This window comes from Carassius gibelio, chromosome B9 (assembly GCF_023724105.1).
Source record: "Carassius gibelio isolate Cgi1373 ecotype wild population from Czech Republic chromosome B9, carGib1.2-hapl.c, whole genome shotgun sequence".
NCBI classification, from domain to species: Eukaryota; Metazoa; Chordata; class Actinopteri; order Cypriniformes; family Cyprinidae; genus Carassius; species Carassius gibelio.
Genome location: NC_068404.1, coordinates 22347059 through 22923774, shown reverse-complemented (window position 1 = coordinate 22923774; position 576716 = coordinate 22347059). Strand labels below are relative to the sequence as shown.

General features: G+C 36.5%; 2 protein-coding genes across 7 annotated transcripts; both read left to right on the top strand.

Annotated features, from left to right (window-relative positions):
- Positions 1-212857: 212857 nt before the first annotated feature.
- On the top strand, positions 212858-239914 carry ikzf2 (IKAROS family zinc finger 2). Of its 4 annotated transcripts, none has more exons than XM_052565540.1 (10): positions 212858-213024; positions 213112-213192; positions 214598-214737; positions 217811-217859; positions 222436-222540; positions 227728-227922; positions 229836-230003; positions 234305-234442; positions 235095-235223; positions 236286-239914. In XM_052565540.1, exons 4-10 carry the CDS (start codon positions 217826-217828, stop codon positions 237011-237013), a joined length of 1497 nt encoding a protein of 498 aa, XP_052421500.1. In that variant the 5' UTR covers positions 212858-213024; positions 213112-213192; positions 214598-214737; positions 217811-217825; the 3' UTR covers positions 237014-239914. The 4 variants fall into 4 exon arrangements, with proteins under 4 accessions (XP_052421500.1, XP_052421499.1, XP_052421498.1 ...); XM_052565539.1 differs by having other exon boundaries at positions 214564-214737; XM_052565538.1 differs by lacking the exons at positions 212858-213024; positions 213112-213192 and having other exon boundaries at positions 213783-214737.
- A 13282-nt stretch (positions 239915-253196) lies between these two features.
- erbb4b (erb-b2 receptor tyrosine kinase 4b) lies at positions 253197-571165 on the top strand. 3 transcript variants are annotated; one of them, XM_052566051.1, is made up of 29 exons: positions 253197-253241; positions 259325-259419; positions 398670-398821; positions 438993-439179; positions 470800-470931; positions 472477-472542; positions 483736-483854; positions 485920-486061; positions 488122-488235; positions 489188-489314; positions 490287-490360; positions 494389-494479; positions 500057-500256; positions 504000-504132; positions 506794-506865; positions 508871-508964; positions 515552-515706; positions 517018-517062; positions 522916-523048; positions 524670-524792; positions 525551-525649; positions 527460-527645; positions 554303-554458; positions 557571-557646; positions 557821-557967; positions 559001-559098; positions 559266-559436; positions 564215-564548; positions 565214-571165. In XM_052566051.1, the coding sequence occupies exons 3-29, from the start codon at positions 398765-398767 to the stop codon at positions 565891-565893; spliced, it is 4011 nt and encodes a 1336-aa protein (XP_052422011.1). In that variant the 5' UTR covers positions 253197-253241; positions 259325-259419; positions 398670-398764; the 3' UTR covers positions 565894-571165. The 3 variants fall into 3 exon arrangements, with proteins under 3 accessions (XP_052422011.1, XP_052422009.1, XP_052422010.1); XM_052566049.1 differs by lacking the exons at positions 253197-253241; positions 259325-259419 and adding an exon at positions 260861-261221; XM_052566050.1 differs by lacking the exons at positions 253197-253241; positions 259325-259419; positions 506794-506865 and adding an exon at positions 260862-261221.
- Positions 571166-576716: the final 5551 nt, after the last annotated feature.

Here is a 576716-nt window from a genome sequence, read left to right as displayed (position 1 = left end):
TCTCAAAGTCTTCTTGTGGCCTGAGTTGTGTATGCTGTTTAGAGGGCATATGGCTGTCACAGACCTATTTTATTGATATTGGTCTGGTAGGGGGGACATTTTATGTGTGCAGTTCCATAAAAAATTGATTACAGTACCTTGATGTCTCCAGGTAGAGACCACATCAAGAACAACCAAATGAAAATAAGTGTAAAGAGCCCTCGCTAACAATTCTGACTGAAAAATGAAAAACACTTTTGGGCTGTTATTTGGTGTTGTGAACACATTTTTGACAGGAAATGCTTGTGCTTTTAGAAATTTACCACCGATAGTTTCTCAGAAGCATACATGCAGGTCTTGCAGGCCCCTTGAATATACAGTGGCATTGATGTGGACGGACAGGGTGACCTCATGACTGCTCTTGTCACAGGGTGACCCATTTATCAAGCCTCTGTCATCTGTTCGTTGTGTAACTCATATGTCATATGTCATGTGACCCTGGGATTCATGTCAGAAGCCCTTTTCTGTCTTTTACTAATAGCAGTTTTGGATGTTGTACAATAAACTTACCAGCAATCATCAAAACTCCTGGGTAAGCTAGAATATTTCAAAATGACATCAAAAATATAGCTTAACGCAGACAATTAATTGTTTTAGGTTGATTGGGTGAATGCAGTGCTAATGCGTTGCCTTTATCAGGAAAGTAAATAAATAAAGCCAAAGAAACAATTTTCACTCTGAAATTACTAGTACATTACTGTATTAGATACAAAGAAATTGCAAGTTACACGCTAAATTAAACTTGACAGTACAATAGTAATCTTTGTTTTATTTATAACTTCAAAAAAAAAAAAAAAAAATAAAAATAATAATCTAATAATATATATATATATATATATATATATATATATATATATATATATATATATATATATATATATATATATATATATATATGTATGTATGTATGTATGTATTTTAGGTTGTCTGTGCCTTCATATTCTCTCTGTAAAAGCACAAAACATAAGTTCTGTATTACTTGTGGGGTTGACAGCAAAATGTAATATTTCCTGATATATAAAAAAAAAAATCTGTCTGCATTTGACACCTTCACCTCACACAAAGCAAACAAGGATACTGTCCTCAAAAGAAATATGACTTTATATGACCATATTCATTTATTTTCCTGGAGTTGAGAGCTCACCTTAATATGTTCTGAACCAAATAAGGTGAACCATTTGTCAGGTAATGTCTTCTTTTATATGAATGGTGCAGACCAATTCAAAACATTCAGTCACACATTTCAATATAATGCTTTGAAATTTGAAGCAATATATATTTTCTGAGCTGTTTTCAGCTGATCATGAACCAGATTTTGCTTGAAATTTCATAGGCAAATGTTAAGGCTAATGATACACAGTTATTATGCTCTGATACATCTAAGTACAGGCCATTGATGTATTCACAAATGGTATTCATAAAATGTATACCACATTTGAGAAAACAATTTCTTGCTAAATATGGTTCATAAATGTCCGGACATTCCAATGCCTCTTTGAAATCTGTTGTTATGGTAGCTGCACATGTGTTGGAAGATGATGAAAGCAATACTGTGCAATTTTGTGACATGCAATGTATGTTTCTCAAATAAAATGTCATCCCAATTACCATGTCTAAAATGTCTTTTGGAACATATTATTTTTCCCCCTACCTTTCTTATTTCATATACTCAACCAGTCAAATGTTTGGACTCGCTTTATTGGGGGTGTTGTTGTTTTTTTTGAAGACTTTTGCTTAATTGGCTTAACATTATTTTATTTTCAGTTTTATTGATAACCTTATTATATCTTTCCACATTTTTGAACAGTTGTAAAATAATAAGTAAGAATGTCTAAACCTTTGATTTGTAGCGTAAATATAAAAAAAGTACTGCTTAAATAATAATAATAATTAAAGATTGATATTTTCATGAAGGACAAGAATACAGTATATTTAATAGACCAGTCAATGAAAGACAAATTTCAAAGTTTTCCGTATTAAGTCCTAAAATGTCTTATGAACTCCCTGCATTGCATCTTTCATCTTCTCACTGTTTCTTACATTTCATGTTTGTTCACCAAACCAATGCATTATTAATTTTGGAGGGTACTTATAAAGGGTATAGCATTGGACTCTTAGTATACCTTTAAAAAAAACCTTCAGCGGTCCAGGTCCAGGGTTAGGAGAATGGGAGTGCTGTAGGACAGGCCTACTGAGAATACAGCAGGAATACTGAGAAGTGGTCGGGCAGACTTGTAAAAGGCTTTTCACACTGTGAAGAGCGCAGACAACCACATCTAAAACGCCTGTCCCTCAGGAGTGCCTGCCATTCTCCACCAGGGTCAGAGAGGCATTTGATTTTGTTTTCCTCCACCAGACTCCCCTACGGTTAATCCATATAAAATTAAATCGATATGGATGCCTCTACGAAACGGATGCACCTCTGTCCACTCCATTAGTGGAGAAATACCTGAAGGTAAATGTTTATTCAGAGAATGTGAGATCTAACAAGCACTTTTTACTTGTCAAAATAATTATGTCTAATTATTACATTTCATATATATAAATATATATATACACTGTAAAAAATAAGTGTAATTTTAACTGTAAAATTTTGTAAAAACGCTACGGAAAAAAACTGATAATAGGTTAACAGTAAGTTCCCGTACTATATACAGGGAAAAACTGTAAAAGATCTAACAAAGCATTTAATGTAAATTTACAGTAAAATTCTGTTAATTATACAGCTTTTAGAAGTAAAAAAAGAACAAATCAATGTATAATTTACAGTCTAAAACTGTAAACTGATATTCCCAGAATTCCCTGCGTGACACTCCACGTTTGAAAGTATTTTGTTTAAATAATCATGTTTTTAAATAGTTCTTGTTATCAGTTATGTACATTTGAGCTTTATGTTACATCTTCTGTTGCTTAATGAAAGTTTTTTGCATTATTTAAGTATCACGTGTGTTACCATGATGGTGTTTTGTGTTTCCATAAATGTGCACCTTCTATATGTTAATATATACTTCTGCTTGTGGTGAAGCTACTTGTGATGAGCTTTGATACTTCATGTGGCTTTCTCTTATACAGTACCATCTTTATTATTATGGTGGTTGTCAGTATTTTCAAGGTACAAAACAGATTTAATTTTGTGTGTTGTTGAATTTACTGGTTTATATTCACATTTTCTTGTTTGTAAATTACAGCTTTATATTGTAAAATTAACAGTTTTTGACGTAAATGTGTTTACAGTTTTCTGTATTTTTACAAAATTATTCTGGCAACCACAGCTGCCAAAAAGTTTTTGTAAAAACAACAAGAAATTTTTTACAGTGTATATATATATATATATATATATATATATATATATATATATATATATATAGATAGATAGATAGATAGATAGATAGATAGATAGATAGATAGATAGATGGATAGATAGATAGATAGATACAGTTCATTAATATGTATTATATGTAAACGAATGTATAGCTGATATAGATGTCAAACATTAAAAATATTCTATAAATTGTTGTTATTTCTAATATTTTAAATTGTATATATTTTATGAATAAATGTGTGTATGTGTGTATTGCAAACACATTGTAAATATTATGGCCTACCAATAATATCATATGCAATATATATTCTGCGATTTAAAAAATATTATAAATATAAAATATGAATGAATGAATGAATGAATGAAAGAAAGAATGCATTCATTCATTCAAAATTGATTAATCTATTATATTAAAGTTCATGTATAGCTGATATAATGTAGTGTCTATACTGTGAAAAACATTTACAATATTGTACTATAAATGCCATTTCTATTATTTTAACTTGCATATTGTGTGCGTGTATGCATGCTGTCTATTTATTTACATGACGTGTATAATTTCTGCATAAGACTTAAAAAAAAATCTTGATTTTGTGCTTTGTGTCCATGCAGACTGTACAGTATTCCACTGTATTTTCCGGGTGCCAGGCTGCATCACAGCTATGCAGGAATTCACTGGTCCAAAAAGAAGTTGAAACCAGCAAGGCTCGTCATCTTGGTTGTAAGTTTTCTCTGTATGCCACCCAAGGCTCTATTCTGTTTTCTGGCTGTGCAATATCTCTCTTAGTGTCCCTGAGTGCGTTCTCATATGATTCGATTACTGCTAACTCACTGAGCTCTGGAGAAGCCAGAGGCGCAAATGGCTCCGGGTCTGGCTTTCAGTGCAATCGCACCCCTGGCTATTTGATCCGAACATTCATTGGCTGCTGTCATTGTCATTTGCCGCCTCGAAAATGGGTCGTTACCTGCATTTTCATTATCAGTCACGCTAAAGTAAGCTCGGTGAAACGAACCGACATCAGAAGGGCATCGCAGTGAGGGGACGCTGGGTGGCTTGGAGCAGCTTCTATTGTTCAAACTGCCTTTGAATGGTGGAACACCCACAGCTCCATCTTCCACTCCTGTTTGCCCTGCATTTTAAATATTTATTTCTCTCTCCCATCATCTATCATGCGACATTGCACTGTGAATTTAAAGTGAAAAGATCAAAAGCGCTGAATGACTTTCTCTGCAAAGAACATTTGGATCCCAGTCATGCTGAACCACCCAAACAATTACTCTCTGTCCCTGATATATCGGTTACACACCACTGATACATTGCTGATAAATTACTGATCTGTTACATTTATTGAGCTGAAGCAGACAAAGTCCACAGCAGTTTTTGAGATAACCTTTTTACCAGTGGATCCTCTGCAGTGAATGGGTGCCGTCAAAATGAGAGTCCAAACAGCTGATAGAAAAACCCACTATATTCATGTTTGTAAAAAACAAATTAAAATATGATTCCTTCTTCCATAATATTGCTTTCTATAGTGAAAAGGTAATCTTATCTGAAACGGGAGAGAAATATGCACAGTTCAAGCACAAGTGAAAAGTGAAACAGTCTAAGAAAGCTCTAAACAAATATGTTGGTGGATTTCTATGAGAGGGTTGGACATTTTTACTTGAGGAACCATTATTATGGATGATGGAAATGTATTTTGGCCAAAAGTGATGATTTGTTTGTCACAAAACATTAATTGATGGACTGGAGACATGTGGATTATTGTGATGTTTCTATCAGCTGTTTGGAATCTCATTCTGACAGCACTCATTCACTGAAGAGGATCCACTGGTGAGCAAGTGATGTAATGCAATTTTTTTGTTGGTGAAAAAACAAACTCATCTACATCTTGGATGCCCCGAGGATGAGTACATTTCCATCAGATGTAAATTTTTGAGTGAACTATTCATTTAAAGCCACATGGGAATGTAATGCTAAATTTCTCCAAATCTGTTTTGGTGAAGGAACAAAATTCATCTATATATTGAATGTCCAGACATTGAGTTATATCTCCACTCGGGTTGCTGTCAATAGATTTTGCAGATGATAATATTATACAATACTAAACATAAAACTGCATAATTGATATACACGCATTTAAAACGGAATTAATTATTATAATTTTTCTTTATAGATAGTTTTCAGCACTGGATAAAATATATGGTATGTAGGCCTATCTACAATTTTCATCACTTTTTTGGCAATTTGATTTTTTAGAGAGCTTGTTGCATTACAGACCGAATCTGGATCAAAGATGCCTGTGATATCTAAAGCACTGTCTAGGTAGGCATCTCGCTAGGTTTTGGAACAGAGATCAGAAGGTATTTGTTCCAGAAGTTTTGGTGGCATCCAACAAAAAAAAGAAAGAAAGATGCCTTCTAAGAGCTCAAAAGCTTGAATAAAGATAAAGCGATTTTTGGTATTAAAGTAATCTCTTTCATTATAGAACAACAGATGATGCTCAGGCTTAACAGATAAGATGGCTTCATCTCTGAGAACTGACAAAGCAGCAGGACACAGCAGAATGGAGAAAATGTCAGCTTTTATTCATAAAAAGAGAATCTTTCTTTCTCCATTCCTTCCATTTCCCCCCCATTAGATTGCTTTCCCCGAAGAATCTTAAAATATTACTCTTTTGAACCTGTTAACCAGAATCCCCCATTATGGGACTCACAGCTGAAAGTACTCTACCTAACTTATAATTGTAACAGTTTCCTACTTCAGTGTGTTACAAACATAATTTTGGTATCTTTGGAAAGAAGACCCTTTGGGCTTTACTTTTTATGAACCAGATTTGATAATGCTCAAAATATTAAAAGTTATAGACACTGAAGTGCCTTTAATTTTTTTTACCACTCTTAAATATTTTTTTATTTGATATAAAAATACATGAAATTAGTCCTGGAGCAATGTAGAAAAGTAATGGTTTGAAAGTCACATGTGTCATGAGTTTCTATTTCAAATCTGAATAAGATTTCATGAAAAATGAGACTCTAGTAATTTTTTTTTTATGAGACTATGTCTACACCCCCACCCCACCACCCCCAAATATAAATAAAATATTTACCAACAGTATTGAAGGCTTCTACAAACTATTTAGTCAGTAAACATACCACTGCATAGTTCTTTTTTCAATTATAAAACACTAGACAGAAACGTAGACATCATATAAGTGATTTATTTGAGCACTAGAAAAATTCAATAAGAATAATTTGAGTAAGAAAAATAAGAATAATAACAAAAATAACAAAATTATTTGCCAATTACAGAAAATCCTGACATTGCTAGAAATGCAGCATTTACAATGAATTATGTGCTGATGGCCACTTATACAGATGGTAATAACAAAAATGTGCAAAAGTAAATTATCCACTCTCTCTATTTACATAGAGGCATTCACTTTGATAGCCATGATCATACATTAATAGCGAGCAGATTTGGTCTGATTTGCACTCAAACAGATGGTAATCATGCAGATACATTCACATTCAACATAAAACACACTCTCACATATATATAAAAACTGTTTAAAAATAAAACAAACAAAGAAAAAGTCCATCGCTATAAGTTCCGCCTCCATCAGCTGACAGGTGCGTCAGAGCGCGTCACGAGCCTTCACGAGGGAGCGCCAAAATTCAAATATAAGGTGCTATCTTTCATTCATTTTTTTTTCAGGTGGATCGTCTTGTTCTGTTTGTGACTCTGTACGCTGCAAAAACATGCCTTTTTTTAGTACCAAGTCGCAGTTTCTGACCGTGAGTTATTCCATATGGACACAAATAGTTCTGTCGCTGAAGAACTGAAACGTAAACACAGGAATCATGATCCATTTTACAACGTTATTGCTTCGTTGGACCAAACGTGCTCCATGAGATGTCGTTCAGTGGAGCCTTCCCTTCCTAACTAAACCGGGATTTACAGCTGTGGATGTGTTCATGACTTTATTACGAGGTATCTGGTATGTACAGCATTTCTAATGTTCATGTTCTTTATGTGTACTGCTTACACAAATGTATCAAATACAGTCATTATAAGCGGTCCATTGAAAAACGGCGATCTGTTGTCGATGCTTGAGGCTTGTCAAGATTAAATTGGTCCCGTTTCATTTAATCTATTCGTAAACACCGACACGTGCGAGTTTAGGCGCGTTCTGGTGCTGGCTAACATAGCCTTTAATATATTAAAATGGCATTTTATCATTCACAGATGCTTCTTGAGTTTCTCGTAACATGAATTTATTTCTCTTTTTAGTTACTTTTGCTGTAGTAAATGTTCTCTTTGAAAGACTTTCTTAGTTACATTACTTCTGCGTGACGTTAAATGCAATCTGGTATTAGTTTTTTGTTTAACAAGCATTTACATACATTAATGTAATTATTATTTAGTACAGTGTACATAAACTGTCAAAAAAAGTGTTATAAAAGCTTTTGAGGTTTATTCAAAAGCTGAACATAACAGCAGTGTGTGCGTGCTGTCAGCAGTTGAAGTCTGCTCCTGTCAGGCGCAGTGCCAGACGTGTGGTATGTGTCTTCATTATGTTCAGAGAGGACAGTTAGTCACGCGTGACTCAGTAACATCCACAAAACAACAGAGTGAGGATCTGTCTGCATGAATCAAAAACATTCATATGTGTGCACATTCACAATCTTTTTTAATGAATCAATGGTGACAAATTGTTCTCTGTTTTATTTCTATTTGTTTTTGGTCTATTTAAACATAACCTTTCTGTTCCACCATCTATTTTAGGACAAAGTAATGCAGGAATAGCATAAAATTAATGATTGTGAAACCTTTTGTGAATTAACGAATGTACGAATCCACGATAGTCACATCGCAGGATGTGCGATGTAGGCTGTCGTAGTTGATCTGCTATTCATTAACTGTACGGGCCAGCTGCTCCCCAGCCCTTCACGAATGTGATTCGCGGATTAATTGCACAGCTTAACCATAATAGAGTGAAAGTTTATCATTGACAGGACTGAAAGACACATGCAAGTTTAACAGGGCAGAGAGAGAGAGTGCGCGCGCGAGAGAGAGAGTGTGAGAGAGATAGAGAGAGAGAGAGAGAGAGAAAGAAAGAGAGAGAGATAGAGAGAGAGAGCGCGAGAAAGAGAGAGCCGTCTTCAAACAACACGAGTGCTGTCTTGCTCTCTGTCCTTCGCTCATATTAATCAATTGACACGAATCACGATGGTGTCCATGTTTAAATCATTTAAAATTTGAATGTAAGTGTGCTCACCCCATTTTTGTTTGTAAAAAAAAAATTTGATTAGATTTCATATCCCAATATATATTGCAGAAAAACAAAATATTGCAATGTAATTTTTTCCCCAATATCTTGCAGCCCTAACGTATATGGTACACAGTATATTAAACAGTTTATATTCGGCATTCCGGATAGGGGTGGGAAGATCATTCCACCAGCCAGGAATGGTGAACAAGAATGTTCTGGAAAGTGATTTTGAGCCTCTCTGTGATGCTACCACAAGGTGTTGCTCACTAGCGGATCTCAGACTTCTGGAGGGGATGTAGATTCGTAACAGCGAGTGGAAGTAGGCGGGTGCTTAGCCTGTGGTTGTTCTATATACAAGCATCAATGTCTTGAACTTGATGCGAGCTGCAACCGGTAGCCAATGCAAGATAAAGAGAGGTGCAACATGGGCTCTTTTGGACTCGTTGAAGACCAGTTGTCCCGCTGCATTCTCTCCTTTGTAGAGGTTTAATTGTGCTTGATGTAAGTCCAGCCAGAAGAGCATTGCCTAGAAATGACAAAGGCCTGGACAAGAATTTGTGCAGCATGCTCTGTTAGAAAGGGCCTGATGTTAATATCAATATTTATTAATAATAGGCATGGTAATAAGCAACTAGTTAATAGTTTGAATTGGTCCCTACAAAGTGTTACCTAAAGCACATATTGAAATGTTTTATGAGCTGTTTTTCTGTTTAATGAATGAATGATTAACAAAATAAATTGTTTTTAAACATTTATCATCATTAGCATGATGAATAAAAAACGTAGTCATTAATTGCCACTAACTGTTACTTTACAACTACTGTACATGTTATTTTCAAGGCACAACCAAAGGGTAACAACAGTGAATGAATCTTACCCACAATTTCATTTCTATCTTAACAAAAATGCTAAAATATCACGCTCCCCCTGCATTGTTCAGCGTACCTCTGTGTAGCTTATGCTCTTTTATTCATGGGCTTTCTAAAATGCAAGAGAAATGCCACAGAAATGCTCCCTGAATCCTGATTTGTGCCTCCTCTGCAGCAGAGCATTAGTGACTGAGAGCCCATGAGTCTTCCAAGGTCATTGTTGAACACATCGGGGACCTGAGGAACTGTGTGTCAAGAAAATGTAGCAATAACATGTGTTCTGAATACAGCGCTCAGAAATAACCCTTGCTTCCACTGTACGCAATTAAGTCAGTGACAGTAAAAATGTTTGGTCATGGGTATAATATTGGGTTAAAGAAGCAAACGTTTTGCTTTGGACAGAACAGAGCTCTTTTGTGCTATGTGGAGCTGCTCTTGTAAAAAAGGCTAAATCACTGAACCATGGTATACATTTTAAAAGCCATGGTGCTGCAGAGGCTTAAAAGTTACCGTAGTGGTATTTAGATATGCTTTAAATCCGTTTAGGGGTCTAACTTCAATTTACAGATTGTTTCTAACTCTCTTATACCAGATGCTGCCCTGTTTTCCTAGCTTCCAGTATACCAATGCCCAATAAAGAAACTGTCAGGTTGAGTTAAGCAATTCTGGCTAGAGTTGGGAAGGACTGTCATATCCATGCTAATTCATAAACCAAAGGCAGTGAAGATTTTAGTAATGTGTTTCTAGTGCCTTTTCAATTCAGGGATCTGGGCAAAGGTTTCTGTATGTGGAGATGTAGTTTAGAAAACAGTAAATAGTTGTGGGTAATATTTAGTGCTCAAGTTTATAAAGCGAAATTATAAAGTTGACTACAGGGTTATGGTTTAGTTTTTTTTTTCAGTTTGTTTATTTGTTTATTTATTACACTGTTTAGTTTCAGTTTTAGGGCTGCCAAATATAACTAGACTATTATTTTAAAATGTTTACAGATGTCTACACTTTTAATACATTTAATTAAAAAATGATTTTTTTTTTTAATTTATTTATTTTTTTATATTTATGTTTTATTGTATTTTCATTTTTAGTTATTTATTTTTGGAGTCAGGAAAATGTATTCAAGTCTATTTTTCTTTCAAACTGTTTTCAATTTAAAACCAAATATTTGTGAATGCACATTTCTAATATACTGTACTATACATACTATGTATTTTTTATTACTATTATACTATTAACATATACTTAAAAACATGTTATTGTATTTTATTTTACATTTCATTTGATTTGATTTTTATTACTGATGTAGCTTTATTTTAATTTCTTTCCCAGTTTTTCAAAACCCATTTTGTCTGCGTTTGTAGTGTTTTTGCTTTTAATTAGACCGCAATTCAAGATGCAAATGCACACCATGCCGAGAATGTGCTATGCCACCTGAGGGAGCTTCATCAGAGCCTTATCAATCACTGTTAAAGTGACTAGTGTTCTTGCTTCCGTTGACGTTGTGTCATTGCTGCATTGCTGGAGGCCCAGCGTCTGATCTGAGCTACAAACAGCGAACTATTTGCTTCTGTTGTCCTTCAGTAAGACATGACGTGGCACTTTGTAAAAGGGATGACTGTAGGGAGATGCCAGGTTGGCAAAGGCTGTGATAGATACGGTGGGTGGTGGCTCGGCTCCTGCCAGACTTTGAGACGAATGATTTTGCAGAGTCAACAGCGCAATGTGTGCAGTCGTCACACATCAGCAGAGAGTCGAATCAAAAAAACGTTGCCTCTAAATAAGCCACTTGCGATAATGATCTCCCTTGTCTTTTGGCTAATTGCTAATGTACTGTGCATTGAAGAAGCATGTAGGATTTTGTCAGTTTATGCAGAATAGGTATAGGATAGTCAGCTTTGTGAATTATTGGTGGCTGAAGGTGGTACAGTGTGTAGAGAAGAAATAGGTGGCATATCAGTAAGAGCCTGTGGTGTTAAATGACAAATTCACCTTCTGTGCTGTTTCTCTAGATGAACGGCCCTGCCATCAGTCACCTGCGCAACCCCTTAGAAATCGTATTGAAACTCAAGCTTGTTCTTGCTTCCGGTGATGATGGTTTCATGTTGCTTCCATTTGAATTTGTTTGAAAACAAACTGCAGACAAATGCTGTATCCTGCCAGCAACGGCAGAGGAAACAATGCTAGCTGGCACCATGTTGCTGTGCACCTGTCCAAGTACATATTCCTCAAGTCGTGACCAATTTAAATTGCTCATGGCTACTGTAATGAGATTTCTGACTGTACCACATCAAAGGGACCATATGAGTGTGCTGAGTGACATATGAGTGTGCTGAGTTACATTAATAATGTTGGAGGTAATTGCACTACACTGCATAGTGACCTTTTGTGCTAGTGAGCTGTCAATAATTAGCTAGCCTTTTGTTGTGAAAGAAACCTACAGTGCAAGTCCAATTAAGAGTAATTGCTCCATACAATATGAAATGGTGATATTAATAGTGTTTTGTGCAGTATGGCAATATCGTCACTTTATATAGTGAAGTTATCATGTGCCTTTTCTATAGCAAAGGTATTTTTATTTCAGTGTACTCGATTTTGCATGGGTTCAGGTTGGTCAAGCAAATTCACTCTTTTGGGTTCATTCTTTTCAATAAATCAGTCAATCAGGTTAGCAAAATGGTCTTGGCATTTTTATTTAACATGTATTTAATCAATGATTACATCATTTTCCTAGAAGCTAGTATCTAAGCTGAAATTTGAATTTTTTTTTGCATATAGCAAAGGCCTCAGAAGAATAATATTTTATACTGTAAGTGTAAACTCTGTATATGTAGAACTGCTATCTTTGTGAAATCTCAATTATTTGGTTTTGCATGTTTGTCATTATTCCAGAAGACTGACAGCTGTTATAAATATAAAACTACACGCATATAGCCTATATGCATTATTGTCATGCATCCATTTCATACAGAAGGCAGTTCAATTCAAATAGTCAGCTGCAAAGTCCAGTCAACACCTCTAATGCCTTTAGTACACCTCATATTACTCATTGCATCTCAAATGTGTCTCTTGTGATCACTTGTGATTGAATTTATTCAAGGGGAGGGTCTCATGACTACATACATACATCAGATACTGTGTCAGCATGTCAATGAATGTAGGTAACACTTGCTGTTGAATCTATACATCACTATAAATTTAATGGTATGTTTTGAATGACAATGGATAGGAAATTATTGGGACATTTCGAAAGCTGGATTCAATCTTGTGTTATCTAAAGAAACGCCACAGCTCAGTATGTCCGACTGTAATTAGCCTAGCTTAACCTGGTTTATTTTAGACTTTGCTGGGTAAAATGTTTACACAAGACTAAATGAGAATAAAGGCGATTAAATCTGGTTCGATTAAAACAAACTCTGCAATTGCTGTTTTAGTGCATTTCATTTGAATACGTATGAACGCGACCATTCAAACCTTGGTGCACAACAAACAAGTGGTTAATCGTGTGCACGATTTAGCAAATCGAGGGAACAAAATAATAATTGTGTGCACGTTTTAGTACATCGAGTGAATGAATTACTAAATCTTGGACTCGATTTATTTATTTATCATGTGTGGGGCTCCGTACGGTCCAAATAACCAATGAATCTGAATAACAAGTATTCACACACCCTACAATTGCACTGAACAAAATTAATTGGACATATCTAAAAAACATTGTGAGCTTGATTTTAACAAGTACAACATGTTCCTGGATCAACATCCTTGTTGATCCTGGAACAAAATTCCAATCAACCAATCAGAGTTGAGATATAACTTTTTAGGAAATGTCATTTTTAGGCTTACAATCAGGATTAGGTGCTTCTACACCTTTGTTAATAAGCTATCATTTCCCTCTGATTTTATAACAAATTATGGATAAGGCTAGGTTTAGGGGTGGGGATTGGGTTAAGTCTGAATTTTTGGACAATAACGTTGATCCAGGATCAACAAAAGATGTTGATACAGGAACATGTCTTACTTGGCAAAATCACGGCAACCCTAAAAAACCCTATTCATGTGTTCCCCATCAGAGCCTTTCACTGCCTATAACAAGCTATAGATGTTGGATATGCTCTAGTAAACTATATACAGCTCTTGTCCTTCAGTGAGTATGGAAGGTTGAGACCATAAAGTATAAAAATTCAGCAACTGTGCTTCAATGTGCATCACTGCTAAAATGTAACATGGAGAGTGCAGAGTTGAGACTTAAAAGATTTTTCCACTCTGTGTGATTGGATAGGGGGAAATAAATCTGGTCGAACGGTAAATCACAGAGATGGCTTGTTTCTATTTGTGCTGGCGACAAATGATAATGGCTTTAGATAAAAGGCAATTTTGCGTTGTATGTAAGAAAATTGGGACTACAAAGGGAGGCACATAATCAGATAATTCTGTTTGATAGATATTATCCTACAATCCAGAATCTTACAGTGGCCAGCCAGGACACATGGCTGAAATGGAGATGGATAAATGTAGATCACAGTCTGTCAGAGACTGGACATATGCATTAACTTAATTCAATTTCATAATAGCCAATTTTCATAAAACCAATGCCAAGATCCAACCCATCTGTAGGCCTGAGGGTATTTGAGGTTAGTGACTCTTTTAAATTGAATGAAAATTGAGCTTGATCTAAAGTGGTAATTTTATTTGAAGTTTAAATGCTTTTTTTGTTAAAAATGTAAATTATTTTATTAAAGGAATAATTTAATGGAAAATTTACTTAACCCCAGGCTATTGAAGATGTAGATGAGTTTATTTCTTCATCAGAACAGATTTGGGGAAATCTTATATAACATCACTTGCTCACTAATGGATCCTCTGCAGTGAATGGGTGCCATTTAAAAACATCACAATACTCCACAAGTAAACCACATGACTCCTGTTTTTCTAAATGTAATCAATAGTAATATTTAATTTATGCAGATTTTGGTTTATTTCATAGCCATGGATAATCTGTAAATGGCATTAGGGAAGAAAAAATACAGGATCAGCATTCACACTTTTTTTTTTTTTTTTTGCATCGTGCAATGCATTGTTCCAGTTCCCTATAAAGCTAAACAGTTAAAGAAGCGAAATACAAACATTGATGTGGAATCGCTTCTCACTCATGTAGGACAGGGTTATTGATAACCTGTCTTATCTCAAAATAGAATTTACACTACAGCCTATCCTGAGAGACCAAACCTCTGCGCATTCACAGTTCTGTCTGGTGAAGGGCTCTGGTTCCTCTGCAGAGCAGCAGATAGTGATGAGTGGAGATAAGGTTTGACTGGAGGCCTGATTGGTGAAGTGTTTCTAAGAAAATAATAGACATCAAAGTAAGGACTTTTGAAACATGTGCAAGGCCATGATATTTTGTAAATGCCTGTCTGGTAGTATACTGTATTTACTGTCTCTATTATTTGTTTTATTGATGTAAGAGTAAAGACACTTAAACTGTTCCGACACATTTCCAATAAATGCTGATTTTTGAAACCTTCCAATGTTCGTGTATATAGAACTACATCTAATTTGTTGAGTTCTTATTCTTGTTTGAAGTCTTATTGACAGTTTATTCCATCTAAACAGTTTTGAGATTAAATGATCAGGATTTTTGTCATTGGATAATAATATTTACTGTATATTATGATGAGTTTTTATTACATTTGAATGAGAATTTTAATTGAGAATTTTTGGATACAGTATTTCATAATGATTTTCAGGGGGAAACGTTTTTTGTAACACTTTCTATGAAGCCCGTATTTATAATACATTATAATTATAATGAATACATAATGCATTATAAAAAAACCTTATAATATGTTATATAGATTCATGAGTAATCATAAAAAACAATTACAATATATCATAATACTTACATAGTTGTGGTTATAAGTTAAAGAGTATGGTTATTTAAAACACACAATGAACACCATCTTAAATATCTATTTTGTATATTCTACACTGCATCAGTAATAGCAAATTTATAGGGTAATCTAATTTTATATTCCCCTCACTGTAAAAAATAATTTGTAAAATATACGGTAAAAAATAGCAGCTGTGGTTGCCAGAATTATACTGTAAAATATACGGTAACACCGTTTTAGGTTTAACTGTTTATACCATAAAAATACGGTAACACCGTTTTAGGTTTAACGGTTTTACCTTAAGTTTACAGTTTAATACCATCATTTCACTGATATAATATTATTATACCAACTTATTGAAGTACTGAAAACTTTTTTTTAACCTTTTGTAATACACTGGTTACCACCAAAAGCAGGTGGTGATGAGAAAGTCACATGATGAATCAAAGCCCATTACCAGCAGCTTTTAAATAATAAGATACATAGAAGGTGCGCAGTTTCATTCACACAAGCACTGAACACCATCATGGTGAGACTCATTAAACTTAACTGAAATATGCAATAAACATTAATTTAACAATATTACATGTAACATACAACCCTAATAAACATAACGGCTAAGAAAAGAATAAGAAACAGTTATTTAAAAGAAAAAACATCAAATTTAAACAAAATTTGAAATGCAATGCAGAGAAATTACCGTTAAAATACAGTAATTTTTACAGTGTACACTACCACACTTTTAGGCTGTGTGGCACATCTACTGTGCTTCCATGTCCCCTGTGGTTCAGGTGGAAGCTCTGTCTTTGTGTCATGGCTTCTTGTTTTCCAGCCCTAATTCTTCTTGGCAGAGTAACACAAGGCTATGCTATGTGAAGATTTATGGGGCGGAGAGAGCTACAGTGACAGGTACTGGCTGAGCGTCTCCTGGGACAGAGTTCCTGGGCTGACACAAATGCTGCAGAGTGTTCCCAAGATCCTTTCTTCAGCCAGTATATGGAACATTTTATTAGGGTATGTGGCTTGGGAAGCTACTCTGAAACTGCAGCTTTGCAATATACATATCATTTAAACCAGTGTCCAGCTCTACCCCTTTGAAAAAGTTCTTATAAATAAGGTAAAGAATTTAGAAATGTGATAATCGCAAAGAAATGGCAATAGTAAAGTGTAAAACATTAAGTAAAATTCTTTTACTAAACTGCATCCTGGCCAAAATACATTGAGGCAGATGATGCAAATGTCACCTGAAGCATCTGTCCGTTATCAAGATATGAAAGTAAATTTCTATACCCATAATGCTATTCTGTGATCACATCAGCAGCCTAGTGATAAACTGCACTTGACTTCAGGGACACACATGTGGGCTGGTTACAAGATGGAAGCCAGGTTTATGTGCCTTGTAAATTATCATTCATAACAGCTGTAGGCTAGAGGTTTATGACTGTCAGCAATATTACAAAATATGGAGCATGTGGTCAATGCTTGACCACATGAAATGTCCAATTAGTGCTAAGAGATACTGTGTCATGTCTGATCTCAGCATCTGCCCAAATCCCATCACCTCAGGCTCCTTCAGGCCAAAGGAAGCAGAGTGAAGGGATAAGATGACTGCTTTCATAGATAGAGCTTTTATTTCTGATAAAGAGTTACAACTGAGACTGAGGTAATAACGTAATTCTACAACTATTTCCATGTAATCCAGTTGCTTGTGCGTTTTAATAGTATGTCAAATGTCTACTTTTATGAAATGTAATTTATAAAAGAAAGTAGAAAGAAAGGGAATGCATATCCAGAAGGCTTAAATGGTATAAAGAGGGCAAGAAATTCCTCTGAGGCAAAATATACAAAATTGTCAATGTTTTCTTCTCCTTTGACACATTGGTGCAGATTCTCACATACACATAGAGAAATGCACATTAAGTTACATTTAGTCTTTACGTCACCTCAGGGCCTAATATAGCTCAGTTCATCTGGAAACAATTCTGAACAATTTTAAAACCGCATCACACAACAAACTGACAGGAAAACATACTTAAGTGTAGCACCACTCAGGTCACATATACTTTTCAATTCACACCCCTTTTCCTGACAGATACATCTAAAGACATAGTAGCAAAATAAAAGAGTGTGCATTGTTTGGTAGACCTTCAAATACAGGGTTACCACTGTGGTGAAAATTGCTTTTATAAAGTGCCACCAGGCTCAAGAGATTTTCACCGCAAGTCACTGAAAAAGCAAACACTATTCATGACTGTGAATAATCGAATTTTCGCAAAGCAAAGGGAAAACTGGAAATTAAACATTTTATCAAGGATTGCAAGAAATAGGTGCTAGGTTTTTATATATATATATATATATATATATATATATATATATATATATATATATATATATATATATATATATATGTATATATGTGTGTGTGTGTGTGTGTGTATATATTTGTGTATATATATGTGTATGTATATGTATATGTGTGTATGTGTGTGTGTATATATATATATATATATATATATATATATATATATATATATATATATATATATATATATATATACCAGTCGAAAATGTCAAGAAGGTTACATGAAAAATGTCACGTCAACATAAATAATCTAATAAAAATAGAGCATATTCTTCATGCTATCTATCTGATTTTATTTCAGCAAAAAATACAGTAAAAACTGTAATTTCAATTTTATTTTTATTATTTACTATACTTTAAAATATAATTTGCACATTATTTCCGTAAAATTAATATTTTATTATAATTAAGCATAAATAACAAGGGTTACACAAGGGTTGTAAAGGCTGTGAGTGTGTACATCTGCCAAAGAATCTTTCACTAGCCTAAGTGTGCGTCATTACTGTAGCCTGTCTGTTATCCGATTAGCCAGTTGTTGTTCTCCTGTGCAGGTTTAAATTCTTCCTCTCCTGGTAGTCGTTCAGTTATCTCTCTCATTTTTTCTTTCTCTGACCTTGGCATTGCGCTGTCAGCAAGCTTCCCCTCCCAATTATCAGCACCGCAGCAGGGCAGAGGACCTGCTCTGATTCAGCAATTAATGCCCCCTCCACCTGCTCACAATGACACCCCTCCTCTTGAGACTTCCCTCGCCCCACACATCTCAATGAAAAGATGAAACTATTGAAGCAAGTGAGAAATAGGAGGAAAAGAGAAGTTACCTACTAAGCATAAATAAAGCATCCACTTCTTTACTCAAGCTCGTTGTTTTATATTTACCACTCAAATATGCATGCACTGTAGACAGCTGTCACACAAATGAAAGGATCAGGGTGCATTTTTAAACTTTAATGTTGCTGGTTCTCCAGCTCTTTTGGATCTCATTCATATTGTGTGTGTTTGCATTGTGCATAAACAAAGCTCTCGAATAAGAAGGAAATGCAGTCGATTGAACTGCTAAACAATGACCTTTAAAAGCTCAAATTAATTGTTTTTACAATACTATCGATAATCGATTACTTCGGTAAATATCCGACTCGCATTGCATGCTAAATCAAGAGCGAGTTCTGAGCGTGTGTTCTCTGGCTGCATCCGTAAACTTAGGCAGCTGATTTGCTGTATAAGGTAATGATTTTGCAGGCAGCGTTTTTGCACGAAAGCACCTCATAAAACTGATTTCGGACAGGATTCTGAGGCGGCTTAAGGGTTTAATGATCTATAACAAAATAGAATGAGTTTTTGTGATAACTAAACAAATATTTAATTACTATAATACTGATTTCTCGCTAAAACTAACATCAAAAGTGACAAAAGTTTGTCAGAAATATACATTTACACACAAACTGACCACCAAACACAACTTTCAGATGCCATCTTTATTTTTTAGCTCAACAGACACAAAATGGAAAGCACAGGATTGTGGGATTTCAGAGGCAGTGAAGGGTACATCTATGCTGCCTTTACAATTCGACCACAAGAAGGTATCCCGGAGACAGGAAGTAAAGCAGAATTTGGATTGAATGTTCTGATGTATCCTGATTCATTTAACAAAATAAGTTCATAAGAATCATTTGTTTGCGAATCAGATCACGTTGGGTTCATCGATGAAAGTCAAAGTGCCATCACTTGAGCTCAATGTGGGTATATTCAATGACGCCTGTTAGTTTTCCCATACGTATGTCACAATTCAAAGCATTAAAATCACACAGATTAAAATACATAGAACAAAATATCCCTATAAATCTACACAGCGATTTATGGTTGGCCAGTTAATGACTCAAAAGTCATTGCCATGTCACATAATGGTGGCAATTAGTAGCGCTCACTCAGCTGTTTATGTTGCCTGAAGACTAATCTCAAGAATGAATGACAAAAGACTGAATGGAGATACGGAGGCTGTTTTGAAAGAGTTTGACACCACAAAATGAGCTTGAAATAGGTAGGACTATAATTTATTTTCATAAAGCGAGGTTATTTTTGAGAAATGGGAGTGGGACAACCAACAATAGATCATTTTTAAGTACTCGTTTCCATGTAAAATACTGCAAATAGGACTCAAATGGTTGAAACCACCAGTACGGTTTATGAATTCTGACATATGTTTTTTCACTCAGAGGCAGGGTTATTGTTGATTTTGTATTGTTGGTGGTGGTGTGGGAGCCAACATTGATTTTTATTTTATTGTGTATGCTATAAAATCAAGTTCTGTGGGGACCAATGAACAAAATCACACTTTCCTGACTGTCTCTAGTGGTGACCACAGTATGTTTTTTATTAATTATTACTAATTTGTACAGTGTATGTTCACCAATTTTGTTGTATTTAAAATGATCATTTTAGTCCGAGCTTTGGATTAAATGCAAGTGATCATTTCCATGCCTAAATGAAAGGTGAAAACTGTTTTTGAGAATAGCATACTTGTCAAAGATCTTGAAAGAGTGCAGCTTTAGAAAGCAAGGCTAGGGTACGCTTTCAGAGGGTGGATGGTTATACAGGAATGTTTGCTTGAAAAGCCCTTATATGGAGATGTTTTGGGGTGCATTATACCAATTACTAACCCATTGGGATCCTATTGAGAAATGGAAATGAATGCACTGCCATGGCCACTGAAAAACAGACATTTTCATTCCCAAGAAAACGATCAAGGAAAGAAAAGAGACTGTTTCCCAAATGAACGTGTCTCGATTGTTTAAACCATGTTCTGACCTCAGAGAACAACCCCAGACCTCTCTAATTCTAGCTCTCTATTTGTCATCATTTGCAGGAGCACCTAGCTGCTAACAGCAGTGATTATTATGATAATGGTCCTTGCTATTTAGGAAGAGTGATTGAATAATGTTTACCAAGAGAAACCTTCTGCATGTTAAAGGGAACCTGCTGTGACTTTTAAGGAGCTCCTGTTCGGTCAACAGAGTGAGTGTGTGTTAACTAAATGAGTCCCAATACCCTTGCAAAAATGGAGTCCTATAGTTTTTAAAGTTAAAATTTTTATGTCATTCTATTTATTTACCTAGTTCCTTTTTGCTAAAAAGTTAATTAAAATGCAATTAATGTGGTAGGTTTTGCCCAAATACTGTACTTTCTAAAATTACTCTCCCTAAAACCATAATAAAATAAGGTCAGCTTTCTAAATGTCTATCATTCTGTTTGTTTATGTATTTATTTAACTACTACTGTTTACTGAATAGGGAGATTCAAAAGCAATTTATTAGTGGTCGACGATATTGTTTTTTTTGACAGCAGATGCCGATATCTTGGAAAGCAGGGGGTCGATGGCCGATATAAAACCGATATAATTATTATTATTATTTTTGAATAAAAATGGAAGAAATTTTGAAATTTGACAATGATTTGTTTAAAAGAAATAAATGTGTATTTGCATAATGCTGACAGAAAACGAGAAAGTATTATAATGTTTGCCTTTCTATTACTAATAATATAAAAGCAATCGTTTGTATACATTAATTCCTTTGTTTAACCGTTCTGTCTGATTATTAGACAGACTTCAATGCGTATTAGACAGAACTGTTAACAATGAAAGTATACAAGAGGGAGAATGGGAGCACTGTGTACTCAGGCACTGCCTTTCTCAGCGCCGTCAAAATAAAAGTTGCCTCAAACACTTCGGCCAAGCAGAAAATCATACTGGCCGATGCCGATATTTGAAAAAAATGCCAAATATAGGCCGATATATCGGTCAACCACTACAATTTATTGTGGAATTTGTATAGCTTTTGCTCAGATACTGTACTTTATTCAATTGTTGTTATTAAAACCATAATAAATTAATAAGGTAAACGTTCTAGATGTTTCTATGTATTTTTATTTAGTCACAGTATATTTATTTTAGTGGTGGGCATAGATTTTTTTTTAAAATCTAGATTAATCTCACTGTGATTTAGAAATTAATCTAGATTAAAATGGCTCATTCGAATTCTGCCGAAGGCATTCAGAATTTGTGTGTTACCCAAATAAAATTGACAAACAGTAAGTCTTTGAGAAGGGGTTTATCAAGCTAGGTGGTGCATTAGAAAAGGGGTTCATCTCCTGTTTCCAAAATGCATCACAAAGTGCTTGAAAAAGTGGGCCCTGTTTGAAAATGTTTAATTTGTACGATCGTTTATTTGTATTTATTTGTGCTATTTACACAATGTTTAAATTTTTTTTTTTTTTTTTTTTTTTTTTTTTTGTAGGTGTCAAGGTACAGAAACCAAATAATTAAATGTAAATTAGCACTGGATAGTCTTCAATGTAAAAATGAAATATGCAATCAAACCTATATTTATTCAGACACCTTCAACATTTCTCACATTACAGTTTTGCTATATATATCAAAAATTATATCTGGTGTCTGAATAATTTTTGCCTTGACTGTTAAAACTATAAAGTTATTCATTTTCATTTTCTTGGATTAACATTACAGCAGCCAGTAGCTAAATTAGGCACGGTCCCTTTAAGAGACTAAGAACGCATCCAATAATATACACATCCCATTTTTTTCCTCAACTGTTTACTTTCACTTAAGAAATAACTGACAGTTTTTTCGAGCATAATTTCCAAGGTGGATATTGTGACACATTTTGTATGTATTTGTCGGCACTAGACCAAAAATAAGCAAATTCGATGTTCAAGTGTTTTGAGACGCCTTTCTCTGCGTGAGCCCTGAACACCAGAAGACCACGAGTACTGAATTGGGCTCTTTCACATCTTTTTGTTTGTTCAAAATGCGATTTGTATTTGTTCATTCAGGTGCAGGAGGGACTTTGAGGAGTCATCATAGCTTGCTTAGTATAGACCCAGCTCCCAACCCAACTTTGAGAATAGATCAACAGCGATATTTTTTTTTTAATCACCTGATAAGAGTCTCGATAATGGCCCACCACTAATTTATTTGTTACAAAATGTCTATTTATTTAGTTAACTTACTAACTAACTAACTACTACCATTTACAAAAAGGTACATTCAAAAGCTATTTAGGGTGGAAAACTTACCATGGCTTTATACAATTGTAACTAAAACCATAATAAATTGATAAGGTATATCACTATCACTCTAATACTTTTTCTGCAGTATCTTTCAGTCTAATATTTGAAGAAAAAAAAAAACGCCTTTGTTTTAGTGGAGAGACTGCTGGATTTGGCCTGTAAACAGAATTATGTGAAAAATAGCAATGTTGCTTGTGGTTTGTCTGCAGAGATGTACTTGTGGCTATCCGAAGATCTTTCATTGATGTCACAGATTTAGTCTTTGCTTACTTTATCCAGTGTTGATAACATCATGTCTCACCTGCCATGAATTACAGCCTCCACTGCAGGGAAACCACAGCTCAGCGATCCACTGAAAGCACTAAAACAAAGAACCGACAAGCAATAATAATATTATGTTATTTAAGTAAAGCCACAGAGGAAATGATGAGCAATGGACTGGATTTAATATTTGCTTAAAACCAAAAATAGTGAATCTGCACTGAATATCTTACATTTTGTGGTCTCCCACTGTCGTTTTGTTTGCTATGAGTGCTTAGTCTGTTTACATTACAACTGGATCACAGAAGTGATGTAAAATCAATGCTAAATGTGTTTCTCTGAATCATATCGCCTTTTGCCAAGGTAAACGCAATCAGTTGTAAAATATTGCTGAGCAAATTCTCTTACTTGGTGAGACCCTGAGATGGAAGATTTGATCAAATATAAGATCGGTGAGAGATGGGCTAATTCTCCAAACCAAGCTCAGATTTGATAAATGTTTATCGGGTAGCATTACTCTCAGTGGTGTGAGCAATCATCAAGACTTGACAGTTAGTATGAATTGTTTGTTGGTGAAATAGCATATATATATATATATATATATATATATATATATATATATATATATATATATATATATATATATATATATATATATATATATATATATATATATATATATATATATATATATATATATATATATATATATATATATATATATATATATATATATATATATATATATATATACTAGGTATTTGTTATATGTAGCGAATCATTACCTACCTAGACAGAAAGGTTGCTTAATTTCTCTGCTGTTTCTGCCAGACAATGGCCTTTTTTGTTGGTCTTCCTTCGGTGACAATAATGTTATCAGACTTATCCTCCTGCGGACGAGCAATGAATCTGATTGAGAATATTCTGAAACTTCTCATAATCTGGCATCTCTGAGCTTTAGTGTCACAGTCACGATATCCGTCATTGGGGTGAGAAAGGAAATGAGCGTCAGAGGATTTTTTTTCCTCTATCTCTCAAGGTGACATTTTGGAAGAAAAACAGCGCCAGAAATCATTAGATCATCAGTTTCCTCAGGCATTTGGTTGTACTTGGAGCATTACGCACGAAATATCACAAATGAGATCTATTTAATATATCAGCTGTTTCTCCTAGATAACACTGAGATGTCATGAAAAGTAAATGTAGATTTTTGTTGGAGTTTTAAATGCTCAACTAGAAAAATAATGTTTCACACCACTTTTATTGGTTTTTATTGGTGTGTTCATGTTCATTTTTTTTTTAAATATCATAAATACGTCAGGTTCACATAATTTTGATCAGAGAAAAAAGGCATGGTACCCTTTTTGCTTAAAATTTTACAAAATGATTCATAAATAATACATTTTGCTGTTGTGTTTTATTTAATTTATGAAGATGATGGAATATACGATCAAATTATGCAACATATGGTCATTTGTACACACAATTTAGATTTGAATTTAATTTAGAACTTTTTCATTTACAATAAAACTATTTAGTTAATTCCAACAAATTTGCCATTAATACAGATGCTGCATCTATCACGTTCTACCTTTTCTAATTGACATGCCCTCAACTTAGAAACTCTGGGCTTAAATAAACCCTGCATTTCCTACTCGTACTTTGTGGTGACATTTATGTGTTCAACTCATAAATAAAATCATTCCAATATTACTTGAACATATTTCTCAGATTAAAAAATATTTTAAAAAATTATAATCTGAGAGGCAGTAGGGGCAGTAATGCATCATTCAAAAGGATTTGCCCATAAAGAATATATATAATAATTCTCTGGGTAGCTCTAAGGGCAAAATCAAGAGTCAAAGATGACTTACAAGTGAGTCTGATTTGTGCTTTGCTCTACAAACTGTGTTTTTTGCTTGTCATTGCAAATTGTTATTGTAAACGTGCAATCCAAAACTGCTCCATCCCTTAAAACATGGAATGAAGCTATCACTCTTACTGCTAGTGCTAGCTGACAGGATAAGCTATAAATGAGAGAGGCTGGGAACCCTGATCTACCATAAAAGTGCTTCCTCTCTGGAGTATCTGATTCTGTTCACTGATGCTTGTGCTGGGCCTGTAGCTGTCAATCCACAAGACTTACCCACAATACAGGGTTCATCCACTCTGAGAATATTTCTAATGGAAGAAATGAAATGCAGCAAAAGAGTCAAGCAGAGCCATGCAAACTCTGCAATTATGATTCCTGTAGCAGACCAATTTAAGCTCATTTGTCAAGATGGACGATGGGGCACTGCCTCTCAGTCTCTAGATGTTGTGCACATTCACACAAGCGCGTAATTTACTATTCCAGTCTATTATTTCCAAAAGACAGCACAGTATAATGTACAATCTAGAGACCGAGAAGAGGAGTTTATGTACAGAACTGAACACGGTTTTGGTTTTTTAGGGCGCATCTTCAAATGCTTTCATGAGTCATATAGAGCTTAAGGTTACAGTCCAATAAATACCAGTTACAAGAAGATAAACAACTCTCATCCTCAGAAATACCAGGATTGTCTTACTCCACCTTTCCTTTGAAATTGTTTTTCCTTCTCTTTTTTTCTTTTCTGGAAAGGGGCTATGTGTATTTCTCCAAAGTACGGGATTCTGTGATACATGAAAAGTAGAATTTCTTTTGTGGAACATGTTTTGAATTTTAGCCCCAGTTCTTAAGTAAAGTGCCTAGCTGAATTATAACTGAGCTGGCGTCTTTTGCCCAGGCTCTTGATGGGTCATCCATTGGGAATTCCATTATAGAGGTACATCATTTTCTGCTGGAAAGCACTGAAGCACTTTTAGATGTTCTGTCTTCTTTATAATTTATGGACTGTTTAGGCTGGTGTTCAGTGGGTTGCGGTACCTGTCTCACAAGAACAAAACACTTAAAGAGCACACAAGGAAGGCTGTACTTGTGCTTGTGGCCTCCACAGTCGTTTTCTGTTCTAAAGCTTAATCACACCACTTTATTGATTTACAAGGAAAAACCATCCAAGGTTTCGAAGGTATAGTCCAAAGGAGTGGAGCCACAGCATCGGATGTGGTAGCTTATGAGTATAAAATGCACTTGTCCGAACGGTCTATTTGTCATCCATTCCATGAGCAAATGTCTGAATAACAAGGTGGCAGCATTCCAGCTATTCTAATGATACTATTAGCACAGCGATAATGTATTCAAAGCCATAAAGAATTCATCTGTATAATGTGTATTCGGTGTTTACCATGCTTCACACGTTGCAGAGTGCCTGAATAGATTGTTTGGGTTACGGTCATCAATAAAAAAGTTTAGCCTCAGCTCGGGTCCTGTACCTGCTTTCCTCTGTATTGTAAAAAATGGTAGTCATTAAAAAAAAAAAAAAGAAAGAAAAAGGAAAAAAGGAGTTTAAAAGGATCAAGTGAAAAATTGATTTATTGTTATGTTACCTTACCAACTACATTTTATAGACACAATTTTTTGGGTCAGATTTTTTGTATACTTTTATTTAGCAAAGGATGCATTAAATTAATTAAAAGTGACAGGCATTTATAATAATATATTATATATCCCTATTTTTATTGGTAACTTACTATTCATCAAAAATAATAATGAATTCCATGAGGTCCCTCTGTAACTTTTGTACTGTACATTTAGAATTTATGTAAAATGAATGAAATTTGTGGTTTATAATAACAGTATTATTATATGGTCATAGAAAGTTTTTGTAGATTGGTATTATACTGAACTTACTGAACTATACACACTTTCTGAAATTCAGCTAAGAACTGGACCAATTCAAGTACCAACCTGCAGTTCTGTAATGCCTGAAACACTGTCACCACGTTTTTACAGTAGATTTCTGGCAGCCATCGCTGTAAATTTAACCAACCTATCCTCCTACCAATACGCTTGTATAGGTCGTTTGTCCAAATCCCTGAAATATGACCCATCAGAGCGTATACTACAATTGCGCCCCTATCGGCAAAAGGTTGTTTTCATATTAATGTTTTGTACTCTTTTATTTGCCCTCTGGTTTGCGTTTTGTGTAGCTCAGTTAGTAGATTATTGCGTTATACCTTGATATGTAATCATGCTATAATGGGTTCGATCCCAGGGAACGGACGTGCACGAAAATGTATATGCTCAATAAATCATAATTTAGCATGATTTCTGTTAGGGTTAGGTTTAGGGGTGGGGTTAGGTGTGGTCATTCGAACGAATAAGCCACCTAGTAAAATATGTAGAAAATACGAGACTTGGGTCTCTGCAGAGCAAAATTGGGCGTTTATCACCATGTGGGTGGTTTCAAACTGCTGGGTGTTTCTGAATCATGCAATCTAAATGATCCCCCTTACCCAACTCCACCCCTGAACCTAACGTCACTATTACATCAACCAATCAGGTATCATGGTTTAAAAACACCTTGATCTTGTAACTCCCATTACTTTCCTGCAGAGACCTATACAAATGTGCGTTTTGATTGGAAATGACGTTATACGTCAATTCATGGCGACAGACACAACGCAGTACTGTCATTATTTTTACGCCTGCTAGAGGGCGCTTAACTTTAAAACGTAAATATAGGTCATAATAAATGCTTGCACAAACGACCTATATGGTCGTTTTTTGTTGGAGGACAGGCTCAATTTAACAGGGCTAAAAGTTGTTGAGAGATGTAAGCCTTAGGGAATCTGGAAAGGGTGCAAATTAGTCATGTATGAAAAAGTTTGATCAGAGCCATTTCTTTCAGCAAAACTTTAAATACTTCAGATCCCTCAAAGGGTGTCTATATCTTTCTTTCTTTTCTTTCTTTAATCAAGGCTGTATATCTAGCCACCAGAAATGGTCATGATGCCCTTTCAAATTCCATAGTTCGAGCTGTGGTGCTGAAACGAGGAAATAAAAACTCAAATGGATGAGCCGTTGTGCACTCATGGAGACAAATGGCTCAGTAGCCGGAACCATTTGAAAGATGTATAATGACAGGAGCTTGTCCGTTACGAGGCTGGCTCTCATATTTCAAACATGCATAAAAGAAATTCAGACACAAATGTGCTTTTATCTCAGCTGTGACATTTGTGAAATAGGGAGTGCTCTGACTTGCCAGTTGCCACTGTGTCGGGAGGAGAATAGCCCATTTCTGGGCTACTCAGTCTGGACTGCAAGACTAAATGACCAGGTTAGCATTCAGATATGAGACTCTCTGCTTGTCATTAGAGTGCTTTGGGTCCACTTCTGAAATCCTTGTCATTGCCTATGGGAGATGACTGCACTACTCGGTTTGATGCTCATTCTTTGATGACTTCACCGGTGTGTTTTATTATGATTGCAATAACTGTACAGGAAATTTGGCTATGTGTAGGGCAATTTTAAAAGTGCATATTACCACTACATGTTATTAAATAGCCATCAAATATTTCCAGTAGGCCTTTGTGTGGATAAGACGGCATATCAAATCTTACACAAATGGACTTGCAGTCTTTAAAATGACATGCAATGTAAAAGGCCCCACATCACAAATAATCTTCAATGCCATTCAAAACTTCCAAAACTATGTTGAGTTTCTGATGACTGAAAGAAATGGCAATACCATGGCTAAGGTCTATAACATGGATACAATTACATAATTTCTGTTAATATGCACCTACAGTACATGCACTACTATGTCTGTCAATTTCAGACACACCTGTCAGTTCTTTATCCTCATTCTTAAGATTTTCCATATGTTAGAAAAATGTAATATCATTAGAACTATAAAACTAGACAAGCAGATGCATATCAATAATAATAATAATAATAATAATAATAATAATAATAATAATAATAATAATAATAATAATATTATGTATATAATTCATAACGAATAGAATAATCTACATTCATCAAACATAACATCAGTAATATTACAATTTAACCACATTTTCAATTGTTTACAATGTCATTTAAACTTAGTTGAATGAAACAGAAATATTGTAAAATATATTATTTACATAAAAACATCTAATCTTATAATTAAAAATAAATATATTTATTTCTGATAGCAAAGTTAATTTTTCAGCACTCATTGCTACAGTCTGCAGTGTCACATGTTCCTTCATTATCTTTTCTGAATTTATGATTCAGAATCATGAATCTAGTGTAAAAGCTATATAAACAAATTCAAGTATGAAACCATACACTTTTAGAACCGAAGCTACGAAACCAATTCAGTCTGTGTTCAAACAAATGACTGGTATTACATTAAAAAATAATTATTTTAATTTGTTTTTACATCATAGTGTTTTTCACAGCACACTTTGTTCTAAAGCAGCTTTGCAAGCAAGAGTGCCCTACGAACTTCCTAGCAAGCAAGGCAAAGGCTACAAAGGCAAGGAGAACACGAGTTTGTCAAGTAAAACAATAATGGAAATAAAGCTGTTTTCTATAAACCAAAGAATTCATTCATGCTGACCGACCAGGGGAGAGCAAAGGGAAAGTCATGGACTCCCACCAGGGATGAGTTTGTCAGGCACTTCAGGATGTTGCCAGGGTAAGAGCTCCCATCACACAGTGGGATTACACTCAGCTAATGCTCTCGCAGTTGCTGCCATGATCCTCTTTCCTCATGTGGGCTGTTGTGATAACCCTGGGCCCCAGGAGGTCTCCGTCATCTGTCATGCTGTATAAACACTCTGGTTCCTTTTCAATCAGAACACACACTCAGTAAGACCAAACAATCAGGCTCAAACGAGGAGAGAATTAGTATGCAAATGATCATGATTCACATGGTCAACCACTGCGGGACTATTTGTCATCGCTTCACAATTGAATTCGTTTTCATTGAGTTTTTTTTACCCGAAAGAAAATATATTTATTTTTTAGACTGTAATCTATATATTTATGTGATCCATGCTAGCATGTGGTTGATTATGGACATGCATTGTGTGCCTGTAAGTGTTATGAGGGATATTTGATTGGCTTCAGAGGGGTTGCCGTGCCAAGTGCCCTCTGATTAAAAATGCGCCTGATTGCTAATTCTTTGGAATAAGGGTAAGAGCTCTCATGACACACATTATGAATGAACATAATCACTAGATATAACAAGAAAATAATGTGTGCTTTTAATCCTTGCAGGGAGGAACTGTACTCAAATATTAATCCTAACTATATTCATTTTCCTGGCCAGGTTTAAGTATAATAAGAATCTAATTAACAAATCAACACAATAAATTAATATGAGTGGGATAAAACAGTCTTATTTATCTATTTATTTTTTTATATATATATTTTAAATAACACTCCACCTTTAATAATAGCTGTAATATTTAAAAAACCATGGAATAAATTGCAGTGTTTGTAAATAAGAAAAAAAAAGATTTATTACAAATAACAGATTAAATTAGGTTATAAAAAGTTAAGTTATGACAAAAAGAACTGTAATTTTGTTTTAGCTAATAGCTTAATTGGTTTTATTTAAACATGAAGACTTTGATAAGCGGGAATATATCCGTGAAATACAATGTTTGTTTAAACCATGAAAAAGATTGCTAATCTCAGGACAATGCAAATGTATTAATATGCAAGCTGTGAATCTACAGGATCATCATGCTGCCCAGATCAGTACTCCAGTGGTGCAGCAAAAACTGAGATTTGAAGGGTTAATCTGTCAAATTATTGAAATGGAGACTAAAACAGGGTGTACAATTTACACAATGTCTATTATTGAGCTACAAATCACAAATCCAATACTTGTTTTCCAAAGACAGGACCGAGGCAAGGGTAAACCTCAGCAAACACAACCTAAAGTGTGATGGAGAAATCAAAATAGGCAGGTAAACAAATAACTGATTTAAAAATATATTTGGTACTGATTAAAAACATTTTTCAATAATATAGTCTTAAAAGGATGATTTTAGAATTGCTTAGAATTACTGCGTGTCAGGGGACCTGAATTACTTTTCCTAATGAGAGACACTGCTGTAGTAGTTAAAAGTGCAGGGAGACATTACTAGAGCATGAAGAAATCTGCAATAGACTTCATCTTCTATACAATTAAAAACTAGTTTTTAAAAAGAAATCACTAAATCCTCAGCATCGCTGCATCGACCCAAATGAAATTAAAACATTTGGCTTGCAGTGGGAGATGAGAAAATGGCACTATGTTCTACTATATTAGAGATGCATTATTCATATTAGAATCTTAAATCTAGGCACAGAAATATTGATTCTCATTTTCCTGAGTAGAAAAATGAAGATCAATGAGGATATGATCCCTCATTTCCTACATATAAATATTTTGTGATTTTTATTTATATGGTGCTGGTATGGGTAGCAGCTTGGGCAGGAAGAAAAAGTTGAAAGGGACATCTATGATCCAGCTGTCATCATTTGGGATTGGCAATGTGCAGTTGGAAAATAGGCATTTTTCACAAGTTTAAATGAGCCGTTTTAAATTCAAAATATTTTAGCTTAAAATAACGAATTGTTTCCCCTGACATTAAATGGATAGTTCACCCAAAGATGAAAATTCTGTCATTATTCACTCACCTCGAAGTTGTGCCTCGCCCTTGTCTCCAGAATGCTACAAGATATTCTTTTGTGTTCAGAGGAAGAAAGAAATCCATATAGGTTTGGAACAATTTGAGGGAGAATAAATGATGACAGAATTTTCATCTCTTTAGCTGTAGAATTTTTTAAAGGGACACTTTAACTTAAAATAAAAATTTGTCATTTACTCATCCTCATGTTGTTCCAAACCTACATGACCTTCTTTCTTCTGTGGAACACAAACGATATTAAGCTATTATTGGTTTTATTATGAATATATTAAAGGTATATATTATTAAATTAATTATAATGAAATAGTTTTGAAATAGTTTTGTTTTGATATTAGATGTGGACTAAATTTTGAGTGATTTGCCAAAGACAACAGTTTCTGTGGGCGATTCTCTCTGGATACAATGGTTATGCCAACTTTGACATTTACTGTCTGAGGAACAGATTCATGCTTGTATTCATAATTCTCCTTGGACATCTATCCATGATAATTACATTCATCAAAGTTAAGCCAATGCACATTACCTTGTTTTCTCTTTCTTATAAATTACTATAAATGTTGAGCCTTTTTATGAGCCTGTGGTGTGGTGAGCGAGGACACAGTGGTAGTGTCTGTCCAATTTTTCTCCTAAAACGATCATGATGATTATAAAAGGGGAAAGCGTATCCATGGAAAATGGTCTGATCTGAAAGGGGCCGAGGCCTTGCTATAAAGTGGTCTTCAAAGGGACAGGGCGGCACTGATATAAAGCAGTCGTTTGTATTAGAGCCAAAGTCGTTTTAAGAAATGGCCATTCAATACGATGGTTCTTTCAGATTGACATTTAATCAAAGAATGGACAATCACTTAAAATGATTGAAAATTCATAGATATCCATATAAAATCCATTTAACGCACTGAATCAAAAGTGAACTAGCATTTTTTCCCCCAATCCTAAATCTGAGGACTTATTTGAAGTCAGTGGCTGTAAGCTACTGATAATAGAGCACTTTCACAATGTACTCTTGCACTTGCCATTTTAATCACACTTTAAGAATCTATTCCCATTCTTATCTTGAGCTCCTCCTACCCTAAGAACTAACTGTAGTTCAGCTGCAACTGTCAGAGTGCTTTGCCCTGGTTTATTAACATAGAAATCTGCCTTTTGGGAAAAATCAAATCATACAATACTAACAAATGGTGATTATTAAAGGAAGATAACTGAACAATGCTATTATGCCACTGTTGTATATGGAATGAGACTGGTGGGATGATACAAACAGTTGTGTCAAAACTCGATGACATTAATTTCGCATCTTAGTGTTTTCCACTGTGAGTTTAAAAGGAATAGTCAGGGCCAGGATGCCTTTGTAAGGCACTATCCACTTTTTACTTCAGGAGTCTTTCCTTACAGTTAGTGTACTGTAAAAGAACATTCACAATGAGATTGATTCACAGTGACAAAGGAACTGGAAGTCATTTATTTTCAATTAGAGTTTGCTGAAGCGACAATGTTGAGCAGCTTTCAACTAAATATTGAGATAATTCACCCAAAAATTCTGTCATTTATTCACCCTAATGTCATTCCAAGCCTGCATGACTTTCTTTCTTTTTTGGAAATCACACACACAAAGACTAGCACACGTATTTAAAATATTTTTTGATCAAAGGTGTAAATAAAACAAATAAAGGTTTCTGTCCAGGAACTTGAGCTTCGTCAAACGCTCGGGGGGAATGCCTTTAGCGTGAGCGACTCTGAATATATTGTGCAATCTGTCTAATGGAAGGGCATGATGACACGGGCAGGATGCCGTAAGCGTCCAGGAAGCTACAAAAGCATGTGCAACGCAGCTGGCATCAGCTTTCTTGTCTTTCAGCATGTTATCAGTCTGTCTTGTTAGTCTTATTCGGTGTTGTCTGTCCTTTTAAGCTCCATAATGTCTAAGAGCAAAGCTGAGACAAAACATTTGGGTGATAGCAGATCACATGTCAGATTGTGTGTCCCTCCCTGCCCATGCTATATTATAAGCAGGGATACACACAGTCTGAGAGGTCACCATGTGTTGGTGTGCGACGACAACACATCAGTGGTCTCTTACATCAGCTGTTCGTCTGTTATTAGTAGCCCCGTTCTGGCCGGGCTGAGTATGGTTCTCAGATCTGATCTCGCTCCCCGTTGGCTCTCAATGGGAGATTCCATTCAGGAGAGATCTACTCTTACAGGTGCAGGGTACAATAATTCACCCTCGCTCGGAGTTTTGGAAACTGTGGGTGTGTCCCCTAAGGGGGCACAGCTCATAGCCTCCGGTCTCTCAACTGAGATTCACCTTATGGTGCAGAGACCGCCAGCTTGACCCAGGTAACTGCCCAGTTTGTACAGTTCTGTAGTTTTTACCACCTAGGTTCTCTGCAGGGTGGATCCACTCAACATTAAAAGTTTACGATTAAAGAGATATCAGATCGGTATCTGACTATAAAGACTGCCTTAATGTTGGCGATTACTTCTCTAAAAATAGTTGGAGACCTTCAGGCCCTCTCAGTGACCCCGACTCATCTTGACTTTTTGCCCAGCATGTCCAAAGTATTCTTATACCCTCAAGCAGATTAAGTTTTAAAGGTTTCCTCTGTCACACCACAACCGATAGTGCTGCAGGCCTTCTACACTCCTCCTTTCCATACATACAATTAAGCTTCTGGTCGACACATACATCCACAGAGCTGCCCTGTGGAGAAAGATGGACCAAATGCTTATGTGCTATGGTCCCATCAAAGGGGGTCTTCCTGCAACTAAGCAGACCTTTAGTCGTTGGATAGTTGAGGCTGAGATTAACCTGACCCATGAGTTACGCATGTAACCATGGTTCCTTGAGGGAACGAGATACTGCATCTCAAAGCCATACACCCAGCACCCCTGCCAGCACTTGCTTCTCTCCTTGAAGCTGAAGCCAGCTGCGCGGCACATGCTTTTATAGCTTCTTGGTCGCTTATGTCACTCCGCTGTTGACGTCAAATCCTTCCATTGGATAAATTGCACATGATATTCAGAGTAGATATTCAGAAGCGTTCCCCATAGCGTTCAGAGCAGCATCTTGTTCCCTCGAGGAACCATGGTTACATGCGTAACTTTGAGAAGTTTCTTTAGAATTATTTTTTTACAAATTTAAAAACATGATAGTCAGTGGTGTCTTATGTTGTTTAGACCCCAATATTCTCCAAAATATATTGTGTTCTGCAGAAGAATGAAATGCACGCAGGTTGGCTAAAAAACTATATTTAGTGTTTACTTAGGTGTTTATCCTCCAAAATGTTAAGATTAAAAGATGGACTAATAATCTGCATTATTAAAGGAAATGTTGCATCAAAATCCTTTACTAACCCTCATGCATGGCATTCAAAACCTGTAAGACTTTCCCTGTCATATAACAAAGATAATTTGACCCCCCCCCCCCCCCCCAAACAAAAATAATGGAAGTCAATCAACTTTTAGTTACCAGCATCCTTCTTTGATGTTCTGAAGGGAGCATTTAAGCCAAAAGTACAATGAAAATATCTTAAAACATTTCAGTCCATGTATATGCATTTGGCAGATGTTTTATCCCAAGTAACTTTTAGTAAAATTAATTTAAACTAAATATTGTATCAGTTGTGTGTTCTCTGGGAATCAAACCTGTGTTTTTTAAAGGGTCTTCACTAGATAAAACTCAGACAGCCACAAGTCTGCCCAAGTGATGCTGAAGCACTTTTGCTTTACAGACAACATAAGCCCATGCTAAATCGCATTTAGATTCATATTAGGTTTATAACCAAAGACATAAGGCGTAAAGAATTCATCTTTCTTGTATTCTGAAGGCATATAATATCCCCATATATCATGTGAGGCATCACATCAAGGTTTGGCATACTGTCAGAGCACTCATTTTAATGGCAAAACAATAACATTTCAGTGACATTTAGTTCACACAGTTGAGATAACAAAGTAGTTATTTGCATACTGGTGAAATGTTAAAGTGCAGCGGAAAGAATGTCACACCATTTGTCGAGGTCCAGGTTTTTTCCTCTCTTGTCATTTCTAATTTTCTTAACCACATATTTGTTGAAAGCTTTCACAAGCTGATTTGCTCTCTTTCACAGTACTCCATTATGTGCAAATGCGTGGCATTAAACAGAGCTGTGTGACAGCACTGAAATGTGTGCTGTAATTGGTGTTTGAAAGAACCACATAATTATTTTGCCTTCCAGAATAACATACTATAGTATGAAATTGATTAAAGCAATATGTTGCTCATTTGAACCACATTCCTGTAATAAATAAATTCCATAAATCTTGTATTATATCAAAACATACTTCAGCACATGTGATTTTTCTTCAGCGTGAGGAATTGTTTTTGTTTTGGAGCCAGTACTTCATTGCTATTGGAAATTTAGATCTATACATAACTTAAAAGTAACTGTAGCAAGCTGACAGTGATTAATGCATTTTAATATGGCCTTGGCTCCATTTGTGCCATTTAAAATCAATCCATTAAAGCTATAAGGCAGCTGCTTAGTAATCATGTTGGCCAGTTATCTTAACATGCTGTTGTGCAAAACTTGGGTTAAGTTTTTATACCTTATCTCCTTCTTGACTCTACTTCTACAGCGTTCAAGCTACATGTAGCTTTCAAGCTACAGAATGATTAGAATCTGGTTGGTAATGTATGTGAATTCAAGTTCAAATGTAATGGTACGCAAAAATCAGGGTTCGGTACGTACCTCGGTTTTAAAGTCACGGTTCGGTTCATTTTCGGTACAGTAAGGGAAAGAAATTCAAACATTAAACTGCAGGTTGTTTATTACTATAAACGTTTTTTTAACAATTTGTTTACACTTTTTTAAAATACTTTTTAATAAAAAACGTATAAAATAAAAAAGAATAAGAAATAAAATACTGCTGCAAAGTTCTCCCCTAAATAAAATACTCTGTCTCAAACCAATATCATATAATAAAATATAATGAAAAATATAAATAAATAACTATGATTACAGTGCAGCATTACCAATCCCAGATTGTAGGCCTGCTCATATTTAAAAAATATATATAACTTTTCCAAAGTGTAAAGTGCAGCATCAATAGTTTCAGTTTTTAGACCTGCTCAGATTTCGTTATTGCGTTGGCCCGATCGGAATTAAGAGCAAAGGTCTGTTTAAATGCAGACGGGAGCTGCGTTTGAATTACAATCGGTTTTTCCCTAGTTGTAGTGATGTTCACACTCGCGCGATGCCTTTTGAAAACCTAAGAATCAGCTGCAGGGCGGGATTTGCACTGAACAAGGAGACTTCCGCCACTTAATATGTTTGTTTGGAAACACGAAAATGTACCTATGTTCCGCACACAAAATATTGCATTCGGTCATTTGGTTCACATGTGCACCATACCGAAAGCCCTGTACCGAAATGGTCCGGTACAAATACATGTACCGTTACACCCCTAATTACAATGCTATAAAGAATACTGACCATAATTTATCTTTTAAGAGATGTATAAAAGTACCATTAGCTTTTGCTCCATTTAAGTTGTTAACCTTCCCAGATTTGCGATCGTTTAGCAACAGATAGCATTTTTACAGCCTCTTTGTGACATGTTGGACAGTCACATTTAGTCACCTCTCTCTTCCAGGTGTTGTTTGTTGCGATATTTCTCACTCTTGCTGCAGCCTCTGCCAATCAGCAGTGCTGTCACACAGGATTACATCTGACCCCTCTATTCATTGAGGTTACACTTGCCTGGGTGTTAAAATCAATTTTCCAGCCCCTATCCTTATTACCTTGTTTGCTGTGCTCTGTCTTGGCCTGACTCACTTAGAGTCTTGAATTGCACTTTTTTTAGTTTTAGTACTGCTTCCCAGGTCAATCTATTCTGTGACCCGCCAGATTGGATGACTGACAGATTTACACCTCTCTTACAATATATGCGCACATTCAGGTTAAACTCTCATAAGTATTGAGCATGAATACCTTTTCTAATACCAGGATCTTGTAACCTATATATAAGCATAAAATAGATCTATATTCTAAATATTATATACACTAACATTCAAAAGTTTAAGATTAGGAAGATATTTTTTTTCCCTTGAAAGTAAAACTTTAAATAAAAGTAAAAAAAAAAGTAAAAAAAAAAAAAGATTTCAATACAATTGAAAAAAAAAAAACACTTTCCACAAAAATATTACGTAGCCTGACAGTTTTCAACATTGATATTAATCAACAAAACAGGATATTAGAATGATTTATGAAGTATCGTGTGACTCCGCAGACTGGAGTAATGATGTCTTCTTTTTATCATTTCACACTATTCTTGTTTTAACTGTATTTTTGATTAAATAAGTGCAGCCTTGCTGTATGTGACTTATTACAAAATCATCAAAAAACTTTGGGTATTTTGCATGCTGTACAAAGCATTTATCTGGGAAACAGCAGTCATCCTGCATGAACAATATGCATATAAACCAAAGTAGGTCACAAAACAATTCAATCCAATTAAAAGCAATGATCAGTGTTAAGATGATTTGCAGGGGAAATATGATTCTTGTAATCATTTCCTGAACTGTATATTTACATGCCGAGGGTTAATTATCTAAGTCAATGATTGAAACGGCACTTTGCAGTAATTTTCTCTTGTAACATTAGGGGTTTCTTTCAGCCATGAAGTGGCTCCGAACGAAGCTGATGTTCTCTGTAAAGAGTGATAAGTCTGTCACAGATACAGAGCTGTGCCATAAGGAAAGTGACCTTTCAGTATAATGGAGGTCATAAAAAGTACTCTTGTGATGCTTTTACTGCAGTCCATAAAATAACACTTTATGGTGTGTTGCTACAGTGATGTAGAGCTACCGAAAAGTTAAATCATGAGAGATGAATATGACTCGTGATGGAACAATCTGGGTCCAATGTGTACTTTCAGTTGAACTCACTGTTTATCAACTGGCCAGATGATTTGTTTTTGATTTTAAAGGGAACAACCTTGGGCTAGCCAGTTAAAAAAAGGATGGTAGTTTTGTCTCAGCAGATGATTAAACGTTTGTTTAATTTAATTTCCTCTTTATAGATGATACAAAAAAATAATAATTTTAAAGGGCTCAGGCTCTTATTGTGTAATTCGTCATGATTTATGGAGTGAGAAAAATAGATGTCACCTTAATGAAAAAGAATGGGTGTTTAATGGCATTAGAAAGTGGTCAGCAAATGAACACTCTGCTTTTTCCATTATACTGTAGCTTCCCAAAAAAAAAAAAAAAAAAAAAGTACATGTTGCAGAAAGCCACGTTTTAATGGTGGAGAAGGCACATCAGTGATGCAGATGTGCACAGCAGTGTAAACTTAACTTTTAAAGTTAATTTCAATTTATTTGTGTTGAGCTTTTCAGAATAAAAATTGTTCCAAAGCAGCAAAATTGATTTAAACTAAATGAATCTCATGGGAGATTCATCTGTATTTGAATCTTATTTGCAACTAGATCTATTTGGTGTAGTAACACAATAACGGAGAAGATATAATAATAAAAATATTCGTGGAACTAAAATTTGACTTACATATTAAGATGCCATTATTAATGTTAAATAATTTTAATTTAAATTAGAATTTTGTCAAATTTTGTGGAACTAAATATGTATGGATGCACAATAAAATCTACACCTAAAAATGTTATACTTGTACAGAACTAATTTGACATGCATAACACAAATATTCTATTCACATTTCACTAGGGAAATATCTGTGCTTGCAATACATCAACAGAATAGTCTTAAATTAAAATGATTTGTTGTTAAAGTAATAAGCCCCAATACAGACAAATTGCAAATAAATAGATTTCTAATAAATGTCATATTATATTTAAGATCTATGTTTTTGTTTGGTTTAATTTATATCAGTAATTTCTAGTAATTACTTCAGCTTCTAAATTATTTAATTTCAGTTTGTTAGCATTTCCAACTTTTCATCTGTTAGGATTTTATTTTATTTAAGCTTTATTTAATAGTTCCAAATGATTCATTAAGAGAGAGTGTGGTCACCATGCATTGTGTTATGCACCATATCATGTGTTCATGCTTTATTGGGGAAATCAGCCTAGCAATGGCTTATTTTGGGATATGAGAAAGTATTTAGTAACATTAAAATATATATTTAAAAAAATAAAAGGACATACACCATCTTTAATCAAGTTCTAAATATTTGCTTTGTGAACAAGCATATCTGTACAGTGGCTTCTGCTGCAGTCAATTGTCCTGCCTCACTCCCAGCATTTTCAGTGACTTAAGAGCCATTGTCTTAGAAGGACCCAGCATGTTCTGGTCAATGATGAGGTCCTGATTCCCGCTTTGTTTCTTTTGTGCTCCTCAGGTGGAAGATTGTGCTACACAAACTGTCAATGGAGCGTGAAATCTGGCCAGCCATGCATTATGGATGGGGCAAAGTCCACCTTATTTTTAGATCGCAGCTCTCATGGAGCTGCAGTACAGTGCATTGTGTGCTTTATTGTATTAGTTAGGTCAAATAAAGTCTGATATAACTGACAGCCCTGTTTCCCAAAATGTAAATATTTAAGCAGGCACACTGCTAAAGCTTTAATGATCAAATGAATAGTTGAGGATGCATATTTCATTAAACAGAATCCTTCTCTGCTGGGAAAATGTCCATCAAACAATTACTTAGATCAGTGGAAATCAACTGATGGATCCTGACCCAAAAATAGGCTGTGAAAAAGTTCTGATAGGCTTTTGTATAGAAGGGAACGAAATCATAACAATTATAAAATGCATCAATGCAACTAACCATGTAATTATATACAGGTGCATCTAAAAAAAAGAAAAAAAAAAGAAAAGTTATTTAACTTATTTCAAAAAGTGAAACTTTTTTTATTTTCTAGACTCATTACATGTAAAGTAAAACATTTCAAAAGTTTTTTCGGTAACACTTTAGATTAATGGTCCATTAGTTAATGTTAGTTAACTACTTTAGTTAACATTATCTAAACAAGAACAATCCTTCTACAGCATTTATTCATCTTAGTTCATGTTAATTTCAACATTTACTAATGCATCATTCAAATCAAAAGTTGTGCTAGTTAACATTAGTTAATGCACTGTGAATTAGCATGAACTAACAATGAATAACTGTATTTTCATTAACTAACATTAACAAAGATGAATAAATACAGTAATAAATGTATTGTTCATCGTTTGTTCATGTTAATTAATGAATTAACTAACATTAACTAATGGACCATTATTCTAAAGTGTTACCGTTTTTTCAATCTTAATTTTGATAATTAGAGATAACAGCTGCAGGTTGTGCTTTTGCATTGCGTAGCTTATGCTAGCCATTAGGGTAATTCCTATAGAACCAGTTTCTTCCTCGGGCCGTTTTCCACACACAATAGTTCTAGGAACTATGAAAAGGTTCCTCCAGTGCGGAAGCCCCTGTTATAAGTGTGTTATTTAATAAATTCACTGAACTGATTTGTTTAAACACACTGATTCATTCAGTAACGAAGCAAGCGACTTACTCATGATTGAGTTATTGAATCGTTCACTCATTTTATTTTGTTCAAACAAACACTGATTCATTCAGGAATTAGATAACTAACTGATTAGGTAACACTTTATTTAAGACCTTTATAATTAATGTATTATAAAATTAGTTTTAATGCATTAATTATGACTTGTAATGGCACCTAATAATGCATTTTACAATCTCTTGAATAATCGTAGCCACAAAAATATATTATAACACTTATCAATTCATTGTTACACTATGCGTTTTAAATTCGGTTATAATTATTAATGACCAAATATAATTTATAATAACACATTATGAATAATCATAATGCATTTTACCCTTTAAGAACCCTTTATAATACACTTTACTTAAAGGTAAAATTCCTTATAAGTCATTCACAGAACAGATTCATTCAAACAAGTGATCAATTCAGGGACACGACAACACTACTATGTGTTGCTTGCAGACATCCAAAGGTAATTCTGCTGTGGCTTTTTTTTTTTTTGTGTAGCAGCAATAAAGTAAAAATAACCGCCACCATCATGTCAATATTTTAATGTACTGTACTCAATACTAACTTACTACTTATTATTCGACCGTCAGTAGAGGTTATTTGTGTGCTGCATTTGCTAGGAGGTTATTAGTTTAAACACATACTTGCCTTTTATAAATTATATAGACTGAATGCTGACAACCAAAGTCCAAAAATAAAGAGAAAAAGCAATAAATGACATTGCCTGTAAAATTGGAAAAGGAAGTAAATTGTTGCTATTTCACTTTTGCCCATTTTGCCTCGAGCAGGCTGGCCATCAGTCCAACTCATACATGCCTTTTTGGAAGATTTGTTGGGGTTTCACAAAATAAACAACCTTTCTCTTCAGATTTTTCCATGATGTTATCAATCATGTGAATAGGAAGAAGGACATTGCCATCAGCATGTTAGAACATTGAAACAGGCTCTGAAGGGCACATGTAATATTCACATGAAATAGTAAATATGCTTTACTGAGGCATTGACTAATGTGCAACTCAGTGTTATAGTTGTACATCATGTACTGTATAGCCATATACAAATAATTATTCTCAAAGCATTCTACATGTCACATCCAGTAATTAAAACTACTGGAGTGAAAATGTCAGATCCAGTAAAGAAAACTGAGTGAGAAATGCTTGAAATGAAAAATGGAAATAATGAGTGAAGGGAAATTTGAAAGGAAAATGAAGAGCACCATAAACCAGAGCTTCAGTGGCTGTTTAGTCTTCTTTCTTCCTTAAATCTCAGTAGAGAGCTGTTCAGTCATGACGCTGATATGTAGACCAATCCAGAAAGATAATTAGACACGGGTTTAGTCTGAAAATGCAAATGGAGTTTTAGAATAGCAGCTTTAATTGCTAATAAGTTTGTATAGAAACTGCACCAGTTTCTTCAAGAAATTCACATCCTTTTGGAAGTGGTAGTTGTTATTTAGAGATTTGTTATTCAATTTTTTTTTAAAAATACAGGATAACAGCATTGTAAAATATGATTAAATTTCAAAATTACCGTTTTCTATTTCAGTATATAATGAAATATAATTTATTCCTGATGGCAAATCAGCTGTTATGCTGTTTTGGTGCTGATTTTTTTTTACATTATTTTTTATTTTTTTATTATTATTAACAGTGTTGAAAAGTTGCATTGCATAATATTTCTGTGGAAACCTTGATACTATTAATTTATTTAGATGAATAAAAAGTTCAGAAGAGCAGCATTTTAAATATTTTTTGAAACAATGTAGAAGTCTTTACTGTCACTTTAATTAATTTAATGCATTCTTTCTAAATAAGTATACATTTCTTGCAAAATAAGTCTTATTGACCTCAAACTTTTCAACAGTTTTAAAGAAAATTCTTTTGACCAAACATTATTAAAAAATGTTAAGTTAAAATTAAATATAATTACAGTGCATTGTGCCCTATTTTCACTTATATTTTTAAAGTGTATGGAAATTCCAGAGTGCAACCTCAGCTCAAAAATGTGAATTATTTTTATGGGTTTAAAACATACAAACTGAATAGATCTATTCTTGCCATTGTCTTTTAAGTATATTATGAGTTATAAATCAGTAGCTGCCCTATTGTGAGAGATTTGTAGAAACCTCTGAGTCAGTTGCCCTTTTATACAGTAGTTCTCTCCCTATGCAATGTGTTCTGGAAGGGTCACCAGTTTAAGACTATAAATAAATCAAATCCTTGAAAATGAGCAGACAAATGAGATATTAATGAACCTCACATTATACTTTAAAATTCTCTCAAATTTGAGTTCGTCAAACCCATAACCTTTTTTACATGGGTTTTAATTTAAGAGGGAGGAATAATTCAGTGGGTGAGACCCATCTCTCCACCCTCCCGGTGAACAGAGGCTCACCTGTCATTGTGGGCATGCTGAGGGCTTGCAGACAGCCCTATTCCTGCTGCCTCTAATTAACACTAAGGATCTCAAATCCTCAGTGTACTGCTCTCCACATGATCCCCTGTATGGATGGCAGGTTAGACCCTCGTGAACCCCAGAATTGGTCATTATTAGCACCTGTATTAAGTGAATATTTCACCCAAAATGAAAATTCTGTCATTATTTATTTATAAATAGACCAAAAGTCTGTTATTCTAAAAGAGCATGACTTTCTTTCATGGAGCAATGTTTTAAAGAATATCCTAGGCATTTGCTTAAATATAATGCAAGTGAATGAGGAACTGGGCTGTCAAGCTCCAGAATATAAACAACAAAAGTTTTACCATTGAATAAAGGAAGTCCTGTGGGTTTGAAACAGCATGAGGTGAGTAAATATTTACATAATTTACATTGTTAGGCCATTATTCCTTCTACACCTGTATATCTGAGATGCATTATGGGTATGCACACCCTGGTCAAGTCTTAAAAAGAATATTTGTTTTCTGCATAGGTGTTTGTGACACTGAGAGAGCTGCTATATCAAAGAAGTTTTTCTTTAGAACAAGCATCATGTCTGTTCTGGATGCACTGTCAAGTCAAGTCATGTTTATTTATAAACTGCATTTAGGAGCAAGATATTTTAAACCAAAGTGATGGAAATATATTGATATTTCTAGGTTCTAACAATGATAAATTAAATGAAGTGCAGAAACAATGAAGGTGACAGCAAGGATATAATTATAAACAATTAAAAAAATATGTATATGTATATGTGTATATATATATATATATATATGTGTATGTATATGTGTGTGTATATATATGTATATATATGTATATGCATATATATGTATTAGGGGTGTCACGATTCTCCAAATCCTCGATTCGATTGCATTTTCGATTCTAAGGTCACGGTTCGATTCGATTCTCGATTTTTACATTTATTCTTTTTAAAGCACAGATTGTCATTTTTCAAACTAGACTTTTATGTAATATAATATCTGACCTTTGTTTGCAATGTACCACATTACACTGTCAAATTTAAAACTTTTATTAACAACATAATGTAACAATAACTTATATCTTTAGTCAATTGAAAACTTAAAATAAACTGCCATCCAGTTTCTCTTTTGTAAGTACAGTCTTCTTCACAAAAGATGACATTCAAGTTCATAACAAAACAAACAAAAACAATAAAAAATGACTAAACTTCAAATATTACGATGTATCTATTTAAAAGATTAAAGATAAAACACTTGTTAAACACTTCACGTTCATTCATTTAGATTTTTATTTATATATATATATATATATATATATATATATATATATACAGTATGTGTGTGTTTGTGTGCATCATTACAGTCTGTAAAATATGTGTATCTCTTATTACAAGACTGCAATCACTAGCAATCAGAAGAATTCCAGTTAATCAAGTATCTACAAAAGATCTACTCTATAAACAATGCATTAAATTACATTAAAGACAAAAATAAATTAAACGAGCAAAAGAAATGATAACTCACATGTATCTGGTCCACTGATGAAGTCATGGATCAAGTCAAGTGAATCATTAATCATTTTCTAACAGGCGTCGAATACTGACTTTAGGAAAAGGGGAATAACCAATGACATTTGAGATAACAACTAAAACAGCAAGCCCTGCCCCACGACTGACAAAAATAAAATTGTTCGCGCGAGCGGAGGTGAGATGATCGAGCGCGAGGATGTGGGGAATGAGCATGCGCGCGCGAGGGCTTTTATTGCGCGCAGAGTACATGTCGCGCGCGCGAGAGTTTGAAATGAGCTCGCGGGCTCCCGTTTCTTCGCATCCGATTCAGTTTTCGCGGAAGCCATATAGCGCGCGCGCCAGCATCAGTTGAATGCTCGGTTATTTTTGTCATTGATTTGCCGTCATACAACATGGGGGCGTGGCAGCATCGACGATTCCATTTTTTTAATTCGAAGTTCGAGACTGTGACTTAATTTCGATCGATTTCGATTTAAAATCGAAATCGTGACACCCCTAATATGTATATATGTGTATGTATATATGTGTGTATATATATATGTGCATATATGTGTATATATATGTGTATATATATGTATGTGTGTGTGTGTGTGTGTATATATATGTAAAAGTCATTCATGTACAACATTTGGTGTTATCTAAGAAATTTAATAGGGGCCAGATATTTTGTATAACTGGTAGATGAAGTTGTAAAGTATGTCATCATTAAAAGAAAAATAATATATTACTTGAGGCAAGACGCACTTAAGAGCAAGATCTTGGATGCCAATCAAGCACTCAAGACCTTTTAAAAGAATGTCATGGCCAATCATGTCGAAAGCTGCATCTAGCAGGACTAAGACAGCACAAGATCCAGAGTCAAGGGAGAAGAAATAATATCAGAAAAATGCACCTTTTTTGAAGGTTAGCTTAAATATAGGCCTAAAATGTTATGGGCAGTCAGGCCAGGATGGGTTTTTCAGCAAAGTCTAAACTATAGCATGGCAACTATTATCTACAGCTATAGGAATTACTGTAAATGAACTAAAAAATAGATTTGTTCTGCCTTTGCAGAGCTTTAACATTGCCCTTGACAGTCTCTGAGAATTTCACATGAAACATGGATCTACACTTATGGCAAAAAGTGTGGGTGGACTCACTGATCCAGACTAGAGCCTTAGATCTCCTTGGCTTAAGAGGAGCAACAGAGTCCAGAATATTGGTACTGGTAGGGTTAAAGAGACTCACCAACTGCTCAGTGTCCAAGCCACAAGGGTTTTCGTGACATGGGACAGATGGATGGCTTTGTAGGCATCAGAGAACTGCTGGGGGAGTATAGGCAGGGGACATCACAGTATGGATTCAAACACAACCAGATTGTGGCCAGAAATAACAACATCAAGTATACATGCTGTAGTCACAGAAAAACAACAACTGACAACAGTAAATACCCAACTGTGTCGTTTCTGGTGTGCGATCTGAAACTTATTTTTAAAATGTTAAATGAGTCCAAAAGATTTAAAGAAACTTGAACCAAGGATTTAGATGGACAGCAAATACGAATATTCATATATTCTTAAATTCAGTCTGTCAGAGAGCGATACTAGGGGTGACAAAAACTATCGGATGAAGTCCTTATTAAATTTATGAGGTCTGTAATCTAGCGCACAAAAGACAGGGCTAAAGAGGTTGATCTTTACAAGTTTTACTTCAAAGCTACAAATTCATCAATAGGTGATCAAAGCCATTCTTGATGATATAGCTAAGCCTCCATTATGACCAGAAGTCCTTCAAGAGCAACGGAAAGTGGAACAGTTCACTGGGGGAAGTAAGATCTCTGGCAATGCTGAACGTGGAGCTAAAAACAAAAATGGAGCTGAAACAAAACTTAAAAGTAATTTAAAAGAAAGGATTTGTAAACAGAGACCTGACCTTTATTAAAGCCATCTTAACTGAAAGAAAATCAGCAATCAATGCTTTGCTTTTTACAAGGGACGAGTACTTTTTTTCTCTCTTATTACACAAAAGCTGTTGATTTGATATTGTACTGAACTCTTTCTTCTTTTAATCAAAAACCCAGAATTTGCTTTACGAAATCAATAACTTAAGCTCAGTTAATTAAAAGCTATTACTTCTACATTTTCTCTTCACAGATATAATTCATTCAGACACATATCTTTTGCACATTATGCAGAAAACTGTTGTGTTTTGCATCTCAGCAGCTGTTTAGTTTGAGCTATCAGTTATCAAAATAGTAAATTTCAGTGTGGAAAAGATAATAAACCACATGTAAGAAATCCATAGAAAATTAGCATGCATTTAGAGAATATGAAGTTTTATGATAGTATGCAAGCATTCAATGACGATTGTTCCCAGAGGCTTTGCACTCAGATAAGCCAGCAGTCTGGATTCTTCAAAGTCATTAAGCATCATTGCCTTTAAGCATAATGTCTCATACGTGTGTATATGTGTGTGTGTGTGTGTATATGTGTGTATATGTGTGTGTATATATATATATATATATGTGTGTGTATATATATATATATATATATATATATATATATATATATATATATATATATATATATATATATATATATATATATATAAACATTTTAAATAGCTTTTTTATGGCGTGTAACCTTTCCTGTGTTTTTTTTTTTTCAACATGAAACTATGACATGAAATTAGGGCACCTTGTGTCTAAGACCAAATGTGATTGTGTACCCTGAACAATTATCTGGTATGCCGGCCTTGAGTAACATTGCTGCTGTCAGAGAATTCTGAAATCAAGTCTGCTTTATGTGGCCATCAACAGTGAAGTAAAACAATACTATTTATTTTATCATTCACCAATGGAACCATTTTAATTGTAACAGTACAATATTTCTGATGCAGTTTGAGTTATTGTTTTTGGGAATCACCCTGTAATTTAGATTCTGTCCACATCGCTTATGCACCCATTCAGAGGCCACTTAAATGACTTTTGAAATGCAAAATAAAAAGGGAATAAAAATTCAAGTGCTCCCATTCACAAAGGCAATGTATAAAACCTTTACAAACAATCGGGTAAAATTTAACTGCCTCTGGTTCAGTGGCTGCAGAATCCTCGAGGAGAATACAAAATACATGCCAGTGAAATACTAATACTAATGACTTGTTTGTCCTATTAGTCAAGGCCATTCACTGGAACAAAAAAGGATTTTTTGATGTCTATGAATTTTTTTTGAGGACATGGGTCTGATCCCTGAAGTCAAAAAGATTGACAATATGCATTTACACACGTAAACTGAAATACCCTTTGCTGCTATAGACACTGTAAGGAATTTCAGGCAGCTGGGTGGCATTGACTGTATAAAAGACATCTGCCTTTTTATTGGTCAGCAGTGAAAGTTTTCAAAGGGTGCTATGGCAGAAGTTAAATAATGGATCAGCAATCTTTATCCACAGGGAATTTATGTCTGGTCAATTTACAGCTCAGTAGTTACAAAGTCAGAACTGATTCTTGAAAGCGACAAGCTTGAAAGATGAACCATTCACAGACATGAACAAAGGACAAAGAGTATAAACAAGAACAGAGATCTTTCCAAGGTCCGCAGAATTCACCAGGGCATGCTGAAGCACCAACGTCTTCATAACTTCCTAAAGTACCCATAGTCTCAAAATTAAAACTTTTTTTTTTGTCTTTAATAGCGATTCAGATGGTTCCATAAAATTTGCATCACAGTTTTCATGTTGATATTTAAAGTTAATGTAAATAATTGCAGTAGCATGAAATAATTTGAGTTTTTGAAGTAAGAGGGGTTATAAAATAAATCATTATTTTACCAGCAAAATAGTTCCAAACAAATCCATTGCAGAACTGTTGTGCATTTCTAAATGAATCAGCTACTTCGAACAAATCATTTAAATATATGATTCCATCATTCACTCACTCACTCACTCACTCACTCACTCATTTGCCAACACCTGGCATATAACTACATTTAAAAGTATCATTTTATTTTTATATGATCTAATTTCTATATTCACATTTTATTTTTAAAACAACATTTATGCAGTTGGAATTGTAACTATTCAGATGCAACTTCTGTGCCATCCCTGCAGTGCAAAGATTAATTCTGTTGTTAGTAATTTAATTTACTCTATATGGTGTCCTATTATTCTAATTGTATTATTGAATAAATATAAGCAAATTCCTCAGACAAATGTGAATCTTTCAGATGATTTTTAGAAGCACTGGATTGGTCATGATCTTGCCCTGGCTTGGTGTTGGTTTCGTCTTGATTTCAACCACTCAGATCTTGGGTCTTGTCTTGGTGTCAACACACTCTGATCTTGGTTTAGGTGGTCTTGACTACAACATCATTATATTTGCCCTGCAATCAAACGTTTAAGCTAATTTGATCACATGTTTTGTTACTGGATAAAAACATTTTAGCATTGACTGTGACCGCAGTTATTACAATAAATAAAAGACATCATAGTGTCACAGACTTATCTCAATGCTCACAATGCAGAAATGATTCCATTATGCAACATCTGAAGCTGTAGGCAGAATATTGCAGAGCTGACCAAGGGTATTCAGTGCAGGCACTGGCTGTTTTTAATGTTGCTGTTTATCGTTTTTACCCAAGACATTGTTTGCCAAGTGTGCAGTGAGATACCCAGCATGATAGCCCAGTTTTTTGCATGACCAGATGAACCTAAAAGCATGCACCAAAATTGTTTTCTTAACAAATATTTCTGTCTTGTTCTTTATTACAAATATCTAAACATATCACACAACGAGGTACAATTACTTGAAGTTGAAGTGCTTAAAATGTCATGACTTGTAGGAGCACAAACACATTTTGCTTAAATTTCCTTAAATTTACCTTTGTTTTAGGGTTAGTTATATATACTAGAAGAAAGCATGTCTGTTCTTTAGAACTTAACATTTCATTTAATGACTTTGTTTTTTTTTTTTTTTTTACTTCTGTAAAACCCATTTCTCAAATCTCTTCGCACATCACTGAAGCCTGAGTTTCTAAGAGCATCATTTGTCTCTTTGGCAAGAGCCTGCCTCTCATGTCAGATCCAATAGACTGACCTATTCACACTCTCTCCAAAAAGACTACAGACATGATACAGACATATGTACTGGGACAACTGAGACCACAGGATCAAACGGCTCAATCTAAAAAAAAGAAGCTTTGCGGTTATTGGTCAAAGGACCACACGCAGAGTTCATCACTTTCAATAAATCACCATGACAGATAATCTATTACAGATCTAAGTCATGCAATTTATATTGATTAATGCAATGAGATTACATGTCTCAATTCAAGGTATTTGGAATTGGCATCAGCTGAGCATTGCAAGAAAACTATCAATCCAATTACCTTTATTGTTTACGCTCTCAAAAATCAACCCATGCTGTATTTTTAAAACATAATTTTTTTTATCTCCATGTTTGAGATTGCAGCCCAGTGCACAAAATGAATAATGAACTGTCATAAAATACTTTGCACTGTGTCTCACTAAGGGAATTTACCCCTATTAATTGCACACTATTTGTCTTGTAACCTTTGATCGAATGTAATGAGAATGGGATGTTAATTAATAAACAATGCCTAACAGTTCATGAGTGGCCAATTAATAGTGCTTAACAAGCAAGGTGATGGATGAGTGAGAACATGACAGTCCTTTGCTCTGTGTCCACAGACAGCCAGTGGAGGTCGAGAGGAGCACTACTCATGTTCTATATTTACACTATAATTCACGGTAAAAAAAGAGGCATTTGTAGTTGCTAGAAATTCACCGTAAAATATACAAGGGGCCTGTCACCGTACCCATACTTTGCACTGGTCTTTGATTTGTATTTGCCAAAATGTGGCTTTAAGTGGGCTTGAAGACTGTTAGTCTGTGTTTATATCTAATGTAGTATTAGTTCTATTGGGAAAACGTTCAAACACAGAGATTTTCCATATACTGCAGTGGATGATTCACCTTTGTGCCTTTGCGTGATTCACATTTTTCGCTCACATACAGGGCTATCTTTTATTTTAGAATGACAGAAAATGTCCACAGAGCAGCCTCTTTTGGGCCGGGTGATTGAACAGTGGCTGAGTGAGTCTTATTTGAGGTGACGAATCGTATTGATTACTCTCGTCCTTGCATATGCTGATACTGCAGTGACAAGGCACCAGATCCCTGGGGTCCTCTAGTACCTTCCACCACTAGCCGAATGACAGACAGATGGCACCTTAATCTTTAAATGAGTCACCGCCAATCTGTGAGAGTAATTTGACATAAAAGGAGGTAGAGTAAAACAGTAATAGTCAAATGAGAAAAAGAGTGAGAAATACTTCCCTTATACTCCATGTGACAGCCAGGTCTCATTAGTTAGTAATTATAGCTCTGTGATTGTAAAGTATGATTCTAGTACACTATAGTATGTATTTGTACAGTAGAATAGCAGTGCCTTTAACAGTTGTTTAGACACTAATATTTACAGTATCACATAGTATCTTATTATAGATAGATATAGGTTGCATGCCATCACATAGCTAATTAGGCACTAAAACAATATGTAAAGTGTGATTCTTGCACACTATAGTATGTTTTATTTAGAGACTAAAACATACAGTAACATGTTGAGGTTCATAGAATATTGAGTTAATAAGTATCATTTAAATTTAATTAAACGAATTATATTATGTATGTGTTAATGTATTAATTATGTGAATATATGCCATCACATTTAACATAGTTAACACATGTACCTAATTAAACTACATGAGAATTGTTCTATTCGGTTCTTGTTGGAACAATTATGACTGCACCCACATGAATCACTGAATAAGTGATATCATTTCATGATGATGATGATGTAAATTCTGCCATATCAAGACAGAAAACATCTTGACTTTGATTGGTTCCATATTTGTTTTTTTTTGTTTTTTTTTCACTAACAAAACCCTTTCTTGGCCAGAATTTTTAATTAAAAACAAACAAACAAACAACGACAAAACCATAACAACTGCAAAAGTTCACCTGAAAATTAAAAATGCAAAAATGTACTAGCCATTTACTCAGCCAAGACCATCCAAGATGTAGATGATGATTGTTTCATGATAATTGAAACTGATTTGGAGAAATGTAGCAATACAGTACATCACTTGCTCACCAATGGATCCTCTGGAGTGAATGGATGCCGTCAAAATGAGTCCAAACAGCTAATAAAATCATCATAGGAATACACAGCACAACTCCAGTGCATTAACTAACATCGTGTGAAGTGAAAAGCTGCATGTTTTAAAGCGCTGGATAGCTGGCCAATTTTTTTTTTTTTTTAAACCTTAAACCACATAAACACATTTCATTACACTAAATACACAAAATAAAGTTCTTTTTAGCAACATCATATGACCTCTTTAAAGCCCAAAATTAACGTTTCACAATTCAAACTCCTTAATGATGGATTTGTTCTTCACTTGATCATAATTAATTATGTGGATTACTTATGGATTGTTGTGATGTTTTTATCAGCTGTTGGACTCTTTTCTTCTCTCATTCACTGCAGAGTATCCAAAGGTGAGCAAGGGAAGCACTGAAATGTTTCTCCGAATCTGTTCAGATGAATAAACAAACTACATCTACATCTTCGACTGGGGGTAAGTAGATACCATATTTTAAATTTTTGGGTGAACTATTCATTTAATTAATAAAGGAGAGTTTAGATGAGACAGTTTTAGACATCAAATGCATAGACAGTAAAAGAAAAATGCCTGGTGGGCTGACGCATGTGGGGGCCAGTTGACATAATATAATTTTTTTTTAATTGGCCAATGACCGGCCCATAAAGCAGGGACAGCGACCAATTGGTTCATTTTCCATACTGACACTGGACTGGCCCAATCATCTCTTAACATGCTCCACCCCTTCCCCTCTGTTTCTTGTGTCAGACACAGTCAGTGGCTCAGAGACAGAAACAAAAGCGCAAGGGGGGTTGAGTTGTGGGCCAAAATAGGTAAAAGTAATGGAATATGCTCTGAATGTAAAGTCTTGGAGGATGTCACCCATGTTTTATTTAGATGTCAGAAATTTGATCAACTAAGACAGAAGTGGAAAGACTCAGATGCAGAAAATGACATTCATAATATTTTACAGGAGCAAGGTATGCAGGGAAAAAGAAGCTAGTATTTTATTACGTATCTTAATGATACTGGTTTAAGTAGAAGAATTTAGCTGGGTTTAATTACATATGCAGTATAAACCGATAATTATTATTATTATTTATTTTATTTTTTTTGAGGGGGGTGGGGGGTTTTGCTATTATTTTATGATTTTATAATTTAATGTGTCAGCTATCAACGTCCTTTATCACACTCCTGTGTAGTAGTCCAGTAGGTGGCGGTATATATTGTAAAGATATGACCCACCAATAAGCAGAAGAAGAAGTTGTTGCAGGCCAAAAAAAAAAAAAAAAAAATCACCTAGTGCAAAAATAATCGACATATTTAGTGCTGTAGCTTCAGTTTCCAAGCCTACAGTATCTGACGACATTTTGCAAAAACAGGTGAACACAGCACATGGAGGTGACTAGCCATGGCGGCGCCGGCGGCACCCAGGCAGAGGAGCAGGTGTCTATGAAGTCAAGGAGGGACAGAGTGAGCAGGAGAGTGTAATAGAAATGGTAAGCATGGTAAACTACATGATTAACAGGGAGGTAGTGTTAATCCGGTGGGGGGGATGTGTGTGTGTGTGTGTGTGGACCTGGTTGGGCCATGACGAAGATGATGATTTAACGTTACCAAAATTAATGAATATTATAATAAGACAACATAATTGTTGTCACTATCACAAAATCTGTCATTTTGTCACCTACTGCACTAGCCACTGCACTAACCACTCAGCTAAAGTCAAATAACACAGCATAAGCTATTTTGCATGTTTTGTAGCTAGGTTAGCAGAGTTAACTTGCATCTTCGGCTGACTATTCTAACATGAACCCTTTAAAACCCATAATGGCCGTACGGCCCTTCTCTAGAAAAACTTAAATGAATCCATTTGATCATTTTGATTATTACTCAAAATGGCTGCGAAAAGGCGCCCACGACGAGTTACACGTTGGAAGAGAGGTAAGCTAAAGCATGATATTTGGGGATTAAAACCCGACTTGCATTTTGAAAACTGCATATTTTTGTTTAGCTGTATAATCAACTAAGAAAATATTTTCTCATGTGCATATGCAATATTAATGGTGAGTGAATAGAATGAATACCATATATATTATGAGGTTTTGTGTGAGTAATTTAGTAGTATAGTTTGTTTTCCTTTTTTTATGAGAAGTATCTCAACAATGAGAGTTAAAGGGGGGGTGAAATGCTATTTCATTCATATTGAGTTTTTTTACACTGTAAAGAGTTGGATTCCCATTCTAAATATGGACAAAGTTTCAAAAATTAAGTTGTACGTTTGAAGGAGTATTTTTGTTCCCAAAATACTACTTCTGGTTTGTCACAAGTTTCTGAAAGTTTTTTTCGAGTATGGCTCTGTGTGACGTTAGATGGAGCGGAATTTCCTTATATGGGTCCTGAGGGCACTTTTGCCGGAAGAGCGCGCGTTCCCGTATAGCGAGGCTGAGCAGCACAGACATTTCACTGATCAGAGCGATTCACAACGAGAGCGTCGCGAAAAGTCACAAAAGAAGTGTGTTTTTGGTTGCCAGGGCAAGACAACCATGCACAGATTATCAAATATCTATATTCCCTGCATTTCGAAGATGCTTGTTTTACAAACAAGGCCTAGTTTGACGACGGACATATCGTTTATTTCTTAAGGATGATGCAATCACAACGAAAAAGGGTCACGATCGTGTGTTGGAACCGCAGGCGGTGAGTAAAACTGCTTAAAATATCTCTGCCTCCTTGTTAGTGCGTCCCCTCCCATGCCAGAGACCCGGGTTCGAGCCCCGCTCGGAGCGAGTCGTTGCTGCTGCTGCTCTCGTTCAGTTTCAGCCTCGGGATCTGATTCTGGATCATAAATAAACGGCTGAATCTGACTGTAAGCCATGGTTTGTTTTGGATGATGGGTTTTCCCTCACGGTAATGTCACAGTTTCCACATGCTCTCAACACAAAAGCCTACTGGCGCTCGTGATTCTTTAGCTCCGCCCACACGTCACGCCTCCAGCCGGTCGTGTTTTTCCGGGAAAAATCGGTACAGACTATCTTTCTCTTATGAATATAATAAAACTAAAGACTTTTTGGAGTTATGAAGGATGCAGTACTACTCTATAGGTACTCAAGATTAACAGGATATTGAGTGAAAACGAGCATTTCACCCCCCTTTAAATGTTGTTCGGTGTCATATTAAAGTGGGTTTTGTGCTCTTTAAAACAAAGTAGCCTATACTTGCAATTGTAAACTAACTGCAAACATTGAAAAAAAAAACATTTATTTTTAAAATTAGCAGTATTCTACATCGCCATTCTATTGGGTTCTAAAGGCTTAACTAGCTTTTACAACACGGAGCACATTGTCCATCTAGATATCGTGCTCTTCAAGAATACAGGACTATATAACCGAAATGGATCCTTACTAAGTGTATTTTTAATAACTCTTCCAAATAATTGTAATCATCTCTCTCTCTGTCCTTATGTATAGTCAAGCCAGGTTGAGTTAGCAGTGGAGGAGGACATCTTTGATCACCAGGGAGTCAGTCAAGAGCGATCGTGAGTACACTGGTCCACTTGCACTGGTACACTGGTCTATGGCACTTAGTTCCCAGCTTTGTAGGGGTTTTTGGGAATGGAACAGTATGCATATCTACAGGGACCGCAAGGATGGTGTTACTGGTTGTGTCCGACCGATTGTGGTGAGCAAAAATGCCAGGGCCCTTTTTTTTGTCCCAGTCCAGCTCTGGACACTGATGATATGTTGACTGTATATCTTAGAGTTTGTGCAAACATACAAAAATGATAAAAAAAAAACCTACGGATAATGAGATCCCTCTAGGTCTTGAGCTATAGAAACACATTATAGACATTTCTTTTTAGCACCAAAAAATGTTTTGTGGTAGTATTAATAAATTTATTCACAACTCTCTGAGTTATCCTTCCCACTCACACGTCGATCCAATAACTTTTCCACTGTATGACTCTCCTATCATCTGTCTGTAATAGTGCCTGACTTATGAGCAAACATGGGAGAGACTGCACAGTAATAACACACCAAACCACAGGCACTATGACACACATATACAAGGGTGAACAAAAGTTTTAAATCTTCTACATCTCTCTTCTCAACTTTCTTTAGCTATTTCTTTTTGTGTTTTTTCCCACCTCTCTCTCTCTCTCTCTCTCTCTCTCTCTCTTTCTCAAATCCAGAAAATGTCTGCCTTCTATCTCACTCCTGGCTGAGAGTCCCTGCTGTGGACTGTGAGAGGAGAGGGATGTTTTTCACAAGTGGTGTCCAGGCTGGCAGTGTAGGACAGTCCTGGACTGAGCCCAGGATCAGCCTCCTGCTGCTGACATACACACGCTCAAAAAGAGGAGCTTGTCATTTCCAATGTTTAGTTCCCTTATAGCAATGCAAAACATGACTCTGGTGCCAACAAAATGACAAAACTGGTAGAATGGAACAGATTATATGAAATTAGTTCAGTATATCTCTAAGCAAGAGTTTGCCTAAAATTAAAATGTCTATTATTTAGTTATATGTATTGGATTTAAAACACATTATCATTATTTTTTTTATACCTGGTAACAGTGACACCAGCAAAATGCCTCATTTGAAGAAAATGGACTGATTAGTTACAGTAGCAACTCATAAAAACATATATATATAATACTATTTACCTTAAATGGTATGATCCATATTTACTGACCAACCAATAAAAATGCGACACAAAATCAACGCAAAATAACGCTAAGACATAATACAGCTTACCTCAAGCTCTTATCCCTTCCCTTTTCACCGCTTCCACTTTTTTTTCAGCACACATAAAAAAATACAACTGCTAAAGTGTGATTTATCATGCTTTTTTTGTTTATTACTAGCTCATGCTGAGACTTTTTTTATTATTGTACGCCATAGTAACATGTGTCATAACGTACAAATCAATAGGTGTCATCATCTAAGTATTTTAGATTCTTGACTCACAGTGTGACATGCAGTGATCTTTTAGGTTTGCTCAAATCTTGCAGTGTGTTTTGGGCTTAAGACCTTCACTCTTCTACGGAACACAAATTATTGATCGGTCACGTGACAAGTGAGAACCAACGGCACTCAGGGTCATTGAGCGTCTGAAGGTGCCATTTTTAAAACTGAACATGACCACTGTCAATCGTAATTAATCACATTATTCACAGACATCTGGTTAATTTTTAACTAAAGAAACAAACAAAAATAAATAAATAATTGCTAACAATGTTAACATTAATAACAATCATTAGCCTAGCTCTGGTATGTCACAGAAGTCATAATAGATAACTGAATCATGATGTCAACCAAAACATAGTGTGATAAAGGAATTATATCAGCACTCACTTTATATAGTACTACTATCAGTGCCAGAAGGTCCTGGTTGCCATAGAGGATAAAAATGATCCGGACTCATGTGAGAGTGATCCGGTTCATAATGACATTATTTATAGCCAGATCCTGCTCTGCATTCTTCTGCATGCTTCAATGCATATGGCTTTAACTATATCTTCACATATTTGTTGCTTATTGTTGTTTCTGAAGATTGTAGTTGTCTTCATGTAAGAATCGAGGCCTATCTGAATTTAATGTAGGTGCAATTATTTGGCTGTTATGGTAATTAGTGTTGACAAGTAACCATGCGTAGCATGGATTGGGATCATAGCGCTGCCTGCTTGCTTTTCATTTGGATATTTTTTTTATATAGGGAGAGAGAAGGCTTCACTGGCCTAAGCTGGATAAGTGTTTATGTACTTTCTATATAGTTGGTACAAAATCAGTTTCGGAAATGTTTTGTTTTAGACCAGCTTATTCAGTGATGAAACAATTACTTCTATGGAGACTCAGTCTAAGATCTCTTGTGTTTTTTAGAAGAAAATTATACTGTGTTTTGGAATAGCATGAGTTAAAAAAAGACATAATTTGCATTTTTAGGTGAACTATTCTTTATTGCTTAAAATACGCTGCCTTCATGGGCTGCATGTATGATTCCCCTAGTTGGATATGCTTCCGTCAGGTTTCTCCAGTCATGAAGATATATATGTCAATGCCCCTTATATTTTTCCAGCTGGCTGTTTATAGTGACACATAGAGTAAATGATGATCAGCATGGCGTGGTTTTGTTTGGGTTTTAAATGGTCCACTCCACTACAACCAGCCATGAATGTGTAGCCAGTGAGTTTTGTCCACAACATAATCATACTGCTAACATTATCTAAATAGATGTGTATGTATTTGCACTTTTTATTTTTTATTTGTCACCCTGACTAAGTGTGTTGGGTTCAGGTGTTGTTTTTTTTTTTTTTTTTTTTTTTTTTTTTTTTACACAAGATATAAAGGCAGTGAATGAAAGTAAAATCTAAAATATGTAAATATTTACAAAATCTGACAGCACTTGAAATCACTTAGATTTTCATTTTGATTATACAGGTTATTTTTCCTCTATTATTATTATTATTATTATTATTATTATTATTATTATTCAATTTCTAAATTATTGCAGAGTTTGTTTCATTTAAAATTGTATACTTTTGAGAAACTTTAGACATTTTTACTAATTAGTAAAACTAAAACTAGTTCAGCAATAATTTTGTTTAACGTATTTGTTGCTGAGCAATTTATTACACAAAACATTCAAATGCTATAAAAATGTAACAAAAATTAACTTTTTAAATTTTTTATCAGAGCTTAATCCTTCTGGAGCTGATCTGATTTCAACCTCTTATTTCAGTTTTTTTTTCTTGTTTTGGCCTTATAGCCATACCAGTTCATTTAAGTGTGTATTATTGTGTATTTCTGTCTGTCTGTGAGTGTGTGTGAGTGTGTGTGTGTGTCTATTTTGCACTTTTGATATTTTAGAGTGTAACCTCTTCTTTGCTGTCCACTTTTTTTTACTGCATTGTAGTTGAAGTATTGCTTTTATTTTACATATTTTCTGTGCTACAGTCACACCAATTCAAATATGTGTGTGTGTACTGTATACAACATGTGTGTGTGAGTGGATATGTTGATTTTTGCACTTGTTGGGCAGTGTGAAACTGCCTTTAGTCATCATTGGTTTTGGCATCACTGTAGTAACAATTGCAGGATGGTTGTTCTTCTAAAAAAAAACTCGCTGTCCTACCCAGCAGATGTCTTCCTTCAACTTCTCTACATCTTGTCTGTTACAGACATACATTAGTTCAAATCATTAACTTCTGAAGACATTGCAAAGCCAAGCCAAGCCATCATTACCCTAGAATGAACAGTCCTCTAGAAAAATTGCCATTTCATGCCGGTTCTTAGTGGCTGAGCACAGGTTCAATTCGGTAGTAAATTGTTTTTACAGTCTACCTTGTTCTAGACAATATGTGTAGAAATAAGCTCTGTTCTCACGCATTAGACCCATGGTCCTCTCTTCCAGGAGTGTCCTACTAGATGACTGCTTGAGACAGGTGCTCTGCAAATTGCTTCTTCAAAATAATTAACGGTTGGAAGTATACTTGGGCTCTGTGTGTGGATGTTGGGTTTGGTAGGGTCTATGATGGTGCCAAGTCTGAACAGATTGATTAAATGTTTAGACAGATTGTAGAAAGTTTTTGATGACATGCTGGATGGCAAAATTCCAAAATACCAATATATGGCTGAAAATATGTAACTGGACCAAGCAATTAATTGATAATATGACTTAAACAAATGATTTGTTCACAAAAAGGACATGAATATGGCTGAATCACTTCGTTGAATCATGCATTTGGCTCAGCTTCTCCATTTCCATTCTGGCCAATCTTAGAGACAGCTCAGTCCCGTAGTGGATATATGACAGCAATGATGAATGTTGGTCCACCTCATCACACACTTCCAGCATTTTCACAGCTCCGGGCCACACAATCTCTTTTTCCTCGGGCCAAGTACCACAAAGAATGACGGCCCTGAAGTGGCCCAGAACTGGATTAAAGACAAGGGCCACCTATGGGCCATATCCAGCCCGAATCTCACCCAGCAATCACCTTTAACTGGCCCTGAACAAGGCCAAAACATGTTTTATTATTGGTACCAATTTTCAACCTCAAGTAAACCAGAATCCACAGATCTGAGCCACATCTGAGCCTTATATGGCCCAAACCCAATACAGAATATTAATATTTGATATTATTGTATTGTGTATTAATATAATAGTCAGGAGACTATTTGTGTGTACATTACCAAAACATTTCACAAAATGAATAATTAATTTTGTGAAATGTTTTGGTAATGTACACACAAACTATGCTAATACAACTGAATAGAAAAACAGCCTTAAAATCCACAGGTCATGTAACTGTGCAATAAAAAACATCTTAAATTTAAAATGTTATATTTTTATAAAGAACAAATCAACCAATAAAGAGTGAGTGTATAAAGTTAGTCTGTAAGAGAAACGTAACAGACACATGCAATCAAGAATTTATTGCAGAAATGTTAAAGAGCAGTAAAACAGTAGTCCAAATGACAATACATTGCAGTCGCTGTCCTCTCTGGAAGGATATAATAGTTTAGTGTGAGGAGGCATAATCAAAGTTGTTAAACACTGAAAACACTATTGATCCACTCCGTGCGGGTGTGTGTTTCTTATTCAAAACATGCATCACCGGAAACACGGCATGTCGCAATCTATGACGAAACCGGCTAGAGACAATGACCATTTGATATCACTGCCGTAAAACTTGTTGTAAAACTTCCTAAAGGCAATTTTTTTCATTGTTACTATAGCTACAGAGGAAGGAGATACATATACTGTAGCAGATGAATGGCTTGAATTTGGATCTGTCCCTCATACAAAACATGACATGGATATCGAGGATTTTAATAAAAATAAACTAGTTTTATGATCATTTTATTAATATTAATAATATAATATTAATAAAATGATTTGCCCCATGGCAAATAAATGTTACATGATAATGGTTAAATGATTTCCCTCTCTCTCTCTGTTCATGTAAGGATTCTAAGATTATTTGTACTGAGATAATAATATGAAATATAATCAAATTATAATTAAGTGCTTTTTAAGGCAGTTGACTGATTTACTGATTTGCTTAATTTTGAAATGATGTCTTGTTCTGTTTTAACATTTCAAAGATTAAATTAAAACAATACTGCACTACATTAAAATTTCTGTGATCATTTTATCACATTTTATTTTTCTTGTTTTTCATGGGTCTCATAATATGCTGCCAGGTCACTGTCTGATTTGGGCCACATGAACACTGGACTGATCTGGGCCACACTCCTCCCACCAGTAATCGGCCCTCATATTGTTTGCCGTGATCCACGTCGTGCCATCATTGCTACACATGGCCCAGCTCTGGCTGAATGGGTACTTGCCATTGCGGACAGGAGGCCAGAAGTGCCAGCTTGAGGCCACATTTGAGCAAAGTCCGCTTGCTATGTGGGTTCTGTTTTCAAAGTCATCAATGGCAATAGGACAGTGAGATGACAACGACTGGAAGATACTTTTCTAAGGAACCTCGAGGAAGCATATGTGCCATTTAAAATGGAAGTGCTGGATTGATGTGTTTCCCCAAAAGTCAAACTGTCAGAATTGTCTGTGGCTTCTAAGGACTTCGATCTGTGTTTTGATACCTTGCCAAAATGTTATCTTTGCACCTAAAGCCCACAGTGACTTTGAACTCATCTTTGACTCCAATTACAGTGGAACATCCTTTGTCTCTACTCACTGTAGCACAGGGTGTCCTGTACATGTTGGTTGGAAGTTGCAGAGCTGTGTGTGGTGCTATCTTTTGTTTAAACTTTTACCAAATATCACCCCTGCATTTCACTTATACTGAAGGGAAGGAAAAAGGAATTCCTCAAAGAAAAGGATGTGATTTATGATTTTAAGTCAATACACAATTGATAGATTCGAGACTTGTAAAATATTCCATATTATCATTATTATATACAAAACAATAGGTTTACAATAGATTAACACACTTTGCAGTGTTACAAGCTGTTAGTGAATAGATAAGATTCCTAAAGATGCAAAGACTAAAGTCTCTAACCTAAAAAAAATGTTTTTTATAAAAGTTAAGACTTACGCCCACCTAACATGGCTTGTTCAAACACGCCCCCACATCGAAGTCACGATGTGAGATGATTTGCATAACGCTGCCTGAATGTTCATGAAAAGAAAGAAAGGTGTAACTTTATACTGTTGCTGTTGCCACCGCCACCATGTTTTGAAAGCAAAAATACTTTGTTTGGCCTTCCAAAAAAGGACCCAACTAGAGTTGTGGTTAAGTTGTATTTACAACACTGTTCATTCTTATAAGTTCAACCCAAATATTCAGATGTGTGCAGTGTATTTTATGGAGAACTGTTTCTACAATGCCGGCTGTTCTGACTCACAAACTGTAAGCATGTTTTCAAATTAAAAAGGATTTGCCAGCAGCAGTTTTGAGCAGTGTAGGGAGTAGTGCTTGTTGTTCGTCATTTCTCCGATCACAAATGCAGACATGGTTTTATGTTTACACCGTGCAATGCAACACAGCCCATAAAAAGGCTGTATATTTGTGCTACCCTGTCAGATTTTGCTACCTCCCATTAAAACAGATAGTAGCATAATTCGGAAGCAAAACACTATAGTGGTTCAGTCCTCACGCCCCCCAGCTCTGCATATTTTGCATGCCTCTCTGTTTGCACACCTGATTCAGATAACCAGCTCATTAGAAGTGAGCTCTGTGCATGATCGGTGTTATTCACAGTAGTGAAGCTATATATATATATATATATATATATATATATATTGTTGGCCTTCTGGAAAGTATATTAATTTACTGTGCATGTAAAAAAGCTGGTCAGCAGAAGGAAGCTTGAAGTGCTCCAAAATGTCTTGGTAAATGGGTCCAGTGACTTTGGTTTTCAAAAAACACAATTTACCAACACCAGCAGATGTTATTGCACCCCAAATCATCACAGACTGTGGAAACTTAACACTGGACTTCAAGCAACTTGGGCTATGAGCTTCTCCACCCTTCCTCCAGACTCTAGGACCTTTTTTCCCAAATTAAATCCAAAACTTGCTCTCAGCTGAAAAGAGGACTTTGGACCAATGGCAACAGTCCAGTTCTTCATCTTCTTGACGTTGTCTGTGATTCAGCAAATTCCTTGACAAATCTGTGTATCGTGGCTCTTGATTCCTTGACCCCAGCCTCAATCCATAATTCTTTCACACCTTTTCCTTTCACTCAAATTTCTATTAACATGCTTGGATACAGCAGTCTGTGAACAGCCAGCTTCTTCGGCAATGCATGTTTGTGGCTTACCCTCCTTGTGAAGGGTGTCAATGATCGTGTTCAGATCAGCAGTCTTCCCCATGATTGTGTAGCCTAGTGAACCAAACTGAGAGACCATTTTGAAGGCTCAGGAAACCTTTGCAGGTGTTTTGAGCTGATAAGCTGATAAGCTGGCATGTCACAATATTCTAATTTGTTGAGATAGTGAATTGGTGGGTTTTTGTTATATGTGAGCCAAAATCATCACAATTAAAAGAACCAAAGAGAAGACAATGATGAATAAAGTCGTAGTTTTTTTTGGACCAAAATTTATTTTTGATGCTTCAAAAAATTCTAAATTACCCTCTGATGTCACATGGACTACTTTGATGTTTTTCTTACCTTTTTGGACATGAACAGTATACCGTGCACAGTCTCAATGGAGGGACTGAGAGCTCTCGGATTTAATCTAAAATGGAGGTCTCACGGGTTTGGAACGACATGAGGGTGAGTTATTAATTATATCATTTTGATAATTGGGTGAACTAACCCTTTAAACTACTTCAGTCTGTGTGCATTGAAATTCTTGGTAACACTTTAGAATAAGGTTCCATTAGTTAATGTTAGTTAATGTATTAATTAACATTAACAAACAATGAATAATACATTTTTTACTGTATTTATTCATCTTCGTTAATGTTAGTTAATGAAAATACAGTTTTTCATTGTTAGTTCATGGTAATTCACAGTGCATTAACTAATGTTAACAAGCACAACTTTTGATTTAAATAATGCATTAGTAAATGTTGAAATTAACATGAACTAAGACTTATAAATGCTGTAGAAGGATTGTTCTTGCTTAGTTCATGTTAACGAAAGTAGTTAACTAACATTAACTAATGGAACCTTATTCTAAAGTGTTACCAAATTCTTTAATACACAAGTTAAATTGAATTGAATCATAGTTGAATTACTGAAATAAAGGAACTTTTACATGACATTCCAATTTATTGAGATGCACCTATATGTTCGCTTCGAGCTGGAATCATTGCGGAGTATCCTGTGATGTCCACGTTGCAGGGCACGAACATCTGAAGTCATAAAAGAAATATACAAAATGTGCAGAGCATGAGTGCGCGAGGACTGGAATTGAAAACTGCCGACTTACCCCAACCCTAAACCTACCATTACAGTAGGATAAATACAGTGTTGGTAGCATAATCTGATAGGTAGCATTATTTATTAGAATAGCGGGAGATAGCATAACAGTATGTTAAGGGGTGTAACATTTCCGTCATACACTTAAGGTATTCGGTCAATCAAAGCGAACTGGATAGCTGGCCAATCAGATCACACCTCGCTTTTCAGACCGATGAGCTTTGTAAAAATCAATGTGTTTCAATAAGGCGGGCATAGAGGAGAAATAATAATGTACATTATGTGGAAAATAATGTTTCATGAACCTTAGTCTGCATAAACACATTTCATTACACCAAAAACACAAAATGTTACAGTGTATATATACATATGACCCCTTTAATAAATTGGGAATTTCTTAAAATACAGCTGTTTCGCATATTAACATAGAGCTTTGAAATAATTTAAGTCTTATTACATTCTTCACACTTGACTTTCACAGCTTTTGTTACCCCTAAAATGCTTTTCTTTCATAATCTTTTTCTTGCGCCATGACCTGAAGTTTGACATCATATCAAGTTTGACATTTTTCCTACCCTTTTCTGGCCTTATTTTGAACATGTTTGTGTCAAGCTATTCAGATGTCACCTGCACCTCAGTTCCATTCTGGGAGCTGGATGTTTTATTCATTAACATAACCACAGTTCGTCATTCAGACCAAAGGAGCCTGCAGTCTTTTTTACATGTCATTCAATAGAGGACGTCAAACGCTTTCCTTGCTAAGGATTATGGGTTCATTTATTGACATTTCTCAATAAATCCTGTCATGGCTGCTTGCATTGTAATTGGGGATGAAGTCCCATAGTGTTTTCCACTATTATAATTTAGTTTATTCTATTCCAATAGGGATTCATATTGCAGGGCATCTGTGTAGAAGAGCTCAAGTGTTCCACTAGTGGCACCAAATATAAATTGTAAGACAGATTTCCCCAAACACACCCGTTTGCCATGGTCAAAACAGTGGATAGATTTAAGACTTAAGAATTGGAGTGCACATACATACTGTAGCTAATTGTTTTTGTAATTTATGTTCATATTCTTATTTTAAATGTAAATTGATATTTGTACTTTGGACTTTTCACATGCAGTTCCCCAATGACTTTTAGAAATCATACTTCTATATGTCATAGGCATCGTCTTCTCATTTCATTTGATAACAGATATTCTGAAATATAATTAGGAGTAGTTTTAGCTCGCTCTCATTTCTCCTTGCCTAGAGGACATTTTCAACTAAAAAGTGACACAACTTTAGCCCAATCTTCTCATATAGAATTTATTACTAACCCTGCAATAAAATATTCATTTTTCTTTACATTCTGCCCCCATCTCTTTAGAGAGAATTTTGGTGACCTCTGCTCCATTGAAAATCTTTCAGTACATGTCATTTTACAGTATATAAGAGATGTGTTGTCTCATTTTGAAGGGCATAGCAAATTGCATTGGTTGTAGAGGACTAAGTCAGAAATTTCAAATTTTTGTAGCAACACATTGGCCAGGCACTTGCTTTCTCTGTAATACCATTGGACAATGTCATCCAGTAGCGGTGGGAAAACAGGATACCTCATGTTACGATAAAAATCATGATACATGGCTCACGATAAAATAATATCACGAATAGAGTGATTCTGCGATAATCGCTAGACAATCCTATAACGATACATCATGATATCTGTCAAACTATAGTCATGAAAATAAAGAAAACTCTTTGAATGAGAAGGTGTGTCCAAACTTTTGGTCTTTATATTTATATTTATATATATATATATATATATATATATATATATATATATATATATATATATATATATATATCAACCTTTCCTCTCCTCTCATCATAAAAACGGAGCCCCGCACAAGACATGAAATTCACATTGCATCTTTTGGGCCCTCAAGTTCATTATTTCAAATGCATGAATTACAATTTCAGTTCATCTGACCATCCTCAATCTGGGAAGCACCACCACAAGAAGCCTGGGGGTACTGCCACTCCGGTAAACCAAAGTGGTAAACAGCCACAGTTTAGGTATAGATTTAGAGTTGTCCAGAGTATTGATAATGTCTCACGGCCAAAAATATTGCGATTAAATTGGTATAATCTATTTATTGTCCCACACCTATCACCCAGCATACAAAAAAAAATCGAATTATAAACTTTTATTGTTTTTCATTGGAGCTGTAGAAGAATGTGTGTCTAGAGGAAACCTTGACAGCTGTCAGATGTTTTTTGATTAATTCATGTCCACTGCTATCATCTCAGCTTTTGACACATTGGAGCAATTTTATAGGAAAAAGCCACAGGCTTTAATCATTGTACACAAAACTAGTACATAATGGTACTGCAAATGTTGCTCAGTTTTTAATCATTAAGTTTGAAACAGGAGAGGGATGGCTCTAAAACTGAACAGTGTGGCTCTGGTGTGATTTCCATCTACAGAAGAAGACCAGCATGTCATTTTATAAATACTATTTTTTTCCAGTTTGGGTTTTTCCAAGGCTAGCCGGAAGTCCTGCCCTTAATTTTGTCTGTTCTACCATCTATCAGAGCACTTTGCAGTCTGGTTCATGCCCTTGCTGTACATCTGAAAGCTGGTGTCTGCAGCCTGTATAACATTTGCTTTTAAGCGGTTGGCTACCCACTGGAAAAGCGTTTGCAAAATATATAACAGAATATTTTTCTTCTGACAAACTTACTTGACTGCTCTTGACCTATCACATATGAGACATTTGGCTTAGCTTTGAGTTCAACTGTCCTTAATGAATTAGTAAATCTTGAGTGCAATTTATTTCTTTTTTCTTGAATGTCATGTGCGGGGCTCTGTAGGATTAAGATTTGCCACACTATCTTAAAGCCCAGATCGGTGGAGTGTTGAAGTGATGTTTGTCCTTCTGTAGGTTTTTCCTACTGTATTTCCACATAGGATCATGGAGCTCAACTAGAGTGACCATCAGGTTCTAGGTCAGGTCTCAAACCAAAGCCCTTCTCCATCAATTGGTCAGTTTGGCCAAGAGGCCAGCTCTAGGAAGTGTCCTGGTTGTTTCAAATGTCTTCCATTAGGCGTAACAGAGAATACATGCTTCTGTGAAACTTCAATGAAGCAGAATGTTTTTCTGAACTTTTCCCCAGATGTGTGGCTTGACACAAACCTGTTTCTGAGCTCCACAGGCAGTCCCTTTGACCTCCGGGCTTGTTTTTTTGTTCTCAAATGCATTATTAGTTGTATTATTAAGATGTTTGTGCCTTTCCAAATCATAACCTTTCAATTTAATTTGCCACAGATTAACTTCACTCAAAGTGTATTAACATCTACAAGCATATAATGTATGCTCCTGAGCTAAATTTCAACTGTCCCAGAAAAGGGTATGAATACTTATGCAATGGAATCATTTAAGTTTTTTAATTCTAATACATTTGCAAAGTTTTTTTTTTTTTCTGTATTCATCATTATGGTGTATGGTTAGATTGATGTGGGGAAAAAAGTAATTTAAAGCAGTTTCACATAAGTCAGTGAAAAATAAAGATTTAATTTTAACAAAAATCTATTTTTTGTCCTTGCAATCAAAGTCAAAGTGATCCCAAAGTGATTGTTTTGCACCCCCCCCCCCCTTCATTGTATGGACAAAAACTCGACTTGTACATGACAAGAAGCTTCTTTTCACACTGAAGAACCAACAAGTCATTGTCTTGCTGTGACGTCATCCAAACTTTTTCCATAGCAAACACATTGAAAACTGCAATTTTGATCCGTAATGATTGTTTAACTAAACAGTTTTCTGTGGTTCTCCTACACTTAAATGACTAAGAAAAGAAGAAAGCGGAGGCAGAACAGTCTGTGGTTATTGAATGTCAATCTTTTTCTCACTGCGTGGTTTTCAGAAATGCTTACAGCACCTTTAGGTCTGCCAGTTTATTTAATGCTATGTATTTTTTATGTAGTTAATTTGTGTATTTTTCTTATTTTTAGTGAGCACCTGTCAATCATTATCTTTTAAACGTCATCCAGATGAACAAAGAAAGCACTTTTTTTTTTTCTTTTTTTTTTTACTTGAAATGCCCTCTGTATCTCAGTTGAAGGATTTACAGCGTTTATTTAGTATAAATGATATTAGAGCTTCTGAGTGGCATTTTAATAGACTTTAGTTGCACTGGAGACTTCAAGAAGTGTTGCATGTTAATTAGGGTTAATAAAAAATAATAAAAAAAAAACAAAGAAAGAAAAAAAAAAGATTTTATTTTAATTAGTAGCTGTAGCATTAATGAGAGCATGTGATTTAATGTTGTGTGAACGACTTCTCTGCCTGCATAAACACGATGAATTAGGTAACAGATGAAAAGTGTTTTATGAGGCTGTTATTATTTTTAAACTCTGACAGCTACTGAAAGATGGTCCAAAGATTAATAAACTGAGACATGACTGTACAGAGTTTTCAGAGCTGTAATGTAAACAAGCCATCTGCTGATAAACAAATGAATGAGAAGCTGAGACTGGCAGAGAGAATCGAGGGGCTACTGGACTGCATAACAAGAGAGCGCAACCATGAGCAGGGGCAGCACAGAAATCCAATTACCTTGGCTAATAAGATGACATTCTGACATAAACCCTTCCAAGAGACCGTGGACAGAATGTTTTAGTTCTCCCAGCTAATACATTTCCATAAACACCCATATGTGGACATAAAAGTGGACTTTTTTTTCTGCAGTGGCAGATCCTTTTCCTAACTCTGGAATAATTTACCTAACATTGTTCGGGAGGCAGACACACTCTGTCAGTTTAAATCACTTCCCATAACATGCAATATACTTGCTACATCTTTAGAAGAATGGGATCTACGCTAATGTTAGTCTGTTTCTCTCTCATTGTGAGGTCACCGAAGCCACCAGATCCAGTCTGTATCCAGATCAGATGGTCACTGCAGTCACCCGGATCTATTACGTATCCAGACCAGATGGTGGATCAGCACCTAAAGAGGACCTCTACAGCCCTGAAAAACAGCGGAGACCGGGAAAACTAGAGCCCCAGAAACAGATCCACAGTCAAGACCTTGTCCCTAGACGGCCACTGGGACAAGACCACAGGAAACAGATGATTCTTCTTCACAATCTGACTTGGAATTGATCTGCTGGTTTCGTCTGGTCAGAGGAGAACTGGCCCCCCGACTGAGCCTGGTTTCTCCCAAGGTTTTTTTCTGATGGAGTTTTGGTTCCTTGCTGCTGTCGCCTCTAGCTTGCTTAGTTGGGGCACTTCATTTCCAGCGATTTCGTCAACTTGATTGCAAATATACTATTTAAACTGAACTGAACTGGATGATGACATCATTGAATTCAATGATGAACTGCCTTTTTTCATTATTGACACACTATTTTCCTATTTAATGCTGTTCAGTTGCTTTGTCACAATCTGTATTGTTAAAAGCACTATATAAATAAAGGTGACTTGACTCAACAGAATTTCTTCTAGCATATCAATCGATAGCACATGATATTGTTTACATTAACATTTTTGGCTAAGCATTTTTTGTAGATCTTAAAATATATATATTTTTTGTTCTGTTAGCAATATGGCAGCTGTTCTGTGAACGGGGAAAGTGGATTAGATACAAGATACAGTAAAGAACGTTACAAAATATTTATATTTCAAATAAATGCTGTTCTTTTGAATGTTATATTCATCAAAGAATCCTGAAAAGTTTAACTCTTTCAATAAAAATATTAAGAAGCAGAGATGTGTTTAACATTAATAATATATATATATATATATATATATATATATATATATATATTTATATATATATATTTTTTTTTTTTTTTTTTTTTTTTTAGCACAAAATCATTATTTATATATATATGGTTTCTAAAGGGCCATATGACACTAAAGAATGGAGTAATTGCTGCTGAAAATTATATTTACAGAATATAAATATTTATTTTATGTTAAAATTTAAATAAATGCATTAAGTGAAATATTTGAAAAACATAAAAAAAAAGTTTTAAATAATACTGATTTAAATCTTTTGATCACATTTTTTGATTGATTTATTATGTATTATTTGATATTATTTGAATTTTTTATTACAGATTAGTGTAATCACACCTTCATGCAAAAGCTATTAGCAGTCAGTGTTATATTTGCTTTTAGTTATTCTTAATTTACTCTGTGACAAAAAGGGTCCAATAACAGGGAGGGCTTCTAAGATATTACGAAGTATTCAGCTGGAAGTGAATCTTAATCTAATCTTAATCATCCTTTCCATGTAAAATAATATCACTTTAATTAGGCTGCTTAAGATTGATCACAATAGTCAACTAATTGACTAGTCATTCAGCGACTGAAAAAATGATGGGAGAGGTCGACTAATGTATCTATATATTTTTTTCTTATTTATAAATTTTTCAGCTGTGCTTTTATTATCATGCTGACATTTCGCTGTATTCAATTCAATTCAAGTTTATTTGTATAGCGCTTTTTACAAAACAAATCGTTACAAAGCAACTTTACAGAAAATTATGTTTCTACAATATTTAGTAGTAGGTAGTAGTTTGTGCACATTTGACAGGATTTTAGAAAAAATAAAAATAATAATAATAATACAAGACGTTGTCAGCTAGACGATGAACTATCAATATTATTAAGTTATTATATGATTCAGTCACACATTTAGCAATAATTGTTAGTTCTGTTTGTTGATTCAGGGTTAGCATCATCTGAGGTCCTCTGAGGGTCAGCATCATCTCTTCTCAGGTGTTCTGGATCCAGACTGGAGCTTGTGTAAATCCTAGTTACCATGGGATGTAAATCCCGTGGTGAAACATAGAAACAAAATACAGATATTATTAGCATAGCTGCTGATCCAACAAAGTAAAATTAGTTTAACCCAAGCTAATGAATAAAAATGCACCTTTGATCAGATGCAACTACACTCACAATTAAAAAGATACATTATTCGAATGCTTGGCGAAAGAGATGTGTTTTTAAGAGATGTGCTGTACAGTTTTTAAGAGATGTGCTGTACAGTTTGCACAATAAATCCCTTTCAGAAAAGTCAATTCATTGTCTTAAAAATGACCACAATAACTGTACAGCTAGGCTTACATGCGAACCTGTTTAAAATGTAATGCAGGCTTTGCTGCTGTATAAGAGTCTGGTTCTGACATATAAACAGCCCAAACTATATAGCAAGTGCTATTTCATTTCCCATGCAACGAGGTTGCTCGACATAGAAAGGAAGAAGAAAGAAAAGAGAAATGGTGTGAAATGGCCATGAAAAGCTAAACTGGTGTAGAAACATTGACTAACAGTAAACATGTGACCCTGTTTAAAGCAATCTAACAGTAATATTCCATTTTTTTTTTTTTTTAGGATATCTGTCAGGATGGATTGATTTAACCACATGCCGTGCCTTCAGATTACTTGTGATGAGGGAACCAGTTCTTTGAGATGGTGTGTATGACTTGGCATTTGAATGAGAAAGAAAGACAGAGAAACCAAGACAGGCAGGTTTAGAATAAAGCAGAGAGTGAGAGCATGAATGGAAAACATCATATAAATGCTAACAAATGGAGCAAGGTGCAGTGTCTGCCTCTGTTACATTTACAGAATGATCTTATCTTTTGAGTTGATTCATAACCTGAACACACACTCTCAACCGATTTCTCAAGATCAGGGTGAATAAGAAATAATGCATTGACTTGCATTAATTCATCAGATTCTATAGGTGCTTGTGTCAAGGTACATAAAGGAAGCATGCCCGCTTTCAAACTGTGATTTTTTTTTTTTTTATTATTTTTTTATAGCCATCCAGCAAAGTTCAGAACTTGTGAAAATTCATCTGTTTAGCTAGACATATACTTTGCTTTCTTATCTTTCTGGACTAGCTCTGTATGCTGAGAGAAATGGTTTTTGTAGTTTATTTTCTTTTTTTCTTATTTTTCATACATCCTTTACTTATCAGAAGCACCTAAGATCTTTTTCCTTTTCTACAACCACATCTTATTACGCCTATCCTGTCATGCCTAGATCCACTCCTGATGATCATCAACCTGTACCAATCTTGATGTCCCTACAATGCTTCAATTACTACTATTTGTAAAAATGGTGCAATGTATCGAATTAAAGAAGTGTGCATCGGAAACAAATTGGCATTTGTATCGCATTTGCAATGCATCGTAATTGCATCTGCAAAAACAGATTTATTTATACATACAATTAGTAGACAAAAATGACATACATACATACATACATACATACATATACTGTATACAGGGGAAAGGGCAAATGAGATTTGATGGATCATACCATCAGGAAAACCAGAGAATGAAGCTATGAAAAGAGTAAACCACAGGTTATTGGGGCTTATTGCTTTATTTAAACACATATCTTGGTATCAGAATTCTGCTATACCTTTAAAACCTGTGAAACACTAAAATTATTACTTACTGAAATATGGAAAATTGAAGTTTTCATTTAGCTGAAAACCAAATATTAGGTTTCTATAATTAAATGTAGGTAATTGATCAAATTTTAGCTGAACAGATTTTACATGGCTAGTCTGCCATCATTTTTGGTAACTGTGAAATGTGTTCACAATGCTGATATGTTTATAACCAAAATAGATGCTGACAAAATCAAAACCTCATCAAAGAAGCACTAAATGACAATGCTAATACATACTGTAGTAAGTGCACAGTGTCATTCACACAAATACGAAACACCTTCATTATTACACATATCACACCAAAACAACACAAAAAACAATAATTTAACATTAGATGTAAACTTATAAAGAATGATACCGATAAGAAAAAATGAAACCGTTATTTCAATGAAAGATTCATATTTTTTCCGCACTGTAAATTATACAACAACTTTTTTATGTGTAACTATTTTAAAGTAAAAGCACATTAAATATAAGGTTCATTTTCCTACAGTTATTCACCATAGTAAGAAAACGTACTGTTCACAGGTTTTTACCATAAGGCATTTTTTTATTCAGCGTGTGCTCCTGTGTTCCGTTCTTGTCTTCTTTGAATATAAAAATGCTGCAAACCACATTGTCAGTCGACCATAATTCTTTACATGGAATATGATCAAATTCAACAGCACTTCACCAATATCATCAAAGGAAGTTCTTTAGCAAGGAAAGGCCCATTCTTTGAAGTCAATTGCAATATATACTAAAGTAAATGAGTTAAAGTCTACATTTCCTAGTAATTACACCAGCCGTGTGCAAAATGAGCCCAGTAGCAGAATTCTGGTGTATTTAGTCAAATTTTAGTCCCATATGGAGTGCTTTAAACCACTTGCACAGAATCGAAACCCATGAATATGTCATCAAAGTGGCCGTCAAGAGAATTAGAACTCTCTTCCCACACTCTGCAGTCTGAACTGCGCCCAGCTGCATTAAGTTGCTTTTCTCCATTCACTGCCTTGAAGCCTCTCACCACTGCTATTTTTCATGCCCTTTTATCTCCCCAGAGTGCATCTCAAAGTCCTATTATGGATCTACAGTTAATAAAAGCTTGGCAACAGAAGGGATATATGCTCCTATATATGCTGGAATAGCCTACTTGTATGTATCCCCTCTGACCCACTTCTGACCCATGTAATATGCAAACAACTTTTCTCATGTTGAAGAAAATAACAATACAACTTTTTATTTATTTATTTATTTTCTGCTTCCAGACACTGCCCCCAGAATGCTATTATTATTCTGATTTATTATATCAAGTGCTTTTCATCAGGATCCTGAGAAAGCTTTTAGGGCTGGAGTGAAGAGTTGTTGAAGATGTTTGTTTTTGTGTCTAGGCTAATATTTGATGTTTCATATGGGATGCATAAAGTTCCTGATAATGTAATGTTCTTTTCTCAAATTTTATTTATTTTTTATTTTTTTATTTGGAGTGTTGGATTCAATTAATTAATTTTAGGCAGGTGATAAGCAATTTTAGTTGTATGCAAATATCATACATGTGATGGATATTGAAAAAGTTCCAATTAATTGTCCATTGCCTGCTGTTTAAAACTGTTGGTAGAAGTAAATCTAAACACTAGCTACTGTCTTTTATTCCTTCAAACAATGTTTCTTTTCTTGTTTTCCTTTCTTCAATAGTTTAACTCATAAGAGGGCACTTTAAATTTGACTCCTGTAATGGTAATTAATACTAATCTTTTAATGCAAGCAAAAAGCCTTTAGTGAAGGGTCTAATTGAAGCCCACGGGTTTTACAACTTGTTCTTACAAGTTGGGTCATGAAATGAATTTGTGTCCATGCTATTTTATGAACTGCTTTAAAAACAAAAATGCAATTAAGCGTTTTGCAGGGTTAATATATCTAAATTATGATAATGTTATACTTTTGAAAGTGACGTGACGTGTGGCCAAGTATGGGTCACCATACTTGTAATTAGTTTTCTGCATTTATCCCATCCAAAGTGCACACACACATCAGTGAAAACACATAAACCGTGAACACACACCCGGAGGAGTTTTTAGTCAATTTAATATATTTCAATACAATTACTTATAATTAAATAGAATTGCTTTTAATTATATTAAGTTTGTTGAAGATTGGCATTGAAGAGGAATGACCATTACGTTCTTAGTGGGGCAGTTTTCAGTTTTAATCTCCCAGCTACCATAATTTGATTATTAAAAACAACGGTCTTCAAGTATAGCATGTGAACGTTTTCTACATTTTCTACGTTTTCGAATTACATAGTTGACTCTTCAATGCTTGTTAAATCATTAGCTTGATAACAGGGAGAGCAGAAACCTTTTTTGTTTCATTTCCACCCTTTTCTCATATTAAATGTTTGCATATAGTATATACGCTACTGTTCAAATGTTTGTAACTTTGTTCGAAAAAGTCACGACAAGGCTGTATGTATTTGGCTGCATATAAAATTTTTTATTATTAGTACACTTTAACTGTATATCTGTATTTTCAGAAGCCATTAGGCTGATCCTTTAGAAATCATTCAACATCTGTGCTTTTTCAGGATTGTTTGCTTAAATAGAATTTCAATCAGACAACTTAATGCATCATTGCTGATTGAAAGTATTCAACAGTGTTGTATGTATTGCATTCATTTTGTTTAATTGATGGAAAGGCACTTGATTTAAACTTCTACTACAGTGAGATAAACTGAGCAACCTTTTAATGTTACAGAATTTTTTCAAAGAGTACAATTATGAGCAGAACAGGCCACTTATCGATTCTGAAAAGTAGCTTGTAGTGTTGAAGAGCTGTTGTGCACACACAAGCCATGAATTTTTTTTATCATGCTCAACTAGTTATTCTTTGTGTTTCCTTGCCAGATTGCACTGGCCATTTAACCCTATGTACCGATGTGGTTAAGATGTAATGAAAATGATTAAAAATAAGTTTTTAGGGCATTCTTCAACATTTTCCATCAAAATTATTCAGTAAAACTCCACAATTAAAACAGACTGCTCTTAAATAAGTGCAGACTTAGTGAGTGATTAAGCTGCTAAAATAGGCAAAAAAAAAAAACCAAATAAATGATCTGATTGATTCTTATTAATGTGTCTATTTTTAGTACTCAGCATACTGTAGTAAATCTCCACAAGTGAAATGAAAACTCTATTCATCGGTCTGTTCCAAACATTATTAAAATGAACTGCAGTAAATGATTTCAAATACAGTTTTAGTGCTCACTGCCATCCAATGTTTAAAACGTTCAGATACCTGAGCAGGGGTTGTAAAGGTCAGAAGCATATCATTCACAGATGAATTTCATCATCTCGAGTGGGAGAGATTTGAGCAGCATGTGGAAAATGAAAGAAATAATGTGGAATTTAATCAGCTGCACTCTGTTTCACAGTTATTCAGATTTAATATGAGTGTTGGGACTCAGTGATGCATAATGTATGTTATTCCCATAAAAAAAAAAAAAAAAAAAAAAGCTAACAAACTGCTGCCTCCTATATTTAAGATAGATTCATTGCTTTATTCTTCACCCCTCAACAAGAATACATTCTATTTTTATCGCAGGAGGTCATTTTGTATGAAAGTATTCAGTTAATTACACAACCCAGTGGCTTTGGTATAGGCTGCACATTTTCTCATTAGGAAACACAGGGAGCCTGGACTGAATACTCATAAGGTTATTAGTTTAGCGAACTTAATTTCATCTCAAGAAAATTGTTTGTACCTGGAATTCTGATCCTGCCATCACCATATCAATCTTTTACATTAGCTACATTAGATGCAAGTCAACATGATTACTTAAAGCTAATTTTGTGGTTGAAATCACAATGTTTCAGATTTAACCTACACCAGCAGGTGAGCTTTTGGGTATTGAAACCCTTTCATGAAACAGAATTCTGCTTGTCTTGTGCATTTTGAAGAACTGATTAACATTTTCTGCTGAAGTTCAAAATATTAAGCAATATCAAACAAGCAATTGGAAGTTTAATGTAAGGAAGTAGAATTAAAATTATATTTAGTTTGACATTTTATCATCATTATCATCATATTTAATTATTATTATTATTTTATTTTATTTTTATTGAGATGGAAGAACATTTAATTTACCAGAATTTATTATCTGTGTTCTTTGAATCCCAATATCTTGCCAAGGTGTGCATAACAGCCAACATGGATCACATTTGCCTTGTTAACCAATCACATCACAGTTCTGATGTCATTGAATTTATTTCAGAATTTATTTCAGAAACCTTTTTGCTAACCTTGGAGGTTTGCCTTAAAGCGGCTTCATTCTAATTCAGTGAATTCCTCTTCCTGTTATTCGTATAAAATTCAGCTTCCTGTAGGTGTGGCCAGTTCAATTCAAATTCACACTTATTTTCAGTAAGTTAGAGTGCAGCCATTAGAGTCGCTCATAATACGACTCTGAAAGCAGTGCCATTTTGAGGAACCCCTCAGAAGATATGGTCAATATAATGAGACCATATAGCCTTGTCAAAACCGTCAACACTCATTCTCACCCTTGGTTCAAAGTGAGAATATTTCCCTTGAGGATAAAGGATTCTTAACTCAGAGTTAGCATCTTTTCTGTTAGAAACCATGTTGCTTCATGAAAATAGTCATACATTGGCATTTATTTTGACTAATAGAGGTCAAGGTAACAGCAATCGGATGAAACAAGAGCACTCTTGCATACCTAGGAAACTAATATCGAATTAAAAATAAAATAAATAAGTGACTACAGCTTTCGCATATTGTGGATTTAGTCCATTTAATTTACATTTTGTTGGGAATTATGGATATAGATTGCTGTCCAAAAGTTTGAAACCACTAGTGAAAATTGTATGGTGTTTCTTTTGTTTTAAGATGCCAATTATGTATTAACAGGTTTATATTAGATTTTGAATCCTGGATATGGCATTATAACAAATGAATGATAACATCTATAATATAATAATTTTAATAAATAATAATAATATAATAACATTTTATTTAATTAAATAATAATACTAAACATAATGAGTATAAATAAATATATAGTTTTTAAGTAAAAGGGGACATTAGATGATTGGCAAGCCTTTGATTTCCTCTTTCTTTTCACCTGTTGTTCTTCTCAGCCATTGCTCTTCTTCACAGTTCTTCACAATTCTTTGCAAATGTCCAAACAAAATTTAGTTCACAATTCTTTTCAAGGCTAACCTTTTCTTTTTTCTTAGTCATATAATATATTCAGTGAACAGGAAAAACTTTACCAAATTATTAAATTCTAAACATTGACACAAAGTCTAGCGGAATTGCTTTATTGCTGTGGATGCAGAAACCCTTGACTCACAACTACTGTGGTTACTCTAAGACTACATAACCTTGAGGCCATCCGTACTAATCCCTTTGGGTCATTACATATACAAACTCCATCCCTAAATCTCTTTACATATGGTCCAGGCCTCCTGTCCATCTCTTTCTGCTATTTAAAATCTTTACAAGTTTGCTTCCACAGCATGCACCAATCACTCTTTCAATTCCCTTTATGCCCAGCTTTAGACTTTATCTACCCAAACAGCTGCCAGTGTGAGGGTCAGGTCTGTTCCCCTTTCCCGCGCACCTCTGCTTTCTCTGACAAACAGATGGATCTGTCGGTTTCTCTGTATGCAAACCGTCATGGGGTGAGGCCAGAGAACAGACAACAGGCTGATACCTGGGGTGCATCCCAAACAGTTTTTCTGACAAAGTGAGATGCAGTTGGAGACATTTCCCAGTCTGTGGGAGGTGTGAAAAAAATACTTACAGGTGACTTTCCAAGAAGCTCAATCCACTTTCCTGAGGAAAGTTCACTTTTGGCATATTGAAATGTCACTTTGATGATGACCTCATTTTGGAGTATTAGAATCAGTGAGGTCAAACTTAAAGGGTTAAAATAAAAATTGTCATTTACTCCCAAAATCAGTTTCATTTAAAAGTGGACAATGATTTTTTTCTTTGAGGTTTGTTAGATATTAGTTACATATTTTGGAAAACTTCCAAGGGTTTTTATAAAAAAATATAATTGTTTAACTGCTGTATACCGTTAGTCTAATGCATTTGCATCAGACATGATAATACCAAAAGTTGTGAAAATGTTGACGGATTTGTCTGAACTGAGGTGAGAATCACAAGAGAAACATTGTAGAGTCTCGCAGATACTGTAAAAGTCACAACTGCTTGAATTTCCCTCATAAGACTTGACTGCCTTACTCAATCTTACTTCATCTCATTAAACCAGCATACTTTCCTCATTTTAGGTTTGTTAGTCACAGCTATGCTGCTAATACCACACTAGAGAATCTATTATAATGTTTGAAGTTTATTTACAGACTTTATTTGGGCACTTCTGGATCAATTTGGCATCACTGCTGTCTTGTTTCGAGATAATTACAGAGCCAAAGATGCGAAAAGGTGTATCATCATATTTGTCTAAAAGTAACTGGAAAATGAACTATTCTTTCACAACAGCATACCTGTCTATTTTAATGTTTGTTACACCGTAATGTCTGTACTCCCTTTGTTCTTTTGTCTGTTTGTAATTATCTGACCCACCAGCTCTGTTCAACAGTGCTCATTTGCATATCCATGTTCCATGTGCTATTAAAGTCTGCCTCGATGCCTGCTTGCACTTTGCTAAAAAAGCAAATTTACAGTGGAAGGTTGAGTTGGAAAGCCTTTTGAAAATATCTGCATTTTTTATTAGAGCTGAGCGATACATTGAACATAACAATTAGAACTTGTCATTTAAGTGTGAAATGTAATGCAGGGAATTCTGGGAATGTCAATTTGCTGTAAATAATACATTCTTTTTTACTTCTAAAAACAGTATTTTACCGTAAAAATGCATGAAATATCCATTTCAGTTTTTCACTGTATATAGTAGGGGAACTTACCGCTAACCAATTAATAGGTTTTTACTGTAGCAATTTTTTACTGCCTTTTACGATTAAAATAATGATAATTATTGTTATTATTTCTTAATAACAATAGTGTTATTGTTGTTATAGTTATTAAAATAATCTTTTTACAAATTGAAAAAAAAATATTTGTATGTAAATAAAATAATAACACACAAATAACAGTATTTTTCATATTTTTATTGACCGTGGGGAATAATCATTTACAGTGCATGGTGATTTAAGTGAAACATTGAATTGAACTTTTAGATACTTCTTTATCTCAACTGCAGCTGCTTGCCTTGTTGCACTTAGTGAAACTGCATGTCATTCTGCTCTTATGCACATCTGTGTAAGTGCTGAACAACGATAAAGTGAACCTTGATCCTTTATTTAGGACTGAATTTTGCTTTGAGAACAATCTGCAAAATGAATACATGTAAATGCATGTGTCTCTTTCAGCAGTTCTGAGATGAAGTTATTTTTACTCTACTACAATTTAAATGCTGACAAAATGTGCACTGCGAGAAGTATTTTAAAGCTCGCTGAGCAGTGCTTGTTTTATATTTTAGCTGACTATATAAAATTCAACCTTGTGGATCAATCTGATTCTATTTCCTCTCTTGGACAGGTATTTAGGACCAGCATTGGTCTATAGGATCTATTATAGTAGTGCAGTTTGTGTTGTTGCTGTAATTTGAGTGACTGTCTTCCCTGTCTTCCCCAATGCTTGACATCATAGATACTTCACTTGTTTTAGCTTCTTGTTAGAAGAATAAACATTTTGATATCCACTTCAAAATTCGGTGTAAACTTAATTAGGGAAACTTCTAGTAAAATCAAGTAAATGGTATCTGGCAACTACATTTTCATTCAAATATTTTAACTGTAAAAGTGATATTAAAAAGTTAATTGTCAAAAAATTAAACCATTATTATTGTTATTAATTTATATTTAAGCCTAAATTTAATACTTGATTCAGCTAAACCATGTAACTTGATACTTGGCTTCAGCTTTACTTGGCATCGCCACTTGAGAATTGATGTACAATACAGTCTATCATTACTTGGACCAACGTTTGATGTTTTATAAGATATAGGCTGTATTCACCACTTTGTTTATCTCCAAAATGAAGAAAAAGGAAGAAATGCATTTGCTTAAAATTCATTAGTATAAGGAGCAGAAATGTAGCCAGCATTTTTTCTAAACACAGTACTTCTTTTACAGACACATCTGAGGCTTAACAGTAGAGCAGCTTTATGTACTAATAAATGTGGTGAGGAAGATGATTCATTTCCATCAAGTCAGTCTTAACCTCAGGCTACCCTTGGTTTTACATTCACTTTATTAAGTCAGCGTGAATAACCATGACCAAATGTAATAGAGGGTGCCAGCAAACAGTCTGCTAATATAAACCCAATGGCTCAATTGTCATTGGCCTATTCAGTCTGTGAGATTTAAAAAAACAAAACAAAGATACACATCTGTTAGTTTCCTGTGTCCTTCCCCATGGACCGCATATTGGCTAAAGGTTGATGTCTCATAAGACAATTTTTTTTTTTTAAACTTACTACACTGAAACTGAAATATTTGTATGTAAGTATATAACAATATAACAGTATATTGTTACAATTAGCTTGTAATTAGCTTGTTTCTAGTGGGTACATTTTCTGTTATTCAAAGTGTCGAAATATGTGATTCGACCGTCTGGCCATAACTTATTTTTAAATTATATAAAGTGTTTTGCAATCCTGAATAAAATTCCAAAGCATTTATATTTATATCCCAATATATAAACAAACTTTGTCCGATGATTTCCATTTTATGAAATATTATTTGGTGCAACCATTAAGAAACTGCCATTTGCGACTTTAATGTTGAAATCCATTCAAAGATAGGACTTTCCATCATATACAGCACTGATTTGCCAAGGACCTATGGAAGCATCAAGCAGGTTTGTAAGTCTCAAAACCTTATTAATGGCTGGTATGTAGTTACCACATTTGGATAACATGTGGTATGACCTCAAAAAGCAATGAATAATAAGATATTTCTGCAATTATTTATTTTCATTAGACATTTTATAGTGACCTTTTATGGGAAGCTAGCTTGTTTTGTTTATGTGACCAATTCTGTGCTTGTAAATTTTGAATTTGAATTTGAAAATATCATGTTGTGCGACCATAGACTGTATGTTTGGTGCGACCACTGCAGAGTGTTTTCTGTTATAGATATTTGTCCCAAATTGGAAGTTTTTATGCTTTTATATTCAGTTAAGGGTTAATATAAATAACATACTTAATTTTAGCATAATTTGGAATATATTTTTATACAGTCTGCAGTAATTTCAGACGTTTTATGTTTAATCTTTATACAATATGAGAAAAGATACAAATAATAATAATAATAATTTCAGTTAGGTGATTATGCATTTCTTGGCCATTTATTTATTTATTTATTAATAACTATTTTAATTTATTCTACCCGATTATACTACCGGGTAAAGTAAATTAAATAGTTAAATAGTCACCATAGGCAGCATGTTTATTCTGACCCTTCAGTTTTGCACAAACTCCAGATGTCATTTTCTACTATAAGAAATATGTTCATGTTGTCATCTCAGAACCTGAGCCAGCAACCCTCCCATACTCTAAACTGACCTTTCGCAAAAACCCACCCCACTTACTTACTGTTGCTATGTCCAACAAACCATGGTACTTTTATGCAACATATCCTGTTCTCACGCATTGAAAAACACATCATGAAGCAAAGAGGACAATGACAATGCACCGACAGACAAGAAAGAGCTGGTTACTTTGAGTATGAAACAAAATCCCAGTGGTCAAATGTTGTCTTTTTTTTTTTTTTTTTTAAGAAATTCAAGCAACAAATACTGCTTTGTGGCTCTTTAGCATGTTGTGACAGATCGCTGTAGCACATCAGTTCAAGCGGCACATGAACCAATCATCTCTTCATCTTTACTAGTCATAGCACGAAATAAACATGTTAAGAACATAAGAACGTATCTTGTTTCAATCCTGTCTGGTTTGTTTGTCGGCGTTATAATACAGTATGTCAGACTGCCTGTTAATCAAATTCCCAGCGAAAGGGTCAATTGAGCTACCAATTCTGGCCAAAGTACAGAAATAACTGGCGCTAAAGAAATGCCTGTAGTTAATGGCACATGCTGTTAATGATTGCTGAATGCTGAACACATTTTGGTAATGAAAGTACAAATGTGTTACAGGACTAACAGCAATTTTTGGTATAGAAAGTGTAACACTTTATATTAGATTTATCATGTAATTACTTACAGAGCAGCAGCTAGTAAGTTAGGCTTTACATATAAATTGTGGTTGGTGTCCAGACTTTTACACTTCATATTAAGAAGGAGTTTTCATGTAAGTACACTGGTATTACAGTGGTGCACCAACTCCAACTCAAGATCCAACTCCTTCTACTTTCCACCCCTAAACCTTCCCATATCCAACCCCTGGATCAAATGGTTCCAATAACTCAAAAATGTAGTTATATAATTACGGTTACACGGGTACTTTGTGAAGTGAAAAAAAGTGCTGGTACCGATGTCCTGTTACACATTTGTACTTACACAAACTATCCTGAGGGTTGTTACATGTATGTGGTTACAGAAATATTACAGCTGTAGATACTATGTACCAATGTGTACTTACACTTTGGTTTCATACAATGTACACATTTAGTTACTATGTAAGTACACAGGTATTATTGGCACTTAATATAAAGTGGGACCAAATAGATTTTTAATGATATAAGGACTTTGTGTCATTTGGAGTGACCAAATATAAATCACTGCTACAGTATGCTTAAGTGAATGGTAGTTTTAAAAGCATTTGTATCAGTTTTATACAATTTGCAGGAAAAATAAGTCTGTTAACTACATTTGAAAAGGCAACTCTGAAATTATACTGAACAATAATAAGAGATCATTATTTACAAAAACTCAAATTAAATGCAAATACTTTGTTTCTAAACACTTTAATTACTGAGCACATTTTTAAAAAATGTTAAGCATGTTAAGGAAGTTATTTAATTTGATTATAAATCATGACCGCACCACATGACATTTTTTAAGGATATGGCCAATTCATCTAGATGAAAAAACCCCCACTAAAATCACTTAATTTTAAATATTATTATGAATGTATGTGTACACAGCATTCTTAATGTTTGAACAATTAAAGTAGATATTATTAAAATTGGCCTGCCGAAAATCCATATATATTTCCCTATACAGTATCATGATGAAACACAACACGCACAAGTACATGCGCACACACACACACACACACACACACACACACACACACACACACAAACAAACACATACAGACATTCACGCACGCATGCATGCACGCACACACACACAAACACACACACAAGTGTGTTTGAACACATAAGCCACACTAAAACAATTTACTTACATTGTAGGATCATCTAGCACACAGATGTTGAAAACCATTTCCTGTGCTCTCATTTTTAATTGCATGCAGTATTAATCTTGAGATTTTGTCATATTGATCAGCACTTTATCTTTTACTACATTTCTGTGCCATTTATTATCCTGACCGTCTGGACCTCTCCAGCACTCTCCTCCAAAGAGCCCCAGGGCTGAATAAACATCTCAGCTAGTTTAGTTATGGAAGATGAAAATATGATGGCACAAGCCTTGGTGCATTACAAAACCATAAAACCCTTTTCTGTGATTTTATACTGATTTCTATCATTTTTGTTTAGTGTAAATTTTAACTGAAGCCCATTCTGGACTGCTTCCATTTAATAACAATTTTAAATCTTTTTATAGTTGAAAGTATCAGTGATTGTATCCGTTTGGAAGCTGCCAGTTATCATTATGTAGATTGTGATCAAATATTATAATGCAGGTCCCAGTAGGTGGCTTTTGAATTGAATCGTGCAGAGAGCTACAGGAGGTATTTCCCCCAGCAGTTTTTTTTGTATCAAACTGATATTTGATATTGTTTGTGGTAAAGTGTCTCCCTGAGCTTAATGGAAAAGTAGTCAGACCAAAGAGAGTTTATGGCAGCGCAACGTATTATCATTAACTTTTTATTTATAAATTTTTTTAATTGTAAGATTTTTGCCTAAGATATGGTTTTGTTTACCATTTACAGACATTATATAGGAAGAAGTACGTTAATCTAATTTAAGACTCTGTCAGCAAGGTAAAAAAAAAAATGCTTTTGAAAGGCCTTTAATGCTCACCAGGGCTGCATTTATTTGATAAAAAACAGCAAAAAAGTAAAACAGTAATGTGGTATTATTGCCCCATAATATAGTTATAGTTGCCGCATAATAATGTGATATTATTCCAATTTAAAATAATTTTCTATTTCAGTACTATTTCTATTTTCTCTCTCTCTCTCTCTCTCTCTCTCTCACACACACACACACACACACACACACACACACACACAAACACACGTTTGTTTTTGTGAAAAGTGGGGATATCCCATAGGCGTAACTACAAACTGTATATTCTATGGCCCTACACCCTACACACACACACACACACACACACACACACATATATACGTATGTGTATATACAATATATATGATATATAAATAATAATACATTTTATTTTGTTAAAATCAGTTGTGATCTGCTTAATATTATTATTTTGTTGTTGTTGTTGAAACCCAGGTATGTTTTTTTTTTTTTTTTTTTTTTTTTAATGAATATGTTTGAAGTTCAATATTTAAAATAGAAATGTTGCAACATTATAAAAGCATTTACTGTAAATTTTGATCACTTTATTGCATCCTTGCTGAATATACACTACTACTAAAACACTTTTGAATGGTTGTGTGTGTGTGTGTATACAAAATGATACAACGTCAATTATTACACTCATCTTTAAGGATTAGTTTCCTTGATTACATATCTAATATTTTTTTATGTCACATTTTAAAATCTTGTTTATTTCATTGGGATTTGTGCTAATAATTATAACTCCCAGATCATTTACACATGTACATGAATAAAACCACATATTAACAGTTTTTAAGGTTCAGCTGGACACAAGGCTAGTCTGTTGAAAGATATTTTTTCAAACATGGTAGCACACGCAGCGTTGTTAAAAGAGAGGGAGAGCAAATGTTACTGTCCTAGTGCAGATGTTTGCACATTGGGCTTCCGTTTGAGAGCAATGTTAATGTAATCAGAGCATGAAATGTAACAACAATATCCGTAGATGAGTGACTGAAGTGCCTGTGAGAGAACAAGGCAGTTGGCTTCAACATTAGCATTACATTAAGGGTTTATTCAGCATACTTTCCCCCACCTTCTGCATGCAATGCCTCTGATTTATTTTGTTAATGTGTTATCATCACTTGGACTCGGCCATAATCATGTGTCATCTGGCCGATTAATAAGCCGACATGGCCGGCTAAAGTCTTCAAACATTTGATCATTTATTTATTTTTGAATCATAGGGGAAGACTGTCAAGTGAGTCTGTAAACAATCAAGGTTTTCCATTATCCACAGAAAAATAATCCATTCTAATAATCCATCTATTCAGTGTGGTAATGAATGAACCGAGTGTTGTGAGAGACTGATGACTTTTTAAGGATCATAAAGCAATCCAGAGGGAAGAAGCAAGGCCGGATTATTCAAAAGTGTTTTAATTTATTATGAAATTCTGAGGGAAGGACTTCCCTTATCAGTGCCGACGCTTCAGTCTAAATGAGATTCTTTTGACATTTCATTTGCCCCCATGGAACAGCAGCTAAAATTGCAGCAGTTGAACCCCCTTCTCTGAATGTCATTTAGAAATATCATTTCCCATTTTGGGGAGAGAGAGAGAGGGAAAAAAATCTGAGGTTACCATCGCCATGTGAGTTATTATCTGCTATGTGAAGTCTATTGAAGGGGGGAGATTTGGAATGCTACATAGAACAGCACTCGAAAATAGTGTTAATACTATATATGTCATGATTCTGCCCTCGTGTCCTTGATTTTTCCTAGTCTTGAGGCAGGATCATGACAGACCCGTGTTTTGTGTACAAGCACATGGCCTTGCCTTTGGGCCATGTGCTTGTGTTGTCTCGTTCCCTTGCCCCGCCCCCCTTGTTAACCTAGTCGTGTCTTGATTGTCCCATCTGTGCCACCTGTCGTGTCTTGATTGTTTCCCCTATTTAGGTCTCCAAGTGTGCTCTGTCTTGCGTCGGTTCACTGTACCTGTGATTGTGATTGTTCCACTCTGTGATTGTTCCTTAAGAAGTGTTTGTATTACCGTGAGTGTTTGTTTATAGTTAGTATTTAGAGTCCTTGTTTATCTTGTCAGTCCAGTCCTGTTTTAGTTATTTAGTCTTTACCTTGCTCCGTGTTTTCCCCCCTCGTGGGTTTTTGTTTCCCCTTTTTGTAATAAACCCTTTGTTTGAGAATCCCTGTCTGCACCTGAGTTCCTCCCTTGCCAAGATCCTGACAGAATGAACCGACCACCAAGGAACTCAGCAGACAGGAGGCAATGCTGGATGGCATCAGCCAGCCAGCGAGATTGTTTTGAGGGCTCTCGCCTTGTGGTGTTCCGGGGGACCAGGGGAGGTCGTTCCGGAGCGAGCGGGCGAGAGGAGGAGCCCCAGAGGTCCCCACCTACCCAGCTGCCGGCGATCCCGGAGGGTCGTGTCCTGGCCGTGGCAACCCTGGGGGGTCAGGCAAGCCCCTCCCAGAGTCCTGAGGTGCCCTCCTCAGCCAGCAGTCTCCCCATGAAACGAGGGAGACGGTTTTCATGGGAGTCAACTTCTGAGTCTTCGGCGTCCGAGACTGCCCTGCCCGAGACCAAACTCCCCCAACCCGCCTCTGACCCAGCTGTGGCCTCTGCACCGCGCCCAAGGAGGAAGAGGAGGAAGAGGGGGCCTGCCGGTCCTGTGACCCTGTCTCCTCCCGTGCCAGCAGCGGAGAGCGCTGGCGTGCCCGTGCCAGCAGCGGAGAGCGCTGGCGTGCCCGTGCCAGCAGCGGAGAGCGCTGGCGTGCCCGTGCCAGCAGCGGTGGGCGTTCCCGTGCCAGCAGCGGAGAGCGCTGGCGTGCCCGACCCAGCAGCGGTGAGCGTGCCCGAGCCAGCAGCGGAGAGAGCTGGCGTGCCCGTGCCAGCAGCGGTGAGAGCTGGCGTGCCCGTGCCAGCAGCGGTGAGCGCTGGCGTGCCCGAGCCAGCAGCGGTGAGCGTGTCCGAGCCAGCAGCGGTGAGCGCTGGCGTGCCCGAGCCGGCAAAGAAGAGGGCAGTATGCAAGTCTGCAGTCGTGAGAGCGCAGGAGAGTGCCGCGGCCGACTCTGCAGCAAAGACTCTTGTACAGTCTGTCTCATCTCGTAAGGAGATGCCAATTGTCCTGGCTGCTAAAGCCTTTTCTGATTATTTGTCCCGTCTTGTCCAAATCCTAGAAGTCCCCGTCAGTCCTGTTTTGTCCCCTGACCCTGTCCCCAGAAGTCCTAAGTGTCCAGCCGTTGTCTCCCCGTGTCCTGTTGATGTGGCCCCGTGTCCTGTTGATGTGGCCCCGTGTCCTGTTGATGTGGCCCCGTGTCCTGTTGATGTGGCCCCGTGTCCCGTTAATGTGGCCCCGTGTCCCGTAGATGTCGTCTCCCCGTGTCCCGTGAGTGTAGCCCCGTGTCCTGCTGATGTAGTCATGTGTCCTGTGGATGTGGCCCCTTGTCCCGTTAATGTTGCCCCGTGTCCAGTAGATGTTGTTGCCCCGCGTCCCTTGTCTGCTCCTGTCATGTCCCCCGTCAGTAGTCCCGAGACCCCTCCCCGCCCCTCACCACCCAGACCTGCCCGTACCCCCCGTCGTCAGCCTTTGTCCTGTCCTCCTAAGATTCCTACCCCTCCCACCCGCCCTGGTCTGTCCCCCATGAGCTTTGTGGTCCCGCCCCCTCCCCTTCCCTGTTTGTTTTTTTTGATTTGTCACCCTAACCCTGCCGTCGTGTATTCATGTCTGCCTTTGTTATTATTTGTCATGTCTTGTTGGTTTGTGTCGGTGTCCCAGTCCGTCATGTCAGTCATGTCTCGTGTTTGATGTTCCCTTGAGGAGCGTCTGGAAGCCGCTCCTTAAGGGAGGGGTTCTGTCATGATTCTGCCCTCGTGTCCTTGATTTTTCCTAGTCTTGAGGCAGGATCATGACAGACCCGTGTTTTGTGTACAAGCACATGGCCTTGCCTTTGGGCCATGTGCTTGTGTTGTCTCGTTCCCTTGCCCCACCCCCCTTGTTAACCTAGTCGTGTCTTGATTGTCCCATCTGTGCCACCTGTCGTGTCTTGATTGTTTCCCCTATTTAGGTCTCCAAGTGTGCTCTGTCTTGCGTCGGTTCACTGTACCTGTGATTGTGATTGTTCCACTCTGTGATTGTTCCTTAAGAAGTGTTTGTATTACCGTGAGTGTTTGTTTATAGTTAGTATTTAGAGTCCTTGTTTATCTTGTCAGTCCAGTCCTGTTTTAGTTATTTAGTCTTTACCTTGCTCCGTGTTTTCCCCCCTCGTGGGTTTTTGTTTCCCCTTTTTGTAATAAACCCTTTGTTTGAGAATCCCTGTCTGCACCTGAGTTCCTCCCTTGCCAAGATCCTGACAATATAATGTAGGACATAGATATAGCTGTATATATATATATATATATAGAGAGAGAGAGAGAGTGACAGTGACATTATTTTACATGTTTATTTTAATGTACATATTTGTATGACTATGAATATCTCATGACTCTCATATGACTCTTGACTGCCTGTATTGGAAGAAAATTAACTTTCCAACCTTGGATCATGGCCAATTTAATTGGCTGTGGTGGAACATGATTTAAAACAAATAGCAGTCCATGGATGTACTATAGAAAAGACTGCAGTATGTTTATTTCTTGTGAAACCATTATTTTCAGCACAGATGACTTTATGACTTCTTATGCGTTGGATATGTCATGCCATGTTTTTCATAGCTGGCCTCAGTTGCCTGTAAACCGTTAATATAATGACACCAATCGAACAGCCATATCACCCTGTAGCCCAAGACTGGTTGACTACTGAAGCTAAGCAGTGTTAAGCCTGGTCAGTACCTGGATGTGAGCCTTCCTGGGAAAACTAGGTTGCTGCGGGAAGAGGTGCTAGTGAGGCCAGCAGGGGGTGCTCACCCTGTGATCTGTGTGGGTCCTAACCAAGCGGCAACCTTATGCTCCTTCTCTTGAAACCAACACGGAAGTGACTAAAACTATAAATCATCGACTGGCCGCTGGAGGCTGGCTCCAAAAGGGAGTCAATCCCATAGACTCTCCATGTTAAAATGGCCAACATTACAGCAGAAAAAAAAAAAAACATGTTTATAGCCAGGTCAAAAAATTATTTTGGTCTATATAGCTAGTTTTGTCCTTAATGACAACTTTTTTATAACTCATCTGTTTAAATGATATTAAGCCTTAAAGTTCTGCATAATTAAGCGCTCAGTCACTTGAGTGACAAGTGGATTGCCAAATCATGTCCCGTCATCGAGCTAGGTGGCCGTGGTTACAGCAACCAGCTCTCGCCTTTTTACCCATTTTCGATTATCCGGGAGTGACGCTCGGTAAAGCGCTGTCAAGATGGCAATGGCTGTCTCCACCCACTTTTGGCTTTAAAAACGCTCTTCGGAAACGAATTGGTGACATTATGGACAGTACATCCCTGTTTTTAGGAATGTTCTACTCTGTGATGTAAAAGTGTGGATAAGTACTGCCTCTGCAGAAGAACATCAACATCACTACCTGTTTAGCCCTACCCACAGATTCACACATAGTGTTTAACATGCAGGTCTACAAAAAAAAAACAAATGATAAATATGGCTCTGAAATCAAGCAGATCAATTCAGTGCCAAGTTGTGAAAAGAAAAAAAAAATATTTGCACTGCATTCCTTCTGATCTAAACGTTAGGAAAGAGTGAAAGAACTTTATTTTTAATGAAGTTCCAGACCGCATCAGTAAGAATACTGACTTTTGTTCACTTCATTTTACAGCTGATTCATTTACGAGCAAGGCACAATTCAATGCAGTATTTTCAGAAAGATTTAAACTAAAAGACGATGCTGTGCCAACTATATTGGATCTGACAGCTATGTCACAACACTCAAGTGTTAGTAACTGTTTTTATTATGTGATCATTACTGTTTTGTCTGTTTAACAGATCATTTGATATGTACTAAGTATTCATGCATTTTTAACTTAAATCACAGCAGTGTCCACCTGTGAAGGACGTAGACTGTCAAACATAAGCCAATCACACTTTATCTGTGGCGTTTACTACAATCGCCACACCTTTTCAAATAGAGCGTTCTGATAAAGGGGTCAAAAACAGGACAGAAAATAGATGATTATATACGATTTTATGTAAAAACCTTGGTTGCATTGTTAGTGGACCTCAGAGAACAGTACAAAATATAAAAATAAAAACAAACAGATGCAGTTTATGACCCCTTTAACTGCGACATTAGAATCAATAAACTCCTAACTTGCTGTTTATTGATATTAGGTACTAGGTAGTTGTTAAGTTTAGGTATCGGGTAGGATTAGGGATATAGAATATGGTGATGCAGAATGTGCTTTACAAGTACTAATAAACAGCCAATATATTAATAATAAGCAACTAGTTAACAGTGAGAACTGGTCCCTGTACTAAAGTGTTACCGTTTGGAAATGTAACCTGATATAAGACTGAATGTAACACTTTTGCACATTAGTAGTGTATATTCTGGTGTTATTTTGCATTGTGACATTATTTTGATGGCAATAGTTTAGTCATGACCTTAATTTGCAATCAAATCTGGAAGGCTGTTTTTGTTCCTTACGTCTTTAGGTGTTTGTATGTTTGTGGTATGGTTATATGTAATTTATTTTGCAGATGAAAATGTAAATGTGTCTTCAAGACCTTATTTTAGTCATTGAGAGAGAGAGAGAGAGAGAGAGAGAGAGAGAGAGAGGGACACTACGATAAAACCCATTAGAAATTCCAGAAGGAACCCTTGGGTCAAAAAATGCTAATTCTGGTCCAGGTTTTAGGTCAGCTCTATTAGGTACTTTTTCTCCCTAAATTCTCATTGCTGTGATACATCTGAGCAATTTAATTCTCATTTTTCTCAATGGTGATTCTTATTGGATTTCTATTACTTTAAATTCCTATAACCTAATTCCACTATTTCCTATTGTATAACAATGATGAGAATCACTACAATGCAGTGATTGTTTTATTATTTAATCAGCTTAAAGGCATAAAACAAATACCACCATGATGAATGCATTCATATCACTATAATAAATAAATATAAATAATATATAGTGATATGCACTGTTAGACATTTCTGTAATTTCTAGTCATTTACTGGATATCACCCAGTATAATACTGTAAACTCCCTTTACATTAAGTAACTGTAATAACCTTTGCATTATGGGAATTTTCTGTGATGTCAAACCCCACATACAGAGATTTTTTTTTTTTTTAATTGCTGTATTTGCCGCAACTGCCTCTTTGGCACCAGTCTATTGAGGTTGTTTTATTCCCTCATTTCTTACATTTGGATTGACACAATTTGACATACACAGTGTCTACAACAGCTTGTGACTGACTATTGGACGTTGCATTGCTTGTAATGATTGGCAAATACATTTGTCATTCGTGTTAGAAACAGCACAAGTGTTTCTATACACAGAGTGGTCCCTTTACACAGTGTGTGATAGCGTAATCGAAAAGTGAGAGGGAACAGCATGAACACTCATTCAAAAGAGATTTAAAGGGGTCATATGATGTTGCTAAAAAGAACATTATTTTGTGTATTTGGTGTAATTAAATGTTTTTATGTGGTTTAAGGTTAAAAAAAAAAAAAACATTATTTTCCACATACTGTACATTATTGTTTCTCCCAGATGCCCCACCTTTCTGAAATGCTTAGTTTTTTACAAAGCTCATCGGTCTGAAAAGCAAAGTGTGATCAGATTGGACAGCTATCCAGTGATTGGCCAAATGCCTCAAGTGTGTGACAGAAATGTTATGTTTGAATCATCAGCGGCTAGGGATGGGTACTGAGAACCGGTATTTTTTGGACCAGTACGTAATTGGTTTGATACCAATAAGCTTCATGACAAACTATAATGTTATCGATACTTGCTGCTTGTCATTTCCCTTCACTGAAATATGTGGCCGACATTTGTTCGACATGCCTGTGATATGCAACACATGTGCTTTGTGTGTGCGTGCAGTCAGTCATCGGGGCAAGAGTGAAACGTTCGATGGTGTGGGCTCGTTACAAAACTAAATGACACCAGTGTCAGATGCAATATATGCAGCAGTGTAATAGTGAACGAAGGAGGCAACACAAGTAATATAATTAAACATTTCCTATCAAAATCAAAACCCAACATATATCACAAGCAACGTGCTGCATTATGTCTCGTGGCTCTAGCTCCAACTGAAACTAGTGAGACTCATTCACATCAAATGTAAATTCAGTGGATAAGTTACACTCACAAAACACTGCACTTATTTTCAATCACAAAATTACATTATTTGCATGTGCTTTAAGGCCTTGCCGGTCAAATGTTTTATACGCATGCTGTTCTAAGGTGCTTATTCAGAGTGAGTCCATACGGTCTTGCTTAGTTGGGGTCACTTCATCTACAGCGATATCATTGACTTGATTGCAAATAAATGCACAGACACTACTTAAACTGAACAGAGATAACATCACTGAATTCAATGATGAACTGCCTTTAACTTTCATTTTGCATTAGTGATACACTGTTTTGCTAATGAATGTTGTTCAGTTGCCTTGACGCAATGGATTTTGTTTAAAGCGCTATAAATAAAAGTGACTTGACTTGACGGTCCATACACTAAATTGCCCTGATTATTTAGTTAAATCCCTTTGGACCAGCAACTGTTTAGTTTCCCACATTCTTCAAAATAATTTATGTTCAAAAGAAGAAGAAACTCATTCAGGTTTAAAACAACTTAATGGGTGAACTATCCCTTTAACATTACTAAAATAAAACACAAAGAGGAAAATAATTCACGGCTCTTCACTGAAGAACTAAAGTTCAGCAGTAATAAAATAACTTGAAATTTTCAACAACTTCATATCTTTTTTGCACCAAATAGTATCGATAACAGTATTGATAAGTAATGGTATTGGTAAGCCGTATAAAATGTAAACGATACCCATCCCTATCATTGCCAAATGGGGATTCCTGCAAACCCAACATTTTGACGGTCAGATAGTGGCAGCAGCGTAAAAAATTTCAATGTTTCACAATTCTGACTTTATTCCTGCAATTCTGAGATAATATTTCACAATTGTCTTTTTCTCTTTTGAGTTTATATCCCACACTTCTGCTGTTTTTTCCTCCTCAGAATGGACAAATTCTCTATTGTTGAGTAAAATCAAGTCAGAAATATGAAATATAAGTTTGCATTTGTGAGACAAAATAGGTAACGTTAAATGTAAAATGTTACATGTTTAAATAGTATTTCATACTGTATCTTTAGGGCAAATGTAATATGTTCCCAATTAACTGCATATGTCAATATTATGTAGACCAATAGTTTAATTCAAATTTATACTTTAAAAGTAGCAATCGTAGGTTTCATTCGTTAGTCTGTCCATTTAAACATTTGCGTTTAGCTTCAAATGGCATTTTTGATGACAGTAATTCTATAAAAATAATTTGCATTCTGATTCTGACATCCAAAGGCATAACAATAAATTGTATCTTTTATTCTGTGGATTTTTCCCATTTCACTCCGCTTGTTACCATGTGTTTCTGCCACCACAATGCACTTGCAGCTGCTAGTAATGTAACCGTAATGTCTACACTAAATTATAAGCGCAGAGCCAGCGCTCACAAACGGCAAGATAAAATGAAAATGACATCCATAATTTTCTGAAGACAGTCAGTTTCCTTCAGAAATACAAATTGGATACAGAAGTACCGGGTCTTTTGACAACACTAATGCAATGTTTTAAATAAAGAATTTGATTTAACTGACTGCCAGTAGTACCTATGTAGGGTAAAAAATACTATTAATTTTATATAAAAATTCTAAAATCGAATGAAATTTATATTAAAGTGAATGAATTACGGTAGTATACTGATGAACTGTTTTTTTTACTGTAATTTACTGTAAAATGGGTTGCTACTGTACAGTTTGCTCCTGTAAATCTTAATAATGTGTTGTCAGTAAGTTACTGTAAAAACCCTTTAATTAAAATATCTAACAGTGTATATTATATTGATAAAAATGTTTGAAAATAATGTATTTTTTTCTTGTTTTGATTTTGGGGAGAATATTGACATGGATAGTTTACATAAGATTCACCCAGATCTTCTGTCGTGAAGAGCATCCAGTTCAAATCTCTTGGCATATACTTTGCTCTGTCATTTTAAGAGCAATTGAAGTTTGACCCCTGAAGGGTATCTATCTGCTCTCTTCTCCAAAGGGAAAACAGAAGAGGCTGTGCACTGCACGGGGTGCTTGATCTGTTGAAGGGTGGAAACTGAGTAGCTCAAACTCTGAGCTGAAAAAAAAGAGAGAGAACATAATTAGTAGGAACAAAGCTTACAGCAGGAATCCAAGTTCTCCCTTGACTCCTTTACTCAACTTGATCAGGGCTGACAAATCGAAGTTAAGTGTAGTGTGCAGCTTTAAAGGCCCAATCAGAGCATTCTTGCTTTTTAGCCAGTACTTCATATAAGTTACTAGGGGGCGCTGTTTAGAATTCGACTGAGATGAGCGGTTTATGATTCGTGTGCCCTGAGAGGTGTAATACTGTAAATCACCATACACTTTCTTTATATTGATCTCATTTTGTAAGCAAGAAAACTTAAAAAAAAAAAAAAAAAATGCAGTGTCTACACTGTAAAAACACAGCTGAGATGACACTCCAATTCAAGTTTAAGTTTTCAATTTAAGTGTATTTGTATAGCGCTTTTCATGATACAAACCATTGCAAAGCAACTTTACAGAAAATTAAGTTTCTACAATATTTAGTAGTAGCTTATAAGTGGTGACTGTCAGTTTATGTGCATATGACAAGAATTTTCAGAAAAATTAATACAAGATGTAGTCACCTACAATTAACACTATTAATAGCAATTATTATATGCTGCAATCACACTTTCCTTCACACTTGTCGCAATGTTTGTTAGTTCTGTATGTTGTTTCAGGGTTAGCATCATCTGGGGTCCTCTGAGGTGTTGGCATCATCTCTTCTCAGGTGTTCTGGATCCAGACTGGGTCCCGTGGCGAAACAAAGAGACATAATTAGCGTAGCTGCTGTTCCAACCAAGTAAAATGAATTAGTTTAACACAAGCTGAAGAATAATAATGCATTTGATCAGATAAAACTGCAGTCAAAAATTATGAGAAGCATTATTCGAATGCTTGGTGAAAGAGATGTGTTTTTAATCCAGATTTAAACTGAACCCTGAACATTATCAGGAAGGCTATTCCAGAGTTTGTAATTTGTAGTTTGTAAGTCATTTGTAATCTTATCAAGTGCACAACTCTTAACAGTTTACATTTTAGAGCCTTTGTTTTTCACAATTTTTTCAACCTGATATTTTTTTCATGATTTTCTTTCTTGCTTGAAAACAAAAGGAAATATATAACAATGCCCAAGTTTATTTTCTCCAAATACTTTAAGCTAATGGTTATATCTGTCCCAAGTCCCCAATAATAAACCCTACTGTTTTCTATCAATTTTCTACTCGAAAATAGTCATAAAGGTTTGAAACACTGACAAGACTGACATTTTTTAAAATTGTTATTATTATTATTATTATTAATTTGAAGGTGAAGTATTTTTCACGTTTTAAAACATGTATAAAGTTAAATTGCAAAAAGAAGAAGATATTTTAGCATTTATTTTCATACTATATTCACATAGTATTTGGAATAATAATAAAAATAAAATAAAAATAAAAACAGTACAACAATCCAAATAGTTGTTTGGGCTTTACATGTATTGCACTGAATGATCCTAATCTCTAACACAATTACACACAACACACAACCATGGCTAGATACGAAATATGTTGTTGTAAAACACAGTGAGTACTAAGCAGGGGAACCTCTCCTCATAGCTTTATCGAGCATATCCTATTGAAAAATCTTTGGTGGGGGAAGGACAGTAACCATATTTCAACCTAATTTCTTGAAAAGGGAGACAGGACTATAAATGACAAAAGAAACCGTGACAGAAGGCAAAATAAATGGCCCCTGTAATTATGCCTGTAGATGGTGCCAGTCTTGGCGATAATTACAAAATTAACCTGAGATCTTGATCATCTGGCAAGTGAAAAATGCAGTGTTTGTTCCATTCTATCAAGATTTCATATTTCTAATTGAAAAACAAAAATAATGCTGTTTTGGGAGAAGCATATTTGACCTTTCATGTGTTTGACATTCTCTAGTCAAGGATAAAAACCATCTGTGGTCTCAGAAATGCCATCTGTCTCAGCTGCCATCAGTGATATGCAAAAAATTTGCAACCCATTTTATTTCTGTTATCTGACTTCTTTCCAATTCAAACAGGAGATTCAGAGAGAAAAAAAAAAGTAGAGTGGAGATGGATTCTGTCCACTGGGAATCGATTGGATGGCAAAAAACAGATTATAACCAAGGTTAAAAAAATTAAGTGTAATTTGTCATACTGTTAGCAAGTGTGAGATTTTTCAGTTTTGTCATAATTTCATTTTTAAAGAATTCACACTATAATATGTTGTGCACGCCATTGAGAGTCCAAACAGCTGATAAAAGCATCATAATAATCCACCAGTAATCCTCACAATTCCAAAACAATTTCAAAAGTGAAAAACTGTTTATGAGAAACAAATTCATCACTAAAGGTCAGTCCCTCTTAGGTCAATTTATAATGTCATCAAGATTTTTACATCAAAAAACATAATTTAGAGGAATGGACTAACTTCACTAAAGCCGCGGTCACACTAGACATTGAGAATGCAAAATTGTTACACATATCAACAGTCGTGATATGACATCACACTGTGCAGCATCTTTTTAAAAACATAAATTCAACAATAAACAAATTATAATACATCTAAAATGTAAAAAATATAGTGTCTACTCCACTTTCCTGCAGCAGTGCAGTTTTAAAATTATGTTCTTTTAAATCAGATAGGAGGTCATGTTATGATGTATCGATGCTATGTTAGTCACACAGTATCATGTGATGCAGGCTAGGGTTCACCAAGCTTGAACTTTGGAACGCAGTGAAATGCATCTTCACACGGCTTGCGTTTCCGGTTTGATGCATTCACATGCATATGAATGTAAGTCACTGGAATGAAAAGTAAAGTGTGGCCACGACTTAATGGACTCTGTTGTCATTTAGGTTAAAATCACATAAATAACTCTGTACATATCAAACAATCTGTAAGAAGAGACAAAGCAATAGTGATCACATAATAAAAACAGTTACTCACACTTACATGTGTACTGCAACATGACTGTCGGATCCAATATATCAGATATACCTTGTCAGATTACCTTAAGTCTCATTCACCGGTGAGAAAACATTACAGTACAAAGTGCATAATATTACAGTTATAGCGCTTTTCAATCTCGCTGGAACGAGCTGATGACTTGTCATGTCTGTGCAAACAGGGTGTGCCAACGCTATCTCACGTCCAATTCGTACGTATTTTACGAGGTGGCTTATTTTATACGATTTGTCTAAACCCCAGTGATGGTTAGGTTTAGGGGCAGGGTTAGGTGTAAGTCATTCGTACAAATTCATACGAATTGTGCTACTCGTAAAATACGTACGATTTGCAAACAATCATATGAATTTGTACGAGTGTGGTCGTACGAATTCGTACAAAAAAGCCACCTTGTGAAAAATTTACGAATTGCCGTGAGATCGGGTTGGGTGTGCAGAGGTATGCAAATACATATTTGACAGGCAGACAGGACAGCCTATCATAATGTTTGGACCGAACATTTTGATTGGAAGAACATTTTATGGTCCTACACCTTCCACAGGCGACATAAATACATATAAATACATTTGACGATTTAAACTTTCTGATTGCTATCAGGATGTGAAGAGACTTTATGCAAGCATAACAAAAAATGTTTTTAAAACCACCTACCCTGCCTTTAAGGGTGTATTCACATTATTATATATATATATATATATATATATATATATATATATATATATATATATATATATATATATATATATATATATATATATATATATATATATATATATTATTTTTTTTTTTTTTTTTTTTTGAGTATTAAATAAAAAAAAATATTTTATAGCACACTTCTAAATACAATGCTAATATTTTCATTTAAAAAAAAAATTGTTGACTTTCATAATTTTTAAACTAAAATCAGCAAGCTTTTATTCTGGCAGGTTCTCCTTAGATTTGCTCTTTTACAGATTCCTCAGCCACATCAGTATTCTTATGGGGTAACATTTCCATACTTTGCATCATTTCTTGTATTCAGTTGTACCTTACAAGAATATGTCATTCCTTGATACAAAATGTAGTCATAATCCATAATTCATGTTAGAAGATTTAAAATGACAGAGCAAAAGTTCATCACAGTTAGTATCTTCAAACATCAAACTGTCATTCTAAAAGCTGTAGTTCCCTAGGCTTGAAAAAGGACAAACTCTAAATTGCTCCCTGTGAAAGCTGTTAGGTGAGTCTGTGATTCTTCACCAGCTGTGAAGATGAATGTTGAGGGGGGACAGTCTGGGATTTTGTCCCTATTCATGCGTCAAATGAAATGATGCTTAAACCTGCAGGTAGAAACATTATGTAATGCAAAATGTGCAAAGTAATATGTTGCTATTCATGCTGTTTGCATAGAGATTTCTTATGCCTATGTAAATTTGATTTTAAATAATACATATTTTAAGAGCATACTCTACCTTAGGCTCTTATATTCCAACATATTCTGTTTTTCAACATCTGCCTAGTCTTAAATTAGAAAACCAACCATCCTTTTCACTGCATTTTTTCCCCAAACTTAGCCTAAATAGTACTCATAAAGTCTGTACTCATAAACTGCTGCTTTCATCTTGAAATACTTCCAAAAGGCAGCTGAGATGCTAAGGGTAGAATAAAAAATGTAGTTTTCTTAATTCTGATGACCTCAGCATCCAAACTAACCCATTAGCCATCCATACCCATAACTCCACTGGGTATTACAGTGAGAGCTGCGTGGGCAACAGATTCAAATTCTGTTGGTGTACATTCTAATCAGATTTACTGCAGGAGAGGGTTTTTACAATAATGTAAGGGCCAGGTTTTATTAGCTTGGAAATTAGGTCAGACAGAAGCTCTTGAAGAATGGCCTTAGGTATTTCTGGGAATGGGAAATATTGTGACATCAAGAGATTTTATCTATGAAATCTAAGAAATAATAATATTCATATCAACTTAGATCCTGCATCACTGATTCACATTATTTGAATGTTGTATGTAAGACTTTATTTATCCATTTTCATACATTTATATATTTATTTATTTTTGCTCACTATCAAATCAGGCTATTAAACTCTATGAGGTTCCATCTTCCTTTTAAAAATTAAAAAAAGTGCTTTGAAATATATATATAATATATATTTATATATTTTGAAAAGTTGCTTTCAGTGCTCACAAGGGCTGAAATTATTTGATGAAAAAAAAGTAAAATAGTAAGATTGTGAACATTTTTTTTTACAATTTAAAATAACTTTAAAATGTAAATGATTTATGTGATGGCAAATCGTCCCAAGTTTATGAATGTAACCCTAGAAACTGCGTTGAACGATTTGGGGAATGCCTTTGGCAAGACTGACTCTGAATATCGTGTGCAATCTGTACAATGGAAGGGCGTGACTTCATGGGTGGGGTGACGTAACCACCATGTGCCCACACTGCCAGACTTCCAAATCCCTGCCTTGTGTTTGTATCCGAAGAGCACAGCTAAGGCGAGAGAACAGAAGAGCCAGGAGTGGCTCGCATATCTATATTGCAAAATCTGATGAAAGTGGAGGGCATGGATCATCCCGCAGCGTTGCAGATGTCCAATAGGAACACACCTGCAAATAAGACCTTAAAGGCTGTCATACCCCGTGTAGAGTGAGCCTTGGCCCCCAACAGCGGGGGAAGACCAGGTGACTCATAGGTAACGTTGATAGCCTCAACTATCCAACGACTAAGGTTCTGCTTAGTTGCATGAAAAATCCCACTTTGGGGGGACCATGGCACAAGGCCGTCAGTCCATCTTTGTCCACAGGGCAGCTCTGTGGATGTATGTGTCCAGTGTTCGAGCTGGATACGTAAAATTAGCTTCTTGTGGTCGGACTTCAAGAAGGGAAGAGGAGGGCAGAAGGCCTGCAGTACTATTGGTTGTGGTGTGACAGAGGGAACTTTTGTAACATAACCCACTCGAGGGTATAAGAGCAATTTGGCCATCTCGGGCGCAAAGTCTAGGTAGGTAGGGGCCACCAAAGGGGCCTACAGTTTAAAGGGTCAGATGTCCATCTGAAATATCTTGAATTGGCTCAAATGGAGTTTACACAGAGCCTCTATAACCACAACCAAGTCCCAGGAGGGAGCATGGGACTGTACTGGAGGCCTCAGCCTCAGTGCACCACGGAGAAAACATGTCACTATGGATTTTCCACCTCAGGACATACAGTTTCCTCATTGAGGGAGCCCTGGAGGATGGTCTCAACAACCTCGGCCGAAGCCTCCATTCCCCGGGCCTCAGCCACTGTCTCGACAGTATGTCTGCTCCCACATTCAATCTCCACATTCAATATACACTGCTCTGGATGAGAGGAGTTTGTCCTGGGACCACAGAAGGATCTGGTATGCCAGCTTGTACAAGGGGTGCGAACGCAGACCTCCCTGGTGATTGATATAAGAGACCACCAATATATTGTCGGTGCACACCAAAACATGGTGACCTCTCAGGTCTGGGAGAAAATATTTCAATGCTTGATGCATAGCTAGCATCTCTAGCGAATTGATATGCCATTTCAGATACCGACCGCTCCAGAGACCGCGGGCAGGGTGGCCACTCATGAGCGCACCCCAACCGGTGAGGGATGCATCTGTCGCTAGCATTACACGGCGACAAAAAGCGCTCCCTGAATCAAGAACCAAGGTTTCCTCCTCATGTCTAAGGCACAAAGGCATCGCTGCATGACCTTGATTGTTCAAATTGGATTCCCCCTTGGGGAAAATCCCTTAGTCTTGAGCCACCACTGTAGGGGTCTCATGTACAGCAGGCCAAAAGGTATCACATTGGACACAGCTGCTATCAGACCAAACAGTCTCTAAAACTGTTTGACAGTAAGTTACTGGCCTTCTTTGACTCTTTTACTGAAGCGAGGATCGACTCGATCCGAGCAGGAGACAGACGTGCCTGCATCGTGGTCGAATCCCACACTACGCCTAGATAGGTGGTTCTCTAAACTGGAGAAAGTAAACTCTTCTTGGCGTTCAGTCTCAAAACCAGTTCCCCCCATGTAAGCGAGAACAACATCTCGATGTCGAACCGCCATCTGCTTTGATTGAGCTAAAATCAACCAAACGTCGATATAATTCAGAATGCGGATGCCCTGCATATGCAGAGGAACCAGAGCTGCATCTACACATTTCATAAACGTGCAGGGTGAGAGTTCAAGGCTGAAGAGAAGTACTCGATATTGGTAAGCTTCCCCCCGAAAGTGAACCTCAGAAACTTCCTGTGTTATGGAAGGATGGAGACATGGAAGTATGCATCTTTGAGATCTATTGTGAAAAACCAGTCCTCGGTTCTGATTTGAGCTACAACATGCGTGATGGTGAACATTTTGAACTTCAGTGACTTAACTGAATGGTTCAGCTGACGTAAGTCTAAGATCGGATGCAACCCCCCATCCTTCTTTGGAACTATGAAATACCGGCTGTAAAACCCAGATTCCCTGTCTAAAGAAGGGACCATCTTGATGGCCTCCTTCCTTAATAGGGTATTCACTTCTTGTTCCATAACCAGAGCTTGCTGGGGGACGACTAGTGTCGGGATAACCCTGTTGAATCTCAGCGGTGGGGAGCAGAACTGAATGCAGTAGCCTTTTTCTGCCGTGCACAGGACCCATTGAGATACATTTGGCAGTAGTTTCCACGCTGCGAAATAATCTACTAAGGGAATCAGTCTTTTGAGACTGACCTCTAGTGTAAGAGGTCCCCAAAGGGGCGGCAAGCCTCTCAGGGCCGAGGACTTATGCTGGGAAGTCCCTGGGCCAGAGCGGCTAAACAACCAGACAAGTATACATGTTTACTGGCGTGGAATGATATGAAAGTGAAAGTGGCGTGACATTCAGCCAAGTATGGTGACCTCATTATTAAATGGAGCTTAAACAACCAGACAAATGGTTGCAAAATGAAGTAATACACGTGTTGCCTCGGCAGTGTGCGAGTCGCTTAGTCACAGAAACAATATTGATCTCCTCTGAGATTAAATAGCTGCCACGGTGAGTTCACAGTCAGAGGAGGAAGAACCACATCACAGGCTTCCGAGCCTTGAGAGTGAGCTCTAGATTTAGGGAACATGGAAGAACTGTCTCCAACCCGTCTGCCAGATATGCGGAGAATCACAATCAGTCCCCTTATTTTCTCGAGGACCGACTGCACGCACTGCTCATTAATGCTACCCTTATAATATTTAGGCATAATATGTTTGTTGAATACTGGTGTTTAAAGCAACTTTATGAATGTGGAGAAAGAAAGGCGGAGCGTCGAACCCGATCCTTGGGGGGAAGGACTGCATCGGGCTTCCGGACCCAGAAATCAGGCAGAGGTAGGAGATAGGGACGCGCCCGTCTCCATTCCCTCCAGCAGATCTATCTGCGAGCCCATCGAATGCAGGTGCCATTCCGCCTTGGCGAAAGCGGGGCCGGCACCGCGAGTTACTGGTGAAGGCCCACTTCTCGAAGAGAGCCCTCCGGGATTGAAGCGTCCTCATCTGATATCATACACAGCTTGCTTTGAAACCCGTGCAGACCATGCACAAACTGTGTGTGTCCCCGCCTCTGTACTGTACTGTAGCATCAGTATTATTATTTAATATGCAACTTTTTATGTTACAGAGTGATGAATATTTAATTTTTGTGCTATCTTATATTTAAATTTATTTGAAAATCATTAACCTATAATCCACAACCCAAGTAAAAAAACAAAAAAACAAAAACAATGCAGCGATCAAGCGATCTGTAATGGGTCCTGTAGTGGAAGCTAAATAATTTACAGGAATTATGTAATGCTTGGGAATGTGTAACATATGTCCATGTTTTTCCCCAGTGCTGCAGTAATCTTCTGTCCCATCAGCCCCTGCAATAAAGATGCAAGCCTTCATCGTTATGATCTCACTGTGAGCCTAGAAGCCAATCTGCTGCAATAAATGAGATTTACTCATTGGCACTAGCACAAGTCATTTCCATAAAATGAACATTGAGTGGAATTTATACTTTTGTGTTTCTTAGCGTGTGGAAGAGAAAGTTAGAGAATATTCAGAATATTTATATAGATCTCTCCTCTGGGGAGTCCAAGAGATCCAAATGAAGATTAATGCAAGCAATATGCCGTTCGGAAATGTCTGCAGTCTGAAGTCTTTTCACTGTGATGCTCTAGAAAGTGTTGTATGAATTCTGACGCTTTATTCTCACTCAGCTGAAATTACTTGTGTACATTAACTCACAAGTACAGCTTTTGCAATATTCCTGTATAGGAATAAATGTATAAGAAACTAAAATTAGAATACAGAATAATAAGAGACCGGAAAGTCTAAGGCCACTAGTTAAAATGCTTCTGTTTTGTTTATTTTTTTCTTCTATTTTTTTGTGATCCAATACCTGTTTTACAAATTACGTTATCTACATTATAGCAATTCAAATGAAAAAAAAGAATATTAAAATTAATAAAGAATATTAATAGAGATAATGGAAAATGATACAATTATAAATTCTAATTTAGGTACATTTCGGTAACTCTTTAGAATAGGTGACACCTATTAGTTGCTTATTAGCATGCATATTACTAGAATATTAGCCATGCATTAGTGCGAATTAAGAACATCTTAATGCCTTATTCTTCTTGACCTTATTCTAGATCCCTAATTTTACCCAATAACTAAACCTTACAACTACCTTTCCTACTATTAATAAGCAGCAAATTAAGAACTTATTGAGAGAAATGTTGTAGTTAATAGTTAACAAAGTGTTACATATTCTAGTTGTTACCTAATTTTTTTATATCAAAATATGTAATCTTTTTGTCCCAGGTTTAAATAAGAATAATCTCAGACTTGGACCACTGCATGTGTAAACAGCCACCGAATAATTCCAGTCTGAAATAAGGTGTGATGAAATACTATTGGCCATCTTTAATGGTTTCAGACAGGAATTTCTGAATGACTTTCATCTCTCTCTCTTCGCTATCATTGAACTGCTCTAAAAAAGCTCTGAAATGGGACCCACCCACTTCGTCTGATCACTGTCATGCTGTCTAAACCCTTACATCCGACTGACTGCTCTCTTCCTGGCGACCTGACAGTAACAGCCGTGTTAACATAAGAGCCCACGACACAAACAAATGCATTTAAGTGCTCAGTGGTGGCACTGAAATGGTAACTCACAGAGGGATACTGGGAAATTTGTTCTGAGACAAAAGCGCAGCAGGAGGATGACGACTGCACTGCGGAGCGTGAACAGAGGTAATTGGGGGATGCAGGGACAAATCCAGCATGCCAATTGAATGCGCTGCAGACACTGTGAATAATGCCAAAGCAGAGCTGTGCTCACTTGTTCTATACTGGATTTCAAGCCCGTCTCACATTTCATGAAAAAGGCTCCACTGTAAATGACAAAGCTGCTGAAGACCGTGAAATGTATGGTTTTGTTGTTATTGTGCCCTAGCCTGATCATCATTGACTTTGGAGGGAGCATTTGCTAAGAATAGAATCACTGTTAGCGTTGTTTATTTACACATGCTGTTTGCTTTGTTTTAGCACTCAATTCAATCCAAAGGAATTATGCAAATCAGGTAGAGGTGCAAACACAGCCACAATAATAGTTTTATTCCAGCTTGCATTATTATTTTGTATTATTTATTTCTCAATTCCACATCTTGTAGGTCTGATTTGAATAGGTTGTGGAGAATGCAGCAGGCTACCACTATCTGCCACAGATTGGCTTAACCACTGCAGTCAATGCACTTTAAAATGTCAAAAGTGATCTCAACTACTGTGCGTCGCAATAAATCTCTGGTTACAATGCTTTTTTCATCTGATGAATTAATTCTGTCATGGTAAATATAAAATTAAAATTTCTTAATTATTTATTCTATGTGTGGTAATAGCACAATGTTAATTGCATCAAACAAATAGCACTGAGTATGATGAATAAAACGCAATATGTAATGAATCAGATTTACACATTAAAAAGGCATGTCTGCATTAAAAAAATTCACCATTGGCTTATTTTAAATACAGCACAGCACTAATTCAGCACATTTAGCACCTGGTTAGTTTGTGATCAGTGAATATATGGTAGGGCACTGTTTTTATGCTGAAATAATGAAAAAAAAAACCTGTTTAAATCTCTGCAATTCATCATCCTACATCTTTTGCATTTTTTCTCTGCATACGAACATGCCAATATTAAACATTCAGTACATTTTCAACCTTTCTACAGTATAAAAAAAACAAGCACTTTTATTCTGTACATCAGTGCACTAGTACAAATGTTTTTATTTCCTACTAGGAAAGAATAGTTCCTGGAAGTATGATTATTAAAATGCTGGTTGAATTAATTGAATAAATTCAGAACTTTTTTCTTTAATGCACTACTTTGTCAACCACAGTCATTCCTTTTGCCATTATCAGTCTCTTTGAGTTTGTGTTTGCACATATGTGCGTGGGAGTGTTTTGCATGTTCATAAACATGTGTCTGGCTTAATTGAATTCAAATATCAATGCCACTGGACGGTCGATTGACTTCACTTCTAGTTTTCTATAGGTAAGCCGGTATATCAATCTAGCATAAGTTTCATAATCATTAGATGGTATATGGTGTGCGTGGGTTTAAGCTCTGTGGTATCTAACAACTTTGTACTTCTATTGTAAGAAGATATTTTGAAGAATGTTGGTAACCAAACAGTTTTGGTTCCCATTGACTTTAACACCTGTTGTGTTTTTTGTCCATGTAAAAGAAGTTAGTGGGGAACCGAAACTTTTTGGTTACCAGATATTTTGAAGAATTTTAGTTACCAAAAAGTTTCTATTCCTATTGACATAATATGGACAAATGATAAAGAATGGTCACTAACATTCTTCAAAATATCTTCTTTTGTGTTTTGCAGAAAACTGGTTTGAGGATATAAGGGAAAATAATGACAGAATTTACATAAATTTCCCTAAATAATTTTGTAGCTTATATAGATCTAAAAAATTATTTCTTAAACTAATTTTAACATTTAGTACTTTGCTACTTTACCTCGACTTCACACCCTCATATTCCCGCAATCTCATTTATTTCCAGCCTTATTCAGTGATCCATAGAAATCCCTAATGGTCAGATCAATGCAAAGTTTGTTCCCCCTCAATAATATCTAAAGATTTACAATAAAACACTAAGCATGAGTTATACTGTAAAAGAATAGCAATAGACGTCCACTTCTGCAAGCGCCATCTAAGAGGGAGATTTATTTTCAATAACAGCCAAAATTTAATAAAGACATTGACTTTTTATGTGCCCATTAAGATGGATAGACATATAAAGAAAGAAAATAGGAAAAAGCTAAGCAGAAACCCAAAGCCTGAAAATTATGTGTGTTAACTAGAGCCTGCCAAGCACCCTTTAAGTCGCTTGGCCAATTAAGCACATTTAGTGAATTAGTTCTCCCCTAATTGGATTAAGTTGCACAAACAGGAGGTTGAAAGTTTGAATGAGCTTTATATGCACACAGTACCTTGTCTTTTTAAACGGGCATCCTGGGAGATTACCAGGGGATGAACTTTGTATTCCCCTTTGGAGGCATCAGTCAGGCTCCCTCTTACCTTCTCGCTGCTCTAAACTTCTTGTTGCGTTCTCTGTGGGACCGTTTGAAACTACAGTAAAAAAGAGGAGATGGTTCTCGCTCGTCGCCTTTGGGGTGTATACTTTATCCAAAAGCACTGTTCAAATGTGTTTCATGTAGTGCAAAGTGATATTGTAAAACACTGATAAGGATGACTGGGTTTGTGTGAAGCAAGCAAAGCAGATGCTGAAGTTGCTTTTCTGGCAGATTGCTCCCTAAATCTGGTAGACAGTAGCAAAATAAACACCACAGCAGCATAGCAGTGAAGTTGTTGGACTGCTGGCTGAAAGGATGCAGGTTTTGTTTCATATTTTTGTAAAATGGGGTAGTTTTACTTGTTGGATAGATGCATGCATTTGATTGTTCAGGCCACTTCCATGAACGGTTTTTATTTAATAAAATGTATGTTTTATATATCGCACCAATACAGTATTGATTTTATTTATTTTTTAAATAGTGTCTGTGTCTTGCTCTTACAAAATATGATGTGTATTTCTTTTCGAATTTGTAAGGTGAATGTTTTTGTGATTTCTGATCGATAAATGTAAAGTTCCACTCCTTTGCAGATTATAAGTTTAGTGATACATTTTGAATGTTAGTAAAACGATAAAACTATGACTTTTGACCGAAGCTGTATGTGATGAAAAATTATGTAGTTTAAATATTTTATGTTTTTGATCTATGCATCATATTTTATGTAATTGGTAATTTAGGTAATTGTTTGCTAATCAGCAGAATTTATAATTTATTATAATTTATAGCAGTTACTGCCAAAGCATTCACTTAGAACAACATTGTCATTTTAATTGTATTTCTGAATCATGTTTAGCTTAAAATGTTTGATTAGAATGAAATTGATTTATTTGATTATTAATACATGTAAAATTTAAATACTTTTTTTTTTTTTCTTTGTAACAGATGAGCAAATACTATTAAGATGATAAATGAGAATGCTATCGGATTGCTTTCTCCAGGTATTACAGATCTCATATGAAGTGGGAATTGTCTGATTTGACAGCTTTTTTTACTGCACCTGCCTACTCACATTGACATCTGAGCTCCACTCAATTTTGCATCTCTAACTGGACTCTATCATGAGTCTAACTATTCAACACTAAGTTGCTTCACTGATCTTGTTGATCCTTAGTATTACTTGGTGTCATATATTGCAAATGCCAGCCAGTTGGAAGGTTAGAGAGGTGGAATGCATGACATGGGAAGTGTGACGGCAGTGCTCATCGATGTGTTGATTGATATGCCCCTCAGAAATGTCCAAAGATATGACATGTTAAAGTTGTTTATGTGCCTGGCTCTGCTTTTTCAGAGAGCATACATTATTCATGTAATTCTGGATCACATTTTAAGGCAGGTGTATTTTATATTGAGGTCATAATTTTGTAGGCATGTTTTGGCAGACTGAGGTTAAAGGTGTTTATTTTGTGAACAAGATAAATAAAAAAAAATGTCATTTGCTTTTCACACATTAAATATGACATTTCATACCTTAGCATCACTAGAGCATTCATGCACTCAACATTTTCACAACAAAGCTTTAAAAGCATTACATTATTTAGTCACTTTATATTTCCCTCAGCTTCTGAAATCAGTACAAGGCTGTATCCATTAAGTCAGTTTTTTTTTTTTTTTTGATGATAACTTCAAATTTGTTTAAGATATTAGGTAGGCCATTGCAGAGCATGGTGACAAAAAAAAAAAAAAAAAAAAAAACTTTCATATATATATATATATATATATACACATCCACCTAGAAAGTTTGTTTTCTCGTGAAACTTTGTGTTCTCTCCCAAAACTATTTCCCCTAAATTCTTTCCATTGAAATGCAAATTATGGGATTGGAAAGTTTCTCTGAAGAACCGAAAACTTTTTCAAACACACAGATTTTTTGGACATCCCCTTCCTTTTTCTATATACTGTTAGTAAATGCAGTATTTTTCATGCTTTGGACGCATTAATTTTTAAAAGGTGGTGGAAATGGATCATCATATCAGTACAGTTGGATTTTAGGCTTTCTTCTGGAAACATTATGAGTCAGAGTTCTGCCCCATTTTTCTTTCATTTTTGTCTCTACAAGAAGTCTAAAACTTTTAGGAATAATCCACCCCGAAATTAAAATTCTGTCTTTATTTATACACCTTTAGTTTGTTAACTGACACTATTCACTGAAATTCAAAATTCAATAAAAATCATGGCATCCATACTTCTTCTTCAGGTGCTTTCATCAATGACTGAACATCACTGAATCAATGATGAACTGATTTTAACTGAAAAAATGACTGTTTACTGTTGTCCTCTTTTTAGAGTTCCTTTACAGCTGAATTAAATTTTATTTGCATTATTGAAACATTACTTTCCTGTTTAGCACTGTAAAGCTGCTTTGACAATCTGTATTGTAAAAAAAGGACTGAATGAAGGTTACTTGACATGAGCTAAGAGATAACACTAGGTTGAGTTTATGATTTGTTGTGTTCAGCCTTTGTGTTTGTGTCTGTCTCTGTGTTAACATTTGTGTGTTTGCATACATTCCCCAGTCTACTCTGTGATGTGTCAAAAAGCATGAGTTTCAGACAGTTCTTTAATGCATCTCAGAGACCTGTGGCTTCATGTCTGAGAACCAAACAGGAATGGAGAGGAGAAACCCTAAGGAAATACTGACAGCTTGGTGGATCCCAAAGTACTAGCAGAAATCAGCTGTTTAGAATACAGAAAAACTTAATATTTGCCTATGTTGGTACATTGCTGGTCGGTATTTGTTCTTATTCTGATGAGTAAGATTCAATTATGATTCAGGTTAGGTCTTTCAAAACATTTTAGGACACTCAAATGGAAAAGGCATTGCATAAAAGCAAAATGATTGAATTACCGTAGTATTTGTAAGGTATTAACATGTACTGTAAGGTGTGCACATACATTTTTGTATGTTTGATAGACATGAGATGCATGCAATATCAAAGTATACAACAATATCTAAATAATAAAGCTTGTGCAACAAGGGATATTGATTGATTTGTTGTAAATGCCTAATAAGGTAAATGTGATCTGATAATCTGATTTATTATAAATAAGATGATTTCAACCTATTAATTGCATAAATTCAACCCTTTGTGGCCCTCAAAGTATTCATAAGACTTCAGTGTTCAAATCTTAGCATTTACATTTTAAATGCTGTTGATATGAACACTGACATTCAAAAATCACCAAGCCTGCATTTGTCAGATATACAACTATATCAAAAATATAGTAATGATAATTGTATTATTGCAAAATATTATTACTATTTAAACTAACTTTCATCTTTGAATATATTTAATATGTAATTTATTTCTGTAACGGCAAAGCAGATTTTTCAGCAGCCATTACTCCAGTATTCAGTGTCACACATGATACTTTAGAAATCCTTCTAATATGCTCATTTGATTTGGATTCTTTAATGAAAGAAAATCAAAGTTATTTGAAAGAAATTTGTAAATTGTAATCTACTGTATACTGTCACTTTTAATAAATTTCCTTGCTTAATAGATGTATTAATTTCTTAAAATAATAATATTATCCCAAACTTTTGGTTGTTGTCTATCCCAATGTACAAAAATGAACATGTCCATACATACACCTATGAATACTAATAAGATCATGATGAGGAAATATAGAAACCTAAAAATAAAATGTAATAAGTAAAACTAATCTTGCTTTGCTCTTTAATTTGAATTTCAAACCATAATGTTATAACCAAAATACTACAGTATATTTTAGACTAATATTATGTAGTTGAAGCATTTCCAGTTGTTTAAATGAAACAATCTTCAACCTCTTGGGAGGAAACATCAGTGCTGACTGTGACAGTCTAGTTTATGAAGGTAATGTGTCCTGAACACTTTCAATGTAAGAGGCAGGTGAGAGCTGAGTAAAACAACCTCATTATCCTGTCATTAACAGCCCAAGGACATGGCCAACTCTGCTCAGCTAATGCAACAAGACGCAGCGGTGGGACCCAGCAAACAGGTGCACATGAAATATCTGATAAAAGCAACACATTAGTATCTGTAGCCTGCGGTGTTCTCTATTGCCAATGAGTAAAGCAGGACACAGCTACGCTTCAGGGTGTCTGTGTGATTCAGTCAGCGGGTCAGAGCTGTTAACATATCGGAGTTTATAAATGCTGATTTGGTGACTGTGCTTATGTTTTATGTTGAAGACAGTGTAGCTATATATAATAAGCAGTTATTTTACTGTGTAAACATAACTCAAAGGACATATGGACCTTAGTCACACTGCAAAAAATGAAAAATAACCGAAGATTTACTTTGTTACTGTGGAACTTTTTCACACTTAGGTCCAAAGTTTTGTGCTTCAGTCCCATTTGCCTCATTCTTCAATTCTGTAAGGAATAACTAATGATGGGCCATTGAATTATTAGAGAATAATGTACACTCATGGTGATGATGCAGCCTCAAGGCGAAATGGCGTAATAATAATGCAGTTTCATTATTTCACTGTTTTGTAGGTCTGTGTGGTATTTAATGATTGTTTTTGTTGTTGTTGTCTTATTAGTGTTTATGTAATATTTTCAAATTCAATATTGACAACCCATGGCACACACATCCTTGTTTTAATTGCATCAAATGTTCATCAATCATACAACTATTTTAAGTGGTAACCCACTGACAGCATGCTGCTATTCAAATACAATTTCTTTAGATTAAATTTCCTTTTAATCTAATCTAATCTAATCTAATCTAACCTTTCTAGAATTTGTAAGTCAAATGTAACATACCAAAGTAATGATCTGAGATGCATTTACAGTATAAGAGTTAGTATTATTAAGCACTGATTGAGTTTAAAAGCTTTAAACCAGTAAATGAAAGGTTCTTCAATGTGCAGCTTTAATCTGTAAAGAAAGCAGTAAATCCAACTGTACTACCATTAAGAGTCTGCCAGCTCTGAATAGACTATTTAGCATTGTCCTCAGCGTTGATGGATACTTCATTTGAAAGTCTGGCATGAATAAGTGAAACTGCTTCTTTTTTTATTGCTAGGTGAAGTTAAAGGCAATTTTATTTTTACATTTATTATTATTTGAATTAAATATATTGTTAATTATATTTTTAAAACGTATTTCTTTGTTTTATTATTATAAATGGTTGTAAGTATCGGTAACACTAACAATGACTACGTTTACATGGACATCAGTGATCTGATTATTTACCTTATTCTGAATAAGACAATATTATGATTAAGGTGTTTACAGGAGTTGCTTTTAGAATATTCCTTTCATGTTCCTGTTTTACATGTTATAGTACATAGCTTGATTAATGGCATTGTGACGTTCATTACGTCACCACATGACGCCATCAGACATCCCCTCCAGAATTTCACATATAAACATATAGTTTGTCTTTGTTATGGTGCGATATACACTTCTGGGTGTTTAATTTTACATTTTATTAACGCTTCATGTGCAGTTAATTATGTGTCATAGTATTTATGCAAACAGATGGCGGTGTTGTTGAAGCCATGCTCATTTGCTTTCCATGAAACGGTTGACCACTGCCCTGTGTGTATCCTGTCTCAAAATGTGGCGAAAAGTCGTACACACTAGTAATAATGTGATTAAGGTGTGTACGTGTCTAAACTGCACTTCAATAATGCGACTAAAATAAGAATACTCCACATGTCTTAATTCGATTTGTGTTTACTTCGAGTGTGAATTCAGACAGATTAAGGTAATCAAAAATGGTATTAGAGTATTGTCTCGGATCACACCGAATGCGTTTCTTAGGTCTGAAAATGCGAGGCTTCTTCTTGGTGACTTTTCAAAAATAGCAGTGCGCTGCATTTTTTATTTTTTTTATTTTGCTAGGCAACCACCAAATCAGCTTTCCTGTCAGTCTAATTAAAGGAATATAGCTCTTTAAATCTTTGGTTTTCAATGTTAAGTAAACTGTCATATTAACAGAAGTCCTAAAAAAGATACTGCTCCAGGTAACCCTTGACAACCACCAAATGTTTTTCCTCCATCATTGCAGTCTCCGGACTTTCTAAGCAATGGTAAACTTTTGTCATCACAACAGAAGGCTCACCTCTTCGTTCAATCGATTGGACAATGAGAAAAATGCGAATGACGCAGGGCGCTTTTTCGAGAAGCTCCTGGCTGCAGCCTGCAGATCGAGGCTTGACTGCATCTGGGGCGGGGCTGCACTTGTTGCCCCACCCCATACTCTGATTGGTTCAGTTTTACTGTGAGCAAGAAACACCCACAAATAATGTTGCTTCAAAGTGGAGTAGTTTCTTTTTTAAAGCAGAGGTGTGTCATTTCTTGATGGTAAAATACATTCACTATCCCAGCTTAATATGTGGCGACAGCTATGACAGTGTAAACACTATGACTCACTATGATGCTTTTAAAACATTGCTCTGTTTGTTAACCAGCCAAATTTGGCTTGTTTCAATAATGGGAGTTTAGGACAGTACTATCTATTTGACCGACCATAGTAGTGTTCTGCAAAATTATGCTAATTATGCACTTCATCTATTAACATCAAATGTGTGTTTACCAAATGCCCTGCTCAGTTTACTCTTAGCTAAAGCACAATATTTCCTCCAGCAAAGAGAGAGAAGGAAGCAAAAACATACTAAATTATTCATCAGTTATTTAAACTGATGTGGTTAATGTTCAGTGGGCGCATGCTTTGTTTATAATTTTCACAGATCACGCCCCCTAAATTCCATGTTTTGAGAAGTTGTCTAAATTATTAGTGTATGCTTAAGTGATTCGGCCATCATGTCATCTCCAGGCAAACGGCCGAGCTCCCAGCAGAGCCGCACACACTGCCTAGAGAAGAGCAGATGCTCATTAATCATTTAGAGGGAGCAATTTGCGGAGCACCTGTGTCCCAAGCAGGTAGCTATTAGGAGGATTCATTAAGTGGAGGACTGCAGATGTAATGGCCAGCGGCAAAGCTCATTTAGAAAAATATTGGTTTCTTTGAATACTGCCCGATAACAGTGAACATGCGCAATTTTCTCTGGGTAAAATGTGTGTATTTATGCTGTTAGTTATTTACTCTGGCGGCATTGGTTAGGATCTGTGTGACTGTCACCAGAAGTGGGCCTTTACTTCAGATGAGTTTCATTTTTGTGCTATTATATGGTATATACAGACACACACACACACACACACACACACACACACACACACACACACACACACACACACAATTATTATACATTCACTCATACCTAGTATTCTTAATTTTTAACAACAAGTTAATAAATTGAATATGCTGGGCACAATTAGCAGTTGAAATAGTGTTATTTTGAATATGTTTGAACCAATTTAATACATGGGAAGATCTGTTGAAAAATGAAAAATCTGTAGACCTATTTTTTTTTTTTTTTTTACATTTAAAAAAAGTACTCATAAGGTATCTTCCATGTTTTTAAAATGTTATAAATGTACTCAGTATTTTAAAGTTTCACCAGAAAAAAATAAAATAAAATTAGTATGTCACATTTAAAGTTTTTATATATGTGATAGTAGATGTATATGTATAAGTATATATTTTTACAGAATTCAAAAATAGTATCCAAATAGGAAATTTTTTAAAATCTTGGAAAATCATTCAGTGTTGGAGGATGATATTGAAATGCTAATTTAATCATCAGCATACCTATAATAGCTAAATATGTTCTGTACAGTGATATTTCATGATATGGTAGTTTTTTTCTGAATATTCAGTTGCAGAAGTTGATAATTTATTGCATAACAGTCTGATGGTTTTATTTTTAATACAATTTAATAAATAATTAACAAATATGATTTAGATATACATGATACACGTTTGATATACATTTCTATTGTCACACAGTATATGCTGTCATACCACCCAGCTTCTGCTTATTAACTTGATAGGACGACATGTTTCTGGTTATTGCAGTTGTGATTGCCACAATGATGACAACATCATGCAAGACACAAAAAAATTGTCCCGAGGCCGTGTGTGGAGTAGTACTGCATCACAGAGTGTGTGTGTATGTGTGTCCATCGAGAGTGCATGTCAGCAGCAGGACACAGATCCTGGGCTCAGTCCAGAGCTGTTCTACACCGCCAGTCATTTGTCAAAGGATCTCTCTGCTCTCTCAGTCCACATACCAGACTTTCAGCCAGAATGAATGATGGGAATCACAGCAGAACTGGACCACCGCTGATACGTACCTCAGCATGTCTCATCTGAGCCTGATGACCCTCCTGTGACATCACAGTCAATTAAGGTTCATTGTCCCTTCTGTTGTCTCAGTTAAAGGAATAGTTTGGCCAAAATGAAAAGTTCTGTCTGTTTTGTACTGTAACTGCTGACATTTTACACTAAAAACAAATTCCAACTGGTTTGAAAAGTTAAAGCACAAGTCAGAAAGGACTGAAGGACTGTATACCTACCAATCAAAAAATTATGTTAATACAGGATCGGCTGTGTTCACCGTGTTAGCTTCTTTTGTCTTCATACATAAAAAGCTTTTCATTTCGCCTTAAAGGAATAGTTCTGCCAAAAATGGAAATGTACTTACCCTCAGGCCAACCAAGATGTAGCTGAGTTTGTTTCTTCAAACACAACATACATACATCGCCGATGGATCATCAGCAGTCAATGGGTGCCATCAGAATGAGAGTTCAAACTGCTGATGAAAACATCACAGTAACCCCCATTCCAGTCTATCAGTTAACGTCTTGTGCTGCAAAAAGCTTTGCAAATCAAGCAGGTTTAAATTTAAATCATCACTTCTGCCCAAAATACGAATCCATAATTCATGATAACGCTTCCTACATTTAAAAAAAAAAAGTCTATCAAATCCACCAACATATTTGTTTAGAACCATTTTAGACTGTTTTAAACAGTGCTTGATCTGTGCATATTTGATTTATTGAATGATTTCAATGTTAAGTCTGGAGGTCTCGCGGCGCGAATGGGGTGTTAAGCGCGGCGCGAATGGGGTGTTAAGCGCGGCGCGGAAGACGCGAATTCGCCTCATTCGCGCGTCTAGTTCGCGCGAATAGAGCGCTCCGCGCGAAACGCGTGTTAAACGTGCATGGTGTTTTTTTTGCATTTATGCTGTGTTCACACCAAACGCGAATAGAGCATCAAATTCGCGTCTACCGCGCCTAGTTTGCCGCTTGACCATTTTGAGATCATTCGCGCGAGTAATTCGTTTCATTCGCGCGTGAAATTAACTTCACAACAGACGCGAATTCGCGTCATGGGGGGGCTTCTGCCAGCTGAGTTCACGCAGCATTTTCAACCGCCATTTTTATTCGGATAAATTTCAAAATATTACTGTTATTGTGTCATGAAATGTAGTTTTAAAAGTATTTCAGGCGAGAATGTAGTTGTTGTAAACTCAAATATGCGGTTTATTTATAATGACAGCGTCTATTTAAAAAATGTGTTTCGCCGATCTCGGAGATGAGCTCCATGCGATCAGCGGGAGCTCCGTCATCATGTATCCGCCGAGAGTAGCCTTACCTCGGCTAGATCTTCTGACATTTGCCGCTGGCTCTGATGTGTCTTTAGTGGTTCAAGATAAAATATAATTCGTTTGGGGTCAAATGAAACGTTTATTCAATTTATCTATTAATATACAGGCTCCTGATTGGTTAACGCGGCGCGAATTGACGCCAAAGTTCAAATTTTTCAGCTCGGGCGGCAGACGCGAATTCGCGTCAAACGCTAATGCTGTGTTCACACCAAACGCGAATAGAGCGTCTGGCGCGAATGATTTCAATGTTAAGTCAATGCAAAGGCGCGTTTACGCGCGTCTGGAGGTCTCGCGGCGCGAATGGGGCGTTAAGCGCGGCGCGGCGCGGAAGACGCGAATTCGCCTCATTCGCGCGAATGACGCGAATTGACGCGCGAATGGTGCTTTTTGTGCATTTAGCGTTTGACGCGAATTTGCGTCTGCCGCCCGAGTTGTAAAAAATGTGAACTTTGCCGTTAATTCGCGCCGCGTTAACCAATCAGGAGCCTGCTAGGAGTCACTCATTCAACAGTATGTTCCTGCAGCCTCCGGTTGTGCAGGAATACCCATCTCCACTCATTCAACAAGGAGGAACGACAGATGTTGTCAGTGAGCAGTCAACCGGAGCTATATGACAAAAGTTCATATTTCTATAAAGACAGAAATAAAAATGACCTATATATATATATATATATATATATATATATATATAAAACATATTAATAGATAAATTGAATAAAGGCCAAAGATAAGAAACGTTTCATTTTACCCCAAACGAATTATATTTTATCTTGAACCACTAAAGACACATCAGAGTCAGCGGCAAATGTCAGAAGATCTAACCGAGGTAAGGCTACTCTCGGCGGATGCATGATGACGGAGCTCCCGCTGATCGCATGGAGCTCATCTCCGAGATCGGCGAAACACATTTTTTAAATAGACGCTGTCATTATAAAAAAACCGCATATTTGAGTTTAAAACAACTACATTCTCGCCTGAAATACTTTTAAAACGACATTTCATGACACAATAACAGTAATATTTTGAAAATTATCCGAATAAAAATGGCGGTTGAAAATGCTGCGTGAAGTCAGCTGGCAGAAGCCCCCCCATGACGCGAATTCGCGTCTGCTGTGAAGTTAATTTCACTTGCGAATGAAGCGAATTACTCGCTCGAATGAAGCGAATGATCTCAAAATGGTCAAGCGGCAAACTAGGCGCGGTAGACGCGAATTTGACGCTCTATTCGCGTTTGGTGTGGCGCGAATGATTTCAATGTTAAGTCAATGCAAAAGGAGGTCCCGCGGCGCGAATGGGGCGTGAAGCGCGGCGCGGAAGACGCAAATTCACGCGAGTCACTCATTCAACAGTATGTTACTGCAGCCTCCGGTTGTGCAGGAATACCCTTCTCCACTCATTCAACAAGGAGGAACGACTGATGTTGTCAGTGAGCAGTCAACCGGAACACTAACGTTATATGACAAAAGTTCATATTTCTATAGAGACAGGAATAAAAAGGACATATATATATTAATAGAAACGTTTCATTTTACCCCAAACGAATTATATTTTATCTTGAACCACTAAAGAGACATCAGAGCCAGCGGCAAATGTCAGAAGATCTATCCGAGATGAGGCTGCTCTCGGCGGATACATGGTGACGGAGCTCCCGCTGATCGCGTGGAGCTCATCTCTATAGAGCCAAAAGAGTATCAATAAAGATAAATGCACACACTACATTCACATATGCACACATAGGATTCATACATGCACACACATAATTTCCTCTCTCAGCGGACCACTGACTCTCTCTTCATGTAGGGACCGAATATTATAATTAAAGTGACTTCTATATTGCATCCAAAAGAATATTTAGATATATTTAAAATATTCAAAAAGGTGTAAAACATTTTTTTTACTTTCATTAAAATATTTCAATAAAATGAAATAATTGCCTATTGCAAATTTATGAATCCATGGTTAACTTTTTTTCTGCAGTCACAGTCTGGGCTATATGTATTGAGACATTTTTGAATTTATATTTTGTAAAAAATAATAAAAAATAAACCTGAATTGTAATCTAAACATCTGTATTACCATACAATTTCATAAATAGGCTGTGTGAATGCGTTCATCTGATTGGCTTATAAGTAAACAACCACGTGGAGTGTTCTTGTGATTGACTAAAAGAAGGGAGACATCTGATTGGTTGCTGATCATTCCATGCATTTGTGTGTCAAGCCAAGTCAGAGATATAGATCAAGATATATGTGTGTGTGCATCAGAAATACATTTCTGAATCTTGTTCTGTGCATTTGTGAAATGTTGAGTGCATTTGTAAATGTTGTTAGCATTTCTGAATTGTGTGTGTATTTCTGAATTTTGTGTGCATTTCTGAATTTTGTATGCATTTGTGAATCTTCTGTGCTTTTTAAATTTTGTGTGTGCATTTGTAAATTTTGTGCACATTTGTGTATCCTGTGTGTGTATTTATGAATCATGTGTGTGCATTTATAAATCATATGTGTGCATATGTGAATGTAGTGTGTGCATTTATCTTTATTGAGACTCTTTAGGCTCCATACATCTCCGAGATCGGCGAAACACATTTTTTAAATAGACACTGTCATTATAAATAAACCGCATATTTGAGTTTAAATCAACTACATTCTCGCCTGAAATACTTCTAAAACTACATTTCATGACACAATAACAGTAATATTTTGAAAATTATCCGAATAAAAATGGTGGTTGAAAATGCTGCGTGAACTCAGCTGGAACCCCCCCCCCCATGACGCGAATTCGCGTCTGTTGTGAAGTTAATTTCACGCGCGAATGAAGCGAATGTTCTCAAAATGGTCAAGCGGCAAACTAGACGCGAATTTGACGCTCTATTTAGCATTTAAGTTTGAGTAAATTAACAACGATTTTTCACTTTTGTTTCTTTAAGTCAGTCCTGCTTACAGAGGAAAGTCTGGGTAAGAGTTCAAACAGAATAATGGTAATCATTAGATTGGAGACAGTAGAGTCTTTTGTTATATTTGAAAGGATACATAAGGATAATGAGTGGTGTAAAAATACCATGCACATTTTTAGTTTTTCTCTGTTCACTCTTTGCAATGCCTGTAATTAATGGTGGCTTTTTGTCCTCCCGGAGGGATGTGCTGTGTGATTGCTAATTCAGTTTTTAGTTCATTCTAATGTTTGAGGTGTTCTTGAAAAATGGCAGAAATATCCCTTTCAAAGTAATTAAACAATTAGATGTGCAGGTGTGGTGTTATAAGTTATGTGTAAGTTATGGTGTAATAATTACACTTGTGACTTTATCAGTGGCAGCAATTGTTTCTTACATGATCGCTAAAGCTCAATTTCAAAATGCTTCCAAATCTCTGAGATTGAACCTTAAAAGTGACTTGCTTGATGCATAAATAGTGCTCCATATGGGCCATTCAACTTACAGTAAAAACTCATTTGAAGCATACTTATAATGCCTTCAAATGCTTTCTGGGTATGTTTTCACAAGGTTCTGGACTAGATTATCAGATGGAGACAAACAAGACCCATGATATGTGAAGGTCCCTGGTAGATCCTGTGCACTTTCTTAAAGTGACTGTTTCAATGAAATCTAAACTCACGTATATGCCCTGCTTGTTTTTCAGGCATCTGTTTCATTTTCAAAACCTACTGCAGTCTTGTGATTGTGTGTTTGTGTTCTGGTGTTAAGAGAAAGTCAGCAACAGGAGGCTGTTCCTGGTCTTAGTCCAGAGATGTTCAGGACTACCGGACTGTGGAGGACACCGTTTGTCAAAGGATCTCAGGCCACAGTCCACCGGTCAAGCAGAAATTTAGGAAAACCACTCTTGCATTTCTCGACTCGAAAATAAACATTCATTCCAGTCATAGTTACACACAATATGGTGTCAAGCTAAATAGATATAATTTTAAGCATTATTTTTACATCAGGTATTACTGCCTGGTCTCAATATTGTATTTGAACATAATGATTAAAGGAACATTTTATTGCATATGGATATTAAAACATATTGAGATAATATTAAATATGAATTACACATTCACAGCTTTAGATGTAAAAACCTTTAAGAATACTGTATATTATAATTATATTTGCGTAGTTACATTTTGAAATGTGTTGATTATGGCAACAGAAATGATATTGAACAGGACAAGATAGATAAGATTAGATAAATGAATTATCAAATGAATATGATAACATTAAACATATTTAATTATTCTCATTATTTAAACAGAATGAAACCAATCTATTCCATAAATTCTGTTAACATTTGAGTAAAACTTTACAGTAAGGTCTTATTTGTTAAGATTAGCTTACATGAACTAACACTGGAGCAGTATATTTTACAGCACTTATTAAGCTTTGTTAATGTTAGTTCATAAGAAATTCATTTGTTAACTGTTAGTTCATTGAACTAATGTAGGTATCGTAACTATGATGAAACCTTATTTTAAAGTGCTACCTACATTTGTACTCTAAAGTTACTTCTGTTTTAGATGCCATCAGGACATTAATAATGTACAGTTGCAATCAAAATTATTCAACCCCTTGACTTTGACAATTTGCTGTGGAGGATAACATTTTATGAAATCAATTTAACAAAGGCATCAGTAAAGTATTAGAGAAAGTTTGTTAATACTCTTTTGAGTGATTCTGAGAATGGAGCAGTGATGAATCATGATAAAATTTGAATTGGCTCTAAACATTCATGTTCAAAATTACTCAACCCCCTTTGTGCAAAATCTTTTATTCTTTATCACCAATAAACGCTGTCTGTAAGTGCTTAGAAGCTTCTGTCACCTCTCTACTACAGTCTTGGCCCATTCATTGCCTGAAAAAGCTTTCAGATCACTGATAATCTTTGGTTTTCACATTGCCACTGCTTTCTTCAAATTCAACCAGATATTTGAAATGAGAATTAAGCCTGGAGACTGAACAGGCCACTTAAGAACATTCTATGACTGATCCCTGAACCAAGCAGTAGTAGATTTGGATGTGTACTTTGGTATGACTGGCCTGCAGGAAAGTGCATTGATCATCAGCTTCAGTCTTTGCACCAAAGGCATCACAATTCTTGTCAAAATGGCCTGACACTTTAAAGAATCCATGATGTCCTTCATACAGTCATGATTTCCACTTCCTGCTACAGTAAAGAAACCCCATAACAGGACTGATCCACCTCCAAGTTTGAGGATGGAGATGGTGTTCTTCTGCTTATGAGCTTTGCCTGTTTTGCAGCAGACATACCGCTGATCCATGGGTCCAAAAAGTTCCAGTTTGGTCACATTACTCCTTAAAACATTCCTCCAGAGCTCCACAAGTCTACACAAATGTATTTTATCAAGTTCAAGTTGTCCTTTGTTCTTCTTGATCAAGAGTGGTATTGTGCAAGATGTCTCAACATGAAGGCAATACTTGTCTAGTGTTCTTCTTACACGCTGCATTAAAATGGTTTTCCTCCTTTCATCGGGTCATCTTGCAAGTCTTTGGCTGTACATTGCAGATTTTTCTCAGTTGCTCTGATTAAACATTTTATGATATTGTGCTTTTTCTTCCACAACCTCAAAGATTTTCTGGTTAAACACACTTTAAGCTAAGGAATAAGGCTGAGAGCTGTGTCTCTAGGAACTTTCAATGTCTTAGAAATCTTCATATAGCCTTAAACTTTCTAAAGTAATACAATATTTATTCTCTTTAGCTTTTGTGAGATCTCTGTTGACATTTTTGCTACTCAACTTCAGCACATGCATGGACTAACTGTATGTGTAACAGCTCAAGCTAATTGTGTTTTTAATAGAGTTTCTAAAAGCTTAATTGTGTTTTGAGACTCTTTTATTCCCCACCATGCAAATAAGTGATTTAAAAACAGCAATATTGAATAGGGGTTGAATAATTATGACATAGCAGTATTATTAAAAAATCTCATAACTCAAAAGTATTACATTATATATTGACAATATCACTTTTAATATGCCAGTGAACTGTTATAGATACAATTTTTATTTTATCCTGGAGCTTCAGAAAAGCTTGTATTTGTAAAGTACTGCAGTCTCTAGGGGGTTGAGTAATTTTGATTGCAACTGTATGTTTCTGAGTCTATGCAAACATATAAAACTGTATCAGAACCACACTTAATTTACAAATAACTATGATTGTTAATGAGATTACATTGAATATTATAACAATGAAATCATGCACAGATTAGAGAAATCATGCGCAGTTTGCTGTTTGACTGCTGTGATTAATATATAAATGTTTGAGCTTGTTAAATGACAGAAGTGAAAAACAACAACTCTTATCTTGGAAATATCAAAATGATGGTGACTTCTGCAGAATAACACAGTGTTGACCCCACCACACGCACATATTGCATGAGCAGCTCAGCCTACAGACATGTTTTGAACCACTAGCCATATCCTCCAAACAGATCTTGCATAAGCAAGTGTCTCTGTCAAGTGCAGTTGGCATCACAGCCAGAAAAGAACAATATTTTTAAAGCACAGCACATGACAGTTAAACCAGTAGAAATGCTTCATTTTAGTTCAAAATTGGGTATATCTTTGTTCTCCTTTGTTGCATAACTCTTTTTATCTCATGTTTGAAAAACAATTATTTTTTACTTTTTTTTTCTTCCATGTCATCTGTAAACCCAAAGGCCAGCTTTTTTACTTATTTTTTTTTGTTCTTTCCAGAGAATACTTTTGCTTTTGGACCTATTCCCAGTTCAAACAATATTGTAAATTGTATTCCATGCCAGATTGTCATGCATGAACAATGATTTTATAGTTTAAAAAGCTGCATGGTGAAGTGTCTGGTTTTAGTTGCACTTGTTTCTTGGCTTTCGATTTTTAGAAATGCATACACATCGAAGCCCCTGGACGAATTTTTTGTATCTTTGTACTTCAGCTTTCTCAGCATTTTTAAGCTTTAAGCTTCAGACCTCTGTGTTCTTGTGCTTTGCTCTTTAATTTTTTTTTTTTTTTCTTTTTTTTTTTTTTTTTGAAAATCTATTTTGCTTTTTGAGAAACTTTTCTCCAGGCTTCTCCAGCAACACATTTCATGGTGTGTAATAGATCTGGTAAAGTGTGCAGGTGGACTGTCAGTTATTGGTCTATTTGATAGCCTGGAAAGGTGTTTTTCTGAAATTTGAGTCTTGTATTGTTTGTCTTTCCATCTGATTGGCCCTTCTATTTCTTTGCTGTATTCCTTCACAAATAGCTGTGTAATAGTTGTCAGTTTTCCTGTCTGTTGACCTGTTTTGTACCACATGTCTACATCTCAGTTTTTTTTTTTCACAGGAGTTTTCTTGTCTATATTTTTCTAACCAATGTGCTGGTGTTGTTGAGGTTGTGTTGACTACTGCAAAACTAAAATCTTTCAAATCAAGCTCAAATATTTTCAATGCAGCTATAGGAGCAAACTTTGCAGTGTTTTATAATATATTACACTATTGCCTAATTGAACAAATCTAGCTTTGGACTTTATTGGACCTCTATCTTGAATTTTTCCAGATGCAATGTAAAATACATAATCATTAGTAATGTTATATCCCTTAGTCTGTTGTTCTTTGATCAAATACACCCTTACATTTACCGTTTCTAAGAATTTAAAATAAAAAAAATTAAAATGTAAAAATATTGGATATATATTTAGCATTAAAAAAAAAATTTGTTGTTTCAAAAAATAAAAACATTAATAATATTGTGAAATATTTCAGTTTCTATTTTTATTTTTTTTTGTGCTTCATATTTTGGAGGAAATATTTGATGAATAGAAAGTATAGAAGTACCACATTTGTTTTAAATATTATAATAATTATAATTTATTTATTTAAATGTTCAAGTTTCTACTGTCACTGTCATATGCATGTGTTCTAAAACTTTAGTTTAGCAGAGTTAGAATATAAATCAACCTCCTAACCATCTTGCCACACTGTACCTTCTTCACAAGAGTACACACTTACATGCAATTGTAAATCCGGCCCAGTTTCAGTGATTGCTTCCCTTACAATAGACGGCATTACATGCAATTACTGTGCCTTGGGTCTGAATGGTCGCTAGACTGGGCCAGACAGCTGGGCATCACAGCTGACATAAATGGCAGCTGAAGATTGGCATCTTTTAATACCATGCTGCATAAAAGGCTAATCTTGCTCAATCAATGACCCATTGAAATGTTGTTTGGAGTAAGGTAGAAGACAGGGGAAGCCTTCACTGACAGCTAGCAGTTGTGTATATCGGGGCTGCATTCACTTCACAATTGAGGCCATTCTGCTTTTTCAAAGACCATTATGATTTCCTGCTTCAATTTTCAATGCAAAACTGTAGAGAACATGCTTACCATTTTTGCACAAACTGTACAGTTTTTAGTATCTCATGTGCTCTCATACAGTGTCTTCAACTTCAGGTATTTTGGCACAACTTCAGGTACTTATATATGTATATATATATATATATATATTCAGGATATTTCATGAAATAAGTTGATTTCCTTTCAGTGTTATTGACTATTAATGGCTCAGTTGCTTTAATGACTTATTAAGATTTATTGTTATTGTATAATCCCCAGTCTTTGTGAACCGGTTTTCTATTCTCTATTTGTTTGATAAGCACATTTATTTTGTGCATAGTTCTTGAATTAAATTCAAGTGAAGCATGAATAAATGATAGTGAAGAAAAACAAAGAGTCCTACAAGGAATCGTCTTTATTGCAGTCCGTTGCATATTCAAAAGTGTACAGATATATTCATCTTATTATGCTGTGAAATATCAGATCAGACTTCATGTGCTCATAATAGATTATAATTAGTACGTTTTATTCATACACAATAAATTATACTATTTTGTTTTCCATTCGAAGTGAAATTACATCCAGTGTTTTGTTGCTCTGTGAATGTGTTTACTGCATGCATGCATACTTTTTTAATAATATATCCTAGTCACTGAATTTGGTGTTTGATGCCATATTTTTGGATGCTCTGTTATTCATACTGACTCTAGGATTGGACCGAAACTGCCCATGTGGTACCATAAATATAAGCAATAAACCCAAATATCTCCAGCTTATATTGCAAGAGGTTCAGGAATATGTGGGTCCTAAAAACAAGCATAAATCCATTATAGCAAAATAAATAAGCAGTCTTTAAATGAGTTGCTTGCAGGCTCATATGGAAAAGTAACTCCACAATTTCCTGCTTTGTTTCATCTTATTTATTTTTCATTTCAGCAGTGAGACATGGAGGTGAACGATTGTCTGAACAAATGTCTCTGATCCTTTTGAGGCCATGTGGTTCTACTTATCTTGTCCGAACAGGTGGGAGTCAAATTATTTGCGGAGAAGTACGAAAATGCGGATGGAAATCTGTTTGTTTGGTGGAAGTCCTTAACTTGACCCTTAGTTAAGCATTAAGCGCCGAAAGCTCACAAACATTTCTAAGACATGCAAAATGACGAGGCTTTGAATGCAGTCTTTCACAAATCACGTTCAATGACAGTATTTTCCCAAATGGAACACCATATTTTGCTGAATGAATATTTTAAGAACTCAAGAGCTTCCCATCTGAATTCATGAAATATGAAATTTTATGATATATGTGTTTTTCAGCAAATAGTCTTGGCTTACTTTGAGGAAAATGTTTTAAGTCAGGTTCACTGAAAAACGCCCTCATATTCTAGATCCTTGATCGTTTTGGTCTTTGAAATACACTTCTTGACTGATACTGCAGTGCTGTTTCAATCTATAAGATTCAGTTCCCACTCTTAAAACTGTTTGCAGATTCAGCTCATGTGCACGTGAACAGCAGAAGGTTCTTTTAAACAGATGGCACATCATACACCATGAAAAGACCCAATAGTAGCTGGCAGCATTCAACCATGTGAAAGACTCTTTGAAAACCATAACGCCAACTGTATCAGCATTTTCAACAGCTAAAACAGGAAATGGTAGCATTCTGTAACTTACTTCACTGTGTCTGGAGATAAGCTAGACAGGTGCTGAAATAGACTTCACTTTAAAGGGTCACTGGACCACACCAGACAAAATGAATGGCGCATATAATTATGGGATGACTCAAAAACAAAACATTATTATGTTCTGTGCATAAAAACACTCTGCCCACTTCACGACTCTGGTGATTACCCCAGAAACTTCAGCAATTGAGACATGGATCAATTTGTAAAATGGCTGCAATTCACTAAATTGTTGCTCTAGTATGTCAAAGTCTATTCACAAAGTTACAATAATCTTGTGCTTCTGTGTCTATAAATAATTACTGAACGGAATAAACAAAAAAATTATGTTCAATTTTGAAAAGACATGGAAGTATGACAAGTTTTGTTTGAATTACTTTTTTAATGTGTTCTGCTGCTTTCTGGTTTGTTTTCCATGTTCATCATTATCATTTATTTTCGTTGTATTGTACAAAATGCTGTATTTAATCTCTCTTCCTGGACATAGTGATCTGCCTACATAGGGAGCATTTTAAAGTATCATCATAATAAGTGAATCTTGAGATGGAGGCTTTTCATAACTTAAATTTGAATATATTGCCTCATAACATATCTAACATCACAAATCCATTCTGCAGAAGGCAATCACAAAGTGCACTAAAAAGGGTGAAACAAAAACAGATTTTAAAGCGGTTACATGATGTTGCTAAAAAGAACATTATTTTGTGTAATTGGTGTAATGCAATGTGTTTATGCGGTTTAAGGTAAAAACAACAATAATAATAAAAAAACAAAAAAAAAATATTATTTTCTACATATTGGGCATTATTGTTTCTCCTCTATGCCCCACCTTTCTGAAATGCATCGTTTTTTAAAAATCTCATCGGTCTGAAAAGCGAAGTGTGCTCTGATTGGCCAGCTATCCAATGTGTTATGATTGGCCGAATACCTCAAGTGTGTGACAGAAATGTTTCTCCTCTTGCCATACTTTGATGCATGTCCCAGTTCAGAAAATCGGCACGACAAGACAAAACAATAAAACCCAATATAAACGAGCCATTTGTTGCATACAGTGGGGACACATTTACGGATTATAATGAATTATACTCTCTTTCTACACATCGCATTGTATCGCACCATGTAAACATAAAACCATGTCTGCATTTGTGATAGGAGAAATGACAAACAACAAATGCTACTCTACACTGCTCAAAACTCACATTTAAATCATTAGTGGCAAATCCTTTACATATGTAAACGTATTTACAATTTGTGAGTGAGAACAGTTGGCATTGTAATCTTCTCTCCCAGGATCGGGAAACAGTCCTCCATTAAATTGAGCTGCACTCATCTCAATATTTGGTTTGAACTGTTCTGGAACAGTGTTTTAAATACAACTTAACCACTGATTTCTAGTCATGGCCTCTTTTGGAAGGCCAAAGTATTTTGTATGAAACACATGAGGGCAGCAACAATACAGTCCAAATCAAAGTTTCGCCTTCTTTCTTTGCATGAACAATCGGCAGCATTATAAAATACATTACATTAAGCATAAAAATGTATATATATGCTTAATGTATAAATATATATATGCTTAATGTATAAATATATACGCATTTTTATATACATTTTTTAGCTTTCTGTATTGGTTAGTCCTCCAATATGCGTAAGCTCTTTAGTAACAGTAGGCTATTTCTAATACTATAATATAATTATTGCTTTCCAATTACAGTCAAAAAGTACATAATGTCAGCAAGAATGCAAAAAGTTATGAAGGGCACATGAGGCCATTTTTGTTACGTGAATAAAAACTATTTAGTTGTTTAAGTTTATTTGCCCACTAAATGACAATACATTATTATTATTATTATTTTGACTTAAACAATTTTGACAGATTCCTAAAATGTGTTTCTCTTTATTATGGCAGGTGGCCTAATAAATTGTTAAGCACTGGATGTTTTCATAGCATTCAGTTAGCACGTTTGTTTGAAGGACATTGGTCAAAATGTGGAATAGTGTTTTTTGTCCATTTAAAAAAAAAAAAAGTAAAAAGTAAAAAAAAACGTTTTTTTAATCTGATTGATTTAAAAAATAATCAACCAACTAACCGATTATCAAAATAATCATTAGTTGCAGCCCTAATCAAGATTAAAATTTTTTTACATAAAAAACAATGAATGTACTCTCTTCTCTGAGGCGAATATATCTGTTGAGTTCATAGCAAAAAATGTTATCATATTCACATCTGTCAACCCACTCTGACTGTAATGACAACTGTAATTGCCAACTCTGTAAAAGTGCACTTTTTGATATTTCTAGATGTTGTATTTCATGTCATACAACTTGATTTCTCAAAATGGTGCACTTATGTGCTTTTCCTAGATGAGTCAGGGTGAACTGCTGTGCTAACAGAGTCTCAAGAACGTGCAGTCGTCAGCAGAAGAGCAACAGCTAAGGTCAGGATTTTCATTAAATAACATTAAATATCAGTCAGTTTTTCTTTCATTAATATTTTGTTGCTGTTGTTAAAAAGCTTGATGCTGGTCACAATCCACTGCCATTATATGGATAAGCATGAGCAGGACGTTTTTTTGCAAATTCCCCTTTTGTGGTTCAAAATGGAAAAAAGTGTATACTGCATTAGAACAACACCAGGATGAGTAAATTATGACTTTAAGCCTTCTGTAAGTGCTATTTGTAAGAGCAGGTGAGCAGAGCATTTTGAATCATTCTCTCATGCGTTTCCATTTCATTTAGGATGCTGCCTTTAAAGGTAACTGTCTATGTAGGTGATATGACAGAGCTGATGCATCAGTAGCCAAAAAAGAAGTGCATTAATTCTGTCAACCAATAAACATCTAGATATACAAACAGTTATGGCAGAACACAGATTATATTTGCGTCAACATGCACTATCATCATTACTCTGAGGTGCACGTGTCTCTAGAGGGTCATTCACATTTTCCATATGAGAGTGATCACTGGCCATTTCCAACAGAGGCTGATTACAAAAGCAATTACAGTTGATTTGACATTTAACACAGATCTGTTAAAGGAACATGAAGCTGAGACGACATGATGATTTTACCCAAAGACCTGCACCTAAATGAGAAATTACAGCCTCTTGTGACAGACATTTTCATTATAACACGATTCGACTGATTCTGACAAGGGATCAAGGTTTGGCTGATTAATATGAGCCAGTTTGCCTCTGCTAGTTATTTGTCATAACTACACCGCCCCAGAAGCAACATATCGCTAATATTTCATTTATATTATTTTACATGATTTACCAGTGCACAATTCTTTTGAAGGGCTTTTAATAGCATGAAATAGACGTGTTAGGATTTGTTTGCAACTAAGTGCCAGTGTTCTATATTCCTCGGAGAAGCTGCAAACCTTCTGAGCATCTTCATGTGGTTTTTCATGACAAGGTCAGAATGTAAAGAGCTGTAATGCTGCATTAAAGTATGAGGGAATCATTTCCAGGAGAGCAGTTATGGCCGCTTGTGCAAGACCTGAGATTGCACGGTGGGATAATGCTTCTCCTCCTCCAACTTAACTAGAAACCTCTTTGCAAAGAGTGCTTATGGTAATTATGGCCAACTGTTCAGAATTAAAACTAGTTTTCACAACATGAGACCTCTAAAAGACTGCAATTTTACTCCAGATGTAAATCACGGCTGTCTTTATTCTCAAAGCGCTCTGTCTGGGCAAACCTGTGACACACAACACATGAGAAATATGTTTCATGTTAACGAAATGTTTTTTTTCTTCTGCTGTTAAAGGGATACTCCATCCCAAAATGAAAATGTTGTCATCATTCACTTACCCCAATGTCGTTCCAAACCTGTAAAAGCTTCGTTCATCTTCAGAACACAATTAAAAATATTTTGGATGAAAACCGGTAGGCTTTAGACTGTCCCATAGACTGCCAAATAAATAACAGTGTGAAAAGACCAACATAAAACAGTTTAAATTTCCATTCTGGTCCAAGATACTGTAGCTAATGCTAGTTTAGTGCTGGTCTAGGTCTGCGAATAACTGGAAGCGTATGACACCAGAAGCCAGACACATTAAATTTACAAATGGACATGGCTGTTCTAACATGAAAAATAAGTTGGATACTGTGAACACAACATGATGGTGACCAGCAAGTTGTCAACATATAGTGGTCAATATTTGTCTCATTAGTTTTCTTTAGCGACCTTAGCTGACTAAGCAGCTGAAATTACTTTCAAAATCATTTCCTTTGTCCCTGTACTTCTTCCATGAGGCCTGAGACATAGTGTATTCATAAATATTCAGTAAGCAGTCCCTGCCCACCTCCTAGAGCGAAAATCAATGGTGCAGTAATGGACCCGAATAGAAGCTTTGTTTCGAAAAAGCATACCAGCATACCAAACACGAGCACCTTGCTGATAGAAAGATCCATCGGGACACTCCGCAAGCTATCATCAGTGTAAAGAAAGAGACTTGCTGTTCTTGAGTACTCAGAATTGCCGCAATAGGAGGGGAAAAAATTAAGTTTGTTTAACTGCATTGAACGTGGAATAATCTACTCCTGAATCATTAAAATTTATAAGGAGTTAACACAAGACTGGAATGAGATTTTGATGAGATGTCAGTGTCTTTCGATGATGGTAGGGATGCATACAGGTGAGATAATGATTTTGTTGGCAGGTGATGGAGAGCACTGCCTCGCCGTTATGTTTGTCAAGAAGGACCTCTCATTATTATTTAAATTTATGAAAACGATTCAAAACAATCAATACACTGAAGATGTTTAAAGTGTTATTTCAAAGTGATGTATTTCAAAGCCTGTATGTAATTACCCAGGCAATCCACTCAGGCACAGGCCTTTGCCATGGGGTGAAACCTAGCGCCTGTTAGACTTCCTTGTCTGTGTTTTCATGTTGGAGTTGCATGGCTTCTAGGCAATTTTACGACGGTCTGAGTCTGAGGAAAAATGTTCAGCATTAAAAGGTGAACTTCTTCCTTCACCTCTCAGAAAAGTCAATAATTTGAATATCAAGGGTATGGAAGTAGCTGCATACCAGTTAAAAATAGAAAATTACTGAACTAGAGCTAATTGTCTTTTTGTTTAATTGACCCCTAGAGGACTTTATTTTTTTAATTTTAATTAATGTTATTGCATTTGATTTATACCACGTTAAAGCACAATATCAAGAACCCCCCCCCCCCACACACACACACAAAATCTTATTCTCTTGTAATTTTTTCATATCTTAAACTTGACTGGCCTACAAAAAATGCTCATGAATTTCTCATTATGTTACATTATTACCAAATATTGGATTCAGTCATTTCACTTGTTTTCTTTCATGTAGCGCAGGTTTTGTATTTCTTTAAATGTGTTGTTTTTCTAGACTAAAGCAAAGGCTTTTTGACTCTTAAGCAGATAAATGTATGTGTACAGTATGTTCTTGATGATGAACATTCCAAAGGATTGACAGATTTTCACATTTATTCTGCCTCATGCTTAAAGTGTCAATAGGCTACTTAAAATACCCATTCACATCAGATTTCTCAGTCCCGTTGGGCTGTAGGAGAAAAAAAACTTTTTTTGACACATTTTTGCCCTGGCAGAAGAGTGAGGGAGTTTTATCCCTGAATGAGACGAGTAATTATAGATTCCACAGTGAATGGTTTCACTGAAGCTTTACAAATTGTCTCTCTCAATAGGATGCCAAAACCATGGGAACTCTTTTCTCTGGAGGATGACCTCATTGATTGTTGATATACTGGTCAAGCTCTGAAGGCAAAAAGCTTCATGTGGCTCTTTATTCTCGTAGCAGCACAGTAAGAAATGCACTTTTAACATTTTACAGAGTGTGATCCGACTGAATTTACTGAATGGCAACCAACACAACCTATCTTAGAAACTTGCATGTAAATACAGTATAACAGTGAATTCTATGTAATATAATAAAATAACATTTGCAACAACATGCATTGCATGTACTGAGAAATGCTGTCCCCAAATCATTATATTATGTTTTGAATCTCTAATGTGCAGTTTTTATTCGCCTACTGTAACATACACCTTTGCTTTTCAGTTTTCTTGACTGTCGTAAAGTCTTCATGCTACAGTTGAATATATTTCAGGGTTTCTTTGAACTGCTGTTTGAATATTATTTTAAAACAAGTTGTAAAGTAATCTGACTATCATTTTGTGCATTCGTGGATCTGAAAGGTGACCAAATGTCCATAATTTTTGAATATGACTAAGTAATGACAGAGTCTGTACTGCAGAACATTTGCTGAAGGTGCAATTTCACACTGGAATCAACTCAGTTGACGAACACTTGTAAGGAACATTAATATTTGTGACCTGTGTATTTGCAATGGGTTTATTTTCCCTTCCGCTCTATTTTTAGCCAACCTTTGCTTAACAAGAGCCTACAAAAATACTGGTAAAAATGGATTGAAAGAATTAGATGTGAACTAGAGCCTTAAAGGAATAGTTCACCCAAAATGAACATTTGCTGCAAAATTAATTTACCCTTAAGCCATCAAAGATGTAGATGTGTTTGTTATGGAACATTATGTCATATACCCAGCGACAAAATATCACAGGTACAGTAGAAGCATTTACGTAGCTGAGGTCTGGTGTCCATGTACGATTGAAAGCATCTGCTGTAGAATGAATAACACAGGTCAAGAGTTCCAGAGGAAGAATTTCCCTAATGATTGAATGCGAGCCAATTTTGATGTAAGAGGACAGAATTTTGATGTAAGAGGACAGGGGACATTTTTTTTTTGTTCATGTTTAATGAAGCACTGTTATGAATTATGGGCTCATATTTTCTCAGAAGTAATGATGTTTTTTTTTTTTTTTACAAATATGCTTTCACTTCAAAATATGTTTTAATAAGGTTCCAGTGAAGAAACAAACTCATCTACATCTTGGAAAAATTTCCAGCAATTTTATTTTTATTTTCCATGAACTATGCTTTTACAGTTCGCTAAAATAAATAATAAAAAAATAAATAAAATAATAATAGTAATAATAAAAAAAATAATAATAATAATTTTGTCACCATTTATTCACCCTAGTTGTTCCAACCTGTATCACTTTCTTGCCACTGTTTGTAAAATACAAAGGTGATTTAAAAATAATTTAATATAGTTTTAGTATATTGTATTAAATGCAGTCCAGTATTCTGATTATTGTGTTGTTACACTAAGCACTCCTCACTCACCCTATCAGGAGATTTAGGCCTGCAATTAGGGCTTTATGGAAAAGCACATGAATGAATAGCCACAAAGACTCCTGCACAAGGCCATATGAAATATTTCACTTTAGTGTCTGATACATTCCTGCAACACCTGGCTGTGTCAATCCACCACCATTTCTTTCAGCGTTGGGGCTGGAGATAATATTTGCATTTAAATGCACATTTCTGTGAACACCTGTAATGACCCACTGTTCATCTGGACACTGAGGTCACATTTAATTTTATTTAATTTTTATTTTTTTTTCTGATTAATTGCTATCTGTGACTATTGTGCTGCAACAATCGACGGATGAGCGATCCTTTTGTCTGATTCCCATGATGGTATTGTACAGTCTGGCTCGGTCTCCAACTGTGCTATTTTAACAAGGCAGTCATCTTTTTCATTTCAGAATGTTAAACAATTCATAAGCAGTCATCACTGAACCTGTTAATAGACCAGGATCAAATTACAATGGGCAAACACAAGAGTCGGGGAAAGACAAAATTAGTATTTGAGGTTAATACAGAGGTTAATATTCGCCTCAAATACAATGAAATTTAACAGGCTAACTGCCTTAGGAAAGGGGGAGAAAATCCTATATCAATCTCCTTAAACAAAAAAGGGGTTTCTGGATTAATATGCCATTCTGAATGTATGTAATTTGATTAATTTCAGTTATAGGTGACAGGTTTGAAGGTATTATTAATATATCTGTTTAGAAATTAATTTATTCAGGACAAATATATTTCCCCCAGACATTATGTATCAAGCTTTGGGGCTAATATAAATATATAATTAATATATAAATATATAATTTAATGTGTAATACTGTATACACACCACATGATATTAAATATATATTAAATAATATTAAATATCTGTCTAGTTGTATATGCTTTATTGCTGATCTTTTTGGCCAAATGAATGTAATTGACTCCACCCCTTACAGCTTTTAAACACAATATCTGATTCAAACTCCTTTCTGAGACACAAGGCTGAGAGGTTGATGGATTTGTGTTCTCCTCTATGTGAACAGGTCCTTTGGGAATCTTCTAAACACAGCACATCATGGGAAGGCCATGCTTTGCTGTTGCAAGCAGTAATTGATTTTAAGCCAAACTTACTAATAGCCAGATGTGCATCCTCCACACCAAATGCATTATTCTAAATTGAAGCATTAAGAATGACACATTATATTCAATTAAGCTAAGTGATATGTGTCATTTTGTTAATTAATTCTCTCAATGCAGCAAAACGTGAACTGCTGCCTGTAAAGAAAATGTGGTCTTGCACATATTATCTTCAGATATTTTGAAATACTTTATTTTTCCTAGAGATATACTTTTTAGTGTGACTTGAACAGGGCTATGGACTGCAGGCCAGTGATAGAGTTATATTTAGTGACATTATATGACTTTTTCAAAGCAAATATCACTGTATAGTGATTAATGCGAGTTAATTTATTCTGCAAATCATGCAATTAATTTGGATAAAATTCAATTTACTGAAACCTGTAATTGCATGATACACATAATAGGAGTGTTTGATGTTAAAGTGGATAGCTTGTGTCTTTGGACTTCTTGTTTAAAAACACTTCTGTGGTCTATGGCTTGATTTCATATCTCCCATCTCCATTGTTCTCTGGCCTTCCTTTGAGGATTTTAATTCCTAATAGGCTTTTGATTGTTTGTGGGTTGAGTAATTATGGCCATCATTCTTTCCGAGGCATGATGGCATTTCATGCACGTACGGCTCCACTGTAATTATCCTTACTGCAGGGGGGTTTGTTCTTGAGTTGTTCTGTATTTCTCCACGATGGAGTTATTTTCTCCTATGACAATCAATTGCCCTCACATCAGCAGGAATTTGGTCTGGCTTCATGGCAAGGGTGAGAGCAGTTTATCTTAAAGGGGGGGTGAAATGCTCGTTTTTACTCAATATCCTGTTAATCTTGAGTACTTATAGAGTAGTACTGCATCCTTCATAAATCCAAAAAGTCTTTAGTTTTATTATATTCATAAGAGAAAGATAGTCTTTACCGAAAAACATGAGCGCCTGGAGGCGTGACGTGTGGGCAGAGCTAAAGAATCACGAGCGCGAGTAAGCTTTTGCGTTGAGAGCGTTTGGAAGTTGTGACATTACCGTGAGGGAAAACCCATCATCCAAAACAAACCATGGCTTACAGTCAGATTCAGCCGTTTATTTATGATCCAGAATCAGATCCAGAGGCTGAAACTGAACGAGAGCAGCAGCACCAACGACTCGCTCTGAGCGGGGCTCGAACCCGGGTCTCCGGCATGGGAGAGGACGCACTAACAAGGAGGCAGAGATATTTGAAGCAGTATTACTCACCGCCTGCGGTTCCAACACACGATCGTGACCCTTTTTCCTTGGGATTGCATCATCCTTAAGAAATAAACGATACGCAAATCCGTCGTCAAACTGGGCCTTGTTTGTAAAACAAGCAACTTCGAAATGCAGGGAACAAACAAAAACACTTGCATAACTCCGTTGATGCTCTGTAAAAATAAACTCCATCCACTGGTCCCTTAATGCTGTTTTTTCTTCGGTAATCTGTGCAGGGTTGTCTTGCCCTGGCAACCAAAAACACACTTCTTTTGTGACTTTTCGCGACGCTCTCGCTCTAATCAGTGAATCGCTCTGATCAGTGAAATGTCTGTGCTGCTCAGCCTCGCTATACTGGAGCGCGCGCTCTTCCGGCAGAAGTGCCTCAGGACCAATATAAGGAAATTCCGCTCCATCTAACGTCACACAGACCTATACTCGAAAAAAACTTTCCGTAACTTGTGACAAACCGGAAGGAGTATTTTGGGAACAAAAATACTCCTTCAAACGTACAACTTAATTTTTGAAACTTTGTCCATGTTTAGCATGGGAATCCAACTCTTTAACAGTGTAAAAAACTCAGTATGCATGAAATAGCATTTCACCCCCCCTTTAAACTTTTAGTTTTATGGAATGCCATTACTTGGCCTGGTACAGCTTTTATTAGTACCTGGCCATTGGCCATCAGAAATTATGATCAAAGTAATATATATATATATATATATATATATATATATATATATATATATATATATATATATATATATATATATATATATTTTTTTTTTTTTTTTTTTTTTTTTTAAATCGAGGCATTCGGTAAATGACATTCAATATATTTTTAAATGTTTCTGTGTGTGCCCAGTCTCCGATACTCAATGGAGTATCAGAGCAATAACATCTACTGTATGCATTTATGAATTTATTTATCTATTATAATTTCTGTAATTGTTATTATTAATAATAATTAATAATAATCAACATTCATTTAGTAAATGTTTTTAGTAAACATTTTTAGTAAACATTTTTATTTTACATGGCTTTTATAGATTTTTTGCTTGTACAGTAGTTTGTGAAACATCAGAGAAAACAGCAAAATCATTGTCATTTGACAAATGAAAACACCCCGTGCCAGTAAAGTCACGTCGAACAGCAATCACTGCTGTCCAGTTCTAGAGGGTTCTTCATCAGACGGACAGAGCATGTTGCCTTATCCCCCCCACCCCACCCTCACAAAAACAATGTCATCCTAGGGAATTTTACATCAGGCAGGGTGAGTCTGACATACAACCACCATTCAGCTGCACTCAGATGGAAAAGAGTTGCTCGTTATCCCAGTAATAGAGTAAGAGCGGGCTGTTTTTCCTGAGAGGCAGAGCTTGAGATCCCATTAGTAAAGCGCCCTGGACTGTGGCCTACCCCACGATATGACCATAAATTGATCCTCTCCGGCTTGTCCCCTAAAACACAATCTTGGCTAGAGCTAACTGTTGAACTGATCTGGCTAGTAAATCAGATGCCTTAAGCTTTTGCGTGGTTAGACAGCAGAGCATAAATCCTGTTATTTTGGGAATCTGTTCATCAGCTCTTCCCTGAAATCTCTTTCCGTTTACACAGTCTATTTTTGTACCATCTCTCAAACCTCCTGAGCTCTATACTTGCTAATTGTCTCAATCGAATGGTTTTACGTAATTGATCAGAAGTGCACTTGATACACAGATTACCCTTTACATGTGATGTGTAGAAAAATTAGTTTTTCAGCTTTATAGTCCATGTCTGTTAGCTTTGCTGTTATCTAAATACTAGTGTACTCCTAAAAGTTATGAACACTTCAAAAATTAAAGTCTTTATCTTTAAGGAAAATAGACCAAAATATTTTAGAGCATTGTGATGTCAAGTCTAGCTAATCTATGGTCTGGTGAACACATTTGGGCTTCAAAAGTTAATCTTTAAAGAAATGGTCCTAATTTTAAGAAATGAAAATTGTAGACAAGATGCTACATAAACATTGGATTTGGATTTGAATCCTAATCAGTGTCTTGACTAGGGCTGTCACTAAGGATTAGTTTGGTTATCGAGTAATATGATTATTCTGACGATTAATCAAGTAATCTGATCATTTTTTTTTTTTTTTTTTTTGTGGTAATGAAAATAGACCTATGTGGACAATAGGCTTTACAATGACTCTCAATACATATCTTAGAGCGATAAGGCAATAGTAATTGATTCAAATAAAATTTCAAAAGCAAGTAATCATATGGTTGTATTAAACAAAACAGTTTAATCGTGTAATAAAACAATATAGTCATAACTTTTGTACATTATATATTATATCAAATACCTGCAGAGGGGTATTTAGAATTTTAAGCCCAAAACACACTGCATGAAATCCAGCCATCCCAGACGAAAGATTGCCATCGTGAAAAATTTGTGGCAATTTCTGTAATCATGGCTCCTAATCTGTGGTCCTATGTCATACAATAAGAGAGGCTCAAAGACAACCAGAACATGGTGTTATGACCAAAGAACACATACAATAATTTTCTGACAGTGTCAGAAATTCAGCATGATCATCGCACAGTGCTATGACCCATGTTTACTGACTATACAATAACAATGTAGCATGAAATCAATGCGACATGACACTAAAACATAAAACTGCTTAAAGCAAACTCTTATTCCTTCCTCTTTCGCCACTTCCAATATTTTTTTTCCAGTTTATCATGCTCTTTTTTTTACCACTAGTGAATACTGATGACATTTTATTTTTCTATAGTGTGTCGTAGTAGGGCTGCACAATTAATTGAAATTAAATATCAAAGGCAGTAAATAATGATTAGGCAGAAGCTGCGATTGTCATGCGTATCTTTCAGTTAAGCACGTTTCTGTGATCAGCAGTAAATCTCCATCCAAAGGCCAGACTGACTAAATGCCCATGACAATCGCGATTAATCGTGCATTCCTACATCATAGCATAAGCATACAAGTCAATAGGTGTCAGCATAGTACAGTCTACATGCATGTTGTGCCCAAGTTTATTAGATCCATGTTGCACAGTGTCATATTTTATGATCATTTAGGATTGCTAAAATTGTGCAATGTGTAGACAGCTTTACAGTGCAAACTAATCATTGTTTAATATTGGCTAGACAACATTTAATTAAAATGTCTCCTCAATCTTTAATATCTGGCCACTTCTTTATGAAATGCTACTGCCACTGCCATTTCATATTTCACAAGGACACGTGGACATCAAAACATGCAAATTTACACCAAGGACTTAATTTTTTATTTTGATGTTGTGATGAACAGTTAGCATATTCAGAAAGATAATGACGTGTTCTCTTGTGTTGGTGTAGGTTATAAATCTGATAGAATGGTGCACATTTTTATAAGATGAGTTTATTCAACAGACGCAGTATAAGCAAAGAAGGAGTTTGAGGCGGTCCATGCATGTCAATGATAACTGTTTGTGTGGATCAGCGTTTACTGTGAAAAGAGCCGCTCTGAGACGCACATAGCCTACATGCATGTAATTAAAGCACATATTAATCCTGCACCACATGTATTTATTTAGATGAATCACAGCCTTTGCTTATTCACATTAGCACTATGCTTTATTATGATTTAAAAAAATGAAATCAATGATTTTCAAGTACTAAAATTTAATGAAGGAATTGTGACAGTCCTATACTTGATCGCTCTATAAATCCTAAGGCAGCATTTTCCAGCTTTTGGAAACGGCCTTTGGCAGTCTACCATTAATGATGATGACTGCTATTCTTCCCAGTGATAAGTGTGGCCTCTTCATCAGATCTGTCACTCTGGGATCTTAGGTCGAATAGGTCAAAAGTGCTCTTGCTCAAGACAAGAACATCCGTTCATTTTCTTTCTCATCATTCTCTTGTTGGCAGATCTACTAGTGTAGATGAGAAATCATCCTCAAACTGATGTATAGTGTTTTTTTATTGATTTTGTTCATGGTACAGGTGGTCAAGTGTGGATTTTTCTTGGCCAGGGTTTCCCAAACTGGGTTTTGTAAACCTCTCGGGGTTTGTGAGGGAGTTGAAAAGCTAATAGATAATCACATATCATATACCACTTCAGGTTTTTAATTCTAGCCGATGAGAGTTCAATGATATTGTACTGAAACTCAAGCAGTGGAGGGATGTGCATCAAATCTCCTGTGTCAGCTGGGGTCTTTTTGAACAGTTCCTGAGTTGTGTTTATCAGAAAACATTGCAGCAGGCTTTGAAATATCATACACCCCACGCTTGTCATTTTTAAAGAAGCGTCCAAGACGTGTTTCAGCAAACAAACATGTCACCTTTCACAACTAAATTACTCAGCATGTAGTTACCTGCTGTACAGGATGTGTTTGATTCACTGCCATGTCAAGGGAAGCAGAGATGGTGTAACTCTTTAAACCACTAGTCTGGAAAATAGCTTAGCGCTTATTTTTCGTAGTATTGATCTCAAAGTAAAGTGTGAAGTACACCATGTCAGTCATTGTTCATTTTGATTTTTTTTTAAGTACTTTAAATTTAGTTGAAACTTTATTTAATATTCAGACTTGTGACGTATGGCTTGTAATAATAAAGTAATCATACTAACTACATATTTAAGTTTTATTAATTCATCTGAACTTGAACCTTAAACTTAAATATGGAGTTAATATGCAAATATGTAGCTCCTTTTGTGGTTTACCATGACCTGATGTATCACATATTTGCATATCAGAGAAATATTGAATTATTACATTTAGATTTAACATTTTTATTTAGATGTGATTTGTTCAATTGCAAGCATTGGAGGATGTGACAAATTTACAGCACACTTTATTTGGTATTTGGCTCAACATAAACTTTAAGGAATAGTTCACTTTAAAATAAGCAATTCTGTCATTACTTACTCTCTGGAAAAGTTGACATAGCACTGTCTTTGAGAAACATTGGTTCCAGGCGACTGAAAGTGTAACAGATATGAATTGGGCTTCTGATGCAGTGGTTAAAGTTAAGGTCACTAAAATACACAATCCTGCTCAGTCACCATTGTCCCATTGTGTAATGTAGCATACTTAACCTCCAATCTAGAATGCCAGAAGTCGTTTTGTATATAAAATATATAAATTAAAACTAGCATTGTCTTTTCTGTCTCCATCCAATGTTTTTCACCACAAAGAATTTGTTTATTTAGTAATTTGGTATATAATTTAGTAATTGGCTCCAGGGCTTATCTTTTGGATTCATCTGTTTCTGGAACCTATTTGGCTAAACTATGTCTGGTTGCCATCTATTTTTTTTATTCTCTATTTTCTGGAAACCACTCTAGTGTTCACTGATAACTCAAGTAAAGGTTTGTGGCTACTATAACTGGCTCTCTTCCAACACATGTTGTAATGCAGGATTATTTCTCTGAATAATTCAGCTACACTCGTCGTTTGTGTCATGCAGTTTGCTGTTGTTCAGTCAGAATTAAGGGAATAATGTGCACATAAGTAAGAATAAAGAAACAGGATAAACTCACATTTTAAAATAAGTTACACCGTTTTTTTCATATTTATTAACTGTAAATTCAACTACAGTTACATTTATTATTATTATTATTATTTACTCACTCTATTTACATTATATAATTTTTTATTGTTTGTTTGTTTTTTATTAGTGTAACTAAAGTGTAAAGTGTCTCTCAAGCTCCAAAAAGGACGAAGAAAAAAAACACCTTAAAATCATACTAATAACGAACTCATATATTCAGAAAACGAATTTTAACAATAAAATAAAGTGCAAACATTAATTTTTGTAGAACTAATTTTGTAGAAACTATTTTTTTTTACATACAACAAGCTATTTTGTTGGTTTTAAAAAAAAATAGGCATATAAAATTGTAGAAATTAAAATTTATTTTAAGCCAACAGAATCACTTTGGACTTAAATGGGAATGGGATTCTGCAGGATAATTTAATATTACACAGCTGAGGAGCTGTAAAATTGAATCAAAATTGATGTAAAACTGTGAGCCGGGCAGCTCTTTTCAAATGTACTGTAAGTGCTTTTGGTAGCAAGAAATTATTCCTTGTGGTTAAAAGATGGTAAATAATTTTTCACGGTTGCTGTTTGCACATCAAAGGTGGAAAAACACACAGGTCAATGTGCTGGAGGAGACGTGTCAACAGTGAGGCTACAGATGGTCATGTTGGCACTACCAATTCCAGTTTTCCCACTACTTGCAGCATTATTATGCAACTCAGATGATAACTTTTAAACATCCTCAGGGTCTATCCTCTCCCTGTAGCCCAAAGTTTTCTAAGAGTAGTTTTATGTAAGTACCCTCTGGCAATCTGCATTCCCAGTGTGCAACGCCACCTTCTCCCTGATTGATTCCGACGCTGCATTCTGAGAAGAAAGGATATGAATCTCCCTGGAGTTCACTCTGATGCACAGATATACTGTGGACCGGGATGCTGCAAAACCTCCTGGTCTAGAGAGGAATTTGAAAGAAACAGAGGGAAATGAGCAGTGTGCTTAACTGCCCTTCATTTCAGGAGTAATAATGTCTTTTTGAGTTCCACTCTTGTCATTGACGGAATATTTGCAGCATCATTAGTATAGAAACAAATTTAAAGTAGGTTTGCAAAAACGAATCAATACAGTTGCTAAGATATTGTAAATATTTAGAATAATCGTAGTAAATATTTATAAGAACAGGGAATTGGCCCCTAACTAAAAAATAAAAAATCTATTACATTAAAAGACAAGCAACCTTCTTGGTCTAGAAATTTGCTTTAAAATTATTCATTATAAAATCATTTTTAATTCTGTAGATATTATCTGCGGTTTTATGTTTCGATTAAAAAAAAAACTTTCTATAATGAGGTAAAGAACAAATCATTGTTAGATAAATTATTATCTTTATATACTGTATGTGTCTCTTCATTTATTCTTTACCTGAGATTTCAAAGGATTGAAACTCTATTCGACTGTAGAATAAAGGAGTCTGTTCGAAACATGCTGTGGAGCTATAATGGCTTTTGCTTCAGGGAATAGAAAACCATTGCTCCCGCTCATGACTGGAGTGTAGACACACTCCACCAGGCCTGATGGAAACGAATGGCTGAAAGCTTTCTGGAGATTTACGCTGTGTTATGATCCCACAAGCCCCGCAACCACGTTTTCACTGAACACACGTGTGTCTTTTCATGTGAGAAGACTACTGGCTGATCGCGGTGAAAAATACTGACAGCATCTAACATGTATTTGACAGCTGGATGATTGATGGATAATTCATCTATTGATTTGTTCATGTTTTTCATGTTTTGAGAGGTGTGTACAGAATGCTGGTGCCTCAGGGACTGGGTGTCTTTATGGAGTAACACGGCTATGTGTGATAATCTTTTTCTGAAACTAACCTTTTACAGCAGTGTTTTAGCTTAGAAGACTGAGGTTTTCTTCAACGAACTGCTTGATGAATCTAAATGATAAAACTATACTTGTGCATAATTGGGTTAGCAAAATGAACAGGTTTACTTTTTTCAATTAAGAGGTTTACTTTTAAAAGTGAGGATAAATGGTTTATAACATCCAAGGTCATGCATCCCATTAAAATCTATGGTATTTAGAAATTCTTCTCGGTAGGAGCTTGCCAGATTACACAGATTCCAACATGAGTGTGACATCCTCTCACCCTCAAAACTATGAAACTATGCAAGGAAAAAGGAAATATGACCTAGACTGCAGTAAATATGGATTCACAATGAGAATAAACATGCTTGTGCCAAGTACAATGTGTTTTATGTTGTGAATTACTGGCTTCAGAAAAACCATTGAAAGCCAGCTGCATAATATTAAGGTTGAACCACTCATGTCACATGGACTATTTTGAAAGTAAAAGTGACATGACATGTGGCCAACTATGGTGACCCATACTCAGAATTAGTGCTCTGCATTTATCCCATCAAAAGTGCACACACACAGCAGTAAAAAAACTCTTTGTTTATTTTTAATTTTTTGCTAAGGCACCAAGGGAGCAGTTGGGGATTCAACGCCTTGCTCACGGGCACATCAGTCTTGGTATTGAGGGTGGGAGAGAGCACTGTACACCCCCCCCCCCCCCATTCCCTGCCAGTTTGACACTCGAACCCACAAACTTTGGGTTATTAGTCTGACTATCTAACCATTAGGCCACGACAATGTCCTTCCAACCTCGCTGGACGCTGACCTTGGTAGTTCCATTTGTTTTCTTTGAATGGCTCAGAAAGCTCTCGGATTTCAACAGAAATGTCTTATTTTGTGTTCAGAAGATGAATGAAGATCTTACGGGTTTGGAACCACATGAGGGTGAGGGTGTAATTAATAACAGAATATTAATTTTTGGGTGAACTAACCTTTTAAGGTCAATAATGTAATATTGTTCAATTAACAAAACTAAGTCTTTATAAATGGCTAATCTCAGTCTCTAAGCATAATTTGTGTGACAAGTTGTTGGTGTTTCACTTCTTCTTCTGGAAACGGCAATGAAATCTATGTAAAGTTACAGAATGTTTTTGCAGTTTTGCAGAGATCTAGCCAAAGCCATGTATTTACAATAAGCCAGTGATGATTAATAATAATTTTAATGTTTATTTTTGTACAATCATCCATTTTGATACTCTATTGGGTCACCACTTGATGTCGGATGCAAAAAAATCAGGGTCCTGAACCAAAACCAAATCAGAGGCACTGTCCTGTATTAAATCTTTTAAATTGACATTAGCCTACAGGTAGGTTTGTGCAAGATTATAAGCATTGTTACTAATGAAAGTGAATAAGTTATTAAATTGTTTTACATAATGCTTAAACTAGGCAGATGGAATTCTTTAGAGATGAAAGAGAGGACCCCTGTGGATAACCTCTGCTTTAATGAATGAAATAAAATGCATATTTGAAAAGACACATTCTCTTGTTTTAAACTTTAATTAGTGGTTTATTTTCTGCAAAAATTGAGTTATATGGATTATTATGAAATAAAGCAAAGTAGAATATATATTCAAACTATAGGACAGCATACATTTTTATTTTTGGGTTTTTGTCTTTAATGAACCGGAAACTAAGAGGAAGTGAGAGGAGATATGAAATGATAATGTGAATTCCTGGAACTGAATTCCCTTAAGCACAATATCACTTTTACGTGCCCTGATTTGCACTTGTTGGAACTGCAATTCAATCATTTTTACATCAGTGATTTTAAATTGCACTCTCCGGTTTTGTTAATTAGTTCTTAAATAATGACTGACGTTTTGTATTATGCTCAGTGCATGAGTTATCAGTATTCTTTATTACGAAACCAGCAAAAAAATAAATAAAAATCTTGTACAGTGATACCTTTAGTACCTCTGAACTATGGGTTTACATTTCTTATTTGTCACATTAGTCTCACATTAAAGCTCCCGATTGAATTCCCAGTCATGCAACTTTTTGAGGCAGCTTTTGAAGTTGGTTACTGGTTGGTTTGGGGTAATCACTTACAGCTAACAGGAGGATTGATGGAGAGGTCTGAAAGGACGTATCAATAATTCACAAACTTGAAATGTGAAAAGTTACTGCCATGCTTTTGAGAAAGGAGAATTAAATTGAGCCTCAGGCCTTTCTGGGCAACTTTCTCAAAACAATCCATCAAAGTTGCACTGTTCAGCTGGTGAAGAACTCTCATAGCATCACAAATGAAACTGCCTTAGCCGAATTTCTAACAAACAAAGGGAAATTTCAGATTGTGCTGTGTTGTTTCGCTTGTCTCTCTTTTAAGTCTGATATAAAGAACAAAACATGAAAGCCTTCAATACTATTTAATCTCACAGAAAATAGAAATAGCAGATCCACCCTGTGGCTCTAAATAATTCATAAGCGTCTTCATAATAGAGTTCTACTTCAACTACAGGTACATCTGTGTCCCCCTTGTTATTTAAAGATCACATTGCATCACATTATCACATCATTGCTAGTTTTGGAATGTCTTTTTACATTTAGTCTTATCCCTTCTTTCAGAGCAAAACTGTCATTCTTAAAAATATTTACATTTTAAAACGAGCTAAACATAGAACAACAGTCTCCTTTACAAATATTATTTAAAAATGTGGGAACACTTACATTTTATTTTGCATTCTTGAAAAGTTGTATAATGTCTAAATGAACCCTGTTCACACTGATCCATGAAAACATAATACATCTAAAAATGACGGACTATGATTGTCAAGTACTCGCATATACTTACAAACTGAACATTTAATACACATGGAAAGTTTTCAGTCATGTAAATACCCTCCAAATCTTATCAAGACAAAAGGATTGGTCATTTTATTGCAAAATAATAATAATAATAATAATAATAATAATAATAATAATAATAATAATAAATGTTTAAAAGGACATTTCCATCATCTAATGATATAAAACAATTCAAGCAAAAAACAAATATTTTACATTTTGGCAAATTGGAATGAATGTTTATGATTTGATTTGCGTGAAAATATATATTATTTGTTAATAAAAGAAAACATGAAGGTCCACCACTAAACATAAAATAATTATGATTTGTCATTAGAGCGTGTTGAACTACTTGAGATGCAAATGAAATTAATTAGAATAACACAACTCTCATGCGACGCATTGAACAATGTTAGTGGACCAATTAAATGATGAGGGAAAAATTGTTTTTAAGATGATATTTTTAAAAGTCTACAAAGCCAAAATCTGCTTGACTAATAGAAACCACCAATTGTGCTATCAACCCAAATGTCAGTCTTCATTGATAATATGAGAACTGATCATGTTATACAAGCTACTGTATGCATCAATCTTTGGGATGACACAAGAAATGGATTATATTAGCTGAGATCAGGGCCCATGCTTCAGCTTCTTAGAGTTAATATTTGAACACAAGATTGCAGCGGAGCACAAATGTAGCTCTACCATATTTCCCTTACCTGTTCAGCTCATCTCAGCTCCTTCATCTCACATCATCTTTTAAAAGTTTTGAGTGCGTCATGTAAAACTTGAGCCATAACTTAAACCACCTTGATTTGATTCAAAGATCTGACTGCAAATGATAAGATAGACGGCACTGGTATTGTGGTTGCTGGTTGCCTTTTCAGAAAAGTTGCATCTTTTGAGCACAGGAACTTCATAAAACTCCTGTGAGATCTTAAGTTTTTCTTTCGAGAAGGAAAATCCTTGTACCTGCACCATGTACAGAGTATGTGGTAACTAGTAATGCAAAATACATGTGACAACAAATAAAATCAATAATAAAAAACATCAGCATTCATTCCCCACTGTGCTGTGTATATATTATAGCTACATTTATGTGTCTGAGCTGCAATTCTGCCATTCAGAAGTGAGTGAAATAATGTCCCATTGATGGGTTATATAACACGTTTCGAACTTAGAGAGATAAAGTTAAATCTAGTTAAAGAATATAAAGGCCTGGAGGGCAAATAAACCTGTAAAGCAAACGGGGACTGAAGAGACACAACAGTGAGAATACAGGTAGACCATGTGCGTGTGTAAACAGACGGGTCATATTAAATGAGCACAGGAAGTAAAACACCCCCAGGCTCACACAGCTTCAGACGGAGGACTTTATTTAAATAATTAAAGATTTTTTTCTCATTTAAAACCTCTTTAAATTCTCTCTAGACCCATCACTGAAAATAAATAGTCAATGAAGTTCCATTTCCAGTAATAAAAATCTGCCCTGACAACCATTTCCTTAATTGCTTCTTCAAAAAGCATGTATTTTTAAATGACAGTTGGTGTGGGAATGGGTTGTGTAAATTGGAAACCTGTTGCATAAAGCCTATCTGTTGGTATCTCTAGTATGTGTATTTTCATATGAGATACATCATATAACCAGTGTACTTGTAATAACATTTTTAGATTATTTTTTTTTAGATTTTATTCATTCATTCATTCATTCATTCATTTCAACCATACGTTTTTTTTTTTCAGTTACTTTCCCAGGCATCATTTCTCATTTTCATTTTTGTTTAATTTGAAGTAATAAAATAACTCAGCCAATATAAACATAAAAAATATATACAAATAATGACAAAAACTTCCCTTAATTTTAGCCAAAACTAAAATGAAAGCAGAAAACATAAAAATAAAGACTTATTAATAATTATAATAAAAATAATAATATATTGTAATAGCATATTGATGATACTAAAGTAACACAGGTGTGATTCCCCTGTATTTTCAGGAATTATATTTTTGGTATAAAGTTTTTAGTGTCCAAAAGACTTCATAAAAATGTATCTTTAGTAGGCCTATCTTTAATATATGTGTATAAATGCAATAAAAAATATATATATAAAAAAGTTGAAACACTAAGAAATATGGATACTAATAGGAATCAGTTTATGTTAATATGAAGGAATTTATAAAATATTTTTTTGTAAAACAGATTTTATTTTTATTTTAATTATTTATTTTACTCAGAAACACAAAGAAAAAAAACATTTTGTATTGAATTGGTGTTGATATTCTGTTTCCAAACAAAACTTTTAAAGATTTATATGTCTCTAGTCTCTAAAATGCTTTAGAGTACATGCATGTTTTAGAAGCACAAATCACTTACAAACAAACCATAATGATGCCATGAGCATCAAACACAGCAAATCAATAAGATTGCTCTAATTCTGTAATTTATTAGAATGATATTGATTCGTTCAGGAATGTTCTTACACTTAGTGGATTCTAATAGGTAATCTGATTCTCAAATGAATACATGCAAATGCTAATGCGATTAACCTGCTGAAACATAAGATTATTAATCTCTGTCCAGAAAAGTGAGATATTTCAGAAAATCTGCCCTAAATGACATGTTTATTCGTTCAACAGGCAGCATGCCCTGGAGATCAGGTTTCCACCTGCTTCCACTAGCTGACAGCTCTATTCTTTAGAGTCTGCCTGTGAGATCATGGCATTCAGACATTTATCCATAGCAACAACAGTTTAAATCAAATGCAAATGTACATTTCAAGATCACCCATTTCATCTCCTCACTCTGAATGCTTGTCATAAGCCGTCTCATCATGCCAGCCGTTATTATCAGCTATTTGCATGATACGGTTTAATTACCGGCCCAATCTGGGGAGATTAGCAGCCCTGGCAGAGAGAATCATGTCAGATTCAAAAGATACAGCGCAGATATCAGCATGACAGAATTACGATGCTTTTGGGTGCTCTTGGAGAAGCAAAAATCACCTACATATAAACCATAATGATGCAATGAGCATCAAACACAGAATCAATAAGATTGCTCTAATTCTAAAATGTATTATAATGATATTGATTCTCTCAGGAATGTTCATACTTAGCTGATTGTAATTTGAACTCTACTTGCAATGCAAACACAAATGTTTATTTCTATAAATTTCTCGGTCTATATTGAACAAGTGTTAGCACTGTGAACTTTTAGCCTTTGCGTACCATTTATATATATATATATATATGAAATTAATTGCATTCAAAATAAATGTTTTGTTTACATTATATGTGTTTGTAATGTGTATATTTATTATGTATATATACACACACATGGATGTATATTTCTAATAAAAATGTTATGTTTATATATTAAATATATTTATTTATATTTATATTAATAAATTGAATATGAATATGAAATATACATTTAAATATGAATATAAATTTGAATACATGTAATTGTTTTTCTAAATATTTTCTGTATGTCTGTATATATATTTTTACACCATAGACAAAATTAAGCATTACTTAGTAATGGGTTGACCTAAATTGGTACTATCTAATTGTGAACTTAAATTTAACAGCTGACAGCTAACAGCTATTCATCATTATCAGGATGATTTTTTTCTGACACCGTTTATTTTTGGTCATATGCAAACAGAACTGTCATATTTTATTACCATTTTCTAAACTGTAGTGATAATTTGAGTAATGTTTAAGGTGTCTGAATGAATCAAATAGTGCATTCACCATATAAAAGCCTTTATTTATTTAACTGTCTTTACACTACACTTAAAGCTGCGGTAGGGAACTTTTGACGCTCTAGCGGTTAATAAACACAACTGCTTGCGTCTTGCGGAAGAACATCGTAGCCGGAACTACTTCTTTCTGTTTATGTCTATGAAGAATCACAAAGGTACTGGGTTACTCCGCCGCGGTATCCCCGAAGCAATCTAAAATAGTCAGAATATAAACAATTATTATAGGTGCACCCTAGTGATTCAGGACAAGCCAAAAACACGGTTTGGAAAATGCATTCATGGTGTACTCACTTATTATATATATTTTTCTACATTTTGAACACAAACAAAGTTACGGACCGCAGCTCTGATTGGTTACTTTTTACCGGGAGCGATGGAGTTTCTGCAAATGGCAATAGGACCACTGGGAGGAGCCAGAGGAGCTTGATTTTTTTCACAGATTATCTGTCTCATATTCTACTGTCAGGACATAATGACAGGTTTAATAAATATGTAAAAAATATTTTTTTTACAAAAGTTCCCTACAACACCTTTAATGCCTTTATTAGACGAGTGTCTGGAATACTTTCCGACTGTTTCATTCAAACAGGACTTTAATATTAATATTTATAATATAGTGTTACATAGACATGCATATGCACATAATTTCAACTCGAAACAATTTTTCATGTCCACGTCTGGATTTTTTTGGTGAGTTGTCATTAATAGACCTGTATCAGGGTCTATTTTGGATTTTTACATTATTTTCTTACGCATCTATACCACTTTTAGGCTTTTTGTCATCCATAAATTCAGTGGCTAAGTCCTTGGATAATATTCTGCAGAGATTGTGATAGAACTCCACCCTATATAAGCAGCAGCCAAAGTCCCTGAGGAGGTGCCAAACAGACCAATTCCACCCCATCATAAATCTCAGCCGACTTCTGCCGTGACTAGATAGCTTTTTGGAAACACCAACAGAACATTTCTAATTTGCCTTACGTTTTCTTCATAATTTCCTCCACAAATTGTAAAAGATCCCCTCCATTAGCGTCTATATTTTTGAAAGCAGCCACTATAAATTCCGATGTGAGTAGACTCAGTGGTGCTGTGCCTCAGGAGACAGGGAGTAAATTGAAATTCAGGTCATAGTAGCTACCTGGCCAGAGCAAAGAGACGGCGTGTTGCTGGTTTGGAGGAGAAACCTGTGCACTGCTTATTACAGGCCAGCCTGGGAGATTGACAGAGCAAAGTTACGCTCTCATTTCCTTAGCCCTTTAAAGGATTGCAATCTTCCTCTCTTTTCTCTGCTGTCTGTCACCGTGTCACTCTGTGACCATTGCCACTGTTCGACAAATTCACCTCTCCCTCTCTTTCTTCTTCCCGCCCCTCCTCTCACCCAGCTCCATATAAACAGCTATCAAACTCTTCTGGCAGGCCTTTGAAATGAGAAAGTCTCTGAGGAACCATAAACACAAGCTCATATAAATGATATTGAATTTATATGAGCTATGTGACAAGAAACCCTATTTTCACATAGGCATTAGAGTGCAACGCCTGCATGCAGGCTTCATATTCTGGAGACCCAGACGTGAAGAGTCGAGTCAAGTCACTTTTATTTATATAGCACTTTACAATAAAGATTGCAGCTTCACAGTATTAAACAGGCAAGTAATCAATGACGCAAACTTCATGAGTCAAATTTAAGTTTTGCTGTAAAGCAGATTTAATAAGACAATGCTGTCATTATTCATCTCCAGTTAGTTCAGTGTTGATTCAATAACTGTGGACTAAATTCAAGTGATAAGAAGCTCTTCCGAAGACAGTAGTGTCGTTATTCACCTTGATTCAGTTTAGCATTGATTCAGTACAGTTTAATAACAATGTACAATTTTTCTAAATTCGTCAATTATGAACAAATTCTATTTAGATTTAAAGCAGCTGTACTGAATACAACAGTGTCATTATTCAGCTCAATTCAGTTCAAATTTGTTCTCATTTGATAATCTCAGTGCCGTCACATTCATAATATTACTAAATATTAAGTGACTTTTGAAAATGTGAGTTTATGACACCTGAACACTACACTCATATGTGAATTTATTGAATATTTAATTTCAAAGTTGAACTGAATATCAGCTAACTTTAATTCGGATAGTTTACCAGCATGATTGCAAGTGTGAGAACTGCTTTTATGCAATAATCTAGAAACCAAATTATTGTTTACAAGCTGTGCTCCAGATATGTAATCACAAAGTGCTTTACAAGGTACAACCACAATTAATATTTAAATAAATTAAAACAAATAAAAAGTCCAAAGTAAACTTAAGCCCAGTCAACTAAAAGCTTGTTTGAATAATAGTGTCTTGAGTTGCCTTTTAAAGGACTCAACAGAATCAGCCACACGGAGGAACAAAGGCAAGGCGTTCCACAGTCTGGGCGCTACAGCCGCAAAGGACAGATCTCCCCAGGTTTTATAACGAGTCTTTGGGACAATTAAAAGACTTTGGCCTGCTGATCGAAGGGAACGACCTGGGGAGTATGTGCATAGCAAAGCTCTAAAAGTTAAAACTAATATTTTAAAAACTGGTACCACTCTGCTTCAACTCTGCACTGTTTACATTCTCTGGTCTGGCGTACACATGTATTTGGTCATGTAGTGTCTCTGTATGTATGGACTATGACAGTGAGAAACTCCAAGCATGATGAAAGATGATTTCCCAGACTATTTATAGACCGAGATCTGTCTTTGTGTGCATTTAACAATGGTCTGCTCATTCCCAGTGATTAAATGTCTCAGGGAGCGCTTGTGTTGACTGCATAATGTATTGGACAGTCTCTGCTATCACACCGTGGAAATATTATTCTGCTCTTCTGTGAGGATACCAAACATTCCTCCTCACAGATTTATGGCTGCTTCACCGCCCTGATGCTTACTTGCATATTTATTCTGTGCTGTGTCCTGTCATCAGTCACCGTACAGGTCCAAAGGTTAGCACACATATCTGTTTATATCAAGTGATGGGCCTTTCACTGACACCGCTGTTTGTCTGGCAGGAAACATGTCTGATATTAGTCTTGTTCATGCCACTGAGTATCTTCTGTATTGTTAAAGAAAATAATAGAGCGTCTTCATTTCAGATGTCAGAGTTGCCAGCTTCCTTCATGTTGGTGATGAAGGTAAAGATGATGCAACACAGGCCCAAACAGTCTGGGGAATGAATGGATACATTGTTGAAATGTTACGTATTATACACAGTTTTCTTTCCATATTCACCTAAAAACTAAATCATTATTATTTTTTTTTATTAAATTCAGATCAATTCTGTGGACACTTCCAGAGCTTTCTGTATAGGTTCTGTGTGGACCTGGGTATAACTAATATATATTTTTCCATTAATATTAAATGCGTCTCAGTTGCCAAAGTTACCAACCTCCAGTGGTTGCAAAAAGTGACGAAACATGTTCTCACATGTTCTGTGCTGAAGGAAAACTATGCAGAATTCTGTGGAATAAATTGAAATGTTGTTGAAATGTTAAATGTTAAACACAGTACTGCATTGTTATTGTCAGCTAAAAAATTCTTATTTTATTTAAATAAATTAAATATGGATTCTGTTGAAACCTCCAGACGTTTCTGAGGGTATAGATTATGTGCGGACCTGGGTATAACTAATATATCTTGAATGTGTTAATATCAAATGTATCTCTACAAATATTTTATTTCTCTCTCTCTCTCTCTCTCTCTCTCTCTCTCTCTCTCTGTCTTAGGATATGGAGGACTAACTGAACTTACCCTTCACTCCAATCTGTCAGTGATGTTATGTTCATCTGTTTCTAGTTAAGGTTGATAGAAGATGCTCTTTGCACCCTAAATAATATCATATGTAGGGCAAATTTTATTAGGAAGTGAACATCCCTATGCAATACTCCCTTCGGAGGGCAGAGGCTTTGGATGGGGACATTGCAGGGAGCACTCTTCTGCCATATCTAGCTTTAAAATGAGTCGTGGGAATGCACCCTTGTCTTCCTTTTAAAGTTTTAAGAAAAATCTATGCCCCATTTAATCAGTAAATCCTTCTGAAGGTATAATGGCCACAAAAAAAAAAAAAAAAGTTCAAAGATAAAAAGACAACCTCCAACCAAGGATGTATTTTAATAGTTTTAGTAACACTTTCTTCATGTTACATTTTTACACCAGTAGATAGCAAATAGTAACTTTATGAGTGAATTAAAGAATCATTCATATAGCTTATTCATATACTGCATTCATCTAGGAAAAAAACAAGTGACTTGGAAACACTGGTTGATTAATTCAACAACTCATTTGTTCAAAACACTGATTCATTGTAATAATTTTGACTGTTTGGAACGATTTTCATCGGTGGAGCATAAACAGACAAAGTTAAAGAAATGTTTGTGACTAATATGTAAGTTACTCAAAATGTGCTTCTTTTCAAGTCAAGTCAAGTTTATGTTTGTTGTCATCCTGCTACATGTGTGGACATACAGTGGAATGAAATGTTATGCCTCATGACCACGAGGCTACATAAATACAGACAAACAGCAATGGGGTAATACGGTATCAACCTATACACAACTAACCTACTGACAGGTCTTGACAATAATACACTATATATAAATGTTTACCTATACATAAACTAAAAAAAAAAAACTGACTATACGAATGCTTAACATAATACTGTACATGTGCAAGAGGAACATCGTAGGTCAAGCAGCTGGCTGGGGAACAGTGCAAGATGATTTGCAGTGCATGAGCATGTAAACATACACATATTATTGAGTCTTTTTTGGGGATTATGTAAACACAGCAGTGTGTGTGTGAAAAGTGTCTAGTGTGCATAGAGGAGAGTGTGTTACTACAGGTGGTTTGTACAGGCCCACTCGCCTGTGTGTAGCACACCTCAAATTGCAAAAGTGTTTCTATGATGTTGTAGGGTTGAGGGGTGGAGGAGGTGAGATGGTTGGAAACAGACAGAGTACCTGGTTGTTGGGAGGTATCGGCAGTTTTTTTTGCAGGTGTGTCATTCTGCATTTCAAAACGTGAATAAAAGTGGTTGAGTGCATCCGGGAGGGATGTGTCATCATCACAGGCTTGTGGCGGGGGCTTGTAGTCAGTGATGGTCTGAATGGCTTGCCACAGGCTCCGTGTGTCTCTGCTGTTTATCAAGTGATTGTTGATGTTTTGAGCATATGACCCTCTTTGCATTTTTTGGATGCCACAGGACAGACTGAATGCTTCATCTCTGGTCTTTAACAGTCCACAAACCTCCGCTGTCATCCACGGCTTTTGGTTTGCACATGATGGTCTTGGTAACTGTCACATTATCAATGCACTTTTTGATATAAGCTATTTCAGTGTACTCCTGCAGGTCTGTGTGGATGTTGTAGGTGGCTGCCTCTTTAAACATGTTCCAGTCTGTGCACTGAAAGCAGTCCTTTAATGTTGAAGTAGCATCACCTGGTCAAACTGTCCACTCGGTAGCAGGCAAGTCCATGCAGCTGAATAGTGGAGTCCGAGTTACTGTCGTTTAGCCATGTTTCAGTAGAAACAAACTCACAACAATCCCTTGACTCATGCTGTGTAAACCGACTGAGTTGATTTAAGTCCATATATTTTTTTCCAGACAGCGAACCTTTGAGAGCCATGAGTGATGGAATCGCTTGTCTAGTGGGGTTAGCCCTTAGCCTAGCTCATGTGCCTCCACGCTTGCTGAGCTTCTGTCCCCTCTCACACCACCGGCGTCACCGTTTTGGGCGTTTAGTGTCAGTAGGTGAGGCTGCGGTCTCAGGGTTCGGCTTCAGCAGCAGACAGAGGCCTTGTAGCTTCTCAGTGTGTGTTTGCACACAATGCCGATTTCCAGAAGGCTCTGTTGATCATAGATGTGTTTCCGTTTGTTAATCTGATGATTTTACAATAAGGGAAGACTGTTCAAAGACAAGGAAAAAAAAACGAACAGACATAAAAACTGTTTTTGGGACCTGGAGCAGCCGCAGCGTCCAACTGGACCGCCATCTTGGTGTTTTGTATTAAATTGTAGAACAAAAACAATATATTAATCGAAGTTGTGCTGATCATCCTTGAGCAGTGAGGGTCACAGGACTCTCCAAACCATGGTCATTGTTCTGCATTAAAACTTTGTGTCACAAATTGTCTAGAGATAGTTTTGTTATGTGCAACAGGATCCATCTTTGTCCTCTATCGCTCTGACTCATGGGAGACAACCAGTTTTGATTTTATTCTCTTGCATTTTAATTAACCTTTGCCAGTACACTGATGCTGCCACTGCCTGCTCATTATTAGGGAGCATGTTCTATGCGACTGCACTAACGAATAGCTCAGGGACCCCTGTTTCATCTCCGTAACGCTGGGGAGCATGAAAATGCAATCTGAAATGGAAGTCCCTACAATGGATTTTTAGCTTTATTATTTGTTTTCATTTTTGCTTATATTACCTTTCAAAGTGAGGCATATCCTGTTCAAAGCTTTTATAGCAATCAATGAATATTTAACAACCCCTGGTAGCTCCCTGTGAGGAATGCTTGATGGGCATGTGCTTTATGCAGGCGCATCTGTGTGGGACAGTGGCCTTTAGTTGGGACAGGGAATAATTTTTAATAAAATACAGTGCACCATGAAGGACAATAAGTTGTGATAAAAAGTGAGTCTACCCTACAACTCCCGAAGTATTGTTGTTCTATTCAGAGATTGCTCTTTTGGGACCTTTGAGTTTTTTGTAGCTCTCATTTATGGTTTATTTGAATATCATCTTCATCTCAGATGTTTCTTCAAAAAACTTCTGACTGTTTAGTTGCACTGGTTAAACTAGGATGTTCAGTGAATAAAGGTGAATTTAAAAAGTAGGCTATTTTGTTATGCCTGGTTCTTACCCTCTGAGGGTATCATATTCACATTTATACATTTATAGTATTGTATATTAGAATATATTAGAATATAACATTGTTTATTATATGTACATTTTGTGATAAGCAAATGTTTAAAAATAGTTATTAAATGCAGTTTTAAAAATCATACATTCTTATGTTTACATTTTGTAAAGTAAGAGAAGTATTGATGTTAAAGGTTTACTGTTTTTACCTAATTTCGTTGTTTTTCATTTTGCAATTTTTGCTGAATTGGATCCAATCTAATCCAATAAGGCTATGTTCTCGCACTGCTAACCTTAGTGCTCAATTAAGACTTCTGCTCAGATCAGGTTTTTTTTTTTTTTTTTTGTACAGCCGTTCACATATCCAATGTCAGATTTCCTGTGGGACAGTTTGACAGTATGACCGCTGAGCAAGTGTTGCCAAGTCCATTGTTTTCCCGTGGAATCGGGTTACTTTTTTACTTTTTTACTTTTTTACGTAAATGGGTTGAACACTAATATGATATCTACCCCCCAGAATGTGATTGGGAAAGTTTTGGACTACTTTTGAGAATCATTTGGGCATATTTCGTTGTTAAAACCTCACAACCCTGTTCGTGTTGTTCTTTTGTGCATGGGAGTCAGTTCAGAACAGTGATCTGTTCACACTGGAAATCTGCAATTGGTCATATATATATATATATATATATATATATATATATATATATATATATATATATATATATATATATATATATATATAATCTGAGTAAATAGGAATTGAACACTTAGGCTCACAGTGTGAATTGAAATGTAAAGTAAAATAGAAAATATCAGATTTCATGTTGTTAGTGCTGTTCCCGCTGTCATGAGAAAAGCAGATCTGGGTCACATTTGTCGGCAGTGTTAAAATTGCCTTATTTGACCTGGAACATAATGATTGTACTCAGAATTTTTTAACAATACAAGAAAATCTCTTCATGATTTAATCATTGCTGTCCAGGAGAAACAGATGAAAAATCTCTGCTGGGATTTTTCTTTCCTAGGTCATTGGAATTGTCCTCATTACGATGACATTAAATGGCATGGATATTGGTGTTTTCTTAGGTTAAGTAATGGGTGCATTTTATTTCATGTCCTCAGATAAACATTAAACTGATTTTAAAAGCAGAAGATAGCATGGCTTCACACTCAAACACATAGCTCAGCCTTAATTAACCACAAAGGATTTTACAAAGCTTCAGTGAAGCTTGTAAATAAACATTACTGCTGAGAGTTTGTTTGTACTCGGGAATAAGGAATTGCTGAAGACCAGCATCATGCACAGACTGGGTAATCACGGAAAAAAAAAAAGTTAAAAAAAATCATCTTCACTTGTACTACTAATGCCCTGTGCTTATTTACTCTGACTTGTATTTAGAGACCCTGCTTGTTGCTGTGTGCTGCTCTTAGATTTTTGAGGCCTAACTTGGCCAGTGTTGTTTTTGTGCACTTCTAGGGGGCATCCTTTCAATGGAGTGCACAAAGCCACTCTTTGGGGAATCTTTGATCAACAGTAGTAGATAAAACACTGACTGATCTGACATTATTGCTCATTTAGTGCAAAAGGGTAAAATATCTCAATTTGAGTACTTGTTTTTTTTTTTTTTTTTTTTTGGTAAGCAACTTAATATAGTTTTACCCCAAAAACTGGATGTGAGAGACTGTATTTTCTGCAAAATATGGTGTGTGTTACTTTCTCACACTGGGTCACACTGGCATAGATTAAGTCACATCAGTGTATATAAGTATACTGATAAATAAAATGAAATGTTTATAGACATTATAAGCACTATGAATGATAATAAACACTATATTATAACCGTTAATATGATTATTTCCAATTCATTGATCGACAAATCCTTTCAATTTAACAATATTCGGAATAGAATTCGGAACAGAACAGGAATAAAAATCCTATGAAAAAAAAAAAAAGTATGAAACAAACATAAATTATAGTGCCATTCATTAAAAAGAACATTTATTAAATTCAAATAAAATGAGTCAAATAAATAAATGAACAGTGTGTTTTATTAATTCATTAATCATTTTTATTGCACAGAAAGATGTCTGTGTTGCATTATTACAAAAAAAAAACTGCATTTTCTCTTGCTGTGAAAGGGTAAACCTGTTCTTCAAAAAAAAAAAAAAAATGGATTGCAAACATTAATGTGCCTTCATTTTCAAAATACCATTTCTCACATTGGCCATCTACTAATGCAATGCCACTTCACATGTTTAATTGCAAGGTATTTGAATCTGCCCAGATGTTGGTGGTTGTAGCCTCATATATTATCTCATATATGCTCTCAAATTGGGGCTGAAGAAAAATATTCTCTCTCCAAAATGATCTCTGCCTCTCTCTGACAGTGAAATATGAATAAGCCCTTTTCTTGCAATGCCAGGAAACGTGTAAACTCCATCCATCTTGTCCTTTGGCCGGCCCAATGTTGACTTCTGAAAAAGGCATCACTCTTTAGTTTCCCCATGGTTGCTTCTTAGAGTCCCATTAGCTGCCTTTGAAGGACAAATATGACAAATTATGTTTTACTGTTTTAAGTTTTTACAAATATGAATTGAGTCTCTGTGCTCCCATTGGCTGCATCTGGCACTGCAGAGATGTCTACAGGGAGTAAATAATGAGAAGACAGATCCATTAACCATGAGTCCAAGCTTCATCACAGAGTTAATATATGGGCACAAAGCTGACATCAGTCATGTGCAGGCTTTAAATGAAATACTTAATTTGTAAGTGTAGCATGTATACAGTTTGATTCCAACTTCAATATTTCTCATAACATATTGGCCTCTTTATGTATGTTTGTTTAAAAGTTTTATTTTTGAAAAATATATATATATATATATATATATATTTCCTCAATCAGGCTGCATTTATTTGATCACAATACAGTAAAAATATTACTGTGAAATATTATTACAATTTTAAATAGAGTTTTTCTATTGTATTTTTTTTTTTCCTGTGATGCAAAGCTGAATTTCTAGTAGCCATTACTCTAGTCTTTATTGTCCCATACTGATCTGGTGGTTAAGAAGCATTTCTTATATTATTGTCAGTATTGAAAACAAGTGTATTTTTTACATGTGACTAGGTTGTATTATTAGGATTAAAAAAAAAAAAAATTATTGACAGAATATTATGAATAAAAAGGTGAACCATCCTTGGTGGTTACATTTTATAATTTCTATATAAAAAAAAACCTCATCATCAAATTTTTTAAAGATATATTTTCTAATAAAACAAGCAAAGTTGTAATTGAACTTGACAGCCATTGATCACCCTGCGTTGCAGTTTTTGAAGGACAAGAGCAGCTTTGGCATTTTGATATACAGTAACTGTGTTGCATGAGGTGAAATTCCCTCAAATCCGAGCAAGTATTTGTCTTATTAAAATGAGCATAATGCATCTATTACAGTACACAACGGAAGGATGCATGTAAGTTTGTGCGTTAAGATGTGTATATTCAGAAAAGGAAAGCTAGCCTTATGTGACAACCAGTAATGCAACATTTGCCTGCTGAGAATTGGTCTAACATTCATATTTATTATGGTAAATTGAGTTTGAAAGCTAAATAACTCAGGTAAAGTGAGTGTGATGAGAGGCCCGGGGCCACTGAGGCTCATTCTAACTGTGACAGTTCATTGACAGACTTTATGATATTAGCAGCACTTTATCCTTTCATGTGTTTCAAACCTCGTAACTTATTCATGCAGGTTTCCATAAACTCACTGCCTTCTTCATCAACAAAACTGGAAGTTTTCAGCTCAATGAATCTGTTTTCAGACGCTGTTAAAGGAATAATTCACCCAAAACATTTGCTACATTTTTCCTCACCCTCAGGCCATCCAAGATGTAGATGAATTTGTTTCTTCATCGGAACAGATTTGGAGAAATTTAACATTACATTACTTGCTTATGACTGGATCCTCTGCAATGAATGGGTGCCGTCAGAATGAGTCCTGCTAAACATCACAATAATCCAATAATGTAATCCAATAATGTTTCTATAGACACTAATTATATTGTACTCCTGCTTCCTGTTTTACCCCTCAGTATCTTGTGTATTTAGGCCAAAAGATTGTTTTTTTAGACTGTCATGTTTTTTGCTCTGTGGATTCAGTGTTGTCAATTTAGTGTGTGTTGTGTTGCCTGGAGTTACAAGAGTGGGATGTTCCAGTTTTTTTTTCTTTTTCCAGTTTTATTACAGGAGAACTATATTTTGGTTGGTCCTCCGAAATTGGAGAGATATGTTGAAAACATTTACCATACACATGCATAATTACACAAATTATGGAAGAAATGCCTGTATTTTATTGGCTGGTTCAGACAAACTTTAATCTCTATACAATGGCCAATAAAACAAACCATCTAGTCCTTTTAAAAGCATCAGAAGGAGGAACTTTAACTTGACTTAAGGTCAGCGAAAGCTTTGCTTTATTTTGGATCAATATAAGAGTTCAAGATTATATTTACTATAACTTGTTAATGTTACTGTACAGAAGAACAAAAGAAAACTTTGTTATCAACATGCTGGAATATGTACAATATCAGCCAATCTACATCACTGTCCTGTCACAATTATTATTATTATTATTATTATTATTATTATTATTACATTGAAACAAACAATGCAAAACAAAACTAAAACATATATTTTGGAATATTCGTTTGATCATATCTAAACATTTCTGGCTGCATTTTTTCATTTGCACAGGTCTCTCAGCAAGCTATTGACATTACTGTATAAAGAAGTGCTGTTCAGGATATTCTTCACCGGCTGTGAACGCTATCAAATCAGATACACTGCGTTTTCCATACAGATCAGATATTGTACCTATCAAGGAACTTATGAAAAATTGAAACAGCCTCTAAGCTGAGCCCATCAGTATTTCCAGAGCTGAGAGTGCATGAATAAAACATAGACAGATAGGATGATAAGGGGCAGGATGGGAGTCTCTGGACAGACTGTGACTGACTGAATCAGCAGCGGTCACTTGACCTCTCCCCCATGATGAGGGGTTCACGCCTCCTGCCTGGATCTCATTTACGACAGCACGCCATCATCAGAGTAATATCCTGACAGGAGAATAGTTAACACTTGACCTCTCCCACAACACATTCACTTGAAGGCAGAATTGTACTCTTGATTTTTCTATCATCATCATGGCATTTTGACATTTGCTGATGAGAAGCTTCTGTCCACAACCTCACTGGTGATCTAAAATAATTATGATATTAAAGTGAGTAATTAGCATATTAACATAAGGGCCATCTTAGACCAGCTTGAATTTCCATGCTCCACCTGCAGAAACTTGTGGGTCAAGCTAGCTGAACAAAATAGTCCTGCTGGTTAAAATTAATTCAAAAAGGAATATTCTGTCATTGTTTACTCACAATCATGCTGTTTCAATATATATATATATATATATATATATATATATATATATATATATATATATATATATATAAAGTGAATGTGTTGGAGGTGGTCTGTGGTGGGCCTGTGACCATTCTAACTATTCTTTGCTGTTGCCTTTCAAAACCATAGACACAGTTAACTGAGCAACAATTGTAATTTATAAATAATACAATTTAATTACAGTTACATTACATTTATAAGTTCTATTTTGACCCCTTAAAGTAGTTTTTTATTTTTATTTTTTTTTTTGAGGTAGTGGCACCACAATACTATTCTGCTTAGGGCACCCATTTGACCAGCAATCCATTCATGCTCTGCATTTAACCCATCCAAAGTGCACACACACACACACACACAGCAGTGAACACACACCCAGAGCAGTGGGCAGCCATTCATGCTGCGGCGCCCGGGGAGCAGCTGGGGGTTTAGTGCATGGCTCAAGGGCACTTCAGTTGTGGTATTGCCGGCCCGAGACTTGAACCCACAACCTTGGGGTTAGGAGTCAAACTCTCTAACCATAAGCCAGAGAGGTAAGAATGAGACAAGTATTGAATCATGTCTGCATCAATTGGTTTGTTATCACCTGGCTACTTTAAACAGCTCCATTATGCCTTTAGCAAAAGAGCGAACATTTAGAAAGATAATGATAAATTCTCAAATGTTCACACATCATTTCTTTACAGAGGATGATTCTATATTGCTACATTAAAGTTCCAATAAAATATGCAATCATCTGATGAGATTTAAGCGCTATTTCTCGTCTTACTGCCAGTTACACAAGAAATTAAGAAATTTCATCAAAACTCAGTTTTGCTCCTTCAGAAAGTAAATAGAACAAACAGCAGAACCGCTGTATCTCCGAACAAAAATGTTTTGTTCCTCAGCTACATGGACCAGTAGATGGTTTTAATCAGGCTATAAGTAGTCATTTGCGAAGTTAAATGAATCAGCTTTTTTAACGAATCGGTTGATTAAACTCACTCATTAAGACAGTCACTTGCTGCCACCTACTGGCGATTCTAGTTTCATATTTAAAACGTAAATATGCATCTAGCGGAAGCTACCCAAAGTGACTGCGAAGTACATTTCTAACTATAATTTTATTTTTTACCAGTATGTGTGCTGGCAATCGAAGCCACAACCTTTTGCATCATTGCATCATTGCGTGTTAGTATAGGCGGGTCCGCAATGCGCGTACATGCTGCTTATTAAACAAAGGGACGCACAGCAGCACAGCAGCTCACAAACATGGCAAATATTAAAAATTAAAGGATTGCAATGCATAATAATTTTTTGTAGGCTAATTAAATTCCGCCATGTAAATATCAAATCCGTCATGGCATGAGCACAACTGGCTCTTAAAGGAAATGGTAGATGAGACTCTGATTGGTTTATTGCACGTTATGCCCAAAGAACACCCATTACTCATCAAGAGAATAGGCACAACCCGTTTAGACCATGCGCTCGGGCGCGCCAACTGTTTTTCTGTCGTTTAAATATCAAAAGTGGATTTGGACACGACCTCAGTGCACCTGCGCCGTGTGCTTTACACTTGCGTTTAGATCTTTAAAATAGGGCCCTCAGTCTGTATGTTTACATATGTAAAGAATTTGCCACTGATTATTCATATGAGATATTTGATCAGTGTAGAGTTGCACTTGTTGTTTCTCCGATCACAAATGCAGTCATGGTTTTAAGTTTGCACGGCACAACACACAATGCAATGCGTTAAAAGACAGTATAAGTCATTATAATCAGTAATTATGTCCCCACAAATGCCTTGTTTGTAATGGGTTTTATTGTTTTTGTCTAGTCATTCCGGGACACATGGCACCACATTATGGTTAGGGGCGTAACATTTCTGTGACACGCTTGAGACATTCAGCCAATCACAATGCACTGGATAGCTGGCCAATCAGCACACACCTCACATTTCAGAACGATGAGCTTTGTAAAAATTGACATGTTGCATTACACCAAATACACTGAATAATGTTCTTTTTAGGAATGCCATATGACCCCTTTAGAATCAACACAATTGAAAGGGTGCCCATTTTTCACAGTTGAATTTAGTTAATACATATCAATACTGCTACACTACATTTCTGTCTGAAAAACACAACATCATACAGTTTTCTCTAAAAACTGAATGTTATATCACTAGAATGTTTTTTTTAATGAAGAAAGAGCTAATTATTATGCAGCCTCACACACACACACACACACACACATAAGAAAAAAGTAAGTGAATGAAACAAGCAGACACGATGATATTATTGGCTGAACAGAAAATAGATAGTATTTGTTACATAAATAATGCAAATTTAAATTTTATAATATTATTATATATGTTATATAATGTTATATAATATACAAATAGAAATTTTCTATAGGTGTCTAATTAGATCAATATAAATCTAAAATCAATACAAATAATAATATATTTAAATCAATTAAACAGAATAATCTTACACAATATATATAACAATCATGTACTTAATTATCAGAGAAAATAAGTTGCTGTTGTTATGTTTTCAAAGTTGCATTCAAATCTTATTTCGCTCAAAAATCCAAGCATACATGTTTGGAGTATAAGTGCGAGTTAATCATGACATAATTTTCATTTTACGCTTACATGCAGACATTTTAAATATTGTGTTCTCTCTATACATTATCATCTTTGGGAACAGAACCCATTGTCTTGACATTGCTAGTGCTAATTCAAGTACTACTGTTTTTAGCAACAGAACAGTTTTTTGGGTAAGCCATTTTTCTTCAACTATATTAGAATCTAACATGACTTGCCATGTTGCTCTTGTCAGCTTATGTACAAAACTATATGAAGCGAGAGACAGTGTTGAGTTTGCAGATTTGCTGTTTGGAAGCAGCCCTTCACAGTCAGGTGCCAGAACACTGTGATCTAAAGGTATCCACCCTTGTGTACTCACCATGAGTCCTGTGCTGACATTGTAGATTCTGCTCACCTCATTCCAGCTGGCCTGGCACTCTTCACCATATCCACTGGTGTGTTAAGTGGCTGCTCAAAAGCAATCCACATCTGACACATCCCAGCACACATGTATTTTGTGTGTAAATAGGCTGGCTGAAAGCAATGGGGTGATATCCGATCATTCACAATTCTTTTTAACCGGAGTGGGACCATGTCCCTGCCTCTGATCTCTCCTTTTAGATTCTGACCATGATACTGTGAATGGGTCAGATGAATAAATGATTAAAAGTGAAAGTGAGCCGGTGTACAGACTTCTGAAAAAGCAAGAGAGATGCATTCTGTGCCAGACGTGTACCTGCATTTTTCCTTTGCCATCAGACTTTTGTACAGCTGTAGAGCCATGCAAAAACACAAATTCCACATGCCCAGTTTTTGTTATATTTCCATTGTTTTTAATTCATTTTTTTATGTTTGTAATTATCTGAATGTGTGTGTATATATAATATACATATACTTATATATAATAATAATAATAATAATAATAGTCTTTTATAATAATAATGATTATATATATATATATATATATATATATATATATATATATATATATATATATATATATATATATATATATATATATATATATATATAAATTAGTAGACACTTCAGAAAAATGATTTGTGACATCCAGCTATAACTGCTTTCACTTCTAAGGAAAGTTTAGTAACTATGAAGGGCAACCTAAACTCCTCCCCTATAGTTCTCCAAATCTTTGTGTGTCCAGTTACTGCTGAATCAGCAACATCTCCCCCCTATATCCTGATTTGATCTGTGTACCTCATAAATGCCCTGAGTAATGAATTTATATGAGCTTCGAAGCCATCCGTTTTCATGTTTTAATGCCAGTTAGCAAAGACTTTTAAAAAAGACTGTAACAAATATTTTGGATCATTAAAATCAGTGCACTATCAGTTTGTGTGTGTGTGTGCCTACTTCACCATATTTTGGGGACAAATTTGTGAGCTAAACCTGACAAAATCTCAGAAAACCTCCATTTGGGGATGTCCTCATTTGTATAAAATAAAGTAGACAACATTTTGGGGAAGTCGCCTAGTGGTTAGAAGGTTGGAGAGTTTGACTCCTAACCCTAAGGTTTTAGGGTCAAGTCTTGGGCCGGCAATATCACGACTGAGGTGCCATTGAGCAAGGTACCAACCCTCCAACTGCTCCCCCTGGTGCTGCAGCATTAATGGCTGCCCACTGCTCCGGGTGTGTGTTCACTGTTGTGTGTGTGCACTTTTGGGTTAAATGCAGAGCACGAATTCCTAGTATGGGTCACCATACTTGGCTGCATGTCATGTCACTTTTTTTTTTTTTTTTTTTGTAAAAATGCAAAAAGTTTTCTGTTGTTATATATATATATATGTATGTGTGTGTGTGTGTGTGTGTGTGTGTATGTATGTTTTTTAACCATTATATTGTCCATTGATTCTAAATGAGATGCTTTATATGTGTTTGTGTGTGTGTGTGTGTGTGTGTGTGTGTGTGTGTCTCAGTGCTTTTTGCCTACAGCAGCTGCTGTGGCAATAAGGACACACAGGGGCACATCATAACCATCGCCTTTCAAGAAAGGATTCTTTCATCTCCATCACAAAAAAAAAGAACCATCAAAGAGCTTGCGCTATTGTCTGCATTCTTTTCACCAGCTAGTTAGTGCTGTGCTTACAAAGTAGAGAGGGGATTACAAGGTGATGAAACCGCAGAGACTCTAACAGCCATCCACGTCAAAATCACTGTTTTATGATTCTAAATGAGATGCACACAAGCTCTGCATATAATAAGATTCTTAAAGTCCCAAAGGCCATGAAGATACCAGGAGCCAGCATAAAGTAAAAAAACATTGTCTTTGGACCATAGGAATTACAACACCAACAGTCTTCTATTGTTTTTGAGAACTTGACCTCTGTTGATTTAGGCAGAGTTGCCTAACCCATCTATCTATCTATCTATCTATCTATCTATCTATCTATCTATCTATCTATCTATCTATCTATCTATCTATCTATCTATCTATCTATCTATCTATCTATCTATCTATCTATCTATCTATCTATCTATCTATCTATCTATCTGATATATATAATAGAAAGAGTAGAAATAGAAAGAGGTTTTCTATTGTTGTTGTTTTGTGGAAAAGGCCACTTTTGAATGTATTCAGTAAAATGCATTCAGTTGATTGAATATTTAGGTTGACTTCAGAGATGTAACTCAGCTCAAGATGCCTTAACTTACTGGTAAAGCCTTTGTGCTTTTAATTCATCTTGTTATGTAAATGAGAACAGCCTGCATGCATTTCCAACACACAACATATGTTTATCTATTCAAACAGCTCTGACTTTGACATCTGTCAGAGGGGTTGCAAGCAGAGTGGATGCTTCCCACACAGATGCTTGCTGCTACTCTGCTTCAGAGGGTTAGACATACAAAAACAGATTTTGTACGTTTAGTGTAATATGGTGGAATTTACGGCTAGATTTCAGAAGAACATTGTTTATTTCGATTGCATATTTGAAGCTGAGATTTTCTGAAACATCTACTGAAATAATTTCCTTGCACTTTAACAATGCAAATGTTTAATGGAAGTAGCTAAAGAGAAAAGCATGGACTGGTTACAGGTGAACCCAGCCTCAAGGATCCAGCTTAAAGAATGGTTCAGCCAATAATTAATATTAGCTGCAAATGTCCTCACCCTCAGACCATCTCAGATGTAGATGAGTTTGTTATTTATTTATTTTTTATTTTTTTGTGAACTATTTCTTTAAGACTGTAGCTGCATATTGGAACATTAGCCAGTATGTTTTTGTTGTTGTTGTTGTTGTTGATGTTGTTTTTTATACAATGCTTTATCAATATTAACTATTTGATATTTTTAATTATTTAAATTCATACATTTTATTTTATTAAAATATATATATATATATATATATATATATATATATATATATATTATATAATTAATTTAATATTATATATAGCATTTATTACTCTTGTTATTGTCTGCTTTTGTCGTTTAAAAAATTAATAACAATTTGACTGGGATGCTGTTAAGGGCAGCGGCTGAACAGGCAACTTAGCATTGATTCCCCCAACAGCATCAAACAAAACAGTTGTTTTTTTTTTTTCAGACGGATTCTGAATAAATGATAGACAGCAGACAAGTATTGCAGCAGACCTATGGTGGAATGCTCTGATTATAATCAACAAAACTGACGATGGTGCAGGTTTGCAGATTCAGCCAACACAAAACTTCTGGACTCACATGAAAACTCCCATTATAATCAATGGAGTTGTCTATGCTGCTGAATAAATCATCTGTTTACACCATGTAATGTATAGTGAAAGCGAAAAAAGTAAAAGCCTTGCTGATTAATAGGAAGCTATAGTTTAACTTATAGGGACTAGACCAAAATTAAAGGCTCTAATGGACCATTTTCACAATTAGGTAATCAAAAACTGCAGTAATACACCTCTAACTGTGTGTGTGTGTGTGGGTGTGTGTGTGTGTGTGTGTGTGTGTGTGTGTGTGTGTGTGTGTGCGCGTGCTCTTGTTTTTGTGACATATCAGGACACAACTCTGTATAATGACATGGGTATGACACAGGTATTACAAGGAGAGCATGACTTATGAGGACATAACCCATGTCCCCATTTTTCAAAACACTTATAAATCATACAGAATTAGTTTTATTGAGAAAGTAAAAATGCACAAAGTTTCCTGTGAGGGTTAGGTGTAGGGTTGGTGTAGGGCCACCAACCCTACAGTTTGTACAGTATAAAAACCATTATGCCTATGGGATGAACCCACTTTTCACAAAAACAAACATGTGTGTGTGTGTGTGGAACATTGTCTTTGGCTAGACTATTTTTTCAGCAGCTAAAGCACCTATAAATAGAAGAAGTTTTGAAATTTGAAAATAGCAGACCCATTTACTCAGTAGTTTGTGTTTACCCTTGCAAATCTCATTCGCAGTCTGAGTCCTATGTTAAAAATGAAGCCTGTGTCACCATGGCGCTCCCTCTTGTAATTTGTGTTTGTTTACACTGACTCAGCTGAAGTTTGTTCACACACTGATCTATCTCTCTTCCTCCAGAGAATATTCTGCCAAGCTTGCAGTGCCCACTGTTTGTGTACCAATCTGTGGTAGCATAATTCCCCACATTGTTACTTTGCATCCAGTCAGGGAAGCTGAGAGATTCATGTGAATTCATGAATTAATAAACAGAGCCACAGCTTAATTACATCAACATGCTGATATTACACACAGAATATAAGCTGTCAGAGATGAGGGGACTGGGCTAAATTATGTTGTGATGGATGTTCTGTTATAGCTTCTGTCCGCTGTGATTCCAATATTAATGTTTCATCTGCACAGCTTCTCTATACTGTACATTGTTGTTTGATTTCACACGAAAAATGAAAATGTTGTCTTTTACTCGTAGTGACTGAGTTCTGGGTTTGTGAAGCTTCACAAAGGATCTAAAGGTATTAAGAAAGTGGTCCAAGTGACTTGTGTTTTATACCCACATCTTATGAAGCCATAATATTTATAGTTTATATTTAAGCTTTAATTACTGTATAACTATTGGATAATTAGGCCTATTTAGAAAGATTCTGCACCTTTAAGATCGAATCACAGCACAGGAAAGTTTGATTCATTCTAATGAATCAATTCATTTCAGTTAACAGATTCAACAAAATTTCACAGATTTGAGTTGTGTGTGTATTTATGTATGAGTTACTTAAATGAACCTTCTGGGCCTCTTCATTTTTGTATCACACTTAGCAGCATCATGATCAAAAGTGACCGATGTCTTGGAATTTTTATTATTATTATTATTATTCTTTAGAACTTTGAGGGGGCTTTTATGATAAATAGATTATTTATAAAATTTTAATGAGTCATTTTTGACCGCAAAGGTACCAAGTGTTTTTTTGTTTTGTTTTTTCTCGACTCTAACTTCTAAATTTTTTTTTTTTTACTTTTAATTAAATTTTTTATGTGTGTTCATATAGCTATAGCGAGTTATCAAAAGTCACCAAGTGTCATCTCTTTCCGTTGAAGCTATGATTTTTTTTTTTTTTTTTTTACATTTCAGAATGTAACATTTTTGCAGTCAAAAGTGACTGAAGAGGCCCACAGGCTTAAGAAGTATTCAAGTGTTTACTTGTTGTTATTGTAGTATTTTGAATTCTGTCATTATATATTTGTATCCTCAAGTTTGTTCCCATTGCTCTCCATAATATAGAAAAAGGGATGGAAATTATTGGGGACCAGAAACAACTTTTTCAGTGTATATTTACTGTAGTAAAATAATATATTTACTTAGCTTGTTTCAAAGTAGCTTCCACTGCAGACCACAGACTAACAACATGTCCGTGTCTTTTCACAGCTGAATAGTGAATCACATCTGTGTTCTCCACAAACATGACAATTTGTTTGAAATGTGTAGCTGTCGAGATAATGATTCCATATGCACATCACCACACAGACAGTTAACTATGATAATGAGCATGCAGGGCCTTGCATGCACTGTTCACTTGATTGTGATCTACAGTAATTAAAATCACATAAACTGTATTTTAGTAACTCTGACCGCTAAGACAAGTCCAATGAAGAAAAAAAACAAGCATCATGTATGTATTTGGAGAGATATGAGTGCATAGTGAAGACAGTAAATCTGGCTGGTAATGCAGTTGATTTATAGGTCCCTGTAGGTCTTTTGCTGTTCACATACTAATGAGGCGGATTGGACCATAATGGGATGTTTTACTAAATTATAGATACTGCTGTTTTTACTGCACTGGTTTGAAATACAACCTTTTGCTGTTGTGAGTTCAATTAGCAGTAAATCACACAACAGGGGGCAAATAAACAAGATACAGTACAGAAAAGAAATGTGTGTTTTGCTAAAGCAAATTCCTACTTGCATTAACTCGTCACATTTTTCTATAGCCACAATATTGGGACATGTTGTCACCATATCTGGGGTAAGTTGACACAGTGAAAAAGGCTTTTATGGAGCTCATTTCTGACACTGAATAAAAATAAAAAAGTAATTGTGACTTTTTAATCTCGCAATTCTAACTCTATATTTTTATGATTGCATTTATATTCTGCAGTTCTCACTTTATAACTCACATTTGTGAGTTATTATTTTGAGAAAAAAAGTTATATATATATATATATATATATATATATATATATATATATATATATATATATATATATATATTTTTTTTCTGTAAGAAAATACTCTTTCTACAAATTTTCTGTTCTTCTAAAAGTCTTTCTACTTCAAAAAGATTAATTAAATACTACTTGCTTTCTTTGTGATAGAGCCATTTTATTTCTAAGTTATAACAGTAGAATGAGGGCTGTTGTTAATTGTCGATGTTTGTTTACAGAGGCAGTGGTTGGAAAAAATGACCACTAGATAAAGGGAGGCAAAGTCATGTTTTATACAAACTAGCTGCACAAAGTCCTCTCACATGTTGTGTAATTAAAAAGCAATTTACTACCATCTTCTGGCAACTTCTGCACAATTGCTGAGATCATTAACTCATTTTATCCTGTCAAAGACAAAAGGATGGGGGATTGTCAGTGTTGGCCTCGTGTGGGATCAAAGCCGAATGCCTGTCTTTACTACTGAAGTCCTTCTCTTTTCACAAACCTGTGAATCCAACTCTTTGTTCTGTCTAACTGTGTTCAACCTCAGAGGAGAACATGGCTGGCATGGATGGACTTGTTGGTCAAATGCAATTAGCCAGAGTGCTTAGGATGCTCTCTATTCTTTTATCTTTGTTCAAAAAGAGAGTTCTGCCTCTGCACTCAGCCTGACAGCCTCTCTATGCTCAACCTCTGCCGGATGAATTAGAATAAGGATTTAGAGAGCCAGACAACATTACAGAGAGTTAAGAAAATAATGTATGCTAGGAATGAATTCTGTAGTTTTTATGACACCATGCAAGATCATACCATATAGTATCTGCGGTACATTTGTGTTTTCATTTTCTTAAAAATATGGTTTATGTGTGTTTCTTTGTAATTAGTTTGGGCTCATTGAGAGCTCTTTGAAGTAAATGATTAATTGTCAATTTTGAATGTGTTACAGTCACGGCCTATTTAGGGGTGTTCAAAATTATTTCTCTGTTAAATAAACATATATATATCGACCAACACAATATACCAAGCCAGCGCAAATAAGCGCAGTCTCAATATAATGGTAATATTCTTAGATATATGTATAATGTGTGCATGTGTGTGTGTGGTTTTGGAAAAACTCTTACTCTTACCTACACTGTGAGAAATAAATCCAGAAAATTTAAAAAAATAAAATAAAATAAATAAAAACTGGCAGCTCATTACTGGGACATTATCCATTAAATTTACAGACGTTTCCATTACCACAATGCAGCATACATTTTAAATACAGGTAAAACAACTGTAATAAATGAATAAAATAAATATAAATTAATAGAGCACATTGTGAACAATTTTTTTTAGATTTTTAAAAAGTATGTAGAAGTGCAAAGTATTTATGTTATTATATTATTTACCAGCAGTATTGCTTATATACAGACTCTAAAATCATTAGGTTAAACAGTGTAACAAGTAGGGGTGTAACGATACATGTATTCCTATTGATTCGTTCGGTACCGGGCTTTTGGTTTCAGTGTGTATTACAAAGGTTAGGCTATATATTTAATCCTCACTTAAAATGTTTTTTAAAAGGTATTTTACAGGTCTATTAGGCTATACAATGAATTACAGGCCTATAATTAAAATATAGGCCTTTTAAAATAAGCCATTAATAAAAATCTGTGAAATAAACGACTTTGAAAAACAACCTCTTTAACACAAAATATGTTTCTCATTTTTCCCCCACTATGTAATATTAGAAATGTTAAGGACATAAATAAAAGCAGGAGCTATATATGTTGTATCAAACCGAGCCATGAATTTTGTGAACCGTTACACCCCTAGCAACAAGCCTTATGGTTCAAGCATTAAGTTTTGTCATTTATTTCTGACCATGTGGTGGGCGGCTTTGAATCATAACGGCAGAGTGTTGGCGTGCAGTGTTGATGAATTCTGTTGTCTCATTTAGGAGTTGGAGAATTAAATTGGTTTGTGAAACACCTTTTATATGTTGCTGTCAAGTTCACTTCTTTATTGCAGTGGAAATTTTAATGAAAATGTATTGAGTACTTCTCAAAAAGACAAGAGATTTTCTGTCGAGTGTCTTTTTAGGCCATATTTCTGGCATTTTATTGCTAACAGCCTGGGAAATACACTTAGCAGGATATAAGAAGTAGAGGGCAGTGTATAAAGGATAATTAGCAATAATGAAAAAATGAGATATTTTTTCTTCGCAACCCTTGCATCTCTATGAGAGCACAAAGCTGACAAATGCTGGGGCATGAAATTGCCTGATGCTGCTGCCCTATACCAACGATAATGACTCGGATAATGGAACCGTCTATTTGTCCATTGGGTGAGTAATTACAAGCAGGATGGAGGAGGAAGCAGAACCCTTGAGTGTAGAGAGCTGTTGGGAGGGTGTGATGATATTTGGTTCCATCTGGAAGGACATGGCAGGACTAGAGATAAATGTAGAAAACAAATGTCAGGCTGGCATCTTCACCAAGTTCTGGTGCTGGAGCCGTGAGACTTAATGTCCTGCACAGGTCATCTGAGGAAAAGAAGGTTAAGTGTAAATGAAAAAAGAAAGTGGCTGTTTTTTGCCACTACAATTGTTAAATATTGCGTTATATTAATGCTGTTTTATTAAAGGGGTCATGTGATGCTGTTTTAAAGATAATTATTTTGGGTGTTTGGCGTAACAGAATAAGTTGACATGCTTTAATGTTCAAAAAACATTATTTTTTCTAATACTGTACATTATTGTAGGTCCTCTATGCCCTGCCTGTCTCAAATGCATCGTTTTCTACATAGTCCATCTTTCCAACAAGCCAATAGCTCAGACTGTACTAACATGATGATCATGTCACACTGTGGGATCTCAGTTGTCATTAATGTCAGACCGTACGACAGTCAAGAAAACTTGTCTGGAGGTGACCATTATCAACGCAAACACGTTCAGTGACTGCAAACTGCATAACACGGTAGGTTGAAATGTTGGCTATCATGAAAAGTAGGCCTATATAAATGGCGGCAATAGTGGCGTATTTAAGAAGAATTGTGTATGCATCACTACACTACAAAATGAAAACAGCAGCGCAACTGGAGTTTATGGCGGTTAGAAGAAATCTCTAGCATTAATTCTGATCATGGCTTGTCTTAAAAAATCAAGAAAGTTTGACATTTGTCATAGGAGATGTCACACTGGAGGACTGTACGGCAAATTTCGTTGCAGATAAAATTTGATCACAGCGGCCATTAATCGTCTGTCGGTGAACATGTCAAACCAGCGTTCTAAGACTTCAGAATTGTTGAATAGGATTAAAGGAATCTTTTAGGATTTTCCAAATTTGTCTCAGATGACCAAAATTGCTAAATTTCAGTATGAGCTGGGCTTAAGTTTAGTTAGTAATCTTTTATCATTAAGATTTCTTAGAAATAGTTACATAATTATGTCTCCTAGATGCTTCAAATGACCTACCTGCAAAGCCACCTATAAAATACTATGCGCAAGTCCACTTTTTTAATAATCATATTTTTGTTTTATATTTAATAATAATGTATAATAATACTTTATTTATTTAAAATAATAATTTAGGCAAGGTTCCAAAGATTATTTGAACAGTTCTGGATGCTTACTTTTATAGCAGATGGAGCTGAGGTTCACAGGAGATAATGTCACGCTCTTGATCAAAGATTTCTGCCATTGGCCTGGAGTTAAATGCGGTGACACCATACGCTGGTGAGTGGGAGGTGCAGAACTCGTGTCTTGGCTACCGGCTGCCTCACGTCTGCCCAACCTTTAATAACACCATCTGGCCAGCAGTGGGGCCTGTTTTTACCACCTAAACAGAACAGATTCAACGGTGCACAAAGGCTTCTGGACTGTGACTGGAGCCGAATCATCTACGCTGCAGCAATTCTCTGATTAGATTGCCTCACATATGACCCAGATGCCATGAGGGCTGATGAACCGCCACTGCCCTGGTTATAAAACATGAATGCTGACGGGATCAGGCTAGCGAGGGGAAGCTTGTCAAGGTCACCTGAGCTTTTTGGAAAGGACAGAATGTTGATTTTGTTATGCCAGGATGGAAACCTGTGCTGGTTCCCAGAGTAATGGTATTCATTGTGCTACTGCCACCATCTTTAGATTCATGTTACACCATGTTTTTGGCACAGGGGCATGACCAGAGGACCATCTCAGAGGTGCTTGTGGTCCAAGTTACAGATTAATTCCATCTTCCTAGATAGCAGGTTTGAGAATGACATCAAATGTGCCTCTAAAATGTAATTGTGCTGTGAGGCACTGTTTACCAAAATGTTTCTCAGCATCTGTCTCCTACCACAAAATGTAATCTCAGCAGGATAATAGATTAAAGCATGATTACAGCAGACATTTAGAGCTATAAAGTATACGGTGAAGGTGATAAAAGGGAGCACAGCAAAACATGTCTGAAAAGATACACTAAAGTTTTATTATGATAGCTAAGCTGAATTTTCAGCAACCATTACGTCACTTCTTTGTGTCACATCTTTCAGAAATAATTCTAATATTCTGATTTGGTGCTCATATGTAATCAAATATTACTGTTTCTCAGATATGAATATTTGTTCTTATTATTATCGCTGTTAAAAACCGTTTTGCTGCTTAGTATTTTGTCATGGAAACAGTGATAAATTCCGACCCCAACATTTTTGAGTGGTATTTTATTTTATCATTTAATTTAATTTCCAAAAAATTTAAAGCACCCAGCGTGGATAATAATAAGAAATGTTTCTTGAGCAACAAATCAACATATTATAATAATTATGAAGAATCTTGTGACACTAAAGACTAAAGAAATCATTGCTGAAAACTCAGCTTTGCCTTCACAAGTATAAGAGCATAAGAGACTTTTTGTAAAATAATGCAAATGTCTAAGTTAACTGGAAGTTACATCACCAAATAATAATAGTAATATTAAAAAAAAATACTGTTAAATATACAGACACCAAAACAGTTTTTCAAATTTTTTCAAGTCAATTTTTTTGATTGTGGCAAGTGGCATTTTTTTCATATGTTCTAATATGTAAATACATTCCTCTGGAACACACCACTCCTTTTCATTTAAAACTTCAAATAAAGAGCAGGGATGGCTTTGTATATGGAAAATGTATGCTCTTTTACTTGTTTCCCCCTTATGTGGAATGATGGAGTGTGAGTTTGGAAACCTCAGATAGAGTAGGTGACACCATAGACAGCGCGAGTAATCACCATCATGAAGCGGCTCTCTGAGGAACAGCACTGAAAGAGCGAGGGCTAATTAAAAGGATTTGAGTAATAACCTAAAGGCGTTCACAAATATTCACCATCAGCCGCCCCTGCTCCAGCACACGCTTGAATGTCTTCTCCTGAGGGATGAACTGAACTCCATATATGAGGATCCCAGAAAGACAGAAGCGTGAGAAATTCACATTAGAGACGGGCCTCCTAATACCCGCGCTTTTGTATTCACTAATATCTCACAATCACACAGATGATTATTTGCCTGACACATAATATGGCGTGACAGATAATTGAGAGATTAATAGAGCAAGTCAAACACGTTCAGTGTTGTTCTCAACCTTGGAGTCGCAATCCATGTGATGGTGCCAGAGATGCATATGGAAACGGGATTTCAGTGAATTGTCTTATTTAGGGCACATTTTCACCCTCTAACTGATTTTCCTCAACCTACAGACTATAATTACAGGTTAGCTCACAATATTGATGTTTATGATGATTAAGTAAGGGATAATGTACTGCATCGAGATCCTGATCATCCTGTCTTTTTTATTATTATAATGACTGACTGAATGAGAAAGAAGTAGTCAATTAGAATGTACACAACAATCAGCCCAACAAGATGAACACTACCATAATATTACTGTGATAATAATGCTGAAGTCCTCTGAGGTCATTTTCACTACAGTCTAAAGTAAGACACAAGATGCCATCAGTTGCATATGAAACAAAAGAGCACAAGTATGTGGTGTTATACATATGAAAGCCCCTTTCTGCCACATAAGAAAAAAAATCACACTTTAGTAAGTCATAGTTATAATGTAAAACTAATTATGACATAAATCATCAAGTTATGACATTTCATTCAAGTTATAATTATAAGATAAAAAGACATGTGTACAAAATTATGACTGTGTCTTTGTATTATGATTTTTGTATCTTTGTAATTAGGTCATAATTATAACAAAAAAAAAAAAAAAATGACATACAAAGTCAAAATTATGAGCTGAAAATGTGAAATGGCTTAAGCCATAATTATAAGGGGAAAAAAAAGACAATTTCTCTTAATTAACTTTTTATCAATTTTGACTCTTCTCATTATTATGACTTAATTTGTCCATCTCATAATTTTTGGCTTATAACTTTTTGGTCATAATTTCCTATGACCTAGTTTTTCATATGTTGGCTATATCTAATATTTTCATAATTGACTTTTTATGTCATAATTTCACATTTTGGTCTCATAATTGTGACTTAGTATGTAGATATAAAAAGTCAAAAATATGTTTTACCAATATTTGGAGGAATGTGCTTTAATAGTTGCAAGGGACATGATAGAAGCACTCTCTAAGCTGAAGTGTTGCCATTAAAGACAGTGAACTTTAGGAAATATCAGAGGATGAATGCATTTATTGACCAATCAGAATCAAGTAGGCCTATTTCACAGACTGTGGGATAGGGAGGGATATCAAAGCTTTTTTGCTTCCATCTGCTCCATTTTTGTATTCAATCATTGTCTGTTATGGCACGTCTGTTATTTTCAGTGTTTTTAGGGTGCTGTGTTCGAGTTAAAATAGCGATATCCATTGATTTATGTTTTTAATGTGGACAAATCAGATTAATCTGGGGGCGGGGTCAGCATATGTACAAGTAACAAGAGTGTTGACATAACATGTACAAAAGTTAATGTGCCTATAAACACTCCTTCTGTTGAGCTTCGTTGTGTTCCGTCTAGCTGTTTAACGCAAGAATGTGTCTTGTGTGAAGAGCTGTCTGAGTTATTCTGGTTTGAAACGGGAGCATTTGGTCTTGCAGAGGTGGATAAATGCTCAAACTCCCAAGAAGGGATCAATGCATTTCTCAGAAGTCTTATTCAGACATCAGTGAGGGTTAAAGAAGTGGGATGTGTCTCGTCTGACCTGCAGTTCAAGTGGTGCTGTTCAAGGGCATCTGATGAAAACATGCAGTAAAGAAAGAGCAACAGCACTTCTTTTTCCAGAGTTTAAATTGGATTGTAAATGGGTTCAAATCAGAAATGTTTGATTATTGTTTTCAGGGTTTTAATATTATTTTTTTATATATATAGTTAGCAGTTTTTCAGTTTTTCCATTAAGTTTCTCCATGAAAACAATGAAAAAAAGCAACAACAACAAAACAACTTCAATAACATGCACAAAACTAACAGAATTTTTGTAGTATGCAAGCATCCAGTAAACTGTTAAATAAAAAATGAACTAGTTTATTTTCATCGCATCGAATCAAAAACAATAGTGCAACAGTGCAACTACTGACCTGATTAAAATTATGACATCCACTGTTTAAATGTTTACATTTATAATATAAGTAGAAACGTTATTATATTTTTCAATTCTATAGTAATGAATGTAAATGTTTGTTTACATCATGCACTGTTTATATATATATATATATATATTACAAAAAAAGACAGTGAATGTGCTATGACATACAGCCAAGATAACAGATTGCACTGCAACATTTAAAGCAACAGGTAAAACACCTGTCAAAAATAAATAAATAGATAAATAAATAAATATAATTTCTTCATATTTAAACATTTTTTAGAGTGTAGTTAAGAGAGAATTTTATTAATTTTTTTATTTTTATTTTTTTTACAAACCAAGTGACAGTGAAAGTGCTGTGACATTCAGCCAAGTATGGTGACACATACTCAGAATTCGTGCTCTGGATTTAACCCATCCAAAGTGCGCACAGACAGCAGTGAACACACACCTGGAGCAGATTTAATTTCAAGTTTGACTCAATTTGATTCTATCTGAAATTTATTTTTGTATACTGTAAAAGCAATTCGGGGAAAGTACATCAGTTTTAAAAAAAATTGATGTACTTTCCATGAATCGCCTATACAGTATATGCAAAAATAAATTTCAAGCTTGAAATTAAATCAAACCATACACTTTTAATCAATCAAAATCAAATTAAATAATGAAATTTGTCTCTATACCTAGCCCTGCTAAATTTAAATAAAGATGTCCTGATTTTTATCAGAAAAATATATTACACAAACAAAAAATGTTGCTGCCTAAAGTTGCATTGTATCCTAATTTATGCCACAATTTTATTTTTACTGTTTACTGCAAATATCTGCATAACCCAAGTCCTTAAGCCTTTTGACCTCTAAAATGTTGCATTCATTACTAAATGATATGTGACAATGCACTTGTGTGTGGACATAAATGCAGCCCCATGATTTATTCATATGTTTGTGGTTCAATTAATTATGGACCCACAGCACATCCCTCCATTTCTCTCCGTCAGTTGGCTTTGCAGAGAGAGCAGAGGAAGTTTTTCTTTTGAAATGCATCAAATTGGTTTCCAGCTGCTCTGCCTTGGCACACATTTTGCATGCAACAGCAACAAACAGCCAGCAGGCAGAGTTTCATATGTATGTGTGTGTGTGTGTGTGTGTGTGTGTGTGTGTGTGTGTGTGTGTGTGTGTGTGTGTGTGTGTGTGTGCGTGTGTGTGTGTGTGTGTGCAGGAAGACTGAACTCTGGGGTGGGAGAGGGAGAATAGGATCCTGCGATGCTAAACTATTTTCAAGACAATAGAGCAGCTGAGCATGAAAGATGCCACATGAAAACCTTAGGGGGTGGGTAAATAAAGTGTGGAGAATGTTAATGTGAGGGTCCACACAGCTCTAAAGAGAGAGGATGGGAAGGAAATCAAGATTGTATTCACTTCCAAAGTGGACAGAAGATTGGGTTGGCAGCTTCACATTTCCTCACTTTCTGTAAGGTGCTTGAGCTGAAAAAAAAGAAATCCACAAGATCAAACACTCGTAATGCTGAGTTTCTAGATTTCCATAAAAAAGATGTTTGTTCATGGCTTTTGAAAGGTTTCTGGAATCTTTTCATTCAATATAAGTGCTGACAAGTGTTGACACTCATTAATACATGAATATTGACTCTATAAAATGTGAAACTTTTTCATCTCACCTTTAGTTAAAAGGGGTTCTATTATGCTCTTTTACATTGTCTTGAATTTGTTTTGGGGGTATACTAGAACATGCTGTAATGCATGAACATGTTTTTTTTTTTTTTACATAATTTACATTATTACAATACCTTTCCACTCAGCCTTGCACAAATGGCTCGATTAGTTTCCTGGACGAAATATCTCCCTTTGGAGTGGACTTTGAGATTTGTAATTCATTTTTATGCCCAAACTGCACACTGACAAAATTCAAAATGTGGAAAAGAATAATAGGACCCCTTTAGAATCGGCATGACAATCAGAATCAATGCTGTATACTTTCTTAATGAATTCTCCTGGTCAGTTTTAAATGATTTACTGATGCTCGATCAAAATGAAAAATATTTGTCTTTGTCAGTTTTAATCAAAATATAACCACTTTCCCCTCATCTGAAACAACTTTCCGTTTCTGCTGACATCACTGGGGCCGCATAAAGTATGTAACTGGATTATGTTCACCAAATATGACACATTAAAGGGTTTTTTACACTGTTAAAGAGTTGGATTCCCATGCTAAACACGGACAAAGTTTCAAAAATTAAGTTGTTCATTTGAAGGAGTATTTTGGTTCCCAAAATACTCCTTCCGGTTTGTCACAAGTTTCGGAAAGTTTTTTTCGAGCATGGCTCTGTGTGACGTTAGATGGAGCGGAATTTCCTTATATGGGTGCTAAGGCACTTCTGCCGGAAGAGCACGCGCTCCCGTATAGCGAGGCTGAGCAGCACAAACATTTCACTGATCAGAGCGAGAGCATCGCGAAAAGTCACAAAAGAAGTGTGTTTTTGGTTGCTAGGGCAAGACAACCCTGCACAGATTACCGAAGAAAAAACAGCATTAAGGGACCAGTGGATGGAGTTTATTTTTACAAAGCATCAACGGAGTTGTGCAAGTGTTTTTGTTTGTTCCCTGCATTTCGAAGATGCTTGTTTTACAAACAAGGCCCTGTTTGACGACGGATTTGCGTATCGTTTATTTCTTAAGGATGATGCAATCCCAAGGAAAAAGGGTCACGATCGTGTGTTGGAACCACAGGCGGTGAGTAAAACTGCTTCAAATATCTCTGCCTCCTTGTTAGTGCGTCCCCTCCCATGCCGGAGACCCGGGTTCAAGCCCCGCTCGGAGCGAGTCGTTGCTGCTGCAGCTTTCGTTCAGTTTCAGCCTCGGGATCTGATTCTGGATCATAAATAAAGGCTGAATCTGACTGTTAGCCATGGTTTGTTTTGGATGATGGTTTTTCCCTCACGGTAATGTCACAGCTTCCACATGCTCTCAACGCAAAAGCCTATTCGCGCTCGTGATTTTTTAGCTCCGCCCACACGTCACGCCTCCAGTCGGTCGTGTTTTTCCGGCAAAAATCGGTACAGACTATCTTTCTCTTATGAATATAATAAAACTAAAGACTTTTTGGATTTATGAAGGATGCAGTACTACTCTATATGTACTCAAGATTAACAGGATATTGAGTGAAAACGAGCATTTCACCCCCCCCCCCTTTAAAGAAGTGAAGTGGTTTGAAAATGACAATTCACTTTGACATTCATCACTTAACACACTGAATTCAACTTGAAAAGCTGCAATAGAAAGACTGAAATACAACAGTTTCTTTTTTTATTTAAAAAAGAAACCTGCAATAGAAAGACTGAAGTAGACTGAATTTTTTTTTTCTTTTTTACAGTTTTTATTTACAACTTTGAAAATAATTTATAGTTTACATATTTTATTTATAGTTTACATATTTTATATTTTATATTTTTACACATAAAAGCCCTTGACATTGCTTTTTGATGTACAGGGTACACCCCTACCCTTCTAGCATCACTTTTTGATATGCATGGCACTCCACTGATTTCAGTTGTTTGCCTTAATTTAATGGTTTGAATGCATTTGTAAAAGTAGAAATAGTTTTATATAAATGTATGCGCTGTGATGGCTCCGCCTACTTTTACTAACGCTCTTCGGAAACCTATGGGTGACACCACAGACACTATAAACATGTTTTTATACAGTCTATGATTTGAACACAGACTGCAGCACACAGGATGTGCTTTACGGAGGACGGGAGTTGGTGATCTCATCTATTCCTCTCCCAAATCAACTGTTTTGCGTCTTGAAATATCAATATTTTTTAAATGAATTACAACGTTAGTTAGGGCTGCACAATTGATCCAAATTAAAACACAAAGACAATAAACCATGATTAGGCAGAAGCTGTGATTGTCATGCTTTCAGTGAAGCACGTTTCTGTGATCAGCAGTAAGGCTCCATCCAGAGGCCAGAGGGCGCTATTGTGCTGTAAATATAAATATGCCCCAAAGAAGAAATCCAGGAAATGCCTATTGCTGCAGCTAAATACTTTCACTGAACTATTTGATTCAACATGACTAATAAACACACAACAACGGCAATATATATTTTATGAGTTCTTATTGTTATAATTTCCGTCATAATAAATCACATCTATAATGAAATGCTAATCGACTTATCCTTTATCACTGCTTAGAATACAATGAATGAAATATTGTGTGCCTCAATTATTCTGTTTAAGATGTCACATCATCTCACAGAAGGATTTATTTCAAATACTCGACTGATGTAATGAAGTGAATTTGAAGTTAAAACATGTTATTAAATGTGGTATTTTCACGGGCTCTCAGATGGAGCAACGTTTATTACACAGAGCCGTAGTTAACTGAGAAGATACACAGACAGCTGTCATTATCGCAAACAGTTTTGTCGATTTCATAATCCTACAATTAAATCATTTCTAATTTTGAATGTGATTTTGCATAGCTTGTCAGAGAACTACGGCTCTGTGTAGTACATGCTGCTCCACCTGAAAGTAGGTGATGGAGGTTATGGAGATAAGAGTCAGCGTTCTAGGAGTCGGACTGCATTGGTTATGCTGAATGCTTGTGATTCACTAACAACAGGTTTAATTAGTCATTTATTCAGAAATCAGACTCTACTAGTTGCACTGTCAATTTCACACTGTAGAACAGATTCCAGCAGCACCACTGAGTAGTGCAATGGGAAGTTCTCTCAGAGTATTTTAGTATTTGTGCGTAATGTACGAAATATTTACTTAATCAAACATTGTGTGGTTCCTTGATTAGTTTTCTTTAAATTGGTGGGTTGTGTTCTTAATTCACTAAAAAGACCCAAGCCATAAGAATCATTGAGAGTCATTGGTCCAAGAGTCAGATTGCCCCGATACCCTTGGTTCCAAATACCAGTGCTGGTAAAGTCTCATATTTCGTGTTAGGAGACTTAACAGTGGAGTGACTGTGCAAAATTGCTGCTTTAATGGCAAACAGGAGGCCAAGTTGCGAGTTTATTGTTTATTGACTTCTTGGTACAGATGGAGAGTTTCCTGCGTAGCTTCTTGGAAAGTAAAGATTTATTTCCCCTTTTTTTATTTATCTCTCTACAGAAACACATCTGCAAGAATTTTATTATGCCTACAGCTCCTGGAACTATCCTGTGGTTAAACGGAAGAATAAATAGTGAAGCAAGGGCAAAGTTGTTGTCACAGAAAAATAAATGATTCAGTGTTAACAACCAATAAGCAGATGGTTCCTTTCAAGTAATGGCAGTAATACAACATGTTTAAATGAACTTTTGACAAATGATCCATAATCACCTTTCATAATGGCCTAACCTGCGATGACAGCTGTGATAAGATAGACAGACTTTGTTGTGGACCCATTCAGAATATATAGCTGTACTATATACTTTGCATTGGCTCTGGTATTAATATGCATCTTGAACAAAAGAGCACTGCACTTTTGCGATCAAATAACTCAAACCACAGAGTCAGAAATGCATGTGATCACATTACATTTGTAGTATAAAAAAGCAAATCCATTCTAATGCATTCTAGGGGTTTAAAGGACCACCTACTTGCCTTGTCAATCATTCATGGTGCTACACCAAGAGTCACAAAATTCCTGCACCAGTCGAGCCAATGCCATCAAAATGAATGAGAATGCTAGTGGATAGCCTGACAGGCATTATTGACCTTCGTGGTCTGGTTTGAGCATGTGTGATCAGATCACCCAAGACGGATGGTAATACCAGGTGTAAACAAGGCCGATGATTATTTCAGGGAAGCATACAACTAGTTACCAAAAAAGGATAAAGAATTACATCTCTCAAGGTTAGGTATTAATGCTTCATTTACCTACAAACTCCCCCCAACCCCCATTTGATTTATCCCTGGCAGTGTTATTGATTTATTCCAGCACCCCTGAATATACCTGCATCTCCTTCATCTTTCATTCTGGGTGCTAGCCATATGACGACTGTGGGCACAGGTCCAGATCCAGTTGATAAATGGAGGTGCCAGTGATCCATGGGTTAGTACTCTGTCAAATTTCTGGATGAGCCATCAAATTACATGGGAAAGAATGTGGAGAATCAAAGAATACAAAATCAAACAGTTCTTAAAGGTGCCCTACAGAGATTTGGCATCTGTATCTCCACCTGTGGCTGAAAAATAAAATTGCAAGTTATTGTGGTCTTGTTTTTTCTTCCTCTGTTTTTTTTTTCCTGCTTTTTTTGTTCAATTACAGAAAAAAAAACTTCAAGGAATATTATCTACAGTCAGTAGTAATTTAATTATCAAATGATTAGTATTTAAAAATCAGTAATTTGCCATAAATTAGTTTTTACCTACAACAATTGTCAAAGTTTTTCAAATTGCATTTATAATTTATTTCATAGAATATGTCTGCGGTGCATACATACAGTGTACAGCTATGTATGGAATGCTTGTATCTTCAGAATTGTGCACAGATCTTGTATATAATTGATCAATATTGCACAAGCAAGATTACGGTTTTACTGAATAGCAGCATGTCAATGTATTTGCTTAGTATTTGACTAGTTCATATTTCCCCATTTTTTCGAATTCATATTTGAAAATTAGGCAAAACTTGAATTGGAACTCCCTGCTCCCATACATTCACCAATAAAAACCCTGCTATGAATGATCCTGGAGCAGGAGAAATTTTCAGTATGCTCCTGAATAAATAAATCTGTTTACTGCTTTTCATTTTTATAGTGAAGACAAATTCTTCTATGTAATTCTTATTGTGGTCCAAAGAAAACATTCCTCTCATATAAGAAAATTTACAGGAGGTAAATAAAAAGTTCTCTGCATGTCTGACCATGTCTCTTTTGCATAGTTTCTGTCGTTATAGTAACAAAACCACAGAGGACACTTAAATTTGCAAGCAAACATGTTGCTTTACTTTTAATGAGTCATCTGACTGTAAGACAGCTCGCTTTAGTCCAAAGTGCTTTGTTTGTCTGTTTTGTGATGACGGTGAGATCTTAATGCAGCTTTCCTTCACACTTTGTTTGCTTCTCCAGATGTATGGAGACAGCATGGATCTGATGTTTAACTGGCACTTGTATTGCTTACCTTTTTTGTTCTCTCTCAGTAGGCATACACTGTCATGGGCATTAAGTCTCAGACCTGACAAAGGCTTTCCTGAATGACTGACAGAGGGACTGTCAACAAAATGACTTGAACCAAACCCTGCTGCGTCTGAATAAAACCTGTTTCCCAGTGGGATGCTTGTCCTCGTCCATCTAACCAAAGGAAGTTTGGTTTGTTGGGTCACATTTGTACTTTTTAGTCACCATTTGGCTTTGGTTTCATAATGGAATTTCTTGAGCCAAGCAACAATAATATACTTGAGGTTACTGATGTAAACAAACCTGTAACCCTAAGTATTAAACTTCAGGGCAATCGCTTGTCTCGCTCTGTTTGTGCTACAGCCATGAATTTCCCCGTATATTACATTTATTTATTTATTTATTTATATTATTGTGTTTACCTAATGCATAAATAACACCATTAGTGTATGTATTACCACTTTTCAGACAAAAAATAACATGGTAATGTTTTACAAGAAGGGCACGACAAGTGTACAGTACTAAGTGTGAGATGGCATTGAGAAATTTCTGAATAATAATAGATTTTAGCATGTACTTATTTACATTCTAAACATATATCAGTTAATTAAAGAAATATTAAAGTAAGTCAAGGGCAAAAATTATAATTTGTAATTGTCCATTCATTTATTGTAGTTTTTTATTTAACAAATTCAAAAATGTTTCCAAATAAATAAATAAATACAATTGAAAAATAAAAAATAATAACTATTATTATTATTATACGATAGCATTTTTTTGTTTTGTTTTTTGCTTGCTTGATGTTTTATATCAATAATTGGAAAACCCACAATATTTATGATTTTTTGACAGGGCAATGCCAGAGCAAGTCTGGCAAACTCCAACTAGGGTTTGCATGGTTAAGGATTCACATTTTCTTTAGAAGAAAAGTTCTAAGTTCTTTTGTTTATTCGTTTATGAGTTTATTGTGATGAGCTGACAAGCTATTAAACCACTGAAGTTCTCTTGGGCCAGTGCTCTCAATTTAATCTGACGGCCTGCATTACTTTGATAAACTTGTTTTATTCAAGCGTAATTTGATGTTCAAATTGACCCTAAGGAACAAATTCCTCGCGATGTGTGACACATTTCAATTTCCAATTACTTGCTCTATGTTCATGGTTAGATGAACCATCTAATCAACGGTTCAGATATGCAGGTACTCCCTCTGTGACAGCACATGATTAGAATATAAGAGCTTGAATTACAGTAATTCAGTCTGACATGCTCTTAAAATCACTCTGCGATTATTTGACATAGCAGGAGCTGTGCCCTTCAGAAGTAATTAGGGATTGTGAACAGAAGGGTCAGTGAATAAGGCCATTTTTCTCCTCAATATCAAGTCTGCACACTAAAAAAAAAATGAGCCTTTGATTTGGATTCACTGAATGATGATACTCTTATTATTTTATTAAGCTTCTGACAGTGAGACAGCATTTCATAATGTATTTACGTGTTAAGATGAAGATCGCCTTGTATGTTTTCACAATGCTGAGACAACTCTGCCCCCTTGTGATAATGTGTAAATCACAAGCCCTCAAAGGTGCTTAATGACTCAGAAACATGCTAGCATTTCAGTATTAGCTGCGAGTTTGACTGCAAAACATCTGATTGCACCTGACAGTTTTTAATATTAGTTCTCCTTAATAATAAAAAAAAGTTCCTCTTCTAATTCCCTGAAAAATATGATGTTGTTCTGCCTCTTCAGATAATCTGTTTGCAAATATTTGAAAGATCCCATTCAGTTTTACACACCCTTGAGGTATCACTGAGAGATATAAGAGCGTGGGTTATTATGAACAGATATTAATACCTCTGGGAAACACATCAACAAAACAGAAATGCATGTCATTGTAAACAAAACGGTTTGCAGTGGAAACAATAAGGGATATTAGCATCTGTGTCCTTGTGTGACATAAATATTATTCTGCTTCATGTACGATAGATACATCATGCTTTTAAATCTCTCTCTCGTCATTGGTGAGAGGCTTGTGATACGCATTACTTTAGCTCCACCGACAGCTAAAACAGCAATCCCAAGCACAGTGTGTGTCTTTTAGAAAACGGAAGTTTGTGTCGGATGGAACCATAAGAAATTACAAAAGGGAGAGGAGGTGTCTCTTTTAGGCCTCTCAGGTGGAACATCGAGGCCTGTATTGGTCGCGTAGCTGTCTGTGTTACATTAGGCTCAGGGCATAAACAGGAAAAAATACATTTGTTCTTCTCGACGGGTGGTGAACAGCTGAGACCCAACAATTTTCACAGGGAGCAATTTAAATTCCATATACCCTTCTAATGTAAGTACATTCTGCAAACTCTGACCACAACAGATATTTCAAAGGGCTAACTGTGAGAAACCAAATAAGAGGTTCATTTGCAGCTCCTTTAAAAGATAGTTCACATACACAAAACAAATAATTTTTATATTATTTACCTGTGCATATGTTGTTCTTTTCACTAGGGCCTTAAAAGGGATAGTTCACCAAAAAAAATGAATATTCTGTCATTAATTACTCACCCTCATGTCGTTCCAGACTAATACGATCTTCGTTCATCTTCAGAACACAAATTAAGATATTTTTTATGAAATCTGAGAGCTTTCTGAAGCTGCATGGACAGCAATGCAACTGACACGTTCAAGGCCCAGAAAAGTAGTAAGGACATTACTAAAATAGTCCATGTGACATCAGTGGTTCAACCTTGATTTTCTGAAAAGATTTCTTCTCTTCTGTCTCAGTCAGCATGCATTCACAAGAGTACCATGTCGCATGCATTGGTTTGGAATGACATGAGAGAAAATTTTTGGGTGAACTATCCCTTTAAAAGAAAAAAATATTCAGGAAATATCATCAGTCTGACAGTATTGTAGTCTCCTGTGTGGAAAAGCCTGACTTGTCTTTTCTATGAAAAGAAACAGCTGAAGTTCTTTATAAATAAGTAAATAATGCTTTGAAATGGTGAAGTGAATTAATAATGAAATAAAGTGAGTTTATGTAAGAGCCACTTCAGCATGCTTTAAGAGATGTTTAACAGATAATAGATTTCATTATCTAGGAATAATACATCTGAAGGAGTTGCAGGTAGTATTTTATGTTTAGTAAAATTGTTTAAAGCACATAGAGCACATAGATACATGTTCACCATTTTATTCTTATATCAATGTAAAATCCTGTGTTTTTTTTTCTTCATTTACCACTCTTGCCTGTTTGAATATACATACAGACCATTATGAAGGCACACATTTTTTCTAATTCAATTTGCATTATTTGTGCAAGAACAACTTTCAACAAGAGTCCAACTTAAAAGGTGTTTAGCAGTACAGCATATACTACAAGGATTGTGGTAGATACATTCATTTTTTATTTTTCTTGACAACTCCTGGCAAAGATTAGAGACACAAAGTGGTAATTTTCCATTTCCTTTAACTTGGAAATAAATCCAACAAATGAACATACCTGAATCAAACGTAAATGAATATTCTTTGAAGCTAGGTGGTCATGTGTTTGTTTTGTCCTCTGCCCTTGAGCAGTATCAGTGAGAAAGTGTTGAACATCATTACGGGTGAGGGAGGATTTGTTGACTTGAGTTTCGAACCCGACTGGAACAGGTGTGATTTACTGTATCACAAAGTGACGGAAGACATTGTTTGTTGACTAGGCTTTTTAAGAATGATCTACACCACTCCCATTCTTTCACATCATTCATTATTCCAAATGAAAGAATCTGAAGGGCCGGTCGGTGCGTTTTACATCATGAGACAGTTATACATTGTCATGGGACTATAAGAGTTGAAGTGGGCGGAAATACTGATGTCATTTCCTGTCTGGATTAATTATGTTAGCTGTATCATGAGTACCCTTAAAAACATCCATCTTTTCAGATGATGGATGGAGTGGAGGAGTAATCAGAACATGGCATGATGTTTCTTGAATGAATTTCGTTTTGTAGACCTCATTAATTTCTTGGATTCTTTAATGTGCAAGTTTCTGAAACCACTGGATGGTTTATGTGTTTATGTTTGTTTGTATGTGTGTGTGTGTGTGTTCTTCTCATGGAAAAATACCCAGCCATCAATGGAATCAAATGCATCCAATGGTGAATTGCAGCGTGGAAAGAAGCGGCACGTCACATTGGATCAAGCCTCCTTCTGAAGCAGTCAGAGTTGAGCAGGTTCCTGCTATCAGAACAGACCTTTTAAAGCCCTGCCTTACGGCACTTTCTCTAAGACGATTCGCCAGAGCAGAGGAGACACGTGGACCAGATCCAAGAGAATGAGCACAGAGTGTGTGGCGCTGCAGTCTGACACGTTCTGTGAGCTGAATTCTAAAGCGCCGTCTTCAAGGCTTGACAGACTTCAGGGCATCTGCTGCAGAAGCTCTTCCTCTGGAACATCTCCATGGTGGGAAATCTTTGACTGATTCATGCTTTCCTCAGCTGTATTCCCCAGAATGACATGCTTAACATTAGTAAGACTCATGAGCCACGTGACCCTCCGCTCTCAAACAACCTTCGTTTTGGGAGCTCAAATCAGCCGAGGTTACCCACATTTCCTTCAGTTGGATGAGGATATTGGCATGATCTCATGCCTCTGTACAATTGGCTCACTAAGTGGTACTGTAAGACGCTTTCTACTTTATTTGTCTGTTTTATTTTGTCTGAAAAAATTTGAGAAACTAGCAACTTGCATGTCACTTTCTTTAGACCTTTTGGTGATGTTAACAAGCAATTAAATAAAAAAAGAAAAGAAAAAAAAAGAAAGAAAAGATAGTAAATGTTCAACATATTCTGCAGATTGGACACTTTGCTAAGCCTTGCCTAAAAACACAACTGATCAGTCCTACTTTAGCAACTGTTGCAAAGGGTCATTTTCAAGCTTTTGCACTTTTCTCATATGGAGCATCTGTGTGATTGAATAGATTAAAAAAAAAAAAAAAATTAAAACCTCATTTTCCCCTTTTTTTAAATAATGAAACAATTGTCTAATTTCTAACAGAATTTTAGCAATTTAATAAAAGAACAACTCTGAATAAAACATGTTTTGCAGTGTAACTATTCATTCTAACCCACAAAAGAACAATATATGCACATTTTACACATATTTCATTTCTGTAGGATGATCTATTAAGCTAACCAGAGGGGGCGGAGCTTGTTGAAGTGCAAGTTCCAATAAAGACCAGATATCAATAAATAGTTTCAGTGCATTTATCTCATAAACTACTTAACACAATGCTCCCAATTTAATACGTGAAGTGTGTAATTAAAAAAAAAAAAGATAAGATTAGACAATAAGTTCTTTATATCCTGTGTTAAAGTGCATTAGCATCTAGACCACAACACCGTACAATACATAAAAATTACCAAATGTAATACAGGTCTAAATAAGATATGGGAAGTTATGCATTATGTTATTTAAACAAACACTGTTTGTATTAGATGTTCTTTAATGGGAATTCAGACTGAACACTAACATTCACCATATACGATCTGGAATCTCAGTTAATCATTCTGTATCTTTAATATATACCTTATAGATACAGTTGAATTTATTACAAATTCTCTGAAAATTATGCACAGAAATGTACTCTTTGTTTGCATAGAATGTTATTAATCTTCATAGCCCTCCTTTGAACAATGTAGAGCTGAATAATAACAAGGCAAAGGGAGTGTATAGATTTAGCAGCTTTGATCAGTCAGGCAGTATGGGGAGAACAGGCCCTGCACACTGTTAGATGAAAACATTTAGATGTGTATGGTGCAGAAAACAACAACACTTTGTGGTGGAAATCTCAAGACGCAGTTTCAGGGTATTCATTTCCTGCATCTGCCTGTTTCCCCCCGCTTTTTTCTTACTCAGTCAAGTAGCAGTTGATGTATGTACAGTTATTGCTTGGCAGGGGGAAATATATAACAAATATGCTTTTCTCAGCATTTCCAAGAGTTTATATTAAGTACATTAAAAGATATTACTAATGATTTACTGGCATTGTGTGAACTGTATATAATCATGCAATCCAGAATTTGTTTTACTGTAATTTGATTATGAGCATTATAAAATGTTATATACTCTCATTACGAGTACTTGATTTTTCTAATCTAATTATGTAATCCATATTACCTGCAATCAGTTGCTACCCAGCATGTGTGTGTGTGTATAAACATTGGCTATACAATTAAATATGAGCTCATGTTACAGTTTATAGAAAGTCTTTAGTATTGAGCAATGAAATTCTTATAAGTGTTTTGCTCATTCCTGTCTATCATTTTCTATGTGACATTTACTAGTAAACGAGTAATTTCCCGTTCATAAATTCTAGTTTTTGTGTGTGTGTGTGTGTGTGTGTGTGTGTGTGCATATAGGCCTAGAAGTTTGTAATACATGAACATTATGTTGTATTTGCACAGATTTGAGGTCATTAATTATAAAACATTTACAGTGAGCCCAGTGAGACAGCAAGGTGAAGATTTATTTCCCAGCATTCTCTAGAGATCTCACTAATTGACCCGACCAAGTGCCTTCAGTTTCATAATGCAGCTTGTGCTAGCCCATAATACGCTGCTTCTAGCCTCGTATTGGTGGTTGGAGATAAGACAGGGGTAGCAGCAAAAATCTGCTGTACTGTTATGGCGTAGACGCCATGTCTGAGGTCACACGGGCTAATTGGTTTGTGCACAATGGGAACAGATCATTAACCATGTCAGCCTCGAGAGAACAGTTCTCTCAGCTCTCATTAATGGGAATTTTCTCTACTATGAAGACAACTTTAAGTACACAGTGGAGCTTTAAGCTACTGTTTAATACCCAGATTTTCTTGTTATCTATCAAGGGTCCCTGTTACACCTGCATATGATCCCCTGTGCTCCAAGAATGCTCAATGTCATATTGAAAGCAATTTTGCTATTTAGTGCATTTTAATTAGGTACTTGGCACACTGATTAGAGTGAGTCTGAGTAGTCCTCTAATTCTAATGTTTTGAAGGTTACTGGGAACTGCTACTTTAGTATTTCTCCTACATCTATCTATCTATCTATCTATCTATCTATCTATCTATCTATCTATCTATCTATCTATCTGTCTGTCTGTCTGTCTATCTATCGCTGTCTGGTTATATCATTGTCTGTTTATACTCATTTCTGTTGTTCTGTCTTTTTGTTCCTTCTATCGTTTTATCTGCCATTTTGTCTGTCTATTTATCATTTATCAATTTATAATTTTGTCTCTCTGGCTGTCATTTTGCCTGTCCATCATGATATTTTTCTGTCTATCAGACCCTCATTTTGTCTCTCTGTTTATCCGACTATCAATTTTTTATCTGTCGTTCTGTCCATCATTCCATCTGTCTGTCAATCATTTTGTCTTTTCATCTGTCTAGCTTTTTATCAGACTCTCCTTTTAAACAGTCCATAAACTTCAATGCACGACTTAGTGCACATCTGGAACAATATTTCACCGTTTAATTGACGGTTTGGAATTAAACTGCGGTAAATTAAAGAACCATAAATGATAACACAGTTAAACAATAGTTCATTTGGAGGTCAAACCAGATGCTGAATATTGAATTTTTGTTTTTTTGTATGCATATTTATGACACTGAGTTAAGGTGATATTAAGTATATGAAAAGCCTAATTAAGACGGAAAGAGATCAAATAGGACAGACTGCTATATTAGTCTTCCTCTCTTCCTCATCATCATTCTAAGCAGGATACAGGTTATCAGTGCTGTAGCTCTTCATTTAGAGAGTACGGGACAAGATAAATTCAACATCATTGGAATCTAATGATGCTGCGTCTAATGTCAAAGTATCCACCATAAGAATTTATGAGTGTGAGGCTTCATTAGAGTCGGTGGGTTAAAGTTGGTGCGATTATCCAAAGAACTGCTACAGGATGTAATCTTGTCAACTTGCCTAGTGCGTTAAAAATAAAACACACAGCAGTCTGTTACTGATCCTCAGTTGATAATGACTTGCACGCTATTTATTATTAAAACCAGTGGATAGACTGTAGTTGCTCTAAATCTGTCACTGTGGAGTAAGCATTTCATCAGCCCCATTCACACAATCCTTGCCTGCAGCTCCTTTACAAAGGGCAGAAGATTTTCAGACAGAGCACCCAAGGCATTTTGTCAATGTTTTGGCACCTGTATCAGCTCAATTACTTAGCAGCCTCATCCGTGCATGGGGTTGGAATGTGTTCCATGACAGATTCCCATTTTGCTCCTCATCATGGTGTAATTAGAGCTAGATGGTGGAGATTGAATCTGCGAGGTGCTCGGCGTGGCACCGTCTACAGATCCCTCACTGGCGGGAACAGTATCTGGTAATTGAGAGGTAAAGCTGGGAAAGAAGTGGAGTTTGAGGGAACAGCTGTAAAGAGGTGACTCACTTAATGTGGATGGCAGGCAGCGTCGAGGAAGGCAGGGACTGGAAACAGCAGAACGATACGACAGCATTATTCAGTTAGAGGTGTTTTGGCTCCTTTTGTGTACCCTTTTGATGTTTTCTCATTTAAATATTGACACTGGCAAAATCTCAACTAGTCAAGTCAAGTCTGAAATTGCATTACTCTCAAACCCTTGGTGCATACAGATAACACTAACAGTAGAACATTACATACAGACAAAAAAATATAAAGTGCAAATATTCAAATAGGTCATGTAAAAAGAAAGATAAGTAAAGCAGCACATGGCAGAGTGCAAAACAGTGAACCAAACAGTGCAGATATAATGATTGTAGTGCAAAGAGTTTTGTAGCTAAATAGATTTGATCACCAAAAACCCTAGTCAGTCACACATGCAAGCTGCGGAAAATGTGTTTAAACAATGACTTATTGATAGAAAGTCATTTAAGGTTACGGTTAAACTTTTAATCCAACCGCTGAGTCAAAACAACCCAATTGCTGGGTTCATCCAAATTTTACTCAGCACTGGGTTGTATTTAAATGTGTGTTCTTTCTAGTACATAAATGTCTATGCATATTTAAATTTATCTGACATTGCATTGGTAGAGCACCTTAAATTGCAAACCTCAGATCTTTTTGTTTTTGATACTACAAGTGAATCTTGCTCCTGATGTTGTATATGTTGAGAACCAGGTATTAGTTTTAGATTAAAATGGCAGTCTTTATGCCAGAAGTATAGTGCTAGAAATGTCAAGTAATTCCATCTGTATGAAATATTACATAGGTACATTTGACCATTATACATTTTTCCTATGTACTGTGACGGAGGCCATGGACGCCAGGACTTGTATTTCAGTGAACATATTCTGATAATGATCATCAGAAGGATCACACCAGCTTCAGCGCTGGAGATCTATAGTTCCAAATGGATTCCTGTCAATGTTTTTACTGAGCTGGCATTTAATTAAAGAAAAGCCAGGGATTCATAGTTCATGTCAATTATGTCTGAGAGACAGACAGAGTGATTTACGCACCGTGCACTGACAAGACAGGTAGCTCTCTGCGTAAAACAACACCTGCAGACATTTTCAACATGTCTTGTGCAGATTCAATGGTTTTATCGTATAATTCCAGCACTCACTATCTTGGTGTTTTATACGCATTTCTCGCTCCTGAACATTACGTTTGGTTGCACATCGAGCTGTGTTATCAGCCAAACAGAAAACAGAAACTCTGTTGCACAGGAGATTATTCATTCTGTAGGTGTGTTTGAAGTAATGCGATTAGAAAACACTCTCAACATGCCAAGCTACCACCAGAGGGCAACCCGTCATTACTGTCATGAGCTTCATCAGTGGCAAATGGATTTCAGGCTTCAGAGGCATTGCAAAAGCTGTTCAACGCTGGATGTAAAGGTACAGCTATGGAGGAAAAAAAAAAAAAAGTTGCCTTAATGACGAACAGGTCGTTTGCATGCAATTATTTTATAGTGTTGTAATTTAACACGCATTTAGAACTAAACAAATCATACTTTGTGAAATCCATGCTTTTACCATGTGTTTTTGGATAACAATGATATCCTCTGAACTATGCTTTATATGACCACCTGAGAGCATCACTGTACCAAAGTATTGTCATACTACCTTTTTTCAAAGATATTCTGTAGCATATTGATATATTGAAAGTGTGATTGATTGATTGATTATAACATGGTAATACCATGTTATTCTTTGAAATACTTTCAAGTATCATATGAATATCATAACATTTATTTGATAATCATTCAGCACCATATTATGTAGCGTGCATGTGAGATACGCTGCAATAGTTGAATGTTTTTTGGTGTGTTTAAATCAGTGGGATGTTGTTTTTAGACCTGTTAGATGTAAAGAATAGAATTATCTGTAGTAACTCGCTGTTCCTCGGTGCTCTCTAATACCCTTTTGGGCTCATGCTTCCTCTGACTTCCTGGAAAAACGTAAAGGTCAAAATTGCCGTAGTCATGTGTGATTCTCTGAGTGAAAGGTTTTGTGTTTTATTTATGTGTGGTTCTTCTCCTACAGGCATTTTGGTAGATTTTTATTAAAACTAACAGGTTTCAGGTTTCCATTTCTTATTCATTATTTTATTTTATTTTATTTATTTCTTTTCTTTTCTGAGAAGTGTGCTCTAACACCGGAATACACTACCAGGCTTTTTCAATTTGCAGTCTGGAGAAGTTGATGTTAGCTGTCAAAAATAAGAGCCAGTCTGCCAGACTTCACAGTCAGAATGTTGCCAAATTTACACTGCAAAGGTGGCACAGAAGCGCTTCTGAAGTGGCAATTTAGGTGTAAACTTGTCTTCACCATACTGTTTAATGCTTCTCAGAGGTGGCATGAATGCATTTACACAGCAACTACAACTGTATACTAGAGATTGAGGTGAATATGAACAGGCATAATTTAGTCTGCCTTTTTTTTTATCCTTATACTGATTTTTAAGTAGGCACAAAGTAACCTTAACTTGGTTGTATAAAGACACCTTATTGTTCCATCCAGTTGGAAAAAATATTGTATATGTTTGATGTCTTTATCAAAGCGGCAAGTCACATGTTTCTGTGTCAAGTGTGTTCAGCAGCAACGTAAAAAAAAAGAAAAAAGAAAAAAAAAACTGATAGTGTGTGATTTTTAGTTATATGATGCCCATTTTTCTCTGTAACTATAACTCACCAGGTATAATGATTAGCAACTGTTCAAATGAAGTGATCTAGTGTACAGATGCTGTAGTTAAAAAGAATCCATTCAACCTATTTTTGTCATAATCAGATGGTGTGTGGTAGTTTAAGTTGAAGGAAGGCCCCTACTCTATAACCGCTGAGCCCCTATGAGTTCCTTTTACGTGACATTTCTACCAGTTGTGGTTGTTTACCATTACTGCCATTTACATTCATCTCAAGCAAACGACAGAAGTTTAGCTGTGATACGTGAAGGACACCACTTTAAACATCTGACCTTCCAGGCTGATTATTGGTAGAAAGGAAAGTGTAAGGATTGGGATGTGCACTACAGAAGCCTCCACTCAGCTTTTGCTAAATGGTTTTGGCATTTAAAAGGATTTGCTTGAGCAAGTTGAAAGTAAAAAGGAATACATTTTTGCCTTTGAAACTCCCAAAAGGTCTATGAATAAGCAGTTAGGCAGTGGTGTTTTAAAGGACCATTCTCTCCGAGTAGTAATTGTTTTTCATTATTCAAAATTTTAAAGGATATTTCAGCCAAAAATGAAATTCTATCATCATTTACTTACCTTAATGTCCTTACAAAACTGTATAACTTTATATCTTTCATGAAACAACAAAGAATAAGTTAAGCTGAACGTTTAAGCTGCTCTTTCTCTACAGTGAAAGTAAATAGTGACCACAGCTGTCAAGTTTCAAAAGGACATAAAAGTAATCTATATATAAACCTGTGTGTAATATTCAAAGTCTTCTGAATTCATTTGATGACTTTTGTGTATTTAAGTCGTTTTTCATTCAAAATCTTGCTGGCCAGCCATGGTCACCATTCACTATCATTATGAGTGAAATGGATTTTAAAAAGCTTGAGTATAATCCTAATTTGTAATATCTTGTCATTATTAATCTCTTAAAATGAAAGTGACAGACTTTTTTTCTTTTTTTTTTCTTTTTTTTCTGCAAATTCTCCTAATTTATACTGCAGAGGTGGCACAAAATTTATACTGCAAAGGTGGCATAGAAGCGTTTCTGTTTAATGCTGCCCAGAGGTGGCATAAATGCATTTACACAGCAAACTATTCTTTGATACGTTTTTAATAACTTAAAATGACAGAGACAGACAATGCAAAGAAAACATTGCAAACGACTTAAAATGTAACCTAAAGGTTAGAGGTTAACAGGCGCTCGTGTTGTTGAAAGTGCAGCAACAACTTAGTTGTGCAGGAGTTAAAGGTCACAGCGGTATGCACACAGAGACTTTATTTATCCTAATAAGTGTTCAAGTGCTGCAACTCTGCACAGCACAAGCATTAATGCATCTAAAGAAAGAACAAAGCCAAACAGTAATTGTCAAGGAACTTGGAACACACACACACACACACACACACACACACACACACACAGTGAGACTTAAAGCAGTGTTGGCAGAACTGTTGTTCAGCTACTGATAAATCATTGTCAAATATAAGAAATGAAAGCACAAAATTGAAATATTGTGTTGGAGTGGAAAGCAAGGTCGTTACCTTCTTCCAGAATAATTTTGGCAAACACTGCTTTTAATTTGCAATCAATCTTCAAGATTCCCACAAACTTCAGAGTGTTATTCATCTTCAAATATGACTATGAAAACTTTATAATATAAACCTGAATCAAACCTTACCTTTTAAATATACTGTGCATTTTTATTAAAATCGTAGTTGAATTTAAACAATAGTTTCTGTATTTATTGTCTTGTCTTATTGAGTGACTTTTTTTGGGGCATTCATTATGAATGCAGTAGTAATTTTGAACATGAACACATGCCAGTAATACATCTTTTTTGTTTTCAAAAGGCCAGCCACTGTAGTTTTGTAATGACTTCAGTAATTTGCCTAATTGCCTTTTTTCCAAGGATGAGTCAAGAGTCTGTTTATGAGTGGAAGTGGTTTGTAAAGATAAGAGTACAGTGAAGTGAGTATTTGATAGTCATATCTCACCTGACTGATGGCAATGACACCCACACAGTACTGGAAGTTTACAGGTGCTATCGTATTACAAACCCCAGGAGAGTTTCTCCACGGCCCACCTTACGTTCCCATACATGGGCTTAACACATGTTCTCGAATGAGAGGGGGTGAGATGATAGATACTGACGTGGGGGCTGGGAACGAACATTGTGGTCTGGGGTGTTCATGGTGAGAACCCATGCAAGCACAAGGAGCACAGCGTCACTTTCAAGAATGTGAATTTGTCATAGATCTTGAAAGATTGTCTTTGTCTTTAGCGGTTCTAAAATCTCCTAGCTGTCTTAAGAACTGATATTGATATGACAACGCCGTTGTTTTGACCTCAGACGAACTTTCATCCAGTGTAGGAAATCTTCAAAGCTAACGCGGCTCTGCAGGGTTAACAGAGGGACCGCATGCAGCACTTACTCACGCTGTACTTACAGATGTCAACACTTCAGATGACTTGTTAATGTGACTCTCACAATAGTTTCACTGAAAATTGAAAGTAACACATTTTAGGGCTCATAACACTGATCATTAGCGATGATGATGCTAGCATAACACAGAGGCATGTTTTACTCCTCCGAGGTTGCTCTTTGGTAGCTCAGGGCAATCAGTTACGTTTCATCCAAGTGTCAACTTGTCGAATCTCGACCAATGCTTTTGGAGAAATGAATTAGACGATGACGATGTACGAGAAAGTATGTAATACAAAATGAATGTTGTTAGCATAGCTAAGGTGATTCGATCTGTATTTTGAATGCGAAATTAGCGAGTTCATATTGAAATTCTGGCAAATCTGAGCACAGTTTGAAACATTTACAGCAGATCTCTTTTGAAATCTGCAAGAAGCAGTTGAAATATATAATAAATGATTTAAAGTAGGACGTTCGTCAGGTTTTAAAAGGTTTGCTATATCGTATCATTGATTTAATGATCAATTTTCAACATTGAAGATATTTAGACCACTTTGTAAATGTTTGCCGCAGTTATATGAATCCTAATTATGATTTGGAATAGGAAATGATCGAGTTCATGTGAACGTCTCGCAGACTTTGGCATTTTGGCAAATCTGGGTGCAACTTGCAACATTAATGAGTTATTTTCTGAAACCCTAGGAAGAGATTACCAGTATCTTTTGGTCAGGAAAAAAAAATCTGCTTTCGCTCTCCTTTGCAGTCTACAAGAAACAGTTGCGATGCATAGAGATCTCTTGTTTGATTTAAAGTGAAACATTTCTGGCAGGTTTTAAAACATTCGCTAAATGTCAGTGATTTAATAATGCATTTTCAACAATGTTTATCACAGACACTTGAATCCAAATTAGGATTTGGAATGAGAAATAAGTTTAAGATCATATTAAGATTAAGTTCATATTAAAATTTGACGGGCACGTGCAATCTGAGAAATGTTAACTCTACAGTGATACATTTGAGATTGTGATATCATTCCGTCAGCAGAAAAATCAGCTTTTGTTCTCCATTCAGTCTCATTGCTGTCTACGGGAAACAGATGAGATATAAAGAGATCTCTTGTGTGATTTAAAGTAAAAGTTTGTCAGGTTTAAAAAAACATTTGCTATTTGGTTAGTGGTTTAATAATCCATTTGCAACATATTTTAAACCGCTTTGCACAGTAAATGCTTTTAAACTGTAGGTATTAACTTTCCAAATGTTTGTATTTTTGCAAACAAGCAACAAAGATAAGAGCTTCTGAGAAATTCAATACATGAAACTGTATGTCAGTTTACAGGTAAAAACCAAGTATTTTGCTTCTCGCTTATATTGATAGTATATCCTTTATCTTCTCCACCATGAATGGAGGACAGAGTGGATACATCTTGTGGCTAACTGGAGGAGGATCATGACTCACTACTAAACTAGCAGTATGTCCAAGCTCAGCCTTGAGCCAAACTGTTGTCTATATCTAGACTAATTGCCTGTAACACAAAGAAACCCACCTCTATGAACCAAGCAGGATTTCTGTGAAGAGTCTTACAATGAATGCACTGAGCTGTTGGGGATTTCTGTTGGGGAACACTTACCACTCATTAGTGGCCAGATTTAATGTTGGAAAGTCCATCTGTAGTATAAAATATATGTACGTACAGTATGGATAGACATATGTATGTAAGTGTGTTTTATTTTTTCCATGACTAAAATAGTAAAAAAAAAAAAAAAAAAATGTGTCTGAAGTCTAACAGCATGACAGAGTCAATTCGCAGAAATATAGACTGTGACCACTATGATTCATAATGTTTCACTTCACTGAAATTATCTGTAATATGCGCAATTTCAGTCTTTTTTCCATTCTTTAGGGGAAAAAAATCACAGTCACCCCTGGGAGACAAATATTCACATTAGAATCAGTACGCTCACTTCATTGTGATTAGCGATTCAATCAATGAGCTAGGATGGCAGGTGGCAAAGACCAGACTAAAAAAAAAAAAAAAAAAAAAAAAAAAAACATGTAGTGTATTTTTATCTTATAAGCAACAAAGCTTTGTACATTATTCTACAGGTTCTGGTAAATGAAGCATTATATAGCCTGCTGTTTTCCTGAATTTCATATGTCACAGCTAGACCTACATTTCATTGCAGACTCTAATATCCCCAAAAATATGAGTGTCAGGGCTTTCCTTTGGGGTATAAGACCTTTAGCCTCAATAAATGTACTAACTTGCTGCAGAAAGCTTATAATGCTGTTAGGATTAAAACATCATAGCCTCTGTACCACCGCTGCTGTACAACACATTTAAGTAACTTAACATGCTCTCTTGAACTCACTTCAGGAGATCTTTCAAGGAAAGGAAGCACTCACCTGGGAGTAATTCTTCCTTGTGCCAGTATACAAAAAGAAAGAGTGTTGACCTTGAGAAAAACTGCCTTTCACAAGCAGCCCTTGTCATAAAGATTGTGCCGGCTTGCTGCCTACTGAGCATATGTATTTTGCAATAACCCTGAGAGGAGATGATGCTGTCGTGATTTCAGTCACTTTTTTGTTGCTTGTAATGTTCGCATCATTACCACACCTTTAAAGAAAGAGTTCAACCAGTAAATAAAAGTGGTACTCGTGTGCTGAATTCTAAGTATTGTGAAACCATACAATAGTTAGACTGAAAGTAATTATTCACTTGGTCCCTCCGGTGAGCTGTCAACCACTGTAACTGAGTCAATGAGTCAGTCAGTTGAACTTACTCAGAGAACCAGCTCTGTCTTGTGAACAAATCATTTAGATCAGATTTGTGACTAACTTTGTAACTATATACTGGTTTATGGAAAGATCCAAATGTTTATTCATTATTGGACATTTACACTTTTGGAGTGAAATAAATGTTTGTATATATTTTCATTTAATTGTTTAATTCATTTAAGTGTTCCTGTAGCTCAATTGGTAGAGCATTGCTTTATCAAGCGCAAGGTTGGGGGTTCGATTCCCCGGGGACACATGATAGGTAAAAATTGATAGCCTGAATGCACTGTAAGTTGCTTTGGATAAAAGAATCTGCTAAATACATACATTTAAATTTAATTTAATTTTAATTTAATTGTACTGTATAAAGGCTTTACTGAGCTGTAAACTATATTATTTTACATAACTCATCATACAAGGACAAGATATGAGTCATCTTTCCATTTGCATGGTGGAAGCGCCTTTTGCCTTGCTTAACATAAACTGATTTTATTTGTTATAATACTGAATTTAATTTGGCGTTTAAATATGTTCTCTTGTCAGATTTTGGAGGCATTAGAATAAGTACTATTTCATTAAAAAGTGATTACCGAGAACGACTCAATACACTTAAATTAAAGTGCTACTTGTTATATTTTTATTTCTTAAATGCTTGTTAGTTTAAAGGTATGTAATATTGTAAACTATGCTGTACTCACTCAAATAAATTAAATTTATATATGAAAAATATAAGTTAGCGTTTATTTTGCCTATTGATCATCGATTACGATTACTAGCATGAGATGCATGATTTGGTGTCCTCCATCCTGGGGTTCTTTTAGTACACTGAAAATGAGGTGTAGGTCACAGGGGCTGCTGTTTACTACGACTCTGAATGTGGTGTTGATAAAGATGGTAATCATTTTTGTGGTCCCAGTGACTCAGTGCAGTTCCTGTGGGTCAACTCATGACTCCTACATATGGTCTAATAGAAATGTAGGTAACCTACTTCAGCTGTGACAAAATGTTTGCTTCAAATTCACAATAGCAATCGTGTAAAGAATGACTTGGTGTTTTTACTTTTTAAGTCAACTGTCCTGTAACCATAAACCCACTCTCAGAACTGGTCACACTATTGGGGGCTCATTTGCAACCATGGGAACAAGTTAACTAAACGCAGCATTGCCACAATACTAATGCAATTTGTCAATAGCATAGCAGAAGTTTACATTTTTTTTTTTTTTTTACACAATTTTACAGACTAACTTCTACTTCTTCTGACTTCTTCTGACTTACACTAGTGCAAGTTATAATGGCTTGCACAGAGGACTGCCAAAAAAAGAAAAAAAAAGAAAAAAAGTTTCATGTGCCACTTTATCTGAGCACATCAATAACCTTGTTATGAGCCTGGTCCTCCTGAACAAAATGATCTATGCAGTTATATTTGCTTAAGTTAAAGTTTAAAAAAAAAAAAAATATTTACTGCATATGTTTGATATTTCGTATGGGTCCTGTAAATGCATTTTGAGTTTCCTTTTGCACACATTATGTTCATCTTGTTATCTGTGTCTGCAAGTTGTTGACTGCAGAATCCATCCAGATTGCCGAGTCTCTTACATGCCTTTGGGCATATATGCCAGCGCCAATATGAGATATGATTGGGGTTTTTTCAACCAACTATTTCTTCTTCCCACACTCTTAAAAAGCCAGACATATTAGGGGTGCATGCTGTTGTGGCACAGGTTCCAATGTGCAATTCACTGTTCTATACATCATTGTTCCTTTCTGTAACACGGTTTTAAGCGGTGACCTATAGGCACTTCTTCCCTTTGGAGTCTGGTTTTATTATATGATTTTCAGACACATTTAGCCCTACCTCCACTCACAGACAGGGAACCTGGGATGAAGGAGGCTGTTGGGAAATACATATATCTATATCAATAAGGCAGACAGAGAATGTGTATGTCAGGTTGCATGACAGTCATGAACAAATCTCATGGGGAATTATGTGCAATCCCTACATTAAATAAGTTTCATCATTCTGTGATTTGATGCCTGGTTTCTGCTTTAAATCTGTGTACCGATCAGGGACAAAAAGTGTTTTACACCATCATATGTTGAATCTATATTTCGCTGCCTTAGGAAAAATGACAGAAAACATTCATCTAAACATGAGATTAGACAGGGTTTATGTTATATTTTAAAAACTGAGTGTGCAAGCATGAGTTTAATGGAAAAATTCGATGTCTTTTTCTTATCATGTCTATGGTCCAGTCTTTTAGAGGAGAAAGAGGATCGAAAAATTAAGTAATTTATCTGATGAAATCTTTTGGATGTGAGGAGATGGAGTCAGGAAAATGGGATTATTACTTAACATGCTGTGTGAATATTGAATTTTGTTCAGCTGGAGGATCTGAAAGACCAATAGTGCCATCTACCAGCTACCAACATATCCTTGTCCTAATGGATCTGTATAAGAATCCACTCTCCTTGAACATGGTGTTACAGCATGAAAGCAAGATGGATTAATCTGCCATGTTCAAATGCCATGATTTTGTTGAAAAACCTCACTTCTTCTCTCATTTTTTGGTAAAAGGCTTATTGAAGAAATATTCTTCAATCCAGAGGTTTTCAAACTGGGGTCTGGGAGCTGGAAGGGGGTGTTAGGAGGGGGAAAAAATAAATGTATGAATAAAAAGGTACTTTCTTAAATCTTAAGTTTTGGACCTTAGTGTGGAGAGCCAATATACTGTATTTTCTTTACATCATTCGTTTTAAGAATTTTTCTGCATCAGGAGCTGTACAACCCATAAAACCAAAGAAAAGAATCGATAGACCATGTAAAGAAACCTCCTCTAGGAAAGCATGTTTTGATCCACATGACTCTTTGAGGGCGATTTATGTACTGACAGGGAACATAATGACATGAAATATGCAGCAAAAACCACACTGGAGTGGCTCAAAACCAAAAAGAATATGTTCTGGAGTGGCTCAATCAAAAGCCTGGTCCACAATTCAATGTGAGTGTATTTGCCTGGATTGAATAATCTTCCTGCTTGCATGAGAACCGTTAATAGCACTTCCAGACTAAAGTTATTCCACAGATGCTGAATTGAATTGAGGTCTGCTTGAATGGACCACTCCAGCACACACATATATTGTAGGTCATTGTCTCATTGGATGATGACTCATCCTCTAAACCCCAGTGATTTTGTGGATTTCAGTTGTCTTTCAGGATTTTGCTGTGCTCCATTCATTCTTTCGTTCATCTTTATGAGTTTTCCAGGCCCTGCTGCAGAGAAACACTACTAAAGAAAAACGATGCTATCACAATGCTGCAAGGGTAATTGCACTTTGTTTTGTTGTTGTCAAGCATAAGACTTGAAACCTGAATGTTTATATGCACACTGTATATATATATATATATATATATATATATATATATATATATATATATATATATATATATATAAGAAAACATCTTAAAGAAATTATTACTTTTATTCAACAATGTCATATTACATTGATCAAAAGTGACAGGAAAGACAAAATATGTCTAATTCAAATAAATGTTGTTCTTTAAAAGCTTTTATTAATCAAAGACCTTGTAAAACAAAAGTGTCAGTTTCCACAAAAATATTAGTCAGTGGTTTTCAATACTGATGGTAATATGACATATTTTTTAAGCATCAAGTCAGTATCTTCAACAAGAAGCAACAATGAAAACTGGAGTTATAGCTGATTTGCCAATAAAGGAATAAATTAAATGTTACAATATATTAAAAGAGAAAACATTTAAATTAGAATAATATTTCACAGTATTGTTTAAAGAGACTTCTTACCTTCTTATTCTCAAAGTATTAGAGAAATACATCATGTTTTTATACTACAGCTTAAGAAATATATATATATAGATATGTACATGTATATGTATATATATATATATATATATATATATATATATATATATATATATATACACTCAACAGCTGTCATACTGTTTATATGCTGTCAGGCATTGAAATGCTTCCTATGTGCAACATTAATATGCTTGTGGTATCTCATATAGTCAAAAGCAGGAAATGGCTTTCTCCTGTGAAAGACCTTGGGTTGTGTTCCAGTCTTGGGTATGAAGATGTTTCCTGTTTTAAAGTGCGTCAGTGACTGTGAGAGAAGCTGATATGCACCCTGCACGCTCTCACATGCTTTCAAACATTTTCACATCTATGGCCATCCATCCTCGGTGCAGGGCTATGCAGATATCCAACCTCACTACATGTGATCTCCGTGTGGGTGTCTGAAACTCAAACCTATCTGAGGTTTTGCTTTGGTTCTCTTTCTGTGTGCAAAGAGCATAAGTCTGGTGACACAAGTATCTGTGGTGAATTAATTCAGGTTGATTATGTGTGTGTGCAAGCTAAGTGTGGCATAAACCTCACTTTTATATCTCCAGTTATATAAAACAACTTGCATTCGTTTTTATTTTTTTATTTTTGTGATTATTAAAATGCAAAAAGCTGTCTTTAGGATGGTTTTTGTGTGTATGGTATCGAGTGTAAAGTGTACCAATAAAGTGCAAAACATTAGAAAGAGTGCAGTGAGAGTTGCTGTTCATGCATATCTTTAGTTATGTGTGTGCGCTTTGGGGTACAGAGGGTTGGAAATGGGGGAGGTGAGTGAAAAAAAAAAAGAAAGAAAAAACATCCTCAATTAGAATATGAGGAAAACGAGGCCTGTGGTTTAGGCTGTTTTTCTAATCAGTGGTTTTGTGACACATTTTTTAAGCTTGTATTTGTGTTGCATGTTGTTAAACTTGCACAGGCAAATGCCAGAAGAAGATGAAACAAATTCCTTCGTTTCGGTTTAGAGGTAATGAAGACTCACTTCACTTCTTGTCTGAAACCCAGTTTCAAAAGTTTTTGCAACAACGATAGTCAAGCTCAATCATATGATCGACGCTTTTGTCAGATTTCCTTAGGTGTTTATTATTATTATTATTTTGAGACCTTTTAATCACGATAGATCCTCCTCAGCTTCGTTTTTTTTTTTTTTTTTTTTTTTTTGTATAGATTAATTAAATGCTTTTAGTAACAAGGACTCATGCCACACATTAGTTCTGATTATTACAAACAGAAGGGATCGCGCTTATAGGGAATGCTGTAAAATCATCCGAGGAAATCGGTCGCCATAACTCCACCAGTGACCAAAGGAACCATATATATCTGTGACATTATACTGAACCATACTGAACTCAGAGGAGATGATTGTTCTGGAGAAATAGTTCATCCTAATCCAGACATCTTTTGGCTTTATATTTCATTTGTAACATCCTTATTCTGTCATCTAACCCTGATAGATAGAGACAATAAAATCCTATTTTATCTATACGAGTTATGTTGAAGTGAATCTAGTTGGGAAAAATAGAGAGTACCCAAGAGTAACAGTTTTGAAAGAAGTGAGATAAACTACTGCAGGAATGAACTGGAGAGTTTATTACAGAGCTGAAATGACTGATCGACTGGTGGTGAATTATGATTCTTTATTATTATTATATGTTATTTTGTGCCCAGTAGGAATCCAAAATGTTACTATTAATGTACATTGAACATTTTGAGGAAGGGGACTAGACTCGCGGGTTCATAATTTCATTGACTGTTTATGTAGAGTACAAAGGGCTTAAAGGTCACCTGTGCTAAAAAGGCCTATTTGTGTTTGTGTGTGTGTGTGTGTGTGTGTGTGTCAAAACATTCACAAACAAGAGCATTTTCTCAGACACCTGCTCCTGCTAAGCATTGCAAAATTTTCTTGCAATCATTTATCGGAGTGTAAGAACAAAATATACATTTTAAGGTCATTTGATTTACATTTTAGGTGCCTATTCACAATCCCTGAAATGATCATACATTTGTTACACTTGTTTATGATTTTCACTTTTCAATTCAATAGTTTTTTCAGTAACGATTGAATAAGTGAAAATATTTATGCACCCACACATTACAATTAAAAAGTTTTATTCTCAAACTTGTTTTGTAAGTGTGATTAAATTGTAATTAATCTATATTTATCTCACACAGTGAACACAACTCCTGTCCAAAATGCTGCATGATTGTAAGCAACAAATCCATCATTAAGGTGTATTAACTTCAAACCATTGCTAATGGCCAAAACACTAGTCCACAATCCATAATAATGCTTCCTCCAGTGAAAAAGTCCATCCTGTTTCTCTCATGATGAGAACTTTTTTACTGGAGAAAGCATTAATATGGATGGATTATTTATTCTGAAGTTAAGACATCTTAATGGTGAATTTGTTTCTTACAAATGTGCAAACTTTTCATGTCAGACGTTGTTAATTAATAAACTGTAGTTGTCTGGAGTACTTCTTTATTATTGTGATGTTTTTAAACTGCTGTTTTAACTTTCATTCTGACAGCACCCATTCACTGCAGAGGATTCACTGGTGAGCAAATTATGTAATGCTGAAGTGTACAGAATCTGTTTCAATAAAGAAACACTCATCTACTCTGATCTTAGATGTCCTGAAGGTAGGTATATTTTCATTTTTGGGTGAACTATTCTTTTAAAGAGAACTTTTACAGTGCCTTTCACCTAAGTGCAAGGGAAAACATGCAACTGATCTTTCATGTTTTTAACATCTGGCAAATACAGAATAGAATAAAAAATAAATTCAACTCATGTAACCTTAAGAAGTATTGTTTAAGTTTATGCACAACAGACTTGAAATACATTGGGTGAACCTCGTTACCCACGATTAAACCAGCACAGGATGTACAATGAACTTCATGCTTCAGCTAGCACATTTGCTTTTCTATTGTCAGTATGTGCCTGACAGTATGTACAGTGTATTTCATACCAGCAACTATTCTTCACATAATGAAATGATCTGCTTCATTTACTTATAATTTACTTAAAATAATTTTGTTTAATTGTGTGACTGATTTGATTTCTCATTCCATAGTGACTTGTTTGACTTTACAAGTAAAAAATAAATAAAAAAAAGTTTGATAAAGTAATTTTTATTCTTTTTTTTTATGTTACTATACCTGTCCATCATGACCATGATGAGCCTTTAAATCAAATCTGTTGAATTTAATTTAGGTCATCCACTGAGTCCAGTTACAGCTTAAATTGTTCACTAAACCTAAATGATGCTGACACTAACCTGAGAATCCTTGTTTGGGACTGAGCATAACTCTCAGCCTGAATGTATTATGATCATGTAGGACTGTGGAAACCATTACACAATGAATGAGGTAATTCTCGGACGACTGAAACCTAAAGAAGAGAGAAAAGTAGACAGCAATGTTAAGAAATTTTTTTAAAAAATAAATGAAGACATAAAAGAAAGGTAGGGGAGAGGGTTGCAGGGGAGGTGTGTGTGTGTGTGTGTATGGAGGGGTGGGGGGGGGGGGTGCGTCTAACGGTTTCCCCTCTACTTCAAACAGTGCTCTATAAACCATGGAAAGTTAACCAGCAGTTTCTGAACAAAAGCAACTGATTGTTATCTGAGGATACTTCTACAAATCAGAGAGCTGATGGCAGAGTAAACAAACAATGCTGCCTCAAAGAGCACAGTTGAACGTGTAAACGGTGACCTTATTAAATAGTTCAAAGCAAATCGACTTTTGTTCATTTTCCACAGGATCACTTTTATAAATATTTGTGGGTGAGAAATGATCTCAGCCTAATTTTTGTTTGCCTAGTTATTACTGTGGCAAAATGTTTGTTTATGCATGCATCTATGTATTTAATCAACTATTTTCTATTTTCTTAATTTCTTAAACCATTTTAAATGGTGATCTGTTTTATATAATTGCATGGTTTTATTTTTTATTCATTTGTTTGACCTTTTTATTTAAATTTAGATTGTTTCAAATTATTGATTAAACTATTTTTGTATAAATAGCACAACCATTTTAAACCTCAGTTAAAAACCTTAGATTGAACCAAACTGTTCAGAACTTTGCGAAATGGAAAAGCAATGCAGTTGGTATAAAAGAAATGCAACCCTCTTAAAGCACCTCACTTACAGTAATACATTTTAATATCCATCTTCAATTTACTGTAAAAGAAACAATGAAAAATGGAAATGCACAACCTTTCATGACTAATATGACCTGCTTCATTTCCTTCTGGTACAAGCTATTCATCTCAGTGAGACATCTCAATGCCATTCTTATGCAGATCCTAAAGACCGCACTGATTCACTCTCCAAGGATGATCAAGAAAACGACAAGATCATTAGTAGCGCTGGTTTCACTGACTGTATAGGCTAGTTATACTGAAATTACTGCTCAGAGGTTGTTTTTTTCCTGTTCTTTTTTCCTAATATAAAGATCTATCTAAAATGTTATCAGATATGTACAGTATTGGCATGAATTGTAATAATGTGTGATTTCCTCAGTATAAAAAAAAAAGGAAAAAAAAGCAGTACTTCACTGACATCACCAGCTCTTCACTGTTCTGACAGGAGTCCAACTAGGTCAGTGCTGTATCTCTCTCTCCGGTCAGTAGAGGGGGCCCAAGAGAAGAATTACTGCTTTTTAAACTGATGGCCACCATGATTTTTTTTTTTTTTTTTTTTTTTTTATAACTTAAAAATCTATTTGCCTGTAATAATTGTGACTCATTTTTCACCTTATTCTTTCCCATAAAAGTGTTTGTAAAAAATAAAATAAAACAAAAACCATGTGGCTAAGGAACCAGTGAAGAATTATAAGGATGTGTATGGGACAGTACCCCAACAGTGATCATTACATGATCTAGAATATCTTAAAATAAACAAAATGATCGTAATAAAGCCTTATTATCTCAATAATTACTATACTTTCTTATAACAAAAGGTGTGTATGTATTATAACACGCCACGGGGTTTGGAATAACAGGTTTAATCCCAGATTCTCGTATTTCCTTGTTAAATCTAAATAGTGGAGATCATACCAAACGCATTTTAAATGCACTGATAGAGCGTCTGTCTAATCGATCACCGAGTGGCACTGATCCGTTTCTCTGAGTCAGCCGGTCGCTGCTGTCCGTTCTGAAGATGGAGGAAGCAGGCGAAGGGAATCACTATTGCTGCGCGTCTATCGCACTGCAGCGGACACACAGTGTTTAGACGCTCTATATCCGATCAGATGGACGAGTGGCACCCCGTCCACTGATAAAGGTGAGCTAAAACCTCCCCTGCGAATGTCAAGGTTTTCCTTTCTTTGTTTAAAGGGTTTATGCGTCTGTGTATTCTGTGTTTTGACAGGTCCAGGACGCGTCCGGATCAGGGTGCGAATTATGAGGGAGTTTGACCCCACCTATTTAAGGGTTGAAGCCCTCAAAACAGGTTAAAAAAAAAAAAAAGTTGTGGGGTGTGTTTGTTCATTTTAAATGCAATTATACGTGCGTTTCTGCAGCATTTTGAAACATCGTTTCAGTAACCAAAAAGTTACATTACAAGTGCGTATGTTTCAAGTCAGAGTGCGCTTAATGTATGGCTCGCGAACAGAAATGAACCCGACCGCTAATTGAAGTAACCACAGCAACAGGTGATTTGTTTACGGTCCCGCGTAAAACTAATATTTCGTACAGTGTCCGGCGACTGTCAAAGTAGCCGATTCGTCGCTAAAAGTATGTGAATTGTTTAGAGTACATACATAGATACCTGGCCTAGATACAATAATAAGAGGGGAACGTCATGACCATTTTCCCGGTCGCAATTGTTGAGATTTCCAGTTTGAGTTTTAGCGCCTCTAGCGCACATACCTAGAGAGGCCTAATAGTAAACTAAATCTTAAAAAAGTTTTTTAATTATTTTATTTTCTCTCTCTACAATCTAAGTATCATATATATATATATATATATATATATATATATATATATATATATATATATATATATATATATATATATATTTATATTTGTGATTGGTAAATCTTTATTAACGTGAGTAATTCTGATAGTAGCCTAATAATTTTTGTTGGCGATCAAGTTGTTGCAATAGACTATAGTGCACTCTAATTTATAATCTAACTTTGTAGTTAACATAGACGTTTTAAAATGCCTTTTGAGAAAATAATTAGTTGCATACTTTTAAGACCCCCTCCCCATTTTTTTTAATAATTGACACCCCGAACCTCTTATAATTCGCGCTTTTATCAACATTTATGGCTCTTGTTTGTAAATAAAGGAATGATTCATTGCCGAATTTATTGCGCATTACGAGAAGTCATGACGCCTCTGTCGAGAGCAGCTTTTAAACTGATGAGAATTAGCCTTCTGTCGAAGTATGTGTCACATGAATACTGATACACTGCGCTGCACACGAAGCATATAGAAAACACGCACACAGTCATCACACAACCTTTGTCGGAGTGTCAGACAGGTGGAAATATTGGGCTCTAAGCCTGTTGTAGGCAGTTCCCATCATTTCCTTATTTATGGCTTAATTCCCTTGGAACCGGTGGATCCAGTTGAGTATTCGCCCTAGCCTGCCAGCGATTGACCCAGGTGTTTAACAGGCACAAGTTTCACTTCACTATGTCAAAGCAGTTTCAGATCAGAGGAAGAAATCTAATAGTTGGAGGGAAAGCGCTTAGACGCGTGTGAAATGGAAAAGCTGACGGGCTTGCTCGGCGTAAAGGAAGTCACCAAAACATACAAACCCAAGCTTGCTTCCTAACTTTTTTCTTCTTCTTTTTTTTCGTTTTGGTGCAAGATCGTCCCCTGTTTGTGACCAATATGAACTCCAGTTGAACATGACAGTCATCAGAGGACTTCATCATCACAGAGACTGAAAAGCCTCTGTCATTGGAAATAATCGATTGTTTTTACGCAAGGATTTCTTTGGACACTTATTTGCGTTTTCACAGGGGGGAGACCAAACAAAAAGGTAAACGTTTCATTTTTATTAATACGTAGAGTATTGTGGTTCAATTAAAGTCCGGAAAGACGTTTTTTTTTCTCTAGCTATAATGCTTATAGTCAATTACCTTTTTTGCCATTGTGTATTAATACTGCCACATAGCCAAGGTGACACATGCATATAACATTAATATCCGTTTATGGGTCAATGATGGGACGCTATTTTTTTCCCGCATCTAATAACTTCATGAGCACTTTTGGAGTATACATACTTTAAAATTAACGTGTTTTCATTGTCCTAATTAAATTTATTTTGATATATATTTTTTAATCTTTATTCCTGTGGGGCTCGAAGTCAAACATATTTAGATAGTTCGGAAACTGTGAAAATAACACATAAATTCAAAAGTGTCATTACTGTTCTTGAAATTTCTGGTGTCTTAGCTTGGTAGTCTTTTATTAGTATTTATTTATGTATTATTGTTAAAAATAAGTCAATTTTGAGACCATTAATAAAAACAAAAACAAAAAAAGTAATATTATTATTTCAAAAAGTCAGTGTGGCATAACCAACATGCAGGAAGCCATTTTGTTTTCATGCTACAACCATAAAACAGAGACCCCTGAAGACCCTCATGACTGTGCGATGATTTTTTTTTTTTTCTTCATATATTTTAAACTTTTTATGAATATATTTGGATTTGTTTGGGTCAAAAAGGTTAACCCTAAGAAAACGTCTCGATATTCCTCAGAAATTTTATATTTTCCTTATTTTGACTTGGAAGAATATAAGTTTAAGTTTTAAATGTTAGAAAGCATCAGTGAAAATAATGATACTGTAGAAAAGTATTTGAGAAGTTCTTACTTGATGGTTATACCACATGACAATTTTAGAGTCATAAAACTGAATTCTTCATAGAAAATAATATTTATTTCTTAATGTGTGAAACCAACATGAATCCAGAGAGAACATTTCAAAGAACAAAGTACATGTGGTTTGCATTCAATTTTTATGATTTTCGGACATCCTTATTCGTCATTGATCCATATTGCACATATGACTTCCATTAAATCTCAAAGGAGTTCAAATAGAATTGTATTTATTTTTTAAATAGGAAAGAGATATTTCTTGTATGTTGACTGTTCATATTGAGGAATTATTAGGGGCCGATAGTGTTATGCTGTAGTGCAGGATGAAGGCTGTGTGCCGTGATCATTGTGTATGCTGGGGCCCCTGGAGAAGCGCGGCGCCATACATTAAGGGCAACTTCACTCCTAATGCTTTGCATGACGTGCTGTTTGGATCTGCATTGAATTTGACGGCTAATTCATTCCTCTAATCTGGTTGTATTTCCATTTCTAGGAACTGTCATTTGTGTCTCGTTTATTCCAGAAACTTTGATCTGGCTCAGAGTATCCATGTGTACTTTTGTGTGATGTCAGATCATTCCTCGTGATTTCTGGAATTTTAGGAAAGATGGTTTTTTTGTGTATTATGCGATTCCTGACTTTATGAGGGCTAATTGGGTAGCAAAAAATTACTGATTTATCCGTTTTTTAATGTTATGTGTGCAAGTTACAGTTAATAATGCTTTTAAGACCGTGGAGTTCCACAGATCATTACGTAAGAGTGCAGGGCAGGGAAATTATTTTATTATTCTATTAATCAAACAGATGTTTTTTGTCTTGTGCATTTGCTTAGATTTTTTTTTTTTTATCATCTGCGATGTAATGAAGCACGACAGTGAATATGTTTACGTAATATTAAGCTTTTTAATTGGGCTACTTGATATTAACTTAATAGGTTTAGAAATATAATGCTTCAGCCAAATTTGTTTGTACAGATACTAATATCAGTGCTCTATGAACTAAACCATAATTAGTTGTTAAACATTTTAAAGTTGTTTAAAATAAAAAGAAATATCAAAGGTCTCTTTCCAAAACCTGACCCAGTGCTTGTAAATGCCCTACTCTCTGTCATAAGTGAGGTTCTGTAAAGACTATTTGGGTCTAGGTCAAGAGATTATATTTTTACACATGTACATGGAGCCATTTTTGCACTTTCTCGGTCTGAGCAAAACACAAGCAGCGTGCAGTAGATCTTATTTATAATACTGTCTTACTAAACGTCATGGAAATTCACATTTTATCTGTCATCACTAGTGAAAATAACATTCCTCCCAGTCCGTTCTAGAATATTAAACCAGTAAATGCTTGATGAATGCTGTGATCAGTTGTCATTGTAATATTTTAATTAACTTTTTTTTTTTTTGTAAATGATTATTTCATATGACTGTGCTCTAATATAAGCCTTAGATTTATTGTTTTAGTTTACTTCAATTAAAGCTGTGTAAGTTATGTTATATCATGGCGAAACATGTTTCCGTCCAGCAGTGAGGTTGGTTTGAAATGATTTGATGGACGATATGCATCAGATGAGGCATTACTGATTTTCGCAGCTCACTTGCTCTGTCCAAGCATTTCATTTTAGACTTATTTTTCAATAGAAGGACCTGAAACTCTGAAAACATGGCAATTTTCACACTTTGCGTGCATCTTTTTTTTTTTTTTTGCCTTACCAGGAAGTTGTCACTTCCCTAATACTTCACAAGACAATTTAGAAATGTTTTATATAAAATACATTAAACTTTTAGTTTGCATGGCACACAATAGACAGTAACAGACAGTTGAATTCAGTTCAGAAGAGCTCAAATTTGTAACAGAAAAGTGTAACATAGAGGAGTCGTACATGCGTGCATTTCTGCACAGCAGCTTGTTCGTGTTCCAGAGATACTGATTTGCTGATTTGGAAATTAAAAATTGACAAAAACTGTCGGCATTGAACACCTGGTGTTTGGACCTTGGTGTTGTATAATTTAAGAGGATTTTAAATGAGTAAAATCTAATTATTATATAATTTCATGGTCAGTCATTACGTTTTAAAATACCTTCTTGTTCTCTACACTGAATTTCACTAGACGTGAAAATATTCACTGTAATCATTTAAAGAAACCTGTGCCAGTATTGTTTGTCAAATGCACATTTTTATTTCAGTCATACAGAATCATTCATCTAATTTATAACTCATCTCCATTTTACAGTTCTGCCCCCTGAATATGGACATGGAGGCGTCGAATGGCTATATTGCAAGTAAGTAAGGTTGTATGCATATTGCCGCATAAAAGCATGTTGAAGCATTTTGAGGGGTTTTATGTTTGTCAGGTTCATTCAAAATGTATCTTTATGAATTATGTCTATTGCATGGATTTTGTTTTTTATTTGTTTATATGTTTCCTGAGTGTTGTTTACTGTGGAATTCTGTTATAGCCGAGACTTCTTATTGAAATAGAAATAGCACAGTATTTGTTTTACTGTAATCAATCAGAGCACATACAGACCTAAAATAGTCAAGCAGTTCCGCCATCACTGTGATTTTATCATGTCACCTGCTTCTCTCATGCTGGGTTTGTGTATAGCACACACTTCATTAGGTTTAGACTTTAGCGTATTGGTAATTGTCATTTTCCTCTGACTTCTGAAAATGAGCTTCATGTATTTGGATCGAGGTTTTTCAGGGAATGCTTTCGGGTTGGATAACCAGGTCATCTAAAAGCTTAACGTTTTGGCATTGTAGGCATAATTTGTTGCTTTATTTTGCATGTGTATTGATTTATTTTAGACACGCTATCTAAATCCAGCAGCACTGTGGGAGTTTTTCCGCGGCTATAAAAGCCAGTTCTGCTTTATGAATATGTACAGTAGTCAAGCACACGATCTGCACCTAAGATCCCGTTCAAAAGCGAACTCTTGGCTCCTCTTGAGATTTGTTATCTGGACAGAGCTTCAGTACCAGGTGCGCAGTGGTACCATAAAGCCCGTTAACTCCCCTGGCAGATTCTCTAAGATGGAACATGCTGATAAAACGTCCCTCATCGAAAAATTCTTGCAGGTGTCTTGGAAAATGAAAAGTTTACAGTTTAACTTGGTTCCGTGCACTTTTAAAGGCTTTTTTCCCTTTATGATTGAATGCCGATCCACACCTTGTTTTTGAATAGCATTATCTTTAACTCTTTAGAGTAAAAGATAACAAAATGCTAATGACTTTAAACTGTGTCCCAGAAACTTCTTCGAAACGATATTTTGCTATTTTCACATCATTTATTCCTTTCTTACTAAAACCACTTAGTGATAGTTTTCCAAATTTGGGAATACTTGAACAGCAGCTTGGTTTCTGTTCCCTAGAAAAAAGAGAGAGTCTTAAGTTTGTCCATCTCAGGTCACAGGCTAATACTTCAACCTTTTGTACAGTTAACATGCTATTGATATGCTAATAAGACCTTGTCCCCTTCAGCTTGTCCTTTTAAAGAAGAGCAGTTCAGTAGTGGCAGGTGGTGAGGAGTGTGAGTGGGAATGTGTTTTGTGTTTGATGTGGAAGGATGGTTTGGAGGTGTGTGGACGGACAGGATAAACCTGATCCACGCTCGAACTTTAGCATCTACGACATGCCACAACCAATCACTCTCTTTCCTGGGAGAAGCGATCCTGTTAAAGACTCAGTTTTTTTTTTGTCTAGTATCGGCAGTCTGGCACAGAACCTGCCTCCAAGCTCCACGCCCAGTACTGGAATAGAGCCGGCAGCAACCATGATGCACAAATCACTTCAATGTTCTATCAGCTATTGAGTTTAATGAGAACATTTGCATAGTAACCCAATCCTATGCATAACCAGCTCGATTTCAAACAGTTTCTGGGGAACTATGCAATGAGATTTAGCTTGTCTGTCTTCCTGCTGAACTTAAAGTCAACATTAAATCCAAATTAACCATATTTATATACATTATTTATCATATGATTCATGGGTATATATATATAATTTTTTTTTTATCCAGTTTCACTGTAAAATCATTATAGAAGTCACACGTGTTGTGTTTCACATTGACTTTAACCCGTGGGCCACTATTGAAAACACCCCCAATTATTTTCCTCATCGATCCACAAAAAAAAAAAAAAAAGCCTATGGAACAGCCCATTCTGTAGGTTGCTGTTTGATTGGTATACACACAGCCTCAGCGAATGAGTGAACCGGGATCTGATTCTGACTCAGCAGTGGCACAGGCCAGACCTGTAGTCACTCCAGTAGTCTCCAAAGGGCCTACGGATTTTCAGCATGCATCACTACACGGGGGAAGATGGTAGCCTTATTAATATAAACCGTATGCTGTAGGCCGTCATTACAAGAGAGCTCTCGGCCCATCAACAATCATATGTGTGGGAATGTCAGTGTGATTTGTAGAACAAATTAAACAAAGTGGAATCATTGTAAAACTGTGAAAACCACATATTAATGTGCGTCAGAGATTGTTCATCTGATAGCAGAGCCAAGCACAGACTGCAAGACTGGGAAGCTAGACACAAAAAAAAAATAAGTATAATATACAGTAAGACTTTATTATAAATAAATGAATACTTTTATTCAGCAAGGATGCGTTAAATTGATCAAAAGTGATCAAAAGTGAGTTATATTTCATATAAATTCTGTTCTTTTAAGCATTCTTTTTATCAGGGTTTCCACAAAAAAAAATTAGGCAGTACATACAGCTGTTTTCAACACTGATAATAATAATACATGTTTCTTAAGCAGCAAATCAGCATAGTAGAATGATTTCTGAAGGCTCATGTGACACTGAAGACTAGCATAATTATCTTTAATTGTAATGATATTTAGCAGTATTACTGTTTATACTATATTTTTGACTGAAGATACTGCACATACTACATACTGTAAATTCATCTAAAGTCAAGTTTTAAAGACAAGCCGTAAGTCTTTACACACACACACACACACACACACACACACACACACACATAGGGTAATAAACTTCAGTCAAGTATCATGCACTTGGCATTGGAAATGATGTTTATCATGGTCGGTTTAGATGTGGGATAAGAGAGCGGTTTCAGTCACTACTGTACAGTTTAGTTTATTCTCACAGATCTCTTTTCCTGAGAACCTTTCTCAGGCCGGGAGGCCATCAGACAGCGCTCTGTTATGGAAAATCCTCCCCTCGGCCGTCACTCAAATCGGAGTGGCTGCTTGTTTCCCGTTGCCAAGGGACTGCCGGTTACCTGAGATTTCCCTCAACCCTGGCAGCGTAACCAGAGACGGGCTTTGGGATTGTGTCATTGGCTGCGTCTCCCTGAGTTGCTCTCCCTGTCAGAATTACAGTGTCTGTCTGCCAGCATGACAGCACAGATATCTGTCACCCCCATTTACTGATCCATTTACTTTAATAACAAACAAAAACTTTTATAGGGCATGAAAGAAAAAATTGTTTGGGGATTGAGAAAGGACCTGTTGATTCACAAGAGCAACACAAGACAACGAATCATTAAAAATGTCATGATTACTGTTTTAAAGCCCTTTGGCAGACTGACTCTGCTACACAACAAACCTGTTTGAAGGAGGGACTGACTAGATTAAGTACATTGGCTAGAGATATAACAGCCAGCTTAACTGTGACATCCAAGGTACTTTCCAGTCATAAACGCGGAGTTCAAGGAATGATCTAAACCGCAATACCGCCCTTGGTGGCTGTGTGTGTATGCATAATGCAAGCGTTTAGAGCCGTCTAATGTCGTTGCCGTTGTATTGAGTGTTTGGCGCTGAAGGGGTCAGTGGGTAACGGGATCAGGGAGCAGGAATCGCTCCCCCTGAGTGGACGTGCTGAAGCCGTATTATTTCCCAAAGCCGGTGTGTGGCGGGTGCGGAGTGATGAGGACATCCAATCTGAATCTTAAGGATGTGGCTGAAAGCTTAACAAGTTCTCCTCACATGAGATGATGGCACACCGTGTCTGTAAACTGAAGTGTTGAGCTGGTCACTGACCCTAGAGAAATTTCAGCTCCGGTAACAGAGACGGGTGCTATTAAAAGCAGTTAGTGTATACAGTACCTGAAAACCACTGGATACTGTATGTTGCTCTCCTTTACCAAGTTATCAACGAGTATTATGAAGGATCATGATATACATAAATGAATGTGTATTATTTATTTCATTTAAACAGACCACAGCTTACCTGGAAATCATTGTTAATCTAGTAACTGTTAAATTATATAAATATTGTATATGCATTATTACATTAAGTCAGTATTTGTTACATTTTAGGTGGTATATTTGAGGTGTATAATAGAGTAAATAAAGAGTGTTAAGAAGCAGACTGCAGTAAGAAGTAGATTTAAACAGAACATCATTTAACTTCATCATTATTTTAGATGATATAGTACCAGATGTGTAAAAAAATAACATTATCTCATGAGTGATATACAGTATACAGTGACTAGTTGAACATGTGTTACACTTCACATCTGTTGCTATGTTGTGTTGAACACTGTATTAACCAATCAGCATCTCCAGAACTGTAATAGAGTTTTGAACAGTACATACATTGCTGTAAAAAGTATAATAACCAGTATTCGGTACAAAGATTTACAGTTGAAAGTGTATTTGAGTAATAGATGACGGTAAGAAATAAATCTAGCCGAGTTTTTGTTGCCTTTATTCAGTTTCTTCTTTGACTGATTTTCTCGGAGTGCAGTAGTTATGAAAGGTATTCCTTGAACTGTCTGCTTGTATAGATCTGAGTTCAGAGCTTCATTTAGCCACAATAGCTGGGCTGCCTGGAGCAAGGCGATGTCCTCATTGCACTTGTTTCTGTCTGTCTCCTAGGTAACGGCGACTGCTCTCCCAGGAAGGAGAACTCGAAAATGCTGGTGGACCTGTCGACCAGCACACCCAATGGCCAACGTTCCCAAAGTCCTGATTCCCCTGCTGGTAAGTAGGCCCGTCTACTAACAAGTCCACTCCCAGCAATACCTGTTCTCATTTGACTTTTTTTAGATGTGCTGCATTGATTAGATTATCTTAAAGTGATAGTTCACCCAAAATAATGTTTCTATTATCATGTAGCCTACTTGCCCTCATGCACTGCAGACAAAAGCATTACCTTAAGGTACAAAAGCAAAAAGGTATTGTTTAAATTTAAGGTAGTATGTACCATTTGTGGCATTTGTACCTTAGGGTACCACCCCAGCGACAGCTTTGTAGCTTTTTGAGTTATTCCGAACCTTTATGACTTTCTTTCTTTTCCTGTAATACAACATCTCATTACTGGAGCTTTTTAAGCTTAAAAAGGGATGCAAAATTTCATAAATGTAGGCCATATGACTGTATCGAAAGTCTTCCAAATCATATAATATCTTTAAGTGAGGAAAAGCATACAATTTCAGTCATTATTCAATGAAAACATCTCTCACAAGGCGACCTAAAGCAGAAGTAACAAACTCTGTTTTACAAGTGAATCATTCTTTTGACTCAGATTCTTAAATGAATAATTGTTTTGAATGATTTTTTCAGTTTAATCAACTCAGTGACACATCGATCCTTTTGCAGCAGCTGTCATGTTAACAACTTACTAAGAAAGAAAGATTGTCAGTAAATGCTGAATTGATCTGTTTTTACAAAGCTTTCATATAGCTTCAGAACATACATTTGAGATAGAGCACACAATATTTGCTTTTACATCCTTTTTTATAGCTTGAAATAAGAGAGCAAATGCTGACAGAATTGTCATTTTTGGCTAACTATCCCTTTAGCCTTAGAAAAAATGTACAGTATGTCACTTTCTATTGCAAAAGATCTGAAAAAGGAGAAATGAGTGAGCATCAGCTCGCAAGGGACAGAGGAAGGACCTTTATCTTGCAGTCTAAAAAATAGAAGTTGCAGCTTGATCTACGATATGATGGGATAGGCCCAGTCTGTGACATGTCCCTTCCTCAAAATCAACTGCAATACGATGGAGGGCTTGTCAGCATGAGCTTGCATATTGAGAAAAGGGAAGCGCTCGCCACTGAAAGATGGAGGTGCAGACCATGATCCCAGATGGAGATTGTTCTTCTTGATAATTTAATGGTCATGTTGCACAGGACGTTGAGAAACATGTTACTGGGTAAAGAGAAGTCTAATCTACACATTTGGTTTAGTTAACCCCATGCTTGCACTCGGACGCAGAGGGATGCGCAGATTCAACTATATCTCAATTCAACTCAACTCAGCAAAACTTTATTTATATAGCAAGATTGTTGACCAAGATGCTGTACAATCAATCAAATATCAGAAACATTAAGACCTAGGACAACATAAATTACAGTACAGAACAGAGCTAACATCGCACAATTATCTAAAGTTAAAAGCCAGAGAAAAAAGATGGGTTTTGAGTTTGGCTGTAAACTTATTCAGTGTAGATGCATTTCAAATAGAAACTTGTAGGCTGTTCCAGAGTTTTGAAGCAGCAAAAGCAAAGACTTGGTCACCTCTTGATTTCAATGGTTTCGCTTTTGCTAAGACTCTGAGATGTAAAAAAAAAAATTAAAAAAATGGTTTTGACTACTGTACTTATCAAAATAGTCCCCCAAATTATTCAATACGGATTTAACACCGGAAGACAAATGATTAAAGCCAGGGGAGCTAGAAAATTCTGATGATTCATAAACTATAATCTCAGTTTTGCCTTCATTAAGGTGAATAAAATATATGGACATCCGGGCCTTAACATCAGCTAGACAGGCCAGCAGAGCATCCAAACACTTGTTATTAGATTCCAGGGGCAGATAGATTAGGGTATCAACTGCATAAAAATGGAAGGAGACACCGTGTTTCCTAAAAATTTACCACAGGAGAGGCATGTACAAAGAGAACAAGATTGGAGCGAGAATAGAGCCTTGAGGGACACCGCACACAAGGGGAGTTGTATCTTAAGTAAATTCACCAACAATAACAGAGAACCTTATATTTTAAATAGGATTGAAACCATTTGAGAGCATTACCCTGAATGCCCACCGGGTGCACCAAAGGAGAAATCAAAACAGAGTGTTCAATTGTATCAAATTCCGCCTTCAGATCTAACAGCACTAACACAGACGATCTGGCAACATCAAGAGTGTGTAAAATATCAATTAAACTTTAACCAGTGCTGTTTCTGTAGAATGGTTTTTCTAAAACCCTGATCAGAACACTTAAAAAATATTATTATTAAACAGAAAGCTCTGTAGTTATATATTCCATATATTTTCTCATAAAATAGAGATTTGAGACTGGCCTAAAATTAGTCAGCACTGTCAGATCTAAATAAGGCTTTTTTAAGAAGTGGATGTACAGTAGCGTGCTTCATGTCATCTGGAACCATTGCCATTTCAAGGCAACTGTTCATAATCTTAAGAACAGTAGGCCCAAACACCTCAAAAATATGTTTTAGAAAATCAAGGAGGAAGAATGTCATAGGAAGATCCAGAGGGTTTAAGCTGGTTTACAGTATCTTGTAGAGCAGGCAGAGTTATAGGCTCAAACTGACTCAAGGTGCTGGTGAAGAGTGGAGGAACAGAGGGATCTTGACAAGGAAAGGGAATATCTAGCCTAATATGCCTTATCTTGTCCACAAAAAAATTAGGGATTTGTCACACATAGTCAGAGACTCTATACAGACATTATTTAAAGCCTTTTGCCAGAAGAACTTTCTGCAAAGGTGAAATTTTAATAGAAAGAGACTCGACACATTATTTATGCATCTGACTATGTCGGTTTACCCTGCTTTTGTCATGTGAGCCTGTTAGACGCTGGCTCGGGTGTATATATCCTCAGCACTGAGTGCGTTTTGTTCTCATTCATCTTCTTTGATCAGTTGATGATGAGAATGCTAAAGGATTCTGTATGTTGTCCCGGCAACCATTTCAAGTTCACTCAGCTGCAGCCATCATAGACACTCCATAACGTGTATGCAGGAGCTGTTTTCTGAGGTCAGTAATTGACAGAATGGACACAGAAATTTAAAAAAAACATACGTCTCGTCACATTAAGGTAACGGCGTTCGATTGTGATGTGTTGACAGGATTGCACTGCATTTGCTGTGGGTATAGAGCAAGTTTTTCTTTTGTGCACCGAGGCTTGCCGCTGTTATTGCGAGTCATACGTGTTTTTTTGAAAGTGAAGATCTCTTGTGCAATATTAGGCAAGTACGCTTGCAATGCTTCGTTGGAAGTGCCAGCGGGTGAAGTGAGGGTTATCATTGTGGCACTGCTACACAGCACTTATCTTTCAAAAGCTATGTGAACCTGCATGTTATTGTGTGTAAATAGTTTCTAAACTGAGAGATTCAGACAGATGCTTGATATATCTGACAGTAATTTTATTCCGTGTATAGCTTAACTTATTTTATTATTATATATAGAATTTTCTAAACTGATTCAAATGGGATGGGGGTCTTTTTATTTGGCAACAGGGTGAGAATGTGTATTGGATGAGGGCTTTTCAGAATATGTTGGAAAATGTGCCATTTAAAAAAAAAATGTTTTAATTACCATTTTTTTATATATACCAATTATACCTAAATATTTTTTGAGTAATTAAGATTTACCTGTTATAATTAACATATATAGTTTGGATTAATTCAGATTTTTGAAATAAGTCTTTTATGCACACCAAGGCTGCATTTATTTGATCAAAAGTGCAGTAAAACTGTAATATTGTGATTTTTTTTTATAATTTAAATAAACTGTTTTCCTTTTTAATATATATTCCTTATAATTTCTTCCTTATATTTCTTTATTTATTATGTGATGGTAAAGATACATTTTCAGCAGCCATTACTCCAATCTTTAGCATCACATGTTCCTTCAGAAATCATAATATAATATAATATAATATAATATAATATAAAATAATATAATATAATATAATATAATATAATATAATATAATATAATATAATATAATATAATATAATATAATATAATATAATATAATAAATGGATGAATAATGGAGTTTACCTCACACTCGGACTTTCCTTATTGATTTTTTTTTTTTTCTACATTCAATAAGTTAAGAACTTGAGTCACTGGCTGTTAGAACTACAAGTTGACAAAAAAAGGAGAAAATCCATAATGAGGTTGCACTAGGGAGCACATCGACAAATTTAGCCTTACTTACAGCATTCAAAAGTCAGTATAATCAGAAGAAGTGTAAAACTATGGGTAAAATGCCTTTGTAATTTTTACCAAGATTGCTTGAGGAAAAAAATGCTGTTCTGACAGATCACAAAGAATGTTTGCGAAAACACACATTTACCTCCTCAGGGAAAACTAGTCCCATCCGAATAGTGTTTATGAGTGAGATTTCTCTGTTATGAGTGTCTGCGAAGATTGGGAGCTGCTGACCTTTTTTTAGGGGGATCAGAGAGATTTCAGTCATACTCAGATTGTGACTCAAATCTAGTGAAGCACTTCGCCCGAGGGACAACACTCACACGGATGGGAAAGATGAAGGTGACTCAAAGCTTAGTCTCAGGCTCTCGCCCAGAGATTAAACTCACAGTAAAAATTACAAACAGGTTTGTCAGGATGGCGTAGAAAGCTGCCTGCTCTTTTTCCACCTGTCGTGAAACCTGGAGAGTGTGCGTGGTTGAGACGGAAAACTTGAGGGCCGGGCTGTCGCGTGTTTACGTGTCGCTATGTGTTTATACGTCCCTTTGCATGTCTATTTTTGTCACGCTCTGTGTGTCTGCACGTGTGGGGGTGGCCTCCCTGGAGGTGCTCGACAGCCTGCACGCTGCGATAAATGGAGAGGCCCGCTCAGTCCAGACCAAAGCGCTGGCCCACCTCCTCTACACCGTCTCCCACTGTCAGTCATGTAGAACTCCACCTGCCCACTGTTTGTCTCGCTACACTAGAGACTACAGCTGCGTCTTCTTCTTTTTTTGTCATCCTGATGCTGTTATTGTGTTCGAGGACAGATTTCTTGGTCACTGTGCTGTCATAGTAACCAGTGATTTCAAATGAGTCGCAATTCACACTTCAGTTCTTGATCATGTGTATGGAAACTACTGTAGCTCATGAAGTGGGCGATGAAGTCTGACTTTTGTGTTTTGTAGTGTGTGAAGACTCGTTTAAAAGCTTGACTGTTTTCTTACAGCACGCACAATCAAACAAGAGGAAGGTACTGAGGAGGAGACGGAGAGAAGGCCGGATGAGGCAGGACACAGCGGTGAAGAAGGCTCTGGATTGGAGGAGCCCATGATTGACAGCCCAAATAACTTACAAGATGCTGGGCCAGGAGCAGAAGTGCAGAATGAGACAGGGATAAGACTGCCAAATGGTAAATATAATGGTAAATATATGTATAATAAACTTTTTTTCCCCAGATATGTACATGCATACACACACACGTTTGATTTTGTGAAAAGTGGGGACATCCCATAGGCGTAATGGTTTTTATAATGTAGAAACTGTATATTCTATAGCCCTTCACCAACCCTACCCCTAACCCTAACCCTCACAGGAAACTTTGTGCACTTTTACTTTCTCAAAAAAACCTCAACTCTGTATGATTTATAAGCGTTTTGAAAAATGGGGACATGGGTTATGTCCTCATAAGTCACCCTTTCTTTGTAATACCTGTGTCATACCCATGTCATTATACAAAGTTGTGTCCTGATATGTCACAAAACATGCCCACACACACACACACACACACACATATATATATATATATATATATATAAAGCCTGGACATGGGAAATTAAATTGAATATATTTCTTCTAGGTTTGCTCTCATCTAAACATTTCTTCAGCTAAGTATTGGCATTTGTGAGAACTTGAGCAACTCAACATACATTATCATACTCATAAATGACAGAAAAGTTAAGGAAAAGTCATAGAATCAATCAAATGTGTGGTAACCCTAAGTAACATGAAAGTTGAAAAGAAAATATATCTTTGTTCATATTTATAAAAGATAAATATATTTGTATTTTATAAAAGAAAAATGTATGCAAATGTAAGGCACCATAATCGAACAATTCTAAATGCAAACGATTTGCCTAAATTTATTGTGACACTTCTCAAGTAAGTTTCGACAGAACTCATTTCACTGACTTCCCATTAAAATAGCAAAACCCTTTCGTGACCAAGGCTTGTCACTCATGCGTTCTTCCTTTTTCAGTGTTAAAAGGGTGTGGAGCGGGTAGCTGTTCTGTAAGAAGACAATAGTTAAGACTAGGAGTTATTCTCAGGGAAAACATCCCAGGAATCCTCCACAACCTGTTCCCAAGCCCAGGGCTGACGTTGATACTGCCAGACAGCACGCTAACAGTACATGGTCATATTTCACTGAGAAAACGTTTAACTAATTAAGCCACAGCAACATCCCAACGCTCAACTTGGGGTTAGAGAAACCGATGATGGAAATTTCTGTGTCCGTCAGATGAATGTTTTAGAGTCACAGGCTATATTTAGAGCAGGTGCTCACACAGCAGGTCTAATGCATGAGTAATCCAATTAATTCAACATAATTAGATTCATAATCAACAAAACCTAAAAATTGCATCTGATAGATTTCGAATAGTTATCCTAGTGCTCATCTGGTGGCAGTGGCAATGATGGAGTTCACATGATACATTTACGCAATACTATTTTTTTTAACATCAGCTATGTATTTGTATTTAAAATGTATTTGAAAAATGTACGGCAGGCTACATTTATTTGATCAAAAATACAGCGAAAACAATCATTTTGTGAAATATTATTACGCTTTAACACGTTTTCTGTGTTAATATATTTAATATTTATTCCTGTGAGGTCAAAGCTGAATTTTCAGCAGTCATTGCTCAAGTATTTAGTTTCACATAATCCTTCAGACATCAAAATATACCTATTTGATGCTCCAGAAAATTCTTATTGTTTCAAAAGAGCAGAAATAGGAATATAAAATGGAAAATAAAAAAAAAGTGGCTTTACAGTCATGTTTGATCTATGTTACATACATCATTGTACATTGTACTGTATTTTTTCCACTGAAGTTTATATCAGAGGCACTTTCGAAAAGTCTTAATATTGCTTCATTTTATATTTTTATATTCAGTGTTTCGTCCAACCTCGAGTGGAAACAGCAGTCCCTTCATGTGCTGTGTGGTGAACTGTCTATATAAAGGCAGCTACACTGAAAACACTGCAGTATTTATATGGTTTTTAACATTAGCATGTGTCTCTTGTTCGTGACTCTGTTCGTCCTCTGTCCATCAGGTGACCGGCCGTTCCAGTGTAACCAGTGTGGGGTTTCATTCACTCAAAAGGGCAACCTACTGAGGCACGTCAAACTCCACACGGGAGAGAAGCCCTTCAAATGCCCGTTCTGCAGCTACGCTTGCCGCCGCCGCGACGCCCTGACCGGACATCTGCGCACACACTCAGGTCAGGCTCTCACAACGCTATGCAGTTGCTATTAGAAGACACATCTATGGGGGGTAGTGCGGTATTAATGTGTGTCGTAGCCTACAAAATGATTGTGGTTCTGTGACCACAGCTGACATGCTCTGGAAAAACTGAGCAGAGCTGTTCTGTCCTGAGGGACGTGTTTAGAGAAGCCTAGCAAACACTGCGGTTAGGCCACCTAGGACATGCTGCTGTGTTGCCTGCAAGTCTTGCACTCCACCAAAGGAAATGCTCTCTGTCAACCAAAGGGAAGTGTCGCTTTGGTGAAGCATCACTCTCTAACCCACTTTCATATCAGCCCACCATCAGTTGTCTAGTCCTCATCGTTGAAGATCCGGGTCATATGATACCACTCAGGGACGGCTTGGTTAAAATGCACAGGGAGAGCAGGAGCGACCTATCACTCTCATCGTGTTTTGCTGCCTTTCTTTGTCTTTTGTCATTTCCTGTTTTGCAGCTCTAATTACAACGCTGGGATAGCGCCGTTTTTAGGCCAGGCAGCTGAAGTCTGTGGTGTCCTGTTTTTGTGGGCAGAATTTATGAAATAATTCTTAAGCTACATTCTGGTTTCACATATTCGCTGATGGTCGCGCGGTTTTTCTTAGGGCTGATGACCACCATGTGCTTTTGTTCACACAATTGACTGAATTTCTGTTTCTCATGACGCTGTATTAAAAACCGTTTGATTTGAAATATTTGAAACTAGCCCTTTGATCTTCAATTGTATATTAAACACACTCCTTTTGTTAAGACTTTCAAATATTTTTGTTTCATTTATTAAAAATACAGTCAAAAATTGGAAATATATTTTACAATTCACAATATCCGTAGTAAAATATAATTTATTAATGTGATGGCAAAGCTGAATTTTCAGCAGCCATTACCCCAGTCTTCAGTTTCACGTTAACATTTTACAATTAGCTGATTTTGGTAGTTTGTAACACTAGAAATGTCACTTTTGATCTATTTAATTTGTCATTACGGAAATGTTTTTTAATAAATATGAATACAGTTCACAAACTGAACACAAACTTTTTAATGGTAAATTGTACCTATGCATGAATTTCTTTACAAAACATTTAAATGTTAAACTTTTTTGATCACTAAGTGCTTCCATTCGTCTTATTTCACAGCTTTGATGACTTTACTGTTATTTGATCGTAGTCACGATACAGAATGAGTAGGTGTATCCAGCCTAGTAGTATAGATTCTCTATAATTTAATAACTAACTATGCAAAATTTGTGGTGTGTGTGTGTGTTGTGGTCTATCATATTGATATCAAATGTCAGTGCAAGAACTTTACCACCAAAGCCTACGCACCAAACTACCTCAGTATATAAACGTTTGTGGCCAATGAGAGTCATTAACTCATTTGCACAAAGTTTTCTAAAGGCATTGTAAGGAGATGCCACAATAAAGCTTTGTTCTACCACAGTGTGAGACGTGTAGTTGTTGCTGGAGTCATTTTAAGGAGTAACCCAAGCAACAACATTGCCCAGGGCGGTCCCACCCTTTTTGCCACAAGTCCATCCCTTCTCCTCGATGACCCGTCCGCCTTCCCGCCAGCAACCTCAGTTGGAGCGGAATGCGAGTGACTTAGCAGGTCTGACGGCTTCTTGTGCAACGGGCGCAACATGAAAGGCCCTGTCCTCTCTGGCCCTTGGCAACAGAAGGATTGGTGGCAAACAGCCTAGGATAATTAAGAGGGAGTAAAAACGTGCAAAGCATTGGCTATCTGATCATTGATCAATGGCTGTCGCTGGAATCCATATGCATGCACGCAGACCACAAACGTGCAATAAAAGATGAAACTGAAACAGCATATGTTGCACCACAGTTTTAGGCGTGTGTCATAATGTTGGTGAGTTTGCATTGGATTGCTTTGGCTGTTTTTTGGCAGCTTAGTAAAATAAGAAACGTGAGGTGAGTGGCCCAACGTTTGATTCATGGAGAGGATGTTTTAAGCGGGGTGCGTGTTTAACTACCAGTTGAGTAAATCGAGCACTTTTGCTGATGCTCTACAATTGATAGGCATTTACTTGAAATGAAATGTCATCCTCATCTCACTGTTTCCTGTTTTCAACCCGAATGGATGCGGTTTAGAGGGCTTTAATGCAGCACTATGTGCATGAATTTGCATTTGAATAAGTGCTTAGACAGGGATTTTTTTTTTTTTTTCTGATTCGTCCATACTTTGCTACAGGAACTCATAGGGTTTTGAACAGCTGCTATTAATCGATGATACGGTTTCTTTCGCTCCGTATGAGTTTGCATCTTTCTCTTGGTCGCTTATTAATGTGAATGCCTGTCCTAGACTTTGCCGTTTGCAGGTGTTTTTGACAGTTCATTGAACCAAACAATTCAGTTCTCTTTTTTTCTCCATTTATAGTGTAGATTTGACGGTGTGGATGCACTATATCCTACGTATGTCTGATCCAAGCCATTTCTCATGTGCTGTCATGCACACACCTACATTTTTAAACCCTCGGGTTTATTAGAAATATTGAAAGTGTGACAAAAAATGTCACTTTCAGAGCTGTCTCATCAGGTGAAACTGTTTCCAATATAGTCACCCACTGACATATAAAGACCCCAAAACTATTGACGTATAGATGTCTGCCCTAGATCCCTTGATTACCTGGCATTCACACAATGAAGGAATTTAGTCATTCTCCACAGTTGATGGTATGAAAGTTCACATGAATGCCAAATAAACATGTATATTTATATTTTTATATGTATATTTATTTCATTCCAATATTATATATTATAATATTATAAACTGTTAATAATTTATGAATAAAATGTATTATATTAATTTTGGTAAATAATATTATATACTGTTATTGTAAAACAATATATAAATACAGTGTGGGTCATTTATATATAAAACATTATATATATATATATATAAACATTGTATTTTTATTTTATAATATTTAAAAAAATCATAATATTTCAAATATATTTATTTAATATGAATATAATATTTAAAAAGCATAATATTTTTCTTTCTGAATAATATATACACACACACACACACACACACACACACACACACATATATATATATATATATATATATATATATATATATATATATATATATATATATATATATATATATATATATATACCATAAAAAATGTTGACCAACTGAATTGGAGATTTCAGAGATCTAATGTATGAAACATTGTCTTCCAGGTGAAGCAAAGGTATTTTTTCTGTTGCTGTAATCCATCCTTTCCCACAGAAGTGACAGGGCCTCTGTTGTTTGACATGCGTTTTACATGCGAAAGGTCACTTCACAGCATCTCAGTCAGTTGCTGTCTCACTTTCACTGTTTGCTTCAGACTGAAAGCACTACAGTGCTTTGAAGAGGGTTACCGAAAAGTGTAGGGGGTATTTTTACAATTGGCACACTTTACAGGTAGTCCCACAGGCTTGCTAGTAACAGGTGTGAATTTTCATTATTTTCTCACGTGCAGCAAGAGACTAGCTAACTGCGTTCATATGACTCACTTCTCTAGGCTGTTTTGTTTCACTGCCGCGTTCTTTATGAATAATTCTGAAAGTCCCTTTTACCAGAGGATTGACCACAGAGCTGAAAGCAGCCCCTGTCTCAAATTCAATTAGGTTTTTAGCTGACATAACAGAACAGTGCAGACGTAATGGTGGGCTATGTTCCGATTTGATACCGATGAGTGAAAACTTGACAGATAAATGAATGACTCAAACTATTGATGAATGAAGCTCGGAATGAATCAAAGAAGAATCGTTCCATTAGCTACTGGAAAACTCACATCTGTTTCTGGAGGCTAAGCATCGTCCTCCTCCTACTCTTCTCTACCCACGACGGAAGGACAAGATGCTTGTTCCTTTTGTATCTTTCTTTGGGAGGTTCTGTCCCGCATTATCGCCCTTGCACTGACCTAATCTTAGTGGAACTGACTGTGAATCACTTCACACCTTATCCGGCTGAGGAGAAACACTCACTCCATTTCTGTTTATTGTTCAAAGAGACTTTCCAAGTCATCACTCGCGGTGCCAATCACAGATCGATGACGATAAAACAACATCAAATACTACTACTATAGTACATAATTCTATGGAGCAACCCACCCCCTCCGTGTTGTAGTGGTTGCATCATCACAAAAATCTGGCTGTGCCCACTTTCTCGCTTACTCAGTTGGAGACCGAAACTCAATTGTGTGAGCGGTCTGAATGAGTTATTTTACATCTTAATACTTATTTTGCTACTCTTTGATGTCTTTTTAGTGGGCAAACCACACAAGTGTAACTACTGTGGGCGGAGCTACAAGCAGCGCACGTCATTGGAGGAGCACAAAGAACGGTGTCATAATTACTTGCAGAGCGTCGGCATGGACTCTGCCTCCAATCCTGGCCCGTATCCAGGTGAGTAGCTCATGACTTCATTGAGAATCTAAGATGACATATTTCCACCCCATTGATATAGTGTAATGCTGACTTATTGTGAAAACCTTGTTCCACAACGATGTTCCACAAGCTGGCCTGTTTCTTGGAAACAAAATAATAGTAATTACTAACATAGAATTGCTACACGTAACATGTGTGGGGTACTTTTTGTTTACACCAAGTGGTCAAGGTTTTGCTGGTTAGCATGGTTAGCCCCTGTGTTATCTAGTGTTATTTTGAAATCGTTACGGTGTTGCATGACACAACGGTGTTCCACAAGCTAGTATGTTTCTTGGAAACAAAATAAATATGAATTACTAACATCTAATGGCTGCTTTAAACCTTTCTGGGGTACATTTTGTTGACACCAAGGGGTTTTGCTGGTTAGCATGGTTAGCCTCTACTGGTAGTTTGGTCCGAACCACACCATCTGACAGCAAGAACATTTTTCTCTATTTAAACTCACTCAGACTAATTATTCTAGGTAAAATCAGCGTAGTCTTGACAGTTGCTGAGAATTTGCGGCTCAAAACAACATGGCCGCACAACATGGGAATGATAACGAATAGTTTTCTCCAGGTATTATGGACCACCTTTGTTGATATGCTGAATCATTTGATCATTTTCCCAGGGGAGGTACCAAAGGAGCAGAGGCAGCTGGAGGCTGCTGGGATGGTGGCTTTCGACCGGCCTCCTGTAATTGAAAGACTGCAGGGGAATGTGGGTAAACGGAAGAGCACCACGCCACAGAAGTTTGTGGGTAAGAGTCACCTCAGCAGTAAATGTGGTTGAATCTACTGTATGCAACATACTGATCTTCAAAGTTCTAGCAGTGCTAACAAACACAGGCAGGTCACATGGTGCAAAAACCTTTTTCAACCTCAAACATAAAGTCCTGGTATGTGCATAATGCAAAATGGACGTGCTGTCTGCGTTGTTATAAATCGGGTAACGGCACGTTCACGGCTGATTATTACTTTTCATTGCTTTATTGTAATTTCATAGATTACTTCGACAATAATCATTAAAGATGTACACAAAAAAAAGAGTACCTTCTACTTTTTGTAGGAGCAACAGTAACTGTGTCAGGCAAATAGGGCTGTGTTTTGTGAATTAGGCATAAGATATAATAGGTCTAGTTCAGAAAATATTATAAATAAAGATGATGGCTTATTTAAATACAGGACATCACTATTTCAGAGCATTTAGCACCTGGTTAAATTGGATTTCCACTGGTTGGGGAGTAACAAAACAGCAGGTTTTGGAGCTGAAATACCACATGCAACCGTTTAGTGAATGCTGAGTTTCCACATGAAGGAACAGAGAGCAGAACTACATTTCAAAAAATAAAGAGAGTTAATTTGTCATGGAACATTTCTTAAAAGAGATCAAATATATGCACAGTAGCACAACTTTATCAGATACATTAAACATTATTGGAAATTAAACTCATTACATGCGTTGTAATGACAATATCTGCGGAAATCAAACTAAGTATTAAAGTGAAAGAGAGAGAGAGAGAGAAAAAGTTTGAGTAGGAGTTGTTTTTTTTTTCTTTTTGTGGTTTTTGCACACCTGTATCTTTGCCATTGCTTTTACTGACTACGCCAGAGCAGTTTACCGCATCCATATTATGCAGGGGTTAAATTTTCTCACTTCGGTCTCCAAACGGGGCTTTCCGTCATTAATGCAACAAAACCTACTAACAGTACTTTAAATGAACTTTTTACAGTAAATTGCGAGGTTAGTCTATTTTTTGATCAGAATGGAAAGTACTTTGGGGGCTGTTCTTAATGTATCTTTTATTGCATTGTCTGTTAAGGTGAGAAAATGGTGCGCTATGCATACCCCGAGCTGAGCTATGAGATGGGCCCTAAGTATGAGAAGGAAGCTGAGGTAATGCATGCCCAATTGATGGACCACTCCATTACCAATGCCATCAACTACTTGGGCGCCGATTCCTTGAGGTCTGTGGTCCATCACCCATCCCTCTCCATGGCCGAAGTGCTTCCTATGGTGAACCCGCTTTTCCATCCGATGTACCCTCTTGGGCCCCGCATGGACCGTCCCAGCAGTCGTGAGCCTCCGTCTCTGCCCCACCCGAATCAAGAGTTCCCGCACCCAACCAATGGCGCAATCTCCTTGGTCAGGCCCAAGAATCCTCAATCGGCCCGAGATGGGTCCCCGTGCAACAGCGGACAGGATTCAGCCGATTCGGCACGAAGCAGCCCCCGGGACAAGCTTGTCGGGGCCGGGCCCAGGACGAGATCCAGCCCGGGGTTTGCCCGGGCAGAGGAAGGCAGGGCGATTGATGCCGCCCGAATCGCCGCCAGGGACGCCGTCCGCGTCTTCGGTCGCGAAGGCCACGAGCTGAGGGTGTTCCAGTGTGAACACTGCCGCATCCTGTTCCTGGACCACGTCATGTACACCATCCACATGGGCTGCCATGGTTACAGAGACCCGCTCGAGTGCAACATATGCGGCCACTGCAGCAAAGATCGCTACGAGTTCTCCTCGCACATCGTCCGTGGAGAACACACCTTTCGTTAAGAATCCAACGCACTCTTGCAGTCAGTTTACTGCCGAAGCATTACGTGAGCACCAATCGGCAGATATATGAAGGTTTGGGTCCAATAGAAAGTTTTCATGTTGGAGCTGTTTGAAGATTTTTGTTCTGGGTGAGGGGATGAGTGTGTTTATGTTGTGAAAGTTTTTCGTTTTAAAGTTCTTTTCCATTTTTTTTCACCCACACACAGTTTATTGTTGCATATGTACTGAACCTTCCAACAGAGCAGCTATGTGTTATCTAAAGTTGTGAAGTTCTTTCTCTTTTTTTTGTAATCTGTATTACCTCGATGCATGCCGTCATTCTGTCTATGGACCTTGATCATATCACAGGTAAACCGAGCAACCAGAGGACCACTGCAGAACTAAACCGCTTAATTTTGCATACAAAAAAAAGACTTTAATTCAGAGCTTCTTGCTGCTGTGGCTTCTCAGTGCCTTGCTAATGTTTCGAACAGCACGATTTTGCCTCTTATGGAGTGTTTTGTAACTTTTTAGCGTCTTTTTTGATTACTCGCTCCCTTTCGATGAAGTTCCGGGGATTATGAGCTGAAGCTTCAGTACTCGTGCTAATGTCCTCATGTCGGTGCTATTCTAGTTTCACAAAAGCAGTCCTGCAGGGTGGCACAAATCTTTCAGACACATTTTAATGAAGTGATGATGACAATCCCCATCGTGTCTTGTAGATTTTAACGGGAGACTTTTGCCATGCTAAGGACAGATGAGTTTTCCACGCTGTATCTTGCTTCTGTTGCACACTTACTATCATCTCTTGCATTCTTATGCACTTCGCTGAAAACAGCACTGCATCATGCCTTGATAAACCTGTTTTTGCACTAATAGCTTGAGGCCTTGGGCAAAAATATGCTATTTCCATTCTATTGATAAAGCGAACAAAGGTCAGTGTGTAGTTTTAGCTAGTATATTGTCATCTGTGATTCAACAGGGAACAAGTCTGCTCCTATATTAACATGTTTTAACAGCAGGGTTGCCATGATTTGGATTGAAATCTGTGAATTTCATTCAGCCTTCGGACCAAATGCCTCATTATTAATGCCTCATTAAATCCAGCTTCTCTGACTGTCTTCAGTGTTAACTCAGAAATGTTTAGATTTTTTTTTTTGGCCCACACATGGACCTACAGTATGTGTTTTATGTTCAACTTTCTAAGAGCTATGATCTGAAATATGCACGTGCATGCACTGCATATGCATTTTTAGTTAGACTCTGTTAAGCTAATGCATTTTATAATTTAAGTGATAATCATGCAGAATGACAATTGACTAAATAAAATCAGCCTGGTAACAGAGCAAGGCAGATCTTTATAATAAAACAACAACTTTTATAGATGTTAAACGATTGCCATCAAAGATTTCATCACTAACCCGAACTGCACAAGAGCTGTAAAAGATAAAATGCGGTTTATTAATCAGACAATGTTTCGCCCCCTGAACAATTTTCCCATACTTGATGCAGAGACTTTTTTCAAATTGTTTTCAGTGCATTAAAATCTGTTATATGTAGACCGATTTGAATGTTCACGTAGCCGTTCATTCTCCATTCCTGTTTCTCTTCCCTTCTTTCTTTATTTCTTTACTCAATGCTGATGGATATTTACATCGAGCATTCTGTAGCACAACCATAAATCCAGCTTTAATCAATGGATACAGCTTAAAGTGTACAACCGCAGCCTGCACGACGTTCAGAACCTCCCTTGCACATTTGTTGGGCTTTTATGTCGACGCTAAAAAGAGCCTTACATCACTATCAGACTTTGTTGTACCTATTGTTTTTTAAAGCTTTGCTTTTGCCTTTTCTGCTTTATAGAAAAACTCCAAAAAACTGTGAATATGCCCTTTAAACGTTATGAGGAAAAGGACTTAAAAGGCACAACAGCACTGATAGAAATGCATTCATATTGTTTGAACACATCATTTTATTGTTCGTTAAAATATAGCTTTGCCTCTTACACTTCCAAAATATGTCACAAATCTCACACACATACCGCCTGCAACATTTTGAAGAATTTTATTTGTTTATTGTGAAGCATGAATACCTTTATGCATTTTTTTTTTCTTTTTTTCGATTGGTGTCACATGCAGGCATGATATTGAATGTGCTCCACAATTCCAGGGCATTTTATAGAATTATTATCAATGCTTATTGTATTTTTTTTTTCTTTCCAAAAAAGGAACAAGGTGAAGGAAACATTGATGTAAGACTATGTTTACAACCCGAATGAACAAGAGCACATGAACAAAACCTGTTCTTACGACGAGTCCACACTTTTGGGAGTGGAGAGTACTTGAAATTACAAGAAAGGCACTCTAGAGTCAGGTTTCACTTTTTACGTTAAAGTGTATGGGACTGCTATTTTCTCATCTGTGTAAATATATATTTTTTTGTGTGATAAAAGGTGTTTTTTTTAACTGTTCTTATTCACTGTGGACCTTACAAACAGTAAGACAAGGGTTTGCAGTGTATTTTTATATAAGTGAATAAATGTATGAATCATATACAGTATATTTTGGTAAACATGTTGAAAGGGGGTTATCTTTTGCTGTGTGTCGGTTCGCTTTTTGGGGTTTTCTCAGGTACAGTGTTGTCAAAAATCTTCTTACAAGGCTTTTGTATGGAACTGTTGGAGAGATTTGAATAAATATTGAATTGTTTAGTTCTATTTGACTTGAAATCCAAAGTCAAATATCCAAATAAATATATATTTTAAAGATATAAATCTTATAAGCAAGACCAAGGTTTACTGTTGTAAAACTGTTTCTAAGGTTGACTTTTGTAACCTTGGCATCTTTAAGGAAAGTGTGTGTCGTTCTATGTTCGTTTTTTAAAGCATGGGCTTTTCTGCATTAAATACTGTCATCATATGAACCTGTTGCTGTCTGTTCCGCTCTTTTCCTTCTTATTTTCACACAGAACTGTTTTCACATGGTTGTGTGGTGTTTATATTGTTGCTTGTTTGAATCTCTCGATCTTGTACTGAGAATAGATACGTGGTCATATAGAATGAGGCCCCCTTTTTTTTGAAGGACTTGTGGTTTTAGTCAAAGGCCATCTCTTTTCTTTCCACTGCCCCTCTCTGGTTTGTAAATATGCTCAGCAGGCTGAGAAAGCGTATGTCGAAGTAAAACCAACAAACACGTGCAGTGTTAGAGAAAAAAAAAAAAACAGCAAGAGATTGATAATGCTGTTACTGATAAAGACAGCAGTTATTATCTTAATTCGTATTAATAATCTTAAAAGCAATATACGCTACCAATAAAAGGTTTGGGGTCAGTAGAGATCTTAAAGGGTGCATAAAACCGATTAAAAAAATATATAAAAGATCTCATTTTCAAATAGCATACGTTTCTTCAGCACCAAATCAGCATATTAGAATGATTTATGATATAATCTCTATTATGTGACACTGAAGCCTGCAGTAGTTCAAATTTGGCAGCCCCAAACTTCGAACTCCATAATGTACAATAAATACAATAAATAATATATAACTACAGATCAATTAGAAATTAGTTTGATTCAAAGTAGGTACTAAAGTTTGAAAGTTGATTTAGATTGTGCTTTTATATGTGGATAATTAGTTTGCTGATGAATTGATAATTTAATATTTAAAAGTTATTATAAACCAGACAGTGTGGGTCCTGGTAGCTGATTGGCCTACGGTTCAGTTGTTCTAAAATGCACAATGGCAAAGGGTGCCAAATAAACTTAATAAAACAGTTTTAAAGAAAACTCATCCCTTATATGTCTGTTACATTAAAATCAATGAGGCCCCTGAGGCTTTTTATTATGCGTATCTGTATTATTTAATGCTTAATATACACATTTGTACCTTATTGCTTTATTTAAATAGCCTTTAACTGCCATCTTTCAAAGCTTTCTGACTGACACAAGTTGACTGACAGGTAAAGGCAGGTATTGTCTACCTGCAAGCGTCTGCTGGAGCAGGACGTTTAAATGTTTTATCTGGACACAGACATGTGATCCTGTTTATTTTACCCTGGGTGTGTTCTGAGAAGCCCTTGAGGGACCTCTAACAGCACTGAACCCACCAGGGCTCCTCCAGCAATGCAAAAAAAGAACGAAAGAAAGCTGCTTCTTGTCAGAGTCCGTGACCTTTGCTTTGGCTCGTGTGTTTTTTGATTGATGCTCCAAATGCCAGGTGGCGGTGGGTACCTCCTTGTCTGTGGCTTTCTATGCAGCAATGCTGGCATCCCCTCTACTTCACAAAGTCCACATGCATCAAAGTCCTGCTCGATTGTGTGCCCACAATGTCAAAGCCCCCAAGAGATGCGTGCAGTTGCAGAGAGATGCTAGAGATATGTTCGCGATGAAGGGGCTGTGTTAGTTAAAAAATGATTGCAACAGAATATCTCTAAACCTCTACTCAGCCCTCCTTATTGTTTGGGGTTTTGTCAGTTTGCTACTGTCTTCCTCTCTCTCTTTCTTTCTCTTTTTTTTTGTGAAAGGTTGCTGGCCTGATCTTGTCTGAACATGACTCATATCCTTAACGGTGAAGGTGAGCTTTATCTCTTCAACAGGTTTTTTTTTTTTTTTTTTTTGCTAAGTTTTGATTTTAGGAGCGTTGCCAATGCATTGGCCCATCCTGGCAAAATAATCTTTTAAAGACACACAACATGAGCGCTTTTATGTATATTAATCTAAAAGATATTGGATCAGAGTGTTAAATTGCTTTCATAATGTTTGTATATACCAAAAAAAAAAATGCTAACTTCACTTCTGAGGACTGTTAGTGCCAATGTTAGGGAAACACATGCTAATATTTTGGCTTGTTAGCTGAACGCTAAAAACAAGAAGTAGCTAATAACTTTAAAGCTACTTATCTTTTTACAATGCAACTAAACATTAATCAGGTTATGTAACTTGTAATTTAATCATAGAATGAGGATTTTGAATAAACTTAACAAGCTAGAATACACATTAATGTATAATATTTATATTTATGTTTATTAATATTACAATATAAAAGAAGATGCCAAGTAAATTAGTTCATTTGGAGAAATCATTCAAATGAATCGATTCACTTGAATGAATCAGATTTTACAATGCTATGAGAGTCAAGCTAACTGTGCTATAAAGCTTCAAGTGTAAACAGAGTAAAATAATTTAACGTTAAAATGTAGTATTGTGTCACATTAAAACGCTAATGGATATAAGATGTAGATGTTTACCAAAAAAAAAAGCTTTGCTTTTTTAAAAATAGCTTCAGTTATACTGCCTAAAGAAAATGTAGGTAAAGGTTTAGCCGAAAACACTCGCTTCATTTTCTCACACTCATGTCGTTTCAGCCCTCTATGACTTACTTTTATCTGTGAAACACAAATGAAGGTGTTTTGAAAAATGTTGGTAACCAAAGTGTTTTGCTGAGCATTGAATTCCATTGCAAGGACGAAAAAGTATTTCTCAAAATATATTTGCATCCTTCACAGAAGAAATAAAAGTCACATGAGAGTGAGCAAATGACAACAGATGTTTTAATTGTTTTTGTGTGAACTATGATAATAAATTAGCAGCATTGCTTCTGTTTGTAAGTTACTTGCTAACATCGGTTTGTGCTGAAGGCTGTCAGTGCATTAACAAGTGGGGATGTTCATGTCTCACTTTTTATCTGTGTAAAATCTTAGGGAAGCTGCAGACCAGAGTCTACCACAGTGTGAAGGAGAGCTAAAACTGATGTGTGACTTGTGCCATAAAATGCTCTTGGCCTTTAGCCCTCATGCTGTGGCAAATGTACAATGAGCCCTCAGCTAGGTGTGAACTTGCGCTGTGGCATTTTGTTGCTTCCTTATTTCAATATTCTCACACAACTTGAGCGTCAGAATGGAAAGAACCGTATAACTTTCTTGTAACTTGTTCTATTCATAAGGCACGCATAGGTTTTTATGATGGGTTTTAATGAGCTTTGAATGGCATGTTCTAAATATATATTATAAATGTGCACTACGGTTGAATACATTACTTTTACTCAGCAAGGACACGTTGCATTGATGAAAAGTAACAGTAAAGGCAGATTTATGTTGGAAAATTATTATTATTATTATTTTTTTTATAAATTCTGCTATTTTGAACTTTCTTTTCATCATAGACTGCTAAAAAAAAGTATCACACAAAAATATTAAGCAACACAACCTTTTTCAACATTGATAATAATAAGATACGCTTCATGAGCACCAGAAAAGCGTTTTATAATGATTTCTGAAGGGACTGCATCTGTAATAGCTGCTAAACAGTTCTGAAAAATGAATGGTATATATGCAACACGATCTTTCTTTTACATTAAATGTCTTTTAACAAAGATTGCTTCTCATTTTTCAGTTTATGAATGGCCGTCACTCATCTCTTGAAACTTCCAGCTGAATTCAATGGAAAAGAGTTGATATTTTGGAACATTCAACCCTTCTTTCACGCTTCCCTCTTCTCTCTAATGATCAGAACCAATCAGATGAGTCAGCTTTATGAGGGCTCCAGTGAAGCGTGCCTACTTTTGGATGGTTATTGTTGTGTTGGTAGGTAAAAACTGATCACTGTGACCCAGAAATATCTTCAGGATTGTTGTGCAATCATCACAGGTGACTCCTATTCCAGTTTTTCCAGCCTGGCAGTGTGGGGGTTGTCTTAGCTGGCCTTTGTGCCATCCAGTACACTGGAGAACACACCCTATTAAAATGCATGCCTTCATAAGACCAACGCTCCACACACCTCCACAGTCAGAGGCCAGGATTTAGTGTGTGCAATGACAGAACATCTGAAAAATGTACGGCGCTCAAATCTTAAGTATCATGACTGTCACAGTGTCTGTTTACTAGAGTTATGAAAATGATGTGGGAAAAACAGAGCAGTTGTCGTTCAGTGTTTAGCACTGGGAGTGTCAGGAGAATCCAGCTCCACTGGTGTGGGCGGTTTACTGCCACTGTCATGGAGTCCCAACAGCCAGTATCCTTTCTTACAAAGCCTCGGGAAAGCAAGGCCAGTATCTAAAGTGCCTGTAGCTACTGTTGTAATCCTACACAGACTCAGGAGAGGTGAATATCTGTGAGAGAGGAAAAATATGTGCTGTCAACCTTGTGCCTGAAGCCACTTTCATGAGAACTCAAAAGAAAGCTTGGGTGTGATCTACCAAGTCTTGACATTATTATTATTGTTTTTTATATATATATTTCATAAAACTGAAAATTTTATTTGTATAATTTGTAATTAATGTTTATACAATTTTACCACTTCTATGACACTGCTGTTGGTTACTCAACATGCTTTGTGGTTGGGTTTTTGGTGGGTATTCATAACATATTGTAGGTTTCCATTTTATTGTAATCGTGGATGCTGTGTATGTGTTACTGGTGTTGAGCTGCATAGTCCTAGAAGTAAAGTGCCAGCTGTCATCCACATTTGTTAGGGATAGTTCCCCTTAAAAATCTAGTACTTCTTCATTTATGTGTTCCCATGTAGTTCTAAATGCGAGTGACTTTTTCAGTGGAGGACAAATGTGGCTAAATGACATCATACTGGCAAGTCTTGGAAACTAGATAAGGTTTGTCCAAAAAGTGACTAGATTTGTTACTATAGGTGAATGTTTTGGAGAAAAAAAATTGCAAAGTTGCAAAATTGGACAGAAGACAATGAGTGCAGCGCTGAAAAGGGGCGGAGCTACACAAGGTCTATACAGTATGAATGTGAATAGTATTTAAAAAATACTTCAACCGTCATGTTGTCATTGTCATGGGACCCACCAGAATCAGTTGTGTTGCTTCACTGTCATTCAAAAACACTCTCCAGTGGCCTCAAGGGTTAGCAAAATGTCTATTACATGTGCACTTTAGAATCTGGCTGGAAATAGTAATGCAACTTTAGCGTGAGAATGCAGACTGCAGAGGTCAGACATTTTGAAATACAATTTTTCTTCCATGCAATCTTTCTCCATCCATGCACCGAGATTTTATGGTGATCTTTGGATGAGTCGTTTTTGAAAAAACATACTCTCTGAGTAGGTACTTCTTTTGAATAAGTAATAACTTTGAGGTTGATAAAAAGAGTGTTCTATTTATTACGAATATGTGCAGGATGAATTTAATCTAAACGTATGACATTTATGTCGTCAATGTCATGTGATTTTCAAATGCAGCCGATATAGTTTTAATCAATATCTACTTGCATACAATCTTTTGCCTAAGATCTCCTGTTGTTTTTCAATATCAGTTTTGAATGCAACATCAAAAGGGTAAGTAAATGCTTTTTAATGTTCAGTCCAAAAGTGCTTTGAAGGCTACATGAGCAGCTTAAAGTACCGTTGCTTCCAAACTCCTCATTGCTTGACCCTCTCTGCCCTGTAACATCACACCATTGCCTAGCTACAGGGATGCTGCACGTCCATCTTGGTTTGTTTGAAGGGGCTGAGGAGTGCTATTTCCTGTTCTGAGTGTGAAAGAAAGAAAATGAAGAAGAAAAAAGAACAGAGAAAGAGGGAGAGAGAGAGAGAGAGAGAGAGAAAGAGACTGCTGCAAAGACCTCTGGGTATTGACTGGTTTTGTGGTTAGGCTAGGTCGCAATCTGAAGCGAGAGGAGGAAGGAGGAGAGGGAGGGGGGCTTCCACTTTCCTTCCTACCGCTCACCAAATTGATACAGCCACTGCCAAGGGGAAACTCCCAAAGCGGGACCCATGTAGGGCAAAACAGGCCAAAAAAGCACAAAAATAAGATGCCAGAAGCCTAAAGCTCGCAGACAACTTTGCACTCGCTCGAGGAGGGAATGCACTTCAACGACACTGGCAGAAAAGCGAGGGTTGTGTGTTTGCACCTGTGTGGAGCCCGGCTAAAAGGAGATGTGTGGAAAGAGACATCTGTGGAGAGGTGGAGGAAAGTGAGAGAAGGCTGGAGGGAGTTGTATGTGTGGTGGAGAGAGAGACAGATAACTGGAGGAAAACTGTGAAACAGTGGTTTGATAAAAATGGGTGCACAGCTGTCAATAGCTGAAGTGAAAACAGGAAACAAATGAAGATGACATCTCCTGACACATCTGACAACCCCACGATGGCATTCAGAAGGTATTTTAGGATGCAAGTAGGAGTGAGAATTCACTGGCGGATGTCACAAAGCATGAGTTTTGACCTCTGTCCGATCACACAGACCCCTGGCACAGTATCGCACTATACCCTCCTTGCGGGTACGAGGCAGACATTAGGCCTCAGAATCTGAGTGTTAGCGACTTGCTCGCTCTGTTCACACTCTCACATCCTGAGCAGGCGTTTGAGCGTTGCGGACTGAAAAGGTCAGTGGAACGTAACCACAGAGGAGCTGAAGGAGCCGGTTAGCTGTGACAACCAAAGGCCTAACACTGGTCTCACATCTCTGTATGGAGAGCGGTGTCACTTACTCAGCAAACCTTAAACCCAAAGATGTCCCTGCCACTATGGAAGCATTTCCAGACACTTGTCAAAATACCAACAAACAACAAAAGTATAATTGAATTAAACTGACTTTATGTTTTATTAAATGTTTCATTTCATGTTAAGTTTAAAATATAATACTGAATTGAAATATTTAAAAATGTCATTTATTTTGAGTAAGCAATGAACAATAACAGTGTAGAAACATTTCAAACTTTTTCAAGAAGCATGTGAACATAACATAAAACAAAAAGTTGCATTTCATTTGATTGCTATATAATTTTTGTTAATAAATAAATAAATACAATTTATATTAAACTAGAATAAAATATTATATTCTAATTCTAATAAATATTCTCACAAACGAGTGACTATTTTTTACTTTTATTTTTTACTATTTTTCCCCCGCCTAGATAAAACATCCTGGACTTCTCTCAAATCTGTTCATGAAATCCATTTAGAGTTATTTTAGTATGATGGAGATACCATTTTTATTAATATTTAGAATTAGTTTTTAAGTTTAAGTTTTAAGAAAAGTGTTTATGAGTTTTGAGTGGTTTTTTTTTTATAATTTATTATTATTTTTTGTATATAGTTTTTTTTTAATTTTGTTTTCAGTTTTAGTTTTATTAGTACATCAAGTTTAACTACACTAACATAATACATGTTTCCTTGGCAACTAACTGAATTTTTGTTTATATATTTATTTTAATATTTCATTTATTTATTTCAAGTAACTGTTTTTTTTTTTTTTTTTTTTTTATAACATATGTAGATACAATTTATTTGTGCATTTAATTATTTTCAAACATTTCAGTCCTAAAAGCCTTTAGATCAAACATTTTTAAAGATCACACAAAACGTAAATTTGGTCAAATTCCAACCTTTTGGTCGTGAAACTCTTTGATTACATCACTTGTACTGTCTAGCCCACATAAACGTATATGACAAACTACATTTGGCATTGTGCCCTCTTCTCCAAATGTCACAGAGACCGCTGTTTCTCCACTGTACTGTAATGAGTAGGAAGACATTGGGTAGTAGCTAACCGTGGATAAAGTCGTGTGTGGGCTGGTATTGGTTGTCTGTGAATGGCGCGATCAGTGAGAGGTTATGGCAGGTTAGATGTGAAACACTTGAAAAATGACACAGACACGCATAAGTTGCGTGGAGTATTATTTAAAAGCAATTGTTTTTGCCAGAATTTGAGGAGGGATTTTCCCAAAGGCATGGCAAGAGATGGATATATGAGTTAATCCGAGCCAAAGTAAAAAATGTAATTAAAAATAAAAAGCAATTAATTGTCTAAACACTGTTGAAAGGAGAACCCATATTTATTTATTTATTTATATATTAATTATCTTAAGACAATAATAAAGATAGCGACTATGATACTTGATCAGACTTGGAAGTGACAGATGAATAGAGCAACCAGGCACATGCACATAACAACCCAAAAATGACTGTGAATTTAACGGTAAAACACTGTAAAAATGCTACAGTAAAAACCTGTTAAATGGTTTACAGTAAATTCCCCTACTATATACGGTGAAAAACTGTATTGGACTTTACATTTATTTTTATAATAAATGACTGTGATTTTAACAGTAAAAAACTGTGAAAATGCTACAGTACAAACCTGTTAAATGGTTAACGGTAATTTCTATACAAAAAAACGTAAACTGACTTTCACAGAATTCTCTGCGTTGCATTTCAAATTTTGTTTGAATTTGATGTTTTTTTTCCTTTGAAATAACTGTTTCTTCTTATTTTTTTCTTATCTGTTATGTTTATTAGGGTTGTATGTAACATGTAATATTGTTGAATTAATGTTTATTGCATATTTCAGTTTAATGAATCTCACCATGATGGTGTTTAGTGCTTGAGTGAATGAAACTGTGCACCTTCTATGTATATTATTTAAAAGCCTCTTGTAATGGCCTTTGTTTCATCACGTAACTTTCTTACCACCATCACTCATAACGAGTGTAGTACAAAGGTACAAAACAGATTACAGTATTTCAATAAATTGGTATATTAATATTATATCAGTAAAATTACGGTATTAAACTGTACATTTAAGGTAAAACTGTTAAACCTAAAATGGTGTTACCATATTTTTACGGTATAAAACCATTAAACCTAAAACAGTGTTACCGTATTTTTTTACGGTATAAATCTGGCAACCACAGCTGCCAGTTTTTTACCGTATATTTTACGGATTATTTTTTACAGTGGCAAGGTTCGTACAGAAACTATAAAATGAAATTACAGGACTTTCAAGGACTTTTCAAGTACTACTTCTTTGCTTTTCAAGGGATAAAATCAGAGATCTCACTTATTAAACAATATCGTTACTATTGTTCAAATTCTAATAAATTAATAAAACAAAAGTTCCCAGGTTAAAAACATTCATGTTCTGTCACTCCCTCGCATGAATGAAGAAGGTGCACAAATAAAGTGCAGCACAAAAGCATGCAATGACTGTGGCGACTTTAACATTTCAAAGGATATTATGGCAAAATTATCGCTTTTCTTATTCAAACTGATTTTTTTCATGAATATGATTGATCTGAAGAATGAACACTGTATCATAGACTACACTTGGGAAATTATAAGCTTTATCACCGCTTATCAACACTAGTGTGTGTGACAGCACTTAGCTCAAGAGATATACAGATACTTGGTTCACTAGAATTAGTATTTTTTAAGCTTTTTATTAAAAGATTATTTTAGATTTTTTATTTATTTATTTAATGACAAAATATTTGTCTTTTAAACACAAAACCCAAAACAATGCAGTTGTATTTTGAAATATTTTAACTAATCTAGGACTGTAACTAATAATTAGTTTGGTAATTAAGTAATCTACTGATTATTTTGACAGTTGAGTAATCTGATATTTTACTGGAATTATTTAAGTGGAAAACAGGCTTTAGTATCAATATTTATATACATTATAAACTATATTATTATGTGGCAATAACACTTGGTTCAAATAAAGTATCAAAACAAAGTAATTATATTGTTCTGTTGAACAACTCTGATAAAATATATGAAAGTGAAAGTCGTGACATTTTGTCATGGTAACCCATACACAGAATTGGTTTTCTGCATTTAACCCATCCAAGTGCACACACACTGCAGTGAGTAGGGAACACACACACACACACACACACACACACCCAGAGCAGTGGGCAGCTATTTGCTCCAGCGCCCAGGGAACAATTGGGGGTACAGTTCCTTGCTCAAGGACACTTCAACCATGGGTACTGAGGGTGGAAGAGAGCATGGTTTATTCACTCCACCACCTACAACTCCTGCCGACACTGAGACTCAGAGACTGAGACACAGTCTCACACTGAGACTGTGACCTTCGGGTTACAAGTCTGAATCACTAACCATTAGGCCACACCAGGTTTATTATGTATTATAACAAACACCTGTAGAGGGCGACAAAGGCCTGACGATGCTTCACTTCATAGCGTAATTCAAGGATGTTAAATCTATGTAGATTTAATAGTGGGCGACCTGCAAACTCAGAGCGAGGGTTTAAACTTTTATTTTGATTTTGCGATGTACAAAAAAATCGCATAATTACAAATATGTTAATGAATTATCGTGTGTTGGCATAGGTTTATACATGATTTACATAACAAAAATAACATGGACTGTTTTCACAGAAGAATGTTAAGCAACACAAACTCGCAGCATAGGCTGAGGAGGAATTTGTGGACTGAGATGAAGATGCGCTCCACGGTTGTAAATGATAACCGCGCAACACAAAATGAGTCAGACTTTATAAGCGTTGCCAAGTGAAACTCACTAACAGCACGTGCAACAAAAGACTGAGCACTATAATGCAAGCACTATCAAAGGTTTCACCACAATCACAACTTACTAATATCGCGAGACCGCTTTTCACCTCAATAACTAATATCGCGAGATCTCGTGCGCTGCTAAAGCCAAGCGAAACGGTTCTGTTTTTTAATTCAAATTCAATTACTTCAAGCACTTTATGCACCTTGTACGACACATTAAATATATAATGACCTTTAGCTAATTTTACATAATGAATACAAAATGTGTCTAATTTTTTAAAAAGGTTTTTATTTAATTAAAATTTTGCCTTAATGAATGAAATGTTAATTTTAAGATATTAGTAATTTTCAATAGCCTACTATTTAGGGCAGATAGGCTGGACAGTATGCACATTGGAAGGCAGGGAAAGTGTCCATCTGAAGAAACCATTGAATCACTGGCCCACTTGATTCGTTAAAAAACTGATTAATTCAAGAAACGAAAAACCGTGTTATTATGCACTGCTGTATAAAATTAATAGCACATTTGTGTGTGCACGTGTAGGCCTACTGATATTCAGAAAACTATATTGCTTCTGCAATGGATATAAAAACATAAAATCTCATTCATGGTTATTATTTCTTGAATTGCTTGAAATATACGGTTATTTTACCTGTATTCTAATAAGCTTTGTCACGTAGTGAACGCTTTTGGACTCTCAAGACGTGTTTTTTTTTTTTTTTGGTGTTTGCAAAGTCGGTGACTCGATAATGTGCTCTCATCTCTCAATCCCTCAGAGTTACACATACACAATAGCCTAGTATTATGTGACGGGAATGTTTTTAAATTCGAATTAAATAACAATTATACCTTTTCTGTTGTCTTCTTTTTAAAGAAATTCAAAAGTTGCTGATTGAACCATTTTGAGCGAAAAATAACGCAAACTTGCTTCATTAATTACCCTGGGGCGCCTTTAGCCCCTTTGTGCCCTATATATTGCAATAACCTACCAGCCCTCATGAGGCCTTTATAGTAGTGATGTTAGATTCACATTGTTGTTCTGGGGCTATCAGCCTTAGACGTCATGCCCATGGACTATTGGCTGGCTATGCGACACTATTCTGGGGCTATTCATTTTAATGATTCACTTGAACAACACACAAACAATTTGTAAACTTAACTGTAAGGGAGTTAAACCATCATGATCAATTTGGTTAAAATATACAGTGTTAAATATAAAATATACCCATAAAGAGCATTTTTTATACTAAGATAAAAGAGACCTTGTGGACACAAAAGAATCAACAGGGTTGCCAACTCTTATGCATTTGGCATGTTTCTATACAGCCTATGCGTGAGACACATGCTTTCAGGCTCCGTCTCACGCTCTCAATCTCACGCCAAAGTGACAACACTGCTTTTGAAACAAAGTCTCAGCTTACACATTTTTTTTTACATTTTAATACTAAATAATAACAATAAATACGGTTTTGGCGCACTTAATGTGGTGTAAATTGTAAAATGTAGCACTTCAGTTAAAGCAAGAGCCATGGAAAATGACGTGTTCTCCTGGCGCCTATTTATCTATAGTCACACCGGTAGTGATGTCAGGGGCTGTCGCCAGCCAACTTGTTGGTGCTTTTTCAATATATGCTTTAGACACGGGTCACGGCGAGGTGTTCCCCATAGCAACCCCTAGAGAACGCAGTGTCTCGTTCCCTAACCTGAGACGTTTTCTTAACTCTCAGGCATTGCTTACTTATAATGTGACCATACAGCTTAATATATATATTTTTTCAGTTACATAAATGTTGCATATTTTAGTTAAATAATATTTATTTTATATTTTTAGGAGATATTTTGGTACTAAATACTATATGTGCAATAATTATGGTCCATTACTTTAACTATTTTTTTTTATATGTCTGTTACTTCTATCACAATAATGCCATGGTTTACCCACTAGGAACCTCTATGGCTCTTTAGTAAATATATCTAGAATATTGCAGGTCATAGTTGCTTAATTTTTGTTTTTTTAAGTTCTTCATTTGAATAAATATTTAGACATGATTAAACATTAGATTTTTAAATGAGAAATTTAAAAAGTTAATAACTTAGGTCTACATCCTTCTTTAATAGGCATTTAACCAGCATCCTCATCGCCCTGCAGCCCAAGACTGGTTGCCCACTGAAGCTAAGCAAGGTTGCGCCTGGTCAGTACCTGGATGGGAGCCCTCCTGGGAAAACTAGGTTGCTGCTGGAAGAGGTGCTAGTGAGGCCAGCAGGGGGTGCTCACCCTGTGGTCTGTGTGGGTCCTAACGCCCCAGTGTAGTGACGAGGACGCTATACTATCAGAAAGAAAGTCTTTAGGATGAGACATTAAAAATCCCAGGATATCTTTTGAGAAGAGTAGATGTGTGAGGCATCCTGATCAAATTTGCCCATTGGCCTCTGACCATAATGGCCTCCTAACAATACCCACATCTACTATCTGGCTTCATCACTCTGTCTCCTCTCCAACAATAAGCTTGTGTGTGGTGGGCGTTCTGGCGTATTATGGCTGCCATCGCTTAACTGGTGTTGGACGAGGATGATGCAGTGTTTAAGTGCTTACTTAGAAATGCAGAAAAGCGCTATCATAAATATAATGAACTATTATTATTATTATTATATATGAATTACTCGCATAATTACACACAATAAATACAACCAAATACCGAATTAAATTTTATACAGTATATACACGTATGAATTGATATCGAATCGATATTAATTCCAATATGAACTTTGAACTTAAAAGTTGTCAACCCTGGAATCGGTGAATCATTTTTAACCGATTTATTTAAACGAGTCGTCCGAACCAACGAACCGGTTCTCTTACAAGAAAAACAAACGAATCACAATTCAGTATGTTAACGGATATTAGAAAGAAGACCAATCACAACGTAGTTTGGGAATCTTCCGATGACGTCATATGCGTCGGCTACTGTTTGAAAGGTGAGCTTTCAAGTTTTACATTTAGTCAACTGGCGATTTTTAAACTTTAATCTGGCATTTTCCTAAATTGTGTAGCATCTATAAAATGTGAGATAGCTCATTTGGGTTTAAGACAAAACCCAAAACAAATTATTTGACTTACACACAGTGCTGATATTTAAGTTATAGCTAAACATGGCTAGAAGTTGAATCTTATGGCGTCAAATTCAACGTGATGATTCAATGTTTAATATTATGGCTCATTCATCCTCTCTGCTTTGGATGATGACGATAAGTTCATAAATAATGGCACTATTAAATATAAAAGAACAGTTGATTTGTGGTGAACATACAGTATAAAGACTGTGGTTTGTATGTGCCGTTAGTTGGTAACTTTTTCTTCAACCATGGCCTCCACTTCAAGGAACTGACTAGCATGACCGTAAGTTTCTGTCTGTGGCCGTGGGCCTTTCATCACAAAAGAAGTAGGCTGAATAATTAGGAAATTGTGTAGAGTAGGGATGCTGCGGGAGGTTAAGTGGTGGGAGTGACTTAATTCTGTGATAGTGGAAAATCTTAATGTAAGCCTACTGAAACAAACTGACACTTGTGCATAGACGAAATCACTCACGCACATGCGCAAACTTCTGCACGCTTACAAATACATAGCCACACAAAGTCAAGCGTGTGATCCAGTTTGTACATACAGATACATGTGAGAGCGTTCACACATGATGAGCTGGTGTTACCCTTCTTTATCAGTACAGAAATAGTGATAGCTGTGAATGTGAACCATCGGGTCCTTAAACACCGAGCCAACTCGAGACCGCAGGACTGCGCTCTTGTCTTTTTATAGAGACTCACAGTGGGGTTTTTAGCCCTTTTATCTGTGAGAAAAACATGTGCATGTCTTCTCAGTGGCCCACTTTACCTTAACGATAAAGATAACTGGTGTAATTATGTAACAAGCTGGAACTGAACTTTCGGTGTTAACTTGTCTCTGCATCTTGCATTGTATTATTATTTTTTTTATGTCTGACATCAAAATGCAATTGTGTGTGACATGGGTACAAAAGCAGTTTTCATAACTGGAGGAATGTACAAAAAACTCAGTTTACCAAAGTCTGATGCTGCCTCCAAGTGGTGGAGACTTTCTTTTTTTTATTCTTCTGATAAACTTTAGTCTCTGGTTTTCTTAGTTTTTTTTTTTTTTTTTTAAACTAGTGGAGTGTTTTTCCCAAAGTGTCCAGCAGATGTCGTAATTTCACAAGCAATACAGAAGTACATTTATGTTTTGAAGTAATAGTCCTCCAAATATGACAGTTCTTTCCTTATTCCCACTCACTCACTCACTCACTCACTCACTCACTCACTCACTCACTCACACAAAGCTCTAAAAGGGTAAATGAAACGTATATATTGGCTTAGTTTGGTGGTATCTCAAACCTATCCTGTAATATACTGTACCAGCAACTGTCAGACTCTCTTAAAGGAACAGTTCACCCAAATGTTTTTATTTTATTTAGTTATTCAGGCCATCCAAAATGTAGATGAGTTTGTTTGCTCATTGTAACAGTTTTACAATGAACAAAACTTTAAACCATTGCAAATTTTAATTTGTGGGTGAAATATTCCTTTACATGTGCACAAACTTTTTTTCCCCTTTCTGTCAATATCTATGGTTTGTTGAAGATTCTTTATTTTATACATATTTTCTAAATAACTATTTATATCTTTGGCATAACTTTTTAACAATGGAAAATGTACAATTGTGTTCCTTTAATACTAAAGTATTTATTGTGTCGACTGTTTCATGTTCTGCTGACTGAGCCACATTTATCACACTTTTTGTAGTGCCTCTGTAATCCTGAAGATGGCAGCATCCTATAGCAAATCCTGCTATCATCTTATTGATCTGGAGTCACGAGATCGCGGTTAAACAGAAGCACACTTAAATTAACAAGCAGAAGCGCTTTTGTAGAAGGCGTATGAATCATTACAATTCTATTTCTTCAGTCTGTTAGCCAGTAATTCCATTGAGTCATATGAGGGTCCCAGTGGAAATTATTAGTAATTTAAAACCCAATTGACAATATCTTCACACAGGCTGCAATTATAAATCCGCTCTAAGCCAAACTATAGACTCCCTCACTCTCTTATTCACAAAGCTATTCATTCATACATATTTATTTGATACCCTGCTGATTTTGTAAGTTTGAACACTTACAAAGAAATGAGGGGTCTGTCATTTTTTTGGTAGGTTTATTTGAATGCATAGAGAAAGAGTACCAACCAAAAAATCCAGAAAATACACATTATATAAAGGTTAGAGATTGATTTGCATTTCAGTGAGTGAAATACTTATCTGATCCCCTACCAACCAGCATGAATTCAGGCTCCCACAGATTGATAATGTGCCCACGTGGAACATAGATTAGTCCTTCCACTTTAAGAAGTTACTCCTAATGTCAGCTCGTTAGGTGTATACGACACCTGTCCACACAATCTGTATCTTCCATTCCAACCTCTCCTATCACCAAGACAAAAGAGCTGTCAAAGGATGTCAGATACAAGACTGTAGATCTGCACAAGGCTTGAATGGGCTACAAGACCACCAGCAAGCAGCTTGGTTAGAAGACGACAACTGTTGTTACGATTATTCGGAAATGGAACAAATACAAAACAACCATCAACTGGTGTTGGTGCAAGATCTCGCCTCACGGGGTAAGAATGATCACGAGAAAGGTGAAGGATCATCCCCAAATTACACGGGAGGAACTGGTTAATGATTTTAAGGCAGTTGGGACCACAATCACCAAACAAACCATTGGTAACACATTTCACCACAATGGACTGAAATCCTGCAGCGCCGACAAGGTTCCCCTGGTCAAAAAGGCACATGTACAGGCCCATTTAAAGTTTGCCAGTGAACATCTAAATGATTCAGAGAAGACCTAGGAGAAATTGCTGTGGTCAGATGAGATTAAAATTGAGCCCTTTGGCAATAACTTGACTCACTGTGTTTGGAGGGAGAGAGATGCTGACTATGACCCCAAGAACACCGTCCCTAAAGCACGGAGATTGAAACATTAGGGGGCTGGTTTTCTGCTAAGGTTACAGGATGACTTCACCACATTCAGGGGTAAATGGACGGGCCATGTACTGTGAAATCTTGGACGAGAACACTGAAGATGGGTCATGGATCAGAACGTGCTGCCAAGGCAACAAGGAGTGGCTCAAGAAGAAGCACAGTCTCCAGACCTCAATCCTATAGAAAACCTGTGGAAGGAGCTGAAACTTTGAGTTGCCAAACAACAGCCAAGAATCTTTAAGAGGATCTGTAAAGAGGAGTGGATCAAAATCCCTCCTGAGATGTGTCCAAACCTGGTGACCAACTACAAAAAAAAGTTTTACCTTTGTCTTTGCCCACAAGGGTTTCTGCACCAAGTAAGTCATATTTTGCTTGGGGATCAAATACTTATTTCACTCAGTGAGATGCAAATCAATTTTTAACCTTTATATAAGTCTTTATTTATTAATAAATGTTTTAATGGATTTATTTGGTTGGTATTCTGTCTCTATAAGCTATATAAACCTACCAATAAAAATTACAGACCCTTCATTTTTATTTTTATTTTTTAAGTGGGCAAACTTCAGCCCAAATCAGCAGGGGATCAAATAAATATGTTCCACACTATACTCCTCTGTATGTGTTTTAGTGGGTAAACGTTTGTTGTGAAAGGTCTGAGCAGATTAAGACAGTGAGAACCTGAGTCAGAAAACTCTCACAATGAGACGGTAGCAGAGAGCACCCACCGAATGGAAAACAATTACACAGTCACTGAGTCCTCTTCTAAGTTCTGATGAGGGAGGTTAGCGATGGCAGTGGCCACGTAATGGTGTGTGTGTAATTCGGTAATGCTTCTCATTGCTCAGCGACTCCAGATCTAAGCTACTTAAAGACGACACAATTTGTCAATTGTCTCCGGGCCATTAAAAAAGGAACAGATCATCAAACTTTAAGGCAGATTTAGATTGCTGAATGCAGACTCATTCAAAAGAGCATAGTTATGTCATAAGTTGGTAATTTGTACATTGCAATGTATTGATCTCGATTACGGTCTGAGATAGTAAAATTAATTCTGTGTCATTCAGCTCAGTTATTTTCTCAGAAATGGATCATTTGCTCTCCACAGTTCGTTGTAGACTGATTCAGATACGTTTAAGAGTCAAATGTTTGTGCAGACAGGAAATTAAACACAACTATATTACTCGATGGAGTTTAGTAGATGAGGTAACATAATAAGAAGTGAAGTGAAGTGACATCTTGCCAAGTATGGTGACCCATACTCAGAATTCGTGTTCTGCATTTAACCCATCCAAAGTGCGCACACACACACACAGTGAACACACACCTGGAGCAGTGGGCAGCCATTTATACTGCGGTGCCCTGGGAGCAGTTGGGGGTTCAGTGCCTTGCTCAAGGGCACCTCAGTCATGGTATTGCCGGCCCGAGACTCAAACCCACAACCTTATGGTTAGGAGTCGAACTCTCTAACCAATAGGCCACAACTTCCCCAGTCTATATTTAAAGGACTAGATCATCTCAAAGTTGGCTGTAAGCTTACTCTCACTGAGGTCATTCAAGATCACTTACTTGCCCGCAGTGAATGGGTGCCGTCAGTATGAGGCTTCAAACAGCTGATAAAATCATCACAATAATCCACAAGTAATCCATGTGACTCCACTACATCAGTATACGTCTTGTAAAGTGAAAAGCCGCATGTTTGTTAGGAAGAAAACATCATCATTAAGACTTTTTAACATTAAACAGTCATTTCATGCCAAAATACCATATTAATGTATCCTTCCAGTAAAAAAGTCCATCCCCTGTTGTCAAATCCACTGACTTATTTGTTTAGAACAGATGTAAATGGTGCTCGATATGTGCATCACTCAAAGTAATCGAAGCTTTTGCTTCACGAAAGGTTGATCGACTGGAGTTGTGTGGATTACTTGTAGATTAATATGATGTTTTTATCAGCTCTCATTCTGACGGCACCCATTCACTGCAGATGATCCATTGGCAAGCATGTGACATAATGCTAAATTTCTCAGAATCTGTTTCGAAAAAGAAAAGTTACATTTCAGGCGAACTATTCCTTTAGAGAATCAAATGTTTGTTCAGACAGGAAATGAAATGCAAACATATTACTATGTATATGGAGTTTACTAGATAAGAAAACACGGCTTCATGATGTACAGCCTATATTTTAATTAAAGTTTTTACATTGACAGTTTAAAATAACTTTTTTGCTTTGATAACTAACACCTGAGTAATTATTTCAGTTCAGTGTGTACCCTGAACAATCTCTGCCCACTTCTGTTGCCATAATACATTCAGTCTCATATAATCTCTAGTGATTCTGATGGTCTGTCGGGAAATAGCATTTCCTGAATGTAAATAATTTCATTTTTTCCCCGAAATTAACTAATTCTCTGGCACACGCTGCTGTTGGTCTTTTGTGGCAGGCTGTTGAGCGTCGATGCGGTTTGAATGCAGGAAGTGTAATGGGAGATAGCAGGGGAGAGAAGGACACTGGTGGAAATAAGCTCTGCCTAGTTTGATAAAGCCGCTTCATTATTTGGATATTGTGTGTCTGGAATCATTATGCACGGAAGAGCCTCTGGAGGCCCAGGTTTTATTGGCGGTCCTTGCACAGCTAACTCTCATCCATTAAACAAATCATGGAGTCATGTATTAGATTAGCTCTACACCCGGCATCAAGGGTGTTTTGGCCAATCGGCGGAACCTCTGCTATTCACTCTCCTAATCCGGAGAATGAATTATGCGATTGAGAGCATCTGGAAGATATTTTCATACATACCATTCTGAGAGATTTATTAAAGAAAAAAATATATATAAAAAAAGTCCATTTGAATATTTTGTCGCTTAATTGTGTTGTTTGCTCTTGAGCTGACAAATGAGAACAGGAAAGTGTCTTGTTAAGTAACAGCTGATGTTTTATAATATTTAATCAAATTGCAAAACTTAGTTGCTTCTTTAAAAGAGCCAAAGGATAAGAAGCCAATGTCATTTGCAGGGCTGTATGCTTGGGTGGAAACAGCTTGATCTCCTGCTGGCTCTGACCCTCGGTAACCCCAGATGTGTGGTGATGACTCCCTCCTGTGGTGAAAGGTCAGTACTACAATAACTATGCAGCTGCTATACACCAGCAGATCAGCCTGTCAAACTCTTCTTTGACTCCGTCATAATTGTGATCTAAAAAGCAGAGTTTACAGGAATAAAGATGCAGTGAAAATGAAAGTGCATTGGATATTCTGGTTCAAACCAGTTTCATTTAATCACCACATAGTGTGTGTGTGTGTGTGAATTTATATCATACACACACACACACTTTATAATATTTGCATTTTATGTTTCAGCTACAGATTTCTTGTAGTATGAATCTAATAAACAAATCTTGTGATATTTTGTAATACAATACATATCTTGTTACATATATACTGTACACACACACCTTGGGATATTAACATGGATGTGTGTTTGTTTGTGTGTATGAGGTGCACTGAAACATTGGCTGTTTTAGTCAAAACAATGGAATATCCAAACTTTGCACTGTATATTTCTTTTGTTCTTGAGTAATGTGACCTATTTACTGTATATGAGGCGGTGTGAAGCATACCAGATGCTTACTTTATTATTGCGTCCTACAGTCCTTGTCTTTGATAGCAGGTGTGAATGACATGCAGTGTGTCACTGAAGTGACTTGGCTAAGTGTCAGGTTGTAGAGTTTTTCGACCTTAAGAGATCCAGAGATGCTTTACTAAGTCAGTGGCTACTAACATAGAAAGCTAGATTTTCTCTGTAACACTTTTATAGCGTTCCTTTTTAATTGATATCACTGCAGGGCTCACACAGTAATAGATGGCTGTAAAATATCAGAACATTTTAAGACTGATTTTCAGCTCTGGAGAAGTCATGTAAATTTATTAAATAATCAATATACATGGTTATATTTATATAAAATGCTAAATTGCGATTTTTAAAAATCACTACAGTAATCTAAGTGATCGGGAAAGTCATAAAAAGATCATGTTAATTCATTGAAATCTGAAATTAAAATATTGACAAACAAACCTTGTACTATCTATATTATAAATGTTATAAACCATAAGCTATTTAGAGATGTATTAAGAAAATGTTTGTTTTATACGCACATAGCCTTCTACAGCCAGCCTTTACAAAAAAAAAAAGAAAAAAAAAAGAAAGGCTGGGATGGTCCTGTGATGCTACTTTTTATACTTTTGTAAGTGAACTACACATAACTTCTGTAGAGCTTTATTCGAAATAACGATGTCAGCCTGCTTTCTCTGGAAGTTCTTGATGGGAAAACTTTTGAAAAACCTCTTCAAATGTGACCAAATGCCCAGTTGAAGAAGACGCCGTATGCAGAACAAGACAGGTGTATTTAGAAGCGAGCGCTTCTTGAGCCAATCAAAAACTTACGCTGAGCGTGGGAGGGCGGGTTCTTGTCTAATTATACAGACTTTGGACCAATCAGATCAGCGGAGGGCGGTGCGGAGTTTGGTGGGGGCGTGCCTTAGGCTTTGTGCCGTCGCAGCGCTGAAGAGCGTCTGAATAGAGTAGCCTAATTGCATGAGCCTTGAGTCGAGATCCTGTCAAAGCACTATACAGCGAAATTCTCGCACCTGAACTTTTACACTCTTTCCTGAGGACTATTTTACCATTTAAACGGGACGTCTTATCACGTTATTTACTCTGACACGCAATAGCAGCACTTGAGAAGTGACTCCACCGCAGTTGCTTTCCTGTCTTAAGACATTTAAAATAAAAGGATATGGTGTTGGACATGTGAAACACACGGGCAACTTCAAACATGAAGCTGGCATTTTCTCTGTGTTGCCTCGGGGTTCTCCTCACTTCTGTCGCGGTCCGTCTCATCGACTCGCAGCAAGGTGAGTAAACGACTGACCGTCGTCTCGTGCGCAAAGGTGTTTATGCGTCTCGTGCACGCACCTATCAGCTCTGCTTACTTTTTGTGGATGCTTCTCGCGGTAGCCATCCTCTGGTACGAGGAACCATTATTGTGTCTGTTCGTTTATCTTAACAATAAAACCCTGAAGTATGTATGCGTTGTTGTGATGGTAAATGAGTGGCATTCATTCAGCACCACAATGATGCAAAGATTTCACGCATAGAGTATCTTATGTGTGTTGGTGTGAAGTAAGCTGGTGTACAGTTGGAGCAGCGGCACTGATAGCGCTGAATGGCACTGCTGAAGTGGCACTGAAAGGGGCATTCAGTCTCACTGGACGTTTGTTTTGTTATTCTCAGTCCGTACACTGTCTTAGAAAGATTTGGAGTGGTCATTGGTTTCCATGCATGTGAAAAGTCACTTCTGTTGCCTTGAGTCGAACCTCTGGTGCGTGCGACTGGTTTGTGGTTGACTTTTCGGGGTCTGGAAACTTAAAATGTCAGCGTGCAATCAAATGCACAGTATTTGATTTCTCATCCGTTTCAGTTTTTTTTTTTTTTTTTTTATGTAGAAATGTAAAAGTTATGTTCTACGTACGCTGTCTTATTACGTCATTTAAGTAGGAATATGTCTATTTCGAATACGTTTTATTGAAAAGTTTGCTCAACTAAACAGACTCAATGTGTTTGGAATGCAAATAGCTTTTTGGGAAATATAAGACATAACAAAAGTGGCAGATTTGCCATTTCATGGCAAGAATAACCTGAATACGCATCAATGGCGTTCAGATCTCCACATGGTGGTAGTATATGAACCGAGATGGTCTGAATCAAAAATCTCCCCCTCTTTCCCTCTTTCTCTGCACTTTATTGGCATGTACACATGCGTGCAAATACTGCTGAATCCAAGTATATAATATATAATCTTTAAAACAATATTATTGAAACCTATCATTTCAATATGTAATATAAAATAAAACGCAAAGCAATAATTTAAGCAAAGCATAATCATTCTCTCGCTCTCTCTCACATACACACACGCAATCACATGCATTGATGAATAGTCATCGTGACAAATTTTCAAACGTAGATCCATCTAGAACAAGTAAATTCATCAATATGAAACCTCGATATCGATTATAGTAGTATAAATGATGCTGTTGCCACCGATCCTCCATCACAGTCGAACTGAATTGACCTCATTAAAAGCATCCAAGATAACTTTTATAGCGAAGTTATTACGCCATCCGATGAATTTGAAAATCTCGAAACTATTTCAAATATCTCTTGTGTCTTTTATGCGCATTTTGCGTTGTTCGTTTTAACTTCTTATCAGTTTTTATAGTGACGATTAGACAGACTGACTAGTAACTAACGGGTAAAATCGAGTCATTTCAAATGACTAATCAAAAGCAGGTAAAGAGCACGAACTAATCAGGTCTAATGGTTAGTTACTGATCTCCGTGTCATTGGCAAAGGCACGCGCTCCTGACGCACTTCTGCGCTCCGCCGCGCTGCCGGAGGAGAAGCGATGCTGATCCAATTGTTATTTTAGATTAAATAAATTACAAAGCCTGAAGGGAGAGCGATTTTAATGGGTTTACAGGTAAAAACAACAACACTGTAGGGATATTCAGCAAAGTTACAGTTGTTAAAAGTAAGTAAATAACACATTTTCTTTGAAAACAAATGATGTTGCTACTGTAGCTCCGGATTGTTTTCTTTTGCTTGCAACAGAAGCAGAACCACCTTTTTGTTTTTAAGTTTAATGAAGAACTGTTTTGAAAGTGCAGGTTTGAAGAACATTAACCTTCACCAAAAAAAAAAAAAAAAAAAAAAAAAGAAATATGGTAATGGATTTGCTCTGAACTATTGTTGGGTAGTTCAAGATGTTGTGTAGTGGTTTGACATGGTATACTTCATCTAAAACTTGTTTCCAGTTCATCTATAATTACTGTGCATGCTGGTTTTATGAGGTAATATTCATATGGAGACATTTGACGTTTAAATACTGGTAAAAATTGATTTGTCACATCACAGGCACATTTTAAAAGAACATTAAGGTAAAAATGTGATTTAAAAATGTTTGCCACATATGACATATATAGTTTTCCATATGCAGGACAGTTTTAGCCTTTAAATGAAAGGAAATAAAGGTTTAACTACCAAATATAATGAAATTTAAGCAAGTAAATACAGAAGTCTATAACTGCTTTAATATTTATAGTTGAAAAGTATGCATAAATATTAAATACTAAACATACATATTTAAAATGATCTTGTTTTGGTCATTAATATGTTAATTTTAAGGAGTTATTGCCGTCAATAAATAGTCTCATCAGTTCCAGGCTGTAATATGGGAAATAATTAAAGTGTGTCTTTCTGTTGATTGCAAAGTTAATGAAAGGGTTAATGATTATGATGATGAGAGATCTGACCACTGCAGTGTGCTGTTGTTTAGTTGGCTGTATTACTCATTATTGTGATCCGTATCGGTTATCACTTCAGTCTGTCTGAAGACGGCCGTGAATTTAAATCAGTCTCTTCCGTGACATTTAGGAGCCGTGCCAGTAGCAAGACTTGTGGGGAATAGTAGGAACACAAATATCAGTTTGTTAATCGGCTTAGCTTTGGATTAAGTCCCGTCAGTGAGACTGGCTGCTGATGAAAATTAATCGTTCAGCAATTTAGCTCTCTTTTTTGCTATCTGATCTTTTTCTTGGATGGATTCCCTGTTACAATGGAGCTGTGTAACAAGCATGAGGAGTATATCACATGATAAAAAAATAATGTGAAAAAAAAAGTCCTTAAAATTGTGCCAAACTTAACTAGATTAATGTTATTTGACTTGTGACCGTAGCATAACCCTTTTAGGTGTTAAATTTCCCTTTTTTGCATAAAAAAATTGCTTTGGATTAAGTGTTTAAATCAAGGAAAAACATTCTAAATTGAATTAAAATAAGTCAAGATTATTATTATTATTTTTAACCAATCTTTAAAGGAATAAATATTTATACGAAGATGAAATTTTTGATGACTGTGGGAAAGTAAGTTTATTATTTATTTTTTTTAAAGCTAGCCTCTTGAGGTTTCACACAAGTTTTGATTGACAGGTCCCATATGAGGCCAGAGTATCCCACGGGAATCTTCTGTCTTTTTTTTTTTTCTCTTCACTTTTTTGGAAAAGATTCACTACTCTATCAAATGCATTTTAAGCTTGCGGTCTTCCCTAATGGAATGCTTTTTTTTAAACAATGTTGTTTACTCAGATCTTTTTGTATTTGTCCTTTATAACATGTAACTCCATCTGCGGCGTATGATATGCCACAGATTTGTTTGCAAAGCACTGTAAATTTATTTCCAGTCTCGCACCTCTCAAGTTCACAGTACATCTAAATGTTTACACACTGTGGCACAGACATGAAGCCCTATCAGCAAAGAAGGGTAAAGTATTTACTTTTATCGTTCCAGTCGAAGCGCAGCATCTCTCACTCTCTTTTATTTCGTCAAAGCGAGAGGCCACGGTGCTACAAACGCCTGCCCACACGGCAATAACCCATTGTCTCACAAAGCCCATTTATTAAGTTTTTCTCCATCTTGGTCCAAGAAAGGCAGGCTGACCTCTGAGCCTGTGTGTCTCAATGGGAAGAAAAGCAGCCTTTGATTCTGTTAGGAGCGCCAACTCCTGCCAAGCGAAGGCGGGTTCCTGCGCAGCGTGTTGCTCTCTGCTTCGGCTCTGAGTGTCTCTCTCTCCTACTGGAAGTGCACTGACTGACTGCTGCCGCTGCTGTACATGCGCTGCCTCATCCTTCCAGAGGCTAATGGGAATTTGATGAGTTGTTTGAGGATCTGATCATTTTGCTTATTCGTTCTGTCATTTTCTCTCAGTCTCTTAGACTTGTCATAGAATTCTACACTAATTTAACCTACAAAAGCTGCCCCCGGGCTCATTTGACAGATTTTTGTGAGGCACAGGGATGATGCCTAAATGGTAACATCATCTTAAAGGAATAGTTCACCCCAAAATTTACATTTTGTCTCATTTATTTTCTTTGGATCTACATATTTCTTTCGGGCTGCACAATGAGAAATATAACATAAAGGTGAGTAAATGATGACAGAATTTAGATTTTTGGGAGTACTGTCCTTTTAAAAAAAAAAATCTCTAGCAAGATTCGGTCTTATGGTGTTCATCTTGTTTTTATTGCATCATAAACATCTAGATCAGCTGGAACTGACATGGAGGCATGTTTTTAGATGTATTACACTGTTGCACAACATATAGTATGCATGAAAATTTGCTCTTCCTTATATAATTATTCAAAAATAGAACATATGTGACATACATTTATATGCATGACTGTCTATATATAAATATACAAACAATACTGAATTTACCTAGTTTTCAGTTCACTTGTTTTTCTTCTTTTTTCTTTCTTTTTTATGCGAATTCATGGGATTTTGGATAAAATGTGCTGAATGAAAACAGTAGAATGTGCATAAAAGAACACATGCCTTTTCAGGCGGATACATTTTTTATTCAGTAAGAATAAATTGAACTTGAAACATAATCCTAAAAACGCTGTGTTCATGGTGTGAAGCATTGAAAAGAACCCAGTGAGATTTGATGTAATGTCAAAGGATGTCCATCTGACAGATGCACATAGACCCCCCCCCCCCAAAAAAAAGCATATTAAAACACACCCTGTGCACTTTCACCAAACAATTTTTTTTTTAATCAATTAAATTAAATGTCATGGTATTTTAGCAGTTACTAAGCAAAATTGTGCCACAGTTAGTACCAACAAGTGTGAAATGCCTTTATAGAGCATGAGGTTTAACACTTACAGATACCGCACAGTGTCTGTAATGGAGAGAGACCGAAAGAGAGAGGATGTGTTTATAATGTGGCCTTTCTTGTGTGAATTTGTTCACGTGCTGTTTACAATCTTCTACTGTATTGTTTCGACACATTACTGAACTGCTATCAGTATTCATGCATGCAGTATCTGATCATGGATAAAAGGATATGGCGACTCGTGTAATTCATAATGCAAAATTGTTTGCAGACAAAACCAAAACATTCATTTTGACAATAGCTTTTCCCAAGCATACACTGAGTATCTAAGAGAATCGCATCAGACAGTAGCTGCCTATTTTCCTTTCCAGTCTAGTTACACGGTAAGTCAGAAGTTCAAATCATTTAACCTCGGACTGCACAGTTCTGCTGGCTAGGGATGCTGTCTCTTTATCTAGAACAGCAGTGATTGCCAGATCGACCCCACGTTGCTGTTTTCTTGATTCCAATTTTTACAAGTTCACCAGTGATGTATTGAAACAAGAGCAGTCTCGGTTTGAAGTGAATGTGATGGAATCAAATAGTTTTGAGCTAAGAGAGGCAGTAGAACGGTTACAGCATGAGAAAACACCCTTCTGTCCGTGGTAAAGCTGGCATCTCTTTGTAACATTTGATGTCCTCTGTGCCCGAAAATCCAATGTTCGAAGTTCAGTGCAACTAAAGCTCAATCAAAAGCACTTCTTTGATTACTAAAAATAATCGTTTTGACTCCTATCCTCTTTTCTTTAAAAATAATTGAGTACCTTGTGCCACAACTAAATTGGGCCATTTTTTTGAGGGCATAAAAGCAGAAATGTGAAGCTTATAATTTGAGCACTTACATGTATTCATCTGCTAAAACTTACTATTTGAGGTGTAAAGTTTTATGTTTAAATCATAATTTTAGAGTTATTTTGTGGTGTTGTAATGTATAACTAAAGTACACTGAAAAGTTAAGTAAGGGAATTTTTACTGTAAAGTGCATTTCATTTTGTGTTATTCAACATTATGATGCAAGTGCTGTCTATTGATATTACTTGTACTGAACATCGTTCACATTATGAAAATTAGCCTTTTTGGAGGGACAAGTGCACATAATTTTTTTGTGACAGTCAACATTATGATGCAAGTGCTGTTCGATTGAGATGGTTCTGGTCTGTTTTTTAATATCTATGGGTTTTTTTTTACACTTGTTTTATCATTCACCATGCAAAAGTTGCTTTAAAACTGAATATCTCCTCAACAAACCACACAATTTAGGTCTCATTCATGTCTGTGGTGGTAAAAGAGTTGTCATTTGGGTCACTGGCGTTTGTTTAAACCTCTAACCCTAAGTGTGAGTTTTAGCCAACACTGCTATTGATATAATTTAAACATTCCAGCTAACCATTAGCTGCAATTTTCACGTTTCCAGACTGTAGATTTAGTCCGTTTCACCCAAGTCAGGGTCCAGACGAGCAGTCAAGTTTAATAATAGTTCTGTTTAGTTTTAAGTGACAAGGGTGAAAGAGTGACAGCCAAGCAAGCAATAAACAGCGCAGCACCAATCGCTATTGTTTCACGCAAACTCAAGTTCCACCTCTCGGCACTGACAAAATTCAAAATGTTCAGTGCTCTGACTCATTCTACAAAGTGCTATTCAGATGTTCATGAGCTGTTCAGACGTTTGTGACTATGATGTTTGAGAGCTGCTTTTGTCCCTCTCTCCCAAATCCAAAGACAGGCTTTGTCAGCCTACAATTAAGAACAGCAGAGGGGCTGTTAATAAGTGCCATTCCGAGGATTTTCTTCTGCGTGAGGACAGAGATGGAGAAAATGAAACATTGGCTCTGATTGACACTGCCAATCTTTTAATACAGAGTTGTCCTGCTCTCCAGGCTTCTCCCTCCATCTGCTTCAATTCTTCCTTTCAACTTCTTTCATCCCTTTTCTTGTGCATGCCACAAAAGAAAGAAATTAGTATGACAATGCATATAGGCCTAATCTTTGCCAAAATGCACTCATTACTGCAGCGCGTGGAATTAAAAGCGATTGGACGGAATTAAAGTTAATTGTGCATCCCCAATTTCTTGTCTTTTTTTCCCTTGTTGTTCCCTCTGAGGTCGCTGACAACTAAGTGAGCTGTTTCTCCTTATTTAAACCCCGCCCTCCTCCCCTTTCAGCTTTTTCCAAACTCCTGAATAATGAACTTAACAAATAAAAGAATAATTACAGACTTGTGTTCTTGGCTATAAACGAAATGCACCTCCCTCTAATGAGCGTTTCATGTTTTTCTTTCTTGTGAGGGGCTGCAGAAGGGATAGTTTCTCTGTATGCCTTGCACTCTTTCCCTGTAATCCTTTTTTTTTTTATAAATATATTCAGTGCTAATCTGCTTTAGCAATGTTATTGCAGGAAGGCTTTGAGTGATACTGACTGTTTCAAAATGACTGTGGTGCACGATTGAATCTTAATCTTGATTTGCTAATATGTGTGTGAGTAAATATCTGAAGAGCAGTCAAATATGTGGATGAATGGATTAGCGCTGAATATTTTACTGGTGCTTGTCTTTTAATATATTTTATATATACACTCTAAAAAATGCTAGGTTAAAAACAACCCTCCTTAGGTTATTTGGCAACCCAGTGCTATGGTAAATATTGGACACAGCAGATGCTGGGTTATTTTGACCCAGCTGACTGTCATCTCATTCTTATGTTGCGTTGAATAAAATAATATAATTTACACCTCATTAAAGACATAAATAATTGAAATAAAATGTATACAAACCTTTATTTACCCAAAAGATTGCACCAAATCAGTTAAAAAGCCTGTGTGTTTCAATGGATGTCTTATCCATTACTAATAGCTAATGCAATTTTACATTTATTTATTTAGTTATTGATTTTTTTGGCAGTCAACGGACTGTCAAAATGAATTTTAAGTACTCGATGAGTGTGTGTGTTTTAGCAGCATTAATAGAACCAAACTGCAGTTCTCAAACACTCCCCCATCCCACCCTAAACTCATACCCTTTGCTCTAAAATCATTGATTTTATCAGTTTTAATATTCAGATTGTAGTTTGATTTGTTGCCGAGATTGCACACTTCACCTTTAAGTCATTTCTCTTTCGTTCAGTGTTCCTCTCTCCATTTTTTATGTCATTGCTGTATAATTAAATGTTTGTATTCCCTCCCAGGGCCGGATTTTCATTGTGCTGCACGCAACAGACACATTTTGTCCCCACTAATGAAGCTCTTATGGATATGAGCGGTTATAGGTGATTTTGCAGCTTGTAAGGAGACATTTGGGAGAGGGGAAGTAGAAGAGATGGAAAATGTGAGCGCAAATGAAAGATTTAGAGGGGAGGAAAAAGACACTGAAGAATAAAAGAAAGTACTTAAGAGAAAAGTGAATGCTTATGCTATTTATGAGAGCAAAAATGGAGAAATGTGAAATGAAAGTTAATGGCAAAGTGTGAAAAGAAGCAATAATGTGATTTAAAGATGGCAGAAACGTAAAAAGGTGGAAAGGGATAACAATGAGACCGAATTACAGGGTCAGGCCAGCGCTGCATCTGCTGATCTCTAATGTTGGCCAGCAGACTGTGCCAGTCTCTTGTGGGCCAGCAGTCACCTTGGTGCAGAGGAGAAATAACGTCGGCCGTGAAGGGACATAAAGCACTGAATGAGATGAAAGGGGTAAAGGCAATTGACCTTGGCTGGCTGACTGACTGCAGGAGAGATGAGCCATGTGCTGAGCAAGGACTGTCGTTCAACCAGAGGAACGGAAAGATGCTGTATTTGTGTCTGTGCCGAATTATTTTTTCTCTATGAAAGTCTGTTTTTAGCTTCGTTTTACCTGGAAGTGATACTGAGCGATTTCCCCAATGAATGGACTTTGAAAAGAGCTCATTCATCTGTAGATGGCAGAGTTGGAAGCAAAGAACATTTCTTCTTCTTTTTTTATTTTTTTATACCAGGAACTGAATGATGTTCGGATGGCTCTCAGGAGCTGGATCAGAACCAGACAGTGCAGCCATTGTAGGCCAGTCGATTTCCGAGCGACTTTATTTTATTAAATTGATGGTCACACTGGTTTATTAAAATAATAGTTCACCCAAAAATGAACATTCTGTCATTAATTACTCACCCTCATGTTGTTCCAAACCTGTAAGACCTTTCTTTGTTCATCTTTGGAACGCAAATTAAGATATTTTTGATGAAATTCTAGAGCTTTGAGTCGGTGTAGTTTCCCAATGCAGTGCAATCTGCAATAAAAAAGAACATATACTGTACAGTATAAATTAATATATGAGTAAATGAGTTAACTTTTTTTTTTTTACAATTGCTATTTAAAATAGAAAATATAGTGAGTTGCCTGGATTACATTTTTGCCACCTCTAAAATGACTGAGAAGTCATCATATAATTTTGTAAACAGACGCAGATATTTTGCATAAATTTCATGAATTTAGTGATTCATCATTTCAACATTTGGAAATGGAATTGCATGTCTGATTTCCTAAATAAACCTCTAAACTACTGAAAAAACAGTTAAGGGAACCGTATTCGGAAACATAACGGTTCGGAACATAATGCTAGATTCCTTAGAATTCCTATCTCTAGTATAAGGTGATTCAGTGGAGTAGAAAATTAAGGGCAGCACTGCAGGGTTTAGTAGGACTTTGGGCTTTGCATAGCAATTTTGTTGCAATGTCATCTCTGTTGAGTTTTGCCTTCTGTGACTATTTACTGTGGACAGCGGTGCTTAATCTAGGAGGCCTGCTGGTGAGCTGGCTATAGATTTAATGGTTTGTTTCACACTTGTACACACACACACACACACACACACACACATGACCGAGACTGAAACTTGCTCTGCTGGTTGAATGTCCCCTGCTCCCAATACACATGCATAAAGACACATTAAACCCCCCAGCAAGGTGAACAGAATGCTGATGCAGGATGATTTTGGAATATGGAGGGAGAGAGACGGCAAACATGAGAGGTGAGTGAAGAGGGTCTCTAATTTTAGCCGCAAAGACTCGAAGGCCAGATATTTGCTTCTTTCTTTTTTTGTTCCCTTTTTTGGCTTAGGGTTGAGTGAAAAGGGCATGGGTACGGTTCCCAGGAGTGCTGGGTAAAGCAGCCGCTATCATAGAGGCTGGACAGCCCAATTAATCAGAACTCACTCTGGGGAGCCACAAGCCTCTGACAGGGACGTTTTATTCTGGCCCGCCACCGGACACCCTGAGTCTGTCTTCTACACAACCGCAGCATGTCGCTAGCTTTTTCGTTCTCTATCTCTCACCGCTGTTCCATCTTTTCTCCCTCCAAACTCACCCCTGGCACACCCCAGGGATGCCCAAAGGATTATGATCTGTGCTATGCAGAAGAACAATATACCATACAACAGTTATGCCACCTACTGTACTGCGTTCACTTCCTATGCAAAACACTTCACATTAATTATTTATTATTATTGTTATTTAGACAGGTAGATTGCATACCAGTATGTCTACTCTTATTATGTTTACTAATTTCCTCAATCAGCAGAATCCTAAGTTACTGCCTTCCATCGAAAGTCATCACATTAGACCTCATTGACAACATCAGTGTGAGCATGGATAAAATCTGTACACCTTCAACATATGTTTATAATGGATTTTTCTGGTGACTTTTATATTTCTTAAGACACTACCATTTAAAGTTTGGGATCAGGTTTAAAAAAATAATTAAATTGATTAATGAAGAGATGTTTATGTTGTTACAAAATATTTGTTTCGGATAAACGCTGTTCTTTTTGAAGTTTTTCACCAGAGTCAAAAAACTGTCAGTTTCCACAAACATCAGGATCATTTGACACTTAAGACTAGAGGAATGGCTGCTGAAAATTAATCTTTGCCATCTAAGGAATAAATTATAATTTGAAATGTATTCAAATATAAAACAAATACTTTAAAATATTATAATGTTTAAAAATAGGAATGTTTTTATTGAATTTTTTATAAAATAAATGGAGCCCTTGGTGAGCATAAAGTTGACTGACCACAGACTTTTGAATGGTAGTTCTTATGGATATGATTGTTATAAAAAAAAGAGTTCAGAATAGTTGCAATAGTGAAAGGCTGGATCCTGTGCATATATATTAAGGTGTTTGGAAATGTGAATAGAGAGCTTTCTCCAGGTACTGCAGACCTACCTGATTAAGGTTTGGATTTGAGTTGGAGAAGCTGATCGTAGACCAGCTGTTATAGTTACGATTTCTTTTCCCCCAGTGCTGTAATCAGAAGCAGCAAGCAGTGAATTAAGTGAGATAATTCCACCCCAAATTGCTAGCATTTGCTTTTAACTGTGCATGCATACACACAACATGCCCATGTCCAGAGGAAGACTTCCGTTCCGCACATCCTATGTGTAAGCTGCTTTGCTTATGAATAATAAATAAATATATATCATGTATTTATTTCATGTATTGTTTAAATTACTAGAGAGTTTAATGCAGTTGGTGCTAAAGTTGCTTAGTGTATAAACTCCGCTTGCACAGGGCCTTAAAGGGACAGTCTTTTCCACTCATCTTCTCTCCCTCATTTGACATTTTCCAATTTTCTCCTTGTCGCTTGTTAAGTCATGGCTTGGGATTTGATTTGAGAGTGATTTTATTTGTGATTGCGCATTTCTGTGGAGGGTCGTGTAAATCTTCTGACATCCTCTGGTAAATTCAGTCTTTTTTTGTCATCTGTCTTTCTATCTCGAGTGAACAAACTCTTGATCTTGTTTTTATAGTCTGACTAAACACTGTTTGGGCGACCCACTGCTTTCTTGTTCTTTTTCTGCATCTTTCTCTATGGGCTCTTTCACTGAAGCCAAAAGCTAGTGTGCTTGATTTCTTTTTCTTGACCAACCATGACTGATTACTGCAAACAATATGGGTTAGAAGAAATGTGGAGAAAATCTGTTTAAGGAAGAAGAGGAAGTTCAAAGGAAGTGTTTGGCACAGGGGACACAAACACAATTCCAGGTTAATGCATCAGTTGTTTATGAGCTAATAAAAAACACTATCAGTATGATTTTTATGAAAGATGTCTATTGTGTTAACTAAAAAAGTGAAATTAGAATTTATAATAACTTCATATATTTTATACAGTTATATAAATCATAACCTGCAGATTTGGTGCTAAAGAAACATTTATTATTTTCAGTTTTGTCAAACCGTTAATAATTTGCTTAACATTTTTTATGGGAAGTGGTTTAAATTTTTCATAATTTCCTAATGAATAAACAGAGTAGCATTTATACGAAATAACAATCTTTTGTACAAATGTAAAAGTCTATTGCATTCGTATTTTTTTTATTTTAATTACATTTTTTAAACATTTATTATACATTCATTTATTTGACAGATTATTTTATCAAAAGTGCATCTAGAGTAAGCATTTTAACAGTTTTGTGTGTTCTCAGTGAATCAAACTCATGACCTTGGTGTTTGTAGCACCAAGTTCTAGTTATTCTCTTACAGGATCTCCCATTGGTAAATTACTATAATTTGCAATGGCCAATTGTGCAGCTAACCAATAGCTTTACAGGCACCCAACAGTAAGAACGCTCACACTATAACAAGCATTATAGCCATTCGTTGAACTCTTAAGTGTGAATCCCCAGTAACTGTATCCTTTGAGTATCCTGAGCATCTCCTTGTGTGATCCTCAGGTACTCCCATCATCTTCTGTGCTCCTCTAAGCATGTGTTCAGGTGTCTACGCTGTGGCCTGTGCAGTGATAATAGCCAGCTTGGTGCTTCCCAGACTCCTCTCCCATTACCTGTGTTCCCTCCTGGGGCTGAGCCTGTAAAAGAACACCACGCTCGGAGACGGGCCAAAGCCCCGAACAACAAACATGCTGTCTCCGAATTAAACAGCCCCTGTGATGGAGGAGCCATCTCTGAGGAGTTTCTTTGATCACGTGATCCAATGTGGAACATATCCAGCATTTTTTTTTACTCCCCTCAGACACTGTGTCTTCTCGGGTAGCTCAACCTGAAAGTGGTTTTGTGGATTCGGGTTTGCATTTATTCAGTGTAAAAACTGGAGGCTCCAAGTGTGGGAGGAGAAAGTGCTGTCTCTTTCCCTATATTTCCCACTCACCCGCTGACAGGCACAGAATGAATAAAACATTGTACAAGACATTGTACAGATTTTCTTATTGGGAAAGAGAAAACTTGTCATTAGTTGTTTACCCAGACGGTGATGGTAATATTATACATTGCTATGCTTTACAAAGCAGCAAAGTATTTTTTCCACCCCCCTTGCATTTGTCAGTTGTTTGTTGTTTGCTATAGGTGCTTTTATGGCATGTTTAAGCCCAAAAGCTGGTTGATTGATTGATTGATTGATTGAGCAAAAAATAGATGTGTGTGTATGTGTGTATATATATTTCTATACATATATATTTTTTCTAATTATTTGTGTAGCATGTCACTGTAATATTAGACATGCAATCAAAAAAAAAAAAGTCATACAAAGTCATACTTCAGTCATACACTGAAAAGTCATAGTTAAATGTCACTTAGGGATATAATATTCTATTGTGTGACATTTCCAGTCACGCACAATTTATCGAATTATGCTAAAAAGTGTTAAAATAGTATTTAATTGTATTTAGCTTAAATAAAATGCTTGCTACAAAATAAATATTAACAGTATATCAATACACATGCTATGTCATTTACACTAAAGTTTATTTTAAGGGAATTTAATTGATAAAAATATAGACTACAGTGACATGTATTCTTGTTTCTGTCTCATGTGAAATGACAGTATGCATCTAGCTGGGCAATTTTTTTTGTGTGTGTGTGTGTGAGGTCTTGTTTTTCTTATTATTTTGCATGTATCCAACTGGGCTTTTTTCCACTTCGCGCTCTCTATTTGGAGTTCATGACTCGTTCAAGCTTACATCTAATTAGAGTACTTGTTCAACTCAGTTTATACATGTTTTCAGTGCCCCGTCTCTTCCTGAGCAAACCAAGCTATGGCAGCTATTGCCGTCCTGACCTGTTAACATAGTTTACACTACATATCTTCAGCAACACTTTTGTTTCTTTACAAAATGTTCTCCCATCTAAGAACTAACTAAGCCAAGCCTTGCTTGGCTTAAAGAGGTCAAATGAGAACGGGAGTGCTCATGGTTGTATGGCTGTAATACATTTGGTAAAATATTTATCATAGTTTCTAAATAATTTTTCATACTGCTAATGAGCAAGTATGGACTACTGTAGGTTTGGGATTTAGAGCAGAATGCTTGAGGAATATTAGTATTGTGGTGCCTTACAAGTCTTGTAATCACACTGTGACCTCCCCATATGCCCAACCTCATCCCACAATGCCCAGAGTCCATCCCCTCACACCCTTCCCATCCTCAATGAGCTACAACCAGCCGTGTAGCCAGTGTCAGTGTGGCATGGGTTTAATTAGCCGGGTATAAGGGCACCCAGCTGCCAGGTCCCATCATTCTAATGGGCACTCATACTCCGTGCCCCTGGGGGAGCTGGCAGGTTCAGCTGCTCTCCCCACTAGCACTCCTCCATGAGCCAGGTCAGCAAAGAGAGAGTTTTATAATTGCATGTATAGTGTCTGAAAGTCCACTTGTGAAAATGCTTCTGTTTTGTGCTTTTAATGAAAGTAGAAGACAGGTTTGTCTAAAACCTGATTATCAAGTTCTCCAGCATGATTTGCAAATTATCAAAAGAGCATCTTGTGCTTAAAGTGAAGCGTGAAAATGTGCACTTTTGTCAAATACATGACAGAAATATTGCAGAATCCGGAATATTTCTTGTTTAATTTTTATTTTATTGGTTTAAATTAGATTTTAACTTTTGGACCCCACTGCACAGGTGAGATTAAAATATTACCATATTCTCAATGCCATAATTGAATTTTTATCCTTAATGTGCTCTTTGATATCATAGCAGTTTACACAATGTTATGAATCTCAGCTGTGCAAGTTATTAAATGTCATCTAATATTTTGCTTCCTAAGAAGCTTAAGTTCAAAATTAAATTTTTGAGGACCTTGCAAAGCTCTACGCAGACGTTTCTGATTCAGCAGATTTAGCACTTTGTGTTATTGATCGCTCTGTTGCTTCTCTGTAACCATCTGTCATGTTGTGAAGGGAGAAGCCCAAAGCAAGGTTGAGAGATCCCAGGATGCTCTGGTCTGAACAGAGCATTGCTGCTTTACTGGCCAGTTTTTCCAACAGTGTCTGTGCCATCTTCAGCTGCAGAGCGCAGCAACTATTATTTTCTCTGCTCAGCTGCCAGCAAGGATTTATAATAACTCAACACATGGGACATGCTTGTCCAACACACACAAAAGCAGTAAGTATATATATATATATATATATATATATATATATATATATATATATATATATATATATATATATATATATATATATATATATATATATATATATATATATATATATATATGTATATATATAATATATATATATATATATATATATATATATATATATGTATATGTGTTTGTATGTATGTATGTATGTATGTGTATATATGTATATCATTGACTAAAACTAACACCATTAAAAAATCATTACTTGAAATAAAATTAAAACGTATGAAACATAATATTTATAAGAAGTTAGTTTACTTATTAACAGCATTTTTCATTTTTGTTTAGTGTAAGTTGAAGTACTAAAATAACTTAAGTTCAATAAACTAAACCAATAAATACACTAAAAACTAAAATACATATACCGTACAGAATCAAAAAAGACAAACAGACTACAAAAAAAAAAAAAAAAAAAATTAAATGGTAACAAAAAATTGAATAATATATCAGTGATACTAAAATAATAATATCAATAAATGTCATTGGCACAAAAATGGTTTCTCATCGAGGCTCATTGAGTTAGGATATTAGTTGATTCAATATCATGAGAATAAGTATAAAAGATATAAATATATGTATGATTTATCACGTCAGCCCTAGTTTGACATCATCAGAATCTAATCAAGCATGATTAGTGTCCTGGCTGTAGCTTGTACTCACCGGTCCTCCAGCCACCACATCTGTATCAGCTCCCTGTGGAAAGTTCTGGGGGCATCAGAGAGGGAGGAAGTGGGAACATTTCCCTGCTTTGTAGCCATCTGCCCTTGCATTTCCCTAATTGAATTAATTATAGCTACAAACCTGACAAAATTCCCATTAGAACCACACTCCAGATTGTAGTGAGTCACGGTGAAGTATAGTGATGCTCCACCCCAAATTGAGTGCACAATTAATTGAATATGGAATGGTGTTTTGTTATTGTCACATTGCTCACTGTCTGTATATAGTTTGTTGTTCATAACCAGTGAGTAAGGCATAAGTACACAGGAGCACTGCTTTATTTATTTAATGAACTGCATTTCAGTATGTAAATCGATTAATTCAGTAATCACTCTAACTGATTAATAAGTGGATTTGATTCCCTTTAAATAAATGGAACGTGCAGAAACACTGGTATAGAGTATTTTAATACAAAATGTATGTTTTATACAAATGTTCAGTGGCTGATAAATGTAACACAATGTATATACACATACACACACACACAAATGTATATATTTAATTTGATTTGATAAAACATACATATGAAGAGTTCAGATGCTAAAGCCTCAAAGTTCCATTTGAAATGTTCTTCTAAAATGAGCATTTTTATCAGGCTCCTGATGGATAGATAGATGCTATATTTTAACTATAAACTCGGTCAAGGTTTGTCTGATTAATTGGATAATTGGCATATCATTACTTTAAAGTTTAAGAGTTTTGAAAAGTCTAAAAGAAAGCCACCACTGGTAAAAGAGTAGATCATGAGCACAAAACACATTTGTTAAAACCCAAATCTTTAATTTACCTCTTGCTTTCCTCTTACCATTCATGCTTTGCAAGACCATTGGTCCCAGAGCATTTGGATTGCAGGACGGCTCGCTCTCTCTCTGACAGACGGGATGTCTGCCTGACGGGCTGTGAAGGGTAGAGGATTTAGGGCTAATGGAGGGGATGCTAATGAAGGCATGAATGAATAACTAAGAGGAGGGATTGTTTATGAGAGCTGCAGGTGAGGTGAGGAAATGTGCAGTCGTGCTAGCAGAAGCTCAGGCAGCTGCAAATTGGCAGCGGTGTTCTGCGTTGTAGTGCGTTTTGCTGCCTTCCCAGTTGTGCACACACACACACACACACACAACTGTCACCCTGACTCATATCGTCCATCAAACTGGCATCTCAGGCTGAGCGTGAGGCTAAAAGGCCATGCACCGATTGGCATGGGATGTCTCCTCGCTTTAGCGCATCGACTTCTAACCTCTTTCCTTTCTTTTTTTCTGACTCTGACCCAATTTTAATGTGCTGTGTTTGTATGCATGCAGGGTTTTGTTTTGTTTTTACTTCTAGGAAAATGTATACATTTTTATATTGTGTAACAGGTTTAACTACATACTGTACGTTCGTTCTGTCAAGGAAACACTGATTCATTACTGTTAAAGGGACACTCCACTGTTTTTGAAAATAGGCTCATTTTCCAACTCCCCTAGAATTAAACAGTTGAGTTTTACCAATTTTGAATCCATTCAGCCGACCTCCGGGTCTGGCGTTAGCACTTTCGCTATAGCTTAGCATTGATAATTTAAGTATGCTCACTAAGGTCACATTTATTTGTGAAACAGCACAGTAAAACTGTTATATTGTGAAATAATTTAGCTTGAATATAATTTAAAATGCAATTAAATTCTGCAATGCTATTCTGACTTTCATCTATTTATCCAGTCACATGATTGTTCAAAAGTCACTCTGATTTGATGTTCAGGAAACGTTTCCAATTATTATCAATGTAAACAGTTGTGCTGCTATATCAAACAGCGTTTACTTGAAATGGATCTTTACTTGAAATATAAATCTTGAGAACAAAACTTTGAACTGTAGTGTAGTTCTGTTAAATCCGAGAAAGTGTATTCAGGTACTGTATGCAGGAAGGAAGGCTTTCTCAAAACTAAAACCCAGTTCTGGGTCAGCAGGTGTCCACTGGTAAGGGTCACTAATGCTAGCATGAATGGCAGGAGACGATACAGGAGATGATCCAGCATTTCTTGGTGTCATAGTGAGAACCCCGTTGGAATTTTTCCTCTTCTCAGTATCTCATCAAGAGAAACAACTGCTGTCAGGAAGCTCTTTTACTATCCTTTAAAGTTGTTTTGATGACATGGGCCTTTGTAGGGTGCTTTTGCATACTGTAGATGATATATTACATAATATATTTGTTTAGAGCCTATGAAAGTAACAGATGTAGCCAAAATACACTCCTGTATTTTATGCAATAGATGCAGACTTTCCTTTCACTACATGCACACTGCAGAGCTTTAGCAGTGATTGTGCTGTTAAGTATGGTTATGAATTCCCCAAATTATTTCTGGTATACACTAGATGGATTTAATAATAATAATAATAATAATAATAAGATTTAGTTTGGAGTTTATTTAATTGTAGAATGTGGTTGTTAATCCCATAAACATCCAAACTAGAAGACTTTAACCAGATTTGTAGTAAGAATTAAGAAATGTAATAATACTGATGGTAATACCAATATTAAAAGCATGTATTTTTCCCCATGCTGATTGTGTTTAGCAAACTTGTGGCAAACATGTATTTTAGCAGTTAATTTATGACACGCACATGACAGTGGCGTTTTGGGGGCCTGAAAATGCAAACGATTGAAAACAGGTTTCAAAGTATTCAAAACCTTTCAAGAACGCAGTAGCAAAACGTTTCATTGTTTAGTAGTTATTAGTACACTTGTTGTCAGGAAAATGTAACACATGTACCGTGTGTCTATGGTCATTTAGCACTGGCATGTAATGATGGGACCAGATCATCATTGCTGGGACAGTCGCATATTTGTAATGCCAGAGTGCACAAGTACAGAATGTGGCATCAGGTGCAAAGGGCATGGGGGAAGGTTTACAGTGTATGTGCCCTACCAGATTAGCTTCTATCTTCTGCATTTGCATCTTTGCAAAGGGAGGCTGCAGTCAGCATCTCTGCTTAACCATGCATCTTGATTGCATGTGACTGCTCATCTGTCTCTTGTATTTAAAGATCTGTTCTTGTTGGAGATGAATGAGTTTGTTTATGTTTGTTTGCTCATCTAGGTATCCAGTTTCCAATCTCCTCTTGATTTACCCAGTTGAGTTTCTGTAGCCGCTGGAAGCAAAGCAAAACTTTTAGTATAGGCTCCTAATTAGTGGAATTAGCTGCAGATCAAAGAAGACAATTAAAGGTGGTACTGGCACAGGGGCGGGCAGGATGCCGACTTTATTTGCATCACAACACTGCAGCCGTCAAGCTCTCATGCCGGCGAGCTCTTGCTCCTCATTACTGCCAGTCTAAACAATATGGCTGATGGGCTGGCTTGCACATCACATGAGTCTGCCTCAGTTGTGTTAACTGCTCTCTCTCTCTTTCTGACACACATACTGTACACACACTTATATATACACCACTTTTCAAACGTTTGGGATTGGAATTTTTTTTATGCTCTCCAAGGCTGCATCGTTTTGATCAACAAATACAGTAAATATTGCAATATTATGAAATACTTTTACTAAGTTGAATTTTGTGCTGCTTAATATTTTTATGAAAATCATGATACTTTTTTTTATTTTTTTTTGGATCCTTTGAATTGAATGTTTAAATCAACAGCATTTATTTGAAATAGAAATATTTTGTAACATTATAAATGTCTTTACTGCTACTTTTGATGAATCTGACAATGATTTCTATATCAAAAGGTAGCAGTAGTCTATATTTATCATTCAAAAAGGGAAGATACTGTATCTAAAACCTAAACAAAGCTCCTATTTTGAATATGAATCATTTTTATTCATTCTTGATGCCCATGTCATTCTGATAATATTCACATATTAGAATGCTCAGCTAAAATTCTGTAAAATTGACACTGATTGAACATGCTCTATCTGCCAAAAAGCCACCACTAGGATTCGACTAGTCCCAATGTTGCAGAACAAACCACAAAACTGAGCTAACTGGTGCTCAAAAACAGGCTAACATTGGTTGACCATTGACTTGGTGTGTCAGTGTGGAATCCGAAACCAAATTCTGACAACAAAATCACCAAGAGCAAAGCACTGTCATGAAGAATAATCTAATTTGGGAAAGTATTGAATCAAGTAGTCCATAAATCCACTTGTTCATAAGAAAAGAAATTATATTATATTATATATATATTATATAGGACACACTCATAAATGTTCTTTCTCAGATTATGTGGTACAAGAGTAAAGCAGAAGAAAAGCAGACTTTATGCATGTCTGAGATGCTTTTATCTTTCAAATTTGATTTCATATTTCATATATGCAACATAAATAATCAGACAGTTGTTTTTATTGTGTAGCATTCTTGATGGCCAGACATCATTGGCCTCATGTCATACAGGAGAGATGTTTCACATCAGAGAGCATCATGGGATTTATGTCTGCTGGTTTCTCAGTACTGTCACTCAGTTTCAGTGTATAGCTGTGAGCTCCATCTGAAGTGTTTGATAAATGGCAGGTCTGTAACTGAGTTGACCTCTTGTTTCTGCTGAAGTGTCATTCTTTAGTGCTCAGGAGACCCATCCACACTTACGATGGAGTGGAGTGCAAGAGTGTAAATGGTAAATGTTGCTCATTCACCGCTACTCGTACTCTGACCGTTACAGCTTTGGGCAAATATGATATAAATGTGTTATTGTATGAACCACTTTGAGTGAAAGGTTAGGACCGAAGACTCAAAAGGGTTCGATGTTGAGTTAAGTGTGCTATATTAACAGATGAATTTCAGAATTTGCAACTCGTAAATCTCTAAAGGTCAGCAGAAACTTAAAACAGTTAGATAAAGTAATAGATACTGTACACTAGAATAAGTGAAGTGATATGTGACCAAATATGGTGACCCTTACTCAGAATTAGTGCTCTGCATTTATCCCATCCAAAGTGCACACACACACACACACACACACCCACACACCCACACAGCAGTGAACACACACACAACATGAACACACAAATCACACAAAATCTATCTAAAGGATCTCAAAGTAGAAATAAGTAGCTTAAGTTTATTATTTTAGTCAGCATAACTTATCGTATCGGAGTGCTACAAATAACTTGTTTATATGAAGAGGATATTTACATATTGGAAACCACTGAAAATAAATAAACAAATGAGACTTTTGTAAATTCAGATTTTTTTCTTCTTCTTAGAATCGTGTGATATAAACTGAAAATTAGAGTTACAGAGTCAAAACTGCAAAATCTAAAAATATTTTTAACAAATAATAAAATATAATAAATATAAAATAAATATTTTCTTACAATTGTAAGAAAATTTCAGAATTGTTAGCTGATTTTTTGTTCCTCAGAACTGGACTTTATATCTTGAAAGAACAAGTTTATGTCTCAACAAGATATAAACTTGCAATTGCAAGATAAAAAAATATCACATTTACCTTTTCATCTTAAATGGGTTTCCATATATACATAGTCTTATAGGCACAGCACAAAAAAAAAAAAAAAAAAAAAACTGTAATTATATATTATTATAAAATATAATCATTTTATATTATATATAAAAATACTATACTGTGAACCTAAGAGGGAAGAATATAAACAGTATGATAGTCATTTAAATACTTTATTATAGTGTTTATACGTTTTTTTTAAATGTGCTGTTTCATGTTTTTGTAGAATATTTTTACAGGACTCTTTTGATGTATGCATAAAAAATTTAATTTATTTGAAATGGCCATTAATCCTTTCTCTCTCTTTCTCTCTCTCTCTTGAAGTTATCTAACTCTGAAAGTTATCTAATGCATATATATATATATATATATATATATATATATATATGGTGATGGACTAATGTATTCTCAGGTCGGAGTGTCCACATTGCATACTAATTGAACAATGCACCGCTTTTTATCTTCTTCAAGGAGGGCAGACGGTTGAGGCTTTGTCTTTTATGAGGTGTTTTATTTGTTCGTCAGCAAGTCCCCTTTAGCTTCTGGGACACTCTTTGACTGATGTTGCTCCTAATCACTATAATAGCTGCCGGAGCATATTTCTGCCAACAGGGTCTCTCCACTGGCTCTGAGAGAAGCCCCTGGAGTGCGGCCTTCTTCTGTTCCGATCAGGCGATGAGAGAAAGACAGGGTGAACCTGGATCACAGAAGAGCTGGGAGAGACAAATAAATGCCTTGACTTCTTAATGTAATCATCAGATGTTCAGCGGCGGTCTGGTAGTGACAGATGCTGCTGTAGAGAGCATGCAGGTCAAATATAAGTATTTAGAGATTTCAACGAGCACATGTTTTGTGTGGGATTTATTAACCGTTTTGTGGCGTTCATGTTCAGCTATTTAACATTACCAAGTTGGCAACAACTTTTCAGAAAGCAAACGCTAAACGGAGGCAACAGTGTTCTGTGCTTTTTCTTTCTAACGCTTCTCCTTCAGCTAGCCTTTGGTGTTATCCTCGTATTTCTGTCTTCGCAATGCTTTCATTTTCCACATTAATTCAACATAATTTCCTCGTTTTCTATCATCTTTTTTTATTCTTATGTCTCCATCCTCTGTTTTCATTTTCCACGCTATCTCTTAATTATTGTTGGGAAACAGCACTCACGAAATGGGATTGTTAAATATTGTAGTTATCTATAAAAGTGCAGCTGTAGCTGAGCTGATAGTGCTGCATGAAGAACATCCAGCAGCTTTGGTACCTGCAAAGGACTTCTTCGGCTAAAAGAGTAAATGAAAACACTCTCTTTCTGAGTTTCCTGATCAACTGAATTGTGTTTATTAGACCAAAATTACGTGACGACTCGATACGGTGTACACACAAAATGTTTATAAACTCAGATTTTTTGTTAACCCGTCTAATGGGATATATGCTTTTTTTTAAAGCAATAGTTCACCAAAAAAATTTCATTCTGCCATAATTTATTCAGCCTTGTGCCTTGTGACTTTCTTGTTCTTGTGGAATACAAAAGGATAAAATATGACAAAGTAAATTACACATTTCTCCATTTTTGGGTGAACTATTTCTTTTTGATTTTATTATTAATGTAAAAAGTTTGTGGTGGTCATGAACATAAAGTTGTTGTTTTTTTTTAGGTTAAAATGTATATATTTGTACACTGAACAAATTATATAAATATACTGTAAGTTGATGCAAATTGCTGAGTGAAACAGCATATTTAATGAGAATTAAATGTAGGACAAGACTTGATTTAACCGTTCTTGAATTGATTGGTACATATAAACATAACAGAGGAAAATAGAGTTAGATTGAAAGCAACTTGCCAAGTCAGTGGCAAAAAAGCTCAATTTATATATAAAGAGATACAGTTGTGCCTTTGAATAAATGATTAAAATGGGAAATCACATTAGTAAGAGTTTATTTAATTTTGGTGGGAGAATGTGTGAATAATGAATATTATTTTATTTGTACCTTCCTCCATTTTCAGCCAACGGAGACTTATTTTTTTTAACAGCGTGGGCTTTGATTTCCTTGCTGGTAACAAAAGACATTTCCTTCCTTGTTTAGCTGACTGCATTGTTCAAAAACACACTTAAGGAAAAGCCTGTCTCAGCTTTTCAGCCACGCTGCCCCGCTGCCTTTTACAGCAATGTTGTCACGGTACAATGGCCCAGGTTTTACTCCCTGGGTCATAATCCATATCTCTTGACTGTCATTTAATTAAATGCCTAATGGCTTTTCCTTTGTGTGCGGCCCACGCCCCGGCTGGTGGAGTGGTACGCTGTGATTTGGCAGGTCATCAATCTGCAGCCGTGTGAAGGGTTCTCCCTCCATCCGGCCGGCCGGCCCTGGAAGATGAATAGATAAATGAAGTTTCATTATGCTCCAGTGTCACCTCCTCCACCTCCTCCTCCTTCCATGAATGCAAATGCAGCAATGCTGAGGTTGTTCGCTCGGTGTCTGATTCAGATCTTGGATAGTTTTGCAGTGGTAAATGTGAAATGACACACCTAGAATTGTGTTCAGTAAGTAATAATGTACAGTGAAATTGAGTCTGACAAAAATTCAAGTGGTTTTTAAGTGATACTGAATTCCAGATTTACATTTTCTGGCTTGTTACACAACTACTTGATAAATGGACTACTAAATAAATTGACTTTCTATTAGTCTGAACAATGTTTGGACAATCAGTTTGATTGTAATTAATTTTTCCTTTTCCATGTCATGTTTACTGATGATTTGGAGAAATGTAGCATTATATCACTTGCTTACCAATGGATCCTCTGCAGTAAATGGGTGCCGTCAGAGTCCAAACTGCTGATAAAAACATCACAGTAATCCATGGATGTAGTCCATCAACTGATGCATTGTGAAGTGAAATGCTCTTCTTTAAATAATGAACAAAACCATTGCTATGATCTTTTTTTATCTTCATATTATTCATTCTGTGTCCTCTATCCATAATATTGCTTTCTCCAGTAAAAAAAAAAAAAAGTCCTCTTGTCTGAATCAGGAGAGAAATATGCACAGATCACTAAACAAATATGTCTGGATTTTGATGTGGTAGAACAACAACGGAAGAAGTGTTATTATGTACTCATGCACTTTGATGGATTTTTTAAAAAAAATATATATATACAAACAACTATATTTTGGCTTCAAAAGATGTTACATGATAGACTGGACTCTCATTAATTACTTATGGATTATTGTGATGTTTTTTTTGTTTTTTTTAATCATACGGCACCCATTTACTGCAGAGGATACACTGGTGAGCTCTTTATTTAAAGCACTACATGATTCTGTGGTGTTACTGCAAAAATGCAATATTAATTTCAACCAAAGGAGCGGAGTTAAGAAGGTAAGGTTTAGCTAAATATTCCATTGTTCTTCCCGCATTAAAATGTATTGAGTAAGAATTAAATTTAATGACTTTGAACATCAATAATGATTGTTTTAATGGCTTTGCATCACAACAAAGACTGTGCATAAATTAATATGCTAATATATGCATGTTTTTATAAGCCGGACTTACAATGCAACACTGTTTTATAGAATATGCATCAGGGGGACACTTCTCCATCTCTCTATCCACCTAGAAGTCCTTGGCATGGAAAAAAAAAACACACTAAAATATTACGTATGCTAGATGAGTTTCTAAGGAAATAAAAAAGTAAATTGTAACATCTCAAAGTTTTCTTTAATGGCCTCAAGCAGTAAAAATATTTTTGGACGTGGAACGTTTATTTCGTGCTAGTTGTGTAAAATGCATAAAATGAATTTTTTTGTGCCCGATTACCAAAGATATTCTGCTTTTGCTGAATTGAATTTGTCATTTTGGAGTCTATAAGTTTTGTTGTGAGTAATATACAGAATGTGAATGAATGCATGTTTTTAATGGCTTTTAGTATGCACTCCACTTTCTCAGGTGTACATTTAAAAAAAAAAAAAATTGGAAAACATAATCCGCTTACAGTAGAACACTGCAGAAATATATCTGACAGAAAAACTATACCCACCAGACCCAGTATGTCTCCCCTCGCTACTGTACTCAAATCATCATTATCGTAAAATATGTATTTTACAGCAACCACACTCTCTGATGAATTGTATATCTTCTTTGTCCAATAGTAATTAGTCCAGGCAAATGGCAGGAATTAGCAGTTTATAAAATCGAGTGAGGGTTGTTTGCCAGCTGGAGCAGATGCTCAGAGAAAGCTGAAAGAGAAAGTCCAGTGCAGGAGGAACGATGGTGGGAAAGAGGAGAGGAACAGTGTGGAAGTAGGAAATGCTTCCTGTTTAAAAACAAAAATGAGAAGGAAATTGAAAACAGAGGGAGAGAGAGTGTGTGAGAGTAAGTGTGTAAGGGAGAGAGAAGAACACAGAAGAAAGAAATTAGATTTAGCCAATTAGGGTGGGAAGCCAGTGGTAATTATCTCTCAAGGGACCCCGATGAATAGTTCTGCATATCGTTTACATAACAAGGAGAATCAGGTTTTCTGACTCTTCTCTCCGTTTGGTCAGACAGGATGTTCTGGTCTATATGATTCAGTGTTATAATGGCACTTTATGTAATGCACTGTCCTGACTCTTTCACTACAGGAAGTACAGAGACAACATAGAAAACCACAGAGAGATCTAAATCTGTAATAAACAAAGCTTTGAGATTCGGGACTATTTCTAGGTCACTAATTTAATCAGCAAATCTGTGACCTTGATTTATGTGACAAATTCGTCCTCATTTGAATCGTTCTCAAATCATGCTGGAGAACATGATCATCATGTTTTGTCAAGTGCATGCTATCAGTGAAGAAAAATGAGAATGTACCAAATTCACTCAAATGTATTCTGCATATCTCACTGATTTATATGAATTTGCACTAAAGGTCTGAGATTTTTGGACCCACATGCCAATTTAAACAGAATTCAAAGCCAGTGTATTTTTTTTTTTTTTTTTACTTTTTTTTTTATAAGTGTCCAAAAAGTTTATAAATGGAAATGTATGATAATCCTTCTGTCTTCTCTGTCATTGCTTTACAGCAGGAAAACTCTGAGATTTTTCCTTCTGATATGCATGCATTCCAGTTTCACTCGACTCAGCCAGTCCGCCAGCTTTTAGGGAGCTTTTTTTTTTTTATGTTCAGTTGTGCAGTACAAAGAAATAGTTTTAAAACCAGTCTTTTGACTTATCTAAAACACAACCCAACTTTTTAAGTCCTTTATTTTCTCTAGCTTGTATTCTGCTCCAAATGAGTGAGTGTGTTTGATGAGGAGCACAGAGATTTATAACTGCAGGTTATGGATTTCTTTTTTGTCCATTTCTCTGCTGGTGCCTTTGATGGCAAAGAGAGAATTAAAGTGTTAAGTTTGCTTCCTCTTTTATTAAAGGAGGCTTAATTTAATTAGTCGCCCATTATCAGGCCCCTCTGCTGCTGTGTGAAGGTTTCCGTCGCTCCGAGGAAAGGGGAAGTTAGTGTCTCCTGGTCTCCAGTGAGGAAGTGTCCTTTTAATCAGGCTTCTGTTTGCCTTCCATTAGCATCTGTCTTACTCTGGCTAGAACCATTGATGTAGACACGCTGCTTGCACATAAAATACTTCTTTAGCTTTCTGAATAGAATTGAACTTGGTGCCAATAATTCATCTTTAATATTTAATTGCTTCAAATTATGTTGCTTTACTTAGCGCTGTCAACTGAATGACAAATATCAATCAAATTTATTACATGATTTGCAAAACTGATTAATCAGATTTATTGCAAAGTATTAATATGACAGTGCTCCAAATGAAATTTTAGTTTATTTTGGATTCTGTTTTTGCATTGGTCATAGTTAGGAAGAAGTATTAGAATTGCATCTGACTTAACCGGAACAATGCTAGTGTGTAAAGATGAGTTTTTATTTGTATTTTTATTTTTTTTTTAAAGATTGTGTGGGAGGGGGTAGGACGGTTCTGAGATAGGTTGGAGAATATGTGTCCCCTGCAGGATTTCAAGGACCGAGGAACGTGAGCCTCTGCAGACTCGGGCAGCCTCATTCTGTCAGGATGTGGACGGTCATTAGAATGTATGTCCTGACAGCATTCACTCACAGCCTTCAAACTAGGCCAGAGTGACACCAGTACCTTTTCCAAAACGCACACAGCAGGAATCATCCTCTACTGCTTTTCAAAATAAGCCTTTGATTGTTACTACCCTTAGGAAAGAAAGTCAAAAAGATCCCTAATATCTTAGTTGGTTCTCCTAGATCAGTTTACATAGAGGTTTTGGTCTTAGTTTCCTCCTCCTCGGATATTTCACCTCTGAAAAAGACCCCAGAAATTTCAAGTGTCTTCTGTTATGTTGATCCAAACAGGGGTAGGTATGCTCATTCCCACAGTTTTTACATTGCATTGCCATATTTTAACACTCACTTAAAGTTGATCTTAAATCATTTTAATAACCCGGATTAATTGAATTTGTAGTTTTTCAGAACATTTAAAACTGTGTTCATTCTATTTTATTCTGTTCTATTCTTTGTCTATTCTATTTTTATTATATATATATATATATATATATATATATATATATATATATATATATATATATATATATATACATACATACATACACTTTTTTATGATTATTTAGAATTTTAATAATATCCATTTAACAGCCATGACATGAAAGCAGTTATCTGTTTAGCAGTATTGGCCATAATTCTCATATTGCTGCATTGTTGAAATAGAATTTTGGAGACAATCGGAGGTAAAGTTTATACTTAAACGGGACATTGACATTTTTATATTAAGCAGACGCTTTAATCCAAAGTGACTTAAAATGTTCAAACTATACATTTGATTAATCCATGCCTTCACTGAGAATTTAACCCGGAAGACATGCACACATAACTCCTGCGAAAAGAAAGAGCAACCTTTGAGCAATCAAGTGTTCTTCAAGCTGACTGTCACTACATGAAGTAGATTATTTTATTGTGTGATTGCGGTTCTGTGATATATAAGTATGAGTCAGGTGGTATCTGATGAGTTATATTTTTCGATATGCAGAACTCAGACCATAGGTTGAGTCCGCTCACAAACAAACAATGTTGAAAGCACCACGGAGGCCCAGTGTCTTCTGAAAGTCAAATGTCTTATATTTGAACATAGAAAAAGTTGCATGAGTTTTAAAGTGTCTGCTAAACCCCCAGCTGAGGATACTAACCACTTTACATATAAATACAGCTTAGCCTGCAGGCCCCAGTGTTTCTTCAAGTGGAGACATTGTTATTTCATCCTCTTGAGTTCAGGCGAGGGGCCGCGCTTATCCTTTTCCTCCTGCGATGCTTGAGAATTCTGGGAAGAGCGTTGGAGGCCTTACCCTCTGACACCGTGCCCCTCCTCTAATACCAGCCCAGATTCTCATGAGGAAAACGGGGGAGTCCAGACAAGAGGCCCATTGATTAGCCCCAGACAGCTCCTGAAAAAGGGGGTAATGGTCCTTGTAATAATCAGTTTAGAGAGAGGATGACGAGGTGTGAGTGGAGGGACAGAACTCATTCACGATGAGTTGTGTCACACACATTCAAGGCTTGCCTCAGATAAACGTCTGTCTGTGTGTTTCATGTTAGGGTCAATGACATACTGGTATTTTTTTTTTAATACACCTCTTTTGAATATCAATAAATTTTTATATAAAATAGGTAGTATAAATGTATGGAGATTGTTTAAAAAATACAATATTAAGACTTTTTTTGTTAAAATCAGGTTATTTATTTATAGAGTAAATAATATTATTTAATATAAAATGTAATTTAATAATAACTTTTGAAAAATTAGAAAACTTGAAAACTTTCTTGAAAATAATGATCAATATTTGTACAACTCAAATATAACTTTTTGCCTTGGTTTGATATTTTAGACAGATTTTTTTTTTCGGTGTGAAAATAACCTTTTTCCACATGATTACCAAAATGACATGCCGTACAAATTAGATCTTACTGTACATTTTCAATGACTTTATTGTAGCGAGCACAGCAGGTTATGTAGACTGCAGTCTCTGAATAGTGGCTCTACACCAACTTTAATTCTCTACTACAACTTTAATGCTAGATTAGACACTGTGTCTCCATACACAGTTTCTTAAGAGCAATATGAGTGAAGTTGTGCCTACATTAGACTTAATGGATTTTAATGAAAGCATCTCTGGACATTGACATTGTTTTCACTCATAAAGTATAGATTATTCTCTCTCTTATTGCATTTGCAGAGATGTCATGCTGTGCTACTATATTCTAGTTTGCCTCAAGTTGTTCGGCGCATTGGGAATTTTTTATTTATTTATTACATCAGTCTTGGGATGGGTTTTATATGTATATATTAATAGTTGTCTTACATCATGCAATGTTTTTTTTGACAAAAAATACATATTTCTGTACATTCCAACTATAGATAGGCTACAATTTTATATCATAATAGCTTCGTCTGACAGTTTATGGCAGTGCTAAGAAATGTTGTTGATTTTCTAAGGGTCTTAACTCACTGATGCACACATGAAATGCCACAGCTTCTCAGTTTCTTGGCTGCTTTTGCCATTGTGACTCATGGCCGTGTGTAGCGAGGCCTGTCTAAAACTGACCCTCGAATGACCTGGAATAACAACTGCTAACACAACTCTGTGAATCACTCATGTATGGCTCATTTAACAGTACTGTCCCAAACAGCAATCTCATAATTCATGTGTGAGAGACAGACTCAAAACTAATTTAAACAACTCCTCCGTACTGAAGAACCCTTATTAATGGCATAGTTCACCCAGAAAGGAAAATACAGGTTTGGAATAGCATGGGGGTTTGTAAATGATGACACAGATTTGAGTAAACTGCTCCTTTAAGATGATGGCTACCATCACCACGTCGTAAAAACAATGCTTTTATATCAAATCTGAAACTAGTGGAATGGTTTCTAGCACTCATCTGAGTCCCAAGCGGCTGTTTAGCAGGCAGAGCGTTTGCATGACGCTGATTTAAAACACCTGTTGTTTTCATAGTAGCGTAACTAATAACATCTTGAGCCCCATGCTGGAGGATGTACCTCTCTGTCTTCAGTTACATTGTTAGCAAGCTGAGGTGAAGAAAAGCAGACTTGTAAAAGAATAAATTGAAGGGTTGCTTTCTTTGCCCTCCGCTCAGGCTCCATTAAAACCCTCTTGAGTCTTTCTAACATGCTCATGCACGTGTTAAATGAACATGGACCCCACAGTTAGCAAGCTAAAACCCCTGAGGGAAAGGTAGCTTGCTAATGTGACTCATTTTCCCATCACTACATTGGTAGTAATGCGCCTAAATGCCTCCCAACACGAGCTCGTTCTCTCTCTCTCACAGATACTTCTTTCCAGCTGCACACTGGATTGCATAGTCTGTGTAGTATTTTGTAACAACTTCTGTATTATTTTGCTTTTAGTAAATGAGCTGTGTACATGTTAAAGCTGTAATTTTAGTACTGGCGTTTTTCGCAAATGAATCTCCAGTGTGACTGCTGCAGTCAACATGGACCCATTTAGCACATCCATCGCAACAAATCCATTTCTCCTTACGTTTGCAAAACAATTTGGTGCTGTAATACAGGTGTTTTGGTAAAAGCTGTAGTGTTTGTGTGTAGTGTTTTAAGAGAATATTGCAATCCAATTTTGTTCTGGGGAAACTTTAGAAATACTTTGTATTTCAAATCATGTTAGCAAGCTGTACTCTATTATTCAAAAGTTTGGGTTTGGTAAGATTTTGTAATTTATATATTTATAAAAAAAAAATGTTATGCTCACCAAGGCTGCATAATGATTAATATAGTAAAACAGCAATATTCTGAAATATTATTACAATTTGAAATAACCATGTTCTATTTTTTTTTATTTTATTTCAAAATGTAATTTATTCCTGTGATGAATTGCTACATGTTTGTCACCATGCTTTGCTCCAGGCTTCAGTTTCACATGATCTTTCAGAAATCATTTTAATATACTGATATGGTTCCCAAGTAATAATATAATATAATATAATATAATATAATATAATATAATATAATATAATATAATATAATATAATATAATATAATATAATATAATATAATATAATATAAACTTACAGTCTGTATTGTATTAAGCACTATATATATATATATATATATATATATATATATTAGTGCTGTCAATCGATTAAAAAAAATTAACTAATTAATCGCACAATTTTTAAAAATCGATTAATCGCAATTAAAAGACTGAAACTTTTTGGATATGTAAATGTAAATAATTAATGTAAACTCAAGACAAAGAAACTATTTAAATTCAAAATATGATTGTTTATTGGAATTTTTGTTTAACTTGTAACACAGATTTTCTCATGTAAACAACATACCTGCAATAAACCATCAATATCCTCCAAATTAACTGTTGGCTTGAAAGCCATATTTATTACAGAAATAAAAACACAGGCATGTAAGTGCCATTTGAATTTCAAAACAATCAATGCCAATAAAAAACAAAAATGATTTCCATGTTGAATTCTAAGTGGACTGCAAAAAAATTCCAAAGTATAGTCATTGCCAGTGCTTTAAGTGGGCCGGTACGCACCTGTACTCAGTACCGTCACTTCCAAATATATCTCTTGAGCGTACCGCCACCTCTCCGTGCGCCCAGAACGTGCTTGTAGCGTACCGGTACGCTCATTTGGACATCTGTTTTAATAGAGGTTTTAATCTTTTACCTGCACTGCCGATTTTCAGAGCGCCCTTCACAATGCAAGCTTCCTATCATCCCACCCAGAGCAGAAACTACATTACCCATTCACCCTTAAGTTATACAAGTGAATAGCGCATGTGTCGCCTTTCCCACTGTTAAGTGTCAACAACTCAACGTGGCCGGAGAAGGTGTGTGAAACTCGTCGTGAGTTATACTAAAGCAAAATCTTGAGTATTTATTGTCTGATAAACATTAAAAACTGTCTGCGGAGGTTGAGTCGTCCTGCAGCCCCCGCTGGCTGTTCATTGGCTGCAGCATCTTTTTTCTAAGTTCTAAAAAAATACCGTAGACGGCAAGGCACAAATTTAGATATTCATTTATCTAATTAATCTATAGCCTATGCACAAAGACAATATGATCTTTTTGTCCCCTTTTTGTTTTAAAGCTTGATGAAGAGAGAGAGCGCAAGTTGCTGCAGCTGAGGAGGACAGTGATGCACGCGCACAGGAGTGATTGACAGTTCGCGGCACTGTGTACAAAAAATACTCCGCTACACAATTATTTTTTTATTTTCGTTTAAGCTTATTAAAGTTAGCGTTACAGAAAGGTCTGATTTACGCACTGTTACAGTCATACAGTCATAATGTTTCTTGTGGCAGACTGAAGAGTAATCCGGCAGAGTTTTATACTGAAACTTTCCGTCTAAAAGTCCTTCCTTGGTCTTATCCATATTTCTTTGCACGTTGAACATACATAGGCCACAACTGGAAATAAAAAAAACTGCAACCGCGTTAATTGCGTTATTTTATTTTAACGCGTTAAATATTTCAAATTAATCGAATGCGTTAACGCGCTAATTTTGACAGCACTAATATATATATATATATATATATATATATATATATATATATATATATATATATATATATCAAAATGTAGTTTTCTGATTTGTGCAGAATGTCTGTGCCAAGTTATGACTGTTGTGGATGTATCTATAATGATTCAACAGGATTTTCCCATGGTATGTCTTGGGTTTTGGTGTGGGTTTGTGTTTGTGTTGCTGAGCAATAGTAGTGTTCGATTTTTGACTTGTGTATTTCTGAAAGTTGGTCTGGGGTAATGTTTAGCTCTATTCTGTTTTCTCTGTTTGCTGAAGCTGATAAGCGGTGAGGTCAGCGCATGTGAATGTGTCCCAGAGCTCTATGCTTCTGCACATGGCATTAGTCAATATCATAATTGCAGTGAAATCATGCCTGCTATCACATATGGGCAAGTTGAGTCAACAACACACACAATAAAAACAACGACACTAAAGCTATTGACAAAGTTACAACACAGATAATTAGATGGACTTTCAATCTCTTTGGGCCGCTTACCCAAACTCCATCACACATACAAATGAAGCTGTGAGCTTCAGAGTTCCCAGTAGCCTATATTGTGATATCCTTACATTGATGTTATCTATCTGTCTGTCCGTCTGTCGTTCTGTCCGTCTGTCATTCTGTCTGTCGTTCTGTCCGTCTGTCATTCTGTCGTTCTGTCCGTCTGTCGTTCTGTCTGTCATTCTGTTGTTCTGTCCGTCTGTCGTTCTGTCTGTCTGTCGTTCTGTCCGTCTGTTGTTCTGTCTGTCATTCTGTCCATCTGTCGTTCTGTCCGTCTGTCGTTCTGTCCATCTGTCCGTCTGTCATTCTGTCTGTCTGTCTGTCATTCGGTTGTTCTGTCCGTCTGTTGTTCTGTCTGTCTGTCGGTCTGTCTGACAGTCGGTCAGTCTGTCGTTCTGTCTGTCTGTCGTTCTGTCTGTCTGTCGGTCTGTCTGTCTGTCGTTCTGTCTGTCATTCTGTCTGTCGTTCTGTCTGTCAAAGTTTGTCATTTACTTATTGTCATTATTTTAATTGAGAAGTTTTTGAAATATTTGGAAAATTCTGAATGAATTTAAGCTTTATGAGATGCATATATTTAATTTAATTTTAACTTAATTTTAAGTTTAGAAATCACCTAAGTCTGTTATAGTTTCTGTATTAGTCATCATTCCTTAGCTTATACATTCTCCTGTTTCCTTTTCCTGTCGTAATGGAGCCTATTGATCATCTTTCATACTATATTTTTCCCCTTTCTCTCTGCAATGGAACCACCATCCCTGGACTGCACCCAGGTCAAGGTTCCTTCAGCCCTGATCGCTCTTGTTGTTTGGTTTCTGAATTGATTGGTCGAGTTCGATACCCACACAAATCTGCAGGAAAGGTCAAGTGGTTCGATGGCCAGACAGGGAAAAAACACTTTACATTCGGCTGCAGTGTTACAAAGACTCCAGGGGCCAGTAAATGTGTCTGGTGCTTAGTGTATAACGTTAAAGACTCCAACTTTGGGAGTTATTTAGCTCCGATTCAGCTATCACCTCAGGCAGCAGACACTGAGCACAGAGCAAAGGCACGGAGATGGCAGGGGCGGTGGGAGCTAATGAAGTTGGCGGATTGATGAGCAAAACCTGCAATGTAGGGGTCAAGCAGAAATAAAATGCTCTTTCGAAAGCACGACAAGTCCTGAATGAGATGCTCATCGTAATATGTCAGTGCTTGGAAGTCTTGTGTTGGGTGCATTCGGTTGAGCTAACAGCAGAATTAGCAGCAGCCTCTTGTTCCGCCAAGTGGTGATGCATGTTCATTTTCATACAGGGATTTTCCTAATCAATGCACTGGCATTTGAGTGAAAGAGTCTATTATTGTAGGATGAGTGACTCAATTAAGGGGAATGCGTGCTCTGTTTACCGGGTCTTGCACTTCCTCCTCTAATGAATTTAGTTTATGTAGACAATGTCAGCATGGCTAACACAGAGCAACCTCAAATGCTTGTTTAAAAATGTGACCAAGTTCTAAAATTAAATGCCAAATGAAAAAAAAGGCTTGACTGAGTACATAAAAACTTGGTAACCTGGAACATTATATGGTTTGAACTGTTCAGTTGGTTTAGAAATAATACAAATTCATCTTTGGCAACTTGTGCATTATATAATAAATGTTATGCGTAATTTAACTTTATATATTTATATATTTAACTTAATTCCATTGAGATGTGTATATATTTGGAACCTGTAAAACTTTTTTTTTCTTTTGCTCTGATTTGTGATTGATGATTTGTTTTGATAGGAGAGATACCAAAATATAAAAAATATTAAAAGTTACTGATAAAGGAAAGAGTACTTGGAGCCAGTTCTCACACATGCTGGCATTTCATTTCATTCTGATTGCCTGGACGGTCCTGCAGGCAGACACTTGCTTACCCTGAGACCACCAGCTGCATCCACCTGATGTTTTATGGTGTTGTGTCCCCAATTAGGTCCCGTAGAAGTCAACTCTAATTCTCACCTCCTCAGACAAAATGCCTCTGATTGGTCATGAACCCAGAGCAGCACATACTGAAATGCAAAAACATTTCTTCCTCATTTTTCCATAGTCCCATTCTCTCTCACAAAACCTAGAACCTTGTCAGACTTAGTGCCTTGTTTATTCTAGAGCTCTGTACATAATTTCATCATAAAAGAATTGCTTCATTTGCTTCTCTTTCCATTTTCTATTAAATGTCATCGGCTTGCAGGATTCAATTTTTGCTAAGCATCTAAAACCAGTTAATGGTATCAGAGCGGATTTTGGCACAGACAAGCAGATAGCTTTCATAATCATTTCTTGAAAACATCAGCTCTTTTTCAACGCATTTTAAAAGTGGACTATGAGAGGCTTTCCCGTGTTTTTCACCTGTCAGCATTAAGAATGTGTTACATGAGGAGAAAAAGAGTTTGTTTTTCACCACGGCACCGCTCATTAACATAAACATTTCATCCGCATATGCACGTAATGACTGTGGCGGCATGCCACAATATGCATCATTTTCACCCTCGATACTCAGCTACAGCAATCTCTACTTCATATCATTTATTCCTGTATTTCATTTGCCTTACAGATTTGCTTTGGCGCTGAGGGATGTGTGCATGTGTGTGTGTGTTTGGCATCAAATCCATCTCTATTGTTGCGTGTGTGCGCCATGCGGCTCGCTGGTCCATCTTGTGTGTTGTCTTGTCTCGGTCTTGATGTAGAGGAGGGTGTTTGTTGTGTATCTGAGTCACTCTCATTATCTTGTTCCTTCTGCTCTTCACGAGTGTCATTATTCTCTCCAGCCCTCCATCTCAGCGTCACTCTCTGCCTGCTCCGCATTTAATTAGCTCACTTTGCCAGCCATTTGTTGGAAACAAAATCCACACCGATGGAGCTCTTCAGAATAATTATCCCAAATATGATGCTGGACTCTTTGGGTTGGAACCCAGCCCAAACCTCTTTGAGTTTGCGCTTCTCTCTAACAGCAGTAAGAGTACCACGACGGAGCGCTCTGAGACCTATCAAGTCTTGCTGGGCCACACTCTTGACTTTTAGTGTAATGTCTTGTCCTCCTCTATTTAGATTGGAAATTAGAATGCCTTTTAAACCACTTGTGTAGACTTCTTAAACAACAAATGGTCAAGTTTAAGTTTTAAACCAAGTACATATGTTTATTTACCAAATTTTATAATGGTGAACTTTTTCATATTTCGCAAAAGAGTTAACAAAGATAGCTGACAAACTTCACATATAAATCCCAACTCCGCTACCTGTGGATGGTGTCTGTGGCGAGTGGGGCGGGGCCGAGAGGCGTGGGAACGAGGAGTGAGGCCAGGTGTAGTGATTGGAGATGAGCTACACCTGGGCCCCACCGCCAGTATCGAGTCCCACGTAGGAGATGGAAGGATATAAAACTGGAGCGACGACCGTGAAGGACGAGAGAGGACCAGGCCTGGGACATTATTTTATGTGTTTGCTTTTTATTTGCGCGCACCAGTCGTCCGCGAGGGGCTGGTGCGCTGTATTGTGTTTATTTTGAATATTAAAATTATGTTTTGATTGTGCGCCGGTTCCCGCCTCCTTCTTCCCGATGAATATGGAGATTTGTATATCGTTACAGTGTCCAAATTCATTAAATTCAAACTCCATTTAAATGCATAAAGATAATAAACCAATGAGCCCAGTGGGGAAAAAATATGTGGAAGGTATATTATTTTACATTTAAGAGGTAAACAAAAATGTGATTTTAAGGACTGTGTTAAGAGGCCAAAAGGGATGTGAAAATGCAACACAGAGACTAACAAAAACAGTTTTTTATTTATATATAAAGTCAAATGCTGGAAGAAGGAAATCTGAAAAGAGGCAAAATAATGTGTAAAATTGTGAGGGGGTTAAAAAGCACACAAATACACTGGCAGAAACAATGCATCACTGTGTATTTTCAGAGGATTCTACCTGGCAAAGCCTCTGAAATTCTCAGCAGCAGAATGAGTGCAGATCCACGTGGCCCTGATGAAGCTCTGTCCATCTGGAAGAATCCTGCCTCTCAGGACTAACACTCTGCTCCATGAATGACATCATACCCCTGGCACAGAGCTGCTACAGACTGGGTTTGCATGATCTTGGATGCTGCAACTCTTTGAAGCGTAGCAGGAAAAAAAGCCTTGTTCTTCCACACAGGAGAAAGGCCACAGCAAGCAAAATTTAGCTGGTGAAGCTGCCTCAATTTTACAAGTTAAACAAATGAAGAAGACCAGGATCCAAAACACAACATATACTGGTGCATTAACAGATTGCTAAGATGTTGAATTTAAAGGAAAGCAGTCTCTTCGTTACATTGGTAGACCTTTCACCTGGAAAATGTAGTCTCAGAGGGTGGTGGCTGTCACCAGCTGAGCATCCGTCAGCTCACTGCCTACCAACAGGGACGTGGCATTTCCACTGGCCGTCACAGATCGATGGCAGCCGTCACGCTCACCCCACTCTAAGAGCTCCACACACCAGAGCTGCTCCTCTGATGGAAACACCTTCTGTTTTTTCCTCATCTAGGTGGCAGGATCTTGGGCTCAAACCAACAAACATTCATTTCTTCCCTCTCCTCTTCTTCTGTTCAAACACGACCCACTGACCAAACTCAATTATGAGCTATATTTGTCATGTCCGGGAACACTTCCATGTTCAGGAGTCTAGGCATAAATCTTCGGCTCCAGTCAATATTCTGTCCACCAACAGGAGGGCTTTCCATTGTCATTAGCCACCCAGCGGTGAGAGGAGGAAGACGAAGATTCGAGCAGTCATCTATCTCTTTAATGGTGGCATGGTCACACTTCATTCGGACACCATCATATATAGTACAATAGAGAACCACACAGATTTTGTTGGGCTTGAGTGACCAATAATGGAAAAACACATTAATTCATAGTAATATCTACATGCAAAAATGGCAAATGTAATCAAATTATAGCTACTTTCAATTAAAATGTCTGGCTTACAACGATTACAAAACTGCTTTCTGGTCTTTAAACATTGCCCTAAAAATTTGTTTTATTCGTTTTTTGCCTTTTTGCTTCTTAATAATACTGATATACCTTCCATGAGTTTTCCCTTAGGCCTCATTATTATCTATTTTTCTTTCTCATCATGTAATGTCAGGTAGAAATAACATTCGCGCAACTGTGGAACAGCCCTCGGCGAAGTTGCTGAGATGGCAAGTAACTCCAGAAGAGGTCGTTTGTTAAATATATTGACCAATTTCAAACGCTGCTGGTTCTTAATGAACTGAGAACCAGTGTGCTGAAGAATTGGTCAATACTAGGGGAAATAAATAATTAAAAGTGATGAGGTTTTTACCTGTGAAATCTGCATCCAGTCTGAGATAGATGAAAAGAGGGGAGTTTATGGGCTGTTGATGGATCTGTTTTTCTACTGCCGCATCCAGAATATAGATGAGCCGAGACTTGTTTATAGTTGAAACGTCACTATTTACATATGAAGTTTAACTAAGATGATGTTTTAAAAGTTTGCAAGGACACCGCGCTGGTTGACTGATGTTCCCTAGTGACACATTTGTCACCAGTCATTATTCACTAATGAATTTTATGTTAAGCGGAGTCATATTGTCAAATATGGATGGGATATTTCTGGTTTTTAGATCTGTGGAGACACTTTCCTCCATTAAAAGATTCTGTCCTTTGGGCTAAACTCTAGATCTGTTTTCTTCAGCGGTTTTGCCTTACTGTTCCGACCCGGACACTTCCTCATGCAAACCTGGCCTGAGCTCTTTTGAGTACTGTCCTGTGTGTTTTTTATAACTGATAACTGCCCTCTCCCACAGCAGGGAGGCAATAACAATAAAGCACTGATGCAATTTATCTGGAGATTATCATGAAAATATATGGTTTTCTGTCATAAACAGTCAGAGGAAATGAGAGAGAGAGAGAGAGCGAAAGAGACATTATCCATAATGAAACAGTTTATGAATGAAACCAGCACAGCTTTCTACAGATTACTCCCCCTCTCTCAAAGAATGAGAGTTTGATGAGACAGTAAATGCTGCTGAAGCCTGCAGTGATGCAGGTATAATTTTTTTCTTCCCCCTGTGAAGTTGTTTGATGCTGTCTTAGCTCGCGAATCACAGTAGTGTTCAGTATGCAGGGAGCAGACTTCATCTGTGTTATGTGTAGAATGGTTTTAGAGAACAGAGATCTGAGGTAAACGCATGACCTACCTCTTCTTTAGGCTCTTTCATCTCTGCTCAAGCAGATGAGAGCTCATTTATTAGGTGCGCCTTGGATCTCCTGCGTGTACTCATTTAAATCACATGTTTTTTTGCACAAATATCATTCACACTCATGAATGCAGTCAGAGTGGCTGTGTAGTTGTACGGTGTTTTTGACTCCAATCCCTTTCACTTCTATTCAGGGTCTGTACAGAGAATATAATGTACTTAAACCTGGCCCTCAATCTCTGTTTTAATGAAACACTTGTTCCAACTGCAAAATTTTCAAGTGGATCTTTTTAGGTTTTTTGGGGGGCTGATTATGCACACTTTTAAGAGTTACTTCTTAAAGTTGATTATCATCCCAGAACAGATAATTTTCAGCTTGTACAACTTAAATACACCGTTTCTGTTTTAGGAATCCATGTGAGTTGCAGCAAAATCAGCATTTTTTTGTAAATGCATTTAGAAATGTATAAAACAATTTATATGTATTGTATATAATATTTATGCCACTTATAAATCTTATATAAAGTATATATATTAAATATATTTTTATCTTATATAAGCTTATGAAAGATAAATTTTTTACACACACACACACACACACACACACAAACAGTTTATAGAAATATCTTGTATAAGCTTATACATCTTACAATAAATGTCAATTATTATATATTTTAGAAAACAATTTATATATATATTATACATATACAGTATTTTATAATATATTTATTTATATCTGTACATATACAGTATGTATGTATATATTATATATTTTTTTAATAAATTATATTCTTTAAATTTAAAGTACTTTGTTAAAGTTGTACATATTTTTGATAATGATATTTTTTGTACATTTTTATTTTATATATAAATAAATCTTTTTTTTTGCTTAATTAAATGTGTCATGCCTTCAAAGTTGCACACTGAGTATTGCTATTATTGTTTATAGCTGTTCATAACCGGGTTATCCAGCAATGCCACTGTACTACGGCATGCCAGCAACATGCATGGTGCCAATCAGAGTGGAGCAGAGGGCACTAGAGATTGCCATTTAGAGCTGGCGTCAACCTCTTACCCAATCTGCACTTCCAGCCAGAAAAAGCTCTTCTCCATGTTCTTATTCAGTCATATCCACATGGATGCTGCGCTTGAGGCATTACATTGCTTGCTTGCGCTGTTTCCAAAACAGTGTCCATTGCATTTGCCAGCAAGAGTTGATAGCCTGGAATTATCATGTCAAGTATTTGGCTGGAACACAACCGATGATGGTTTTATATTTGTGTAGAGCAGAATTCCATATCTTTTATTTTCTTAAAAAAGGGGTCGACAGCATGTTCTCTTTAACAAGAATCACACTTGTGTTTCCAATCAAGGAAACAAATCCAGGTCTAATCTTCACTGTCATCCCATGTGGAGTCTTGTTGAACAGTGTTTTTAAAGCATGTATGACTAAAGACCATATTGAAGTCATTAGTTTTAGATATGATGTAATTAAACCAAACCCCTTTAAAGGACTGATGCACTGACTCAACAGTGAGCACTCTATTAAAAGAACATTTAATCATCAATCTCAGTGGAGGCTAATTCAGCTCTCTCTCGCTGCCAGGAAATTTAGGGGAAGTTCACCCTGTTAATAGTTTTGATAGGTACATGATTACTGTGTTCTTGAAGAGTTTCCAGAAGTACCTCTACCACGTCTAAAACCCTCTCTGTGTGTCGTATCGAGTTTTAAAGTGGTAGAGATCTATGTGCAGACGTTCAACAACTGTTAAGGACAACCTAAATTTAGACCCAGCAGCCCACATACAGCAACTGTCCATTCAAAATAAGCCTGCCAGTATTGGACATCTATCACAAATCTTTTACATCTCTGTCTAAACACATTCTTCTGTTTTCATGACAGCTCTCGTGTATTGAAATGAAGTGAGTTGTGAATGAATGCTCACATTGGTGATGTTTCTGAGGGGAATCCATGAGTTGTTAGTCAAGTCAAGTCACTTTATTTATATAGCACTTTGAACAATACAGATTGTGTCAAAGCAGCTTTACAGTATCAAAATAGGAAAATAGTGTGTCAATATAAAAGGAAAATAGAAAACGGATCTGTCTGAGAGCCACACGAGTTTGATGAATGAGATTCTGCTCTGATTTAGTGATGGAAGTGAGCAGAGTGCTGGCTGAGGCCAAAACTTTCCCAATCCATCCACTAGTTTGTTTAGATTTGGTTAAACTCATAAAAAAAGAGAAAAAGAAAAATTCCCTTCGCATTTCCCCGTTTCCCCTTCCTGTTCCTTGTTTCATTTTCCTTTCCATCTTTCCTTACCATCTCCATCTATCTGTTAGTCTCTGTCTCCATCTCTAATGACTTTCCTTTCCTTTCCTTTCCTTTCCTTTCCTTTCCTTTGTTTATCCCTTCCTTGGTTCCTTTTCCATCGTCCCTTTCCTTTTTTTTCTTTTCCACCTTATTCTTTCCTTTCCTTTTTTTCTTTTCCACCTTGTTCTTCCTTTTCCTTTTCCTTTCCTTTCCTTTCCTTTCCTTTCCTTTCCTTTCCTTTCCTTTCCTTTCCTTTCCTTTCCTTTCCTTTGTTTATCCCTTTCTTGGTTCCTTTTTCATCGTCCCTTTCCTTTTTTCTTTTCCATCTTGTTCTTTCCTTTGCTTTCCTTTCCTTTACTTTGTTTATCCATTTCTTGGTTCCTTTTCATCTTCCCTTTCCTTTTTTCTTTTCCACCTTGTTCTTCCTTTCCTTTCCTTTCCTTTGTTTATCCCTTTCTTGGTTCCCTCTTCATCTTCCCTTTCCTTTTTTCTTTCCACCTTGTTCTTTCCTTTCCTTTCCTTTCCTTTCCTTTCCTTTCCTTTCCTTTCCTTTCCTTTCCTTTCCTTTCCTTTCCTTTCCTTTCCTTTCCTTTCCTTTCCTTTCCTTTGTTTATCCCTTTCTTGGTTCCTTTTCATCTTCCCTTTCTTTTTTTTATTTTCCACCTTGTTCTTTCTTTTCCTTTCCTTCCATTATCTTCTTTTTTCCATTTCAATTTTTCTGATCTCGTTACTTTCTCCTTCACTTTCCTGCACTCACCTTTCCCCTCCTCTGCTCTGCTCTCTTTTCCTTTGATGTGCTTGGATGTGTGTATGTGTCTAATGTGTTTGATTACGTTAGTGTGTGTACACTGTCTCTATGTGTGATTGGTGTTGCTGCGTCAGCGAGTTTGAAGCTGGTTTCTGTGCAGAGGCCAGTGGTAGTAAGAGAGCAAGCTGATGGGAGTTTGACTAGAGGAGGTGACAGGTGGACGTATTGCTTTTTGTAACCTGACAGGCATGCTGCAGACAGTCCACATCACTCTGGCTGTCTGCCTCCAGCTCAGACCAAACAGCAAGGCTAAAAGGGGGAGGAGAGTAAAAGAACAGCTCCACACCACAGCAACACGGAGCCTGAGAATCATTTCAGCATGCAGACAGTCAAGCTTCCCAGATGCCTGCTGACAATCCCACGGCAGACCTCAGGTGTGTACACAGCTGCCTGTCAGGACATACCTCAGTCACTGTAGACTTCTGCTGTCACCGAAGAAAGCATCATTCTGGATTTTCTCTGTGCGAGTACAAACGTACATACGGTACGTACATGCTCACGCTTGGAAACACTCCCCTAAATTCCCTTGAGTGCTGCGGCATGACTCGTCACACTGAAGTAGAGCAGATGAGAGACAGATGGTGTCGTTGGGCTCTCCCCGACATAGAGCCAGGATCCAGTCTGTCTCCTTTGGGTTTTGACAACCGGCCACCCCAGCCTGTGACTCAGGACCCCCTGGAGACAGATGTCGAGGGCCCCCGAGTGCAGGGTGGTGCCCAGCACACAGTTGTACGAAACACTCAGCATTTTTAACTTACGCCAGCCAGCTGGAAGGAATGTGTGCCCTGTCTGGTGTAAGGCTTGAGATATTTTTAGAATGGCCTTCAGAATTAAACCCATTCGCCATGTATCACCTGCTAGATTCTGTCAGCAAAGGCTCTCTATCTGTATTCATATGCTCACACAGACAAACAGATATATATACATAAGGGAAATATCAAAGCCTAGTGAGCTGCCTACTTCCTACATAGATGGCTGCCTTTTAAGGCGGTATCTTAATTGTAATGGAGCCTCATAAGTGGCCAGATCAAAATGCTCATCATATGGAAAGTTCATATTTACAAGTTACTGTAGCAAATCATAATTATGACGTCAGGTGCGTTCCAGTCACTTTGGTCGGAGTAAGATGGCAATGTAATTTTTATTCATAAAATTCAGCAAGATTTTTTCAGTCTAAATCTATAAAATTATAAAGAATGCACATTGGGTCTATGTTTTTATTCAGTTTATGAAGATGCTGTAAATAAAATTAAGTTGTTATAGCCTAATCTGTCATGATTGTCCTAACAATGCTGTGGTATTTTTGTACATGTAACATAGTTTAATTGTAAGTGGAAAAAAATCATTCATTTTAACAAATTAACCATTAATATACAATCTGCATCTATTATGTCCGACATTTTCTAACTAACTCACCTCCAACTCGAAAACTCAGTTTTAAGAGAAAATCCAGGTGTGTTTATAATAATTATAATTACATTTAAACATTAATCTCACATCATTCACCATTTTGGAAAACAACAGATCTGTACTGTGTCATATATCCAAGAGAGATGAATTACTGAAATAATAAAGAAAAAAGGAAATGTAGAGACTTGATTTTATCCTTAGGCTGGTGACTGGAGGAAAGCAGATAACTTTCAGGTGATTGAGTTAACTCAAAACACTGAACTAAGCTCAAAACAAAAGCATGGATGAATTGTTTGCAATTAGATTTTTTTTTTTTATCCCTTTTTTCTATCCCTGTTCCTTTCACAATTTAATTTAATACAATGCATTCTGAGCTCATTGCAATGCATTTTGATATTGTCTACTTCATGAAGTATAGTGCCTCCACCTTAAAATAGGACTCACTAGGTTTTGGAACAAATCTATAGGCGCGCACACATACACGGGGAGCTTTCACCGGGATATTTAGTGTTTTTTTCCCCGCCTCACCTTCAGAGCTGTCTCAGTCTGTTTATTTTACTCCGTAGTCTCATCCAAAGACATTTGTCAGGATTGTGGCTGACAGAAATCCCTCAGCGTGTGGATTTACTGTCGAGTTTAAACCCCACTATCCACCTACACTTCGTCATTGCTACTACAAATTGTTTAGACGCTCATGAACGTGGTTTTGTATTGCATTCAGCTGTTAAATGTCATTTTTTTTGACAACTTTATGCACATTGATAACAATTGGTTGGGTTACCAAGTTTGTGTTGTAATATAGAGATTCATGTATTTGATTATCAAGCAACTTTTGACTTTGCAATGACTTGAGAAAGATGATTGCTTAATTAAATAATTTGATGGTCATGTGACTTTTTTCCCATTTAAGAAACTCGTATTTTGAAAATGTATAGCATAAAACATTGCTTTACATGTTTAACAAATGCTGTTTGGCAGTATGTACTGCATGTACTACTGTGCATAATTCAACAAGTAGTAAAGTCGTAAACTATTCTGAACATAGCTATTGTTAGCCAACTTTACTTTTTGAGATCAAGGTTTATGTAAACTGAAGTACTCAACCCAACCCCTTCTATAACACGGAAACAAAACAAGCGCACATGCCTGGCATGCACAGATCTCTCGAGACTCAGTAACTCGATACTTTATAGGGCTGTATCACCCACCTGTCTGAGCCTAAACAATTCTGCCTGCGGTTCTGCCAGCTAGCACCTCCTCAGGAGAGGAGCAAGTGCTAGCGTTCAAAGCCAGCGGCACAGCATCACTCCACATATTCACTGCTCTGCTTGTTGGAGTGCCATTTGTGCTTTTAGAACCCATGCTGTTTATTTTATCACTCTCTTCGGTCAAAGTCAATATTATGACTTAGATGTCTAGAAATATATATCTTAAAAAAGCTGTTTGGTTCTTTCTACTGGCACTATCAGCACACACTACCATATATAACCTAATTATGTCATGATGTTGGGGCAATCAGGAAATTAGGCATAATATGATAAATCTGCTTGGTCTTGTGAAATAATCGTCTGCTCTATCAGGTTGCTGGGTTAATGTTTTCTGTCGCCTGCTGTAGGGTCGTGTTTATAGCACTGGTCATATGCTGTGGATTCTCCATAGGCTACCACGTGAATCTTTTCTAATCATAAATGTACGGCTGGGAACTGGACACCTGTTTCCTGAAATTGCAACATCTCTCTGTGACTAAATAAACTAAAGGCTAACTGAAAGGAAAACGGATAATACAAATAAAGATCTATTGAACTTTAGAATCAGTTAATGAATTAGGGATCGTGAACTAACCATGAACATCTTTTACAGCATTTATTAATCTAGGTTAATATTAATTTATAAATACACTATTGTACATATGTTACATGTTATGTTTCATTGCTGAAAGCTAATGTTACACTACTATTAATATTATCGTAACATTAGCCTTTCTAAAATAGTTTTTACTCTCTTTTACCCAGTAAACTACTGTACATTTTCTAAATGGAAAAAGTTTGAGCAATGGGGACCTTTTTTTAAAATAATGTTATGAAGCAGAGATTGCTAAATTGCCCAAAATCACTTTCTCCATCAGCGATGGTTTTAACCTTGAAACAAGTGCTACTGTGTGATGTCACAACAGGACCCGCTTGTGGAACACCACTAGTTGGAAGCCAAATTCGGATTCGAGATTAGAGTGAGAATCATATGCTGCCATTTTATGTCCTTGAGGCACAAAATGCCTTTCTCTGCAGGAAGCTATGGTAATGATCACAATAAGTTCGCTGGTCCTTTTACTGCTCAAGGTTCTTCTGTTCATATTTCTATCAAATTCTCTTTTGTGTTGGCCTCATCTGAAAAATGAGAGAACTAGAGGGTATGTTGTGTCAGATATTTTTATAGTGCCGCGTAAAGCACATTTCTCATGACAGAGAAGGCAGACACCTGCACCACTGCTCTTTTATTTGTTTCATGTTAAATGTCAACTGTTATTAAGTGCCGAACTGGCTGTAGCAGATTGTTCTGGACCGTTAGTTATATCTTTACAATTCCAGTCACTGTTCATCTTCGACAAGTTTGGCTTTTACCTACATGAATGATGCTCTTTTACTGCAGCGCCTGTGGTTATTAATGGAGGACACGTGTTATTCATGTTCCATTTAAGCAGAAAAAAATATCATTGAAGTGGCGATGAATAAGCCACTTTTGTCAAAGTGCTTTAAGTATTTCGATTATTGATTTAATTAGTAGAGCAACTAATGATGGGTCCATTTCTAAGCCGTTTTTCTATTCTGTAACCTTCATGTCTGGTGGCTTACTCACCAGTTACTGATAAAAGAGCAAAACTCATTAAAAACTCTAACCTCGGTTAATCTCATCTCCACTTCTATTTCCAAGGCCTTTCATCAGCACATGCAATACCGAATGGATAATGGGACTCTTCTGGACTGCAATGGACAAATGCATCCTTCTCACTGAATGGTTAACGTAGACTTTCATTTGCAATATGAAAGGTTGGCTTCAATTTGCAGAGGCATGAAAATATTGTGGCAGTCTCGTGGCAGTACTTTACGCATGACAAAAGTTGAACAAATGTTTCTCAGTCGAGGTCAAGGTCAAGGTTGCTTTCCTCCGAGCCTGTTCCCCTGGAAAAAGGGGCGACGGGGCATGTTTGCATACTCTAATCCCATCTAATAGGCTGCACCAGCTGCTAAGAAGGGACAGTTGTGCTTTGTGCTGTCTTACTCCCCATCAGCCCCCATCATCAAGCTATGGGAATGTGCAGCTGGGGAATTCTTCCCCACCTGTCTCCATCCACGGGCGGCCCTGCCAAACGCGGTCACGGCTAAATATAGCTTGCGTGTTGGAGGCTGTGGGGAAGGGCACATGGGAGAGGAGGAGGAGGTCTGAAGTGCCAGACCTGGTTGGGGGTGGGTATAAATAACAGAGGGCTGGGTGGCAGGAGTGGGCGCCAATGCTGAGATGCAACAGCCTTCTCGTTCGTGCCAAGCCTTCGGCGCCGAATGCTGCCGACGGGGAGTGCCAGCGTATCTTGGCCCTCAGTCTGACAAGCGGTGCTGCGTGCTTGCAGTGTAGGCTGCTTTGGTGATTAGAATTGGAGTGTTGTAGCTTTGTTGTGTCACATCATGTTGTTTGATTGCAGTGTAGACAGATGTTTACTCATTAGCAAATGGATAAATAGCCTTAAAAGAACTCAAATTCTTTGGGCAAAGCAGGTTGTGTGCAGAAATGGTCGGTCTTATTTCGTATTGAAAACCTGTTGCTTTCTCAGTACTACTACAAATTTATATTGCTCACAAAAAAAATTGCAGAAAAGTTACCAGATGACCTATTAATTCTAGCAAGATTGTAAAGTGTGAATCCAGTGGACCCTTTATTATCCCATTAGGCCATGGGAGAGGATTTTCTGATGGCACTGAGGTTGGTTGGTTGGTTGGTCACATGACAATGAGAACATTGCAAATGTAGTACTTAACAATTCATTCATAGATACATTCCGGCTACACGAATGCTATAAAATATAGGGTCACAAAGTAATCACTTTTTAAAAGAAGTACCTACTTAGTATGCGATTTCGGACACCATCTATGGTCTTCCATTGTCTGATTATCAAACAGCTTGTGTGAGCCACTTGTTAATTATTGGTCAAAACTCTCAAATCCGTCTCAATCATTCAATGGAGTTGATACTGACTTGCTTTACTCTTAATGTGTTCCTCTTGAACTGAACCAGAGAACTGCAGGTTTTGTGATCAGTTTGAACATTTTTGTTTAGAATAAAAGAACAATTAAAGAAATCATCAGTCAGCAACCAGAATCATTAAATGCCTTGCGGTTTCATGTTCATGATGAAATATTAAATGGTCCATCATTCCACTGATCTACAGTGTCTAAACTTTGTGAGAATCTCTTGTGGTCTCGTCAGAGGCTTTGACCTGTAGGATTTCAATCACAGCACAGTCATGCTACAGAGCGGCCCAGCCTGTCCCTTTTCAAAGACACTCAGAGGAATAACAGGCCCAAATAAGAGAACCAACGGCCTACTTTATCTCCACAGCCCTTAAAAGCCTGACGTACCCTCTTTATTTTTAGGATGCACCCTGTGAGGAAACTCAGCTGTATGCAAACACAGACACTTCAAAGCTCCCTCACCCTTCCTCGCCTTTGCTTTCTTCTTTTTGATTAAGGCTTTACATTGTTTTTATCTTGTTTTTGTAATGTAAGAATATGCCATATCAGCCGCTCTGAGGCTTCTGCTCCGTGCTCTGAATCGCTTCAGAGGTAGAGCTCATTCTCTGGCTTGTGTTGGTATTTTTTTCTTTCTTTTGTGATATGATCAAGCTAGAACACTTGGATCGGCCTTCTGCCGTTGGGGATGGTACCCTCATGAAAATGCTCTCTCAAGTCAGATTCAAAGAAACATTGCAGGGGCCTTAACAAACTGTTCAGTCATATGGGAATTTGTAAGGAGGGAATATGTGTGGGAAGCAGCTGCTCAAATATTATACACAAAATCTTTCTCTCATTGAAGAATTCAGAAGTAATCATGTGTTTTGGTCCGGGGCATAATTCTATACGTATATACATATATATTCATGTATGATTATATATATATGATTTTCTTGATTTGTGGAATATAAAAGGAAATATAAAAAAAAAAAATGTTCAAGCTGTGCTTTTCCATACAATTCATGTTTTGAACAGAAACATTCAAATGATTACTTCTTGGCTTGATTATAAAAATGCATGAATGATCAGAAAAAGTGCTTGTGTAAGAGAAATAGAAAGGCATTCTGGTGTCAATATGAGATTAAATGGACATTTCTGCTGAAAAATTTTTGAAATGCCAAATTTGTCACAGATAGTTCTTTTAAAATTCTTCAAAAATGTACTCAAAGGAGACATTTCTGACATGCTTTGTTGACAAGTTGTTATGTCTAAAATTGCCTGTATATTAGATGAGTGCATTTAAGTGACAGTAGGCCTATAAAACATCCAGCCTACTGTCATTAATGTCAAGTAGCACATTGAATTTGATAGTAGCAAAAAATACTACTATGGAATACTATGAAAGTCACTGTGGACCAGCAACTGTCTGGTTTTCCACATTCCTCAAAATAACATTTATGTTCAGAACAAGAAAGAAGCTCATTCAGGTTTAAAAACACTAGGGGTGACCCTGAATAGTCGACGAATCAATGCTTTGATTCGAGGAGGCTGATTTCGACTACCAATCTAAAAGTCGAATATTCCCGAGTGTTATCGATTATGCCATTTTGACTATATGGGGGAGCTCAAATGTCTGATTTCACATAGAACCACCAGTTTTTACCAAGATTCAAACTGACACAGGCAGAGACTGGATTTTTTCGAACAGGTAGGGCACAAGTGATTTCAAAACATTTTCAAAAACATGCATTTGATTTTGAGTCAAATGCTTCTTTGTAGTACTACGGTGATATCTCTTCAGCACACAGTGCTATCAAATGCGTCACTCTACTGGTCATCTTCAGTGCACACAAGCCCTGAAGGCCTCGCCTTGGTCCTTGGACTCCACCCAACTTATGCACCTCTGTTGATACATTTCTGTGCAGGGTGTTGCTACCAAAGATTTATCAAGTCAGTTCTTTGAGCAGCTTTATTCAGAACTGGCCGTAGCCCCTGGTTTGGTTTGGTTTTTAGACAACTGGCCATATCCCCTTAAAGGAATCTCTTTCTTATGAATCCAAGCCTTGAGGTCTGCCCTAGGCTTTGGCTTCCTAGCCCAGCCCTTAACAGGTAAGTTATTTTAGGGTATGCAGCTCAAGGCCCTTGGCCGAAGGGGATAATGTCACTGACAGCCGTCAAGACATCCTTGGGGCAACTCCCATGGCTATAGTAGAGTTGGTTCTTATTGTTCACCATGGTTGCTGGCATGCACTCCCCTCAGCATGGTGGTATGGGTATACCATTCCCCAAAGTGACTTCTAGGGGGCACAGTTAGAAGGTTACATAAGTAACCATGGTTCCCTGAGAAGGGAATGGAACACTGTGGTTTTTTTGCCTTCTTTCCCTTTGCCTTCTTTCCCTTGCCATGCTTCATCAGCCATTGCCTTAGTCTTCAGTGTCATATGATCCTTCAGAAAACAAATTTTATTCTAATATGCCGATTTGCTGCACAATAATTTTATTACCAAAATTCAAGCAATTTGTGCAACTTATTGTGGAAACTGATGCTTTTTCATTATTATTCGATCAATAGAAAGTTCAGTGATCAGTGTAATTTGCACTGTAGTCAAAAAATGACAATATATCAGACTTTATATTCAGTCTCAAACTATTGCACATATAAAATGTTAATAATGAATAATCATCATTGTCAAGGCATGGTAAAGCAGATTTCATAAACTCTATGTATTCCAGAATATTCAGAATAACATGCAACTGTGAAAGAAAATGAACATTTAGCTTACAAGTATGAAAAATGATGCTGAAATCTAAAATCCGCAGCATGAACTTTATTCATTTAAAATTAGCATTTGTTTCTTCCAACTTATGTCTCGTGAGAAAATGTGGATCTAATATGAAACATAATCTGTTACACATGTCATGGGATATTATTGTAATCATCATAATTGATTATTAAATACAATAACCTAAGCATTTTTTTAAAACCTCTAATTAGAAGTACAATTTGAGACACAGGTTTTACCACTGTTTTATAATGCATGCACATGCATGGTTAGTGAATGACACCCTTTGTTTGGCCTACATTGTGTTGTTTTTTGGCGACACAGGCAGTTAGCAAGAGTGGAATTGCATGTTTTGTAATACGGAGCTGGGTTCTTGGAGACTGCAGGTGTGTCTGTTTGTGCCCGAGGTGTTCTTGAATGTTTATGTATTCTTGTGTTCTGCCATATGGGCGTTTCAGCATTTCTACCGTCACACTTCACTAGTCCTGAACGGTGACTTCTCAGAGGAAGAGGAATGCATCTGTGGCTCAGCAAACTACCCAATCACCTTCCTCTCTCCCTTACTCACTTCCTCTCCCCGAGCAGAATGCGATAAGAGAGCAAACTGATGCGGTCCATCACTTTATGTTGTTCCTTGGCTTATCTGTGTAATATAAAACCATCTCTTATTTCTAAACAACCCACCCATCTGATAGGAGCTGCATTGTGCTGTCAGTTGGTTTCAGTCTGGGAGAAATCTGTGAAATCAAGAGACAGCAGCGTCTAGGTGTAGTAAACAGGAAGTTAGTGTGTAGATAAATAATGTGAGAATCTGAAATTGATTAATATGTGCTTTTTCTAATGACACATATTGACCAAGTGTGAAATTGCATTTTTCATCACTACTAATCACCATTGGCAGGTTTCCCAGGGGAGTTTTTCTTAAATTATATTATGCAGGTGTTGTTGGATTGTTTGTAGGAGATGAAAACCAAAAGATGCAGAAAACAAGAGCTCAAACTATTTATTTAAGCACTCAGAGTGTGCGCCAGCTGTAACAGCAGGCCATTCCTTAATATTTTCCCTCCTGTGTGAAGTTGTTTGATTACTGCTCATCCAAAGTCATGTGTGCTCTATCACATCAATGGCCAGCATATTGAGAGCTGATGTACTGAGGTAATTAGAGCTCTTAATTGTCTTCATCGCTCACTGTGCAACTCTCTGAACCGCTAGCAGCTGCTGTGTCACCCCGTTGTGTATGTTTGTATGTTTAAAATGTGTCTGGAGGGTTAGTTCACTTAAACATGAAATTAATTCTGTCCCGGTTTGACCCTTTTATTGAGAGTGGTTCTTGATACAGTGGCATTTTAGTGGAAATTGATCAAATGTTTCTTTGATGAACAGTTCATTAGATGCATTGCAATCAATGGATTTCTTGTTTTCTCTATCCACAATCAACCATAGTACAGTATGTTTTCTTACAGTGAGAGTTTTTACATATAAAGTGAGCTTCTTCAAACTTTTCAAACCAAAAACCTAAAAAAAATTACAAGAATCATACGGCATTGGTGATGTCAGCGTTTTATCGAAACCATCCTCTGTAGTGCCTCTTCAATTCCCACACCCCATTCCTCATTTCCCTTCAGGAATGTCTCCCTGAGAGGTTTCACACATGTGGGAGATGTCAGATTTTTCCTGGATCTATCAGTTGTCGCTCTGGTGAGCGGCAGGCAGATGGGCCGTGGTGGCGTTAGGTTTGAAATTCAGCGTGCTGCGAGTCGATCCTCATTACATTCCATTAGGCCGCTACAGAGTATGACTCCCCACTGACTCACTGTTACTGCCTCAGAGCAGAAGCAGGAGACCTGTACACATGTGTGCACGTCATTTCACACTCTAGTGCCACTAATGGAGGTCACATTGAACCTATCGTACTCCAACTCACTCCCCCAGCAGTCCCTGCCATGTGTTATGCTAATGACACTGTCTTTGGAATTTATATTTAATTTGACATTTTAAGCATAATAGTATTTCTCTGCCCCCATTGATACAATGACTTTTTGCTTTTTTCCCCATTCCTATTCCTTTATATCTCTCTTACTCTTTCTGGAGGTTGAATGAGAGTAAAGCAGCAAAGATGAGAGGAGGCTCCTCTTCAAAGCTCTCAAAGCGAAGGCCTTATCAAAGGCCCATCCTAAGGAAATCAGAGACTTGTTTTTCTCTTAAATTTTTCAATTACTCTACTGATGAAAAGGACAGGCGCGGTTCAAGTGAGATCCCAGAGTGCCGTGTGAGGGGGCAGTTCTTGCACAGTCCGTAGAATGTTCTGCTGGCGAGTAAAGGATATGGCGGAGACGTATGTTGGTGGGTGCTGTCATGCTCTGATCTGCTTTGTAAATTATACACTTGTTTTCCTTTCTATTTATGAATCATGTACTCTTAATGAGGAAATGGAAACAAAAAAAATTGGTCAACCCACATGTTATTCCAAACCTCACTTTCTTTTGTCTGTAGAACACAACAAACGCAATTCTGAATAATTATGTTTGATGCTGATGTAAAAAAGTTACTGATTTTGGTTTCAATTTTTTTTTTCTGAGAAACCTGAAGAGAAAAAAGTATCATGGTTTCCAAAAAAATATTAAGTAACACAGTTGACCCTTTGCCAAAATCTGCCTTCCTTAGTTACTGTTTCTATCTCTGACAAGCCATGCCATTCTCTCACTGTACATCATGTTCTCACGCAGTAAAAATACATCTTGGAGCAAAGAGGGAACTACCAACGTGCCGTCCAACAAGACAGAGCAGGTTACTTCTGATATGAAACAAAGGGCAAGATTTACTAAAGAGGCAAATTAGCGTCAGAGCGCAATTACATAAAAACGCTGATAGGAGGGAGAAATTCTGCTGGTGTTTTACTGACAATAGACATATTAAAGAACACATAATGACCAGCGCTATCTACCAAGAGTAGTGTAAATAAGAGCAGCCTGTTTAGAACGTGTTTTTTGGGCGTTAAATAATGGTGCAAATACGAGCAATTTGACTAGCGCGAATGTGAGAAATGACCATCAGAATGTATTTGTGTCCCTGGACCACAAATTAAGTGTCTTAAGTGTCGATTTCTCAAAATTGAGATTTATACATCATATGAAAACTGAATAAATAAGCTTTCCATTTATGTATAATTTATTACAATTGGACAATATTTGGTAGAGAAAATCTGGAATCTGCAGGTGCAAAAAAATCTAAATATTGAGAAAATCACCTTTTAAGTTGTCTAAATGAATTCTTAGCAATGCATATTACTAATCAAAAATTAAATGTTGATACATTTACAGTAGGAAAATTACAAAATATCTTCATGGAACATAATCTTTACTTGATATCCTCATGATTTTTGTCATAAAAGAATAATGTATCATTTTGACCCATACAATGTATTTTTTTTTTTTTATATAGCTAAAAATATACCCTAGTGACTTAAGAGTGAATTTGTGGTCCATGGTCACATTTCATTTCAATTTTGGAAAGACTTCAATACACACCATTTTCCAAGTTTAAGTCAACCTAATTTAATCTACACGCCCATCTGAATTGTTTATTGGACAAGATGGCGGATTCAGCATTATGATTGGTCAGATCACCTGTCAATCAAGCTCTTTGCGACGGTCAGTTGCTTTTAACATCAATAAGATTAAATTAATTTCTGAGCACATTTGAATGATTTCTGAAGTGACACTGAACACTGGAATAATGATTTAGAAAAAATGCATGAATAAAATTACATTTTAAAATATATTAACATATAAAACAATTATTTTTCAATTGTAATATTTCACAATATTTCTGCTTTATTTTTGATCAAATGCTGCTTTGATGAGCATAAAAGATATCTTTCAAAACAAAAATATTAGTTAAAAATAAACAAACAAATAAATAAATAAATACCATTACTGACCCAGAATGTTTGAATGGTAGTGTAAAAATTCCCATCCATCCATATGTGCTATATTCAAAGTCCTCCAAATATCCAAAGTTTGAATGTTGGATTGATATCGTTTGTGTAGACCATCAAAATGAGTTTTTGTTTTCACTACTAATCAATTTTAAATGCATGATTCAAGCCACAGTTTTTCAGTCCAGTTTTTTCTTCTTGAAAATAAACAATATGATGGCCGTTCACATTGTGAGTAGTAAACCATGGAGTGTTTCTCCTTCGAGAAGAAGCTGTGTTCTCTATTAGAAGAGGTTGCAGACAGTGTGGGTCAGGGCTGACATGCTGTTTGAGAGGACTGGATGAGAGCTGAGGACATTGGGTCTCAAAGAAAGGAGAACCAAGGCTGAGATGTTTATCCCAACATTACTGAGAGGAAGAGTACTTAAAGCAACAGTACTTAGAAACACAAGAGAACTGGGCCAAGGCAAAGCAAACATAATGGCTCAGACTGTATTTTGTTTGGTAGGTTTCAATTAATTGTCAATGGGAATTATTATTATCAAATACATGAAAGCAAATGTCTTACTAAAGAAAGTTTTCTTCAGATTTTTTATCCATTTGTTGTGTTTTCTAGTTTTTTTTCCCCCCATAATATCATTTGATAGCATGGTAAAATCAGTAAGAAGCAATGATTTTACTTGAAATGTCTCTGGTTATCAGTGTTGTTGATATTACTGAGATACCGTTATAGTATTTATTAATATTTCACATTAGATTTATATATAATTTTATATTGTTTTTTTTTTATATAATGTTTTAATGAATTGAATTTTTGTTGGTTTTAATAGTTGAAACAATATATCTAAATAGATTTTATTTATTTTTATTTCAGTTTTATCATTTTGGTGCATTATGTTAAATGAAAATTACAAATGTTGCCTTGTTAATGAGCTGAGATAAAATATTTTTTTCCTGAAAAATATTGTATTTCTGTTGATTTCTATGATTTAAGTAATCAATATATGATTTTGATTACCTTAAAAAATATATTTTAAGTAATTGTAACCTTATAGAAAATGTATCTTGTAAGTTCACATGGATAATTTTATTGTATTTTTCCATCAGAAACACTGCATTTACTTCACAAACCCCTATATTAATTTTCAACAGCCATCAATGGACAAAGAGGATTTTTGTGTCCAGACTGTGTAGTTACGGCATTTACCAACAGTGGGAAATATTGTCCCCTAGATAGATAGATTTAATAAGTTCACCGTTACGAACCTGTTTATCCCTTAATGCAACTGTTCTGTCTTGAATGATGCTTTGCACATCTTAATGCTTTTGCATTACCATCTTCACTGAAGTGTTTTCTGTCAGATTGTGCTGGCAAGTTTTTTGCATCTTGGACGGAAGAAGAGGGTCTTCTGAGGACCATATGGAGAAGATGAGAGAGATGCTTGTGTTGCTATCACACTGCCTCAGTGCAGTGTTGCTCCTTATCATTGCCTCATTTTAGTAAGTAGCTCTAATTGGCCGCGGACGAGCCTGTGCTGCTGTTCTCTTTTCTGTGCTCTTATATAATCTCCACTGCTAGCAAACAGGTCTGACCTGAAAAGGCAAGGCGTAGGACACACTTTCACACAAATACACACTCGTACAGCTTAAACCAGAATATGATTTTCTTTTTCCTTTTAAAAGAGATCCATGCCTGTTTTCCTAATGGAAGTGACAGGGCTAGTTAACTCTAGTGGCTCGGCAGCAACCAAGCTTTCGTGAACAATAAACCCAAAGGCTAGAAGCAGAGGACATGACAGAGCGCAGGATATAACAGAGCGGCCCAATTTTCCACCAGACTGCTTCCCGCCACAGCCGTCCGCTTGTAACCAACAGGCCTTTGAGACGTGAGAGGGATATCTTATAGCCAGTCCTGCTGTGAAAATCTTATAGCGTGGTACGGCCGAGAAACGGCTCCAGAAACCTTGGCCCGAGTGCCCTCGCGGACAAACTTAACTCCTTGCTGTGTTTCTGAATAGCGCTAAGTCTGTGAAGCAGAACTGGGCTCATTATAATTGCCGCCGGCATATCAGGCCACAATTATCAACGCCGGCTTATTCAGTCTTTAATTGCCTCATTTAATTTGTTCACATTTGGCGCAGAACAACGTCAACCTGCTGCAGTTGAAAGTGATTAGCTCCAAGGACGTGATATGCACAATACAAGCTTATTGGCTGTTTCTGCTGCTGTTACCTTCATCTTTCCTTCACTTTGAAAAATGACCTACTATTAAAGAATCCCAAATGAAAGCACGTTAAAGATAACACCAAACTTTTTAGTTTTCACCTCTACACAGCTTACAGGCAGAGTTTGGGCCGAATTTTATAGTTTTAGCTTGTAAATTTAGGCAACTCCTATAAACACACACACGCACATATATAATGTTAAAATAAGCACTCAATAATAATAATACAGAAAGGTGTGTTTATTAATCTATGAATTTATTTATATAGTTTTACCTATGTTTATTTATTGCTTTACGTCTACACAGATAATAGAATGTAGGCAAAGTTTGGGCCCAAAATTTATAAAATGTTTATAAAAAAAATAAAAAAATACTAATAATAATATACAATATACATGATTAAAAGGGGTAGAGAGATATCAGTCAAATAATTTTTTACTTTGTTTGAATTTTTCTTTTTCACCGGTATACCGGTATATCATGACACCCCTAGTCCAGTCATAAATATTAATGGCTGTTAAATTTTCTTGCTTAATATCGCTTACTAGGTGTGGCAAAATGTTAATTTTGGATTCTGTATATGCCACTTAAGATAAAGTCACAATAACCCTGTCTCTTTCCTACTCCCCTACCTTCCAAAGCACAAGTTACAGTGTAAAGTGAAAAGTGTGTATTTCAGATAGAGCGATATTATGCTTGGGTTATTGCTTTTTGTGCTAACCAGAGAGAGAGCGAGAGAGAGAGAGAGAGAGAGATGGGCTGTGCCTGTGCATAATTACCTGGTTAAACATCTAATGAATGAGCTAATGTATTCATTTATCCATCAGCCTATTTATTAGGGTAAATTGAAATGTTTTATGGCCGAGTTTAGGGAGCAGTCGTTTTCACCTTGTCTTTAAGAGGAAAGAACAGGGACATTGATGCTAATGAGACTGATTTCGTGTTGTATAATAACGTTTATGAAACTCCTTCAGGCTGCTTAGTTTAAAGAGCCTTTCAGTAAGTTGTTTTTGGGGCTAAAAAAAACATGTTCCCAGTATTTTACAAAAAGGACGTTATTGTTAAAGCCTGTGCTTTGCAAAATGTGTTATTTGATTATTGTTAAAAGGGTAATGAGATAAGGTATTAGAGACAGTGTCAGGTTTTTATTATTTTGCCATGTAACCAGGGTCCAAATTAAGACTTGCGAAATGGCAAGTTTACATTTGGCTTTTACTTGTCAAATAAAATTACTTGTCAGTTGGTCACACTGGGAAAAATAAAGGTGGGTGTAGAGTAAAAGTTTCACTCATAAATTATTAGTAAATCTCACATACAGTTTCAAAGGTGGCAAACACCCTGAATTAAACATGACATTTTGAAGTAGAAAAACATAAATATAATTTCTTGTTAAAAAGTACTCCAATGATCTCCAATAATGTTTTATTTACTACTTTGAAAAATCATTATAGTATAGCAACATTATTAGAAGGTGCCGGCTTATGCAAGCGTTATGTAATAATTATAATCTGACCCTACATAACTCCATTATAAGACATATACATGGTTTACTACTACATGTTATTTTTTAATGGTGTAATTTATTTATTTGTATTTTTTTAATTCACCATAAAAAAACAAAACAAAAAACTATGAAAAACACATTTTGTCCCTCCATTTACAGATGTATCAAAAGTTCATATGACATAGTTAAATATAAAATATTTAATTATAAAATGGGTTTACTTGGAAAAAATCCTATATAATTATACAATAACTTACAGTGTTTCAATATATTCTAATGCATGACCTGTAAGCTTCATATTTCATTAAAATTCCGAGTTATCTGTGAATATCTTAGTGGCACAGAGGATTCTTTAGCTCTCTAACAGGAAGAAGATTGCTGAGTGACAGTGTGTTTGGTAGAAGCATTGCTCTCACCTGCTTATGGAGCAGAACAAGGAATTTTGAGCAAGCTTTGTAGAGCAAATGGTTCAGAAATGGCCCTGCTAGCCCTTTATGTTGCTGTGTTCGGTTAATGAGGTCTGGGTTGAACACAAATACCATTCTGTAACATTGAGACCCCGTCCTGTAGATTCAAGAAGGGTTTTACAGGACACTGGTGTGGGCAGAATTATTCATGAAGTATGGTTCAGGGCAGAGTCTTGTCGTATACATTAATGTGAGCCAAGGAGCTCGGGTATGTCTGTTCTCACAGCACTCAGTATCACCTACAATCCAGGAAGTTCCACTTATCCCCTGGATAAGACACACAGACCCTTTGGTTGGTGGAAGATATTGAGATTCCCTGTGTGTGTGTGTGTGTGTGTGTGTGTGTGTGTGTGTGTGTGTGTGTGCATGGTCACTGCCGGAGGCTGTTTGCAGTAGGGTGATCATTACCCAACTGTCTGGAAGGAATGTAAGACTTAAAACTCTGGCTAGGTGTAACAGTCTTTCTTTTTTTTTGTCTCAGAATTTATTATTTATACTATAAATATGCACTGCATAGAATTTAGTAAATAACTCTCTCTGGGACTAGCATCAAGTTTAAGGCTATGTTTGACCAAAATCTTATAGCACGATAATTATAAGTAATTATGAGCGACGTTAATGGTATATGTAAAGGACATTCAAATCATATCATATATATATATATAAGGATATATATTAGGCATCTTTAGGTTATAATATAACAATTTCAAATCCAGGTTTTGATTATGAAAAAAACATGATTTTTTAATAATAATAAAAAAAAAAAGTTATAAGCAACTCAAGTTTGTGTGTGTGGGTATTTATTTGTTTACTTATATATATATATATATATATATATATATATATATATATATATATATATATATATATATATATATAATACACATTTAAATTTAATGCCCAAGTCAGGTATCTCTAAGAATCAGTCTGTAGAGATACAGGGGATGTGGAGGATGAGAAGACCTCTGCCAGTAACAAAACAGTCAGATTGGTATCTACGTTGCCCGTGGCCAAACACAGAGAGCACTGTGGGCGGAAAAAAACCCCATCTCACAAAACATCATCGGAGGTGTGAGGAAGTAAAGATTGGCAAAGAAGTGTGGGTAGATGATTTTCCCACCTCACCGAAGATCACCCGCCTCACTGTCTTCAAAGCTGTAGATCTAGCAACTTTTTATGGTACAACGGTGGACAAAGTGAACTTTTCTCTGTCACCTTTTAAATAAACAACTCTCTCTCTCTCCACTCTTCTCACACTGACTGATATCCAATATGACGAGACTTAAATCCACAGCCACTGTAATTCTGTCATGCTTCTGGGACAATATCACATACTTCTGCTCATCTGGATTATGCTTGCGCTATCATGACGGCAGTTTTATGACCCTCATCGTTCTGCTTTACCCAGGCTAACCATCAATCTCAGTTATTATTGTCCCAATCCCGAAGCTGCATGAGAAGTCACGAGACCAACTTAAAGGTCAAAAGGTAGCTCTCGCCTTTCCCAAGACGCTGAATTAGTATTGTTAGCACAAATCTATTTACTGTAGAGTTTTGTCTGAACCATTGTCTTTCTGTTTTTAGCCTGATGGCTCTTGGCAAGTTCTCTACAGCCCCATTTGCATTGCACAATCTCTGGCACGCCACTGTGCCATTGCTGCTTGGAAGGGGCTCCCAGATGCACTTATTTCTGCGCAGTGGTTCGTTTGGGCAACTTAGTTAATTAGTGTGTGTGTGTGTGTGTGTGTGTGTGTGCACCACTTGTTTTACTGTTAGTAGAGTCTCAAGGCACCTGAAGCAGAGGCGCTCGATAAGGTGTCTCCTTCTGTTCCTCTCACACTCCCTCACATCCACAAAGATGGCCTCATTCCACCAGAACCATTGAGCTGGAGGCCAAGTTGTTTGATAGGTCTGAAGGTTTGTAGATGTCTTTATTGCTTTGTGCCATTCGTGTTGTAATACTCTGATGTGAGCTCTGAAAGGGACTGCTTTGAGACACAAAACCTTCTTCATCACTGGCTGAATATGAGTGGCAGTGTTCATATGGTCTCAGTTATTCAAAGGGGTTTTAATAAGTGTTGTAATACATCTATGGTAGGGATGTAACGATTCACTCAATTCACGATTCGATTCATGATTTTGATTTAACGATTAGATTCGATTTAGGTTTTTTTTATTTACATTTTTTTTTTACAAAAGGACGCAATTTAAGATGTATTTTGTGAAATTGAAAAATAACATAATAATAATATATATATCCCCCCTGGCCCCCAGGATCCTTGGCATCCCCCTGGCTCGTTGGCTATCCATGCATGTATATGTTTAAGAAAAATATGTTATGTTCATATATTAAATATATTTATATTTAATAAAAATTATATGAACATGAATATATGCATGTAAATACATGTAAATATTTTATGAGTTTATATATACATAATAAAAATACAGTACACACACATTATGTAAACAACTTTTATTTTGGATGTGATTAATCGTGAATTAATCAGTGTTGAAACATGCAGCACATTAAATTACATATTTATATAATTGCATAGCAGTCTTTATATGGTATGTAGCATATATATATATAGAGAGAGAGAGAGAGAGAAAGAGAGAGAGAGAGAGAGAGCATCTTATTTAATTAAATTAGAATTGTTGCCCTCAGCTGTGACATTTAGGGTTTCATGGCTTTGGTTCTTGATTTAGTGGTTCAATTGGCCAGCTGTTGGCCTCCTTTGGAATTCAGCTGTGCTTCTTTTGCCCTGGGCTTTTTCCAGACCTCCTGCTCACTTACATTGGCTAATCTTATTTTCTCAAGATGTTGCCTGGCGATCTGTAAACTGCAGTTTTATTTTACAGATTGGCTGTGTAGTGCAGCATGGAGCCGCATCCTCTTTTGTGCAACAATAGAATTTCACATTCTGCATTGCTTATTAGATAAAGAAACGCTAATAGGTAATTATGAATAAACACAGGCCAGTTGTAAAGCATTCAGAGAAGAATATTAATCTATTCATAGCAAGTAAGAGAGGGTTGGAGCTTCACCAATTGAGCATTTCTGTCCCAGTGTCACTACCGCTGCTTCGGCTGAGTAAGGGTGAGATGGAAACGGCTCTGCATGGTGAGCATAGCTCCGTAAGTGCTGGCCGGAGACCCCGGGGAGTTCCTTATCTCTCAGTTTAGCTCCACTTACAGAGGTGAGAAGGTCATGTTATCTCCAAGCCTCTTCCTCCTATGGTTTTCTCTGCCAGGCTGAGGCCGGGAGGGGACGCCGAGGTACTGATTATAACCCACAAATGGCAGATCAATAGAGCTCAACCAGAGGCGTCATCGATCAGCAGGCATAGGGCAGCAAATTTACTCACATTCTTAGGCTCATTCGTCCCAGCCAGGGCACTAGGGCGTGAAATTCAGATTGTTATTGCAGCCAGCCTGTTCCATAAGCAGGTGGAAGGACATGTAGGACGTGTCATTGGCTGCTTTCCTCTACAGGGGCGAAATCTTGCCCTTTGCAGCCTATACAATGGTGACTTTACCTTCTGCATCAAATTCAAACTGGCCACACCTCCTTAAAGAAAGAGCCAATCAAGTAATGAGGTAATCTTATGTTAAAACACTGACTGTTTGTTACGCAAGTCTATAGCTGTGTGTGTGTGTGTGTGTGTGTGTGTTTGTGTGTAAAAATAATATGTGGATATGTGTATGTACAGTATGTGTGTTTTATATTATGCACACTGCTGTTTGGGATCAGTATGATTTTTCAGATATGTTTTTCATGGAGTCTCTTTTTCTGTATCTTTTTTTTCGTAGACATCACTGAACAAATATACTGTGTTTAACTAAAATATTATTATGTTTTTCAGTGATTATAACATTTATTTGAATATCTTCTAATAGTCGGAGCTGATACCCTTGTATAGGCAGTATGAGATCCAGTGCAGTTGTGCTTTGGAGAACGTGAGTTTGACTCCCATATATTTGTGATCCGATAAATAAATATTTTAATATCTTCTAATTAAAACAGGGTTCCTATTCGGTTTAGAAATATGGAAATTGAAGTAATTTGAAGGAAATTGAAAATAAATGTATCATACAAGAAGAGAGATTTCATGACAAGCGTTTAGTGATCATTTGAACATGACTGAATTAATTCAAGGTGCACATTTTCATTACGCAGAACTATTTAAGCATGTATTTTTTAACTTCACTAAACAAATGTGCATGTGCAAAGCAAACCAGCAAAAGATGAAGAAGCAAACATGTAGGCCGAGTAGAAAATGTATCTGTATCTAAGTTAATTATTAGCCCATTCTTGCCAGAGTTGTTTTGTTTTTAAGAGACTGAGACAGCAACGCAGCTGTTTGATTGAAAGTGAAAAAAAAAAAGTGAAAGTGATGTGACATGCGGTGACCCATACTCAGACTTCGTGCTCTGTATTTAATCCATCCAAACCCACTTGAACCCACAACCTTAGGGTTAGGAGTCAAACTCTCTAACCACTAGGCCACGACTTCCCCTGGTGATCACGCTATGCTTATTCTAGTGAAGGTTACATCTATACTGCCTTCAAAAATTGGCCAGATGAAGGCCTCTCAGGAGACAGGAACTGAAGATAACATTGAATTCAGACGAGCCTTGATGCCTTCCTACCTTTGGAATGTGTTCTCCGAAGGCAGCATTTTTAAGTTTTCGGATGCACCCAGTGTCTACAACGGACACGAAATTTGTTGTGTAGTGCCGCGCCGCATCAGCTAAAGACTGTCTACTCTGGACGCGACAAAAGGACAGTTGAAAATCATTTGAAATATGTGTCAGTATGTGTTTCTGGTGTCATGCCGCACCACATCCAGTGTAGACAGCATCACTGATTATAATTATATTGAGTTCTATTGACTGATCTATATATAATGAATCTCTATTATAGATCAGTGTTTCTATAGAATTTTGATTGACAGTGTTAGGAATTGTTAATTGTTTTTCCTTATAAGGATTCATTCTTTGGTCACACCTCCCCCAACAGACAATTGCAAAATGTGCAACGCAGTGGGTCCCGAGAACAAGATTGAAAATCACTGCTGTAAAGTTTAAATACTTTCCTTTTAAACATACACAAATAGTATAATGTGTATGATGTATTATTTTAGTTGATATTACTCTTGCCGTCCTCTGATTTCGGAGAGAAGCACGGAGATGCAACAGCGATGCATCTTTTCTTTTCATTCATAAATTTGTTCACTTTACACACTCATTATTGCATTTAGTGACTTGGTTCATATTGTGCTTTCAAATCCAAAAAAATATTATTTGGAAAAGTTAAGACTTGACCATGCCCTCATAAAACACCTAATTTTAACACATGTCTAAGTCATTGTGTGGGAAGATTTGCATATCGCTGCCCAAATGTTCATGCAAAGAAAGAAGGCATACCTTTTATTCTCTTTGTTGCTGCCAACACCATGTCATGCAGACGCTGTGTGTTTTATTGTGAAAGTGAAACTACTTTGTTTGGCCTTCCAAAAGAGGTCGATATCCGCTTCGTCATGCCTAGAGCTGATCCATGCTAGTCGTTGATGAAATAGATCAACTTCGCGCTGTGGATCGCCGGATCCATCCTGGGGTCCATCCTGGGGTCGTCACATGTGGTTGTGGCTGTGGTTGTGGCAAGCCCCTGCCCAGCTTTAAGTTTCCAGCTTTTTTTTTATGAACTTTAAGTCTGGAAATCTGTTAAGATATGTCTATAAACAATCAAGGAATACAGAAAGCAGTATGAGGGTATTGAACAACAGAATGGCCATTTAATCCAAGCTGCGCCGGACAAATTAACTGCCGGTCATTGAACACAGTGAGGAATTTTGTTCTCTGGCCTTGGATCAGAATTAATTAAGATTGCACTGTCATACATGTGAAGAGCACAGTCGATGTTGATTTAGCCAGCATTTGTGTGTGCTAATGGAGAATCAATGGGCTCTGTAGCGAATGGCTGCAGGTCATAGAATTGTTGCCTTTGTTGCTTTGCCTCCTCTAGAGAGATTCTTCTTTTGTCACAGGAATCAGGGCCATATGTCAGTACAAAGGTTAAGGGCAGAAAAGGAAGTGTGAATCGTTTGTTAATCATGTTGTTATAGGAGGTGCATCAATTCCTGTATACTGGATTCCCTACAAGGTCTTTTTGCTCTTTAAGTGTCACCATTCATAAAGTGTCTTTCCTGCCAGATACTTTATGCAATTTAGAAAGATGAATAATCTGTGGGCATCATGCGTTTGCAATCTAAATCTATTCTCAATCTGGTCTGGTCTTGGACATGAGGACCTGGTGAACAGTTGAACCTGGTTAAAAAGCATAGATTGATTAAGGTACCATTGTCTTGTTGGTTATTTTAGTCAGGCAATAGATTCTTGTTGCTGTAAATGTTTTTTTTTTTTTTAGTTTAAAAACATAGTTTCATGTTCCAAACTTGTATAAAATGCTCATCACAAGATATTTTGAACAATAGTGAAAACTAAACAGTTGCTGTTCCCTATTTTTATCAAATGTTTGAGTTTTGATGAAATTTTTGAGTTTCTTAAGCTAATTTTGTTACTTCATCCAATTAGAATTAATGTTGACTATATTTTAGAGGACTGCCCAATGGCTGCCAGTCCCAGGTGATTTGTTTTCTCCTGCACAAAGCAGCAGCAGTAGGCTTTAGGTATTCAGGGAGTTCAGAAGGATGTCTTATCTTTTTCATCTCTCTCCCGTGAAATCAACATGACAATACATCCTATCAGGAGATGAGAGGAAAAGTCAATTTGAGTCAACAGGCTCCTGTGCTCTGCAGCAGTCAAGCAATGGTAGTTTACACACACTGGCCCACTGATGCCTAAACCCGAAGCCACTGATATTCCTCATATTCTCCCAACATCTGCTGACTGCTAAATTGCTCAATAGCACACTATGCCAATTTACATATTATCTATCCAAAATAGTATGCAAAATAGCAATTAGCGTGTCCTAAATCATAATCTTTGAAAAAAAGTATACCAAAAATACACTTTTTTTCTGTGGATTTTAGAAAAAAAAAAGGTCAATGTGTGATTTCTAGGGTAAGAAAAAAACTGATTTCTACAGTTCCATATGCAGTGGCACATTTCATACGTTTGTATTGAGATTTGAGGCTTTTCGTTTTAGGTTTTTACCAGTTGAGGAAAAGCTTCTTCACATTTTTTTTATATGTTAAAATACTTGTGTAACATGCTCAAAAAGTTCAATATTTATCATGACATGGTAACATAACATTGAAGTATTTCACAATAATTAAAATCTTACTACATTATATACTCGAAATGATGGACTTTTGTGTGACCAAAAAAGTGTATATATTTAGTACATTGAAACAAAAAGCTAATTAAATTAAACAAAATTTAATTTTTGAAGTAAAAAGTGTGTGTGTTTATGGTTTACATTTTCATACTTTTTGTTTGATTTCAAGTAGCCTGTCCTGAAAGGGATAAATACTTGCATTTTACCTGTGTTTCATAGTAAGATTTCAATCAGTTGTCACTATCAAGTCAAATTTGTAACTTATCTGTCTGGTACAGAGAATCAGAGGGGAAAAAACTCTAGTTAATGACGTAACCTTGGTTAACTGAGATAAGGGAATGAGCATTATTGTTGTTACTGCATTATTATGTTACTGAAGCCTGATTTGTTCATTTTTGTGTAGCTGTACAAACCAGTGGTTCTTTAGCCTACCAGAAAGGGCAGAGCCAACATGTATATAATTTGGCTCGCAACACCATTTCATCAGAATCGTTTTACTGAAACAACAGTCATCAATTGCGTGCAGCACACTAATAGAGATTCTACTGGATCAAGCCCAGGAATAGGCCATTCCTTTTAGTGGAGTATGCCCTGACACCTATAGGGCATTGCAAACCTCCTGAGGCATAAACCAAGGCTATATTATCCAGCGGGACAGTCTTTGCTTTGTAACTGGCAGCCCCTTAGAGCAGCCTCTAAAGCAAACGAAAAGATGCTCCAACTGTCAGGCTGGAACGTTCAATATATATTCTCAGGGCTCTGACAGGGTAGAAAACATTAGGACCCTGCTCACCAACATCAGCCAGTGCAGTCTCTGTGTAGGCACTTCTTTACGTCTTCTTTCATCAGCTTCTTGCAGAGTCAGCAAAGAGATGATCCTCCTTGCTGAAGGAGAAGATTCTGATGAAATGCTGACTTGTATACATGTCAGCTTCACCCTTTTTGGTGGGCTAAAGCACCATTGGTTTGTGCAGCTTCACGAACGTGAACAAATCAGGTTTCAGTAACAGAGTAAACATGAGTTTACCCATACACAACATGAAGTGAATGTCGAAGTGGAGAGAAAGTTGGCATGTGTCCCAGGTGCAATCAGGTTTTCTAACCTGTTCACGGCCCCATGTGTTGGGGTTATGCATAACCACTCTCAGAATGCACTGATTGCTCAAGTAAAATGGATTCAGCAGAACAAACAAACAAACCAAAATACGTCGATTTGCATAAATAAGACTTCCTATGGTAAATAAACAATGCAGAACGGCTTGTGTGATGTCAATCTTTTGAATGTTGTCTGTAATGTATGTTTGCGAATGGAGCTTTGATGGAAAGTTAAACTGCCTTGTTTTTTCTTTTTTGTCTTTACAGGTAAGATGTGGACATTTGTTCTCCTCTCTCAACTCTCTGAAAACAGCTACATAGCGCAAGTCATGAGTAACAGCAAGTTTTTCTTCTTCCTTACAATACTGGAACAATTATTTGGCTTGTCAGTCAGTTTGTCAGCACACAATGGTCTCGTAATTATAACCTGCTGATCTCTCTTTGTGTGTCAGATGACTGTCTGAGATCACTGTGTTTTCTTTTAAAAGCTGCTGAGCACCAATACAATCTGGTTGTGTCAACACAAAATAGAATTTGCAACACATTGTGCTTGCGTAATCTGACATTTTTTAGAGTGGAGCAGGATGTTAAAGGGAAAAAGTGTAGGGTGAGATTTGATTTTGTTCATTTTGAATTGTGAAGATGTACCAGAATGAATAGAGGTCATAAGAAAATGATTGGTGTCATCATATCAGCTGAAATTGCAGTCAAAGATTGTGCAGACATTTTACAAGAAGAGGTTTATTGAACTTTGAATGTTGTTTTGACAAGTCTTGGACGTTTAAAACTGTTTGAAGGTAAGTTTGAAGTCTCAAGGTTATATAAGCCTTGTGTACATAGAACACTTGGGTTGATTGAAGAGAGATCTGAAGTTAGAAGGGATGTAGGCCTTCAAAAAACAAACAAACAAAAAAATCTTACAGACCCCGAATATTCTAATGTGATGGATGGATAGATGTGTGTGAGTGTGTATTCCAGCTTGTTTGAGTTCTCTGATGTGGAGGAACAGGTCTAGCAGTACCTATCTTTCTGGGTCATGCATGCAATCTGTCATTCACGGTTTCACAGCGCAGGTACTGCTTACTTTGAGCCAATGTATGAACTGTATTGATTTGTACAAACTCCGTCACCCAAACTGGAGCATTGTGGGAAATTGTTCAGTTTTTTCCCTGCTAGCTTTGATGCATGAGTTCCCTCAGCCAAAGCTTGAACTAAGTGTATTTGAATAATGTGCACATCTGATGCCCATATTCTTACTGAATTCAAGATTAGATACTTGTTGTGCAGTGTTTACCAGAAATAATAAAGTAATGCCTGGAGGTTTATGTATAAATGTTAGGTCATTGGTGATTATTTGCCCCACATGCTGGGACTCAAATGGTTTCGAGGGCTTTCTGAGAGCAGATCTTTTGCTTCTTTTGACACACACTGATGTGCAACTCCACCTCCAGCAGAGCGCTGACCTTAGACCTGACCGAGCAGCTCATACAGCTCTTATTAACACAAACTCCTACTGTTCCAACAACCTGTTAATTCAGGTCGAGAGTGAGAGATTGAAGGAAAGAAAAAAGTGAAACCGAGAGAAGGAAACGGAGAAAGACCTATATAAGACAGCATGAGAAAGGGATGTGTTCCTGGAAATTCTCTCTGCATCTCTTCTAGTCAGTACTGGGTTGTCATGGTCACTTGGCTCAGGACCAGCCACCGCTATAAAGGGGTCCCAGATAATTTAGTCATGGAGCATTGTAAAACAAACACATGCTTGGCAAATGCCTAAGGTGTGTTTCAATAAGGGAGGGAATCTAGATAATTTCAGTTGATCTGGTGCCCAACACTGTGTCATTACACATCGAACTGTCGGCGCTCCAAAATGTCATTAAGCACTCTGGAATTGGACTTTTAGCACCAACACCAATATATATATATATATATATATATATATATATATATATATATATATATATATATATATATATATATATATATATATATATATATATATATATATATTCAGTTTATTAGTATGAATAATTGGTATTATATAGTATGAATAAATTGATTTTTAAGCTTATTTTACATTATCAAAATGATAACATTTAAGTTTTAAACTTTCAAAAAAATATGGAAGTATATAATTAATAAAGATGTGCTTCATATTTCCTAATATTGCCTAGCTCAAAAAATACAGGAAATAGCATGGAAATGTAATGTATTTGCATACTTGTTCAATATGTCATTAAGCTGGATATGTTGTTATTCAAATGGTGGCTCTCTTGTCTGCAAATCTTCATGTATTACTAATTCTCCTTTACATTTACATTACAGTGCAAACTCAAATTGTGTAGCTAGAAGCATTTTTTTTGTTCACATACTTGGCTATGATATGTCTCGGGCCTAAGTGTTGTAAACTAGCTTAAGAATTGAATGTGACACGTTTTGCCCATCTGGAGGTGAAGGTACACCTGACACCTCAGATAACATATGACCTCTCTTGGTGTGTATCCAGGCGTGAACCAGGCCATTACAGTTTGCACCCTACTTGCAAGGCAGTTCACGTACTTGTATAACGCAACTGCACGTGCTCCAGGCCATTTGCAGTATTTACAAATACAAATTCTTCAGAACAGGTTGTGGTTAGATGTTGCTTAATAAAGAAAGTAGTTTCGTGGTTAGGGTGGCTGGTCAAATACAGGTTCAGGGAGGTGCAGTCATGTGATCTAGCTCTGTATCAGTGCTGTTCACACACGCACAGTGATCTCTATAGGGCAAAAAGTTTGCTACAGATTCAAATATTTATTTTTTAGCAGTAATATTAAATCTTTTTTAATAAGTGTATAAACCAAATGTAAATTTGTTATTAATATTTATTATGTAGTTGAATGAATAATTCACCTAAAAATGAAAAGGTGAATGGGTGCTGTCAGAATTATAGTCCAAACATCTTATGTAATGTTTATAAGAAACACACACTTACTTAATTCCTTTACATATTATAGATTATACAGTAGTTTAATGTAGGACTGGGCGATAATCTGATAAGGATAATTATTGCAATATAATTTTTCTTGTTAAAACAATATGATAAATGTTGATAAAATGTTGCTATAATTTTTATGCACCAAAAGCGGAACGAAACAGTGCAACTCATTTGAATCGCGCCACACAGACGTTTATCGGCTCAGATCAAAGTTCAAATTGCTGCACGGTGAGATCCAGTGTGAAGTGCTTGACTTCAGCGAACACAAATGACTCGGTGATTTAAACTAGTTTAAAGCCATACAGGAGAAACACTGTGTGCAACGAGACTGTCAGAAGGCTTTTCAATCTACAAATCACCATCATTTACGTAGGGGTGTGACGGTTAGTATATAACCGTGAGACCGACGGTTATAGTTGAACACCGTCATTAGAACTCTATAACCGCCAAAACCGTGTCATTAAAATATTTTTAGATAAGATCATAAGATGCGCAATATATCGGGAGACATGGTTTTTACCACTTAATGAAGTTTTGTAAATCGTCAGACATGATATTTACCACTTCATAAAATTTTGCTTTGTAGAAAACCTTTCTTAAAAACGAATTTCGTTTTGTACAAATTTTATCTTAATTTTAATAAATGTTTCATCAACCAATTGCATGTATTTTAATAAATAAAAAGCAAGTAAAGCAGACAATGATAACCGTGACATGGAAGCACCAGCGCGCCGCTTGCACTGCACTGTGAACTAGAGCACATCTCATCGTAAATGAAACTCAGCGTAGGCCTATTCCTCATACTTTAGCATTAAATATCTTTGCTGCATCCTTTCTAGAACAGACAATGGCTTTTTTTTTTGCGGCTCGCATCAGCAAAGCATTGCATCGCCATAGACCGCAAAACAAGCAGCGGATGGCGGGCGGGTGCGGCTTTGAAATTTGCTCTATGATTTCCATGAAGCAAAAAAAGAGGACGGAATCTCGAAATCCAGTCATGAAAATGAAACTTGCATTTTAATATGGACAGTCATGGAATTTGCCAAAGTTAGCATAAAATAATCAAATCAAATCTCCATATGGACCAGTATCTGTAAATGTTAAGCCGCAAAAGTTGTTTAAAATATAAATCCGTGTTCTGCGCGTCTCTGTGTGAATTAATGAATGGCAGAGACGTGCAGGTTTGTTTACTACATAGACTGAAGCGCATGACGCTTGCATTAATTTCAGCATCTGAGCTTCAGAGTTCTCTCTCCATCAAGCGATCTGAACTTTTCAGCTCATATCAATGGACACACAGCGCACCTGTATTTGATGCTCTGTAAACTCTTTGTGAATGCGCATGACTCACCGTCACTTTACTGATAGCACTGTTTCTCACACATGCAAAGAGAGAGAGAGCGAGAGTCTTACCACGCTTAAACAACACGATATATGTAAACTATTCTTTGTTGTCTTCTCCTGTCAAAATAATGGATTAAATTTAGAAATATTCATATTCATTTTCGAACGAGCAGAAGACATACCAGTTTCTCCGGTAGTGGGCGGAGCTAATGGGCAAATGGCAATGGCTTTTTTTTGCGGCTCGCATCAGCAAAGCATTGCATCGCCATAGACCCCAAAACAATCAGCGGATGGCGGGCGGGCGGGTGCGGCTTTGAAATTTGCTCAAAAAACGTTGGCGCGAATGATGAGTTTTGTGACAGATCTCCTTAATAAACGGAGGTCTGAAATCTCTGCCCCTTTACCGATCAGAGCGCGCGCTGACACGGAGTTAACCCGCTATCTCCAAGAACAACCAATTGACTTGGACCCCCCCGACGGTTATGTTATGAACCGTCACATTTGACTCACGTCATAACCGTCATCACCAATTCTGAAACCGGCACACCCCTACATTTACCATGGTTTTACTGTAGTAACACTCACTTCACCATGGTATTGTGGCACAGATTTGGGATATTCACACTGAATTTTAACCATGTTTATCATAATTTAAATGTATGCTACTATGGGAGACCAATGTTTAATTTAATTAACCTCTGCATCCTAACTCAAGCTACTATCAAATGGGCATTTCTATGAGACAAAAGGTGATATTATTATTATTATAAATATTATCAGGCAACCCAAACCTGTTGTTTCTTGGTATAAACAATATCACTCATTAGAACATGCAGAAACTAAGAAATATGTTTTTCTATTTAGATATTTATTTTGTTAAGGAAAATGTTCTGGTTTCTACAACTTTCACTTTGGAGCAAAAATCTGGCTTTAAACTTGAAAGAAAAAAATATTTGGTATTCATCATGATAATTATCGATACTGACTGATATATATAAAAAATGAGAGAATTTTTTGGCCGTATAGCCCAACCCTAGTTTAATGCAGTAATTGTTCCTGACAATGCTGCATTGTTGGTGTGTCATAAGTGTTAAAAAAATTTCAAATATTTTAATGCATTGCAGATATTTATGAAAAGATTATACATTACAACACACATATACCTTTATAATGAATCATACACAAAGGCTTTAAATAAAGTGTTACCACAAAGTCATCTACATCTCGGATGACCTGACTGAGAGTACATTTTCAGCATATTTTTATAGACGTTTTACAGTAGCTTCTGTTCAAGTGTTGCCACAAAATTATTGGTTCGTTTGAAGACAAAGAGAATACATATTTTTGGTCAGATGCAGTCCTTCTTGTTTCACTTTAGCTTCACATTTTAAATGAGTCAGTTTTCTATCCATAATATGGCATGTCATGAAAGACAGAGCTCTTAATTAAAGTCAAGAACCCCCATTCCTCCACCTCTGCTGTTATCCTCCTGTGGTCAGCCTGCCCTGGACTCCAAAATCCAGGATCAAAAGGTTGACCTGAGATGCGTACTGATAAGTCGTGGGGCTTGGCAGCTGCTATGAACCTCTCACTCATTATCGCTGACCTGCACTAATCAGGGGAGGAAGGAGGCCATGACCCGCTCCTCGATAGACTCCCACCAAAATATATCAGCAATTAGCCCAGCCATAAAGCCGCTAAATTACACACCTCTGCAAGTCATTTGAAAAATGTGATGAGAGAGAGACATCCCGGATAACTGATACAGGTGATACTTATGGACATCAAAGTTTTAAACATTATCTAGGTTTATATATATATATATATATATATATATATATATATATATATATATATATATATATTAGGGGTGTAACGATACGCGTATTCGTATTGAACCGTTCGGTACGACGCTTTCGGTTCGGTACGCGGTACGCATTATGTATACCGAACGGTTCGTTGGAGTAATTAATTATATTTGAAAAAAAAAAAAAAGAGAGAGAAAGAAATATAATGATATGCGTTCAACAAGGTAGCCCAATAACCCAAACAACGTAACAGGCAACGCCCCTGACACTCCCGAAGAAGAAAAAAACACCATCTTATATGTTTATGTTAGGCTACTCAGCAGGCGCTCGCTCACTCAGTACACGCTGAAGGCTCGTTGCAAAATAGCCAATGCGTTTAACAGACTAGAAATGAGAAGATCCTCCAATAACCAACAGGTCTGGTGTTTGGGTGCACTTTGGATTCCCTTTAAGCTATAATGGTGATGGCAAGAGAGTGGTGGATAAAAAAACAACGGTATGTCGCATCTGCAACATGACAGGGTACACCAGCGGGAATACAAAAAAAAAAAAAAAAAAAAAAAACAGCGGGAATATCTGGGATATATGCGTCAGTACTATCTGGGAAAAGACGAAAAAAAGGAGAAACATGCACGCAGCAAACTATCCCTGCAGCATTTAGACACTATAGCTTACAGGGAATCCAACCCAAACACCAGACCTGTTGGTTATTTTAGGATCTTATATTTCTGGTCTGTTAAATGCATTAGACATTTTGCAACGAGCCTTCAGCGCGTGCTGAGTGAGCGAGCGCCTTAGGGGCCGTTCACATATCGTGCCTAAAAACGCATGGAAAACGCTAAGCGCGTCTTTCTCCTCCTTTCCAAAGCGCTCGGGCAGAAGCGCTCATGAGGCGTCTGTCTTTGCTAAGCAACAATGACGTGCTCTCTCCATGAGACGCGGAAATTTCAGCGAAGGATAAATGGATTTGCAGCTCTAAAAATCGCTTGCAGTAGCTCTGCTACTGAATTTATTTCAAAATTGCAATCCATATACAACTATGATCAGCTGTTCCTTCATCTTGGCTGAGCTCTCAACGTTGTTACGGGAAAGGATGAAGCTGATTGGTTGGTTCTTGTCACATGACCCGCGGTGCGCTTGCGGCATTCTGAAAAGTTGAGATGTTTTTACATTTTGCTGTATCTAAAACGTATCGAACCGAACCGAACCGAACCGTGACATCAGTGTATCGTATCGAACCGAACCGTGAATTTTGTGAACCGTTACACCCCTAATATATATATATATATATATATAATTCTTTTTTTTTTTTTTTGATTCCATGTACTTTCTTTTCCTGTCTGACTGAATAGATGATTTAAGGGGTCTATTATTGCAGAGTGAGAGAGAGAGAGAGAGAGAGAGAATGTAAGGGAACTAGAAAAAAGTTCATAAAAAATTAAAAAATAAACTGAAAGTTATTTCCACACAACAATTTCCAAAAAAATATTAAACAGCAAATCTGATCACCAGATCGGCACATTAGACTGATTTCTAAAATATCATGATACTAAAGATTAGAGTAATGGCTGGCTAAAATTAGCTTCGCCTTCACATGAATAAATTACATTTTCAAATACATTCACATAACAGAAAATACGTTTTTTGAATAAATATTTCATGATAGTCCTGTTTTAACTGTGTTTTTAATCAAATAAATGCAGCCTTCGTAAACTTACGAGACTTCTTTAAAAAAACATTCTTCCAACCCCAAATTGTTCCAACCCCAAATTTTTGAATTTATAGATATTTTATAGCTTTCGCCTGTTACAAAATGAAATATTCAATAACCCAGAAATCATTGCCTCAGCTGCGTTACATAGCAAAATCACTGTCAGTAAACACAATGTGGGCCTGCTGTTGTAGGTACATTTCTGCAATGCAGGAGGTGCAGGCCATGTGTGAAACAGACTCTAGACCCATAATTCTTGCAGACTCCAAAGCTTTTCCCGCATATATTCTGACAGCTTGTGGTCTTGCATGTCGTTTTCTTGCTTTCTCCATTACTCTGATCCCCAGTCTAAGGCTCAGCTTCCTCTCGGTCTCCTGGAGCTGTGCAGACGGGCGGATCTGATCTTTCCGTTATATCCCTCTCCACAATCTCCTCTCAGCTCAGCGCCGACCAGTTCCCTGATCCCCCCCTAATTCACTAATCTGCTTCCTCTTACAATTAATGTCTGCAGGAGATCGGCTCAGTCAGACTTTTTCAGCAGGATGATGCTTCTCATATGGCTAAAACGAATACTCTAGATCTCGTTTTCCTTCGAGAAACAAGGAGGACTGGGAAATTGGATAATATGAACAGAAAAGGATTGGGTCTTCAGAAAAAGTATAGAAGGAATAGGAAGAATAAGGCATATATCCGCCCCCGTTTTTTTGTCTGTGGTTTATAAGTGTCACATATTCATTTTGGTGCCCTGCTGCAAGTAGCATTTCAGCGCTGAACTTATGTGATAACCCAGAAGTAATTTCATTTTCTGTATAGAGCCACAGCTCTGTTACAGTATGTAGCAGAAACGCTGTCTGTGTGAAAGCTCAATGCGAGCCTGCTGTTGTAATTGTCCTGCTTCATTTATGTTCTGTGGAAGCAAGATTTGTGAAACAGGCGTAAATTGTTTGTGTTGCCAACACTGGCTTTGGAAACTGAGAATGGGATTTTATTTGGAACAGAATTGTATCAGATCTGAATGACGAAATAGACTGCCCACACTTTAGTCTGTTTCCCGAGTGCATGACTCTTATGAACCGGTTCTTTGTAATGATTCAAAATCACGCAGGTTTGTTTTTGTTTTGTTTTTGTTTTTCGTCAGAAACATGCAGCACAACTAGGATAGTCAGATTCCTGAACGAATGACTCTCGTAATTACTCTCGGTTATTTTTAGTTAATCAAATCTGTATAGTCTGACATTAGTAGTTTGATACTGAGCAAATGATTTGTATGATTTGTTTTAGTGAATCAAATGTGGCACTGAATAGACTTAAAACTTGCTACTGACAGTTCTGTGTTATGTTTTGGCAGTAGTGTTTTTTTTTTCTTTCGTTCTTCTTCATACAAATTAAGCATTAGACATTTTAAGTATTTTTTATTTAATGCTGTTAAGGTCAATTATTGCATTACATCTGCCATCTCTAAAAAGACTGAAAAATCTTTTTCAAAATTTGTGAACTACCTTCTGCCAGAGTTTATCTCATTTGTTTACTATTATCAAAATTATGTCATCATTTGGTAATGAAATATATATTTTCTATTATATTTCTTCCAGATTTTAGTTTCTTTCTCAAACTGAAATGAAAATAAAATACTAGAATAATTATAAATGCTTCTGTTGATACATTAAAAGGAAACTATGTGTTACATTTTTTGCACTTCTCATTCCTATAGTCGAGGGCCTGTTTATGAAGGGTTGAGTATGACTTTAATATTCTGTAGTGGCAAATGTCCCCCACTCAGTCTCATTCTTAACCATCAGTTTAGTGCTAATATTACAGATACCCGTAATGTCACAGTGAGTCCTATGAACTTCAGATATAGTGGCATGCTCTATCTTCGAGCTGTTCTCTCAATGTGGGTGTTTGTTTTTCCACTCTCAGAGGATAGTTTTGGCAGTACGGAGAACATTCCTTCTCCTTCCCAGCATCACCTGATGGGGTGCTTTTTAATGAGATGGCAGAGAGCCACAGACCCGGGTCCTCCCAGCAGAGCAGGCACAAGTACAGACGCCCAGGGGAGCGCAGATCAATCTGCTAATCAATCAGACCGGAGCACCGCTCATAATGAGGATTTATTTAACATGCTGTGTAGTTACATGACTTCACATGCAGTCATTCATGTTCCGCTGCCATATCAAAAAGAATGACTCTTTTTTATTATTATTATTATTGCATGTTTATAGTGTCAAACATGAGTCAGCACATCTGAGCCTTTATTCAATAAACAAGTGGCTTGCATTACACAAATGTATCAGTTAATAACTGCTACAGATAAAACAAGCAATTTCTGATTATTACAGTGTTCCTCATTAGGGAACTGCTTTGTAAGTTTTTTCCTGAGACTGAAAAGGCTCCTAATGACCATGCTAGTGAGTTCCTTACAATATGGTTATCATAAACTAAAACTATGAAATGTTGTTTCTAGTTATTGAAATAAAGCTAGAGAAAAATCTTAATCATACACGAAAAATGTGTATGAAAAAATGTATTTCAATTAGTTACTAAGGCAACACTTCTGATTTTAAGAAGTACTAAATAAATAAAATATAATAAAGAATAATGAAATGGCGAAAGCACATGACAAAATGAATACAATCAAAATTAAAACGTAAACTGAAAATATAAAATGGAAAGCTAATTCAACATATTAATATTTATGTAACACTATATAAATAATACTAAATGGACTAAGGGGTTAAGGGATGAGAATTTCCTGTCTCCTCCAGATCGATTTAGCTGCCATCTCCCCACACTTTGAGCTGTCACTCCTCTTTCGGGAGTCCATCAATCAATCACTTTGTCATATTTCTTACAATAAACAGTGACAAGTCAGGCTATCAGGTATGCAAGATGTAAAAAGGCAAACAAGACAGTTTAATCTGTCAGATTTACTTTAGACTGTTCAATTCATCTTGCAAATTTGCTTTTGGTTTATGCAAAAAAATTTGCTTATAAACTGGTTGATGCAAACATGCCAGAAAGAGTTAAAGCTATCGTAAGATAGTTCATTTAAATATTTATATCTGTCAGTCTGTCTTAATATGCAGCAGTTATTAATATAGATTAATTCTACAACTGTGCTCATCTCAAAGATAATTATATCAATTTTACTAAAATTAATTAATTAATGATTATTAATGATTACTAAAGTTTTAGTGTTGATGAAGAGAGAATTGAGCCTTACTAAGGGAAGTGATGTACTGTACACTTGAATTATATTACAATGATTCATAATAATAATAATAAAAATTAGTTGTGATTAAGTTTTTACTTTTTTGTCAGCTTAGAGCTTCTGTTTTATACAGTAGATTTTAAGAAAATGAAATCCGTCCAGGTGCTCCTTTAACCCCCTCCCCACACTCCCCCAGTTGGTACAGTCCATTCCTACTTGAGGGGTCACTCTTTTAGCTTTCTCAGTCTAATCAATGGCAGACAATAAAGCAGACTCCTTTGGTACGTGACACTACATATATTCATCAGCTCTTTATAACACTTTCTCTGTGTTATTACACTTTCCTTGGTCTCTCTTTCCACTTATCTGTATCCCAACAACCTCGTTGAGTTTCCCGGGTCTAAATGAGTTGCTCTTCTTTGCTCACCTTAGCCCCTATCAATCAGCCTAAGCTTGACTCGATATCCAATCAGCTGTGAGGAAACGTCTGCACTTTAGGCACCGGTGATCCAGAGCACAGCTCCACCGCCGCTGGTCCAGAGCCAGAGAGGACTCCGGGGGCCCGGCGTGTGTGTGACGGCGCAAAGGCTCTGTGGCTTAGGCCCTGCTCAGTCAGGACTAATCCCCCCAAAAGCAATTAACACCCCGGTGCAGTGTGGGTAAACAGGGAAGGTGGCTGGGGAGGTATGCCTGTCTCTCTGCTCAGTGCTCCAGGTGTGAGAGAGCGTCTCATTCAGCTCTGAGATTGTGTTTGCCCCTTGACTCCGCTCGCTGTGTGGGGTTAGTCTGCCAAACCTTGGGAGAGAAAAGAGAGCAGGAGAGAGGGAGAATAGGTGAGTGACGGGTCAGGGGATGATCTTTTAGCCGAGGTCTTTGGTGTGGACCCAGCCATGTCATCCTTCTTATTAAAGACTCCACTTTCTCTTCATACACATGCCAACCATATTATCTCTCTGTTTCTGTGACCTGTTGCCATGAAGGCCAGTTCGCTGGCAGACGTTCTGATCTGCTTCACATTAGCGTAATGATTTGCATGCCTGACAAAAAAAAAGTAAATAAGTATTTAAATAAATAAATAAATCTTCAAAAGAGTAAAAATTATTCTATTTATTAACATGGTTAATCAAGCACCTTCTTGCATAAAAGTCATTATTTTAACATGACATTTATTATTTTATTTTGTTTAATATTATTTAGTTGTCATTATTTTAATATGATCACTTTGTTGATAAATGATTTTATATATATATATATATGGATTAAAAACTATTTTTTGTAGATTTATTTTTAATTTTTACTTAATGTTTTTTTTTACTGTTGTTTTATTTTCTGTTGAATGTGTTGGTCTATAACTATTATTTATTTATTACAAATTTTTATGACTCTTCTTTAATACCTACTCTAAATAAAAGTCAATTATCTTAACTTAAGATATAATTATATTTTAAAATATCTACTAAAAGTAACATTAAACACTGTTTACAAAACATTCAAATAATGTTTTCATTTCTATCCCTAAAAAAGAAACCACAACTCTTTGAAAAAAAAAATACACAAAAATGTCAAAACACAACTGTTTTCAATATTCACAATAATCAGAACAATCATGTTTCTTGAGCACCAGATGAACATATTAAAATGATTTTTGAATAATCATGTGACACAAAAAATTCAGCATTGCATCACAGAAATAAATTGCTTTTTAAAAATATAAAATATAAAACAATATCAATAATAAACAGTTGTAATGCTATTTTACAATATAACTGTTTTACTGTATTTTTGATTAAATGCAGTCTTAGTGAGCAAAAGAGGATTTAAAAAAAAAAAACTTTTGACCAGTACTGTATGCCATTTAGTACTGAATGTCTGTCTGTTGTATTTAATATTCATATGGCCAGAGAACATGACTCCATCGTAGGTGTGCTCTCATGGAAGCTTAAGTCATTAAAAACAGCAAAGCTGGGCACAATTTGTTGATGCACACTGTTAATGCTTCCTCTTTGCATGTCTCAATAACTGGTTCACCAACAGCCTCTTCCATCATTTTAATTTGAAGCTGTCTTGTATCTTTTATTGACTGGTGAGATATGATACCAAGCGCAGACAAACACACACCCGTCCCTTTACAAATACCATCCACTAATACACACACAAAGACTTACAGTGTTCATGTAAGCAAAGTGGATTGTTGGGAGGCCTCTGATTGATGCCGCCTCATTTAGAATGCAGAACACCCAACGCTGAGAGAGAGAGAGAGAGAGGGGCTGGTTGCAAGGAATGGGATGTGGAAACTGACACTAATTTATCTGTTGGATTGAATCTCATGTATTACAGAAGAGCATGACTGCTCTCTCTGATATCTGTGTACCGTGACAGAGAAGCGTGGCGAGAGAAATGCGACACGGGGGAGAGCGGAACGAGTGTGTGTGTGTGTGTGTGTGTGAGCATTTTGCTGTCTACACTATAAAGCATTCAGTGTATTGACACAATCCAGATTCTAGATACTTCCAGATACTACTGTTTCTAGTTTTGATGCATTGTATTGCTACTCCAGACACTTAATTTTCCCTGTCTGAATTTTTAACCTCAACATTTTTTAAATGTATTTGTTTAAATAAGGGATGCATAATATAGAATATATGAATAGAATATATGTCATTTATTTTTTTATATAGTATTGGACATTTACATTTTCATTTACTTTCCTACTGTTACATTTAGATTATCTTTACCATCATCTAATTCACATCTTATAATTCATTAATAATAAATAATAATGTACTGTTGTCGTGTCTAAATTATTTTATTTTTTCAAACAATACATTACATTTTTTGTTTAAGGTCATTTTAGTAATATTTTATTTCGTTTTATATATTTATTGTTTACCCAGAATACTTAAACATTTGAACATTATCAGTTATCAGCCAGAAAACCAAGATAAATATTGCAGTGTAATTTTTATTTTTAATATGCTAGTATCACATTTTTTTATATTTTAAATTGGCTTTTATTTATATATTTTCAGTTTTAACATATTTATGTTGTTTTTTCATTTTTATCAGTTTTTAATATTTTAATAATATACCTGGTTTAAGTATTTACTTAAATACTTAAACATTTTAAAAAGTTTTTCCCCCTCCAACATTTATATTTTGTTTTATTTAAATATATTTAAATTAAATATTTTTGGTTATCATTAAAATTGGAATTTTAGTATCAGCACATCCCAAATTAAAATAACTTTTTTTACACTACAGCATTTTGATGTTTCTGACCTGTGATATGCTAATGTAATTTGTTGGCCTTTACCATATTTAGCCATATTAGAATTATTATAATAATAGTAATTATATTATTCATTCAATTATAATACCACTGAGTTTGTGTTTGTTATGAAGAATATTAGAGTTGTTCCGATTCCGATACTAGTATCGGAAATATCTCCGATACCACAACAAATTCTGGCATCGGCATCGGCGAGTACATGAACCCATATACCGATCCGATACCATTTTCTTAAAAAAGACCTAGTTATGACCGCTAGCTCTGCCTAACCGCTGCACGGTTCTTCTTCGCTGCTCAAAATGCATTGAAAACACAGGAAGTTGTGCTGTGTTGCCACAAGCAACCCCTGTTTAGAGCAGCGAAGAAGAAATGAAAACGCGTTAGCAGCCCTTATCTATATATGACTGGATCACTCATCACATTCTAAACTGCCAAAAGACAGTGAAGCCGCTACTATATTATAGATCAGTGGTTACTCCCGCAAAATCTACATCTCTGTGGGTGACTGGCACAGATGCGCGAGAGCTCGCTGTTTTGTAGTCTCTGCTGTGTGTCATGAGGACACGAACGCATAAACCGTCACTTCATGAGAATTTACCGTTTCATTTGAGAATACTGTCATATCATAAACACAGACACTCAAAGATCTTCATGGCAGCCCATTAAAATAAATGTTTGGTTTACATGAGTAAATTGACAATATATAAAGCTACTGTTGTAGCCTACAGTAATAATAATACGTCTCTATAATAATAATAATTATGCCTAGATGGTTGCTTGTTTTTTACTTGTTTTGTTGTAAAGAGATTATCTGATTAATAGATCTTTTTTTATATTCCTAGACTTATTTGTTGCAGTTTTTTTATACAGTTATATTGTAAAACTTAAATACCTTTTTTAGTTTGCGGTGTTAGATTTTTGGCTGCATTTGAAGTTCTTTTTTGCATAAGAAAATAAATAATACTGTCAAATTCATGTTAGATAATAAAAATACTGTAATAAATACAGTAGTTCACCATGTATTTGTTCATGTTTTATTGAGGGATCTGTCTGAAGCACACCATAAAAAAATTCTAGCAATTTACACAGGGCTAGTAGTATATACAGCTGTATATACAGATATACACCCAGGTATCGGATCAGTACTCGGTATCGGCCGATACCCTGAGCCCAGGTATCGGAATCGGTATCGGGAAGAGAAAAAGGGTATCGGAACATCTCTAAAGAATATATACTAGAAGTTATTCAAATACAGTATTTTATTGTCTAACTTTAACCTTTACAGCTGAGTGGTCAAAGATGGAGGATGGTCATTTATATAGAACTGGACAGTGAGGCCGCAGACAGAAACCATCCATTCCTCCCTGTAGGGACATCAGTTTCTATCACCTCGCAGATATCTGATAGTCTGTACAGTGGAAGGTGGCCCTCTTGTGCATATACAGCGTCTGATTCACGGCTGTCACACTCCCCTGCACGACTCTTGGGTCTACTTACATTGAACTTGGATGATGGGTGAATTTAGCGGTGGGATGCATTAGTCCTTTACGAGTCTGATGCTAATAAATGATAATGGTGCTAATGGTCTTTCTCTCTGACCATGCAGTCACTAATCACAGTATTACTCTGACACTGTTAAATCTACTCAGAGATTGTGCCTATGTGCTTTAGTCACCCGTAAAATCTACAGAGACAATGTAAAAAAAAAAAACTGAAAAATGCTCTTTTCCATATGAAATTGAATGGAGACTGATACTGCAAAGCTCCGAAATGGCACAAAAAGCATGGTAAAAGTAGTCCATGTGATTTGTGTGTGCCATTATTTAAGTTAATAATGGAAGATACAGTATGTATGATATGCCGCAGCGCTCTAATCTACTCAGAATGGCTATTTGGTACTGAACCTGTAACATTTGCATCTTTGTAAAGTGTTTTATTGTTAAACACAGTGTTTTCTCTCATTAGGTCATGTTTTGATGGAGCAAGGTCATAATTGGCTCGCTGTTCTGTGGGCAGATGCCCAAGGCGGTCATCCAGAGATTGCACATTGCAAACGTCTCACACATGCACATGGGTGAATTTCAGCAGAAACAGCCATGCTCTGCTGCGCTGCACCCATGAGAAGGACTCGGTGGAGGAAAACAAAGATGAAAACTCAAAGAATGAGAGAATAAAACTTAAACAAGCTGGAAGAGAAGAAAACCTGCTAAGGTCACAGTCACTCAAATTGATAATTTAGTGATTGCAATTCTGTCACCAATTACTCAGCCTCAAATTGTTCCAAATTGGTATGACTGTTTTTTTGTTTGAAGCACAAACTGAGAAATGACTAATGAAAGTTTTACCCTAACTGAAAGTCCAGGTATCCAAAAAATGACCTAAAATGGTTATAAAGACATTGTAAAATGAAACATGTGAATTGAGCGGTTTAATCCAAATCTTGTGAGGAGATACAATTGTTTGATGATCGGATTCAATTTTAGCTTAGAACTAAACTGATTTACATGTCTCATATGTTTAACATGGAAGCTCATATGTGTGTGTGCACGATGCATGAGATCTAATGAGGATTATTCTAGCGTGTGAAGCATTCACAAGCTGTGTATGCCAAATGTGAATTTTTTTTAAAGTATAAAAAAAGTCTAAATTAAATGTGTTCATCATATGAACTTTATACGCTGAACAGATTTCATTTAGACTTTGTTTTTTTTTGTTTTTTTTTCCGGAAATCAGATCTCACCACAAGGTGTAAACATACTGAATCTCACCAAATAATTTGGAATTAACCGCTTAATCTCAATCGCAATCTTAGTCTCAAATCAACCAAACCTTATGGATTCTGAATGACAGGGTAAGTAAATGATATAATTTTCATTTTTAGGGAACTATTCCTGTAATGGAGGTTTCAGATCTAAAACTGAAATAAAAATAGACATAAATCAGTAGACACACACTGTAAAGGCCCATTCACACCAAGAATGATAACTATAAAGATAACTCGGAACACACAATGAGCTCGCGCTGCAGTTTTGTGATCTACCACTCTAAATGTTAGAGATTTTTAAACTATACCTTTATCAGTTACCTTTAAGATACCTCGGGAATATAAAGAAAAACAATAAATGTGGATAAAGTTCATATGAAAATCCCTGACTTTTAAGACCGGTATCTTGAGCATATGTATTGCTGATCTTTAGAGGAGACACATGGTGTGAGTTTGAGGCTGGACTATGTGGTTTATCAATGTGATTCTAATGGTGCAGAACTGATACAATTCTCCTTTCAGCAAACCTCCATTTGATCTGCATTTAATCCCGTTTCTGTCTATGAGAAACAACTGAGATATTACAGAGATCTCATTTCCTACTAGGAGAGTTTTCTATGCAGCCATGTTCCTGCGTGGCAGCTCGTTTATTAAAGAGAGAAAATAAAGCACGGCTCTGATGGGTCGAGTATGAGTGTGATGTGCATGAGGAAGGATGTTTGTGCCCTATTAAGATCACCTTTTAGCTGCAGTGCAGCTCTAATGCCTATTAGCCGGGCCGCTTGATGGCCTACTGAGTATCATTAGGAAATCATGGGGCATTTTCACCTCGTTCGTCTCAGAGAGTGCAGTGATAATGCAGTATTCTTCACCCTATTAAATTTCACTTCTTAATTTGATCAGGCAATTCTCTTTGTAACATTTCAGTAGATTTGTTGATGCAGTGGAGAAGTACTGCTATTTTTTTTTTAATTCAGAATTTCACAGGACGTTTCATTCCCTTGTAATCAGTAGCACCACCCAGGCATGCAAAAGAGTTTTAGAAAGGAACTTTAACCGCTAAAATAAGCTTGAATCACACAAACGTGAACATCTTTCTTCAGTGAGATGCGGCATTTACATGTGGATGTGGACAGTCAGTGCTTTGTCATCCATCTCTTCACTTGGGATTCAGAAGTTGAGTTCTACAAAATAGAATTTAAATTATTTATAGAAAACACTAACACTGTTTTCTAGCAATTAAAAAAAATGCTGGTCCGTTGATCTGAAAAAGGGTGACATCTATATGACCTTCCAACAATCCACAACAATTAATATTCATGAGATAAACCATCGACATTATGACATTACACACAGTGTTCCTCTCATATATTTTTGGGTGTCAGTTCCATCACAGTTAAATCAGAGTATGCATCTTTATTTATTCATGTTTTGGTCAATGTTAAAATTCATAGCAAGCAAGCCAATTAGCCATGAATCCAACATACAAGAATTAGCTTTGAGATTTGCAAACATTTTCTGGTGTTAACTTCCATGAAGCCACAAATCCTCTTTCTCTCTCTCTCTCTCTCTCTCTCTCTCTCTCTCTCTGTGTGTGTGTGTGTGTGTACTGGAAGATGGGGTCCTCGTTTCTTAAGCACATCTCTTCAAATACAGTCACAGAGCAGGGCGCCGTCCCAAGCCTGGGTTTTGCATATATTTGTGATTTGAGGATACAGCGACAGAACTCAGAGATAAGAGAAAATGAAAGAGAGACTGTGACACACGCAGGGAGATAGAGCACTAGTTAAAGTAGTACAGAGATCCTGGCTGCCTGCCAATCACTCTCCTCTGCTTTGCTCTCTTCCCTTCTCTGCGGTTGTTTCTCCATGGGAGAGTGAGCAGGTGTGTGAGAGGTGGGTGTCGGGGCTTCTAGCTGCTCCTGTCAGCTGTGTGGAGGGGTTTCCTCTCGCTCCTGTTGCCCGGCGTCTGATTGGGAGGCACATGCATTTTCAAAATTGATGTAAACTTTACGAAATCCCAAGTTAAAGGAATAGTTCACCCTTAAAATGTATTGTTGTTATTATTATTTATTCAGTCATTATTTACTCATGTTTTTCAAAACCTGACTCTTCCCTTCTTCCCTTGGACTCTAAATAAGATATTTTGAACAATGGTCTGACTACTTTGTCAGTGCAAATTAGATTCGAAAAAATTGTGTATGACCCTTTGAGTGAGTGAGTTAGTGAGAGTGACAATGTAGTGTTTGTCATAAATATGCAGGAAAAACATATATACATATATATATATATATATATATATATATATATATATATATATATGTGTGTGTGTGTGTGTGTGTGTGTGTGTGTGTGTGTAAAAAAAGTTTAATAATTTTTTTGATTATTTGAATATTTTCCAGTGACCCACAAATACAGAAAAAAAGTTAATACATGTCATGTTTTATCACTGGAAAGAAAAATTACATTTAATAAATTAATTATCTCCATTTCAGTGTTTGGGATATTTACTTTGAGAGTGAACTGAATAATGCACAGAAGATCTACATTGTTCTCCCAATCCGAGTTCGCTCTGATTATGGCCCTCGGTGTCCCAGTGGCCCAGGGGAGGGGTGAGCGTGATCATGGTTTGGGGACGGTCCGCTCTGCGTCTTGTAAATTAGATTTGCAAGCCCCTTACTGGCTGAATGCAACACATTCGTTTAGAGTGTGTGACCTCTAAATGAAATGTTTTTTAATTGCTACACAAAGGGTTGCTTTTTAGAAGCAGCACAAAGAAGAGGAAAGGTATAAGAAGAAAAACAGTGTGAGAATGCAATATTCACATTTGATTCTGAACACAGAAGATGGCTGAGCCACGGGTATCAGGAAGGAGACATTTTGATTCAGTGTGACAGAGATCGGGCTGTGTTTAATGATTTCCCACTCTGCAGATCTCATTGTGTTTGGTCCGTCACGCACTTGCACCATTAATAACAGTTCTGAATGCATCTTTACACTGATTGTGTTTGTTGCCTGTTTGGCTTTTTTTTTTTTACAGAGAGCCACAGGGACAAGGACAGTCTTGTGATTTTATGTGAAACAAAGTTTAGTATCTATGTGCTTAGTTCTGTCTTTTCTAATTTATATAGACACAGTATGAAATCATCATTTTGTATAATGCGTCTGCGGCTCTGTCCAAAACCTACACTGCTGCCATCTAAGTCAGCATTTTAACAGAACACTTAAATGAAAATTTCACCTTAAAAAAATAAAAATTGCTTCATGTCTCTTGCCTATGTAGGAAAACCACTACATATATATAATATATTACATAATACATACAATAATAACATAATCTAGAATGCTAATAAGTGTGATTCTTTGTAAGACTACAGTAAAGCTCTCTAATGTTAATGACAGATATTTCATGGAGTTTTATACATCCCATCAGTGAGATGAAAGTGTTGTCCTCAAGCTAAATGGTCAATGTGTCATCTTCTGTTATTAGTGCATATGGAGAAGAATATAATGATCTCATTAGTATTCTTAAATGTTTTGTGTGGAAAGTGTAATTCACTCTCATACGATATTGACATATGGAACTTTTTACAACTTAATTTATCAACACCCTTTTATTTGTGTGTTAACTTCTCTATTTTTATCATCAGGCATCAGGTTTATTTTACTATCATACAGTAGATATATGTAGATTTATGAATTTAATTTAAATTTTAGTTTAATTTTCTTTAATATTTTAAAAAGTTTCACAAATTACTTTATCTATTGGCCATCTGCTTGTTGTTGGTGGATGTTTTTCACAGGATACATTTGATTCAGTCAGACCATCCAACATTGTTTGAACATAAAGTCACAATTTTATCTGTGTATTGATTTTTTTATGTTTTGATCCAGATTTACTATTTTAGATTAACCATTAGAAGACTAGTTGTATTAATTGTAGTTGTACATGGATTTGTAGGTCAAGTTTAATATATAAACACATTTAATTTTTAGAAGCTCTCCATGCATTCAGATTGTATGCATCAGTACCATGCCTAAAAAAAGTTAATATTCACTTTCCATTCTTTAATTACTTCTGAGATGAGTTAGAGCGGAGAGGAATAAGGAGGAGTTGAGAAGCAAAGCATTTAATTGACAGTGTCAGGAACCTGAGTGATAGATTGCCTGATTAATGCTCTGGCAAGGTTGGTCTCACAGATGGCACGTTAACAGCTGCCCTGTGCCCACTGCCCAAACAGCACCCCGTCCCTCCATTCCTCCAATCTGAATTCATCCTCTCTCATCCCCCCTACCTGTCAGTTTCTGTCTCGACTCAGTCCTTGATGTCCTCTTGATTTAGACTTCTCAGAGTTCAGAGAAATTGAGACTTTCCTTTCCCTTAATAATACTTGCTTGAGTCAGATTGAGTCATACTTTACAGTGCAGTGTACATGTTTGGATGCAATAAAAACCTTAGAGCAAAACTGATGAATAATGTATCTTATATGTTCTAATTAGTGGTACTTTCTATGCTCATTTGAACAAATCACTACCTCTAAGTATTAAAGTTCGACACACATCCTAACCGGTACCGTTTATGTCAGGTGTGTGTGTGTGTGTGTGTGTGTGTGTGTGTTTACACAGTTTGGACAGGTGCGCTCCCGGTTGCACTGTGCAGGGATTACACAGTGGTGAGAACCAGTGCCAAACTCCAGCAGCGAGAACACACTGCCCGAGCTGTGGGACCTTAATATCATATCATTAATAATATTGGTTTTTATACACACACTCATTCGCTTTTCCACCGCCAGTTCCCTATACTGAGCCTAGAGAACAGGTAGTTGTTGTCATGCACCGTTTAACTGTGACAGCTATTTTATATGCTCTATATAGATATGAATACTATATGTTTTTATGCCCTTGGGCTCAAGCATTCTATTCCAGCAGTGTGATTCAATGCGGTCTCTGAAGGATCTTGTGGCACTGAGGATTGCTAGTAACTCCGCTTTGTATCACAGGAATAAATTACAATTAACAATATATTCAAATAGAAACCAGTTATTGTAAATTGTAATAATATTTCACTATATTCTTGTTTTTAGTATTTCGACATGTATGAACATTAATAATCTATTGATTCTGTTCACAAACTAATTGTGAATTAAGCATAAGCATCCGTGTGGGTGGTTGGTCTAATGACTTCTGTGCACTAATGAACTTCCAAAGCACAAGATCGCAAACCTGAGATGATTAAATGTTCAGTATGAAATTCTATTGTATATAAATGGGAGCAGTGTGTTCCTTTCTTTTTCCTCCTTGCCCTTTTCAAATACCAAGGAAGATTAAGGCAGACAGTAGAGACCTGAAGCAGATTTCTCTGTAAAAAGCATGTCCATTTTTGCAAATAATGTGACATTGTGCATTTACATTGCATAACATTTATGCATTTGGCAGATTATTTTATTCAAAGTGATTTATAGTGCATTCAAGATAAACATTTTATCAGTTTATACGTTCCCTGGGAATCAAATGCTTGACTTTGGTGCTGCTAACGCAATGCTCTGTTGTTTGAGTTTAAAAGAAGCAGGCTGTCTCTCTGATCAGTGCTGTTATTTTTACTATTTAAGAATGCAGATTAAAGCAATAGGTCCCAAAAGCTGTGGTGTACAGTAAATGTAGAACACCTAAAGCATGTTGTTAGGCACAATGCAGAGCTGTTCTAAATGCACTGTAAACCATTGCTTTTACAAAGCAGTTTGCATGCACTTAGCCCACCCATTAAGTCGAATTCACAATGAAATCTGACATTTCAAAACAATTTCTTTGGAGCAGTATAATGCTGAAGTAACGAGATCACAGGTGTATGATTACAACGGCTTTGAATGCAGTTCAATCAATTATAATCAGGCCGTCTTTTTAAATGAAACTTTTTTTTATTGTAATCAGTCTTGTTTAGGATTATTTGTTTATAGTTCCTATTTTATGCGTATTGTGAATTCACATAATTTTATTCCATAATACACACACCTTTTATACTTAAACATATAGGTGAGTTAAACATAGTTAAATCTGATTAAAATTGGTGTTCCCTGCAGGCACTGGAGCATAAATAATGAACAAGTTTACTATTTTTATTTGAACCATTATTATTACTGATGTAGTCAAGTTTAATAGGTTGTTTTGTGATGCATCGATTTCATTTTCTACTTTAAATGATTCATGGGTCCAAAAATTGTCTATTGATTTTTACCATTGTTGTGTTTTGTGCACCGACTCTTGAGGTTTGTGTGTGCGACTCTTGTTTCCTCAACATACATGAGAACAAATCATTTGGCTGTCTGAAATGTGTCAACATTCATATATATATTGCTCATTCAAATATTTTTTTTAGGTTATTTAAAGCGCCATTGCCTCAGATTTGCACGTGTACATGTCTGAATTGTCAATACCCCAGTTTTCGGTGTGATCTGATCCTTTAGAAATCATATGCTGTTTTGGTGCTCAAGAAACCTTTCTTTAGTATCATTAGGGTTGGAAACAGTTGTGCTGCGTCATATGTTTGGAGAAACACAGTGATACATTTTGTTAAGGATTCTGAATCTAAAAGTGTTGTTTAATTGAAATACAGAGCATAATATATGCTTTACCGCATCTTTGCTGAATTAATATATAGTTTGCCGTTTGTAGTAAAAGTGCAATGAACTATACACTGTGAGGAAATCACCAGCTTCATTCTCTCAATTCCCAACAGTCATATTTAGTCAATTGTGGAAGCAATTTCTCACATTCATCTCACGGTTCCATTTCTCTCAAGCCTTTTTGCATAATTGCCTGATTTCCTCTCACGTCGGTGATGACAATTTCCTTTTCTTCTCATCCTCCTCGCTGTAGACGGCTTCATTTATTGCTGCCATTTGCAGGAGCCGCGGGAGGCTCGTCTTAGTGGACTCACTCTGTCTTCTCCCCAGCTTGGATGGTTGAAGGACCATCTGCTGTGAGGAATTTCGAGTTCTCCCGAAGTGCTGTGTAACCGTTCTTCCTCTCTTCTACCATTGTATACCTTCTGATTCAGCCCACACACTCCCACTCACCCCCTGGCTTGCTTTCCTCTCTTTTTCGCCATTTATGATGGAATTAGAAAGGTTTAAGAGCAAAAGTGTCTGGTGGACCTCACAGCAGACGGGTTGTCGCACTATGCCTCTCAGCGTAAAGTGTCAAACTCTGCCACCTGCGCATGCAGCTCCAGGCGCTGTCTGAGGAAACAAAATGCACACGCCGCAGTCATTTCTCAAATGTTAAACCTTTCTTTCACCCACTTTCTTTGTGTTTCCATCTCTCAGCTCTGATTTTTCTACTAATCTCACCCCTTCTTACTCAAACACGCGTGTATGCGCTTGCCTCCCACTTATCCAGTGAATTACTCTGCATTCGTCTCCTGTGGGTGAAGATGAGGCCATCGGTTGGGGTGTGAGAGCCGTCAGCCGAAGACTTTTTCTCCTCAGAGCAGCTGCTCAGCCTGTGTCCATCTTAACCTTGACCTTAAGCATTTAACGGGTTGTCAAGAGGCTGTCAAGATGTTTCTATATTTGATCCTTGACTAGCTTTTAGGGCCCTGTGCATGAAACAAATATCATTAATGCTATTATGTTTGTGTGTGTGTGTGTGTGTGTGTGTGTGTTTTCAACATGTCTTAACAAGATGAGGTACAATGAGTTTTATGTTGAGCAGCAGTCGGTTAGAACATGCAACTTTGTATGTAGGCAGGAATTTTGGACCTATTATAGCTATAGATCATTTACAGGTGAGGTTTGACAACTGTTGAGGTTTGTTTAGTCCAGTACCAAGACAAATGTTGGTGATTTTGGCAATATTTAACAGAAGACAAAAGTTAGATATATGATTAGTGCAAGTATTGATTTATTTTATGTTTTTGAAAGACTTTCTTATGAAAGGCTGCATTTATTTAATCAAAAATACAATCAAAACAGTAATACTGTGAAATATTATTAACATTTGAAAGAACTCTTTTCGAATTAAGATATTTTAAAATGTCATGTTCCTTTGGTGAATTTTCAGCAGCCATTACTGAATTACATCAGTGTCATATGATCCTTGATAATTTAGTGCTCAAGTAACATTTCAAGATGTTGAAAATGGCGCTTAATATTCTTAATCAAATACAGATCCTAACGAAAAATGGCATATTGTGGTTACTTCCCTAGACGAGTGTTGTCTGAAAACATTGATAAACTACTATATAGTGTATGTTTTAAAGGGAAAGGCGTTTTGTATTCACTTTAAGTCTTTATCAAAGGACTCAGACTCCGTTTTAATTAAACCTTGAAATTAAATGTTAACAACAGAAATGTTATTTTGCGTTTTTAGTGCTGTCTGGTTAAAGCAAAAACTCAGATTTACTCGTGCCCTTGTCATTTTATCATGTTGTGTTATGGAGTGTCGGAATTAAGATTTAAAGATATTTCAGAGTCTTTTTACATAGAATAAGGTCCATGTACTAAGGCTCTGAAACTTCAAGAAGAATATTTTAAAGATATAATGTAAATGTTTCGTTTTATCTTTCTCTGTAAATCTTTAAGGTAAGCTTTGTTGCTTGAAAGATTGAAAGATTGAAGCTTGAAAGAGTGTGTTCAAATGCTTTCCTCCTTTCACTTCTCTTCCTTGTCAAAACCCGAATGACTTACTGAGTAACACAAAATGGTGAAATTCTATATCATGTTGGACAAGTGAATGGTGACCATGGCTGTCAAGAAAGATCTTCAGTTAAATGTACATTTCAGTTACTTTTTCTCAAACAAAAATATTGTGTGGCTTCAGAAGACTTGGAATATGGTGCATAGGTCATACAAATTACTGTAATGATGCTATTATGGTGCCTTTTTGAGCATTTGACAGTGCCTTATTGTATATGGGAGAGAGCAAAGGGAACATTCTACAGAACATCTTTTATTGTCCCAAAGTGAGAGTGAATAAATGCTGACAAAATGTTTACTTTTCAGTAATATATAGATAGATAGATAGATAGATAGATAGATAGATAGATAGATAGATAGATAGATAGATAGATAGATAGACATAAAGCAGTATAGAATAATTTGAGGCAAGTTTTGTTTTCTTTTTATACAGCTCTGTGTCATGAGAGTCTGTACACCCAGAAATGTAAATGTATGAGGCAGGTAGAGAGATTTGCACCTGTACTCGACACCGCTGAAGGATCAAGCATCCACACCAACAGTACGGGTATGTAGGTTTGCCAATCAATGAAAGGATTTGGGTTTCACTGCCAAAAATCACAAAAAAAAAAAAAAAAAAACATAGCCGCCAGGTTCTACCATTGGAACAACAGACATATTCTCCACAAAGGCATCTTGACTCAAACATCCTTGCCAGAAATACAGAACAGTCAGTCTATAATGTGGCCTTTGTGCAGGAAACAAACAAAACGGGCCCTTTGGAGAAATGAGTTTTCTTTCTTATATCACACACGCAATACCTTTATCATCCCTAGCTCTGCTGTTTTTTTTTTTGTTTTTTTTTACTTGATCCCCTGAGAAGCTGTAAGTATACGATGTAGTTGGTTTGTACAATACACATATGACCTAAACCTAAATGTTAACCATTATTTAAATAAAAAAAAGTTTTTTATAAAAGACAATACAATCTCATATGAATTATGTGTTGGCTTTTCCCACCATTTTAATGCAATTTTGTCAATTTTGAAAGCACTTGATTGTGGAATTATGGAAGCGGAATTGTAAATTTAACATAAAATTAAATGATAAAACTTTGATTTTGGCATTTATTAAGATAATACAAATTTGAGTCTGACTGTTGATGTGTCTTGATTCACTTCCTGATTTCAGTGATTGTCTCATTATACCATCTTTGTTATTTAACATGCTCAATTTCTGGGTCACTACTGTCACCAAACAACTTCGTACGACTTTCTGAAAAGCAGATTTTAAATTAAGTGTATTGTGAAAGCCCTATACAAATAAATTTGATTGATTTTTACTGGATTATGATACAAGGTTTTCTTCTCATACAAACTGTTAATAGTTTTCATGAGAGTGTTGTTGTTGTTGTTTTCTCCTTTTTATGCCATTTTGCCAATTTTGAAAGTGGAATTTTCCCATCAAACAGATTACTATTTTAAAGGATTAGTTTACCGAAAAAAGAAAAGGAAAACTTTGAATCCATTACTCACCCTCATGTCATTATGATTTTCAAAAAGCATGACTTTTTTTTTTCTTCAGTAGAATATAACAGAAGATATTTTGAGAATCAGCGTTTTTTGACGTGGGTGGAAATTTTCAATTTTGCGTGAACAATCTCTTTGGGAATGACATGGAATCTGAAATATGATCTTTGCAACCATGTCATTCCAGTCCCTTCTGTTTGATTCTATTTTCAGTTGACCGTTTGCAAAGACCTGCCCTCATTAGTTACTGTTGCCATGACTGACAAACAATGCCACTCATGTTCTCACGCAGTGGAAAAACTCATTGCAGAGCTAAGAGGAAACTGACAACGCACCGACAGAGAAGAAAGTTCTGGTATGAAACTAGGTCTAGAAATTGTCATTTTTTTAAGGATTTTCAAGCAATAAATATTGTTTTGTGGCTGTTTAATGAGTCACGACAGATCACTGTATTGCATCAGTGCAAACACGTGAACCGATCATCTATTCATACTTACTTAAAGCAGAGAATGAACATGCATAAACATCAAAGTATCTTATTTCAACCACAGAACAGACAATTTTTCAAATGTAGGTCCACCGAAGTTAATCTACTCTCTGTCTGATTTGTGGAAGCCTTCGACGGCTTAACTTTCCGCACATATTTATATTTAGTTATATTGAAAAAGTTTCAATTCAATCGATCTTTCTTACCCTGTTTTAACAAGGATTTAACAAGGACAGGCTTTAGCTGTCGGGCAAGATGGAGGATAGCAACAGCAGCACATAATATTTGCGTTCTGATTGGTCAGATCGCCTGTCAATCAAGCTCTTTGCAAATGGTCAATTTTTATGAATCACATTTTGTGCCTCAGCAGTTTGAAGCAGCCATTGTCTAATGTTCAGTGTTCCCTTCCCTCGTGGACTGCAGAATGTGCTCCTCTTCTCTGATCTCTGAGAGGTCACTGAGTTGGGACCTCTCACGTATTCAATTTGTTTCCTTCCGAACATCCGCCTCTTAAGAGGTTTTTGTGTTCCAGAACATGTGCAGCCCAGCAGAAACACTGTATTACTGGTCCTGGCTGAACTATTTACAGTCTTTTTAAAACAGATCTACTGAATAAAAGTCAAATGCAATATGTTGGAAGCCTGTTGCAGTTCCAGGAAATATTACACCTGAGTGCCCCCGTTGTCAAGCAGTGTTAAATGTGAGATGAAAGCTTTTGTGTGTGATGTCACTCACTCTTCAGCTGTTTCTCCTCATTAATCTATTAACGACACACTTTCCTTCAGGCCATCTTCTCCTGTCAAGTCAATCATGGAGAAAGGTCAGAAAGAGAAAGATAAGAATGCGAAGCTAACATATGGAGTTGGAGAGCAGGTAAAAGAGCTGTAAAAGACAACTGCCTCTTTATGAGGAGTAATATGCTGACGGGATGATGGATCCATCCCATAACCTCATCAAGTTGCTTTCATGTTCACCATTAAAGTGCCACGGTATTAAAACTGAAGTTTTGTGGCTTTTAGTTCATGCCTGTTAGCTTTGAGGTCATCTGTATGCTAGTGTGCTCTTAAAAGTTGTCAAAAGTCACTTTTAGGAGATATAAGTATTTTAATGAACTTTTCTGGTCTTTCTTCAACGGGAAAAGAGAGCAAAGATATTTGACCCTTCACTTAAATGGATAGTTCACCCAAAAATAACAATTGTCATTAATTACTCACCCTCATGATGTTTCAAACCCGTACAACCTTTGTTCATTTTTTGAAACACAAATTAAGATATTTTTGATTTAAGTCGTAGTCTATAGACAGCAGCGCAACTACCACAGGGACATTGTTAAAATAGTCCATGTGACATCAGTGGTCCAACCATAATTTGATGAAGTTTTGAGAATACTGCATTAGGCTGTGGTGCTCTAATGGACAGGTTTGAGAATAATGGTCATTGGTCAGTTAAGTATACAGTCCTGCCCCAATCTCAAACTATTGGTTCTGCCACTGTTTTATGTGCATTGTCTACTACAGTATGTATTGTCTCTGGATATATTATCCAGGACAGCAGAAAGTATTATAAATATTTAAAAAAATATGTTTTTTGATAAAAATTTCTGTGTGTGTGTTTAAGGGCTTGACAGAAAGCATCTCATGTCTTTGACTTGATCTCTTTTTGACATGCATACATATTCAGCAGCCCATGGTTCACCATCTCAATTATGCTTCAAACACGCTAGCACACACTCACGACTGACAGGATGTAGTTCCTCCGTGTGCGTGTGTACGTGTCCGTCAGCTGCTGCGTCATGGAGACAGCCCTTTCAATTTGTTCTTCCTCAAAGCACTGTTGGTATCTTTGCTCTGTGTGACTTCAGCTCCTCAGCCTGATTCCTGACGTCTGGGCAAGAGTGAGTAGACAGATCAGTCACAGGAGGGATTGTGAAATGTCAAATACCATATCTGGAACTGTGATGCTTACATATGAAACATCAAATTAATCTCTAAGTTAAAGGCACAGTCCACCCCAAAATGAAAAGTCTGTCACCATTTACTCAGTTTCTGCTGAACACAGAAGAAGGTAGTTTGAAGGAAGTTGGTAGCCAAAGAGCTTTGTGTTCTTTCTCTTACTCTTGGTCCAGATGTTTAGACCTATCTCTATTTTATTTCTCCCAGCATGCTCTTTGGCTTTGTTTGAACACACAGCAGCAGACAGGGACAGGGCGATACTGAAGGCAGAGTTGGCTGACACTCTGACAGCTTCTTTTTTTTGGCATCATAACTTGGGTTGACTTTGAGCTCCACAAACTACCACCCTCCTGATGGGAATGCCAAGTCCCCCAAAAGTTTTTGATGCCTTAAAGGAAGTGACAATTCCGTCATTATTTACTCACCTTCTTGTTTTTTCAAACCTATTTTTCATGGAAGACAAAACGAGATGTTTTACAAGGGCTAACACATTTAAAAGTCTGCAAAGCACTGTAAAATTCACAACTCATAATATATATTTTGAGTGAATATTAAGTGGAAAAAGCTGACCTTTCCCATAGCTTTTGGAAAACCAATAGCATTTGCAATCATTAATGTGGAAATAAATGTATTGACTTCTTTTATTGTGCCTTCTTCTAAAAAAAAAAAAAAAAAAAAAAAACGAAAAAAAAACCTTGAGCCCATGAGAGTGAGTAAATGATGGTAGAATTAAAATTTTGGGTGAACTATTCCTTTATTGATTTTTTAATGAAAGTTATTATTTTAGTATTATCAAATCGGCTCTTTAAGATGTTTGACTTTCTCATATTCTCTTCCATTTCCTCAGTACAACTGCAATCCCCAGCTTAAACCCTAATTTCTTTTGCAATTCGATCTTATACCGTCCTGCTTTTTGCTGCTGAAACGAACCTGTCCTGCAGAACTCAAGCATGCGTGAACCAGGCCGCCCGGGGAAAATGAGAAAACGATTAAGCTGAAATTATAGGAATCACTGACCATTTAGCTGAAATTACAGACTACAAAGGTGAATGTCAAAACCAGCTTGGCGTCTAATAACAAATCACTTAGGCGGCATTAATCCCAAGTCTGTTATTAGACCAGCCCTTTCCTCCTTGCAGGAATCAAAGCCTTTTTCCTGACTCACATTTTCACAGTTTCCCTCTCTCTTGCTTCATCTGTGGGACTAAAGGTAATGCACTCTGAAATCTGTTTTTCTTTATTTCTTTCTTCTCTGGCAGCTGAAGTTGTGAGGGTATCACGAGGACAAAGGGAGGTCACTCATGTCACGCCGCGAATGTTGATGCGTGCCATATAAAAGAAGCCTGTTTCAATATTTCTCTCCGCTCTGGTATTGGCCAGATATTGTGAATCCATGACCTTAAGACTCCTGTGCTCATATGCCGTATTCTCAGCATCTAATAAGAGATGCCAGAAGCACAGAAGAAAAGTGACTACCAGTCATTTTAAGTTTATTCTTAAAGGAATAGTTAACCATATACCTTACAGTGACAATTCCCTCTTTGTGTACTCACGTACATGTCATTCCAAACCCAAATGCAGTTAATTTTAAAGCACACAAGGAGATATTTTGTAGAGGGCACACATCTATTTTTCATACACTTAAAGCTGCGGTAGGGAACTTTTGACGCTCTAGCGGTTAATAAACAGAACTGCTTGCGTCTTGCAGAAGAACATCGTAGCTGGAACTACTTCTCTCTGTTTATGTCTATGAAGAATCACAAAGGTACTGGGTTACTCCGCCGCGGTATCCCCGAAGCAATCTAAAATCCCTAGTGATTCAGGACAAGCTAAAAACACGGTTTGGAAAATGGATTCATGGTGTACTCGCTTATTATATACATTTTTCTACATTTTGAACACAAACAAAGTTACGGACCGCAGCTCTGATTGGTTATTTTTTACCGGGAGCGATGGAGTTTCTGCAAATGGCAATAGGACCACTGGGAGGAGCCAGAGGAGCTTGATTTTTTCACAGATTATCTGTCTCATATTCTACTGTCAGGACATAATGACAGGTTTAACAAATATGTAAAAAAATTTTTTTTTACAAAAGTTCCCTACAGCACCTTTAATAGTGACCATGACTGTCAAGCTCTGAAATTATGAAAATAGCACTATAAAGTTGTACATACGATTTTAGAACTATGTCTTCTAAAGCTAGAAAATGTATAAATCCCACACATTACTCAAGTTTGCATTAAAAAATAAATAAATAAATAAACCCAGTAAGCCATGAGAAAGGTCGTTTGATATATATATATTTTTTTAGTTTTTAGTTTATTTTTCTAGAAATGCTGTTTATATTTTTCAGTTTTATGTTGCATTGATTTGTGTGTGTGCGTGTGAGGCATTTTGTATTTTTTATTAGAGCTGACCGATATGGATTTTTGGGGGCCGATGCCGATATTAACTCGAAAAGAGCCGATTTATAAGCCGATATTTTGATTTTGAAAATAAACTGGATATTAGACCCATTTCCTATAAACTGCACTTACACAACATTCAATAACAAAATATCTGCCTGTTCTATGTATGTGGGCTGTATAAACCATTTTCCAGAAGGGATTTATGTTAAAAAAAGCCTTAGATTATGGTCTCAATGACTAAACAATTGCACATCAAAAGTATATATTTTTTAATGATCAAAAAACAGTCTGATTTTAAACATTTAACACTTTTACTTTCTTCCAGTTGAAGCTGGTTTTAACAGTCTGTGTGTGTATTGTAAATAAATTATAATACTAAAGTTAAAGTATTTGGAGAAGTAGTCCCACACTTTGCTGCTACAGCATTCACCTTTTTCAGGTATCTGTAGGGCAGAAAGAGAGACAGAGAAAGAATAAGCATGTGTATTAATAATATCACCATGTATCATTACTCATGTCATCATTAGAATTAGAATTATAATAGACAACATAGGCAAAAATGAGAAATATATATATATATATATATATATATATATATATATATATATATATATATATATATATATATATATATATATTTATGGAAGCATATGGGTAGCATTATTCAATTTGGGATGTAATATGCAAAATGACAATGCAATATTTAAAATGGCAATGCATTTCTGTATTTACATTTACATTTTCCAATACATTTGTGCAACGTTTGGTGCAAAATGAAAATGAAAATTAAATTACATAATTTTCATTTGCCATTTCCTACACCAGTTTTAATATGTAAAATGAATATTAATTTTAACGCTTTATAAGTTGCAAAATTAAAATGAAAATGTATTACAGAAATGATTAGATATGTCTAACATGTTAAAGCAAAAACTGTGGCAAAATGATCATTTAAATGCTATTTTTCTTAATTGCATTAACACTCACAGTCAAGACACTTACGATTGCATTTTCATTCGGTGTCCCGCAATGAATGTAGCAAAACTCAATGTGCACATTGAAAATGCATTCCGAGCCGATCACGTGTCCCCGCCCTCGCGCCACGTCAATCATTGTGTGAACAAGGCGGGGCTTACAGAAGGTCAGAGACTCAAGTCTCAAGAAGAGGATTCAATCAAGTGAGACAACATGGACAAGACAGTTGGTCCGTGTATGTATTGATCCTTTCGGTTTATGGCTTCAATATTTAATTCGGACTTATGGGCGGAGCTGAAACGCTGCTTTCATCTGATTGGTCGAATCGGATCGGTTTTCATCTGACAGCCTTCAGCTGAAATGTCTGAAACTACACTCACTGTTAATTAGCATAATATTTGAATCAGATGTAGCTGGGCACATAATTCGTGCTGCTGAGACCTGCAAATTATTTCTAGGTTGTAGTATTGTATGAATATTGTCCCACTGATAAAAACAGTGCAAATAGTTATTTCCCTTTGGATAACAGTAAAGTGGAAATAAATATAGTTAAATTTATGAAATAAAATTAAATAGGATTTTTTGGGAAGGTAAGTCTGGCCAGTTATACAAGCAACACGAGTCTGACGAGTCTAAAGATATGAGCTGAATTGGGTGAAACATTAAAGTTCTAGTCTGTGTCAATTACTCTCATAATAAATAATAATAATAATTATAACTGTATTTTTCGGTATAAGTTGCATCAGTCCAAAAATACGTCATGACGAGGAAAAAAACATATATAAGTCGCACTGGACTATATGTCACATTTATTCAAGACCAAGAGAAAACATTACCGTCTACAGCCGCAAGAGGGCGCTCTGGGGTAGGCTACAGGAGCACTGAGCAGCATGGAGCTAATTTTACTATTTTTATTTAGAAATGTAACTATATTCATTTTTACAATTATTTATTAATGTCTCACACACACACACACACACACACAAACATACCTAGTGCCTTATGACTTAAAAGATGAGAGTGGTAAATGTTACAGACATGGAACTGTTCAGTCTATTATTGATTTTAATTTCCACTTCACTATTATCCAAAGGGACAGAACTATTTGCACTGTATTTATCAGTGGGACAATATTCATACAATACTACAACCTAGAAATAATTTGCAGGTCTCAGCAGCACGAATTATGTGCCCAGCTACATCTGATTCAAATATTATGCTAATTAACAGTGAGCGTAGTTTCAGACATTTCAGTGCTTCACTCGCACTGACTCTTATTCTGTCTGAAAGAATGACAAGACCGAGCTGAAGGCTGTCAGATGAAAACCGATCCGATTCGACCAATCAGATGAAAGCAGCGTTTCAGCTCCGCCCACAAGTCCGAATAAAATATTGAAGCCATAAACCGAAATGATCAAAACATACACGGACCAACTGTCTTGTCCATGTTGTCTCACTTGATTGAATCCTCTTCTTGAGACTTGAGTCTCTGACCTTCTGTAAGCCCCGCCTTGTTCACACAATGATTGACGTGGCGCGAGGGCGGGGACACGTGATCGGCTCGGAATGCATTTTCAATGTGCACATTGAGTTTTGCTACATTCATTGCGGGACACCGAATGAAAATGCAATCGTAAGTGTCTTGACTGTGAGTGTTAATGCAATTAAGAAAAATAGCATTTAAATGATCATTTTGCCACAGTTTTTGCTTTAACATGTTAGACATATCTAATCATTTCTGTAATACATTTTCATTTTAATTTTGCAACATATAAAGCGTTAAAATTAATATTCATTTTACATATTAAAACTGGTGTAGGAAATGGCAAATGAAAATTATGTAATTTAATTTTCATTTTCATTTTGCACCAAACATTGCACAAATGTATTGGAAAATGTAAATGTAAATACAGAAATGCATTGCCATTTTAAATATTGCATTGTCATTTTGCATATTACATCCCAAATTGAATAATGCTACCCATATGCTTCCATATATATATATATATATATATATATATATAGGTATGACATATTACCTACTTATATTTAACCATATTATTACATCATTTTCCTGTTATGTCTGTAAAGCTGCTTTGAAACAATCTGTGAAAAAGAAAAAAAAAGCGCGTGTTCAGCTCATATTTATTTACATGTCCCCTCTGGTTTAATCATTTCTGACGCACCTACTGTAGTTACTGTAATTACACTATATTTGCTCTCACAGACACATTCACAACGGACCCGTATATCTTCTCCTCTTCTCTTTGTGCATGGAAGCGACGGGCACGCGACGCACCCATTTATTCCAGGCGCGTCCGCACCGCATTGAGTTAAAAACATCTCAACTTTTCAGAATGCCGCAAGCGCACCGCGGGTCATGTGACAAGAACTAACCAATCAGGTTCATCCTTTCCCGTAACAACGTTGAAAACTGAGCCAAGATGAAGGAACAGCTGTTCATAGCTGTATATGGATTGCCATTTTGAAATAAATTTAGTAGCAGAGCTACTGCGAGCGATTTTTAGTGCTGCAAATCCATTTATCCTTTGCTGAAATTTCCCCGTCTTCATGGAGAGAGCACATTATGGTTGCTTAGCAAAGGCAGACGCCTCAGGAGTGCTTCTGCCCGAGCGCTTTGGAGAAGGAAAAAGCGGGGCGCCTAGCGTTTTCCACGCATTTTTAGGCGCGATATGTGAACGGCCCCTTACGCGGTCATTATGTGGGAAACACTGCAGATATATTTAGAATAAGATAAACGCTAAAGTTATAGTTTGACCTCTTATTAACGTTAGCGCTCTTCCACTGTTAAACATGGTATTAGCTTTGTGGCTAATCTAATATAACAATGCATTAGTGGCTGTAAGTGATGTTACAGAATATTTAGAAGTGATAATGATAGGACCGTCAGCTAGAACTACCACACCGTTTTTATATACAGTGTATGAACTAAATCATCTCACATGACGAACGACAGACTTACCGTCAAAAACAGTACATCTCTGTGGCATGACTGATCGCTTTCTTCTATAGTGGAGTTGCAGACTCTCTGCAACTGCGGAGCTCCCTCTGGTGGGCAAACTATGCAACACTCATAACATGAGTGAAGCATGAGACTCTGTTTCTCATGTTTCATCGGCCGTTATAAACGCAGATGCCGATTTAAATGCAATAAGCTCATATCGGCGGATAATATCGGCCGGCCGATATATCGGTCAGGCTCTATTTTTTATGCCTTCTGAATTCAAATGAAAGATGTTATCAACCTAAATTTTGTATTAAGTAGAACTGTAATGTAGTACACCATTCTTACTAGTTTTTGATTTTTTTTTTCTTTTTCTGTCCTTTTGTGTCCACTGGAAAGAATATCATCACACAGATACAGGAAGAATATGACTTTGAGTAATTCACAGGTATACAAGAGAATGAATAGACAGATTTTCAGTTTGACTTCAAGTATTTCTTAACATATTCTCTCCCCAATTGTTTTTTTTTTTTTTATTAGTTTGACAGACCAGTGGTCACTTTGTCTGGCAGGCTAATTAGTAAAAGCATCAAAGTGGTTTTGCTGTCGTTTTAGATGTGAGAATCAAACCAAAACAGCGCTTTCGTCCAAATTCAGCATCACAGACAGTAGAGTAATTAATGCTGTGGTCGCCACCTCACGCATCTTTAATTCAGCACATATTACATAAAAGCTACTTGATGTACTGTAGCCCAGTTCTCGCAGTTGGGTCTCTGTGTTTATATCTGACCCTCGAGAGAGGCCAGACATCTCTCTTCCCTTTCATATCCTCTGATCTTCCACCAGCCCCATCTTTTCATCTTAACTCTTCCTCTGAATATATCACTAGGGCTCTTATTCATTCACTTGCTCACTCTCTCACTCTAACTGTTTTTATCACTGCTCTCAGTGGTTTATTGTCTGTGTGTATATGAGCATGTTTATAATAAAGCTGGGTGGTGTGACTGTATACACCAAGTTGAGATCAGACAACTGGTAGTGATTTACAGCCGTCAGTCAGCATGACTGCTTAACATTAGAGGGATGAGTTGAAGTAATGTAAAAGAAAGTGTATGAAAGACATAATGTGAAGTAGAATGTGGTCTCATGTCTTAAGTGACAATTTAAGCGAAATTATCATTGAGTTATGCCGCTTGACAGGCAACCTGTAACCCATGTTTTCCCAACCTTCTACCCGTGAAAGTGCACCAGAACAGCAGTCAATCCCATGACTTCCCACATGTGAACTATTACTAGATTGATGTACTCCCAGTTCTGAGCTCTGATGTCACATAGCCCGCGAAACAACTATGGCAGCCCCGACGGATAATATTGCCTATGGATGCGGTGTTTATGCAAGTGGTACATTAGAAATAGACTTTAGGACAATATAACGTTGTAATAAATTTAATAATTTAGCTACAATTCCTTGAGCTCAGGAAGTTTGGCGTGACTTGCCTGGAACGCTACAAAGTCGTGAGTCGTGGTTTGAAGTCGTGATTTACGGGCTCAAAAACCTGCCTGGAAGGCAGCATTAATGTCGCAGAACATCAATTGGTTGGTTGTACATTAAAGCCTATTGGCCCTATAATACATCCAGCAAAATGTGACGCAAGGCGCAGCATAAGTGTGTTTGCTAGTTTCATTCTGGCGCCGTTCGCATTTTTCTGTCCAGCGCCATGTCGTTTAATTAGCAAATGCATTTGCGCTCATTTTTGCGCCCATGGGACATGCTGGTCTAAAAAAGAGGCATGTTCAGGTGTGTACAGGCGCATTGCTGCTGCAATGCTATTTTAAGAAGCTGAAAATAGACTGCGCCATAGACCAGCTCAAACCTGGCGCAAAAGTGGATTTGGACACGTCCTGAGCGAATCTGTGCTGTGCACTTTACACTTTGCGTTTAGATCATTAAAATAGGGCCCTATATGTGTAAAACTTACCTTCAAGCTCGGCGTGGCATCAGTATTACAGATTTATATTAAATGTATGTTGTACTGTATATATATGTGTATATATATAGCTCTAACTGATCATGTTGATATCATGACAGAAGACTCTGAATGTGTTTGTTTGTTTTCTTCAGTAAATTTCTTTGAATGTTTTCATCGGCATTCATTCCCTCTTCTGTCTTTCATTTAGTTAAACTGTGGGCCGCTGATAACCGTCTAAGAAAATATGTTTTGACATATCCAAGTCTAGCCGGAAAACTTAATGTGAGTTTATTTGAATTCTGTGACACAAATAACATCCAAGTTAACTCAAATATCGCATCTTCTTGGTTTGTGTGCAGTTTTCAGCCTCATGTGGCAGTGTGATTACATTTTCATGACTCTCTTTCAACTGGCACAGCTGTTTTTACTCATCTCTGTCTCTCTTTTCACAGCATATAGGCTACATTATTAGTAACTCATTAAAGTCAAGGCACACAGCATGAGGCTGGTGAAGTGTGAATACTCAGGGTGATGCGTTACATCCCTTACACTTTTCATCTTTCGGTCTGATCATCACCGTTGCACCTTTGCATAACTACTAAAATGAAATCTGTCAGAATTGCACATTTTTCAAAGCTGGCCTTCACCTCTTTCTCATATAGAAGCCTGTGTCCGGCACTGAATAAGTCTAAATATCCAAAAAAAAAAAAAAAAAAGTGTCATTTTATCTCATAATTCTGACTTTATTTCCCATTATTGTGTTATACAAACTTGCAATTCAAACTTTTTTTTCTCAGATTTGTGAGATATAAACTTGCAATTTTTTTTAATTTATCATAGTTTGAACTGTGAGTTTGTAACACCATTTTTTCTGAAAAACATATTTGTCAGAAGAGTAGGTTAAACTTGAGATATGGTGTGTATTGACGTCTTTCCACAGCTAAAATTAAATATCTTCTGATATTCATTCATGTTTACTGCATTTCGTGCTTTTAATTACTGTAGTAAATATGAAAAGATGATCAGTTCACATGCTGCTTGAACTGAGGTGCCACAGCGATCTTACACGGCACAATAAAGAGCCACAAAACTATACTTTTTTATTTCCGTTTATATATTATATTACTACTTAATATCTTTTGCCATTTATATAACAGATTCTTTTTGTTGATTAGGGTGCAAGAACACTTAATTTCTCAAAATGCATTACTTGGATTCAATGTCTTTTCTTTTTGTTTTACTTAACACTCTAACACGATGGAGTATTCACTTTAAATGTTTAATGTTGACATTTTGTAGTAACCCTTGCATCGGAGTATATTCAGTCCAATGTTTATTTATGTCAATCAGTGCATTGCAAGTTTGAATATCTCAACAATATTCTATGCAATAAGTGTTTCTGCTCTATTTTTTCATGGGGCCGAGACCCTCTGTTATGGCCCCTGGTCCTAACCTTCATCTGGTGTAGTTGGAGAGGAACGGACCCTCTGTTATTCAGCAAAGGTGTGGGCCAGGCCCGATTCTTACCTCAGGCTCCTGCCACAGCTGGTGAAGACAGTCCTTGGCAGTTTTTTGAGCCCAGAACCAAGCTGACAGGCTTCGAGACCTGACCTCACACCCTGAAACCCACTCCAAGGTGACATGTCCCGGTCTGCCCCTCCAAGTCTCTCTTTCCAGTTTGATGTATTGCCATTATTTGGAAATGGCATCGCTTGAGGACAAGAGGATTCAAGGACTGATTGTGAGTGTGGTGGGGGCTGCAGGGGTGTTTGGACCCATAGCAAGGACCCTGTCCAGCCCTCTAAGTCCTGACATAGAGGCAGGAGTCATGGCAGCCGGCCCTTAACCATGTGTGTGCCCAGTGCTGGCAGCCCTGTTTCTCTGCTCTCTCTCGTCCCCGTGTCAGATGGCATGATTCGGGCAACGTTCAAGAGCTGCCAACCCGACTGTCTGTCTCCCTGTGGCAGTTCCCAATCTCTCACTGCGATGGAGAGGTCACCTCCCGAACGCCAGCTGACTCTTCCATGCTCATCCTCCGTCCTCTAATATATCGCTTCTTCTTCTGCGCTGGCCATCTTATTAGAAGGAGCTCCAAGTGATGGATGTAGGTTGTATAAACAGTCGAAGATGATGTCTTCAGGGTTATCTGCTCTCTGCTCATCTGCCAAGTCATTAAGCTGAGAAGCATGCTCTACCAATAGCAACAGCTTGCTGATTTCACACCTTATTTTTCCTCATAAAAAGAGATTGATCTGTGGAGAGTTCTCGAAACGAAAGGCCTACCCACACACCACAACATGCTGCTCCTTGCTTTTATTTTGGTTGTGGGTATGTAGTTAAACAAGCTCCTATTCAAAGGTCCACATAATATACTGTAACCCTGGATATATTATTAGACTAGGCATATAATGCAATGTGAATAAAACATAATAATAATAAAAAAAAAATGGTGGAACATGATGGAAATGAAATGGAATGGATGCAATTGTAATTCCAAAAAAAACAACAACAAAAAAAACAAAGAAAAAGCAAATATAATGGATAATGTGTGTGTGTGTGTGTGTGTAACCCTGGACCACAAAACCAGTCTTAAATGTCGAAAAAAAGATTTAAACATCATATGAAAGCTGAACAAATAATCTTTCCATTTATGTATGGTTTCTTAGGATCGGACAATATTTGGCAGAGAAACAACTATTTATAAAAAAACGGAAAAAAAATTAAATACTGAGAAAATCACCTTTGAAGTTATTCCAAATGAATTCTTAGAAATGCATATTACTCATTAAAAATTAAGTTTTATATATATTTACTTTAGGAAATGTACAAAATATCTTCATGGAACATGATCTTTACTTAATATTCTAATGATTTTTGGCATAAAAGAAAAATAGATAATTTTGACCCATACAGTACAATGTTTTTTGGCTATTGCTAAAAATATACCCCAGCGACTTGGTTTTGAGAGAGAGAGAGAGAGAGAGAGAGAGCAGATAACCCTGAAGACATCATCTATTTTATATCTTTATCTATTTAAAAAATATATATTTTGTTTGGATATTCATGATATGTTGAATGATTCCAATGTTGGAGCAGGTTTTACTGATTTTAAACTTTTTAAAAAACAATGTTTAGAAAGGCCTATAAGACAATCTGAAAGGGAAAATGTTTTCTTCAGCTTCAAGGACGAGACAGTTTAGCATGGTGCTAATAGGGTCTGAAGCAGTGGCGGCTCCAGACAATTTTGATTGGGGGGGCAATGGGGGGTCCTGGTCTTTTCAAGGGGGGTCTCATGAAAACCAACAAAAAATACAATGGACATGGCTAATAACTGCATATTTCTGCTACTAAACAACAAAAACACCTTTGCAATGTAAACAAATGACAGGCTACATTTGTTATTCATATCCTTCACACAGCACTTTCATGTCAGGTATATTATGCATTTTTATTGACATTGATATTTTTTACATTTATTTCCAGATAGATATTATTGAGTTTACAGGCTAAAGTGGTCTTGCTGTTGTAAACACTGTTGCTTTTGTAGAAAAAATATTTGCATCACATTTAAAATATAATTATATTTTAATTCATTTCTGAATTGTTTTTATTTTTATAATGATAATTCAGAGAATGAGAAAATCTGAATAAGCCTTACCAGTGTTGTGATAATTATTTTTACGTGTTAAAAATAAATAAGTACTGTAATATAATAAAAGTTTATTCAAATAACATAAAAAAGACCAGACCCCTCGATGCCTGTGAAACTTTTCTCCCTCAAACAGCTAACGTTAGTGTTACTTCTACACTACAGGCTACACACAGCAACATATCTGCATGTTCTCACATCACATCGTTCTTGTAAAATAATAATAAGTAAATAAACACCAAAATCACTTCGCTGAGAATGAAACACCACTTACCAGCTGCCACGATGTTGAAAATATCCTCTAGCAATTAAAAAATGCGCGTGCAGCATGAGGAATCTTCCCGGTTGGATGAGGTCGTAGTCAGGTGAACTGTCATCATGTTGGTCATTTTATTTACGGCTAAATTATTATTAATAAATTGTACTAATATTATGATTGGGCGTGGGCAGGCATTCACAAAAGTGTATGTTATTACAAAAAAAATTGAGGAAATTTTGCTTTGACAAAAGGGCACTTAAGGGGCAAAGGAGCAGGTGCTCAAGTGAACCGGTTCTTTCGGACAATTCGATCAAATAAACCAGCTGAAAAAAAAAATGGTTCACCGGTTCTTTTGCGCTCGATGTAATGCCGTCATTGGCGATGATTGCCCTTCATTCAAGCCTTTGGGTTACCCGCGCTTATAACATTAGCAAAGAATCAGTTCAGAATCAATCACCAAAAGAATCAGTTCGGTTCAGATGTGCTCTGTGTCAGTCTGCTTCACGCTGAATCACGCATGCGCAGTTATCATCAGCTCATCGGTTCTCGAATCGGACGCGTCCGACAGAAACGGTTCTCGGTTCAGTGTATGAGTAAAAATGTCGAAATAATTATTATTTATTATTGTTCTGCGTAGTTTGAAGAGAAACGTTTTTGGATCTTTATCCCGAATATATATATTTTTTAATCAGGAAGAGGCTGGGGGGTCAAATGGGGGGTCAAGGCATTTTTTGGCAGGGTCTTGAGACCCCCCAAGACCCCCCCTGGCGCCGCCGGTGGTCTGAAGCACAATGTCTCGAGGTCCCTTGTGCTGGCAAACGTTTGAGGGACAAAATAGGATGTTGCTCAAGTGTTGCACAAAACTCGTTTTTATTCATGGCCGTTTCTTCTTCTGCAATGAAATGTTCAAAGGCTCAAGTGCATCTTGCAATCGATCGAAAATCGGATGCGGCTATTCTACTATTGCTCAGTGCAGAGATACACCAAGGACAGACATGTTAAGACAGGTATTAAAGACACAATTCTTTTGCCATTTACTGTTTCATTATATATGAATATAATGAAACACAGCAATTGATTTTGGCCCATCTGGGGAAGAATCTCATTCAACATCTTTTTAAAATAAAATACAGAATAATGTTGTTAAGCATCATTTCTAAATGTAAGCATTGCACCCCACTGTTACAACCAACCTCTCATCCGCCATTCGTGTTTTTAAATTCAAGGTGAACGACAGTCAGTCACATCGGCTAGCTGCTTCGTTTGGATATGTTTTTATTAGGGCCCAATCAGGCAGAGAGAGTTGCTGAGCTGCTACAACATATCCACAGGCTCCTGTCAATCAGTCTGGAACATATAGACCTCAGACCTCTGGCTCTAAATGCCCCATTGAATCTGGAGGACATAAAAATGCCACATGGAGAGAAAAAGAGAGAAGCTCTGTGTAAATAGTCATATGAGAGTATATAGTATTTTAGATGTCTGGAGGCAAAAATCGAATCCTTGAGGGCAGAAAATAACATTTCTTTTCCATCAGGATATGAATGTTTAACTCTTTAATCTTGAGCCCAAGTCCTGTCCATCTGTAGTAATTGTGCAGGAATCATGCTTACGGGCTGTGTATACAGCAATGGGAACATTTTAGTGATGTTATCGGAGCATTGCTCTGTCATGCGGTACCATGGGATTGCCTGGTGCCTGGCTGGCAGATGACTTCCAGAGGAACTCCCCACAGTACATTTGCTATCAGTACTGATGAACCAGATATGAGTCACCCCTGTAAATGTCTGCAGCAGCTCCCACCAAAGGTCAACAGCAGCAGACGATGCCAGAGAATGAACTGAGAAACCATTACATCTTCTTCATGCATTGCCATGAAGCACGACCACCACCCAAATGGAAGTTATACATAGAGAAATATTTGTTTGGTGTTGATTGGTATTTATTGTAAAGCATACTAAATATTCCCATTCCGCTTAAATAATCTTTTTTGGGGGGGAATTAACTTCTCATCCCATGACGTGTTGAGAATGATGTCAGCAAATATATTTTTATAGACACACACTCCCAAGAAATTATGGGTTGTACTATTTCACCATTAATTAGAATTTCTTAAAATGTTATTAAAAATATACTACTGATTAATCCCGAAAATTAATGATGAATAGGGTTTTGTTTCTAAAGACTTCTATGCGGCTTTTCATGAGAGTTTTTACCAATAAACAATGTAGCCTTTTTTTCATACAAAAGAAGCTTCTTTTGGGATGAACCTTCAGCACTGAGATGGAAATTTGTTAAATAAGCTTTCATAACCCATAACTGATAGCTGACCATGAGAAAGAGCCATGATGAACAATTGGCCTCTGTACATGGACACAAAACCCTCGTTCACATCATTTCAGGCTAAAAAGTATCTCAAACTCTCTATCTAGAATCCTTAATTTGCATGTTCTGTTGACACACATTGATGTAACAAAACTGAATTTCTTTGAATTCCAGAGGGAATGGGCTGGTGCTAGAAAAGAGACCTGTGTTTGGAAAAATTTACAATTGCATCTGATGTTACTGAAAAGAAAGAAAGGGAAAAAAAACATCAACTTTCCTTTCACTTGTTTACATTCTGAAATGAGGTGCTGCATCTCTGCAATAGAATGAACTGTAATGAATAGCGAAGATCAGCGGCTCGGGCTTTAATCCTGTTTGTAGCTCTTATAGACATTTTGTCCCACGATGCTGACAGGATCTTTTAGATTGCTTTGGGATTTGTGTTTGCAGTCCAAACAGATGCTGCATGAAATATATGAATATATATTAATTTGATTTAGAAAAGCTCTGTTCCAAAAACCTATAGTCAGCAGCCTACTGCCTAATATACACAACTGCCTCCTATGACAACTATGATTAAACCTTTTATAGTGACTTTGAATGTGGATATTCAAATAAATATATAAAGTAATATAAATTTAATATATAATCAATATTACATTGAATTCAATCTATGTTTATATTTAGATATGTATATTCATATTTGTGTATGTGTATTTAAGGCTGTTGTGCTGTCTATATACTGTATAGGCTACAGAGTTAAACTCATTAACATTACATTAAACTCTAGATGGAGCAGTCCGATAGGTCTAACTCAGTCTGACCTAATTACATCATCACATGGCACAGCTGATTGGTTCTCTTCTGTATCGGTAACCAATGAGCTCGCTGCTCAACATTCAGATATACAACTAGTGCTTGCAGTAGTAGTTTGCAGCATGCTTCAGAATTCCTCCATCATCCCCAGCTCCACCTGTATAGATCTGCTACGAGGTGATTCATCTATGCTGTATGGGGGTTATTTCATGTATGTTATAATTACAGCAGCAGTATTTCATTACATGTACACAACAGCATGTTGTGGATGTATTGTCAGTAGCAATACAGTACTATATATTAGTCATTTATTTTCGTATATTCCCTACCTTTTTGGGATATATATACATTTTTTTATTTGGAATGCACTTGTAATGCTTACTAGGAAGGCAGCTCGCAAGGTTTTGGAACAGAAAGCAAATTTGTGTGCTTCTGCCTTTCATTCTTGTATGTGATTTGCTCAAAGAAAAAGCAGTGTACACATAATGTAACGTGAACTGTGCGTCTGTTTGGAACCAATGAGCCTGTGACTGGTGACTGTATGTCTCAGTCTCAGACGTGAGGGAAAAGCAGTTTGATTGGACAGTTAAGGATAAAGAGTAGCGCAGCACGTGAGCCAGAGCATTGTTCAAGGATTCATCATCATAAATGAAACATTTGTGAGGCAATATTCATTGGGTGTCATCTGGTTACTGATGGATTTCTATCACAGATTGGCCTCTGTCTGCTCACAGCTGTTGCGAGCTAGTAAATGACTGTCTGGTATGACATTGGTTCTACCCCACTGTAAAAACTCTGTCTGGAGTGGATTGAGACACCCATCATTCCCTTGTTAATGTTAATGTGCTGTTGTACTGTCACGACTGTGTTCAGAATAGTGTGCTTCCATACTGAAATACTGTAAGGGGTGGTTTTAGTTACTTGGTTAGTAACTTGATTTATATATGGAACTATCCTTTTTGACTAGTGTGATTGGACTGCCAATGCTTGGGAAGTTTTTGCACAACTTTGAAGCTTTTAGTGTTACATAATGCATGCATTTGACTCTATATTGGTAGTATATATTGTACCATATGCATTGAACAATAAGCTAGTATTCTATCCTGAACATTTCAGAGATTCTGATTCCTTCACAAACATCTTTTATTCAATGCAGTTTTTTATCTAACAGCATGACTACTGCCTTGTATCATCAGGGGAACATCACTTCATACATTGTACTATGGTGTCAGTAACTTGGTAAGGTGGTATTTTAACTCTTGCTTCACTGCTCTGCCTGATCTCTGTGTGTTATGTGTGTTGTTGTTTTTTTACTGAATTATACAGTGGATTCTGGTATAAAGCAGCAGGGATTGAATGATGTGAGTTGGTTTAATGTGATGTTGTTTTACAAACAAGGCATCATTGACTATCTGATGCAATTCCAAGTCAAGTTCACGTTTTATTGAGGTCGATCAGAGTTGGTTTGGACAGTTCCAGATGGATTCTCCCAGAGCTGTAGAGGTTTAGCAGATGCGCTCTTAAATGTTTTGCCTGGCCAGCCGCTCAAGTCCCTAAGTACCAGCACTGCAATATTTTGTCCTTGAAGCATCAGATACAAACTTGGTTTTTACTGAATGGTAGACAGAACAGAGAAGTTTCGTTGGTCGGTATACAGCTTATGTTTTTAAATTATAACTGTCATTTTTTACATTGGCATATAACGTCATGTCGTTTTAAAACCATATTACACCTATTATTATTGTTTTTTTTATATACAATGATAGTGGACAGTGTTTTTTTTTTTTTTTGTTTTTTTTTTTTGTTTTTTTTTTTAGCTAAGATCCAAAAAGGACAAGGACAACAACAACAGCAGAAAATTATTTATTGCATCAATTGGTCAAAAGTTACAGCATGGACATTTATAATGTTACAAAAGATTTCAATTTCAAATAAATGTTCTTTTTTAAAGACTTTCTATTCATTGTATAATGTTTTCCACAAAAATTTAAACAACTGATTGCAAAAATGATACATTAGTACAAAATCAGCATATTAGAATGATTTCTGAAAAATTGTGTAACAGATTGAAGAAATTGCTGCTGAACATTTGGCAGCTTTGCCACCACAGAAATATGATGCATTTTAAAATATATTAAAATAGAAAACCATTATTTTAAAATGTAATAATATTTCACTATATATATATATATATATATATATATATATATATATATATATATATATATATATATATATATATATATATATATATATATCAAATAAATACAGCCTTAGTTGAGAAAAATATATTTCTTTCCAAAACATGTACAAAATAAATACAAATTAAATCTTACTGACCCCAAACTTTTAAATGTTAATGTCTGTAAGCTTTTTAAGTTTCTTTAAAATATATAATTTTTTATTCAACAAACGAAAGAATGAAAATCCTGAAGGTTTAGATAGAACAACATGAGGATGAGTAAATGATGACAGAAACTTCATTTTTGGGTGAACTATCCCTTTAATGCATTTCCTCTGCATTGTTTTTTTTTTTCTTCTTCTCCTTAAACCTGAATCATTATCATCCAATTTTCAGGCAAATCACCTCCCACACATAGTGAACCAGTCAGAAATGCTCATTTGAGGGCCCCAGTAACCTCATTTGGTCTGAAGTATACCTCCACACCTACACCAACGTATTGGCTGCACGCTTACTCACACAAAATGTGATGGAGGGCACGTTCTTCAAATGAGTTTTAGTATTGTTTTGCAAATTATGAATGCCTTAATGTACCGTGCCATTTAACAGGGCTCAGACAGCAATTAAGACTCCTCTTCGGAGAGGTCGTGACAAGCTGTTGAGCTCTCAGAAGCAAGTTAGACGAAATGGTAAAAAGGAACCAAAGGCACGCTGGCGGCAGTGAAATGAAAGCAGACAATTTGGTTTTAAATGGAAACTGGCTCTTCACATTACCACTCATTACAAAATACAGAAATGAGATTGGCTGCACATGCTAGCTTTTTGAGTTTCCAAAAGTGATTATTCTTCCGTTTGTGAATTTCAAAACAGGTCTGTTTTCTAATACTTTGACTCTGTGCCTCTTCCCCAAAAATAAGCAAATGTAGATGCAAAATTAGCATACATAAATAGTAAAAATAGCTGCTCAAATCAACCAAGAAATGCACCCATGTTGCTATTTACCACTAATTCATTCAAGTCTCACAATGATGGAACGCATTTATTCCCTCAAGCATGATCTCACCGTGAGGCTTGTGCACATTTATTGAATTAAATAATAGACTTAATGGGTAGAAATGATGCTTAACGTAGATTTGGTTCATTCTCATTAACAACCTACGAGTGCTGTGATTAGCAGGCACTTCAATGAGGCAGCGATATAGAAATCAGCTTCCCAACGTCTAAAGCTTTACATTGCTAGACATTAAATGGTAAGCAATCCTTGCAAAAGAAGGATTTTTTAATAACATGAGACCCGGTGACTCGTGGACAGCCGCTTGATGGAGCATTACTTACAAGACATTGAGTTTATTATTACACCTCAACATTATTCCACCCTCCCTCGGTTAGTACGCAGCACTAGCGCTGACTAATTCACTTAATTCCTTGATTATCGATTCTGCGTGCCTCTGGGCAGAAAGGTCAATGTTTTCCTTGTGCTCACCTGAAAATGTAAATGTCATTCAATATGAGGAGGCAGCCACCGAGCAAAAATGGCCTCTTCAAATGCATTGGCCCATTAATGGAGACCTGGCCTGATGCTCACTTGCATGTGCACATACGCCCAGCGCTGATCACAAAGGACATGTCTACCGAAAAAAAAAAAAAAAAAAACATCTTGGATTTACACCGATTTTCACTTAAAAATTGCTAGTAAATCTCACAAATAATTACAGAAAGTGGCAGGTAACACATTTAATTAAATGTGGGATTTTGAAGTAGAAAGACTGACATACATATAAATAAATGAATACATATGCATGTGCACATCAGTTGTGCCATTTAGGACAGGCCTATTCTCTCTTTTTTTGTCTTAATTTCTTTTTTCTTTTTTTGACATTTTCTAAAATTAACCCTGCAAAACCTGACATATGAACATAAATAAATATTACTAAATAAATATGTGTTTTTTTTTTAGAAAATGTCAATGCAGCAAAGTTATTGGACAATGTTTTACAAAATAATATCATTTCAGTCTTTCAACTTCAAAATTTCACATTTAATGCAATGTGCTTCCCATTTCTTTGAAATTATTGGTGAAATTTACGAGTTATAAGTTTCTTTATATATATATATATATATATATATATATATATATATATATATATATATATATATATATATATATATATATATATATATATATATATATATATATATATATATATTAACTATAAAGTTAATAGTTCAACACAAAGCACAACTAATCAATGTCAACAATGGAGCTAGTTTGAGAGTCTAGGGAAGCAGCAATCTCGAGTGGTTATATTAACAGTGGGTGTATGGGAGTGTAATCATAAATCCATTTTCCATTCATTATGTGAAGTTACACTCACTTATTAAGTAGAACTAGTTCATAGGAAATGTGGTGTATCGTACATTAAATGGAAATGTGAATGAAGAGATCCTGAAGGAGAACCAGAGAAAGTCTTTGCATTATTCTGTCTTCCTTTCACGATTTCTGATTTATTCAGCACTAGATGCCCATCTCCACACCGCCAGCACTTTTAGATTTGGTTATGCTAATCAGATCGCAAACTTTAATTCTCAGTGTAGCAAGATCACTCCAGGTAAGGGAAACCACACTATACTTCTTTATTAAAAGCCTCAATCTGTCTCTGCCTTCTCCTATCATTTTCCAGTGTTACTCTTTATAAAGTATCCCGGTGATAGGATGGAGTGAGGGCTTCCAGGCAATTCTACCAATATATCTACTTACAGAGAGATTTTATGAACAGAAATTGCTCAGAAGTCAAGACTTCAGAACCCATACTGACTCATACTGTCTTGTGTAACTCAAACAAAGGATGCTTAGCTATGAAAAAACTGCACTCACAGATTTTCCCTAGAAAGCACAGATTTCTAGAGAATTTAAAGTTTGAACAACCGTCACTCACGGGTTGTTTATTAAATATTAAGGTAGTTTGATAATAATGATGATACGCATGTATGTTTTTTGTGTTTTAATTAATCAATTTATTCAGTAGATAGATTGATGAATGAATAATCAAGTGAACAAACTTTTATTCATTCATTCATTTATTCATTCACTCATTCATTGATTGACTGATTCATCCATTAATTTAGTCAGTCATTCTTCATTCATTTTATTTTTTAAATAATTTAATAGATTTATGAATGAATCATTTAATTTAGTTATTGAATTTAATTGTTTAATTATTTGTTCATCCTTCCATCCACTCACTCATAAATCATTGATTTATTGTTTTATTGATTTTATTGTTTCATTTATTCAGTCATTAATTCATTTAATCGATATATGCATGAACAAACAAATTAATTTCAGTCTTCCATTCATTAATTCAATCAATGTGAATTATGGCTGGTGATATCAGAAGGTTGTCTTGTAATGGTTTGCAGAAGCACATTCATCTCTGTGCTCTTGAGCGAGACACTTAACCTCAGGTCGCTCCAGGGTTATTGTTCCTGTGTGCTGTCGCTTCTTACTTACATCACTTACCTCCTCACAGCAAGAGAAACCAGTCCAACATCTGTGGAAACATGCTCTCACGCACATTACTCGTCTATTATACCACGTACTGTACTGGAATGGTCTGAAGTAATTTGTTATCCCTTGCTGGAATGTTGTCATGATCTGTCTTCACCTCCTTCAGAAACATTGATCTGTAAGACACTGGCCCTTATCACATGCCTACACACATATTACAGCACCGTCAGATTTGGCACTGCGAGCGTGTGGTGGGTATTTGGGGGAAGTCTTCAAATTGGACAACATTTGGGGTCATACTATGGTCGACTGCTGTAGTAGATTTACATAAGCGTCTTAAAACATTATAAATTGCGGCTTCAGATTTGGAATGGGAATATATATATATATGTTAATTGAACAGACCTTTCAACATACCAATGTCTTTTGTTGGGTGAAGACTTTTAAACCTTTTAATGTGTCACTTTAATTACCTTTTCCACGTTTTGAAAGGTTACATTTTCTCACAATGTCTTTTGTTTTGGGTTTGTTCCCAAAAAAGCTGTCCCTGATAGTTACGTGTGATTGCCGTCACATTAGGTGTTATTAGATTTTATTTAGAGAACTATATTTTTTATTTTTATTTATTTTTTGTCTCTGCATTAAAGGAACTTATAAATATACTTTTCACCTAGTGCATTTTATCCTTTTTGCTTTTCATTCCCTGTATTTCCTTGAGGGCTTTTCACAGCATGCCACACGCTCTGTGATGCTCGTTTGGTCTGACCGGTTCTGCTGTACTTGTCTAAGAGGGAGGCATGGAGAAAAGAAAAAAAAAATGTCACATTGTGCAGAGTTTTCATTCCTCAAATAAAAACAGATGCATCAGTCAAGGTTAGCTTAGAACCTATGGATTTACTGCCATCATAATTTTCAAGCAATATTATTTTAATCATTAATCTCTAACACACACTGTATCCTTCAAATGAGATTTAGAGGAAAGCAATAAGGCTTTGCCACTGCACTCAGATAATATTACTGCACTGTCAGGGGCCATCGGGAGGCAGGGCCCCAGGCCAACTGCAGATAGAGAGGGAGAGAGAGAGAGAAAACATACTTCAAAAACAAAAGGTAAAACCTGTCAGCAGTTGAAATGCTTACCAAAACTCTGAAAATAAAACTAGATAAGTGTCTCTTGCAGAGATGCTGATTTTTTTGTGGTTTAGATATTTGCTCTGAAAAGAGTTTTATTCTGTTATACTACTTTACAAAAAGGAGAAACACTGAAACTTGGGCACATTTTTAATGGTTCATCCTAATTTTTAAGTAATTACAATTAAGTACAATAAAAAAAAAATCATATGTAACCAATTCATTAAATGTTTAAATTGCATAATTTTTTATTATCATATTTTTAACTAAGGCTGAACAATTAATCGAAAAGTAATCAAAACTGGAATTCAGAACCTCTGACCTACGTAATTTTCCCATGTCGTTTTTTTTTTTTTAGTTTTTTTTTTTCAATCCTTTCCCCAGGGTTGACAGGTCCACAAAACAAGCCTGATTTCCATTCAAAACTAGACCAAAACTCTCCCAATCACGTTTTATTTTGGAGTTTCTGCCTCCGTCAGGTGTCCCCTCCCTCAAAAACATGCTAAGGTTATGCCCTTTCATTAAAACTGACTACAAAACAACCCGTGGTAGCAGCCCAAATAGGCAACCATGACTTTCCCCTTAAAAACATACTACGGCTTGTGTAGTCACATGACTCCATCCAATCAGCGGCATAAGACAACATAAACCTCGAACACCATAGAACACCATTTTCCAGCCCTATTTTTACCTCCTTATTTTGTTTTTGACAGTAATTTAATCAAATTAATCAATATGTTGACTAACTGGCCAAATTTTGCCTAAAATGTTAGTTACTCTATACTGAAGTATTTTAAAATAGCAATTTTAATACGTATTGTTTTATACATTATGGAATTTCCTAATTATGTTAGATACTTTCTATTATTTTTTTATTTTATATTACTACTTAAACTGCTTAATATTAAAGTATTTTAAAATGGTATTCTATATTGTATGTAAATATTATTTTAGATTTAATCATACTTTTAAATTCTGTAACTGATACATTGAATCCTCAGCTGCATAATCATTTGTACAGCTCTATACTAATACATTTCAGGCAAGTTTAAAGAAAGTTTTGCTTATAAAGGGAGGAAGTGCTTGAAATGGTTTAAAGAGTTGAGACTACATGATTTGTGTCTAGAATGGCAACTTTCTCGTTAGGTATCATGAGTCAGCCATCACTACAAAAACAGTGACATGCGGTTCTGTTTTTGCAGCAGCGGTCGCACCGTGTGTCCCTACTGCCGGAATCAGGTATATTTCCGCTGAGACTCGGGCACAGACGTGCTATCTCTGTAATGACAGTGATAAAAGGTCAGAGCACATGTCAACCCACTTTAAAGAAATTGAGTTATAAAGACTGGCCAGTTGAAGCTCGTAGTCCTTCATTTTGTGTCATCCTCTGGCAGCCGTGTGAGCCTCAGATGTGAAGTGTCTGGGCTGGTATAATGAGAAACGGTGAGAGACAGAGTAGACAGCCCCCCACTTCGCAAAGCTCCGTCCCTGCCGCTCCGTCTCAAATCTTGTTTCCAAAGTCATCCTGCAGTTCTCTCTCGTAGTCTCTTCATTAGGGTGGATGGCAGATGGAGGGTCTGCTGAGCTTGAGCTTTATTCGTTGTGACTTGTTTTTCATTAGTGCCTAATTTGACGTCAGGAAGCATAACTGCCAGGAGCCAAGGGGTATATAACAATTATGGCACGCGCAGGTTAGACCCTCACGCTCTGCTTTCAGGTACACATGTGTTTGCTTCTAGAAGAGACTGAGGATTCATTAATGTTGGTGTGTTCAACAAGCAATCGTAAATGAGTGGAATTTGTTACAGATGTTATAGGTGTCAAGATCTTTATAATTTGTACATCATTAATCCGTTGTTTAAATGGAATCTGGACAAACTCATGGTTAGTACTCTGACACATTGAGCCAGGGTGCTCATATAGACCATGTAGGTTTGAGTCTGGCTTTCAAAAATGGTTTTCAGTCAGTACAATATTTTTGTCTCCTTTTCCAATAAAAATAATGTTAACAAGACAAATTTACTTTAGGATATCAGACTATATATCATGGGCGTAGGTTTGGTCTCAGCTTTGGTGGGGACACCCCCCCCCCCTTTTTATTTCAGACTGTTGGCAATACAGAATATCACAATACAGAAGTGAATCTACTTCATCGTATGATATTGTGCCCTGACCCCGATATACCATCCTGTATACTATCCCTAAAGAGCTAGTACAACTGTATAATCTCAAAAATGCACTCTCAAAAAAAAAAAAATAATAATAAAACACCTGAGACTGTGTAATGCTGAACAACCAAACGTTTATTAACATAAATTATTATGTACATTAGTATTTACACTAACAAAAAATACTCTGCCACAAGGAAACAAATCTAAATAAATAAATATAATAAAAAAAATTCTATTATAAACACTATTTACCCTCCAATAGACTCACGTTTATGTTGACAGCAAGATTCTAAATTGACATTCAGTTGCTTGCTAACGTAGCATTCTATCATCCTGGGTAACACATACTATCAGCAGTTAATACTATTTTCCACAGTAGAATCTGCATTTGAAAGCCTGGTCAGTCACTACTGCTAGTTTATTTGTGTGGCTAGCTAGTTATTTTGCTTACTTACACTCTGACTCTGCTTTATGAAAAAGCTTCTTATGTCCCTTTTGCATAAGGCATCTCTACAAAGTAAAAAAAGGGGCAAAAAGACGGAATATTTAAATGTTTTTACTCTGGCCTTTGTATGTGGCAGAGAGACAGCCCTGGTAACTTACTGTCGGCGTCGTGAACATGCGCGCACACACACACACACACACACACACACACCCGCTCGCTGCTAATGCAAGCACAAAAGTAGTCCCGGCCGCGCGTGTAGCCTGTCAGATACCCCGCCGCCAATCAAATTACAGCGTTTCTTGTACTATCGTCATCCTGGCCATTAGAATCGATCCAAATAGCAGTGCAAAGATACAAATAGAAGTTTAAATGAGCTTGCTAAATACTGGTGGGGACAATTTTGTCATCTCAAAATATTGATAGGGATATATTCTTATATATATATATATATATATATATATATATATATATATATATATATATATATATATATATATATATATATATATATATATATATATATATATATAAGAATACACAAATTTTATATATACAAAACTGATCTATATAAACCTTGGATCACACTGTGTAATTATTTATTTAGCAAAAATAAAGCAAAGATGGAAATGCCATGTGTGACAAAGTTAGGAAACCCTGTGATTCAATTGCCTGTAGATCCACTTTCAGCAGCAATAACTTGAGGCAATCATTTTCTGTATGATTTTATCAGTCTCTCACATCGTTCTGGAAGAATTCTGGCCCACTCTACAACGTTGCTCCAGTTTATTGAGGTTTGTGGGCATGTGTTTATGCACAGCTCTCACCACATGATTGAGCTCTGGACTTTGACTAGACTATTGCAGAATCTTGATAATTTCTTTTCAGCCTTTCTGTTGAAGATTTGCTGCTGTGCTTGGGATCATTGTCTTGCTGCATCACCCAATCCTTGCCAAGCTTTAGCTCTCAGACGGGTGACCTCACATGTGACACTAGAATAGTTATGTATAGAGAGGAGTTCATGGTGGATTCAGTGACTGTGAGGTACCCAGGTCCTGTGGCTACAAAACCAGCATGTGTGACTTTTGGTTTGAGGTGTTTGTGCTCATATGCTCTTTAGGTTTTCATCAAACATGCTACTCTGCATTATGGCCAAACATATCCACTCTGGTCTTGTCTGTTTAAAGGACATTGTTCTAGAAGTCTTTATTGTTTGTTCAGATGCAAATTTGCAAACCTAAACCATGCTGCCATGTTTTTGTTTTTTTATTAGAGAGAAAAAGCTTTCTTCTGACAAGCCTTCCAAACATGCCCTACTTGTCCCATATTTTTCTAACTGTACTGTCATGAACTTTATAATTTAACATGTTTACTGAGGCCTGTCGAGTCTGCAGTGAAGTTCTTGGGTTTTCTGACATTTCTCTAAGTCTGGAGGAATTTCCTGAGATGTCCACTCCTGGGAGGATTGGTGTCTGTTTTGAATGTCTTCCACTCATTAATAAACTTCCTCACAGTAGAATGATGGACTTCAGATTGTATAAAAAATGGCTGTATTACTCTTCCCAGACTGATGGCAGCAACAATTGCTGATGTCTTACCTCCTTGGTACTGTGTTAACACACACCTGAAGGCTCCAGAGCAGAAAACTGCTTTTATAGAGGTGCTCACACTTGTTGATGATCCGTTAATCAAAGGTATTTTATAAGCAGAGCCTGACTGCTACTTACCCTCTTAATTCTTATGTTAACAGTAAGTCTGTCCAAACTGTGTCACACATGGCTTTTCCATCTTTGCTTTATTTTTGTTAAATAAATAATGACATGGTGCAATATATCATGCCTTGTTGTTCATCTGAGGTTTTATTTTCCAAATTTTAAGACCTGCTAAGTACCAGATAACATTTTTAAAGTCCTGATACAGAAAACAATTAAATTAATAGGATGTCCTAACAATATAAATTGCATTTATTTATTTATTTGTAATCAATGCTTTGAATTTTCAGATTGCAGTACAACAAATTTAAACCTCTACATTTTTTTATTTATTTCACCCGATTTGACCTGTCGCAGATGCATCGTATCGACCAATATGCTGCCGATATGCCACTGATATGATTTTCTTTAAGATTTTTTTTTTTAATGGTGTAATTATGTAGTTTGTCCAGCAGAGCACACTCCATTGTTTCATTGCTCCATGGATTGGCAACGACCAATCTGGCGATGCCGGAAGGCTACCAAAGCGCAGTGGTTAGTGTTTAAGAGTGCTTCTTGAGCTTGAGGGATCCCCAGAATTTGGTAGAAACCTGCCGCAACGTTCATGTATTGAATTGAATACTTTCAATTGTGTAAGGAGGTCTCTTATTCAGGCAGCAGCATTCAAGCATTGTCTTATTCGATCGTAAATGCTCTGCGAAGTGGACTTCATATTATATTCTGCCATGATTCCAGTTCCAAGGGAATGAACACGGTACATTGAAAGGGCATTAAAGCGTGCAAGACATAAAACAAATATATTGTATTAGATTATAGAGGTACATCAAACTTCACACCTCTGTAGTATGTTGCATCTGTGTGTGAAGCAAGCAGCAACCTTCTTTCTCGTGAAACTGCAATTCATCGACTAGCTACTAGAGGTTGATAAAAACCCATATCGGTCAGAACTACTTTGAATCTTCTCTAATAGTTGCATATTAGTCCCTCAGTTGTCATCAGTGTGAAAAGATGGATTTCAAAATTATAGTCATTGTTGAAAATTAATTCATTAACTTTTATTTTATTTTCCACTTTGTACTCTAGCTCTGGTTCTAAATAGAAGTGGTAGAAAGGATAAAAGAAGGATGGAATCAGTAAACATTAGAGATAGTAGCACTGCTCCTCTGTTCTTCTGCTGTAGATACTGCAGGACAGCTCTACAGAGAGAAGGTTTTCTGCACTCCTGTCTCAGTTGATTGGGGCCAGATTGCACTGGGTTTTCTGTGTTCCTCTGCAAGGATAGGCTGCACATTTAAAGAATTCTACTTAAAGCACTTTTTTGACTGCAGGTTGTCATGTTTCCCCCTTAACTAAACTCCAAGAGCTGAAGGGCTCATGGGTCAGAGGCAAGGCAGCTCTGACAGAGGCTTTGATAATAGAGAATGTGAACAGGTCTTGTGTAAAGGTGAGAAATTGACCAGTTTAATCAAATCCAGGTTTATTTTTGTTTAATTTAGTTTTTTAGATTCTTTTTTCACTCCCTGTAGTTTTCACTTCATGACTGTTAATTTTAATTACATTAATTTTATAATCTATTACAATATATTTTCAGTTAATATAATTAATATACGATATATATAAGTTACTATAGTTAGTTTTTTATAGTTTATTTTTTTCTATTTTAGGATTAGGTTATTTTGCTGTTTTTATTTTAGTTGTTGTTTTTAGTATTTTTGTGCTGCTTAAACAATTTACATAGCAGCATTTCTAATTTTAGTTTTTTTTATAAATGTAGACTTTACAATAGATTATGTATTTAAGATTAAAAGAAAAGTATGTATCCACTGTATATATTTATTTTTTTAGAAAATCTTGGAGTCAGTTAAGGAAAATGTTTCATTAGTTTTTGTTTTGATTTTTTGAGAACACTGAACAAGCTTTAAGTGTGATCTCAGCTGTTTCTCTGGCGGTGAAATTGAATGGAGATCAGTTAGTGCTTCTGCTTCTCAGATGAGGTTCTCCTGAGAATAAATTCCAGTGGTTTAATATGTTTCTGGTGGTGTTTCAGAATAAATAATTCCTTTGACTGTTTTCCAATTATGCAAGTTACCAAAATCTGTAATCAAATTGTTCAGTCCATTTGAATTTATATATAGTACAGTATATCAACAACTGTCTCATTTGTGTGAGTGTGTGTATGTGCATGTTTATGTGGTTTATGAGGACACAAATCTGTATAATGGCATGGGTATGACATAGGTATTACAAGGGTAGGTAAGTGTAAGGGTGATAGAAAATACTGTTTGTACATACAGTATTGTAACCATTGTAACCAAAGTCCACATAAACCATAAAAACCAACTTGTGTATGTGTGTGTGTGTCTATGTGTCTCCTGAAGCACTTTAGGAAAAACATCTGAGATGCTTAAATGCAAGCTTACTGAGATGTCCAAAAGTCTCAGTTCTGGGTTAGTTTTCCTCTGGGGAATCTCAAAGTAGTTGTGCTGCCCTGGTTAAATGCACCAAGTGTCTGCAGGCAGAAAGCACAAGATATTAGCAAACAATGTGATGTTCAGCTCACTTTTATCGATCAAAGCAAGGCTGCCACTGTAAAATGTTTTGTACACCTGTGTGCTCTGAGGTCTTTGAAAGGCCTTGCTGTTGTGTCACCGTCAAAGACCGCACAGACTGAACCGCTCTGTTCAGCTGCCAGCTGAGATCTGTAAGGCTATTCAATTACCTCAAACACCTCTGAGATCGATGGCTGTATTTCTTGCTCATGGTGAGTTATGCTATTCATCTTGTATTAGTAGTGACACGGTCTTCCAAGAAATCAACACTGCTTTCATCTTCATCCTCGTGTCCCAGGCGATGTATCGATTCCTGATAGGAAAACAGTGAAAGGGGAATAGAGCGAGAGGGAGGGTCAGCAAGACGGAAGGAAGCCGAAAATGCGAAAAGAAAGTGAAAACAGTCAGTTCTTGCCGTGGAAGTGGCTTCTGTGCCAGAAAAGAAGCCCTGGGCCTAATTTCCCATGGCTCCAGGCTCAGGGCTAATTTGTATAAGTGAGGAGAATGACCTCTTCGAAGATTAAACAATTAGCAGCTCCTGAGCTTTCAATAAACACAACCAGCGAGCCTCAGGAGGAGACGTCAAATTAGAGCCGGCCTGAAAGAACCTTAGAGATGTGTCCTATGTTTCTCCATTCTGACCTGGGTTGAGATAACACTTGAGAACACCTTAAACTCACAGGACCTTCTTGATTGAATTGTGCATAAGAGGTCTGAATTGGATTTGTTATTTTATTTTTATTTTTTTGCAGTAGAACTTAGTTACAAAGCTGACAATAGGGCTGAGCAAAAAATCGAATGCGATTTTCATGCGCATCTCATCAATAAAGATGCTCCTGTAATTAGAAGTATATCTCTAGCACATGCATTCAGGTCAGGGTTGCCAGGTTTTCACAACAAATCCTACCCAGTTGCTTCTCAAAACTAACCAAGCCTGTTTCCAGGAGGTTCCCCGATTAAAAATTGCTTCCCGGGGTTAAAATAGACGTTTTTTTGGCAGGGTCGCCTTGGTAAAATTCACATTTTAGGGGCTAAATATCACGTTATTGGTATTGGGTTCACTCCACAACCCGCGGACATGAAAAACAACCACAGATGTGGCAACACTGGTTGGCATTTACTACACAAAGCCGTAATTCACTGACAATCTAATCTACACAAAATCGCTTTCGAAGAATCGATTTTAAAATTGATTTGGTGTAGATTGTCAGTGAATTACGGCTTTGTGTAGTAAATGCATTCGATTTTTTGCACAGCCCTAGCCGACATTGTAGAAGTTAGAACTAGATTGAAACTCTTTTCACTCCATTCCATTGTGTTCAATAGCATCCCCTTTCTGCACCACGTAGCCCATTTGTTCCGTTTCTCCCAAACAGACACAATTCATTAATAACTGGCCCGACATAGCTTTTACTGATGTTGCTGAGATGTAGTGGGTCTGTTCAACCTGCATTACTATCACCTACAAATCCCTGCTGTAATTCAACTCCAAGGCTGAGTGTAAATGAGAGGGAATTGCCCGGGTATGTTTGGCGGGGATGTTTTGGCTGGGCTGTAATAACATGTCAAATTAGCATTTCTCCAATTCACCACGTACAAAGGCCAGGCTATAATTGCTTTAACCTGCAGCTTCTTCGTGGTGATGTGGTAATGAACACTTTCAAACAATAACAACACATCCATATTCCCTCAGCGGCTCTGTCCTTGTTTAAAGCGTGAAGCTAATTTATAGAGCTCAGGTTTGGCTGTTTCTGCATGAGATACAGATTGTATTGTCAAATTTCCATTTTCAGAATTGGTAACTGATTCGCTTGTTTGAGAAACTCCATGAATGTATAGTCTGGAAATTAAAGGTGAAGTTTGTAATTTATGGATCTCTAGTGGCACCAGATGACATTGCATACTTCTTGAGCGGACATAATAACTGTGCCTTAAGCAATTGTGTAGGTTTGAGTGAAAATATAGATTTTCCGGCTTAATGCTTAATTGTTAATTATTCCACTAACTAACCCACTCAAATGCATACATGAAAAGAACACTGTTGTAATGTACCTAATTAGAAAATGCCTGTATCAACTGTTTCAAAATCATGTTTTGCTTGAATTGAGAGTGTGAGTTCACAGTCTGTATTAAATGTGTGTGCAAAAATTCTTCTATTGATTTAGGGTTGAAAAAAGAAAAGATGTGTATAGTTTAATCAGATTCACAACCAGGTGATTCTTATGAACCAATTCTTTTTAGTGAATTAAAAACGTGCAGCACAAACAGCAAAGCCCATTTCACAAACAAATTATTCTTACAAAGTAGTTTGTTTAGTGAAATAAGATGATGCAGCATGAACATTGTAGCCTGATTCACGAATGATTGTTATGAGCCAATTCTTTGTAGTGAATCGAAAATATGCAACATGAACAGTATAGCCTGATTCAAAAACAAATGAATCTTATGAGACATTTTATTTGGTGAATGAAGAACATGCAGCATGAACAGAGTAGCCCATTGATACCCAACTGTTGTGTTTTGGGTTACCTTTTTTGAAACGTATTTGAAATCGATCAATTCAAGCCCATTCTTGGAAAACAATTGCAATTTTAATGCACCAAAATTATAAATTTCACTTTTAATATAAGAATAATAATAAAAAATTCAAGCAAGCTCAGATCTGAAAGTAGATCAAACCAGCATTATATTTGACGTCTCATAAACAGAAAACATAATCTGGAATGATGGTCACTAGTGGTACGGTAGTTTGTTTAGCATGCACAAATTTGTGATATCAAGGTACAACATAAAGCAAGGATCACTGTCCTAAGGGCCAAAATGTTGAGCTGTAATCTCAGAGGTAGTGTGAGTGGGGACCTGCATTGCCAAGCAATCTGAGAGAGCAGTATTTTCCCTTGATGGCTCAGATAGCTCATACTGTTAGCCCTGCTCTTCATCACACAGCCAACCCTTTTACCCACATTATATATTATATTCTACAGTTTGAATTTGTGCCCAGCCCTAATGTGAGTGTGGATTGCCCCCTCAGTTGAATTCTATTGCTGTTCCTTTCACGACTGCATTGGCTGAGTGTTTGTATATCTTTTTAAATGCCAACCACTTGCAGTTTACATTCCTCTGCGCAGCATTAAAACAAATTATAATCGATTCAAGGCATAATGAGCTAGACAGGCCTCCACAAATTAAAAGGAAACAGCCAACACCCAGAGCTCAGGCGTGTAAAGTCTCAGAGATGGAGTAATATTCTTCACTTTCAGGCTGCTAATGTCATCCCGCACTGGCTCTGCATGTTCATGATGGAAGAGGTCAGGGATACCGATGCGATCCCGCTTTCATTAAAGCGTTTGCGTAACCTCCAAACCCATTTGTCATGATGTCTTTTACACGTAAAGCTCACGGCTATGATATGAAACGGGCCTTCAGGCAGGTTGTGATGTATGCTAGAGTCATTCATCCATTTTCTGTCTTCTATTAGAAAGCGCAATGAGGGGAAATGGGAGTTTGCTGATTTTGTAATATTTGTCTTGAAGTTGTATGTTTTATTCCTGCAAGGTTTGAAAATTGAATCCCTTACATACCATGAATTAAAATTAGGTTGGCCACACCCACAGAAAGTTGAATACACATAGACTTCATACAACACTACATTTGGCTTCATATTTATATTGGTATCATCCTGTTATATATTGATAATATTATTTTGAATGTATGTATTTCTTAAATTTGAATTGCGGTTGCTATTCAGATTCAGGAATTTATTTAGATTGAATTTAAAACGTGTTCTCTGTTCAATACTGAATGACGCAGAACACTGATAACTGAGATGATTACGCTTCGCTCGTCTGTTTGAATGTGCCATGGTGACCGCTTTACTAGGTACAGATGGTTTCTTACAGGAACTTCAATGTAATAGAGATACAGACAATATATATATATGTAATTTTATTATTATTTTTTTTTATGCAGATGATGTCATTCGACCATGACAGGGCAAACAGATGAAATTAGAATTAGGGGGGAATAGAAATGTGATGTGGTCAGACCCCAGTTTTGCAAGCTGTAAGACAGATGAATAGAGAAATGAGTAGAACAGCCCACCCTGTCATGAGTGGTCTACAGTGACGGATCACAGAGATTAGTGTTACATCAAACAGCTCACCTAGTGCTGTGGGGGATGATTTGGTGACGATTTGGGGGGTTCTGTTTATCTAATTTTGAAGGCCAAGTAACCTAGTATAAATGAGAAGAGACATTTTTGTTTGTTAGTTTCCTATTAGTGTTGCACAATTTTGTTTCATTTTGCTTTTTTTTTTTTTTTTTAGTTATTGTTTCTTTTGTTTTGTATTGTTTTTGATGCCTTGTCATTTTATTGCTTTGGTTTATTCTTTTTTCTTCTCTAAATAGTGGAGCTTATATATATATATATATATCATATGGCAACCGCCAAAGCTTTTATGTCAGTGAGGTTTGCATGTGTCATTCACATCACATTTTCTTATATATAAATCTAGTTGCTTTCTACAATGTGGTATTATAAAATATTGATTTTGTATATTCAACTTGGCCATGTGGAAAAACTTTTTCTGCATGAAATCCATTTCAGAATATTCTTGTTACCTTTGTCATATTTTCTAGGGAGCTAGGGAGCCACTAACATCTTTTAAGCAAAGAAGTTGGTCTGAAAGCTCCAAATAAGCATAGACGGGCCATTTATTCTTTCCCTGCCTCCTCCTTCTCCTTATCAGTCCCATATTACAAACACACACACACACACACACAGGCATCCGATTCCTTTTCCCTTGTAGTAAAAGATGTCCCTTTCCCTCCCAGCTTTGGTGTACATTCTGTTCCTGAGAAAAATTAGCCAGAGAAATCCTTACTCCTTTATAATGAAGGAAACTGAAGAGGGGGAGGAGCCGGAGGCTCAAGCCGCTGTAATTAATGAGGAGTGCTCGCTTACAAGATTAAGATTCATTTCACTGGCCACATGAAGGGATGAGACAGCCTCCCGCATGAAGGATACACCACAAAACTCCGAGCAGGCTGGGGGGTAATTGATGACGGGGGCGCCTCTGCTGAAAATGTGCTGTAAAAGCCATTAGGAAGGGTTTCAGTCACACCTGTCTGATGTCTGCACAGATAGTCCAGCCCAAGAGAATGCAGAAAACAGAAGTGCTCTTCAGACACAAAGACGGTCTTTTGAAACCGAGTTCCTACCAGCTGTCAGCACATTTCTTGCACTCTCTAATTGCCAATGACCTAGTGCTCTGAAACTGTGAGAGTTGCCATACAGCAGCAAATTAAATGCCTTTGGTTGCGGCCTCCATGTGATGGGCCTGTGATAATACATATCCCTGCTATTAACGGATGACATGGATTTATGACTCTATCAACATCACCAAAAATAGTATTTGGGCCTCCGTGAGATGGGAAGATGGGGATATGGGCCTGTCCTTGGTTTAAGCAGTCTCTTTACCTCAGGATTTGTGGCTTTCCTCCGTCTTGTCCATGCAGGGAGACTCCTGAAAAGAATCTGGCTGTCAGAGAAGTCCTGCTGATCAGGTAAAATCAAGAGTCAGGTCAAATCAATCACCTTTATTTCTGTAGTGCTTTATACAGATTGTGTCAAAGCATCTTCACAGTAATAAACCGGAAAACAGCAGAATCAATTATCGCAGCTTAAGTTGAAGACTGTGAAGCAGCTCTAAAAGACAGTAGTGTCATTATCTAGCTCAAATCAGTTAAGTGTTGGTTCTCCTCAGATGAATCGCAGGGCTCCATGATGAATTGTTTTTCAGTTGTAATCACAACGTCTGATTCTCTTGATTTATTTAGCATAATTGCCTGTAATATTTACCTGGTGGTTGTATTAGCAGTGTGCCATCTTTTTGTTCCATGATCATGCTGAAATATCATTTTATTTTATTTTATGTACATTAATTTAAATGATAATATATTATTGTTTCCATGGATAATAATAAAAAAAAAAATTAAATATAATTTTGTTTTATTTTTTTCTTCATGACTTAGTTGCATTATTTACAGAGGATTTTTGTAAATGTTAATCTGTATTTATCTGTGTATATGATATATAAGACCACATATTCAGAATATAAAAGCCACCTTAAAAAAAAACAAACAATCATATTACAAATGCGATTAAACAAATCTTATTCCCTTCGAATTCCAGTCAAAATAAGTTGGCTTTTAGGCTGGAAGTTTCCATGCTTATATATTCTTCTTTTCCAGAGGTATGTATTTTTCTCTGCCTGGTGTCAATGAGACAGCGTTTGGGATTATGAGGCATTGAATGCAGTCAGCACAGCTCATTCCAATGAGAACACTGTGAACTCACAGTACATTGTCTTCACATTTTGAGACCTAGAAAAGATGAAGGAGCCTGTTTGCTTTCAGACTGTGTTGTCTTTCTCCAGGACACACTGGAGGCCAGTGGTCAGGAGCAAATGGTCTGGGGACAGACTATATGGTGCAGAATGAAACATCCCTCTTAAAACAGCCCCACATCCATTTTCAGGAACACAAATACTGTGGGCTTAGATGTCTGGTTATCACTAGTATTTTTACTAGTATTTTTTCTTCTTCTTTTATTTACTAAGTATTTTCTTTTATTATGTTATTTTCCTTTTTATTTTTATTATATGCACAAGAAGAGCAGCCAAGGTGTTCTTAAAGAAATAAAAAAAGAAAAAAAAAAAGAAAAAAAAGTGTTCCTTTGGCAGAAAGATAATCATAAGGGAACAATATGAGAGTGAGTAAACAATGACAGAATGATATTTTTTTAGTTAATTATTCTGAGTGAACATTTTTGGGTGAACTGCCATAATATGCTAATAAAAACAAAAACTTTGTCTGACAGCTAAACGGCATCCAGTCAAACCCAGTTTAAAATGTTTAACTCAAGTTTAATCTGAGCCCTCTGGTGAATCCGATACTATTTCCATGATCATTTCATGAGACATTTACTTGATGAATGGTCTCTCCGGGTGCTTCAGAGAGCAATAAACCTATTATTTATAGGTGCACAAGCCTTCGGACAATTGTTAATGTCACTGTGTCCTGACCTCACAGGCGAGTTCAAAGCTCCAGTGCTCAGTCGGCCGAGTCAGCCTGCTAAAGTGTTTATGATACTAATTTCAGCTGGTCCCATATGGAGAAGGCAGACCCGTAGACTAGTGACTGGGATGGTAGAGGACACGGTTACCGGACCGTAGCCCTGTCACGCAGAGATGCAATCATGACTGTCATTATTACCATTTAGTCCTTCACCAGATGCCCTCTTAACAGGCGAGCAAACCTGACTGATCGGCTTCTCTGATCTTCCAATCAGCTCACGTCCTCTAAGCCAATGCATTGACCATGTTTACCTCAGGAAGTGACATTTGCAACTTTATTTAGCTCAATGAGTTGCCGGCTATTGGCATGACCTTTTCTGCCATTGCTGTGGGTCCAATAAGCCTCAGAGACTCAGACTTCTCTTCTCGCTTATATCGGTGTTCAATAAACCCCCGTTCTTCATTGATGAAGTCATTTTCACAAAACTCATGAAATGCATCGACTAATAGAGGAGCGTTTAATTCCAATGAGAATATTTATAAATATACACGAGTGAAGTCGGAATTGATGAGAATTGAGGTTATGTTTATGGCAAGTTGTTTATTAGTGGGCATGATACATAAAATTGCTATTTTGTTTGTGTGCTGGCAAATGTTTTGGTCCCTTGTCAAACTGGATATCAAAAACAATTTTTAGAAGGTTTAATCCGGGTTAAGTCTAACACATTTGAGATGTTTCTCTGTGAGTAAATAATGATGGAATTTTTGTTTTTAATTATTTAAAAAAAAAAATTTAGATTTCCAATCATGTGTCTTAAGTAAACATGCGCTTACTCTCCTGTTTAAATTCCCATTGGCTGCACCTTTCAGATGCAGCTTTACCGGTATCTTTCACAGTGATAAGGAAGTGCTTTATGTATTCCGGTCATGTTGAATATACTTACACACCTCCCTGACAAATGCAAGGCCTGCAGGAGTTAGAACTATGGGGGGGATGATAAACAGTTTTGTTTGTGTATCTGTGACTGAGTAAGGAGACAGAGCATTTTATTTCTTTGATGAAATGCATTAGACATGTGGTGGGATTGAATCAGGTATGCTTCAGCATGCTGTAGTAAGAAAACGAATTCATAAAGAACTAAATAAAAATGTTTCAAAGCTTCCCTTTTTCGATCTCGATTTTTGTTTGTTTGTTTATAAAACTACAGAAGCTGCTAAGCAACATCAATCGTATGTTAAAGTAATTTATTTTAATAATATTTTTAATAATAATTTTTAATAGATATTTTAAGGTTTTAATATATGTATTGCTTAAGAGTTATATTTAATATATATAGTGCTTAAGAGTTGTTCAGGTTCTATTCTCTTACTGTGGAGGTCCACTTTTTCAAGCCTGTTCTTTGTGATAGAAATAATGCCACCTTTGGGGTTCAAAAATATTGACGCTCTGTTCCAAAACCTAGTGAGTTGCCTACATAGGCTGCATTTTAAGGCATCATGGACGAAGAAGGTTAGATGCTGTTAATATACTTACAACAATTCACTCAGTACCTAAACAAACAAACAAATAAATGATTTGTGTGTTTTATGTATTTTTGTGCTTATTGGAGTATTTTGTTAGTTGCATAACTAATGGCAGACTCAAAATAATACAAGACGGATCACTTATATTATTTTTCAGTGCTTCCTTAAATGTGGGATTTTTAGAGAGCTCACTAAGTTTAAAAAAAAGTGATAATCTTCGTTCATTGATTATAATATAAAATTCCGAATTGAGATTCATGCCTCAATCCATCATTTATGATCCCCCAAAAAGAAAAAGAAAGTACAAGACAGTTCAATCAAGCTGTAGTCAGAGGCATAAATTGGAGTGTTTTCTGTGTGCCAGTGAGGAGGTTTGCTGAGGGGCAGCATCTCCAGCACCAACATCATCTTCTTTATTGAAAAAAACAAATGAGGAGGTTTGTAGGCAGACGTGCTTCATTTTAACACCGTACTGTGGCCCATGGCAAAGTAGTGTGCAATCAATGAGTGTCAAGTATTCCCATAATGTCACATGATGTTTACCTGTGGTTTATTTACATACAATGAGTGTGTATAAAGAGCACATACAACACCTCTTCTAAAGATCAGGTAGTTAATAATCAGAAATACAATTTTGACATTTTTCCATTGTTTGATGAACTCTTAGCAGGTTTGTGGCGAAACGTGTTTTGTGGCTCAGTCTGTGATTTGAGTAAAGTATAGTTTGCCTCCCTTTTGATTTTGATGTTGGTGGCCTTTTTTTTTTAAAGTGGGTTAGCTGTCAGATATGGTATAGAATGAAAACTCCCTAACAAAATTATATCCCACAATTCACCTATAATCTCACAACGGAGCCCCAAGGGTGCAATAAATGTTTATTACCTCGAAGCTTCTTTCATAATACCTCCTTGGCTCTAATGCATGTTAAGGGTTATTGAAAACACCTAAGTCTAACACCTGACCTCTTCTTATTTCAGATTCTCTTCAACTTATCTTTTTCTCAAAATGTCTATTTTTAGTAGGGGAACAAATCAGTTTTCTACTGATAATCTGAGGAAGACTGAACAGTTATGTGCTCGTCTCCATTACTAATAAAAACTTTAGAGCTTTAAAGTCTTTATACAAAATGACATACAATCACAATTGATCATATTTACTTTCCTAAAATGCTTTAAGTATATATCTTTTTTTTATCCTTAAAATGTTTAAACAAAGGAATAAATATTAATTTTGACCACTTTCAATGCAAAAGCACCATGAAAACAGGTTTTTCTATATGACCTGTGCACTGTATTTTAGAACTACTGAAATTAATTTGTGACATCTAGTGAAACTCTTCCCAGTATTTTCATGAGAGAAATGAAAATGTTGTGAACGAATCGTTCTTTCGAGGCAAAACTTTTCAATGAATCATTTGAGCTAGGTCCCAAAACTGGTCTCAGGTTAATCATGAATCAAACTGATCTGAAGTTTAACTCATTGACTGATGGTTAACAGCAAAGAGGACAGTTTTCAAAATGTGACAGAAGGAAGAAAGTCGTATAGGGTAATGAAAAAAGTCGTATAGGGTAATGAAAAAACTTTGATTTGTGAGTCAAATATTCCTTTAAAATGAAAGCTTGCTGATGTGGCCTAGAAAAAGTAGATTTATTCTACACAAAGCGGGGCTCCCCCTCATTCTGTGAGAGTGTGTTAATGAGCACATGATGAATAAGGTCTCTGTTGCTGCATGTTAAGAAACTAGCATAACATACATTACTCAAACAGCTGTAGCTGTTATAGAAAGTATAATAGGGAGATGCATAGCTGCATTGTCAGTTAGTCTCATCATATGGTGTTATAATGCATATGCTGACTCTCTTTCTCTCTCGGCCTGTCTTTCTGGCGGCCACATAGAGGGTGGCATGGGATAGGCGTGGATGTGCTCATGGATGTTGTGACAGTGGTTCAGTGAGGCATGAGAGAAGGGTTACAGTCTTGGCTCAAAGGCAATGGCAGCTGATGCAACAGATGGCAAATGTCTTTGATTGGTGCAAGGTGTCTGATGAGCAGAAATGGCTCTGTTTAATTACTTGTCAAGTTGTCCGTCTGGGGCTGGAGGCTCTTTGTCTGTCTTAGAGGCTTCTGGGACTCCAGGCCTGATTGAATTGCATTGCTGGATGGACTGAAGCGCCAAGCAGTTCCTGCATCTGTTGTTTGCACCATCCGAATTTAATTTCTCTCTCTTGTTTTTTTTGTTTTTTTCTTTCTGCAGTATGCCCTGGCACAGAGAATAAACTAAGTACTCTGTCAGACCTGGACCAGCAGTATCGAACCCTTCGTAAATACTATGAGAACTGTGAGGTGGTGATGGGTAACCTAGAGATCACCAGCATCGATCGCAGTCGTGACCTGTCCTTTCTTAGGGTAAGTACTCTGTGTGGGTTATTACAGGTCTCCACATGACATCTCGATTTTGTATATTGTTTGTTTTCCATAGTTTTGTTGTTGTTCTTCTGTGTCATATCGGAGTCAAAGTGTCAAGGTAACAATTACACCTAGTGACCATAAGTTATTTCTCTGAATTAGTTTGACATGGTTTAAATCTTGTTTTCTGAACTTAAATTATAAACATGCTAAATAAAAAATTAAACCTGCTAGTTTTTGTTCCATTACTGTCCACCACTAGATTCACAAATGAGGTGGTTCATTCATTTCCTTCGCAATTGATCTTTCCCAGTTCAGTTCAACAAGATGTCTAATTTACTCTGCTAAAAGCCTTGATATACATGCAGCAAAGTTATTTTCATCCTTCACTTAAGATCACAAAAAGTGGCACAAAATTCCCAATCACACGGACTATTGAAATGAATGGAATACAACTGCAAAATTTCACAGAGCAATGGTAGATTTGACTGCACCTTTGCATAGGGCTGTGCAAAAAATCGAATGCGATTTTCATGCACATCTCATCAGTAAAGACGCTCCTTTAATTATTAGTATTATCTCCAGCACGTGTGTTCAGATCAGGGTTGCCAGGTTTTCACTACAAATCCTGCCCTGTTGCCTCTCAAAACTAGTCCAAAACTAATCACGATTCCAGGAGGTTCCCAGATTTTAAAAAAATGCTTCCCGGGGTTAAATTTTTATTTTTTTTGGCATGGTTGTCTTGGTAAAATTCGCCATTTTAGGGGCTAAATATCACGTTATTGGTATGGGGTTGTTTCGAACCGTGGACATGAAAAACAATCGCAGACTTGGCAACACTGGTTCAGGTGGAGCGGCAGTTACTACACAGGGCCGTAGTCTACCGACAACTAACACAAAATCGCTTTCAAAATTGTCAAAATTTTAACCCCGGAAAGCAATTTTTTATCGGGGAACCTCCTGGGAACGCGATTGCGCTAGTTTGGACTAGTTTTGAGAAGCAACTGGGCAGGATTTGTTGTGAAAACCTGACAACCATGATCTTGAACGCACGTGCTGGAGATATATTTCTAATTACAGGAGCGTCTTTACTGATGAGATGTGCATGAAAATCGCATTAGATTTTTTTGCACAGCCCTACGTTTGCAAAGGTTTTGCTATTTGGCACTTTGTTCAGGACGTTTATTTATGTAGCACTTTATACAATAGATTGGTTGAAAACAGGCAGCTTTTTTTAATATTGATCATGAAAAAAGAGCATCAGAGTGAGAGCTGTAAGTGCATGGAATGAGAATTATTTGTTCACTTAAAAGATTAGAAAGTGGTTTGTTTGTGATTGAAACCCTGTCGCCCCTCAACGCCCCATCACAATCTCCCACATTTCAGTTCATGCCATGATGAGGATAATGGGAAGTCATAGAAAGGTCAGGGATCTTTTCTTCAGGGACAACATAGTTATAAATATTGTGTGTTGAGACAAGACTCGTGAATGTTCCTGTACTTCCTCATGAACATGTTTCTGGCTAGTACAGCCTTTGTCTAACCAATTTCAATTGATTTAATTTGACCTAATAGAAATAAAGGAGACCCTCATTAGGTGTGTTGTAGTTGAGATGTGTAGCTTAAAATAGGTTGGTTTTGGCAGGTTAGATTAAAAATAAATGAATATGTTCAAGTTATGTTAATTGCATTTGAGGCATAAGATATTGTTTGGTTTTTAAAGGAAAAGTTTACCTATTGAGTTTAACTCAAGATCTGGTTCAAAGCAATTTCACTAAAGTAATGATGTCAGATTCATGAACGTATAGTTGTTTTGAATTAAAAAAAATTGATTGATTCATTTCATAAAACCAGTCCAAATGATTTGAAATTAAATGTTATGAAGTATAATGAGTGAATCTTTGTTTGAATCAAATCTTTTCAATGAATTGGTTAAAGCAAGTTCACATCGCTACTTCAGTGAGCAAAGCATTCATATTAGTTTCGTGAAATGGATCTACGAACTAAAAAAAATTAATAAGAGAAACTCGTTAATTCAGTGAACAATGTAGGATTCAAAATAATGACATGAATAATATTTTTAATGTAATATTTTCACTTTTATTAATTTATTTTGCCTTAAATGCCTTCACAATTTTATTTAATTTTTTGTCAGTTTTGCAGTTTAAGAAATGTGGTCAAAATGGACTTAAAAAAAGCAGCATGTCATGATATGCTGATATGATATGTCTGGTTGCTTCTATTGTTCTCATTTGTAAGTCAGTTTGGATGAAAGTGTCTGCTTAATATTGTCAAAATTAACATTTTTAGATGAATTATTTCTTTGAAGACTCAAATAGAGTTGAGTAGATCATACCAAAGAGGTTCTTAGAGGACTCACCTCATTACATAGTGCGGGACAGCATACTTGTCCCGTCTGATATCAGCCCTGCAGGTCCATCAGATTTTCTTTAGAATCTGTTTCTGCATTACTAATTGTTCTGGAATCTGTTTTAGATGAGTCGAAAACACACACAACACCACCCTGCAGGTCAAGAAGACTGTGCAACAGTGCAAGGCAAACATTGGCCTCCCACTGAGGTAATTGGCCAATGTGATTGCTGGTATCCAAGTAAAAGCGACTGATAAACTGAGTCATATTATTGCTCAGGCTCAATGGGATAATGGTTAAGGAGAAGAACACATTCTGAGCTTATACGTCTATCTAAAAACAATTCCGGTTCATGTTTATTTAGCCGCACCATAGGGGATCATATTGTGTGGTGAAAATCACTCCTAGGAAGAGGCTTTAAGATTTAGACCACCATCATTGTAGGCCAATGAGGTCTCGATGTATCTAGAGGCACCCAGTTGCACAGGTTAATTGAACTTGTTAATTGAGAACAACAGCAGGGGCAAAGGGTTGAGTCACATGTGTATTTTGGGTAGGATTTTTATTATTTTAAAACATTAATATCACGCTTCCCCAGGGTCTTTCTGTCAGTTGGGGAAAACGTCACCTTGAAGAGACAAAAACGAGGAGAAGAGAAATCTTTTCAGCAGTTGACTAGCCGTCCCTTGGGTGATTGAAACTGATGCTTTCCTTTTTAAAGATAGCTGGAGATTGATGGCCACTTCCAAAACAGCCAGAATAGCTTTAGTGGTAAACAGAGTTCATCTTCTCGTGCCTTCAGGGCTGAGGAATTAAACCCGCAATGTGATGAATAACTGTAATTCTGCCCTCTTAAAATTTCCACATTTCTCTTTTGAAGGCAAAGGTTACATTGCATCCCAGACGTGGATGTTTTGCACGGTCGTTCGGTCCAAGTGGACAGTTGCCAGGTTTCCATGCCATTTTTGTGCATTTTTAATTTGCGCTTAAGAAACCCTGAATTGAAACACTTGATATTCGCATAAAATCATAAAATTTGCATACGGTTTATACACTAGGCTGAGATGGAGGTTAAGTTATTCTCAAAACAGATGTGGTATTTTCACCATTTGGGCATGTTTCTGCTCTTTCTCTGAAAAAAAAACAAAAAAAAAAACTTAATGCTCCTATATAATGTGCATTACTTTACATTCTTTTTTGTAGAATTTGACCAAATATATTTAAAACATTTGGATGGAAATCCAGCTACTGACACCCTCTTGCAATGTTCCACCATCTTTGATTAGGCCGTCTTTCGGCCCTCTATCACATATAATGCATTAAATGCTTAGTTCAGGATTTAATGAGCCGATGTAGAGTTAATAACCGGTTATCATTTCCAAGAGGAAAGCGTAAATATTTCCACAAGGCAGCATGTCATTAGGCTGAAGATTAGATACTGCAGAGTGCCTAGAGTGCGAGGTCTGATTGGAAATATTACTAGATACGGTGTTGCTATGGAGCCCTGACAGGGACCAGAACCGTTCTTCTTTTTAATTTCACGTGTCTTTTTCTCATCGAGTGTCTCTTTTTTCTTTGTGTGCATTTTCCCCCTTTTCTCATGGTGTCAGTTCTAGTCTGTTCAAGTGGCTTCCCCAAAACAACGATGCTCCTAGAATAGCTTTCAGATCCTGAACTGAAGTGATTGGGAGTTATCTTTTGGCACTGTATCGCTGATGTGACTTTGCTAAATGGTCACCGGCCTTCAACTGTTCAGCTGTTCAACTCTCAAGTGACATTTTGCAGATTTAGTGTATGAGCACATAAAATGTTGCTAACAGTATATTCAAAAAGCCATGTCATTTTTAACAGATCAGTAGTTCTTTTTTAATACATGCATATACATATACTTCAACAATTTATTAATGTGATGGCAAAACTGAATTTCTGAAATCATTCTAATATGCTGATTTGTTGATCAAGAAACATTTCTTATTATCAGTAATGTTAATAGCATAAAAAACATACAATTCTGAGTAATTTGCGACCATTTAAGTCCTATATAAGTTAATTCTGAATAAAACAATCACATGAAAGGAAAAAAATGTTGTGTTCTCCATTGTTTTTCACAGCCCGAGGCATCCGTGAGCTCGGATGGGCAGAAGGTTGCTTCTGCCAGAAACATTCACCTCCACTTCCTATAAACTACTTATTTGTTTGCTGACTCTAAATATTGATTAAAATAAAACTTTCGTTGGAATAGAGAACATTTAGGATGACTTTCCTGGCAAATACTGTTTAAGCAGCCTCTGTTGTGTGGGTTGTCAATACTCGGTTCTCTATTTAACCCTGAGAATATGCAACTCATTCTTATGAAGATGAGCTACAATTTCCATCCATAAACTATATATGTTTGGTATTTCTTTGGTAATAGATGATTCATTGGCGGCTTTTTATTTTGTATTTTTTTAAATAACCTAGTAAACTACTGTACAGTCTACAGCCTACATAGTAATAGAGCCTCATAAGAAAGTAGATGATTACTGTTGTTTATAGGGTCGTCATTGAATTTTGTCCTTCTTCAGCAGTGGTTACACAGTGCTTTAAATAAAAGACTGTGTTGTGATTGATGAAACATCTTTACACAACCATAGCCTATGATTTATGATGAAATGGGTTTCCTATTTTAGTAAAAGAAAAGTCAAAATTAGGAGTGAATTTTTATTGGTTGGTTAGCTCAGTAAAATGGGAATTAGAGCTGAAGATCTTTGCCCGAACCCTACAGGACCCCATGGGTTCGGTCAGGTTCAGGCTTAATTTATATCATCTTAAGCGGGCTCGGGCTTGCGCTGCGGTTTGCGAGGTAAACAGGTGGTCATGTGATGTGTTTCGATTAGCGCGAGAAAGATGCGAAAATGGATGCCGAGTAGGTGTAACGGAGGCTTGCCTCTGGTGATTACGTTTTGGTTGCACCAGCAACTAAAGCAAAGTCTGAGGTGAGAATAATGAGTGAATAATGACGCACCATCAGTGAGCGATTTTATTTCTTTATTCCAACTTCCAAGTGGTCTAGTCTACGCTTGTTATGAATAAATTGTGTTAAAACATGTATAAATAACTAATTCTTGACAAAAGGCAAGCTCTGTGTGTGTGCGCACATTTGAATAATGTCGGGCTGTAAACGAAAAAGCTGTCAATCAAAATGTACTTGTCGGGCTCGGGTCCTGTCGGACCTAACTTTTATGGCCCGATTACAGCTCTACAAGGAATAATGTAAATACTAATTGTACACTGAGGGCCCTGTTTTAACGATCTAAATGCAAAGTGTAAAGCGCCCGGCGCAGGTGCCCTCAGTGTGTGTCCAAATCTACTTTTACTATTTTAACGACGGAAAAACGGTGCGACCAGGTGAATGGTCTAAATGGGTTGTCCCTATTCTTTTAATGAGTAATGGGTGTTTTTTACTCATTACTCATTAAGAGAATATATATATATATATATATATATATATATATATATATATATATATATATATATATATATATATATATATATGATTAGCCTACAAAAAAATATTATGCATTGCAATCCTTTCATTTGTAATATTTGGCATGTTTGTGTGCTGCTGTGCGTCCCTGTGTTTAATAAGCAGTGTATACGCGCGTTATGGACCCGCCTATACTCACAAGCTCTTTAAATAACAAAGAAAAAACATTGCACCAGAAATTAGACCAGGTTTGAGTTGGTCTATGGTGCAGTGTATCAGCTCCTTAAAATAGCAAAACGCCAGAAATGCGACTGGCCACACCTCTTTTTTAGACCAGCATGCCCAAGGGCGCACAAATGGGCGCAAATCCATTTGCTAATTAAATGATGAGTCAGTGGACGGAAAAATGCGAATGGCGCCGGACAGAAACTAGCAAACACCGTTGTGCTGCACCTTGCGTCGCATTGCGCAGGATGTATTATAGAGCCCTATAGGTCTAAATTAAATTTTATATAGGAAAAAGTGACATTTTTGCATTAGAATTATAATTAAGCAAAAAGTCAGTTCCAATAGTGTTTTTAAATTCCTAAAATTGCATAATAGAGTACACTAATGGAGTAATGGTTATGTCTGTAACATCTTCACACGTGCTGCATTACATCAGCTGTGATCGGAGAGACGTTTTCACAGCGCCCTTCAATATTAATGAAGACTGATGAAGTGTTTGGGAGCCCACGTCTTTCAGCTCTGCCTAGATGGGATTGACAGTAGCAATTAGCAAACTCTCAAGTTCATTTCCATCACTTTAATATGACTCAAAGACAGGCTTAAAAGGGGAGGAAAGAGAAGGAGCATGAGAGAGGAGAATTTCAAATGCTTTGGTAATAATGTGTAAAATATTAGTGCAATTAGACCATGAAAAAAAACAACAATCCTGTTTACAGAAAATTATATCTTGACTGACAGGTACAATGACTCATTGAATAAATGAAATAATAAATATTCATTATAAATTAAATAATAATATAATATAATATAATATAATATAATATAATATAATATAATATAATATAATATAATATAATATAATATAATATAATAATGTTAAAAAGAAATACAGCAATAATTAAACAGGATGATTGAAAAAGAACATACTACAGTATAAATATTACCATGAACATTTAATATAATTATATTAATAATTAATAATTATAATTATAATAATTATATTAGTTATAGTTATTATTTTTAAAATGGCTGGCCTGTATGCATTAAAACGTTCAATGCACAGGTAGTTCCAAGACAGTTTAATCACTGTTCTATATTAACCCTCTGAAGTCTAAGGGTATTTTTGGGGCCTGGAGAAGTTTTGTCATGCCCTGACATTTGTGCTTTTTTTCAATTACTTATAAACATCTAAATGGCTAAAGTCTAATCTCACTGTAGTCAGCACAAACTGGGCTATAAAAATATGTGAGCAGCATGTATGTACATGATTGTGTTTTTGAGAAATGCGTGGTTAGTGAAAAACTAAAAATGTAAAATAATTTGAATAAGACCATAAAACACATACAGAACATTGGTTCCCGGGACTTTTGAGAACTGGAGCTTGTAGCCTAGAAATTTTCTTTCTAAATTATGTGAAAATCATCTTGTTTACTCACTCACAGAAAACAATATATTGATTAAAATTTTCTAAGACACTTTTTGATGGTAAAAGTCATATGCGAGTAGGTGTCAACTATTATGAATATAATTGTGATTTACACCTGAGAACACAAAGGCCCTCATAATGAGCTGCATAATGAGTAGTTCTGTCAGGTTTGTGACTGTGAAGGAGGAGTTACAAGAAAGAATGTAGGAACAAAATAAATGTACATAATTTTATGTGTGTAGTTTATCTAGAATATATTTAATTATCCCACACCATTATTTAATATTCACTTGCGAGTGCAGTTAAACAGTTTATTAGGAACAATCAAAGCTGACTTTCAAAGCTGAATTTTTTGCATCATTACAAAAAACAAAAACAAAAAACATTATTATTAATAATAAATTATATAATATAATAACATTTTTTTGGAGGGGAGGATAAATTGAAAGAACAGCATTGTTTGTTACATTTGGTACATTTACATTTATTTGTTACATTTATATTATTTACATCAAGCTTTTGAATGGTACAGTAGTGTAAATTGTTATTGAAACTTCATAATGTTTCACTTGATTATACATTTAGTCAGGAATTATAGTTTGAAAAAAGTCTAACTAGTAACATGTTTACACATTATTTGAAAACTACTACAAGTATATAAATAAAAAAGAGACCTACTCATATTTTTGATCTCTGCTGAATAAAGCACTTAATTCTTCTCAATCCTGCAGGTAATCCACATCACATCTTTTTGGGGTGAAGTATGTCTTATTCCTCTCATCACAAAGCAAACAGTAAAAAAAAAAAAAAAACTTGAACAGTATCGCTGCATTGTCTTCAGTTGTGTGGGCGTATTCAAGCCGCGCACTTCAGTGAAACATAAGAGTCTGAATAGAGCGTTCAGCGCGGGGGCGTGGTCACATTAGATTTAAATTTAAATTTATGCATTTAGCTGACGCTTTTATCCAAAGTGGCTCACAGTGCATTCAGGCTATCAATTTTTACCTATCATGTGTTCATATATATAATGATATATCATATATCATATATCATATATATAATGAAGGGAGACGTGACTTCGCATTGTTTTCATATGGATTACTTTATCACAGAATATTTGTTTCGGCAGCACTTGTTTAATTTGAAAGTAGACATGTCAAGCTTTCTATAAATATATCTCTCATGCCTCTTCGCTGAGTATTCACGGATTTAAAGTTCATTTTAATGCCGCATTTGTAAATGAAGATCATCACAGACAAAGGCTGCAGACAGCACACCTTTCTTATCTTTATTTTATAAATGCACAAAGTTTTGTTGTTATTATGTCTGTATACAAAAAAAGTAGACCCATTACAGATTCGATTGATGTATTGCTCTTATCTGTACGATCAAAACTGAAAGTGTAATTTAAGTTCTTTTCGGGGTTATCAGGTATATGTTTACGCATTAAACGACTCGAAAGGGTAAATGTGCTTTAATTGATGCACAAACACACACACACTCACACACACAGAGAGAGAGAGGTCAGAGATTGCAGATAGCGCTGCGCACACACATAAACTTATCAACACTTCCCCGCAATTTTTATTAATAAAATAGCCTAAATACTAGATTGCTACATTATATTCCTCAACAAAAAGGTGGTAAAATCTCTGTAATTAATTAAGTAATCAATTGTTTGTAGGGAGACGCGCAGACGCAGGTTACGCACAACTTTCATCTTTCAATAATTAATTGAAATAAATGCTATAAGTAATTCATATGATTGTGATTTTATCACACTATTTAATCTCTGTGTCTGATTTGAAGCAGGCAGAATGCTAGAGCTAACGAACTGTCACTGACGAAAATAACCTTCCGGTCAAATATTGCACTGCAAAGAGCAATACTAGTTTTAACTTGTCTATAACTTGGCAAATTACCATGGAATATGCGGGATAATCAACGACTTGCCTTACATTAAAGGAATTTAAATGCACAACGTGGAGGCCAAGAACGTTGTGGCTTTCACGTCATGCTTTTAAAATCCTTTAATACATGGCAAGTCATTGCTTATCCCTTACCGTTATAACATAAGCATATAAAATCTTATTTAATCTTATTTTAAGTATTAAAATATAAATGATAAAATAATCATAATAATAATGTTATTAGTGTTATTGTTATTGTTGGTGTTGATGTTTAAAAAAATGTTTTACTTTAGTACAATAAGCAAATTTGGAACCATGTTGGGTTGTCACTTGTAAAAAGTCTGTGGTAAAATCTGGGTTCTTCTGCGAATTGAGAGTCACTGAAACTTTTTACCTCGTATTTACGCAGGCACAGTTTAATGGAGTTTTGGAACAAATATAAACACTCCCACACATGCATGTTAAACCAGAGGAAGAGAGACCTCTTTCTCAGCTCATGGACCGCTCGAGCATCTCCTCACTTCTCCTGCCTACGGCGAATGTCAGCACAGGTTCACATTCACAAAAGCCCAGCACACGCTGCAGTGCTGCAGTCAGGGATGTCTCACTTCCCGTAATGATGAGTGTCGTCCAGCTCTGGAAGAGCAACAACACCTCAGGAGACAGTGAGGAAGAGAGAGCAGGTGTTTGAGCTGAAAGAAGAGACAGTGATACAGTGAGACAAGGGGAAATCATTGTAGCATTTGGGTTTACTATAGTGTTGGTTTGTATATATTTGGGACCAGTCAGTTTTTGACAGCAAAAGGTTTAACTCTGTTTTGTGGATAGCTTGCAGATATATTTTTGAGGCCGACGTGCCAGGTCACTCTACAAGGCAGAAAAGAAAGTCTTACAAGTTTCTTTACCTCTTCCTTCTTCACCCCTTCATGCATATCTCCTAAACATATATGTGAATGAGCATTTCCCAACCATTTCACATTATGTTTAGAGTTTTGATGGAAATGCAATAGAGAATATATACTTTGTAGGCATATATTTCTACTGTAGCTAATAACTTCTTTTTTTAATTGTGAAATATTATTACAATTTAATCAACTGTTTCTAGTTTAATGTATTTTAAAATATAATTTATTTCTGTGATGCAGAACTGAATGTTCAGCATTCATTACTCCAGTCTTCAGTGTCACATGATCCTTCTGAAATCATTCTAATGTGCTGATTTGGAGCTCAAGAAGCATTTCTTCTTATTAGCAATTTTGAAAACAGTTTTGCTGCTTTTTGTGGAAGCCAGGATAATTTTTTGGGGGGATTCTATGATGAAAAGAATGTTGAGAAGAACAACATTAATTTGAAAAATATTAATGTCTTCGCTGTCGCTTTGATCAACTTAATGCATTCACACTGAACTATTTATTCATTTCTATATTAATTTGTTTAAAGATGTGCATTAAAAATATTGACCCCAAACTTTTGAATTGTAGTGTGTGACATTGTGAGAATAACTGTATTTGTTATCTTTATTTCTTACCTGTTGTTTTATTATTCTTGAAGTTTACTTACTATAGTTATTGAATTATTAGGCTATGGTTACATTTTTAATTAATTTTTAATACATGCAATTTATAAGTTTAAAGATTGTACATTTTTTGTCAGAATAAACACTGCTAGAAAGCCCAGGTTGTGGTAGTTGACTGATCTGTGCAGTAGAAGGTGATGTGCATGACCCTAATCCCCTCACAGCAGGAAAGTACTGCTGAGGTCGTGCTGGTCATGTGTTTAATAATGGCTGGGTCAGTGTTTAGCGGGGATGCTGAAGTTCACAGGGTCTGTCCTGACTCTGAGTGTCAGGAAGATGTATGAGCTATAGTCAGGGCACATCCTCCCCTCACAGTGCACACTAATGATGCTACAAGCCCTGATGGACACCTTCATTACAGTCAGATCCATCATTCCACTGTTGAGGAAGCTACTTTCAAACTGTAAGCTACACATAAAGTAGCTCAATTACAATCATGCTTGTCTTTTCAAGTAGTTTGCCACCGTAGAAGTTACACAAAGTCATGATTTTTGTTTGTTTATTTATGAAATGAATACTCTTATTCAGGATGGATGCATTAATTCAGTTAAGAATCCTGAGAGCCCCGATCTCTCCTCGTGTGCAGACAGGAAGGTGACTTTCAACAGAGTGGAGGCATGTCGTGAAGGTGACAAGCTCCTCTGTGTGCTGGGAACTTCCTCCGTGTTAACTGAGATGTCTTCCACCCACCACAGCAGAGCGTACAACCTGACAAGCACTCCGCGTCTCTCATATTCACTTTCCAATCCCGGAGAAAGAAGAAGCAGACAGATAAAGAGAGTCAAAGAGAAAGAGAGAGAAACGAGATAAAGACGAGGAGAAACGTAGGTTTCTTATCTCAACAGAACACCGGTCATTGAATAAAGAGCATGAGAGAAAAAGCAGCAAGGGAGTCACAATAATCTGTCCGGGCTGCACTTACACTAGCTGTCTCGTTGTCCTATCTCCCTCCGTTCTCCATGGCGGGAAGGTGAATGTGGGTCTAGGCCACACTCACACGCTAAATGAAATCAATTTACACAAAAGCAACACTCACTCCAGGCTCTCAGTATGGGTCTTTTCTACAATGGCTGAACATACTTTATTAACCGCTGCTTCCTGATAACAAAGCCATCTGGAATTAAGTGGAGATTTCCCACCATCCACACACGCCTCACTCAAAAGAGCTCATTCGCAATATGAGACGCCTTTTAGTAGCTTCTCTGGAGCGCTGTTGGGGAAGCAACTCATAATCATGGCCAGATTGAATCTACAGTCTATTTTAATGTTGCTTTTGTCATTAGTCCAAATTTAAGTCAATTCTATTTTCTTATCTTTTTTATTGGATGCCAAGAAAGGGATGTTCACACAAAAAAAAAAATATATATATATATATATATATATATATATATATATATATATATATATATATATATATATATATATATATATTTATATATATTTTTATATATTATCATTAAAAAATTTGGGGTAAGGTTTTCCAATATATATGTTTTAAATAGTCTCTTACCAGCTGTGCATTTATTTGATCAAAAATGCAGGGAAAACGGTAATATTTGGAAATATTATTACAGTTTAAAATAGTTTTCTATTTATGATATTAAATAATAATAATAATAACAACAACAACTTCCTTTATTTAAACCAAATCCATGGTATCTGAGAAGTTGCCAATAGCCTGTAATCTAAAATTGTTTCATTTTTGTAGAATACATTATGGCAATAGGAAATAGTAATTTGTAGAGGACAATTGCTTGTCTGATTATTACCATAATGACTTTAAACTACAGGACATGAAACCAAATGTGTTTCACCCCTTTTCTATCAATGGAGATACAAATGACCCTTTTTCGATCAATGGAGATACAAATGACATACCCAAAATAATAAGGTTGCTGCTCATGAGTCTTTCTGACTAGATACATAATCAACATATTTTCACAAAGCTGACCCTTCAAAGTTTACTGTTCAAGAATCAAGAATTCTGACTGTTATGATAATAGAGATATATAATCTCAAACATAAAAACAAAAATAAATATATTATGAACACATTGCATATTAAATGTGTGTGTGTGTGTATATATGTTTTTTTTTGTTGTTGTGGTAAATATTTTTAGAAACACAATGAAGCTAAAGCCACATGTATACTCATGCTTCATATCAAATCGGAGGACATTATCTCTAAACCTGTGCATTTCTGACCATGTTGTGAGTTTTTCGAGAAGGCTGAAAGAAAAAGTTTATAAGCTCTCCTGCATGCTATTCCCTCATGTGTGGCCCGGCAAACTGCCCCATTCATGATTCTATTGTTCTCACTTGACCAACCTGTCGCACCTCCACCAGGTATGAGACATAATACTCATTATCCCTTTATCATTGTTCTTTTGTTGTTTTCAGCCATTATTAGCCTTGATTCTAGCATTACAAGGTTTACCAAGCCACATTGCTTCAATCCCAACATACATTTACCAGCCTAATATCAAAAGTCTTTCTAAAATAATACAACTAGACATTTTCTTACTACCTTACATCAATTATTTTGACAAAATGCATCATATTGATTTATCAGAAGTCAGAGACATGATGATTTTGTCTGAAGAAATATGAAGTAAATGTGTAAATATATCTGTATATCTCCATGTATATGCATCTTTGGACTATAAGCCCGTAATGATGCTGTTCAATGAAGCTATGTAAAAACACAAATAAACCACTGCAGACGTGACTGAATATGAATGCGTCATGAATTTCTATTCCAAATATGACTTATACGGATTTATTTTTTTGCACTCTTGACATAAATTAATAAATTGTCACTGCAACAGTGTTTTGTCACAACAGTGGTCAAATATAGAAGCTAGAGTCTTTAATCTTTCTAATGATGCAGTTTGTCCAGATAAAGTAAGAGTGTGATGTTTTAACGTGCTGCTTCCAATCTTTGTCAGTTAAGGGGTTTTAAGCATCACATACTGTATGGCTGCATAATAATGCAAGAAATGAGTAAAAACGGATGAACAAAAGACTCTTTGTCTAAACCGAATGACAAAAATGAGAACAAATACCAGTCTTAGAATTTAATGTTTGCATCTCTGCTGTGTACTGCAGATTCAGACTGCACATAAACTTACTTTGTTTCTGAGTATGAAAGTGTTCTGTTCTGTGTTTAGTCAGGTAAGTGTTATCCATCGATCATGTTTGTAATGGAGGCAAGTAAGTGGGTCAGAACCTGGTGCAGTGGCATTAGCTCTGCCACTGCTCATTCTCTCTAACCTGCTCTCTTCCGCAGCTGATACTGTATTTCTAATTTCTTTCTCCTTTTTCTTGGTGGATATGTTCAATTGCGGTCTATAGTTTTAAGATGGAACAGCATTTACAACCAATCTTGGCTCCATAATGTGGCATATTTCAAGACTCATCCCCCCTGCAATATTAGATTTCTGTGAATTCCAAAGTTATTCCATTGGCTGAAGAAAAACTAAGTTTTTTATTGTTTCATAGTCCGGATCCTACAATACACCTTGATGATTAATCATGAAAATATTTAATGTCAGCCAATCTCTCTTGACAAGAGTAAAAGAGAAAATGTAACATTTGTCTCTCTTTGTGTTTTTAGTTAGTGTTCTTAGAACCTTACAAACATAGTATGCAGTTTATTTATTCACACTGATAGTGTGAAACACTTCGAATCAGGCATTACAAACAGTGATTTTGTGAGGGGGTTGAATCTAACTTTTGGGGAAGCTTGGAGGAGAACCATGCAGGGTGAGGGTCAGGTTCACTCTTAAGATGCTAATTCATCCATTGAAAATGAAGGTCATTTCACAGGTAGATAAATTGTACATTTTGATGAACGATTTCCAGCATGCACAGATGAATCGTGCACAGCAAAACGTGCTTTAAAAATATCAGTAAGATTTATCCAGTTTAAAGTTGACTTTTAATAATCTCTCAGAACAAATTGTTTTCAGTTGCTAAAGAGAACAGAAGTGAGAGAAAAAAAAAACACTTCTGTGTTTGAGCTTGTGAAACATGAAGAATGTCCTCTGCTGGGGGTATTACTGGTTTTATAGCAGTCGAGACAAAGGAGCCGGCTGTGGAAAGGAGGCACTGAGGATGGAGTTTCAGAGGAAGGACAGAATGGGTAAACAATGGAAATGAAGACTAATACCTGCAGAAAGAGGGCTGAACAGATGCGACACGCTCTGACGCATGATAGGACTGCCTGAGTGGTGTGTCCACACCAGACCGGCTCTCTGCAGAGAGGTGCACGCGAGACAGCAGACGCTGGGACGGCTGGGAATCCATCTTGTTTTACGTCAGTCTAGCTAGGCCACAGCCACGGAACTCCTCTGTTTCTATTAGAGCGGGGGTCCTTGAGTGGCATGGGGTGGTCTTTGTGCCACTTGACTTTAATTATGATTGGTCGGCGCTTGTCCCGCTGACCTTGTTTTAAGGCAGAGGAAACAAATCACAGTGAGGAACCATGAGCGAAAGTGTCGTTTTTTTAACCAAGGACTAACCTGCCTTTAAGAGATGTTCATTAGAGAGATTAAAATGTCATTTATTCTGCTTAAACTATGGTGCGACGTAGCCTTGGCGTAATCAGTTTAGTAAACAAATGGCTGTGCGCATTGTCCGGTCTGTTTACTGGCCCCCTCCCTGTCTTACACTTTCACACAGTAACTAGTGGCTGTTTAAATAAGAACTCATTAGAATTACATAGCCATTTAGCTAAGTGACATTGGGTGTAATTGTACCATCCATCAATTGCTGTGTGTAATAACACACTTGGAAGAGCTGAATGTTGATTAGCCGGTGGCCAATATCTGGTGTAGCTGAAAAATAATGACTGAGAAAAGGGCAATGGGGCAAGGTGAAATTGCCCTCTGAGGAGCCGGTCACACTCGCTGTCCTGTGCAGGCCAAATTAACTTCATAAGATTTAAATTAACAATAAGACTGCAGATTTTTGGCTTGTAAAGAAATTGACTTTCAAACAAAAACTTACCTGGTGAAATATTCACTTGAGTGTGACAACTAACCCCGGTCACCCTTACACCTCTCCCTGTACCCTGCTTACTTGTCTTATTCCCGCTCTTTTCATTGCTTATCTTTTCAATTTCCTCATTTATTGCTCCTTGTTCTTAACTTGCCCTTCTCTCTTTCCTTTACATTTCCCTCATTCTGTCTGTTTCTGTCCTGGGGTGTTAGAATGTGCCGTGTTTGCCTGTGAGGCTGCCTCCTGTGTGTTGTTGCTGCTTTATAGGGACAACAACAGCGCCACACATTCCCCTCTCTCCTGTTGCCCTTTCACTCTCTGCAGAGAGGACCGTCTGAAATCCAATTGCCGGGCTATAATTATGGCTTTAACTAGGGACTAGTGCAGCTATTAATCAAGTTCACCAAAAAGCACATGCTCGGCCTGGGCCATTTCTCCCACTCCGTTTTCTGAGCATGTGTGGGCTAAAAATCACACAGAAATAGTGCTGTGGTCCTACCTGCTCCAATCTCTATTCATTGATAATCCCTCCCCCTGGAATGTTGGCCTGTTCCTCCTACAAAGCTATCGTATGGCTTCAGAAGACTTGGATTATAGCAGAGAAGTGGTATAGACCACTTTTACACTTCTAAATCTGGCTTCCCACAGCCTTTGACCAAAGAATTCATGTGATTTTTCTTTTAAACTCATTTGTGATTACTGGATTTTTTTTTTTTTTTTTTTTTTATCGCAGTAATTCTACTTGCAAAAAGCAATTTTCTTTCACATTTAAATGTGACTATAAGAATGTAACTATAGAAAATACAAATTTCTCTGATTTTGACTTTTAAGTTGATTTAAGTTTTTACCATGATTTTTTAACTTTTCTTTAAGACTTAGAGCTAGTCCATGACAAGTTGATTCTACTGGCTAGATTTGTATTTCTTAACAGACGTTCCATGCATTGTGTGATAAAACGTGATTATGATTCACTGTGCAAATATTATAATAATATATGGGACATAATTTTCTTAAAAGCATTTTTGACTATTTAATGTAACAAATTATTGCCGTTTGTGCATTCATTCATTTTTTTAAATGAAATTTACCTTAGCATTTTAAATTTGGCTTGTCAAATTTTTTTTTGTTGTTGTTGTTTTGTTGTGAAATTGTCTAATTTGAATTGTTAAACTTCTACCTTTTTGTACTGTATATAATTTCAGCGCACCATGTATTTTTAAACTTTGTTTACATATTATTCATTTAATTTGCCTTGAAATGGAAACTTGTCAATGGCACCGGCGCAAAAAAATAATTTTATGGCAAATCAAATATATAATAATGCATAAAGTGTAAACTCTAGTGTCCCAAGCTGAAATGATCTCTAAAATACATATGAACAGAGATGTTGGCGATTAATTGATTGCAGAAAAGTGTTAAGGCAAAACAAAAAGACACACAAGGGTTTTCAGTACAATGATCACCTTGTAAGCTCTGTAATGAAGTGAGGAAATGCTATCTGCATTTCTCACACTGCAGCTGACCCAACTGCAGAGGACACTCGCTAACCTCACTTTGATTTGTGGGAGCAGGAGGCAGTGGCATGGCACCTTGGCTAATGAACGGGGTTATAATTGAGATGGAACAAGCCGCAGATATATTCAGCTCTCCACTGCTCAAGTAACATGCCGCCCCGCCGGCTTAAAGAGGTCAATATGAGAGCCGTCGCCTTTCATTGCAAAATTTTAAAACAAAGGCTACTTCACGGGTAGGGGAAGGGGAGATTAAGACGCAACTCTTGCTACTTCCCTTAAATAGAGGCGACAGACTAATTTAATTGCTCATCAGCTAATGATGCTGTTTTAAAGCGCTAATATCCCTCACTGTGACAGCGAGGCCGATAAGAGCGCAGACGGAACCAATGAGGGGACAACGGCACACGAAGAAAGAAAACAGGAGGGAAAAAGAGAAATAGGGAGCGAAAGAGAGAACGGTTGTGTAATTACAGCCCTTTACTGTGAAATTAAAGCATTGTCACAGAGCGTGCCAGCTCCTCCCCGCACCAGTGTTAGGACTTCATCTTCCCCTCATAAATACAGCCAGAGCTGGGTAATTATAGACGTTTTGTATAGTTTCAGGCACGAATAGCAATGAAAGGCAAATTGCTCATTCTCTTTTTTTTCTTTTGTTCATAAGTAGTCAAATTCAAATAATAAAAAAAAAAACGAGCGAGCGGGAAAGTGAAGTGGCTGTGTGAGTAATGTGCGTTTGAAAAGCCAGTTATTTCCAGAGCCGCCTGTAAATCTGGATGCGGCCGGACGGAGTTCTGACAGCATTGCAACCTTTAGAAAATTTGATGATAATGCCTCAGACCTCTGAATGGATGCAGTCCTGAATTTATTGCCTGGCCGAGAGAGCTTTTCTCGGGAAAGCTCATAAATTCGCCTGTAGGTATAGTGAGCACACTGTTTAAAGAGATCGATGGACTGTGCCGAAATGTGCCGTGTGACACCAACCCAAAATCAAACGCATGTATGTTTCCTGCTTATATCTGGGTAAATTTTCACATTAGGGTTGGTTTATATTGGTAATTATATAAAATTAATTGCTTTATATTTTGAAACCTAAGCAAACTTCAATGGTTTGATTGAAAAGTGTGCTTTTGTTAGATTTCTTTAAAATAAATGCCACTTGTTGTGATATTTTGGTATATAATGCAAACCCATGCACAATTTTTTAACTGCGTCTTAAGCCCAAATAATTTTCAGGGCCATTTTAAAAGGGTAGAAATATTCACAGCAGCCCTAGATCATTTTCACCATTGTAAATATGTCACAGTGAATAAAAGAAGCTTTCTTTTAGCTTCCTTTGTTACTAATGGATTGTGGTACCTGATAAACTTCGTTCCCTCTGTTTGAACCCAAGAGATCGGTTGTGTTTCAGCTAACTGTTTTTGGTTACTGAATCCATGACAGAGGCAAGAAAAATCAATGCAGAGAGCTATAGAGACTTTGTGTCTATCCAGGTGCTCTGGTCAATAAAGAGGCCACATTAACCCTTTGTAAGGTGAACACGGGCTCATTGAATTAAAGACTGCTAGTGTTAAAGCACAGCCCTATCTGTGTAAAGAAGCATTCATCCTGGCAGCAATGAAATCATTGCAGGCCACTTGTTCATTCTTAAACTGTAGGACATTGTAAATTTCCTAAAGGGCACCTATAGGTACAATAGATTATGCAAAATCCGCTTTTCCATTTTGTTTGGACAAATGTGTGTTGGTTGTCTGTGAACAAAAAGCCACTCTTCTATGATAAAAATCCACCCACTCCTAATTTTTGAATCCCCTTTAAACCAAGTCAGTCTCACTAGGCCTGCCATTTAGATTTTCATGCAGTGTGATGTCACATTGTATAGGGCCGGGCCGTGGGGGTTGATTGACAGCCCCGCATTGCGATAGTTTCTGCCCTGAAGAAACTGAAGTTGTACGCTGTCCTCCTTTTTCTCCGCACTTGAGCGGAGAACATTGTCAACAATGTCTCGCAAGCATTCCCAATGTTCTGTGTTTGGATGTAAGACTGAAAATAAGAGTCTTCATTTTGAGCTGCTGAGGACGCTGTGGATGTGGAATATATGGTGAGATTTGTTTGGTAGAGCAGACGCTTGGCTCATTCCATTGATCCACGGTGATGATAGGTCAGCGCTGTAACATTGTGCGTTTCGTCTCACTTTCAGTGCATTTGGCTTCCCATATGTACGGCTAAACACCGGTTCTCTCCCTCTCAGTTATGTTGCTTCTACCGACTGTTTATTGCTGTAGATATGCAATGTAGGGATACGTATAAGTGACACCTTCTTCTGGAGCTGGGGCAGGAATATGCAGCTCATTTGCATTTAAAGCGATACACTCCAAAACAGCTTCTTTTTTACTTTTTCTTTTTTACACCCCAAAAATGACATTTTCCAGCAGTTATAAGTGATCTGTTGGGTATTTTGGGCTTGGGACACCCAAGACTAATATTGTATAGACTAATATCTTGTAAAAAAAAATAATAATAATATTTTCTAGGGAATGCTGTTTTAAATTGTAATCAATTCTCTGTCCACAGCACACGTATTCATAATGAGTCATAAATAAATCTGTATAATAAAATCTGTATAAATTTTTTTAAACGTGGTCATTTGGAAATTTCATTTCAATCTCAGACTAATATCTCTATTATTATTGGGTAAATAAGTAAGTAAAAACTCCTTTGAAGAGAGCGAAATGATTATGGTGGCGAAATGAACATTCAATCCCTGCAGTCAGGATGCCAATTGTACGCTGCCTCAAAACTTGCAACATCTGTGGCATTGTGCTGTGTGATAAAACTGTACATTTTAGAGTGGCCTTTTATTGTGGCCAGCCTAAGGCACACCTGTGCAATAATCATGCTGTCTAATCAGCATCTTGATATGCCACACCTGTGAGGTGAATTGATTATCTCGGCAAAGGAGAAGTGCTCACTAACACAGATTTAGACAGATTTGTGAAAAATAATTGAGAGAAATAGGCCTTTTGTGTACATAGAAAAAGTCTTAGATCTTTGAGTTCAGCTAATGAAAAATGGGGGCAAAAACAAAAGTTTTGTGTTTGTAATTTTGTTCAGTGTATGTGTGTGTGTGTGCTGTGTATATTTATTATGTATTTATCACACATATATTCTATTTATTAAAGTCAAGCATGAATCTCATAAAGTTCATGTTTTTAAGTATTTTACATTAATTCTAAAATAATAACACAAGGTGCAATTGAGAATCTGTAGCCATTCATAATCTATAAACTGACTAGTATCCTTTACAATACAACTCTTACGTAAATTAATGACTTGTGACTGTTCTGCTGCTGTCAGTGTGAACATCCCTTCAGAGTGAATGTGTGGATGGTGAATAGAGTCACAAAGCTTATTTTTTTCTCTTTCTTCTAAGGTGGCACAAGAGCTGATAAACAGTTATGTAGATGCTTCAAAAGAGTTTGGAACCAGATTTCTTGAGGGAAATCTATTGTAAATGCCGAGCATTCTCCCGGTAGTCCACGTTGTCTGTCTCTGACAGCTAGAGAGAACAGAGAAAAAAACTCTCAGCAGCTCCTGTCTCTTGTTTTTATTTAACAAAATCAGCATACCAGCTAATATCACTATCGCATCTTTTAAACAGAACTATTCTCTGCAGGTATCAGGATAACAACCCTGCAGCATGAACGGTGAAGCTAAAAACTGGGCTCGCCAATAGCTCAGCATGATTTTACACCCTGTCTGAACACTCCTCAGCAGTGGTAATGATTGGCTAAGAAAAAGACACAGCAGAGGTTAGGTTAATTAGCTTTCAGATCATCAGCCATCCACACAGGCAACATCCCTACCTTTGAGTACTTAAAAAAGCCAGTGAATCAATATATAAACCAACAATTCTCAACTAATAGGCCTAGTCTTGATACAGTGCAACAAGATCAGTAGGTGTTAGTTAAGGCCCCATTATACTTTAAACAAAGTTCGTTTTCGTTCTTCGTTTGTGGGCAAAAAGAAGTTCGAAAAGGCTGAATGATACTGGATAAACTGTTACACAAATTATTATTTTATGTGGTGTCAGGATTGTGTTTATTATTGTATGTTCCTGTGGCATTTTATTTATTGTATACCTTTTAAATTCACTTATTGAAAGAATAACGGCAGCAGTTTGGTGTAATGCTTATTTGAAACACATGTATTTGGTACTTGCTACCTTATATCTTTACTCTTTCCTTTCATTGTTTTTGTGGCTTTGGAAAACTTGCATCTGATGTTTCTCCACATCACTTTTTGCATAACTCCGGGTCGTCGACACCAAGCTTAGTTGAAGTTTCTTTCTAGGAATTAAACGCTTTCTCTGATTCTTTCTACAAATACTCTCCTCAAGCGATTGTATAGGTGCGGATATATTTGTGGCAGCTCAGCTATTTGACAGTGTATTTATGTTGCTAGTGACTTGGAGATGTTGTTCTACTGCCACCTGACTTCCGTTGAATGAGAATAGACCCGGGGAAAAAAATTGCAGATCAAAGAATCAAAAAAGAGTTCCAGAACACATTCACCGATTGCACAATTGCCACCGACCAATGATAGCTTAAAGGAGTTTAGGAGCCGAAACAAACTGCCCTAGAAAGTTCGCTTCGTGAGCTGTTACTGAAACAAGCTCAAAGTGATCTTAGTTTCAGCCTGATTTTGTTCGGAATTATCTCATCAGTTCATTCTTCGATTTCATTTGAAGTATATCAGGGCCTTTACTATCTATTTCCAGTTAGCATTAGTACGTTTTTGCCATGGCTGCCTCCTTTGAATACCACATAGTCTAGTTATAGTGTATGTCTGTTGTTTGTAATGTTGCTAAGCATTTTCATTTTCATTATTTCTTATATGGCATTGAAAACATGCAACTTGTATTGTTGTTTACATTTTGGGTAGCAAGTTCAGAAGTTAAGCTCTCAAGAAACAGTACATGAGCTAAATTGGGTTACATCCCAACGGTGTTTATAGTAATGGGGACAACTAAGTCGCAGGTGATACTGGGACAGATAGTTTTGACCTTAGATGCCTTACTGTCTCATCTCCAATTAATGGTAGTTGTTAAAAAAAGACTGATATGCTGGTGAGGACCTCAGTGGATTACTGTTGGAATTTAATTGGAGAAAAGAAAGTCACAAATTATATTTTTTCAATATCTCAGTTGTTTCATATTATTAAGGTATTCGTTTTTACGAGATCAAATGGTCGTATTTTCACCATTTAGATCCAATTGGTAGATCTATACTCAGACTTTATGGCTACTCTTGTCTCATGTCTCTTTTAATTTTAATATTAGATGAAGAATTTGAGAAAAAGCTGATATGGAAATGAATCACAGCAGCGAATTCCATTAAGTCTACAGCCATATTAAATTTGCCATAGTCTTTTGCCATTGGGCACAAAAAGTATTCTTGTAGCTTTTTAAAATTATGGTTGAACCCTTGATGTCATGTGGACTATTTTACCGATATCCTAGCTACATTTCTGGACCTGGGAACATTACAGTTGTGTTGCTGTCTATGAAGGGTCAGAGAGCTCTCAGATTGCATCAAAAAAATGTGACCCTGGACCACAAAACCAGTCATTAGTGTCAATTGTTCAAAACATTTATTTTTTGTACATCACATACATGATAAATAATAAATAAGCTTTTCATTGATTTATGGTTTGTTAGGATAGGACAATATTTGACCGAGATACAACTATTTGAAAATCTGGAATCTGGGGGGCAAAAAAACGAAATATTGAGAAAATCGCTTTTTAAGTCCAAATGAAGTTCTTAGCAATTCATATTAGTAATCTAACTTATATTTATTTATGTATTTATTGCAGGAAATGTACAAAATATCTTCATGTAACATGATCTTTATTTAATGTCCTAAATATTTTTTTGCATTAAAAGAAAAATCTATAATTTTGACCCATACAATGTATTTTTGGCTATTACAAATATACCTGTGAGACTTAAGATTGGTTTAGTGGTCCGGGGTCACATATCTTAATTTGTGTTCCGAAGATGAACAAAGGTCAAGAGATTAATTAATGACAGAATTTTCATTTTTTGGGTTAACTATCACTTTAAAGTCACATATTAGTGCTTAAAAGATTAGTACCTGTGTGGTACATGTTAGTACCTTTTGAAAGGGTACTGCCCTATTGACAGCTTTTATAACCTTTTCATGAAGACATTGAGTTGATTATGTAAAAAAATAGCTGCAAATATAAAGAAGAGCAGTAAAGACATCTCTTAATGGCTAAAATGTGATCAGATTCTAAGTAGGCCTAAAAAGAAAGCTAATTCCTCTCCAGTTTAGTCTAATAAGACATACCATTTCATCCTCATAACACAGATCTATGACAAACAGCTAAAATTAGATTGTGTGACTAAATGAGCAATAGTCTCTCGGCTAAATGAAATCGGTGTGTAATTCAGTAACATCAACTCGTTCCAGAGAGACTATTAGATTTATAACCCTAAAGCACGTTTCGTCATAACTTTTCTTTGTGATATTCACAGGTCATGTAAATAATTTAAAACACTCTTATCATTTTGTAATTAATTTGGATTAATATGACAAGGCTGTGCGTTCACAGGGCACATTTCTCTCGTTTCTATGCTGCCTGAAGGGGTTAAACTAATGAACAATGACTTCATTTAGTGTTTTAATTTTGATGCAGCAGATCTTATGCATATTCATATTTTTGAAAATAAGCAATTAACCTGATACTGTCGTTGATATCAGGGGAAAAGTCATTCAAAACCAATCAGAAGTAACAGGTTTTCTGAGAAGTTTTCTGAGAACACATTTCGCATTAGGCCGTCTCTCGTGAGATGCCCAACAAAACCTTGCAGTGACTGAAAATAAGCTAGTGAATAACAAATCTATCACTGCCTTTACAGAATCATAAACAAGTGTTTTGTGACTCTAAATGACTGTGAATGAAGCCGTTTGAAAGGCACATTGTTTTCATTGTGATCTCCATCTTCAGTCATCAGAGACGACTCTCAAGGACTACATGACTTTGTCTTTTGTAACAAACTGGTTCAAATGTTAAACAGAAGAGGATGAGATTAAAATAATGGAGATTGAAAGGGATTTAAAAAATAAAGTTTTATAAATAATATCTAAAGGAATGTTATTTATATATATAAATGTCTGTAGTATCATTAAAATGTGTGTGTGTGTGTGTGTGTAATCAATTTAAAAATAATATATATATATATTTTTTTATAAAATACATTATATATAGATATAATTATATATTACATATAAAAATGTTTAAATTCTTAATAAAGAAAAAATAAAATAAAGCATACAATAATTTTTACAAATGAATAATAAAATGTATAGTTTAATTAAAATGTGTGTTATATATTTACAAAAAATCTATTGATTTTTACATTTATTTTAAATAAAAATATTTATAGTTACAGTTTAATACTATATATTTAAAAATATAAACATTTGTTCAATACAAAACAATATAATAGCATTTGTACATGCAGTATATAATCTTTTATTACATCATGAACAGCACTCTCTGTGATGGACACCATGAGCTGGTGTGATTACCACTACTGGATGAAGATGTGCAGCAAGAACCGCAGCTCTAATTGAATAATTGTCATTCGTCCAAACGATCCCAATGCGGATCGTCTTCTCATCAAAAGTGTGCAATATTAACCATGACACAGGCATAACCGGACTGTAATTAATGCACCAAATCAATTACAAATCACTCCATTTGGAGAATTCCTGCAGGAGAGCCCCTCATTATCAGGGTACTGATGGAGTCCTGCTCCCAGGAGGAGAGACACTGCTCTTCTTTAGCACACTCCCAGCACAGTGTTAGATTTACACTGCTCAAGGAAATGTTTGGAGTGCCAAAGTCATAGATCTGTACAGGCTGTTTCTCTCTTCTGCTCAATCATCTGTCCAACAATCCCTGACAAAAAGAAATATGATTGACGTGAAAAGACATCTTAAATGTGAATGTGTCTAAACTAATGTAACATTTAAGAGAACTGTTGGTTCTTCTCTGTGGTGGAAAAAGCGGTTTTATTTTTTTCAGTACATGTACAATGTATATATATATATATATATATATATATATATATATATATATATATATATATATATATATATATATATATATATATATATATATATATATATATATATATACAGGTGCTTCTCAATTAATTAGTATGATGTGTAAAAGTTCATTTTGTTTCAGTAATTGAACTCAAATTGTGGATTTCGTGTATTAAATAAATTCAATGCACACAGACTGAAGTAATTTAAGTCTTTGGTTCTTTTAATTGTGATGATTTTGGCTCACATTTAACAAAACCCCACCAACTCAACAAATCTCAACAAATTAGAATATGGTGACATGCCAATCAGCTAATCAGTTCAAAACACCTGCAAAGGTTTCTTGAGCCTTCAAAATGGTCTCTCAGTTTGGTTCACTAGGCTACACAATCATGGGGAAGACTGCTGATCTGACAGTTGTCCAGAAGACAATCATTGACACCCTTCACAATTGCCAAAGAAGCTGGCTGTTCACAGAGTGCTGTATCCAAGCATGTCAACAGAAAGTTGAGTGAAAGGAAAAAGTGTGAAAAAAAGATATATATATTAACTGACCATGGTGTTTGTGTGCTTGACTGGCCAGCAAACTCACCAGACCTGAGAATCTATGGGGTATTGTCAAAAAGAAAATGAGAAACAAGAGACCAAACAATGCTGATGAGCTGAAGGCTTCACATTCATCTGTCCTTCAGTTCATCTGTCAAAGAAACCTGGGCTTCCACACCACCTCAGCAGTGGCACAAACCGATAACCTCCATGCCATGTTGAATTGAGGCAGTAATTAAAGCAAAAGGAGTTTTTGTTAAATGTGAGCCCAAATCATCACAATGAAAAGACAGTCTGTGTGCATTGAATTTATTTAATACAGGAGTTTTACAACTTTTTCACAACATTCTAATTCATTGAGAAGCACCTGTATACACAAAGAGAGACACATAAGTGCGCACACACACATTTATATGTGAAAATCAATCCCATTTATATATATTTAGACTATCTGGAAATATTTACTAATTACGTACTAATTGAATATTTACTAATTAAGTTGCAATTTTTTTCTACCAATTATTAGAGCAATATTAAGTAATAATTAAATAATTATTTTTAATTTAATGCAGATTTATTTGTAAAGTGCTTTTCAGATTAATTATCATTCCAAAGTGGCATCAAGCACATTTAATAAATATTTTTATAATTAAATAAATAAATAACAAGGTTAATGCTCTGTCATGTTGGAAATATCCCCTACAACCTAAACTTAAACCTACATGATAGTGTAAACAAATGCAAAAGTGATATAAAAACCCATTTGCCTGTGTATTAATGTATGCAGAATTTGATGCAATGAGTGTGAAGTCAGTGTGAATGAGATGCCTACCATGACGGCTAAGTATTTTTCCAGAAACAAAGCGCAAAATAGCTAAAAGTGAGTGAAATCTTAAACGTTTGAGGTTTGCGATGCTAATAAAAGATGACCAGAACTTTTTTTTTTTTTTAATAAAGCAGCAGAATCTTGATCCTTCTCATGTCTGTAAAATCTACTTTTCATCTCCCTTTACAACCCAGGCGAGGAGACCTTTAAAACTCAAGGAGAGCGAACGTTCTTAAATCGTGATTTAACATCTGCTTTCGAGACAGAGAGTCTGATCTGCCACCTGCCAGGGCAAAGCACATACATCATTGTCTGCTGCCGATGATGTCATTTCCTAGGTTCAGCAGCCGCAAAGTTGAAAATTCTTCTGCCTCTGTAGACGTGCAGGGTTCGGCTGCAGTGCAGGGCACATTTTGACATTCTACGCACACTGAGCCAAACCTCAAAGTTTAAGGTGAACGCATCAGAAGCAATGCTGATCATTTCCTACCAGTTTCTACATGACATTTTCCATAGGGTGACCATTCTTGAACACTGTATATGGGTGATTTTGTTTTTTTTTAAGCTAAGTAAAATTAACTAGGTTCTTTGAGTCATTGAATTTGCCAAGTGTTTTAAATGGCAGCACAGGAAGTACATCTAGAACTGGGCCCCACAATAGAGGAATCCTTGTGGTGGCAGATCAAATAAAAAATGTGAAGGTTTTTCCTGAGAACCCCGCTTCTTGTCAGCATCACACATTTAACATCTCAGTGTGCATAGGACAAGATGAAAAGGAATCGGACACAGACAGACTCTACGTCATCCGTATCAAAGACAAAATGTTTTTCAAGACAAAATGGAGTAGACTATATTCACTATGCCTAGGAGGATACTGTGTGAGTGTTGATACTGGATGGAGTGGGGAAAGCTCACCTCTTTACCAACAAATCTGAACTTAGAAGTTAAATTACCATCCACTTTAATTTTATAATCTGATGTGTTTCATTGTGGGAAAGAAATATAGATGATTGGAACAGTATCGTAGGTTAATAAATGATGAAAACAGATTTTATTTGTGGATGAACTATTCCTTTATAGAGAGGCGGAGGGTTTCAGTGGGAGATGCGAGCACATGTTGAGCAAAAAAAGCAAAGGGAAGTGAACTGTATCATGGATAGAGTCAGCAGGAGGAGATGGCTATCGCTCTTAATTACTGTTGAGCCCAATCAATACCATAGGAACTCAAGCATGGTTCATTGCGGGGTGCTGAAGTGAGCGCTTTTATTAAGTGCAGATAAAACAAATAGATGAATGATTATATAAAGACATCTGAGATAACATTCTTTTTTCATGAGATATCTTCCAGCAACGAATCACAATAATTCGACACACACACGTCTCTAGAGAGAGGAGGAGAGTGCCATATTTAGTGTCATAGCAGTTCTGCTGTTGTGATCTTTAGTCCACAGGGAAAAGGTGGAAAGTGGAAGAAACAGGATAAAAGACAGACTTCCTGCGGAGTGACAGGTTTTCTTTCTCTTGCGGTAATCAAGGCTCTTAACACAAAATCCCAGCCAGCCTCCTTCTTAGAATGTGGCATCCCTGTAAGAGTGCCCACATTTTCCGACCCCCTCGAAGTGTGGGATGAAAGGGTTTGTGTGATTCGGATGGACCACCCAATCAATCAGAACTGGATCCTGTAATGTGCTTCACACCTGTGACTGGACCTGAATACACAGATGTTTGAAACTGCTTTTCAAGACAGTGCTTCCCATTAAAATGCTTATTAGCTGAACAATTGCGCAAAGATGCAATACATAATGCTATTTCAAAGCCCTAATATAGATGGATAGATGATAGACTGAGTTGGGTATATTTCAGTCAGAATGTCTGTTTTGCTTAAATGATACAGAAATACTCTCTTTGTTAATGCTTTAAATATACAGGCAGTGATCCAGACTGATTCAATCTGACCTTTTTGAACTGTTCATAAAAGAATCAGCATATGAGAGTCATTCATTTTGGGAATTGGGCTAGCTAGACTGATTGTGCTGTATATAAACAAAATTCTGGTATTAAACTCTAGATGGAGCAGTCCGATAGGTCGAACTCAATCTGACATAATGACATCAGCACATGGCACAGCTGATTGATGGTCTCTTGTATCAGTAGCCAATGAACTCACTGCTCAACATTCAAATATATGACTAGGGCTTACTGTAGCAGTTGCAGCGTACATCAGAAACCCTTCACCTTCCCCAGCTCCACCTGTATAGATCTGTTGCAGAATGATTCATTTATGCTATATGCGGGTTATTCCATATATGTTATATTTGCAGCGGACATATTTCTTACATGCTCACAGCAGCATTTTGTGGATGTATTGGTAGTAGAAAGGATGGGTACCACAGCAGCAGCAGCATAGCAGATATGTTCCACCAAGACCAAACACATTAACATTGTCATGTACATCACCATGCTAATCCCTCCAAGAGCTGTCATGACAGAATATCGATTCACTAAAAGAATTAGCTCATAAGAGTAATGGTCCCATGATTCAGACTACACCTGGTGTGTGTTTTTATTTTACTTCAAAGAACTGACTCAAGAATTATTTCATAGTAAATCAAACTACACTGGCATGCTTTTTCATTCTCTACAAAGAACCAGCTCGTAAGAGTCATTTATTAGTGAATCGAATTATACTGTGTCGTTCTGGGTCGTTATGTTTTTGATTCTCATAAAAGAAATGGCTCATATTTGTTGATGACTTGTAGTAAGCTGGGTCATCCTGGGATGCATTTCTCAAAAGCATCTATGGTCACACGTTCCGTCATAGCTAGCTAACAATGAAAAAATAAATAAATAAACCTTCATGTTTAATTCACTTAAAATAACTGACTCATAAAAATCATCAAGAATCAAAGTAGATTAGGCTGCTCTGTCTGTTTTTGATGCATTTTAAAGAACCGGTGCATGAGAAATAAAATAATAGGCTGATAAATGTAATTGTTAGTGAATCGAACTAGACTTGGTTGTGCTGCATGATTCTGATTTACTTAACCAACTCATGAGTGAAATAAACTACACTGGTTGCAGCCTTGATTTTCTGTTGTTTACTGGTTATTGCGTTACATTCAGTACAGTGAGTGAACTCACATTCACATGCGTGTGACACTGTGCAATGGTAAAACAGGCCCATGTGAAGTAATATTAACATGACAGTTAAAAATCAGCACAGTGGACAACAATATGCTGCCTTCTCCCAAAGTAGTCTAATTATTAAATAAGCTGTGCAGTGATATCTGTAGGACGAGCTGAGCTGAATATATTTTCATGCACATTAAAGATTGATCTTGTCATTTTAAGAAAGGATTATTAAGATTGTTCTGCTCCCTTTAACATTTATGTAAATGTTTCTGTTTTTAATATCACTTCAAAAGTTTAAAAAGGAAACTGCATTATATGTTTTAAATATATATTTATTTTATATAAAGTATCAGTACATGTGGAAAAGCTTGTTCTGTATCCCAAAACCAGTGTCTGTGTGCACCCAGATGGAGCACTCCTGTGCCAGACATGTTTCCCAAACATATTTCAGGGAGTGAAATATAAAGATATCATGTTGGAGCATCAACACTCTACCGAGCCAGATGGTTTGAAAAAGAATGTTTGCTAAAACAAAGCCCAAATCTCCGTTAATGATTGATGACATCATTGTAGCGGTGGGCAGCTGTCTGCTCCTGTGTCTCCTACACTGTGTACGAAGGAACAGGAGGATTCGCTATAGGAACCGTTACAGTGCTGTCAGCTCTTAGCGACAGCTCACTTCACCTTCAAAACATGTCACCCGACTCTCTCTTCTCTGAAATGACAGGTTGATCCCTCTGGAGGTGCAGCTATTAAAGCACGGTTATGGTGTTTTACAACAAATGCGGTTGTTTCCAATAGTTTGTAATCGTTCATATCACGGGACTTTGAGAAGATATGAGAAATGTAATTTATTTTTTGCCTTTCAGTGATATTGCATTTACCATTGCTGTATGCACAAATAATGCACATCACCTCAGCTTATTTCTTCTTGCACACAATAAATTTCGGACTTTTTGCCAGTAATCATAACGTTTATTTTCTGTGATGCAGGCACATTTTAGGTCATATATACACTATACGATTCAGTTAAGTTTCTTATGCTCACCAAGGAGTGATTTATTTAATCAAAAATACAGTAAAAACTGTAATATTGTGAAATATTATACAAATTGTAAATAACTGACTTCAAATGGAATAGATTTAAAAAAGGTAATTTATTTGTTGTGAATGTAAAGCTGAATTTTCGGCAGCCATAACTCCAGCCTTCAGTTTCAAATGATCTTTCAGAAATCATTTTAATCTGCTGATTTGTTGCTTAAGAAACATTTCTTATTTTTAATGTTGAAAACAGTTGTGTTGCTTATGGAATTACATTTGGTTCAATAAAAATGAACAGAACTTTATAAAACTGTATAACTTTGTATGTAACTTTGTCAGAAACTATCAAAAGTATGCCATTATAAAAGAAGAAAAACACAATGAAAATTAAAAAAAATTAACTAAGTCGCTCAAATTTAACAAGCTCTTCAAATATGCTTCATTCTTTGTTAATGTTTTTCAAAGATTAGTTTCACTAATCATGGATTCTGAATGCATTGCCACAGATTTCGATTACGCTTCGCAGTTTTTCGTTTGCCGTTTTGACACAAACTTCTCGTGGGGGCGGGCTTAACAGTGATCTACTCTGATTGGATAGTGAGATTTTGATGGACAGGTGCTCTCTGACCAAGAAGTACAGACGTCACTCAGTGGCGCACATATTGGAAAGCTCTTGCGCTGATTTGTATTACTAAATATGTAAATAATATTTGACATTCAATCGTCTCAGGAGATCAAAGGCAGCGCTAATTCTAACAGTCCTTATAGCTTTCTTAGTAGTAGATACTGAGATTACATTCAAATAGTTTTCCATTTCTTTTAGGAAAACAGCGAAGACAGGTTTACAGTTGGAGAATTTTGCATTTGTGTCATAGAACCCAAATATAATGTTTTTCATGTATTCAGAATCCAAGATTAGCGAAAACAAATCTTTTAAAAACATTAACAATGAATGATGCATATTTGAAGAGCCTGTTAAATTTGTGCGACTGATTTAAAAAAAAAAAATATTTCATTTTTCTTCTTTTGTAATGGCATATTTTTGATAGATTCTGAAAAAGTTATGTTCAGTTTTATAAAGTTACATTCATTTTTATTGAACCAAATTTAATTCCATAGTTGCTTAATATTCTGTTGAAATATGAAACTTTTTTCCAGAATTCTTTCATGAATTTAATGTTAAAAAGCTTTTGTAACATTAGGAATTTCTTTACTGTTACTTTCAATCAATTTGTTGATTCATTTCTAAATAAAAGTATTAATTATTTATTTATTAAGTATGATTTATTTATTTCATAAAACCTTTAATGGTTGTGTATTTATTATGTGGCTCACTGCATATATGTATATATGTTTGTTTTTAATTTTTAATTTTGATCAAGCGTGGCATTCTGCAGTCAAATAAATTTTTAATGTCTGCTAAACTCTATGAATCACCATTTTTACATGCAAATGATTTCCAACATGGTTGTGCTTGTTTAATGTATTTCTTGTATTACTCTAGACTCTTCTTTAATGGAATCAGTTTAACTCAAATCAATATTGCAATGTGTTTAGTCATGTTTCTCATCATGGTTGCCCTTTAAAGGTTTGGATCACTTGTTTGTGAATTTAGGGTTTGTAGGAGTTATCAGAGTAAATATGAAAAGACAATGTTTTTTTTTTTTTTTTTTTTTACCATCTTCTGTTGTCTTACAGTAAGGCACTTTGCAGTAAGGTAATATTCCAAAATGCTGCAATCCATTTCTTTAAAATGCAATATCAAATTACAGCGAACAACTCTCTGTCTGTCAAGTCTGCGCCTGAGTTTCAAATATTTGCTGTCACAGAATGTTTTGTGGTAATCAACATATCCTGCAGGCTTTGCTTATCAACAAGCCTGACATGAGTCGGTTGCACTGTCTAAACCAATGAGCTGCGCCTCTCATTCACAATTCCTCTCACAGTGGAAGCCTGGCGTCTCCGTCAGTCCACACAGATTAGACAGATGACACACTGTATGTTCTCTGGTGACAGAAATATCCAAACAGACGTTTTATTAGGGAAGTTAATTGGTTTAATGTAGCTCACATTGTAGCTTTGTTTACATTTTCTTTCTTGTCCATAAAATATGGTCTTTGTGATTAAAAAACAACAAAAAAGTATTGTAGTTTATTTTGTTGTACTTTTGTTTAGTTTGATCAAGATAGAATGTTCTTCTTTTTTGGTTGAAGGGTGAAATGCAACACATCAGAAGCATCTTTGTAAGATCAAAATATTGACACAAGTATTATTTATTTCAAGAGTCACTATTTGAAGTAAACATAAGGGGAGAAAAATAAAGAATAAATGGAGCTGGAGTGGAGAGGGTTCAGGACTTCATAACTCTGAAACATGATAGATTTAACAATAATAATATTCAGGATGGGAATCAGAATTCAGATTCCAGTTAATAAAGAGTTTTTGTTGTTGTTGTTGTTTTTATCACACTGTATATTTATCAGAAAAGCAGTTACAAGAAACACTATCATAAAAAGTTTTGAATTTGAAGAAGTGCTAAAAGGACTAATGTTATTATAATCATTCTGCTCTAGTATTATTTATTATTTTTAATCAGTTGCCCTATACAACAATGTCCACAACAATACTGGAAGGCACTTACTTTTCCAACTGTTTGTGATTTACTGGTAAAACTGGTAGAAATAAAGAATTAGTATTATTCAATTCAATCAGAACCAACAGACTTAAGAAAAAAAATGCCTTTAATGCCTTTAAACACCAACTTGTACCATGTTCATAGAAAGTGCCACCTAGATGTTGAGTCAAAGAACTTTGCTAATGAATAATGATAAATATGTACTCATATAAAAATGTAGCGGAGAGCTGCTCTGCTTGTATTTTCTAAGAGTAGGATTCATTAGCATAAGGACACGCAGTGATCCAAACCCTGGAACCTCTATGTATGTCTCCGCCCACCCTTCCAAAAGACAAAACAAGATCTATATGTATGTAAATGAGCACTAATTAGCATAATGGTATACACAGGGGCATGGCGTTGCTATATGTTTACACTCCCTCTTTTATATCTCTCTCAATCTCTCTTTGTCTAGTATGTCCTCCTCCTCGCTCGTTTCCAGCCACTCTTGTCTTCTCTGAACTGGAACAGGTGGAGTATTAATTATGCATTAAAATATACAGAGGACCAACTATGATCCACTCAACTGCAGCCCTGCCGCTCACCTCATCCTCATCTCTATGTCCATCCCAGCTCTGCTTCTCTCTTCATTCCACTCTTGTTTGAGGATTGCAGGAGTTTATTTCCACACTGAGCACGTCTCGGGGAGTGAAAAGGGGGTTTTGTTTTTGCGGCACACTTCCTCTACCCTGACACTCTACCGCTGAGAAAAGCCAGAATCCCTGGAAGTCTAGTGAATCTGTCCATATCTTTTTCTTTTACTTTGTTCACTGCTGTTTTCTCTGACTGCCTTAGAAGGGAAGGCCCGGGGCATATTCACTAAACAGTTGTGATTTTTGCACACCATATTTTACCATAGAATCTTATTCACTAATTCTTCACACTCTTAACGATAAAGGTTCTATTTTAGAACTACAGTATTTTAGGTCCCCAAAGAACTCAAAAAAATATTTTTTCCCCCTCAAGTGTGAAGAAAATTTTAATAATACAAAGAATGAACTATAAAGAACATTTTGTGCAATGGAAGGTTCTTCATGGAACCATGAATACCTCTATTTGTTATACATTATAACTGGCTGTATTTCCAGAATCAACAGACATCTCCCAAAATCCATGCTGTAATCTGAATGGTAACATAAGGTAGACTCGCTTCAGATAATCTGTATCTGTAATCCTGTATATTTAAATAACTTTCTAGTCCATTTAACAGAATCTTCACCAGCACTTATTGTCTTTCAGAGCTCAGATTCCCTTCTCTTGTAATTATCATGAGAGCTTGAAGTGTACCACTATCATCAGAGCTTCCAAACCCAACATCAGGGCTCTCATATCTCCCGCTCTTTCCTCACACCTCATAGAGGAATATGAGCTGTATTTATAGATTGGCTTTATCAGGACTGTAGGCCTGTTTCCTTCAACAACCATCACCGAAGTCCAAATGGCTTCTAGTGCTGGGTGTATCTTTAAGTGCTCTATTAGATCACCTTTATAAGAGTCTCTCTCATGGGCTTCTAAAAGCATCTTTGGCGTCTGTAGTCATTTTGTAAGTACAGCAGATAGTATATGCAGAAATGCTGAGAGTGACTGCTTATGTAATTTCTGTTCTATTCATTAAAGAATTTTCAATGTATCACATTAATATATCATGTTTCCAAAGATTTTAAACAGCTGTTTTCGACATAGATAATAGTAAGAAATGTTTCTTAATTACCAAATCAGAATCATTTCTAAAGGATGTGATGTGACGCTGGAGACTGGAGTAATGACTTCTGAGATTTATCATTAATAAATTACATTATAAAAACATATTGAAATAGTACTTATTGCAGTAATATTTCCACATTATTAGGCTATTGTTTTTACCATATTATTGTTATTACTGTATTTGTGATTACATGTACATCCTTAGTGTTGTGAGAAAGTTCTTTCAAAGACATATTTTGATCTGATATTTTTTGTAACTATTTATTTATTTTATTTTTTTCTGTTGCATAAGAAAAGTCAAGGGTTTTTCTGAAGAATAAAAATGAGAAGCTTGGAATGTAGATCTAACCCTGAACTGCAACCATACACAATGTTTTTTTTTTTTTTCTAATTTTAGACTTGTGTTAACCAAAAAAAAGTCAGACTTTAGCTTTGAATTTTAAAACCAAAGCTGCATATGTGCATTGCTTCAAAAGTTTTAGGGTTTGTTTTTCACTCTGTAGAGGACTGATCACCTTGAGTGAAATTCTTTCTCCAACAAAAATGTTGAAATTTCTATAGGTGCTCCTAACACCAGAGAACTAACTGTGCCTTCACATAAGAGGTAACGCTACCTAGATGTTGAAACAGAATGAGGCATGGTGTTGTGTGTCTATTGATCTCTATAGCTGCTCAGCTTGGATGTGTTATGTTTAACAACAGGTGGAAAGAGCTCCTCATTGATGCCACGTCATTAGCTATAAACTGCACTTGTAATCACAACAAGGTGTTTACCCTTATTTATGTGCTTCATTATTTAGCAAACAGGAAGAAGAAAGAGGGCCCCATCCTTTCCCTCTCCTCTGCTCTCTTCTCCACTCTGGAAAGTATCGATCCACTGGGTTGAAAATAACAAATTAGTTTCAGAAAGAGGAATTAAATGGTGCTGGAAAGTGAATGCGGGACGCCAAATAGGCTGTGTGGAAAATCTCTGCAAAGTAATCCTTTAATTAAATTAGGAGAAGTACAACAAAGATGTTGCTGGGCTTTTTTTCCTCCACCCTCTACTTCCCCCTCTCTTTCATGTCTTTTAGACAGCAGCAGGTTCCAGAGGTTGCTAGGTAACTGGGATGGGTTTAGTTCCCGGTGGCCAGGGGTGAGGGGGTTGTTGGCAGGATGTGGCGAGTGCATTGGCTTTTTGTTGGCCGTAAGGAGAGGAAGAGGAAATGGAGGGACCACAGCAAGGTCAAAGGCTTGGCTGGTATTCGAGCTTTCATCCACATTCAGATGCCATGATGGGATTAGTGTATGTGAGTGAAGTGGAGAGACGGATTAAGATTTTTTGCTTTTTTTGGGGGTGGGGGGGTGCAACATTTTTATGGTACCAACTTGCAGGTCCACCAATTTGATACTTTTTGTGAACTTCACAATGTACATTATTTTATCTCACTTTCATTCTGATTGTTTAAAGCCTATTATTAAAGGCTTTTTACACACAACACGTTTTTGCATTCACTATAGTTAGTCAGGTAGTTGTTAAGTTTGGGTGCTGGGTAGGATTAGGGATGCTGAATATGTGATTTATAAGCAATAGTGAACAGCCAATGTGTTAATAATAGGCATGCAAATAAACAACCAATTAATAGTAAGAAATTGTCCCTATAACAAATTGTGAAATCTGAAAAATTTGTGAAAATATTTAATAAAACTTTAACAATTTAATAAATCTTTAAAAATGTAATCAAATGAATTTATAACAATTATAACAAAGCTGCATTTTTTAAAATTCTGCGCAACATTAGGAAAAAACATATAACCATGGACAAATATCTTGTTGCGTGATATTCCTTAAAAATTATAATATTATTATAACTATGAGAAGTACATTTAATATATTTCTGTCATGATTTCAAGTAAACCAAACTATGATTTTTGTGGTTTGGTGTAAAGATGTTTCAGTTTGTATTTAATTGTAGTTTTTCTCAAAGTAAAAAGTGTAAAGCTCATTAAGTGACTCTTATAACAGCTCTGGAGATGAAGTTAATGTGTTCATGTCCTCATATACTGAGTTGGCAGATGCTGAAATCATTGTAAACATCATGCATGCTTGAGTATGTGTGTAGTAGACTCAAATGCAGACTTATCAACAACATCACTTATTAGGACTTATTAATGTATACTGCACTGAGTAAAAATGTCAAGAGCTTATTATCATTATTGACATTAACATTTTTGCATCCTTGATACGATATCATTTATCGCCCAGCCCTACCCTTTTTTAACACTTGTTTAAAACAAGCAGAGAATTATTTTTAACATACAATTGCAATATGGCCTGCTAACTTGTTACACTCTTAATGAAACCATATCAGAGTTATATATAAAAATAAATAAATAAGCACTTTCTTCTCCTGTCTGCTTTGCTTTTGTGTATCGAAGTAACACTGATTCTGCATATAGCTGGGAAGATGCTATTTCCAGTTGGTCTGCTCTTCTTACCTCCTCGTCGGAAGTCCTGTAACCCCACTTGACACAATTCTCTCAGCACACATCAGTGATACCCCACGTACAGGCGCAGGAAGTGCTTCCTGCAATGTCCCCGCAGCTATTAGAACAGTTCATTAGCCCAGATAAATGACTGAGGCTCTGACTGGCCTTCTAGCACCGCACTAAAAAGAGTTCATGTCTCTTCCCATTAGCCGGACATCTTGGACGATGACAGCGGCAGGACCGGCCCTGTCACGCTGCATGGGTCCTGAGATGATGCTCACGCTAACTGACGTCTGTCAGTGAGAGCACTCCCCAATGTTAGCATTTCCTCCGGGCTAATTCTGCCCCACAACACACACGCATACACATTCAGTGTCATCATTCACAGCAGGAGGTGCTCTGTCAGAATGAATGAAACGGTGTCTGGCTTAATGACAGGCGCAGTGGCGGCACCAGTATGTCACAGCTAGGGTCTCACGGATGTGGTTGGATGGATTTGAGTCATCCCCATGATCATTATCTGTCTAGTAGAGGGTAGAGAGAGAAATGAACAAGGCCGAGAGAGAGAGAGAAAAGTCCCTGTGGCTCATTGTGTCCTACTGCTGCCCACTCCCAAAACTTCAGCTAATGACTGTATGAAGTGCTGAGAGGCCTAAGGTGACTCTACATGCAGGATTACATCACGACCACCTCACCAACCCATTTCAGCAGAATCCTATTGGAAGGGGCTCTTTTTCACAAGTAGTAGTTTGATGAGATAACTGAGCCTGTCCAGCTACCTGAACCAATAAACTTGGTTTTCCATCCAAAGCTGTGAATTTAACGTGCGCAATATTGGAATATTGCGTAAAATATTTAAGAATAAGCACAGCTTCCATCCAATTAATAAGAAAAGAGAACAACATGTTTCACTTACTGATAAACAAGCACTAAATATCACTAAGAAAAGTATCAGTATATATAATAATTTTTATACATAATAAATTACTTGGACTTAAGAGTGAGCAGACGAAACACAATAAATGCGGTCATTTCTTTCGGACTTGGACGCCTGCTGTTTGGGAACGCAGTCAAGTGAAACAGTTCTGGGAGGCAATTATACAGAAATACTCTGATGACAGGCTGTGCTTGGGCATTTAAGAATGACCATAACAACATTTTAGATTCTGTGCAACAAAATCGGTCTGCTGGTTAGTCAGGTTGTTCCATCTCATAGAACAAAAGTCATATGACGCTTTTTGATGCACATGGAGGAACTTATTCAGTAAATGTTTATCCTTCTCCCATTATTCGCATCAACACTTTTCGCACAAGTCAAAAACCACCTCAAGTATGCACACATGTATTTCTTTTTTTGTTAATTAAGGGATTATTTTCTCTAAGTTTGGTGTTTTCATCACTTGTTTCTGATGCGACTTTTCAAGATGCATATAAAAACAAGGTGATGGAAATATAGCAATAGCTCAGACAAACAATAATTGTATTTATCAAATTTCAAAAATACAGCAAAGCCTAGCCTTAATGGGTGCCTTAGCCAACTAAACAGATGAAACTTAGCTAAAATAACAGATTTCACAGTAGTTTTTAGAATATATAATTATCTAGAATACACACAAATATTTAATTTCTGTTGAAATGATAAAATTTGAATTAAAATATGTTTCTTGATTATGTATAATAAATATATTTCAGATTTTGTGTCCTTGTTGATGTTAATGTTGTTTTAAATATTAAAGGCTAATTTAGATTGTATTCCTATATGTTAAAATAAATACTTTTACTGTATTGAGAAAAAAAGTTATTTTAATGTTTTTCTCCTGAAAAAAAACCTTACCCCCACTCACTTCCCCCATTTGTCTTTAATTTCTCTCTCTTTTTTATTTTATTTTATACATAATATTTTGATGTTACTTTTTCTAACTGTTAAATCCTTTAAACACTTTTTTGTAGTTCAATTACATTATGGGCCCTTACACTTTTGATCAAAGTAATAGAAAAAAAATACTACCTTTCCAATCACACTCTTACTGACATACACAAACACATACACAAGGTAAAATATATACAGCATTGCTTGAGAAAAATGTATTTGGTCAGAATACTTTTTTTTCATGTTTGTTAATCATGTTTTTGCTTTATTCTGTCTGCAGTCCATTCGTGAGGTGACCGGCTATGTACTTGTGGCACTGAATCAGTTTGAGTATCTGCCCCTGGAGAATCTGCGCATCATCCGCGGCACCAGACTGTATGAAGACCGCTACGCCCTGGCCATCTTCCTCAACTACCGCAGAGATGGCAACTTCGGACTCCGTCAGCTTGGCCTTAAGAACCTCACAGGTACAATATGAGCAAGTCCACAGGTCACATTATCTGTGTGTTCATTTCCCTTTCTCAGTCCTTGTCTTGCTTATCTTTGTTAATGTACTGTACTTTATACTTTATTGTGCAAAAAAAGGCATCGCATCGATCATCACGTCTTTGTTAAAGAAGGTTTGTCATTTGCTTTGAAATCCACTTTAATGCATTGATCGCTTCTGAAGTCTCTCATCACGACATAAATAACTGCTGAGAACGCATGTCTGTCATAAACAAGTACACAGAGTAAATTTCACTGGCCGAGGCCTTTGTGAAGTTGGTGAATGCCCTCTGTCTCACAGGAAAGATAGGGGGAGTATTCATGAATATGGATATCATACTAAATTGATTTCTCACAACTTCCATCTGAAATGCCTTTGTTGGTGTTTGAGCTGGTGGATGGATGAGGGCCGATGCTGGCAGTGAAATACAGCCAAATATCTGCACCTGGAATTGGATCCATAAAACTCAGTGAGAGGTTTGGTGGGGAACGCTGGAGCTTGACCAGCTTGATGATGCCACTGCTCTCATATGAGCCAAGTCTTTATTATAGCTCAGATCTGTCAGTTTTGTGGGAGCTAATAGACTAATATACTAGCAGAGGCTGAAAGAGCTAAACATTGATTGGATACTATTTACTTAGTACAGTAAAGTCTGCAGTAGCACAGTAAAGTTTGACTTTCTTTAGGCCATATTTGTAAAATATTTGAACAATATTACAGTGGCATTTGCTTTAAGACAATTTTGGAAATGTGTCTTTCCCCAAAATGTGATAACATTTATTTGTTTGTCACTTTTGATGAATTTCTTCATTATATGTATGTATTTTCACATATTATTGATTTTATTCTATATGTATATATACTGTATGTATATAAGTCTTACAGTGGCATATAGCAGAACTGAACAAATATCCATTACTTTGATTTACAAGTTAACTCTTTTTCACTGTGGGGTTGCTAAATCTTTCTTTTTTCTTAAAGGAAGAAAGCATGACATGAGGGTAAACGTTCTTTCGATTCATTCATTCATTAGTGTGGTTTGTCTTTGAAGGACCTCTTTTAAACAGCCCTGCTCTTTGTTCCATTTCTATTGCATGCTGCCTTTTAAATATTCTTCAGTATTGCTCGGTTAGAGTGCGTTAAAATGTTGTTCATTTTACTGCAAGGTCATACATGCATTATACACATATTCAGAGATTTTTCAATAGGGTTTTAAATCATGTGGCTAAATTTAAATCCATACCTCACCATAGGGTTAAAAAAATATGAGGCCCAATGTAAGACAGACAGCAAATGCAAACCTCTGTGGAGTCTGATGTTGTAGTAAACAAACATTATGTACAAATGACAGTGTTTAACATCCAATTTGACAGATGCATATTGCATAATTCAGAATAAGGATGGTGAGTCGGGGGTTTTGATGTTTTTATAAGTGTCCCTGTAATTTCTGCTTCAATGTCAGGGCCAGTTGGAAATGTTTCCTCTCATAATACCTAATTATTGTTACACAACAGCTTTGCGTCCTTCTGATTGGCTAAAAAAAAAACTACTATAAGTGTATTGGCCTGACATTTACTATGCGCCGCTTTTGGCTTCTTTGACAAAATGACAAGTGGTATGTTTCTCTTCAGCTGTTCCTCCAGACACTTCCATGGCGACACAAACTTTAATAATTGTTGGAAGTGGTGAGCATTGTCTGTCCGTTTATTATGGCAAAACTTTGGAAACATAACAGAACTGTGTAAGATCAAAACAGTGGCGATTATCAGTCAACCTTCAGTGCGAGTAACCAAGATGCTGTTAGGCTCAGAATTATGGGCAGTGTCACTTTGTTAGCCCAATATAAAAACTATCAAGGCCATTGTCATTTATTCGTTTGTATATCTAAAATGGTTTGCAGTGTAGCATGTGTACATTTTATCAGTTTGTGTTATCAAGTCAATTCAAGTCACCAAGTTTATTTATATAGCACTTTTAACAATATAGATTTTAACAAAGCAGCTGAACAATATTAAATAGGAAAATAGTGTTTCAATAAAGCAAAAAGGCTGTTCATCATTGAATAAATTGTCATCATCCAGCTCAGTTCAGTTTAAATAGTATCTGTGCAATCAAGTCAATGAAGACGCTGGTAATTCCTAACTAAGCCAGCCAGAGGCAACAGCGACAAGGAACCAAAATGCCATTGGTGACAGAATAGAGAAAAAAAAACATGCATAGATGCCATTCTTCTAATGATGTAGCAAGTACATTGTGTGTTTTTTGAAGTGTTCCCGGTTCTGGATTTTCCTAATTAATGCAGCCTAAAAAAATTTTAATGGATTTGAATATTAGAAATATGTTAGTATGTTTTGTCTAAGCTAGGTTAAAGAGGTGGGTCTTTAATCTACATTTAAACTGACACAGTGTGTCTGCCTCCCGAACAATGTTAGGTAGATTATTCCAGAGTTTAGGAGCTAAGCAGGAAAAGGATCTGGCACCCGCAGTTGCATTTTGATATTCGCATTATCAAATTGCCAGAGTTTTGAGAATGCAGCGGACATAGAGGACTATAGTGCAATAATAGCTTGTTAAAATACTGAGGTACTAAACCATTAAGGGCTTTATAAGTAATAAACAATATTTTAAAATCTATTCAGTGTTTGATAGGGAGCCAGTGCAGAGTTGACAGAACCGGGCTAATATGGTCATACTTTCTGGTTCTAGTAAGAACTCTAGCTGCAGCATTTTGGACTAGCTGGAGTATGTTTATTAAGCGTGTAGAACAACCACCCAATAGAGCAATACAATAACCTAACCTTGAGGTCATGAATGCATGAATTAACATTTCTGCATTTGACATTGAGAGCATAGGTCGTAATTTAGATATATTTTTGAGATGCAGTTTTACAAATGCTAGAAATGTGGCTTTCAAAGTAAAGATTGCTATCAATTAACACACGTAGGTTCCTAAGTGATGACGAAGAATTGACAGAGCAGCCATCAAGTCTTAGACAGCGTTCAATATTATTACATGCAGAGGTTTTAGGGCCTATAATTAACACCTCTATTTTTTCAGAATTTAGCAGTAAGAAATTACTTCTCATCCAGGTTTTTATATCGACTATGCATTCCATTAATCATATTTTTAAATTGGTATGTTTGTCTGAACCTCTAAGAAATATAGAGCTGAGTATCATCAGCATAACAGTGAAAGCCAACACCGTGCTTCCTGATGATATAGCCCAAGGGTAACATGTAAAGCATGAAAAGTAACGTCTTAGTACTGAGCCTTGAGGTACTCCATACTGCACTTGTGATCTATATGATACCTCTTTATTTACTGCAATTCACTTTATTTAAATGTGTAAAAAAAAAAAAAAATTCATTCAGTTTTTTTTATGTGTTTTCACTCAGAAACTGCACTAGTTTCAGAAATAATAACAGAAATTTCACAAATACAAAGAATTGGCAAGTATGACACTGAATTAAATGAAAGGAAAACTAGTTTCAAGTTTTCCTTTTTTTTTTTGGAGTGTTACAAGCTATTTGTGAATAGATAAGATCCCTAAAGTTGCAAAGACTAAAGTCTCAAACCCAAAGAGATATTCTTAAAGGGGTCCTATTATGCTTTTTCAATTTTATAACTTTAGTTAGTCTGTAATGTTGGTGTTTGTGCATAAAAAAATATCTCCAAAGTTTCAAAGCTCAAAGTCCAATTCAAAAGGAGTTATTTATTTAGACGAATTTAGAGTGGTTATAATCATCTGGGTTTAAACCGTGCTCAAATTGATTTGATTTTGGAGCAATATTTACACTGAAGCTGGCAGGCAGCTATGGTAAGGGACATGACATATTTCCCAATCAGGCACCGAGTGGAGCCAATCAAAACAACTATCCCAGCTATCCAATCACAGCACATTTCATATTTCAGAAGATCGGCCTTCATTTGATACAGGAATGATTTGAGTCTTTCATGCCTGACAGGGGAGAGAGGTGTTGGGGTAATGTAAAATATGTGGAAAATAATGTGTTTTTCGAACAACTTAGTATGAGCTGGCCCATCAGAGCACACCTTGCTTTTCAGACCAATGGGCTTTGTAAAAAATGACGCGTTTCGGAAAGGCGGGGCATAGAGGAGAAACAATAATGTACATTATGTGGAAAATAATGTTGTTGTTTTTTCTTAAACTGCATGAACACATTTCATTAAACCAAATACACAAAATAATAATTTTTTAGCAACATCATATGATTTCTAGATCAAAATTCCTGAATCTCAAATATTCCTGAATTTTCAGCAATTAAAAACAGTTGTGGTGCAACAGTATTGCAATTGTAGATTACAATAGAGGATGACCAAAACTTATATAAAAAAATATTTTTCGAAATGCAATGCAAAGTGCTTTGCATAATAGTGACTGCCAAATGCTTTTAAATGTATAATGTATCTTAGCTTAATATGCAGAGTTAAATACAAATCATATGTATAAAGTTTAATTCCTTGAACAGTGATGGCTAAATGGTATATTTTTAGAGGCAGTACTATCTTTTTGTAATCTGTGGCAGATGAATGAATAAAAAGCAACATTGTAAACATAATGGACTTCTACACCTCACACTTTGTTTGTTTTTGCTTTAGTTAAGTCTGTAACACTGGAAATAGGCTTATTTTGATGTGAAATCTGGCTAGATAGTTAACCCAGCGTGCATAAATTGTTCAGGAACACAGTCTCACTCTTATGGACCAATGTTTCTGGTCCATGAAATATCTTCATTCACTTGCTGTGACTAGGCAAAGGAAATAGAGCAGAGAGAGAGAGACATGGCACAGCAGGCCGGGTAAATAATTTAAGCTGTGTGTATTGTTCCACTTACCCAGTCCCTCTTCTAGAGTCCACTCGACGCAGCATACATTACCCAAATGCCACATTGTAATGCTGACATCACTTACAGCCTAACTGTGCTGCATTTTGTGCTGTATTCTTGGAAAATGGCAGTGTTTAGAAATGTCCAGGAGACCAGGTTCTCCCAGAGGAGCGTGATCTTCTGTCTTAGGCAGACTAACAGGGAACAGCAGTGGAGTCAAGCAATGTTTGAAATCCCAGCCATGCCCACAGGGAAGGAGACAACACAGAAGCTCTGCTCGCTCATCTCTCTCATCTGTCTCTTTCTTTGCCTACATTCATTCTTTTCTTGTTCGTCCAATTTTCTTTGTGAAATCTGCTGTTGCTGCCCCCTTACCTTTAACTGCATCTTTCTCTTGCTTTCATTAAGAAGTATAGCGAGGGGCTTAAAGGCCACTTTCGATTAATGGGTACATAAATCACTCATGATATGTATATCATTTTTAAAATGTCTCAAAAATGGTCTTAAAGACCTATTTTTTAAGTTTTTGGTATAAACGGTTTTTTTACGCAACTTGGTGATGACGTCAAGTTGGGGAGAAGTCGAGGAAAGGTAGCCTCAGTCTAGTATGATGCAGCGTTCCAGGCAACCCTTAACCCGTGTTTTTCCAACCTTAAACCCTTGAAAGTGCACTGGAACGGCAATCAAATCCGTGACTTCCCACCTGTGAACTCGTGTCTCGTACTAGATCGATGTACTCCGAGTTCCGAGGTCACACAGCACACGAAACAACGATGACAGCCCATACGAATAATACTGCCTGCGGATGCAGTGTTTATGCAACTAGTACACGTTGAAAAAACGATTTTAGGTCTATGCAACGTTGCAATAAAATAAAAAATGTAGTTACAATTCCTTGCGCTCAGAAAGTTTGGCATAACTTGCCTGGAAAGGTACAAAGTCGTTAGTAGTGGTATGAAATAGTGATTACGAGCTCAAAAACCTGTAACGCGCGCAGCATCAGAACTATAGCGACTGACTGGGATGAGGAAGAGGTGGCGAGAGCAAACATGTATGATGGCCCGCAGCTGTGTAATTTCGATCGAGCCAGCCGTGAGAGGGCAAATGAGGAATTGCCAAGAACTGATGTCAGTCCAAGCCTATGCATAGTCCGAAGAGAATGAGTTGGTGAAGTGTCCTGGTGAGTTGCTATCATTTAGCATCGCAGCAATGAGCACTGGAGCTAGTTTACGAGCAGCAGTGCGCAATAACGACACACATACATATATATATATATATATATATATATATATATATATATATATATATATATATATATATATATATATATAATTGTATTTATTTATTACTGTCATTGAATAGCAGAAAAATAGTGAAAAATCAATGTTTTCTTTATATCTAGTGGCAGTGATCATGACGTTAGTTCAGAGAAGTACCGGTAACCTTTGTCATAGTGTCGTAGAACTGGTAAATTTTGTCTTTGTCATCTAGAAATAAAAGGCATCATGCTAGCTATATGGACGTTTCTAAGCGTTAAACTCGTCCTCCGGTGAAAATGTTGTTGCAAACGTAGCCGCGTGTGTGTCGCTGTGTTTGACAGGACCTTGTGTGGCTGCCGTCCCATGTAAACTGCATTAGAAAGCTTATGCTGTAGGGAAGGGAGTGCTGTCGCTACCTCTCTATCTATCTGTCTGTCTATCTATCTATTTACTGTATCTAGTCTATCTATCTATCTATCTATCTATATATATGTATTTATCTATTTATCTATAATCTGCGTTCTGCGCTATCTGAATACTCCAGTCTCTCTAGTCACTCTCAATGCTCTCAAGGCGGCTTTGGTAAATTCTCTCCCCATAGTGACGTGATGCAATGCATTGTGGGGGAAAGGAGACCGCTGTAAGATAGTACCTACTTTTTCGTATTATATTCCGTTTTGTGATACCCAACAACATAAAATACAATGGATAACAGTTTAAATGTTTATTACCAACAAGCAAATTGCACATATTCGTTAAAAAATTAACCTTGCAACACGGCCACACTGTTGAGGAAGCTTTTGAGTTCTATATACAGTAAAGGGTTAGTTCAACCCCTAAAGTGATTTGCCCTTTAAATTTAATAATTAATAGTATCTGAGTATGTTTGATTATTTAATAGCTCGCTCTGTTGCAGGGCTCCATAATTAGAGCAATGTAACTTATTTTATTAAAGTTTGCCACTGCTAGCTGTTATGGAAGGATTACACTTCTGAGCAACAGCTAAGTTGGTTTGTAGCAACTTTTAAGGACTTACTCCCAACACTGGTTTACTAAATGTTGAACATAGTCAGCGCCCTGTAACCCTGAGACAGATCAAATCTGGAACAGAGCCCAGCAACATCTCTCTCACTCTCTGTCGAGGACTATCAGCTTGTCAGACCTTAACATTATGTGCCTTTTGATCCCCTGTCACATTATCATGTCATTCCTCTCATAGCAGTTCTCCAGAGATGTGTTAAGTGATTAGTACCATCCATAAATGATATCTAAGAGAATAAAGGCTATTAACTGCTCTGGGTCTAATCCCGAATTTGATCAAACCGGCTTGTCGTCATTGGTGCCACAGCTGAATTCCTTCGGGGGAGAAATTGCCATGGATAAAATCAGTTTGTCGCTGGTATATTCTGATATTGCTCTATTGATTTTCAGAGGGGTGGTGTGTGGGAGACACAGTGATGTGGTGCTCTGGCTCCGGTCGCAGGGTTTCCCTTGTGACTGGCTTTCAACCATCCTCCCTGCTGGGTTATTAAGTCAGACTCAATGGAGTGAGCTATTTGAGGTATTCATTTGAATGTGAAATGGAACAGCTCTATATTCAATTCGCCTTGAAAAGCAATTGAAACATTTGAATGTTGTTGATTAAGGATTTTTGCATTAAATAGTTTTCTCTTTTTTCCATTTCTTTTTACTAGTTTTTGTTTCATTTTCTATGTCTTTTCATCTCAACAACATGATGTGATTTGTCCATTATCAGACTCACTAGTACATCCGACCATGTTCCTTTTTTGCTTGTTTTTTCTGTTTGTTTAGTAAACTTTTAATGCAGACTGTATATACTGTATAAAGTGTATATAATTAATCAAATGCTATTAGTTAAAAATTTGGAAACACTTGACTGAATATAACTGATCTATTTTTATGATATATATTTGGTGTTAATATTTTAAACGATAAATTAAACCTTCCTAAATAAAATAAACTTCTTAATAAATAAATCAATATTTTTCATTCATTCATTGAATCATCTAGGAGACTGTTGTCAGACTCGTACAAACTTGTACAAACACAAATCTCTCTGGATTATTACAATTACTGGCAAAATATTTCCTTCGAAATATTTCCTACTGACACACTACAGCAACAGATATAAATAACTGACTTAATCTATTTTTAGATGGTGAAAATACTAGTGTTCTAATAATTTTGGCCACCACTGAAATAATGAAATTTATTATTTTACGTACTGTAATACCTATTGACTCTGCTATTGATTTATTAAAATTGTGCACAAGAAACATTAAAGTGTAAATGTTTGATAAGTAGTGTTAAAGTATTCTTTATGCTGTAATAATGCCTTGTTTTATATAATACATCTTATATTCTCATAAATAATTGCAGCAGTTAATAGTATACATTTATAATCTTTATGCATTAATGTTATTTACCCTTTTAATGTCATAAAATATACTGTAGCTTTCAGTTATTTATGAAAAGACATAATGGAAAAGAAAAGTGCATTGTAATGTGCTGTGCACACAGGCTTCATCGAAAGCACTATCAGCTGCTGCTGTCAGTCCAGAGAGAGCTGTGTCTTTTTGTGTCCGTGTCCTCAAAGACCTTGAGAGGCAGGTGATTTGTAATAATTATACCTCGTCCCATCACTGAGGCACAGGTTAAACTTCGCGTTCCTTTCTTTGACATTTCAAAGTGCTGTTCTGTTGTCATTTTCAGAAGAATTTGATTTTTTTTTCATACCTAGACAAACATTTTTTACTCAACATTTATGCAACTCCTTGTTGTTTTTTTTAAAGCCGAACATAAATGCTTCTTAGATAGTAATTACCTCACAATAATAACCGCCTCCATAAGAAGACGAGTGTGTCAATTTAACAGTTTCTGTTGTTCTCTGTCTTTTAGAGTTTCTTTAGTTCTGTGTCCTTTTCTTTCTCTTTCTTTTTTGTTTGCCCTTGATGGCAGCTTTTGATCGTGCTATTTTCTTCTCTACCCAGAATCAGAATAGAAAATGATCAATGTCAAATGTGTGAAGTGTGCGTGCATTCATTCTGTTATTGATCTGTTTGTTGGTTCGATTCTTTATTTGCTTTTTCATACGTTTTTTTTTTTTATTATTATTCATTTGTTGGTTTGCACATTAATTAATTTGTTTTTATTTATTTTATATACAGGCTATCAGATTTATATTTTAATATTACTATATGACTCCAAAAAATAATTAATGTAAGGTAAGGGTGCAACCAAGCATTTACTTCCTTTCCTCTCCTCTCCTACTTTCCAAGCTTCTTTAGGAACTGTTTTGTGATTATTGGAGTTGTAATTCATAATTCAACCTTTGATTAGACATATTATTTGATATTATCCTGAATCTATGATTGCCTCTTACACACATAGTGTTGTAGTTGCACTGCTCATTATTCTTATTTTCAGCTGTGGAAAATGGGTTTCAACTTCCTGTCCTTCATGCAAGCTATTTATTTTCCTGCCTTTTAGAACAAATTATCTTGAAAGAGGACTTTGTTTTTGTCAAGGTTTGTGTCTGCGCTGTCTCAAGGTTCTGATTTTGTACGCTAGTCATTTTTTCTTGATCAGAAGCTTTTGTATCAGTTAATGGTGGGTTTTGTGTGGTTCATGGCCTTTTGTCCACTCTTTTATATATATATAATATATTTTCAGGTTTACTCAAACATTTTTTTTTTTTTGCGTTTTTTTGTCAAACTACACAGATGCACAAGAATAAATAAGCACAGTGTTTATAGAATTCTAATAATCTAATCTTTACACAATGACATTGCATGTTGTCATGTTTTGTGGTTTTGGTTTTGTCCACCTACTTCTACTCATTGCTGTCTCTTCTTTTTTTTACCTGATATTTACTTTTATTTACTGTTTCAGATGCAGCATTTAAGTAATTGGTGTGCATTACTCAGAATAGAATTAACCCTTTGCAAAGACCCCCCCCCCCCTACCCTTTGTCCTACAAAGGATACCGCTCTCACGCCTCACATCATGTTCTCACACATTGAGGAAACTTACAAAGAGGAAACTTAACAACGTGCCAACAGACAGGACAAAGCAGGTTACTTTTGGTATTTAACAAAGTCTCAGCTTTCAAATTTTGAAAGTTCAAGTACACCGACGTTATAATGTAACCTACTTTCTGGTTTGTTAGTCAGACAAAAATGGCAGATTCTGTGTTATGATTGGTCAGATCTCCTGCCAATCAAACACCTGTCAATTTAATTTCATTATGTAGCATTTGGACCAATCAGAATATATTATATTTATTATATATAAAAAATAATATCTAACACCCCCTAATCTAACCAAAGAGGCTATGGACCTCTCCCCGAAATACAACTATAACCTCAAAAAGGCAGAACAGGCCTCAGTTTATTGCTCCAAGGAATGTGGGAAAGCAACTCAAGTCTCTCAAAAACAGACACATAATGCCCATAAATAGGGACTCTTCTCTAATAAGTTCACAAGAAAACCTCTCTTTGAATGAACACACATATCCTTTAGGTCATTGTGTATATTATTGCTGTTCTTTTATATTGTCTGTTGAATTTGACTGTTTTATGCATGCTTATGATAGAACCACTCGTTTATGTATTCTTACCATGTTTAGGATCTATGAATTGGTCTTCTGATGATCTAAACAAGAGTGTATTTAACATATTTGTGTTCTAAGAATCCTTACTAGTTTGTATATCAAATTATGTATATAAAATCTGATCTAGTTACATATTCAAATTACCAGGCTTTCACACAAAGGGTTGTAAAACTCCCCAATATTTCCACTTGGAATTTCAGCCTTTCTCATTGGACAAGCCCATCGTGAGAGGCGTGAACCTTCTCAGACCTTAAAGGGATCCCTGGGTATTTTGACTTGTACAGCTTAATATAACGTAAATGATGTCCTTACTAAAAATATTTAGTGGAAAACCCATTAAAGATTAATATTATTTAAAAAAAATCTCAGTCTTATACATAATTTGGACTATGGGGGCGCCATTTTTCCGATGGCGTAAAATGGTTGCACTCAGTGACCTACTGCTGCTACCTGTTGCTGTTTTTATCACAACACAACTAGGAATAGACAACTCTGAAAATAAAATACTGATATGATGACTACAGCTACTGAAAGAGCTTACAGGTGGTGATGGATATAAGTATAGGCTTAAACCAAATGCCGTACCATCGATTTTTCCCCACAAGGAGTCTAAACGCCCAAGATCTTGAGGGAAATCTGTGCTGAGAAACTCCTACAGCGGCCACGGCATCATGATTAGCTTCGGCATGTTTACATCCTAACAGGATGGCAAAGCGTTTGTTGTGTCAGCCGTTTGTAAGCCGTTTCAGTAGCTGTGGTCCAGTGAGAACCTCAAAGGCATCAGGGCTAGAGTTGAGATAAAAAAAAGCGGGTCTTTAGGAAGTTTTATTCGTCCACATGCATCTTCCCATTCTTTTCCCCTCTTCTTATCTCTAGGAAATCAGTGAAGTCTTATATTGCTTCTCTTGTTGCCCTCCGTCTGAAAATGACATCCAATAGCCACACAATGTGGTATCATATCAGTATTTTATTTTCTTGAGTTGTGTATTCTGAGTTGTGTCGCAGTAAAAAGTGAAAGGATCTCGCCGAGTGCAACCATTTGTAATAGTGTAAAAATTGGATTTTTTTTTAAATAGCATACATCGTTTGTGGGTTTTCTATTACATATTTCAATAAGATGCATAATTTGTTAAATTAAGCTATACATGTCTTAATACCCGAGGATCCCTTTAAAGGCCTTACATCAGTGACCCGCCGTCAGTCTGTGGTTCTTTTAGGTCCTAAGGGGATGAAGAGGATGATCTAGAACTCTCTTGAACCCACTAAGTCTGCGCCAGGCCTCGTGCCTTGACTTTCCATTCACCCAAGAGCTTAGGATCTCAGCTGACCTCTCTCTTAGCTCTTTCCACTTTCCACTGGTAAGAAATTCCCAATTACCATTAAGTCAGGACATCTTTGGAATTCATCACTCTTCAAAACCAGAAGAACATGATCACGACTCCTACACCACCGATCCTCCAAACTATCAAGACTTTGCATCCAGACACTAGTTTGCATTAGCGTTTAGTTAATAAAACTCTTGTGCACACATTATGAGTTTCTGATTCTGACTTACAAATCAATATGTCATGATTCTGCCCTCGTGTCCTTGATTTTTCCTAGTCTTGAGGCAGGATCATGACAGACCCGTGTTTTGTGTACAAGCACATGACCTTGCCTTTGGGCCATGTGCTTGTGTTGTCTCGTTCCCTTGCCCCGCCCCCCTTGTTATCCTAGTCGTGTCGTGATTGTCCTATCTGTAACACCTGTCGTGTCTTGATTAGTTCCCCTATTTAGATCTCCTAGTGTGCTCTGTCTTGCGTCGGTTCATTGTGTTCATCATTCATGATTGTACCTCGTCTGAGATTATTCCTCTAAGAAGTCTTTTGTCTTGCAGTGAGTGTTTGTTAGTAGTTGGTGTTCAGAGTCTTTGTTTGCCTTGTTTATTGAGTTTTGTAGAATTATTTAGTGTCTTCCCTAGCCCTTGTTTTCCCCCTCGTGGGTTTTTGTTTTCCCTTTTGTATAATAAATCCTGTGTTGCGTTACTTCCTGTCTGCACCTGAGTTCCTCCCTTGCAAACCCTGACAGAATGAACCGACCAAAAGGGAACTCAGCAGACAGGAGGCAATACTGGATGTCATCAGCCAGCAAGCGGGATGGTTTTGAGGGCTCACGCCTAGTGGTGTTCCGGGGGACCAGGGGAGGTCGCACCCGAGCAAGCGGTCGAAAGGAGGAGCCACAGAGGTCCCTTCACCTACCCACCTGCCATCGATTCCAGAGGGTCGTATCCTGGCCGTGGCCGCTCTGGGGGATCAGGCACATCCCTCACCGAGTCCTGAGGTGCCTCCCACACCCGTCGGTCTCCCCATGAAACGAGGGAGACGGTTTTCATGGGAGTCAACTTCTGAGTCTTCGGCGTCCGAGACTGCCCTGCCCGAGACCAAACTCCCCCAACCCGCCTCTGACCCAGCTGTGGCCTCTGCACCGCGCCCAAGGAGGAAGAGGAGGAAGAGGGGGCCTGCCGGTCCTGTGACCCTGTCTCCTCCCGTGCCAGCAGCGGAGAGCGCTGGCGTGCCCGTGCCAGCAGCGGAGAGCGCTGGCGTGCCCGTGCCAGCAGCGGAGAGCCCTGGCGTGCCCGTGCCAGCAGCGGAGAGCCCTGGCGTGCCCGTGCCAGCAGCAGAGAGCGCTGGCGTGCCCGTGCCAGCAGCGGTGAGCGCTGGCGTGCCCGTGCCAGCAGCGGTGAGCGCTGGCGTGCCCGTGCCAGCAGCGGAGAGAGCTGGCATGCCCGTGCCAGCAGCAGTGAGCGCTGGCGTGCCCGAGCCAGCAGCGGTGAGCGTGTCCAAGCCAGCAGCGGAGAGCGCTGGCGTGCCCGAGCCAGCAGCGGTGAGCGCTGGCGTGCCCGAGCCGGCAAAGAAGAGGGCAGTATGCAAGTCGGCAGTCGTGAGAGCGCAGGAGAGTGCCGCGGCCGACTCTGCAGCAAAGACTTTAGTACAGTGTGTCTCATCTCGTAAGGAGATGCCAATTGTCTTAGCGGCTAAAGCCTTTTCAGATTATTTGTCTAGTCTTGTCCGTATCCTAGAAGTCCCCGTCAGTCCTGTCTTGTCCACAGACCCTGTCCCCAGAAATCCCGAGTGTCCTGATGTCGTCTCCCCGTGTCCCGTAGATGTCGTCTCCCCGTGTCCCGTGAGTGTTGCCCCGTGTCCTGCTGATGTAGTCATGTATCCTGTTGATGATGTCCCGTGTCCAGTAGATGTTGTCGTCCCGTGTCCAGTAGATGTTTTCCCCCCGTGTCCAGCTGTCGTCTCCCCGCGTCCCGTAAGTCTTGCCCCGCGTCCCGTAAGTGTTGCCCCGCGTCCCTTGTCTGCTCCTATCATGTCCCCTGTCAGTTGTCCCGAGACCCCTCCCCGCCCCTCACCACCCAGACCTGCCCGTACCCCCCGTCGTCAGCCTTCGTCCTGTCCTCCTAAGATTCCTGCACCACCCACCCACCCTGGTCTGTCCCCCATGAACTTTGTGGTCCCGCCTCCTCCCCTTCCCTGTTTGTTTTTTTTGATTTGTCACCCTAACCCTGCCGTCGTGTATTCATGTCTGCCTTTGTTATTATTTGTCATGTCTTGTTGGTTTGTGTCGGTGTCCCAGTCCGTCATGTCAGTCATGTCTCGTGTTTGATGTTCCCTTGAGGAGCGTCTGGAAGCCGCTCCTTAAGGGAGGGGTTCTGTCATGATTCTGCCCTCGTGTCCTTGATTTTTCCTAGTCTTGAGGCAGGATCATGACAGACCCGTGTTTTGTGTACAAGCACATGGCCTTGCCTTTGGGCCATGTGCTTGTGTTGTCTCGTTCCCTTGCCCCGCCCCCCTTGTTATCGTAGTCGTGTCGTGATTGTCCTATCTGTAACACCTGTCGTGTCTTGATTAGTTCCCCTATTTAGATCTCCTAGTGTGCTCTGTCTTGCGTCGGTTCATTGTGTTCATCATTCGTGATTGTACCTCGTCTGAGATTATTCCTCTAAGAAGTCTTTTGTCTTGCAGTGAGTGTTTGTTAGTAGTTGGTGTTCAGAGTCTTTGTTTGCCTTGTTTATTGAGTTTTGTAGAATTATTTAGTGTCTTCCCTAGCCCTTGTTTTCCTCCTCGTGGGTTTTTGTTTTCCCTTTTGTATAATAAATCCTGTGTTGAGTTACTTCCTGTCTGCACCTGAGTTCCTCCCTTGCAAACCCTGACACAATATCCCTGTACGATTCCGATTTTGCTACATGCTCTGATGCATTAATTGCTGTATGAAAGTATTTTCTGTGGCCACAAAAATATCCTTTCTTAGAGTTAAAATGAAATTATGTTAAATGTTCACTGGACGAACAGATTAGTTGATAGCAATTTAATTATTTTACAAGCTCAGATAAATAATTGTAATTAATCATAATTAATTGTAATTATTTATATACACTTCCCTTTTGAGCTTAAATTTGTAAAGAAAAGAGCTTAAATTTGCATTTGAGCTTAAATTTGCAAGTAAAGAATTTAAATTCAGGCACCAAACTGGATGTGGAATAACAATCAAAATGTGAATGAAAGGAAGTAGAAATTACTAATTAAAATCCAATGAAATTCAGATTATTTAAATTAACTAGAACGGCAAAGTTTGTCATGATAAACCTTGAATGTTGTCTTTATAAAGCCTTGTTCTAAAATTTAGAAATAAACGTACAAAGCCCCAAAGTTGTATAGGCCTTAAAGACAGACTAACTAGAACAGTTTGTTATGACAAATGTTGCATGTTGGCTTTACAAAGTCCTGTTGTAAAGTCTTAAAAGAAACCTGCAACAATTTGCATCTAGTTTATAGTATATATTTTATATAGAATAAATTACTTTGTGTACACATACTGTATATGTACATGCACAAGACTGTCCCTTTATTTTTGCTCTCCTGTATACCTGCACCTGTTCAAGGAGAAAATCTCAATGATCGTGCATTAACCTCACTGAGTCTTGCTCAGCGTCTCATGAAAGCTTTCTGGAACAACACACCGGAGATGAAAGACACTGAACAAGAAAAGAGGGATATAAGCCTTTGACTGCCAGATGACACATGTCTGTCTCATGCTCTCTCTCTTTACCTGTTTCGGTTCTTTTTCGGCTCAGCGCAGTCAGTGTAAAGGGACCCAAGAGAAGAAAAAAGAAAATTACTTTTGTTGGTGCTTGCACAACACTCATTTCCATCTTTCTCGCTGAGGCTTCCAGACCCCAGGTCACTTCCAATTGTGTGTCTAATTGATTACTTCCCATGCAATTACGTTTGTGTCATACTCGATTTTTCACTGTTTGAGGCGCAGGGGAGCGATCCTCCTTCTGAAGGACAACAGTTGCACTGCAGCAAATCTAGAATGTGGCTGTATTATTAATCTTTTGGCGCAGCTGTAGTGCAGTAATAACCAGCGACATGAACCGCAAATGCAAGGTTACGGAGGTGGAAAGGACAGTGTCAATGACAGGACATTTTCTCCCTGGGAATTAAGGAAAAACAGCATTAAAAGCGGCATTGTTATGCACAAACAAGTGCTTCTTTATTAGGCCTTGGAAGAGACCGTTGTCTTTACATTTCCCACTTACATATTCTCTGTGCTTTTCACTTCTTAATTTTGCTGACTGTTTTCTAGCTCATTAACTGAAGCTTTTGGGAATTATGCAAGCTATGAGAAAAGAATGTAATGAAATATTGATGTCCAACCACTGAAGGACTTAAAAAAATTAATCATTAGAAAAATGTGACCCTTCTGCCCTCAAAAAGGAAATAAAAGTGTGTGATGGTAATGTATGGACCCTGTTTTATAAATGACTCCTACTCAGTTTTTGAATTCGAATTTGTAACATTTTAAGACGATTATTTAGTCCTCATTATTGTGAAGGAAAATAAATAGTGTGTAAAATAAAATAAAATATTTTTTAGATTTTTTTTTATTATTAAATTGTGTGTATATATATATATATATATATATATATATATATATATATATATATATATGCACACACATAATATTATTAAAAACAATTATTTATACAATTAATATATTTTCTTGCTAAAATGTTACCTGAATAGATGGTAAAAATACATGATTTGGTTTGGTACATAGAGAGACAGATACATAGATACATAGAAAATAAGTAAAAAACAAAACAAAAAAAACAACAACTGTAAATGTACTTCTCTTTTTAACTGCAGTGTGTTTGTGTATACAGAACACATGCAGAGTGTACTTTCCTTCTCCATGGAAATGAAAGGATGACAGAACTGCTGAGAAACAAAGCCCTGGGAAGTGGAGTAGAAAATGGAAGAATCCCTTTTTAAAAGTTGTCTGTATTTAAAGCCTATGATGTGAAGAGAGAGAAAAAGAAAAGCGGTAATTACACATAGATCAAATAGAAAGCGTGGGGCTAGTGCTAATACCCACTCGCCCACCCCAATCACTGGAGAAACCAGGCCTATTAATAATGAATCTGGTGTCATCATTAAGAATCTGAATGATTAAACATATCTCCTGGCTTCAAACACCACTTTTCACAGTCAAAAAAAGAGAGATTGAAGCCTGTATCCACACACATATGGCTCACACATACATGAAGAAAACTTTAATGCTATAAAACATATGAAACATAAAACATATAAGGGGCTACAGGTTTTGTTATTATTAGGAAAATAAAACATTCATATTCCGCAGAAGAAATAATTACATGCAGGTTTGGAATGACATGATTCATTTTTGGTTGAACTATACCTTTAAAGATAAAGTGTGTAACTTCTGCACCATTGGTTGAACCAGATGTTTAAATGTCAGGTGCTTAAACTCACAGAACAATGTTTTGAAAGCTCCACGGAGCCCTTGAATTGCTTATTTAATATTATCTTCTAATGCTTTCATCTGCAAATTAGAATTAAGTACCGTGTTCTGTTTAATTCTTGTTAATATTTTTAAACCCAGAATTCCATGATTTTCCCAACATTCCACTGAAGTAAAAGTGTAGAGGTATATAGAATATAGTAATAACTTAGGTTTAAATAGGGAATTGAGCCTAAAGAAATACATAAATCCAACAGCCAACACAATCAGTCTATCAGTTACTCTAATGTGCGTATAGCTTTTCATGGCCCCATAGTTAATTCAATTGCATGAAGCATCCCGAGACAACATGTCCAATTAACATCACACCATTCTGTGTACTGTAAAAATGAATCCCGGCAAAGAGAAAGTGGAGCACACCACAGAGCGGTTATATAATCTGAGGCAGGTGGAACAGTGAACAGTGCCTTCACCACGAGAGTGAACCAAATGCCAGTGTAGAACAAGTATTGGCAGAAAGGAAATTAGTGCCTGATTTATCTTTGACAGTTTGATGATGGCAGATATTGAGCTTTGTTCATTCTTTAATGAATAACATGGCGGTAGCAATGGCAATTGTTCGAAAACACTACCTGAATTAAAGACATTTTGTCATAATTTACTCATGTCATGTTAAAAATGTGCATTATTTCTTGTTCAAAGTAATATATCAAAGACTTTTCAACAGTTTTTTCCATACACTGAAAGTAGGTGGTGATTTATACTGCCAATCAGCACACATCTACATTTAAGTGTAATCATTAAGCAGATGCTCTTATCCAAAACAGTTTTAAAAGGACAATAGGAGCAAATAAACCAATACAAGGGCAACAATATGTAAGTGCTGTCTCAATTCTCAGTTAGTCTGACATAGTATGTTTTATTTATAAAAAATTTTATTGATAGACTAGAAAGTACTAGTATTAATGGGCGAAGTGTTGACATATGAACTGCATAATGTATAAACAGGAATTAGTTGGAAATAACAGAAATTTTGTCCAGGTTAATCTGCCCAAACTTTCAACAAAATAGAACAAAAAACTATTTAAAACCAAAAAAATTCTCACACAATGACTTCATATGGCTCGCACTGTACTAATACACTAGTTCTATATACTACATTCAAGAAACCTTTATAGTGCCTATTTGTCTTTGGTGGCCAGCAGTATAAAACTTCACTTATTGTATATTCATTGTATGGAAAACAGAAGCTTGGACATTATGTCTAAGGATATCCTGACAGAAGAAAGAGATTGAGTTTAATACAAGTGACCTTTCACATCATTTTGACCTATCTTTGTTGCCTGACTTCATCTTTAGTTCAAGGACACGTTCAAATGCCAGAAATTTGAGAGTAAAATAACATTGTACCTGTGTGTTTCAGCACGTTGCTGCTAGTCGACAGCCTGCTCCAGTGTTAAGAAAGCTTTGGCATACACACGTTTTAGCTCCGCCAATTTGTCTCCATTACCTGTAAGCCTCTGCTAATGGAGTCAAAGAGTCTCTAGGGTGTTGTTAGCACATGACTTTACCGTTTGATTCGAGCCTTTGTAAAATCAGTCATTACGCTCCAGCCCGAATGCAGACTCGTGCAATCATTTTGACAAACATAGAGTTGTTCTCTGACCCAGAGCTGTATATCAGAATATTGGTAAATGACTCTGTACGTTGATTATATGCATGTGTCGCTTGCTGTGCAAGCAAACGCTCACAGTTGAGAGAAAGAGGAGCAAAAAACAGGGAGGGAAAAAAGTAGAGCGTCTATGGATGTTGAATAATTCAAGACTGGCAGCACATGGGGCTCCAGGGCCAGCCGGAGTGCAGGAACTCCAGCAACTGATGAGCACTGTGCCCAAACCTAACCTTTGTCCCGCACACACACACACACACATGGACACAATGCGTATCAGCAGCACTCATAAAGCTGCAAACTCTGCTCGTCTGTCCACTCCGAGCGGTTTCAGTCCTCCACCCCCTCAGATATCAGACTTGGGCCTCATTAAAAGTTAATGTGAGGCGTGCAAAGAATTTTAATGTCAATTAATAATCAAAACAGTTTTCTCTACAGCCCTGCGGCGTTATTTTAGAGCCGAAAACCAGGACATTCAATGCACCCATAGCAAAAACAGTGGTGTGCACAAGACATCAAAGTGACCCCTGTTATCCTGCTACAGACCTGATCAGTTCAAACCAGTGTAGCAGGTGATCGGCTGTGTTGCGGCTGGCGAGTGTGCAATTCTATGGCGGAAGTTTGAACAGCAGTGTATTGTGCTTGCCAGAGGTTCTGGCTGGGTTTCTGTGCGTGCACAAGCCAAAGTGTCATTGGCATCGATAGCATGCAGAGCTGGAGTCGACGCACAGCCATACACATCTATATGCACGCAAATACTTATGCTTTCAAGTGATACAAGCACTACAGACTGATAAAAGGCATCTCCACCTCCGCTAGTCCTCCTGTTCTTGATGGCGTCTCTAATTTGGCATTGTTTCATCAAGCCCACAGCAGGGATCGTTAATGAAACATTTAAGAGCGCTAAAGTCAATTACCTCTGCTCCTGACAATCACAGACCTCTTGTTTCAGAGGGAATGTGACGGGAATTGTTGTTCAGCTGAAGCTGTGGGATGCGCTTTGATCACATGGTTGGTAGTTCGGTTGGAAACCGTATCGCTGTGAAGCCTTGTCCACACTGCAGCTTATTTTTTTCTGAGATTGTCTGACTGGCAAATAAAGCAGCCATTCGGCAGTTTAAGAAAAGGTTTATCTTCAATAGTTGATAATACTTGTATTTATTTATTTATTTTCTGTTTGTTTGTTTGTATAATAATTATAATAACAACTACACTTATAGCTAAACAGTATATATACACACTTTGTATAAAAGTTTCTGATAAAGGACTAAATAAATATATGTTTATGTGTATACATATACAGATGGATAGATAGATAGATAGATAGATAGATAGATAGATAGATAGATAGATAGATAGATAGATAGATAGATAGATAGATAGATAGATAGATAGATAGATGTAAAAATGAAACTAATTTATGTGAAAATGTCTCACCTCTACATAAAAGAAAAAGTGATCATCGTAATTTTTATTGTTTTAAACTTTGTTTTTTATAATATTTTTATCACATATATTTTAAACAATTTCGAAAACAAAGCAGAGTTTTTATATTAGTTTTATTCCTAGCAAGTGCATCAAACTAAACGTTTTCAAAAAGCTAATGCCACTAACCAGGTTACAAGTGATTAGTTGAACCCGGTACTTTCTAAACATTGTTTTTTTGCAGCATTGACCATTGGAAACTGTGTAGACACCAGCTAATCCGATTAGAATTGGCTATTTTAGCTAAGGCTTACCATTTTTATGTGCAATATGCATCAGACGGTCAGTGAATGAACTGTTCAATAGTCTGTGGGTGTTCTGACTGAGACTACAGACTGTATAACATTCATTTAATTATAGAAATGCTTCTGCGATATTATGTTAAGCATTTGACTGTAGCAGGTCCACGTATACATAGCATGCACAATCATTTTGTTAATGATATATGGGTGCATGGCAAAACTGTAAGGAATAACTGAAAAGACGGATGGGGTTGGAAATCAAAGAGGACAAGAAAATAATTGGAAAATGCCCTCCTTGGAAAATCACTTCTCTTAAAAGGCTACCTATTAATTATTCTCTTTTTCCTGCTTCCTGATTGGTGAGTGAGGTGATATCTAGGAGGAAGCAGGTGAACATAAAAGGGACTACCTGTCTTGACTACCATGGAGTTACATCAGACGCCACCACGAAACATGCCCAGTGACATAGAAAATACCAGAGTGAGCAAGAGAAGCAGCTGGTGTGCATCTGGAGTAGTAAATCGAGTGTGTGCAGGCTCTTGTGTTTCAGCTTTCAGCTAAACTGGCACAGCAAGGTCTTTGCCTCAGCATCCCTGTCTCCCTCCGTGGCTTAATAATTAATGTATTTATTTTTTGCATAGTGGCTCACGGGGACGAAGTTCAGGGGCTACACTGAATGCAGTGGAGGGTAATAGGACATGAATAGCCCCTGCTGCTGTTACGACCGCCCTGCTAAGCACTCAAGCTGCCCAGGTGGGGTCTGCCATGCGGATGAAAACATGATGCTAAATATACCACAAACTCCTCCCTCACTACCCCACCTGGCCTCTTGTTTACTCTCCGAGCACATCTGAAATCACTTTTCCAAACACAGACAATTTTCTCATCCAGCCCTCTTACATAATTTTGCAGCACTGTGCATGAACTCATTTTTTAATGTGTTACACAAGGTATTTTAAGTCATATCTAGTTTTGGTAGCAGAGCAAAGTTTGGCCAAAGCAAACTTCACTTTAACTAGGGTTGGGAATTATATAAAAACACACGGTATCCTAGTTTTCCTCATCTACTTTGTACTTTGTGGTCGACAAACAGGGGCTGCATGATAAATCGCATGTGATTGTCATGCACATCTCGTCAGTAAAGCTGGTTATGTGATTAATAATACCGGTAAATCTCCATCACATGTTTACAGATGGAAATTATTCAGATGCATTTAATACACAAAGCCGTAAATCAGCGACAAGCTACACTATATCACGTTCATTAGACGCGTATCAGCATAATATTGTTTTTATTAATGCCATTTATAGTTTTGTTAATACAGCACATAACACTAGTCAACTAAATGAATGTGAGATGGCAAAGATGAATGCTGTTTTGGAAGTTGAATGTAAGGGAAATTTCTTTTTGGAATTTCTGTGGTTTAATGTGATATTGTTCTTGTTCATGATGAAATAAAATTTTATTGCTGTAATTAATTTATAGCAATAACCAGATGACCCATTAAATTCATTTTGGAAGCGATGACTGATGAATGCATATTTATTCCAGTGCCTGTATATAAGATTAGTATTGACCAAGTTCAGATGCTGTCATATGTGGATCAGCTTATTATGTTGTCTATTTTCATCAGTTTCAATATGAAAAATAACTTTCATATCGATTCAGTGGATTTATTGCATTTTGAGAAAAACAGTTATCATTGATAAATTGCATTTTGGGAAAAAAATATAATAAATGTTTATAATAATCAAAATATAATATAATAAAAGTTTCATCATCATCCAGTCTCATCATCATCAGACAAACTGAGACAGACTAAATCCAGAAGAACTGTGGCAACGTCTCCAAGATGCTTCAAGAAACCTACCTACAAAGCTACTGTTAAAAGTTTTAGGCACTGAAAATGCTGTAAAATGAGGATGCTGTCAAAAATAGTCATAAATAGGTTATCTTTAGCAATTAACTTATATTACCTAAATTAAATCAGCATTTGGTGTGGCCATCCTTTTGCCCTAGGTGCACTTGTGCATAGTTTTTCAGGTAGCTTTGCAGATGGGTATCTTGAAGCATCTTGGAGACATTGCCACAGTTCTTCTGGATTTAGTCTGTCTCAGTTTGTTATGTTTCTTCAAGTAACTCCAGACAGACTGGATGATGGTGAGATCAGATCTCTGTGTGGAGCACTGGCTGTTGTCAGACTGCTTGTGCAAACACAAATCTGATCTCATCATCATCCGGTCTGTCTGAAATGACATGAATAAACAGAATGATACATACATACATAAATACATTATATTTATATCATTTATACTTCCTTTCAGGCTGTTATGAAATGTAGAGGTTGAGTTCAGAGGTGTTCCTGGCTTCACCTGTAGGCTGTCAGGGGAATGCTGACCTCTCCCTGAGGTTAACAGAGGTCACAGTCGAGTCATCTGTATTCTGGTGCTCTTTTGTTTCTGTTAGGCTTGGCTTTTTTGTCTCTCTCTCTCTGTGAGTTTCTGGTGAAAGACAGCTCATTGGAGTGCTGGTGTGAGGTGAACAGTGTTCTGCTCTGATCTGAAGTGTCACTCAGAAGCCAGTCTCGCCCCCCCCCCGCAACAACCCTCTACCTATGTTGTTTATCGTGGCTTTTATTTTTAATGAAGCATGCATTTCAACTCACTTGTGTTCTCTGATTAAACTATTGTGCAGTTAAGGAGCCAATTTGCTTTGCCCAAAGAAAGAGAATGGATGTTTAAATAACTATTCAACTTTCTCCACAGCAGAATTTTTTTCAAACACAGTTAACAGTTACTGTTATATTACATTTCATTTTATGTGTTTTATGTATATTTTTTCTTTAGTATGTTCTTTGTTTTTAATCATAGGTGTCATCAACAGATATTATAGCGATTATGTAACATTATTCCCCAACACTGCACTAAAGCCATTCACATACTCCGCGCTGCACTCTTTTATAAATTTGTTCATCATAGTGTTAACCTGAAGTAACTGCATTCAGATCCTCCCAGAGGAGATAGCTGGCCAATGCACAAGTTGTGTACAGTCTTAATCTGTGTTCATTATCTGCAGACAAACCATTACTGTAGGTTCCCTTTCCTATAGACCAGTGTTTTAGAAATCTATTCCCACAAGCGTGCCACTGCATGTAGTGATTTAACTGCTCTAATACAACAAGCTCACCTACCTGACCCAGATATGTAGCATGAAAGGTTATTTCAGTTACTAGAAATGAGAGAGCCTTACCCTTTGCCCTCGCTCATTTTTATACCACTACTCCTTTCTATTCTTTTCTCAGATAAATAACCAGATGCCCCTGCCCTAGATAATTCAATAAGCCTTTAATCTTAGCAATTTTTCATAAAGATTCACCAGAAACAATTGTGTAAGGGATAACAAAATTTAATCAGCCTGCTTTAAACAAAATTACCACCCTGAGGAAGTCAGGGGGCAGAGAGGATTGTTGGTAATACCCACCATCTAAATTTGTCATCCATCATTTATATATATACAGTATAGTGCACCTATATTTATTGAGCAGAACAGCCTTGAACCCTGATACACCCTCTAACCCAACAAACAACTCGCTTTTGCAGTAACTGTTCATAAATAGACGTTATAGTGTATGTGAGCATATGTCATTGCTTTTCAACTACTACTTTTGTGCTGTTACTACACAGTTTTCCCCTCAGCATTCAATATACTTTCAATTCTTTCTTTATTGCTTGTATATCACACCGTCACTGTGACAATTCCCCTTATAACATTTGCCAATAAAAATTGCCCTCCTGTAGATAGACAGGGTGTCCTGTTTTTTCCACCGCCATTTTTTACTTTTTTATTTGTATCAACCTTGGTTGGATTTGAAAGGGATTTATTTCAATGCAGCTCTTGCCCGTTATTTATTGCCTTTGTCATTGGTTTTCAAGAGCTGTTATCGAGTTGGTCTTTGTCCCTTCACAGCCTGAGCAAAAAAAAAGATGATGCATTGAGCACTACAAGAGGGTCCTTGGTCCAGATGAATTCCAAGGACCGAAACAGACACATGTAACCAGGAGAACACATGTTCTGCTGTCAGCACCCATCACATATGGGCCATCAGTGAGCTCCCGTGATGCTTTGCCTGCCGTGGCCACTCATGCTTGAATGTCAACAGCGTCTCGTTAAAAGTGAATTTGCTCGCAGCCAGCACGGCACGAATGCCTGCTGAACTACTCCCGCACAGGTCCACGCCTTCCCCCTTACTCTCTCCCAAACGTCTGCAGCATCAACTCCTCATAAATGCTTTTATGTAGTTAAATTAAAGCCGTTGTTCTTTTCAGGTCAGTAGTTAAATACATAAAAGTGCAATTAAATTCAAATGGAGTCTGTCTGTGTTTTATTCCTAGTTTGCCACCCCTGTTTCTCTAGATTTATGTGAGTGGCTCTCTTGCTCTGACCTTGGCCAGGGTGTTCATGGAAAGCCCATCTTTGAAGCTTCTTATTATTGTAGCAAAATAATGTATAAATGAGCAATGGTACAAAGCTTTGAGCATTTACACTATGATTTAAAAGTTTGGGTCAGTACTTTTTTATTTTATTTTATTTTATTTTATTTTTATTTAGCAAGTACCCATTACTTGACAGTAAATACATTTATAATGTTACGAAAGATTACTATTTCAAATAAATGCTGTCATTTTCAGCTTTCGATTCTTTAATTTTGATTGAAATATACAAATGTAAGATAAGCAGCACAACAAGAATTATTATTATTATTATTATTATTATTATTATTATTATTATTATATTTTTTTTTAAGATCATGTGACTGTGAATACTGGAGTAATGATTCTAAGAATTCAGCTTTGCCTTCACAGGAATAAATTACATTTAAAAATGCATTTAAATGGGAAAAAAAGTTATTCTAAATTGTAATAATTTCACAGTATTACGTTTTTTTATTGTATTTTTCATCAAATAATCGATTTATTTTTTTGTCAATATCGTGTCATTTATAGTCAATATTTTGTCATATTTATTCTTTTGTTAGTTTTAATTTTTACATTTATTTTAGTTTTAATTGTATTTCATTTTATTGCTCATGGGTCAAATACTGACATTGTTGACTATGATAGGATTATATTAAGCATTCATAATTCTTCTAGATTTTTCTTCTTTAAAAAGTATTGCATTATTAACATCATGCAGTGTTATTTTGTTTTTCCTAACCACATTTTTATCAGAAGTTTGTTCAATTAAAAGATTTCCTGCAGCTCAAGTAGAAGAGCATGACACTGGCAATGCCTGAGAAATCACAGCTGTCTCTGACAGCTGTAGACTCTATAAATGCTTTTATTTACCTATTATCTGTCTGCTTTTGACTCATTTCTGTATTGGTCAGTTGTGATAAGAGGCACATGGAAGGAATTACTTGCATTTTTTTCTCAAATTGAACACAGAGGGACACACAATCTTCAAATTTCCGGTGAAATATGTACGAATACATAAAGTCTTACCGTTTCTCTCTCTTAGGTCTTGTTTAGCATTTAGCCTGTGATTTTAGTGCACTCACTCTCACCAAAGAATAAAGCCAGCATGACAGATATCACCGTCCTCTGTGCAAAGAACAATAATGTTAGGTTAAAATGCAATTAAAAAACTAAGTGTTTATTGTTCTCACAAAGTCCTAATATGTCGGGTTCAGAGGGATTTTTGTTTTCCTCATCGTTGTTTGCTCAACTTTACTCATTGCATTCTTTAGCCAGACAGCATCTCCTTGGTAACACGGCTGGAGAGGCCAGGCTGTGTGGGGCAGAGCCTCACTTTGATGGATGGCACAGAAGATCACCTATTTGTACAGTGGCGGTAGGGGAAGCTGGCACAGTCTGGCATATCATTCCTCATAAGCCCTGGCAGCCTCAGTCCCTCTGTGCCACACGCAGAGCCAGACTGCTGGTAGTGACTGGCATAAGGCCGGGGTGATGTTGGCACTCTGTGATGAATAGACGGCCATATCTATGCCTGATTGGCTTAGTGATCTTATTGAGGAAATGTTACAGTGAATGAACAACTGGATTAGGACTCTGTGCTTGTTAAAGAAGATGCTGGACTAGTTCAAGTTGAGCAAATAAAAAAAAGATCCTGCGTACTGCATACTACACCGCTGGTGCCATGATGTCATGCTCTGGTCCATTTAGTTGAATTAAACTGATTGTTTTAAGCCCAGAAAAAAAAAAATCATTATCTATTAGTCTTCATATTAGCTTGGGTAAGCAGCATTTTAAGCCATTTTAAGATATGTTTCCATCCAGAGATGCAAATTTAACTTTTGTGTTAAATTAAAATGTTGTATGTAACATGTTTCGATCTCAGGTGCTCAACAAAATCATGACTTCCTGGGAAACAGCAAGAAGTGTAAATAATAAAAAATAAAGTTGCAAAAATGTTTTTCCTGCATAATAAATAACTTGTGTCTTACTGCATGCAGACAAAACACAGTAATAAATGCTGTCATCTTGTGTTTGGAGGTGGATGCCTAATGTTTGGAAATGTAATCGTATAACACAATTCTGGTTTTAAAGACAGACTTTTGCTCAGGAATTGAGAAAAAGACTAGTTAGTCTAGTCACATTATCTTTCGAGGCAAGTCGCATTCATTTTTGTGTTTGCGAATTGACAATTTTATTCTTATTCTTATCGGATATACTGTAAATATCTCAATTGAGTGCATACATTTTTACATGTATTTTCAGATTTTATGTACATCTTGGCATTTCTATTCAGCAATTTTCATACAATATCCCAAAATGTGCACAGAAGTTTGTGCATCGAAACATAGCTCTAGACATGTTCTTGTTCAAAGGGTGTTCCAAAATGTAAGATATAATTTAATATTCTTACTATTCTCACTTCTAATAGAAGTGCATTGCTTCTTTAGTTTATACTCAGCAGAGATGGCAATCCCATACGGCATTGCTCACAACGTAAGTAAGTGACGAAGATCAATTCACATTGGCAGACAAATCGGATTATGATAGCTATATTTCAACACTGAAGCACAGCAGTAAAAAATGGTTCATTATCATTAAAAATAGACTAAAATATGTTTTTAGTTATTTTTTATGATTAAGGGGAAGTCGTGGCCTAATGGTTAGAGGGTTGGACTCCCAATCGAAGGGTTGTGAGTTCTAGTCTCAGGCCGGACGGAATTGTGGGTGGGGGGAGCGCATGTACAGTTCTCTCTCCACCTTCAATACCACGACTTAGGTGCCCTTGAGCAAGGCATCGAACCCCCAACTGCTCCCCGGGCGCTGCAGCATAAATGGCTGCCCACTGCTCCGGGTGTGTGCTCACAGTGTGTGTGTGTGTGTGTGTGTGTGTGTGTGTGTGTGTGTGCATTTCGGATGGGTTAAATGCAGAGCACAAATTCTGAGTATGGGTCACCATACTTGGCTGAATGTCACTTCACTTTCACTTTTCATTTAATTTTGTTGAAGTCAGTTATCAAGTTGAATCTCCCTTTTTGCTTTATATTAGCCCTTTTTTTCTAATGCACAGAGTTGTGTTCCAAAAGAGTCACTTGCGATGTTTCTTTTCAGTTCAGGTGCCTATGTAAGCAGTAGACAGTACGGCAGCTCACTAGGTTTTGGAACAGAGCCAAGACTCATTTTACTCTAACATGCTTCAAGTTCTTCCATGTTTTAAGTATGCAGGTATGACACGATTGTGTGTGTGTGTGTGTGTGTGTGTGTGTGTGTGTGTGTGTGTGTGTGTGTGTGTGTGTGTGCATGCACAGCATTTCCCGATGACTGACATTAATGTTTTCACTTCATCTGAGACTAAATTGAATTGAACTGTAGCTTTTACAGATCCATAACAAGTCAAACAGTCATTCAAATGAAACCAGCTGTCTTGATAGCCAAGAGGAACATGCTTTACTGAACCCAGCGCCAGTGCTGGCATCTAGACTGCCAGTGTGTGTGTGTGTGTGCTTTCCTACCCCTCCAGCTGTGTGTCCTTTGATACAGATAACTTGGGTGCCAATCTGTGCCAGCTGAGAAATTGAGATTAGGGTTATAATGTGGCCTATTTTCCCAGATTTCTCTGTTAAATGCAATTTTTATGCTATAGGGTTAAATAAATAAATAAATAAATAAATAGTAAATGTAAATGTCAAACTTAAATGAAGATCTTAAATATAATCATTAAATCTAAATCTAAATATCAAATCTAAATGTTAAATCTAAAGCTTTAAATGTTTTACTGTTAAACACATGGTTTGTGAATGACTTTCATCTTTTGAACACAAAATAAAACTGTCAGCCAAATTCAAGAGAAGTTCAACAGGAAATATCATAGCCTGTGTATAGGGCTTTGAATTTTATCTTTGAGAATGATGGACCTTTGCGTAAGGAAGTATAGACTTGTGCAACTACTGTAGATTTAGCCACAACTTTTTTTAATGAACAGGGCCTATTGCATGTAAACAAAGGCAACTATCTGATTTAATGTTTAGTTAGTTCTCTTGTATGATCGATATTTTGATATAGTAACATAATAGGTGCTGACTGAGCCTATTCAGTCTTCAATTGTGGGCTCTCTCTTACCTCTCTTACGTGTTTTTATCTGATGTATGCAGTAAGGTTCAGTGAAGCTAGACAGAATCATCGGTAAAGACAGAAAGACAGCATCCCCGAGTCTACTTCATCCGGTCAGGCTGTCTGAGGACCCCTGTCGAGTTCTGCCATTGGATTTATTTGTTTTTCAGATTCTTGCCGCTAGGAAAACGCAAGACATTTACGTACAGCCCTCCCAGCATGTCAGATGCAGAGAGCGCTAAAATTAATTTATCCATTGAGCGCCAATTTCTCAATGCCCTGTAGAGAGAGGGGAAATACACAATAACACGGTCTCCAATCATCAATGGAGTACAGTTTAATCAAGCTTTTGTTAGGCTATTATCAGTTTCAGATGGCCCGTGGTATGAATACGTCTCATCTGTTCTTCCGCCACATGGCTAATCTCCTGTAGCCATGAAAGAGAAATCCAGTGCAGTAAATAATGCAAATCTGTTTTAATCTCTCTAGTGTTTTTATCCACGCAAGTGAGGATCATTCTAGACACGTTAAGATCATAATGTTCATTGTCGTCTGGTGTGCCCAAACAGAGATGTCTCACCCGTGAACACACGGGGACGCGAACAACAGATTGATTTCTCTCCAAATCCGGTGATCCGTGTGAGACAGTATGATGCATATTATGGCAAAGGATTGAGAGGCATCTCCCTGCAGATGAAATATGAAATTACAAATCTGTTAGCGCTTCTGTCCAGAATGTCGGCGCTCCAAATCCAGGATGGATCTGATTCTGACATTGTCTGGGAATGTAATCATTTCCTTCCCTCTGTTTGTGTCTGCCGGGAGTAGACATCTCTCAGAGGAGAGGAACAAAGTAGGGAGAAATACAATGAAGAGAAAATCAAAACAAAAACAGATTAGGGTTATTAATAATAGCAGGAATAGTCTAATTTGTCTAGCCTTTATTTTAAGAGATGTCTGTTTTTTTGTTCACCTGTCATTATTTATTCACCATCATGCTTTTTTCAAACCTGTATGACCTTGCAGTGTTTTCTTCTTTGGTTAATAAAGGGATATATTTTGACATTCATTTTATGGAGCTCTCAAACTCCAAAAATAATGGAAGTACACCATAAAAATAATAGATGTAGCCCAAATTTGACTAGTGAGTTATACATAATGCAATATGTGTGATTAATTCATTGTTGACTGAAAAAAAAAATGAGTTGTCTATTAATTGTGACTGGACTGAGTCACAGATGATTGTAAACTAGGCATTTAGACAATTTTACTGAAAAGAAAAATCTAAATTGAATTAATTGGTGCATCCCATCTCTAAAACACTCTTGAACATCAAAGAAAAAAAAGTATATTTCAGTCTTTTCCTGTAGTTTCACATAGAGAGAGAGAAATCTTACACATTTTTCTGAATAAATCATTTTGACGTATAAATTCACTTTAAAGATCAGACTTTAATAAATTGTTCACATTGTTGTGTATTACTTGAACACTCCTGAACATAGAAAGAGCTTGAACTTTTCATCTGTTCCTGACATAAGACTATGGTATGTCTTCAGAATACCTGCGCATTTATTGCACATCATGTATTTATGATCATTTATTGGTAGTTTTGGTCCAATTTTAAGCTTTAAAACTTCAGTTCCAATTAATTGTAATCACAGAAAAAATAAACAAACAGTAAGTACCTCATTTAAAATGTCACCTATTGTGTTTCTCACAAGTCATAAAGGTTTAGACCAACATGGGAGTGAGTAAATGATTAGAAATTACTCCTTTCTGAGTGAATTGTTCCATCAAATCATCAGCCTCATCTGACTGTGGATTCCAGGCTGACTTACCTGAGAAGTAGGCCAGTACTGACACCAGAGGGTCAAAAAGAGTCATTGAGTGAAGAAATCAAATTATTTTACACATTATCTTTGTCCTCCAGGGAGCCTTACCTTGCTCTTTCTATGTAATGTAAGATAGTGATGAGGTCACCTTCAGTGGAACGATACGCTCGGAGGTGTCCGCTGACATAAGTCATTAAGTAGTCAGTGGTGTTTTATTGTTGCTGTCTGTGTTTTAACAGAAATTCTGAATGGAGGGGTGTATGTGGACCAGAACAAGTTCCTTTGTCATGCCGATACCATCCACTGGCAGGATATAGTGAAGACCGTTCGTCCTGATCACCTGGTTGTGCCGTCCAATAGCAGCAGCTCATGTGAGTAGTACTGACCAGTCAGAGCAGGCTTACAGTGCTAAACTGGATTGTTAATACACTCCTGTTTAAGTTTAGGGGCAGTATGATTTCAAAATGTTTTTGAAAGAAGTCTCATATGCTCACTATGGCTGCATTTACTTGATACAGTAGAGAATGCAGTAAAATCTATATATAATTTTTTTTTTTTTTTTTTACATTTTATTTCTAAAATTACTTACATGTATTTGGAATATAAATATTTTATAAATATTTTATGTTGTCTTTACTGTCACTTTTGACTGACGTGACGTGAGCTTTTTGACCCCAGTCTTCTTTATTTGTTATGCCTCCCCACTCTCTAAATCAAGGGTGTTGAATTTCTAATCCACTGTAATCTCTTAGTGTTTTGAGGAATGGATTGTCCTCATTGATTTTATTTAGTTATTTAATTAGGTTATTTACATTGGCAATAAAAAATAAATAACACGAAAAAGCAATGCAGCTTTCACCAATTAAAATGCAATCTTGCCCTTCCAGCCAATGTTTATCAATTATTTTTTTCCAATGTTTCCAGTGAATGATTTTGACGGTCAATGTAAACATTAAAATCAACCAAATGAGACCTTGAGCATCTCACCCTTTCTTTCAAACCTGAATAACATTTTAATGACCAGGAGATTCATAGTTTGAAAAAGCACCATAAAAATGATCTACACGACTCATGACCTATTTATGGTATATGGTTTCAGAAGTCAGATTAGAATTGTATAGATTATTTTTAGGGTGCTCTTTTGTCTCTTTAGAGCGCTACAGTGTAAAACACCATCTAATTTCCATTGTATGATAGTGAGGAAATGAAGACAGAGTTTTCATTTAGGCTGAGCTTAGAAAGGCAATTGAGCAGCCCTTATTTACCACATCTCACAAAAAGTTTACAGAGAACAACAGAAATCAAGGACCAAGGCAGAAAAAGAGGAAACGAGAAAAAACTTTATTTTTTAAAAAGGAAAGATAGTCAAAAGTGTCTAGTCCATGTAGCTGAAGAGAGAAAGCCACTAGTGTAATTATTCTTAACTGAAGTGGAACAGGGACAGAGGACAACACTCCATCAGTCAGCCATGCTCACACTGCAATTACCCAACAGTCAATTAAGCTTGGGTGGCAGAACTACCACCGCAGATGAGTGTAGCAAAGACATACGGGCCGTCTCCGCTGGGGCAGTGCTCTAGAGAGTCAGCGAGAACATTGTTCTGTCAGTCAGCAATGACTCTTTCCCACTTTATTAGAACAGGGTCAATGCGGATGTAAAGAGTTACATCCTATAAAGCTGAATGATCCAGATTCCGGTTACTGTGATGTACAGTAACATTATGACAGTGAATTCGCAATGTGACGAAATAACGATATGGATAGTGTGATTAGAATGCACACAAATCAAAATTGACACTGATCCTCCTTGTCTTATTCCTGAATGTTATTTCAAAGAAAATATTGTCTGTTTGAGTAATCCTTTATTAAAATGCAGAAACGTGTGATCCCTTAATGTTTTATCTTTCCTGGTTGCAGGTCAGAGGTGTCATAGAGGATGTAATGGACGCTGTTGGGGGCCAAAGGAGGACCAGTGTCAGAGCTGTGAGTGTCAGAAAATCAATATTGACTTCATAATGGTAAAAAAAAAGAGTGGGTCAGTGAGAAATGGCACTTCCACAATACCTAGCTTTAAAATGGTCTGCATTGAAATGAATGTATTTACATTGTAAACTCTAGAGTGTGATGATAATTTCTCCTTATATATACTAATATATATATATAATAGTATTATTATAATTATTATATTTACAAACCATTTACTACAACGTTTTCCTCAATAAACACCTAAATTACTGCTTATTAATAGTTCTGTTAAGGTATTGGGAAGTATTAGGGATGTAGAATATGATCATGCTGAATATGTGCTTTATACGTACTAAACAACAGACAATATGTTAATAATATGTATGCTAATAAACAGAATTGGTTACTATACTGAAACGTTATATTATGACACTAATACATTTTGATTTACTCATTAATTTAGTCAGGTGGCCAAAATGTCTGCCCACTACAAAAAGGTTTTGCTCAGCAAGAACATAAATTAGAGGGAACACTGATCGAGACCATTTTCTAAAAGCATTGTTCTATTCAAGGCCATGAGTTACAGATTTGATCTAATTTCTGCCGGGGTTCTAGAATACCTCTGTCTAGTAGTAAAATATGTGGTACAGTCCCTCTGTAGTAAAATCACTGTAACAAACAGCCCATTGTGGCGTATTATTAATTTTTACATTTCACAATACTTTGCATAGCATACCTTATCAACCAGGATGGAGAAAAAAACCCTCCGAAGTAATTTTTACTCATGAATATAATATGTAGACTCTGCTGAGACAGCCACCAGAGTGAGGTGAAGAGTCGTTCCACTCTGGGAGAGTTCTCCAGCTCTCTCCACAGCACAGGCTCGGTGTGGCACCTCCAGCAGGCCGTGGCACGCCGCTGTCCTCCCAGTGGAGGATTATTGAAGAGAGAGACGGGCAGCCTGACTCTCCCTCTCCTCTCATATGTAGCCGCAGAAACCAGCTGCACTTAAAACTGCCGAGATTAATTACTTCAGGTCCCTCAAAACTCTAACACATAGCCAGATCCTCTGTCTCTCTCTTACAGGCTTCCTCTCAACAAGCTTGATCACAACAGGCCATAACTTTGATTTCCCCAGACATGCTCTTATAATGCAGTCAAGTCAGGCTGCTCAAAAAACTTGTCATTACCCCTGCCTCGAAAAACTCACTAATGCACCCGTAAAGATCTCTTTTTGAGGACAAAACATTCAACTTCTCTTGAAGAAAATAAACCATTTTTGAAATTTCATGTTGACAAAACAAATTGCATTACAGTACTCTTGGGATTGGAAAGCGAATAGGCATGTCCACACAGAATCTGCACCAGATCATTTCTGCAGAAACATTTCCATGAAATTTGAACGTCTTTCATTGACTAAGTTATAAACATCCCCTGCTCCTTGCATATTCACATGGAATTCATATGTGACCCTGGACCACAAAACCAGTGATAAGTAGCATGGGCATATTTGTAGCAATAGACATCAATACATTGAATGGGTTAAAATTATAGATTTTTCCTTTATGCCAAAAATCATTAGGCTATTAATTAAAGACTATGTTCCATGTAGATATTTAGTACATTTGCTACCCTAAATATATAAAAATTTCATTTTTGATTAGTAATATGCATTGCTAAGAACTTCATTAGGACAACTTTAAAGGTGATTTTCTAAATATTTATAACTTTTATTTGAATTTTTTTTCTTTTTGCACCCTCAGATTCTAGTTTTTCAAATAGTTGTGGCTCTAATATCTGACTCTCTAATTTGTTATCTTAATTTTAGAAAATTGAACTTTGTAACTAGTTTTATGGTACAGGGAGCTGAAAATGAGTTATTTATTTATTAATATTTTTTTAAAATAAATAATATATATTTTTGTATCTATGTTTATTCATGAAGTGATAGACAATGATGAATTACATTAAATAAAAACAACTAAAATTTTACCTAAATATTTTGCTTTTATTTCAGCAAAAACTTTTATTTTGCATGTGTTCTTATTATTGTTTACCCTTTCCCCTATAAAAGTGCAGAAAGTCTGGTTATTCTGTCTGGACCTGCTAATGGTATTTCTATGAGACCATGTATCTGTATTCAAGACAGTATCATCATCACACAGATGAGCAGAGCAGAGCAATTTCACTCTCCCGAATGGCAGGAAAACTATCATGTACCTGAAATTTGTACTGCCCTGATGATATCACCATTTATTCATGTAATGGACAATCATTTTTATAGACTTCTCCATACAGTAAAATGGTTTGGCGGGTCAAGTAGGAGAATATGAGCCTTTTCTCTTCTCAAATACACCCTAATTAATCATAATGTCCTTCCTGCTTCCTCTTTCATCTCCCTTCTGCAGATGTACCTGTCATTTCCCTCCATCAGGGTACCAACATTCTCTCATTCTTCTCGCTCAGTTTTGTTTTCATTCCATCTTCAAGAGCTCTGAGAGGAAATCTGTTATTTAAATGGAGAAACCATTTATTTGAACAGGCACTTCTGTCTCTCTGTGACTGTTCTAAATCTAGCAAGCATACTAACTAAAATGGAACTGCATAAGTAACCGATTTGGAACATCAACTCCAAACTGTGCATCATGCAAATAGCAAAGCTCACAGGAGACTCTGCTCTCGGCTGATTTTTGCATTCACTTGTTGCTTCTTACAGTAAACGTGAAGCTTCACAGCATAGAAAACTTTATAATTTCAGTGAACTGTTTTGTCAGTACTCTTTAATAAATTTTATTTAGTTAAGTAATTGTACTGTTGTACTGTAAAACATTTGGAGTCAGTATTTAAAAATTAGCAAAGATGTATTAAACTGAAAAAAGTATATTTTTTACTTTATTATCATGTTTTTGTTTTTCTAAAAGAAAATGCTGTTTTGTTTGAACAAAAACACAAAGCAGCACAACTGGTTTAACTAATGATATTAATAACATTAGGTTAATATATATTATAATAATACTATTGCAAATTATATTATACCATTTATTTTAATTATAACTATGTATATATACAGTGGGGCTCGAAAGTTTGGGCACCCCTTGCAGAAATAAAATATGAGTAATTTTCAAAAAATAAGAGAGATCATACTAAATGCATGTTATTTTTTATTTAGTACTGTCCTGAGTAAGATATTGTACATAAAAAATATTAACTTTTAGTCCACAAGACAAAAAAATTGCTGAAATTATTAAAATAACCCCACTCAAAAGTTTGGGAACCCTTGGTTCTTAATACTGTGTTCTGTTACCTGATGATCCACGACTGTCTTTCTGTTTTGTGATGGTTGTGCATGAGTCCCTTGTTTGTTCTGAACAGTTAAACTGAGCAGCGTTCTTCAGAAAAATCTTTAAGGTCCTTCAGATTCTTCAGTTTTCCAGCATCTTTGCATATCTGAACCCTTTCCAGCAGTGACTTCATGATTCTGAGATACATCTTTTCAGACTGAGGACATTTGAGGCACTCAAACACAACTATTAAAAAAGATTCAAACATTCAGTGATGCTTCAGAAGGAAACAAGATGCATTAAGAGCTGGGGGGTGAAAACTTTTGGAATTTGAAGATCAAGGTAAATTGTACTTAATTTGTGTACCGGGAAACATACAAGTATCTTCTGTTGCTTACTAAGGGCAGAACTAAATGGAAAAAAATTATATTTCAACAAAATAAGAAAAATTTGGCCATCTTCATCGTGTTCAAAAGTTTTCACCCCCCAGCTCTTAATGCATCTTGTTTCCTTCTGGAGCATCAGTGAATGTTTGAATCTTTTTAAATAGTTGTGTTTGAGTCCCGCAATTGTCCTTAGTGTGAAAAGATGTATCTCAGAATCATAAAGTCACTGCTGGAAAGGGTTCAAATATGCAAAGATGCTGGAAAACTGAAGAATCTGCAGGACCTTAAAGTTTTTTCTGAAGAACGCTGCTCAGTTTAACTATTCAGAACAAACAAGGGACTCATGCACAACCATCACAAAACAGAAAGACAGTCGAGGATCATCAGGTAAAAGAACACAGTACTAAGAACCAAGGGTTCCCAAACTTTTGAGGGGGTTATTTTAATAATTTCAGCATTTTTTTTTTTTTTTTTTTTGTCTTGTGGACTAAATGTTAATATCTTTTATGTACAATATCTTACTCAGGACTGTACTAAATAAAATATAACATGCATTTAGTATGATCTCTCTTATTTTTTGAAAATTACTCATATTTTCACAGATTCTGCAAGGGGTGCCCAAACTTTCGAGCCCCACTGTATGTATATATATATATATATATATATATATATATATATATATATATATATATATATATATATATATATATAACTATATATAATTATAACTATATATAATTATATGTTATTTTAATAATATTTCACAATATTACTGCCTTATCAATTAAATGCAGCTTTGGTGATCATAAAAGACTTAAAAAATTAGTGAGAGAACAGCATTTGAAAAGTATTTTTTATAAACAAGAAATGCTATCTTGAAAGAATTATTTCACTGAGCTCATAACATTGCATTACCTTTTCCATGAAATATGTTGTAAATGTAATTCTTTTTTAGATTTTGGGACTAGACTGCATGGTAAAATCACTGTAAATATTCTCCAAAAATGCCTTTGTTTTCCATAACATACATATAACAGCATATGGGTCTGGAGCAACACAAGTATATAATTACATAATTAGATTTTTTTTACCTGTGAGGCTTAAATGAAGAAGACATAAGCAGCTCGTTAGGTTTTGGAGCAAGGCCTGTTCTCTCTTTCTTTTTCTGTCTTGTATATTCTGATCTCATTTAGATAGTCATGAGCAAATCTTTGCACTGCCTCCACAAAGACACTACATGTCACCGCACTGCACCAGATAAGTCTGTTCTCTTTCCTCTCCCCTCGTCTCACCATCCTCACCTTTCTTCTCATCACTGCGTTTAAATCCGCAGCTCGCCTCGCCACCAGCCGCCTAACTTGAATAGTCTTAATTGTCGAAACGATAAGGACGAAGTAATTGGAGAACTGTGCGACTGTGAAATGGATTTGAATTCCATCTCACACTAATGAAGCTATTTAGTAAGTTAAGAGCATTAAACATTCCGTTCGGATTTTTGCTGTAGTTTAAATTTCCTGTCATTTTTGCAAACTTAAATCTGTATTTCTTGTCAACCCAGTGGATGCTGAGTAAATATTTGAATCTAGTGTATTCAACTAATAATCATTTTTTTGGTGCATAATTAGATTTGGAATCAATTTGTGCATTGCTAAACTGGGATTAGATCTTAACAAGAGCGCTGCTTCTTGACCTAAAATGTGTCTGCGCCATAAAACACGGCAGTTGAGCTTCTAATGAAACTCTCAGAGGCTTAATATTCTGTGCTTTATAGTCTTCTGTGTACTTTATCAAATTGATGGTGTATAATTGCCAGAGTCGGATGTGTTTTAAAAAACATGTTTTATGGCAAATTAATCAACATATCATCGCTCTTCTGACTGGTCCTTTAGTTCAGCACGATGTCTTTTGTTTTCGTAAAATAGGCCATTTGGTGTCTATGCGATAATGGCTTGCACTGCCATAATGGTAGTGGTAAAGTGGTATTTCAGAGGAAGGCCAGCTCAGTTCCATTGAATCTATTCATATAATAAGTTTTATACACATGCCTTTCATAATGTATTGAATATTACATTGAAATACAGTCTTTAGCTATATTATGCAGGGAGGCTGTAATGGCGAGGGACACTTGTGTATGTAAATAGGTAGATGACCTTTTTATATTAACAATTTAGTTTAAATGTTATAGAAATGTATGAGGGAAAGTGTGTATAATAAGAACTGCGATATATGCAGAGATACTCACCATGTAAACCCTGTATAATTCATAAAAAGTGTCATATCAAGCACTTTATTATATATATATATATATCTATATATCTATATAGATATATATATATATATATATCTATATAGATATATATATATATATATATATATATATATATATATATATATATATATATATATATATATATATATATATATATATATATATATATATATATATATATATATATATATATCAGAGTTTCCGCTAGAAAAAAATGGTGCCGGTCACGAGGTTTCGTTTTCCGGACATTTTGATGATATGCCAGTCAAATATCGCCTCTTAATTAGTCAAGTTGAGGAAAACTGAAAGCAGTTTATGTAACTTAAAAAATGACATAATCAGGCCGTATATGCAACATGTTTATTAGCCCAACTTTCAAACAGACGGAAAAAAAACATGAACGTCCGATTGGCGTCAATCAACCAATTGTATTTTTACTATGGTTTCACATTTCATAGTTTAACAAACCAACCCCCCTTCCCCACATAAAATATCCGAATATAGCATTGTTTTTATTCAAGCAAACTTAATTATAAACTCAGTATGTCTCATTTAGCTGGTAACATTTAAATTGGCCACCGTGTGAAATGACTCCTTGTCAAATGAACTTGAACAAACAAATGACTAGGCCTATAACATTGTCTCGCGTCATTTTTGGCTACTTTTTACGCTTTTTTGCAGTGCTGAATTGTGCAGCTGCCGACTTAAAATCAAAACTTCCCAGTGTCTCTCCACAACTTGCAATGCGCATAAGCCGCATAACCTTGTTCTCTGCAAGGCGACTTCGCTGCTTCGTCTTGATCCGATTTTGCAGCGAGAACCCCCTCTCTGCAGGAACACTCGAGACAGGGATTACACAGGCTATCTTGGCGAGCTTGGTCCACTCTGGATACATTTCGTTGAAATCACATATGAGGACTTCGCAGGCTGTGGAGAAATGCAATCCTCCATAGCCACGGAGCGCTGTCATGACAGCGAGGGCATCACGTCGCAGGCTTACGGTATCGATAAGAGGAGCGGTGTCCGCAGACTCAAGGCTTGTAAAATGGCAAATAATCCTTCTGATCGCTGGTTCTGCATATTCTTGGAGAGCTATAAGATAATATAATAGGTGAGAACGATATTAGAATTATAGGCCTACAAAAGAATGCTGTGTTTATTAAAATAGGCCTGTATGGGTCATTCTCTGGAAATGTCAATTTTTCTGTCCCTAGCCTTTACAAAAATATTACACTTAAAAACACTTTAGGGTTACAATTTCTTTACATTTTAAAATAAAACAATATGTTATTTGAAAAATTAAACCTTCTTGAGCCATCAATAGGCTATTTGATTTTTATTAATTCTATAGAATTCCCATTATATCCCATATTTAAACTATAAAATATAATTTTTTTCTGTCACATTAAATACAATGCGACATGTGACATAATAATAATTTTACATCCATTTAATTCTGCTACACTCAAAAGTTAAGATTTAAAGGATTGCATCATTAATTTTAACCGGTTTTCAAATAGTTTCATTGTTACATGGTTGCGCAAACGAACTAACCTCATTCAAGCACCCTTTTAACTTACCTGATTAAAATAAATAAAACATTATCTCCATATTTGTTGTATTATTATTTTTCGTTAACTCTGACTACATTATGCTGAAAAAAATGAAAAATAATATTTAATAAAAAACCTTTGAAATTGCCAAAGTAAGGTAACACCAGTAACACAAAAGTTACATGCCGGCTTTAAATAAATGCAAAAAAAAATTACATTTTTATTTATATATTTTACATTTTTATTAATCTAATAATGTGGTGTAAGTTTAAATGTTAGAAAAACAAATACATTTTAAGACACCTTGCCAGTTGCCATACCAAAAGTGGACATTTCTGTAGAATGACCCATATAATATATCAACATCTCCTACTTACCACTATGTGTCTGCGGATATCTAGAGGGGTTCAGAAGGGCATCGAGGCAGTGAAGTAGATCCATGCAATCCTCGGGGAACCGATCTAGCAAGGCATCTATCAGATGTTGAACATAGCGTTCTCTGGCTTTTTTGAAAGCTTGAATGGAGCGGTCGCTTGAATTGGTCACTTTGACATCCTTGTATGTGCCGTCTTTATATCCCGCCTGGAATGTTTCCTCTTCTGGACCGGGGACATCTCGTAAGTGTGTAAATGCCGCGACAGATGCTTGCACTATTGGTCGGATGCTGGAAAGATTGACGTTGTCTTTCTGAAAAACTAAATTCAGTTTTGTCATCACTGGTAGTAGATCGGCCAGTGCGTGAGTCAGGGCTATGAAGCTGTAGGTCTGGATTTGACCAAGCAGCCCTTGTGCTTGGGTATTTCCTCCCACTGCCTCTTCATTAATTTCCATGACCACAGCTGCCCAGTTGTGCTTCATGGCCTCCACAGCCCTGTGTAGGGATAGCCAGCGGACTGCGCACGGCTGCTTGAGGCTGACCATGTCCTCATCACTGATTGCAGCTGTTAATTGGCGGAGCCGGGCTGTTCTGGTGGCAGAGTGTCTGTAGAAGGAGTACACCGAGGAGATCGTGTTTTTGTAAGCTCTGATGTTTTCCACAGCTTTCTCTGCGTCCAGCGCAGCAAGTGCAGCCCGGTGGGCAACGCAGTGCACCTGGATAGAAAATGGATTTGCTTGCTTAAACAAAGCACCCACCCCACCATGCCTTCCCATCATTACACTTGCACCATCTGAACCCAGGCCAATGACACGGGACAGTGCTATATCCATTTCGCGAAGCACTGCAACAACGCGATCATAAATGCATCTTGCTGTCCCGGAGTCCACATCATAATTTCCAAGAAAGCATGTCTCCACCTTTCCTTTTATTTCCAGCTTTAGATATATGATTAACTTTTTGTTCACAGTGATATTTACAGTTTCATCGATTATTATTCCAATGAAGTCACTGTATTTCAGTTTTTCACGGATCTGTTCCACCACAATGTGTTCTAATGCCTTTTCCATATCATCCACAGAGTCGCTGTGGCAATAAATGCCATCGGTGGTGACAAAATCTGGAGCCTCGAGAGCTTGCAGTAGCTCAGTCTGTGCTACAAAATGGTTAGATGGGAGATCATGTTTTGCCATGTGGAATACAATTTTGAGCTGAGAGCATAGTTTTTTCTTAGAAGTTTCCGTGGCCTTGTCACAGTGGCCTTTCATCGCAACCTGCTGTGGCGTTAAATTGTGCGCCGCAACATGGTCATTGCTCTGAATATGTTCAATGAGAGCAGACATTCTCAAATTATTCGACCCTCTTGTGAATCCGTTGCGTCGTCCTGCCTTTTCGCAGCGCGAACAGAACATTTTTTCGTTACCATCAACTACCTCACATCTTAGCCATGGGAACTTGTCACTCCATTCCGACCGATACGCCCTACACTTCGGCTTTTTCTCCGGTGGTGGCGGAGCTGTCTGGCTCTGGACATCTGAGGCTTCAGGCGTTCCTGATTCAGTATCCTCCTTCGCGTCTGGCCTCTGAAAAAAACTTTTAAGGCTAGTCTGCCTGGGCCTGGCCATATTTGAAACGTCTCTCAATAGTTCGTGGTTTAGGTCTATATTATAGCCGTTAGGCGTGTGCTTTATTTGAAATGCAACATGCGATGTTGTTTAAAAACTTTCAAACGGTCGATTCAGATTGTGTTGGGGGGCGGGGCCGGGATTATTAGGCAGTTTTAATCTGACAATTTGACCGGAGAGATTTAATTTTGTCGGACATTTAATTTTTTTTCCCGGCCAATGTCCGGTAATTACCGGACAACGGAAACCCAGATATATATATAGATATGTAGTATATATATATGTAGTTTTTATTGACCAATTTCCTTTCTGTCTGATCCTTAACAAGTTGCATCTGTCTGAGTTTCACCATGACTGGATGGGCCGTGTTTCTAACCACCCAGAAAGCATCACTGATGTGCAAACACGGATGACCATGTGATAATTTATTCATGTAAAGTTGCAGAAGTTCAGAGAAAGATTTTTTGTTGTTGTTGTTCCACAGCTTAAATAAATTCTCTTTTTAGACTGTGAAGCAAGTTCTTAAAGTTATACATTTCAGTAATCAGTGAATCTTGCATGAATATTTAAAAAAATTTGCATAAGATCATAAAAACTGGATGTATAATAATTATACAAATATTAATATGATTTTTAAAAGTAGTTTTGAATGAAGAATAACATGTTACCCAGCATCAGTTATCTACTTAAAATTTTGTCAGCAAACCGAGATGCATGTAGATCTGAATCCTGTCACACTTGGAGAGTCTTACGAACTCTTGATAAAGAATTAACACGCATTTTGAGGAGGCTGTGTGGCTTGCGGTCAGCCCGAACATGCGTGCATATACAAATGCTGCTGTGGCAATCCAATTACAGGGTTTTACAACCACCGTGCTAGTAACACACACACTTACTTACATTCATGCGGGGGCTGATAGATTAATGAAAATGACATTCTGTGTAGGGACTGAATAAGGAAAAGCCATGCAGATGTGATTTTGTACATTGTTGCATTCTAAAACAATGTAACCACTATTATGGCTAGTTTCAGATCTCAGATCTCAGAAGCTGAAGCACACTGTTTTCATGCATGTATCTTTAAATGCAAATGAGCTGCTGCTCCCGACCCCCTTTTCCAGAATAGGGCTGTGCCTTTACATCTTGTACCTTAGATACTATGCCAAAAAACATCTGTTTGGTTTTTATTATCATCTCTATCATGCTGAAATACCTAAATAATATCTCCTCCATTTTGATGGTGACTACTGTATATCATGTTAATGAGGTTTGTTCCTATCCTGGCTATTTAAACAAAAGTTAAAGTTAGACAAGCTTTCGCATATGCGTTTGTGTCCTTACAGTACATAAAGGATACTTCTGGCCTTATTTCAGAAAGCTCCCCAAGCTCACTCAGAAGCTACACTGGAGATGTATTCTGCGTGCCATATGGCAGGAATTACTGTGGATGTCTATATTCATTACTGTGAGGATCACTAGCAGAAATAGGAAAGCAGTGCAGCTCTGTGATCACCATCACTCTGCAGTTAAGAGACCACACATTCCCACATGTTCTCCCTGGTTAGAGCTCTGTTTACTCACACTGTGACTCTTACTGGCATGCAGACAGCTGTGTAGTATGATGAGGCGTGATGGTTAAAGAAATCATCACACAGATGCTAATTGTCATAAGAAAATGCATATTTCACTAGCACTTTCTCTCATCTATGTTTCTTTCTCAGTGACGAAGACGGTGTGTGCCGAACAGTGTGATGGGCGATGTTTTGGGCCGTACGTCAGTGACTGCTGTCATCGCGAGTGTGCTGGAGGCTGTTCTGGACCGAAGGACACCGACTGTTTCGTATGTCTTCAGTATTCCTGTAACACACTCACACACTCAATCATATTGGGGACTGCAGTGTCTAGTCGATTAGCTCTGCCACTAGTTGATGGTTTGTGCTGTGTGGACTAGTCACAGATCACATGACTGCAGTTTGCTCTATATGGTGACAGCAGAATGAAATGTTCTTTGTCCACAAACTGTGTTCTTGTTTATTTGCATGTCATAGTCAAATTTGAAGTGGGCTTTCAAAGTCTGAGTCCACTAGCAATTTTGCATGTTTCTATGTTAATACAGTTTTTTCATTACTGACTTGGGAAGTCGTGGCCTAGTGGTTAGACAGCTTGACTCCTAACCCTAGGGTTGTAGGTTTGAGTCTCTGGCCGACAACACCACGACTTAGGTGCCCTTGAGCAAGGCATCGAACCCCCAACTGCTCCCCGGGCGCCGCAGCATAAATGGCTGCCCACTGCTCTGTGTGTGTGTTCACTGCTCTGTGTGTGTGCACTTTGGATGGGTTAAATGCAGAGCACGAATTCTGAGTATGGGTCACCATACTTGGCTGAATGTCGTGTCACTTTAATGTCACTTTAAAGTATTTAAATTAAACAAAGATAAATATTTCTAAAGCATTTATTAAATTTTGAACCAAAAAAAATGTACATGAATTTCAGCATGTTAGAATTTTTTATTTTATTTTTGTTTTATTACAAATTGCATGATCAGCATCACGATTTGATTGAAAAGATTTTCAGTAGAATTTTCATATTTTATTACATTTTATTACAAATTATAATCAGAATCACAATCATAGTGAAAATGTGAACATTTACAATTTTTTACATGAATTTCAGAATGCCTCAGTAATTGGTATTTTGTTAGCTTTAAATGCAGCAGCACTTGAGCAGCATGAACTTCACAAATTTTTGTCAAAGGATAATGTCCTCCAGTATGATTTAATATGATTCACTGAGATGATCTAAGTGCTATCTTGAGCTTCAAACGAAGCAAGAACATTTCGATGAGGATTCTTTGAACCCACTGTATGTAAAATTATGCAAATGTAAAAAAGCGGAGTGAAAGCGGAGTCATCATGTTCATAAACATCAAATCAACGACTAGTTGACATCTTGTCTGGGCTAATATGTAGTTGTACAAGCCTTAACTTTACATCCAGTGTCAACCTACTCGTGCACAACCCTCTTACAGATGTCTTTTTCCACAAACACACACACACACACACACACACACACAGTCTGTCAGTCATCTGTGGTTTTATCAGCCATCCCATAAAACTGCAATTGTAGAAGTGTTTCAGTAACAGCGGCAGACCCATTCCAGCTCCCTAACCTTATCTTTGAGTTTTTGTTCAGCTGTTATATTCACTTCTCCAAAAGAGATCCATGTTGCCTACAGATGACTCTCTTTTGACCAGAAATCTCCCTATAGGAAATGTTCTTTGCACCGGAGATACCATTAAAATCTAATTTCCTCCCACAATGCCTTGCTGTGAATGAGAGTGGGGGCCACACCTCTGTAGCTCTTTTGTTACATGCTGCCTAGGCAGATCCCAGCCGTCTCTGACTGCTCCTCGCTCCTCCGGCCCTCAGAGAAAGCGATTTATCGCACCTCTCTGGTTTTTTAATTAGTTATCCTCAGCTGTAATCATTGATATTGTACTTCTCAATTGTTCCCTTTTAATTGAAAACGCACTTTCGTGGCGTGCATTGGGATTTGGATCAATGCCTTATTTTATTTTTTTTTTACATCTCAGCAGCTCTAAGGCGAAAAACAGTTCTCAAGTGTTTCTGAAGTCAGATTTATAAAGTAAAGAGCTTTATCTATTCTGTGAGCCTGTTTTAATCATTATTTATTAGTTGCATTGTTTATTTATATTGCTTATATGCAGTATTGTTGTTGGTTGGCATAATTTTTTGTTGGTCGAAGACGATTAGCGGAGCAATTTTGCAATCTGGCACATACTTCTATATTACATAATGTCCTAAAATAAGACTGCATGAGTAGCAACACAAGTTTTTGTCAGCTGTTTTATTAAATACATTTTTTCTTTTTTCTTTGTGTCCAGGCCTGCACTAATTTCAACGACAGCGGTGCATGTGTGACGCAATGCCCTCAGCCCTTTGTCTACAACCCCACTACTTTCCAGCTGGAGCACAACCCGCGGGCCAAATACACATATGGAGCGTTCTGCGTCAAAAAGTGCCCACGTAAGACAGACAGAGAAAAACAATACAAACATTTGTATGCTTACACGCATGCTTCTAGCTGGATCTTTCACTCACATAAATGGATATCAGGTGCCATGTTGAGGGGCGTTCACATTCAGGAATGTAAGCATGTTTCAGATTGAATGCAAATGAGGCGGATCGGCTGCACCTGAGTCCTCGCGCTCCTCTGAGCCCCTGATGTGTTACTGGGCTGCATGTAGAGCCCCAAGAGTCTGCTAAATCTCACTCAGCTTCTTGACCTCTGCTTTCCCCACTGACTTGAGGGAGAGAGGGTGGGAGAGAAAGAAAGAAAGAAAGAAAGTGAACTAATTATTTTTTGATCTTAAAATAATTAATGTGAAACGTTTAAAATAGGCATTAAAAACTACGTTAAGTTAACCCTCGTGTTCTGTTGAGAATTATTTTTATTTTTGATACTCAGAGACCGATAATGTTTGTGTTAATTGTTGTGCATTAATTAATTAACTAATTTATTTATTTATTTATTTATTTTACTACAAAGCACTCATGTGGCGGAGTTTGAATTTGAATGAAACTCAATGAATTGAAAGTCAATATTAATAATAATATGAAATTTCCTTGAACATTAAATCGGAATGTTCAAATTATTTCTGAAGGATTACATGTAAGAAAATTCAGCTTTGTGATCACAGGAATAATTTATATTTAAAAATGTATATATTATATAATATTATAATGATAATAATAATTCCTTACATTTATATAGCACTTTTCTAAGCACTCAAAGCGCTTTACATTGTGAGGGGGCATCTCCTCATCCAACACCAGTGTATAGTATAATAATATAATATAATATAATATAATATAATATAATATAATATAATATAATATAATATAATATAATATAATATAATATAATATAATATAATATTTTTGTTACTGTATTTTGATCAAATAAATTAAGCTTTGTTGAGCATTAGAAACTTCTAGAAGTCTTACTGATCTCAGACTGACCTTATTAAATTTAAACATGTTATGAAATATTGTCTTAATCAGAAACGCAGAAACACAGTTAAATACTGTATTGTCAGTTCCACATTAAAATGTTATAAGTAAAATTAAATAGTGATGTACAAGTACATCGTTAAATGCTTGATGAAATGGCCTTGCAACATCAGGACCAACAGAATGTAAATATATGCATGCATGCAATTCAACACCATATAAAACAAAGGGGTTCTGTGTTCTTCTGTATCCAATGTGAATAGACCTGATAGAGTAATTATGGAGATAAGAATCTTGGATCTTTTTCATTGAAACGAAACGAAGGTTTCTTGTGAACTGACGTGATTTCTTTCAAAAGAAGAGAACGTGGGAAGGGAAATGAAAGAGAGCTGTGTCAGAAGTGATGATAGGTGGGCATGAGCGCCATTATTCCCCCTTGCTGGGCCGCCACTGCTGCAGAATGAAGGGTTTGCACACTGACAGACGCCCACTCCAGAGCTCAGTCCATGATGAATGTTATTGCGCAGTACTCAGAGACCCTCCCCAAAACCCAACCCACCCTCCGCAGTCACACAAGACCACTTTATTCAATGGGACAACAGTGAACTGCTCAGTTTGGCTTTGTTTCTCTTAGCTGTTAAGTGAGGGTTGTGTTTCTTACCCAGGGTCATTTGTTCTTCTGGCGTTACATTTTAAATCTAGTTCTTGACTGTAGGAGTCACTGTAAGAGATTCACATAACATGTAAGAGGTGAAGAGAGATGTTCGCACTTGAGAGCTCCGTCTTCCTTTATCTGTCCCTACATGATCCCCTCTCTCCTTTCTGGTGATGGATGCCAGGCTGCACAGTCTCTGCCGGAAATGGGCTCTTTCCATCACACACACACACACACGCCAGAGTCACGGTTACCACTGCGTCAGCGCAGATGTGTTAATGGTTTTTGTCTGAGAATGGATGTTTCTTCTCTACCATTACAAAATGTCAATGGCCTTTTTCACAAAGATTGCTTGGAGTTTGTTCAGGGGCACACCGCCGTCTGACCGTTTGTTCTGCCTCTGTGTGTGGTGTGACAGATAACTTTGTGGTGGACCACAGCTCCTGTGTCAAAGCCTGTCCCAGCAACAAGATGGAGGTGGAGGAGAACAGAATCAAGATGTGCATCCCCTGCACTGATATCTGCCCAAAAGGTGATTACACACACCATCAAACTCACCAAAATGCTGTTCAAAGTTCACCAAATTTGTCAGTAACAATAACAATTTTTGAAACCAAACTAAAGCTTAGCATCTGTTGAACACACTCCTTTATTTATAACATTATTATCTTAGTATTATTTATCTTATCGTATATTATTGTAGTTGTAGTTTTAATCACTTAGTACTTCAGCTTAAACTTTTTTATTTCAGGTTCTACATTTCTACTTTCACCTTTATTTTACTGATTTTCCATCGTTACCAATAGAGTTGAAACATGCCACCTTAGTTAGCTAGCAATGCTTTTGGAAATAGCACCCCATGATGGTTGATCAGTCAGAAAACTTGCTGTGATCTGAGGTTGACCTTGCACCAACAACGAATTGTCTACCACATTACTAAAACATTTTAACCAGCTTAATTTTGTAAGGCCCGAATTTTCCACCAGGATTCAGATCTCCTTGAAACAGTGTGAGATGCTTTCATATTCATTCTGTCATTTTGCTCAATGAATTTTCTCATGGCAGAGTCGATGAACAGAGTCGATGAAAAAAAAAAAAAACTATTGAATTAACAGCATTTTTTCAATAGTCCGACAAGTCACTCAGCTATTATCAGGGTAATACAGCCTTTCTAGTAAACGAGCTACTTTGTCCAGCAAGCAGCGGTGTATTGTGATAAAACAATGCCATTACAGTACATGTATTGTGCACAGTGAACTGAGGCAATAAATGCTTTTCTAGAATGTCATCTCTCTCTCTCATTTAACATAGGTAGTCTGATTAATTGCCAATTCTGCTCTGATTGAAAAAAAAAAAAATATATATATATATATATATATATATATATACCAATTTCTTAAAGGGTCAATTTTTTTTCTCTTAAAGTTTTAATCAAACACGATCTGAAATCTCAATTTTACATAGTTCTCTGGTTTACGTTGCAGCATGCGATGGGATCGGCACTGCTAGCCTTCAAATGGCTCAAACCATTGACTCCAGCAACATCGACAGATTCATCAACTGCACCAAGATCAACGGAAACCTGGTGTTCCTCATCACAGGCATTAAAGGGTGAGAGTGTCTTCTTCACAACTTCTGTCGACTCGCTTCAAAGCCATTACACTCTTCTTTACAGCTGAATATCGGATATTGGATTGTCAGAAGCCATTTGACCTATGCTACTTCTTTTTATCAGACAACATCAGCTTTAAAGATACAGGAGGGGATCCATGTAGAAGAATAGCCCTAGAGAAAGCCTTCACATCAAAAAAAAAAAAAAAAAAAAAAATACACTTGCCAGTTTAATAGCAAGCATTAAAAGTGCCGCTAACACACTTTGCGAGTTTAGACCGTCAAGCAAGACCTACGAGACTTACTGACTCTCCAGACGGCAACCATTAATGTGATTTTATATGAGAAATGTGCTGCCCCCTCTTTATATAAGTGCTGTGAAATATTTGATTGTCAGTTTGTCAAGAAGTCATTTGACCTCTGGTTGACCCGCTCCCTCCAGTGGCCTCTTTCGGATCCCGCTGCGCCTGATTGGCCGGCCCTCTAACCCCATATAGCTGACTTTGCTCTTAAAGAGCAATCCAGGGCCAGCAGCCGCTGGATGCTGGGAAAAGCCTTGTGCACACATACACACATCCTGATAGGCATACAGATGACATCATCTCCAACACAAACTTCCACGTATTCCCCACGTAGGCGTACACATACGCTGTGTCAGCAGGTGTTCTGGTCATGTTCTCCCCAAAGATGTTCAGCTTAATGGTGCTATTAAAGCCTTCTGTACTGCGAGGCATGGAGACTTTGAAAAGATTGAGAAAATTCGACATACTGGGATGAATGGGGTCAACAGGCACTGGTCAGAGTGCATTAATGTTTATAGTCTTCTGCTTGATTCTTCTCAAAGTTATATTTAAGATATTTTTACACCATCGGCTTCATCATCAAGCAACATGGCTGATTTTTTTGACTGTAAAGATGTGGCTCTCAGCATATACTGACTATAATGTGTATTTGCTGCAATGTGTGTTTCAGGGACGTATACCACAACATAGAGCCCCTGGATCCAGAAAAACTCAATGTGTTCCGCACCGTCCGAGAGATCACCGGTAAGTCAAGTTAGTTTTATTTGGATTGGGCTTTTACATAATAATAATGGTAATATGAATGAATATTCTTTCAAAGCATCTTTGAAAACAAATAGAGGCTTATAGACCTTTTATAAAATAAGAAAATTAAAAATAACTATGAAGAAGCCTTGAGGAGAACCAATACTGAACAAGGAACCTGTACTCCTTGTGCAGGCACATACTGTATTTAAATAGATAGAATGTATGGCAATATTTACTAGATATGTCACATTAATAGTATTATTATTATATATTGTTTTATTAATTGATTAATTGATTTAATCTGGAATTATGGTTACAAAGGGGTGGAAAATTTCCAGAAAACTTTCAAAAAATCCCTGGAAAATCCCACATGTATTTCAGGAATGTTTCGGAAATTTAATGGACATTTTCCAATCTGGAATTGATATGAACCTATAAAATAAATTCTTACTTTTATTCAGTAAGAAGACATTCAAGTAAACAAAATAGACAGTGAAGACATTAAATGTTACACACACAAAAAAATATATATAATAATTTCAAATAAATGCTGTTCGTTTGAACTTAAAAAAGCTCACACAAAAAAATACTAAGCAAAACAACTGATAATAATAATAAATCAGCATATTAGCATGATTTCTGAAGGATCGTATGACACTGAAAACTAGAGGAATTCAGCTTTGCCATCAAAGGTATATAAAAAAATACATTAAAGTGGAAAACTGTGATTTAAATAATTTGTCGTATTTTTTTCATAATATTACTGTTTATTATTCATCAATAAATGGAAAACATAAGAGGCTTCCTTCAAAAACATTTATATAAATATTATCAATCCCAAATGGTAATGTAAATAAAAGTAGTTAGTGCGAATTAAAATGGAAATATATTTCCCCATATATAAACACACCTTTATGCTTATTAGATCATCATGTCGTTAGCTTAGCAACATGCTAACACAATCTGAAATTGTTGAGTCGCATTTCCTGTGCTCTTTTCGTAAAGAGCTTTATTTGTGTTACACACTGACAGTATTCCAAAGTCTTTGGTAATAAGGTTCCAAATCAGTTAGTGAGCTGCCTTAGTAGGTAACAGAGAGTAAACAGCAAGGCAGCTTCTTATGTTTTAGAACAGAGCCATTAATATACTGTAATAAAGAAGGGCCTGTGAAAAAATAGCTGATTCACATTTCCAGATTTACATAATCCACCTGCCTTGTTAAAAATACATCAGAAACACATGGGGTAAAGCACAGAGAAAGATCTACAGTAGTGTGTTTGTGCGTTTGTAGATTTGTGTGTGTGTGTGATGTGTGTAAAGGGGTTTGTGTTTGTACGAGTGTCCATTTCTCAGCGGGGAGGCCTTATATATGATGAATACATGATGAGGGAGATTTCTCCAACTGAGGAGAGCTTCCCATAGGAGAGCAGGAGAGAAACATGAAAGCAGTTGAAAACACTTTCTCTCTTTCCCTTTCACTCTTTACCTCTCTGGCTCTCTCTTGCCGTGGTGACAGTGAAGAGGGCTCTCCAAGTCAGTGAGGCATGCATGTCAGGCTGTCACATCTATATGCAGGTGGCCACAGTCTCTGACAGAACAACGTCTTCACTGTGGCAAGGTGTTATTTCTGCTCTGTGACCCCAGCTTGAAGACTTTGACAGATTCAGAGGCGCCTGCTATATGTATTTCTTTATAGTGGGTTTTTAAATTGAATGTGTTTACTCAGTTTGAATGAATTTGGAGTACAGCGCATGAAGAAGGTCATCTAGCTGTCAGGAGTTGCAGCTGCAAAGAAAGACCCTTCAGATGGCTGTAAAACCAACCGAGTCTGTTATTTAATTTTTGTATTACTCCCAGTAAACCCCAAACAACCCTGACTGACATTAAACGATCATTTCATGGCATCAGTCGGATGCTTCCCCACCAGTATTTGAAGATTTGGGGAAATGCCTGCGGCTCTTCCTGGCAGTGCCTTCAGCTCGAGCCCTGTGTGAATCGTCTCTCTATAGAGATGGACTGAAGAGGCTGACCTGATTTACCCTCTGCTCTCAAGCCTTGAGGATGGGGTTAGCACTGGGAGATACAGAAAATATGGGATACAGGATTACAGGAAGTATATCTCAGTATTTATGCAGCCTTTTAATGATGATATACGATATATTTATCCAACTTTATTATTTCATGTTTGTGTTCTAGAATGGCTTTAAAAGGTTTTTTCTTTTTAATGTTTTTTTCAGCTAACAAACCGGTTTTGCATACTATTACTTTTGAATACTATTTTTAGAAACCTTGATTTTTTTTTTTTTTTTGATGAATAGAATGCATAGATTTTTGGGGGGAATTAAAATCTTCTGGAATTTTATTGCTGTCCGTTTTCATCAGTGGTCAGTTGCTGAATAAAAGCAAACATTGCTTTCTGACTGCACACAGTATGTGTGTAAACAGGCTTTATGTTGTAATTTTTTTAACTAAAACATTTTAAAGCATGAACATTTTCATAAGTCTTTGAGACTCAGTTGACTTATTCATTTAAATAGACAGTCATCATTATATAGCATTATTATATGATAGAATTCTGTGAGTGACTAATCGGAATCTGGTAGGTTTTAATTATCAAAAGTAACATTATCAAAATTATTTTGCCTAGCTACAGGGTCATGTTGGCACATGTCTTTAAACCCTCTGGTGTCAGCAGCTGTATTTTGCTTTACTAAAACCCATTTGCAGCAGTTCCTTTTGTGTTTCTTGTGTGCAATTCATTTGAGGGGCAGAATTACTCTCTTGATGTTAGTCTGGAGCCGACAGGTGTTCGCTGGGACCTCGTTAGCACCATTAGCATGATGAAGTTTCACCTCCATGTGTAAAATAAACAGATTACAGCACAGACAGGCAAGCAGCCCACTCTCAAGGCATCACACACTCCTTCAGACTTCCCATTGCACAGTTTTGTCATTAAGGCAATTAGTGTCAGCAGACACCACGCTAACGACACCTCACTGAGGCACTTCCTCTAATCTGCTTCCACAACCTTAGACGAAATGACACCGGCAGCAGAAAATGCAAAATCGTTTAACCTCATTTCAGACCTCGAATCTTAAAAGAGCAGTTTCTATGAGTGAACATGATAGAATTGTAGTCACGTTTTTGTAAGTTTTGCATTAATAATGAACAGTCTGGCTATCAACAGTGTGAAAAGAATATGTCAAATTTAGATGATTTATGAATAATTAATGCTATTTCTCTCTCCTTTAAAAAACCATCTCTGGGGGCAGATGTCTTAATCAAAAGGCTACATTAATATTTACTGTAGTTTCTTCCAGTAGACATGCTAATTAACATAGAATCCAAACTTAATTTTACCAAAGCAGGCCAAGAATGCTAGAAATGCTTGCATAACAGCATGTTGTTGTGGCCTAGAGATATGAGAATAAACTGAACAGGAATAATATTTGTATTAGCCTCTTAACACGATACCACTCTTACACAAAAATGTCCCCCTGAAAGTAATGAATTAATTTGAAAGGCAATCAAATATCAGTGATCACTGGAAATATGCACCGTCCAGGCTTTGCATTGTTTAAGTAATTGGAGTAATTTATGTTCTCCTTGTCCTTGAATAAGTAAGTGATCTTTTTCCTTTCTTAGGGCCTGATTGTCTTTTCTTGGTGTGTGCACACATGATTTTCTTCACTTCAATAAATAATTCATTTTTTAAATCCATTATTAAAATGTCTTCATGATCTATAGCTATCAGCTTTTCAATATGCATTAAATAAACAGAGATAGATGCAGGATATGAAAATAAAATATAGTCAGACTCTGTATGGTGGTCGTATTTCTCAAATAAGACATTAATGTCGCTATGTACAGTCAGTACTCATCCACACTCATTAATATCTTAATACGCCTTTAATAAGGGATTTTTTTTTTCATTATGCTGCATTGAAAGTAATAAATTTCTCTTAATAATAACAGTAGGTGGAATCACATTTGGCTCAATGAGTGTGTCATCTTGTGTTTTCCAGGCTTTCTAAACATTCAATCCTGGCCAGAAAACATGACTGATCTGAGTGTCTTCTCCAATCTGGCAACCATCGGAGGCAGGTCTCTCTACAGGTAAGCTCCAAGGTTCACTATGTTGCCAGCTCCAGAAATAATAATTTCCTTCTCCTACTTCAACAGGTTTCATACCGCCTTTCAGGTGCATCTGTGAAACTCAGTCAGGCATTCTTTATTACATGTCATGCATTCAATTCAGAAACATAGCACGGAAGTAACTTAAACAAAACAAAATAATCATATTGTGAACAATAAACCCAAATATCTGAATTCAAAATAATGAGAATTATTCATTTCTATCACTTATTGAATGTGACTTATATGAAAAGTAGATATGACTTACAGTGGTGTGAAAAAGTATTGGCCCCCTTCCTGATTTCTAACTTTTTTGCATGTTTGTCACACTAATGTTTCAGATCATCAAACTAATTTAAATATTAGTCAAAAATAACACAAATAAACACAACATGCAGTTTTTAAAAAGGGAAAACAAAATCCAAAACTACATGGCCCTGTGTGAAGAAGTGTTTTCCCCCTGTTAAAACTGTGGTTTATCACACCTGAGTTCAATTTCTCTAGCCACACCCAGGCCTGATTACTGCCACACCTGTTCGCAATCAAGAAATCTCTTATATAGGACCTGCCTGACAAAGTGAAGTAGACCAAGAGATCCTCAAAAGCTAGACATCATGCCGAGATCCAAAGATATGCAGAAACAAATGAGAAAGAAAGTAATTGAGATCTATCAGTCTGGAAAAGGTAATAAAGCCATTTCTAAAGCTTTGGGACTCCAGCGAACCACAGTGAGAGACATTATTCACAAATGGCAAAAACATGGAACAGTGTAGAACCTTCTCAGGAGTGGCCAGTTGACCAAAATTAGCCCAAGAGCACAGCGACGACTCATCATTACAGTGTACATTCCCCCGATCAACATCATCAGCAAAAGTAACGATGCACTAAATGAACTGTACCAGCACATTAGTGAGCAGCAGACAGCACATCCCGATGCTTTTCTCATCATAGCTGGGTATTTCAACCATGCTGACTTAAAGAGTGTGTTTCCAAAAATACACCAACACATTAACTTTCCAACAAGAGGAAATAACATTTTGGACTTTGTTTACACCACACAGAGAGGACCTTACAAAGCCCTCCCCCACCTCGGAGCCTCAGACCACATCACTGTCATGCTAATGCCTGCATACAGACCACTCATTAAAGTCACAAAACCAGTTCACAAACAGATTAAAGTGTGGCCAGAAGGATCATCAGAGGTTCTTCAAGACTGCTTCAACACAACTGACTGGGATATGTTTAAGCAGGCTGCCACATGCAATAACACCACTGACCCCCAGGAGTACTCCGAGACTGTCACTGCCTACATCAACAAGTGTATTGATGATGTAACGGTCACAAAAACCATCACTGTGCGGGCCAACCAGAAGCCGTGGATGACAGGGGAGATTTACAGACTTCTGAAAACACGGAACGCTGCCTTCAGAGCTGAAGATGAGGTGGGCCTGAGAACAGCCAGGGCCAACCTGTCCCGAGGCATCAGATAGGCTAAGAGAAAGCACTCCAGGAGGATAGCTCATCAATTCAGTGACAGCAGAGACACTAGGAACCTGTGGCAGGGGATACAGACCATTATGGACTACAAGCCCCCACCACGGACCTGTGACAACAACATCTCTCTGCTGAATGAGCTGAACAGCTTCTTTGCTCACTTTGAGCAACAAAACAGCACCACTGCACAGAAGACTCCACCTCCTCGTGACCAGGTGATGACGCTGACCCCAGACAGCGCGAGGAGATCCTTCAGTAGGATCAATGCACGCAAAGCTCCGGGTCCTGACAACATCCCTGGGCGTGTACTGTGAGACTGTGCAGCAGAACTCACTGATGTCTTCACAGACATTTTCAACATCTCACTGAGTCAGGCTGTTGTTCCCACATGTTTTAAAACTACCACCATCATTCCAGTTCCGAAGAAGCCATCTCCATCCTGCTTCAATGACTACCGTCCTGTTGCACTTACCCCCATCCTCATGAAGTGCTTTGAACAGCTAGTCATGCACCACATCAAGTCTGCCCTCCCCCCCCTCCCTGGACCCCTTCCAGTTTGCATATCGGTCCAATCGGTCGACCGATGATGCCATCGCCACTGCCGTCCACTCAGCACTCATACATCTGGACAAAAAAGACTCCAATGTCAGAATGCTGTTTATTGACTTCAGTTCAGCATTCAACACAATCATCCCTCAACAGCTCATTTACAAACTGATCCAGCTGGGGCTCAACACTTCGCTGTGCAACTGGCTGTTGGACTTTCTGACTGGAAGACCTCAGGCAGTACGGGTCGGCAGCAACACATCCAGCACCATCACACTGAACACTGGGCCCCCCCAAGGATGTGTGCTGAGCCCCCTCCTCTTCACTCTGCTGACCCATGACTGCACACTGTCACACAACTCCAACCTCTTTATTAAGTTTGCAGATGACATGACTGTGGTGGGTCTCATTAGCAACAAAGATAAGACAAACTACAGGAGCGAGGTGAGCCGCCTGACCAAGTGGTGCAGTGACAACAATCTCTCTCTGAACGTCGAGAAGACAAAGGAGATTGTTGTTGACTTCAGGAGAGCACACACTCAGCAGGTTCCTCTGACCATCAACGGTGCGACTGTGGAGAGAGTGAGCAGCACCATGTTCCTGGGTGTGCACATCAGAGAGGACCTCTCCTGGACTGAAAACACTGCAGCACTGGTCAAGAAATCACAACAGCGTCTCTACTTCCTCCGCAAACTGAGGGGAGCCAGAGCCCCACCCCCCATAAGGTACACCTTCCACAGAGGCACCATCGAGGTTGTCAGGAAGCTGAACTCCCCAATCTTCTGCCCCAGGTACCACTGAACTTTGAACACCCCCCCCCCAGATCCCACATCCCCAGCCCCCAACACCCCCCCCCCACTAATATATGATGGCATGCACCAGTCACTTTGTGCAGCACTGGTCTGCTCACTACCTCATTCAGAATGGAACTGACATCATTCCACTACCTCATCAGTCAGTTAAATAAAATAACTGTTCTTCAGCCCTTTGTCACTTTAATCAGACTTAAAAATACTTTTTTTTTTTTGCACTAAAAATCTTTTATCTGCACTGTTGTTCACCACTGTCTTCATATGTAAGTCGCTTTGGATAAAAGCGTCTGCTAAATGAATAAATGTAAATGTAATGTAAATGATTTGCAGTCTATCTTCCATTTGCCTTGCGCTGCTTTATTTAACCTTATTTTTAATTTTATTATATGTATTTTTTTTACATTCCCTTATTGTATAGTTGTATTTACATTTTATATTTGATCTAGATTTTTAGGCTTTAATTTTTAATGTTATCTGAATGCACCAGGGGTCTGAGAGTAATACAATTTCGATTCTCTGTATGTATGTACTGTACATTTGGAAATTGACAATAAAGCAGACTTGACTTAACTCATCAAAGAGGTCACAAAGACCCCACAACAACATCCAAAGAAACGCAGGCCTCACTTGCCTCAGTTAAGGTCAGTGTTCATGACTCCACCATGAGAAAGTGACTGGCCAAAAATGGTCTGCATGGCAGAGTTCCAAGACAAAAACTGCTGCTGAGCAAAAAGAACATAAAGGCCCATCTCAGTTTTTCCAGAAAACATATAGATGATCCCCAAGACTTTTGGGAAAATACTCTGTGGACTGATGAGACAAAAGTTTAACTTTTTGCAAGGTGTGTGTCACATTACATCTGACGTAAATGTAACACCGCATTTCAGAAAAACAACATCATACCTACAGTAAAATATGGTGGTGGTAGTGTGATGGTTTGGGGCCGTTTTGCCGCTTCAGGACTTAGGAGACTTGCTGTGATAAATGGAAATTCTGCAGTTTACCAAAAAATTCTGATGAAGTATTTCCGGCCATCGGTTTGTGACCTCAAGCTGAAGAGAACTTTGGTTCTGCAGCAGGACAATGATCCAAAACACACCAGCAAGTCCACTTCTGAATGGCTGAAGAAAAACAAAATGAACACTTTGGAGAGGCCTAGTCAAAGTCCTGACCTGAATCCTATTGAGATGCTGTGGCATGAAATTAAAAAGGCAGTTCATGCTAGAAAACACTCCAATGTGGCTGAATTACAACAATTCTGCATAGATGAGTGGACCAAAATTCCTCCACAGTGCTGTAACAGACTCTTTCCAAGTTATCGCAAATGCTTGATTGCAGTTGTTGCTGCTAAGGGTTATAAGGTTTAAGGGGGCAAACACTTTCACACAGGGCCATGTAGTTTTGGATTTTGTTTTCCCTTAATAATAAAAACCTTCATTTAAAAACTGCATGTTGTGTTCACTTGTGTTATCTTTGACTAATATTTAAATTTGTTTAATGATCTGAAATCTATATAATATGTATATCTATATATCATACATAAGTGTTTTTACTCATTTGCATAATTCTTTCAGCAAATTGGGGCTAAAACAGCGCAGACAGCATGTGAAAATAAACAGTGTTATTCATTCTGAGTGAATCCCGTTTTGTTTTTTCTAAAGAGGGCAAGGCTTTATTGCCAAGAGTTCAAAGAGTGAGAATGAAAAGCTGTATTCACACAGTGCAACACCCATTTGCTTAGAGTTAAAAAGTCAGGAAAGACAGAAGAGAGCGGGAGCGCAGATCCACCAGCCTGTTTTAACATTAGTGGGGTCATTTGTTGAAAGCTGTACCACTGTTACAATTACCGTCTGTCACATGATGTGCTCTGTGTCTGATTTGTCTGGCACAAAACACTGAGAGAGAAGAACAGAAGAGAAGTCTCTGAGAGGCAGATCAACAAGATGAGAGCGATGTCAGTGTTTAAGTGCACCTGCACGTTCTGCCGCTGCTCTCTGACTCTCTGCTGACGGCCGTCTCAAAGCCCCTTTGATGTGCTCTTCAGCACGCCTGCCTGTGATTAAAATCACCATTGTGATTACGCCTCGGCATTAACCGTTCTCATCACATCTGAAGTGGGAGATCCTCAGCGGCGCTAGATGGGGGACGCAAGCTAAACACTTGCTTTAGAAATGCAACCGCATCTCTCCTACTGACAAGTCACTCGTGCCCTTTGTTCATGAAGCCATCATCTTTTGTTTCATTCTTATTCATTCTGATCCTTTTTGTCCATTGGGTCTCAAAGTCTTCAGGCTAAACAAAGCTGGGTCTTCCTTGTTGTTTTGGATGTTAAAATTATGGCTGTCAGTTAAGTGTGTTAATTTAGATTGATCTATTATTTAAAAAGTAATGTTTTTTTTTTTTACATATAAATACATAAAATGTAATGTAATATATTTTTTATTGTTTATTAATTTTAGTAGTTGTGCAACATTTATTTGTTTTTATATAATATATATATATATCCCTTTTTTGTTAATATACATCATAAAATAAATATTCATAAATAGTAAACAAAGGATTGTGCAAGTTTCATAGCAAAAATAATAAATGTGATTCAACTCATTAAATATTATGTATTTGGTGTGTGTAATGTGTTCAGTTATGATATTTCATAATTAAAGCTTTAACATGGGTAACCTCTCCTGTTTTTTTCCCTTGTGTTCAGTGGCATCTCTCTTTTGGTGCTAAAGCAGCAGTGGATTTCCTCACTGAAGCTGCAGTCTCTCAGTGAGATCAGTGCTGGAAACGTGTACGTCACCAACAACAGTCAACTCTGCTACTACAATACGGTCAACTGGACACGACTCTTCCGCACCAACACCCAGAAGGCCCTGATCCGCAACAACCGCGACCCCAAGGAATGCAGTGAGTCCATCGCTCTGTTTTACTACATTTCCAATTGGCTTTAAGATAAATTAGCCAAAGCCAAGATATTTGACTTGAGTTCATCTCAATTAATGTCTACTAAGAGAGTGTCTTACATAAAATTTTAAAAAGAAGATGTGTTAAGGCTAAGATTGTTTTCAGGCTCCTAGCTGCTGTTTGTCTTGGTTCACCCAAACCATAGAGAGAATTTGCGCTGACTTTGAGGCAGTAAACTCAGTCACTTTGTAAGGTGCTGGTGCAGCTCCCTCATACCTGTCATTCTTCTGGGGTCAGTGCACCTCACTGAGCCTAGCAGGGGCCATGAGGGCCCAGGTTCCTCTACAGATGGAGGGGGTCAGGAGGTGTCAGATGATCAGAGTCTCACTCTGCTGTGAAAGACGAGTACTGATGCAAGCCCCTGCCACGTACTTCCTTTTTACCCTTTAAAATCACCCTGAGATCCAGAACATAGTCCTTTGAGTTATTATTTTTTAAAAACACACTTGAAGAAGTGTGGATCAATGTTACCGTAAACCTGAAAAAATACCCCAAATGCTTCAGGTTTATGCATGGACCTCCAATGTAATTACCCATTTTCTGCAAGCGGTAAGTCACTCCATAAACGATCACAGGGAATTAATTGCAGGGAGGTCCAGCAACAATTTCTGACATTTCAGATTTTTTTGTTTAGATTTTTTTTCCAGGTGAAGCTGTAATCACCACATAGAATTTACTTTGACCTCTGTCTTTAAGAACTCTCTCTTTTCTCGCTGCCGGGTGATGTTTATGACTATCAGAAAACCTGTTTTTGCCCTTCTTTTCCATTGCGTAGGATGTTGTGATGCAACAGCAATCATTAATGTCTCGCGGCAACCGTAGCCTTTTGTATGGCTTAGCGATCCCCCTGGCTCTTACCTGTCTCCCTGGAAACCAACCCAGCATTGATTTTGACGTCAACATAACCCAAATTGTGTGTTTTCGACCAGGTTAAAACTTTGAAGTTGGCATCTTTTTGATCCATCTGCCACAAACGTACAGCTGAAAGGGCTTCCCACTTCTCTGTGTCGCTCCTCGAGCTGTTGGATACCTGCTCTAAGCACTAAGTTGGTCCTTGAACTGGTACATGTTGTTCCCTGAGAAATGTTAGGCTTTTTGTGTGTTGCTTTTACAATGTTTTTTTATTGTATTTTTATATATATGTATGCGTGTGTGTGTGTGTATGTGTATGTATGTATATATATATATATATATATATATATATATATATAGCTGACTTATTTACTTTACTAAATTTGTAGTATTAGTACAGTTAAGTCATTACATCTATTTAAAAATCCACTAAATTTATATATATATATATATATATATATATATATATATATATATATATATATATATATATATATATATATATATATATATATATATATATGAAAACCGATAGATGACACTTAAAAAAAGAACTGAGTGCCGTGCATTATTCTTCACACATGCAGCGATCTTCTGAACCTTAAGCACGTTTGTCAAAAAAGCATCTTTGAAAGCATCGCGAGTTCACGTTTTTCTGCAGAAGGCCACAAGCACCCTTGTTGTTTGTGAACAGAAGCCATTAAGTAGTGTTGCCAACATAGCAATTTTGTTGCTAGATTTAGCAACTTTTAAGACTACCCTAGCAATTTATTTATTTATTTATTTCAGAAAGCACCTAGCAACAAATTAAGGTGTTTGTTTTTTTCAGCCTGGAGAGAGCTGGAAAAAGATGCCTAACAGTGTAAACATAAATGTGTATTAAGTTGCTAGTTCCAGTTGGTCAATACTAAATGCACATTTATGATACTGCATGTTATCAGCTTGTATACAGTATATATATATATATATATATATATATATATATATATTAGTTAGGTAAACTATGTAAGAAAATTAAGTTGTAACCATGTAACCTTAAAACACCACATGCAGTGTGGAATGTTAAACACCTGTAAAAAGAAATATGGATTGCTCCTTCATATTAACAGTACATTGTGTATTATTTTACAGCACACTAACTTTAATAGTACACTAACTTTACACGTTAATAAGAAAATACATAAAATGTGTAACTGTTCAATAATTCAATGTTGCTTTTACAATTTAAATATATTTTATGTTTATAATATTTGTAGGAACAAATAACATTTAATTTTTTTTTTTTTCCACTGAGATTTGAGTAATCTTGTTGTGTATTCTACGTAAAAATGCTATTTTGTGTCAGTTAGACAATGATGTCATCATGCAATGACATCACAACGTAATTTACACATTACGTGTGTGTGTGTGTGTATGTATATATATATATATATATATATATATATATATATATATATATATATATATATATATATATATATATATATATATATATATATATATATTTAGCATGACCATTTGAGTAAAAAGTTATGGATGTTGAAATTTCTAGTAATTGATTTGTCCTCATTTTTCATTAATGTCAGAAGCACATAATCAGCATGAACACAAGTTTTTTGCTGATTTGAGGTGTTCCTAAGAGCATTCTGAGCTTAAGTTGAATCAAGAACATCTGACTTTTTGTTCGTATGCTCATAATTCAAGTTTCTTTATATTTGACCCTCTGTATGCTCTTTGGTGATGAAATTCTCAAAGTTTCCGAAATTGAAGAGGACGTCTGTGAGACATGCTGAGGTTGTGTCAGCAGTATTTTAAAACTCATCCAGCTGCTGCACAATCCAGTGCCTCAGTGGGTGGGTGCCTTGACCATTGTGTCCTCATTTCAAATTGAAATACAGCGGTTCATATACAGCAAGCTTCTTACAGGCATAATAAATCTGTAACAGACAAGTAGCATTTTTCACAGATGGCGTATACTGTACATTGTGTTCAATCATGGTTTTGCAAAGGATCTTTTCTTTATATCAGCTGGATGTTTCCCAGGGGTGAACTGACAGCACCATTCTGAGGCAAATGTGCAATAGATTGAAATACAACTATGGACAGAAATTAGTTTTTCACTGTGACATTTTTGTAAGAAAAATACTAAATTAAAGCAATCACCCACAATTTGCATAGCTTAATTGAAAATAGATCGGTGTACAACAATATGATTGCTGTACATATATAAATGCATAAAAATATGTAAAATAAATTTAAAATGATAAAAACTATTTAATAAATAAATATACAAGTCTATAAAATAAAAAGCATTACAATATATATATATATATATATATATATATATATATATATATATATATATATATATATATATATATATATATATATTCAAATATATATTCATATATATATTCAAATATATATTCATATATATATATATATATATTCAAATATATATTCATATATATATATATTCAAATATATATTCATATATATTCAAATGTAATTTCTGAATTTTAATTATTACTCCAGTCTTTAGAGTCACGTGATTCTTCAGAGGTTATTCTAATATGTTGATTTGGTTTAATATTTTTGTGGAAACACAGTGATACATTGTTTTAAGGATTTTTTGATATGTAAATTTTTTTTCCAAAGAACATAATTTATTTGAAAGAGAAACACTTTGTAACATTACATATACATTATATATAAATATATATATAAAATATATATTTGCCATTTTTGACAGATGTAAGATGTTAGAAAACTGTAAGAAAGTTAGCTATTTACTGTCATAAATGCTCCTGCATTAATGATCTTATTTTTTGCAGTTTTGGATCATATGGTATGTGACCCGCTGTGCTCTGATGCTGGATGCTGGGGTCCTGGGCCCGACCAGTGCCTGTCCTGTCGGTTCTTTAGCAGGGGACGTACCTGTGTCGAATCCTGCAACCTGCATGAAGGGTAAGTTGTGAAATACCACACTCCCATAGTTATTTAATATTAAACACATTATTTGTGCTGGAGTTTAATACATAAATCAACAAAGTATCACAGGTGCACCCAAGCTACAGTATGTTGTAGAATTATTTAAAGGTTCTTCATGACATTGTTTATTAATGTTCGCTTGTAGAAGATGTGTATTCCTAAGATTGAACTATTGCTAGCTGCCTTCTCCAGGGATCTCGCCCAGATTCATGTCTCCATCCTCTAGACAAACAATAACAAAACAGTAGAGCAGCATGTCCCCTGGCTTTGGAGAGCAGGTTGCAATGATGAAACTGAAGCTTGGTTGAGCTGGAAAACAAATAACAGTGTTTGGGTGAGCTAGATAAGATGTGTACATCTCCTACCTCATATGACAGCTACACCAAATACCGTGACAGAATGAAGAACTAAGTAAAGCCTTGGTTCTGTTTTCACAAAGGCACAAAGATTTAGAGCAGATAAACAGACACACACAACTCAACTATGGACACTTTTGACCCTGTGGACTTTTAGAAAATAAACTCTTAAAAAGACTTTTCAAACTCATTTATCATAATGTCATAGTTTATTTGGCCAAAAAAGAAAAATACGTTCCTAAAAACCCTAATACGTTCATAGAACTCAAAAAAAAAAAATTTGTAACAGATGACACAAAAACATTTAAGTGATGTTTTTAAATGTTTTAAGTGTACATAAAATTAAAAATTACATTTCCAGTTGCCTTAAATTATTTTAAAATTATTGATATTTCTCAACTTATAATTATAGAGTAATTCACTCAAAATTGTCTCTATTTTTCAACTCCTATAATGTGGGAAATACACTCAAATTTTGTATTTTGTTGTCCATCCTTAACCTAACCACAGGCTATACTACAACGGTAACACTACAAAACCAACATAACAGAAACCTTTGTAAATTCTAACAGAACACAACATTTAAGTACTAACTTATGTCCCTCTATGTTAATCTTGTCTAAAAACACACAAAATAACACTTAATTTTATCTACATTTATTTTCCTTGTTTCCTGATGCAAAGCATGCTGGGAACTAGAAAACGAAATCATTTTAAATTCACCTTACTACACCAAAATGATGAGTTTACAGAACTTATTTAAATTAAGTCCAATGAACTTTCATTATTATTTGAGTGCAATTAACTAATTTCATTTGATTAATTTCACTCTTCGGTTTTACATTGTAATAATAATAATAATAATAATAGATCCTTTCCATGCCATAAGTGATTTTTTACATAATTATTCATGACATCAATGTATGTTTTTATGATACTAATACATATTTAAACAATTTAATAGTATTTTAATAATGGATTTTCATAGTTTATGCTTGATAAATATAAAATGATATAATCTAAACTAAAGTTATGGTTCACCTAAAAATGTAATTTCTGTTATCATTTACCTACCTTTAAGTCATTCACTTACTTTCTTCTGTGAACACTATGAAAGTTTTTCAAAAAATGTATTTTAGCTTTTTGTCCATGCACTGAAAGACAATGGGGTCCAGTGTTGTTTTGAACCTGAACTGACTTTCATTGTACAGACAAAAACAGTTATATCTCTTCTTTTTGAAGAAAAGAAAGTCAGACAGGTTTGGAACGACATGAGGGTGAATAAATGACAGAATTTGAACTTTAAATGGTGAGCTATCCCTTTAAATGCATTTAAAAATGTGCAGTAGAGTAAGTTGAACCTTCATTTAACAACAAAAAAAAAACTATTTAATAAAAGCACAAATGCTGTAGATACACAGGGTTTGGCTAATCTCACATGAAAGTAGAAGTGGGTGGATTTGTAAATTGTGCCAAAGCACTCTAGGAAGCATACTTTGGAAGTCTGTGTCTTTCCTTGTTGTCCTTTCTTGTTTCGTGTAAAGCCAGTAATACATTGACAGTTTATTTATTTATGTATTGTCTTACTGTATTACTGTGTTATTATTTCACAGTACCCAGTGTCCTTATCTCATTATACATTCCTAAACAACCCTGGGTAAAACTAATCCTTTTGTTTTCCGTGGCGCTGTAGATTCAGAAAGATGTGTGGTGTTCTGAGGTTCCTGCCAGGCTGCTTGACTAGCTTAACCAGCAAGGCTTCCATCTTTAGCAGTAAATCAACCAGTTCCAAACCTGCATGAAAAGTATTTTTGGTAGCGATTGTTTGTCTAATTCCTCAAAAAAATTGGTCTGGCATTGATAAGCCCTGTCTGTTGGTTTAGAGAACTGGAATAAGTAAACACTAAAGGTGTTGATCAGTGCAGTGAAGAAGGTGATTTACAGATTGGTTTTGAGTTCCCTCTTTATTTGTTGTGTGCTTACGTACTGCTTGAAGGGAAAGACGAATATCAGCTTTTGATTGATTTGACCGAGCGAAGCTGTGAAATTTATTTTCTCCTTTGCCCAGAGCTAAAACAAGACAATAAACAAACGACATTCATTTTCACATTCTAAAACAACAGCATCTGCCCATTTAGAAAGGTAGCTCATCCTTTATGTGTTTTAACTAGGACAAACATGGATTTTTTATATGTATGCCATATCCATGTTGGTTGAAAGTGAATCAGCAGCAGGGATGGTGCACCCTGCGATCGTCCCACATGATTCTTTTGCCTTGCAGACTGGCCGGCTCTAAGCCCAAGCTGCTCACCAGGCCATTTGTGGTCGAGAAGCGGGAGGCGGGTTTGGAGAGGTACGGCACGGCCACAGACGCTTCACTGTCTCGCACTGTCATGTCTGCCTACTCACCCGTCCCACACGCGTCACCCAGTGCTCCAATATCTGTGCTGTGTGTGTGTGTGTGTGTATCTGTTTTTGCAGGGTGATCTCAGGGTCTGTTTTCTCTGTCTCTCCACTGGTTGTCGACCTCTGCAGTCACAATCGCTGTTCACACAAGATGATTCACTCTGTATTGGGAACAAACAACCAAAAGAAAAAAAAAATGAAGAGACCTACTGTGGTGTGTTTGAGCTGTATCTCAAAGTTTTGGAAGATTATTACGTTTTATTTGTGCACATGTCTGCACAGCTGGTCTCAGGTGTTGGATCACAAGTGGCTAGTGCTACATACAGGTTAATCAATTCCAGATGGCTTTGTGATCCAATCACTCAAATGCACTCTATTTGAAGTGAAAATGTCCCTATGAAATTGCTAGATCACAGTTTTCAGTGTGATATTAGCGAGGTCATTATGATTTTAGAGTTTGGGGCCAGTCCATTTTTATTCTTTCATACTGAAAGGTAAACTTTTATTCAGCAAGGATGCATTAAATTGATCAAAAGTGACATTTAAAATGTTACAAAGGATTTCTATATTAAAAAAAATCTATTCATCAAAATCTTGAAAAATTATAGCACAGTTTCAAAATTAACTTGATAAGAAATTGAACATTAAATTAGCATAGTAGCATGATTTATGAAGAATCATGTAACAAGACCGGAGTAATAATGTAGTAACACACACACACACACACACACACACACACACACACACACACACACACACACACACACACACACACACACACACACATATATATATATATATATATATATATATATATATATATATATATATATAATTCTGACCCCAAACTTTTGAACATTAGTGTATCTTTTGTATTTAGCTTGTGAATCACACTTCTGCTGTTGTTAATGACTCTACAAAATTCAGCCAGTCATGTTAAATTTTTTTCTTTATAGTAGTATTAATACATTTCATATTGGATTTTTAAGAGAACACAGACTGAACCAGGAAACATGTGGTGGAGACCGAACATGCAAACACCTCTGAGCCTGTAAAGTTAACGTTTACATAAAGAGAAAAATACGTCCTTTAATGATAAGAGGGTCTTCAACAAGCTTTCCTCTCGGTCTATTTAAAATGTGCTGTGCCTTTTAGATAAAGAATAATTAAATGTCACTTAATTTAGCACTCATTGAGGTAACACGTCAATAGTAATAACAAAAATGGCCTTTGCTGTACATATTTTTCTCTCTCGCTGAGCCACCTTCCTCCACTTGTCACGCCAATGGATGTCAGCTTCTAAAATGTCACCACAGTCTTCAGAGGAGTGATGGGACTGGGAAGCGACTATGTTTGCCCATATTGAACCGTTTTGTGATCATTTGTTTCAGAGGTCCCTGGCTGATTTCCTCAGTGTGGTGCTTTGAGGTGTCCCTGAATGTGCTTGATGAATTGTCACCTCAATAGGTGGTGAAGGCTGACTGTTTGCTTTTGGTCAATAGTAGCTGTGTTTGCCAGCTGTGGCAGCCGCTTGAGAAATGCAGTAAACACCCGGCGGATGTGTTGGATTCCACTGTTGTCTCCCTACGGCCTTGCAGTGCCTCGGGCGCTGAATTCCCCTTCGGCTGTGCTTTTTTCACAATCTACCAGTCTGTTTTGTGTGATGGCTCTTCTGTTAATGCATGTGATTCAGACTTTCCTCATTCAAGTCCTGAAATCTGAAGTGTATTTAATGACCGCCAATATCTGGTCTGAAAATGGAAAGTTGTCTTGACATTAAAAGGCTAGTGATTGAATAGTCTAGATCCTTGAGTAGGCATTCCTGGACGAAAATTGACATGCTGTTCTTTCCATCTGAACCTTGAGTGTTCTGAAGTGGTAATTATATGTCACTGAAGCGTGTTATGTTACCTCACGTTTGTCTTTGTTCCTTTTCTCTTTCTGTTTTATAGGGATGTACGGGAGTTCGCAAATGGTTCGGTGTGTCTGGAGTGCGATGCGCAGTGTGAGGTGGCAGATGATGACAGTCTTACCTGCACTGGGCCTGTGAGTTCAGTCTCATTTCTGCTTTAAAACAATAAGCCTATTTTATTGTTTTAAAAAAATACAACATAAAAAACAACACTAACAAAACTGTACCAAGAAATGAACAGTCATATGAACAGTCACAGTAAAGACATTTAATTTTACAAAATATTTGCTTTTTTTTTTTTTTTTTTTTTTGAATTGGTGGTAATAAGAGATGTTTCTTAAGTACCAAATCAGTATATTAGAATGATTTCTGAAGAATAATATGAAGAAATAGCTGCTGAAAATTCAACTTTGTCATCACAGGAACAATTATTAGCAACAAATTTTGAACCTATACAGAAAACAGCTATTTTAAATTCCCAATATATTTAACAGTATTAACTCTTTTTACAGTATTTTTGATCCAATAGATGCAGCCCTAAAAATAGTAAAAGCATATACAGTATATGATATGTATTTATTATTAAGTTTATACTCAAGTGTGAGGTTGGTAAGAAAAAAAATGTATATACTGTACGTGACCTACAATTAAGACTTGCCAAGCGCCAGATGAGAGTAAAAATCAGCGTTGGAGAGTATATGTACGGATATGTGTCAGATCTGCGTCATGTGCATCAGGTTTTAAAGAGACAGAGCTGATTTTAAAGTGAAACCTAAAGTCTGTCATTGATGTAAATCAAACAACAAAAGAAAAATAGAAATCCTTGGACCGTTCTAGTCGCTGATTAAATTTTATAGCTTAAAGATTAATCTGTATAGTTTATGCATATATAATATAGTTTATGTGAAGATAATTTTAAAATCACTTAAATTAAAAGTTTTTAAATATATTTCAGAGCCTATTAAATATTTAAAATAATGGATTTCAATTATACTGTAATGCTAAATGGCTATAATTAATAGGTCAAATTGAGGGAAAATGCACCAGCAGGACAAATTGTAAATATGTTATAAATATACAAAGACTGTAAATATGTTAAGTCATTGTAGTAGTAATAACTGGCTGTTTATGCAAAAAAAAAAAAAAAGTTTCATGGCCTGTAAAAAAAAAATGGTGGGCGGTAAATTTTATCATGTCACCGGCCATTGGCAGATGTTGCAAAAAGTTAGTTTTAGGCCCTGTATATGTGTGTGTGTGTGTGTGTGTGTGTATATATATGTATATATATATATATATATATATATGTATATATATTAATTTAGCTGATTTTGTTTTTGAATGTTAAACATCAGAATAGTCAAGTCATGTCACCTTTATTGATATACTGCTTTTAAAAATACAGATTGTGTGAAAGCACTTTGCATGATTAAATAGGAAAAAAGTGTGTCAATAAGGCAAAAACACTCAATGTTCAGTTAATGACGGTTCATCATTGAATTCACTGATGTCATCATCCAGCTCATTTCTGTTTAAGTAGTATCTGTGCAATAAAGTCGACGATATCGCTGGATATTTAGTGTGCCAAACTAAGCAAGCTAGAGACGACAGCGGCTAGGAACCAAAACTCCATCAGTGACAGAATGGAGAAAAAAAATGTCTCTGAATAGTATCTCTTCCTTATATTTTAACTTTACATTGTGGTGCTTAATAAAAAAATATCTGGTGCAGCAGCAAAGAAAAGAGGGTTTTTTGATAGACCATATCATATCAAGAGATGTTATTATACTGAGATTTTGCAAGTTCACTCTCCAAAGCTGATTTTTCTTGCATTGGGCGCTTGGTAATTGTTAATTATGGATTCTGTGAGTATATTTCTTTCATTTCAGTGCAATCTCTTTCCGTATCTATTAGCTTAAAGCACAAACAGAGCTGAACGGCAGAAACTGCCTTCGATTGGCTTGGTCCAATGATTAATTGAATCCCTTGTTCAAGTGTACTTTTGCAGCCGTGGGATTGATTTTGCTTCTTGTTAATTTAGTGAGAAAGTAGATTAAGTTGCCTAATCTTGGCAAGTGTTTACAGAGAGTCCTGCCCCATAGGAGACACCTGAGAGTGGGATGAATAAGCTGTTTGGATGTCCATGAATCTGATCAGGTTAGAGAGACATTACCACAGATGCACTGTGTGCTCAGCACTGCCCCTTTTCATAACAGCCTCAAGCACTTTGGTTTAAATTGATGACTACATGACAAGGTGCGTACGGCTGTGCGCTTGTGTGTGTGTTACCAAATGAGGATTTAGCCGATCCGTCTCTAATGCACGGAGGCCTCGGGCTGTTGTCTGCTTGAGTCAAACAGAAAGGTCTCGCAAATGACATGATCATGAGCCCTTAGAGACCCATATCAGCACAAACAGAGACAGAAATAAACTCTCTAAGACTGTGGACGTGTCCAGAATCTTATTTATTTATTTATTTGGCCTGTGTCTAGAAATTTTAATGACAAATTCTCTCTTTCATGCAGATTCACATACAGATCACAGCCTGTTATCTATTAATTTCTGAAGTGGTTCAGTCAATGTGCCACCAGCCAACCAATATAATATAATGTGTGTGTGTGTGTGTGTGTGTGTGTGTGTGTGTGTGTGTGTGTGTGTGTGTGTGTGTGTGTGTGTGTGTGTGTGTGTGTGTGTGTGTGTGTGTGTGTGTGTGTGTGTGTGTGTGTGTGTGTGTGTGTGTGTGTGTGTTTATGTGGGGGTGTAAAAATAGTGCTGTCAGAAAATTTCTTCTATAAGAAATTAATTAATAATAAATCCAGAATGTGAAATGTTATCTTTCATTTTATTATTATTATATATTTAGTTTTAATGACAGTTAAGCAAATGTTTTTACAGTTGTCATTACAGTAATGTAAAAAGTGTCATATGTAATCTAACTATATTACAGTAAAGTGTTTTTGAGAATTGCAAATGATATATATATATATATATATATATATATATATATATATATATATATATATACAGACTTTTAACACACATACGTACACAACCATAGGCCTCTCAGGTGTAGGCCAGGCTTAGCTAAACTGTTCAAATGTTTGTTGTTATTAGCACAGATTAACTGCTGAGTGTTCTAATCTACCTGTGAAACAATCAGCGACATCTGTTTCACAAAAGCATAATTAAACAACGCTACCAAACAGTGTTTTGTGCGTGGAGAGGAAATGGAGATTTGTGTGCAGCAGGTGTCTGGAGAAGCAGCCCAATTAACAGAGAAAGTGATTATGCTTTCTAGCTAACCTCGCCTTGGAGGAGTTTCTCATCCACCTTTATCTATGTGCCACGCTACGCATGACTTTGGAACTCTCAATGTCAGAATCAAATTCACATGCTGGGCCATTGTATTTCTTTCCTAATTATTTTTACTTACGAGGAAGTACAGCACTTTTTTTCAGAGCTAATGTAACAAAATGATGCACATTAGGTGTTTGATTAATGCTTTATGTGTTTTATTTTCTTGTGCTCCCTCAGAGAGTGATGGGAAATGTAGTTCTATAGCTAAGCCTGTTCTCACAAACCAGCTAAATGAGTAGTATTTTTTGGGAAGCTTTAAAGCAACGGGCAGTGCATGCAAACCAAATTGTTCTGTCAACATCCGCAATTTAAACTTAATTATGACCAACACTAATTTGCTTCCGCCAGGATTCTTTAATTAACATGCCCCCAAACTCACTGAATATCCAGAGTTCCCCCACTGGTAATTACGACATTCTGGTGATGTTCATGCATGCTATTCTCATAAGTACAATCATTTTGATAAGACTTGAAGGTAGAATAAATGCAATAGATTTATTAATATCTAACATGAATAATGCATTGCTGAATAGAGCAGCATGATAGTCATCAGAGATTTGCCCTAGTTGTTGTTGAATGTTTATTCATTTGTTTTGTTTTTAGCCAGTTAATAGCAATAGTAGATTGTGGAAGAGAAATGAAGATAGTTCTCCCAAAAATAACATCTATCTTATGTTGTTCCAAATATGTATGACTTTTTTAAAAGAAGATATTTTGTAAGATATACTGTCTTACAGTGAACATATTGTTCAGGATCAGTGTTTTTAAGTATTTACTATTATTGGTTGTTAATTAAATTTTTTTTTTTTTTTTTTTTACTGGTGACACTTTATTTTAAAGTGTCCTTTTTACATGTTACATGTAATTACTAAAGTATTAGCACAAATTTATGCATAATTACATGCAATAACCTTAAACTTAACCCTAATCCTAAACTTAACCCTATAGTAAATACATGTTGTTAAGTGATATTACTCGGTACTTAAATGTATTACACTGTAACAAGGACACCTTGTTATATAATATATATATTAAGTCTTCTATGCCCAGCAGGCTTTATATATATATATATATATATATGTGTGTGTGTGTGTGTGTGTGTGTGTGTGTGTGTGTGTATTTACGTGTATGTATATATATACATATATATACATATATATATATATATATATATATATATATATATATATATATATATATATATATATATATATATATATATATATATATATATTAAGTCTTCTATGCCCAGCAGGCTTTATATATATATATTAGGGGTGTAACGGTTCACAAAATTCACGGTTCGGTTCGATACGATACACTGATGTCACGGTTCGGTTCGGTTCGGTTCGATACGTTTTAGATACAGCAAAATGTAAAAACATCTCAACTTTTCAGAATGCCGCAAGCGCACCGCGGGTCATGTGACAAGAACTAACCAATCAGCTTCATCCTTTCCCGTAACAACGTTGAGAGCTCAGCCAAGATGAAGGATCAGCTGATCATAGTTGTATATGGATTGCAATTTTGAAATAAATTTAGTAGCAGAGCTACTGCAAGCGATTTTTAGAGCTGCAAATCCATTTATCCTTCGCTGAAATTTCCGCGTCTCATGGAGAGAGCACGTCATTGTTGCTTAGCAAAGACAGACGCCTCATGAGCGCTTCTGCCCGAGCGCTTTGGAAAGGAGGAGAAAGACGCGCTTAGCGTTTTCCATGCGTTTTTAGGCACGATATGTGAACGGCCCCTAAGGCGCTCGCTCACTCAGCACGCGCTGAAGGCTCGTTGCAAAATGTCGAATGCCTTTAACAGACCAGAAATATAAGATCCTAAAATAACCAACAGGTCTGGTGTTTGGGTTGGATTCCCTGTAAGCTATAGTTTCTAAATGCTGCAGGGATAGTTTGCTGCGTGCATGTTTCTCCTTTTTTTCGTCTTTTCCCAGATAGTACTGACGCATATATCCCAGATATTCCCGCTGGTGTTTTTTTTTTTTTTTTTTTTATTCCCGCTGGTGTACCCTGTCATGTTGCAGATGCGACATACCGTTGTTTTTTTATCCACCACTCTCTTGCCATCACCATTATAGCTTAAAGGGAATCCAAAGTGCACCCAAACACCAGACCTGTTGGTTACTGGAGGATCTTCTTTTTCTAGTCTGTTAAACGCATTGGCCATTTTGCAACGAGCCTTCAGCGCGTACTGAGTGAGCGAGCGCCTGACTGAGTAGCCTAACATGAAACATATAAGATGGTGTTTTTTTCTTCTTCGGGAGTGTCAGGGGCGTTGCCTGTTACGTTGTTTGGGTTATTGGGCTACCTTGTTGAACGCATATCATTATATTTCTCTCTCTCTCTTTTTTTTTTTTTTTCAAATATAATTAATTACTCCAACGAACCGTTCGGTATACATAATGCGTACCGCGTACCGAACCGAAAGCGTCGTACCGAACGGTTCAATACGAATACGCGTATCGTTACACCCCTAATATATATATATATGTGTGTGTGTGTGTGTGTGTGTATTTACGTATAAATATATATATATATATATATATACACACATACACATACACACATTCATATATAGTAAAAACACTAATATTGTGAAATATGATTACAATTTATATGAATATAATATGTAATAAATTTTATGCAATTAAAAAAATAATTTATTTAAATAGAAGTCCTTTGTAACATAATAAATGCACTTTAATTCTTGTTTACAAATGTATGCATTCATATCTTTAAAAAATCCAAAACTGACACCAAAAATGTAGTAGTGTATGCCTTTTAATACTGCTTGAATGAATTGAATACTGAAAACTGTGGGTTGGTGGACCTGAAGCGGTGTCTGTTGTGTTCTGCCGGTCTCTCATGGCCGCGTCTGGGTGCCGTCTGCCGCTTTATTGCATCAGAGGCGGTTTACAGCGTGAAATGAAGAGCAGCTGTAATTGCTGCAAGGCATTTATTCATCTCTCACAATAGATTGGCTCATAAAGAAACACATATCTGCCTTGGTCTCAATGAGCACAGACAGATAGACTAAGCATACAGATGTTCCTCAAGGTTTGTGGGTGCTCTGTGTGGTAATAGAACAATACGGAGCATCTCTTCCTTTTGTCCAGGAAGCGTTATTTGTCTTTCTGGTTGATGAGGTGCTTGGATGACTCTAAGGGTGCTCATATTGATATCCCAGCTAACAATTCCCTCTCTTCGGCCTCCTCTTTCCATATTACCACTATAAATCCTGTGCCGGCTGATTGTTATGGTCATTGTGTGTGTGGTGAGGGATGGTTATTATCCATAGTTGCTGGTATTTTATGTGTCTCTTTTCTCCTCTTTCTCTTTCTCTTTCTCTCTTGCAGGGTCCTGATCACTGTGTTAAATGTCTTCACTTTAAAGACGGACCCAACTGTGTGGAGAAATGCCCTGATGGCCTACAGGGAGCAAACAGCTTCATCTTCAAATATGCTGAGGCCAACAATGAGTGTCACCCCTGCCATGTCAACTGTACCCAGGGGTATAAAAGTGTTTGTTAAATGTTTGCAATTTGTGAGTGTGTGCGTGGGAAATATATCTGTAGCAGTCCAGCTACTTCCTGTGCTTGTTTGCCACATCAGTTCTAGCCTCAGGAAGTTCGGATGGCCTATTTGTCAGTGCACTGACCCTTTTTAGAGCACTTGTGTCCTCGGAGCTGGCTGTGCATAAAGCATCATTAATTTTAGAGGAAGGAGTTTGCCCTTGCTGCGTCTCTGCCACCCAACTTTACTCTAAATGATACCCATCAAGCTCTCCGAATTTATCCGGCTGGGCACCTGGAAACTTAACCTCACCCCCTTGGGGTTACATGAGAGATGGCTCAGATTTCCTGCAGAAAAACATTATCAGCTCAAGGAATCTTCACACTGAGTCGCGGATTCACTTTTCTGCCTCCTGTGTCACATGAAAGCCCTCAACTGCTGACTGTTGTATCTGGGATCTCTGTCAGCCGGGGACGATTAGTGACGTTAAGCTTTTATAACGCTATCAGTGGGCTGACAAACCGACAAACCTGTGAGCATCAGGATGGAAGGGCAGGAACTCAGACGTCTAGGGAAAGACAGAAGAGACGTGGTTATTAAAATAGGTCTAGCATTGAGAGATCTGTAATGAATTGTGGCAATATAAAATGAAGGAGGACTGAGATGATTTTAATGTGTTTTTTATTTGATCTTTAAGTTGCCTAAAGATGGTCATTCGATTAGATTGAAAATCTTTATTCGTCATTGCGATTATGAGAGGGTTTAGATGGAGGACTTTGATGTAAATGGCATCTCTGATTTAAACTTCAATACGAAGACTTTTGCTGTTGGATGCTGTATGATTTAAGAATATTTTCAAACAATCTTTTTTAAATGTTAAATATTTTAATACACACAAACACACACACGTATATTTATATATATATATATATATATATATATATATATATATATATATATATATATACTGTATGTATCTCTATCTATCTATATATGTGTGTGTATCTGTGTATGTATGTACCAAGCATATGCTGTGGACAAATTTGTATTTACAGTATAAACAGTATAAATAGTAATTATTATTATTATTATTATTATTATTATTTTAAATAAAGAAAATTCAGAAAAGTTTTCTGTTAGAGTTAAATAATTTATAATTAGTTGTATATAAAGACAAGAGAGGTATATAGTATTACCCCGTTTAGATAGCTAAGTAAATACTGTGTGTGTGTAGTTGTGTGAGTGTGTAGCTGTCTTATAGGTTTACCTACTTTATGTTTTATGTTCATTCATATTCTTTATTGTTTCAGGTGCACAGGACCTCGTCTGCAAGACTGCATTGGCATGATGGACAGGTACACATTTTTATACATATTTGAGTGTTTTTCACCTTGGACAATAACATGGACAATGGACAGGACAATAAGAGAAAGAAAATAAAAAATTGTTGGGTAGAGAAAGGGGCATAACCAGGAAAGAACCAGGAGTAGTTTCACCTGCAACTCCAATAAAAGGCATTTTCAATATAAAATAATCATTTTACTTAAAGTTTAAACTCGAACAGCAATGATGTCCTGTAGCAGCACTAATTTCACACACACACACACACACACACACACACACTCATATACTACACACACACACAGTGACTTCTACTGTCAGAAGGTCAGAATCTTGGCACCAGTTTCTCTCTCATCTTTATTTTCTGTCTCGCTTGGCCTCCCTTAAGCCATCATTTATTCATGGCATCTATTTTGGTGTTCTGCCCAATGTCCAGTACTTGATTCTAGTCACACTGGCATCAATAGAGAATCACTGTGTCTGGAGATCCTTGACACCACACACAGTTATATCATAGCAGTAATTCAGTTGCAAGGCTTTTATACACAAGCAAATGTCTAAGACTACATTGGAAATCTCTGGAGAATTTTTTTTTATTATAATTATAATTTTCAAAAGTTGCAAAGAAAAGCACTGATAGAAATAATTGTAATTGTAATAATTAATAGCTAATTTAATGTTTAATTTTTTATTAAAAAATTTAAGGCATATTTGTGATTTTGGTCAAGTTTTCATTTAAAAATGGTTATACTGAAAGAGAAAAGCACACCGAATATTTTTTTTTTCTCATTGTACAGTACAACGCTCTCGCTTTGTCAAACCCAGCTGCATCTGATTGGCTCTTTCCTGCGCTGATGACATCATTAACACACACGGCTCATTGTTTTAACGCCAGCTGCCTTTCAACATACAGCTCTGCTTTAGCACAAGAATGTGAGATGGGGAAAAGGAAAGTTATATAATGACCAGGCCACAGTTCTGTGATTAATGTGCTGCTGTGAGGTCTGCGCGTTTGTGCGCGCACACATTTGCTTCATGGCATATTTGATAAATTGATATCACTTTCTTTTGCTCTCATGGGAGAGCTGGAACAAAATACCATTAACTGCTCAGAGCAAATGCGTTTGCTGTTTCAGATCTGCCATTACGTTACACACAGTCCCGGCAGGGCAGAGAAGCTGAAGCTAGAAATCATTTGTCTTGACCTCAGACGTCACAGCCACAAATGGTTCACGGACTAGTTGATGCATATTGAAACCAACTAGGGCAAAAGCTTCTCACAAGCTTCAGTCTGATTGGCTCTCTTTAGATGCTTGCAGACAGGGCACACACGTTTCTGTCCACTGGGATATTAAGTCTTGTTTAGAGGTTCTTCATTGAACACTTCTAATGATGATTTTTGACCAGAATAAGCTGTAATGTGAACCGGGCTTTATATGAAGACTATTCGATTTCTTTCTTACACACATACACATAGTTCTGTCCTGTCCTAATGGTGTGTTATAGAACAAAAGTGTATGCTGCTTGTTTGGACAGACTATCAGAGTAAATCTGCAGGGAGTAATCCTGGTAAAACACAGTGCTATCCTTGGTGACCAAACAAGCTCAAGAGAGAGGTGAACATCTCTAGTGTGGACTAGGTGAGAGGCGAGTGATAGCCAGATAACGATGATGTCATTTAACCATACATTGAAAGAATATTTAATTTATGATATCTTAATAGTTTATATGAAATGGTCCATATATAAAAAAAAATTCTTAATTTTAATGATTAGTTCTTACAGCTCATGAACGTCAAAAATACAGTATCTCAAAATATTCGAATATTTACATTAGAGTCTCATTAAATTACCATCCCTACACTTTAAATTCCGTGGGTGTGGGGTGGGGAGGGGGTGTTTTTTGAAACCACAATAATGGGGAAAACAGCTGTCATGGCAATGGTCCAGAAGATGGTCATTGCACCCTCCACACAGAGGGTAAGTCACAAAAGGTCAATACTGAAAGGGGAAGCTGATTACATAGTGCTGTATCAAAGCATATTAACTGCAAAGTTGACTGGGAGTAAGAAATTGGGTAAGAAAAGCTGCACAAGCAACAGGGATGACAGCAAGTTTGATAATACTGTCAAACAAAGCCAATTCAACACTTATGTTGAGCTTCACAAAGAAGTGGACGGAAGCTGGAGTCATTGCATCAAGAGTAATCACGCTTTGATACAGTACTCTGTGAACAGCCTCCCTTTTCAGTAATGACATTTTGTGACCTCTTATTTTATATATATATATATATATATATATATATATATATATATATATATATATATATATATATAATTAGTTTACTACTACTATTTACTTCTATGTACTCTCACAAAAGACACTGAACATTGTCGACATACATTATCATTCAGAAGTCTCTTATATTTGCAAAGTCTGCATTAAATTTAACAAAAATAAAATGATATTTTGAAATATTATTGCAGTTTTACATAACTGTTTTCTGCTTTGATACGTTTTAAAATGTAATTAATTCTATGCAGGCATAGCTGAAATTTCAGCAGCCACAGCTTCAACTTTAGTATCACATGATCCTTCAGAAGTCATTCTAATAAGCTGATTTGGTACTGAAGAAATAATTCCAAATCTTATTTATTAATTTTCATTTATTACCATTTATTTGAATTATACATTTTAAATGTCTTCACTTTATCTGTATAATCCATCCTTGCTAAATAAAAGTATTAATTAAAAAAAGAAAAGGAAAAAAAAAACCACTTTTTAATGGTTGTACTGTATGTTGTTTATATCTTATTTAAAATGTTATGAATATATAATATGTTTAATAGATAGATATTATATCACATTATTCAATTATATATGTATTATTTTTCTTCTAATATAATACAATTCCACATAAGAGGGATGGGTGGGTTGTGTCTTATCTTGTTTAGGACATCAGAATCTCCACCAGACTTTCAAAAATCCCAGTTTAAGCTCTCTGTAAAGTCTATTCTAAGTGTTTCTATCCAGACTCTCTCTTGCACATTTGGAAAAGACATGGCAGGTTACATAAAACAAGATGTCAGACATCCTGTCCTCCTTCCCCTGCAATATACGGCAGTGCCACACTACGTGCTGACAGCATTGCAGCATCAACATAATTGCCTGCTCATTGTCAGTGCGAGAGAAGCTCCCTCACGCATGTGGGATCTATACACTCGCACAGGCTTTGGAGGGTGATGGTACGCACTCGGCTATGGTCTCCATGGCTCATAAGCTTTGTGTTGTGACTGCAGATCAATATCGAATTAACGGGAGAGATTCTCATCTCTCCCATAGATAATCTAGCAGTCTATCGCTCATCATGCCTGGGCAGTGCTTCACTGTCCTCGCCTTATTGGGTGGGATTTCATTTCCATTCTACAAACTTGCAGTTCTTAGTTTATACAGAAGGGACGACCTAACACAAACACCTTATTTGAAGGCACTAAACACTTCCTTACAGAGCTATACTCACAGGAAGCAACTGGACAAGCACAACCGAATAGAATAAAACAGAATGGTCCCAAGATGAATTTTAAGCCCAGGCTTGTTGCCAGTCTGCTGTAATTAGGATATTAAATGGGCTGTAAGTTATTTATTTTACTGAATAAAAAATGTTCTTCAAGCTGTCAGATATCACTGAAATAAGTGCCTTGAGAAATTATTATTCTGTAAAGCACACAAGCAAAAAATAAAAATAAAAATTAGGCCAGTCTGCACTTTTCCAGCCAGTCAGAAACATTCTGTGTCTGCATAAAAATTTAGTTTTTTTACATTTAATGTGATGTCTCTCTCTCTCTCTCTCTCACTCTATACAGTGTGTATATATATATATATATATATATATATATATATATATATATATATATATATATTTCGTTCATTTTAGCAAAATGTAATAAAAATGTTACATGTTACTTCCCTTACACATCTAGTACTAACGCAAACATTGATCACACTACAAACAATACAAATAATACTATAATACTATAAGAAACAGATTAATTTATTATTTAGTCTCCGGGTTTGAGTCATTCCTTCATCACTTAACCTATAATCTTAACCAATGCAGTCTGAGCCGGAAAGAGAATTTATCAGTTCACCTTTTGATTCTTCGGGTTTAAGTCGTTCCTTCATCACGTGACAGCCCTATAAACTAAACATATGCTGTCTGAGCCAGAGAGAGAATTGATTAGTTCATCTCGAGTCTTTTGAGTCAGTCTTTTGTCACGTGATGTGACAGCATTGGATAGAGAAATTAATTTCCTTACAAACGGGTACATAGTTATTATTATTATTATCATCATTATTATAGTTGTTATTTACTCTTATAGTTATGTGATGCATTTTTGGTCTCAAATTTTAGCTTCCTACAGTATATAAATGTGTGAATTTCTGTCATGATGGTTCTTTTCCATAACACTGAATGTGGTGACAAAGGTAATAAAGAGTTTGTTATTATTATTATAAAGTCTCTTTCCGGCTCAGACTGCACAGGTAAAGCTTATGGGGTTGTCACATGATGAACAAACAACTCGAAAAACCGGAAGACTTGATAGATGAACTAATCAGTTCTCTTTCAGGCTCAAATTGCATTTGTTAACCTATGGGGCTGTCACATGATGAACGAACAACTCGAAAAACCCAAATACTCAAAAGAGGTGAATTTCAGTACAGAACCCATAGGATGTTGCGCATTCATGACTGAACGAATCACTCCCTGAAACGACTGGTTCATTCTGAGTCACAATAAAGATTCGTTCAAAAGGAACGAATCGTTCAAGAACGACCGACCACTAGTGCAGAGACAATTAGAAAGTAAGACTGGCAGTCTGAAGAGTTGGATCTTAATGAAAGGCCAGTAATAGAGCAGCATGAGATATGTATTGTATGCAGTCTGTGCTGATTTACTTCTGCCTTCTTCCATGCTAACTGAATTAGGCCTTTCATTAATGCTAAGGGGACACTTTCTGATAGTGATTCAAACTAAAAGCTCAAAGTACAGCCCAGGGAAGGCTGATGCAAGATGATAGCAGTTGGGAAGGCTTTTTGCAGCCACAGCCAACAAAATATCTCTTTTCTGTCTGAGAGGAAGGCTTTGTTCAGGTCCTGCTCATTTGTGGGATATTGCCAATTCTCAGCCCCCTTCTCTGATGGCTTTCTCTACTGATCTGTTCTTCTATTTTGTTCTCCTATAGTATATGTCAGGGGCTCTTAACTATACAGACAAATCTGTTGAGTTTTTCTGAAAATGTTCAATTTAGTAAACAAATAAATAAATACACTGTTCAAATTTTTTTTTAATGATATTTGTTTTTTGAACCAAGTCTCACCAAAGCTGCATTTATTTGATCTAAAATACAGTAAAAAATATATAATGTTGTGAAATATTAATAACATTTAAATATCAGTTTTCTATTTGAATGTTTATTAGAGTAATTTAAATGAGTTTTGAAGAATCATGCAATACTGAAGACTGGAGTAATGGCTGCTAAATATTCAGCCTTGTAATCAACACAAACACATTTTAAAATATATTAAAATACTGGTCTTGCAATAATATTACCATATTCATTGGATATTGTGACTTGGTGAGCATAATGTATTTATTTAAAAAACATTAAACGTTTGACCAGAAGTGTAAATAATTACATAAATAAATTCATGTTTTTGTATTTATTTATACATTCCCATGTTTAATTTTAAGGAAGTCTGATGTTAACATTACGAAGCACTGGATTATGTGTTATGGGACCAATTACCTAGTACTTTATTGTTATTGCATATGGTTAATGTTTGTTTTCTCCCATGTGTTTCCCTCAGGACTCCCCTCATTGCGGCCGGGATTATTGGAGGATTGTTTGTGGTGATCATCGTGGGCCTGAGTGTTGCCATATCAGTGAGGAGGAAGAGCATCAAGAAGAAGAGAGCCTTGAGACGCTTCTTGGAGACTGAGGTTAGACACAGTCCATCTTCTTTTCCTATTTTATTTACTTTTTTTTTTTTTCAAGCTGGGACTCATGGCACTCTGTATTTCTTTTAAAGTGGTTCTTTGAGAGGAAGTACCCACCAGCAAAAGGAGATGAGTCAGGTCATTTCCTGATTAAATTTAGTGTTTCATAAGTTGATAAAGGAACCTGTGCTGGTAAAGTTTAAACTACCTCACTGTTGCTTTGATTATTATGAACCTCATGAACAGTCAAACTAAATGTATTCCAGTGCTGAGTTTAATATCCTTTCTTTGGGCCTTTTTAAAAGTGATTGTATGTGTTAATTAAATAGACATTAATGAAAAATTGTGTCCTTGCTAATGTGCTGATAGCTTCACTTATGGCTTTTTTCCCCTCTTAATGCTCACTGTCTTTCCTTTTCATTTACACTTTCTCTTTCTATCTATCTACCTTCTACATAGTTTATTTTTAATATTGGAATAATAGCATCTCTTTGGACCTTTTTTTAAAGTGATTTTGTATGTAAATTAAATAAACATTAAAGAAAAATTTTGTCCTTGATAGTGTGATGTTGGCCTCACTTGTGGCTCAATTTTTTCCTCTTAATGTTTACTGTCTTTCCTTTTCATTTACTCATTCTCTTTCTATCCATCCTCCTGATATCTTAGTTTATTTTTCATACCACAGTGTGGGTGGAGAGTTCATAAGAGTGCAGGTTGCACAAGGATCCTGTGTTCCTGTGCCCAAGGGTTCTGACCCCTCCTCTTCAAGCATGCATATATCCGTATGGCCTCAGGCTTTGAATGGAGAGTATAACGCTCTCCTCAGACACTCCAAAGAATAATCTGAAGCAGACCCACGCATGCCACTTAAGGAAGCACATGTGTGTGAAAATGGACATCAATATGTATAACCCATATGGTCTTGAATGTCCCAAATATAAATTTTCACCAAAGTAGACTGTTCTCATCACTATAAATTCATATTACATTGGAACGCTACAATGCTGCCAAGGTTTCAGCACCACGGACAGTTCTTGATCTGTGTTTCAGCACCGCCTGCAGCGGACAGCTCCCCGGATCACAGCTCATCCTCCATTGGCTCTCCTCTGCCTTCTGTGTCCAGGCTCCTGATTTACAATTCCATTTAAATGAAGAAGTGCTATTGTTTTTTAATCAGGCGGCTGTGATGAGCCAGGGGACGCCGCAAAGGGTCGATAGAACGGCTGATTTACGCTCTCTCTCTATCTCTCATCCTCTCTTACGCTTCCCAGTCTCTCTCCTACACACTCTCTCAGTTCATATTTTTATCAGGTTAACCTTCTCTCTTTCTGCCTTTCTTTCCTGTATCTTCTCTCTTTGCTGTTTCCTCTTATCTCTGTCCCCCTCTCTCTCGTCACATTTCAATAGTTCCTTTATCGCCAGGGGGTTTTATGCATTGATTGAACTCTCAAACTCTGATATGTGCTGCATAATGGCACAGAAAGAATAAATAAATTACAGGGAATTCATACACTATGATCTGTGCTCTTCAGTTTATTTGAGTTAGGGCCGAACGTTCATCGATTGCCCAGATTGATTGTAGCATCCCTGACGGTGTCTCCCTTACTTCCTTTGTGTGTCTCAGTTGGTGGAGCCTCTGACGCCCAGCGGTGCGGCCCCAAATCAAGCCCAGTTGCGCATTCTAAAAGAGACCGAGCTGAAAAGGGTGAAGATCCTGGGAGCTGGGGCCTTTGGTACCGTTTACAAGGTAATGACATCAAAACTTCTGTTTAGCAAGTATGCATTAAAGTATGTGTTAAATTGATCAAAAGTGGCAGTAAACTATTTTTTACAGTGAAAAAAAAACTACCATCAAAAGGATAAAATTACTTTCACAAACATTAATATTTTTAAAGGTAATAGATTACAAAACTGCTGTATCTATAAAATAAATGGCAATTTTATTCTTATCTTTGAGATACAGTTATAGTTCTTATTCAATTGTATGCATGTCTGTATAGTTTTTATTTATTTTTTAAATTGATTTTTTTTGTTGTTGTTTTAGTACAAGCTTAACTAAATTAAAATGGGAAATGGTGCTTTGGCAACTAACTGAAATAAAGTTTTTTTAATTTTTATTTTGGTGAACATTTTCTCCCATTTAATAATAATAATAAATACATACATATATATATATATTATTTTATTTTTTTATTATTATTTTTTTTTTTAGTTACTCTGATAAATATTAACCCTGATAAATTCAGCCTTGGTTAACATTAGAAACTTCTTTCAAAATCATACAAAATTATTTTACCAACCCCAAACTTTTGATCTGGAGCGCACTTCAAAAAAAAAAAAAAGTGTACAAAATCAAATAGAATTACTTTGAAGAAGATGTTTGAAGATAGTCTTTTTTGAACCATTATAAGGCCAACCATCGAAAACACATTTTTTCAGTAAAAATAAAAATTACATCTCCAACCAATACCTCTAAGAAATATTTTTTTGTGTGTGTGTTTTCAGGGCATCTGGGTACCTGAGGGCGAGACTGTGAAGATCCCTGTTGCCATAAAGATCTTGAACGAGGCGACAGGCCCAAAAGCCAATGTAGAGTTCATGGATGTGAGTGTCGCTCTGTTGCAAGGCTTGTAGCTGTAGTTTGTGTAATCCCACTAAGCGAATATTCTGCCCTTTAGTACTTCAAAAGAAAAAATGCATGTAAACCTCAAATTGGCCCATCCTCTTAGATGATGCAAGAACTATGAAACACTTACCAAAGGCTTTTCTCACCCATGATGAGTGCAATCTAAAATAGGTTATTTCTGCTCATGTTCACATTTGCTCACTTGCATGTAGATGCTGCTCCGTTTTGATCTTAGCTCCGCATGTGTTTGTCTTGAGTGAGATATCTTTGCATATGTACATGTTTTAGAGTGGTCTCTCCATGACTCCCCCATGTAAGGTATTTCCCACAATTCATCAGTGTTAATGGGCATTTCACTTTCAGAATATTCTTAGGGGTTTGCAGATGAACAGATCCACTCATACTGCGCTCAAACCACAGAAGCGTGTGAAGGCAGATCAGACATGTAGACGCTGACCCCCGCTGTTGATTGGGCAAGCAGCGTGCGCGTACGCAATCATCTCAGCAGCTGGAGAATAGCAGGAGCGTGAATGCTCATTATATAACTGTCAAGTGTGTAATTTTATGTAGTACTCGGATAATGGGTTTGTGTGTGTGTGTTTGCCAATACGGGATGTGTGTTACAAACTGTTTTAGTTTTTAAAATGTTCAAACAAACGTAAGAGGATCCCTCCAAGGCCTGAAATCATATTAATGGAAAAGGCATCTTTTATTGCGATAATATAACCTTATGGCCCAAGGTTTGGATATTATTTCTAAATTATCCCCTTAGTGTTTATGGAAATTATATGTATTTTTTTATGTTCTCTATTTTCTTAGTCCCTGATACTTTTATACCCTGTGCCATCTTTTGTTTGGACCACAGGTTAAATATGTTGAATATAAACCGGATTTAAGATCGTAAATGTGCTCTCGTTTAGTGAGATGCTTCACACATTTCAATTTTTTTCCTAGATTGCTTGATCATACTGTACTGAAAGTAACTGAAATAGACCTATGACACTTTCAGAATATAATAGATGGTCATTTTCAGCATGTAAGTGAGCAGTGTTAGTGATTTATGGGTAATAAGTCTGCCTTGTATATCCTCCAGGTTATGCAAGTGTCATGAAACAAAGTGAATAAATCCTACCCTCATTTCGCAGACTGTAACTATGGGGCTGTTTCACAGATGAATCTCAGTGGGACGTCATGGCTGTGTATGTGTTTTTACATGCATGACAAGAAGTGTTTCAAAGCCAATCTGTGATAAATTGTCTGCACTGAATCTATTTGTAAATGTAAGATGTGTGCACTTTTGAAAATTGAAATTGAAACTTCCTGTCATTTGGTAAATATAATACACTTGAATGAACACTTTTATTCAGCAAGGATGCATTAAATTGACCAAAAGTGACAGCAAAGACAAAAAAAAAAAAAATCATTTTTAAAATAAATGCTGTTCTTTTGATTCTATTTATCAAAGAATCCTGGAAAAAATGCCTCATGCTTTCCACAAAAATATTAGACACTGCAACTATTTTCAACACTGATAATATTAAAGGGATAGTTCACCCAAAATTCTGTCATTAATTGCTCACTCTAATCTCGTTCCAAATCCATAAAACCTTTGTTCATCTTCAGAACACACACACACACACACACATATATATATTATTCATTTAGAGAATTACGTCATCGAATGCGTCTACTTGAAAGAAGAATACAGTTTAAAATGTTTTATTTACAGTACCTTCTCCAAAATCGATTGTTTCCTGTGCTCTGAGTTCCTGTTTTTGTTCCCTCCAGGAGGCTCTGATCATGGCCAGCATGGAGCATCCTCACCTGGTGCGGTTATTGGGTGTGTGTCTGAGCCCCACCATTCAGCTGGTCACTCAGCTCATGCCCCACGGATGTCTGCTGGACTATGTACATGAGCATAAAGACAATATCGGCTCCCAATTACTGCTCAACTGGTGTGTTCAGATCGCCAAGGTAAGACTTAACTATTGAACTCAGCATTACTCATGGAGACCACACTTACAGTATGTATCTTATCTGTTTATGGCCTTTGATATCGCTCATGTTTTATCAAAAGTGCTAATAAATTCTTTAGATGTGAGACTTAAAGTAGAAAGAAATGACCTACTGCGTGACCTACTTTTTTGTCTGCTGTGTAAACTTGCATTAAAACACTGTTCAGATGTTTGCTCGATCTCTTTTCCTCCCAGTCATGCAGCGAGCATCGTTTTGCCATATTTCTTTGATTTTGGACCCCCACCCCATCTGCTGTCTGTACCACTCTGTTTATCTTCCTCCCACACCAATGGTGGTCATATTTCCTCGTCTCTGTTACTCCCAGACTAGGAGTGCATGTGAATGATCTCAGAGCAGCAGCACCTCAAAGGCTGCTGGGATAGATAAGCAGCGCACACGCACGCTCTGTCTGATCTGAGCTCCACGTTGTAACTGGGAGCTTTGCTTTGTGTCACTCGAGAGGAAAACTTTTGACACCTCTGAGCTGCAGAACTGTACAGTATATCAACTCTGTGTGGGGGGTTTGAAAAACAATGATTTATCACAACAGTAACAAAGCAGCTATTTCAGGAGTTATTGTTTACAAAATATTCTTAAAAGCAAAAAAAAAAGGCTCTTGAATGCGAATACACCAGGTTATACAGGAGTTGCATCACAGCAGGTGGTAGTTGCTGCTATGTAACTGCTCAACTAAAACTTATGAAGTATTCGCAGCCTGAATGGTGTTTTATGATTTTACAAAGACAGAGATGAAAAGAGGGAACATACACTGCCTTTTTAAAAGTTTGGGGTCTGTAAGGCTTTACAAATATGTTTGGTCTCTTTCAGTCACAAAGACTGCATTTATTTAATCAAAGAAATACCGTAAAAAGTGTAATATTTTAAAATATTGTTAAAATTTCAAATGACTTAGACTACATAGAGGACTGTACTGTCACTTTAGATCAGTTTAATGTGTCGTTGCTTAATAAAAGTTTTATACGGACCCCACATTTTTGAACGGTAGTGTAAGCCTTATATGTACTTGCTGCAGTTGAGCATAGCCATAAATTTCAGATTAATTGCAAGTATAATATTGCATTAAGAATTTATTGGCAGTTACTTATAGGGCTGTGCAAAAATCAAATGCGATTTTCATGCACATCTCGTATAAAGGCGCTCCTGAGATTGGAAGTACATCTCCAGCACGTGCATTCAGATTAGGGTTGCCAGGTTTCAAAATAAATCCTGCCCACTTGCTTCTAAAAACTAGTCTATAACTAGCCCAATCGCATTTCCAGGAGGTTCGACGATGAAACATTGCATCCCGGGGTTAAAATACACATTTTTTGGCAGGGTTGCCTTGGTAAAATTTGCATTTTAGGGGCTAAACATTGTTATTGGTATTGGGGTCGTTTCAATCCACGGACATGAAAAACAACCGCGGACTTGGCAACACTGGTTCAGGTGGAGCGGCATTTACTACACAGAGCCATAGTCCACCGACAAGCTACACAAAATCGCTTTCAAAATCAACAAAGAATCGCCTGGAACGAAACACGATTGGGCTAGTTTAATTGGGTAGATTTTGTTTTGAAAACCTGGCAATCCTGATCTGAACGCACGTCCTGGAGATATACTACTAATCACAGGAGTGCCTTTACTGACAAGATGCGCATGAAAATCGCATTCGATTTTTTGCACAGCCCTAGTTACCTATTGATCTGCTTATTTTTGCTTATTGCTCTATTGCTTATTACTTTATATCTATCGCACATCTAGTGGTATTTGTGAATTAATCAGTTCCTTAAAACAAATTGATTGAATGAATGATTCAGTAATTCATAAACTTGTGTGGTTCCTAAATGAATCAGTGTTTTTCAACATATTGTGTATTATTTGCTCACTCAAACACCGCCTACTAGTGTAGTGATGCAACATGCAGAAAGTGTACTTTAAAATACTTCCCCTTATAAATACATTTTTGATTCAGTTTATATGAATCTCATGTACTTAAATCATAGTTTTAGAAGGCTAGTTGGTATTCAAATTTTGTTGCTGTACTCACATGACCACTCAACAGGCTTTCCAAATCAGCTGTATGGAATAAAGATTTTAGGCACAATTCTTTTGAGAAATTTTAACCTGAAGTGATACAATCGGAGGTTATTATTTATGTATTAGACTTGCCTCATAAGAGGCTTTTCTAAGAGTGGGCTATGATGTGGGAGTAAAATCAGACAGCGTCTGCCCTGTTCTTTTCAAGATAATGGGTAAAACGAGCCAAGGCTTTAGTAATGTCACCTCATATATACTCAGTGTTAAATTACTAGCTTCAAAATAATAACTTAAACCGACCTTTCACTGCTGCATTATACAAAATTATGGAGGGATAGTTTTCAGTGAGCCAATTTCTTGGACATATACAGTATATAAAGCCTTGTTGTAAACAGCTGCTGTGATTGTTGATGCAGTTCATCTTGATCAGCGAAATAGGGCTTTAGTGTCTATAAAACTGTTTGTTGTACATACTATTTATTTTAATCCATTGCATAAAGTTGGCCAGTTACTATACACAACTCATTTTGAAAAGAAACAAGCATTTTTTTACTTATGTTTTGTTGTGGTCCATACATTATTGATGAAGTAAAACCGTGCTATATACATTATTTACAAGTACCTTATTACAGACATAGAACATGTTGTTTTCGCCGAGCCATCTTCATGCAGCTCCACTGACATATAAAGCCATACTCAGGCAGTGTTTGTGAGTGAGTGTGTGTGTTTATGTTCGTATGTGTGTGTGTGTGTTTCTGTCGGGCTTCTTCTAATGAGGCCAGAGGAAAAGAAAACCATCAAATAAACAGTGAAAAGAGACCGTGAAAATGCTCTCTTTCACAATCAGGTATTGAGCATTAGACTTGAAAGATACTTGAGTTTGTGGAGTTCTAGGTATGGTAACAGGAATGGAAGCAGTTGTTGGAAACAATGGCGAATTGTCCAATGTCCTCTTTATAAGTATTTTAATACATGTGTCCTTCCCCTTGCAGTTTACAAAGCGGTCTTCTTTATACTTCCAATGCAAGCCACTGAAAAGTGTATACAAAATTCAGGGCTAAACCAAAAGGAGATGTCAGGCCAGTACTTCACATTTTTACTTCCCCTGCTAACATTTTGTTTTGCCCCACCAAAAAAAAGAAAAGAAAAAAAGATTAGTAGATAATAGATTTTTTTTTCTAAATTTATATTTTCCTTATTATTATAATTATTATTATTATTATATATTAATATAAAATATATTATTTGAAAGAGACACCTTTTTCCAATAAAGCTATAATGTGAGCAATTCAAAGTGTACTAAAAGACTACTATGTTTTCCATAGTTTGTGTTACTGTGCCCAACAGGTTAATGGCAGCCAGAAGGTCAGTGGCATTTCTGTGAAAGTAAACACACTTTATTCAATAGATTATTGATGAAATATTCAGACATGAGTGTAATTTTACTAAGTGGTTAATAATTGAATAATGCAATGAGATGAGATTGGCCAGAGGTGCACTAAACCAGCATAGGAAAAGTCGTGGCCTAATGGTTAGAAATTTGGACTTGCAATCCAAAGGTTGTGAGTTCGAGTCTTGGGCTGGCAGGAATTGTAGGTGGAATGAGTCAATGTACAGTGCTCTCTCCACCTTCAATACCACGACTGAGATGAGCATGATGTTAAATGAAGAGCACAAATTCTGAGTTTGGCTGTATGTCACGTCACATGTGCACTTCTTTATTTCTTTGACATTTCACAGGTGCTCTTTTAATGAATTGCACTTTGGCATGTGGAACAGAATCAGTGTGATCAAGTATAGACCTAAAAACAAGCCTGACATGTGAAGGTTAAATTTTGATGCCCTGTGAGATCAAAAGTTGAAATCTTCACTGTCATAAACCATACAATAAAACCAAAAACCAATACCAATTTGTACCCATTACCCCCTGCACCCCCACTTTATTTTGATAGTGTATATATATATATATGTGTGTGTGTGTGTGTGTGTGTGTATACTTAAAATATACATACAATAAAATATACATAAAAAACTTAATTTTTCTTTACATATTATTGCAAATATTTGTTCTTTAAAAAAATTACAAGATGGAAATTAAACAGCTGTAAGGTAACAAAGTAACTCCATTACTAGAAAACAATGGCATAAAATCCAATATATATTTATATAAATAATTCTTTATATAATTCTTTATTGCACCTCCTGTTGGCAGCCTTTCCTTCAAGTTAAGATCTTGTAGAGCAGTACAAAGCAGCATCATCTCTCAAATTAACATTGTGGAGATGACAACCATCTGCAGCCATGCAAGACTGAAGTTTCCCTTAAATACTAATTGTGAGGCACTGTACCATAACATTCATGCAGTAATTACACATTTGGCCGTTGTGTTTTGAATGTTTACCACTAGAGTCTGTATTTTCCGAGTGGCATTTAGAAAAGCAGCTTACAGGTGTAATTGTTAAGGAAACAGACTGTGACACACAAAAAAATGACAGCACAGACAAATAACAGACACACAGCATGAAACAGCCAAACGTTCACACATGCCTGCACACTCATTAAGGCTGCATCCCATGAAATGATTTTTCAGATGTAAAGCTTCATTTACATAGTCGTTCAGGAATCAGAGAGTCCTTGTGTGTGTCTGCGTCTGAGTTAATAGCCCTGCTGGCTGTCCGTCAGTTTCCAGCAAAGTATACTTTCTGTGGCAAACCCCAAAGAGACAAACTCTCATCACAGTAATTTCAGTGATTAGAAGTAAAAAGTGATTAGAAGTTCAAATTCTGGTAACTGAAAGTGATGTCTGATTTGTTTACTTTTTATCTTTTTCTAAAAGTTTAACCCACTTTGGCATATTTGCAGACCATTGTGAACATAACTATGACAAAACATGACAGTAAATTAAACTGAAAGTATTTATATATTAATATACACTTTGGCAACTGCCATATGCGTTAACAATGTATAAAAATGTGTCATGTAATAAAGTTCCTTGCCTCCTCTGAGAAAACTGTCTTGACATAGTTCTGCCAACAGGAAGAGAACTTTATATATTGGAAAGTGCACGTATATACACACTGGGTGGTTTGCAGTTCAATTTCATTGCATGTTACAGGGTTCTTATTAAGTTCAATGATGATACTGTTACCATCAGAGGCAACAATTATGCCTTTTATCCTTTCATGGTTCATTTCATCTTGGAATCATCCTATTCTTCGTGTCTGAAGCTAAGCCAGTTGAATTTTCAATAGATTAAATTAAATAGAGGCTTGATATTCAATGGTTTTAAGTTGAGATGACAATCGTCTGGCTTCTAACATGCTAATTATAAACTACAGATTGACCGTTGAGTAAGACATCTAAAGATTTCTTGAAATTACACCTTTCCTGAACAATGTAACCTAATTAGCTAAATTAAAACCTGATTTAACATTGTGGATATGTCAGCCCGGTTGGCTCATACCACCTAGAGCTCTTCTGTTTGAATTGAACCTTTAAAGCATCCTCTGGGTGCTGCCAACCCAAGACAAACAAACGCATGCAAAGCAATAAACTTTAAAGGCCATCCGTGCAGATCTTTTCCAATATTCATATGAAATATATTTTGTAATTCTCCCACACACAGTCATTCATCTCACATCTCCTTCCTCTTCCTCTCCTCACTCTTTCTCAATACTGCTCTTTTTCTATGTGGGGCTGCTGAAATTTTAAACAGGTACGAGAGAGGAAGACAGCACAGGTCTCAGAGAACACGGTGGATTTCTCAGCTCAGTAGACCTGCAGACACTAGAGTGACTTGCCAGTGATCGAGTTAAATGGACACCAGTCATTTAGCAGGGGATGCAATAGGCAAAAATGTGTCAGAAACATTATTTTGCCCTACATGAGACTTTTGCAGTCAAAAGCCCTATTCGGACGGGACTAGTTTTACAGGGGGTCGTTAGAGAAATCTGCGTTTCACAGATGTACTTGGTGATTTTAATCGCGTCCGAATCTGCCACGTCTGTGTTTTTCTCACACAACCTCTGTGATAATTCCAGAGCAAATTACCTACTGTTTTTCAGCAAACTCAGTGATCCTCTGAGAAAACTAATCCCGTCCGAATGCGAATGTCTGTGATTGCTGGTGATATTTTATTTCACAACGCGTTTCCTTGTGTGTTTTAGCCAACGTGAATTACCGTAGATGCTCTTACTACAAAAATTAATTTAACTGAAATAAAAATAAATTAATAAATATTACAAAAGCATGAAAAATACACATCACAATTATTATTATTTTTATATAAAAATAAAAGTGAAAAGTGAATTATAAAATAAAACAATTCTAAAAAATTCTAAAATTAATGCAAACGTAATACATTTTGCTAAAATAGCACTGATTCTTAGCAGATAATGCGATCGCAAGATGAACTGTGAAACGCTTAGTGAAAGAGAAATATAATAACACAGATATATTTCAGTCAGTCTTATTATTCTTTATATTATATATTAATATTTGGGTTAGATAACTCACAATTTTTAAGGAACATGTCACCCAAAAATGACAAGTTTGTCAGCATTTATAATTTCTTAGACTTTCTTCTTAGGAGCATGAAATAAGACTTTTTTTTAGAAATGTATTTGTGCTATTTGTCTATACATTAGAAGTATATTCTTTTGTGTTTCGGAGAAGAAAGAAAAATCTGGTTTGGAATGACATGAGGGTGAGTAAATTAACCCATTTTGGGTGAACTATCACTTTAAGAATTTGAACCTCCTTTGAATTCAGCTGGAATTGAATTTGGATGTTGAATTTGTAATGCAATGATAGGAAGAGAAAATTACTCATAATTGCTTTTACCAGACTTAAGGAGCAATAGAAACATGTGAGTCGTTTGAAAATGCAAATCTAAATGTCTAATCTGAATATAAATGGTTTTCCTCATGCTGTTTCATCAAGGCCTGTGCAGTTAGCTGGAGATGATAATGACTTGGATCGATTATTGTGCTATTTCATCAGGTCAAGTTAGCCATATTTACCACGGGCAGCCATCTGTTATGCTCTAGCGTGTACAGAAAGGATGACTAGCCATGTGGCTGCATTCAGAGTGTATCACGGACTGCTCAGTGGCCGCTCGCACACAGACAGACAGCTGGGAGCACAGATGCACATTTGGAGCAGAAATGTCTGGGAAAATAGAAGAGCATTCTGAATCTCTGACTGACACTTAGCGCTTGTCAGTTGCTATTGCTGTTTTCCACCATGGCTACAGTTTCATAAGGGTTTTAATTAATTTTAAGTCAGTGCTTTGAGAGCTTATGGGTGGAAAGAAATTGATATATGCAGAGCCAATATGAGACCCCTAGAGACGCATGGACAAAGTTAATGATTAATAAACTGGAGCTTAAAGGAATCCAAAAAAATGTAATAATTATAATAATTTGCTATTGTGTTGTTCCAACATGTTTTTTCTCTCTTCTGTGTAGTAAAAATGGAGATCTTAGGCAGAATGTCTGAGCTGCTCTTTTTTCCATACACCGAAAGTGAGGTGCAAAGTATCATAATTGGTCCCATATTTAAAACTAAGAGCTAAAAATGTGTTGTTGTTGTTTTCTTTAGCATCATCTTCATTTAGCTCTGACACACAGTACCTGTCTGGCATGATCTCGCAGCTTTCTCCCACGCTCTTTTGTTTTTCTATTTTCTCAGTTTTTCTGGTGTGTTCGTGTGTAGTCTAAGCCAGACATTTGCTGTTAGAATGAGGTTTTTGCTCTGTAACACAAAACACACACACACTTGAAATAGCGCTTTAAGTTAAAGGAGCGTAAGAATGGATGTGGCTGTGCCGCCTCAAGCGAAATGACTTTTCCCTTCTCTCATTTTTCTCATTTCTGAAAACAATGCTTTTTGTTTGTTTGTTTTATTTTTCTTCCAGGCATGCAAACATAACATCAGCAGATAGAGCCATCCATACACAGAGGCCTTTATGTTCTTACAGATGAGTTTAGTGTCATGCTCTTGAACCGTAAGAGGGGAAAGAAAAGCAGATTGCTGATAAACATTGCTACAAAGAACTTGAACAGTCATAAGGTGGTGACTGGTGTAATACTTTTATTCAGCAAGGATGACTCAAATTGATCAGAAGTAGAGAGAGTGCACTGTTGAATATATACAGGTGCTTCTCAAATTAGAATGTCGAGGAAAAGTTCATTTCAGTAATTCAACTCAAATTGTGAAACTTGTGTATTATATAAATGCAATGCACACAGACTGAAGTAGTTTAAGTCTTTGGTTCTTTTAATTGTGATGATTTTGGCTCACATTTAACAAAAACCCACCAATTCACATAATCTCAACAAATAAGAATACTTTGTAAAACCAATATTTTTTTTTTTTTAAATTAGCGAAATGTTGGCCTTCTGGAAAGTATGTTAATTTACTGTACATGTACTCAATACTTGGTAGGGGCTCCTTTTGCTTTAATTACTGCCTCAGTTCAGCATGACATGGAGATGATCAGTTTATGGCACTGCTGAGGTGGTATGGAAGCCCAGGTTTCTTTAACAGTGGCCTTCAGCTCATTTGCATTTTTTGGTGTCTTGTTTCTCATTTTCCTCTTGAAAATACCCCATAGATTCTCTGTGGGGTTCAGGTTTGGTGAGTTTGCTGGCCAGTCAAGCACACTAACACCATGGTCATTCAACCAAATTTTGGTGCTTTTGGCAGTGTGCCAAATCCTGCTGAAAAATGAAATCAGCATCTACAAAAAGCTGGTCAGCAGATGGAAGCATGAAGTGCTCCAACATTTCTTGGTAAACGGGTACAGTGACTTTGGTTTTTAAAAAAAAATACAATGGACCAACACCAGCAGATGTTATTGCACCCCAAATCATCACAGACTGTGGAAACTTAACAATGGACTTCAAGCAACTTGGGCTGGCTTCCTACTAGGACCTTGGTTTCCAAATAAAATACAAAACTTGCTATCATCTGAAAAAAGGACTTTGGACCAATGACAACAGTCATGCCTCTGACGTCTGTGGTACAGGAGTGGCTTAACAAGAGGAATGCTACAACTGGAGCCAAATTCCTTGACACTTCTGTGTGTGGTGGCTCTTGATGCCTTGACCCCAGCCTCAGTGCAAGTTCTCTAAAATTCTTGAATCCAGTTTGCTTGACAATCCTCATAAGGCTGCGGTTCTCTTGGTTGGTTGTGCATCTTTTTCTCCCACACTTTTTTGTTCAACTCAACTTTCTGTTAACATGCTTGGATACAGCACTCTGTGAACAGCCAGCTTATTGGCAATTAATGTTTGTGACTTACACTCCTTGTGAAAGGTGTCAATGATTGTCAGAAACCATTTTGAAGGCTCAAGAAACCTTTGCAGGTGTTTTGAGTTGATTAGCTGATTGGCATGTCATCATATTCATCATATATATTTGATGAGATTGTGAATTGGTGGGTTTTTGTTAAATGTGAGCCAAAATCATCTAAATTAAAAGAACCAAATACTTAGACTACTACTATCTATGTGTATTGAATTTAATACATGAGTTTCACAATTTGAGTTGAACTGTGTATAATAAATGTTTATAATAAATGTTTAACTTTCTATTTATTAAATATTCTGTCCTTTTCAACACTGATAAAAATATATATATATATATATATATATATATATATATATATATATATATATATATATATATATATATATATATATATATATATATATATATATGTGTGTGTATATGTATATATATATATATATATATATATATATATATATATATATATATATATATATATATATATATATATATATATATATGTATGTATTAGAATGATTTCTAAAGAATCATGTACCTGAAAAATTTTATATTGATTTTAAAAAAGAAAAAAAGCCTATTTAAAATAAAGTATATTTATGTAATAAAATTTCACAATAGTACTGTTTTTACCGTATTGTTTACCAAATAAATGCTGCCTTTTTGTGCATAACATTTTAAAAAAATCTTACCAACCTCAAACTTATGCATTTTATTTTTTATTTTATTTTATTTAATTTCTTTTAACTTTTAAATTATTATTTTATTTACTTTTTATGTTTTATTTTATTTACTTTTGTATGGTTTTATTTATTTTATTTTATTTCATTTACTTTTGAACTTGTTTTTTTTTTGTTTTTTTGTTTTTTTGGATGTATTCGCATTTTTGGCACAAACCAAAAACATTGTTCATAGCAAATTGATACGTTTATTATCAGTATGAAAAGTTACATAACACTTATGTCAACAAAGCTGTAAGACATTATAAATATGATAGGACAAATACCCAATATTCCCACACCAACGACATTTAATTACATTTCCCAGAAGCCTTATACTGATGCCCTTATCATGGCTGCCACAGAGGTTTGCTCATTGTTGCAATGGAGCCAAAGCAGCCTCAAAGGAAAGGCACGTACATCCTGAGAAAAACACACACAGGCCCCTAGCGCCAAACACAACCTGCAATATTGATTTGTGAGACCAGCTCCTAACAGACACTAGAGGACCGAGCTGGGTTTTGAGAAGTATACAGGTGTGTATTATTTACTGTGGCTCAAGGAAGGCCAGAGCTCACTCTGAATCTGTAAACAATTGTTCAGGCCAGGTCAGAGGCAATGAAGAACTGAGGAAAGAAAAGAAGAGAAAAAGATTCTAAAATGGGGCAGAAGCAAATGTTGTTAGAATGGAAAGGAATAGGACGACATGCCAGTGAACTATCTGAGATCACATAGAGAGTAAATTAATCACCCAATAAATGAGAGGTAAGCTCTTCATTGTGCCCTTATGTAGTTCCACATAAAGCAAAGGACGACTGCATGACCTTACAGCAGATGAATTCAATCTGGATTCACTGGTTTGATTTAAAGGATTAGTTCGCCAAAAATGAAAATGATGAATCATTTGCTCACCCTCATGTCTCTTTCTTCTGTGATATAATACAAAAGCTCTAAAAAGGACAAAAAAAAAAAGTAGTCCAGATGTGTTGCACACATACAGTATTCTTTATCTCTTTTGAGGTATTTGCATCAATTGTGTTTCATCTAATAATTCATCATTCCGAACCCTTCTTATTATGGAAAATATAAACAGAGAGCTCTTTATGATGATGGTTGTTATAGATTTAATATTGAATTATACCTGTCATTTGAGACCTATCCTGTCATCAGTCTTTTTTTCTCACTTCCAGTGTGATTCCCCAGGAACATGTCTTTCTCCCACTGAACGGTTAATGTGTTGCCAGGCATCCATTACAGCTTAAAGAGATGCATCCAGGCCAACAAATTGAGCAGTAAATTGGTGGTTATGAGGTTCAATTAATAGCAGCAAGTCATATGAAGAGAGTGACGGCATCCTAGAGAGAGTGCGAGTGTGTTTGTCGCCATCACTCACTTTTCCCTAAAGGTTTAAATCAATTATAACTTCTAAACATTCAGCTCCATTTTGGATGGCATTTTGGGCTGTATTTTATTTATTTTCTAAATGTTCTTCTGTAATATTCAGTTATCATAAGATATTGTCACCTTCATATCATTCCAAACCTGTTTGACTTATTTTCGTCTGTGGAACAGAAAACAGGTTTTGTTTTGTTTTGTTTTTATCCATAAAAGAAATTCAAAAGTAGTTTGGGCATTCCCCAGCTGTACAGGCTTGGTGCGAATTGAGTAAATGATGACAGAATGAACTATCCCTTTAAGGGGATCTTTCATGTTATGGAGGAAAACAGCATCGGTCCATTTCCATTTATGACTCCATTGCATGATTCTATGTTTGTAGGTCATATCAGAGGACAAATATGACTGTGTGTTTTGGGTGGGGGTGATGCCCCCTCTACCCCCACTGTGTCGTTAATGAATTTGGCCCCCCACCCTCAAGGCCTTCACAGGTCTCCAGGTCTCACCTGATTGAGAGGAGCACGTAGGTCTCGCTCCTCCCTCACGCCGAGCACATTACCAAGCCCATCTGGTGCCCCGCGCCCCATGCCAAGTACAGCCCAGTCCGTCAGAACAAGGTCATGTTTTGGCATATGTTCTGGCACACCGCTTCCCTCCCCAAAGGCCCAATACCTAAACCAGAACCGTGTGCTGTGGTGCCAACTAGAGGGGTCACTAGATGTCATTTTACCAGAGAAAGAGAGCAATCACTGGTAAGGACTAGTACAAGAATCAGTGGAGATGGGGGCTAAAGTCAGACCATTTTTTTCTGTTTTAAATCCTGAAATTATATAATCTATTTTAAACCAAAAACAATTGCATCTCATTCAGACCTGCTGTTTTTGTTTTATGCAGATGTTTTATGTAGCCCAAAAAAAAGAGATAGAAAAGAAAAGGCTGAAGTCAGATCATTCTGTTTTTGATTTAAATCCTGAAATTATACAATCTTATTCAAATCAAAAAATAACTGCTCAAGCCATGGAACATATAGTATCTTTGTTTGGATAGTGATTAAGATGCAGTGGTTGCCTCTAATTTCAAATTTTTAAATATTTAAGACCAGTTTGCTTGTTATAAAGCAAATAGCTAATAAATACATTTGCTTAAAAAATAAAAAAAAATCAGCAACCAGTATCAGAATCAACTCATTTCCTAAAAAAAAAAAAAAAAACTGTGTGTGATTCTGAGTCAGCCATGATCAGCATCACTACTTCAAATACTAAATAAAAGGCCTCAGATTGGAAGTACAATCCAGGATGCATTTTCCTATCCATACTTATCATATCTCGTCTTTTATGAAGGCCAAGGTCAGGGATTGATTTTAAAGGTGGGCATAACCCTCCAGAAATTATCCACTACATAAAAAATTTTTTTCCAGTGACCGTGACTAGAGCTGCAACTAACGATTATTTTTTCTGTCGACTAATCTAACGATTATTTTTTCGATTAGTCGACTAATCTAACGATTATTTTTATTACAATAAATAATTAATCTAATGTTCTTTTTTTATTAGCTAATGAATCCTTTGGATTACTTACAAAAAATATATAAAAGTACAACTTCTAATATAATATTTCAACCTTTATTCATTTTCAACCAACGTGGTTGAAGTTTTTACAGTATAAAATAATAGAGGCAAAGAAAATTATTTTACTATGGTAAATATGAGCTTATGATAGCGTTTATAATTAAACCACAGTAGCCATAAATTTACAGTTGTCTGAGATGTCATGAAATGTTCTTTAGCATCACATTTTTCCAGGCGCGTCCGCACCGCGTCGAGTTAAAAACATCTAAACTTTTCAGAATGCCGCAAGCGCAAGAATATCAGACCTGAACCGGGAAGTTGGTCACCAGATCACACGGTAACCAGTTAAACCGTAACACCAGAGAGCGTCAAGATGTTTTCCTCTAGGTGCTCGCGCATCGCAGTTGTGCTGCCGTGGTACACCATATCGGTTTTGCAAAGGGAACAATGGGCCATTTTATTTGGCCTCTGTTTAAAGTATTCCCATACTTTTGATAACAGTGGTCTCTGTTTTTGTGATAGAATGCAACTTTCTCCATTCCCAGTATGCCATTACGCGAGATGTAAACAAACAGTGTGATGCATAATCGATGACGTCGACGCGTCGTTGCAGCACTAGACATGACATACAGCCAAGTATGGTGAACACACACCCAGAGCAGTGTGCAGCCATTTATGCTGCGGTGCCCGGGGAGCAGTTGGGTTCACTTTGCTCAAGGGCACTTAAGTCATGGTACTGCCAGCCCAAGACTCGAACCCACAACACTAGGGTTAAAGTCAAACTCTCTAACCACTAGGCCATAACTTCCCCCTTTTCTTTTTTTATGACAAGTAGTTTGTTATAATAACCATGGACTCAGTATGGTTACCAAGAAATGAAGGTAATTGTTTTATTCTTCATTTCTCTAATGCAATCAGATTTTTCGAGCTATTGGAACGTCACATACATGCATGCAAGCCAAAATCAATTCAAATAGTATAATCTGGGAACACTAACAACTGACCACTTATATCATTAGAAAGACATTATGATGACAAGGCTGTAGTATCACATTCCTCATTATGTTATTTTCACTGGCATCTAAGCTTCAAACACTGGATATACAAATGTACAGCTCTTTAAAGCAGGTTTACCACAAAGAGCCTGAACTTTGAAGGTTGTTTTTGTGAGTTTTTGTTAAAGCAAGCAGAACAGAACAAAGCATAGCATAACTTGGCATAGCTCAGCACTATACTCCAGAGTCCTGGCTGTAATGGATTAGCTATAAATAGGAATGACAGGTTAATGTTAATTCCATGATTTACAAAGCAGGTGTCAGTGATATGTTGAAGGATGTGATCAGGGTCCTGCCTCTCCTGCCTGATTCTTTTTCTGTCAGCGGCCAGCTCAGTTTAGTTGTGGCCCAGTTGTCCTTCTCCTGTCTAAGTTCCCTATTGGTATTCTGTCACTCTGAGTGCTGCTGAATGGCTACTGAAGTGTGACGGACAGAAGCCAGGCTCTCACACACAAGGGCACTCTCTTCTCTCTCTCTCTCTCTGTCTCTCTCTCTCTCTCACACACACACACACACACACACACACACACACACACACACACACACATATATATATATATATACACACTCTTTTACAAACAAACACAGCCACTTCCAGTTTCCTTTTTTTTTTGGTCTCTTTCACTCTATTTTATTGAATTTGAATGCTAGATAGGGAAATAAAACATCATGGTCATCACTAAAAAGCTTGTTCTTTAGTAAACTTTATGCCATATTGATTATCACGGCATTGTTTCTCTATGTTTCTCTATGTAATCTTTTGTATTTGTGTACAGAAAATGTGGAGAATTTAGAAAGAAAATAAACTTTATGCATGCAGAACTTGGAAACAGACCATTGATTTTTACTAAACTATCCCCAATCCTGCAGTAAGCTGCACAATGAAAGCACAGAGTTAAAAAAGAATAGCCCAGAATTGTAAAGGCTTAAAGGTGATTTGCTAACTCCTCAAAAGTTGTTTTGCTAACTTACTCTAAAATTAAACCACCCCTGCGACAATGTTGAGCATTAATCCACAGGCTGAATGCAGACATTAATGCAGATTTGGTAACATTAAATAATTATTTCTGACCTCAAACTTTTGAACAGTAGTGTTTATATATTTTTTAATTTAAATAATATAATGCTGAGGCAGATATTACACATTCACATTGAGTTACACCAAACTGAATTCTGCAATCATCTTTTGAGTCAATCAACTTTTTTCCCCAAAGGAGAAAGGGAGTTATTTTATTTTGGAAATATACAACCTGATTTTTTCATGCATGATTATAAATTTCTTTCCATTTTACTTGGTATCTTAAAAGAATATTTAGTTTAGGTTGGGATCATTTGTATATAGATTTAATGCATGTATGAAATAAAAATAAGTGTATCAAGGCATTCTTAATTATCTGCCTTGTAGCCATAAGGCACCTTTAAGCAACCCTGATTTTGACTGGTTTCATGTTATTAACATCACAATATGGCTATTTAATGCAGCACAGCTTGCACAGACAGAGAGACACATGCTGTAAGACTTGCTGAATAAAGCATTCTTATGTTTCTACCCTTAATTTCTCTCTTGTGTATTATCTCTATGTACTTTTCCTCATTTCTTTGTTGCCGTGCTCTTCTCTCTCTCTCTCTCTCTCTCTCTCTCTCTCGCTCTCTCTCTCACCACCTGTCATTGTTTGATACACCCCATCCTCCTCCTCTCTGTGATTGCACTGGTAGTCTTCAGTGGCATGTTTACACAAACTACTTAAACAGGCCTCTCTTTTGTCAGCCATGTTGTGTTGCTCAGCTTTTAATTAGCCCTTAGTCTGTGCAGCATGCCGCTCTTTATTATTTTTCCTGTGCTCGCGCGGTGTTCTTTCCAAACACTGGCTTGAAAATTGGTCACAGAGGGAGTGTATCGCCTGCTTTCTGCATTCAGCGTGTGTGTGTGTGTGTGTGTGTGTGTGTGTGACAGTGTGTGTGAGAGAGATTCTTTAACCTCTATTAATGCGCAGTCCAGGTGCTGGATAATAACATACTTGACAGAGGAAAAAGAGACATCATTTCTAATAAGCATTTCTTATTTCTCTATTCAGCAACTAGTTGTACAGAACAAGGGGGACCTATTTTTAAAATCTCAAGTCGAGACACACAGACAAGGAAGACGTCCCCACTGGAGCTGTCTTTACAACTATTTCATATTTTTTTAATAAACAGTTTCCTTCATGGTTTAATACTCTGCATTTAGAAGTAGTTAAAATATATAATGAAATAGTTATTTTGTCATCTATGCTGCCAGTTAAAGGTTTAGAAAAACTGTGTCACATGATCCTTCAGAAATCATTCTGATATGCTGATTTGATGTTCAGTGATCATTTTGTTTTTGTTGGAAAGATGAAAACACTTGTGCTGCGTAATATTTCTGAAGAAACCATGATACACTACTTCAAATGTTAGTGGTAAGTAAGATAAATAAAAAAAGGAAATTATTACTTTAATTCACTATAAATGATGCATTAAATTGATCTAAAAGTAACAGACACTTAAAATGAAAAGATTTATAATTTTACAAAAGATTTCTATTCCAAATAATTGCTGTCATTTTAAACATTCTATTATTCAAAGAGTAAAATTTTAAAAAGCAAAATATTTTTTCAACATTGATAATAAAAAGAGCCATTATTAATAATCGAGTACCAATAATAATTTAGGGCAGTTAACCCTTTGAAGTCAATTTACGCATATATGCGTTTTGAGTCATTTTCTCCGGATAACCCCGAAAAGAACTTAAATTACACTCTCAGTTTTAATCGTACAGATAAGAGCAATACATCAATTGAATCTGTAAAGGGTCTCCTTTTTTTTGGATACAGACATAATAACAAAACACCTTTGTGCACTTATAAAATAAAGATAACAAACAAGGTGCGCTGTCTGCAGCCTTTGTGTGCGCTGATCTTCATTTACAAACACGTCATTAAAATGAAGTGTAACTCCGTGAATACTCAACGAAAAGACATGAGAGAGATATCTATAGAAAGCCTGAAATGTCTACTTTTAAACTAAACAAGTGCTGCCGAAAACAAATATTCTGAGATAAAGTAATCCATATGAAAACAACGCGATGTCTATTTTTCATGTCTCCGTTCATTATATCTAATGTGACCACGCCCCCGCGCTTAACGCGCTATTCAGATTCAAAAAGAGAAAGCAGCCAGACTGTTCTTCAAGTTTTTATTTTATTTTACTGTTTGCTTCGCGATGAGAGGAATAAGACATAAATCACTCCAAAAAGATGTGATGTGGTTGAGGATTTGAGAAATGGATTTCCTCAGAAAAAAGAATGAAGCACTTTATTCAGCAGAGATCATAAACATGAGTAAGTCTCTTTTTATTTATTTGTACTAGTTTTCACATAACGTGTAAACATTCTACTAGTTCTAACTTAAACTTCTCCAGGCCCCAAAAATACCCTTAGACTCCAGAGGGTTAAGCACAAAATTACCATATTAGAATGATTTCTGAAGGATCATGTGACATTGAAGACTGTAGTAATGACAGCTAAAAATGCAGCTTTGCCATAACAGGATTGAATTACTTAATAAATAAATATTTAACAGCTATTTAAAGTTGTAATAATATTTCACAGTCTAAATTTTATTTTTTATTTTTTTACTGCAATTTTGTTCAAATAAATTCAGCATTCCTGAGCATAAGAGATAACTATTATAGAAAAACTATAATAATAATAAGTTATGAAGTTTTAAAACTAAAGTTTTTTGATGGTCAAGATGATCAGTATAGTCTTTTCTGACACAACCGCATTTTTAGACAAGGATTTGAATCGCCTGAAGCTTTATCTGCAAGGTCAAAGCCCCAATTTCTTCCTAAAAAACAAATGGCAATTTAAAGTCCCTAGTTTGATTGCAGTTATAATCAATATACAGATCCCCCCCCCCCCCTAATTTTGTTGATTGCCAGAATTTTTTTCAAGCAACTGTTCAGAAAGGGCATTTAGAATACTGATGATGACACCTGCAAGACTAAGCCTGTTACATGGCTCCACGCAATGCGCTACTGAAATATCAGGGACAGATTTTTTGGTTTGGATGATGAAGAGATGGCTGAGTCTAATCCCAGTCGGATGTGGTTGCAGGTATAAGAGAGGATAAGGAATGTGCATGAGGGTGAAGAGACAGGAGGACTGATTCACTTTCACTGCAGTGGATCTTCACAGGTCACCTTCCTCACTCTTTACTCAGAGATTATTCAAGAGCACACATCCTCCACAGAGACAGGATACGTACAGACGGCTTTGGGTTTTAAATTCAGAGAAGTTCACATCACAGCAAAATGAGAAACACTTAATAAGTGACAAACACAATTTAAATCTGTCTCTTAGGGAAAGGAGGACATCATTCAAAAGGTCAAAAGTGAGTTGGGAAGGAAGTTAATGTAATCATAAGTTTACGGGGGAAGCAATATGGGCGTAGATATAGTAATCCAATAATGAGCAAGCGGGAGGATTTTTCATTCCTTTAAAGCTTTCGTTTTGAAACGTGATTACTAAACATGGAGACAAATCCTTTCTGAGAATCTTTGAGTGAGTGCGTTATTGATCTTCCCATTTTCAGGGTCTTCCGCAGGGGCCCATTGGGGGGTCTGTTATGGCACTGCAGGGGGACCGTTAATCTGTTTGATCTTAACCTCAATTTTTTGGGGGAAGATGAAAATATGCATTACAAAAATTAAATATTAAGTTCAATTGAAGCTAAAGTAGAACTAAATTTAAGTATTAATTTCCATTGTCCCTCCCGTCATTAAAATGTAATATATAAGTAGGACTGGGTATCAATACATATTTCCCAGTTCATTGTTAATTTTTGAAGCCCGTTTTACATATTATATGAAAGAAAGTTCTAGTTATTGCTGCAAATTATATTGGGAACTCCCTTTATAATTTATAACATTAGTTAAGAGTGTGTTTAAAAATCTTTTTATATTTATATTAACAGCAGGCCCAAACCTTTGCAGTTCTTTTGTTATTTTAGAGGTAAGTCCCTTAAGTGAACTGTTAACTAATTCACTCAAATGTTTAAATTAATTTAAATACACTGATTCAGCCATAAATGATACACCAGTACAGTGCGTTTCTTAAAGATGCAAAGTGGTTACTGCTGAAACTAGACGCATGGAAATACTAGGGATGGGCGTTTTCCGCAAATATCACATTCGAATATTTGAGCTCACAAAAACCGAATATTCGAATATTCGTTTATTTAAATTAACTTTAATGAGACAAACATTATTTTTCAGCAACATTTATTGTTTCCGTCATTTTTGAACAAGCTTACAATAAGCTTGAACATAACACATTGTGTTTTGTAGCTGAAAACCTTTAACAATGCTTGCAAAAGTACAGACTTATTCAAAGTAGAACTCCTGAGCTTATGAATGTTTTTGAAGGATTCAGTAAGAGACGTCAGAGTTTACTACTGTCATTCACTTTTATGCACTAAAATAACTGTGTATAGTCCACAAGGACAACTAAAAGAAAGATTCACAATATTTTGCCATAGACTTACTGTACATTCCCTTTTTATCTAGCACTACAAACTTAAACTACTTCATTTATGACTTCATTTATTCATCTTTTGAACATTAAATGCATTATTATGGCACAATATTAATGTTTTAGTATATTAGTTTAAGATTAATTATATAATATTATAGGCCAACAACACATTTATACAAAAAAAAGGTTGAAGACACCTGCTCTATACTGATACTTCTACAAGCTTAAGATAAATCATGGTCACCCATGTTGAACAGATACCGAACACTTTGTGAACTGTGTCTCTTTGAAAAATTCTGCGAGCTCTTATAAACAAATTAAGATGTAGAATCCCCAAACTGAACATTATATTTAAAATGGGGTTGCCTTCAGCTCTTTCAGCTCTTCAGGGCTCTTCACACGCATGCGAAAATCTCTGTTGCTCTATCAGCACGTCCGCTGCATTAATGGACTGTGTGAGCCATTGATTTCTAATTACACTAAAGTCCACTCTGGGGATAAATATTGTGTGGCGCGGCCATCTTGTGGCTTATTGTAATCAGAGCTAGTATTGATTGGCTGTCCTGACTGCAGAAGTAATCTGTTTTAAATACACCGGGACTGGAGTGAATGGGCCAAAACGGCCTGTGCGCTGACTGTGGAATGGGTTTGGATTTAGTCCTGCGAGAGACATGAAACAACTGAAGAAACCGCAGTGCAATGCTATATAGGGAAAACACATTGCAGCTGGTGTTTTTAAATAAATGAGGATATGATATTTATCTTAAGAGGATTTGGTGTGAGTGCGTTCAGCTCTGTTTCAAAACCTACATAAGCAGCATGAAATATAACCTCATTAGTGATGATTTGGGATGCTTTACATAGATTAAGAATTGACTTTAACATAGCTTAGTGTCAGCATATTGCTAAACTAACATTTTGATTCTCCAAGCATGAAAATAAATAAAAATATTGGATATAGTAGACCATATTTAATTAGTCTAAATAAATATGAGCTGCTATACCCAATATTTTGTGTGTGTGTTTGTGTGTGTGTGTGATATAGATATATATATATATATATATATATATATATATATATATATTAGGGTGACCCTACATCCTCTTTTCCCCAGACATGTGCTCTTTTCCGACCTGAAAAAAGTAATCCTTTTTGAATTTCTGACTATTGCTCACGCAAACATTCTAATATTGCATATAATTTTCACGCATCAGGGAGCCGCTATCAACATGCAGAGTATTTAAATCACTTTGGATGCAGCTCATGTTGGATGCAAAGATGGCAAATCCAACTTTTTAGCACAGAATTATTGCATAAATTACATTTGACTGAAATGCTTGCATTGAAATATTTTGCATTTTACCTATGATAAACCTGTGGTATATGTTAAGTTTTAAAAGAAGGAAGTATTTTAGCTATATTTATGATCAATCTGCATAACGGTGACTGTAAAATATGGAAAGGTTTGGAAATGACCTATTTTGAGTTTTGACATTTGAGATATGGTCATTGCGCTACTTTGGGGGCTATAAACCCCCTCAAACCCAACACCCAATATATATAAAGTATATATTTCAGGGTTCACCCACATCCAGGAGTCAATGTCGATGGTATAATTTTAATATCCACCAAAATTGGTGCCACCAAATTGTTGTTGTTGTTGTTGTTTTTTTTTAAATAGGACCTTTGTTTGTGTAGTTCTGATATGAACATAAATAAGAAATTCTGGGACCATGTTCAAATTTTCAGAGTAGGCAGTGCTTTTCTCCCCAGACAGTAATGTATGGCTCTTGAGAGCACTCCAGCTCTATCTGTCTCCATGTTTTTGAGAGGCCTCACTGCAAAAACTCTCTCTGTCCGTGGCCTGAAAGACAAAAAATGCTTCCCTTTTTCATGCCTCTTAACCTTCCTTATTCAGTGCAGAAATAAAAATAGCTTAAGAGAAGGAAAACCTTTGATAGAAGCACATCTACAGTATGTGATATCTTGCTTTAAGTTATTTCCCTCGCTAACATAATAAACCTAAGGGTGCTTTAACATCTCTAGTTCGGTTCATTTGGTCTGAACCAAGGGCAAACAATTATACATTGTAGCATTTTTCAGCTTTTTTGGTTCCTTTTCACACCACACTGATTGTTTTGGTCTGAACCAGTTGAAACAAACCAAAATGCAGTCACATGACAACATCCACATAATTTCCAAAACTGCTTTTCGATTGGTAAGAATTTACGTGCAGGAAAATTCCAATATAAGAGGAAAAGCCAGCAAACAACACGGAGACAACACAATTATGGAGAGATGACTGCGTGGGCTGGTTTTGTCCCTGGCCGTAATCTATTACATTGTTTGTATACACCACAATATGCAAACAATACATTTCTATAATGAAGCGCGAATGCGACTTGAAAACAATGTTCTAATGCACTGCAAACGGCCCGCTCGTAACTTCAAGCGGAGGCGTGCATTAATTCTTCTTAACTCTGACATGCTCATGGTCATCAGACCAAATTTCTATGAGGCTCCACACCTCCTCACTACTCCAAGTTTGTCCACGAGCTGCCATGCTAAAGTGCAAACTGTCAACAAACACTTCCTCATCCCATAATGCACAGCGCAGCTGAATACGTCAGCTGGTTTAGTCCAAAAATGATCAGTACTTTTTGTAGTTGGGTCTGTTCGAGGTCGGATCACGTTCTCACCACAAACGGACCGCTCCAGAGTTCGTTTGAAAGTGTAACAAGACCACCTCCTCAAGGAGGTCTCGGTATGTTTGTTTGGTCCGCCTTTGGTGCGCACCCGAGTGCGATTGCTGCTTTCACACCTGCCCAAATGAACTGGACCAAAGGGGGAAACGAACTCTGGTACGATTCAACCGAACTAAATGAGGCAGGTGTGAAAGCAACCTAACTTTTAGTTATAAGTTATTTTAAACATTTTAAAGATGATCAGATATGCTTTTTGTTCAAATAAGACTCTTGAAAAGCCATGCCAGTATGACATAATTACTTTTTTTTTTTTTTTGTGGTCCAAGCAAGCACTTTCTCCGTCTGCAGGTACAGCTGTGCACAAGTCAAGATTATTTACCCTGAAATGTACATTTCCCTCCTCTCTACCTCAGCTCTGCAAACACAAAGATAATTGCATTTTGATTGACGATTAATGTTAATGTAGGCTCATTAATCTTTGAAAAGCTCTAAAGACCATGTCTTTGGTGATACGCACTGCAGTGCTTGCAGAAGGAAGGAGGAAGGCAACAGAATGGTTGCCAGTCATGGTCATTTGTTCTTGATTGTCACTTCCTTTGTGTTTGTTCATGTTTGCTTCAGAGGCCTGTCATTCTGTAAATGCTTCTGGTTTTTGTATGTGCACAAGTATGTTTCTTTAAGTCAGACTTGTCAGTTTATACAGTATGTCAAAGAAACAGTGAACAGACTGGAAACGGTCCATAAATGTGTTTTCAAATAAAATTTGTTTTTGAAGACCACTTACACAAGTTTGCGGGGGTTAAAGATTCACACACACATATACATACATATATATATATATATATATTTTTTATGCTTATTATTTTATAATAATAATGTTAAAATATTATAATGAAAATGGATTATGTGAATTTTATATATGACTTTTTTTTTTAATTTTATGTTTTATGTAATTTATTCCTGTGATGGCAATTCTGAATTTTCACCAGCCATTACTACAGTCTTTAGTGTTCAGAAATAATTCTCATATGTTACTTTGGGTGCTCAAGAAACATTAATTATTATTAGTGAAATCTGTTGTTCTCCTTAATATTGTTGTATGAACTATAAAACATTTATCAAAGTTCAAAAGAACGGATTGAATTGAAATAGAAGTCTTTTGTAACGTTATAAACATTTTCATTTCACTTTCAATCAATTCAATATGTCTTTGTTGAATAAAAGCAATAATTTATTTAACCAATTCTTACAGCCCCCAAACTTTTGAAGAGTAGTGTATGCCTACATGTGATACAGTCCTGTGAAATGTGGTTATGGGTGTGTACGGAGAGGAGGAAGTGATTTTTTTTTTCATTCAACGAGCACTGAGGGTGTAATCCCCACACCATTACCTCGGATTACACTTGCATGCTGGGAAAAGATTGCGAACGCATGGCATAAAGAGATTTGTTCCCTCCTTCTTGACAGTTCTTCAGATATTTGTGTATTTCAAAGCAGGCAGATTAGCATTTCTTGTTCAACCCTTTAGTAGCACCATTGGACTGCATACCGACCCCTGAAGGATATTAAGAGTTTATTGTTTAATTTATTATCTTCAACAAATCCCATTCACACTACCCTCATGTGGCCTTACTAATCTAACTAGAACTATAGTCACTTTTTACTGTGAGAGGCACATCAGGTTGGCTTGTGTTGGATGAGGATTTGATTGCAAAGACTGACATTTTTATTTCCGTATTAAATGAATTATGTATATTTATAATGGCTATAATATGGTAATATAATACAATACTGGATATAGTTCCTACTGTTTTAATCACAGTGCATTCTGGGAGTCCATTTGCTACAGGGGCCATATTGAGGAATCTTAGGGGAAGAATAATTAAGATGCCAAGAAAACGATTCCTTTGAAACCTTCCTCTATAGGCATCTTAGTTGGTTTTGGTAAAGAATACTTGTTTCATAACATAAGAATTGTCTGAGCAACATATTAGTCTTTTTTTACTCTTGTTAGTAAAGCTTCATCTTCTTTCCCAGCTTAATCCAAACTTATTTGAATGCGGTTGAAATAAACCCCTTTCTTCATTTCCAGCCAGTTCACTCATATTTTTGGCTCATCTTAAATTGGGGGATTTCTCTTTCAGAGCTGCGGCTGCCATCATGTTAATAAGTACAGTGAGAAACACGCTTTCAGATCTGACTGTGCTGCAAGTCATGAGTCTGGACTGTTGACAAGCTGCAAAGCGAGCCACTTTCCTCATTCATTATACGTTTTATGTGTCACTGGTTTGTTCCCAATTATAATTGAGCTCTCACTCAGGTTTGACATGCCATATGATACAATAGAAAATGAGCAGAATAGCCAACAGATTTGGATATTTTTATAAAGTACTCCTTGTATGTGTTGTTTTGCACTTCAAATCAAAGCAGAAAATCAGATTTTTATCTCAAGTCATTTGAATTTAAAAACTGGATACAAGTAATTCAGCAACAAGATGTTAAAAAAAAAACTCTTGAATTACAAATCTAAATAAGTGTTTTGCATAATTTGTAGTAAATTGGTTAAGCATATTAATAAGTAAATGGTGAGTTATTGTGTATATATATATTTTTTTTAAATGACCAATAATTATTTTTTAATAAAATGTAAAAAGTGTTGACTAGTAAAATAATAAAAGAACTGATTCATTTTATGTTATATTATACACATTTAATTAACTAGTAATCTGCAAAATAAAATAATAACTGCATGAGAGTACTTAAAAAATATTTTTCAACCAGCTTGCAAAAAATGTTCAGGGTTTTTGCTTTATCAAGTGCAAAAGACCAAAAAAATCTGGATTTATTTTATTCTTCTAGAAATAGCCAAATCTGTTAAAATTTCTCTTCAGTTCCTTATAAAATGAATGCACTACAAGGATTTCCCCCAGTATATGATGCATTGCTGACTATGTTTGTAGCAACAGCAACATGGTGCTTTACAGGTGATGTAATACATTTTCCTCCTATGAATAAATTCTCACAGCTATTTGATATTAAAAGCGCTTTTAACCAGACTCTTTCTGTGATGACAGACGGAGTCTTCTCATCTCAGAGAGCACCTGGGATGGGCTACACTGGACCTCTCAAATTGTATTTTCCCACTTTTACAAGCTTGCTCTCACTATCTCGCTTTCTTAGTAAAAAACCATTTTGCCACAAGCTGTCCTTACCTCTCCACAAATCACATTAAGATTTAAATTTCATCCAGCCACTGGCTCAAGGGCACTTGAAAGCCCTGTTGAAGAAAAAGTAGAGAGGCTGTTTTCCTGCGCATGGATCGCGGCCCTGTGAAAGGCCTCCATGCTGCAGGTTGGACTCAAATCGATTACATGCATTGGTCGCTCCTCCAGAAAATTGATGTCTGGAGTTTTCATTGTTTTGCGATACACGGCCACGCCTGAGAAGAGACTCATCGCTTATCAATGTGAACAATCTCCATTAATAATACTGTGACTTTTTTCCACTGTAATCCCTCCACAAAGTGTCTTTGAAAGTGATGGTAGAACAAACAAACTTTGATTTTACTGCTACTGCCTTCTTCCTCACCATTTCATTTTAAGGCTACAAACTCTTCCTCATAATGAGTCTTCATTTTAATCATGCCAACACATGAAGGAATACATGAAGAATTAGCTTATGAGAGATAGTGATGGTATCATGAATTTAAATGCGTATTATTCAGTAATATATTGTAGTTTTGCAGTAGACTATTGAAGCATATTAAGTAAATAATAGTGTAAATAAGATAAAGCAAATACAAATTAGTTTGTTCAACTGAAATATTGTCCTCTTATATGGCAGCATAATTGTTCAAAATTGTTTGAAATTTATTTTATATATACATGCATACACACATACATACATACATACATACATACACACACACACACACACACACACACACACACACACACACACACACACACACACACACACACACACATATATACATATATATATATATATATAAAATAAAAATAAACATGATTTAAATAATGGTAAATGAAATAAAGACATGTAATATGTAATGTACATTTTCTTAACCAGTAACCTGTAAAATGAAGTACAGTAGATGTAACCAGTATTATTCAAATGATTTGTTTTTTAAAGGAATTTGATAAGCTTGTGAGATGGTACCATCACACTTATTATTAGTGTCACACAACCAAACAGTTAAATTACTGTCACTGTAATTGATGATGATTAAAAAGTGTGTGTGTTGATGCAGGGTATGATGTACTTGGAGGACAGGAGACTTGTGCACAGGGATCTGGCTGCTCGGAACGTCCTAGTGAAGTCACCCAACCACATAAAGATCACTGACTTCGGTCTGGCTCGCCTTCTGGATGCAGATGAGAAGGAATACAATGCAGACGGGGGCAAGGTCAGTATCATATGACCCCAACAAGACAAAGGGCATGCACTGACTTGTTTGCATAACATCAGTTTACATATGCTCTTTGTGTTGGAGCAACAATGCTTTGAGTAATCAAGAAATGTGCTGCAATTAACATTCTTCCCTGGGTTTTAGAACACAGCCTCTAATGACAGGCTAATTAACATTGTTTGCTAAGGCCAAATGTACACTACAAAACAGAAGTTTTCACTCCGCACATATTCAAAAACTCACAGGTTGACACATATTACACGACTAATCAAAACCAGAGTAAACGCAGACTAGTGACAATATGTGTTTTCATTTTTCTGATGAATTTTCTAATCAGATTTACAGTTTTTGCCTCATGAGAAAATGGGCAAAGGATTTCTGCTTTTCATTGAAGGAGAAATCCAGCAATGTAAAAAAAAAATGAATCAATCAAATCGAAAAATGCAGTTTCAAATATTACAGAATAGCATATCGGTACCTTTAAATTTTACAATTTTTAAAATATGCAGGCACTATGTTTCATTAAGTGACAATGCTAATATATCAAAATCAGCTTTTGCCTTGAAATGTACATATAACCACCATAATAATGCAGGTGTTAAAATATAAAGCCACATGATGACTATTTTATTGGCCTTTCCATAAAACATGGCCAGTACTCATAGTCATATAGCACATATTTACAGGGTCAAACAAACAAAGAAAAAACAATGTCACTGTAACACATTACACTAAAATAATGCAATAAACTAAATAAAATAAAATGTAAAAAAAAAAAAAAAAAACACTAATGAAAATTAGTGGTTACAAAAATGAGAAGAAACAAAACTATTAGTTTAAAATACACTGGGAATGTCCTTTTACTGTTTACAATACATAGTGTCTTGCGAACGTATTCATACCCCTTAATTTTTTTATTTTAATTTTTTCATGTTTTGTTGTGTTGCTGCTTTGTTAAACTGCTTTAAATTACTTTTTTTCCACATCAGTCTACACTCCATACACCATATTGACGAAGCAAAAACAGAACTTTCACAACTTCTTCATTTATTTAATATAAAAAACTGAAATAATTGCATTGAATAAGTATTATAAATATTTCACTTAAGCACCTTTACAGTCTCAAGTCTTATTAGAATGATTCGCAAGCTTGGCTCTTCAGCATTTGGCAATTATCTGCCATTTTTCTCTTCATCTCTTCACTTCTCAAGCTCTGTCAGGTTGGATGGGGGCAGATTTTCAGGTTTTTCCAGAAATATTTCATTGGGTTTAAGCTCAGACCCTGGCTGGGCCTGTCAAGGACATTCATAGAGTTGTCTATAATTGACTCTTGCAGTGTGCATAGGGTCATTGTCCTGTTAGAAGGAGAACCTTATGCCCAGTCTGAGGTTCTGAATGCACTGGGCTGGGGTTTCTTTAAGGCTATCTAAATATTTTGGTGCATTGGGCTTCTCTTCTAGGCTGCTACCAGAACACTTTACTTTTGGGATGCTTACTCTGCAGGTGATGAGCAGGGCTGGTTTCCTTCAAACACCTTCCTTTTTCTTTTTTTTTTTTTTTGCTCTGATATGAATAATCAGCTGTTAGACCTTTTATTGAGTGCGTGTGCTTTCTAAATCATACCTATTCAATTGAATTTGCAACAGATTAACTTCACTCGAAGTCTAGTAACATCTTTAAGCAACATGATGAATGCTCCTAAACTGCATTTCAACTGTATTATGAATATATGTATATATGAATACTTATGCAATAGATTCATTATATATATATACATTTGCAAAGATTAAAAAAAAACTGTTTTTTGCTTTCCCATTATGGTGTATAGAGTGTAGAGTGGGATGTGGAAAAAAGGTAATTTAAAGCAGTTTAACATAAAACGTGAAAAAAAAATTAAAGGGTATGAATACTTTCGCAAGGCACTGTTTATGGTATTACATGGTGTTTACTTGCAAAAAACATACATCTGACAGTTTTTCATAGTGAATGTACATGTAGGGGAAAGTCGTGGCCTAATGGTTAGAGATTCGGACTCGTAATCCAAAGGTTGCGAGTTCAATTCTCGGGCCGGCAGGAATTGTAGGTGGGGGGAGTGAATGTACAGTGCTTTCTCATCTCAATACCATGACTTAGGGGCCCTTGAGTAAGGCCCTGAACCCCCAACTGCCCCCCAAGCTCTGCAGCATAAATGGCTCCCCAATGCTCCAGGTGTGTGTTCACAGTGTGTGTGCGTTCACTGCTGTGTGTGTGCGCACTTTGGATGGGTTAAATGCAGAGCACAAATTCTGAGTATGGGTCACCTGTATGTCTCGTCACTTTCACTTAATGTTAAACCAATTACAGTTTTTTTTTACTGTAAAACATATTAGCCACACCCTAATTACAAATTTTCATTTGACTTTAAGCTTCCATCAGTAAGGAACCGCCAATAACTAGTAAGCCCAAGTAACCCAATAGCACTAAAAATAACTTAAAAAATAATAATAAATAACTAAAAACCCTGGTCACCAGCCTACCCTAACATTGTGGCAGAGAGTCAGTCTTCCATCCTCTCAGCACCTTTTCATTTCAAACAAACGTCCACATACCTGCAGCTGTGTCCTTTTCCTGCACTTCACTTGATCTACACATTCCATCTTATCCATCTGAATCTCCCTCTTGGTGCTGCACCAGAATAGAGCACCCTGGGACTCTGTTCTGTTCAGCTCCAACCATCTACCTTTTTAAATCAACCGTGTTTGTTCTCCCACAGAGGAAAAACTCTAAAGCTTTAGCATGGTTTGATGCCGAGCAGCACTGCACACACATTTAACCCAAACGGTTTCTTCCGATAGCAAAAGATGAAAAGAATCAGACGTCACTGATTATTCCATTTCTGAAATATTAACTTTCCAGACTTAATATATAATGCATGATTCTGTGATAAGGTTTGGTTTTAGCAATGTAAGCTTTGAAGAAACTTTGTCAAGTTGCATAAATAAACAATAAAACAGTACTTGTGCTCACTTGATGTTTTTCTTTTTCTTACTTTATTACGTTTTCATGTACTGTATCATTGTGTTTTGTTTTTTTATTCAAAGTGATCCACTTTTCCCTCTTGTTTTGTCAGATGCCTATAAAGTGGATGGCTTTGGAGTGCATTCACTATAGGAAATTCACCCATCAGAGTGACGTATGGAGTTATGGTGAGATGAGCCTTAATTGCAGTTAATTGCCTCAGTAAAATGTAACTTATTTAAAGTCTTATTTCAAGTGTTTTCATGCAGTTAGACTCTGTATGAATCAGACAAACACAGAGTCAACAGTCTCAACACATGCCTACAAGCTTTTAAATTGATGTTTATTGGATCTTCTTCCAGGTGTGACTATCTGGGAGCTGATGACATTCGGAGGAAAGCCGTACGATGGAATCCCGACCCGAGACATCCCTGACCTGCTGGAGAAAGGAGAGAGGCTTCCTCAACCTCCCATCTGCACTATTGACGTCTACATGGTCATGGTCAAATGTAAGGGAGCTTTGCACAAATTTTTATCCCAGAGTTTGTTTTTTTTTCACACCAGTGACACATCAAGGTAGCAGTTTTTATTTAGTGTTCAAGCAGGTCAGCTAAGGAAACCTTGTGAGTTTATACTGTAGGTCAGTGACCTTTGAATCCTGTTGTGCATACTGTAAGTAAACTGCTACTTATCAATAATACAACTTTAGATTATTAATAAATTTTAAATGCTTTATCATGATCTAATGTTTTTATTGTGACGTGGTTTTTCAGTACAGCTGTTTTTCAATATACTGAAATAAAATCTTAAGTAAAAATTTAAAAGTTAAACTATAAAAATGACCAAAAACCTAACCTGAATTAAAAATAAATATAAAAAATAACAAAAATACTCAAACTAAAAAGAAACCAGAAAAAAAACTAAAAACTAATTCAAAAAATTTATTTTCTATATTTTATAAATTGTACTAAAACAACTAATGGTGCTAACATTGAGCTGTATTACAAAAAAAAAAAAAAAACAGGATCCTAACCTTTATTGCAAGACCAAAATCTTTATTGGCCAGACAGTGATTAATCTTTTTTGAATAATTAAAATACTGGTGTCTGGGACATTGTGAGCCATGAACTAAACACCTATTTAGATGTGTTCTTACTTGAAACAGAGTAAAGGCTTGGACCCGGAAACAATATTGGAATAGATAGTTAATTCCAGATAATTTAACTGCAGAAATATGAAGCTTCCAGTTTTGTTAAATCACTTATTTTAATTGCTCTGTATGAAATATGTTATTTGAGTTGTTAATGCGCTCTACAGTTCTAGGCGGATGAACTTATCAACTTATCAGCATATTGTTATGTGCATTATTGTAAACACTTTTTTAAAAACCGAGGGGAAATGATTTCTTTGGTATTTGTCTGCATTTTGCAGATCCTAAAGCAAGGACCTTCTTTTAAATGTACAGTAAGCTCACACTACAGCACTGATTATCGGTTGTGTTCTACTTTGCTGACTGAAGTTGTGCTGTGCATTTGTCTCCAGGCTGGATGATAGATGCAGACAGCAGACCCAGATTTAAGGAGCTTGCAGCAGAGTTCAGCCGAATGGCAAGAGATCCACAACGTTACCTAGTCATCCAGGTAAGAGCCTTACTGCTGGGCTCAAATGGCCTTGGTGTACTGTACAATAATAAAATAAATAACAAAATAAAAGAACAATCGATAAATAAAACACATAAGTGTCATAAGGTCTTTCTATCGTTTCTCTGCATAATACATGATCTCAAGCCCGATGCTCTCTGTGTCAGGGGGATGACCGCATGAAGCTGCCCAGCCCCAATGACAGTAAGTTCTTCCAGAGTCTGCTAGATGAGGAGGAACTGGAGGATCTGATGGATGCCGAGGAGTATTTGGTGCCACAAGCCCTCAGTATTCCCCCGCTGGCATACACAACCAGATCACGCATGGATCCCAACAGAGTGAGTGTACTAACCGCTCACACTCTCACACAGAGTCGTTTAATAAACCATGCTCTGTCAGAGACAGTATAGCAGAGATTGGCCACTTGTATTACAATGAATGGGGTAAATTGAAATGCCTAATTTGGAAGTTCTCGTAAAGGAAGGCATGTCCTCCTCATAAAAGAGCCATATTGCAAAGTCATTGCTTTTTGACTGATATCACAAAATGGGCTAGACCTAACCTGAAATACAATAAATGTACTTTTTTGTTTTTGTTTTGGGTGTTTATATACAGTAAACTACCGTTCAAAGTTTGGAGTAAGCAAAGTTTTTTTTTCAGCAAGGATGCATTAAATGCACCAAAATGACAGTAAAGACTTTTAAATGGTTACCAAAAAAAATCTAAATTTTTATATATTTTTTTGGACTCCGTATTAATCAAATATCCTGAAAAAAAAAAAAAATTAAATGTATCATGGTTTTAACATGATAAGATTAAATGTTTTTTTCTGAAAATTTAGCTTTGCCATTACAATTATATATACAAATATACAGTATTGTTCAAAATAATAGCAGTACAATGTGACTAACCAGAATAATCAAGGTTTTTCGTATATTTTTTTATTGCTACATGGCAAACAAGTTACCAGTAGGTTCAGTAGATTCTCAGAAAACAAATGAGACCCAGCATTCATGATATGCACGCTCTTAAGGCTGTGCAATTGGGCAATTAGTTGAATTAGTTGAAAGGGGTGTGTTCAAAAAAATAGCAGTGTGGCATTCAATCACTGAGGTCATCAATTTTGTGAAGAAACAGGTGTGAATCAGGTGGCCCCTATTTAAGGATGAAGCCAACACTTGTTGAACATGCATTTGAAAGCTGAGGAAAATGGGTCGTTCAAGACATTGTTCAGAAGAACAGCGTACTTTGATTAAAAAGTTGATTAGAGAGGGGAAAACCTATAAAGAGGTGCAAAAAATGATAGGCTGTTCAGCTAAAATGATCTCCAATGCCTTAAAATGGAGAGCAAAACCAGAGAGACGTGGAAGAAAACGGAAGACAACCATCAAAATGGATAGAAGAATAACCAGAATGGCAAAGGCTCAGCCAATGATCACCTCCAGGATGATCAAAGACAGTCTGGAGTTACCTGTAAGTACTGTGACAGTTAGAAGACGTCTGTGTGAAGCTAATCTATTTTCAAGAATCCCCCGCAAAGTCCCTCTGTTAAAAAAAAGGCATGTGCAGAAGAGGTTACAATTTGCCAAAGAACACATCAACTGGCCTAAAGAGAAATGGAGGAACATTTTGTGGACTGATGAGAGTAAAATTTTTCTTTTTGGGTCCAAGGGCCACAGGCAGTTTGTGAGACGACCCCCAAACTCTGAATTCAAGCCACAGTACACAGTGAAGACAGTGAAGCATGGAGGTGCAAGCATCATGATATGGGCATGTTTCTCCTACTATGGTGTTGGGCCTATTTATCGCATACCAGGGATCATGGATCAGTTTGCATATGTTAAAATACTTGAAGAGGTCATGTTGCCCTATGCTGAAGAGGACATGCCCTTGAAATGGTTGTTTCAACAAGACAATGACCCAAAACACACTAGTAAACGGGCAAAGTCTTGGTTCCAAACCAACAAAATTAATGTTATGGAGTGGCCAGCCCAATCTCCAGACCTTAATCCAATTGAGAACTTGTGGGGTGATATCAAAAATGCTGTTTCTGAAGCAAAACCAAGAAATGTGAATGAATTGTGGAATGTTGTTAAAGAATCATGGAGTGGAATAACAGCTGAGAGGTGCCACAAGTTGGTTGACTCCATGCCACACAGATGTCAAGCAGTTTTAAAAAACTGTGGTCATACAACTAAATATTAGTTTAGTGATTCACAGGATTGCTAAATCCCAGAAAAAAAAAATGTTTGTACAAAATAGTTTTGAGTTTGTACAGTCAAAGGTAGACACTGCTATTTTTTTGAACACACCCCTTTCAACTAATTGCCCAATTGCACAGCCTTAAGAGCGTGCATATCATGAATGCTGGGTCTAGTTTGTTTTCTGACAATCTACTGAACCTACTGGTAACTTGTTTGCAACGTAGCAATAAAAAATATACTAAAAACCTTGATTATTCTGGTTAGTCACATTGTACTGCTATTATTTTGAACAATACTGTATATACATATATAAAGAAGAAAAAAATTAAGAAAATTAAATATACAGAATTCATTTTAAATTGTAATATTGCACAGTATTACTGTTTTATTTTTTATTTTTACTATTTTGATCAAATAAATCCAGCCTTGATGAGCCTAAGAGACTTCTTTAAAACTTATTAAAAATTGTACTGACCCCAAACATTTAAACAATATTACCTAATTTGACTTCTAACTAACTTTGGAATCAGTCAGTCTTTCAACATCAATGGATTGCCGTATTTGCATCTCTTTAATGTTCCTATCACTTCATCTGAACACTTGAAATCATAAGCTCTAGATTTCTGTTTTGGTAAAAAGTTTGAAGAGAATCAATTCACTTGCCTTGATTCCTGTCAAATATTGAAAAATGTCTTTAGCAGGCAAAGGACAAGAGGTCACTGATGCATTGAACATACATCATGCATCCACATTTGGGTATTTTGCACATATTTACATATTTTAGGATACCTTTTACATTTTAATGCACTTTTAGTTCTCACTCCATGAAGCTCTATTTATTGCTTGTCTGAGGCTGAATTGAGTTTTCAGACGAGTCCATCATCCAGCTGACGTTGACCTTGGAGTGGATGGATGCTGCCCTGGCCAATTAAGTGCTGCCCACGTGAGCATCCCAGAAAGCCCAGCCCACCATTCCTGCATTGACAGATGCTACGCTCTCCCAGAACAAACCTGTCTGCCATTGAAATATGAAATCACAAATGCCTTGAGAAAAAGTCTCGCAATTCAGTAATGCCCCCCTATTGATAAAGGGTTCTGAAATGCTGAGATTCACAGTCTTTTTTTTATTTACAGGTGCTAATTTGTCTTAGCATTTTCAAAACCAGCAGTGCTGTTTGTGACATGCATTAACGTTTTCATGTGGAAAGGATGAAAAATATATCCCCCTAAATACGTGTGCCTATAATGGGCTCCGTGCCTGGGCTTTCATTACGGAGGCATACCAGTGTAAATAACTGGGTCCTCACTAAAGTGAAGATGATATTTGCCCATAGACATGAAGTCCAGAGTGGGTATTTGCTCTGTGTTAGTCAGCCATGAGCACGTTATTAACTGTTGGTGTGCGTGGCGGCAGTGGGAAAGGACAACAGATTGGGATGAGTCTCAAACAGCTCTTAACTGTAACTTAGCAAGACAAAATCTCAGGGTTCAGTCAGTCTTTGCCAGGGACTAAGAACGGATTTAGCGAGGGTGTGAGAGAGTGTGGGAGGGGTGGGTGTGATGAAATGTTTCCTCTTTTTGCCTGGACTGTGTTCGCAAACCATGTGTGCCATTTTGCATTCTAACTTGCGTTTTGTTTGCATCTAACTTGGAGAGAAAAGAGAGTGAGCGGTATGAATATCAATGAGGCACATCAATCCTTCAGAGCCTCTTTGGAACGTTACAGAAATCTTTCGCCTGCAGTTTGCCGTATAAACTGAGCTTTGGGAAAACAAAACACTGCCAAATAACCCAAAAAGCGGATTGCGATATTAACTCAAATTCATGTCTTGAAGTTTGAGCATAATGGAAAAATCATTTTTGTGCATGTGTTTCAGCTCATCCTTGGTCAGTGGGTTGTAAATGTTTAATGGGCTACTGGGATAAAAGCTCATTTTTTTTAGGTTTGGCATGAACATTAAATACTTTATGTAAATTTAAAATGTAATGTTTATTTTGTATAGATTATTTTATACTTTTAAAATAATTGTTATTCTTTGTAAACTCTACATTTGATCTATTGAACACCCTAATGACATTTCTGAAGCTTTTATTCACAAGATTATCCAATAATAGGCATCATCATGTTTATGTATACTTTCAGTCACTTTCTATAAGACAATAACTACTGTGACATGTAACTGACATATCAAATTACTAATTTCATGATATGGCATTTAATGATTCTGTCCACTCCTTACACAAGTATAGTTTTATGTTAGTTGTGACAGTCTCAACTCTTAGTTCCTGTTCTTTAGAGTAATGGTCTGCCGGGCAGCACTCTTTATTCACAAGAATGCAGCATCATGGATGGGTGCTGGGGAAGATAGGAAGGAGAAAGAGAAAGAGATGAGATTGGTGCTTTTTGGTTAGTGGAGAAGCAGAGAAAATGTCGGTGGTAAGGGAAATTGAGGAAACAGACACTGAATTCAGGACATAGCCAGAAATCTGATAAAGAGCCATTTTAAGTACCATAATGCAGAAATATGGTGATCATTTAGTACTATGGTACTGTACTATAGTAACATGGTTTTACCATTTTATACCTTAAAAATGTACATGGCCTTTTTGCTACAGTCTTGCCTCCACAGCACTTAACGAAAATCAAGTTCACAACAGGAGCTAGAAACAAAGACAGGCAGAAAAACAAAGTTTAATTGTGATGAGATTTCTAATTGCATCAGGAGAGCTGTGTTCCTACACACTCGTCTGTTCATTCACTGTTGCCAAGTTTTCATTAAATCTCATAAACTGTATTAATATTTGGAGCCTCCCTAGCATAAAATATTTGCTCCTCTTGAAGTGTTTAATTGTAAAGCAAACAGAAATAGATCATGCCAAAGATACTAAAAGGCTCATTTGTGTTTCTGCAGAACCAGTTTGCGTACCAGGACGGCAGCTTCGGCATGGAGGAGATGATGGCCACTATCCCGCGGGTCGTTGCTGTGTCTGCGGTCAGCCCAGGCTGTCCTGCTCAGAAGCAATCTATGACCCAGCAGGGGGCCTCGGGATCCTCGGAGGCATTTGAAGACAGCCGCTGTAATGGCACTCTTAGGAAGAAGGTTTCACCCAGGGCAAGCACCGGGGAGGACAGCAGTGGCCAGCGCTACAGTGCAGATCCAACTGTGATACTGTGTGAGCGCGGAGCAAGAGCCGAGACTGACCAGGATGGATACATGAGCGCCATGCAGGACAAAAAGCCCTCAGGTACTGGAAAGATAAATTGGAGCAAGCGAGGAGAAAAATTTCTGACTACGAAGTTCATAATATTTAATGAGAAAAGCTTTAAGAAAACTTAACGTGATTATTTGTCTGCTCATAAACATTAGATTAAGAATACACTCTTATCTAAAGTGACTGACATTGCATCAAGACACAAATATGTTTATCCGTTAAGAAATTAACATGTTCATTTACTAACAGGAATCCTGCTAAACAACAGGCCTCTTATTTCAAACTGCTAGTTATAGCACCAGTACTCAGTGCAGTTTTTCATAACCCAGGGTTTCAAAGCAGTGATGAATCCCTTTGAAATTTCATAAAAGTTTCTAAGACATTAAGAGTTTAGGACAGTTTGAAAAGAAGCTACTGAATCTTGGGCTAATTTGTGCTAATTCTAGCACAGTCATGGGCTCACTAGCACACTTTGTAACCTCAATCATTCTTCTGTAAAATATACTCTAGAAAACATGTTAATGGAAAGAACTTGGATTTACTATAACTCTAGGACTTCAGAGAGCATCCTACTGAGTCTGTATAGAAAACCTGCTGAGATCAATGGTAGTCGGCTTTACCTCAGAGAGTTAGCTGCCACAATGTTCTCATCCTGCCAACCTTCTGTCTTCTGACAGCTCTTTTCTTTTCTCGTGCAGATTATCTACACCCTGTGGAGGAGAACCCTTTTGTTACCCATCGCAGAAATGGAGAGGTCCGCACTCTCGAGCGAGGTTACCACAGTACCTCCAACGGACAGTCCAAAGTAGAGGATGAGTATGTCAATGACCCGTTGTACCTCAACACCTTTCATAACTCTGGGGAAAAGAGTCACGATGTATTGAGGAAGAACGGAGTCCCTGTTCCACACTCCGCAGCAGTAGTAGTAGCAGCAAATAGTGGAACTTCCACCAGCCAGAACCTTTCCCAAACAATGCAACCAGTGGCATCAAATGCCCACATCACAACACAGCCTCTCTACCAAGGCAAACAAAGCATCTCCACCCTCTCAGGCCACACCCTCCACTCTGCCCATCCCGGACATAGCCTCCACCCAACGCACACCCTCCATCCCGCTCACTCTGGGACCATCAAGCCCGACATAAAGCCCAAAAAGACATTTGACAATCCTGAGTACTGGCAGCACAGTCTCCCCCCCAAGGGCACTCTCCACAACCCTGAGTATCTGCAGGACTGCAGCACACGCTTCTTCTACCGGCAAAACGGACGGATCCGACCCGCTGTGGCTGAGAACCAGGAGTACCTTTCAGAGTATGCGCTAAAACCGGGAACAGTGTTGCCACCTCCTCCCTACCGCCAGAGAAACACTGTTGTGTAGCAACAATGGCCAAGACAAACAAGGAAAGTTGGAGGTAAAGAGAGAGTCATAGTGTTTTCTCACCCTGGCTCCTACACCAGCATCCTGATCTCTCTGCTCCTCTCTGAATTGGATTTAACACCCAACCTCCAATGACCTGGAACTGATCCACTTGAGTGAGCTTCTCCTCCAGAGGCATTGGTCACAGATGGCCACATCAATTAAAGCTCCTTCCTACTTGTCTCTCCTCACTTCAGTCACCATTAAGACCTGTCTCCCCTACCTGAGGCCAACTTTTGGAAAATGATACTCTTCCCAACATTTGGTACATGTTACACTCATCTCACTGAAAGCAAGTGCTGACATTGACATGGAACGTGGGTTGGTCCAATAGCAGGGAGGAGTCATTCTTTTGTGCAATTACAGAAATATTTCTACCATTTATCTTATTTTGATTTGTACCTACAATAGGATCTGCTGAAATTTATTACTTAGGTTAGCATAGTTTATTTTAGCACTCCATACATGATTTTATGAGGCAGATGTGTTGTAAGCAAATCCTTCGTATTGGGAATATCGTTGTGGGCCTTGGGACAAAAGGGCCCAAACTGGTCCTCCGTGTTGCCTACTGATTGAGACTCCATAAAAGTAAGCGACAGGCATGGCTGTATGCTAAATGCTGTTATATACAACAAAACATATGTTCATTACAGCATGGTGTCAGCTGGGACCTTTGATCACCACCTTCTCGAAAGGCGCATCTTCAAAAGACACATTGTGTAATGTTCTGTTAAAAATATCTGCATAATTCATCGGCACATGTATTGCTCAAACAAGGCACTTTTTATTATTTCTATTGAGCCATTCTTCATTTTTGATTCTTAAGTAAGCCTGGAATGATTGCCAACTGGAAACACTCCTGCGGTCCATATTATACATCTATAAAACTACATGTGTAAAGGCAACTTAATGAAAGACAAGTGCTCCATGCTGAGAACAGTGTCAGCATGCATGTGAAGGAGTCCGTACTGCAGCCCGCCACAAAATCAATAACTTCATAAAAGCAGATCTGCAACAGTCTACTGTAATAAAAGTTTTTATTGTTGATCTAGCCAGCATTGATCTGTATGCTCACAGAGTTGTCACCTTAAGGTAGCCTCTTCCTTATTTTGTCATTTGATGTGTGGAACGAAAACCCAGATTGGGTCTACCTTGAACTTTAGAAGCTAAAATCAACACTAGCGACCAAAAGGATCCACATAGATGGACATACTGCGGTGAACGGATATTTACACAGTTACAAAGGCCCATGTTTGCACGGAAGACTCAACAGCACACAATGCCTAGATGCTCTTCTGAAATATGGCCGGAAAACTGTTACAACTATAGAAATTTCACCCACATGCAAGTCGATGAGATGCACAAGACTTGCGATCAAGATGGCAGCTTTTTCTAGCTGGGTTCATTAAAACTGCAGTGAGGGATGTTTTGAAATCACAGCAGGAGTACCATCATCCAGTACCATGAGGAACAAATGAGAACGTACGAATGGAATATTTGCCCTGAGGTCAGAGTTGAGACTGCCTCAAATCTGCCTCAAACTCCATTTGAACTGTCTCCCATAATGACTTTTCTATAAGAAGTGTCTCATGGAGCTACACAGATAGAATTTAGGATGATAACTTAGCTTACTTGGGCATGTTGTTCTCCTTAAATGTTGGAAAACAACTTTGCTAAATCTTCGGTAAAACCGCACCATCCAGGTTTCTCTGGCTAGATTTGTGTATAGTTTTGAACACTGCCAGTCACTATGCTTTTCTGTTAATGGGAATAATAATGTTGTGTTGCTGGTTTGGAGATGTGAAATGGTTTTATAGCACTTAACAGCCTGGCACAGCCACATGAGTTTGTTTTAAACACCAATGGCACTGACTGAATACTCATTTATTATAATCATTGCTACATGATGATAGCACACATCACCCGCCCACATACGTTTGTTTTGCTCTATCACTTTTTTCTTTATATGTATTTTTTTTGTGTGTGCTTATAAATATGAAGGTTTACGGTTACATGGAGCACTTTAATTAATGAACATAGCAAAGAAAGAGCGGAATTCTTTTCATTGTGGGAATTGCTGTTTCCATGTGATAACAAATTAGACAAATGACATTTTTGGCTCGCTACTGGAAACAAAATCAGGGAATGTTAGTGAAGCGCAGTAATTTTGCCAAACACAGATGTTTACTAATTGAAGTATTTATCACAAGCTTTTATCCTTAGAAATAATGTGATTAGGGCAGAATTTAAGGTGGGTCGCAATAATGCTAAGATTACCTATATAACAATAATAGATGCCATTACAGGACGAAACTGATACTTGAAATTGCTTTATTTTAGCTCCTATAGAGTGTTTAAAATAGATTAACAGTTATGAAGTAAAGTGTGTAGAACTAAGGCCAAATGTAACCCTGGACCACAAAACCAGTCTAAAGTTGCACAACTATATTTGTAGCAATAGCCAAAAATACACTGAATGGGTCAAAATAATATATTTTATGTCAAAAATCATTAGGATATTAAGTAAATATCATTATGAAGATATTTTATACATTTTGCTATAGTAAATATATCAAAACTTCAGTTTTGATTAGTAATATGCATTGCTAAGGACTTTATCTGGCAAACTTCAAAGGCAATTTTCTCTCTTTCTCTCTCTCTATATATATTATATATATCTATAACAACATCGATGGAAAGCTCATTTATTCAGCATTAAGATGAGGTCTAATTCTCAATTTCGAAAAATTTACACTTAAGACAGATTTTGCGGTCCAGGGTCACAAATTATATTTTTATTCATGTTTCTTGTATTTATGATGATCCCAGTGCATTGTTATCTAAAGGAATCTGGTTGGGGTTATCAAAAGCCCGAAGTACAACCTCAATGAAAACCCTCTTGCATACAGTTTCCAAGAGGATTGAAGTGTTCGGGTTACTTTCTCTTAGACTAATTAAAGGCAAAGACCTTGTGCATATGCTACTGATAATGCCACCGCAGGTCTGGGTGTCTAAATCTATATGTAGCTAGCAACTGCTGTGAATACAGGGTGGGTAAAGATCTACTAAATCCATCAAGTGAGGAACAGCTAGGCCAAAATAGAGGGAGAAGAATGCCTGAAATGTGAGGGTGACTGTTTGTGAAGACTTTCTCAATTAGAGACTGTTAGAGGATGGAACTCATTCTCTTTGGAAACATTTCCACTTTCTTGGAAATTAGGTCTGGATGGAGCACAAACATTTTGTCTCACTGCACATTGTTCATCTGTGACTCCCATTTAGCAGAATCTAGAAGAACATGTGAAAGACATCTTGAACTTATGTATATATACCTGAAGGGGCTTGAAGAGTAGAAAGATGCTGGTGAAGGCTTATGTTCCTTTTTTTTCTTTCTTTTTTTTAAACATTGCTTTAAAAAATCTGAAGAGTGAGTTCACTAAGTTTCAGTGCAACACACGTGAATCAACTCTCCAAAATGCTTAAATTGTACTGATTGTCATGCTCTGTCTCCATTATTCAGTTAATGATCAACAACATCTTTTAATACGTAGGTTTACCTCCTGCTTTCTGTTAAGATTAATAGGCCAATAGCAATGAGTTAATGAACCCAATTTACATAAAGCATGTGTATGCTAAAATAAGAAAAAATTTAATTTACAGTAAATACGGAATGGAAACTATTTTGCCACATTTACTGTTTGGTTAAACGGAGTTGTGGGTGGTTGGTTCAAAAATCTAATTCAAAAGAGCTTAGTGAATTCACCCTTTGATCTTAGATTTTTTATTTCTCCCCATTTTTTACATCAGCTAGTTGCAATATACATGATTTAGGTCCTTAAAATTCCCTTAATGTTTTGATGGGCCCTACAGTTCTTTTATAATGACCATGTCATCGTATATTTTACAGTATAGAGAGACAATAACCTCCAACCTCATAAAAATACAATGCGTTTCAGTTTCTGTTATCAAATTAATGTTGAGGTACTTACAATATTTTAGTTCACTTAATGTTCAACCACCAACAATTAAATTAATTTACAGTGTTATTGAGTCTGAACTGATCATGTGTATTTACGTATCAAATCTGCAGTGTCAAAGATGCAAACAAGCACAGGCTTGTGCTTTTGGGTCCTTCTCATTAGCTGTGCCCTCTTTTCTTTTTTTTATCATTTCTTTTGCAATGCTCACTGGAACTTATTTTGCATGTGGCAAGGTAGTCAGAAAGTATCTGTAGACTAAGCACAGTTAATAAAAAAAATAATCATCATCATTTTATATTACAAAGGACAAAATAAAGTAAAGAAAAACACCTTCCTGCAACATTGACATTTGGAATGGTTGTTCCTCATGATTTTACTACTGTACGTCAATGAGAAAATGTGAATAGTATTTTTATAGACAGTTGAACTGGCCAGATGCATTTGTAAATAGCTGGGAAACGTATGCTCTTTTTGGACTGACCTTTTTTCCCCCTTTGTTTTGTTCACTTGTATTGTGTGTGACCGGTTATTCTTATTTGATGGCTGTATATATATATATATATGTAATTTGAACAGCACATATTTGATTTTGTAGATCTTGCAGGTTCTTTTAGTACTTCGGTGTGTTTTTTCGTGACCGTATGTAGCTCGGCTTGATGCTTTTTGTGTTTTTTAACCTCTGCCCATGTTCAAGAGGTAGGAGATGTTTCCTTTCTGTAAGGTATAGCCTCCCTCCATCACCCCACGGAAAATCTCTTTTTGTACAGAATCCAGCGTGGGGAATCTGCAGCTGTGTGACCATAGCATTTGTATCTCAGAAGAATCTCTCTCAACTCCAGTTAGGCTTTTCCTGACTTTAGTCCTGGTCATATCCCTTCACATCTGCAGCCAAGGGCCGTGAGCGCAAACACGGAGATAAATGATGGCAAAAGCTGAGCTCAACCATCTCAAATACATCCGCCATGGTTTTCCTCCAAGAAACCCGTAAGTCAGAGTGTATTATTCACGCTGTCAAGTGGACTAATTGCCTTGAGTGGTGTTCATTTGGCCACGTTGTTATTGAGTGACGGCTCATCGAAACTAAAGTCAAGTCTTGTCATTTTTGACGCCCATCTTCTGGTCACAGTAAATTGCTTTACCACAGCTTTCCCATTCCCCAAAGCTAGAGCATTTAAATACTGTTTCACAGTTTTGTTACCTGAATCTATATTTTTAATTTAATATAAATAAATAAATAAATACAACACCTGATATATGACTCTGTTTTTTTTCTTTCTTTCTTCAAAAGCGACTGCATCTCACATTCTTTGACATTAAGATGGCTCAGAGATTTTAGCTTTTTGAATGTCAGATTCTGACATTTTTTTTTTCACAGCATTTGAATGTCTTGATGGATAGAGAGAGTCTGTCAAGTCTGCGACCATCTCAGAGGCAGCGATTCAGATTTTTAGTCTCTTAAAATCAGATATGCCGCATCCGAATGCTTTTAGATGTCAAAAATCACACACTACAGCCTTTTTAGGAGTCATAATAAAGATGGGATATAACATCAAAATGTCACAGTGAACCGCTAGATGTTCTGTCCGTGTGCTCTGCAGATTCATCACTTTGTTTCAACAGAAGTCTTGTCTCTGAATTAAGCTCTAATCAGATGGCAATTGTTTTATATGAGGTTGTGACGTAGCATTTATAGGTACTTGTCAGTGATTTTATTGTGCTTTACACCGCAGTCTGATGAAAGTTCTTGCACTTTTACCTGAATTGCATTGCAACCACTTTAAAATGAAATATCTTTGATAATCACAACAACGTATAGTAAACCGTGATTATTTGTATTGTGTGTGACCGATCTTTTCCCCACAGTGACATTTTATGTTATCATCACTGGAAATCCAATATTGTAAGAGGGTGTGATCAGTATTGCCTCTCTTTTTTCCCCCTCTCATAATGAGTCAAATCACTTTTCTCAAGCACATAATTGAGTGTGATAGACGCAATCCATCATTTTCCCAGCCCTCCCCTCTTTACGCGTGACATTCTGTATGGATTTTCCCTTGAAGAGAAATGATCAGAATCTCTGGATCTAAATATGAGCTGATCTCTCCAGCTGAGATGATGTACTGCTGCTGTTTTTGTACCTGTTTTTCTGAAAACATCTGCATTCTACCCTAAAATAATTCATTTGATTGGGTAATTTGCTCTAAATTAGGATCAAATTAGGTGCTTTGATATTACTTGTGTGTGAACAGAACCTGAAAAATGCCGGAAAATTAACCCCAGCAATCGCTCGCCTAGGAATAGTTCTTCCAAAAATCATCAAAAAATAAACATTGTCTTAATTTACTCACTGTTCCACACTACCCCAAATGGTGTAATTAACCTCCCCCACCCCACAATATTTCTTAAGATTCTTCACATACATAAAATCATACATAGAATGAAATAAGGGTGAGCAAATCATGATGAAAACTGTATTATTTTCACTATAAACTAAATACTATTCATTCACTATTAACTATTCATTTGTAGAGATGCAGCATTTATGGTACAATCTGGAATACATTACGATATTTTTTTCCACATTTTGCCCAGATATGCAGTCTGGAGATTTCACAGAAAATCGCATAGTGTATAAAGGTACAGACTACAATTTTTTTTATTTTAACAATGATTTTATTCAGTGTGCAAGACAAGTGTATAATGCCCACAATGTTTAAAAATCTGGCATTTTTACTATAAAGTTAATCTTTTTCAATTTCACTGGTTTTGTATGTCAAAGTAGCTGATGATTACTTTAAGTTATTAGTTGTTAATTATGTCCCTCGTGTCCAAATTCAGGATTAGTGTTTGCTTTAGTGATCATTTTTAAATATATCCAATATTATAAAGAATCACCTTTAGAGTAACATTTGCCCTGATAATATACTGCAGCTGTCTGCATTAATGAGCCAACTAAACCAAGGGAGAGCGCAATGGTGTTCTCTTTCACAACAGAGTAATGCTATTCTATTTTCATATTGTAGAGCTGAGCATCTTCTTTTCCATAAATGCAGAGATAAATGTTGTGCTTCGTCATGTGGCAAGGAAGTGTATGGCGCTAAAGGCGATAGAAGGCTTTTTCCAGACTACGCAGCCTGGTGTTACTGAAAGCCCTGTCGGTACATCAGCACGCGCTGCGTTCGTGATTGAGTGGGCCCTGTATAGACCACTAAGCAGAGGAAGAGTTCCCCTGAGAGTTTTCATTATAGGACGCATATTACATTCCCTGCAGTGGAGAGATGAGGTGCAAAAGCCACCAAACAAGAGTCTTTCATTTTCCCTCAATGTGCCCATCGATATGCCTCTGTCTATAGGTAACCTATGGGCCAATCTCTAGAGCAATCTCATTGAATGAATCCCATTACAAAATATAATTTTTGAATCGGAAATGTTTGCCATCCAAACACTTTAGCATTTCAAATTGGACATTTTCCTGGCAGCTGCGGTTCTGTCTGTTAATCTCTAAAAAATATATAACAAAATATAACAATACATTGTTTTGTTTTTTAGCTGGCCACGCAATTTAATAAATATGGTGCATAAGTACAGTATGACTGAAAAAAACACAGTGTGTTTCCTTGCAAGTACGGTACTTAATTTAACGGTAAACTACATATATTGGAGACAAAAGATAATTAGAAGTGGCAAAGGAACAAAACAAACAATGTTAAACCAGACCACACACACACACACTCAATCACAACACAGCAAAACCAAATAACACTACACGTGTCAAAACCCAACACTTGACTCGAACCACTACAAATTATTCCCCTTCACTTTAACAGTTAACCATGTATAGAACCACAATAAATTCAAGCCACTTCATCACAATGTAACATTTTAAAGTCAAATCTTAAGACCCAACACAAGCCACCAATATTTTCAATAGAAGAAAAGGTGTTCCTGTGGCTCAAGTGGTAGAGCATTGCCATAGCAGTGCAAGGTTGTGGGTTCGATTCCTGACCGTCCGTTGCTTTGGATAAAAGCATCAAATGCATAATTCTAATTCAAAAGGGCAATCATGCATCATCTGTCAAAATAATAAATACGATTCATGATTGCCACTTTAATATACTGGAATTAAAAACACAACACTATAAAACATAATACCCAGCTTGCAATAGAAAATTTTAAAAACAAATGTGACTCCAATTATTAAATTAAAATCAGTACCTGTCTTATTGAATAGCTATGAGAGTCACATCCCTTACCTCCACACTTCCATACTGCTCACAGGGCAACTAGTCGTTTCATCTATCACACAGCTTCTGCTCCACAAAGAGGAAGGCCAAAAAGTTTGATTTCCTCTATAGTTCCTAGATTCATGGGATTTGTAGTCCAGCTCATTTGTAGTCCTAAATAAGCATTATATACAGTAGAGCCACTACCAATACTACCTCCACCCCATTTCACTTAGTTTCTCCAAGATACTACAAGATAGCAAGAATGATCTAGTTACTAGTTTGGTCTGGCTACCTTATCACAGTCCTCTCAGCACCTGCTATTAGATACCGTAACTTCATAATCTGACAGAAGCAACAACAACAACATTTTTCTCCACTGACAGCCATTCAAAAGTATTTGCACATTGAAAAAAAAAAAATAGTTTAAGCAATATATATATATATCACAAACATTTCATTGTTATATAAGATATTTTACCAGTGCCCTTAAAAGCATGAAAAGCTTTTTGCAGGACTCTTAAAATCATGAAAAGCTTTCTGTTGCCTTCGAAGTGAGAGCTGAGAATAGTCACTAGTTTAGGGATGTGTGCGTGTTCTTATGGTGCCGTCAGCCAATCAGTTGATGCTACAGTTTATACAAGATTACTCAAATTGGACAATAGAAGACTGGTAAAGGGTTGCCTGGTCTCAATTTCTGCTGCAGCATTTGGATGGTAGAGTGAGAATTTGGCATTAAGCAGCAATGAAAGCATGCATCTATCCTGCCTTGTATCAACCAAAACTCTTGAGGAATGTGTCCAGCACCTTATTGAATCTATGCCACAAAGAATTAAGACAGTCCTGAATGCAAGAAAGGTCCAAGCCTGTACTAGCAAGTGGCTAGTGTGTGTAGGCCTACATTCTGCAGATATGTTGGAGCAATGCATAGACTATATTTGGTATGATGTTATGCCACAAACATCGGTATCACACTTGATTGCTCCTTTTCCACATACTCATGGAGCTTTTGAAACACACATTTCCAAGAAGAGGGTTTTCAGTGCAGAAGGAGGGAGAGACTGTTGAACACAATGTCTCATTAGGCTGAAAAGGGAATGATGCCTGTCTCATTTTATTCATCACACCTGGAGAGATGCAACAGAGGTAAACTGTGGTTACAGAATTGTCTGTCAATTTACGATGGCTGTTTTTTGTTTCAGCTTTCTTCTTGCACATACTTGTTTCTCTTGACTCTTTTTTTCCCCTTTTATGAAAGAAGCATCGTTAGAAATGTTGGTTCTCTCTTTAAAAAAAAAAAAAAATCACGCAGACTTGTTTAAGTGGAATGGCTAAAGTGAAGAAAATTACCTCAATTATTTCTCTCCCACAACAGGATCATTCTCCAGGTCAGCTCCATCCTTAGGTGCTGCTTTTATTCACAATTATCAATCAGGAAACAGCTGTCATGCAAAGGACGTGCGTTTGCATGTTTGTCTTGATAATTACTGCGGAACCTGTCTGTGCTGCACCAGTCTGAAGTGATCTGCTCTTCAGACATTTGCTGCCTCATTTTGAGTCTCTCTGAGCATGATCAGCAATGTTTGATTGGTATTTTAAAGGCTTATCAGTTCCATTCTTCAAAGGCTTGAGTCTGTTTGATGTCAGTGTTCAGTTCATTTAGGTGTACAGAGCTTTTTATGAATGAATGGATGATGCATTCCTCCTCAACATCTACTAGTGTGTGGCATCCACTTGGATTATGCGACGGCAGCGTTAGTGCGCTCACAACACACCAGATACAGGTGGATAGGAGAAAGAGATCGAGCCAATCAAATGGTTGGGGGTTATTAGGAGGCCATGATTGACAAAGGCCTGGGGGGCAATTTGGCCAGGACACTGGGATTTTCAATGACCACAGAGAGTCAGGACCTCGGTTTAACGTCTCATCCAAAAGACGGTGCTTTTTGACAGTATATAGTGTCCCCATCACTATATTCGGTGTTAGGACCCACACAGACCACAGGGTGAGCTTCTTTTTTTCCATGTTAGTGATTAGAAGCATTCATTTGAATTCTTCTCTACACAATCACACAACCGAGCTGCACTAATAAACATTTGATCCCTACCAGCCTCAAATTTGTATGGGATGTCTCTAAATCAGCCCAAAAGGCTTCCTTTGTGACCGTCAAGTAAACAGTCCGAGACGTGGCCTTCATGACCACTAGTGCCAACAAACAGCTCTTTCATGAGTCATACCTTCTCTGTTTTAAGGTGGGTGATGAGACATATTTCTGCACAGACATCTGTGAGAAACTACGAGTGAGAAGAAAGAAGCCCAAAAGGTCGCTCAGCCATCCTGGGTCAGCATCATCTCCCTCTTCTACTTCATCACTTCTCCATACTGCCGCATGGAGATCAGATGCTGTCTCCAAGAAGTTTCTGAATATAGTTGTCTGTCCAGAGAATGTCTTAACACATATCCCATGAGACATGAGAACAAGCAATGAATGGAAATTTATACAATGAAAAATGCAAGGCACTGGGAAATATATTCAGTCATGAACTCTACTAATAATGCCTTCATGGCTATATATAAAAA

Coding starts and splice junctions, on each gene's coding strand:
- ikzf2 (XM_052565540.1), top strand. CDS start 217,826: ATGGACATGGAGGCGTCGAATGGCTATATTGCAA. Junction 230,004..234,304: donor ACATCTGCGCACACACTCAG/GTCAGGCTCTCA, acceptor ATGTCTTTTTAG/TGGGCAAACCACACAAGTGT. Junction 234,443..235,094: donor CAATCCTGGCCCGTATCCAG/GTGAGTAGCTCA, acceptor TCATTTTCCCAG/GGGAGGTACCAAAGGAGCAG.
- erbb4b (XM_052566049.1), top strand. CDS start 261,143: ATGAAGCTGGCATTTTCTCTGTGTTGCCTCGGGGTTCTCCTCACTTCT. Junction 261,222..398,669: donor TCTCATCGACTCGCAGCAAG/GTGAGTAAACGA, acceptor TTCTTTCTGCAG/TATGCCCTGGCACAGAGAAT. Junction 489,315..490,286: donor CTCATCACAGGCATTAAAGG/GTGAGAGTGTCT, acceptor TGTGTGTTTCAG/GGACGTATACCACAACATAG.